General features: G+C 38.0%; 1 protein-coding gene across 2 annotated transcripts; it reads left to right on the plus strand.

The window, feature by feature from the left end:
- Window positions 1–4,431: 4,431 nt before the first annotated feature.
- On the plus strand, window positions 4,432–474,542 carry CDH13 (cadherin 13). 2 transcript variants are annotated; one of them, XM_065640841.1, is made up of 14 exons: window positions 4,432–4,559; window positions 95,410–95,521; window positions 165,662–165,870; window positions 196,414–196,530; window positions 227,549–227,701; window positions 276,265–276,409; window positions 332,591–332,769; window positions 387,543–387,683; window positions 418,452–418,634; window positions 419,630–419,883; window positions 445,755–445,897; window positions 458,033–458,266; window positions 458,921–459,136; window positions 472,788–474,542. In XM_065640841.1, the coding sequence occupies exons 1-14, from the start codon at window positions 4,515–4,517 to the stop codon at window positions 472,793–472,795; spliced, it is 2,139 nt and encodes a 712-aa protein (XP_065496913.1). In that variant the 5' UTR covers window positions 4,432–4,514; the 3' UTR covers window positions 472,796–474,542. The 2 variants fall into 2 exon arrangements, with proteins under 2 accessions (XP_065496913.1, XP_065496912.1); XM_065640840.1 differs by lacking the exon at window positions 472,788–474,542 and having other exon boundaries at window positions 458,921–459,159.
- Window positions 474,543–576,716: the final 102,174 nt, after the last annotated feature.

The following is a 576,716-nucleotide window of genomic DNA, read 5'->3' on the forward strand; positions in this document are numbered from 1 at the left end:
TATATAAAGGGTGGGTGTCACGAGGATGGAGCCAGGCTCTTCTCGGTGACAACCAACAGTAAGACAAGGGGTAATGGGTTCAAGCTGGAACACAAGAGGTTCCACTTAAATTTGAGAAGAAACTTCTTCTCAGTGAGGGTGATGGAACACTGGAACAGGCTGCCCAGGGAGCTTGTGGATTCTCCTTCTCTGCAGACATTCAAAACCCGCCTGGACGCCTTCCTGTGTAACCTCACCTAGGTGTTCCTGCTCTGACAGGGGGATTGGACTAGATGATCTTTCGAGGTCCCTTCCAATCCCTAACATTCTGTGATTCTGTGATTCTGTGATTCACTCCTGCTACAGATTCCAGCTCTAGCCAGGTACACTTACAACAACTTCTTAACCTCTCAAAGCGGTGATGGCTCTGCAGGCATGGCAGGAGGGTGATGTGCCCAACCTGACAGACACAGCAGGTCAGGCTCACCACCTTCTGTTCTCTGGCAGTTCTTGGAGTGAACCCAGTAGGATTTCAGAAAGCCCTAACCTGCACAGCTTTTTCCTAATAACAAGGACAATGTCAGATATGCTGCAGCTAAACCAAGGATCGGTTTGCTTGACTGAATTTCTGTTCCACTATGTACTTGGCCCATCTTCCCTAAAAGAAATTCAACTATACCTGTCCTTTAGGGGCAGATGCTGATCTGATGAGGATTGAGTTGTCTTATGCTCCCATATTAAGGGCGTGCCCCTTTTGTTCCTTCTGTCCTAGAGACTTGTCACTCAAACTCACACACCCCCAGCTGCTGCCCAGAGCTAGAGTCCTTTTCCAGGCTTGAAGGAGGCAGAAACTGCAGTGGAGTGTAGCAGCCAGGAGTATATAGATTGCCAGTACTATGGTAGGGGAAATTTAGTCCCTCTCTCTCACATCCAGCTTTCTTATGTGACTCACTTTAATGTGAAATTAAACTTCCCTTGTTCTTCTGATAGATTCATGGCAGCTAATCCTCAGCTTTTACAAAACAGTCAGGGCAAATCTTCCAAAGGTCAAAAGGCATTTCTGGCAGCGCGCAGTCACTCCCTCATCTGCTAATGGGTCTATCTCTGACAACACCTTATGTCTTGCAGGCAATTAATACTCTTCATATTAGCCTCAGCTCAGCATTGGCCTCTATTGCCAGAGTATGTCATAGAGAATGAACCGAGGTGTCAAGTTGCGCAAAATTTTATAAGTGAAAATGATGACAACTTGCATCTAAAGACTGCGGAGCACATTACATCCATCAGTTAATGTAGGCTTGGATCTAGAGAAGGTCTCAGCAGGAGCTTTCTTTGCTCACAAACCAAACCCCCTCTCAGTCATTGCCTAAACTTACTGCACACTTTACATCACTAGGCAGCAGGTGAGAGAAACACAAATTACCCTAAAATGGAAGGCCTGAACCTTGCAGCCTCTTCTCTGACTGTGACCTAAAACTAAGGCTGTTATTTCTGTCACTATCACTCTATGGCCCCACAACTTCATGTTTCATTTTTGCAGCAAAATTGCTTGAAGGGAAGGATTAGAGAGCAACCATCTTCTATCAGCTGCAGCCTTGCCTCCCAGCCCGCTCCTCAGAGACGTTTTACAGAGTTTGAACTTCCTTCTGTCACCTAAGGCTGAGAAGGACTGAGGAACCCACTCCTAATTTCTAATTAATAACCTACTCACTTTTCATTAATGATCTAATTAGCAGAACAGACTCCACTGCTGACATCAGAAGACACAGCCCCGCTGGGAGACCACCTGCAAGGGACCAAACCCTGGTCCTGAGCGTCAGGGGCTGATTTCCAGCAGCTGCCCACTTCCCGCTGCGGGAGAGCCCAGTTAAACCCAGTTAACCCCCCTCAGCACCCAGGGCCTCTGTGTGCCAGATTTTACTTCACCGTTTCCCAAAGGCAGCCAGGCCCTGTGTGGGTGAGCTGCCCTCATACAGGTGCACCAAGCTGGGCTGGCAACAGCCTGTGAAGGGTTAAACCCTGGGAACTGTTAATTAGCCTGCCAGGTGTGGTTAATTACCCCACCGGGGGCAAAGAGGAGCAGTTGTGAGCAGGGGGCCAAGGCACAGGCTGCAACAGGAGGGACGGGCTGCCTGGTGTTGGAGGTAAAGCTTAGTGAATTTCTGTCTGTTTGTTTTTAAGTAAAAACAATGAGGATTTTTTTAAAATGGTTATTAGAGGGTAGTTGCTGTTTCTGGAGACAAAGGGCTGTGGTATGTGGTTGCTTTTGGCTGTGAAGGGCTGGAGGCCTGAGCTTTGCTGTGCTGTGTGGCCCCTCTGTGGTGCGGGGGTGGCCATGGCAGCAGCTCCAGCCTTGCTCCAGCCTTGCTCCAGCCTTGCTCCAGCCTTGCTCCAGCCTTGCTCCAGCCTTGCTCCAGCCTTGCTCCAGCCTTGCTCCAGCCTTGCCCCTTGTGGCTGTGGGGGCCTGGGGAACACCTCAAACTCCTCATTCCCCTCTGTAGGGCGGCCTCTTCGCCATACTGTGCCTTGTGCAGAAATGAATTGCTCACATTGGCTCAACTCTCATGTTTCTGCAAGCATTATCTTGTAGTGAATCATCTACCCCATGACTTTTTTCTTTCTTTTTTTTTTTTTTTTTTTTCCTAAAGGAGTCCCTTTCCTGTGGAACAGGATGCAGATATGCCTTTGTTTCTTTCAGCCACCACCTACTTCTGGTTGGTCTGGTAAATTGCTCAGCTCTTTGGCCCCTGTTTGTGGGGTTTAAGGAAACTAGCCAAACCCCAGTGCTCCCACACAAAGACTGTGCCTTACGAAAACCCCACAGCATTATTTATAAGCTTCTGAGCTGCTCCTTTTGAGGCTGAGATTTGCACTTGGTGGAGAGCTGGGACCATGAAAGAGCAATAGAAGATGGTCATTCACTTGTTTTTAATCATGAAGAGCTCTAAGTTGTCTTTAGTTTGTTGGGGTTTGTGTGATTTGTTTTGGTGGTGGGTTTTTTTGTGTTTACCCTGCTAAGCTGGCTTCCTGCCTGAAAAGAAGGGTGAAAAAGAAAGCAACCTACTTTTTGTTTGGTTTTGTGTTTTAATGTATAATTGGTGAAACTTTTGCTGTTATATAGACCATTATAATTGCTCCTGGTAGCTCCTCCTGGGTTTGGTTTGAATTCTGATCTGTCTCAAGTATTAATTTACTCTCCTGCGATGAAGGTACTGGAGCAGAGTTGTTGCTGCATGTTGGGGCTTAGACTTGGAAGGACCATGTTTTCCTTCAGTTTTGGTCCAGTGTGTAAGTAAAGGAAGATGTGAGCAGCAGCGGTTGGGGAAGCCATCAAACCACTCTACTCAAAGCAGGATGCTCCTGCTGATGCTGGAGAACTCAAAGTTGTTGGCAGCTCCTTTGAATGTGCATTCCTTTGTATCTGCCTTCCCCTCCCCGTGCTCCTGCTCATCTCCACCGGTGCAGCAGCCACCTGTGGTGGGGTAGAGCAGAGAGTGGTGGCAGCTGGCTCTGCTGAATGAACAAGCAAGGGAAAAGCATCAGCCATGAGAGCTGAGGAGAATTTGGACCCTAGTGAAAATGGGAGAAGGGAATTGCTAAGTAGCCCTGGCAAGCTGCAAGAAGACAAGTCAAAAAAAAAAAAAAAAAAGACTAAACTGTTGTGATAATGGGGAGTGGCGAGAGAGGTGGAGCTGGAAATGCAGACAAAGGGATTCGTAATCTTTGGTCCATCTGCCTGCTGGGTTGCAAGAGAGAAAGCAGGGTCTTGAAACATCAGGTTCCCTCTTCCAAACAGGAAAAGTTTTTTTTGTAATTGAAGGGCATGCACCTTTGAAACTTTGTCCTAGATTCAAGTTCATTGAATCAAAAGCCAGTTCTGCCATTACCTGAGCAGTTAATAAAATCTATTGCCTTATGATGGATTGTTTCTGCAGGCTAGAATTGATCTGTCTTCGTTGTGATTTGTGAGATTGGGGGGAAAACACAAAATATAATCTGTATTTCTGCTGCACTGAAAGATTTCACTGTGTTCTTCTAAGGCTTGGAAGTAACTACAACTGCAGGGGTCATTTTTTTGATTTATTAAAAATAAAGCATACCTTATTAACATTTTAATAAAGAGAATCTCTTTGCAGCGGTGCTCAGAGTTGCTCTTACTTCTCTCTGTGCAATTCCGTTCTCTTAAAGGGAAATACTATTGAGATCTGTAAGGCATGATTTGTTAGACTGAAACTAAACACAGAAATACACCAAAGCAAAATGCTTTCTGAAGGTGCTGTGTTTGTGAGAGGTGCTTGCCCAATATGTGTGATGCAAAATGGGGATGCTTTGTGAAGAAATCATCCTTGTAAAGCCATTGGTTCTGGTCATCAGACTCTATCCAATGCTTTAGTGATGATGCTGCTGATCTATTTGGGAAGTTGGCTGGCTCTCAAGGCAGAGTCTCTTCTCAAAGGCTGTTTCACAGTGAAAATATGCTCAGTGCAGCCGAGTGCATGAATGAAAAAGCCTCTGGTACCTTCTAGTCTGGCAAAATGCAGCACAAAACTCAACTTACTCTGTCCTTTCTGCTGTCCCAGGTAAGAAATGTGTGTGTTTTCCTTGCTTTGTTTCATTTTCCTTCTCTTGTGTTTGGATTTGAAAGTGTTTGTAATCCACGTTTGATTTCTAATTAAACACTGCTTGAATTACTGTTGAAAGATGCAAGATCTCTGCTCTAAGCTAGTTGCTAGGAATGTAGAATCTCGCAGTTTCTTGATTTACAATTACAACAAATTTGCTGTGTGATATACAGCATTTTTTGTCTCTCTTCAGGAAGGGTGGCTGGGGGGAATCTTTCGAGTGTCTCGGTGGCAGCTGCAGCAGCAGTATTTTCTGTCATATCAAATGCTGCAACTTTGATTTGCCTTTTTCCTCTGTGGCTTTTGCCGGGTAGTAGGGTGTTATAGGCAGCTCACGTTATTTATTGACCTTTTTTTTTTAAAAAAAAAAAAAAAGAGGCGGAGGTGGGGGGAAAGAGGGGGGAATATGGAGGAAAAATAAAATCAGACCTTGCAAAAGGTTCCCTTCCCCGTACTCTCCTGATAGATGTGTAATACTCTGTTAGTGACTTGCTGTGTAGCATTTCTCTTATTAAATGTAATAGATCCCCCTCTGCCAGAAAGCAGAGGAAAAAACACCAGCCTTGGAGCTCTGGAGCCCCGGCTGCTGCTGCTGTCTGTCACACAAAGGGACTTGCTGGGCTCGGACTTCTCGGTACCTTCTGGATGATCTTTTCCTCTCGCTGCTGTTGCAGGTCTCACTTTTTGGAAGCTCTGGGGAGGTCTGAAAATCCTTTGTTGTTGTGCAGTTTAAACACATTTCTTTCTTTTGTCTCAGGAGCTCTGTAAACTCTTGCATTAAGTGAGAGTGGCGCTGGCATCCCGTGCACTGGGTAGAGATAAAAGTTAATTCCTTTTTGACTTGCGATCGAGTGGGTTTGTTAACCCTTGAGGGGTTGGTAGGTTTTTACAGCGTCAAACTAGTGCTCGGGACGCTGAGTCTGTACACCCGTGTTTCTAATTGCAGTCTCCAGCAGGCGTTTAGTCTGCTGCTTCAAAATAGGGTGATAAGGAGAAAAATGATGAGGGATCACTGTTGGGAGAGGCTCGTTGCTGACAGGAGACATATCAAGAGTGTGCAAGTAGGAAGCAGTAGGGTGAACTGAATGCAGATGTGCCGTGGATCAAGGGTGGGATATTTGGGTCCTGGTTTAACTTATAAGGAGTAAAAACACTGGAGTGGGTGGTTGAAGCTATGGGACAGTGGGAGAATCGGTGACTGGGGACTTGTGAGCAAGCACAAAGGCATTTGGGTGGGTTCGGGATAACAATCCTGCCTCAGGGCGTGTAAGGATTGAAAGCAGCTGCTTTGGGCCATAGATTTGGTGCCTCAATGCACCCATGGATGGGTTGGAGGAGCCAGAGCAGCATGTGCTGGGGGTACACACCGAGGGGCTCTCTGGTGGGTTGGGGATGCCCAAAGGGTTCCTGGGGAGGAGGCGCTGTCCAAGTGGGCTGAGATGCAGCCTGGGCAATGCTCAGGGAGCAGAGAGGCTGGGGGGAGAGGGCACAGGCGGTGTGAAGGTAACCTGGGGATATACTGAGCTGGTGCTACCTTGGGCTTGAGCCCTGCCATCTGGACTGCAGTTTGCTTGGCTTTCTCTGTGTTTTCAGTCCTTTTTTTTTTTTTTTTTTTTTTTTGGTCCATCTTGTTCAGCACAATACTGAATTAATCAGCTTGAGTTTGGATTTTCTTTAGCGGTCCCTTGTAGGGAGAACAGTATCTATATGATAGAGGAGGACAGACTTCGAAGGCCCATTAAACAGCAGAGCTGGCACTTGTTTAACATCAGTAACTACTTAAAATCTGACAAGGTGCAGAACACCTGATTCTGAAAACTGTGCCCTTTATCAATAACTTTCAGTAATACTTCAGAGTTTCTTCTCTTGCTGGGCTGAGTTCAAGACATATACTGCAGGGCTGAGCTTGTGGTGCTTTAATATTCCTTATGTTTAAGTGCTTCAACTGCACGCCCCCCTTCTTTATTAGCATATCTAGGTTTAGCTGGCAATGTCTCTACCTGGTGATTTAACACAGCTCCAAGTTTACTTTATAGGTCATGGCTAAGAATTAATAAATTAAGGAATGAATTACACTATATTAAGGAAGTGTACATAAATCTGTCTTCAGGTACAAGGTGGTTGAGTATTGGCAGGTTGAAGTGTAAACTGAAGTTGATATCGTGCTCAGGAAGGAAAAGGGAATTGCTGAAATGCTGTTTGGCTCTTCTCTTTGACACACCACATGCACAACTTTCATGTGACAGGAAAAGTAAACAGATGAATGTGAGAAACAACATATTAAACAAATGCAGCCATCTGGCTGTGTAGTGGTTGTAACACATTTTGGGATTTTTTTCATAAGTTTTTTTTTTTTTTTTCTCCCTTAGTAGTAGCAATAATGCTTCATATAATACAATGCTAGTGGAACCTCCAAAGCTCAATTTTGATAAAATGACTTCTAAGCAATAGCAATCTAATAGTGCAATACTTTATGTGGAAGTAGAAGATGGTAATAACTTCATTTCAAAGGAGTGATAACAAAGTTTACAGCATAGAAAAAAGTTTGAGGAAATTCTTATGTCCATAAGGACATGAACAGAGAAAAGGTTTTAATTAAAAGATCATTTCTAAAACCTGGTAACTCGAGTTTTGTGTTTTCTTGGTCTGCATTTAATTTGACTGCATTTGTTAAATATAAAAAAGATTGCCTTTTGAGGCACTAAAAGAATGAGGATGGAGAATTGTTTTTTCAGCCCATTAAGTATGTATGTAAAAGTTGTGGTAAACAGGTGGGCGATAAATGTATTTTTTTTCTTTTGCAAAGATTTAGTCTATACTACTACCAACTGTTTGTCCTGTTTTCACCAAGACATAAACAGAACATTAGCTGGAATAGCTGAGGAAGATATGTTTCAAGTAATTCTCTAATTCAGGATTGCCTTTAAAACTATGAAAGATATTTATACAGCTTATTGATCTGAAGCTGACAATAAAAACTAAGTGCAGTCTGGTAGCTTATGCAGTTCAGAGTACAGTAAGGAGTAAATACAGATTTTTTAAATCTATCAAATTCGAGTAGATTTTTTTTTCCAAAGGATATTTTCTAAGGCCTATATACAAAATATTTTTTTAACAACAGTTCTTCATAGGCTTGCTTTTGTATGTTATACATTTCATGTGGACAGATGAATCAATATAAAACTTGTGAGTAAAGCTTACAAGAGGAGGGGGAAAAACCCAAACATTTTTTGATAGCTTGAACAGTAACTGTCATGTTCCGCTGGAGTGCAACTAAGTAAATGTGGAAAAAAGTACAGATTTCATAGACTTGTCATTACAGCGAATAGAGAAAATTACTCCTAAAACTCTTTCCCCAAATGCATAGCCCAGACTGCTGCATTCTTAAGCTTTTATTTTTTCAAATTTCTCCAGAAGAGGGCTCCATTCACAGCTTGTAAGTCAGCACCCATGTATTAAAAGAAAAATAAATTTATCAGCTTCAGGAAGAAAGAAGAATGTTGCTCATACAAAGACTGTTGCTATAATGTTCAAGATTATGTTCAAATTCTGACCAAGCATTTCCGTGTTGTATCTTGTTGCTGTAGGTCTTATTTTGTTTAAGACTGCTTATTATTTGAGAAGAACTCCTGTATCTCATGCTATATCCGAGTTGTAAAAATGCTTTAAGTATGTTATAGAAACTCAATTGCCCATTATGTGTAATTACTTGTACTGATGAGCATTTTGTGAGCAGGCTGACACCTACTCCTGGCAGTTTCAGGCCATCGTTTTTGTTTATGTAGTCAAAAAGATCTGCCACTTAGATATCTCATTTAACGGTGTCTCCCAAAACACAAGAGCTGTTCCAGCAGTCATGCTGTGCTATTTGTTAAATGTTGCCTTCGAGGGAAGGTTGGCCCCTTGTGAATTAGTATGACTCTGGGTAACAGCTGTAACCTTTTAAAGATATTCTTACACACGACCTGACCAGACTCCTTACTGCTAAGCAAGGGGGATTTATTATAATAAGCAAGTAGAAATTGGTCATGAAAATGCTCCTGGAGTTATTGCATCACAATTAAACCCACTTTGCTGTATACAACTTTAGACTTGATCTTGCAATTTAAGATGTAGCTCAGGCAATACGTTGGGACCTGGTTTCTGATGATCAAAAACAGAAAAAGGTTATTCTAGCACATGTAATATCTTTTCTGTGATCCGTTGGGGGTTATTGGCTTCATTTTGAGTGACTTTTTCAGCTAGGAAATGAGTATTTCTAAAAGGTATCTCAATAGGCCAGCACAACAGGAACTATTAGAACTATGTAGATAATAACAGTAGTGCCTGTTCTAAAAGACATGAAGTTCTGCCTTTTGTTTTCTTCCTGTTCACTGTTGGATAAGTAGGCTCTTCCCATTCTATTAATATGTAAGGACAAGCTGGATAACAGAGCTGTTACTGTTCTCCTCTTCCTGCATCGCTGCTGGAGCCACATCTCTAATCATCAGCAGCTGATCGGTTCTACTAATGTGTTCTGTGTCAGGATTTTGGCCTCTGGTTTCACAGTTCCCTTGGGACTTGAGGCAGAAATGTGAGGTTGAGGTTGTGTGTGGTGTGGGTTTTTTAATTATTTTTTAATTATTTTTCATGGAAATAACTTCTTCATTCTGTTTTTGACAGGTATGAGCACTTTTTTTTTCCCCCTGTATCACCAATATTCTAACCAGCAAAGCTTCATCTGTGCAGGCAAAAAGACAAGTCTACTATGTCCACTGGGGAGGAGAGACAGAATGAGAGGGATTTATCATCCTTAGGAGACTAAGTGGGTTATGGTTCTTCCCAGTTAGCTCGGGATGATATTAGTGGGTTCTTGATCATGGCCATATGGTTGGACTGTGCCCTGCCCTAATCACCAGATGGATGGGACCAGCCCAGATGGGACACTGTGTTTTTCTGCCACTTCGTGTGTCTTGCAGCTTGCATGATGATGGTGTATACAAATCAGTAGGTTATTAAATGCCAAAGAGGAGTGAAAAATAAGACTTGCTTTATTAACCACTGTTTCATTATTCAAAGGTCTTGGAAATTTGCCCACCGCCTTTTTTTTTTTTCAGTATTGTGATGTGGACTGTACTCTCTGTCAAATAGAAGAATCTATTTATTTGAAAGCCTTACTGTTTTGTATGAAGGGAACTCATTCCATTACTAACTTATCTAATATTCTGCTGTTTCACACCATTAATTTTCTTGGCTAAAGAAAAAAGGAGGAATTTGAGATTTGGTTTGATGGAGCTGGTTAAAAAACAGTTCCAAGAACAGACCAAACATGAGCTGTTAAAAGTGGGCTGAGGTGAATCATTTCAGCACAGAACAGTTTATCAGTATCTCTAACCACTTGGAAAAGCTGATTAAGTTGTTTAAATAACTCCTGATATCTATGAGTATCCATGTATGGATGTTTAATTTGGTGTCTTTGAGCCTTGTTTTTAGGGAGACGAACGTTCACCTTCAAGCTTTCGAAGCATCTCAAAATTGGGCACTCATATGCAACTCTCCAGAATGAATAAGTTTTTATTGCCTAAGGTTCCTCAGAGTCCATTTGATAAAGGTTCTACTCCTCAAACTGAAAAACAAACAAAACCACTGCCAACAAAAAAGAAAACAAAAGCAACAACAACAAACACCCTACAAAACCCTAATAATAGCTGTCTCTTTCAGTCTAAACTTTTGTGTTCTCCTGCTGCGAACAACTAATTCCTTATTAGTAATGTTTGTATTTCTGAAAGCTAATATTTAATTCCCAAGGACTTTGCAGTCTATATAATGAAGAGCAAATAATTCTTTTGTGTATGAAGGCCGTGTTAATAGCAGTACAGACAGTGAGTTTCTAAAGGTTTGAAGAAGTTTTTGGCAAATGAGTGATCGTGGCAGATGGACCTTGTGGTATTTGTGTGTAACAAGGACTCAGAATGCCAAAAACCACAGGTTCTAGATCATTAAGCTGTCACAGCACTGTTAATGTGGCTGCATGCAAAGAAATACATATACAGATGGAACATATCACAGGCTTACAACTTGAATTTAGGACATAAGAGGTGCTTACTTGGACATATCTATACCTGTAAGCTTTTCTCAGCTTTTACTACTTATGTGCTAAGACTACTGTTGAAGGTTACCCCTTTCTTTTTTGTTTTTCCTGAGACATGTTAAGTGGGAGTGCTCCTTATCTGCTCCAGGGCAAAGTTGGGAAGCTTGGCTGGAAACACAGCTGGGGAAGTACAGATTCCATGCATTAATGGACAGGAGCACACCTGTGGCAGAGGTAGGAGGAGGATGACTAACTTCTCAAATTGCTTGAAATCAATCCATAAAACTGTTAGCACGTTGAGTTTTGTTTGAATTGCTATGTAGCAAAAAAGCATGTTACAACATACCACGCTGATAATCGGCTCATCTACTTTATAGACACTTAGTCTATTTCTTTCCATTGTCTTAGCATAACTTGGAATTGCAAGAAGGGTTTCTGTGCAAACTGTCTTTACAGAAGAGTCTTGGAGCCAAACGTGGGGGATTTTAAACCCAGAAGAGTAAAATAAAAGCTGGCAGCTGCCCATGGAGTCACTGTATAAAGGCAGAAATTCTAAGCAGCTGTAAATTTGTTTGGATCCTCTAGGGATTTATCCCAGCAATTGTGAATTGGGAGTATGATTCATAGCTTGTAGAGACAGCATAGAAGGATGGGGTGGGTGGGTGGCGAAATCATGTGAAGTTGCCCCTTCCCCAGCCTATTATAGTTTTCTTGATGTAAGATGGTCTTTGGAGTGTGTCAGTTGTATTTTAACTTTGAGCCAAGTGTTGGTATCTGCTTGGGAACAGAGAATACCCTGTGAAGAGTGTTCCCCAGATTTTGCATTTTCTCATAGGTAAAATTACTGGCTTTGAGTTCCCATACCGCCAAACAAGGTGTATTTAGACATTTCTCTAGAGACAGCCCTCTGTTTTCCCCGAGGAACCATGTTTTACCAGACAACAAACAGCTATATCAAAATGTGGGAGCTGAACGTAGCGCTGCTCTATAGTTGACAAAGCAGGAAATCCAGAGCATCTGGTACTTTGCTCTCGAAGTGCAAGGAGATGGAATTAGCTGTTAGAATCGGATGGGCATTTCCCTCTCCATTAAACCCATTGTGTCAGAGGAAGCTGAGCAACTCCAGCTGTGCTATGAAGCAGGAATGGATATCTCAGCTGTTTGGTACAGTTAGATAACTGGCCAAATTAAAAGGTGCTCAATTTGACCTTCTGCTGAGATAAAATAACTGGCCTTGCAAATGCCAGGAAGTCGTGGATATTATCTGCCATCCTTATTCAGGTGAAATGCAAAATGAAAAACATGTGGGTAAAGATAAAGGAGAATTAAATTAAAATGGGGCAATACAGAAGAATCAGTTTTGATTTCTGGACATTTGTGTTATCTTGCTACCTGAAGGCTGTATTGTGTGTCAGGCTAAGTGGTTTTATTCTTTTCCAAAATGTCTTTTGCTTTTATAATTCATTATCTTATTGAACCAACTGGACTCTGAACTCTATAAATCTTGATTTATGAATATCAATAATCCTATCAATTTACTGATGTACAGCTCTGACCTGAACACTAAAGTAGTTAAGCCCGTATTTGATCACCTTTCCTTAATATGTGGCAATATCATTGCAGGAGACTTCATTCAGTGGGAAGATGATGTAAGGATGGTCATTAAATCCCAGCAGTAATGGAAAGTACACCTTTTTGTGCCCATTTACACTTCTGTTCAGAAATAAATAAGAATCTGGCATTTGCTTCTATTTCTGGAATCATTATTTTCTTCTAATGCTTTTAATAAAAGACTAATTTAAAATGATAAAGAAGAATACAATCTCCAGTTTTAAATGTCATCAGTTTTCCTTAGTTGTTGGATCTATGCAGTCTAGTTATCAATGCAGAAGTATGGCGTTCTGTGCAGTGAGGATATTGAGTATCGCAGTCTGGCAAAATAGCAGCTCTTTAGATGACTTTGGATATGACATCTTGCCACAAAATAAGGTAAAGGTGCTGGGAATAAATAATGAAACTTTTTTTTTCTCTTGTGGTAATGACTTCTGGTCTTGCACATCTCTCAACTTCAGTTTTCTGAGTTTGCAGTAGCAAAACACTGTTGCTCACACTAATACGGGAGCAGGTCTCCAGTGGACATGGATTGATTGCATTGCCCCGCTTCACGTTATCGAGGTGAAGGATGGTTAGTATCAATGCCAAGTGCATTTCTGCTGTGTACATTTTGGGAGGCTTACATGGCTTCTATTACTATTATATCTGAGCACCCTGCAAATGGTAATGAATTTATCCTTGCTTCCTTAGAATAAATGCTGAGTTACGACAGGAACATTATTCTGAAATGGGAGACAGCCTCCAACATCTGCCTGTTTCAATGACTTTAGTTCTATTATCTTAGTTGAGTAATGATGTAGGCTGCTGTCACTTTTGCTGCTGGTGTTGATTCAGTAGTGACAGCTCATTGTGCTATCGAAAGATTAATTCTGATTGGAGGGAGCCCAGAATAAAGTCTGTCTTTAAGCCAATCAGAAGCTGCTGTATGTAGTACTATTTTAATAATGTTGCTCAACTTTCAAGAATATAATTAGTTATGATTTGCCGAAGAACTGCCTATCTCTATACAGCTAGTGTTTTGCATATAGAGGGAGTGAAGAAGAGATGTTTAGCTAATCATAACTGCAGAGAGTTCTTTTGGGCATAGGGGAAATAGAGTGTACTTGGTTATAACTGGTGTTTGTGGTGGCTGCTGGCAAAATGATCAGTTGGAGCAGAGGAGGATGATGAGGCTGGCAGTACCACTGTATTTGCAGCATTTGAGACCAAAACAGTTTGAGGTAGAAGACAGGCAGATAATAGACCATCAACAGTGCTTCTAGTGCTTGGGAAGGGGACAGATGCTGGAGATTTCCACTGCAATGTGAGACATAGTCTCAATGGCAGAATATTTCCCCCCCCATCTGTTCACTGATAAAGGTTCCCACCTTCCTTCCTTTCCTCAGATTGGAGGCAGAGCTACCAGAAACTTGGGCTCATCTGGTAGAAGATAAGCTGCCTGGCCATGGCTGTTCCACTCCTGCGTGTAGCTTCTGGCAGTGTGGTGTTGCTGTCCTGCGGTGCCATTGTTAGTGAGATGCACCTAAATGTTTGAATGCCTGGGGGGATGATGACACACGGATGGACCACTTGTTACAAGCCCAAAACATGAGAATCTGTAGACTTGTATGGACTGTCTAATCTCTGACACTGTGCAACAGCTGCCTCTTCCTGTATGGTTATGTTCTTCTGAAATGAGGATTTCATCTTCTTACACTTGCTTCCCAAGAGTACAATTTTCAAAGATTTTGTTCCTTCATGAGTCAAAGGCACAGAAGCACAGGAACTGTTTTTTTTGTTGTGTGTGTTGTATGTTTGTTTTTTTTTTTTGCTGTGCATGGGAACTAACTATTGATTATGGGTGGCTGAAAGTGTTTGGCTAAAATAGAAACAGACTTGGTTGTCTGCCATAACTCATATTGAACCTGAACTAAATCATTTTTCCAACTTGTTCTTGACATCTGACTCCTTGATGTTCTGCGTTTCTGGAGTCTATGTGGGATATGAAGGAAGCAAAAGCAATCATGCACAGCAGGAGTGGTTCTCCCTGCCTTCCCTCCAGGCTGACTGGAAGCATCAGTATTCCTGTGATTTCCTTGTTTAAATTGCTTTTTCTCTGTTCCACTTCATCTGCCCCCAAAAATTCAGATAGTCTGAGTGCTTTCAGTTTTTCTACTCGAACTTTCTTCCAGAACTTCTAGTGTTGGGGCAAAGGATGAATATTTATTACTTAACTTCTCTTAGATGGGCTTCTACAGGCTGTTTTGGAAAGTCTGTCCCTTTTCTTGGTGCTTAGATGTTTTTTTTCTTTTGGTGATAGATGAGAAGATTGGGATTTTCCTGCAATATGAGGAAAACCAGACGCACTTCAGGCGTTGCATTCTTTTAGCGTTTTACATAGTTCCTGGTTGTTTTTACCGGGTAATCTGCAGGTTGTCTAGAGTCAGCGCAGTGTTGAAGTGTAACCTTTAATGTGGTAGGAAACCATAAGCATTGTACTATTAGCGCTTGTGTATCTGGCCCAAATCTTGTGCATTTCTTGGTATGTTTGTTACCCTGCTCCTTTGTCCCTCAGTCCCCTGAGACAGTCTAGTTCTATCTACACGTGAATAAGGCAATTTAATTTGGCTGCCTCGTTAATGGTTTTAAGTTGGTGATCTCTTAGAGCCAGGAGTGCTGAGATAGTTATTTAGTAATAAATGTGCCAACATAGCTGCTGAATTTCTTGTCCCTTTTCTTGGCTGACTGAGGAATACAAGAAAGAAGAGCGAACCTTAATGCACAAAAATAAAAGGGAAAACAAACCGAGGGGTGGAAAAATGGTATTCAATGTCCTATCAATTTTGCAGCTGTTAGGATTTGGAAAGCAGCCTTTTATGTGTGATACACTTTAACAGGTGTGTACAGGAATGAAGTGCTGTATCTAGTCTGATTCTGCTTATTTCCCCATCTTCATTTACATGCAATCTTGCCTGATAGTTTAGACTGATGCCCATATCCAGGACTCTTGCTAATATCTGGATATGAAGTTTTTTGGCATCAAGAAACAGGAGAACTTTATTCTGTTTTATGCATGTTTGTGTGTGTATCAGCATGTTGGTTTATGAGAGGCAGGAAATTTCATTCCTCATAAAAACTCTGTTTCCAGCATTCATTAGCTGCCCAGCCACAAAATTCTTCTACATTTTGTTTTGGCTGGACATTTTTATTATAATTTGCTTTATTTCTTAATGGACAATATTTATCTCTGATTTGACATTGTTGTGTTCATGATCATTAAATCCATTCTACTGATGCTTTGGGAAACTTGTTACTGCACAGATGAAATAAAACTTAGGAGATACCTACTGCCAATTGACTAGTTGGCTGGGGAGGGAATGGGAAAGAGAGAACAGAGGACAAATTGGGTATAAGGTGTGAGACCAAACCAGCCTTTATTGCAGGAGGGCACATTGCAGTTTCTTTTAAAACTGCGTGTCACTCCTTTAACTGTCTGAAGCTACTTTGTGTGTATCAGATTGTGTTTCTCATAGGATGTGTAGGAAACAAGCATACTTTAACTGCGTACTGGTGGAAGTATGTCCCAGAGAAAATGCGTAGGAAAGGGCCAGAGAACCTGGGAGGGGAAGGACAACTCTGTTTTGGCTTTCCAGCACTAAATATGAAGCAAGCCAGATACCAGGAGAAGCTAGGCAATGTCTTGCTGAAATGTGTATTGTGGGCCAGTGCTTATGAGAGTTTTGTCAGATAGCATGTGATTTCCTAACCCTTACCATTTTTGCTAATATATAATTTTGTGGATTTATCTCCTTTCTCTTATTTTTCTGGTGTGTCTTTGAGGCCAGCCGAAGAGCAAAGATCAAAGGGAAGAGAACCTGACTCCAGGCACATTTGCAAACTAGCTGTTAGTTTTCTGCAGGTTCTTCTGTGCTTAAAACAGAAACAACCATCCCTGGACAACTGAGCATACAATTCCTGTGCAATGGTTCTACTTTTGACACTATTTCTGGGGTGTTTGCCTGACTCATGATTCATTTGGCAGTGTTTGAGTTTAAGCACTGATAAAGAGAACACAGCAGAGTGCAAATACACTTGACCTTTCAAAACACTGGAAAGAAAACAAAAATAGAAAAATAGTTACTTTGCAGTTTTTCCTTGTATGTGTATAATGACTGCAAACAAACTAGCATTCCTATTTCTGCCTTGGGAGCCTGGGTAGCACAGAAACTTCTAGGCCTGAGATCTGCTGTAATTACCTGCTGTTTGCAGGACGGTGCGTTTGAGTTGGCCAGACATTGGAGTAGAGGTTCCAGTCAACTTTGAGTTCTCCAGTTCAGGGATTGGCCTGTAGTTCAGATCTACTGAATTCCAAAATCTTTACTGGTAAGCTCTGCTTGTATAATTGGCATGCTGGTCTCGGTTCACTTGCCTGATGGGCAAGAGTCTGTATTTCAAGTGTAAAGTATCACTTGAACTGTCAATTTAAATTGGTAGTACTGATATAGAAGTAAGGCTTAGGTCTCTGTGGAAGTCTTCTGCTGAAACCCTCAGCTAGCTACAGCCTTGGTTAGCTTGGATATAGCACCCTCTTAATACGCCACCTCTGAATACTGAGTGTGCAGCTTTAAAAAGTGAGTTACTCTGTGGATGTTCTGTGGTGTAAATACCCCTGTTGAGTTAGTGCTGCAGTGGGCTCACTGTGGGGTTCAGCCCTGTGCTGGGGTAACCTGCCCAGAAGTGCTGGAGGGGTTTTTAACCACCAGCGTGACTGAATCAGGGGGTCTGAAGAGAGAGCCTCCCTCCTTTTCCTTGTAAAACCGTTGTTGATTTGTGAGCATATTTCTTTGCTTTAAAGGCAGAGGAAGTACACGCAGTATGCCTCTCCCAGCCTGTAAGCTACGAGATGTACGCAGTGTGCAGAATTTTGTGCCAAGCTCTGGGGGTGGGTTTTGAATACAGTGATCAGGGTAAATTTTTCTCGTAAACCTCTTTGTGGAAGGGAGGGAAGGTTATGCAACAGCTGGGGTAGGGCTCTGATCTTTTATTGCTAGAAATATTTTTGGTATTTCTAAAACCGCTTTGCAGTTTATGCATTGGAATTTGGATGTTTTTTTGGGGCCTGAAGCTGCTTAGTTGTAAACAATAGCCCTTCCTTGATATATTCGTACTACCCTGCTGCCTGTCATCTGCTGGTCAAGTCCAGTGCATCAGAGAGAGACATTTTTCCCTTCTCATCCCATTTTCTTATTTCTTGGTTCACTGTCTAGTCGCCTTCTGTGGCTGTGGTTACATGAATTTCATTAATAGCGAATCTTGAGCAATCCGCTTAAATAATAATCAGTGTGTCTTTAATTTGCCTTTTGCCCGTACATTTGTTGTGAATCAGTGAACTATCTGATCAGCTAGCTACCCTAGCACCTGTAAATGAATCTGATTTTGTTTAGTTCTATTGGCAAAGCTTCTTGCTGTGCAGGTTGCTGGGCTGGAAGGTGTAGAGTGCTTGTGGAGCCTGAAAAGGGAGGGGGACTAGAAAGTGTGACTGCAGCTTAACAGGTAGATGGCATCCTTCAATGAAGGGATGCCTTGCTGTCCTTAGTAACTCTTTGCTGTAAAATATGTAATTAGTCCCTGGGTAAGCAGCACTAGTACATCAAACTTGCTGTCTTTCGCAGACAAGCTTGTAACTGTTCCTTCAAACTTATGCTCCTTTTTGCTTATTCTGGCCCAAAGCATCTTGTTTGTGTAACAGCTTTGCTTTGGCTGGATAAAAGTAGGGCAGGGAGCTTTCTTTGAGCTGTGGCTTTGGGTGTTCTTAGGTTGAAGAGGATTTCAAGCTTTGGCCTTTCCCTTGCCCAGCAAACTCTGTGTGGACTTTCATTTTATTTTTTTAGCCTTTCTTTTCAGACTGTGCTGCTTCATTAAGAATCTGAGCTGTAAAGCAGCACCTTTTCCCACCAGCCGCATGCATGAGGCCGACTCTTGGCTTGAATACAAAGTTTGGTGTCAACCTTGTCCCATTACCAAAAATAGTGTAAATCTTACTGACAAGGTTTGCAGCCAGCTGTGGCTGACCGGGGTGGGTGCGGGCAGCGAATGTGTCTGAATGACAGAAGTAATTTCTGATCTCTGTCCTTGGCACTGAAGCACACGCACCAGCAGACTGGGGAGAAGATGGTTGTTTCTTGCTCTGTCCTTTGCCCATTTTCCATGTCGAGACCCTCCTTGAGCTGAGGCTTGGCCACCACACCTGGGGGTCAGCCCACCCCGGCACCAGGGAGCAGCTGCTGGCCCCAGTAGGGCTAACTGGGCTCACCGCGTTTGGAGCTTTGCCTCTCTCAACAGCCTCATCCTTCTCGAGCATCTTGATTTCAAGTGTCTGCTGAAGCACTGTAAACAGATTTCCTTCAGTTCTGCAGCACTATGTGCTGTGTTGCAATACATTTTGTCTAAAGCTGTTGGTGATTCATTAGTTCACCGTTCCAAAAACCAATTCCGAAGGGATCACTCATCTCCCTAGAGCAGTGAAGATATTTTCAGGCTGACTGCACAGTGCTATGGCAGTGTTTTTGAGACTTGCCCAGTTTGAAACCTGTGGCAGTGATACTGCCAACGGCTGCCAATTCAGTGGAGGGTTGCGCACAGATTCCATGGGTGGGAACTTGCAATATTATTAGACACAGCTAATAATAGTTCCTCTTGACTTCTGAAATGTCAGAATGGTCTTGTGAGTAACTGCACTTTGGAAAGCATTAACCTTTTCTTTGCCACCAAGAGTAGCCCCTGATATGTGCAATGCTGCATTATGCTCCCAAAAATAAAGGAAGTATATTGTAAACCAGGAATCTTAAGATATATCTGAGAATTTTACTAGTGTAAAGGTTTCGGAGTTGCAGCATTAGTGTGGGGACCCATGACTGTCCTGTGTGTGTACAATGACTAGAAAGATGAGCTTCTGCTAGCCAGAGTTTTATAAGCCCTAATGAGCATGCCTCTACCTCATTTTCCCATCTGCAAATGGCTTTGAAACCTAAGAGTGATGAAACTCTAGTGTACTATTAAGAAAAGAAGTGTGCTAACATAAAGAAGCAAGTCTGTTTGCTTTGAGAGGGTTTAGTTACTGTCTGGCAGAGTGTCCTGGAGTCAGGTCTCCAGGGTTTCTGGATTTTCTGAGTAAATCTCCCAGACCAATTGCTCTGGAGCTGGGTCTTCTGGCAGGGAACAATAACTCTGCTTTGCAGAGGACTTCAAAAGATTTCGATTGCTTTATGAACCAAGTGAAACCAAAAGTTAAAAAAATCTCTAAATGCTCTGTGGAACCAAGCTAATACTCTTTCTTACACTAGCCATTTATTTCTTTTTGCTGTCTAGTGCATCCAGCAAGGTACCAGCAGTGTGTCTCCAGCTGCAGGATTTACTGTAAGATTTTTATGGACTGCTGGAGGCCAATCAGTAAGGGATTTTGATATGTTGGCTCCAGAGTGGCAGAAACTGATAAATGGAAAGGCAAAAAAAAAAGCAGCTAATGTTAGAGTGAGAAATTAAGCCGTGAGCTTTTGTGTCCTTTTGAGGATATAACTAAAAGCAAAGCTCTGACACAGATGAGCTGAGTTTCAGGGATACTGGACACTTGTCTCTTCCTGTGATTTAGGTTGGAGCACTGGCCTGTTGCTGATTACAGAGCTGCATGGGGAATGGCATGAAGCCAAGCCCTTAGTTAGAGAGCAATGTAAATACGGGGAAAGACAGGTAGATGACCTACATTCAGACTGCTATTCTCAATTGCCTTTTACAGGTACTTATTATAGTTAAGAACACCTGCTGGATGTATGTTTCAAGGCAGAATTGCATCACTAGGGGGTATGAATAACCTCACATAATGAAGGGATCTCACTTTCTGTATGCTACTGTATCTATAATTTTTGTTTTCTTGACTTCTGTGGGAAGATAGATGATAATATTTAAGACCAGGGAAAACTAAAGTACAAATCAAGAAAGTAGCTTGTGCAAAGTCCTATAGGACATCGTTAACAAGTGGGATGCAGTCACAATTCAGGAGCCCCAAATTGGCCATCAGTGCACACTGTCCCTGGTACTGAGAACCCAGAGCAACATGCTGCCTTAGGGGGAAGCTTGGAAAGAATCTTGCAGTTTTTCTATTTATTAGAACTAAGACTTTGTAATTAAACTAGTTTGTATCTTAATGAAAAATCTATCCCTCTACTTCTACAGTGCATCTAACTGCCAACATTTAGTTCTGTTCTTAAGGATATGTTGCAACCTTGTGACTATGAAGATGTATTTTTATTGTGCTTGGGGAACTGTGGTTAACAGAATGATTTCACCCAAAGCGGGAGCTTGACTGTTGTCACTTTGTTCTTGTTCAATAATCCGAAGTACATCATTGACATCAATGCTTTACTAAAAGTTAAATAAGTGTCAATGGGTTTTAAGAATATTTTCCTTTTTCCCCATCTGAGTGGTGGGGGTGTGTGTGGTTTCCTCCCCCCTGCCCAGGACTAGTGTGTCATTTTCTTTAAATCTTCTTAAATCTTTCTTGTGAGTATTTAAAGCAAGTTGTATACTTACAAAAGATTTATCTTGTAGTAAATATGGAGGAATAAGAGAACTTACTATACTCCATCCTCTGTGCCCTCTAAATCATGATCATTAGACACAGAGAAACATATTTTATATGGGAATCCATGCGAGTCCTTCGAGGTGAACAATAGTGTCCTTCCTCAGCTGCTCTTCACCATTGCTGAATAAACCCCATCTTGCAGGCTCTCAGAAGCCATCAGGCTGTCCTTCATTTCAAGTTTTTCATAGGTATTTGTAGAGGTGCGATGTCAAACAACTCTGTAGCCCATGTTGCATTTGCTGCATCCATGTTTCTGTCATGCTTTAAACTTGCTGAAAGAAGTAGGTTCCCGTTGTCTCTGTGCTGTCTGCAGTCAGCTGTGATCAAATAATGGAGGTGGTCTACTAGGAACGCTTCTCTCCTTCTGCATGAAAGAACAAATTCCTATAGTTTTCTCTTCATTGGAATAATGTGTTAATCTACCCACTTCTGAGCTCAGTCAACAACTCTTAGCAAAGTATTGGTACAGACGCTACATTCTTCTCAGATAGTTTGAACTGCCCCGTAAGTCGCTCTTTCCCATTGTTTGCAGTCTTACTTTGAGATGGTCTGAGGGAGAAAACAGTGAGAAGTGTTATCTGCCCCAAATTCACCACATGACCAAGCTGGTGGTCTGCTCTATATGTGTAGTATCCTGTGCAGCCCAGAAATATCATATAACAATCTTCAGTGTCCTCAGTGAAATATCAGCTAGATGTCTTGCATTAAATAATTTGCAGCTGACTACTGCACGTGGATTTTTTTGTTTATAGAATGATTCAAACTAGAGGTTAAACCTAATAACCAAGAATTAGTTATTTGAGCAATATTTCATCAGTCTCCTGTATGTGAAACACTTGCTAAGAAACAAAGTAATATTGGCCAATATGAGTTGGTGCAGTTTGAATCAGAATTTGCTTTTATGGCAGCCGTATGTGTATTAGTTCAATACTGGCACTTTTTTTTTAGACTTGTATTTTAAGTGGCATGCAGCATTTGAATTGCAAGACCTTGAAAAGAAACGCTATATTTTTAAGCTTTGTCATCTTTTGGCATTGTACTCGAGAGCAATGATTATTATGTCGTTTCTGAAAATCTGAGATGTAGATCTGTCAAGTATCAGTTACAGTTAAGCATTTTGTTTATTTTCTGGTTTTAATGTTTATGGTATTAACAGAAGATAAAAATCAGATTTTGTTTCTCTGAAGACTCCTATCAATTCAATTAAGCTAGGATTTTGTAAACAATACTGATTTGAAAGAGGGTAAACCTCCCTGGGCTCTCAGAACATGGATATGTCTGAATGTCCTTGCTATTCTTATAACTCTAATCATTGTTAGCTGTAAGCCCATTCAAAATATTATATAAGCACTGACAAGATCCTCAGTGTTAGTACAATGCATTAAAAAAAAAAAAAAATCACTTGTGCAATCTCTGGCTCTCAAGGACAAACCGCCTAATTAGCTGACCTGTCTGAAACAGAAAGAACAGTGTGCATTTATTAAGGAACAAAAAATTGCAGAATTCAAATCTGTATTTTAGAATCTGAAAGATCTGGGGAGAGAAGCATTAATGGTAGAGAAGGGAGATGAGATGTGAAGGCATTGGGTACCCCAATCAAGAGAATGCTGTGTGTGTATGTATACATACTTGAAGGTATATATGAATACATGTAGGATCATATACACAATGTAGATCAGGCAAAAGCAAAGATAAGTGTTGAGAGTTTCATCATGCTATAATGGCTTTTTTTACTCCCAAAGGTAATACTTGGTTTGTAACTCATTATTCTCTAAGCTTATGTTCATACCTTAAGATTGAAGCTTCTGAACTTAAAAAAAAAAAAAAAATAAGTCAATTGGGGGCCTCACTTCAGGTTCATCTAGATTGAGTCTGAGATTTTAATATTAAATTCAGTCAGAACAGTCTCATGACTTTTTTGTTATGTTTTGAACCTGTATGTATTTTTGAACACGCTCAAACTTGCATAACTGGTATGAAAGCAAGTGCTCGAACAAGATATTTTGAGGAGCGAGGATTGAGTGTGTCTTTAAGTCTTCAAAGTAACCTACTCCAGCTGCATAGTAGACTTGTGGGTTTATGCTTTCTAAATGCTTATAATAAAAGCAGTGATTAAAAAAAAAAAAGCAATTGTGAACTGGAAATGCACATGGAGTAGTTTGAAGGACTGGCATGTTAAAAATACAAATAAAAATTTACTGGGTTTGAGACCCTTTCAAATGTCTGGCTGTTACTTTAGAGCATCATTTGGGACCATGGGGACTCTCTCCTTCCCGTACAGTTTTAGCAGGCTGAATCTGACCATTTGTAACTGTAAGTGCTCCTTGCCTAAACATGCAGCCTCACTGAGGGATTTCCTATTTGGACAAGCATAAATCGCATGAATTATAGCCAAAAGGATTTTGGCCTGTATAAGCCGTAGGAGTTGTCACTTTGAGATTCTGGAAATACTTGTTCCCAAGAGAATACTGATGGGATGTTTAAGAAGGGCCTGAAAGCAAAGTGTTAAAATACGTGCAGACCTTGGAGATAGGTCAGGTGTAACTATATGCAGAGCAACTTAAAGCAGACTACAAAATGGTGGTTTTATTTTCCCCTGTGGTGCGATGCTATAGCAGAGAACTGTGTATAAAGGGGGAAATGGAATGTGTTTCCTTTTTCTCCTCCTTTTAAATACAGTGACATGTCCTAATTTAGACCTAATTTTCATTCCTGTAACATTACTTGTAACAACGTCTGAAGTCCTCAGAATTAATTTGACTGGAAAAATTCCAGAAGGACTTTCAATTTTTCTCATTAAAAACATTATAGATGTCTTAATTAGGCACTGCTATTAATGATAATATTACTCAATTTAGAGCTACACAGTTAAGATGTGGTTACCTCTAGCGTGATTAGTCGGAGAAGCTCTGCTACGCAAGGATGCACACTAGAATGTGGAGCAGTTAAATATTTAGAGCCAGATGCTCAGCTGTGTAAATTGTGTGGCTACTGCGACCTCAGTGGAGCTAGACTAGGATACATTAACTGAGGCTTTGATATCTAAGGTTATAAATAATCATTTCTGGCTGATCTCCTGCAGTATTTCTCATTTTCTTTTTCTTGTGTTTGCCTGTCTTTCTCTAAATTACGCACTTATGGTAGAATAAGTTTATGAAGTAATACATCTATATTCTTCAGAAGCAGCTGTTGAACTACTGAAATTAAGCTGGAACCACTCTGAACTTTTATTTCTTTTTCCCCACGTTATCACAGGGGGATTTCACTGACTTAAGTGAACTGGCTCCTGATTTAGAACACAGTTTGAGGACCTTTTCACAGTGCCTTTGACTCTAATGGGCTCTGTTACAAGCTGCAAGTTGTAGTAATTTGCTTTATTTGGTGAGGACCTTCTGCTACATGTGAGGGTAGAGTTAGGTGGAATATTTTATTTGCTTGCCTAGGCACAGATTTATACAAGCTTGAAAAATACTCTGCGGACCAGTTAATGTGTGTATTTTCCTGTCAGAAGATTGAAAGGAGCTATCTAGATTTACTATATTTGTACCTGGCTTCATTAGTACATAAGAATCCATGACAGTTTTCAGTTCTATAATTACTGGCTGTCAGTCCTGCTTGATGTCACTTATGTTTATTGTGATTGTGGATGGGGAAGGCTGTTAGCTACATGGGCTATTGCATGCTGCTTTGTGACTTTAATTGGGGAGCTTGTACAAAATAAAACTTGTGCTTTGGTTATTATCAGGATGTAAGACTTAATTTAAAAAAGACCACCTCCTTCTAGCCCCCAAAATCCCACAGCAAATGTTCCAGCTTCTAAAATTCTTTGGAAAGTGAGGTGTCTAAATGAAACTGAATGGAACACAACAAATCTTTATATGTTCTGTTACTCAAAAATCCCAGTGTTTAGATTCCAAGTGTTTTCAATTAGCTGTGTGCAAGCTCATTTGAGGGCTAGAAAAAGATGATCCTTATGTGAACTGTGCGAAGCCCCGACTTGTCATCTTGTGGGTAGTTTAACCATGAAATGTACAGTCATCGTGCATTCAGGTTAAGATGGACAGATGTGCACAAGGCTGTTAAAGCAAAAGGCATCTGGGTGTATAATTAGTATATGGGATAGCACTGAAGTCTCAAAATGGTGCAGACATTTGCATCTGTTCACTGATGTATATAATGACAAGTTATTTGGGGTAGTAGAGTGTGAAGCTTAAAAGGAACTTAATGGCTTTTTCTTTAATAAATCATTTGACTTACAGCAGTGTCACCTTTTATTAGCTTGTAATTTTGTAAAAGTTAAAATCGAGCATAATGTTGCGTATAATTCTACAACATCTGGTAGCAATATCTAGTAGCAGCTGTTTAGTACCTGAAATATAAACAAAACATGATTTTATCCATGGTTGTCACAGTTAATTTTCCTGGAAGTAGTAGTTTTGGACTAGGTGTGCTAGGAAACAGGTCTGGCCAGAAGAAAGGAAGGGTGGAAAACAAGATACTGTTCAAAGATGAGCAAATAGAACAAAAGATTGTATGAAATCTGGACCAGAATAGTGTGTTTTTATAGAGTTGTGTGTGTGTTGTGGTTTTTTTTTTTACTGAAATAAAAGACTTTAGAAGAAATCTTGAAATAAAGTATAGTCCTTAAATAAACTGTGCTTTGGTACTGAAGTGTATCTTACTAGCACAACTGTGTTAACAGATCACAAACTTTTCATATTGGCTTTTTAAAAATCCTCTAGTCCTATAGGGGAAATTATCTGGTGCTTTGACTGTGATATATGTGTAATTGCATTACTGTCCGTTGAGTACTACAAGAAGGAGGGGGGAGAAGAACAGAACTGAAAACAATATAAAAATGAGGTGATGGTGGTGTGTTTTTTTTCTTTTCAGCACTTCGTTTGCTGCTTTTACTGTCTTGTTCTAACTTGAGATTCAAAGGAAACGTGTGGGCTGCATTGTCACACAGACCGGAGAGCAGCCGGAGAAACTATCTGTGCCTTTGGGCTGCTGCAATTTGGGCTGCACCTGTAATACCCCCCAGATGCCAATTCTGAAGTTTCATGTTTCAGGTTGTCTCTTTCTGTCACAGGACATCAGATATATTTGTTCATTGAGAGTGAGAAGATCATGTAGTATTAGTTGTGCTTACTGAGGCTCCTCTTGATAGAGGGAATTTTTTTTTTTAAATGGGTATTGGCCGTCCTGTGTATTTTTGACACCAGTAGAAATAGGAAAGTGGTGTGTAGGAGAAATGAATTGCACAGTTAAGCAGCTGTTTGCGTCGTGTGTCTCCATAAACTGTTCCTTTTGGATCTTGCCACTGTAAGAAGCAGAGACATTAGCCAGGTAATCTGGCTTTAGTGTTACTTGTAGCAGATTCTGGTCATTCTGGAGTCAATGGTGGGATTTATACACAAGCAGATTAATATTTCAGGTTATTGCAGAGCATGGAAAAAGTACCAGTGGCCCTAGTGTATTTTCCTTATCTTTTGGTGCCCCTTTCCCAGTTCCTCTGGTTACAAATTCTATTTAGAGCACCAATATTCTAGCAATTCACTTCTCCAGTCATGTTTAAACTGCCGGTACACAGTAACATCACATCAAGGATAGAATAATGATGATGTTTGACACATTAACAGATTTTTTTTTTTCACTCTGTTTTTGATAAGGATCCCTGATGAAGGCAAGCAGTTAACTGTGGTACTGCCTGGCTGTTTTTCCTCTTCACTTCCTAGTAAGGACACAAGAGGACTCTTTAAGAACATGAGCACAATGAAGCTTATTTCTGTCTGGGGCATTGGTTTTCTTTTGATGTTTGTTTATTTCTAGCAGTGATTAAAAGTCACCCTTCTGGCATCTTGATCTGTGCCTACGGTGAGTCTGAATATATTTGTTGCAGAACACGTAGATCTGTGGCTGAGTAGTCGCAATTTTTGATTCATTCTAGGCACGTCTAACTAGAAATATTTCTTATTATTTTCTGTTACAGTGAAGTGACACTTTTAATGGACGATTCAGGTGCTTTACCTATAAGTTGATTTAAAAAATGTTATGCAGTATGGATATTCAAGTGCAAATAATTTATAATCAGTGTCATGCTGAATTATGCTAAATATCAGTAAGTTTGTATTGTAATCCAATATGGATAACGTTATGGCTCCAATTGGGCTGATTCTGAAGCTCCCTTCACCTTGGTAATGTCAGGATTTCACCATAAGTGTGTTACCGAAAAAATAAAATCATGACACTTCAGTTCTTAATCTAATTGATTGCATAATTTGTATGTCATCTTATTGTAGAGGCTTGGAAGTGCACCGCAAACTGTGGCATAAATCCTGAGTTCTTTAACTTCTAGATGAAATATAAGTTGTATGTGCATACACAGTGCACTCGTATTCATTTCCAAGTGCTTACAGGATCTTGGCTTGATTGTGTATACAGTGTATTCCCTTCAACTGAATGTTAGCTGTTGCTGTCTGGAATATGATGCTCTTTCAGATGGCAAATGTGACAAATTACCACCAGGTTACAGCTACTGCAGCTTGAACAGGAGAGTTTTCAGTGTGTATTAACAAATTACGTTCCTTGTTTGGGAAAGAGGAAAGCGTGGATTTGAGTCATCTTTGGATGGGGGATGAAATGAGTGTGAGTGAATGCCCTTGACTTCAGACAAGGAAACAAGGAGGATACAGAGCCATTACCTTGTCACCTTTCTCTGTCACTAGAAAAGACTGATCCCCTGAATGAGAAGGAGTAGGTTACAGTGAAAGGACAAAATTAAGTCCTCAGTATCTCAAAGGAGCTTCATCCTACAGCTCTTGAGGTCCCATTAGCTGGTTCATACATGCTTAGGAGTGATCTGGCACTAGCCAGCTATCTTGCCCTTGTCTGTCTCTATACTATTAAATTGTCTTCCTCTGCTTGTGAAATGCCTCTTAGAGATGGTTTCTGTCTTGTGTTAATTCCCAAATGTGCCAGAGTACCATTAATGGGAGCTGGCTGAGGGAGCCCAAGAGCCTTTGCAAAGCACCAGCTGCCTCTAAGCATTGGCACAATGTGCAGAGTTTTAATTTCCCCTTCTTTATGCTGGGTCTCCTGGACTGAGGTTGTGCCTGATGCTCCTTGTGTAGGAAACAGAGGCCATAGACATCTCTGGGGCTCCTGGGTTCTGGAGCTGTGAACCTTAAAGTTAATGGGACTCTGACCTTTTCTATTCCTTGTAGCCAATAAGCCCATAAAAGGCAACAGTAGCTTCACCTTAGGTTATTTAATCTCAAACCTGCAATAGAAGCTGGTTAGGGTGGTGAAGATTTATTTTGTGTAGAGCATGCCCAATATCATCATGTCAAGAAATTTTTTTTTATGGCAGCTTTTCTAATCTATTTTAGCCAAAGCAAGCAAAACTCTCCTTGTAAGATGATTTTAATTCACTTCATTCAGGAGAGCTTTGGTGAAGGTATTACAGTAGTTCTGTTAGAGAGAGAGGGAGACTTTTGGAGACTTAAACTCAACTGGAGGTGGCCCTGAGCAATGTGGTCTGACTTTGAAGCTTTGAGCAGAAGGTTGGACTAGGTGACCTCCAGAGCCTTTGTCCGCCCTCGAGTATTCTGTGACTCTGTGGCGATCTCATTATTTGTAATACTTTTCTTGCAAAAAGCTCTCCTTTTTCCTTATGGAGTTATTTATCTTGCAAACTGAAATTGGCTTGTGGTCTTATTGTACCTTTTAAAAATGGGAAGAATAAAACCTATATATTGCAAGGGAAATGATTCTTCTGTATGACTGCAAACTGAAAGTAGGTTTTTGATAGCTGATAAACAGGAGGAAAAACTTCTAATACTGTCAGCATTTCTGTTATGTCTTTCCCTATAATTCATTCTGACTTTTTGATGACAAAATGTATCAAGTGCTACTTCAATAACTTCCCAAGTGCTGTTGGTAGCTTGTGTCGTGATACAACAACAACTTGAGATGATAGGCTTTGAATTTTACTTTCTGTTCATAGGAAGCCAATATAGGCTTTCTATTTTGCTGCATCTATTCTCCAATAAGTGGGTTGCTATTGTGGAGGATGTTCTACTGTGCTTTGTCCTGAACTTTTTTCTTTCAGAAAATAAATATATTTCAGTGTTTAGGTGTAACAGAGAAGGGGACCTGTTTGATCTCATTGGTGAACCAATTCTAGACTACTTGAAGTTGGCTGTTGCAAGTGAGTTGGACTTGTGTTCTGCCTGTGTTCTGAAGAGGTTCAATTGCTCTGTTAAATAAACTTGAATATTGCTAAGTCAGGTGTGGAGCTTTTTATAGTTCCAAAATTTGGTTATCTTTTTTCTTGCATTGCAGCAGTATCTAGAGATTCAGTATAAGAGACCTAGTATATTGCTTATCTTTTTCAAATGGTTTTTGTATTTCTTATTGAGAGAAAAAGGCAAGATCTTGATGAGGAGAGCACAGTCCAAGTACTGTTATGTGTGTAACACAGTCTTTTTATCTTCTTAGTAGCCCTCGATAGTTGCCCGTTGCTGCAAGCATAGATGGATTTTGATTGAGTAATGTAGTGAATTTGCACACTTTTAGTTTTTTTAAGGAGGGGCAGCATCAATCCCCATTGAATATGGGCACTTTCATGGCCCTTTAGAATCTCTACTCTTATTTATTGAAATGTCAGCAATCTCTTCTACCAGTGATGTGAACAGCGATACAAATACTTTCTCCCATGGTGCTACTCTGACCAAGGAGGAGATATCTGCAAACATTTGCAATACGTCTTTATAGTCCTTCAACTGTTCTTTAAAATTCTCCTCTGTTGTAATGCAGTAGTAACTGCTCTATGGAGTCACTTGCAAGTAACATTAATCAGTACTATCTTATACCGCGCTCTGAATTATTTGTTGTATCCTAGGCTGGATGCCTGGGGCATGCAATTTTTTTTATTCCGCATTTGTGCGTGGTCAGGCCCTGACCTAGGGAACCCTACTGCTATATGTATGAATAAAAAACATTAACAGAAATCCTAGAGAGCTTGTTGAGGCATTAGATCAATCTGAGCAAGCTTGGTATGAAACATTCATGATATTGACTCTGCACCTGAATCTCTTGAACGTGCTCCTGACACTTGTATTAATTCACAGGCAGATTTACTAATGGTGTTTCCTGTTTTGTTCCCTTTTGGCACTTACCAGTGAATAAAAGGCAGCTTTGAGAGCAAGGTGGGAGAAGATGTATTCATACTATCCAGATTTAAGAGCCTAAGCTGGATACCTGGGCTTTCTGATGGTAATTAAACCTTTAGTAAGCAAGTGAAAGCATCTAAATTGGGGGCCTGCTTCTTTCTTCTGACAGTGTCATGAAACTGTGTGCCTAATTTTGAGAAGTTCTGCAGTGTGAATAATCTAAGCTACAGTCTCATTTTTCAAGGCCCCATGAGCATGAAAAGGGGAGACTGAGCTGTGGGGACAAACCTCTGACCTCCATCACTGGTGGCTTTGGAGTGTCCCCTCTGCAAGCCAGTTGTGAAAAGAGGAGGAATTGCTCTCCAGTACAAGACTCAAGAGACTGGTTATGCTGGATAGGAATGTTGCCTGAAGCGCTCTATACTCTTTGTTTACCTTTTTGTGAGAACTAGGCAAATACCTAACTGGAATGATACGGTTAATGAATAGAAAATAAGAATCTGGTGAACTGATTTGCAGTGCTTTGTAGGCATTTGAACTGTCTGAGGAGAGACCAAGTGAGTATAATTATTTTTTTTCCTTCTTGTTGTAGTCATTACAAAAATGTCCTATGCATTTTCATAATTTCACCACATACTTTTCCAACGTTTTCTTGTCAGACCTTGTGCCATCTCTTATGGCTCAGATAAACAGGCTTTTGATATAACACTTTAAATCTGGTGTGAAAATGTGGTGCTGTGAGGGTTTTTTGCCATTTGCCTGTTACCCTGTGGCACTTAAAGGCATGACCCTTTATCTTGTTGTATGACATGGGATGTATCTCTGGCCAATACACTCGAGGTCAGACTGCGTCAGTGCTGTCAGCCCCCATTAGCTTGTGACTTAAATGAATACAGGCCAAGTGGAGGCATCACATAAATAACTCTCTGAAGTGGCAAAATGACATAGAATTCCACAGCTTGTCTGCTGCAAGCTGCAGTTATTTATTAACAGTTTGCTTCTGAGTAACAAATTCGAATCTGCAATACGCTTTTTGAACAAAGAAAGTGGAGAGAACTGCTGTTTGTTTTTTTGCTGGAGAGTGTTTCTTACAAATCAAAAGTTTGTGTCTTCGTAAGGATAACTCCTATGGGAATGCCTATGAAATCCTTGAGAGGGCTCAGATGGTTCTTGCTGGGAAAGAACTGCTAAAATACATAAATGCAGTGCAAAGTATGGGTGAGCTCGTAGAGGTCTGAATTTGTAGCAGCACCCTTATTGCCAGGTTCGGCTTGGGTCATCAGCTCAAATATTTCTCACCAGAACCATGATCTGGCAGCTTCTAGTGCCTAGGCGAGTTCCTGTATCTATGCAGAAAGCTGTTAAGCAAAATGTGATCACCACCATCCTCAGTGCAGTTATGCATTCAACACCCTCTCCCCAGTGAAAGAACAGTCAACAATATGCTTTAGAACCTGTTTTATGAAAGGGTCTTGTTTTCTCAGAATAATCTTAGACTAATTAAATGTTGATGTTCAAATGTCTGTTTCTCACCATACAAATGGCAAGATTTAAATATTAGTCCAAAAAGCCTCTTTCCTCTTAAGTCTTGATTGGTCTATGTTCTGCTAGTGAGGTGCCTGTTGTAGCAGCAGCAATGAGAAAATAATGGGCTGGGTTGAAGTCACAGGATCCTTGGGGTAGTGAGTGTTGGCAGGTGCTGTAGGTGCTTTGATATCAGATGCAAACCTGTATCAGAGGGTGTGTGTGAGAAGAGGGAAAACAAAGCATTTAGGGAATAGTGTAACATATCGTAGTACCCAGTTGGCTGTGACAGGTGCTTATTGCTCTTGTGAGAGCACCGAGAGGGTCCTAAGTTGATCCAATGTACATGAATGAATGTCACCACTTAGCATGATTTGTCATGTGATATACTCCTTCTTTTCTCTCTGTTAACTGAGTTGTTTGGTTTTTGTGGTTTTGTTGTTGTTCTTTGTTTTTTTTTTTCCCAAAAGACAAAGGTTTACTATGTGACTACTTTAGTACAGTGGGAATGAAACAACTTTTGCCTATTTAATGCAGTAGTGAGGCAAGCATTGTAGACTGCAATGCAGTTTGTTTTTATAGAGGATGATAACAATGATGTATTCAGGTGTGTGTGCACAACAATGGTGAGAGACAGCCAGAATCAGCACTTGTAGCTAAGCAAACACTAAAATTGACAAGTGAAAAGGTAGTTCCAGTCATCCTGTGCTTGTTCCCCTCACTTTGTGCTTGTGAAAATAACTAAATATGCCATGCACACGTGATCTGTAAAAACAGATTGGGCTGGACTTTGCACTTCAGCAGTGGTAATGGTGGTGTCTCCTATAGCCAGGTCCCAGATGAAAAACTTTTACTGTATAATCTGTAGACTGGTTTATTTTATTAGAGCCTTTAGCGCATTCTGCAATGCTGGGAGCCCTATCTGTCATAGCCTGTTTACCCGCAGGGTATAGCTCACCTGACTCTTCAAGTACCCAGGATCTTGTAATCTTTAGACCATATTTTCTTGATTACTTGGTTAGAAGAGGTCCTTGAGGACAGGTGCTTCCCAAAACTTGTCCTGCTTTAAAGTGCATTCTCTTTTTCCTTAGAATTCCTAGTGTCAAGCTGGAGGTACGTTCAGACAAAAGTTGTGTCTGAATGCTCAGGCACTGGTGGAAGAGAGATGAGAACACAGGAAAGAGTAGGGAAGAGGACATGTATGCAATGAAAGTATCATTGATATTTGTGAAAAAGAAAAACTATGCAGCAAAAAAGGGGTTGGTGCTAGAATGAATACAGAGGCAGCTCTCAGTCAAGCATTTCTTCCAGTGCTTCCTTACAATACAGAGATTAATACCATGTAGCTGACCACTTCCGTATCTACTTGGTTTGCTAGCTGGCACTATACAGGTGAAGAGCTCTCTCTGCTTTTACATCACCCGCTTACTCCAGCACGGGTGGTGACTCCTGTCCCCCAGGACAAACTCTAAAAATCCGAGGTGCAGGTGAACACTTGTACGGAGCGCAGGGCACAACCTCGGCACAGCGGAGCCGCGAGCGTGGGCCCCTGCGTGCGGCTTCCCCAGCTCGAGTGGGGACAGTATGGCCTCTAGTCACAAACGTTGACAAACCACATGCTTTGCAAATCCTTTTACAGGCTTGCTTCTGATGCTCACACTAGGTGTACTTGGCTCTGCTGTGCTCTCACCAGCAAGAACTTTTAATAGGATTTTTTTTTTCCCCCTAACTGCTCATTTGACAATTTATCTCAACGGTTTCTTGGCATCTTTGCTCAGTATTTGTTCACATGCCAAATCGACTAATACCTGCTCAGATTTGGCTTTTGACCTTCCTGCCACAAATGCAGCATCTATGAATGACTAATTGAATGCTGGGTACCAGGTGTGAATGTCAGTGTATGCTACAGTGAGTCTGTGGCAGTCAAGCTGGTGTAATTTTGCTTGTCATGGATGGAAAAGGAAGGGGGTATGGCAGCTAAGGGAGGATAGGTTGCTGTTTTCTGTTTTGCTTGGCTGAGATGGAGCAAGATGTTGCTGATTTAAGCGTCAGCTGGTTTAAAAATTGAAGTCTGAATTAAAAAACCCAAAGCCAAACAGGCAGTATTCCCTGTTACAAGTTTTCAAAAGCTTTAAAGGGGAACAGCGTTCTTGTACTTGATTTTAATTAGCGGTTTCATTACACTCTTGAAGTTGATATAACCTGGTATAGAGTTTGGCTTAGGAGTTGAGGGTGACAGCCTCTGGTGTTTGCTTGCAGGCTCTGTTACCTCACATTCCACATGTCAAGATGTGGAAAATGATACTGAGATCTCTTGTAAATCCCATTAAGCTCTAGCAATGTGCTATTCAAGCTCTCTATAAGAAGTAGCTATTACTGTTTTATAACCTTAACTGTAAAAACAAAACCTCTGGGATGCTGCTGTTACTAGGTTGGGTGACAAGTTAATAGTTGCTCTCAAATTGCTTACTGTGTATTGTTTTATAGTAAAAGGTTTCTACAAGTGGAGCTACCTGGAAACATCCAGGTTTGACAATCCTAAATAAGAAAGCTACAAATCCATTAGCTTCAGGGCCTCGATATGATAGAGAAGTAGAAATTATTCCAGCCTTCCACATGATTCCAAAATGCTTCCACTTTTAGACTGGGTACATCCACGGGAGGCTTATTTCTGAAGAAATTCTAATATCTGTTCTTTTTCCTGGGATTTACATGTAGCGTTACACATGAATGATTAATTTAGATATAGATTCTAAGAGTTCTGACCAGCTGGAATCAGCATAGTACAAGATTAGTCCTCATTTTTGTCATTTAATTTTGCAAAAACTGTCACTGTAACAAGTTTACTTCATTGTGCATGACACTGATTACTTGCTGCTTGTTCTGCTGGTTTGGCCTATGAAAAATGTTTCTTTATATCTAAGAATTCTTTTAATGAGAGAGACTCTGAAGGGTGCAGGAAGATCAGTAGTCACTCTCAGACTAACATGTCTGAAAGCATTGACAGAAACATTCTTTGTAGTTATCTGAGAAGTTTTCTTCTTCAGCGCTGAGCATGTTAGTCTGACTCATCTGTCCCTGATCGAAGCAGCTTCTAGTCCATCCCATTATCTAATATTGCTCAACTTTTCTACAGCTTGGAAAGACGTCTGTCAGGTTTTGTTAACTTTAAGTCTTAGGTCTGTGCAATTCATTTGAAGACACTAAGTTTCTTCTTGCTGTAGTCATCTATAGTTTCAAGTTATAAACCTTTCTCCAGAAATCCATAAATACAAGTGTGCTGTGTTAAATCTGGAGGTATAAAATTTGAAGCCTGTGTGGGGAACAGAACAGCAAGAGATGTTGAGCTGCTCTACCTTTGCATTGAGCTCTAGGAGACAACTCCCAGTGGTAAAATATGGACCTGGGAATTTCTTTTTTCATTTACCTACCTACTCTGGGATGGTCAGGACTCTATTTGCTGACTTCCCATGTACTCGAAATGAAATGTTGGGCAGATTGACCCTTCCCTGTCATGAGTGTACTTGTATTGTGAGGGAAAGCTGGGAGTAAGAATGGGAGACTCTTTCTTGCTGCTTGTAGTAGCTGTGATGCTAGTCCTGGTAGTTTATACTAACTGACTGGGAAAACTTTGGCTGTTGATTTATTTTTTTTTTTTAATAATATGGAATACAAATTTAAATGAGAAGATGAAGAAACTGTAATTATCTGGATCTGATGTTTTGTGTAGGAAAAATGTGTAAATCCAGAGGTAAGCGTACACAACTTTCTCCAAATCCTGATCCTCTCTCATGGGCAGCTTCAGGTGGTGATGTTCAAGAATCAGTGAAAATAGGGACCTATGGTCTTTGTGAAGCTACTGCTACTGTAAAAACAAATAAACAAGAAAACAACCAACAAAACAACAGCAAAATAATCCCAAACAAAAACCCCCACAGAAACAAACAACAAACAAACCCCACCACACCTGATGCAGAGTTATACAGGAGGTGTCTCAATTTTGTGTGTCTGATGGATGCTCTGTTTAAATCTTTTTTTTTTTTCCTTTAAGTAGCTGATAGGAAGCTCTCTGTCTATTCACAAGAGATTTGTCACAGAATCCAGTATATGTTTCACAAATGTTTTACTAGCTGTAGGAAGATGGTCAGAATGTACTTGGATAAACTAAGGAAATAATGAAAATATATGGAACGTGCTAAAAGATCATTTGACAAATAATAAAGAAGCTAATCATGAACCAAGTGAAGAAACTTTCTAACACAGAATTCCTTATCAAACAGTCCATACAGGATCTTACAAACAGAAAAATCAAATTTCTTTGCTCTGTGCAAGCAGATGGGAGAGGCAGCTGGGGAGTTCCAAAATAGCAATTCAAGGAGAAGAATTCTAGGATTTTAGATCTGTCCTAATTAGATAAGTGAAATGTTTAGGGAATATTGGACCATGTTCGTTCTTCGTGTAAGTTGCTAGCTCCACTAATGCTGGTGGGATTTGATTTTTATGTGAGATGAGGGAGAATGGATAGTTTATGGTATTTGGAAACCTATTGGTTAAGGCAGCCGAATTTTAGCTGCTTTAAGAACTTAGTAGGACCTGTGAAGAGTAACCTCAAAGTAGTTGAGTTAGGAAAGAGTTGAGGTTACACCATACCAAACTGTGGAATTTTTATTTTATTTGCAATACTGTAGGTTATCAACCATGGTAAACTAACAACTATTTCTGTTATTTAAAAAAAAAGTTTAAAAAAACCCTTGTCATATAACAACTTTGAAATAATTGAAAGTACTAGAGGTGATTTTTGAAAGGCTTTTCTGTTCATTTAATTAAAGCCCACCTTCCTCATGGAAGAAGGCTTTATTAAAGCAAGCTTGATTTAGCCAAATATAACTTCTGGGTAATACAACTTTTGAAGTGGCATGATTTGTATCTTTTAATAGATTGGGTAATACATTTGTATGTATATACACAAAACCTACCAGGATTAGTCTTTTTAATACAACTGAAGTAGTTGACTGGTTCCTCAACTGCTGTATTGGATGATTAAACTTGAAATGTTTTGCTGAACTGCTCATAAAACGTGACAGATTTCACAACTTGCAAGTTAACAGAAGTGGGATTTCAGCTCTGGGTAGGTTGTATGGATGCTGTTCTGAAGCTCCAGCAAAATGAAGTAGAGTTGGAATCAATGAATACCAAGTGGGCTACGGGATGAGTAAAAATACAGGATTGTTGGGGCACTAGAGTACAAACCATACAGCTGTGTGTCATGCTTTGGTTTATTGTAGTCTATGCGAAGAAAAGTTTATTGAGAGATTTATTATGCAAATAAAATGTCATAAGTGTTGGCACTTCAAAGGCCTGTGCACGCATTTGCCGTATAATTGCCTGAAGATATAGGCTGTTTTGGATGTTGAGCCTTTATTTGCATTTGAAGGATTAGTAGATTTGTTTGTTTTGCTACCCTTAGCCTTTAAGTGCACTTAAGATGTTTTTCTGACAGAGCTGAATTTATTCAGTGCTAACTTCTTGATTGACATAGTGAGAAGAGCATATCAACAAAATGAACAGGACCTTGCAGCAAACAGCCTGCTTAATTTGTGACCTTGTAGTGTGTAATGGGAACTAGTAGATTTGAATTAAGGAGAAAAAATACAGATTGTAACGAGCTTTAGAGATTTCCCAAAGAAAAAAATATACATAGATGAGGATAAAGATCAGAGCTGATGGAATAACATTTTTTCCTGTTAATTTTATCATACTTTAAAAATATTCAGTGCACATAATTTATTTTCATTTCCATTATCCTTTCGACTTAGGTGGCAGGCCCAGTTTCCAGATAAGTTAATGGAAATCTCTGTATTGACTTTAGAGGACTTTAGATCAGGCTCTAACTGGCAAAGAATGAGCCCCAAATATTTATGCATATTTATGAACTGAATAAAAATTTGTTAATGAAATGTTCACACACGATTCATTCCAGGCTGGTTGTGCCTTCATCTAAAAAAAGTCCATAAGTGCCTTTCTTCTAGTGTTCTGTTAAATTCTGACCAAAAAGTCAATGGGATTTTGCTGGAATGAGGCATTTGGGATTTGGTCAGTATTCGTGTACATTAATCTTGAATATTAATTGCTGAGGATTGATGCTTATGTGGTGAACAGGCACTTTGTGTGAAAGATAGATATGTACCTTACAGGTTGATCAGAGCAATGCTCTGTTTCTAATGTCAAAAATCAGCCCTGCCTTTGGCCCTTGACAGGAACCTGGGGATGTCCTTATTGTTTCCAGCTTGCCAATATTTCCTGTGCATCTTCAGTAAAAAGGAGGCACTTGACTCTGTCAGTTTAACAACAGATTGGCTTATTTACGCTAATTCAAGCTCTAGCATACGAGAATGAAGCATGTGGCAGCTGGTAGGAAAGTTAAATCCTTACACTGTAGGAGGCCAGATCTTCCAGGTGAGCAGCTGCTGTCAGGATATATCAATCATTGTGCCAAAATACCTGACAGTGCCCTCTTGACTGTCTTTTTCAGAAGCAAAAATTGGATTAGATATGATATATGGATCTCTTCTGTGGAAAGGCTAGTGTGCTTTAGCCCATGAAAGTACACTTTCTTTGTTTGATACTTAGTCTGATGACAACGGATTATGGATTTTTCCCCTTCATCTAACGTGGAAACAGATGAGCTTTTTCCCTTTCTTGTCCTTCTAGAGTTACTCACTGAACATTTAATCAAACTACTTATGTTTGCACCTTTCCACTTCTCTGACTTTCAGGCTGTTTTGAGTGGTGCCTTGGCATCAGGACTTGATTCTACCCTCCCCTACTCTGGTTTTATAGCAACCACTGCAAAAATGAATGTATCCTATCAGCAGATGAGAAGGCATCTTTGCACAATACCTAATTGGGGCTGACTGGGATGGAGCAGGTCACTTCACAGCCTTGCTATTGCCTGAGGTAGATTATGTCCAAATTATCAGTACCTGGCTGTGGAATTCACTATAGTATTAGCAAATTACTTTGAAAAGTAGAGATAAGCAATTGCTCTCAGACACTCTAGCATAGTTCCCTCTGTGAGCATATTTCATCATACCTGGACCACATACTGATGCTATGGTAATTTGGGCCCTGTTTAGAAGCTGGGAAACATGATCTGTGCAGTTTTGCTGAGGATTAGACTGCTGTGGTAAGGTTAAGAGTTGGGGCCATTGTGGTTGGATAGCAGGACACTCACCCGAGAGATGGTAACTATTAATTTTTCTCTTTTCAATATGAATTTTTATTATATTAACTTAGGTAATTGGCTATCCATGATTCTTTATCCTAGAGACTTCTCTCTGCCAATCTTCAATTAAATGTGTTCTTGCTAAAATTTACAATGTTCCTTCCTAGTGACCTGAAGGAAAAGCCTCTTGGATTCAGCTTCTAAGACAGAACAGTTCTGTTTGAACTGCCATTACTGAAATATGGCCAAAATTGTTCCATTCGTAACCTCTTCTGATGATTCTTTTGTGTGAATGTAGCTGGTACTATTAGCTTGTAGTTTTGTGCTTTCAGCATAAGGATTGGTGGGGCAGATGACTTCTCTGACAGCTATTGAGCTCATTTAATGGGTTCCAGATAGATGAAGCAGCTGCTTGTTTATGCATCAAATCTGTATTTTTACCAGTCATTAAGTGTGCAATTAACATGATTTTGGAAAGGCTGGTGATGAATAGTTGCTTGTGCCTTTAGTAGATCCTGAACACCTCACAGCAGATGTCTATTGCCTAACTGGAGTGGATGTTTTGTTTAAATATAAACTGAAGGTGTTGCAAGCGAAGCAGAACAGACTTGAGAAATGAAAAAAGTATTCGTAGCTCTTAAGCCTTTTATTACCCTGTGGTCAAAGAGGAAAGGGCTTGTGAGAAGGATGACAGGTTTTATTAATATAACGTGAAATCTTCACGGGTGCTGTTGTACTGAGCAGATTCCTCTAACACAGAAAGCAAGTTATTTCTTTGGGCTTAGGCAGCTATGTGCTTGGAGGAATTGTTTCGTGTATGCAGAACACTGGCACTTTTCCCATTAGCAGGTACAGTCTTGTGGAAATCCCACTGGCATCCTGCATAAAGATGTCATGCAAAGCCAGAAGAAATGTGTTCAAATGGATATGGTTAGAGTATAGCCAGTGCATGTGAAGGTTTTCTTTCTAGTGTTGGGAAATGAATCTTCAGTGGGTTTTGCTTCAAAGCATGAGTGTGTCACTTGAACTGAAATGTCAGAGTCCAGTAGCAACTGCAACAGCTGTATCATCAAATTCAAAATAGGATCCACTTCTCTGGAGGGTGATAGAACATCCTGATTGCTATTCCCAAGGGCTGAATGCCAAAGTTACTTTCATATTTTCAACAAAATAAGAATTGCTCTTGATCTAGCCATCGTTACTATCTATGGCCGACTTCGGGTACTTTAAAGTGTATGTTCAGTAGTGGTTGTACCATGACCAACAGTATGTGGAGTGAAACGTTTGTCACTTTGGCAGTCTACTGAATCTCTTGCAGAGTCATAGTTGTCCTCAGAAGGTTATCCCTGCCATTACAACAGGCAAAGTGGGACACTGGGGCATGTTCTGTGAAATGATTAATAGCTATGTGAATAGCACCGCATGATTTATTATGACATCTTCAATATCTTACTTGAAAATTGCTTTTTGCTGATGTAGAAGGGCAATGTTTTCCCCATGTAGTTTATAGCTATTATAAACATCTTCTACCAGCGTATCTCCTATCACGTTCTGTCTCTCACCTCCTGTTCATCCCTGTTCATAATAGATAATGTGAAACTGTTTCTGTGAAGCTTCAGTATGGAGTAACTTGGAAGATCCCAGGGCTCTGCAGGGAAAGCATAGATCTTCTGCTGAGTCATCAGTAATGGCAGATACTGGAGTTTTACAGACACACAGAGTCACTTTTGCTGACTTACTCTAACTTTAATTTAGTTGAGTTTTATTTGTTCTGGTCAGTGCTATTCAAGGTCCTAATATTTCTTGTGTGTGAAGGAAAATAAGAGCAAGAGCAGCTCTCCAGGCTTAGCCTTATTAAAAGTAACAAAGGTGAACTTCAGGGAAATTTATAACTCTGACCTGGCTGTGTCTGTACTCAGTTTAGAGCAATCAGGAATTTTACATGCTTCTGGTACTTGGTAATTTAAAATATAAGGCAGTTTGTGCACATATCATTGTGGCAGTTTTGAAAATCAGAACATACATCCATAATAACTTCTTTTTTGAGTATGAATAGGTTGGAAGTGTTTAGATGCTGCTTGAAAAAGATAATGTAGTGGTGTGGTATTTTTTTTCGTTGTCTATGTTTTCATTGATTCTTGTGTTTGTAGTTACCCAGCCTATTTCAAAGCTTGTCAAACAGACAAGTAGAAAAAGTAGCTGAGATGTTACTTGCTGACAGCAAATTTCTGTTTGCACACCCTTTTGTTCTCATTATCTGCATTGGTTCAGCAGATGCATTTGGCATTGAGGCAGGCTTTGAGTTTTCTTGCTGTCTCTGCCTCAAGTTTTATTTCTGCTCTCCACTTCACAGGGTCTACTTGCCTGCCAGAGTCAGGGGATGGCTTGCACTAAAGCTAATGGGAGTTGGAATGTGGAAACTCAATTAGTGCTAATGGGAGTTAGTCCTATGAATTTCCTGTGCATCAGTACACTTTTTAGACCCCTATGTATTGTGACTCCCCTTTTAGCTAGATTTCCTAATTTCCCTTTTCATGGTGTGTTGCTAGTTTCTCTGTTCTTTATGCTCCTTCATCAGTAAAGCGAATAATCTCAAGTTTACTGTGACTGGAAGAGCACATTCTGACAATGGAAGACTTGTTTTGTTAAACTTATTTGATCACTTGAAGCTAGCAATATGTGTCTTGATCACATATAAACTATGTGGTATATGACACAAAATGCTCCAAGCTTTTGGGCAAAGGACAGGAATGTGATAGGTTAGTTATATAGTACAGTGAACTTACCTAGGATTGCAACTGGCTAAAACCTGTGAATACCAGGAATGTGTTATTTCCCTGTAATTCCAGAAAATTTTGTAGCAGTTTTATTGTTTTCAGTCAGAAATGGTAAAACTGAATTTTATTTTGAAAGAATTTTAGTGTAATATTCTTTGTGTCATTTTGTTAGCATAGATGCTGTTTTGCCTGTTCTCTTTTTGACAACACTTTCTATGGTGTGTCTTAATGCCAACTCAGTACTCACTTTTTGAGTTTCCTTTTACAGCTGAAATATGTGTCTGAGGAGGGACATTGAGTCTTTTAAATAGCATTCTGAATGCAACCCAAATTCTGTTGTATTGCCTGAATTTGCATTTTTTAAATTTCTGTAGGTGTTCATTCTATACAGTATTAATGCATCATCCATGCTTAATATAGCAATAAACAGAGCTCACAGTAGAACATATTTTGTCAAACCATAGATATTTTTATCTGCATGGGAATGAGAACATAGTTATAACTAAGACAGCAATGAGTGTTTTATTTACTAAACAGAAGCAATGGCAGATTTAAGTGGAGCCCTAATCTTCAATTTCTGTGTTTGTGATGCATGTTTAATCTTAAAGTTTAAATAAAACAAGCATATTTTAAGATCTGGCAGTGGGAAGTGTAACTTCCCACAAGATTCAGCAAAGAGCACTTAATCATAAATTGTAAAGCTTGGGTCAAAATGCTTTTAACGTGGGTTTTCATGGGAAACTTCTCACAAAAATGTTTGGGACTTTAATGGTTTTCCTTTGGCATACTGTTACAGCACAAAGTTCTTCTGAAGATTTTTGAATTTGGATCTTAAACGATCAATATGGACACTCTTGAATAGCCAGTAGGAAAAGAAAACCAGCAGAGCTTTAACTGATCTGCTCTAACCATTGATTTGTTGGCTGCCTGGCAGAGTGCCTGTCTGTACCTACCGAAGATGTGCATCTAAGGAAAGTTTTTCTGACAAAACCTTAATCAAATCAACATATTCCCACATAAAGATTGAATTTTAACAGCTGTAAATCATTCAAAAGGAAATGAAAATCACCTAGCAATTCTAATTGCGTGTTATGTGATGGACATGAATGGTTGCTCAGATGGTTATGACATGGATGGAGCATCCTCGTGACCTTGCCTGTGGGTTCATTCAAAACATGTCCACCAAAACATTTCTTTATCTGAATTTAGATGCCAGAGAAAAATGCTAATATTGCTTGGTTCACTGAGGAATCAGAGCCTACTTGAGCCAAATCTGGTCCATTGTTTTTCACATTGTGAGTTGATCATGAAGCATCAGTAGAAACACTGCTATACTTTTATTCTAGAAACCAAGCTAATTACATCCTGTAGAAAGATTTAAATGCAAGAAATAGGAGATTAATGATTGTACCCCAGTTATATATTTTAACCCTTAGAATGTCAGGTTCTCTACAGATTTTTGTGTTTTACTGTGTTACACTGGATGCAAATATTGTGTTGGCAAATGACAGAATGAAGCATTAAAATGTCTAATGGGAATGGATTAAAACCTAACAAAATGTATTCCTTTACTCAGTGTCCAGTTAATATCAGTGTGATGGTATTAGTGCATAATACCTGCTATTAATTCAATTTCAATTTTATCCTACTGCTCTTCCTTGCAAAGAAAAACAGAGTGATTGCCTGTAGTGAAAATCAAGTAGAGAATCTGTTTGAATAGTTCAGCTTCTGTATTTTGTTAACATCAGCTTCAAACAGAGACAATAGCTTCAGGATTCATTCGACCATTATAAAAGTCTAGGTTCTGATTTAAAGGACATTGAAATTAGTATTGTTAAAAGTGGCTTTGCTGAAGCTTTCATGTTAGTCAATAGGAAACTGTTCAAGTGGAATTTGAGTTCAGGTGATGTATGACATTGTCACAAAGCCTCAAGTCAAGGTTGAGACTGTGACAGGAATTTCGATATTTCTGGGCAAGGACTTCTTTTTTTTTTTAATCATGGCTGCATAATCTGGTTCTCTGTCGTGGCCACTATGTAGGCATGAAATTGGTGGCTCATTCCCTTTTCCTGTGAACCTGGCTGCAGTACAGTGTCCAGAAGAGCAAAGTGGGGAAGGTCATTAAAATTTCAAGACTCCCTTTTCACGCATATTGTTTCGAAATTACAGGATGTATTTTTGGCATTGATTGCGTCTAACTTGAACAAAAATAATGTGGTGTCAGTGGTGAACAATCTTAAACAAGAAACGAAAGTCTATTTCTGTGTTTTCTGTTTTATACTTCATGAAACTTTGATTAATGTGTCTATAACATCTAAGCAGATTCGTTGTATTTCGCAGAAGGGTGAGAGTGGTGGTGGAAGCGTAAGCAATTTGTTTTCTTCTACAGGAATTACTTTAGTTGCCCTTCAAACCTGGTATATCAAAAGGCACAATCCCTCTCACAAATCTTAAAAGACACTCCTTGCTTTGCAGCGAGGAAGCCCTGACAGTGAATTGTGTATGTGATTTGAATGAATTAGGGTGATAGTGTCCTGTACATCTCATGGAAGAGTGACCTTCAGCTGCTCCTTTCTATGGATCCATGGGGGGATCATAATCTTAACGCTTCTTTTGATCTCCTGAATGCATTGTGGGAATGAAACAGCTGATTGCTGCCCTGTGATATAATCTGTTCTATGTGCCAGCACTTTCAAAGGCTTTTGTGTCATATCTCTTGTAATAAATGGTTATGAACGTTTCAGAACATGAGGCAGTAAGAGGAGAGAAAAAGGAATATTAGACTCCATGCAGCTTATAATTAAAATCCTAGAGAGCAATAGCTGTAAAATGAGTAAAGAAACATACAATAAAAGCAAGCAAACAAAAAACTCAATCCTAGAAAGCACAAAGGCAGGCTGCTTCATTTGCAAGGCTTTCTATTTCAAGTCACCTTATCAGTGAGACAGCTTTCAGTTTACGATGACAAACAGAAAGCCTAAAGGAATTATTTCCCTGTTCTGAGGGAGAGACAAACCTTCTGTGCAGATGCTTGGCACGTTTGAGCTCTGTCCCACACTGAGCACTTCTACAGTTTTATACCTCACTGCTATTTTATGATACTTCCAAGGGATGAACTTGACAGGGTGATAAACAGCAGGATGTATATTTGAATAGAGACTAAAAATACAACACAGAGCATTCTATTCTCCTGTCAACAATTTCAAGGTGAAAAGCCTAACATATCAAGTAACAAAAAAAACTTTTTGGAGGTTAGCATAATGTAACCAAAAAAAAGAATGAGAGAATGAAACATCTTTGGTATGCTTCAAGCATTAGAGCACTTAGCCATGGCCTGAAAGATCAATAAGGCAGAACGTTCTTTTCATTATATATTAATACTGTGTGAGCAGAAAACATAGTAACTAGCAGGATCATGTGACTGTCACATATACACATTTTTCCACTTTGTCAAGATAAATACAGTTACAGTTTCACTTCATAAGTTTGTGTATAGTTAAGATTTTCAGGTCAATGATGAGATTTATAAACCTTTTTTCACAGCAGCCTGGAAAAGAAAAGAGAGACTTGTTGTATCTTTCTGTTGTCCAAGCAACCAGCTGAAGCACTTTCTAATGCCCACTTGTGGGAGACGAATGGTGAGGTCTTAGAGATGTGCATGTAAAAGAGTTTCTGAGAACAATTGCATGGGGACAAATTTCTGAAGCTAAATGACCCCGAGTTTCATATTTTCATCTTGGTGTTGAGTTGCTGCCTGTCAAGACTACTTTTTTTTTTTTTTATAAAGACATTGAACCTTCATTTAAAGACCTCAAGGGATGAAGTAGAATCTCACATCTGCCAATACTCACCAGCTGACTGAGGATGCTTAAAAACTCATTGAGATTTGTTTTCCTTTAGAATTATGTTGTTCTGCAAGCTTAAAGTGGATAAAATCACGCTACTAAATTTGTGTGCTTCTCTCCTTTTCATATGTGCCTTTTCTGCTTATTGTATGAAGTGAAGCTTTATGCCTCCTATTATTCATTATCAACCACAAAAACAATTAAGATACATATTTTCAGTAGAAATGAGAATTTTTTTTAAAGGTATAAATTCATGTATCAGTGCAGATATTCAAGTGGTTTAGTAATAATACACTAATAAGAATATTATCTGGCATTATTGAAAGCTAATATTGCAAATTTTTAAACAAATTCTCTTAACAGCAGTTAACATTGCTATGCTGGCTAAGATCACATCTGTAACTGAAGTTGTGCAGATTCATATCACTAATTGTGTCTGTTTGAATGAAACTTCAAGACCTTGTCTGCAACTGTCTGCAGCACTGCTTATGTTGTAAACTCTTAAGAGGAAAGCTAAGTCCTTATCAATTAAAATGTCTATTGTACTCTTTTGCAAATACATATTAAGATGGTTCTGTGTATGAAAGAAATTCATGGGCTTGGCAGGTGCATTAAAGCTAAAAGTTGTTTGCTAAGGTTATACAGCAAGAAATAACGTCATTGCTACTCAGTTATGAAACCTAAGAATTCATCACATAGTTAAGTAGATTACTTGCTCTACTGAAATTAGATTAAAGCTACACTGTTGCATGTATATGGTGAAACAATAATAAAACTAGTGACCAGAGAGTAAGAACTTCCATACAGCATTTTATGATAAATTTGAGCAGAAGACTGAGGGTGACGCTCCAGAAAGCCGTATTACTGTACAGCTGTGTAAGCCTGTAATAAAGATCTGAAATGTTTCTGTTATAGCAGAATTAGGCTGATAATAAATACAAGATGTAGGCTAATGCAAAATGACCTCTTAAATGGTATCATTTTGTATGTAGTTCCTTAATTTCTTATAGACTATTACAAAGCTCTTCTATTCAAACATTGGGTAGTATAGTGTTATTAGCTACTGATGACTTCTACAACACAAGCAGTCTTAACTCTTATTTTGTTTCCCCTGTCTGTAAGACAGTTAAACTCATCTTTTTGTGTTCTTTTTGTGATTTAAGAACTGATGAATTTGGTTTTGCAATGCGCTTGAAGACCATCTAAGGGAAAGTGCCACAGAAGAAACAATTTTTTTTTTTTTTCTAGACTCTTGACATAGCTCCTGAAGGCATCACTGTGAAGGAGCGTAACACTTGATGTCCTGTGTGCACACTACTAGTACCTGCCCACTGGTTTCATGCAGTTCTTCCCCCTGTAAATGAGGGATTTGTCTTTGGTCCCTTACAGGAACAGCGACAACACCAAACTCCTAATGACAATGCTGATGTGATTTCTTTTTTTTCCTACTGCCAACAGCTAAGTTTAATCAACACTTATATTTTCGTTGTGGCCTCAAGGGTTTTTTCAGAGTAGAATGAGCTGCTGCAGTTGGGGACCTCTGTGGCACATCTCTAGATCTGAGTGGCAATTTCAGTCTCAAACCTTGTGACTGAAACACAGCTTATCTTTAAATCAATATTCAATGTCTTTCTAAAGACTGCGGTGATGGTCTAGCCACTATACATCTTGGAAAGCTGGGGAGCAACTCACTTAAACTCCGATCTAATTTCCAGTCAGGCATTTCTAGTTTGAAATTCTGGCCTGTAGATCTTGTTAAGATTACAGATTAAGGGCTTGCACCCAAGCATCGTGGAGTTCAGGGGAGTATTTCTATTGAGTTTGAAAGGCACAAAATCAGACCTGTTCAGAACATGACAAATCACACTTGTGCGTTTCTGTAGATCAGTATCTATCATTCCTTATCTCTTGTGAATGTCTCCTCATTAATTCCATTGTCAAAACTTGAAGTTTTTCAGTTTCAACCTTCTTTTCTTGGGCTGTGTCTTGAGAAAACACATGTAAATTCATTAAATCCATGTTATCTTATTTCAGATAGCAAAAATAAAGACCGAGGGAACCAACTGTGCTACACAGTATATAGTGTCAGGGTGAAAGATCCCTGTAAACTGTTTTTTGAACACTGTACTTCTGTTTGCAAGTATGGTATGTACTATATACATAAAATATTATGATTGATCTCAACACTTTATACTTGTGGGATGAAAGATGCATGTACTCTGAAGAATGATTTATATTAAATGCCAAAAGCTGTAGAGGATCCATAAGTGCTACTAATGCATTTTGAAAGCCGCTATTGCACTGGTTGTATCAAAGAAGAATTTTTTGTTGCTCTCCGGTGACATCTGTTACCTGTTTGAAGCTGTTGCATGAAAATACGCAAGTATACCAGGCAGACTTATGGTAGGTTCTGCTTTTTAGGTGGAACTGAATGCAAAAAACCTTCTAAATGTTAATGCATCAACTGAGAAGTAAACTACTGTCATGATGGGCTAAGTGCATACACATCTCAAACTTCTCAGAATTCACAGTACTAAGTGTTGTGTGACTTCTGTGTGTTTGTGATCACTGAGTGTGTTAAGCCAAAATTCTTATCTAGTGTTAACAGGCACTCCTCAGTTTTATGGGCTGATACCCTCTTTTATCACCCCTATTCATCTTCAAATTCAGACCTACTGTTTCACTACTAAATCATTTTCTACTCCCTACCTGTCTCTTGAAAGATCAACAGATGTAGCCTGGCAGCAAAATACGAGCGGAATCCTGGTCTCTGGGAGGAGGCTCCTCCTCACTGTCTCTAGTTTTAGTAGATCATGAAGTAGAAAGAGTGGAAAAAATTGATTAAATACATGCTAATGCCCCTGGTGGTTGTGTGGCAAATTATATTGGATTTGTTTTAGTTCTTGATAATTGCATTCCACTCATGGTCCTGTCCAGTCAACCTGTATGAGCAAGGGCAATGTTAAAGTCCTCTCAGCCAAAAAATTGCAGGTGCATGTCTGTCCTCTTGACAGCCAGAGCTCATCTGATGTACAGGTTTAACTTTTTAATACTGTTGTTGACCTTAACATTTGGATTTAGTCCCTTAGAAAAATAGCAAGTGTGTTATTCACTGTAAATGGCCAAAAGTCCTGCAGGAAGAACTCATGCTGGAATAAAATGATTTGTTTGCTAGAGGGGCACTTGGACCTCTTGGTGGGACAGCACTGGGAGCCTTCACACTGGCTTCGACTATTCAAAAGAGAATACAGATTTATACATTCATTCCACAGTGTTATTCAGTTATGAAAAACTTTCTGAGAAGAAAAGCAGCCAGTTCTTTCACTTCCACAATCATGATGGACCTGGTTAAAATCTTAGGGTTTTTTTCTGTTGTGTGAAGTATTTTTAGAAGACTTTCAGCCTGACTTTGAATGAAAATAAATCCATCTCTTAATGTATTTCCTAAACTACTTGTATGAAATTTGGAGGTTTTGTGAAATGTTTCTATTTGCATTATAGTTAACGCCTTTTTTTTTCCTCTCCATACTTTGTTGAAAATTAATGCATTGAGACACTCATATATTGATGCAGAAATTAATAAAGTAGAAAGGAAAAAGTAAAAAGGAGTGTTCCCTCCCAACTCCTATTTGACAGAGTTCTTTAACAACTTTTTTGTAAGTTTTCTTAGTGGTACTTTCTTAAAACATAGGCAAAATATGTGGGTTTTCTTAAAATCTGGAAGCCCTCAATAATATTGATGAAACCAGCAAGTTCAATCACTGTTTGGCTCACGATAGAAGATACCTTAGATCTTGAACTCAAATACTTCAACCTTTTATAGCTACCACATTTCTAAGCTTCTGGCCAAATGAAGTTTAAAAAGTTGCTTTATTGTAATGAAATGTCTTTGAAAAGATGAAATGCTAATAGGCCCCAAACTGTAGCCAAGTGGCTGCTTGTAATTTGTGATGTATTAGAGGGATAAGCAGCTGTTGTATGGAATGTGCGCAGCCTGGCAGGCTCCAGCGGGGCTTCTAGTCCTTGGGCATGTTTGTACGGAGAAGCGTTGCCAGGGATTTGACTGGGGCTCCCGAGTGCCAAGGAGACCCGATTTATCCAACAGCACCACTTGGTCTCTGTAAGAGTGTCGCTGCGGGGGGTGCGATGTGGTGCTGCTGGCGTTGGGTGATATTATTACTGGATCAAGCTCTGGTTTAGTTTCTGGCATTGCCACGGACTGAGCACTTGATGTCAAGTGTGACAACTTAGGATGTGCAAACTCCCAAGACCTTTTACTGTTGTGGCTCGTTCCATAGTGTACTACACTAACCAATTTCTCTTAATTTATTGTGCTGAGCTGAGCCAAACAGATTATTTGAAATTTTAACTCTATCTTCAAGTCATATTTTCAACAAGGCAAGCATAGAATTGTGCTTTCCTTAGCTGCTCGTTCATAACCCTGGATAGTTCTGTGTCTTATGCTTAATTCTCTCATTTCAAATATGCAACCCTATTTAACCTCGAGCTGTTTTCACAGTATATATGTCAGGTTCACAGCTGGTGTAAATTGATATAGCTGTCCTACTGATACTGTAGCTATGTTTATTTACAACAGCATTTCATTCTGTCTCATTATTTCTAATATTGTGGAATAGAGTTGAAATAGGGAAAAAAAATTCACCTTTAACAGGCATCCTCGTAGGTAACTGCTTTAAAGTAAATTTTTAAGAACTTAAATAATCTGAGGGAAAGATGTGGAAAGCTCTTGGTCTTAAAAATACATGCAAGAGGATGTTGGGGTTTTGGAGGTTTATTTTTGGGGAGAGGGAAGGTACCTACTTGAACTTTCATTGCTCAACACAAAAGTGTGTCTAGCACATAGCCTCTACCTCTTCAGAAATTCAGAACTAACTACATCTTAATTTGCATATCAAAGCAAATTACAACCTAATGAAACACTTGCCTGCCAAACATTTCTTTATCTTAATGAACAGAATAAGAATACCTATTACACCCTGATTAAAATGTCTTTGTACTTGTCCAACAGGTTACGCTATGTATACATAAAAATAGTTTCACTATCTCACTAGCAATGGGAACAAAACAGATTCTAATTTACAGCATAGGTTTTTATTTTTTTTTATATCCATAGGTATAATAACTGTTGGGGGGTGAAAGCTTTGGAGTTACACTGGAAGCAGAAGAGAGAAACACTTTAATGTTGAGCAGATAGTATGCGTTTGGAGCCCTATATAACAACATGATAGTACCTGGAAGCTGAGAAACTTGGTACTTTAAATTCATATATCACTACATGCATATACCATGATGACTTTTTTTTTCCCCCCCCAACAAAGTTCAGCTTGTGGAACTCTCTTCAGTGAAACTTGAGAAAATTCAGACATAAAGCAAACTATTACTAAAAGCTGAGCCTTTAGGGAGAAATTTCTTTAACCTATGTTACAATTAATTTGTGCAATACACAAAGTTTACTGTAACTTTGCCTATAAACACAGTGCTGTAAATCTGTTTTACTGTGAGTACATGTATTGGGGGAAATATGTTTTATTTACTTAATTAAAAAGTCTACATACTGTAGCTGCTTTAGGTTATTCTCACTACTCTTTAGTAATTAACCAAAAGGTAAAATAAATTTGCTGAACAGGACTGTTCTTAATACAAATGTTAAATCATTTCCTCCCAGTGTAATTGTACCTGAATGGATGAAACTGTAACACAAGCCATAAAAGGAGATAAAGCAGCAACATAATGTACAATTTCCTACTGCATAATGGTAACTCTGAATAACACATGCTCCAGGAAGAAAAGTAATTTAAACTATATTACAACAAATGTCATATTTTAAAAAGGAAACCATCCATCATATGTTGAAAGTAAGTGTTGGTGAACTAAAATAAGTCTAAGGAATGTACTTAAAAATTCCTTTGAGGAGTCCATTAGAAATAAATTGATTGACTTAATTTTGGGACGTTGTAATAAATTGTAAGTGACAGTTACATGCATGTCCCCTCCCCACCGTGTGTAAAGTTAATAATTGCAAACTTAGTGGACAGGAATTCTACAGAATGATCAAAACTAGCACCTATACAGGATAAAACGTTCCTTTTAGGAAATGATTAGTGCATTTATAAATCACGTTGGTAAAAATGCCCAATACATTTTTTAGTTTTTTATTCCCTTGGGCATCAGATTTATAATAGCACAGTAAGTTCTAACAGTGAAAGCCAAAGTGTGGAAAGAGGTAGAAGGAAACTCATGGGTACCTTGGCTTCATAGCGGTTTTCTAAAACTAGAAATCAGAAAGTACAATTACTAATTCCTTTTAACTTATAGATGATTTAAAAAAAATATATGTATATTTTATGACTTTAAATGAAGACCTCCTGTAGTGCTTTTTTATGTAAAATTGTGAGATATCCCAGAAGAAGGGTGGCTGGCATCCCACTGACATTTACTTGGACTGCTGCACATCACCAGAGGAGGCAAGCATTTTGGAGACCTGTGGTATGCACTAGGGATATATCTCACTTGCAGAAGCATTGAAACTGGAGGAAATAAAGGGTCTGTCCCCATCTAAACATTGTTTCTCAACTGAAGGTCCCTTTTGTTTCCTACTGCAATTCTTTGGAATGGTTGAAAATTTTGCAGGGGTCTCTGCATGGGAGGGAGTATTGAGATTGTGAATAGCAGCATCCTGGCATTTACAGGAGCTGTATTTCTGTAATTTATATAATTGAAATACTTTTGGTTTTGCTTAGAGTATTGTTTTTTCTCACCTATTTGCCACTCACCAGGACTGATGAAGAATTCCATTTGGTACTGTTGGATTCCTATTAGTCATAAATGGTAGATTGTTGTCTTCCCTTTATCTATAGATGTGCTTGAAAATAAAAATATGAAAATCCTGTGTACTGGGTGTTTCACCCCCACAGTAATAGGCTGCAATATGGCAAGTGGTGTTTTCAGCAAGCTCACTTTGACTGTTTTATCAAGAACCCTTGCTCCCTTACTCATCTGCATGGATATCTAGAATGTGGCTTATAATTTTGAATGAAGATTTATATATTTAAAAAGAAACAATCCTAAGCCAAACTCTCAGTTGGCTCCCATCAAACTGTGCTCCTAGCTTCAGTGACTCTGTGTTCTGCTGTTTTTCTAGAAAATATTTATCTTGTTACACTGCTTGGGATAGTTTTAACAGGGCTGCCTTCCTAATACTGCTTAAGAAACATACTTTTGATATAACCTACTTCAACACGAGTCTATTTAAACACTTGGGAGAAAGGGGACAAAAAGCTATGAAACCTCTGCTAGTAATGAAGCACTCTTTTTCTTCTGTTTTCCCTCTTTTTTTTTTTTTTGAGCTTGCTAGGGAAGTAAATGGTTTAAATGTTCTTGGATACTTTTTTTCTTCAGGGTGGTGGTGGTGATGAGCTCCTGCCTTTGCTAGGATGCTGTCTTGTCGTGCAAAATTTCCAAATATTTGGTGGCAAGGTTGGTTGAGGGCATAACAGTAGAAGGCCTATGGTTGACCGATTGAGTGCTTCTACATGATCAACAAGGGATGTTTGGAGTAACTGACATTCATGAAACTGAGAAATGGGACTATGTGGAAGATGGGGAGGGGAGGTAACAATTATATGGCGATTCCTGCTCTTGTACTCTCATTAACAAAGAGCACTTATAGAAACAGTGTGAAGTGCTGCAGAACTGTATGCTTTGATCCACAGAAGAAAGTAACGAGAAATTAATTCACCTTAAAATGTCAGCAATATTTTTTGCTGAGAGAATGCAGGCTGTAATATTTCAGTGGGATGTGGAATTTCTTTAATCTCCAATTCCTGAAAAGAGAAAAATTGAAACCTACTGTCCCCCAAAGTTTGTGCTTAAGACCAAAATTCCAGGGAAATGCCGTATGTAAATGCAGAATTTTCATTCTTGAAAGCTGGAAAGTGATAGAAGAGGATTTTGTCTATAGGTTTTTAACCATGCCACAAGGAATTCTTAAGCTTCTAGGAACTATGGCTGATTTCAGTATTTTTATTTAAAAAGCTGGACAGTGGAGCTATGACCTTCAGAGATGTGCACCCAACCCTATCACAGGCTGAAACTCGCTGTATCCCTGCTGGGCCTTAGCTTTGCCAAAAGGTGAAGGAGGTTAGTTGTTCAGCTGGTTATTGTAACGCTAGTGAAATGCATTAATGTATCGTGACTCAGTAGGAAAACACTTGTATTTAAAACAAGGCTAAACAAAACCTGAGGAATGCAAGGGACAGGAAGAGATCACAGTTTGGAGTAGATGATTTCAAGTGTATGGAATCCCAGTTTAATTTTTTTTTTCCTGTGGGAAGTTTTGAGTAAGGAACATTTTTTGTTTAGAATTGAATAGCGTGTCTTTGGCTGAGTATCCCATATTTTTTGGCAGATGACTGCCAGAGCCTGAAACTTTGTTCTTCAACTACCTGTGTATAATACATAAGGAATAAAGATAGAGTTATGTCTCACGTGAGAACTAGACTATATCGCTCTATGAAACTATTATTTTAAAATTCATATACTGTGTAATATCTTTATACTTGCTTAAATCTGTCAGTGCCTATTAATTGCTTATAGAGTGTAGAAAGGTAGTGGGAAGTATAGTTTATATTCAATAGTAATGAGGAAATCGAAGCTTCATCCTTCTTTCCTTAATGTGTTGACAATTTGCGTTACTAGGTGTGAATTAGCAATTACAGCCTTCATACATCTGACCTCACTGGCTTATCAATTAGCATCTATTATCTGCCTCATGTTCTCCTAGAAAGCATCTGCAGAGGGGAGTGCAGGTTTGCTATTATAATTATGGTAGTAAGCAGCATAAATGTGAGTGATTTAAGAGAGATGTAACCAAGTAAGAGATAAGACTAGTTCTGTGAAGACAGTCTTTAGATCATTTGCCACAGGCTGAAGAGTTGTTCTGGGTTTTTTTGGTGGGGTGGTGTGTGTGTTGTGGTGTTTTGTGGTGTGTGTGTGTGTGTTTTGGTTTTTTTTTTTTTTTTAGGGAATAGTCTACTTTGAGGTTATTGGGTTGAAAGCCTGAGTTCATTTGGGCTGTTATTTGTGACGGAAAAGAATTAAATCACATCTGATACAGACTTCCTTTGTCAGCCTGAGCAGGCCATAAAGATCTGTGTTCCTGTTTCTTTTTTTTTTTAATTCTCTTTTAAACAAAGTGTCAAAAATGGAATACAGGAATATGTTACAGCACATAAGGGGAGAAGGCTCAAGATTATGATGACATGTTGTGATAAAACAGGACTTGAGTCTGGTTGAGTTTCAATCAGAATCAGTCATTTTATTAACAGATATCAAAGCAAAAGACTAAGTAATAAAAAGCAAGCAACCAGTGCTGGGTACGCGGGGAGTCACTGCTCCACCAACACACACCCCACTTACTTTTTCCTTTGGTCTTTTATACTTTCTGAAGTTCCGTTTTCCGAGAAGTATCCTCCTATTTCTGATTTCCCAGATTAACGTGGTGTTGGGGTTTCTGCGCATGTCTCAGAGGTTTAGGTGGTCGTCTCCCCCCTCCAGGTGGTTGTCGGGAGGAAGGCTTCTCCTCTTCTTCAGTGTCTTTTTTTTTACCCTTTATTCGGTGCAGGCGTAAAGCGGGTTTTCTTTGAGCAAGTCGTTAGTGCTACCTAACTGCAATATCCTTTTCTTTACGTAAGTGCTACCTAACCACAATATCCTGTGTCCTTGCTCCATGCCTTATTTGGTTATTTTAGCGCACTTATCATAACTTCTTGTTGGCGCATTTTTGCAATGTTAGTACACTAATACTTATTTCTGTCCCCTGATACACTCTCCTAGTGACACGAATCACAATAGCACATTTCACAATGTGGTTACTACCTCAAATCTGTGTTTAGGTTACTATAGGAGATTTCCCCCCCCCCCCCCCCCCCCAACGAATTTCACTAATTCTCATGTGCAACGTGCTGAAAGCCATATTTGTGTATTCTCTTCTCAGGTCATGGATGACTTGATAAACAGAAATTTTGTGATTTGTTATTGCCTGCAGTTCCTGAGGGGAAGAATGTCCAAACTCTTTTAATCTTGTGTGACTGCAAGGTTGTCCCTGGTTATTGCTTTAAGGTTGCTTTCCAGCTATTGGTGGTAGGAGTTATCACTGGAGTGTATTTGTTCATGTAGTTTAGAATACTGATGAATAGTTGTTCACTTACTCTTTCCTTTCCTGTTCCTTAACAGCTGATAAATGAATAATTAGTAACCATAGTAATTTTCTTGACTTTTGAGTTGTTTAGCTGATGAAATAGCTTATTTCCATTGTGAAGACCAGGTCATATGCTTGATGATTTTTTTGTGTGTGTGTGTGTTGTGTGTTTGTTTTTTTTTTGTTTGTTTGGTTTGTTTTCTTCCCCTTTCTCTTTTTAATCCCTTCTGGCCACTTGTGTTTATCTGTGCAGGAAACCTTTTTGAATGTGTGTGGGTATATATATTTCTGATACCAGGTGCAGTGTATCTTGGAGGTAATTTTGCTAAATTAAATGAATCCTGATATTATGCCTTTTAGCAGGCAGTCTTAAGGGTGCTTTAGCTCATTGGGTCTGCATGTTCCTGGTGTAGCCTCAAAGTACTAAGTTTGAGATTACTCATGTCTTTCTCTGGGGTTGCAAACTCCTTTGCTTGAAGTGGGAGATCCAGCTCTGATTGTTTAATCTTCAGCATAATTGAGATTCTTTAAACTTGATAATTTTAGCAAACAAGAGTAACTCCACTTCTGTGCTATTCCTGGGTGCTTAATTCTTCATCTTGACCCCTAGCACTTGTTTTACTTGGTGACTAGTGTATAAAATTTCACGTAACTACAAAGGAATAAAAATATTTTCATTATCAGTGGATATTCAGCATCCAGGGTGGCTGCAAGTGTCATATGGTAGAGCTCTACCTCTGCCTGCTGTGCCAAGTGACTTCCTTTTAGTTCTAGCCACATTGCACTATTTTGTTTTCCAACACTTAACCATGCAAGGTTGGGAGCAGCTTCTTCAGTACTAAATTTGGGATACATCCACTGTTTCAAGTGTCAGCAGAAATGGCCTCAAGTACTCAGATTGATTAAGAAGGACTAAAAACCAGTGTAAAGTGTTTTGTTTATCAAATGAGTCTTTTTCTGCTAATACTTGCACGCACAGAACTGTAAAATATTATAATTCAAGTGGCAATTAAGGCAATGTGCAAACTGGGTGATTCTGCATGCAGCTGGCCAGTTGTGCATGCACAATTACTCAAATTGCAAATACAATCCTGGTTATTCCATGCACAAATAAAGTATATAAATGTGCCCCAGCAGTGTAAAAATTGTCTCTGTTTTGCATCACAGGATGATTTCTGGATAAAGCAGTAATAAACCTGAGGTTTTGGATCTTTTGTCATGGTCAGGAAGTTATCTGGTAGTGAGGATGTAATTTAAAATTGTAAGCTACTGGTTTGTTTTGTGGCTTTTTGGACAGGCTGAGGTATGGTTACAGATCAGAACTTTCCTTTTACAGGACAGTGTAAATTATTATATTCACATGCAGTAATCCATTTTATTTTAAATATTGATGGTGAAGGTGGGGTATATATTAAACAAGAGAGTAATTTACTGAGTTCTTTTTTTAACTTATTCCATACTGATTCTGAATAATAGTTGTGTGTCCCTTTCTTTGTTTCTGTTATTAACTTGGGAAAGGTCGTACTCTGTGTGAGCATCTTGTCTCTTGTTGAATTTCTACTTCAAAGTATCTGAGTAGTTGCATTAAGCTTGAGATGAGGACTAAAGTTGAACAAGTCTCTGGAATGGGACTTTTACAACAGCCACAATATTAAAAGAAAAAAATCCTTAATGCTTAAAAAAATATATATATTTCAGAGACGCAACAGATGGTTGTAATCATTTTGGCTACCATTTCATAAGTTGACATAGCACTTCTATTTTTCCATGTCGGTCTTAGAGATAAAAAATAAATGTATCTCCAAATGTTCCAAGTCAGTAATGTAAGGTGGTTGGGAAAGGGCCTTTTGGAGGTGAGATGCTTTCTGTGGCAGCATGCAAAGAAATCTTGGGAAAGCCAGAGATTCTCTGAGGCAAAATGTTGCTAGAAGGAGCATTATAGAACTTGTGTTTGTAGTAAGAAATGTAACTTTAGCTAAACAACACTGTCAGAAAATACTTGCTGTAGAAGCTGTTGCTTAGCTTGCTCTTCCAACAAAGAGCAATTGGGTTGTGCTTTGTAGTATCGGAAGGTGTATTTCTTTCTGGTAGTGAACTGGCCACAGTTCAGCAATTTGTTTGTTTGCTTTTAGTGTGGTGGGTGGTTTTTTGTATTCTGTTTGTGTGGGGGTTTTTTCCTATCTGGATATGAAATTGATATTCAGTTTTAATGTTACAAATGACTATTTTTATCCCTAGTTCCCTTACAGGGACAAGGGAAAAAATACATCGAACAGCAACATATACAACTCTCTCTTCCATCAAAACTCAATCTGCTGATTGAAATGTTACACATGGATAAGTAAAACACAAAATAATGAATGAGGCTTTAAATTATCCCATCTAAGCAGGCTGATTTTGAGCTGAAAAAGCATCCTTGTTGATGCAGAATGGCTGCAGGCATGCTGTTGATAGGTTTGCTAAGGAGGTGGGAGTAGCTGTATTGCAAGGGATTAACCACGAGATGATAACTGTGGATCTAGGGATGGGTGACACAATACCTTAATGCTTTGAGACTCCTATCAGTGCTAGTAGGGGGGAGCAAACTAATGGAAATTTGGGGCAAGCCAATAGAAAAAATGAATCTCTGCTGGGGAAGCACATCTTAACTCACAGATGCACAACTTTAGAAATTGTCGGCTTGAGTACCTCAGCTAAAATTAATTAGCTAAAATGATCATGGCTCCATGCACTGACATAGTCCCCTCTGACTATCTGGAGAGGATCACATCGCTAATGAAGAGAGAATGCCTTGCAGTTTGTAGGCAGTGGTGCGTGGCTTTGTGAGCTCTTCTGGAGTGTTAAATGCGATCTCGAAGATCTGGGACAGGAAAAACGTCCCTCAAGGATACGGTACCCGCTTTGCCAGACACATTTATATATAGGTCATCCTAACATTCAGGAAAAGGAAATAAAACTGACTAAAGACATATTTCTTTGTGCAATTTTTATAATTGATTTGCATTTGGAGAAATTCTCCTTCAGCTCTACCTCAGATGTCAGTCTTACTACTTCTTCTGTGCCTGGACACAGTTGAACACAGAGTTGCTACTTCAAAGCATTTATAATCCAAATAGTTCTGACTTACTTGAATAGTAGATTTATGTTTAAATGAATAAAGAAAACTATGTGGGAGACAGATGGATGATGGGAAGTTGAGATCTTGGCCTTAGGCCATGTAAGTAACTATAGAGACACTGGCCGTCAGCTCTCCCTCCTTTCAAATTTCTTTCTCTAGCACTCCAGCTGCACACATCATCCTTCTTTTCCAAGCATTTAACTCTGTTACCCAAAGACCACTTTATATATAATTCTGACATTTTTATAATAAGTACTTTGGACAAAGCCAGGGTCACTAGTGTAAACCAAGGCAGGACAGCAAATGGCTTTTGTTGAAAAAGTCCTCCTGAGAAAGTCAGGAAGATGAACTCTGATTACCTTGAAGTCCAAACAGTGGAATGAACATGAATTAAAAAATCTGATACCTGAAGAGATTAGTTTACTCATCGGAAGGCTGATTTGAACCCCTCAGCCTGAAGTGCAGGACATTTCCTATCCCAGCTACAGTTACTGGAGCAAGATTTTGAGAACTTTTGAGTTAAATTGATTTCCTCTAAATGTTATCCACTGCTCATAAGAGGGAAATTGCTCTTTCTCCTTTTTGGCACTAGATTCAACCTTGTTTCACCTAAAAAATGATTCCTTAATGCATGCCATTTTTAAGTAGTCAGGCTAACTATGAAGGCTAAAACTGTGTATCAGTGTTAATGTGATTATAAAAGGTTCTTTAATAGACTCCAAATGATACTTTGTAATGGCCCAAAGGTGATTTCAACTCTGGAGCTTGGGGCTGGGACTGTGCAGTTCTTACTCCTGACTCTCCCACAGTGATGCCATGTCCCGACTTGTAAAACTCTCCTGTCTCTGAAGGTTGCAGAACAACCTATTCCTGCTTATTTCATCCACCTAGTTAATCTCTTCCAGGTTTGCTGAAAACATGGTAGTGCAAGCAGTGGCCTGGACCTTAGTGAAACAGTTCACCTGGCTCTACCCCTTCCACAATTAGAAATGGCTGATATGAGAGGGATGTTGTGTTGCTGATAAAGCAGCCAGTCTGACTCATACAACACTGGTATGTCCATGACAGACATTCTCAGTTAATCTGTCAGGTTAAACGGCAAACATAGATGTTCTCACTCCTTAATGGTTTAACACTCTAACACAGATGGTGTTTAAACTGACACCAGGTGCTCTAAGACCAACTACTGTTCTTTTTTTCCTTAGTGGGTTATTCACTTTACAGCAATTTAAACATGATCTAAAAAGTAATATGACTCTGTTTCTTAAATTAGAACTTTTCGGCAATTTCACTGGGCTGAGCAATTCTCACAGTAGAACAGTCATTTTTAAAAAGTCAGTTGTAGCACAATGGCTCGCAAAATTATCACATCTCTGGCAATACATTTGCTGTCAGCTACTACTAATACACCGTTTCACACACACGCCTTTTTATCACTTTTCCACGTTAAATGTTAATGGTTCCTGAGTAGCTGTGGACTGGCCCATGCTCTGCCATGTCTCCAGTTCCATGCAGTGACTGATACTTCTGTGAGCTGTCTGGGTCTATGTCCCTGAGCAGGTTCTTATGGTGGCAAAACATTAGCTATTTTCTTCTTGGTCATCTCCGGCTAATATTTTTATGTTAAAAATGATAATGGACGATCATCAGAATCCTGCAATCTTCCCCAAAGTGAGTACAGTTGTAGGAAATATGAAGGGATTATTTGGTCTATGAAAGTGATTAGGAAAAAAGTAAATTTTTATGAATAACAGTGAAAAAAGTTTTGAGGTTGATTGAAACTCTCATAATGGAATCACTGACTGCATCAGCTGCAAGTCTCAGTTCTGACCTGGCGAGATGTTTTCCTCATTCTTGAGAGTAAGCAGTGGTGCACAGAAGCTGTCTGCAAGGTTGACACCTGCCACGTGTCATGGGCTGTGTTACTGAATGGCTTAAAACCATAGTGCTCAAATGGTACGGGATGATCTTCCTAAAAGCAGCTTTCAGTGTAACTGTAACGTAAGGAATGCAGAGATGGAAAATCAAAAGGAATTAAATTCACTAGTTAGTCATAGGCAATAGTTCCAGTACACTGGTGATTTCTGTTGTATTTTTAGCATCATGGTGGGTGGGAGGACTTGAGAGAAGTGAAGTCAAATGGCAAGGCTTAATTTGTTGGACTAAATGCAGTGATATTTGAAAATCAACCTGCAAGTGGCCCATTTAATACTCGAAGGAGATGACTGCCTGTTTATTGCAGATGAAATTCTGCCAGTACCAAATAAATGTCTGATGCATGCAACAAAGTGGATGGGCCATGGCTGAGCCTCTGTCTTGTGGTATGTGCAGCCACCTGGTGCTGCCCTGCAGCTGAGCTCCCTGAGCCCGGCTTTGTCCTTGTGCCCTGAGCCCGGCTTTGTCCTTGTGCCCTGCTTCCCTCTGCTCTGGGGATTCCTCCCTAAGGATATTTGGGCACAGGAGCTGGTTGGGAGCTGCTCTGTGCTCCAGGAGACCTGGTGAGGGACTGAGGAGACTGGAACTGTGGGACACATCACAACACGTTTCTGCTGTGTATTGTAGGTATATATGGCCCAGGCAAGAAATTGGCCTCGTATTTCTTGTTAAATCAACGGAACAATTGTTGTGAAAGGGATAGCACAGCTTTATGGGGAGTTGCTTTCTAGTGTCTGAAGCAGCAGATTTAACAAGCATGGGTGAGAACCTGATGCTTGGAATTAATCAGAGGCTAACATCAATCTCCATGCGCAAGTGCAGAAAATAAAGGTTTTCTCTAGATGTCAAACAAATGATATTTCTGGATATTAGTGAAACTATTATGTTTCTGTAGTTTTAAGTAACTGTTACAAACACAATTTCAAATATAATTTCACATGGCTTATTGGATTTGCTTCTGAAGCAAACTGTGTCATTGAAAAAAAAATTCCCAACAACATTCCAGCTACTTTAATTGCATCTTAATGTGTGGTGTTACCAAAAGTAGAAACATGATTAAAAAGAACCTGTTTCATTCTCAGTAGTATTTTTTTCATTAGTATTATAATGTTCACTTGAATAATTCTTTTATTCAGACAAAAATGTAACTGGCTATTGAGATAATCTTGTTAGAATTCAGGTGACCTGTCACTTCACAATAAACATGGGATTTTTTCCTGATTTAGTTGGCTTCTGAAGTGACCTCAGATTCACTTATATTTGAAATTATCTCGCAGTCTACAAATTGGAGTGTTGCTAGCTAGAATGATTGGAAATACTTAAATATAAACACCTATATAATAATTAATGGCATGCAAATGAGGTTACGCAAAGAAGATACAGACAGATGGTTTCTTTCTACCGGTGCCATTGAGTGAGGAAATGTGATATGAAAGGATAACTTAAAATGCTCTTCAGACTGCACCAGCTTGGAAAATAACTTGGGGAATATCTGAGCTGTCACAGGTGTTTAAGCACTGGCAGAGTTGGTGACCAATATGGTTCCACAAAGAAGCTGCAGGTGCAGTAGAGCTCTGTCCTGGTTTTACATTGCAGTTCTCTGTTTACTTTTTTCTTCCTATAGAATTATTTAAGCCTTCTCATCTCTTATAGACTTGCAAAGGAGATGTATGGAGGGGGAACAGCTCTTAGTTGTGACCCTGTCATTTTTCTGAGGCATAAAAGAGAGAAGGGACAGGACTTTAAACTCTTAAAGGCCAGGAGCATGATGTCTCCTTGGATGTTTGTTCTCTTAAAACAAAGGAGCACTGATGTCTGGTGGTGGCACAGGGGGTGACTGCGAGCTGGTAATTGAGCAAATGGCTGCACTGCGGGAACAAATTCTGCATCTAATTTCACCTTTGCACCCACACTTCAGTTGTTTGGGAAAAGTTTGTGAGCAGAATTTAACCCTTGACGAGGATCTGTGTAAAGAGAAGTACAGGCTGTGTTTTTGCTTGTTGTTAGTGTGGCCTTTGAAGGAAGATTCTTTCTTGACTAACTACAAGTGTCTTTTTTTTTTTTTTCAAATTTTGTTTAATTACCAGAGTGATACCAAAGGGCTTATGCTATTTCTTATTCCTGTTATAACTTCAAAGTTATTCCAGCAACTTTAATATCTCATAATTTGATTAAGAATGTAATTATACTTTTATACAGCTGAATATCATTTTTTACTACTGATAATTATTGAAATGCAACATGTGTACGTTCCGTACTGAATATGAGGATCCTCTTGTATTTATGTATGTCTGTATTGCTTTGATTTCTTTAATCACTTTTGCAGTACAGCTACTAATATATAATTTTTCAAAGTTAATCTCGGAGACCATCCACATTTAAACACATTGTGTGCCCCACACTGTTGGTAGGGAGTTTACATTCTAATAGAAATGGACTAAGCTTCTTTATCAGTACATGTGCCTTCAATCTTATTGAATCAATACTTGCAGCTGTAGAGCGATCTATTTAATGTTAATTAAGAATCTAAGGAAAGGCTTTCATTTTATTTTTCATAGCAACTAGAGAAGACTAGTTTCCAAAAGAAGTCTCTAAAATGGGAGACAGAAAAAGCATTGTCCCTTGCACTTTTTTCCTATGTATGGGCCAGGTAAATAAGAAAAAGGACAGATTTTGTCCTGCAAATCACATTTCTTCTGTGTAAGAAGAGTCCTGCTGGTCGAAGTGGGACAGACAGGCTGCACAGACAGGTTGTTACTCCAGTTATGTGCCTTTGTAGCTTGGAAATACACGATATCGTTTTATTTGGGGGGGAAGAGTCATCTAGATCTCGCATTTCAAACCAGGAAGGTGTGCTGCATGCCTTGGACTGAAATGAAAACTGTATTTTCTTTCATTTACAGACACACCTTTTCCTTCTGCCTTTCTCTACAACGTAGGATTCCTGCTTGTAACTAGGTAATCAATTGAATGGGAAGATAGTAACAGGAAAAAAGTAATGGATTTTAAAGTTTTTGTTAAGGAATTTAGCAGCAGGGATTTGAGAAAGCAATATAGCAATATGGGACCAGCCAATAAATAAACTTCCATCAAGTCTCAGCTTGATGCATGTGGCTTTATAGGCAGCTCTTCAGCTTGCCATGCTGCCCACCCAGTGGGAATTTACTCAATGAAGATGTTTTTGTGCTTCTCAATTCTACCTGCTGATCTACAAGAAAATTCAATTTTAATCCATTTTCTTAATAGCTCTGTGCTACGTTACGTTCTTGATAGTATTTTGCTTCCCTTTTTTATACTGGGGATTTGTTTTGGTGGATGGTGGCCTTTTTCTGAAGTAAGAGGAATGAAGGCTCTTGAGCTTTTGAAATAATTATTTAATTACACCATGGTTAATCTTTCTCTGAGACCCCATCATGCTAAATGTGATGCTGAGCAATGAGAACACCTCCTTGGAGGGTTTTACAAGTTAATTGCTCATAGCCAGCTGTATTAGGGGTTTTCTCATGGGATCCTTGTAGGACTGATGATAAGGATCTTCACTGATTTTTGTTGCTGTGGTATGGATAATAGGTATTTCAGAGCTGGGGTCCAAAAGTTCTGAAAGGAGCTACCACGTGATCCTCAATATATGTTTTTTCCTAATAAAAATGAACAACCTACCTTCCCAAATAAAACTTTATTCTGTTCCCTGAAAGTTAGAGATATGCTACAAGCTTTTTGTGGCAAGAGACCCTCTCACATGTCTTTATTTTAGAACCCAGTTAGAGTGAATTCAAAGGTGTAATTAACTGGATATATTATACAAAAGCATAAGTAACTCTGGATCCCTATGGAAGATGGAGCACTTAAAGTAATGAAAATGTTTTGATGAAAATATTTTATCGTTCTTTGAAACCAGCCTGCAGTAATGAGGAACGGATTCCACTATCAATGTTGAATGGTGGCTTCATTGTCTTCTATTGCAACTTCAGCATTATTTAAATTCAGTGAAGAAGGTTTTCATTTACTGTTTGAGTGCCAAAACACAAATCAAGTGGTTAGACAAGTCTGGAGAAAAGAACATCTAATTCTAGAGACAAATAGGGATGCTGTGGCTGCTGAGCAGTGCTGTGTAGGCACTTTGTTATGGTGTCTTGTGACACCACTTCTGTGTTGCCACTTACGTGCCAGGCTGTACATTAAGGCAGATAAAATAATCTGTTCATATGAAAGGAGTTTGTCTCAGTCCTTCAATGATGCTAACAGTGAAATATTCAGTTTTCAATTAGGTGGAGTTATGTGGAGTTACAGAATTATTAGAAATTTTTTTTTTTAATGAACTGTTTAGCAATCAACAATGCAAGAGAAATATCCCCAGTTCCTGATGCTCTGGAGAAGCAGAAAGAATAGCTGCGCAGAGCCGCTTCTTCCTAAACAGAAATTAATTCTGTTTCTTCTAACACCTTTCCTTCACCCATTATTTATTTACATCTCTTTTAGGTAGGATGTTTGTGACAGGAAAGAAGTTGTAACTAATAGGCACCTGTGTATAAATATTGTCCTGTTACCCTGGGATTGAACTTTGTGTAGCCCTTTGGACTTACTATTTGTGTTCTGCCTCTTTAGCACCTTATGTTGTGCTTTGGCCCCTTCTCAGCCCAAAGGGAACAAACTGAGGGAGATCAGCCTCTGCTGGTGTGACAGTCACGAGATAAATGCACAGAGATGCTCACAGGGACTAGGAGCATGTTATTCATCATTGGGTCAGTGCTGAACTCTTACCTGTGCCTGCCATGAATCTACCTGTGTCTGGAATAGGTATTCTTACAGCAAAAAGTGCTCCAGTTCTCCCCATCTGCCCTCCTGCTTTCTTCCCCTTGTTCCAGTTCAGATGTTCACTTTGGATTCATCAGGGCTCCCTTTTCCCAGGTGAAATGGGACATCCCTAAATGGAAACCTCCCAGTTCGTTTGTGTATGTCGTGAAGGAATAAACAAAAATCTGTCTTGAATCAACCTTTTACCAAGTCTCGTTATTATTTCAAATCATACTCGCCAAGTGCAATTCTAATTCTGTTTTACATGCATGTCAGCTATTTCCATAGTTCCTGCTGTTGTGTGGCATGAAGTTGTTTCTCTTGTCTTGAACTTCAACATAGGGAAGTTTGATCTGACAGAGCAGCAAAACTCTCTACTTGCAGCACGTGATTCAGGAGCGATGATGTTTAAAGTCATGAGTCACAGTGTAACTGGGTACAGATGCCTGTCATGAGTGTTTCAAGAGGAACAGTGGTATTTAGCCTTCGAATACACTGAAAGTATGCACTATTTACTTGAAGCAAGATTCCATCATTTTGAGATGAGTCACTGGCATTTCTGCCCAGCTCCAGCATGCTGACAGAATTAGTTGCATTGTCTTAAGTGGCAGGAGGAGTGTTTTCAGATTTTACAGGATAAATGGTTATGTGCAGCAGTAATCAGTTGTTGCAAACATTATTCCAAGTCAGACTGATGAATGATTACATTATGATGGGTTCTACTGGGACACAAATCTGGATATTAAGGTTTTGGTAGATGAGCAAAGACCATGTGTTTTGACTGCTTGGTTTGGTTCAGAAATCAATGTTCTCTTTTGATCAGTTCCTGTAAAGATCTGGTTTTGTTTTCTAACTGCTGGAACCTAGTGAAAAAGATGCAAAGCAACCTTATTACTTTGTATGGTCAGTGAAAACTGACCAAATTTGAGATTTTTATATATATGAGAAGTAGGTCTGTTCAGACATACTTTTTTTACCTTTTGGTGTTTTTCTGCTCTAGGGCTGATGTCATAGAAAAAGGCTAGTTTTTATGTATTTTCATTTATTATCTTTATTAATCTTTAGTTTTATTTTATGTTTCCAGTTGTATCTTCTGTATTGCAGCTTCATTCACTTAGCTGCCAGATGCCTGTCAAAATTTCATGGCACCCTTTCTTATCTCTGCTTTTATTGTCCAGATGAATGACAACAGACTAGCAACTGAACATAAACTACAGCTTATTATTGGCATAGAAGAGAGATATGAAGTCAGATCGTCTGAAGCCATAAAATCAATGACTTCTGCAGAGCCTTTCCTGTTGGGAAGGTGCACTTCTGTGTGTTAAAAAGTCCAGTACTTGTGTTACTCAAGCCTTGCACCCCCTAGTATTGTCCTAGGGCACAGAAGTCCTTGCTTTGAACCATCGTAATAACTCCTAGTTAGGCCAAGCCTAAGCTTTGACAGCTGGGTGATATTGCAAGAAACACAGTCTCTGAGCATTTGATCTTGGGCTTCCCCCACAATCTAGTTGTGTGATTTCATGTGACCTCAGGAGATTCTGGAGAAGCAGATCATGTAATTCACTGAGATTCATTGGTGCAAATAAATAACCCCTGCGTATTCCACACCTTCGGTGAAGCAAAGTGCTGCATGAAGAATAAAGAAAACCTTCCTGCTGGCTCTTTTCATCAATGATTCCTTATCTTTTTTTAAAGCTTCTGAGGGCACAGGCAAGAGCCACTGGCACATGGGTGAGGATGGCAGAACGCAGGTGGCTCTGCGGATCCTGCCAGCTCTGCACCCACATCGGCAGCAAGGGTGCTCATCGAAACAGAATTTCTTCCTGGGTTTCTGATGCAGGGAAGAACTTTCACCTACAGAAGGTGCTCCACATAGGAACTTTTTTCAAGTTGTTTACTGCTGCTTAATAAAAATCTAAGATTTCCACAAATGATGGACATGTTTTGAGTTTGATTAAAAACAGTGCAGAACAAAAATTTCAGCCAGCTCTTGCAGTAAATGGCTTTCTGCTTTAGCTAAAAAATGATCTACTTTTGCGACTCTTATAAGGAAACAACGTAGCAATAATATAGGCAAGATTATGGAAATTTTGTTGTTTTATTTGGGATAGATAGGTAGCCAGTCCCTCTGCTAGTCTACTTGGGCTGAAGCTGTTGGCCAAAGTGTTCAAGTGTGTTCTTACACCAAACCTTATCAGCAAAATGCATCGAGGAAGTGCTTGTTTATTTTGCCAGACCTGTCTGTGTGACTGCAGGTTGGAAAACACCTGATGAAAATAACATGAGAAAATGGAAGTGCAGAACTCTAGGTGCTTGTGTTTATCCTCTGGTTCCTTTTCTGCAGTATATAGTAACAGTCTTCAGTTTGCGTCTATCTGTAGATATTAGTTTTCTTTAGCTGCCGATCTAGGAACTGTGAAATCCTGGAGAACTTTAGTAAACCTTGAAAACAGTGTTTAATGCACAGCTCTAGAATCAGATTAGTATGTAAAGCAGAGTAACACACTTGATGTCCACAGCAGGTATTTGCAACACCAGTGGAGACAGGGGTAGGATAAATCACTTGGAGTAAGTGCCTAATTAATTATACTTCGAATTCCAATAACCGGGACTGTCTTTATGTGGCGAATAACATATGCTTAATTTCACATTCAGTTTGAGACTTTGGGTAATAAGCAAACCTCCCATTGCCTGTGGATTAACTTTAAAAAAAAAAAATTAACCTTATCACAGAACATTTGATTATGAACTGGCTTGCTATGCATCTCTTACAGAATTTCGATCAATTCTGAGGAATGTGGGTAACTGTAAATTACCTCTTTCTCAACCAAAATACAGACTTGCATCTCCTATGCACTTATGAGCTAGTGATTAATGAACACTTTCATTCCATCAGCTTTCCAGCAGTTACTTTATCTTGACTAAGTTGTTAGAAATAAAGTGTTTAAGAAACCAGTTGAATTTCATGATGACTGTTTTCAGTAAATAAGGATAAAAATATATACCTTTAAAAAGCAGTTGAAGATAGTTTTGTGGCTGTAATAGGAACTGAGGAATTGGATTTCCCTACAATAAAATAAAGTGCCTTTTTATCAACTACAGGAGCAGTTGGATTGGACTAAAAAATATTTGTATGTAGAAAGAAAGATAACCAGATTCTCATAAATAACCCTTCTTTGGCGGCTTCATTACATACATCTTATTTTAGACTTTGACCCTGTATGTCTGTATCTGACCTAGTTCTCCTGGCTATTTTTAATAGTCAGTGAAGATTTTGTCATATTAAAGAAACATTTTTTTTCTCTGATCAGCAGATTAATGATGGGCGAATCACATTCTTGAATATGAATTTGTGGACAGCTGATGGATAATGAAACATTGAGGCGATGCTTGACACTAGTTCAATACTGAGATTCAGCACATGCAAAATTAAGTACTGGAAAACAGTGGTACTTTATGGGAAGCATCCACACTATTTCATACTGGGTCTCTTTAGAGTTTTCCCACAATGGTTTATCTGCACAGTTTCAGGAACACAGCTTCTACCAAACATTCAACACAGCTTGAATATCAAAATTACAGCAAGCCAAAGACCCTTGTGAAGAAATTCAGGCTTTATTTCCTGAACATCTTTGTTTTTTGAAGATAGATTAATATTTCTGTGGAGAATTAGCCCTTGGATGCCACCACTTAAATCTTTACACATTAGGAATAGGATGCTTATAAATCAAAGACATGAGGAATTTTCACTAGCAGTTTTCTTATACTGGTTCAGGAAACAAACTCTCTTTATCCTCTCCTTGAAGGAAAAGAAAGAGGCAAGTAAATGTCTGCTTAATTTGTTATACAGGTGACTGCTGACTATGCTTATCTTATTACAGTTCTTTCTCAATATATTTTATTCTTCTCCAGACATATTGCAGTTAGGTTGAATTTGTTAATGAACTATTCAGCTGTGCATGAGAGCACAGCTGTTAATCCGGAAATTTTCAGTAATTAATCAGGATTATTTCTGTTCCATAAATGCAACTGATTCATTGAGCTGGATACACCTCACAAAGTGACCTGTACAAACATACTCTTCAGCATTTGGAAGTATGGGCAAATATAAATATAGCTTCTACTCACCTTGTACACATGAGCACTTTCACCCTCAAAAGCAATCTCTAAATGGGCTTTTTAAACATTTCTCTGAGAGAATTAGGTGGTAAATGTTTGAAACAATCCTAGCCATCAATGTAAGTTATGCTTACCTGCATTAGCAAATGTATTTTTTTTTCCCTTTCTATTTTTTTTTTTTAAAATATGCTATTATCTACTACACCAGGGAGTAAAAATAAGTAAAAGGAAACTATGGTTAAAATCAGAGCTTAACAACTGGCTTTCACAATGTGAAATACACTTTAGTGAACAAAATAATGAGAGATTTACTTATGAAAAATACAATCATTTTAGAAAACCTTATATACAGTGAGTAGTAATCAGTTCTCCATAATATTAACCAGAAGGAGTACTTAAGTTTTTTGACATCCCTAATTGTGGAGCCTGGGGAGCACTACAGAATATTTGCATTAAATTACTCCTCATTTTTCCAGCCCTGTCTGCCCCTTCCATAGGCTTTGCTGCCAGTATTTGTGAATTTGGCAGAAGCCCACAGATTTCACAGCTAATATTGTTGTTTCTTGCCAGGAATAGCAGAGTAAGGTGCATTAGGTACTGCATGACAATTAAGGACTGAGGGAAATCATGCCGATTTTCAGATGTGGTACCCAGGTGTCATCGTTTGTCTCAAATTAGTGAAATGGTGTCAAAGAAGATACACAGGGCCCCAGATGTGATGCACGTATTTCTGTTAAGAGCTCAGGTGAACTCCTGTAGGAAGGAGCTGAGCCGACAGTTGCCATCACTGCGGTGGCAGGAGGGCTGGAGTCGTTCTCCTGTCTTTGTGAGACGTGTGTGATTGCAGGTGTGTTGCGCGGCTTTTCGTTTGATTATACTCTTCCCCGTGTTACCGCGGTGACGGCCGGGTGACGTGTGGCGCTGCTCGCTATTGTTGCCTGGTATTAACTTTGAGTGCTATTGTTCAAGCTCCCACCTTAAGAGTGATAAGTGGACTTCTTCACAAGCATTCGTTCTTGGTGTAATTCTGCTTTCATTTAATGCTTTGCCGATGCAACAAAAGTTGTGCCAGTTTAGCTATATCAGTGGAATATCTCTCTCCTTAGGCAGATACAGCCCTGTAGATTTAAACTACGCCTTAGTTTAACGTGCAAGCGTTGCCTATTAAAGGCAGGTGTTGAGTAGAAACCAAGGTAGTTGGTATTGAAAACCTTAGCAATCAACTTTTTGAGCAATCAATTATAGTCATATAGATATGTTTAAAAGATGAGAGAATTTATCAGCAAGCCTCGTTTACAAACAAGTTAAAACAAACTACTTAAAACAACAAATAAACAAATTCTACCACACAACCACATACAACAAAAACCTTAGTAAATATACTTTACCATCTCAGATTAGGGTGTTGTGAGTATATTTTATTAAGTGGATTATAGATACCGCAATATCTTTAGAGGAATGGAGTGGCTGCTCTTGGAAATTAGGGGTAAATATGTCTGAGAACTGTGTAATCAGTGTGAAAAGTAATTCAGGTAAAGGTCTGTACATTTAGCAAGTATCTGCGAGGCTTATAACCAAGGTTTATTTTGCTGGCCATGATGCTACAAGCGGAGGAACCTTCCCCTGCTTTTTGAATTAACAGAGGTAATTCTTCTCAGGGTTACGATTAGTGATGACACCCCTAGGAGACAGTTAAGTTTAGAGCATCTGGGTTGGGATTTCTGAGACAGGGTGAAACGAAATTTCAATTAAGTGGATTGGATTAGCCCTGGCTGGGAAGCGGAACTGGTTTTCTCAGGGAAAGGAAAACGCTTCAAGAAAACTGCATTCCGAATTTTTCCTGGTAAAAATTACTACAGAACTTAAATGCCAAAACAAACAAAAATTCTCTGGAATCATATAAATGTTGTATTTTCTCATTACTGAAATTCTGTATTTTGTTTTAAAATAGTAAATACTTTGGCATTATATAACTCAATATTATTCAAGTCAAAACATCATTAATTTCTTTTGGCATTACTAAAATCAGGTTTAAACAGAAATACATGCCTTTCAATTGCTTTGTTGTTGGTAAAACTGCCTTTTCTGATTTTAAAAAAACCCCAGCTACTATGAAAACTAACTGGTCAGCTTGGTATTTCAGCAAGGATTATCCCATTTGTGTCTTACTGTCTCTCTTCCAAGCAGATTCTCCTACCAGACCTTCAGTTTCTGTTTTCTGATTTGCAGGCTGGGTAAAAGGTAGTTTTTTGGGCTGCACATGTTCACATATGTTATGTAAGAAGAAATAGTAATTATAATCTACCATGGGCTCTGTTTGTGACTTCCTCTGTTGGTATAGTTGTATCAGCAACTTAATGTAGGATAAGTTTATTGCTAAAATACGCTAAGTGGTGAAATTCTCCTATGCATTACTTTTGAGTTATTGTGGGCCATTACACCGTGGAAAGCCTCTGGTCTGAGGTACGTAAGTCTCATCTTCCAGGGAATGGGAATAAGGTTGTTAATATTTTAGCAGCTGCTGGGGGTTCTACTACTCTGTGATACTGGCTTTGCTCCATTTTTAGGGTTTCTGTCACACAAGGACTCTGATCTGATACTTTTACATCCCTTCCTGAAATTAAGTCCCTAAGTAGGCTATTTCAATGAGAAAAAACATCTTCACATCCTTGACACACAGCTCAAGTCATCAAACTAGGAGAATTACTGAGGAAAAATATTTGACATTTGTTATGTAGTAGTTTGGACCTTGGATGATCATTGTGTTTCTCTTTGACTTTTAAATCAATGTCATTTTAAGCACTATATAGAATTCTAAGATGATTTATAATTGCTCCTTTGGAAACATTCCCAGTGATAGTATCACTATGATATTAAGAGAGGTCCATAGTAGTTTCAGAAGCCACAAGCCTTATATGTCACATAGGATTTCAGTCTATTGAAGAGCCCCCTGTGTAGCAATTTTGGGGGAGGGAAATTAAAATGCAATCTGAAACTTGGGGTTTCAGCTGTAATATCCTAGCGATTTGCTACAGAACTTGCAAAAGCAACAGGATCATAAGCGTATCTTCTATTGCTATGGCTTTCTCAGTTCTCACAGCCCCTCAAGGAGCTCCTCTTTAGCGCTCTCCAATTCCCACCTAGCTGTGACGTCTCCTTATTGTGATCGTGAATCCAAAGTACAGAAGAAGTGCTGTTGGATGGGATTCTCTTTTGAAAGGCTGGAGAAGCTGCCTCGGGAGTCAAGTTACCAGTCTGATTAATTTTTTTTTCATCCACATTTCCTACCTCCTTTTAACGTAGACGCAGGTAGCGCAATGGGATCACTGCAGTGCCCAGCATGTGGGACTGAAATCTCTGCCAGCAAAGTCAGGTCTTCCTTTTGACAGATGGCTTTTGTTTGTCAGGTAGGCAGAATTTATATTGAAATGGGCTTATTAAATTGAGCTAGGAGAATTAAACTCCCTTATTGTATAGCAGGTGGGCAACAGGAGGAGAAATTGTGTATTAGTGAACAAGCCTGGCTGAAGTATCTTGGTAGCAAGTCTAGTAGCATAAAAGGGATCAATCTATTTGATGGTCACTATTTAACATGTGTGCTCACTCCATTTCAGCTCAGCAGATTGTCATCCCTGGTAGTGGATACATGGGTAGGTACGCTCTTGGTGAAACAGAAATCTTTGGGCAACCGGACATCTTCCTAAGGTGATTGCTGTGTCTATCCAGGGAACGTTTTTAAGGCGGTGAGGAAATGAAGGAACTTATCATCAAATTACATTGATATAGAACATGTTCATAAAGGGGAATTTCGAAAGGAGTTAGCGGAAAGGTGGGGTGGATAAGAAAAAAAATGGCCAGAGCCCAAGTAAAGAAGGCATCCATTGTGCCTTTTTTTTTTTTGAAGATCACTAAATGAGAAAGTCCTATAACTTTGTTCTATAAAGAAGTGAAAAATAATGCCTGTGGAGCTGCTGGTGTTTCATTATTCAATTGAGCACAGTACCTTGTTTCAAAGACTGTTCTTGCAAATGATTATTCCCTACTTCTGTCAGCCTGGCCTCACACTTGGGGGACCCTTACTGAGCCATGTCATTTAAAAGTCAAAACCCCAGTAAGTGTGGCGTTTTCTTTAATGCTGAATATAGTAGCAAACACATCTCTTGCATCATTGCTTTTTTCCTTAAATGCTGTGGTTTCTTTTTGTGTAGATTACTATCGTGCTGCTAGCGCACAAAAATAAGCAGACACTTTATCTCAAATCCTGTTCTTAAGGCCATGAAAAAACAACCTGAGAGGACCGGGACAGAAGAAGGCTTAAGGGACTCTTACGAAGAAAGTTGCTGGATGTGAACATGCTGGAAATGGGAAGGATACCCAGGGTTCTTATCTGTGCCTGGGAAACTAGTGAACTGATGGAGAGTTTTCCATTAATTTTACTAGACTTTGGATCAAGTCAGAGACTGTTAATGTTGCATTGGCATAAGTGCTCTAAAAAGGATAATTTCAAGGACTAATGTGGCCTGGATCATCAGCGTGCCCAAGCGTCACCAGAGTGCAAATATATTTTAGATATAAAATGATCAATTAGGAAGATCGTGGGGACCTTGGTGGCTTTCTCCTTGTATTCCCTTGGAGCATCTCTCCCTTTCTAGAGTCAAGTCACAGATCCTTTTGCTGCTTCTGCCATCCAGAAGTGCTTTCCTATAGCTCTCTGCCTCATTGATCCTCCATCTGTTTTAATCTGAACATCTTTCTGGTGATCTGTGTTCACATCTGGTGTAAATATGCTACTATTCAAAGTGTTTTTACTCTGTCAGTTACCATGTCAGAGAATGATTTGTTGTAATGAGCCACGTGCTCTGTGCTGTAGAAAATCTAGACGTGGCCTCAAGGAATTCTTATGTCTTGCTTGACTGAGATTGGGAAGCATGATGCTATGTGTTGCCAAGAGACATAACTGATAATCTGTCCCCTCAAATTACCAGGTAAATAAATTACTGGGTAAATAAAGGAGATGGGGATCAGGCAGACAGAGAAGGCAGCTGTTATTCATATTTCCTCCAAGTTGTGAAGGACTCAAGCCAAACCTCATGGATGCGGGTCAGAAGTCTGCCAGCCACTCTGCAAGATACTTGATAACACAAAGGAGTCTGCTAGAAACTTGACCCACTTCTAAGTTAGAGCACAGTGCTTAAATTACAAGTTAGAAAAACAATCTACTTCATACAGATGGAGCAACGCATTGCTGTCTAATAACAGTTTCTATTCTAAGGTTGTACAGATCTTTCTTATTTCAATACCAGTTTAGCATGGGAAAGCATTGCAAGAGAATTGATGTTTGAAAAGGAATTTGAATGTAGACCAGGTGGTTAATTTGCTCCTATTAGTTAGTATGTTTAACAAGGGAGGATGCAGTTTGCAGTCAGGTCTCTTGAAGAACATCTCTATTGCTATTTGGCATCACTACACATCTTTGCATTTTTGCCTGTTTTCCTTTGCGCTACAGGCTTTTTTTCCAAAACACTAGGCAAAGAAAATAGCACATGGATGAAAAGAGGAATATCTGAATGGCTTTGTATGTCTATTATGTGAATTGGTACAGAAGAAAAGGATGCATCACATGCTTTGATAACAAGCAAATCAGAAGCTATTACTTTTTTCCTATGGAGAAAAGGGGATCACTTACAGGCCTTCAAAATAAAAAGATGTTTACGAATGCCCTAGAGAATAATAATCTTTGTGTAAGATGAGACACTACTGTTTCTTTCCATTTCACTGAACAGGAGCCATTTGTGGTGTCTGAATGCATCTCTGCACTTAGGAAATACGTTGCTGCTGTTGAATTGGATAAGCTGTGGTGATGCCACTTCTTAAGTATTATTGACTCCTGATCCGCTTGGATCAGATTTTGAACTTTAATGTGTCTTCCGTTCTGAAGGAGAAAAATAGTAGAACAGTTTGTATTCCACAACGGTTTGGCAACTAGAAAACACTTCTGAGATTGTTACGTAGTGATTGCCTATATGTCTGAGTAATTGTATGTAGAATGATTGTCACATTCAGTAACTGCATTGCCCATATAGCAAGTGTCTTTACTCACAGTTGCTCTGAGTAAAGCACAATGTGCTTGGATTGGGTGGTGGACTTGGGCAGTGCTTGTTCTCCAACCTGTGTGTGAACCTACGTGAGTTTTAGCCATGGAAAATAACTGAGCACCTACAGCCCCCATTGGCTTTAGGGAGAACTGCAAATGCTCAGCAGGCCTGTGGAACAGCTTAGTTACATTACATATTATAAGGAAAACTCTAAACCATGAGCTTCATGCTAGGAAATTTAAAAAAAAAAAAATCTAGATAAATGCTGCTTATATATACCCTAAATCACAGGTAATGGGAAGAAAACATGTTGCTATTGGACAATAACCAGCATGTCAAATAAGGTAAATTGATATAAAGCAGCAAAGACAAATGGAAATCTCAATCTGTTAAAAGCATTTCTCCATGTAGTCTTAAAGACACTTGTTCTGTTACTGTTCTTCTTCCTGCATGGCTGTATTTGCCAATGGGATAAAAAAAAAAAAAAAAAAAATCAATGTTTTCATGACAAGGCTTATTTTTTTAACACTTGTAGAGGCCAAATGAAAAAAGTATTTTATGCTGATTATAAACACTAATACATTATTAATGAAATAAAACACTGGCTAACCAATAAGCTGGTTAATACACGAAGGAGGAAAAGCTAATGCCTGGTTTGTTAATAGGGTTTTTTGTGTGTATTTTCTTCTATTTAGCCTTACTGCAACCCAGCAGGCGTCAGGTAGCTCTGTATAACTTCTTAAGCTGCTGCCAAAAGGTAGTAGAGCTGTTTTTCCAGCGCTTTTCCTTGGTTGGCTGTAATATTCATTTTGGCTTGGCCACTTTAGTTCCTTGTCTTTCTCAGTGCCCAGGTGTCCCCTGCTGGGGTGTCCCTGCAGGTCTGTCTGTCTCCAATCAGTGTAACTATAGCTAATCTGTGACTCTGCAATCTGAGGTTTGTGTCTTGGAAGTACAAACAGTCTACAATTTCCTTCAAGCCTTGATTCATTGAATCAATCCTCTCTCATTTTTTAAACAGCCTTTCAATACTTCAAGAGTAACTTAAGTTTACCACCTTGTTTGGTACAATCCCCTTATTTTTTTTTTGTTGCTATTGCGGCAGACCTATAGAAGAATAGCATCGCACTGGCTTCTACTGCGCCTATCAGAATAACAGGAATGAACAAGGAAGCTGTAAACCCTGTGTTAAGAGGAAGCTAATGATGGAGAAAATACTCATAATACCTGTCTCTCTGTGTCGGTCCTATAGCAGTTGTTGTCTGCGAGGCACAATGGAACATCTGGAAGCAAGAGCCCTTCTATTCAGGTGGCTGAAATTGCATTAGCTGCTCTCGCATAAAGAACAGGATTAGAATGACAGACCTCCCCACTGAAATATTTGCTTTTGAATAAACTTGTCAAATGCAACAAGGAGTGCCATTGGCAAAACTTTGCAGGTTTCACTGTGAGTAAGGCTTCTGTTTACGTTGTGACAAGAGGGCTGCATTCGATTGAGTTGCATTTTGGTGCCGTCTGCTGTAGGTAGATACAATGAAAGGGTGCAAAGGGCAAGTTCTGTTCATTGCTATCAAGTTTCCTTTCTTCTAGTAGCAGTTAGCAGCAAAATAATTACTGCATGTATAAACCAGGTGTGTGGTAGGAAGAATTCATGGGGGAAACAAGAAACTGCTGCAATACCTTCAGATTAATTTATGCTCAAGATAGATTCACCGTTCTTTATGGCACAACAGGGGACTTTAAATATAATGGGGAATACAAACTAAGGAGGATAATAGAGAAGGAAGACATCCTGCAATACCTTCAGAGTTCTTGCATTATTCCTGCTTGCCAGAACCTGCTTTGGTGAGCATTCACTTAAGCGTAATGAAAGTGTAGCTCACCATATAGCTTTGTAGAAACTAGGTCAGGTAATTTGAAGATGCTGCTGTAGCTTTACTGACTCTTCATCTGTAGATCTAAAGTACAAATCAAAAATTTTCAAAAGGATAGTTTTCATTAATAGGCAATGCAAAACTATCATGTGATTCAGTACATTGAAACTAGGCACAGGTGACAAGTCTGGTTTTCAATACTCTAGGAAGTTACGTAGATATTGAACTGCATCAAAACATGGTTCTGATTTGGAAATGCCTGTCTTTACTCCTTAATGTTTCCGTTGCTTCTCCCAACATTTATTGTTTCGTTTGTTTTAGATGTTACCGGGTATTACTGTTTTCCCAGCCTTGGCTGGGGATTGGAAAAGTGTTTCCACAGCCAAGGCAGCGCTTGACTTTGCCTTACTCAGGAAGGTGTATTAATAGTTTCGTCACTAGAAACAAATCTGTTATGTTCCTCTCATTTTCCTTGTGGGCTGAAGTTTATTCCCTCCTCCTAACAGTTGTTCAGCCTGTGTTGCGATCCCTCACTAACATTTTCTATTGTTGCTTGTGTCAGCTTGGTTTGTCTATAGAACACTATGCTGAATTAATGAAGGTGTTAATTGTGCTATAATGGTATGCTGAAATGATTTCAAACAATGACAAAAATAAGAACTAGTCATTTGGTGAGTCAGTGAAGTTGAGCCATACAGGCAACACAAAATATTTTATCTGAAGCTTGTTTATGATATCTTCTAAAGAAAGATTTTTTTTTTTCCTTCTCCATTTGGAAATCATAAATGGGAATATATTTTTAGATTATGTCAACTCTGGTTGATACACTTCAATTTTGAAAGATTAGTAAACAGGATCTTTTGTGCCAGTTTAATAGACATTTGTGTTTCCTTGGTAAGGTATGTGGCCACTAAGGCTCTAGCGTGGGGGCCTCGTTTGTGGACCCGATTCTCCTCGATGGTAGAAACTTGTCCGGAGTTGTCATTCAGATGGAGACCCTGTCGCACACACAGAGGCAAAATTACTGGTTTCCAGGCCATACAGCAGTAGCTGAATTAAAATGTTGAGCTAATGTGAACAAAATAATAAAATTTGGCTCTTAAACCAGAAATGAAACACTGATTTGGTAGTATATTAACTGCTCGTTTTGTTCAAAAATGGCAAAACAAAATGATTCAGTGCTTCCAGAACATTTTTTCCTGTGTACTTCTAAATTAAAAAAAGTTAGTTTGTTTTTACTGTTCCAGTGTACCCCCATAAAACAGTAATATTGCCCAAGGGAGGGGAAAAAAATTCACATTTTGAGTATTTTTATAGAATAATTTATCCAACCTATGCATAAGAGATGAAAACAAATGTCATTAATATTAACATAATTTGATAGTTTTATTTAATTTCTGCTTTGTGAAGTTTTATTCATCTCTGTGCTTGGCTCTGGGGGGAAAAACAGTTTAATATAATTTCTGGTCCTAATTTAATCTTTGCTAGTCTCAGATGGTCTTCTGCTCTCCTATTGAAGTGCTTTAATAGTGAACTACCTTAAAGATATTGACTTTGTTTGTTCCCTAGGCTTTTCATGGGCAAAAAGATGGATATCAATTTTTCAGTAGTAACTTTCTCCCTGAGAATTTTTTTTCTTTGATATCTTACCTGAAGACGGACCTTTTTAGCATACTGATTTCTTGCTTGGTTTATCCTTCATCTTAATTAGAATTGGGTGTCTACTAATGAATTAACTGAGCTTATAATTTCTAGCTCTTCAGGTCTGTGTGTTATTGCACTAAGCTTTAGAATGAGTTGATATTGTTGTGGAGGTAAAGGTGTTAAAGTAAATTAACCTTGTCATAGGCAGTAGTGTGATTTCCAGTGGAAACCCAAGTTAAATACGGTTCTGTATGTATTTGTACGAAATCCTCTCTGAAGCTACTTACTATAAGGCACCCAGACCACCTGCGATTTTATATCTGGCAGCTGAATACTACTTAGAGTGAAATGGATGCTCTTGTCTCTGTTGTAGCTGCAAAGGGAATTGATGCACATATGCCCCTTTCCACTGGCCAATAATCCTGGCAGCCTCTGGGATGCAGGATGAGGCAGCAGAAACGAAAGCCAAAAAAGAGAAACCAAATCTAGGTCAGAGAAGCAAGCTCATGACAAGAAGTAAATTGCCAAGCGAAAAGGCATGGAGTTTAAATAAAAACAAGTGGGGTGGGATTCTGCCCTTGTTACAGATGAGATTTTCATGAGGGGTCAAGATTTTGCCCTTGTGGGTTGGCAGGAGAATTCTCCCTCCTCTAAGCTGATTAGAGCAAGCCATGGAAACCCAGCAGTTATTCCTTCTTTACTCTGTTCTAGCAGTTTTTGGTGAGCCTGCGAACAGTATGAACTACGTTAGTGAAACAGTTACATGCTAAGGAACACTCTGCTTATATTGGATACAAAGCCTGTAGTCAAACACATTGTCTCTGAGCTGTTTGGTGGTGCTAAGTATAGGACCAGCTGTTGTGTAACATCTGTGAACCTGCAGAGCACTTGTGAGATTTCTGTCCTTCCCTACCCCTGACCTCAGCTCTCATTTCTCCTTCAAGTCCTTTTCAGTGTGGTGTGCTTCTCCCTTGGGTTGATCGATTTTTCTACGAGTTCTTCCTCTAGTTCTTCACCAGTTGATTATTTTTTTTTTTTTTTAAAAAAAAAAAAACAAACCCTGCAAGTGCCACATAATCTTGCTACATGGGAATAAATTATAGCAGCAACCTCTTGCTTTTCAGGAACTCTTCTACTAGTAGATACCTATTGCCAAATCTACTCTGCCTATTTTTCTGGATTTCTCTCTCTCTCAAATAAAAGTAATAACATGAGTGGTTTCCCTGACATCTGATCAAACACTTTGTCATTCTCCATCTGCTCCATATACTCTATCTTCCTGTTGCTACTTGGCTTTTATTTCTGTGGCCAATGGATGCAAAAAGGGATTGTAATTGTTGGCAGAAGCTAAGACAGCTATCTCATTTGCATTATGGCTTTGGTTTTCAAAATTTCTTTTGTCTCTTACGATATAGATCACTACTGGAAATTAGAATTTTTACATTATGTCCTGTGTGGATTTTGAAGGCTAGTATCATATTGCGCATAAACCTCTTGCAAGAGTTTTATTCTTCAATTTTGAATATTGATAATGATCTTGTTAGTTACTAATAAAACCTTTACTGTTATCAAGGTGCTAACAAGCGCGAAAGGGAAAAGGTAACACTGTAGTATACGTGAACTTACTGGAATGAGTCTTCTAACTGATGAGTTGCATTTCATCCTACATAAAAGGCAATTCCTCTAGAAACTGTGGATGGGATGCTTGGTTTGCGTGTTGCTTCTTCAGCAATAAATAACAAACCTTCTACCAGTGCTGAAATTTACAGAACTAAAAGTTGGCCTTGGTTATAATTTTCAACGGTGCTGGAAAAGATCATAATGTCTGGGTGTTTGCCTTGAATGTGTCTATCTAAATATACTTATTTAGCCCAGTTAGAAAACAAAATACAATTCAGAGTTTCAAATTTTTAAATCTTGCATTTTGTAGGTATTGAAGTATCTATTACACGATATATAAGGAAGTTACTGGTGTATTATAGATATAGCAAATAGGTTGTAAAATTGAGCATTCATCCCAGGTATATCTATGTTGTGATTTAAAACTACTGTTTAGAAAAACAATTATTCTGGACAGCAGCAGAAAACTCTACTACTGACACAGTTTATTGCTCCATCAGAATCTATGTAAAATAACTCAGAAGTGGAAAGAACAGATATTTGATTAATGCTTAGAGATTCCTCCTTTGTGGTTTTCACTGTATTGTTGTGTATCTGTATTTAATAGGGTAACTTAGAATTTTTTTTTTTTTTTTAACTAATAAATAGCAGTATCTTGCATCAAACCCCTAACACTTCTTGTTAGATTCTAGTTTGTTGAGTCTCAGTATTTCCCCCCTGCAGAGAAATAGACTTAAAGGAGGAAAGCTCTAAAACTGATCTCAGAAAAGGAGGCTTGTTCTGAGGCTGCTATAATCAGTTTGTAACTGATGTGCAGGGGGAGGGTATAACAAGAAAATAAACTAAAACGGGCTTAGCATTTTTAGAAACTTTATTTGTGACAAAATCCCATTTCTTGTGCACGCAAAGTGGTTACTGATGGTGCCTCAAACAAGCAATATTTGTCAGCATTTATACAGTACTTCTTACTCAAGACTTCAAATCCCTTCAAAACACTTAAGTAAATCATAGAGCCTCCCTGCTATGTGTGTTAATTGTATTATTTTCATTCACAGATGGGGGAACATGGGGGGGTTAAGTGGTTTGCCTGTGGTGCGTGGTCTGAGTTTCATTTGGCTTGGATTAGAATGAAGGAAGGGAAATCCCTGTCACAGTGTTTAGGGACGTTAAGAAACAGCTCTAGGACTGGAGCCTTACACCTTCTCCACTAAAATGGCAATCCAGAATAAGTAAAATACAGGTGAAAGCATTAATAAATTGAAATGAGCTACCAAATAAGCCAATTTGCTGTGCCTTCTGGTTTGCTTTTGGCTCGGTTCCTAATCTTGTTTCTCGCAAGAGAAACTCCTACTGTGAAGAGCTGCTTCTTAATAATAGAATATTACTTTGCTGATTAATATTTGTTGGACATTTAGCCTAATTACGGTTTCTCACAGCTTCTTTAATTACTATAATATGAGGTTTGACTTAAGCAAAACATTTCAGATGAGTTTAGCAATGCTTTGCCACTTAATTCTGTACATGGAGCACAGCAGCTGACTGTTGGGAGAGAAAAACACAGCCTTCCTGAACGCGTGACACATGTTCCTGAATGATAAGATATGTTAGTATTTTTGTTTCTGAATCAAAAGATGTAATACCGAGGATTTACAGAAGCTAGGAACTCTGAAAGCTCAGCCTAGGGAATAGCTGCAGTGAACATGATTAACTGGATAAAGGGGAGCTCTGTGTTGGGCAATTGAGGATGTCAGTGTTTACTCACTAATTGAAATTGGAGAGACAGAATTAAAAGGCTGTGATTAGTAAGGCATGCCAATATCTTTAAGGGCTAGCTGCTACCTTTTCAAACGAATGTGCAGAGGAACACTGGGTTGTTTTTCTTCATGAGAAATTGTCCTATTCTACACTGTCTGTGTTTAAAAAGCAAAAGGTAAAATGTGAAGACGAGCCTTTTGAAGACATTAGTCACTAATTTTTTTCTTTCCAGGATGTCACATTGTAGAGCAGAGGTTGAATCACATATATATTTGTTGAGTATCTCTATGAAAAGCACAAAAATACCTGCATTGGACTTTTGGTAGTAAATATAAGCATATCGGCAGAGTATGAACGAAGGATCCCAGGTAAGAATAAAGTGGAGGATTCAATAATAACGTGACCTATCGGCTGTATTTTCAGTTCTCCATTTGTACACTTCCAGTGCTATTTTCAAATGTCACACTTAAATTTCCTCTCCTTTCACAGGGAAATGCTTAAGAGCAGATCATGTTCTTGACTATGAGAATGGTAACTCCATTAATATTAAAAAAACCAAACAAATGAACCGAACACATTTTTGTGTATCAATCCTGTTAAATCAGCAATTATGTCCCTGAAGTCCAGCCTGAATTTCCTACTTGATATACTCAATATTTACAATAAACTTGAACCCGAAGCTGTTGAGTGCACTGTGTCCATGTTACAGGGGACTTGTATGTTTGCTTGATGTGAAGTTTGAGATGTCAAATGCTGAGGGAATAAATACTTCTCATTTTTCATGGACTTGGAAAACTTACTTCAGACTTTGTTCTCCTCCTTTGAAATTATTTATTTCGATGTACTGAAGTAGAAGTATGTAGCTTCCAAAATGTTTGTGCTTCACAGATTGTAGCAAGACATGGGAATTTGATTATGGAAAATAAGATCTCTTACAATATTTAAAAAAGAAAAAAATAGGTTTCTGGTTTTGTGTAATGTTTGTTTATCTTGAAGTGTAAGGCTTTTACGCATTCACCCTTGCAAACTGATTCTTATTTAGGAGATGAAAGATTGTGTAAAATATGAAATTCTTGTGTAATTTAAAGTGCCTGATCATCTACTGTAGCCTCTCAATTCAGTCCCAAACATAAAACATTGATTAAAAAAAGGCATTTAAATAATAAAAATTGTTCAATGCTGAGCATGATCAGAACCCGAATAATTTTCAAATAAAAGTACCTATAAAAAATTGAAGCAGTTGAATAATTTTAAATTGCTTTATACCACACAAACACAGAACCCCAATCACTTCCAGCCTGAAGCACTTACAAAAAAAAAAAGTACTCCAGGAAATTAAAATATGATGTGCAAGGAAAAGGGCCTTTAAATTATTGGATACTTGATTTTTTTTTCCTTTAAGATTTTATGTTTATGTACAACTCAAACATCTTAATTTTGTTGAAATGAACCAAAAAATCTGATTGTATAAACTTGCAAAAACTTAAATTAACCTCTGCTACACCTGTTAATGGTAGGACATTCCATGATCAAATGCATATATCCTGGTGTAGGAATTCTCAGTACTTTCATTATTTTGTGTAGCTCAGACAAAAAAAAATACAATATAACCCAATAAAGAAAATAGCTTAAACACTAGAATTATTCTTTAACTTGTCTCTCTGATAAAAAATGGACCTCTTCAGATCACCCAAATCTGATTTATGTTGGACTTTTTTACCTGGTCAGTCTAGAGAGATGCGAAAGCATGTCCTTATGTGCTTTGTGTTTGGGAATTTAAAAAAAAAAATGACCTTGACTTCTCTCAACTGCTTTAGTGATCACATTTGGATGTCGATATAGGTTGCAAAAGCAAGATCGAAGGCAGACTTGCATTTCTTGCAACCTTTCATGTGTTCTATGTTCATGGCTTGTGTCTACCTGTTGAATCTCATGTGGAACAGGTTATAGACTCAGATTACAGAATTGATAAATGTAGTGAAAGTGCTGTCTACAGTAGGGAGGCTACAATAACATGTTGAGTTTCCCAATCATTGCAGAAACGCAACTTGATTTAAACTACAGATTTTAAGAGCAAAGGTTAGTTTATCGTGGAGGTTTCATGGTGGAGTTTGAGGGATACAACCATCCATGTCCTCATACCTCAGGACTGACAGCTGTCCCTGCACATAAGGAAAAAAAAAATCACGTTCTCATGGGTACAGATAATTTGTCGAACATTTTCTGTGATGATGTTTCTACAACCAACCAAAAAAAGCCTTGAAATATTAAACAATTAACTTGCAATATGTTCCACCACTTATTTGGTGGCTCATTTCGATTTATTAATATTTAATATGTCATTCCTTGATGGCTGAAAGACAGGTCTAGTGTAAATAAATAAGAAATAGGTGTTCAATAGGATGTTACTGAGGCATTCTCCAGCACTCATGAGATCTCATTCTCAATGTGTCAGGATATTCTTTGGCTTGCTAATACATGTGGGGTCAATAGCTGTATCTTTTACATAAAATATTTTATTCAGCCTTTAAATGGCAAGGAATTATAGGAGAAAGGGTTATAGACCAAGGGCCTGGTTTCATATTTTTTATGTTACAATTAATTTACCAGGCTGAATTTTTTCCCCCCTCTTGCTTTGGCTACTAAGTGTTGATCTTTAATAGTTATCATGTTCCTAGCATTAATGGGTTTTATTTCTTTGGAAAGGTCATTCTTGTTGTAATGTCACAGTTAACACAAAGGAGCCTGGAAGCTTGAGAGATTTTGCTTTATTGTGATGTGCTCAAAAATGTTCAACTACTTGCTGTCTTTCCCCCAGGACATGCTTTCTCTAAACTCAGAAGAGTTAGTACAAGTTCTTTTAAATTTTTGACTGTGTTCTTGCAATTCATTTAAAATATTCCTCAAGTAGCATCTCGCGCTGCCAAGAAGCCCTGGGTCTTTTTTTTTATCCTTTTCTAGGATAGTGGTGCTTTATTTTGACAGGCATACAGGGGGAGGGGAGCACGAAAGGACTTCATTGAATTTACTGCAGTGTAATTATGTAGCTCAGCTTAATAGTTTGATCTTCTATAATCTATAGAAGTGTGTCCCTTAAGAAGGTCAAGCAGGCGGATAACAGCTAATCTACTTTCATTTTCCTTCCTGGAATTTCTGTTCTATGGGTTATGAGATAAAGGTACAATAAGTATTATATCGAAGGGTGTTGTACTGTGTGGGGTAACATACTGCAAATCCAGTGACCTCAGTCCTTACATCTAATAAAGGCTTAAATTATCTCTGTGTGTGTGGTTGGTGTTTGGATTTTTTTGCTTGTCTGTGGTCTTTGGGTTTTTTGTGTGTGGTGTATGGTTTTGGTTTTGGTGTTTTTGTGGGGGTTTTTTTTGTTTAAACAAACAATCAATCTATTCACTACACTATGTTTTAAGGCTTTCCTCTATCTGCAGGCAAAAGTTAGCGTATAGGTGAGCAGTTTCTGGTTTGTATTTTTTCTTACTTTGCTGATTCCTAAGCTCAGTTCCATCTCCTGTAGGCTTATATTATGTGCATAATGTAACAATACCACCTCCTTTTTATTTGCTAAAAATAGACCTCTTGGACTTAAACTTCCCCAACTGGAATGAAAACTGGCACACTCTTGATTTCCTGGAGCTGGTAAATAGGCCAACCAGAAGTGCTATACGCCACCATGTATTGTGTGGTTTTTGGTCTGGCTTCTGAGATTGTATAAGCTGTGTTCTCTTATTGCTTAAACTTGTTTTTTCATGATTCTCTCTTGTAACACTTGAAACCAGTGGCCAGTTTCAGTTCTAGCTGGTAGGCTGAGCTCTAAGTGTCAAGTTTATAGGAGTTTCATAAAAATCAGAAGCTGCTGAGAAGATGGAGAGCGTGTTGACATCCTCACTGAAAGAAAGACTGAGGTTATTAACAGGCCCTGTCCTTACTAAAAGAGAAGACACTTATAAGCTGCTTTTTTAAAGATAAATCAATAGGAAGCCAGTCTTCAGAACTATTTATTTTAATACTATTGTGCTACTGTTGTTCAGTATGATTTATGGTAAAGAAAAAATAACCATGCGGTGTGCAGATAATGTTGTGCAAAAAAAATTGTCCGCAGCTTGTTCTACAGAATGTGTTGTCCTCTTCCTATAGAAATCATATAAAAAAGTGTCAAAATTGTTAGACAGGTTTGCTTTGGGCTTTTTGCCTTGTAGCAATTTCCCAATTTTTATTACAAGTCTTTGGATGTTAGACTTCACCTCCACCAATGCCTTTGCTTGAATCGGGGGAATTAAAATATTCACTTTTAAACATCGCGCATTCACGACTGTTTAAACGACTGTTTAAGAGAAGCTCAGAAAATGTTCCACAAATGTTTTCTTGAAGCTGAAGAACATTATCATCGCTTTTCCTTGTACTCGTATGAGTTTAGGGAGTAGGGGGTTGGTTCCTGTTGTTGTAATGTTTCCAAATGATAGCACTGCCCATGTGTTCAAAAGTCGAGACCGTGCTATTCTTTAACAGATTGTTTTTTTAGCAAGCTCATTTTTGGTTTTAGCTTACCAGTGCAAAAGACAAATGTTGGACGTTACACTAAGTTCAGTTTTGTGGTGCTGTAATAATTGCTTTAGACTATTACTCTGTGGAGTATAAAGACGACGATGGATGGAAGGTTGCACCTTTTTTGATAATGATCACACTGTTGGGAAATTAAACATTTATCATATTCCTTATAGTTTCCAGCCATCCTATCCAAAACTCACTATCTAATCAAAGAAATATGATTTAAATTTTTTCTCTAATAGCTTTTGCCACACCAGTGTTTTCATGTATGGAATAATGACTTTGCCCCATGCAACTGTGTGTGAAGGGTTATAAATATGTTTAAACAACTCTTAATTTATTTCCTTTGTTTACAAAGAGAGACCCATCTTTTCATTCACTTAAGTGCTTCATGAAGTCATTACTGCTGGAAAATAGGATCAACCTGTTTAGTTCATTAAGTGATAAATAACTAAAATGTTTGGTATAAGTAGATCTTCGGGCAGGGTATTGTTGTAATGCGGTTTAGGTTTTGGTAATTTCACACCTTGTGGTATAACCAGATCGGAACTCTGACTTTCCATGTTTCTTCTTTATGCTTCTTTCACTGGTACAGGAGTGCTATTGCATGGCTCATTTGCATTATTCTGTGCCCTGTAAAATGAATTTATTATACGGTTTCTCTAAATAGGCTAACTAGTTGTGATCTCATTCCAGTAGTGTATGGGTTTCAGCAAAAGATGATTACTTTTTTTGTAACACCTAAAAATAAACAAAAAATAATGGTGGGGCCCAACATGTCCTACCATGATTTGTAGATATTCACTTGTTAAATAGTTGAGTAATTAAAAATATTACAAGTAACACACTTTGGCCTCTTATCATTAAAATCCTTAATGAACCCATGTGATAGTTATTGCCTGGATTACGAAAATCTGACCAGTATTCAGATACATCTACGCAGATGAGCCAATAAGCTGATCCTGTGCTCTGAGCCATCTCGAGTCTGGAAGCTGCCATCTACCAGCAAATCCTGAGTCTGCTAATAAGCTCTGTTGAGAGGGAGGTTAAGACTGGGCTCTGTGCTGGAAGATGCTTGCATTTGTAAGCAGAGTTGGTTCCCATCTGCTCAGAAAGGGCATAGATAGATTTAGCAATGCACGATGGTTTGCATCTGTGTTTGTGTTTCATAAAGATTAATCATGACCCTGTTTGCAAAAGCTGCTTAACACTGTTGTAGCTACATGGAGGCAGTATCTCCGATGTCAAATTTTTCAGCTCTTTGTTAGTTAATTTTAGAGTGATTGTGATCCATCAGTATGACACGATTTTAAAAAGTAGAAGTGGAATTTTAGGAAGCATTAGACAACATATTTTGGGCTTAAGGAAATATTAATATCGCTTAACAGACCACGGAGAATGCTTATCTAGAATTCTTGGTGTGTTTTGCGTGTGTGCAAACTTAAGCAGGCACAATGAAAGGTTACTGAGATGATCAAAGGAATGTGTTCTTACAGGAGGCGATTGAAAGAGCTTGGTTTAGTCCAGCCGAACAAATTGAAGAGTTGAAGAGGAGAAAGGTTAATCAAGTTATGAGACGAGACTTATACAAGAATAAATAGCTGTAAATTGCCCACAAACAAATTGATTCTGGAAGCTACAAAATGACCATCGGAATAAGGGTCCAGAATTGTGGGATGCAGGAAGAGTTATTTGTGATCAGGGTCAAATAATCTGGCCAGGAGAATGTATGTTGGACCTGCTTCTGTGACAGCTGAGGTGGTTCCTTCCAGGCTTTGTACAAGGCTTTTCTGGTATCCCAGGTCAAGGGAGCTCCAAGATTCTGAAGCTTCTGATGTGTGGAAGATGCATTAGTAAGACTTGAGTAAGAACTTAATTTTAAGTTGCAGTTTCATGGCAGCTTAACCAGCCTAAGTGCAGACTGTGGTGGTCTCACACCTGACCATGTTTTTCTAGCTGTGCTATTCTGCAGGCACTTGCTGTCCCTGAGCTTCCAGGTGACTCGATTCAAGGAGCAGATGGGACTGGAAGAGCAGAAGCAGCAATTGGCATCTGGGGAGAGAGGAATGGTCACAGCTGTGGATTCAGGCAGGGATGCCATGGATGTGCTCGCACACTTTCTAGTGCACTTGTATGGTCCTTTTTGACCTTAGCCAGTGTGGACATGAGTTGTTTTGGGCTCTGGAGAGACCCTGGGGTCATATCTCAAAAAACGGATGGTGCCTCTTCCAGACATCTTGAATTTCAGAAGGAAAGTAGCTGGTTATTCAGACACTAGTGCTGGTAAATTTCTTCTTGAATAACTTAAGATAATCTTCAGTGTCATGGAAGATGCATGCTTTTTACTGTGATAAAATTATTATAATAAACATACATTCACAGGGAAAGTGCTCGTAAAAAGAAAGTTCCTGTGTTAGTCTCACAAAAGAGTTTGTAATATTTTTTTTCCAGTTAATGGATGCCAACCACAGTCACAGTGCTTAGTGACAGAGAACTGAATTCATTTGAGCCAATAAAGTGATGCTAATTTGCATTTTCATAGCCCACCCTTCACTACCCCAAGTGTGACTTTCACTTTTAGGACAGAACCATGCAGTAAATGGATATGTAGGCCTTTTAAAAGAATATTTATCATCCTTGAAGAATCTTAGTGCCAAATCTTAATAGCATTTCTTACAAAAATGACTTGAATTCACTATCAGATTTAGAGGTAGAGCTGCAGAGATTCTGAATGCTCTTTTTTTTTCTGAACATCTTTCCTGATAAAAAGGAGAGATTAAAGCCTAAAACAGGGAATACTTCCCCCCGATGAAAATACGGAATAAAAAATTTCCCAAATCGTAGTCCTGTAGACAACAAATTCTTGCAAAAGAATTGTGTGTTTAATTTAGTCACTTTCAGGGATAAATAATTCACCATACCTTTATGCGATGTTAAAATACCTTTGTTAATTATGCCAGTCAGTGGGTAAGTTATTCAGGCTTTTCAGGTTCTTTTCTTTTCCAATTGGTATTAAAAAATACAGAAGACAAGGAGAGCTTCATGTCCAGTCTGTATGTGATTCGATGAAACAATTGCCTTAGGACCTGCTTGACACTCTAATTGGAGTCTGCATAATGCAGAATCAGAACCTTACTAAAGCAGCTCTCTCCTTATTCTATTTAAGTATCCCTCTGTTAATTTCATTTAAATAGCTCCCTCATTTACATCTTGAGTAAAAGCCCTAAAATCAATGAATAGTTCTTACTGACTTGAGTGAAGGCAGGATTTCATCTTCTCTCTGCAAATTATTGTGACTCTGTAATAAACTTGTTTTTCTTCTCTGGCTGCTGCTTCATCCATTTTTGTGGGTCTAGTGTTGAAGCACCTGAAGACAGAAAGGGTTTTAAACTTCAAAGATCTTGGTCTGCATGATAAGAATATTTTGTTACATGCAATTTAATTCAGTGTTGGCAGTTCTCATTATTCTGATTACATTTTTCTTTGGTTCTCAGCTTTTAGGATCACCATATTTTTTATGAAAATCCGAAGTTTTCATATGCAAAAAGGAAATTTCTAGTTCTCATGCTTCCAGGAGAAAAGCTCAGAAGCATAATTTTTCAATACTCTCTTCTAAGTTAGAGTCAAATGAATAAACAAGAAACCCTGAAACCATACTAAAAAAACCCAACAACACCCTCTTCAACCCCCCCCCCCCCCCAAAAAAAAAAAAACCCAAACCAAAAAAAACACCTCAAAAAAATCAACCACCCAAAACCCTCCAAACAAAAAAACCACCCAACCAACAAACCCCCTTTTTTTTCCTCAGGAAATGACTCATAATTTTTGAACTTTTGAGATTCTTCTATTATTAAAAATGAGTGTGATTTCTATTTTAGCTTTTTTTTTTTGGCGGTTGGGATGGTTTATCTTGGTTTGCTTACATCTCAAATTTCTCTCCTGAAATAAAAGGTAGAATGTTGTCTACAGAATATTGCTCTGTGAAATGAGATTCGTTTGTATTTATTGTGTAAAATTCATGTCTGGGCAGACGGTTTTCACAGGTGCCATTTACATCACCGTTTAGATAAAGCCTTGCACAAGGATGAATTTCACAATAGAAGGTTGTGTGCAAAATGTCATTAAGATTCTGAAGCTTACGTTTTTGTGATAGCTGGTCTCACACAGGCAGGGCTAATGAAGATATGAGTGATTACAGTGGAAGGTGAGAGAATTCATTTCTGGAGTGAGGATGTGGCCAGTGAAACCTGAGTGGAGTTGCTTCATGTGCTGAGACTGGGCAAGTAAAAAAGGATATAAAGACTTGGAAATTCTTTGGAAGGTAATTTTGAAGATTAACTTTCAGTCACCAGCAGAGGAGGCAGAGGAACCCTGGGTTTTGAGTGGTGGTAATACCCAAAGGTACTTTAACATCAGGGGTTTTATTAATTTCCTCTGCAATACGGTATAAAATTGCCATCCTCTTTTGTTTCCTAATCCATGTTCTATGTGAGCAGCTTTCAGTGCAAATGTTGAGGTCAGCCAAGGTTACCAGCATGTGTGAGCTGTTTTATTAATGGTAAAAAAAAAAAGTTTCATAGCCTGGATACCTCATCAGAAGTACAGTTCTAGCCCAGTGACCAAACTTGCCCAGGAGTTCTCTGAACTAGTGGTATTTTAGTGTGGTGACTGGTAATAAATTCTGAAAGACAGATTCTCAGGGTATTAAAAATAAATCTTCACTCTGTACATTTCTGAAAAGTAGTAGCTTATGGAACACTTTGATTCTGCTTGTCAGAGAATATGGGCTCTGTAGGTCTGAGTAGTCACAACTCCCTCGTTTGCTTTTCAGACTTCTGCCCCTTCAGATTTTCATGAGCAAATGATGTTTGCTGCATAATTGTAATGTTCTTTCAAGAATGTGGCTTTTTTTGTAGTTATGGGTAAAGGATCCTTTTGTATTAATTGCCCAGTACTTACTGGAATAGATACGTGAACAATATTTATGTATTCTGAATTCTACATACATGACAGTTACACATTATTACCACTGTATTTAGCTGAGGTTTTTCTTTAGACAGCTATCAGTCCATAAACCCTTTTATTATGTCCAAAAATATGAAATCTACATGGTGCTTAAATTCAGAATATATTCTGCTTTGAACAATATTCTCTTTGCCTTCAACACAAATTCGCTTGGCTTATTTTTTTAAGGTATTTTAAAAGACTTTTTTCTCCCAAAGCGAAGAACCTTAACAGAAATTATTTTAATGAGATAGACATATAGTTCAACAGAAGAAATGTCTTCATGAGGAAAAATAAATTAAAAGAATAATTATGCTTTTAAAAGATAATTGATTAAAAACTCTTGCTGTGGTGACAAATTTAACATCTTCTCTGACATGTTGAGAAGAAGAAAGTGCCTGGAATTGCACAAATAGAAGAAAATGTTCCATTTCACAGCAAGGCCAAGCCTGAGTCTTGTAATTATTTCAAAGGGAGTAAAGGTCATTTTCTATTTGCTGCATCTGTATTATGTGAGGCTTCTGTATGAGCCTTAGAGAACTTAACTCATGACCTATTTAGATTCCACAGATTTCAAAGTCAACTTATACTGTCACAAATCTGATAAAGTCGACACATTCTCTTGTCGAAGTACTGACACAGATGATGTCCAAAGACGGTTTTTTATTTATAGCTCTGTGAGACAACAGTTTCGACTTTAAGATGCCGGTAGCTGGGAGATCAGAATGTGACTTTCCTCTTGCTGTGCTAATCCTGGAGGAGAAGGATTGTTGGTAGTTAAATTTTAGCATATATTGCTTGGGCTACTTTTCTGTTGTGGACTTATATAAATTTGCTTCAGTTGTTGCTTGCCTCTTGATCAGAAGAATTTCCTTTCTGCTGTGATTGCATTTTTATGCATATTCATTCAGTAGCACCATGAGTCAGGAAGACAGGTACTTCAAAAATGCACCTGTGCGCATCAAAAATCTGCACAGAAAACGCATGTCTGCCTCTCTGTGTGCATGTGACCATTTAAATGCATATCAGGCTATTTTTTAAAAAATAATCAGTAATCAAGTTTTACGCATGGTTTTGAGGGCAGGCTTTGAATATGTCAGTTCACGTTTGCAGTCGTCTCATACTGGAAGGTGGAAGGGAACACATCCAATTCTTAATTCCTGTGCAGTCTGGAATCTCCAATAAAATCAATATATCAATGTCAATAATAGAATGAGGGATTAGGCACTGTGCTTTTAAGCCTTGGTAAGAAAGGCAGCAGTTATGTGGATATATAGATGTGAATAATAGTCAAATGCACCTTGCTTGGTGTATTACTTTAAGTTTTTCTCCTATTTCTTGGTTAATCCTTCAAAGGGACAAACGTAGAGCAGGTCAGGATGGAAGGCAGGGGCGTCCATCTGCTGTGTTCGGCTGCCACCAGCTTAATTGTCATGAAATATTCTGGCTGTTTGTCGCAGTCTGTTAGCACTTCTAGCCAAGCTTTTACAGCAAGTATCAGTGACATGAAACAAATGATCCAGCAGTTGGTTTCAATAAGAAGAACTAATGCAGACCAGGTGCGGCATTGCTGCCTTTGGTTTTTATAAATGGGATCACATAAAACTTAGAGTGAGTGTGAAGTGCACGAAGGGAGAGAGCGGATAATGTATTGCTCTGATTTAGCAAGTGGACTAGGAGTGGTGGTTAAGAGGGAAAGATGCAGATTTTAAAACCTTGCAGGACATCTCTCTAGGATCAGGACCAGCATACCTAGATGAAAAAATTGTGGAGGTAGAACTGAGAAACGTGCGAGATGCTGCCGTTGTGCTGGGAGAAGCGAGAGTGCAGTTTGTCAACTGAGCTTAAGGAGCAAGGAGCTTTCTGCATTCACGTCTGGGGTTTAGGAGAGAAATGGTCCTCGCTGTACAGCTGAAGAGCTTTATTTGCAAAGTTGTAATCATAGATTGAAGATGTCTTGAGTAAATAGACCCATTTGTGCAGGGCCACTTGAATTTTAGAACGTATGTCATTCAGAACCACTGTATTTGACTGTTTACTTCTTGGTCGCTATATGCGCTCTTGCGACTTGATTTTTCTTTGTGTGTCCAGCAAGAAGCAGATTTGCCATAATAAATGTTGGAGTTCTCTGCGCACTAGCTGAAAGTCGGATTTTGAAAAACACCTTTGGAGGATCTGAAGCAGAAAATACTTTTGAAAATGCAATTACACACATATAGGTTGAAAAATACGCACATATAGGTTGGCTTTTCCTACTCTTGAACTTTGCCGCCTTTGCCTCTCTCTTTAACCTTGTAAACTTTTTAGTAATTTTTCTCCTTGTTGCCTCTTTCTTGGACATTCTTACCCCCATGCTCTCATTTAAAAGCCACAAAGAAAAATAGATTTTTCGGGTTGTTGTCTCTATTCAGGGGCAGAACACGAACCTTCAGACACTGAGGTTAGCATTGTACCAATTTCCAGCCAGTTTTATTTTGCTTTTAAGCTTCCTCTTTTGCTCAGGTGTTCTTGTGGTGACAGGGAATGCTGACCACATATTAACAGTGACACAACCTGTATTCAACTTTAACCTTTAGATCCACCTCCACTATGATGCATGCACTTCATTTTCAGTCTTCACTTGGTGTAAGCAAGCTTTTGATTTCAAGGAAAATGGACAAACTGTGGTTCAGAGGAAGAAAAAAAAAAAAAGGGCACCAGTTTACATTTGTTAGCAAAGTAGTTCTTTTTATAAAGGAAACTTCTGTGATGTGAAACTTCATCCTTGACTACAGAATTCCTTCTGTAACTTGGTGATCAGCTTTCTGAAACTAAGTTTGCAGACCCTGATTTATGAATTATTTAAATCAACTGAAGAGTGTTTAAAGCATGTATTGAAGCCTGGCTGTATTCACCTGTGACTTTTAGGAGCAACATTACATCCTATGTTTTCATGAAGACCAATAATATCCTCTATTGATAATCTGAACTTAACCTTGAAAGCTACAGTTTTGTAATTTCCATGCTAGCCCACATATATAAAAGCAAAAACCTTACATAAAAAGTGCTCAGCAAGATTTGAAGGGGAAGCGTAATGTGATGGATATTTTGTTTTATGAGCGTGGCGCCCAATGTTTCGTTTTATTAGCACTAAGCCTAAACCCAGTATCGTTCCCAGAAGTCAACATGATGGATGAATGAGTGGATGTTAAAAGTATATTTCCTTTTTCTTTTTTTTCCTCAGGTTCTGCTGCTTGCATGTGCAGAAGATTTAGAATGTGTCCCTGGATTCCAGCAAAAGGTTTTTTATATTGAACAGCCATTTGAATTCACAGAGGACCAGGCAGTTCTGAACCGTATGTTATTTTCATATATTACTATTGTGCAAAAATTGGAATTGCTTATGTATTCATATCACTCCTGCCATTTATCAGAAAGCTTTTTTTTCCATACACAAAGTTTTGAATATTGCCATGATTCTGTCTGGGTTTCCCCTGCATTAATCCTATATCTCTACAGACTTTAATCTGTTCCATGTATTAGAGATGGCAAAATACTATAAATAATGATTTAGGACAATATGAATATTGTGAAAAGTTAGAATCATCCACCCTTTTAAAAAGTAAATTTAGTCTGATTTTTTTTAATAGTCTTTCCTATAATCCCGCAGGTCAGCACTTGCCTGTCAACATTTCGCTGTTAATTTTTCTCTGCAACTCAGATTTAGAAACTTATATCTTAGAAGTGGCATTCAAAGCTGATGCAAGTCCAAGTCTTTCCATGGAATTCAGAGGAGGCGGGGTGAAGCCTGTGATCATCAGTGACAGCAAATTGTTAGGACATGTCTCCTGCAACTGAGATATTCAGTAATATTTCCAATGACCAGGTGCCACTTTATAAAATTCAGTGTGGCACTGTATACTCAAAGCATTAAACTGAAGGAGGCTTATCTGTCTTTCAGCCCTGGTGTTAGTTAGTTCATCCAAATACTCTAGTGAGCAAGTGTTACAACTTATTCATTCAGTTCTGTGGCTTTTGGAGGTCAAGGCTATCCAACTAAGGTAGTACCTTATCCAGTGATCAATGATTTTTGAGCACTTAAAGATACGAAGTGCTGCTCTTTTCATAAGTTCCAAACACACCAGCATTTTTACATGTGTTATATATTACTAATAGTTTCTTTGTCTTGCTTGGTTGCTTGCTGTTGAACTAGAAATCATTCTAGGTATGCAGCTTGGCATCTACAGACAATCCCTGGGTTGTATGATGTGATACATAGTGTTGGTTTGAAACCAAAGAACAAAAAGCAATATCACTCATTAAATGCACACATTTCCCATCTTGGTTCCCTCCAGATGTCACTACTACATATTGATACACTTTCACTGCTATGCGTGTTTGGATGAAGGTGTAATCTGTGCACACTCATTTTAAAATAGCACTAACTTTTCAAACTGAAATGTCTGAGTTAGTTGCCAGAGTCTATTGAAATTACTCGCTTAAACTTAAGTAATTCAGCCTTGAATAGGTGCTAAAGTAAACCTTTTGGATAACATTTTTAGTCTAAGTATTTTGATAAGTTGCGTAGTCTGATTTAGATTTTCAGAGGAAATTTAGATCACAAGTAGTAATGCTATTAACAAATATGTGAGATCAGTTTAGAGAGATTTCAAATTTCTAATTTCTTTAGGCAACTTTGTTTTCTTTGAAATTCTTTTTCTAAAGAGTTGATGAACATATGATTCCTACATGGTTGAAAGTAGACATTCATAGAATATAGGAAGTATTGTAGAGTTAACAAGCATGCAAAGTTGAAGACCTATGTAATGAAAAGCAAAACCAACAATTTAAATTGAATAAGAATAACCTTTGTTGCATTGTTTGGCTGCCTCTGAACTTTGAGGCTGTTTTGTGCTTGTCCTCCCAAATATCTAAAGGGCGAGTTGGTTAATCCAAAGTTGACTGGGCTGCTCTGTGGCGACCCAGCAGATTGCACTGGCATGAAAATAGTGCAATAGTTAAGATGCCGTCATTAACGTGAAGAGGAGGGAGGAGTCGGAGGAGACTTAGAAATGCCTGGAAACAATCTTCAGAATTAAATTATTTTGATAAGCAGACACTAAATTGGCCTAATGTGTAATGTTCGACAAAGACAGACCGTCGATGCGTGATTCTGGTTAATTCAATCACTCGTAAGCAGTGTGTCCTTCATGCAGCAGCATTAAACCACTGCACAGTTTCTTCATTTTAGCTGTCAACAGAATTGATATTTTTAATTGTCTGTTTGAATACACTTTGCATGGTCTTGCATCTCTTTATACCTATTACCCAAGAGCAGTGTAATTTAGAAGTTGCATTGCAATGTGAGGCTTACCAGGGCTATGTGAATTAATAGAGCAAATATGCAAAGCAGGCCTATAGCAGTGATTGCTTTTGCAGTCCTCGATAAGCCAAGGAACTCCTTAATTCTTTTCTGAAGTGCAATAAAACAGTCTTTTTCTTTTTTCATTTTTCAATTTAAATGAGGACCTACTGTACATTTCATTGGTAGCATTTCCCTTGTAATTAAATATAGGTTATGGCTGGTTTTTATGTATTTATTACTTCAACATATGGCAATGTTAATTATATTTTATATTTATTAACGGAAAGAAGGAAGAGAAGCCCAAACTGAGAGTACAGAATTTTGTCTTATTCTGATTTGTACCAATTCTTATCAAAGCCTGCTTATAAGCTGGCCATATTTTTACATTTTACTTTCCTTATTTTGTTGTTTGTTTTTCCTAATTGTGAATTTGTGGTGTGTGTTGTGTGGTGGTTTTTTTTTTTTTTCCCTCCTCTCTCTCCCCTCAACAGATCCCTTTATCTCCTGATAGCTTGTTTTTCTTCTGACCACAAACAGAATTGGGCATTGCTGTCCTACTTTTGATCTGCCCAGGTCTTCTCCCTGAGTGCAGTTTTCTTGAACCAGGTGTTGCCTTGATATAGTGGGTGAGGAATCATAAAATCACTTTCTGGAAATGCTAGAGGGTCTGTTGTCATAATTATTATTTTAACAAGCAATTGTTTTACTGGCGTGTGGTTTGTCGTTTGTTTGGTGGGTTTTTTTGGTTTTTGTTGGGTTTTTTTTGGGTTTTTTTTGTGTGTTTTGTGTTTTTCTTATAGCTGTTTTTAGTTTAGTCCTAGGACCGTCTTCTGCAATCAAATAGAGGAGATCATGAAGATTGCTACATACTTGATAAAGTGATAATTGATAGCATTTAATTACAGGTTTTACACCTTTCTGAAACGTTTGTGGCCATGAAATGTTTCCCCATCAGAAGGCTTTGGCAGGGCTGACAGGTCACTGGTAGTGACGATGCTCCGTCATGCCAAGCTGATAGAAAGTTCCTAATCAGACTCATCAAACGTGGAAATGTAATTGTGTTACATTAATCATGTTTATACTTAACGGACATGAGTCTTGGCTTTTGGGGGTGTTTTTAATTGACAATGAATCAAATAGTGCACTTGAAAAATTGAGGCAATTAACATAAAGACTTTAGGTGATGTGCTGTGCATACTAAACTGGGGAATATATTGTCAGTGATTTAAATGTCAAAACAAAGGAAGTTTTGACCCTTACTTGAAAAGCTTTAGTTTGGATGTTAATTAATGGCTGACCTCTTCTGTTTCTTACGTGATAGACTGCATGTTTCAGAGCTTGGGCTGCTTGAAGATCAGGGCTTTGTCTGCATTTGGGTACTTCTTTATTCTGTGGATTTTAACAAAGACTTTTCTGTTCAACCATATTGAAAATCTTTGTTTACTCATATGATGAGAAATATATTAGTATGCTTATCATTAATGCTAAAAGGGAGTTCTTCTGTTGTCTTTAACGCATTTTTGAATTCTACGAATGTGTTAAAATTACTTTCATTTCACATAAATCACTCGCTATGTTAAGAAAGGACTCAGTTCCTGTGTTGGACATGTGGTAGCAGGTTCTACAGAAATGTGTCTATCAGCTTCTCTGCACAGATAGCGGAATGCTTTTTATCTTCTAAAATATACCTTAATGTGCATGTGCCCGTGTATAGAACTTGAAAACGAGAGCTTCAGTTCTGACACTTGGATACGTGATTAAGACCAGGCATCTGGAACTCTGTTATGCCATGTGGGCAGAAATAGTGGTTGGAATTTGAAGGCAGACATTAGGGATGTCTCTTAATCACGCTATTCCCACTTAAATGGCTGTAGGAAGCCAAACTCATGTTACCAAAATTCCAGGAAATATCTGGTGGTATGCAAAATGGTTGCAAAATTGTGGAAGTAATTTTTAAAGTGGGAGACTGGGAATTTTACAACATGTGCATGGAGGCAGAGTGAGGAGGATCTTCAAAGGGAAGATCCTTTTGCACTTAAATACCTAGGGCATTGCTTTTTAATTAAAGTTTGATGCCGAACTCTTACACAGAGGGAGAAAACTGTGTATGTATTCCAAATATATATTGTGACTAAGTAACGTGTCTTTGAATAGATGTATGCAGATTGATGTAGCAACATAACAGAATATCATATCATATCATCTGTTAAACTGCTTTTACACATGATTAATGCAAAACAAAACAGGAAAAAATATTTGAGTGCCAGGTGGTCAGACAGTTGCCTTCCAAACAGTGCATGTCAGGTTATTATCAGGCTCTGAGGGGAAAAGAGTTTAAAATAAACTGGTTTTTATGCATATACATTTAAGTAAACTAGTTTTTGAAAAGGGAGGACATCAGAGTAAACAATGTGAAAGAATGAATTATTCTCTGAAAAGCATCTTCAGGGCTAAGCCCAAATCTCTCAGGGAAGCAGCTCTTCTAGAGTAATGGAAGGGAAGTCATGTGTTGCTGAAACCTCCTCTTGACATTATAATTCCAAGGTGGAGGAAACGAAGATCGAAAATCATAAAGTGTCTTATCTATTTTGTTGAGAAAAGCCAAGCAAGCCTGGTCTTAAAAAAAAAAAAAAAAAAAAAAAGTGGCTGAGGATCTTTGCAGTGACAGAGAATGCTCTGTTAATGGCTTGGTCTGGATTTAGGAAGATAAAAGTAGCAGATGACTTGGTTGGAGATTTGATTTTTCTGGAGACTTCTTAAAATATGTGTAGTCTTTGGCTGAAGTATGCTAGGTGTTCTTCCAACAGTCTGAATCAATGACCAGCTGTTCTGTGCTAGCAGGATATGTCTCTTGCTCAATGCAGTGCAAACCTGGTATTAATAAGGTCTCCAGGTGCTTCAATGGAAGGCTTCTCTGTTCGTTTTCAGTTGGCAATTCCAAAATAAAAAATCAGATTGACTAAGCTGCACTGACGAACAACGCAGGGCAAGAAGCAGCCTCGTTCTGTACAGGTGTATAAACATGTCGGAAGGCCAAAATCTGTATTTTAGTAAAATGTAGGTTGCTTAGCTTTGGACATACTTAGCAAACAAATAGTCTGATGCTAATTGCTTATGGTTGACAAAATCTAAGGAGGTCATCTTCTCGAGGAAAGGAGAGGTAAGGGGTGTATGACTTGTGGTGGTGGATTTGAGCTGGGGTTGTGCTGAAGAGGCTGCAGCATCAGCCCAGCTTTGTCAGGAGGAACCTGTTGTTCGTCTCTGAAAAACACACAACACAAATTACTACATGCTGAGATGTTAATGCATTTCTGTAGTACATAGCTTTGTATTTTTACAGACCGTATTTCTGACAGAACTTTTAATTTGAGGATCTTAGGAAAGCACCATTCAAAAGAATCATGGCTTAGCTAACCTTTTCCATTACATTTCAAAGTGCAGTGTGGACATTTAGCAAGAATTAATGGGAGTCTGTGAGGTTAAATCTTCCTTTAAACATAGAATCTTGTTTAAATTAATGATATCTTAAAGCACGTGAGTATTCTTGAAAATAATTGTAGATGTAGTTCACAATTAATTCTTAGCTTTTAGGATTTCTCTCTGCTAATCCAAATCAAATTATAACTTTTCTAATGTAATTATGCTCATGCCTCAACTTGCAGTTATTCTTTCCCTTTGCTTATTTAAAGCAGTCTTTCCTGGGCAGAGTGATCTGTCTCTACGCATCGGTTATTGTCTGCTTTAATGGACACATCTCCTTTTTACACAGCTTTCTTGTGGCATGTGATCTCTCTCATCTGATCTCTATTCGCTTTGAGAATAAGTAACACTGGCGGTAAACTCATGAAGTCTTTCAGAAATTCATTAGATGGAGGTTATTTTATTTTTTTTCTAGCTGGAGGCTAGAGTTCCTGATTTTTGTCTTGTCTCTCTTCAGTTTACCCACCTGAACTCTTTCCTCTAGAGAAGGGAAAGAAAAAGTAACTTTTTATAGATTGATTCTGAAAACCCTGGTCATTTCGGAATGACTTGGTACAAGGCACACAAGTATGCACGTACTGCTTCTTGGGCAGACAAGTGGAGCTGTAGATAGCGGAGTAACTGCACGTCATGCTCTGTGATGTGAATTAACTAAAAAGTGTGTGTTGTGTTTTTTCTAATCCCTGAAAAAATATCAACCCTAGTGTATGGTAGGGTGTGCTGAAATAAGAAACTGTGTAAAGAAAGCCTGCCTGCAAGGGATTATCTTTAACAAAAATCTGAAATTCCTTCACCAAAGAGTTCTTTTAAAACAAGGTAAAAATAAAACAGGGAGCTCTGGGAAGGCTGGAAAGACAATTTCTATAGTGATCTGGGATGTTGCTTTTTAGACAGGAGCTCCACTTTCAATGCTAGCTTTGATTTGATTGTGTGTGGTGTGTTTTTTTTTTTTAAAATCAGTGCAACCTTCTCAGCTGTGGAGAGAAGTGAAGCAGAACTGAGGGGCCTTTAAAGAAGGCAGCAAAAAGGAGGCAATAGTGGAGCAGCTTACAGGTAGCCGATAGCAAAAGAGAAATCCAATACTGAAGTTGGAGCCAGCTTTGCTATGTGTTTGGCACTTTGGAAACACTTGCTAGCAAGTACTAGAACTTAAATTCAGGTTAAACTGAAATAAATTAATATCTAATTGATGCATGGGACCGTTCTGCAGCCAGGGATTCAGGTTTATTCTACTGAAGGGCAAACTGCAATTCTATTATATCAATTCTATCAATGGTGGTGTGAACACCTTGGCTAGGTCTACGTTTATGTATAAACTGAGTTGTCCTGTCTTGAAATTCCAGCTGAAATACTGAAAAGCAGGTTGTAGAAAATGTGTGCATTTTAAAATTTTATTTGTTATATTCTATAACTTGAATATATTTATATTCCCTACTAACCCTACTGATAAGAAACTTTGTGTAAATGCGTTCTGGCACGTGGGGTTTGTTTACCTTCTTTTGTGTGGCAGCGAACCGGCTGCAACAGAAAATGTGCTCTGATTTGCTAGAAAACCCAATTGCCTGGTTACAAGTAGGACTCCTGCAGGCTTTATTTAGTTTGAATTTTAATTACAGTGCCAAGTCTCAACTCCTACAATAAAACAGTAGGGAGACCACTATAATTTGACCTTTATGAAACATTTCACACCAACCTATACCAAAAAATATAACTTCCACTTTAATAAATATAGTGGGAGGCAGAATTCAAGGAATTATGAAAACAAAGTGTGCATATAATATTTTTACTTTTGGGCAAAAAACCCCACACAACAAAAACCAAAACAAAATAAAAACCCCACTAGTGTGGACACCAAAATGACACTGGTGCATTTGGTTCCCTGTATCCATCTTGCGCAGCTGGCAGAAAAATCTTTTTACGGTTTTATCATACCTTGGGGGGAAAGCAGTCCTGCTGTGAGGTGTAGAATACAGGATACTTTACAAACCCTATGGGAAATGAACGTGTATAAAACAGAGAGTTTGTTTCTTTCCCCGAAAGTGTCAATTCAGGAAACTTGAGGTGCCTGCTCATTCCCTCTGAATCTCTTCGTGTCACTTTTGTCTCCTCTCCCTGGCTGTGTTCCCGGGTGGGGGGATATTCCCGACAGTCACCTCTTGGGACTTGGACCCTTTGCCAAGTGCTCAGTTCTCCTGCTGAGAGTCACAGAAAGAGGAGGTGGGGCTGAAGAGGAGGAACAGAGCAGAACAGTCCATGGGAATGTCAATGCAACAGCACTGTTGGAACATGAAGTGGGTAACAGTGCTGGCTCCCAGCTGTATACAGCACCATAAATGGTCACAAACGCTTTTTGGGTTGATTCTGGCTAAAATACTCCAAGATGTTGCATGGCACCTCACAGTATTTTGTAGTACCGTCATCGTGGAAAGGTGATTAAGAGTGTGCCCCAGGTCTTCCATTGTCTTTAATACCATTCAAAGCATAGTTTAATCAATTTTTTGTGAAACTGAATTGAAGCTGTAAGCATGAGGATACTTCAAATGAGTTGTGTTTTATGCCTCATAATAAAAATCAAATTTGAAGATGTTTGCCAATGTTATAAGTTGCTTTCATGTGACCTAAACCATTTTTGTGTTCATTACCTGTCACCTTTATTTTGCTGTTTGTTTGACAGGTACGGCATTAACTGCCCAAACCTATCGCTCTTTAATTGTACTCCTGATGCTATGTTTCACACCATATTGTATTGTGGATAGCTGCTAGTAAGCTGTTAGTAAGATGCACCTATTTTTGGGATGCATAATGCTATATGCCAGATATGCTGGGGAAGAGAAAGAAAGAGCAAGAGTGTATATCAGCTTCTGGGAATGGAACGTTTCAGGACTCAAATTTTCACCAAGGTAGTGGTTCTCAGAACTATTCAAGGTTAAAAGTTGTCTTGAAGAGCCGTCACACGTGGAGTGGTATGTCTGTATTGCTGTGGGGAAGAACGTGATTCCTCTGCATTCAAGGAGAGGTTTCCTCTGCTGGCTTGGTGCTTGAGGAAGGAGAGCGTCAAGTATTTGCAGCAGAAATGCTCCTCTCTTTCGGTGGGCAATACTCAGCTGCATCCCTGTTGACCAAAGAGTTTCCCTAGATCCGAAAGCCAGGCAGAAGCATAAGAGAGTTTGTTTAGTTCCTCTGTATGACTTTGTGTTCAAACAAGATGCTGGATGCAAAGAAATGCTCTGGAGGGTGGGAGGGCAGCTGTTCAGTGGTGTGGTCGGGGACCTTCCCAGGGATTCACTGTGGGTGAAAGAAAGGCCGTGAACTCAGTTGCTTAAGAATGTGTGTTTGGTTGAATTACTATTCCTTTGGGATTTTTTTTTTTTTTGGTGGTGGTTTTCTTTGTTTTTAATCTAGGCTCTTCTAGGCGAAAGTGGTATTCAGCCTAGCTTGTATTTGTGGAGAAATAGCTCATGCGTGACATAGATGAAAATAGGAAATCGTGATATTACAATATTTTTCTAGAGAAATGAAAGCAGTATTGTGGGAGTTATAGAGTATAATTTGCAATCAAAGAGCTCGCTTCATTTAAATTTTTAAAAGTTAGGTTTGTGACACAGGAAATAGTCTAAAATTATCTTTAATAACAGAGCCGATCAGTTCATTCTTCTGATTAATAAGAAAATGCAATGCTCCAAATGTTCTGTAAGATTTGGTGTTTCTTCTGAGAAATGTCAGATCTTATGCAGGTATGCAGAAGCTTTTTGGCATAACAGAGTAGCAGCTTCTGTCGACTGTAAATCAAAATAAGAAACCTTATTAAAAATGATATTATTACTTCTGGCACTTTACTTTTATTCTTTGAAACACTGTCTTTAATAGCTTCTCCAATAAAGTTAGAAGAAATTGAACTACAGAAGTTTTAACACTTACCTAATAAATCTATTAATCTTAATGCTTCTGGAAGTAGTAGGCATTGACTACTTACTACTGTTTTTATAAGTCAGCATCATTTCCCAGAATTGTATGATACTAACTACAGTTAGCACAGGTAATTAATTGAAAGGAAATTACTCGTACGATGAACCAGTGTTGGATGCATTTGACTTAACTCTTTCTGGCACCATAGCTATGTTTTAGATCCTGATTTAGCGAAGTATTTAAGCAGCAACTTAAGTTCCCTCCATGTTCCATATAGAAATTTGACTTCAGCATACCAGGTGCCTGAATTCTATTAGCTTCAAGTGCAAGTTTTTGCTTGTGCAAAATATTTGCCCTTTGGGAAAGGCTTGGTAGTGGCAGAACTGTAAGGTGACTGTTACCTGTGCAGCCATCAAAAAGCAAAGGCATACAAGTTTCCTACACGTGTGTCTTCTCTGCTGAAACGTGATTTGAAGTGATTACACTGAGAATCATAAATACGGCAAGAAGTTTAGCTTCCACGGCTGAGTGGATTTTCTGCTGAAGTTTTGTTTTCCTGCATAAGTCTGTGCCAACTTGTGCATTCTTTCTAGCTACAAGTGGTACTGGATTTTAGGTAACTGAGCAAACAAATCTAGACTGGTCTTTTTATTGTCTCTCTTAAAGACCTCTTAAATATATTGAAGCTCTGGATAGAGATGAACACTGAAAACAGGTGGAGAAGGTGCCGCACTCCCACTGCCAGAAGGACGTGGGCGAGAGGCTCAATGTCGGGCTGCTGGCAGGGGAAACAGCTCCTGCTGGAACAGCTGAAACTGCCCCCGCGAGAACTGAGAGATTTAAAAGTTTAATAAAGATTTAAACATTTGTTAAGCAAGATCAAAGGCCAGGCGTAACGTGACCAGATTGAAAATAGTAGATTACAGGTAAAAGTCATAAAACTGTTCTCTGTCCGGCTTTACTATTTATACTGGTCTCTAATACCAGGTCTATATAACAGTCTTCCTGCTAGAACTGGGGGTTTAGAAAACCCAGTAGCAGCCTCTGCTTTCAGTTTGTCCTCTGTGAAAATATCTGCAGGACTTTAACAAGTATTGCCAGTTTAGTGATGGTGGGAGAGAACCAGTTTCACTGAAGGTGAAATGTGCGTATTTCCATCAAGACACCAGAAATAGCTAGTGCCCACAAAGATCAATTAAAGAGCCTGTTTAGAACCCAAGAACATCAGAAGGTACCTCAGCTGGCGGGGGAGATGTGGGATACGAGTGTGATGGCACCAGCTGCGCTGGCTGCAGGTGGGACTCAATGGGGAGTGGGGTGGTGCTGGGCACCTCCTGCCTTTCTGGGTGGTTTAAAAACAAAACCAAATCAAACCCCCAAACCCTAACATTTCCTGAAATCAACTAAAACCCCACCAAAACAAACAAAAACCCAACCAAAACAAGACCCAACAACAAACACACATGCAAACCAAAAAAACCCCACACAAAACAAAATAAACAAACCAAATCACAACACCAAAAACCACAAGCTAAACCAACGCAACAAAACAGGGTAGAGTCCTCACAGCAATATTTAAGCAAATGTGGCATATTAGCCAGCAAACCTCTGCTTCTCTTCCCCCATCCTCTCATCTCTGACAGTTGTTGAGATCTTGTGTGCCACAGAGTATTTGCTCATCTTGGCTTTCCTGAGGAGCAGAGCTTTTTACTTGGATCTATGTGTGCCATATACCCAGGAGACTGAAATCTTAACTAAGTACATAAGCCCCTGCTTTACCCTTGCATTCTCTCTTCCTTCTATTGAAACTGTTATGCTTTAAATGCATTAATTACACGTGGATGAAATGAGTGACTCCATAGACTGCTAACTTGCCCGTTTCCACATGAGCAAAGGTGTTTGCTTCAGTCCTTGTTCACCTGAGTGCTTATATTTTTTTAATGCTTAAAAAAAAAATAGAAAACATGAGAAGCATTAGTGATTTTAAAATAAGTACTTTTATAGGTATTTTAATAAGTATTCAGGGAACTGGAACTGGAACCCCCTTGTGATGTGTGCAGGAAGATATTTGAATATAATGATTTCAAAGTATGCGGAAACATTTAAACATCAGTTTCAGCAGGAAGCAGAGGAAAAAGCGCCTTGTTCTCTGGATTTTCAAGCCACATGTGAGAGGAGTATTCTTTTTTTTTTTTTTTTTTTCCTGCAATGATTAATTGGATACAACTGAAATGACTCCAACAGAAGAGAATGACACAGCTTGCCAGTTAGGAGAGTTGTTTTAAAAAGCAGAGGGGTTAGTACAGGCTCCAGGAGCTTTGAGCAAGCAGAGCAGCTAAATTGGAGCCTTCCAAATCCTGGAGGAACACTGGAGCTGCTGGTACATCAAGAACATCAAGGCTCTTCTTTCTCCACCTTATAGTTTTGTAATTCTGGAACCTACATTCATTAGAAAAACCAACCTTTGTTTGTCATGAGGAATGCTTTCTGTTGCATTGACTTTTTTTTTTTTTAATATGATTCTGGTGGAACCTCTTCCTTCAACACCTTCTGCTTGGCAGCTGAACTAAAAATAAATGATTTGCACACCTCTGATGGTGTCAGTAAATAGATTTCCATAGAACACAAGACTGCATTTCCTATTTGGAATGCCCTAAAGTGATCATTAAAATGATAAATGGCAACAGAAAATTTGCAGATAAATTAGTAACTTAGATGTTGGTATGAAATGAGAAAAGCGACATGGATGCCCTTGAAGGATCCTGAACGTCTTACATTGTACATCATCTGTTCCTTGTTCATTAAGAGATTATAGGAAAGCCATACTCTGATTTATTTGCCATCTGGCTCACTCTAGTAAGAGCAGTGTTATCAAAAGCAAAGGAGATTATGTAGCTGTGTTACCTGGGCCTGCCGTCCTGCTTGCCAGCGGGAGACATGAGTGGCTGCTATTTTACTTGCTTTTTGGGAATAAAGCTTAAGACTTCAACTCAAAGTGATAATGGTTGATTTCCATGAGATCAGTGGATTTAACAAGCACATAATTCCTCAGCTGTATCTACTTCAGGGACTTCAGATGGGAAAACAATGGAGAAATCTTTCCTTGAAAGAAACTAATGAAACAAGGATGAACCAATTATCTTTAAAGCAGAGTTTTTAAATAGCAATATCTCATTTGTTTCTAATAAATTAACCTGATCATAAAACTCCTTTTGTGCCATGATGAAACCAGCAACGGTGTTTGGCAGTTCTTCTATTGTCAAAACCAAACTCTGCAAAGTCTGATGTTCAGTAATGAATGCAAATGTTGTTCACTGTACCTTCCTCTCAATTTTGTACTTAAAAAAAAAAAAATCTAATTAGAAGGATTACAGGAACTGAAAGAAAATAGGGGAAAATATTTATTACTTTTTCCCCTGAAGAAAGATAGAAATTTAATTGACTGTTTTTATCTGAAGCTTCTAAGGGTTTGGTAGAAAACTCCTCAGGTATACTCACAAAATCTTACAGGAATTACAAAAAGTGCTGAACACTGATCTGTGCATGCCATTTGTAGCTGACTTCATGCAGTTCTGTTTTACTTTTGGAAAGTAAAATAAATTTCAGATTAACTTTGACAGGGAGGAGTTAAGGTGTGCGAGTCAGCACTTACTGAGACATTTCTGCCAGCCTGTTGGGATGAGAAAGAATTGCGATGGATATTATCCATAACCGGGCTGGCCTGAAAGTAAAGTTGGCAAAATAAGTTAAGAAACACTTTCCTGCCGTGTCTTGGCACACTTCACAAAAAAGTGAATTTTTAGTATCAGTGTACAAAACCAAATACGTTTAGATTTAGGAACTTTTTTCCTCCCCTGTTGTCCTTTTGCAAAACAATTAATGCTTTTAACTGTGTTAGAGGTTCTGTTTTGAAATCTAGAACAGGTTTTTGTAGTTTGAAACAGCGTGTTTGGTATAAATCAAGTACAGCATGAGTAAAGCAATGAGGTTTTTCATTCCTTTTTATCCACAGTCTTTGAGGTATGCTTAATAACCTTTTATAATAATCTTTCTACTATACTGGATTATGTATTGATTCTTTTTTTACAGTAGCTCACTACAGAATTCCAGGAGGAAAATAGGCTTTTAGATGTCAACCTGAAACTCTTTACAATTTTGAATATACCATTACATGTAATTCTGCGAGGACCTAATCATACGTTGTTGGATTTCAGTGAAACAACTTTCATTGACTTTACTGGCTGGGACACGGATAGAACTATTGCCATGTTATTGAAAGGATAATAAGCATTTTGATTCCATTTTCAATCTCTTTCATGGACTTGTGTTTTAGCTCTGCTACATCTAGCAATATATAGGGTTCTGCAGTCCATGACTGCAGCTGTCAGGGAGACACTTGTAGAGTTGACCATAAAAGTAAAACTTAGTTACTTTTTTTTTTTTTTTATTGTAGATTTTGTTGATGGAGCTATTGCCGATGCCATGTATTACAGAGGAGGAACCTGGAAGATGGTTGCCCGGGCTCCTCTGGTCAAAGTTCCAGAGGTTAACAGCTCTGTTGCATGCAGAGGTCTCTGATCATTGATTTTTAGTAGCTGCAGTTACAGAAAGTAAGAGTGGCATTTAAGAGAGACAAAGCACCTTATTAAAGTTAATGCCTTTGATTTGCCTCAAATCATCTGTAATCCATGTGGACCCGTCATAATTTATACCTTGCTTGGTCGCGGCAATAAGTCTAAAACTGTCAGGTAGTCTGCATCAATGCTCGTGCACAAGAGAGATTGCACGTACTGCTTGCTAAGGTTGGTGTTGTGGTATTTATCTCGCATTGCTTCGAAGGTTGCCCTCATCTTAAATGGTACGTCTCATTATTTATATTGCTAGGAAAAAAAGGATGAAATACCAAGAGAGAAAGATAACAGAGGTTTTGCTTCGTAAGATAAATGAAAATCAATTTGTTTGTTTCTAAACGTGATAAATGTGGCTGGGTTTTTCAGTCTTGAGCCTCCTGAGGATAATCTTAATAGGATAAAGTGGCCTTTGAAAGGCAATTAGCAAGATTCCTATGAACTGGTCCATGCATGTGCAATCCTCAAACCCCTTCTAATTAATGCTCATCTTAATTCCATTTCTTGGGTTTTATTTACTCATTTCACGTATAATGTATTTAGTTCCTTTAACCTCACTCTGTGATTTGCAAACACATTGCTGCGTTTCGACCTCACGTTTAACTTCTAACTTAGGTTCTACCTGTTGCTCTTGCGAGCAGACAGCAGCCTGGACGCAGCCTGGTCGCTCCGGCACCGCTGCGGGTCTGGAGCAGGACTTGGGTCCCAGCTCTCTAGGACCATTTCTCATTAATGTGGACTGACTAATGAGCTTGATTGCTTCAGTTTTGGGATAGTTTGGGGTAGGTTTCTTAGGTAGATACAAAATTTTCTTTGGCAGAGAGGGCAGAGAGTTATACAGCACTTAATACTATGAGTATATGAAGATTGATCTGAATCAATATAATGTTTGATTAATGCCAATAATTAGTATTGTAACGATGCTTGTGAAAAATGAGCTTAGTGAGGAAGACACCGGGCTATTTAGGTCGGAATTCAATACCTTGCATTGGCTCTCTTGGTTTTATTCTAGAGGAATCTTGTTTTCTGGGTGGCCTACAGCTCCTTCTGTAATAAAGCTCAGTGGAAAGCTTTTCCTTCTTAACATATGCCTAATGTGTTCTATCCATTAGATTGATTATTTTTTTTTTCAGTCTTTCTTATGAAAGAAATTCCAGCATTTGTTACTCCTTATCAAGTCTTCATCCGTAGCCCCATTTTAGGAATTCCAGGAAAAATCCAGGATCCTGTTGAGTGTCTTCCAGCAAATACTATTAAGACTTATTTAATATTGTTCTTTTAGTACTGTAGCTCCTCTTTTCAGGAAGGCGCTACCTCCAGGAAGCTTTTGAATGCGTTTCATGTGCTTGAACACCTTTTGCGAGCCGTACTTCTTTCTTTTATGTTTATTTCAGTCTTCGGAAATTATTACAGCAGGGAAACGAGGTCCCTGCCACCCACCTGCTTCCTTGAGCTCCAAGCACCAGCCTACCTACCAACCAAAAATAAGCTAAACGGCTCTGACCATAAGGTTTCAGCAAACAGCACGGCCCTCTTATTCTAAAATTAAATGAGATGCAGAACATAAACCAGCCCGTTTAGGGGGGAATAGAGATGGGAGATCCATTGTTGAAATTGTGTCCTATTTAGACCAAGTACAGAAGCATCCTGTAGCTGATAAATAACTCTGACTGCTAGAGTAATATGACCTCTGAGGCAGGGAATATCTTCCTACATCTGTTTTCAGTAACTGAGAATCTTAGTAGATCACTGCTGGAAATAAATGGAGATTAGTACACTCTCGGGGCTTTACGGTACTTTATAAAACATTGAAAATATTAAAATAATTCAACATGTTCTTGAAAGATAAACACATAAAGGGCATTTGAGGCTTGGGATTTTGAATTGGGATGTTGCTTGGGGACACTTTGTCCTGTTGCTGCCAAACTGGGCACCTGATGCTAAAGGGACCTTTGCACCCAGGTGGGCACTTTGAGCCCATCATATTGAATAGTTACAGGTCAGATCTGAACTGGATGTAGTCACTGTCAGCACCTTTATGTCTTAAGTCGCTGTCTTATTCCTTTATGGGCTTCCTTAAGATCTTTGCAATGTTTTCCACCTGGACTTGCTTTTATTTAGCTGGTTTGTCTGTGTATTGATCTTCAGCCATCAGATAATTTATGGGCAGCATTCATGCAGCAGAGTTTGTACGTTGTGAGGACAGGAGAAGGGAATTCACAAAGTCTTGTCTGTGTTGCTCATTAATGAGCTCCAGCTACATCTATAGTAGTAAATTGAACATGCCTGGGACTGCTCAGTGGCACTAGGGCTGGTTGGCACCGAACCGCCTGCATCCATTCCGTTAAATTCTCTTACTCTCCAAACCAGGGTGGCTGCATGCAAGCTGTCTGCTGTGTGTGATCCTTGACCTGTGCATACTGCCAAACTAGGTCTGAGAATTCAGGCGATTAAGCTGCAGCAGGGAAGCACCAACAGAAAATAGGAGTTGTACTAAATGGTGTTGTACCAGAGGCAGTGGTTTTCTATTGAGGATTCAATATGCAGGAAAAATATACAAGCAGCAAGAGATGGGAAAAAATAATAGGACTGCTGGAAATGCATATGATTATGAAGTTAAGACTCTAGAAAAATCACTGCTTTTCCTTGGCCCTGTTTATTGCACTGCATACGTAAGTACTTCCAGTTAAGTCACTGAGGCTGCGGGCAAACTTATGTAAGCGCTTATAAGGAAAACATATGCGTATGTGGAATGCTGACTGGAAGTTTAGCTAATGATCTATTCAGCTCTGGGTGCCATACACAGATCCTGAAACTTTTCCTTCCAATAATTAACTGCTTTGTAGTTTGGATTTTTTTCTTCTTCTTCTTTTTGTTCTTAATCCTACTCAGGCATATTGACGAACGTGGCTTTCTGCTCTACTCCTAGAGATAGTTGCAGCTGCAAAGGTTCCTTGAGTTACACCAATCATTTGCAGATGTTTTTCTGAAAGGAAAAATTAAATAGACATTTTTGATGTCAATAAATTATAGAAAAAATGTTAGATACACTCTTATCTCTAAAAAAACGTGTACTGTGGTCATAATGCATCAAATACTGCTAATATAGTAGTGACCTTTTAAAAGAAAACACATTATGCTTTAGTTCTTTTCATATTATAACTGTGGAGTGCTGGTATATAAAAGCCAAGCTATTAAATAGTGTGAGAAATGGAGTGAAAATAATGTGTTTTGCTTTTGTCCGATATTGCTGTTCTGATAGGTACATTCTTCTTCTCCCTCCCCCCGCATGGAGTCGTGCTCTTCTTGACACCATAAAACATAGAGAGAGATCAAATGAAAGTAGCATTTTGGAAAGTCAAATCCTACTGACTTGTGACCTGTATCAAAATCCCAATAACCAAAAGCCATTGTTCAATGGCAAAAATGAGCAGAACTGCAGAGGAAGATAAGCAGGGTCCTTATGCAAACTCCTCATAGTCTGACCATTAGGAAATGAGGAACAAATATCAGCCTAGAGACCAGGGGCTTGCTCAGAACTAGGGAGACTCCTGCTTATTCCCCCGCAGCCACAGATTTTATGTGAGTAGGTCATTTGAACTGGGGTCCTCACAAGGTGTCAAAGTGCTTTTGTTCATCTGTGCCTGGGTATTCATCTCTTTGCCCATCACATACATGTGAAATCAGAGCTCATTTTTTGTGAGTATGTTATGTGATTGATTAAACTCACACTTGCAAGTTATTTGGGTGCGGCTATGGGAAGGCTAAAGAAGAATATCAAATGCCTGCAGGTGCTAAGTAGATTTCAGTCATGTTCCAGGTACTTACTGGAGAAGTAGGACTTAAATCCCAGGGCCATCCTTCTGATGCCTTTTCTACGAGTTTATTCACTAGGAAAATATTTTTTTCTTTTTTTTCATTTGTCTTATCTCTGTAGGATAAAAGAAGAATCTTCCTTCTGTTTTGCTATCTGTCTCCTATCATGTTGGGTGCAGAGAAACAGAGCTGGTCTAAGACATTTGTGAGCTTTAAGAAGCTGTAGTTAAGAGAAGGTGGCTATGCTGCCTGGCACAGTGGTGACATAACTGTGACCTACTTTAATGTATTTTGGGGTGGAGGGAAAGACTTCAGTTATTTGCTATGACTACTTCTCCAAACATTAATTCTGAGGTTTGATCCCAGTGAATCCCAGTGCCGGTTGGACTCTGTGTGATGATTACAACCAGCAGATGTGTAGGATTTTGACAGTAATTTCCCATGCCTTGGGATGCATCTTTTGGAATTCTCTGTGCAGAACTAGCACGAAGAAGGTCTGACTTGCTGTGAGCAGCACGGCTTTCATTGCTACACCTTTTGCAAGATGGCTCTGAGGTAATGCGAGGTTGTGTAGTGTTTGCATAGGGAGTTAACGAAACATCTCTCATGCTGTTATATTTTTCCTGGTTTTCCCACTGTATAAACAGCTTGCTGGTAGCTTGTCAATCAGCTTCCACTTTGGTGCTACTAATTATGTTTAGAATCATTAAAAACTGACTAAAAAAGTTTCAAGGCTGGTATCAGATAACTCAAAAAGTTCTAAAACATTGTGTTTATCTGCTCACAAGATAAAGCTTTTTTTAGAAGACCTTTCAACCTGGAGGATCAAAGGGAGCATTTTGTTAGTAACATCTGTATTGCTGCATACTTTGTTTTACTTTAATTGCCATTCTTGTTGGCTGTCTATTAACAAAACCCGCCAGGCTCTGCAGAGCACAACGTTAATTTACAAGTAATGGACAACTTTGTGTGAAATCTGTTGCTGAATATAACTTATTCAGTGTTCGAAGACTTAGACCAAATCACACTTGGAATATTATTGGTTCCTCCCTCCCAACACACCCTAATTAACAGTGGTACTTTGTTGCTGTAGCCAGTAGATGTTGAATGGGCTCCTTTCTTGGGCTGCTCCCTTACGAAGGCACCAGAGCTCTCTCCCAGCTCAGTCTGTGGGAGGAGACCTTGTGAAATGATTCTGGTCTCCAAATGAAGCATCTCAGTATCTTTTAGATCTCATTGGCCTGGTAGTACTGTGGACTCTGTGGTAGCTGGTAGGGAGACCAATTTTACCAGTTCTATTAGCAACATTTCACATCAAAGCTGTTTGCGTGCCCGGCAGTTGATATGAGACATACCTGGCAGGTTCCTGATGTGAGGGTCAGGAGTACTCAGGACATTCTATGATTCCGTGAATATTTGTGCTCTCAACAGTCAGAGCTACTGCAGGTGTGTGAGGCAAGAACATTTTGCATGTGAGTAACCTTATGGAAGAACTTGCCTGGGCCACAGTGTGATCACAGCAGGTCCTCACCTGTCTAGTGAATAACTTTAAATGCTTGTAGCAATTTTTCTTTTTTCTTTTTTTTTTTTAATTGATCTGTATTTGTAAAGTTAAGGCTACTCAGATTAGCTACAGTATAGAACCAATGTAATGAACACAGTTAAACCCTGTGTGGTTCCTGGTCTATCCATAAGCTGAATATGCTGACAAAAACTACCCATTTAATAATTAGAAATGAACAAAGTTTAAGTGTCCTTTCCCCTTTCATGGGTCTGTTCTGCAGTTCTCAAAGGTCAATCTTTTCCTAGAGTATTCTCTATCATTGTGTTGTATAAATTCATCAGGATCAGTCTCTAAACTAGTGTTTAATTTGAAAACCTTGTAAATGAAAGTAATCTTGTGTGGATGACTGCATCGTTTGTATCTGTACATTCTTTGTTAATTCAGAGTGTACAACTGTCTTCTGATAACTTTTAGAAATCTCAAGGCAAGATAAACTGCTATTGCTGTTTTGACATTTTTTTATCAAAAAGCCTATTTAGTACGTTTGCAAATTGACTAGTGAAATGTTCCGTATTTTTTTTTTAATCTCCATTTGAAGCTTAGAAGAACTAAATCAAGTTTCAAAATGTCCATTTGTTTTATGGCTTCTGCTATAGATGTTTGCCATCTGTGGTAGTGTTGGGCATCTGCGAGTGTGAAGATACAGACTTGAGGTCAGCAAACTGAAGGCGAAGGTTTTGTAAGACCTGTCTGTCTGTCTAAATTGGTACTCTATTTCAAAATATGCAGGGAGGAACTGCTGATATTGTTGGAAGTCATGGAATGCATTATAAAATTTCAAGGTCTCCAAGAATCGTTATCTGTCATGCTAAAGCTCAGTTCTGTTCTAAAGCCCAGTGTTGAGAGTGCTGGCCATTTTGAGGGAGAAAAATTAGACTAAAGAGAAGCTTATAGATGTATTTTCAGTCCAGAGGGTTGTGTGGTTTGTGTGTGGTTTTTTTTTTTAAATGTATATTGTAAACCTTTCAAGAATTGCTTCCCTCTCTAGAAGAGCAAATTACTTTCCTGTCTTCCTCACACAGTGGGATGTTGATGACACTGAATTGTACATCTCTAAATTTCAGATCACAATACCCGTTCCTCCCCCTTCCCAAGTTTGTGAATAGTATTTTTTTTTTTTAATAATTACCCTCCAAAAAACCCCAAACAAAACATCAACATTTAAACTTTCACTGGCAAACAATTCTATCAAGTATTCCTGAACTATTTATGATTATAGCCTGTAATTATTAATGTACCTTAATGGACTTAGTGTAGGTGGAAAAATAAGTGTAGGTACAGTTAAGGTTGCCGTAGCATTTGTGTTCAACTTATTAGTTTTCTTAACTTCTCATATCTGAGATGTTTTTCCTCAGTTGTTGTGTGTATTTTTATTGAGTCTGCATTTTATTTTACCTTAAAAAACAAACACCAAACTGGAAAGAGCAAAACATTCTTCAACTCAGAAAGGAAAGCAGGGTTTTTTTATATGCTGCAGAAATAAAAATGCCCATTTGATTTCTGTAAAAACAAATCTGCAGGTACAGTTTAACTAGTGTAGGAGGACAGCTGAAATTCAGTAACACAACATTGCTCACTGTTAAGGAATGTTTTTATTTGGGTGAAAGCTGGTTTTGATTTGGCAGGGGTAGAGGACTTTGTTTAAATAAATAGCATATAGTGTGCGTTTGTGGCTTTCTTTATTGGGCAGTGTGGAAATAACCTTCTAGAGGCTTCGATATTTTTGAAGATCCAGGCTCAGGTAAAAGCAGCTTATTTTCTTTATATGTGGCACAGTGTTATGTCTGCCCCAAAAGTGTGGGTTGTTAAATTGTTCTCTTTCAATAAAGTATGATTGCAAAATGCTAGAAAATTCTGTATATTAAATGAAGAGTAAATTATTCCAATAAAGGCACAAAATGCCAAAGGTAAATTTAAATGAAAACTCAGCTTTCCCCCCCCCGTAAAAATATTCTGTAATTGCATAGTTGCATCCTATTTGTCAGTGAAACTTTCTTAGTTATGTTTTCTTTTGAGAGCTCAGCGAAATTAGTGTCCATGAAATTAATTTATATTTTAGATGCCTTTTAGAAGGTTGTAGAAAAAGTGTTGCCTTCGTATTGCTGTGAAATCATTCTAAATAATTGTGCTAAATTGTATTAAAAAGCTTGAGGATAGAGAAGACTGAGCATAAGGATAAAGGTCACACATAATTTCTTCTCTGCAATTCAAGTGAGGCAATTTGACATTGCACAGTCAACTCAAAGGCATCTTTTGCAATGAAATAGTTGGAGGGGGAGTAACATGGTTTCAACTGCTCGTTCCAAGTCATACTTCGAATGGTGGTTTGTCTAGAGAGACTGTCAGACCCTACTTGTACTGATTTACCCAGAGAGTGGAAGATAACAAAATGAAACACTGCAAGATGTACTCATTGAGAGACGTAGTGCATCTATGAAATTGCTTTTGAAACAGATGCTCAATGATTTGCTCCTGGCTGGACCAGTAAGACACGTCTACTGCTCTCATACAGCTAGCTTTCTTGGCACATCGTTTGTCTATTTGTAGTTTTTCTGGCACATGTTTGAATTTGTTGTGGTGAGCGCTGTGGGCTCTCTCCTGGAATTACTAAGAAAGTTGTAGACATACCAGTGGAGCAACCTGCATGGGACTTCGGGGGAACAGACAATGCAAGACTATGGAAGCACCGCGAAATCAGGCTGACGTGCTGTACCTCTGATTTTTCTAGAGAAATCATTCTGTGGAGCCTTTTGCCCATGAAGCATGTCAGGCTTAGTGGCAGAAATCAGTCCAGCACAACACACTGCCAAGAAGGGATGTGTTGAACGTGCAAATAAAACAACACGTAGAAGCAAACCAAACAAGCTGTGTGCTGACATGGATCTCTGAGGTTACTGGATTGCAAGACAATGGATAAACTGCAAAAGGAGTGGAACTACTGTTGAAACATGCGCTCATCTAGACCTGGACAGGAAGGTGCTGCAAATAGCATCTGAAAGGAAAGGAGGAGTTAAAGAAACAATATTGCATGAAGTATCTCAAATAATTAGAATAGCTAAGAGATTCTGGGGTAGTGTCTCAGCAATTTGGGGAACAGATAAAAACTATGAGGGCTAATTGTTATAGAAGAAGTTTATAGAACCAAGCTAAAGAGGGAGAAATGTGACAGACATGGGAATCCAGCCATCGCAGCACAGGAGAAACTCAAATGCCCAGTTCTGGGTGAACTTGTCAGGGGTCAGAATCCTATTTTGCCATAGAAGGAAGAAAAGCAGCTGTAATATGCAGTAATTTGGAGGGGTTTCTGGAGGAGGAGATTGATAAATATTTTGTCATGTCCCAAACATTTAGATGACCCCGTATCACAGAAGGATGCCAAATTTCCAGCTGTCCCATCTGCAGCCAGGCTAGCGGTTCAAGCACCGCGTGGCTGCCATGGCAGAGGAGCCCAGCAGCGCTTGTGTGCACAATTATTGGGCTTGAGAAATGCGATCTCTTCAGAATGCATGGCAAAATGTTTCCAAGGCCAGCACATAGATAAAGCGTAGTTATTAAAAAAAGCCCAAGTGATTCTCCAGGGTGAGCGAAGTTGGAAAACTTCTGAGATTTATATGGGAAATACCCTATATTTCTGAGTAACAATGGAGAATAGCCAGTTTTCTGGAGGAAAGAGTTCAGCCTGCAATGATACGTAAATAATATGAAGGTTCATTAAGCAGTTTGTGATGCATACAGACCTTTGCAAGATAGGTATTTATAAAATATTTAAGGGAGGGGGCAGTAGAGCTGATCTGGAGAAACTGTAAAACTGAGAGCCAAGCTCATAAGTTTCAGATTGGTGTATCTTTGTTTGAACAACAATTCCTACCTTGTTTTTTTAAATCTTAAATTGTTGTTTCCAGTGTATACTTAAGTCAATTATATTCACAGATTTACTTTTTTATTTGCAAAAAGGATTTGAATATAGACTGTGCATACTAAACAGTCGCTACAGCATATTTTTGTCAAAACAGATGATTATGAACACAGTGCAACATGTTTTTCAGCTCACTTGTGTTGGATTAGGAGCTTAATATCTTTTCTTTTCATGTTTATTTTAAGATTCATTCTTTAATCCCATTTTCATGGAGTTAAAGATTTACTGCTTTGCAGCTTTTTCTGGTTTCTCTGCCTGTCACCTTTACTGGATATCTGAAACACACTTTTAATATTTCTACTTAGGCTGACTCTTATTAGTTCAAAGCAGAGCTACATATTTTAAATTGATCAAGGTTTCTGAAGCAATTATAACAGCTGCTTTTAGAAGAAACAGTTGCAGTTTTCATTTTGATTCTATATGAAAGTGTAAGTTTCTTCAAAGCTGCAAATGTGAGCCAGCAAAAGGCTGCTGGTAATTATTCTCTAATAAACAGAGTAGGAAGTACATGAAAAACCTTAGGGGACATACATATTGCCTGCAGAGCGATTAATAAAAATCTCAGGACACTTAAAAGAAAACTCAGCCTGAAAATAAATGTGTATTTATCTATGCATTTGAGTCAATTCCAAATTAACAGGTCTGTTGTGATGAAATTTGCTATTTGTTTAGTAACTCTCCTTTGTTTGTTACCTTTCAACAGACTATTGCACTTTAGGGGAAAAATGTTATTCTTTATCAACCCTTAATTTAATTTAAAGTTTCAGATATCTGCTTTTTCTCAATCCCAAATAATTAGAGTTTTGATATCCTAATTCTCTCTCTGTTTCAATTTGTTATGCTCGTAAACAGCTGAGCATAGGTAAAACTTAATCCTCATGCAATAACCAAACTGCTCACAAACAACTGGCCAAAATTCTATCTTTGTGAACTATTTGTACAGCATTATGCCTCCTAGTTTTTTCTAATATATTATTATATTTTCTGAATGCATTTTGCTAAATCAAAGGGGTTGAAAAATGTAAGGAGAAGAGACAAAAGCACAACAGCTGGAATCCTTGAGAAAAGGGCAGAGAAGCTATTTATTGCAGAAGAGCCATGTTCATGGTTGCACTCAGGTTTGCTTTCGGTATGGCTAAGTCCTGGTTCAAAAGAGAACATTAAACCAAAACTGGACCCTGCGGGGAGAACGAGAGGGGGGGTTTGCGTGAGGTAAGTACTTTTGTTCAGGGAGAGTAAAAAACCCACTTGATAAGCATGCAAGGTTCCAGTGTCAGAGCAGCATTGTATGCTGTGGTAGCAGCCTTGTAAGCTAGAGATGGAGGTAATTGGATTAGGAGAAATGCATTCCACATGCAGGAAAAGATCTCGTGAAAGGAGGAGAAATGCAAACTCAAACTCCTGTAAATTTTAGCTTTCTATCTGAGTAACAAGTTTGCTTTGAAGCACTTATTTCTGTGACATCCACAAATATACACTGTCGTGACTTTCTGAATGGAGAATTGTTATGAATCCTCAACTCAGTGTGTCTTGTTGCCTGCCCAAGTACCAAACTCTGGAGTATCTGCTTAAAACGAGTGAAAGTTGTTAAAAATGCAGTTTACATTCAGCCACTGATAAAAGGGAAAGTTGTGTTTTTGTTAAAACTGTGTCATGGTGGTGTCCTTTAAATCCAACTCCTTCATGTTGCAGCTAGCCATAGTTTCATATTAATTGTCTTTTATGATCAGCCCTATTGGTTGTGGTAGGCTACAGTACCCTGTTTTATCCTTCTGTAAGATATTACATCACAGTTCCTAAGACTGTGATAAATCAGGAGAGGTTCTATTTTTTGAATGCTGCTAACTGCTGTCTTAGTTGAGACATAAGCTTCCCAGGTGCTGCTATTCCTCTCTCTGCTGAATCTCTGCCCTGGAAAGCGCGGCTGTGCTTTAGCAATTGGCACTGGGGAAGTAACGAGCAAATAAAATAAGTGTGCAGATGCACAGATTCATCCCACCTTTCTCTAGCACTTAGCTGAGATACCAAAGTAAGAGGTCCCAGGACTCTAGTGAGTGATTTTTGTTGTCAATGCAGAGAAGCAGGTACCATCCAAAAGTGGTTTTTAACCTTCCCAAAATCCACATAGTCCTCATTTCTGGAGGTGACCCATCTATCTGCTGACTGTGGAGAGACCTCAAGCTGACTCAGCCCCTGTTGGGGGTGTTTTATAAGCCTGAATTAAGTGGAAGAAGTCTACACTTACACGCCTTTGGTGGTTCACTCGTTTCATTAGGAGGCTGAATTTCCCTGGTGTTTCAAGCTGGATTGCATTGGTTTGTCAGAGGTGTGAACGCACTAATTCGCCACTGGCTGCACCGCTGGCTGGTGGGTGCTTTCTTCTTGGCGAAAGGGACAGTTCAGGTTATTAAACACAGCTGGTAGAGCTAGATATAAACCGGTGTCTGCTAGCATACCGTAAATCACGCTGCCTCCAAGACAGTCAAAATTGCATGCCATGGCCTACACCCAGCACGCCTCTGTTGATGTTCCTTTTTAATGCAAACCATCCCATTATGAAATACGTTGTAGTTTATCATGTACTGGTGCTCTCGTACCATGCCAAGTACGCTGGCATGAAAATCAATACAACAAGCACACCACAACCTTTAATACTCTGGTTTCTGTAGTTGCTCTGTGAGCTAGATAACCAGTTGAAAACTGCTGCACACTCTCTTTAGTTTTTGTGATTTTTATTTTATTTTTACCAATAACTAGCATTTTAAAATAAACCGATAAAAAGCCTGCTCCCTGCTGATACGCTAGTCACATTTGTTATTGCATTGTGTGTTAGGTGGGGGAGAGTGTTCTGTTACTAATGGTTTAAGTCATGACTAATGCTATGTGCCAACAACGGAGATACAGATTCAAATTTAAATAAACTACCCAGGCAGTGTTTTACAGGATGTGTTTCTTGTTGGCAATTTGTTGTTCCTGACAGCCCAGGATCCTCAGGCTGTTGTTATGCCAGCCACTGGGATTAGAACACACACACAGGCTGAGTTTATAAATGTTTCAAAACTGCTACAATGGAACAGCAGAAATTTAAAATGTAGGGTTTTTTCTGTTGTGTTTTTTTTTTTTTTTTAATGTAATCAGATATTCTTTTGGAAGTGGTTAATGCAAAAGAAACAGATTTAGTGAGGTTCGTTTTTTTGCTGCAGCATCAGCGTTAATACTTCATTATCAGCTATTCTAATAATAAATGCTGGGCCAAAGTGAACTTTGGTGTAATGAGGCACAACATTATGCTATCAAGCCACGTTTCTGTGTTAAATTTGAAACATTTTATTAATCCATGTTGAACATACCTGGTTTGTGCAGCTTTCTCCATTAGTGAGTAGTACTCTCAAAGCACCAAGTACTGTTGACCACTTTCTGGTCACCAAAACTGTGACTCTTGTCAGTCCAAAATAGTTCTGAAAGAACTATGCATCTTGCAGAAAGAGTTGATTTTACATACAAATATTGTAATTTAATACAAGTTTTGCTTCAGTTAAGTCATATTGCCTGTGTATCTGTCAGAGGTTTTATGATAAATTTTATAGCCGTAGTGCTCTTGGAATATTAGTAGGATGAAATTTTGAGGTGGAAGCATTTTATAATAGTTGATATAATCAGAAGAAACAGATAAGCTTCTGGCTTCACAAGCTAGTCTTCAGCTTTGAAGCAGAGGGAGCAAGAGTCCTGCTCAAGCAGATCTAGGAACAGTTCAGTTCAGTTTAGCTGTGTTCAGTTTAGCTTCGTTACCTTTGTGAAGAACTGACTAATCAAAAAGTTCCTCCATCTCTCATACCGTCTGTATTTCTGACACTCCAGTGACCTAGATTATGATTTGCGTGGTATACAGTAATACACAGAAATAGGATAACGCTTCTGTGCGCTGGATGCAATGTGAAGAAAAATATAAAGGGAGCTCCTGATCCAACTGTTTACAGCCACTAGATAATGTCTTGTGTTTTTTTCATGCCGCTCCCTACAATCCATCAACTTCTCCTGTCCAGTAGGAATGAGAAAGCCAAGTGAAACCTGGAAAGCTACATGAAGACAAGCTTTTGGTGCCAGAAGACTCTCTTACTTCGGGTCCATAAAGCAGTAGATTTTATGGGATTGATCTCTTTGAGATAGGCATACTTAGCAATGCTTCTTCACAAGCATTGTTTAATTATCCAGGGCTTTCTTCTTGAGTATGTTACAGAAGAATTCAATATTTCTTATTGGACTTTAATGACAGGAAGCATTTTTGAACCTTGGAGTACTGAGTTTTGTCAGTCTGGCTTTTTTAATTAGAGCAAATCTTTTTAAATGAGATTAGCACATGGAACATGGCTGTTTGAGGTGTATTCCACTGGGACCTTCACCTTTATCACACCAGCGCTTCAGAAATTCCCCCGACAGTTTCTCGCAAACTCCTTTGTAAAGGATACGGCATTTCCTTATCTTTCCCTGCTGACGCCTCACAAGTGTCTGTCCACAGACATTCAATTCCAGATCTCCAAATTAAAAACTCTTCTAAAGAAATACATGATAGACTGGGGCTTTTTTGTCTCCTGTATCAGTTCCTGGCGTGAGATAAGGTAAAAGGTGTTTTTATACAAAATGGCATCTCCATTTTGTTTATCTCTGAGTTTCTCTATGGTGTCAATGTTAAATTTATCAGGTATGGATGTTTTGTGGTAGCATAACAAACAGTTTATCAAATCTGGTTATGATTTCATTAAATCCTTTAATGCCGCTGCTGCTGCTGCTACTTACTTTAATACCTAATTGGTACAAAATTGTATTTTATTTAGAAATCAAATGTGTGTTAGTCTTGGTGTTTCGGAATAATAAGATGGCATATATTTTTTTAACGGTTGTAGCTTTTGTTTAACCATGTGTTTTAAACCATGTAATTATAGAATTAATAGTCCAATGCGTCATGGTACTAATACGTTGTTAATGTGTCTATTGCAAAATATCACAAACTTGAGATAAATATTTACCACCCTATTCTAGTCCTTTCTTTAGAGAAGCTGTACACTCCAATTGGTAGAAAACACCCTTGATTTTGTTCAGATGGTGTAAGTGAAATGTTGCTCAGGAGTGCAAACTGTACCAGTATTTATAAAGTTACAGTCTTACATTAATTTTCCTTAGCAAATTATTCAGAATCATGATTCATTGAGAATTATTGAGAACCCTTTTTGTCATTGCTGCAGAAATACTGGAGTTTGGGGTTTTATTCAATTTTATTTCTGCCGATACAAAGGTTCAGGACAGAATTAGTCACTGCTTTAGTTATTGTTTCATTTTCATAGTAGTAAACTCATTTCATTGCACACACTTGCCCCCCAAATCCCTACCAAAACATGTGCTTGGTAAAGCACATTCACATCTGTTATAAACTGATGAAATACTACTGAAAATGTTGGCTTTCCACTGATTTATAGCAATCGTGGTGCTTGTCCTCTCATTTTAGAGGTCTTGAATAATTCTTTGCCTTTCATTAGTGATTGTGTTTCTAAGACTCTAATCCTGTTCCCTTGCGAGCAATGGCATAAGTCCAGTTAAATTCTGTAAAGTCAAGAATAAGGTGACAGCTCAGAATTGGGTGACAAGAATCTGCTGCTGCTTTGTGTCACAGTTCCCTTAACGTGATGTCTTGCATACAGTAATCTCTGAAAAGATGCACCATAAAAGGGCAAATTACTGTTTTCATAGTTATTACTTCAAATTTGATCTCTCCCAAAACTGGTTTGGAAGGTTATGAAATGAAAAGGGATTTTGTGTGCCTGTCAGTGTTAGACTTGGGTAAAAGTTTCTTGCTGTAATTTGGCAGCAAGTCAAACCTCGCTGACCATGGGCCACATCCCACACGACCTCGTGTCTGAGCAGCCCCCGGGAAGCCAGAGGGAACATCTGGCCTTTTGGAGAGAGCATCAGTACATGCCGAGCTCAGAATTGACTTCCAATAAACCCAGCTTGTGAGGATCTCTTCTTAGCTTGGGTTGAGTGTGAAAGGTTTGGCCCTTCCTAAGCCAGAACTAACCGCCAAAATCTCTATTATGAGATGGAGTAGGTGTTTTTAAATGAAAACATGAACAAAAGGCAAGTTCTGCGCCATGGAACAAGTGCACCCAGCAACTTGCAATTCTGCAGCCTTCAGTCTTCTGATCCTGGCAACTTGGATGGAAATACGGAGCCGGAATCCTTGTGATGAAGTATGATTTATCCCTTAGACCTAGAAGGGAGCAGTTCATTACCTAACCATGATTTAATTCATTACTGTCATTAGAACAGAGGATAATATGCTTATTAGGTCTCGCAGAAGCAAAGACAACCCTCACCTTTTTTTCCCCAGCCTTTATCTGGGCTCACAGTATCTGACTCCTGCTGCTGCACGAGATATTTTCCTGTGTAGCTCTCGGTGATGAATGGACCATTGCTGCACAACATGCAGACCTGTGCTCTTTTTCACACAAGTCATTGAAAGCCTCACGCTCTCATGAATTTTGTTTTCTTTGGAAAGAAAGTGTTGGTCATTCAATTATATGGTCTAATGATAATAATCTAAGGTAAAGCCAAAGTTAGCTTAGCTTCTTCATGGAACTACCTGAAATACTTATTTTCTTTGCATCTCAGTGCAGAGTTATGTCTTTATGCATGCTGAGCCCTAGCTTGGAATAGTCACATTAATTAATTGCTCATAACAGAGAAGTATATTAGTCAATAAACATTTTTTGTGGGTAATTAAACTGAAAAATGAAGTTGAGGGACTTAATAAGCCCTAGATATAGAAATATTTGTGAATATATTGCAAATTATTGTGTTTCTTTCCTACTGCATGACAAAAAAAAAAAGGGGACAGTCCGTATACCATGAGATAAAAATAATGGGGAAAAAAAGCTCACTTTCTGTTGCTCTGGAGCACTTGCTTCTTGCTCACTTGTTCCACTGCCAAGAGTTAGGTTGGTGTCCAAAGGCCTTTATACTTAAGAAAATAAACCCACCCTCACCCTGTCCCCCTCAAAAAAACCCAACCAATCAACCCAAAAAGCACCGCTAACAACAAAACAAACAAAAAACACAAACCAAACTTTTTCTCACATCTAGAAAGGGAAATAGGAAAGTTTTTTTTTTTAAATTTCTTTAGCGCATTTTCTTAATGCTCGGGGGTTTATTCCTGGCAGATACAGCTTAACCCTCAAGACCGTACAACAGAAGTAATGTTATCTCTTTGTAGACTTCAGAGTTAAACAGATATTAATTTATTTGAAGTATTTAAATCCAACACACAGGAGGCTGAGAAAAATCTCTTTTGCCAATGCTGTTTTCCACACATTTCAGACTGCTTGTTTTAAAAGCTTTGCTATAATACCTACATTTAGTGCAATATTCAGGAAGATGGGATAATCTGTAACAGATTACACAAAAAACCTCAACCAACCAAAAAAAACCACAACCACCACAAAAAACCCTTCCACAACATAACAGCTTTATGGTAATTTATTTTCCTACAGGTAGGATCTTACTATCTAGATGTGATTCTGAGAATATTTATGAATTCATGTAAGGAAAAAAAAAGTTGTCTTTTCCCCCATCATTAGGCTCTCCTCTAAGAATGCTTTATTAGAACTTTGGCAGCACAGCAGGATTTATAATATTGAATACTTTGTGTCAGCTCTCTTGTTTGCAGGAGGATAAAGTTCCATTATTCAGAGCTTTGCTTCAAATCCTTCCATTGTCATACAATTAAACATAGTCCTTTTTTAGGACTAAGCCTCATACTTCAAGAAAATAAGCTTTCAAGATGAGGTACGTAGGGTTTACATATTACAGGTAAAATCCTGAGCTCACACTGTGAACCACACCAAGCCCTTGAGAACAGCACATGGCAGAGAAATCGAGGTTAGACACAATTTCTATTCATTTGGGTCCTTTATTCTTTGTCTTGGCTGACGACCGCGTTCAGGTTGCAGAAAGCACCTTGCCCGTCTGGATTGGAAGGACTTTTTTTTTTTTTTTTTTTTTTTTTACCTCTTTCTATTTTTAATTATCACACTAAAAACATAATGGGAGACGGATTTTATGATGTGAATAGTTAGTGAGGTGAATTATGCCAGTGTACTCAGGCTATTTAGCTGGGCCTTGTGGAAATGTAGCACTAATTTTGAAGGGGATACAGAGGACTTATAGGTCTTAGGGGGTTATATTTTTCATTTTTCCTTATTGAGGGCACAAATAAACATGGTATATACCTGTGTGGCTTTTGAGTACAGTCATGTGTCCCAGGAGACCTGGAAGGATTTGGGTAGTATGTGAAGGAGATTTGGGATTATTATTTGTATTGTTTTAAATCAGGATTAGTCACCTCAAAAGCAAAATCTGTATGTTCACTTCAGTTTCTTCTTTGGTCTGATTTTTTTTCTTTTTTTTTTTTTTTAAATTATCATTATTATCAAATTGAGCAAGAGGATGTATCTCAAACAGGAATGGTCCGTGTCTCACCTGGAGGTGGAACATTTGGTTTTCCTCCTTCTTATTTGCTCAAACTCAATTCAAACTGAAAACTCCCAGTCCCATTTTTGATCTGTTTGAAAGCTCTTCTCTTTGGACAGTGGGCAGTCTACATGGATGATGTTTTCTTGTCCATGTGGAATTTGCAATCTTAATAGTTTTTTTTAAGTAGATCTATGACTTGGGTCCTGTGACATCCAGAGCACCAAATTTCTTTAAAATTCAAGGAATTTGAATTTTTGCAAATGTTTTTTAAATACTTCCCCCCTCTCCACCCTGGCCTCTAGGAGCTCTTGGATCATACTTTATTTCTTCTTACACTTTGAAAATAAACAAGTTCTGAAATGTTTCAGAAACTAGAGGTATAAATGTTACATCTGACGACTTTTTCAGTTGATCTAAAGCCCATCTGTCGCTATCGATAGCTAAAAACAAGCTTGGAAATAAGTGGATATTCACAGTGCGATAATGAAGTTTGAGTACAGAGGGAAAACAGCAGTTTTCTGTGTCGTGATTCTAGTGGTATTTATTGTATTAGCACTGATCGTGTTCAGTTCACGTAACCTTTTTCCTTTGTAGCAACTTAAAATGTATACCTTAGAGAATGTATGAAGTGATACGAATGAACACTGGGAAATTTACTTCATACTATTTAGTGTTGCCATGATTTCCTAACTTAAATTCCACCCCTAGTTTAGAAACACAAAGAAACATGTTGGTTTTCTTGAAGAAGGCTATTTGATGAACTCTTGTTGTTGCTTTTCTTCCGCTAACGTTCTTGCTGCAAGGGAATTTGCACAACTGGAGGGTTTGCTAATTGCTAGTACAGTAATAAACCAGATGTTCATATAGATTTCAAAAAGTCTCCAAGTAAGACTTTCTCCACACTAGATCCCTTAATGTTACAGCTCTGTTGTGGTGGAGCTTTAGCTTATATACAACCAAAACTCTGCTGCCAGCCTGAAGCTTCCTAGCAAGTTGGCCATCGTTAACTGGCTTAGTGCATTATTTATAACCAGACCATCAGTTAAGATAAAGACTCCACTACATTCTGCCCTTCCTAGAAGAGTTTTCAGCCTAATTACAAAGTCAAGTGGTTTTTGCAAACAGAGAAAAAGCCACAGGGCAGCTCTGTGCATGGCCCAGGCACTCCCAGTCAGTTATTTGTCTGTGCACAAACTTCCGCTAATTTTGTTTTCAAAAGGAATGAGGTGAGGATGCCACCCCCTGCATTTTTTCTCATTACTGCTGCTGATTCTTCTGTGGAAGACCCTAAATAATTCCTTTCTCTTTCTGAAAGCTGCCCTTTTCATGTGTTTGTACAGAGTTATCAGCTTCTACCTTTTGTTTTCTCTTAGCCAAGCTTGATGCGTTTGGCTCTCTCAATCATTACCTGAGATCAATATTTCTAGCCCCTCGATTATTTGTATTTCTCTTCAGTGGCTTGTCAATAGTTCTGTGCAGGAGAGTGCAATATTCCAGATGCCATCGCATCACAGCTATAGAAACAATATTGCTGTCTTCCTGCGTCAGGAGTGCAATACCGCTGGAACTATTGCCTAAATACGTAAAATCTCACCCTTTGCCGTGCCGTGATGTGCGTTTTGCCCTAGGTTGGTTGAATTCAGGACACTATTCACTGTGCTCCCAAATACACTGAGCTGCTGCATTATAAGAGTATTTTATTTGTATTTATTGTTTATCATTACAAGTGATACCTAAACAGGGTTCTTTGGAAAACAAAGCAAAGAGCCCAAATTCTACTTGGAATAATGGAAGAAATTCCCTTTGACTTCAGATGCTTACTGTAACATTTCAGATAATATTGTCAAGTAATTGTTTTGTAAATTGTCTTTCTTGTGGTAGCAATTGCCTTTTCATCTTGGATTAAGATACATATTTTGGGTTTTACATGCTAAACTTTAAAAAAATACATGTACAGAAGTTACTTTTTTTCCTAACTTTTATTTATGTAGTTGAACATAATATAGTCAGAAAAAACAAATTTAAAATTTATCCTTGGAGGAGAAGTATTTCTAGACAAACCAAATCATTATTTCAGGGCTCTTCAAAGATCAAAGGCATGGGAAACTTTGAAGAAAAGTACATATATAATATTTTTTAATTGAAATGTAGATTTTATTTTGAAAAGACCGGAGAGAGGAAAAAAAAATTTCTAAAAGGTGATTTTAGGATATATAAGGAAGAGAAAGTTTGTTAGTGACCTCCACACATAAGATTGGTGTTATTTTGACTCGTGTCAAGTGTTCATTTGGTATAGCATAGACTCATTTTTGCTGAAGTCTTTCTTGAAATAATTTGGTAGCCAGCTGTAGCGATCCTAAAGGACGAATGATTTTAATTAAAGCAGTATATAACGATGACCCAATTAATGTTGTTTATTATTGTTGAATAGATGGTGAAAACAAATAGAAAATTGGAAAGTAGGGTTTGTAATTGAGCAAAACTAAGATCTCTAACATGGAATACTCATGTGCCAGAAGTACTACTTTTTAAGTAAGAGAAAACATTATATTGTTTGGAAAGTCAACTAACAGTGATAGTATGCGCAACAAGCCAAACTAAGGATGAATTTATCTCTGTTTTCATAAATTAGTGTCTGTAAAATATTAGGACAATACAATTGGAAGGCTGGATGCTTGGCTTGTAATAAGGGCTTAATTTGTCATTCAGTTACCAAATAGCCGAGCTAAGGAGTAGTCCTTCTTAGATTCGATGAGGACCCATGCATTTAATGTTATATACGTACTTGAATGTCTTACTCGATGTTAAATATTCAATGCTTGGGTAGATTCTTTGAATTCAGAAGGATTATTGGTGTACTTATATAAAACATGGATTTGAGCGTTCTATTAAATTGGGCAAATAATGCTTGATAGCCTCTTAGAGGATCAGGTCCAAGTCTAGCACTTCACTTGCCAAATGTCATTTTCTGCAGGTACTTCAATGAGCCTAAGACACATCCCTCATTGCTTTCTGGACAGGTTTGCATTCTGACCAGTTTTTAGTTGCACCAGTGGAGCTGATTCAGTTTATGCTGGAGGACAATTTCGATAAAACGCTTTGTTGTCATTTTTCCTGAGGAATTTCCTAATGAAAAAGAAGGCTTTTTGTTTTATAATTTGTTTAAATTAATATTTTTCAATTACGCTTGTTACATATACACAAATAAGGTGCAGTAGTTAAGTTTTTACTTGCAGGATACTCAGACAGGAAAAAAGGACTGATCAAATCTGCTATTGTGAGATGACCGTGCTCTAAGGGGGCTTCTAGGTACCAGTGTCATTTGCACATCATTCCAGTGGAAAGAACACTTCTTGGATATAATTTGTTTTGGTGCTATCGTTGTTATTCTCAATAAATACAGTAATTTTAGATTGACTAAGGAGGCATGTTGTGCATCAAATACACCATGAATGCACAGGGGATAATTATGTGTTATCCTTTATTTAGCTAGATGAATGTCTTTGGTGGATGGTTTCAAGAGCAACAGTATCATTTTCACTTAACTGTGTGTGCACTTGTGTTTCTGGGCCCTCTGTTCAGACAGTCAAAAATTATTGTTTACATGACAACAATGTGGAGATACCAAAAAAAAAAAAAATATCACACTCATTTATGTTCCAAGTAAAAGTAGAAGCAGATTTAATCCCTTCCCAGATTAATTTAAGTCCAAGTCCCCACTCACCAATAGCTGGAACTTTTTGTCAATATCTTTTAAATTATGCATGTGGATAAATATCCTGTTAAAGTAGTTTAGATGGTGGATACAGCAAAGTCATTGCAATAGACTGACAAAATAAAATAAAATAGAAAACCCATGCATCTTATTAATTGCTTTTTTGCTTTTGATTTTTAGCTTTTATTCAGAAGCTCAGAAAATCTGTTATTTCAATAGAGATCTGAATCATCTTTTTGAATAAGAGTATAAAAGAAGCAGGGATATCTGCTGTTGAATAATTTTAATATATCATTATATTGACTAGTTATTTTTATTGAAAATCTTTGAGGTAAGAGATTACGTAGTGTTGACAACCTTGTTCAAGGGTGAAATTTAACATTAAAATAAGAAACACTGATGTGAAATCTCCCAATGGTGAATCAATAATCAATCAGTAACACTCCTTAATTAAGCATTATTCAGTTCTAATAATTTTATAATGTACTGTAATACCATCTAGCCTAGAAAAGACTTTACTATCTCTTTCAAACTGTGATTTGTAACATCACAGAATGCATTCAAAAATGTCTTAAAAAGCTGCTGTGACAGTTGTGAGGTTTTCCTGGAGAAGCTGAAAATTAATCCAAATATTTTCTAATAGACTTAATTTTCTATTTCCATTTTCTTTGTATCTTAGCTTTAATATACAAAATCGTGTGATTTAAAGTGAATTATGATATAAGCCTTTACTAAGAGTGTGGATATGATTTTGCAAATATCATGGTTTGTTACCCTGATTGAAATTGTTTCTCCTGCTGTTGTCACTCCAAAGAAAACGTGAGAAGCTTACCCTGTACGCTCTCCTACAACCAACTTGAAAATTCCATTAAACTATGAAATCAGAACACTCATTGGGTACTTTAGTAGAAGGTATTTAATTTCAGTGAGATTTGTGTCTTCACTGTATTAGTAAATTAAAACCGGGCTTGTGCTTCTGTGACTTGCTGAATATGAGTGGTGGTTGCACTCCCCCTGCAATGGAAAAACAGCACCTATTGCTGAAGGTCATAAAAACAGGCGAGCTTGACTACTAGAATCAGGCAAGGAATTAGATTCTTGATTAGAGATTAAAGGTTTTGTCTTGATCAGCCTGTCAAAGTCTTTTTCACTTGAAAGCAGAAACAATTCCGTTTCTAAGGCCATGATGTGCATGTGTTCAGTTTACCAAACCCTGCTAAGAAATAAGGTGCATTCTTGTGGTGAAGTGGTAGGGATTTGTGGAGAATTTAAATGTTGATCAGAGAATAAGTATCTGGCTCTTATAATTGAGCTTTTGGTGGAGACTCAGTAAAATATCGTTGGAGTGGTTGGGGAGAGGATTGCAGTGAACTGTGGGACATGATGCTAGGAAATTTTTGTGCAAGTTCTTCTTAAAGTGCCTTTTCACAAGAGACATTTTCTACCAAAGTTCTGTCAAATTGATCAACATGACTGTTGCAGTTCTTGATGAATAATTTAATTCCTATTTTACATTTTCTCCAGAGAGGTCACATTCTCTTGTTACATTGACGTACTCTTTGGAAAATAGGCTAAAGTTAAGCTAAAGTGGAAATGTCATATTTGAGTTAACCTTAAGCCTCGTGTTTTCTTCTCAGTTGTCTTTAAAAATAAGATGTACATGTACTGATAATATCACTTTTGCTTTTGTTTTAAATAAGTGTTAACTTGGAGAAAAGAGATCTGCTTATTGAATTCTGCTTACTGCTCTTTCATCTTTTAATGAGATTTGTATTTCTAATTTATAATTAGAAATTAACCTCTTTCATTACATTGTGAGGTCAACAAATATTTCTGTATTTACTAATTAACATCTTAATCTGGAGGAAAGTCAAAATACATGCATCCATAGGTAAAAATTACCGGTATTGGAGAACTGAGAAGCAATTCATTTTCAGCCTTTGCACATAGCATCTTACTCTATTTTGTCTTCTAAATCAAAGTGGGTTGTCTATAGTACTCTCTATATTGCTTGCTTACAGCTTGTGATATAGTGAACCTGGAAACATTTCCTTGGCAAACTCGATAAGCTGAACTGATCGCTCATCTCGAGTCTGTCACTCTAAGGCAGGCTGTGCTGCAATCCTTTAGTCGTTCTTTTGCTCCTCACCGACTACTTCATTTCATCAATATCCTCCTGGAAGTTAAAATGCTCATACAAGCATAAAGCTAAAGTAGAGTCTGTGTGGGACAGGACCTCTTGAGAACGAACCGAATGTGATGGGAAAATATTCATTGCAGGATTTAACTACAATATGTGACACAGGGTATAGTCACATCCTTGGTTGTTTGTCATTGCCATTATTTTCCTTCAATGCACATAGTCTATTGCGTTGAGACCAAACAAAGCACTTAAGTAAAATGCATATATTCTGATAATACATTTTCTTTGTACTAAAGGAAATATAAATTAAGCCAAGTTTATTTTGCTTCCGTTAAATTCTGTTAAAAGTACTTGATTCACTTTTTTTTTTTAATCACTCTATTAGCAGCAGATAAAGTTGAAAAATTGGAAATGGAACATGTGTTCCTCTCCTGTTCTGATCAGAATCAGACACGTAAAATCACATCAGACAAAAGCAACATGTAAGCGAAGAACTTTCATTTGCTGTTAATTTATTTTAGAAGCAAATTTTCTTCCATAGCGATGGCGTACCTGCTGACATTTAAATAATGCAATCTCGGAATTTTTTTTCTGTTCTACATCATACTTCTGTAGCACATAAAAATTATTTCCATCAGCTTTTAAAAGCCAAATTTTCAGCTGAGTAAATCACAATTTCTATTATAATCAGTATTGTTTGGATTTATATCAGCTGGCCCTAAATATAGCAGGCATGCTGTAGCTTTTATTTTGAAGCAGAACTCCCCTGTTGAATTAAATGGAGACTTCCGCTAAAAGAAAATCAATGGCACAGCAGACCTCACTGACATTATTTTAAAACACAGATGATTTGGGTTCTAAATCCATATACCAAAATAGGTTTCCTTTGCATTTTTTCCCACTTACTCATAGCATTAATGGTGCTGTATTTACGTAAATGTATCAGAGTGTATCTCCAGCTCCATTTGCAAGAGTTCAGCTTTGAAGTTTTGTAGCATGTTTTTGTTGCTTTGTGGTTGCCTAGTAGAAGGACATGGTAAAAGCACAATTATGATGGGATCATTAAGGGTTTTCTGATGGGTTGCAATATATAACATATATTCAAATACAAGTTAAGGCTGGGTTCTTTTTGTTATAGAATAGTTATGTATCTACATACACTGCATTTATTTTGAAAGTTCAAAATTTCATGTAGATGGGATGTCTAGGGCCCAAGATGATTTATCCTTTGCAATTTTTTTCTTTTTTTTTTTTTTTGACACACCATAGGATCTGGTAAAATTATTTTATTTAAAATATAACTCTGTATTAAGAAACAAATTGTTTTGTCAAGTGGTCTTAAATATGGCATTCAATGGACTACTGATAAAATGCCAGCCTTTTACAGATAATCGTTGTGTCCCTCTTAAGACAAACATGCTAAAAAATGGCCATTCACATAGTTCTTTGCATTTGGAACTGCTTTCAGTCTATTGAATTTAGAGCTGAGAACTTGCTCCAGGCATTGAATTTATGACCCAGATGAAATAAGACAGCTAGTGGTGGTTTTCTTTCACATGATTGGTTTGATTAGGTTAATCTAAAATAAACAGGATCAACTACTATTATATGCCACATATTAGGAAAAAACAGGTAGGATTTAATATTTCAAGGGCAGTTCTGAAATCCTGTGTAAACTTCTTCATTATGCCAATAAGGTGAATTAAATTAAATTTGCACTGATTTATTTGAGCTGTATATTCTAAAGGATATCTAGACTTCTCATAGGGAGTTTCTTGTGCTTAATACCATGGAGAATTAAATAGGAAGAAGACCCTGATCCTCAGGGTTGGATGTTTAGCTGAGGTCTGGTAAGACAGTTTCTTCCTGCTCAAATACAGTTTCCACTTGAATGTGCTTGATTCTTGCATCAAACTTCTGAAGGAATACTCGGGTATATGGGAATAATGTAAACATGAACAATGTAATTTCTTCTTGAGAACGTGTATTTGTGTAGAAAGACCGATCATCTGTTTGTTTCATCTTCTGTGAGTCATAGATGATTTTGACTTTGATTCTTTGAGCTTCTCCTGCCATGCACATTTGACAAAAACAGTAAATAAAGACTGCAGAGCAGAGTTGCACACAAAACCTGCCAATTTTTCATTTTTAATCGGGTTACACTTATGTGAAATTACACTACAACTTGATGTCATCAGTTCTCTTCCATTCTGATAATTGATTTCTTTTTAATTGAAAAGAAATTATATTTAAGAGCATATAAACAGCCAGGGCTCTTTGTAAATTGTAGGCCAATTAGGAAACTTTTAAACAGGTATTTCTGTCGATGAACTTGTATTTTCTTGATTTAAGAAAGAGCCCTACAGTAGTTTACAGCACAAACCAGGCATTTTAAAAAATACCAGCATTCATTTTTGCTACGATTATACAATCAAAGCCAGGGAGATAAAACACTTAAAATAGGCACAACTTGTACAAGACATTAAGGCTAATTTAATTTCCACTGCCTGTGAAATGGTGTATTTCCAGTATCATAACAAAATCAGGAAAAGTTGTCATGTTTTGTAAACTTATTCTAGTTTCCAAAATACCTAAGGTAACTTTTCTACAGTGATAATATTTCATTGGCTTATGTATATTTAAAAAATCATGTTCATGTATTTATCTTCTTGCTAGTGTTGAAGGCAATACTGCAATATCTGCAATACTTCTCGCTATTAGTTGGAGGCAATACTGCAATATCCATTAACTGTATCTCACGTATACATTTCACTGTAAACACAAAATTCCAAGCTACATAGTTTCCATTTGCTGTTCCCAGTTCCACTTACTTAATGCATTGTCTGTAACCCAGAACACACTTTGCAATTAAGTGGTACAAGGGAAATTCAACACAATAGAAGTTGCAGGTTATTGTAATTGAAAGTTATTCAGTGGTGAATGAATTTTCAAAGTCTGTCATTTGACTAGTAACAGCTGGAGAGAAAGCTTTAAAAGAGGCTGAGAAAGGAAATTTAAAAAAAAAAAGATTTGGAGTGGGGGGAAAGAGTAAGTGCCTAATGCAAGAGAGGGGAAAAGTGGTACAGGATGAGAATAGCCCAGGCTATGGGGAAACAAGCCTTTGAACAAACATTTTTGGAAGAAGTCAGAGAGATAAAACAGGAGACTGTCGGGAGAAAGCTAGAAAAGAACAAAGGCTGTGTCCAGGGGATGAGATTTATATCCATCACAATACGCGAAGGCACAAGAAAAATCTGCACGAATCCTGAATTTGAGGCACGAATATTGACACATTATGTCCAAAGGTACTTTGTGGGTTTTCCCCTCCTTCTGGCTGTTCTGTTTTCTGGACAGTCTTTACTAGAGCACAAGAACCAATTAAGAAAATGTGATCAACCAGAAGAGACAATAAACTAGGGTGTGATTTTGTGGTGTGTGGTTTTTTTTTTTTTTTTTTCCCCTACTTCAAGATAAACCAGAACAATACATTTTGCTAAATAGTACCAAAGTAATAGCCTCCCTCTATACAGAATGTTAGGCTATTAGGCTTATGTTACTAATTACAGAAGATAGAGAAAAAAACTAATAGAAAATTAGATCTACACAAACCAACAGTTTTGTGAAGTTTTCAGAAACTGAGATGTGTTTTAACATCTGCCAAGTTGGAGACAGTGATTGAAAGCACCTTGTAAGCTGATGTTTGCTTTGCTACTTATTAATTCTCAGAATCACAAATCAGCAGTTCCTAGATGAGGGAGCACTCTTGGGCAATTCAGCTGAGACAACTGGATGAAAAAGGAACAAGTGCTGGTTGAAGCTCCATTTACTAGAGCGAACACCAGAAGATGTTGCTTTACCTTCAGAAAACAGTATTTACTAAAGTCTTGGAACAGGGCTCTTCTTAGGTGCATTGGCAGGAGCTCTGTTTGAATATGGCCTCACTGACAACACATATAAAGTCTGTACAGTGTTCTTTAAGCCTCATCTGAAATACTTTGGGGACTTCAAAGCCTTGTGTTTGTATCACACAACTGCCCAGTATTAAAAAGCAGCTCAATAACTGGCTGTTATGACTGCTACAAAATATAGTCCGAACACTGCTGACACCTCTGTTGTGTTCAGTATCCTCCTGTGTGTCTTCAGCTGTATATGTATTTTCATTCTGCTTTAATCATGGAGCCTTAGAGAGGAATTGTTGGTCTAATCAGCTCTCTATACTTGTGTAGTCTGATTAATGCCTACAAGGGCAGGTTGGTTGTGTTATCGTAAAGATCTTCAAGCTCTGGTCTCAGTTGTGATGTTTTTTAGTGTTCCCTGGTTGGTGATAAAAGGGCCAACTGCTGGACAGCTGCATTAACTATGAATCTATATAGAATCTATGATTCTAAAACCATTGCTCCTCATTAATGCTGCCTCAGCTTGCTGTGATGGAGTTGCAGCAAGCTGCTGAGGTGTCTGGGTCTTCCTTCAGGGTTGTAGGAAGGTCTGGAAGTTGTGATGGACTCAGCTGTGGAGAGGCTATGATAGATATAAGTTATGGATGCTGAAGATACATCATTACTGTAGGCCACGATTTTCCTAATAGGTTCTTGATTGGATTGCACTAATGTGTTCCTCTTGTATATCTTCTGATACATAAGAGGAAAGCTGTGACCACTTCCATGTGTTATTTATGAAACTGGGTGTTTTCTTCTGCATTTATGCAGATTGGGGAAAGTCCTGTTTGGTTGCACAAAGCATTAAGGAAATTGAAGTTCTGGATGGAATCTGTAACTCAACAGACTAGTCAGCAGTGCTGAAATGTGGCACTCTGATTCATGCTGGCTGTCCGAAGGGGTTTGTCTGGTGAGAGCAGCGATCATTTCACTTGTCCCACCAGTAGGTTTCCTCTTGCCCCAGCTCCTATCACCCCTGTGGAGTGAACACAGCCCCAGAGAACTTCAGTTGCAGCTTGTGGGTTGTCCCGTTACCTTTGCCAAGGAAGTTTCTGACTTTGGATAGCACAAGTCCCCAAAGAACATCTGTGAGACTAAAGTAAGAGCTTGTTCTTGAGGAATGCTCCTCAATGAAAGGTTAGCAAGGATATTCCAGTTACCTTGGAAGCTATACCTCATGTATAGCTCTTTTTGCAGGTACTGGTAAAGACCATGGTAAAATCAAAGGGGTTTGAAAGTATGATCAGAAAACCAGCAGAGCCTCTCAAGCTTTTGCATTGCTTTCGCTTTCTTTGTTTCAAACGTGCAGTTAAATGGTACAGCTGCTGTGTAAAATTTATGGGAGAAATATTATGCCAGGCATCATTGAAACCATGCTGATAGACTGCGTTTGAAGGAAATCACTGTCAGCTGCAACTCTTGCATTGCTGAGTAGATCAGATGTTAGCCAGGCTTGAAGCGAGGGCTAAGAATGTTTCCTGAAGTAGAATGTACCTTTTGTCATTTTATTCCTAACTTAACTGGATGTAAAATTACTTATTCACTGAAAAAACTGTTAATATAGCCCAGTTTATGCTATGTTATTTAGGACCTTGTAGGGTGCGCAGGACAGAGAATGTGGTTAATGGACCTTTGTGAACCGTTCTGTCATCTTCTTGGAGGGTGGGTCTGTGCAAAACTTCTTGTACCTGTATTTTGCCTTCAGCTTTAAAAGGTCCTCAAGTATTTTGCCAATATATATGCAGTTACCAGTATTTCAAATATTGTCAACTGTCTCAATACATGGTCTTGTAGAAGAAATAGCTTTGCCTCAACAAGTGTTGTAGTTCATGCATATCCTGGTTTAAATTTAAATAACTGTAAAACATTGAGCTGGCTGTATTTTGCCTAATACAAATGTAGGAAGCTTTAAAGACTGGCCGTTGGAGCAATCTCATTTTAATAGAATAACTTTAATTCTCTTTCTGCTTAGCACTGTCTGGTTTAGGATTGCAGTCCTGGGAACTGTACTTAGCAAAATACTGAACAGGGTAATGGCTGCATTCAAGTACTACCACATCAACTTTTCTTTTGAGCTACTGGGTAGGATTTGCTTGGGGTTCTCAAGCATTTCAAGTCATTTACATATTACCTATTGCAGATTTTCTCCTGATTCGTGGAATAAGTTCCAGAGTTAATGCAGCACCTCAATGTAGCTGTGCTCCATGTGTAACAATTCTTAGCAATCTAGTCCTGGACTTCTAAATCTTGGTTATTTGAGATGTTTCTTCAGAAGACAACAGATACTACAGTCATGCCTGACTTGAGCTGAAGCTGTTGGACTTCTATATGAAAGAGAGTTAAACCAGTGTTTTTCTTTTAAATTACTTGCATTGTTTTCTTTCAGTTTGGTTCTACTACACAGATTTAATTGACCTGAATGGCATGTGCTTATACTTTCTGTGACACAATCTCTAAGGGGATTTAATGGTTGCGTTTGGAATAGTTGTTCTGGAATCCAAAATGAAAGATGGTTCGAGTCTGGGAAGCACCTCCAAACTTTGTCCTTGGCACCATCTAGTAGTCAAGAGTAGAAGACCATCACAATACTACATGCAGCTCCTTAAAACATTAATTGTTCTGCTCCTTAACACAAAGTTTTACTGTAAATGGTGCTTTTTCCCTTCTGGTTGCTCATATGTTTATAAATCTGATTTCTAATTTATTTATATTAAAGCTATTATTGAAGAAGAAAACCAACAAAAACCAAACAAAACTATTTTGGAAGGAAATCTACCTTGGAATTATATTGAATTGTTTGCATTAACTTAAAGGTTTCTTAAATAAGAATTAACAGTTAAGAAGATATGCCTTCATGAACAGATATACCCTTGTATCAGTTCTTTACATTGAGCTAGAGAAATAAGATAAGATTTTTACGTTACTATAAGCCTTGTGGTTGATCATACAAGCAGTCCAGCCTTTTTATTGTTAAGAATTTCTTGCACTGAAAAAATGACCTATTTTTTTATAGTGAGATGTAAAATAAATCTAGAGCTTGAAAACAAGGAAAAGTCTGGGTGTATAGGGTCAATTTTGCCTGATAAAATAAAGCATTCACAGAGAGAAACAGTGATGGAAGTCATAGGAGGTTTTCTGTTTGGTGTTTTTGTTTTGTTTTGTCTTTAATCTCACATAGTTATAAAGACCTTAAGTTAATGGAAAATGCTAGATAGGAAGTTGGGGGGATTACTGCTCCTCCAGCGGTTCTCTTGCATCTCTGTCTCCAGGCTAAATCAACAGCCACAACAACATATCTTTGCTTTCAGTCCTTTTGTTAAGATTGTTCAACTATGTTGTTCCATAGGCTTAAAAGAAACAAAACTTCACTCTCCTGTTTCAAGCCACTCTCTATATTTACTGTGAATGATGAAGGCTTTGGTAGAAGGCAGTAGAATTTTGAGCTAAGTGATGAGGGGGTGGGAGGAATCTCTTAATGTGTGTCTGCCTGTCTCACAAAAGAAGTATGTCTTAAATTGTGTGATAGCAACTAATTTGGTCAAAGCTGAGAATTAAATTTTCAAGAGAATACCATGCTTTTAGTCTCATGTTTTGGTACCTTCAAGATGCACAGTTAAAAACTCTTTCACCTTTTCTAGTTGAGGTCTAGGGAAATATTGACTTCTGCCAAAATTTTAGGAGACTCACCCGAGTACAATATAGCCTTACATGAATGTGTGCACAGACAGTTAAAAAGCTACTGAGCAAAGATTGATGTGGTCGGGTGTATCTAGCGGAGGAAAGGATGGGATGGTGAAAAGTCTTTGGTCTGCACGTGCAGGTACAACTGGGCAGATGTGTGCGGAGGTGAATAGACAAGGAACTGGTACATGAAATTGGTTAAATTTTGTAATACTACAGCTGATTAAAATTTGAAATACTACAGCTGATTAAAATTTGAATCTCTTCCTGCACGCATATGCCGATTACTGTGCTAAAGGGATATGTTTTTTGTTAGTTAATCCAATGTGGAACATGATACAAAGCCAACGGGAAGGGTCCAGCCGATGAAATGGCACAGAAACAGACCATGATATGTTTATAGTTCTCTTTCGAAGGTGAGTTAGTCACCAAGGCGACTGTTTTTTAAAACTAATAAGCAGCTTTTCCCTACTAAAAACTGCACAAAACAGTACATTTATGATCTTCCTCACTCCCCCCTCCATTTGACATCATCTTCTAGTCAGTACACTTTAAACTTAACATCTCTACAGCAAAAAATAATAATGCTAATAAAGGGACCTGTTAATAAGTTACGTGCTTATTTATAGGCATTTTGTACCATTTTTACACAAGAACGTTGACATTTTATACTCTTCTGTAGAAATATCTTTTACGGAATAATTGCTTGGGGCAGAATGAAATTACCTATTCAAGTATTTGACTTTGTTTTCTTACACTACATTATAATGCACGGCCTTGCATTCTTTCCCATCATGAATTCCTGAAAGACAGAATTACTCTTCCTCCAAGATTAAAAAAGCTTGATGGAGGGATTTATTTTCCTAGTTGTATCATTTTTGAAGGTTAGAGGAAAAGAGGAGCTGAGTATCCAAACCTTCATGTCCTTGGTGTTGAGAGAAGGATTTGGTTTACAAAGGACAGGAAGGTTTGACCGTAAGGTTACTTCTCAAAGGATAAAAGTTTATTTCCTATTTTTTCTCCTAATAGCTACTATTACTTCAAAACTATCCTGTTATTTTCTAGTCTATAAAGAAGGGCTGAAAAGGCCCCTTTTATGCAAATTGTGTAAATTGAAGCTACCAGGGAAACAGAAGTTCTCAAAACCCTCTGTTCCCACAGTGTGGTAATGATTCACCTAAATACATGCAAATAAGGGCCTGAGGCAACCCCTCGATAGGTGAGAAGAGCCTTGAAATCATTGCCACACGTTGTAGAGCAGGGGGTTTAATGTGTGGTTTGTGTTGGTTTTTTTCCCCACTATGTTTGCAAAGTGTCTGAGTTAATAAAACAATGGGATGATGTAAATCATCCCATCCTGTTCTCATCTCTGGCCAACTCTTCTCTTTGTGGACATGGTGCAGTGCTGTGCGTATATTTGCAGAGATTTGTGTCCCTTGCTGGAGTTGTCCAAGCCTGAGGGAGAAGCCGACAGTCCCACCAGGTGAACTGTTTGTAGTTGAAGTTAAAAGTGGAGAAACAGGAGTATGAAGTCTGAATATGCATTGAGAATTAAGGGAATTAAACCTTGAGAGACCATGCCAAAAACTGTTCAGGGCTTATAGCTGGCTCTTGATACTGAGGAGGGTTTGTACGTGCTCAAGCTTGATATTGCAATTCTTTACGAGCTTCTGGTCTTATTCCTTTGACTTAGTTTCTGGTTTCATAATTTGGAAGTTTCTCTCTTCTGCCTCTGTTTTGCCTAAAGTGACTCCCAAAGTTCTGTTCTGTATCTTTAATCCATTATGCACAGTGTATAACGAACAGAAGGAAAGCTATGATGTATTTTCAGACATTTTAAAAACTGCATTGAATAATTTATTGTTCAGTTGTGATAATACCTCAGGGAAAAAGCGGCCTTCATGTTACTCAGGAATTTCACATGTGTGTGACCTTGACAGCAGCAGAATCAGTTAAATGAAGCTGTAACATATATAATGTGTTTTTAACACATAAAATGTCTTGTTTCTGAACTTGTACTTTTTTTTTTCTTAGTTTGTGGTTAACTCGGGATATAGCATACAGTGCTGTATAAAACTTTGTGTGCCCTGTGCCTCACTGGAAAAGACTTATACCTCAAAAGTCTCCTTTGTTTCCCACGCATTGATATGTTCCCAGATCCCACCCCTTTACCCAAAATTTCCCATCAGAATCAAACCAAACCTGGCAGACAGCAGTTACTGAGGCAGCCTTCAGTAGCTCTCCTTTCAAGTCTCAGAGGGCATGAGGAGCGGAAAAGCCCATGAATTCACTTTGAACCATTCCTTGAAGGACGGTTGGTGGCAAAGCTTGCTGAGCTTTGATCCATTCTGTACGTATTGAAGTGCTGCTCTCGGTCCCATCGGAGGTGTATTCTGATGAGAACTTTCCTTTTCTCTCCTCCTTTGCAAGGATTGCCTCTTTCTGGAAGAACGATGCTGTGGATGGGTGACTTGCTGAGTATACGGAGCATTAGGAGTGTTTTGTTGAATGCTCCGTGGCAAACAAATCTCTTACACTTTTCAGCATAGTCATTGAGATACTAAGCTCTATTCCATGTGTGGCAAGCTGGTTTTGAATTCCACTGTAATAAATGCACACTTCTGCCACTGAGACGAAAATCACGATGCTTTGGGGAAGTATTTTTCACAGCCACCAGGTGTGATTCTTTGGTCAGCTTACTGGGTATCAGGAACACTTAACAAAACTAGTACTGGCTAATAAAGCCTAAACTACCAGTGAAGAACAGTCAGCAAGGAAAAAAATGTGTTAAACAAAGATGGACTATAATGTGCTGCTCATAATAATATAGAAAGGAGACTATATTAAATGCAAGTTCAAGTTAAGAGCACTGTGTTGAAAGCAGCTGTCAGGTTTGTAGAAAACATAGTCACGAAGCTATCATTTACACTTAACGCATAAATTACAGAAAAGCTCACAATGGAAGAGCACAATAACTAATTGATGGCTCAGAGGTTGGGATTTTCTGTTTTGCTTCAGCTCTGCAGAATCCGTGATAAAAGTTTGTAAGTGTTTGCTTTTTCTTTTGTGATCTGAGGTAGAAATTAACACAAGATATTTGTTTCTTTAGTTATCATTAATTAGGTGGGTTTGTATGAATCTCCTTACCTGGTCTTTAACATCTGAATTAGGTCTGGTGCCTTGGTTTTAATGATACCTGATCAATTGTTGAAAGTGTTACATAAATGGAGTGAGCTGGTGTGTCTTTTAACTCCCCGAATTAACACTTACCGCAGCATTCTTGGAAGGTAAATAAAATTCTTTCAGCCTTATCTGAAGTCCTAGTTGCTTGCGCGCAACACTACCATTAAACTAGGGAAGAGAAAAGATCTCTTTTTGTTAAAAACAAAAAGGCTCTCTGGTTTTCAGGACTTGACACACTCCTAAGTGCATGCGATTCTCAAAAGTGCACAGGTAATTATGGTAGGTAAATACACAAATGATGTATTAGGTACATAAACATACATCTGTACCTGTGACTGAGTGCACATGTAACTGCTTCAGGGTTACTTCAATATAGTGGACTTTACACAAGATCTTATCAGTTGGCTCAAGTTTTCCCAGTGAGTGCCAGAGGAACCGTGGAGGGTATATATGTATTTTGTAAAAGTGTTCAGGCTGGGGAAAGATAGCTGTCATTGTTTTTCCAGTTGGTAACTGGAGCACGTAATGTGACTCATAAATGTGCATTCAGGCACTGGTCACTGGGTTAGAGTCATGGAGAAACGCAACAAGGAAGGATATTTGCAGAAACACTCCACATTTGGCTTCGCCCCTATTGAAGAATTTGTCCTGCAAAATTATATGCAATCGCATAACTATTTAGTGGCAGAACATAGAATAACTAGTCTAAGCTATCTTTAAAAATTTTACATCTGAATGTTTATGCAGAACAAGTTTCAAAGTGATCCAAACACAGGAAGATGGAAAAATGTTTTGGAAACTTATTGTGCTTGTTGATATTCATGATTCCAAATATTCAAAGTAGACATAACATGGATCTGTAAAACGTTCGTAGTTTGGTATTGAAAGAAAATAATTGGACTTTATTTTAGTTTTTTTATTAAATTCAGTTATATCACAGGGGTTTAGGTAAGGCAGGTAAGGAAGCATTGCCTTTTTAATTTTACAGAAACATTAATATTTCCTTTACTCCTTTGAGTCCGAATGTAAGATCTAAACGTGTTGATGCATGAAAATAATTTAGTGAAAAAAGTATTATTTTCTATTACCTTGCTGGATTCTTTATTTCTGATGGAAATGATTTGTTTTACCCAATAAGTGTCAGGAGTCATCGGTATATTTGGAATGGAGTTTATTCTAGGACTAAAATGAGCAGCGCTCTCAAACGAGACAAAGTTGAGAGATGTGAGAAAAACAAATCGTTTTAATGCCATTCAGAACAGACCCTGACTAATCAGGGTGTTGTTCATGGCTCCTTGCTGTTTGGAGGACAGAATAGTGTAATTTAGTGCAATATTTGCACTACAATGCTTGCAATTTCAGAGAAATGGAATTTGGATTAAGCCAGGATTATTTTTGATCTTATCCTCTCTGCTTTTTTTTTTGTGAATGTGAACCGTGCGTAAAGAAAATGGCTTATTTTCTTTGAAGTGTCAATAACATTGTCAGGCATTTATCTGAGTAAACATACAGCAGAATGATTAAGTTGGGGTGAAGCTGAATGCATGAGATACAAATTAATTTTTGCATTGTTTGTAATCTGTACACTACACAAAATACGGAATGCTTAGCACAGGGGAAAAGTACTGAGCTATGTAAAAACATTTCAAAATGAGATATGGGAAATTAGTTATGTAATGAGTTTTGGAAAGAAGCCCTGGTTTGAATCAGTAGAAATCATTAGCAAAGACATTTCTTTACGCAGAGATGATGTAGTCTCAGTTTGAAGAAATGGCATTTCCACTGCTTCACGGATCTCTGAAGAATCCAAATGACATTGTGGCCAAGGGGGAAATGTCATCTACTATGATCCATGTGTGTCTTGCACCTGACACTGAAAAGTTCTGTTTTCTCCAGCATCTCTGGGTGCTACCAATATATAATTGTGAAAAGGGTTAAAGGTGAGAAGGAAAAATACTTTTGTGAATACTGGTATGTTGGTACGGTTACACATCAATTCAGCAGAATATTTTGTAATTGCAACCTAATCAAAACTTTCCCAGGCCGATGCAAAAAAACCTCTTTGACATTAGGTATCTGAGCTCTAGACTATTGATCAGTTCTGTCAGTGGGTACAAAATAAGGTAGGCAAGAATTAATATCGTCCTCATGTGAGTGAGGAAAAGTAGAAATATTCAGATTAAGAGAGAAAGCCAGACAAAGAACCATGTGTCCTGAATCTACCCTCTAAAGCAAACAAATAAACAACAAAGTCAGGCTGTGTTTATGACAGCAAAGAAGAGGTTTCCTAGAAAGGCCAGGGACAAGCTAAACTTCAGGCTCTGCTTAAAAAACCTCTTAAAATGTCATTTGATTAAATGACACAATAATTTCTTGTTTTAGTGAATAACTAGTTAATGTTGTATTAAACTTCAGCATGTTGTGTGGTTAATATCTGAATCATGTTTGTACATAGCATGGCTACAGCTATTTTGATACTGCCAATTATTAAAAAGACTACATATAAAATTTCATGTAGGCATCTATTTTTTGTTTTATAGTTACACCATTTCTTTAAAAACACAGCAAAAACAATTTACAAAAATAGAGGAGAAAAGTTAAATTACTTCTTCAAGAAGGCGTCATCCTATATTTATAGTTTGGTAAACATAACATTAATCAGCTGGAAAATGTTCAGCAAAATATGAAGCTGCTATGGGCTCTAGTTCAGAGAAATATATGTGGCAAAATATATCTAGCTTCTGTACTTCAAAAGACAGAGCAAAGCTGCAGAACCTGTGGGAAAATCAATTTTCTGCGACATCAGTGGCTTGCACAAAATTTTGCAGTGCACCATCTAGATATATAAAAGTGTATATATATATATATTTAATTTAACTGATTTACTACTGCTCCTCTATGTAGTAGCCTGGCTGCAAAAACATTCAGGTTGATCCTTCAAGTACTGTTGAAATACTTGTTTGAAAATAAAAAAGAAAAGCTTGGTGCTGCTGAAAGAAGTTTCTTCCTCTGTTTTGCCTTCATACCTTACGGCTCAAGCCTGCTTTCCACTACAAATCAGGACAAATCTCCACCTACTCCAGCTGATCCCAGCAAGACGGCTCAGCGGGTAATTCTCTGAGCCACATACCGTGTTTCTCAGTGTGTTTTTGAAGAGAGATGACTAATTCCCAGCTCGGTCGCATGTATGCTATTCTTTGTACTAAAAGGTAATTATCAGACAGCTGTGATTTGATCGTATCTTCATTGAAGGCAATACCTGCCTACACACATTTGTTCTGCTGAAAGGAGTGACCAAATGTGTCCCCAAGACAGTTTTTATGGGTCCCTGTTCTGTGGCAAGATGATTTTTTTTTTTTAAGAATCATCCCTAGAGAATAAGGATGTTATATTCCCTTCTTTGATGTGCTGCCCAGGGACTTCAAAGTAAAACTTACACAAAATGCATCCTCTTGAAAAATGCTTTGTTTATGAATCCCAGTTACAATTACTAATGTAATTGGAGGTTGACATTTTTAGATTACATTAGATTCAATTTTAGATTATATTACCATTTCTTTGACTGTTTTTTGTCTGTACCATTATAAAGGTGCATTTCTTATGTAAACTTCACTCCTGAAATAAGCAGCCGGAGTATAGTACATAATCTGTCTGTATTTCACATGACGATACTTTCTTATTTGGATCTTTTCAATAGAATGCCTTCTCCATCACTGCTGGAGCTTACCCATTTTGAGGAAACAGGAATGTATTACGGTGAGCGATGTGGCTTAACTGGCTTTGCAAACATCGTTCAACCTTGCGAAGCAAGATCAAGCTCTCTAATGTAAAATGCATTACTGCTAATGCTGGGAAATACAATCTTCCAAGGCATATCTTCTGAAATGTAAAGTGTTGGAAGTATAGAATGGTGAATTACCATTTTGCAACTTGCAGTATTTTCTGTAGCCCTGCATGGTGTGTGTTTGTTTGTGTGGATTTTTGGGTGTGTTTTGTTTGTTTGTTTTGTTTTTTCTTCCTGTCCCTCCTCATCTGTGTTTAACCACAAGATAGTCAGGTCATTTGATTGTCGACACGTGCATGAGACACACTGGGTATAAAACTATGTTTCAATAAGAAAGGTGGAAATGTAGTTTCACAGGTAGCTTTAGAGATTTTGAGGTAAAAATGTGATGATCTTTGGCAATGCCAATATTGAGGTGAAGAACTTTTTACATTCACCCTTCCAATTGAGTTTTGAAGCGGATGAAGCGAAACATTAGGGAGAAGACCCAGGAACAAAACACAACAAGAGAACTCAGGAACAAGAGGCCCATGGACTCACCCGACAAGAAGGGAACTCTGTTTTTTATCTGGTACCAAACTCTCTCTGTGTCCTTAAGCTTCACCACGTCTTTTTTTTTGGCAGGGAAGATTTGTAGGGCAGTAGTGGGGGCATCCTGCTGTGCACACATGTACAACGTCCAGGTGCTGGAGCAGAACAGGGACTTCTGGTATGATGGGATGCCAGGATCACAGAATCATAGAATGTCCCGAGTTGGAAGGGACCCACAAGGATCATCGAGTCCAACTGTTGTCCGTGCACAGGACAACCCTACAGTTCACACCATGTGTCTGAGGACGTTGTCCAGTCTCTGCTTGAACACTGTCAGGCTTGGGGCCGTGACACCTCCCTGGGGAGCCTGTTTCAGTGCTCCAGCACCCTCTGGGTGAAGAACCTTTTCCTGATGTCCAACCTAAACCTCCCCTGGGTTATCTGACATGATTAACAGCTCACTATGGCTGAGTGCTCCCTCCTTGGGTGGAGGGAATCAACTGGTGAGCCAAGGTCTTAACCTACTGTTCAGAAGGGTTACTTGCCAATCACTTACTCCTCTCTTGGACTCTTGGGATGTGACCCATTGTGTTACCTCTGTGAGTGCTGGATAGGCAGTTTAAGGACGACTTGAGCGGTGACCACCTGGGGTTGTCAGCAAGAGCCCCACTGACACAGGCAGCACCTTTATATTAATAAATAGTTGAAAACACAGACACAGTTAATGTCAAAGAACTCTTCTGTCTGTCTTATTTTGGTAATGGCTTTGGCACTGGAAATAACTGAAATAATGCTGCTGAAACATCAGTTGAAGCAGGATATAGCGGTGTCTATGCTAGAGCTTTTGTCAGTATGGAAGTGTCAGAAAACATTATATTCAGAGCACAAATTGCAAGTATAGACCCGACAAAGTAAATTTTGAACTGTGTACTCAAGTGTAATGCTCAAAACATATTCCAAATTGGCAAGTTGCAACCAATCACCAAACAGAACCAGTGCTCCAAAAAACTGACAGAGCCAATGTTGAAATCTGAATAATTGCAACTACATTTTCATAGCAATTTAAATGGAAGAAGCATTGGCAGAAATTCATGAATAATTTACATATAAGAATTCAGCAATCTGTGCTGAATAGAAAAATAAATGGCCAATCCAATAAATAAATGATTATTTTGAATTATTTGCTCTGCTCTAATGTTTGCTAAGAAGTGTCTCTTTTTGGACTTTCTTAAAATCCTGCATTTGTACTACTTCTTCGCAGGTAAATGCTGTCTTAAAGGAATAGCAGAAATGCACCCAACAAAAAAACCCAACAAACCACAGACAAAACAATATGAATGTGTAACAGGTTGTTTTATGAGGGCTGCATATAAAAAGACCTTGTTTGCCATGTAGCAGCTGCAAATGCAAAATCTGTAACCTTAATGAGAAATGTTTGCTGATATATATATAATGATGAGCTATACACTGCATCAGTTTTTTAATTAATTATGTATAGAGTTTGAAGATTTATAGAGGAAGTTACATCTGAAAAGAGAAATCCCTAATACCCTTCTGTGCCTTTGGGAAGATGATATTATTTTAATAAGCAAGAAATTAATTTACACAGCACCAGTATTTGTTTCCACATAGAATGGATACTGGGTCCATGTAAAAAAAGTAATAGAAAAATTGTTTATCTGATTTGCCTCACACAGTACTTTAAACAAGGTAAAGAACACTAAATAGTTTTACTGGTTGGAAGGTGGCATTTTTTTTAACGGGGTACTGATTTTTTTTAATTATTTTTTGTAAATCTATTTAGTCTTGTTGTTTGTTTAAAAATACTGAAATTCTGTTTGTAATGTAACTTTTAATTAACATTACACATTATTTTATTTGGACAGTGCTTTGTAATTCACCTTATGGACCTGTGAGAACAGTTGCTTTTTGGCCCAGAAATTCTTTTGAATTTGAAAATCTAGGTTTACTTTGGTTTGTGTTTTCTTCCCCTCTCCCCCCCAAATTAAAAATAAACATCATCTTAATATTAAGAGATTATTTTGTTTGACCTGGAGTGAAAAATCATGTCTGGAATAACTGGTGGAGGCAGATTTTTTTTTTTTTTTTTTAAAAAAAAGGTTGTTTTTACCGAAATTATAGTGCCAGTGCTATCTTCCTTCAGGAGCTCAGCAATAGGAACACTCATTTTGGATGCTGTTTTTCTGTCATATAGAATCAAATACACTCACCATTAATGAAATCTCCATCTGTCCTATGGCTTAAGAATGAAAGAATTCCCTCAAATGAACAGTAACACTTTCCTTTTGAATACGTTAATTCCTTTTCCATTCATCTCTTAACTATAATATTGTATCACATTATGGAATCTAATTGTCAGTTCTTGAATTTCCTGTTGATGATATTACATGTTCTGTCATTTGTACTAACTGGAGAACACCTGGTGTCTGCCTGTTAAAAGGCTGGTCCGTGTTATATAAATAATGCCTGGCTGGGAATGGGAATATGGTATTTGCTGCTTTGGTGCATTTTATTCTATTCATAGTAACAATTAAATGCACTAGATCGAGTTTACAAATATTAGTGTCTAGTTATTGACCATATTCAACATTTGGATGCTCATGTTGGTACTACTTGAAATTTAAATACCATTATTTAATCTTGAATACACAAACAGTATAAAGGTTTGGTCTGCAAAGACAGGCAAAGATATGGGTGAGCAGAAAGAGTTTATATTTTGTTTCTTGATTGCTTGTCTTGATTATCCAAGTAATCAAATTTCACTAAGCCAGAGCTGCTGAGCTGTGATTTCTGCCAGGAAAGTTCTTGTATGGTGGGATAAGGATACATCATGTTGGGATAGGGATATATCTAAGATAACTGTTCTGTGTGTAGGAAATGTATAGTAGGGCAGTTTTGTTTATGCTGGTTCAGGATCCAGCTCTCTGTCTGTAATTTAGTCTTCTGGGAAAGCTTCTATGGTGAAGAACATACTCATTCTAGACTTGGCTTTGGCAGACCTTCAAAACATTAATGGACATCTATCAGGGTTGTAATGACATCTGGTTTTGTTTAGCCTTCAGCTTTGCAAGAAAATTTTAATAAACAGGTCTGCAAAACAAAGGTCTTGGAAGTGATGATTAAGAATTTGTATTCCTAAAATAATATGAGAAGAACAACTTCAAAGTATGATGGTAACGCAGCGCCTATATCGCTCTACATTGAAATACAATAGCAGGCATTGCCTGTACAATAATATGTCTCGTCAGGTTCAAGACAGCGGGAGTTTATAATAATAGAGTATTTATGCAAAAGGGTGAGGGGAGACAGGAGGGAGGGAATGAAAGTTGTTTAGCAGACTGAAAACAGAAAGCATTTGGTACTTGAAAACTAATTTTATTTTTAGTTAATATTCATTGATGCGAGTTCTAGTCTGTTGTTAAATGATTCTAGTGAATAATTCCGTCCATCACTTTGAAATGTTTAAGACAAGTGTGGAGTTGTAAAACCTGTCTTTTGTATTGGAGTCATCACCAAAGTTGCATTGTGGAAACCATGTCGACATCACAGTTTGATCATTTTCTTGGAGACTTTGGGGCTCTTGGCGTGTTCTCACAATTGCTTCTGTGCATTGTATTTACATGCATTATGTAACTATTCTCATTTTCTTGGGAACCGTAAGAAATTCTGTGGCATTTCTGTGTTCTCATTTCCTTGGAATCTGTCAGTTTTTGAATGTGACCCATCTGTTGATGACTGAATGGCAACTGTTTATTCCAGAATAAAGCATGTGATAAAATGCAAACATACAACCTACAGAAGCACTGAACTAAGTTTAATTAGCTGTGGAGTTCATTTAAACTTCAAACTACAAAGTTAACTCACTTGTCTGTGGAGTTTATAAGATATTTCTTGCTAGACAGGGGAGCTGATGATATTATATTTGTTGCTAGGTGATGAATTCTGATAACCTTTCTGTTCTTCAATCTATAAGTGTCTCTCATGTGCCCTCTGATATAGCATAATTCTTTATTATACCTCAATTCCTGCATAGTACTACAAAGTTGCTAAGCAGCCATGTGTATAAATATATAACATTGTGTCACTTGAAAACTTTTGGCTAATCACATTTACCCGTTGAATTTTCAGTTTATCACGATTGTAGCTATTGGCAAACTGCAACACAAATGAGGTATATCAGCATACAGAAGGATGATGCTTTATTTGTCATAAAAGACTACCGCTTCGGAAGGGGACATGAGCTGGAAAAATGCACAGATTTAGTGGTGGTTTTTTAATGGGTTTATAACCAGAAGCAGAGTAAAGATTGACTGATGATTATCTTACCTCTTTAAACTTCATAAGCATTGTAATCATTATGGTTATTCTAATGTGAAAGAAAAGAGACAGTTATTCAAACAGATCTGTTAAGGTTTCTGCATTCTAATACTGTAAAGTCAGGTTATAGGAAATCTGTACCACTAATCCTCTGTGCAGTCATCAGAGCATTTGCAATTAATGGTACCTATGCCAAGTCTAAGGAAAGAGAAGGGAAGATGAGAAATCATGCTTTCTTTCATCTATTTGACTCATAAAATGAAAGTAAATGTTAGATTTCAAAAACATAAATGAAACGAGTGAATGCAGATCTGCCACTGAACGACTGGCAAATTTTGTCGTGTTGGCAACTGTACGTGAAATTCATGTAGTTTTAGGAATAACTGTAATTTATTAAATCTGAGAGAGTACTCAGTAATATCATTTTAGTTATATATCGATTACAAAGTTAGTATTGTAATTACTGGATGGTAGGCCAACATCTTGCCTAGTCTGTCTCCAGTGCGATCACCATATGAAAACAAACAACACTAATAAGGAATTATATAAAACTATGTTACTTCAAAGAAATATTATTCGTTAGGGGTATTCTGGTGTCCTTAATATCCACACTAGAGATGTTCTGTTTTCATTTTTTTGTGTAATGTTTTTTTTTTCTCCAAACAGTCCCTGTCGTGGATGTTTGTATCTGGGATGTTGGCTGAGATAGTTTTTGTTGCACCCCTTTGTTGACTATGGAGTTTAAAATAAAATTTCTATTAACCGGTCACAGTTTTCTGCAGATGCTGTTGGTTACTGGCCTGAACCATATTCCTGAAGCTGAGGAAAAGGCTTGGAATCTAACACTGTGGTGATCCAGCAGGCAGCCAAGTGGCACTACCAACCCTAGTGTGGATGTGAAATGTAGATGGTGTGAAGTAACTGACACAACTTTTTGTTGTCATTCACTTCATATGCAATGCTATTTGTTCAAACGTGAGCACGTGTAGCAATGCTACCTGTTTAAGTAGCAAATGTGAATAGCAGTGTCCCCTGGCTTGTCAAATAATTACTATTGGGCTGTATATGTTACCTGTTGTATGTGGTGGTGTGGGTTTTTTTAATAGATATATATATATCAGATATATATATAATTTTTATATATGTGTCATATATACAATTGTATATGTTTTATATCTATATAAAAAAATAAAATTTGTTTCTTAGTTATTGAAAAGAGGCAGAAACTTCAGTAACCTGGTGTTCTTTACTTGGTTTGTCTATGTAAACAAATGTCAGGTTGCTTATAAGTGATCCTGACCGTCAGAATATACTTTCCCTCAGGTCAATTCTTTTGTGGGATATGCCAAAACCTGTCTTTCTTTAAAGTATAAAAGCCAATGTTTAATGTGAATAGAAACTGTTCTGGGAATGACTGCGCAGAGCAAGATTACATGGTGCAATTTTAATTATGTTGTTCTCAGCAGTGCTACTTGTCTGATCTTAGTGTGAGAGTCAAAATTCAAACCAAGGTTATTTGGTTCTGTAACTATTAGTCAAGTGCTGATATTGTTTGAAAGAGATGATGGTAAGTTCAGCAAGTTTAAAATCCAGCAGAGTTTTGAGAGCTGGCTTTCCTCATTAATCTCAGAAGTTTTGTACTTTAGCAGGCTGCAATTAAGCAGTTGAATTTTTTTTTTCCTTTTCTTTATTTTTCCTCTCCATGGTTTATAGAATAGTCCGCGTGCTGGAATTGGCTTGATACTTGGGTGAAACAAAAGCTTAACTACCAACTAGATTTTCAAAGTTAAATTCAATTTAAATTTTTGAAGGCATTCTGAAAAGCTATTCATAAACTGTGTCCAAAGGCTATATTTTAATAATGCCATTTTTAAGGCTGAGGACTGAAAAGGATTGTAGGTTTGTTGTTTGTGAATTTTGGATATGTCTGGAAAAATCAGCTTCCTACTGGTACCTCTTAAAAATGGCTGAGGGAACTCACTTGAAGAACTACATAAAAAGCATTAAGAGAAATGTTTATTTCTCTATCAGGTTCGTTGATGGAGAAGATGAGAAGGCAAAAGATTTTCCCCTGGAAACAAGAGAACTTTGTTTCAGTTTTTCGCTGGGAAAGTTGAACAATCCACTGAATAAATGGTTTGAGCAGATTTTCATGCATGGCATTACTCATTCAGCAGCTGGGAAAATAGGCCAGCAACCTACAGTATCCATTTTGAAAGGAAAATATTGCACAGTGGATTTATTACTCACTCTTATTTCCTTTTATGTATTGTAAATGATGCGTCATTCTCTATTTCTGAAACAAACTCCTACTACTGAACGCTATTTGGAAATGAGGTGCACACTGCATAAGCCTTATTCCTGGGGATGCCTTTTGAGAAAACAGTTATTGTACATCAGGAAAGACTTTTATAATGATTAGGATTCCAGAAGAAGGACAGCTGTGCATAGATGTCCATCTATTTTTTTTTAACATTTCCTAACACGTACTGACCAATAGTTTTTGCAGTCTATGCAACTCTCTGTTGAATTACAGATTAGTTGTAATTTCACACAGAAGATGAAACCAAGACCCAAGATTCAGAAGATGGAGGCAATATTGCCTCTGCACAGTATCTGTGGGTAATGTGTAAAAAGCACTTTGTATGAATAGCCTATTTAATGAAAAGATCCTGCACTTTGGCTTCTCGTCTCTATGTACTGCCAGAGCAAGAGAGATATATCAAGCAATATTTTTCTCCCATCTCTTAAAAAAGCAAGTGTATAAAGGTGTGAGTGGCTGCCATGGATTTGGTATAGGACAAAAGATATATTTTTAGGGTAGCAATTTCTTCTTCCATCCTCAAATCACTTTTATTTGTACTTCCCACTTGAAAGAGTGGTCAAAGCTTTCATTCCTCCAGTGAGACATGATATTTAATTTCTGTCATTCAGTAAGCTTTCTTACTACTGGCTCAAACTTCAGGCAAATGTAAATGTGTGCATAATTCAGTGAATCTTCAGTTCATCTAGTAGTATATCAAAATTTCAAGTAAATTAACTTGAGGCTTGTAGAAAACTGGTCTCAGTTGAATGTTGACAGAAGCTTGTGCCATTAAAAAAAAAAGGCAGAGAGAAACAGGAACTTATGACAGATCACATTAAGAAATTACAGATCACTGTAATTATAACAAACCAACCTTGAAGACAAACAGTTTTAATTGTGAACTTGAGGGAAAAAATCCCCATGACCTGCGGCTAATTGTCTAGTTAACGGAAAACCCTTATTAAATAAATTTGTGGCTTCGGAGACATTTAAAAACATACTGGTGTAAATAAGGTATTTTTTGTGCTGGTCACACTGTAGTTATTTCCTCTGAGTGATTACTTGTTGTTACTTTTTGGCATCTGCTGGCAGCAAATTATTTACATAGGTAAATCTCGTGGGACACTTTTTCTTCTGTTGAATACAACCTCAACTGATTAGTTTTCAACAAATTACATATATCAAGAAATTTGGTTTGGATAGCACTCAGGGTGACTGCTTGAAGATCAGATGTGTGCTTGTGCAGAAACCAAGAAAACTCGTGGTCGGTACTGTACTGCCTCTTGATGCTTTATTTGGCCAGCACTCAAAGGAAATTATCTGTTATATCCCACTGAGAATTCTTGTACAAACTCAGACTTCTGTCCCATCTTCCTCCACTATAGGATACAATTAATTTCATATTGACAAACCTCTCACAGCAATTTGCAGAGGCACAACATATTGAATACCTTTGAATGTCTTTGATTCTGTCTGCTTGTGTCTCGGACTTAGCCAGTGAAGTTTTTGTAAGAATCTAAAGTTAATTTCATCTTGTGTTCTCCTGGGGTTCTTAGGAAAATGTTATGTAAATCTGCTAAAATGGAACAATATAGATAATTTGCATTGAAATGGAGAACCCTTTCACTGAAGCTAACCAAGTTAAAAAGTCTTTTCTCTGTATTGCTTCTGGGTTTGAGGTCATTTGGAATATTCAGAATCAACACAGTGTTAATAGTGAAATGTCATGTTCCTCCCCAGCTGTGACAGTTCCTTAGAGACTGTAGCTCCACAAATATAGCATCAGTTTAAGTCTCCTCTGCATTTACAAAGAGACGACAGCTCCATTTTAACTGAACTATGTGTTTTGCTTGGAAGATCAATGACTGCGATAAAACATCTGAAGTTTTGATTTTTATGTTTTTCTTCAGACACACTCACTGACATAATATTTTTGTCGAAATAGTAATTTTTCTCTAGGGCTTAAAGCAGAAGCTCTAGTATTACTGTGCCTTATAATGCAGCCGCTGACCTAGGAGATCAGTCAATAGCATGTCTACATTGTAATGAATCAGCCAAGATAACTTCCAGTTGAGAACAACTCATTACAACTCCTTCCACTTGATTAGGTTTTTGCCCTCAATGAGACAACAGACAGCAAAAGGATGTGTGAAGGTATCATGTAATGTGAGCTGGTGAAGTCTACTGCGGGGAGGAGGGGAATGCCTTCAGTTTTGATTGTACTGTTTGTATTTTCCCATCATTTCAAGCAGACAGAGACAGCTAATGAAGCCCTGGTGGTAGAATAAATTTGCTAGAGGACAACAAGATGCCATTAAGAGATCTTTCTTTCTAGGAGAAAGGAAAGAGGGAGCATGGTGGAAAAAGCGAGAGGAAGCGGCAACATATCTGTCCTGAAAAAGGCAGGAATCCTTATTTGGAGCTATTTTGTTCACATAGTGCTCTGTGAAACTTCTCACCGGAATCCCAAACAGCAACCCCGGTGATGCAGGGCTAATACATTTTCCTTGCGTCCTGGGCTGATACAAGTTGTGATGCTTCTGGTTTTAGGGCAGGGTTGTTCAGCTCCAGCTCAGGGTACGTGATGCCGTACTCATATCTAGCCAAGGCGAAGAGAAGCAGAGCTTGGTGTGATGTGAAAAGATGCCAGAGTAGAGTGTTGGGTAGAGGAGAAGAGAGCAGAGGATCACTAATGTGGGTCTCCAGTGGGAAGGTATTCACTTGTTGTGGAATCCCACATCATACCTATCACACAAAGGCAGAGGGAGCCTTCAGTCTAGTCTTGCTTATGGCTCAGAGTTCCAAACTGTTATAATAGCGATGCTTTGAGCTCCACTAGGACTATGAGGGACCAACATGATGCTTCCAGTGAAAATGTCCTACCTTTTACTGGCTGCAACCAGTTTCTGGGTGAAATCCCTTCTCTTTCTTGATCTATGGGAAGCTTATCTCCTGTTGATGATGTGTTCTTGCTATGCATTTTGACAGCACAGAAAAAACCTGGCTATTAATATGTACCATTTATACTGTGGGAAGGGTTATTCTCTAAAGGGCAGATACATACACCCTCATGCCTGCTGGATGAACTGTTGGCCTAATTTTTGCATTTTAACAGGGCTATGCACAAATCTGGTATTCACACACAAATTACATGGGGATGTTTGCCAGTTTAGGTAATCAGTTTGGTTTTGTAGACACTATAAATGTGTGCAAGGATAAAGTCTGTTGTTCTGTACTTTTTCTTCCAAATAAGTCGATTACAGATATGTATTCATACTAAGTAATTCTCATTATATTTGGATGAACATTGTACTGTTGCTCGTGTTTCCTCAGTCTTTGACTAACTGGATGCTAAATAAGTTGTCATCATAACTTACTTCAGGGGCATGTAAAGAAATTATATAGATACAAGAGAGTAATAAACATGCAGTGGGAGATAATAACCTACTATTGCTTGTTGGCTATTTAAAAAGAAAAAATAATTCTGTGGCAATTCTGCTGCAGAGCTAGAATTTAGCATTAAGCTGTTTAAAAAAACCTTCCAGAAAGATTTTCATAAAACTAATGTTATTCATTTTCTTAGATATTCAGTAAGATTTTTTTGTGTAAAGAAATATTTTAGTCATACTTGTAGCTTTTCAAAATCCCAAATCCATTCTTTCTAGAGCACTTTTAGATATGAAGTAATGAGAACCTCATATCTTAAGGAGCAACTTGTATGACTTAACTGTTGATGAGTGTCTTGTCTGGACTTCAGTCTGCCCCCAAAAGTGTCACGGGGCAGCATTGTTCTCTTTCTATTCTTTTCCTTTCTGGTGTTCAGATATTCTTGCAGAAATGAACAGGCTGTGGGCTCCTTGCCAAGAACCCATCTTCCAAAGATGTATTTGCAGGCATCTCAAAGGAAGGGAGAGAAGCTGCTTCTCCTAATGGATGATGCTGGTGGCTTGAAAAGCAGGATTTATTTTGTTTCTCAGCTGCCTTTGTCATTAGCTGCTGTGGCAGTTTCTTCTTTTGTTCTTGGATGGATTTACGTTGTCCAGATGTGTTGGTTTCAGGTAGATTTCATCCTCTCCACATAGGCAGGATAATTCATCTCTTGAACTCTCATAACACTTTGCACTTCTATTGGTTTATGTTGGACTGCTGTGACACCAGAGTCAGGTGTTCAACAGTGTGACCAACACTGTCATGTGGTGACCTATTACCATCTCCTTCGATACTCACCTGCAGTTTTCATTCAGCATCAGTGTTTATTGCTAACAAGAGCTTCGCTAGGTCATGGTACTTTATGAATTTTTATATACAATAACAGCACTAGGAAGCATTTCCATTTGCTTCAACTACTGCTTTTCTCTTTGTAGTTAATGAAGCTCATCTTGCCAGGTTCTGTTTAACTTCTGTGTTTGCTAATGTCGTTGAGCAGGGAGGACTTTTAGCAGAGTTGGGGATCCCTGCTGGGCTGGAAAGTTGTCTTTGTGCAGCTGTAATATACTTATCTTGCATCTCTAGACCTCTCACAGGTATGGCTTCTGATTCACGGTATCAACATGATTTAAAGTTACATCTTAACAAAGATAATTAAAAATACATGGGATAATATTAGCTTGATGCTGTAATTCCCACTGATTTGAACAAGGGTTGGTTGTATGTACAAAAAGGATCCTAACTTTCACTGATGGAGTAATTAAGTCTGTCTGTGTGTTTGGTCTGAATTTTCAGTGTGAAATTTCCTCACAGAGGCCATTTTGTTGCTGGCTATCATTAGCTAACATAAAAATACCTGTATATGAGACAAAAAGAGTAATTTTATTTGTGTTTATAAATATGTATATTTAATTGTTCAGAATACCTCTGTAGAGATTTTTGTCAGAGTGAACATTATGGATTCTGTATTTCTGTTCAAAACAAATTAAACTTCAAAGAATTAAACTCAGAAAAAAATTGTTTGGAAGAGGAATATATCAGCCTAATGTGCTTTTCAATACGAGAAATCTATTTCGGCTTCCTTTCTTTTTATATAGTCTGCAAGAAATCCAACTGCTAACCTTTCAGTGTTTTGAAATGGTATTCTTTAAAACATCTGTGGTTCATTATCATAAATATCACAGTTGTGTAGAAACCTCGCATATGTGGCATATCAAAACAGTCAGAATGGGATGCATTGAAATGATCAATTCCGGGAACTTGAGATTTCTTGCTGAGATCTGTAAAGGGTAATATTTCCAATCACAACTTTGGTTTCTCATCATTACAGTAAGGGACTTGGGATCTTGCACAAGAATCCCTTTTCGAACAGGTCCTTTGATGATAAGCTCAAAGTTCGCAATTAAAGCCTTGGGATGCATGCAGGTATTACTAGTAATGGATATTTCCTGGTGGACACAAAAATTCTGTACAAGTCACATGTGGATAAGCTTTCTTACAGAAAGGAGTAAATGTCTAATATAGAAGGCAGAGAAATGAACACAGGGCGATGAGTGACATGCATGTTGTTTTTCATTGGGAGATGCTTGGCAGTATTTTCATTTTGCTTGCATGGAGTTTTGGAGCCTCTCTCATACCATATGGCATATTAAGCACAATAAAGATGTTCATTTGGCAGCTGGAGCATGACTAGGAACATCAAAAGAGTCATATATGCATCAATAAATGAAGAACTCTGCCTTCATGTAAATAAATATTAGATCATTGTTTTAATTGCCCATTGAGTTCTTGACAATGAGACACAACCACTAGTCATGTCTGGTGTAGCATTACCAAAATTTTAGTTTAGGGCTATAGCTGAACAGTTACTATTATTAATTTTTTGCATTTCTGTAGCACCTTGAGCACCAAACGTTAATCATTTTGCTGCAAGTGCTGTACAGACACAGAGCAAACAAGTGATCTTTACTTGAAGTGCTTACTCCTTAAGTTAAACTCCTTAAGTCCTAACACAAAGTGAGTGTGCAGGAGGACATGGGAGATTTTAGTGTGTGTGATCACTCTCATCAGGCTGCCATTTGTTCCATCTTTTAGAGCATACCTGGGTAGTATGAAAATGTCAGTGATCCATCTCATGGCTTTCCTCACTCCTCAGCTCTGCGACAAGGGTATGAACATCATCATACATCACAAGGATCATACATCATCATGGTCGCCAGGCAACGAAGTGTTATATGTTGGGAGACCACCTTTTCATGTTAGGCAGATTGCCAGATGGTTTGGTCTCCTCTCTCCATGAACCTTGGCAGTCTCCTTAGAGCATGTGCTATCCATCTGACTGGCATATATTTTGGTAACTACTTTTTTTACTTTTTTTTTTAATCTGGGGTTTGTTTAAATACTAATCGGAAAATATCTTATTGGAAGAACTCTCTGTAATGGGACGTTTTATTTCTGAAAAGAGACATCCGTACCTCCTTCTTGAAACTTGGCAGGTGAACTTAAGGAAGCAAATGTTCCAAGTGAGGGCCATCATGAGAATGACAGAGAACACAATGCGATCTCGTGTGACGTTCCCTGCTCATCCCAGTCCAGGAGGCAACATCATTCTGATAAAGTTGGCATTTGCCCCTAACTTCAGACTAGGGATTTTATCTAGGGCTATGGTTCTCTTCAACTCCCTTAATAATTGGCTTCAGCTTCATCTCAGTTGGCCCTTGGTCCAAGTAATGTTGAGTGTTTCCTATCCTTATGATCTCTTCATCTTCTTCCACTCACTTCTAATTTCTCTCCTACATATCAGTACTTCTCAGAGCCTTTTCATTTTCTTTCCCTGTCCTTGCTGTTAACCTCTTCAAATACTCTTGTTTCTGTGGCAGAACTGGGAATTGAAAACATCACTGCTTTTGGATGAAGTATGGTAAGAAACAGGTTCCCACTTTCAAACAACTCTGCTTCTGCCCTTGTTGGAAATGTTGCCTGGTTTCGTGAAGCAAGGTCAATGGATTGAGCAAAATATAAAAGGTCTAAAAGTGTCAAATTCATAACTCCAAAGGAATACAGAATATAGATCTCCCGATTCCATGTGTTGGATCTGCAGGTGGTCTTGAATTTATGCAGTGCCCGCAGATGGCAACAGTGCGAAAATTTCAAGGTTTGCAAATGCTGAGCAGCAAAGTGGGAGAAGTGTACAACCAGCCAGCTTCACCCTTCTTTTTGAAGCATAACACGGTGTGGCCCATCTTGACTGTGGCCTGTAGTGTTTGGGTGATGCTATAGGTCTGAACTATTAACACTTGTTTTTAAGGGATTACTTTATCATAGTTAGGCTTTTAATTTTTTTTCCACTCCTGAAATTAATTTCTCAGAGAGTGATGCCAAATTTTGCCAATTGTAAGCTATTAATAGTCAGTAGATCACCAGCAGATTTTGACTGTGAGAAGGACATATTTATTCAATATAGCAAGGTACATTCCTAAGACCGTGTGTTTTATTTGTGTGGTGTTGTGGTTTTTGTTTTGCCTTTTTTTTTAATAAGTAAGGAAAATAATAAGTAAAAAGAGAATCCACTCATAATTCATCAAGGCTGCAATCTATATAGTGTTTAGTAGAGAGAATTTCAACTTCCCACATTTGTGGTGACAGGGAAATTTTGTCTTTTTTGTGGGTTGATAGCTTTAGGAGATTGCAGTGAATCTGTTAAAATGCCTGCCATATTATTACCAGCATAAATTGCAACGGTGGTTTTATGCCAGGGAAGCCTTGCTGACAGAGAACCTTCCGTCAAAATCCTACTGTGAGCGCAAGACTGTTTCTGGGAGCAGTTCCTGCCCTCAGAGTGGACACCAGCACAATCTGACCATTTTCAAAGTGTTTTAAGCTGCTACTGCTCCCAAATTCTGTCTTTCATCCCCTCCTTCCAGTGCAGTGTAAGAAAGATTTTGCAAGCAGGGATCTGCGACATGACAGACCGAGATAGGTTTGTCTGGAGGGACTGGAGTGTCTAAGGGGAAAGAGCTTTTTGTTTCTTTTTTATTTATAATCCCTCTTGCTTTCAGCAAAATTCAATGAGATGGCAAATGGGCTGATGAAATTCTGGGTTGTAATCCCATTGTGAATCCAAGGATTGTCCTCTTGCCCTCAAGTAAAGCAGAGGAAATGGGAACAGCTTTTAGTTAAAAATATGTGAGCAAACCTAAAACTTGTGCAGAAGCAGATCCTTTAGGTGCCGGTGTATTTTATGCAAGAGACCGTGGTGACGATTGAATTTGGACTCTTCTCAGTAGGAGAGTTCACGGGATCACAAGTTTGTTCTTTTAAAATCCCGCCTCAGGTTCCTGATGCCTTTGCTGCTGTGCAGGGTGTGCGGGCCCTGCAGGGGGCGCTGCAGGTTCCTGTGAGGAGGGGCGGGGCTGCCCCTGCTGGACAGAGCCGGTTCCAGCCGGTTCTGGGCAGTTCTAGCTGGTTCTGGGCAGTTCCAGCCAGTTCTAGGTGGTTCCGCACAGCTGAGCGCGTCAGTGAGGCCGGTGGAGCTGCTGTGGAAGTGTGTTTAAAAAAAGGGGCAAAATGCTGCCCGGGAGTGAGGGGAAAAGGTGTGAGAGAGCGGGGTGAGCCCCAGGGTGGAGGAGAGAGAGGTGGGAAAGGAGGAGGAAGAGCAAGAGCTCCAGGTGCTGTGGCGGGTTCCCTGAAGCCCCTGCAGGACTCTACGCAGTAGGAAGAATCATAGAATCATTTCAGTTGGGAAAGACCCTCAGGGTCATCGGGTCCAAGCATAACCTACCTCTAGCACTAAATCATCTCCCTAAGAACCTCGTCTAAACGCCTTTTAAACCCCTCCAGGGATGGTGACTCCACCGCTGCCCTGGGCAGCCTGTTCCTGACAGCCCTTTCCGGGAAAGCTGAGCCTGAGGAAAAATAGGGACAGGGTTGTTAAGGTGTAGCTTTAAATGTATCATTTTCTCACCATCCAAATCTATTTTAATTGACAGTTGATTAAATTAATTTTCCCCAAGTCACTTCTGTTTGGCCTGTGAAGGTCATTGGCAGGTGATCTCCCTGTCTTTGTCTTGACCCAAGAGCTTTTTCTTCTTATTTTCTCCTCCTCTCCTTTTGCAGCAGAGGAGCGAGAGTGGCTGGGTGGGTGTCTGGACACAGCCCAGGGTCAACCCCCCACTGTCCATTTGACACAAAGTGTCTCATATTTTACGTCTTATTCTGAAGTTTGGGCATTTGAGATTTTTGCTGTGGCTTAATTTTTGATTTAACCTTTCTCATCAATATTCGTCATAAAATGAAGCTGTATTCAAATTCTGCAACCACAAACAGTTCTTCCCTGCAGTGGTTCTACTCTGGGATTCAGTCCTGGTGAATGCCCAGAGAGGAGGGACCTCCACAAGGTCCTCTGGCAGCCCTGGCTTCAAGTTGGTACGCCTCGAAATAGATGCAAAATTTGCTGCAGAGTATTGCTGTGTAACTTCCCAGAAGTGTTGTTTGGCCATCAACTATGAGATTCTGTCTGTGTTTTAAGACCAGGTATAGGTATTACGTAGTCAAGAAAAGCTTAGGTATGGGCCAGGTTGTGAGAGAATGAGCTATTTTTTTTTTCCTTTAAAAACAATGACCAAATATAACAAGTCTATGTAGTGAATTTAAACGATTATGCAAAGTGCTTTATTTTCAGTAAAACTTGATTGTCTTTGATCTTCTGCAGCCTGTATCCCTGTCTGTATCCATTTCTGAAAGTGTAATGCAGTTTTTAAAGATCCGGTAGAAATGAAATGTAAAATCAAAATAGTGAGAGCATGAAGATAAGTGAAAAGTCTACTGCAGCAGTAACTCAAGGAGCAGGTAGAGAATACAGAACAGATTGTTGGCAAAAAAACCCAACACTCCACATGAAAATATATTGTTCAGAGATGTCAAAACCTGAAAAATTTACTTGGCAATTGTAAGTTTGTGGTGAAGGCCTTTTAATCATATAGCTGGTAGTTATATCACTAATGTTTTTTTCCAGTATTTTGTGCAAAGTGAATCTATTGGACTCGGAGAAGGAACTTGAGGCAAAGTCTCAAACCTTTGTACTTCACAGACATTTTTCACTTTGTCCCATCCTTCCTAAATATTTTAAGTCTCCCATGTAAAGTGAAACAGGATAATCGACAGCTACTATTTAATTAAAATGTGTCATAATCCTTAGCTATACTGATAGTGCAGCTCATGGACTATAGCACAATCCTGCTAGTTACTAAGAAACATTATAGTCTGGGCTTTCTATTATGTAGCACTTTTGCAGTAGACTATGAGGTTGAATATTCTGTAAACAACTAGTTCCAAGTATAAAGGTTTACTGGATATCTGAAACCACTTTGCCAGCAGGAAAGTCTTTAGAGATCAGACTTATGATGAGGAAGACAACAAAGTCTCTACTGCTACTGCACAATTTGTAGAACTAGGTGTTCATTTTGTGCATTGAGTGATCACAAAATGTTCATGTTCAAAGTGTTTAGTTTATTACCTACCTCCCCAGTTAGCATGGTGAAAACCTCTTCATCCTTCTGAAAGCACATACTCATAAGATTTGTCTATGAATTATAGTCACACTAATATAAAACTTCTTGTAAACTTTTTCCCCTTAGATTGTGAGAGAGTTCTTCCTGAGATCTGTAGACAAACCAATAACATAAAGATGTCTAAAGCCTATGTTCTAAAGCGCATACTTATAACTGTGTTTTTTCTTTCTTCTTTTTCCCCCCACAGTGGAATTTGACGACTGCAAGGGGAATAACAAATTGAACTTCGAAGTTTCTAACCCAGACTTTAAGGTGGAACACGATGGGTCTTTAGTTGCACTAAAGAATGTCTCAGAAGTTGGCAGAGCCTTGTTTGTCCACGCACGGTCTGAGCATGCTGAGGATATGGCAGAAATTTTGATTGTTGGAGCAAATGAAAAACACAGTGCATTAAAGGTAAGATAAATACAAAGGACTGGGAGACAGTGCCAAGGAGATTCTGCTCGATACCTACATGTGCCACCTGGGACCATAAGATGTTTTAATCTGTTAGCAGAGCGATCAAAATCAATCTTTGTTCCAGATATTGCTGTAATGTTTTAGCACTTAGTTTGATTTAAAATATAAATTTTCTGGCTTTCAAAAGATGTAATACATCCTCATGTGTAAATATTAAATGTTCATAAATAATTAATTCAAATGAAAGAGCCCAAGTATCAAAATTGGCTGGTTCTTCTGGTGTACATTATGTTGCATACAGACACAGTTTGGTCATAACTGAAAATGGAAAAATTATAGTCTAAATGTGTAATTTGGAATTCACAGAACCTTCACATTTGCTCCACTTCTAAGAATGTGGGAATGAATGCTATGCTTCGGAATTTAATTTTTCAGATAGGTTTGCTTATCTGATATTGTTATGCGTTAAGTTATGTAAGCGTCTACGCACAAATAGCAACATATATTTACACTGTTTCTATGCACTAGTGCTTTTTATTCCACTCTATCCACTGAATGCCATGTCCTTTCTTCTCTACTTGTGAATTTCAGTGTAAAACTAACCCCATACTATGGGGAAAAAGTGCTTCACAGTTTGGTTGAATTGGTTACTTCACACCCATGAAAGTAACAAAAGGAAATGTGAGATTGCCTTCAGTTCTGTGCCACAGCATGTAAGACAGAGGCAGACAGGACAGTGGCTTGCTAGAGAATTAATTCTGCTGTCTTTACAGACCTTTAATTTCAAGGAAGTATAAAGAAACCATGATAAAAATGTCTGATCTATTGTCTTATTTTGGTATTCAGCTGCCAGCATTTTCATTATGTTTCCAACAATAGCTTAGTATAACTTCAGTCTTCCATTTAAAAAAAAAAAAAAAAAGAAAAAAAAGGTTTAGGGGAAAGTTTGAACAAACTTCTGTAAGCCCATGGCTGAGGGAAGGTTTTGATCTGCACTTTAAGCAGCATGCAATGTGAATATAGATTGCCAGCAGGAGAAAGTACCAGAATGTGTAACTGCAGAGGGCTTATCAGAACACTTGAATGGAATTTAATTTTATTTAAATACTCTGTTTCTTCACAAAGTAAAATTTTAGCAAGGTCATACTTGAGAGAGTCTCTTACATGGTGGAGCTGTGGATTAAGTCCACACATGGACAAATTCAGAGTAGGAAAACTACACTTGCAAGATCTGGGCACTTGTTTGTCCTACGTCTCAAACTAGGAAGGCATGCTCATTCTGGTGCAGTCACAAGAATGTTCGAACAGTTTTGTTTTCATGCCAGGTTTTGAAATCTTAGGAGCAGTTTCAAAATGGGGATTCTCATTCTCCAATTAGACATTGCTGAAACCACAGAGGAGTTTGCGACATCTCTGACAGGAGGTCTGGAGTTAAACTTCAGAGCATTGGTTTACGTGTGAAGATCTGACTCTGAGAATCATATTCTGAGGTTTTACTCTGGTTTTCTTAGAGAAGCAGCCCTTCAATGTTATTGAGGGGGAGTTATTCTATGGAAGTTATGATGTAGGGGAAATCTTGCCTCACGAGTAGGAATTAAAGATGTGTATTTGCACCGAATATGACATAGCTTTGTCAGTGACCTTTTCTCTTTATGTCCTATTTGGTTCTGAGTAGTCTCCCCTCAAGATGTTCCTGCAATATTACTTTAAGCCTAGTGTTGAAATCTATCACCAGACTACATTCAAAAGCCAAGTCTAAGTTGGCCCCACTCCTGGATTCCGTTCCAACCACTTTGTGTTGCTTCAGAGAGAAATCCAGTCTAAATCTGGCATATGCTGCCACTTGCCAGTCTTGCCTCGTAGGTGACTCCTTAAAGCAGTATCACACCATCGTCTCTACCTGCATTCATCACTTCTTCATGGATTTTGATATTCAGCTCATAACTAAAAGATTGCCCTTTTGATATGGTGATCCTTGGTGTCTGCAATGCCGTTGGGAGTCACAAGATGCATTTGATGTGTCCTGGGAATTCCATCTAGTGAAGATCATCCCCTTCATCGAGGAAACATAAAGATCTTTGGGGCTGGCTGTCCTACTCTGGCCTCAGCGAGCACTCTGTAGCTGTTGAATCAATGGTTTTTAACCAACCATTTCAGCTATTGTTTGCCTATTTTAAACATAACACAGACAGTCTTGTCTTTCTGTTTGTCATACTTGAGAAGGATATAAAGATTACAACATCCTATCTGAAGTGATTTTATGATAAATTTGAACTTAATCCTGTACTATTACAGTCTGAATGTGTCAGCATGGAAACAGCAGAACTGCTCCATCTGTTTATGCAAGGAGTCTTGGCTAAGAAATGCTCAGATGGAGCCTCAGTAATTCAGCATCATTCGGTAGGGTTAAGATGAGCACATGCTAGAGCGCTGCTTAGCATTCAGTACTTAGAGTACAGTACCTTGTTTAATTAGGGGATAAGTAGTTCTTAAGTATTTCCCCACTGCCAGCAACTGCCGTTTCTTTTCTGAAAGCATGTAACCTACATCTGTGAAATCCCATTGTTAATGTTTCTAATTGCAGATTCCAAACATGTTTGGAAGTGACTGACAACAGTGATCTCTAATGTATTGACTGGCAGCCTGAGCCTGGGAAGAGATAGCATAATTCCTGAAACTTTGTGATTGCTACCAACCATATTTAAAGGTGCAATCTGGAGCATGCAGAAACACTTTTGGTATTCTAGCGATGGAGGGATGCGGTTGTTTCCTTCTGAACATGTGGGAAGATTCCAGCTGGCCTCACTGATCAGTCCTATATGATTAACTTCATGGCCATAGTACAGTGAGTGGCTGTTAAAATACCACTTACTGTTTAACTCTGCTTTTGGAGTCTGAAGGGCTTGTTTTGCTACTCTTCTGCCAGAAGCATATTAGATCTGCAGAGCCTGCAGCTTTCTACCAAAGTGTGGCTATGGTGGCAATATGAGAAATATAGATGGTTCCTCAACATCATTAGGCAACTTGGCTGTTGTGCTCTGATCACAGATTTTTTTTTGCGGGGTCTAGTGGCAGAAGAGCAGATAATACAGCACTGCTCCTTTTCCAGATGCCTGGATGTTTCAGCAAAATACCCATGAGTATCTATACCTACAGATATGTATACGTTCTATTGAGAGCAAAAATCTCTACATCAGATTAGTTAGATTTCTTTCTACAACCTGCTGTTAGTGCTCTTTTCAATCTATGTCTTTGGCTAGACACATTGGTTTCTGTCTTGACAGAGGGGAGTATTCACAAGAAAGCTACTGTCATTTTTTGAGAGACATACAGAATATGAGGGCACAGAAGAGTTGCCATAGGCCTATGGAAGGTGTTAATGTTACAGTGTGTCCTGTTTTCAATAGTTATGTGTGTGTGCACACTTGTACCCTCAGGCAATCAAGGTGATGAAAGAAATGAACTTCATGTGCATTCACAATGGGGTAGTGCTGCTGCGTACCACATCTGTGCTCGTGGTTAGCATTGCCCAATATTTGCTTAATGCCCCTTCACACGGTCAGGACTTATGTGCTTGACGATCTTAGAAAAAGACACGGAAATGTTTTGATTCATCCAGGTTTCCCAAAATGAACTTTGGGTTCATTCTGGATAATTCACAGAATTGCTAAGGTTCAGATCCCTAATGGAAAAATAAATCACTTGCAAACTGTATTTGGAAACAAACTGAGCCAATAAGTGGTAATAATTATTTTTTAAACTTGTGTCTTATCTAGTGCTTGGTCCCTGCTTTATTTTATGGAAATAATAGGACAACCAAAATCTCGAAATTTCGTCACATCTGAGCATTTGACCAGACATTAGCAGATTAATTAATTTATTTGAAGAGTCTGGTTTTCTGGAAGACAGAAAGTATAGCAAGTCTTTTGTAAAGTCTCTTAACATTATGAGTTGCAAAATGCAGCAGGCTGGGAATTGAACTGTGTCCTCCAAGGACAATAAAATGGTTGTCTTCTAGTCCCTCTACCCTTCGGTAACCTAATGCTGGTTTTAATGAATATACCCTTAATACACTGGGAGCTAAAAGAAAACCTTTGCAAACAATATTTCTCTGCCTTTTTTTTGCGTGCTGGCAAAATGCAGCCTTTTTTTTTTTTTTTTTCTTTTCCCACACCAAAGGGAGTTATTTAGAACTTTTGTTGCAGCATCACAGACACAGGGTGAAGGGGAGGGGGAGTGAGATATCAAGAGTCTGGCACCAAAGCAGATAAGAGGGCAGGCAGATATTCAGAAATTCCAGGCTGGTAGTAACTTCACTGTATGGTGCTCAGCAGTCTTCCATAGAGAAGGATGAAGTGATTAAATAGAAACTGTCTAACCCACAGGGCACTTTTCAGGCACTGGATGGAAAAGGAAAAGGAGAATGAAAGAAGAGATAAGAGGGAGGAGCACACCCTGGGACAGCGTGTTGTAGACAAAGTTTAAAATCATCTCCAGCAGTAGATCAGGTTGAAAGAAATGAAGTTGTTCTAGTCCTGCTACTCTGTCCAGTCCACTTTGTAACAGCTGGGGCTATTCAGATGTGCTCCTTCTACTTTCTCCTTTGTCAAACCATTGCTTTTCCCAACATCGGTACTCTGCTATATTTATTATAGCAGAGACAGGAGAGGCAGCCTGGCTGAAAACTTCCCCAGCTGCCTTGCAGACCTAAATTCTGTTTCCTACTAAGTCACTGCCTGGATGTATATGTTTTTGCAAGTTGCTTTATGTCTGTGCCTCTGTCTCCTAAAGTATCAAACAGAAATAATTAAACTAAGGTCCATGGATTTAAACGTTAGCATTTCTTGTTTGTATCTCATTCTCTGCTTTATCCCTGAGATAAAGCGGAGATTTCAAATTTTATTGATAAGAGATAAAAAAGTGCCTAGAGCCTTAAATCCCACATGTATGGCTTTCTGCCTTAGAACAGATAATAAAGGATCAATAATCTTATTATGAATCGGGATTCTCTCACAGAAAAAAAAACATTCACGCAAGGAAGTGAATAGTTGAGTATAGTCATCTGGCAGTTCAATAATTTATTTGGAAAAATAAGATCAAGAATCAGCCTCTTTGCTATAGCAAGTAATTGTTCCTATTAATGTATATTAGCATTTTTTCAGTTTAAAATAAAGTTCCAAAAAAGCTGAAAATGACTGTGCAAAAGTATGAAGATGCACTCTCATATGAGATACTGACAAACAGGATAGAAGAGTTTCACATTATTAGATTATGCATATAGCAGTTGCTGCAAAAAGTAATGCACTGCATAAATAAAATATCATGTTTTGTATTTAATTTTAAGGCACAAACCAGTAAGTCACAGGGGGACATCAATATCTATGATACACTTATGAGTTATTATACTGATCAAAACAGTATATAGAATAGCATCTTTTTTCAGAAAAGCTTTGGATATATTTTGCTTTGGATACGAAAGTGTATTTCAGGCATAGGAAGATGGGTTTTCTTAAAGAGCAAACAAAAGAGAACTCATCTTCTCATGTTTGCATTCAGTTTGGCAGAAAGCTGAACATAACAACATTCTCCCATTAGCTGTTAAATGATTAACTTGTTATTACTACTTTTATTTTTGCTCGTTATCACACTGCAGACACGTACTGACTTGGAATTCATGCATAAAAAGCTGAGTTATAAGTGATTTTAGAATTCAATACCTGTGTGTTTGTGGTATTCTGGTAAATGACTTTTCCCTGCTTTAACCACCAGAGATAGGGTGCATTTTTTTTGTTTTTAAAGTCTGCAATGCAAATTGCAGGTTTCACAGAATACATCTTAATGTCAATGAAAGCAAGAGCTTGTTCTCATCAATGGGTCATTCTGTGGTATCATTTGGTTGCCTTTTTGGCTATATTTTTATAAAAAACCTCTGTGCAGACCACTTGATGTTGGGGAAACAACAAAGATCTCCTTTTATATAAGAAATCTCCTTAACCACTGAAATAAGCTATTTTCCATAGAAATTCCAGTCGCCTGCTTTCCCTTTTTATCCTCCAGCCCGATCCAGAACCTGCTGAAATAATCAGATTCCAGCAGACTTTAGAGCAAACCCCCAAAGCAGGAGTTTTGTCTGACAGTGCCGTATGGACGTGACTCCTGTACCTCTTTGCTGAACCGTTTCCGAGTGACCCTGCAAATCCCATGGCGATGCACAGCGGTTATGATTTTTCATATATAGCCATGCTCCCCCTTTTACCCGGCTCAGCGACAGAGCCTCACCTCTCTTGATAGGTTTGTGCTTTCCCTCAGGCCTGGACTGAATTTATGCTCCCGACTTAACTCCGCAGATTCAGATTTCATATACAGTGGCTTTGGATTTTTCTCTGACAACGATCCATTTATCTGAGAATTATTATGGTGCCAAGAGATGTGGCAGTTGCCATAGCAACAATTACATATTACATTGAATTCCAGAGTAAATAGTATAAAGAACATGAGCCACTGGTGGCTTTCATTAATTTAATGTTCATTTTTTGGGGCGAAGTGTCTTGTAAGTTTATTCATCCTATGTATAAATGCTCAGATTAAATGTGTGGGTTAACTTTCCTTCTATTTCCCTCAGTGTGAAACTTTGGCATGTAAATGAGAAGCACTTGATTATTTAAGGAAAGAAAAATGGTCTTATAGACTGGAAATATGAATAATTGACTGTGAAACAAGAAGGTGTTAGCTTCTCTGAATGTTCAGTGCTTTTCTCTATGAGTAATCTACATTCAGATTTTATGTGAACTAGGGATGTATTTTTCCAGGAAAAGGGACTTTGTGCTTTTCAGTAACAAGCAGAGCTGAGTATAGAATATGTTTAACATTTATTCAAAGGTGAAATGAGATGACTTTTCAAACAAATGCAAACCTTGTTAATTATTCCAATTTATTAACAGAGTAATGAAAAATGACAGGCAAATATATTCTAAATGAACATATTTTATTAAAAACATCTAAAACTGTAATACCTTTCAGCCCTGAACTGCATTTAGACTTCTCAGTTAGTTCTCCTTGCAGTAACAGGCATCAACCATGCGACGTTTTCACTATTGCTTGGTGTTCTTCTGGTGTAAAGTTATTGTGGAAGCTCAGAAACAAATGCAGTGCTGGAATGCAACAAATTTTATTCTATTTTGTTTAAAACACACTTAGGACTTATCCTTCATCCAAAAGACTTATTGGCGAAACTCTCGTAAAACACAGTGAGAGAAATTATTCAAAGATCGTTGAAGTCTTTTATCTGAACTAAAATTCACGCTGGCATAGAGTGCCAAGAAAATACTTATTTACCTCTTGCCCCTAAAACATTTTTTTATGAGAGTTTGAATGTTAGATGAGTTGTGTGAAGACATTTTGAATTTAATTATCTTATTTTTATGATCTAGGATGCTGTCCTTTATCCATTAAAAATGAAAAAAAAACCCACTAAATTTTGTGGAAGCGTGATAAGTCATCATGCATTGACGATGACTTTTTTTTTTCCCAAGTTATTATTGTTCTGAGTCCAGCCTGAAATATTCTGATGAGACAGAGAAAACTATGCCAATTCTATGTGTTAGCCTCCAGAGACTGATGGAATTGTGTGGAAATTTGTGCCAGAGGTGTGGGGAACATTTAAAGGAACCATTTAGAAAAGGTTTAATTTTAAAATTCATTGTAGTAAATGACGATATAAGTGGAAAAGCAACAGGCTAAGAATGATTTAGTAGAACATTATGCCAGATCATAAAGGATAAGTAGAAGTCTCATAGGATATGTAATATCTTTCATTTATAAAGTGGCCTTAAGCATACAGGGAAAGAATATTTGTGTGTGCATGTCTGTGTACATACATCTATAAAAAGAGGTATTTGCATATATATCTTTATTGTTGATACTTAGAATACTTTTTCACATCAGGATAGGAACAGAGTCATTTTTCTATAAGGGGTTTAGGAAAATGACATGGTGATTTCTATATGATATTAAAAATGCCATGACGTCCTTAATCTCCTCAAATCCATAATGAATAAGAGACGTTACAGAAACCAGAAGAACCTGTGAGACTTCTGGTACAGAGGAAAAGTTGTCCATTTCTTCCATGGTTATTTTTTCATCTGACACGTGGGAATGTCAATGTGGGACAACTGCCCTAGTTTCACTCAGATTTATTAAGGAACGGAGACAATTCTAAGAGATCAAACTACGTTCTGTTCAAAACTAAACTCAAGGTTCTTTTTCTTGTGTCGGAGACATAAAATATTGCTGATGTTTTCACATAAGTTTTTCTATCAGCTTCCAGAAACAGGGTGGATTCGAGAGCACGCCATAATAGGAAAAATTGTTCACATAAAAGGTGATTGCCTGAGTAAGAGTTCAGTCATTTCTCTCCATCAGAGACATCAATAATCATCCCTAATGATTGCCCCAATAGTTCCATGCTGGCTTTCACAAACCTGAAAGAACATTTATTATGGTTATTATAGTAACACCTATCTCAGCACACATCTTAAGCATTTAATGGAGCATCACAGGATAAAAATCTACATTTGTCCTCCCTCAAGAATTGATTCTGCAACTGCAAGGACAGATGGCTCCTTCTGAACCTAAAATTCCTTATTTGCTGAGTATTCCTTTGCACATAGGTATGGTGATTACACAAGAAAAGAGTGGAGAGGCAGCAGGTCCATCTGAACTGGCCAATAGTCCTGCTATGTACAGTCATTGGCTTCTGCAGATACTTTTGGTACCACTAAAATTCCTCAGTGTCCTTCATTACTCTGGAAAAGTAAAATTCTTGTTTAGGGTAACTGGAAAACACGTTCTGTAGCAGGAAAGGAGAGACAGAATTTTGCCTTTAGTTACTTGACAACCCCACTATGACTGCAATTTGGTGCATAGCAGGAAACAAGAAGTTCCCTGGTGAGTAGGAATAGATTTGTTAAAATATTTTCAGCAATTGTTGTGGTAACTGGTTTGATTGAAGTTCTAGCAACATCAAGTAATTTATTCAGCAACTGTCCAAACTACTGTGAACAGATACACTTCAATTTACCTGCAAGTCAGCAAACACCCTTGTGGTTGATAGTGTTCAATAATTGTTGAACCATTTGGCATATGTTTGAACTCAGCAGGAAATCATCTTGAAATAATTTTCTTCCATTTCTATCTCTAGAATTACCTTGTGGTTTTGAGATAAATGAATCGTGGATCTAGTATATGCAGCTTTCTAAGATAAGGATTAGACTGTAATCCTTTTAAAATGAAAGCTGGTTCTAGCTCTTGGTGTACCAGCCTTCTTGTGGACTAAATTGTATGATCTTAGTACCATACTGTAGCTTCTACTGCTTCGGAGAGTCTTTTTTTGCATCATCAATCAGAAATGGGTTAAATGCTTCACTTGAAGTAAAGTACATTTGTCTCTGTGATGGTACTAATCACACTGGAGAGCTACTGAATATTTGATGTAGCCAAGTACCCTGTTCTACAGTTAATGTCAAGGCAGTATTGATGATACTGTTGTGCTGTATAAAGACTTATCCTCTAATCATCTGGAAGAAAGGTGACAGTACAAGTCTTTTAAAATCTGGAAGCCTGTACTAAACTTTAATTCTCAGATATTGATTGACATAGAAAATTTTTTGTGTAAGGATTCCAAGGTTATGATCCTGTGAAGTATTGGACTATCCTAGGAGATGCTGAGGACCTTATACATGCACTGACATTAGTACACGTTAGTATCACCTGATTTTTGACCTCCTCAAAAAAGAAATGCTAGTAAGAAATCTGTTCATGTTTGCACTATTAATAGTTTAAAAGGCTGTGTCAAAATGCCGAGAGTTGCCTTCAAGCACAGCAGTGTAGTGAATAAAATAGCATGTCAGCCCCTATGAAATAGGGCACTTGAGTGCTCTCGTGAGGCATATCATTTTGATTTGGATATTGTTGAACTCACTAACAAAAATTCCAGTAAATGAAGAATTCCTGATTGGCTGAGAAATGTTACACTTTGCAGTTTCTTCTCAGCGTGGGAAGAATATTCTCATACCTGTGACTTTTTCTTTTCCCTGAAGATGAAATAAAAAGTCAGCTGCTTCTGTTTGATAGGAAATTTATGACTGCTGAAAGACTGTGTTGGTAGACAAAGCCCCCGGAGGCATCAGGTGTGTTCAGTCATTGTGCTCCAGCATGGCAGCGTCTGGCAACAAGAATATTCAGACTAGATCTTACATTTTTATTGCTGTTCTTGCTGCAAACTATAAACTCATGCCTTAGATTAAGATGTTTATTACACTAGTATTCTGTATTTGACTTGGTGTGCATTAATCCTACCAGCCCTTTGCACCAGAATTGTCTGCTGGAAATAAAAACACTTAAACTGACTTCCCGGGTTAGGAAATGGGGTTTTCATTATTTGTTTTGGTACTGGCTCAGTCAACAGACATTAGTTATAGAGTCATTCATTTGCTGTCACTAATTATATTAAAAACCAAACCTCCATACTGAGAGGTTCATTGGAACTGTTCACATGTATTTAATTTCCAGCTATCTCTGTAGAAACATTACTAATATATTAGTGTGGGATATCTTGCAAGAGAGACTTTAAAACATGTTCTTTTCAAAGCACACATTGTAGCTTTGTGTTGAGAAACATAATATGGGAAAATGGGTAGGTTGTTTTTTTCTAAGAAAAAAGAGGAACAATATGTGATAATTTTTCAACAAAGTAGTATTCCTACCACTTAACTAAAATCAGAATCTTAACATTGATACAACTGTTTGTTCTATCCACTCTGCTTCAATAATGCCTGCAATTTGATACTGAGCAATTTTTATTTGTTTACTCCTCTCTTGGTTTTCAACAGAGGTGAATTGTTCCAGTAGCAGGTCAAGGGAAAAATTGCCGAATCTTCTGTGTGGTCGACTTATTATGATGCAAAGTTCTACCCATTTCTTGTCTTTTTTTGCTTATTCTGTTGCCTTCTATGTCAGAAGAATTATGGATAGTTCAAACTATGTGTCCTTAAATGCTTATGTAGCTGTGCAGGGCAGGTTAAGTAACTTTCTATCTTCAGACGACTTTATTTGCTCTGTGCCACTGTATTGTGTTGTCCTTATGTGCTTTGCTCTCTTCTCTCTGCTCCCCAAAAACATTCTTTTAAAGCTGATAAGGTCGTCAAAATCAGCAAAGTCTGTCATGCTTCATATTGACACTCAGATCAGGAATTAAGATGGAGTTAAGGGGAAGGGGTGTTAAATATTCAGTTTAAGCATTAAAAGTCAAAGTTGGGGAAGATTTTACTCTGAATTTGGCTCACATCTGTAACACTCCATTGCTGACAGTGATACATGTATACATGATGTAAGGCTTGAAGCTTTAAGTTACAGGGTTGATTTTAGGCACGAATATTCACAAAACCGTGTAATTAATCTGACATAGGAAAACACAGAAAGCAGTACGCCAAATGCAATCTCCATTAAGTCAACAGGAGTCATTCCACCGACTTTAATGAGCTTTGGATCTACTCATAAATCTGTTATGAGGAGTGTCCAAATCAAAATTTATTTGAGGGTGACCTTGGTGTTAATTGTTAGTGTTTCCATGTTGTTTAATTGCCAGGAAAACCAAATGTATTAGTGGGACTATCACATGGTATAGTCCTTTCTATTGGATAGTATTATCATCAAGTTGATATATATAATATTAGTTGTGCATAATGTTAGCGGGCAGTCACAGTACGCCAGTTACATTTTCTGTCTATGAAACAGAAAAAAAAAAATCAGTTATTTTAAATGTCATTTGTGCCTTCAGCTGAATTTCTTCAAAATTAATGCTTTTTTGATCAAGTAGCTCTTTAGAGGATCTGAGACGTTTCACATTTATTCAGGGCCTTTTAACCCCAGATTTTGTGTATTGACTGTAATTACTGTAAAATATATCTCAAATTTGTAAATACCATAAGGCAGATTCTGTTCAGTCCTATGATGTTTAATATATTTAACATCTGCCAGAAAAGTTCAGTCAACTGTATTACAAATGGAAATGTGTCCTGCTTAAACATGTCATATTTAATTCAGTTACAGGAAAAAATGGGAAATATATTAGAAATATAAAAGAAAACAGTTCCTTTAAGATTCCTCTACTAAACAGAAAAGTAGCTGGTTTACTTGAGGGACAAAATTACTGTATCTTCTAGTGTTATGAAAATATGGGACAGTTAGAGGGTTGAGGGGGCAGAAATTATTTTTGGTTTGTTTAATGGCTTTCCCAGTTCCCTGTCACTGCTGGTAATTATTGTGTCTTTTCTTTTAGCTGATGCTCAGTGCATTAGGCTGTATTAGGATCATTTTATTAATTGAAAATGTGTTTCAGAACAACTGTGAATTAGATAAGTGACTTGATTAAGACTCAGTCTTTAAAGCTATAAAATGAGAAATTAAGGTGAGGGAAATTAATCTTGACTCCAGACAATAGGAAGATAAGACTCTGGCTTCCAGTGTATAAGGGTGTGTGTTGAGGAGAATCAAGGGAAAGAGCAAAAATATTTTGCATTTGCATTGTTTCTCCTTCGTTTTACTCTAGTAGCATAGAAGCATTGACAAAGTCTGTGGCTTTGAGACCTTGTTCGTACATGTGGTAAAAGATAGCATCAGCCCAAAGAGCTTCCAGACAAAACAGAGTTTGGACAAAAGCAAAAAAGTGCTGTGGCACTGGCAATCTTCACTTTTATACATCTCTGCCTCAGATTTCTGTATATGAAATGGAGATACTCCATGAGTATATCGAAGGCATTCAGATAATAGGTAATAGAGACCTTTTACCTTTTGCTGGCAGAGACCTGGCAATTTTGAAATCAAGGCTGTTACACCTGGTTGTTTGATTTCGCTCTATTCCGAGCCATCTACTTGATGGGTTACGTCTGAGCTCAACTTCAGGGGGCACGTGCAGTGGCTTCTTGGAGGTCTTTACATGGCCTCCAGTTTACCAGGCAGAGCTTGCTGACTCTGTTTCTCTCTAGAAAGGTAGTAAACAGTTCAGTATAATCAGGATATACAAACAGATCTTTGCCTTTACCTTCTGCTCCAAGAAATTTCTTCTGGCCTTTGATAACGCCATTGTTACTACTTCGCATGTTCACGAAAACTAATTTGTAGGGCCTTCTGATAGTAGCGTGATTTACACGTGTGAAATGTATTTTCCAAAAGTATGTCTGTGAACTTGTAATGCTGGGTTATGTGGAAGTCCTTTTAGCAGATGTCTTTCTCTCTAGATATATATGGATGTGCTACACAGCTTTTGTGCTAACTAATGGCCATGAATTATACATTTAAAATGCCTCTCCCATTTATTAAGATTAAAGTCATTAAAAAATAAAATCCGAAAATAGAAATAAGGTTTAGAAGATCTTCTTTAGCTTCTAACATGCTGTAACTTTTATCATGGGACGACAACTAGCTTAATTCACCATAGTAATTCTCTTATTAAAAAAACACATGCTAAGCATGTTTTTCCACCAGAAAGTTTCTTTTAAATTCTCAGTATTTCATATCTGACACTGTGCTAAATGAGAACATGACTTAACAGTTGATATTGATTTGCATATCATTTTTTCGTTTCATTTTCCTATTCAACAGGAATCAGTGCTGACAAGTTAATGAACTCCAGCTACAAATACATAGATAAGCCAAGGGATAGGTTTAGTACCTGCCTTGTTCTAATTATGAAAGTTTTTCCTTAGGTGACTCTTTCATGTTCGCTATAGGGAAACGGTAATGCTCTGTTCTTATAGTAACTGTCAACACAACAGACTACCCAGAAAAGTGACGTAATAAGGGATGATTTATAGAAACCTTTTAGCAAGTCTAAACTCATTTATCCCAGTGTATTTAAGTCTTTATTATTTACACGTGGAATACAATTACTTAAAATGAAAGTACACTAAGCCCTAGGGCTCTACATTTAGTAAGCACTCGTAAGACTATGCTGCATTATGTCTTCTGGTTTTTAAATTAACTTCTTGTATAAATTAATAGCTTTGGACAGTAGTAGTGGAGATTATTACTGTAGAACTACTTCTCTGAAGATTTTTCACTGAACTTGTTCGTAAATCTTTTGCCCTGATATACTGACAACAAACTTATCTAGTATCTAAGAAGATTTTCCTTTGTGTTTCAGATGTTATTTTAAATATATACTATTCCAGTTTCTTGTTTGTTGTTGTTGAACACAGATAGAATTGTGAATCTGATGGAACTGATCTTTTGGCTGGTATCTCTGCTATTTTGCGTTATAATTTGATTAAATCTTATTCAGCATCAGAAAAAGCTGGAAATCCTTGGGTCTGTTTCTTAGTTTTACGGTAGGTTTTTTGTCTATACAACTTGAAGCTGCTTCCAGAAAGGAAGAACTGTAAAACAGGGTAAAATTGAGCTCTGCATTAACTGATGCCAATCTATAGCGTGTGCAACCCTCATGTACTTGCTGTGCTTGTAGAGGATGGAGAGACCATGGTGCTCTTCTGTGGTGTAGATTTACTAGAAGGTAATTCTCCACCGTCTGGGAAGTTTCTGCCAGGCACTTTCTGCATTACCAGCAGTGATGCAGATAGTTAATCTGATCAGGGAATTTGGTCACCAAAGTCACTTGTGGACTTTTGGAATTAAAGACTTTCCAAATGTTTGCATGGGTTACAAGTCCATGAAGAAGTGGAACAATGGAAGAAAGCGAAGCTGTGTATACTAGCTAGCTTGTGAAGTAAATTTCTGTGGTGACCTTAAAAGGCAGGGAACAGTATGTTTCATACTTCCCATCATAATTTCTCTTTTCAGAAGAACAGGGTGGAGATGGCTGTGGCATGCTGCCCTGAATTCCATATGCACGCTTTGCCAGGCGTTGCTCTGGCAATGGGAATAAACTGTTGCCTCTGAGGAATACACTGATGGTATTTTGCCAACCAGACAAGTGGCATAAACAAAAGTTTAAAACTGTATTTTTGAAGTTATGCCTGCACAGTATTAGAAACTTGTTCTCCCTCCTACCCCAGAACAAGCAGAACTCAAAACGCAACTAAGGAGCACCAGCAACAATAATATTATTTATGGAAGATGCCAGCGTGGCATGTCGAAAAAGTTGTGGTGTTTTTTTTTTTAACATTTTTTTCCCCAAATTTATTATCACAGTCTTGCAACTGGATATGCATGGGGATAAGTCTAATGCAGTATTCAGTTCTTTGTCATTTAGTACTGTTCATATTTTCCTAACATGAGAAAAATGTAAAAAAAAAAAAAAATTGAACTTTATGTCAAGATTAAAGCTTCGAAAGCTTAAGGTTTGAACTTTACTTAAATCTTTTGCAGAGGTTTGAAAAGCTATTGTGTAATCGTATCTTTCGTTTCAGCTGTAGTCAGAAACAATACTATTGACATAGCATAAAAATATTGTTTTTCTCATGTTTCTATTTGTATCACAAGAGTAAATATCTCTCAGGACTTCTAACTGAAATTTGAAGACTCAAGAAGTTTGTGATCATTCAAGATAAGCTTCAGACAAGCCTATAAAACCCCTGCTATTTGTTTTGTACACATGCAGACCTCCTCATGTTGTTGAAGTGTAGCCATAGCTGACATGAGCTGTGCAGTCACTTGAAGTCTTTGTTGTTTTTAAAGGTAATTCTAGTTTCAGTGTTTTTCTTGTATTTTCTTGGAAGGTTTAAATGTATTTGTCGTGTAAATACACCTATTAAGTAACACAGAACTAATCTGTGTTCATTATTTAATACAAAAATTGTGGTGCTGGTGAATCAGAGAAAAAGAAAGTGTGTGTGTGGGGAAACCCCGTCCGAGAGTGACCTGGTTGTAATCCCTGTACCTGTGCAGTAAACAAAGTAATCTGAAACTGCAAACTTCAACTGAAGTCTCATGTGGACCCAGTGCCTGAAGAGGTACGTGGATCCCTGAGATACCTGCTGATTCTGCTTCATTATCCATTACCCATAGCTTTAATCTGAGCTTGTCCCTGTACTTAACTGCTGTAAAGATTCTTAATAGCATTGATAAACTGTGTTTTCGTGCTATCCTCTGCACATCTGGCTTTGGAAGAATGTGCCAAAGTTTTGAGTTCTACCTTAGTGGCTCTTCGCTCTGGTTTTGCAGAGTCAGCTACAGCGGGTGGCTTTGAATAATTTCCCTGCCAGGGAATGCCTGTCACCTCAAGGAGGTGGAAGTAAATGGAAACAGTATTGCCAGAATTAAAAAAGAACAATGGGAAGGAATCCTGTTTGTACAAATTTTCTAGGAGAGAAACTGGGAAGACGGGTACGGGATAGAGAAGAGAAGAAGTGGAGAATAATAATGAGGAAAAAGATGTGGCAGACAAGACAGGGTCATGAAAAACAGCGAAATTTTAAAAAGGCGGGGGGAGTGGTAAATAAATGGGAAATTTGAATTCAGAAAACAATAAAGGAATGTAAAAAAAAAAAAAGCAATATCTGTTCTTACAGGTTTCCTCAAATTGTTCATGTCCCCTCCCTCTGTTTTAGTCTCTCTTTGCAGCCTGTAGCACGAGTCTCATAAAACTTTGCTAGGATTATAATGCAATACCTTGGCACCAATCTTTCTTGTTTATGTGTCCATTAGTTCAAAGCCACAGACAGGCAATTTATTGGGTATGAAAAATGTCACCTGTGGCACCCTCATTTGCATTTGAAAATTGATTTTTGTCACACTGGGGTTTTAGGACAACCTTTTTTGGCAGCCAACATTGCCACAAAGCATAATAAAAATAATTATGTGACCACAAAAGCAGGCAAGGTTCACTGTAAATTTTAAGTCTCTACAGAACGGTAGCTGGCAAGGCATTATTGATGAGATTGTGAGAGTTACCTGTGGTAATCATTCTTGATGATTTAATATTGACACCTAAACTTAAAACATAACTTGTGATTGCTGGCTAAGTGTATGACAACATAATGGTACTTGATTATGTTTAGTCAAACATTCCAGCACGATAGCAGAATATTAGAAATGTCAGTTGAAGAATTGATGAACTATTAATTAAGATTTTAAAAGTGATAATTACTGAGCTAAGGAATGTTTTTTAAGAAAGTGCTATAAAACACCTTTTGATGATCAGTTAAAACATGTCACCTACTTCGCATTTTTTCAAGTGCTAAGTTAATTCATTTTCTGCTTTCTGATGTATTTGGGTCTTGCAATCTGCAAGCTTTTGTCTTCACTGGTGACATGGTTAATGTACATGAGAAGATGTCACTGTCCATTGTGATACTGAAAAATCCTATTAATTATCAGTGTTAAGTTGCTCAAACACTTTCATTAGTTATTTTGGCAGGGTGAGATCTCCCCAGGGTGAGATATTTATATAACAAATTCCTCTAAAGCTGAATCAACCATAAATGGATTATGCAAACTTGTTTCCTTTCTTGTAGATAAATTGTTCTACAGCGATGTTCATTATGAGAAAGTTCTTTGCCCACTGTAGTACTTTATGAGCACAGAATAATCTACAGCTTCAGTTTCAATGGTAAAAAGACACCATTCCTTAAAATGAATGCAGCTTTTAATCTTAGCTCAGGAAGTTGATTCTTTTATTTACTTATTTTCTGCCTTATTTAACAGACAGGCAAAGGGTGGCAATTTTTAAGCTCATATTTCTTAAACCGAGTTTCTCTATGCAGCTGTGAAGGGACCAATGTACTGTTGAAAATGGATGAGCATGATCTGACTGAGATGCATGTTACAGAAAGGAGGAAGAAAAAAGTGATTATTTGGTATTTAAGGAATGTGTAAGTTTTTATACAAACTTTGAAAGTATGCAGTGGAGAAATTTGGGTTCATTGAAGACTTTGTTTTTCCTAAAATAAAAATGTATGCCTTTGTTTTCTAATCAAATTCATATTCAGTGTTTTAGTACTTAATAACATGTCGGCATTTGACTAAATATTGAGAGAAGTGCTGAGGACGTGACACAACTTCTGGCTGGTGCTGTGAAATGTCTTTACTGGGATTTATGAGATAGGCTGTTAAACAGTAAGCAAAGACTGTGCAGACATATTTCACGTTCACTCAATGCTGTTTCTGCCAGCAGAAGGATTTGATCTTAATCATGGGTTAGTCATAGTCCACCCAAAACTAAGCCTGGTTTAAATCACGGGTGGCACAAATATTTTGCACTGATGTCAGGCTTCAGCTGCCGGGAACACTTGGCTGTCAGTTGGGACCCACTGGCATTAATTTCTAGCAGAGCTGCTGGCGTGAGAGGGAGTACCAGGGAAGTTAGTCAGAGACTTGACCTAATTAGTAGTGGGATGAGACGTGCCTTTGGCTATCACAAGTGTCACTAAAAAGTCAGAGCCCAATACCGTTGTATTCTAATGTTGCATTACAATTCAGGAAAAAATCAGATATATTTTCTCCTTTGCAAATGGTTTTACTGTCCATCAGTCCTTGCAGCCTGGGTTTAAAAATTTACTGGAAAAAAACTCCTGTTGTTTTCTAAGAAGTATCTGTCCATTTTTTTAGCAGTATTTCCTCGTTCAGGGTTTGTTTTGTTTGGTCTTCATGGCTTTGGTTATATTTTGAATGCAAGCTTTATAGTTTATAGAAGTAGCCTGGATCACAGTCTAAGAGTGTGCTCAGTAACATAGTTTTACCATATTTGGTTCTCTCCAACTGAAAGAAGCAGCCTCTGCTAGTAAAATTCTATATTTAGTTTTGAACCATTGGTTTTGCTGTTATAAATCATTGCATCCACAGAGAAGAAAAAACATTACTATCAGTAGAGAAACGCTTAGGCAAATACAAGTGGCTCTTTTACAAAGTTAAAAGAAGCAAAAACGTGTGAGTTTCAACGTTTCTCATACTGGTAGCGTCAGCAGAAAAAAAAAATTCTGCTATATTTCCATATGGTCTACAATGAAATACTAGTGAATACTTTCCAACCTTATTGAATGAGCTGTTACTTTCAACATGAACAAGATTACTCCTTTTTCTTTGCTTGCACAGAACTCTAAAAAAGGCAAATAATAACTTGAGTCTCCATGATTTTTTTCCTGACCTAACTACCTGTGCTTTAATCTAGGAAAGTACTAATCCCTGGAAAGCACTAATTGATAGAAAAGGAACCCATAATTTTGATAACTGGTAAAGATAGATAGATAACTGGTAAAATGAATTATTGCACAGGTTCCATTTAATTCCATAGCAAGACTCGTCAAAACTTTCTTCCTGTTCTTTATCATCTTCATGTCTCTGTGAATGATCTTTTCAGCAAATAAGCTCCCTAGGCCATGCACTCCACTGATTCCATGGGATTTCTTTTTTAAAAAATGTTTTGTTTGTTTGTTTTTGCAATCCGTGCCACTAGTTCTCCAAGTGGCACAGACGTTACTTCCCCGTCAAGTCATTCAGATCAGAGATAACCTTTTTGTTTTCATCTTGTGCTATAAATGTAATAAATCAAATCCTTGCCAAAAGCAAGTTTTGAATTTTATATCATGAAATTTACATTTCATGCTCTGTTGCTTATTCACAGAAGCCATCCAATCTGAAAAGAAAAATAATACCACATGACTCGTGTAACTAATACAGACAAATGTTTCTAAGCAACTGCCTGAGCAATCTCAAGATCAAAAATTACTCATCTGAGAAACTTGCGTATAATGGTAGATAATGTATTTGTTCAGAGATTTCAAGGTCTGTTAATGGACAGTTTGTAAACTGAAACAGGGACAAAAATGTATCAAATTATGAATGCTGCAATATATTAACCTGTCTCTGTGAGATAAGTTCAGCAAAATAAAGTTAAGAAACTGATACTGCTCTTCCCTCTGCTCTGAAATGGTCAGGCAATAACAACTAGAACCTTAAGCACTAAGCTGATAGGTTGATTTTTTTTTTTTTTTTTTGCAGTGCTACATTCAGATAACAAAGAGTAAGGTGCAAGGAAAGTTGAATAGCAGAGCAGAATTAATTTTCTTACATTCCTTGGAAATTCTGCACTTCTTAGAAGCAACATGCTGTGCATAATCTGATATACACAATGGGGCTTTGGTCACGTTTTGAAGCAGAACATTTGCACTTGGCATGGGTGATGAGAACTGAAGAATTCATCTTACGAATTCATAATACCATTTAAATACAGTCCAGTCGAGATTCTGCTGGGGCGAGCTGCATGATTGATAATTATGAGGAGTAGTGAGATTTTGCTGATTTAGCTCAAGCTGTGAGAACTCAGGTTTTTAATTCTAGAATTCTCCTGCGTCAGTAAAGGCAGCAGACATCACTTGTCTGACTTTAATGACTTTGGTGACTTTGGGAGCAAGACAACGCGTATAGATAAAAATAAAATTTATCTGACAGAACTGAACAGACATGAAATAGGAACAGAAGAGTGGAACATAAGGGGTGTGTAATATTCTGTTTTGGTCGGAGCTCAGGTTTTTGAATGCATTTGAATGCATCACATCTTCTTTAGAAAGACACTGGATTGTGAGTCAAGAGACCTGAGTAGAGGTTTTAGATCTATGGGGTGTAAATGCTAAAATAATGTGGTTCACTGGCAAATCTCTGGAAGAAATTAGGCCAGTCCTGAATCTGTAACTTCTCTATCCTCTGTGAATGCTTTAACCTCTGGACTATCTGTCCCTATTCAGTCATTTCACTGTAGTCAGTAAGGAGCTATGGAGTGCTCCAAGCCTGCTCTGACAGTTTAGAGAGAATTATTTCTTTTAATAATCATGGATTTTGCTTCCCACTGACCGGAAACCTAGAGCCTTGGCCCGTGGCCAATGCTACAAAAATAAGGCAGTAGGAGTGGCAGTGGAGTTGCCGAACAGATGGCACGCAGGATGGGAGGAACATTGGATCTCTCTTCTCTTGGCCAGGAAACTTGAATAAAACCTGTTTACTTGGTGTTTGTGTAGGTGATGACTGTTCTCATCCCATGGAGACACTCAGTTAAAAGTCAACAGGTGTGAAGTAGGGAATATAAATATTTCTATGCTACTATAGCTGCAGGATGTTAGGGCAAAATGCTCAGACGCAAACATATGAATTTTAATGATATGCAGTATTGAACTATCAATGTCACATTTAATGTATTGTAAAGCTCTCCTCGACTTTAGTTTCAGTAGTTATAATCCAGAAAAAAACCCCCTTCAAACCATTGTAAACTATAAATCCTGCCATTTTAGGCTCTTTTTTTGTAAAGTATGTGGTGATTAATATTGTTAGCAGCTTGATGTTACAGCTTATGAATCATTGATCTGTTCCACTATAGCAATTAATTTACTCCTGATTCCTGACAGGTCCACTCTCTGAATTTCCTGAATTAGACTTAATTGCTAACATGTGATTAAGGAGAAATGTGAGAATCCACTGAGATGTCCAAGCCTATGTCTAGGGTCTCCATCTTACTTGTTTAACTTTTTTTTCAGAAATGTTCTGCAAAAAAGACGAGCTTTCATTTCCCACACCAAAATAGGTACAGCTATTTCTAACAAGCATATTTTCAAAGTTCTATAGAAGTTGGACCTAGAAGTAAAATTTGACTGCATGGCTATGTTTTTTAAGTGTCTTATTAGTCATACTTTTTAAAAAGTTGTTTTATTGTATGTGGATTTTTAGGTACCTCTCGTCAGAGTCAGAACTTCACCTGTGTACTTTCTTCTTCGATAATACTATGTGGGTCTTTGAGACTGTTCAGACTAATGAAAGGCTTAGAACTAATGGGCATTGTCCTGTGAATTTAATTGGGTCACTATTGGGGGAACAAATGACACAGGACATGTTCAGGTCTTGTATTTTCGTCTTTGACAAATGCAGTCAAAGTCCAGTACCAACTTCAGTACCACTCAGGTAGCAATAAGATGCCGTCCACAAGACACTACAACACTGATTTGTATCAGAGAATAGGATTAAGTCTCTGGTATCAGACAGTTACTGTCTGATAGTTTGTTTGTATTGAAGAGTAAAAATACAGCCCAAGTTGTGAAGTGGATTAATACACTACAATTTCAGCTCTTTGGACTCAGTTAATGCCTGTTAATTAATTAGTTCTGAGTAGCTGGACCAAGCGGTGAAGTGGATTAATGCACTAACATTTCAGCTCTTTCGACCAAATTTCAAATCCAGCTTGGTGAATGAGGAGTTTTGCTGAAGCCTACATCTAAGTGGGCATTTTATCTTCATCACAGACAACCACTTCATTTGTCAGTCTGGCAACTCCTGTGTAGGAAAGCACAAGAATGCTAGCTCTGTAGAGCACCACGCATGCGTAGTCAAGTATAATAGAATATATCCAGACTTTTTTTGTTGTGCAGATCTATGATCTCAACATAATGCGTTCCCGCTTTGCAATATTATGTAGCATATTATTTTTGCTCAAAGTCAATACAGCTCTGGTTTAATGGAAAGGGGGACGAAAGCAGTGCAGGCACATGACTGCAACATCAGACTACATGCAAGGGTGTACCGGTACTAATGGAGAGAAAAGTATTGAAATTCCCTTGCAGTTAAACTGTCCTTGATTACTGCAACACAAAATAGACTTCTCAGACTCCTAATAAAAGTTGTCTTGTTTTTCAGCATGAGGTAACTGGCAATTTTTTTGCAGTACCCACAACCAGGTCTCCTATACGTAATCCGTGCTGTGCAAAGCAAATGATTCACTTGGGTGTGCCGAACTGCCTGCACATGCAGTTTAGGTTGCCAAAACGTACAGGGTAGGGTTGTAAGACATACAGTCAGTGTCTGCATTGTAATTTTTACTGGGTTTTGTGGCATCTCAGACCAAAGGCTGAATTCCTCATTTCCTGCCTCGCCCCGAGAGTTTTATGAGATGAATGGGATGGGTCAGGATTAGTGATATTGTGAGAGAAGGAAGAGATATTTAATGTGTGTATCTGTCCAACATGACATTAATGAATTTTCATTTTAAATAAAGATCTGCTTTAATTTAAAGTGAGAAGCAATGACTTGGAAGGTTTAGAACCCATGTGTCTCAGGATAGCTTAACAATGGACTTCTCGCTCTGCTCTCCTGCTTCTTGAACTGCTGCTTGCGCCATGCACACTGAGTTTAAAATGCCACTGTTGTGATTAGACAGAATTTATACATTCTTTGAATTGGCTTGGGTGGCTGTGCATTGGGAAAATGGCAAGACAGGGGAGAACAGGGTCCTGTTTGTGTTATGGTGGAATTTCACCAGTCATTCTTCATATGGCATTATGAGGAATTGTTCTTGTCTTGAGTGAGTTGAAGGACCTGTAACAAGAAGTGTTCCCAAATCTACCAGGATATCAGAAATTTCAACACTGACTGTGCTTTTGGTGGGGGAATGGAACTAGTTATCTGATAAAGATGGGTGAAATAAGGAAGTCTTGGAGTTCTAATGCCAACATGGATGTCGCTCAAAGAAAAGCCTAAAAATAGGGGAAAAAATAGGCTTGGGGGTGGAGGTGGGGGGAGCAGATTCGAGATTACTTCAGTTTGGATAGAGTTGTATCATCAGTGTTCAAGAGAAACAATTGAAAATGAATGTTAAGGAATGAATGTTTTCCAAAGAAAAATAAGACTTGCAGATTTAGACCCGGAGCAAGACAAAGTGAGGTGTTATTTGGGAATGCAGGAAGGTCACAGGAAGAACAGAAAGATCATGGAGAGTTTAGGAAAGAATAGCAAGGTAAATAATCGATGTTTGGAACTAGATGAGGGGTTGTTTCAAAGGAACTGAGGGATGACAAGGAATATGTGACAACAGAGCTTTAAAAAGCTGTTGAGGAGCAGGACTGAGGTTTTAATTGTAATCACAGTTTGAAGCCTTGTAGGCGGCAGGAAGAAGAGTGTGTTATGCATCCGTTCAGACATGGGACTGGGGCTGCAGCCACTAGGTCTATTAAACAGTATACATGACTTCAACGTACAGCATTATTGCTTTAGGGTGTTGTGAAATTGCTTTTGTGCAGCACTGTTGTAATGCAACGAGTTCCATAGCACTTGAGCAATCCAGAACGTAGATATAAAATGTGTTAGTTTTCTTTTGTATGCTTGTAGCTGGCTGGCCTGCAGCAAGATGTAGAAAGCTGTTTTTTCAAGGAAGGACAACTTCTGCTATGAATAAAATTTATTTTACATAAGAAATAAATTTTCTTTATTAGAAATTGTCCTTGTATCCCAGAAGTGAGACACTGAACAGCTTGTTCATGGCTGCTTGTGTTATTCTGAATTTGGAGTTGTCAGTTGTCTGCTACTGATCCACATATTTTGTGGCTTTATATAGGTTACTCCCCCCAAAAAAGGGTTCGTCTTTGATTCATTTACCATGTTCTGTGGTTTCTTTCTCCTTCTCACTCTGGAAATCAGAGTGTTTTCATCATGTGTGAAGCTTGCTGGGGGTTAAAGGTAAGCTCTCACATTTTGAGTTCCTCCAATGTAAGTGAAGAAAGAAGTCCACTTAGTGGACTCAGTAGGAATATTAAGAGTAAGAAGTTCAGGCTTTGTGTCCATGCTGTGCAATGAGTTTTTCCCATAAGAATCAGATTTGTGAAAGGTTTTAATTGCTTTAGAACTCCACTATGTATCTAGTACTGTTTTCAGTAGCAGTTTAGTATCAAAGACAATGGGATATACCTTCATTAAAAGAAAAAGAAAGCAAAACCCCCCTGTTTTCAAGTTGATTTTTTATTACAGGACACTTTTCTTAAGGATTGCAGGCTTTGGCAATTGCATAACCAAGCACTTTCCTTATTTATGCTACATTTATATTTAAGGTGCTGAAGGTTTGGGTACATCTTTAACAATTTTGAATTTTTTCTGGCATGCTGTAGAAGCACACTGGTTTCGTTTGCTTTGCAACCTGTGTAAGCACAGTAGAAATGGGGATAAGGGTATTTTTAGCGGTGATAAGTCATGTGTTGTTAGTGTATCCTGGTGAAGACAGAGGCATAAGGTCAGGCACTGTCTTTTTCCTTAAGCCCATATTTGCAATGGTGTTTGACAGATGCAGTCAGTCAGCGTGTATTTGGCTGTTTGTGTATAAGGGATATCTCATTATATTTAATGAGCAGTGTGGAACCAATATGAGATTTCCTGAAAGAGGGGGTGATTCACATATGGTTCAAAATGAAAATAACACTCACAAAATGATGGCAAGAAAAGTCTGAAATGTTAATTTAAGAAAAGAAAAGGCACTTGGTTTTCAGAACAGGTAACTCCCATGGTTAATGTGTACAAAAGGAAAGTTAACGGCATTTAGTCCATTATAATCTTAGAAAAACTTTTCCCTGTCACAGAGTAAGGCAGGTGTGAAGAGAAATGAAACTTGTACTTGAATAGAAATGGGACTTTTCCATCACAAAAGATACTGCAGAGGTTCAGGGCAATAATGGAACGTATCATTTCACAAAGCGAAAGTTCAGATTTGTCTCCACGATAGTTGACATTTTGCCACATACGCATTATAAAGATACTTTAGAATAAATTAGCATTAAAATAGTTATGATTTACACATGACTGAATGATTTGAACAAGAATGAAATTTTTCCTAATATGATCTTGACTCCTCTAAAGATAAAAGGAACCTCCATCATTAAAAATACATATAGCACAGCTGGCTGAACGGCACAGTAGCAAAGCTCTAGGCTGAGATTACAGAGTGTCTATGAAGTTAATGGGTATGTCGGTGAGCTGCCTCTCTGTTGATGTAACAATTATAATGGTAGAAACACCCAGTGTAATTAAATCAGGTTCCACCAGCAATTACCCGGATCGTTGTATCTGACCACGCTTCACCAGCCTGGAAGCTCATGTGCTCTGACATACCTGATTCTCTTTAGCGTGCTAGATTTTAGCTGGGTTTATTCTTCTAAGGTGTACAGTGTGATTTTTAGGGTGGCATTAACAGGCATTGAGGACAGACTACTTTTGAGCAGATGTTTGTGTATATGCTGTTGACCTTCACAATTCTCAACTGAATTCATTGAGTTAATTATTTGTTTAAACAGTTGTTCTTTAACTTACAAGTTCCAGCACATTTCTTAAGTTTTCGTATTATTAACAACATGAGAAAGTATGTTTCTGTTTTGGCACATGTTTTAGAAATCATTAATTATCAATGCTGCTGATAAAAACAATATTCTGATGATAGAAATAATGTACATAAAGCAACGAAGTATTACAGCACAATTGTGAAATTTCAGCTGAGAATTATACAAAAATTATTTCTTCATGCAGTTTTAGTTTTTCAGTCTCATGTAGTGAGGTTATTTTGTAGGAAGACTGACATAGCGCTGAATACCACATCCCACTTGCTATTTCAGAGGAATTTTGCTTGCAACAAGCATCCAATTAATTTTGTTTATTCTTTGTATTTGGGACTGACTCCATTTTGTACCATCGAGATTAGTATATAAAAACAACTGAATGTCAAGAAACTCAACCACTTTTCTGGTCACCATAGTGGATTACAGTTTGTCTCTCCAGTGATGATTCCAACCCTTATTGTGACAAATTGATATCAGTATTCAGCCACCTTATTCCCATGACAAGTTCTAATGAAATTTTCTTTGCCAAGAGTAATGGTGCCTGCTGCTCGAAAGTGACTTGGCCATTCATTCAAATATTCCAGTACTGCAATGCTCCCAAGAACCACTGGTAAAAAGAAAGAAAACCAAAAAAGAGTGGAAAGTTCTTAAGGGATCTAGGGAAACTGCAACTTGTGCAGCATCATAGTTTGGGCAGACTGGCATCTTCCAATAAAAACCTAAGCTAAATGCTGGAGAAATGAGGAGGCTGTTTGTTACTTGCTTAATATGAATAGGGAATCACGCTTTGCCACTGAATCAGCATATTGGGTGCTAAGCTATTGCTGTATCGATTCAACGTCTTGAAAGGGAATTTAATAAATTCAAAAATAGAGCGTAAAAGCTGGTTATGAAATGGTGGACAGTGAAATGGTAGTTGGATTCTGATCAGATAGTCCACTGTCCACGAGAATAGCAGTTGAAAGATAGTGATTGCAGATGTGATATTGTGATAAATAGTAAAAATGAAGAACCTAGTAGGTTTCCTCTCTTACCATTTTGATTTAAAAAATAAAATTGGAAACCCAGAATTTTTATTTTTGGTGCATTTTTCTCAGGAAGGCTTTTTTTTCTTTTCAAAAATTTTGCTTGTGGGTGGATGTTTCTGGACACACAGCTTAGGTTTCTGTTCATTCTGCAACATATCAGGCATGGCAGAAGCAGACAGTAATCACAGCCATTGTCTCTCTGGGGGCTGGTTGAACACCACCCATCCGGGACATGTCATTCTAAGCTCTCCAGACTCCTGGCACACAAACACTTGTCTGGAGTCAAGGCTGCTACAAAGACATGGCAGGTACTATAGACTTTGATCAACTGTTTCCAGCAAAGATGGTAGAAAACTCATTTGTGGGTTTCACTTGTGTCAAGGGAAGAAAGACTCCTGTTATAGTGCTAGCCTGATATTGTAAGAAAATTTGAGGGAAATTTACTAACTCTGTCTAGAGTAGTTTCATATCCCTTGTGAGTTGCTTCTTCAAGAATTAAATAGATGAATTCAGTAAAAACTATTATATATGCACTATATCCACCCATGAATGAGAATCTTTTCAGTGTTTTGACTGTTGAATCAGGTGCTAAGTGCACATAGAAGCCAAGGAATCCGGAATTATGTCTTATACTGATTGAGGATCGAACCATCAGTTGTACCTGCTCGGCATTAAGCAAAATGTTCTTTCTTTTTCCCTGTTCTTTAGAAATGGTGAAATCATTATGATACCCACAAATGGGACTGAATTATTAAACATGTTGGTGAAGTACTCTTGATCTTTTCTTCTTTTCTGTTTACCAGCCTTCCATAGTGATGCTTTGGCTACTCATATAATCAGTTGTGTTCCTGTTAGACACCGGAGGATGATGAGAAAGAGAGAAATCATCACGAAGAAATCACTATTTAAAAACTAGCAGTGAGATTTGATCAACAAACAGTGTGAAACATACTCAGAGAAGGGCTTACATTTCTCTACCCAATCTGCAGAATCTTCTCCATGCAATGGACTAGTTGTGCTTAGAAACAAAAACACCCAAACAATACTATTTTCCTTTTTTTTTTTTTTTTTTCCTTGTGTTCCAAAGACCTGCTAGGAAATCTGGATTTGAAGGCCTTAAAGTCTTTCCGCCCTGCTACTTTCCTTTAGAGCTTTGCTCCTTTGTGTTAATGACTGCAGTGTTCACTCATTGAATATATTTTGGCCTTTTCTTCCATTTGTGAACCCTCTGGGAAAGTGTAAGGGTAACCTGTCAGGAGAAAGTGATGAATTAGTTGCTCATGTATCTATGACTACCCAGACTGGGAGTTCTAGATACTGAGTAGTCTGAAAATACCTTTTGCTCCTCAAACCGGTATTGAAAGAAACATATAACATTCAAGGTCGGGTTGGATGGGGCTCTGAGCAGCCTGATCTAGTTGAAGTTCCCTGCTCGTTGCAGGGGGGAGTGGAGTAGATGACCTTTAAAGGCCTTTTCCAACCCAAACCACCCTAGGTTGAAAAGAGGTGTAAATCTGAATAAATGTCTTGCACCTTTCCAAAGCGCATGCATCTGGGAGTTCTGCCTTACATTTTCATAAGGTGAAGGGCAACCATGAAGGCAGGAGTTAGCACGGGTGAAAATTGTGATCAATTGAGCCACTGCTACTGCTGAGCTAAAGAACTGATGTTTCCTTTTAGAAAGACTAGTAGTCACTTTTAGTCTCCTTAGAAATGTCACAGACACATGCCAGCCAAACTGTCTGCTGTGTTTACAGTGTGATTTTGAAAGCTCACTGCTAAGTACGTTTGCCTTTGGATACAATTCAGCTCTTTCCTTGTTATTTGACACTTCAAATGTTTTTTACCTTGAATTTTCTCATTGATTATTATTAAGGAAAATTCTTTTGGGAAAGGACTTGAAAGACAAAAATAGGGATCCAAGTGGCCTTTCAGACTAAATAGAGAGAAGTGGGAACTCTGTATTGGGGTGAGCCTCAAAAAGTTATGGAAATTGGCAAAATTGTGAGAGGGAATTCTCTGCGTGGTTCCCAGTGCTCTTTGACTGTCATCACTAAAGCTAACTGTTGAAGACTTGAGTTTCCCTTGCTGCTGTTTGTTGTCAAATTTGAAAAGCAGTGCTAAAGTTGGTAGAGGTGGAGCAGAGTTTTGGTGATGACAGACCCATTAGATGGGAGGCATCTGTGCAGATGGCAGCAGGAGCAGCCCGTGGAGTTCTGGACCGATGGATATCCAGATCGTGCCACTAAAAAACCTCATTCAGCTTTGCAGTTCTATAAAAATATAGCCTAAGGATGGCTCTCCTTACGTAATAAAGCTGCAGCTATTAAAACAACAACACAGATTCCAGAACTGACTGAGAAACTTAGGTGTTTGAGTTTCTGTATTAACAGAGCAAAGTGTTACCTGTAGGATGTAACTACCTTGTTGGAATTAGACATTTAGTTCAACCTACAATTTCTTTTGTAAAACTGTCACAACAACCTGAATGGATAGTAGTGATCTAAATATTTTTCACTTTCACAGTTCCCAATACAGTACAAACAGTACCAATTTGTGTCAGGTTGTTGTGGGGTTTGTTTTGTGTGTTGGATCAAAAGGAGGACTTTGGGAGATGGGGAAAGCTATTTTTGACCTGGGTTGTAACTGTGATGGGAGAAGAGAGTTTCAGAGACTGTAGGTGGAAGCAAAAGTTAGAGATGGTCTCTGCGAACCTGCGACTTGTGCAGAGAGAGCACTGAGAGGACCAGAGAGCAGAAGAACACAGAAGGCAAAGGTGTGATGGACAGAGGTTTTCTAGGGGCCAGAGGTCACTGTGAAGAGTTTGCTGTACCTCATAAAATGCTGAATTGCCTGAAGCTCAGTGAGAACTAAATACTCCAGAAAATGCAGCAGCAAAAGGAAGGATTGTTTATTGACTGCTTCTACTTTTGTTCTTTCTGATATAGTAACATGAAGTTTCACTTAAGGAAAAAACAAAACAAAAACCAACCAAACAAACACCACACAAAGAAAACCCACAACCAAAAACCAGACACCACACAAAAACCACCCTGCACAACCCTGAAAAATCCTCCTAGCTGATATTCTAAGTTACACATGGGTTTTGGTGTCTATTTTTATTCTTAAGTTACAAACTTTTGGTGTTTATTGACAGTTCATTAGGTGGGAACAGTCTCAGCAAATTCACCTGTAAGTGAGCTAGTCTACAGGAATACAAAATGAATATGGCTTGTCTACCATCACTGTAATAAGTGCAATAACCTGACAGATTTAAATAAATAGTTTGATACGTTATCGCTAATTTCTGGAAAACATATAATACAAAACTTAGAATCTGGTAGTTCATGTTAATTTTGCCTAAAGATGCAGAGAATGGAAATAACGACTGAATATTATTTTGAAAGTCTTTGTTCTTTTTATTTTTTTAGGAAATCTTTAAGATAGAAGGCAACCTTGGAATTCCAAGACAGAAAAGGGCTATTTTGGCAACTCCGATATTAATTCCTGAAAATCAAAGACCACCATTCCCCAGATCTGTTGGCAAGGTAAGTTAAGCAAGAACTGTTTTCAATTTTTATATTAATGGATCTATTTATTTTAAAATTTTGTAATGCCTATCATGTTGGCATTAATATCCCAGAAAAAAATAAGAAACATAAAACCGAACAGAGAAAATTGGTGTTTTTTGTCTGCATTGTGCAGACAGATGAAAATGCATGGCAAACTTTAACAGGATACATTCTAGTAGAATGCATTGATCAGAGATGTATTTTCATGCACCTGCTGTCTTCAGTAGAGGCTGCTGCCTCTGTGTCTGCCCGTTAGGAGGAACGGCAGGAATGTTATGAAGAATAAATATCCTACTTCATGGTGTGGATTATCTTATTTCTGTTCTCCAGACCTAGAAGGGATTCATAAGGTATTACACGTAAAACCATGTTTCATTCATCCCTTCATTAATTTCTAGTGTCCAAACGCAAAATAAGCCTCAGCAGATTTTTTCAGTTTTATTTTTTGTTGTTTGCAAAGGTCTGACAAAGAAGTGGAAAGTTCTTCTCACATCTGCAGACAACCAGCTAGAGTTCTAACAGCCACTTTTCCAGAACTTCAGATAGATATACAGCTTATATATATAAAATCATTAAAACTAAAATATCAATAGTTGTTCAAATGGCCTTTTAAGCATCAGAAATTGTAATTACATGAACATAGTTTGCTTGTTGGCGGTTTTCAAACAAGGACCCCTATACATTGCTCTAACTTCAGTAGGTGTTAATGACGTGATGGGCTATACAGCTGTGGAGTCTATTCCTAATTCCCACCGATATCATTGCTGCAGCTAAACGCACAGCTTAAGGGCAGAATTTTACTCTACGATCGATGTGTAATTTAGCCAGCTGGCACCTAATCAGTTACTTTAATAATTAGGAAAGTTTATTTTCCTATCAGTAAAAAGAGAGAATAATCTGTGGAGCTTTAATTTTCTTCCCTTTCCCCGTCAATAATTTATACTGTTCTCATAAATTTCTTAAGTTTTTCTGTCTTTCTGAAATATTTTTTAATGTGTCCTAAAGTTTCTAAAGCCATTTCTGAACTTTCCCTTCACATTTCAGTGTTTGAGAATTAATGAACAATAACTAAAGTAAATATTGTTGGTTAACGTGTTAGCGATAAATAGTTAATTTTTAAGACTTATGTTGTGCAACTTTAAAGCAGTGAGAGAATTCCAAAGGTTACTTATATGCAGATCTATAGTCTTTCTTTTTCGTTGATTTATTTTTCCCCACCCCCTTCCACCCCCACTACTGGTGAACACTGAAGTTTTGGATCTGAGGTAGTTGGAGTTGCTCTCTAGAAGTGCCTTCATCAAATATTTTTATTGGGAGTTTAGGATCCCAGTCCTGGTAACTGAAGTTCCTTAAGCAGAATGAGATGAATCACGTCCTATTTCTACTTAAATATTTTCCTACCGTCTTGTCATCTTGCTTAGTTTTTGTTCCTGACATGCTAGTCAGGGATCACAAGTGCATTAGATGATGTACAAACACAGAAGTGTAAAAGCATCTGGCAGTCTGTTTTTCAAAGGCCCTAAGATATACCTATCCTCAACTAATGTTTAAATTATGGCAACTGCAAATGATCAGCACCTTGAAATACTTTGAGCTGTCATCAGTTTTAATTTTTTTTTTCCAGTATATTTCTATTTTAGGTATCTAGACATGAGTATTTTAGTTATAGTCTATTGCAACATAGAGTGTATATGTACCAAGTGAGACAAAAATTTTAGAGATCTTTAAAAAAATTAAACAAAGTATTCTAGGTCAACTGCAGTAATTTACAACTGAATGCTTAATGAAGCATGAATAAAAAGGTTTGGAGCCTCAGACATACTGATGCTATGGAAGAGAGTCTATTGTTCCCTAAGTAAAAATTTGGTAGGAGTCAATGCTGAAAAGGAAAGTAATTATTTTATGTATTTTTGACATGCACAGATCTTCATTGGATAAACCATGAAGTCTTTGGAATCAGAATAGTCTGTACTAATCTAGGAAGCCCTACACACCCAATTCATGCACTTGTTTCACATCTTTCACAAACTATAGAAAAAGTTGTTCATCTGTCTCATTTAACTTTAGATGCTTATTGTGAACCGTACGTAGCTTCATGAATTTGCAAAAATTCATTTAGTTGCCCAGTTCTATGAGGCATGAGAAACAAATGTATTTCCTCTTCCACACTATTTAGGGGTTTATCTTCAGAAGCCTCAACCGGGCACTACATGGAGTGATGAATTACATCTTCTGATGTGTATGAATTTCTCTTGAACTTGAACTTTGCCATCTCTGGTCTGTTGTAATCACTGCGAAGGGATATTGCATATGTTTTTAGTAGTTCTGGTTTATATAGTGTTTTGGGGAAGAGAGGAAACATACAGAAGCATAGATAATCTGTATGCTATAGCATTTTAAAAATGAGAAGGAAGAAGAAAGCAAATTAGCAGTGTAGTTTATTCATCTGTCCTGCCTCTTGCTTTCTAACCCCTGCTATGCTGCCTGGAAATGCACAAGGTTGTTTGGAAGTGATTGCAGCAGCCACCACCAGCTGAACTGCTTATTAGCACTTAGTTGGGAGCAGGGCAGATGTATAAAAATAGAGCAGGGGGAGAACAATTAATTACATTTTATTTTACAATTAGGAAACAAAAAACATGGGGATTTTAGAGGACTTTATTCATTAAGGCTTGGTAATATGATTCAGGAAGGAGATATTGCACTGGACAAGTGAAAAAAATGTTTTAATTAATTACAAAAATTCAAATTAGTTTTTAGCTTAACAAGGAAATACATGTGTAGAGGCTGTTCTCTGTGCTGTTACTGGCTTTCCAGCATACCCACTTAGAAATTATTGACTTGCCATTTTCACACCCTTCTTTAGGGTATCTCTTAGTTAAATAACTATCATAGATGTACTGTGCTTGTAGGTAGAGGCGTCTCACCTTTTAGCAGAATTTAAGCTTTTTCATATTATCTATCCTTCATTCCTGAGGGAAAACAGTGAGGTGAAGGTATTTTAATACAATCTTGGTAATATGGGCCTTTGTGACCAGATGGCCCAGGCTACGACTGTTGACTGTTATTGATGTGTTTTTTTACGTCTTGCTGATACAGCACAGGGATACGATCTCCAATTTTTAGTCTCTCTCCATATGTTACTTTTCCGGTTTATTTGTCCACATCATGTCAAATGAAGTACAAAGCAGTAGGATGCAAGATTACCTTGTAATTATAGTGATAGGTTATTCACCACTACACAATGGAAATGTTTTCTAAGATAAGGTAAGAGTGGTGGTTCCATGCATCTATTTGACAGCCTCTAGACACACTTTAACTGTGGTGGTGAACTGCATGATGGTACTTTTTGAATTTTGATCCTTACACTAATGCAGAGCTCAAAGTGCAGGAAGGTAATTGTGGAGATGGCCAACAAGTTCCAGCTTTTCCAGCCACTAGGAGAGAAGGACATCTGCAAAGTGAGGGTGTTTTAATATAGGCTGAAAGGATTTCTATTGATTTTATTGATGGATATATGATGAATCCGTTATTGTATTCTTTAATTTAAATGAATTGTCCCTCATAAGAATGAGTATTTTAATGGTTGACACATAAGATCTGGATGCCATGAATGGCCTGGTAAAGATTGGCAGGAAATTCTATGCTCAGTGAAGATGAGAAGACAGAACTACACGAGAGACTTTGTAGGAAACTGCTGAATGAAGAAAAAACAAAGCCTCATTTTTTGCCAGTAGGAGAATTTTTTCCTTTGTTACTTGGCTGTTTAGTCCTTTTGGAAGGAGGGGATGTTTGTTCAGATATTTTGCATCAGATACTCTCTATATACTCTCTGCCTCTGGTCTGGGCTGATGGACCTTTATCTGCCAAGTGACAATTAGACGGCAGGACTCACCTAAACAAAAGCTCAAGAGTAAAAGTGGTGCAAGCTAGAAAACAGGATAGAAATCTTTAAGATCTCTGTGGAGGTGATTTTTATTTTTCCTCCTCTGAGCTGTGAATTTAAGTCAAAGAGAAAACACAACTTGTCTGTTAATGCAACAATAGAAAAAAACCTGAAGAGAGGAGGAAACAGAAGATAACTGGATGGAAAAGCTGTTGGAAGCTTATTATTTTTGAGTGGCTATCTGATTGAGGCTATTTATGTATGATAAATTATATGCTTCGCAGAAGTGTTAAATACTAAAGATGCAGCTTGAAAAAATGCCAAACTTCAGGCAAAAGTTTGAAAAGAAGATGATAGAATTGTCAAGAGATATGATCATGATCCACCGACCTGTGAAGAGAACCCAGAGAGAAGTATTGTAGATTAGAGGAGGACATTTGAAAGACAACAGAGGAACAAGAAAAACAGTGGAATAAAAGCTGAATTAAGAAATGCATTTTTTCTACTGGAAAATTAGGCAGGAAATGAGGGAGTGGAGAGACAGAGTCTAAAGAAGTGGAGGAGGGAATGTACCTAGCTAGGATGGGCGTCCATGTCTAGAAGATAATGGTGTATGCTACCAGAAAATAGAATGATGTGCAGAACAGAGGATCTATACCTAAAAGAGAGACATCTGTGTGACTCCTTATCAGCTGCTCATTTGGTAAAGGTCTGACTCTCCGTTCTTGGTCTGAATCTTCATGTTAGTTAGTAAAAGTGGTGCAGAAGCAAAAGAATATATTTCTTACTATGGAACTAGAAGTAGGTCTGAGGTCTACAGGAAAAATTCACTGGATTTTTTTATTTTCAAATCATTGCCACATGAGATGTAATGATCAGGTTGTTCCAAAGAGTATGCTCAGAAAAGAGGAGGTGGTCATTAGCAAGAATTCTGGCTTGTCCAGGAGGCAAGACTATTTTGGTGACAGCTGAAAAAGTGGTGCCGTAGGGGAGATGTTGGAGTGTTTGGCTCCTGGGAAGCATTGTAAGGTGAGGACCTTTTTCAGAGAGTGGATGGAATTACTCAGGTACAAGGAATACTGATTGCTAGAGTATGTCTATCATTCGACACAGGAAAAGACATCCACAGATGAGGATATATAAACAAGCAGCAAAAAAAGAGTAGTAGAAAGAGGCACAGAAAAAGAGGGAAAAAAAAGGTGTTGTTGATGAATAGCACTTAGGCAACAAAGACAGCCTTAATAAATAAAGCTCTTTCTAATCCAGCAAGAAAAAAGGTTGTGATTAGAGAAAAAATCAAGTTATGGTACTAACACAGTAAGATTGAGCAGAAAAACATATGAGCTCAATTTGTTCAGCCTAGCACTGTGTTTTCTTTAAATCCAGAGTGAGTGTAGTTCTTTAAGTGAAAGGAATACCCTGGTGTAATAATTAATAAATTTTGGTGTAAGATTAGAAGAAAAGTTTCTAGTCCCCAGAGAAGAGGAATTAATTTCTGACAGAAGTACTGAGAAGGGAATACAAAGTTTGATAAATATACGATCACAGTTGCATAATACAGCTGCTTCAGATCCTGAAAGAACCAACACTGAGAGGTTTCCTGCTATTCTGCTGTTCTTGAAAATGTGTAATACTCTGCTGAGCTGGACCCAAATGGATCATTGGAGATGTCAGAGTTTAACATCTGATCAAATTTGTGGCTTGCATGAAGGAATGGCACACTTCTGACCTTCATGGAAAAATACCAACCTACCTCAGCAATGAAGGTAATGAAATGAACAGCACTCCATTAAATTAAAGAGCTTTCAATGCAAGTACGTGAGTTATTAAACTACAGCATATTAATTTTCATTAAAGGATATGTATTTGATGTCCTAACAAACCATTAAGGGAAAACAGCTCTTCAAATTTATCTCTCTTTCTGAAAGGTCTCTCTTCAAACTTCCTTTAAAAAAAAAAAAAAAAGTCACATAAACAATTCCAACGGACTACATTTGTTCTCTTTAAGGTAACAGAATTTTAATGGAAAGCCTTGTTAAAATATTCCCGTTTACTTAAGATCTTTCAAAAGAATTACACTTGAGCAGCAGAGGCCTTGGAAAACTGGAAAATAATAAGAATTTACCATTATTTTTCAGTGTTTGGTGTCATTAATAAGAATAAAAGAATTTTTAAACATTTGAGGAATACTTTCTAATCTAGTTACTATGGTTACAAGTTTGTTGGAGATTAAGCAGTTCTATGGCAACAATGGAATTAAATTTTCTACCCAATATTGAAATATCCAGTACCTAATTTCCTGCTTCATAATAAATCATGCTAATGACCTTAAGGAGAGCACCAAACAGAAGAGATTTTATGCTCTGAAGGTGTTCAGCAGAGTACACTACAGTTTAACTGCCACGTTGTTTGTGCTAACTTTGATCTCAAAAGTTGGTATCTTAAATTGTGTTGCAGATGAAGGTAGCGGGGAAAAAAGTCAGTCACTGCCAGTAAATTATCTGTGTAAAGTAACTAAGATGAAATAAACCCCTGGCAACTAATTTTTCATTGGCACACTAATTGAATTTTAGACTCAAGTTTAAGGAAAATGTTTAGGTTATTTTTAGATGCAATAGCTATTTCGTCTAATGATGCCTGATGTTAGAAACCTTTCCATAATGTGCCTTTTTTTTGGTTGTTTTGTTTTACCTTTAATGATTAATTATAGTCATCTCTTCAAAACCAAACCCAAATAATCTCCCCCAAACTCCAGGCCTTTTCCAGCTTCCTCGACCCAGATAAGCCCCAGGCTGATGTTTCAAGAATCGTGTGTAGGGTGTGGTTCTGTACCTGGTCTTACTGAGCATCCTATGAATGGGGAGCACCATGGACAGCACCAGCCAGGAAGCCCCTTCTAGAGATGAGGAATAATAGTTATTAAATTGCCATTCCCTAACTTGGTTCCCTGTGGTTTTCATGAAACTATACTGATTTTTTTGTTAATTTTCATCTTTACAATCTTCTGAGATGATTCTATATCCTGAGTGGACTAATGGAAAGTTTTTTGTTATCCACCTTGACTTTTCTTCGTCTTGGTTTAACTCAGTTGTTTGAAATAACTGCTCAATCTGTCCAGCTTGAAAAAGACTGTTTTCTTGTTGAATGTGTACTTGTGAGAAAACCTTGATCTCTGCATTCTTAGTAGGGCCAAATTTTAAGCTCAACAAGACGTAGGGCCTAATACTGTAATCTCAGATTAGCAAAACAGGATGTTTGGGTCCAGGATTTCTGTTTGCTTGGTATCTTTAATTTGTAAAATTTCTGCCTACAAATCTACTTACAGTAACTCTTCTAAGCAGGATGACAAATGCAACAGACTTATCCAGCATTACTTAGCGGTGTGCTGTGCTAATATATTACTAGCAAGGAGATGAGATCTGCAGAATATAGAAGTCAATGGAGAGAACATGACCATAGAGCTTCCTTTAAATCAATGAGGATATTTGTTTGATAGCTGTGAATCGATTCATACTGCTTCAGATGTGGTCTGTTTGTTATCTGATACTGTAAGTTCTCCATCCAGTCATTTTCCCGTTCCATTCCAAATTATTCCTTCGGTTTCCTATTATGCAAAGTCAGTTATTAACAAGTGTATAGTGTAATATAAAGCAATATCCAAATGAATGACATTTTAGGAAGAAAAATAACTTATCCCAGCCAATTTACAAACTAAATACTGTCATACTGTCAACCTTGGTACTTCCATTAATGAAAGCCTTTAATAAAGGCATTTTGTGGGCTGGACTGGTGACAAATTCAATATTACTAGCTGTGGCTTGTTAAAGTGATATTAAGATGCTTGGCAGAGTATTTCCAGAAGGAAAGATGATGTGTATTATACATGGCTCATCTGTAAGGTGGAGTAAATAGCTGTCACTCAGGGAACAATAGTAATTTTCTTCCTTCTGACTAACTGCTGGATCTCTTCAATGATTACTAACTCATTTTAAGCTTTTTTGTTGTTGTTTTGCACTTGGTTTTATTATACTTGGATGATTCTTTTGAATTTTTTGTCTTGCGTTTTAGAGTGTTGTATAGTAACAGATCAATAGGGTAGGTGAAGGAATAAATAGGATGTTAATGTCTATAATGGCAGCTGTGTTTTAATTCAATAAACAGTTTTCCTTCTTCTTTCCAAAACATCTGTTGCCCTTTTCCAGCTGCCCTCTAAAGGCAACTTTCTTTTTTTTAACCTCTTTTTTTTTAAGCTCAACCACTTAATTTACAACCCTGTTTGTGAAATTCAGAAGTGGACTAAGTCATTTGTAGTCTGTGGGGCAGAATCGCAGAATAGTTGAGGTTGGAATGGATCTCTGAAGGTCATCTTGTCTAACCCCACTGTTCAAGCAGGACCAGCTAGAGTGGGTAGCCCAAGACTGTGTCCATATGGCTTTTCAGTATCTCCAAGATGGGAAACTCCACAGCCTCTCTTGGCAACTTGCTACAGTGCTCAGTCATCCTCACACTAAAAAAGAATTTCCTGAGGTTCACAAAGAACATTCTATGTTTCAGTTTGTGTCAATTGCCTCATTGCATTCATAAGATCCATCTTGAGCTTTCTCTTCTCTAGGCTAAACAATCTCAGCTCTCTCAGCCTTTCCTCATACAAGAGATGCTCCAGTCTCTTAATCATCTTTTAGCCCTTTGTTGAACTTCAGAATGCCCACGCCTCTCTTATACTGAAGAGCTCAGAACTGAACACAGTATTCCAGGTGTGGCTTCACCACACCTGAGTAGAGTGGAAGGATCACCTCCCTCAACCTGCTGGCAATACTTTGACTAATGCAGCCCAGTATACCATTAACCTTCTTTGTGGCAAGGGCACATTGCTGGCTCATGTTCAGCTTGGTGTCCACCAGGACAGGTGTCCACCAGGTGAATCCATGCTGACTGCTCCTGATAATATTCTTACTGTTAATGTGCCTGGAACTGGTTTCCCATGGACTCAAGGATATCTTTAGTGGCAAAATTCTGCTCTCTGTAAGCCTAGAGTGATAGTGAGCTTACTTTTTACTTTTTTTCCCCTCCCCTTGGGATCCTGAACTCCACCATCCCATGGTCACTGCAGCCAAAGCTGCCTTTGACCTTCACGTTCCCAACAAGTCCGTTGTTGTTGGCAGGTTTGAGGTTCAGCAGAGCATCTCTTCCTTGCTGGCTCCTCTGTCACTTGGAGAAGAAGGATATCATTAATGCACTCCAGGAACCTCCCAGATTGCTGTTTTGTCCTTTCAGCAGGTATTGAGGTGGTTAAGTCTCTCCTGGGGACCAGGGCCTGTGAACCTGAGGCTGTTCCTATCTGTTTGCCACGGACCTCATCCACTTGACAAAACAACTTTGGCATCTTTGCACTTTGAAGTGTATAATGAGGATATCTTTTTCCCTTACCTTATTTAAAGATGAGCTGATGTCTTTTATCATAGTTAATATGTCCTTTTGAAGTAAATGTTGCTCTATTCTGTTGACCTATTTTTCTTTCAGAGTCAAATATGTAAAAATACAAATTATTTCATTGTAATCAATGATCCATTGTTGAACTAAAATTTACATTTACAGAAATCTCCAATTTCCTTTTGCTTATCTTTTGAAAAGAACATTTTAATTTGACCACTCTACTTTCCTTAGAATCACTCAAAAGGAGAACAGTCACTTTCTGACACTGAAACATTGCTTAAGCAAAGACACATGAAAATTCAGACAAATGTACTTTTCGATTAACCTACTTTCCAATGTTCTGTCATTAAATTAGCAGAAGTGTTGATTTTTGGTTTATATTCTTTAAATTTTCTGAGGCCGTTTATGAAGTTATGCCAATTATTGGAATGTATGTGAGATTTAAGTACAGGAATCATGCCTTCCATACTGTATTTATAGACACATAAATCCTCAGAGATGCATAAAAATAAATGAGTACAGGCTTGTACACACACATCCAGACTTTTGTTTACTCTCTTCTTGGTCAATGCTATTGACTTTGCATGTGATTTTTCTCCCATTTTAATCTGTGACATGCTGATGTGAATAAATTGGAAAGTCTCCCAATTTCATCTGCTCTTATGTCAACAAGTATTAGTTGCACTGTTGTTTTTCCATATCTTACTTTCTTGCCCTGTTACTATCTGTTTCATATTTCTGAAGAACGGGTGAGTAACATGGAATAAATATTTATACAAATTCTATCTAAGAATTGAAATGACTGCTAAAATATTTGCCCAATTTTCCTAGCACGTTATTTTAGAAATTTTGTTTAGCTTGAGTTGCGCTTTAAGCTGAGATGTAGCATTCGTTATAAGTTTGTCCTCATCACTCAGCCCTTCCATAGAGCAGCAGTCTGTTTGTTAAACACATACTAAAGCATTTTTCTGTCATTGTACAGTGATGTCTGACCTTAAGCACACTGCCACTACCAGAAATTCTCCCATCAAAATAGGAAAGGATTTTTGATCAGGCCAACCATCTTGGGAGATTGTAGAGGGGGGAAAAAGGATGCTTGAAGGAAGCATGAGCTAAGATGATCATGTACATATCAGGTTATACTTTATTTCACTATGTTTACAGGGAAAATAATTAAACTAGATTTGAAAAATAGGATTTTCATCAAGGTTCAAATTTATATTTTTTTTCAATATAAGTATATTTTCCCTGCTTTAGAAATTTTTCTCTTCATTTCTACAACACATGAATGAAGCTATTAAGCCTACATTTTCAATTGAGCTTGCTGGAGATGAGAATGGATTTGATAATAGAAATCTGTACCACAATGAAGTTCAGAAATTGAAAGTAGTAGTGATCCCTATAATCCAATAACATGTGTCTTAATACATTTTTTTACTTATTAGAATTGCAGAAAAAATGAGGAAGCGTGGATGTAGATGAGTATGGCTAGAACTTGGATTCAGAGGCTATATTAATTTAACAGAAATTCACGTTCAAGCCCGATTTACGATGTATGACAAATATTTTCATGACCTATAGAAGTGATGAAGGCCGCTTTCCTACAAATATTAGTTTCCTGCAACAAACCCAGGTCCCCCTACCTGTGATAACACCTCAAGCACAATGACCCTCAGTCATCCCACAGTGCCCTCAGCATCACTGGTGGTATTTTCTACTAAGTGGCATTTCTGATGGTGCTAAGAGGTACAACTGGCCCGACTGGGCAATGAATATACATGTGTAAAATGGAAACCCTCCCTTTCTGTCTCTGCAGATGTTAGCAGGTCTTTTCACTTTACATGGCTATAATTTCCATGGAACTTTATATCTTGGATATTTTTTTTGGTCAAATCGGGTTGAATTAGCCAATAGGCTTCAAGTGGATCAGACAGCATAACCATTTAAGTGCTTTTTTTTTTTTTTTTTAAGAGACCAGACTAAAGACACAGGTGTTCAGCATAACAGCCTTTCCTCAACAGATTCTTCTCTACTTGACAAACAAGCCCCCAAAGGTTACTGAAGAAGCTATTGTTCCTTCTAGGGTTGGAATAATGGTTACCTCAGGCATATTGAAAGAGCAATGTTTGCAATGGGGAATTCACTGATTATGTAAGGGAAAAACTATAAGGGTCTACATGAATTTTATCACCGATAAAAAATTAATGAAAAATACAGAGCTTGCTGAAATTGTATAAATAGGAAAACATAATAAATAAACTTCATCCATTATTACTGGGCTGTTGGGCTTTCTAATCTGAATTTGCTAAGGGTCACTGGAACATGAAAATTATTTTGAATTAATAGAATCTATTGTATGTGGATTTTTTAAAAAGTTATATACTACCATTACTGAATTTTATTAATTTATTTTCTTGTGAAGATCTTAGAGGCTTTTTTTTAATAAACTATCTCATTAAAAAAAAGTCAAAATGAACACAATCATGTTACAGTCAATAATTATTTGGAAAAAAATGTGTAATTATCTGTTACTGAGAAATCTTAAAAAACCGGCATATTGCTTCCTGCAGGGGCTGACTGATGAAGGATATTCTTTGTAAGCAGTAGAAAATTGATTGTATTTTTTTTTTCCAAGATCCCACTAAGATTGGTGATTTCAAACTCTTCAGACAAAAAGATACAGATGTAGTTCACAGCCAGCTGCTATGAGCTCTGAACATGCTGGCTGCTGAACATATCCTCCAGTTCTTTTTCTCATTTACAAGAAAATAAGCTTCGACCACATTTTGTTATGTAGAACACTTTCTCATCCTGAACAGTCTTTTACTTCTGGGAGCAAATGAAGTACACTTTAACTGATCATAACTGATGTGTACATGTATATGTATATAATTTATAGCAGATGAAGACAGGTAAAATGCATTCTAGTGCAATATTTACAGCAGAGGTAGGAGCATAAAATAATATTTTCATCACATGCTTTTCAGAAGAACAATTTTCTGAAATTCTTATTAGACTGAGTTAATTATATTTTTAGAAGTCAACTGAAATTTTCCCATTGGGTTTTTAAATCAAGGACTAGAGGCAAAATGCAGCTTGGTTGCCATTTTTTGTCCTTCATTCTCTCAAAGAGGGACTCCCTGCTGGTTGTGTAATGAACCACGTGGATCCTTATGCAGTAGGTTTGAAAGTGAGAAGTCATTGTGTTAAAGAACTAGGGAAACGATCTCACTGCAAATAATTTAGTAGCAGGATCTGCCATTGGTTTCAGTCATGAATTTACGGTCAGAACATATTTGATCTGTATGACAAGAAAATAGCTGACAAACAGTTAACGTGGACAATTTTAATTCCATTGGAGGTTCAGAAAGAGTGTAAGAGAGGGTTCTTCAAGACCCCAACCTGACTTTAAAAGTGAAAGTCCTGTTGAAATGGAATAGTAGACTATAAACTACCAGTAAAAGTTTTTCAAGTATTTTGGAAACCAGTGTGTTCCCTGCAAGGGAGTCTGTGTCACGCTGCAGATGTTCTCCATGAAGGGACAGGAAGTAACAATGACCAAACTTGGAGAGAGCTCAAACAGGGGATTGCTGAACTCCTAATTGTGGCATGTAGCTACTCACAAGAATTGATTTCATTTGCACTGCAAGGTGGGTGTTAAATACTGCTCATCCTTTTCAAAAAGGACCCTAGAAAACCTCAAAATGCATTAGGAACAACAGCCCGCTGAATCGCACTCCCACACTTGCTGAATCAATCAAAGCCAAGTTGTAAAAGGCACTGGAATAGATAGACTTTTGGATGATCATGACGTGGGTAACCAACATGGTTCTTTTGAAGGCAAGTCATATCTCGTAAATGTACTAAGATCTATGGAGGAGTGAAAGGTGTAGATAAATCTGATCAATAAAACACACTTGGATTTTTCTACTAAGAGGGAATACCTTATTTTGGCTAAAAATGATTGAAACATCAGTGTAGAAATAGGTTTTCATAGAGAAGGTTTTAACAATGGGTATTTTCAAGGATCTATACAGTGATTTGTGATGTTTAACACAATGTAAAAAATCTGAAAAAGAAGACAGTGAGGTGACAGAGTTTTCAGATCATCCAAAACTATTGAAGAGAGTGACAAGTAATGAAAAGATTATAGTGTTGCAGAAGGATTTAATGGTACTGAATGACTGAGTTTGTTGATAACTACAGATTAACCCTATATAAAATTCAGGAGCAGTTCTGGAACCATTGTGGATTGGTTTCTGAAAAAGTCAGCTCAATCCTTAACAGTTACCAAATGTCAAAGAGAAGGTTGTATTTTGTGTTCTTGTCATGCCATCTGAAAAAGGATGCAGTAGACTTAGAGAAGCTTCAGAAAAGGGCAGTGTAGATAATCAGAGGTAAGAAACTGAGAGTTTAAACAGAACAGGGCTTGTCAAGCTGGAAAAGAAACAACTAAGTAGGGATATGATGGTGCTGTAGAAAATTGGTTGCACGGAGGAAATACGGGGAACGATTATCCACTCTTTTTTTCCCACTGAAGAGTTAAAGAACTTCCATTGACTACCAGGTGGTGGATTTTATCAAGCATTGCGATACTCTACACTTTTACACACAATGTTGTAGCCGAAAGTAAAGGGTATAGTTCCTGCCATAGCGCCTGACAGTTTGGGCTCTGAAGCTGGTACGGGACGACATTATCAGTCAGCATTACAGGCAGAATACAGACTGACCCACAACAATCCTTGTGTAATTTGCTGTTCGTGATTCATCTTTGAATTGCATATTATTTTTACTGCTCTTTGCAAGCATCACAAATTGAAAAAAAGATCTCAGAGTGGCTGCACAAATACTGCCTTTGCAGTTCTGTATTCCCACAAAGCAGCTCAAGTTTAAGCTTTTGTTCTTTCAGATACAATTTATATCATACAAACGTATCTGGAAAGCAGAGAGAAAGGGTGAAGAATGTCTGACTCATTACTTGTATTCAAATATTGCTTTATTATTTATAGAGTCATTCCGCATTTCAAAAGTATGTAGGCAATGTTAGAAAGAAAAAGCTGTTTCTGAAAGGAGTGAGATTTAAGTTACTAAGACCCACATTTTCAGGGGAATTTAGGTGCCTCATTTCCTTCAGCATGATGGTGTATAATCCACACTTAGAAAGTGGAGTTATTTCTTCTGACGTTTATGAGCATTTGGGCACTGCCAGCTCTCCTATGATATAAAAGGTAATATTATAATGTCTGATTATTGAAAAATACAGTGGGCAGTAGGAGTCACTTTTTCTTGCACTGAGTGCCACCCTGAGCAGACCCCCAAAAACCTCGGGAGAAATTCTGGGTGCTCCTGAATATTGTACAGTTCCTAGAGTTGCTCAGAAAGAAGTCCCTTAGCCATGGTGTGTCTTCTTTTGGAGAAAAGCACTGTCTTGTTTTTCAAAGGGCTCCTATAATTTAATTTGATTCCTTACTGCTCTTCACCCCTGTGATGCTGGGCTGGCATATACACTGTTTTCAGGTAAAATTGTCCTAAAGTGTTAACCATGCAGAAGCTGTCCCTGGAGGTTGGGGTCATTTGAAGCTGGGCTCTTTAATTGGGTGATTTGAGGCTTCTTCCTCTACAAGGCACTGGAGAAGAGCTAGATTTAGCAAATAGATTTTCTAATAATTATTTTCTAGTTAAATCCATTTCCTATTACTCGAGGAGGTGAAAGGAAAGATGTGTGTTATGAGTGAAAAAAACGGTAACACCTAGATTTTGGTAAAATACAGTGTTGTGACAGGTTACAGAATTTAAGTGTACAGAATACATCTGACATCCACTAAATACCATTGTACACTAGCAATGTTTTTTTGTTAGTGTATAGTAGACAGACGTGTTGTCCTGTAAGGTGCTTATGGTTCCTTTGTTTAGGAGTGAAATGTCAAAACTGTAAAAAGACAATAGTGCAGTCGAGTGACATATCACTCCTCAGACCTGCAGTTGTAAAGGGAATATATGTCTAGTCTTAACTGTATAAATTGAGGGGTTTGTAGGTTTAAATTTTTGAACATAGTGTCATGTTTAAATTGTTGCACTGCTCTGTAAATTTAGTTTAAGGCTGATATACTGTGTTGTAAGTTGAAAATTTCTAAAATATGTCAAAGTGAAAGATCTAGAGAAGTAGTCCTAATTGACAAGAGATCTGTTTTCTTGCCTATTGATTTCTTTGTCTGAAATTGGAACAAATGATTTCCAATTGAAAGGACTTGACTGTTCTTTCTAAATATCACTTTCAAAACCGTCTCTTCTCTTCATATTAGCTGGTAATCCTGGGACTGTTTTAAGGTCTTTCTGTATTCCAGACACAATAAGTGTAGCCATAGAAACATACACATTAAGGTGATTTTTCATTATTAATAAAATTAGTAGACCTTGTTAAATTATTCTTCTACCTCCATGTGTTGTTGACTAATTTCCAAAAAATAAATAGTTATTAATACCATTAAATAATTTTTAATTTTTATTTGAGAATTGTGATGATATGCCTGCAGCCTTAATTTTCAGTAAAAATTAAACGACAAAGTCTGATCCTGGGGAAACTATCTTGCTTCATTAATCTAAAGGCTTATTTTACCTCATTAATTATCTCTATGGTTTCAGTCCCACATTTCCCTTAAACAGAAGAGAAAAACACGTACATTTGAAGTATATTGCTGAATTCTTTGTGAAGATAGATGCGTTCTTTTGCCTTCATCATTTTATGTGTCAGCATATTATTCAGAGGATCTCCCAATATTTCTATTCTATTTTCATATGAGACTCACTAATATTCTAGATAAGTCCAGTCCTTTTTACCTGAAAGTACGTTATGAATGTTATTATATCAATATATAGTGAGATTAAAACAGGTGCACTTTTATAAGTAACATGCTTTATATTTGTTATAATTAGATGTTACAGTCATTCTGTAACTGCAGTTTAATAGACGGATATAGCAATTAATTATGTAAGACATGATGGTTAACCCTTTCATTAGTTCTAAACCATGTAACTAGAGTAATAATCTGAACCTCTATAAGGTGATGAAGTATGAATATTTATGAACATTGAGTTGAAGAAATGTCTATGAAAACTAGTTTTGGATTTACATCTATGTAATTGAAGTCAAATATGGCCACAGGTGATTATAGATGATCACTTAACAATGTGAGTATCAGTAAGAAATGGTTGGTATGAAATGGAAACAGCCATGAAATTAAACTGTGTTTTCCTTTTAGGAGTGAGTTCTCTGTATCAGCAGTGAGCCAGTGCCTTGTTGTGGCTGTAAATCCACGGCGATATTTTGAACAAAGTATAAAACCACAGCCCAGAGTAGTTGTAGCTCCTACAGTAATTGCACAATACAGCTGAATCCTCTCTCTGCACAGTGCAGGTGGAGCAGGTCCTGGCTGGATATTTGTGTTTTGCCAGTTAAAAATGGCAGCGGAGACGTGTTTCTATTGGATTACTATTTCAATTCCATTATTATAGGATGGATTACATGTTTGTTAAGCATATTAGGATAAACTCCTGAATTAAGGGGCCACCAAAACCCCAGTTTGCTCGGAGCAGACCAGCTTCCAGACTCTCACATCAGCTTCATGTTTCTGAGCGATGGGAAGGGCAAAGCCACCCGTACAGATCAGAGCCGCTCTAAGGCTGCTCTGGCATCCGTAGAACTCCTGGTGTGAATTGGTCTCCAAGGCCACGTTATGCCAGACATTACGAGAGCACAGCTCTGTGTGGCTTTTTCTGTTGGATCCTGATGTGTCTCTCTAGAGGAGCAGGGCCAGGCTGTGTCAGATTCATCCCTACTGAACAGATTGGAACAGCTTTTTTAAAGAGAGGTTTAAACCTGCTTTACCTTGTTCTGGTGGATGCAACAGAACTTCCCTGACTCCTGAGCTCAGCTAGAAGCAGGACCTCATTGCTACAAGAGAGTGACTTTCTAATATTTAGAATACCTTATGCAAATATTATACTTTTTTTGGCTGCGGTTTATTCAGTCAGAAGCCTTTTACTTCTTGAATTTCTTTATTCTTTTTTCCTTCCATCTCAATTAAAGTGTTAAACTGAATTTTTTTTCCCTCACATTGATAGCTACATTTACATTCTGCAAGATCTAGAACGCATAGCCATTATCCACCAAACTTCTGTAACAGTTTAATAATTTAACAGCTTAAACTTTCACAACATCTTACCACTAGCTTTAAATTGTATTTTTTGACATTGAGCAATGTTATGGTAAGCAACTGTATGTGACTGGAAATCATCTAAATTTTCAGAGTTAGAAAGGATAATGCTGCTACAGGTGGGGAAAAAATCTTGTATGTAGTCACAGATGGGTTAGAAAGCCTGGAAATCTTGTATTTGTTTCTTTTGGCAAAAAGTGATATTTTAATTATACAATAAGTGTAATTAAGATTTACGTATTGATAATTGTTAAAGTCACAGGCTGATACTAACTAGCAAGTTTGTAAGATGTAACACTACCTTTAAAAGAAGGTTCAACTTTATTTCTATAGCTAGAATTTTTTTCTTGGCTTCAGTTAACCATTGGGCAATATCAAACCTTTTATTGTAGGACCTCATGTGTGTTCACCCTCCAGTTCTTTCCTCTAAAAAGTAAATTTCATTTAACTTCAGGAGCAGAATTTCTGTTCTTTGAATTATACAGATTCTTGAATACTAAAATTTTAATTGTCTTAATAGCTGTTTCTGGGAACCTGAAAATACGGCTGTTACATTAATGGATTATGTTATTGAATATTTTTTTTCCTGCAGGCTTAGATGCTCTGAAATATCGGGTTTTTTGAAGATATATTTGCTATGAAAACACATACACTATGTATTGACAGGCTAGGTTTCACAGAAAATTGAAAAGCTCAGTTTTGTATGGGATAAAAACAGAGATAAGTGATGAAGAAAAATGTTTTTGAAGCTGATGAAAGAGTCGAATCTTTTTCTTTTTTTTTTTTTTTTTTTTTAAATGGTGATGTACATGATAACAGCAATGCCTCTTATGTAGATTAGAAAGTTATTTTCTGAAAAGAATCTGGTATAGATACTATATTACAGGGTTCAATCTAGAGCTTCCTATAAAGGTCGTCTTAAACTTTGGGAATGTTTCACATTTAGACAGACCATTTACAGTTTAAACCCATCACTAATAATCATTGGCTAAAACATCCAAAGGTTACCATGTGTGATCTTTAAGGAAAAGAAGATATTATTCAAGTTTTTACTAAATCATGAGTTTATAGATTTGATTTTTTTCTTGTCAGAGTCCTTTCCAGAAACAGGTAATGCTGGTTGTGGGAATTACAGCTTCATATTATTATATAGTAATTTTATTTGTTATATAATGGAAGCTGAGGGAATGATCTTTATTTACCAATGTACTTTGAAACTTGGGAAAATATTTTGAAGAATCAGTGTCATCTGACTTAAAGGCATTTTTGGCTTTTGATGGTCAATGAGACACTGATTTGGCTGAATTCTTGCATAAGACTTAAAGAGATTACATGAAACTTTAAATTCAATGCAATTAGTCACTCAACAAAGTTAATGTTCCGTGCTTGCTTCTCTGCATTATTTATTTATTCTAAAAGATATATAGATAAATCTTTATATAATCATCTGTTAGAGCTAAAAACAAGAAGTTGTGCCATTCTTTCCAGTAACCAATAATTATTCCAGCTGTTTCCAGTAACCTTGAAATCACTTCAGTGTTCTAGGTGATTTATGTAGGAGATTTTGGTAATGAACCCACCTGAATAGTGATTCTACTTTAGGGACTTTTACACCAATGAAGAGTCAGTCTGGTAGATACTTCATTTGTGTTTTTGAAATACATACAGGTCTTTTCAATGTTGATATGAATAGGTTTCATACTAATATAATAGCTTAATATAATATTTTTAATACTGAAAAAAATATTTATTTTTATTTGTTGGTTTTTAAGAAGTCGTTCTTCATTTAGTCACAACAGGCTTCTTAGTTTCAAATTAGAAGCAATCAAATTCATCAAGGTGTAGCTATAACTTTTGAGTATGTAACATTGTCACTACCTCCTGCCACATTGTGTTAGATCTCCAAACACAACCTGAGCAATGAGGGCCTGAATAAACACAAGTTACAGGAGATTTTCTATTGACTCTAATAGACTTGGAGTTGAGGATGGTCAAGGTGTGTCCTGTAATGTCAAATGAAACTGTTTGCTGGAACTAAAATGTACTGCAGTAATACAAAGTATATAAAGGAGAAGAGAGAGGTGGGAAAATAGTGTTCATGGGTGCTTGTTTTTTGAATTTTGATATTCCTTTCACAGTTTAGGACTTTGTGTTTTCTGGTCCATTAATGCAGCAAAAATAACTCCTGTTACGTCTGATTGTTAAAATATATATATTTTTTTCAACCATTGACAAAATTACTTAAGAGGTGTTTGATAAAACTGAGCGGGGTGTACTAGTGGCTTTGTGTCCTATGATAGCTCAAAATTCTCAGCCAGGTGGTAGAAAGTCCAGCACTGAAGAATTGGAAGGGGATATTCGACTCAGCTATACCAGAGTGCAGGATTATAAATAATGTGTATTTTTCACCATTATTTCAGAGTTATAATTTTTTCAATCTCATTCAATCTTATTAGCATTTTCACTTCAATCTGAAAAGGTTTGACAAAGTCATTTCTGCAGACCTGTGGTGGTAGGACAAGTTACTTAGATACAGTGGGTTTTTCTGGATATCTGACTCTCAGGTTGGGGATCTCTTCCTGGCTCCCTGTTTGGCAGCTTTTCACAATGTATAGCAGTTTCCTCAGTTTCCTTTTTTTAAAGTTATTGCAGAGTTTGATAGATCTTTATTTACCAATGTTCTTTGAAACTTGGGAAAATACTCTTTTATTAAGCTTTAAGAGTTCCTCTTAGTTCAGGTTTGTCAAATATAGGTCTTGGAAGGCTGTTTCAGGTAATGCTATTAACTGAAAATGTACAGTTTTGTAGCACAGTGAATGAATATTAAATGTAGATTACTCTCTTCAAGAAGTCAGAATTAAAAGTTATAATATAACTGGAAGACAATAACTGACATGCTGGACAACAGTGGATCATATGTATTATTGAAGCTTAATTGTTCCATTACTCCAGAAGTCTTCCAGCTTTTAGAAGTTTAAATCCAATTTTTAAGTTCTGTATTTTGACAATGACTAGTTTGGAAATTGTGTGTTCTTTTCAGCTAATTTCAACTTGATTGATTCCATAATTCCCCAGCATGATACCATGAAGCGATACTCATGTAAGACTGTATTGCAATTATGTAGTCATCTGAAAGCTTCTTAAGAGACTAATGTAACTCTGTCACTAATTGCAGCTCTATTGAGATGTTTCTGCATTGGAACCTGTACTTCGATAACTCACATTTCTAAATCTAGCGAGAGTCAAGCATTCAGTACGGTTAAAAACTGACCTTTTAAAAGTGGGAAAGTGAATCCAAGTTAACAGTAGCTTCTTAGCTGTAAGGTTATAATATTTGTGAAATAGTGTGGACTTTTAACCTTTATCTTTGGGGACAATGAGGGAAAAGAAGGAAGAAGAGAAACAGAGCAAACTATTGAAAAGATCATATTAAAAGACTGAAGACATGTTCTACCATGCTTTGGTGATGCTATCGCGGGCAAAACCAAACTATTTCAGAACCCCAAGTCTATAAAAACTTGGAATCTGAAGCTTAGTTAAGGGATGCAAAGTCATTTATGGAGTTGCTAACAAAACAACTTTCAGTTAATGCTTTTACTATTAAAAATAGGCTAGTCAAGAAATGGTGGTGTTAAAATGCATATCAGCTTCATTTGGAAATAAACAACTGAAGAAACTAGTGTGTCCTTTGGAAACAGAAGAGAGCGCGAAGGGGTGAAGTTCCCAGAGAAGCAGAGCAAACGTTGCCTGGGGCTGCCCGAGCCTTGGGGAGCGATGTAAGTGCTGCGCCCTTGTGAAAACCTGTGCTTTCTGGTTTTTGAGCGAACATCATGTGTCTGGAGATCACAGATTTCCAGAAGTGTTCCCTGGCCAGATAATAGTGTCCGTGGCACTCTATGCAATAAACGAGGTAACCCCTCAGTAAAGAAACACAGTTTGAAACTAGGAGTCTTTAAGAGACTTGAAATGCTCTCATGTGGTTGCTATTTCACCAACCATGTGGATTTTTTTTCACCTCTAATGAGAATTCAATCAGGGCTACAGAAACTAAGGCAATGTAGCACAATTGGTAGCATCTGTGAAAAATGGAAAATAGATGGAGGGAATAAAAAAACCCAAACAAAACCACCACCACCAAACAAACAAACCCACAAAAAAAAACCCCAAACCGCATAAGAAAAGAATAAAAGTTTAACTGAACAAAGCAGGGAGCCAAAAAAATTATGAGAACCAAGTGTTTTTGCATCCATTTATGCACTGATCCGGTGATGTAGGGAGGAAAGCAGTCCAGGTTTGTGGTGTTAGTTGTGGGCCTGGACTAGGATGGTTGTCTTTGCGCAGAGACAACTGGAACAAGGCTCAGGGTCGAGACTTGGGGTAGGGCTTGAGGGTCAGTCGTTGTGAGTCGTTGCACATCACTTGAGATTTTTGGAGAATGTGGGCTTCCTTCTTGCTTCCTATAGGTTAAGGACACTCCGACTTAGCTTAAATCCTTTATTTGATCTTAAGTCAGGCTGAATATTATCCTAAGTGCGAGCAGGATTGTTGCCTAATTGCACACCCTTTAAGCTGTCACTATAGATGGTTCAGGGTAGATCTGAATAGTGGTTTTGTGTTATAAATGAGGAGGACAAATCTGTCAAAGCCTTCTTCTGCCACCTTTGAATTCATTCTAATTCACCCCGTTCAAGTTCACATGTATCTGAGTTTCCAATGAATTATATTTTGTCTTTTTTTTCAGCAGTGAATTAGAATGAAATCAGAAGTAGAGTAACAATAATTCTACCTTTTTTGATTTTTTTTTTCTTTTTTCTTTTTCTTGAAAGGCTATTGCAGTTACATGCATGTAGGTAAAATCATTGATCTGGTTTGTGATGATATTGTTAACTTTAAGGGCCAATATCAGAAAACAAAAATTAAATTTACCATTCATGTCTTTAAGTTAAATTTCTGCCTGTAATTTCTAATAAGTTGTAGCTGCTTACAGCTTTTTTGGATGGACCTCTGATGATTAATCATTTAAGATGGAAAGTGAGATGGACCCATTGTTAAAAACTGAAATGAGTCTAGAGAACGAAAATTAAACCCCTTGATTTACAGCATAAAGCATCATCAAACATTATTACTAATAGAAGTATTAAGTGCTTCATCAGATTAAAATGTTTAAAGTTTTAAATATCCGAGGTAACCATCAAATACAGCTGCCATCTGTCCTTGGCGGAAGTGCCAACATCTGCTGACATGCAGACCTGTGACCTCTAGATAAGTTTCTATACACAGAAAAGTATTTATCTTCCTACTATGACCTTCCACGCACAAGACATGAGCCATGGATTTGTTTCCTAGGGAACTAGTGACTGAGGAAAATCTATAATTAGATCTGTGGGTTGTTTGCTACAACTGGGAATTAGGTGCTAAGCAAGTTCTTAAAGTCTCCAGAAGTATTACATTGACGTCATGTAATGGAACCAAATACCCTTCATAATGATATTTCTCTTTTAATATCTTCAATTAAAATTTTAAAATACTTTTTATAGAGTACTCATTCCTGTAAGTTCATTTTAACTGCGAAACGTTTTCAAAATCAAGACTCGGCAGGTTGCTACTTAAAGCAAAAATAAAATTAGACCCAATCTTCCCATAAACTTCTTCAAATTAAACTGAATCTTGATTTTCAAGTGTGGTTTTAGGTGAATCATTCTCACCAGCTCCATTTTTCTCACTTTACTGCTCCTATCCAGTTCCACGGGTTGGCTCTGCAACTTCAATGTTTTATTCCACAACTCCAATTACTCTACCTGGCTGGAAGTTCCCACTTAATCCAGATCCTGATTTCTTTCTTCGCTGCATGCACGGATCTAAAGATAATGTTTGCAGCTAAGTCCTCTGGGCAGTAATTGCAGCTGCAGGGAGGGGAAGCAACCAGGTTTTCTCAAATTCCCCAGACAACCCAGGGCAGCTTCTCTAGATCTTATCGGCAGATTATTTTAGCCTGGGCACAGTGGAACTGAGATGCTGCTGTGTTGCTGCCAGTCTGGTGCCTTATGCTTTCTTGGGTGCTGCAGAAGTGGCCTTGAGTAATAAATTAAGGCTTTGATCTTATTTGGAATAGATAGGACTGTGAAATACCTGGAAAAAAGTACTGTAAATTGGTTCTGTTCTCCTCTTTTCTCCCACTTTTCGTAGTCTTAGCTACATCTGTGGTGATTACACATTATGTATTCTGTCCTATGTCCTGAATTTCTGCAGTTAGAAACCATTAAATGTTGTAACCTTGTCTCTGCATTTCTGTCTTTTTAGATTAGTGGTAAGTTTGCAACAAAGCACCTCTATAAATCTAAATAATCCTTTTTTTGGAGGGATGGGGGCGTGTCTGGAGGGGTAGGGCAATACTTTAAGTTCTTCGTTTAATATTGTCAATCACAAACAGATTTTTCCTAATGACTAACTATAGCTCTTGAGCTAGTCTGGCTGGCTGTCACTCAAAAGACAGTGGTCCTCAAATTCCTTCAACTAACAGGGTTTGTTGCAAGTTAGGAACTTAAGCAGCAATTAAAATACTGTGATTAAATGGCTACTGAAAGGCCAAATCAGCCAGTGAAATATCCAGGCCTTCTGTGACAAGTAATACTTCTAGGTCATTTTCCTTTGAGATTACAAAAAACTGTGTTTATAAATTCTGTGCTGTCAGTAGGAGGAAATTGTTGTGTACTGAACCTAGAGTTTGCAGATATATATATCTGCAATTGACTGTTACTTAGGAAAAGGGGAAGTTAAAATTATTTGTAATGAATCTTCTTGCTCTTTGTAAATTAAGAGTAAAAGGAAGCTGAACGATTACCTGCTACAAAAGATTATGTACATCTTGATGTGTTCATTGAATTACTTTACTTCGATCTGTGAGCAAATGCTCTCTGTTTGCTGTTTATATCAGTTAAATCCTCAAATATGGTGCAATTGTAGATGATGCCTTCAGACCCCAGTGCTGCAACTGATTCTTCAAGGGGAATTGTTGCATCTGTGCACAGTGACGATACTGAACCTCAGGCTGAAGGATCCACTGGTGCACAGGGCTCCCGCATCCATAAATTCATTTTGTTTCCTTTGGACGCCTGTGCGTCCTACTGCAAAGCTGATCTGAATTTTGTAAAAGTTTACGCATCATTACAATAAAAAGCCACTACGTCGAGAAGATTTGTTTTGGTTGAATATCAAATATCCTATCTATGTTGATTAGTCTAAAAAGACCTTGAAAAATGAGCACTGGTGGTGAAATAACTTAGACCAGTATTTAATAGATTGTATCACTTTCATACATTGTGATATTTTGTTGAAATATTTGTCGATGGAATTCATTAGCCTTGGCAAATTTCAGATTTAGAATAGTTTTTATTATAGTTATTAAAACATTGTGTTTGCACTGCTGTAACTAAAACATTGTGTTTGCACTGCTGTAACAAAATAATAGTTGGTATAGTAACTTCTATGGGAAGCAGAGCCCAAGTCCAACAAAATGCTTAAATATTCCGTCTGTATTTCAAGCAATGTGAGTTCTACTCCACTCACGGATGTGAAGTTCTGAATCTGATACCTGATAAACAGTATTCGTGCATTTTTATTTGGATTGCTTCAGGCAAGGAACACTTCTACCATTTGTAGCCTCCAAGTCTTGCAAACATGCGTCAAAAATATGCTAGAACTATGTGCTTCAATTCTCACAAAATTTTTTCATTAGAATTGATTTTTTTAGAATTGATGCTTTCTGAGATGTTTTCCATGACAAAACTCATAGTTAAGATGCTAAAAAGCCCCTTTACAGAATATGCATGTGATTTTTTTTTTTTTTTTAATTTTCATAATTCATTTAATTTTTTATTCCCAAATTACATCTCTGACAGTTAGTATAAAAGTTTCCACATTCAAGGTATTAGGTCACCTAGTACTTAATACCTCAAAAATTGTATTCAGCTATTAAAAAGGTTTCAGTTTACAGATGCACTATTGTACTAATATGTCTTCCTGTCTGATAAACTTTTTTCTATGATTCATAAGTCTTAAGAGAACCAATACAAAAGAATGCAAATAAGAAGTAATCATTTCTATTATTATTACTGCTTCTAATAGTTTTGCCCAGTGGCCATTGAGTTTTTAATGTGTATGTTAAAGTGCAAAATTCACATGTTTTCCAGCCATGTGTTTTGCCCAGTTAAAACAGAGTTTTAGGGATCTGACACACAAAATAGGTTTTTAAAGTTTAAAATAACTGAATTATGGCTTTCTTTGTCAAATCAAGTCTTTTGTCTCTCTACGTTTTTATTTCTCTGGGAAATATATATGTGTATTCTTATAAGAACTGTCAACAGCATCAAGCAAAATATTTGTAGTTGATGACTCAGAAGCAATGTCTGCTCTATTAAATGCAGTTTTCCCCAGCTGTGGTTCCCCCAGAAACCAAACACTTCACCTTGACTTTGACTTTGTGCCTTTCCATCAGCTGCCATAGGAGGTTGGGTCCGTGTTGGATATTCCTTGTCACGTTTCCCTTTTCATTATGTGCTTGTGGTTTCTGGAAGGTTGTTCCAGAACAAGTACCATTATTAGAATTTGGATGATTGATTGACTGGGTGGTTTAAGCTTAGCAGTGAAAACACGTGATCTAGGAGATTTATACAGCTTTGAAAATCTTGCCTCATACATAGGCTGGAAATTGAAAGCCGATTGGGAAATATTTTGAAATTTAAGGGTGTGATATTGCCTGTGTTATAGTGTTCTGTAAGCATCTTTAATTGCTGAAGTTTTGTCCTGTTGTTTACTTGAATTTTGCAAATATTGTTCGTATTTGTCTATAGTAGCTTAGCTTATGTTTAGAGTGCAGAGTTGGGTTCCCATGCTTAACTAGTTTTTATAGTACTCAATTAATGAAGATAGAGGTATTGAGAACCAATAGATTAAATAAATTATTAAACTCAGCAAGTTATATAAATTGCTTTCTAACCATAATTTTTGTATGTTTAGTTTATAGTAATGAAGCAGTTTCTGTTGGTTAGAGCTTCTGAATAATGATGGGAATATTTTCCATTTGTTTTGCTTGAAAAATTGAGTCAGTACAGAGCACATGAAGCCTCTGACTGTAAAGTGATTTTCAGTGTGGCAGGACAGGAAGTGTCTGTTTAAATATTTATCTGATATCTACATAATGGCCTAAACCATTGTTTTGCTCTTGTGGAGCATAGTGATAAAAGGAAAAAATAGTTCACCTCTAAATATTCCATGGATAAATTTGCTTCCTAGGGGAGGGGAAAAATACCTAAAAACCAGCCTCCTCAATACAAACCAACCAAACAGAAAAAGTTAAAAATAAATAAATAACCCAAAACAAACCAAAAACCAAACCAAACCAAAAATACAAAACCCCACATGATAGAAACAGTGTAATGCTCTGAAATGAAAAGTACTGGAGTTTGAACCAAATATTCCTGTCTGAGAGTGAGATTTGTTTTCTAATTAGAAAGTGAGTCTAATACGACACATCTCTAATTCAGGTGGTGTCAAGACCTAAGAAATGATGGAAGTGGCTGAGGCAAACACTTAAAGCATGAAACTGGTAAACTGGACTGGTGCTGCTAAGGACAGATTTGCTGGGATTGCAGAACTGGAACGTGTCTCTCTGGGGGCAGCATGGGTTTTGTGCTTCTGTTTCTCTTCTTCTCTTGAGAACACTCTGATTTACTTTTGCGATAAACCGGTAACAATGGGGATTGCATTGCTGAAATGAGTTTAGCTGGAAGGGATACATAATGTCAGCTGAAAAATAGCACTTTGTAAGTATGTTTTGGGCATGGTTCAGCAAAAAGCAGATCCCGTCACCTCAGTAACATTGTTTTCTTGAATTTCTTCTTTTAGTTGTGCAGAATCGTACAGTCTCTGCCTTTTTGAAAAAAAAAAAAAAAGAAAAAAGAAAAACTGTCTTGTCTTGGGTGCTAGATATGTGGTCCTGACAAAAGGAGCATGGACACACTTTGGTTTTCAATACATTTGTTCTCAGATGTACCTTTGACGTGGGGAAGCGTTAGCAGTGTGGGGAAGTGAGTGATGTCTTAGTCTACCTCTAATGCTGTTATTTGGGTCCTGGGTTGAGGAAATAGCCTTCAAGAGTCTATATTAGTGTGGGATGCTCAGCTGGCATCTATTCTGCCTACGCCATCTGCCCACGCGAAGTTAAGGCCATTCTGAATTGTGAGGTAAGAACAAGGGAAAATGAAATAGGTAGAAATGGGGAGGACAGATAAAGTGTCCTTGACGCATGCATGATCTCAGTAGGTGGGTGCTACTTTAACTGGACCATTTCCTGAGAATGAAGAGTCTTTGCCACACAGAGCCACTGTCATATGGTGCAGACATTTTCAGTATTAGAACTTGCCATGAAGTTCCTAAAGCTGTGAACAAATTAGGGAAATAAGTGTTTCTGTCTGGGCTTCAGGTAGAAGTAACTGTGGGAAAGTAATTTTATTATCTAGGAAATGTAAAAATGACATCCCAAAGTAAAGATTCCAGCAGAAATAAACTGGCCTTGTTTTTTCTTAGCCAGTAAATTGGGAAAGCATTGTTGTGTAAATACGTTGTAAGCAAGGAAATGTTCATATGAACGGTGCTGTGTTTGACAGTATTTGGAATAGCAGTCTTGCCAGAGGAGATGTCAGGCATCCCTCCTTTCTTCATGCTCTTGTTGAAGCCCCAAACCATATGGCAAATTAAACCTGATTTTTATTAAACTTTTCATTGTACTGAGCTTAGCGTGAACTGGGAAATGCACTTTCTTTGAACTATGAAGCCATTGTAGAAGCATCTTAATTAGGAGATGTAAATGTTTTTCCTTACATTTCTGGGAGTTTGTAGCTCCCTCTTGTGGTTACTCAGGCATTTTAAAGAATCCTACTGCAAACGACGTTTTGTGTGACTGCCATTGCTCTTCAACAAATGGTGCAGTGGTACATGGAGCACCTCTAACCTGGGCTTTTTCTTACTATATCAAGCATAAGTTGCTGTAAAACAACTAGATGCATAGATGGGTAAACAGGAGAGAAGGGTCTGTACCTCCTTGCACTGTGAGTGTGGCTATTTCCTGAAGCTTTAAAATAGCTGAATGGACACATCCAATTATTTAGCAAAAACCCTCTGCTGTCTGGTAACTCTCTTGGCCCTATACGTTAAAAGCTGAAGAATGGTTTACAGCTAAAGTGGGGATGAGATACGGGATGTGTCGTAGCTCCAAGAAGTACAAATCTCTCAGGTACCACATTGGGATGTCTTGCTATCAAACTCAAGGTTAAGATCTTTGCCAGATTTGGAGAGGATATTTTCCCTCCAGTCAGGTTTGCAGGGACTCTTCTTACTATTATTATTATACTCCTGCCTTCCTATGTAGTGTGGAGAAAGATCTGTGTATGTTTATCTGGATTTTTTCTGACAAATTCCCTTGCACAGCACATGATTTGTTTTGCTTTCTTTCTGTGGCTTGTTAGAACTGGGGCATTTTGCCTATACTACATTTTAAATTTGTCATAAACAGTTAGGAAATGTTTGATGGCTGGAGTGGAAATGGCGGTTGTGTAGACATCTCTGAATTAGATTTTCGTGCTGGCCTGTGGTTGACTTCAGGCCTTGCAAATCACTGTTCTCATATTGCATGGGAAGGTGCACTTGTCTTGTAATAAGTCTCAGAAATTGGGGCAGAATATGTTCAAATCATCTTTTCTCTACAAAAACGAGCAATGGTCATGACATTGCAAAACCGTAGGCATAGCTTTAAAACATATGTGTTTTTGTTAACATAAACTTGATGTAAAAACCACCAGAGATTGGTCAAAAAATGAATGGAACAGCAGGAAACTTTTCAGTAGGAGCCATTAAGTTTCAGTTCCATCACAAAACCTGAAGTTACAAAGTTACTTTGCCCTTTTGTCACCTGCAGTGTTGTCTGCCGCTCTGTTTTGGCATGACATACTCAGAAATACCTGGGAAGAAAACTTCATCCATTAGCGTTTCTGACTTGGAGGAAGGAAAAAAAAAAAAAAAAAGAAAAAAAAAGGTGAAAGAGGTTTTTATTTTGAAATGCCTCCCTTCCCCAAAGGGGTTGAGAATTGAAACTTTATCTCTGAAAATGCTGATTTCCTGTTTCATAACTTGTGGCAATTTTTTCTCAATTAAAATAAAGGAGTAATGATTAGGGAGTTTAGTCAAAAATCTCACTACCCAGTAATCTGCAAACTGGCATTGCTTGAACCCCCAGCAATAGGGCAACAAACATTTATTTCCTCAGGGACGTTATTAAACAACCTGCATATTTATTATCTCAAAATGGGAGCAGGTCCAGGTTTCTAAGGCCACTTCTTCCCTTCCTCTTCCTGAGCTGTAATTCAGACCAGCATATAAATATTTGAGTTAATGTTTCTGTGGAAATATTAACGACATAAAATTACTAGAAACAAAAGAACATGAAATATCAGAGGGAAGGGATGGCTTGGCAAGATTATCAGCCTTAAAGGGCAGGATTAATTTATAATCCTTCTAGATTCTGGCATATGAATACAAATTTACAAACCATGTAGCTTATAACAAACATTGTGTAGCTTTGCAAGTTTACATATGCTACTGTCACTAATGCGAGACAGCCTTGAAATTGGATTTTTAGGGATTTTTTCCTTATGAGGAAATAAGATAGTGATAGTGACAAGGAGTTTCCGTACACATGTGTGTATATAAATATACATATAAAGCTGGAAAGTGGAGGAATTCCAGCTGTGTGACTAAGCAGAATTCTGGGCAGGACACCCATGTATTTTCAGAAGGAATTTTTTGCCTTATTTTGAAATACTGGTAAAAGAGGAGTGTAGAAGGGAATGGGGAAAAAACCAACCTGAAAGTAATGTATTTTGTAATGTCTTTATGGTGGCTAATAAAAAGGACTGACTAATCGGAAAATAATTGTGATGGCTATCTAGTATTGTAAATGCTGTTGGGAAATAAGTATGCTTTATGCCGCTCATTGGAATGTCTTTTTTTTTTTTTTTTGGTAAGTTTGTAGCCGTTTTATCAATTTAACTGAGAAAAGAAATAGAATTAAATAACATGTCAAATTCTAGACATCGAGTGAATACAGTAGCAGTGGATTAATAGAAACTTAAAGCAGTGAAATAGAAGACAGTAAAGACAAGATAGGAACAGGCCTAGAACATGAGCATCTTTTCCAGGGTTTAGCACAAGAATTGCACAGTGATTTCTGAATGATTGAAACCGTATTTTGTAGTTCTGTATTACCATGGATCATATTTCGTAGTTATGTATTAGTGGCAGGGAGTATACCTCGACATTAGGTAAAAGATCAAAACAATTTACGTGGTTGTAGAATTATTGTAAAAGTTTTTATAATATGGCCTTTAACTTCTTGCTTTTTGCCACACAGGTCATCAGCAGTGAAGGGACAGAGGGAGCAAAGTTCCGTCTCTCTGGTAAGGGAGTAGATCAAGATCCAAAAGGAATTTTCAGAATCAATGAGATCAGTGGGGATGTCTCCGTGACTCGGACCCTTGATAGAGAAGCAATTGCCAATTATGAGGTGAGTACTCATAGCAATAGGATCTCTACCTCTATGTTGATAGTATATATATTTTTTAAATGTATATTCGCTTTTGAAAGCGCTGGAGTTACTAAATTGCAGCTACTGCTCTATGAAATTTCCAGAAGAACAGTTTGTCCTTTGGAAATGGTAAATGTGTTTATTTTTATATGCAATAGAAACTCTGCTTTCTGCATGTAATTTCTGCCATTTATCTTTAGTAGAAATACTGTCTGAACATCCTGTAAGCATTTGATTTTTGAATACAAAATTATGTTAGGACAAAAGGAGATCTTTTGGGGATGTTGTCACTGAGGAACTACATGGTTATAATTTTTTATTTTCAAGCTGTCAATGGGATATACTATCAAACTCCATTGTTAGTAATGGATATCTTTTAATATAGCCAAAGAAGGTTCTGTTAATATGAAAACGTTAGCAGATACATCTGTCAGATGTGTCTCCTACAAAGATTTTACTGAAGATTCTTTTCATCATCAATAAATTCTTTGTTTCTCCCCACTGAAATACTAACAAATGATCTCTGAAATCTGTAAAATAACTGCACCACAATGTCCTGAAATGCATAATATAAACAGAGGATCTGTCAATTCGTGTTTTCTATCTAGCTCTTGAAATGTGCAGTCAGATAAATTGTGTCTGGCCAATTCAATAGAGATGAGCAGCAGAATTCAAAATGCTCAATGATTAGTACGTTTGCACGTTGCCACTTCTGCTGCAGCCTGGGAGACCGACCTCCGTGTCCCGGTGCCGCAGGGAGCGCGCTGGTCCAGCCCCTGGGGACGCGGGCTCTGGTGACAGTTCTGCCATCCCTGAGCCCTCTCTGTTTTGACTTCTGCCGTGTAGTAATCAATATTTGTACTTTTAAGTGCCGTTTCTCTCCTCCTCTGGAAGAGTTCGCCAGTTAGCTGACTAGTCACAGTTGCTCGAACAGCACTGCTAAAATTTACCATATGTTGGTTTTCAACACTTAAACATTCTCATTGGGGTTTACAGTGAAATGTATGTTAACCACTAGCATAGGATTTATGGTAGTTACTGATGTCCTTCTTAAAAGAAAAACATTGCAGTTTCTCTTTTTAACACTGTTCCTTGTCTTCATTTCCCAGCTGTTTCTTATTTTATCAGTGGCTTTCCACCTTAATCTGTTCAGTATAAACCTTGAATATTATTTTTTTACTGGAGAAATCATAGTAGTCTTTTCAACCTAATGCATCAAACCACAAATGGCCCTCCTATCTGATCTGGAAAAGTATACACTTAAATTAAGACAAAAACATTTCCCTTGAGAAGCCTTTTAGAAGCAATGCAAATTATATACAAACAGTGCGGTGTAGTAGATTATCCAGAGCAATGGGAATGTATATCCTAACAGGCTGCAGTGCTTTCTGACCTGTTATATGGCACTCTGCTCAGCGTGCTCACTGGTGTCCTGTTGTGCAAAATGTAGTTGGAAAGTTCTGTAGGAGAACCCTCAGCTCAATTAGTCTGTCTTTGAATTGAGCCCATTGTTTTCCAATAAAGATGTATCATGGTGTCAGGAAGGCAGCAGGATTTTCTCCCTGATTTCCTTGGTACATCAAAAGATGAATTACCTGGAAGACCTTTACATTTCTCTCACAAATGTTTTTGTTTTCTATTTTTGTTTGAGCTCTGCCCTGCCCAGTATTGATGTCCTGAAAGAAAAAGTTCAAGGCAAAGGGCAAACAAGGAAAGGATAGATTTCCATGAAAAAATACAAGTTCTTTGCAAGCCATCATACTATCAAGTATATAATCAGTGGTGGGGCAAAGATAAAAAGGTGAAATCTGTTTGAATCCTTCCAGCTGCACAGGGGGCTGCTGCGCACGAGCACTGATTTATTTCCTATGCTTAGTGCGTATATAATCAAGAGATTAGAATTTAAAAAATGTTAATAGGGCAAAAATAGAGTTTGGTGATCACAGTATTTCATAGAACTTCACAGATTTTACCATCTGTGTACCTCAAAATGTTTTAAGCTAGCTAAGAATATTTAAACTATTACAAGAATTTGTTGTTGTTTCTTTCATTCAATGCTTGAAATTCTGCTTTTTGCTGCCTGCTTTCTCCTGGAGGAATATTGAAAGACCTGTAGGAGTTTTTCTGTGTATTCATTACAAGAGAATCATGATTAAATTAGAGTACTGAATACGACTCAGACAAATGTTCATAGTCTAAGTTAATCTCCTCTTTCTACTCTTTATTTTAAAATATCTTATTTTTCATAAATAATGGAAAATATTTAAAAATAGAGTAAAAATAATATATATATATGTATATCTGTCTGAGGGTCAGGGCCTGCCAGGCTATTTGGTGCAGCCTATTTGTGTGGCAGTTGTGTTTTCAGAGGAGTTTAGATTTTGTCTGTTAGCAAAAGAAACTCAGGCTGGCAAGAGGAATGTAAGGCAGCCACATTAATGACAGCCCACCCTTCCACCCCCCAACAAACTTATCTATCTGATTGATTTATGAGTGGGTTTTTTTTAATGAAATCAGTTAAATTGCTCAAAAATGGACAAGTATGTAAAACTCCACCAGGTATTGATGTCGGGGTGATTAACTGCCATGGTAATTCTGACCTAATCACCTGCACATTTGGAAATGTTATGGTTTCTACTGAGAAAATGAAACTGTGCCAGAGGAGGCTGGTGAGACAGCAGAAGTCCAAAAGCTACTATTACATTGAAATTAGCCACTAGTAAATTTTTTTTTTTTTTTTTTTTATGTGTATGGAAACACGCTCATGAAATTCTATTTGCCAGTGGAAAAAGGTAGATTCCTCTGGTGTTTGTCCTTGTAACTTTGTGGGGTGACTCCTTAAAGGTCAGAGAATGTCAGTCAGCTTCAGTTTTAAGTGAAAGCTCTTTCTGAAGAAGAGTAAGAGGATGTAAGGATGTTATGTCCAGCAAAGACAACAGACTATTTTAGAAAAGTGTGTAGTAATGATTTTTTTTTCTTCTGAAGATGTTTGATTCCTGATAGGAATTCTCTGGGTCAGAGTAAACCAGTGGATTTACATAGAATGGATTTATTTTGGGGCTTTTTACAGCCTGTTGATGAAACTACTAAATGATGTTCTACAGAAGGGGCTTAAGCAGATTACGGGCATATTATTGAATTGTTTCTGGGTTGGCGAGATAAGCAGGTAGCCTGGAGCCCCTATTTAGTGGGAGCAAGAGGTGTTCAGTTGTACAAACATGTTCTCAAAAATAATGTCTTTGGTTTTCTCTCAAGATTGGAATAAATAAGATTAGTTGGAATTTTCAGACAATGGCAAATCATTTATTTGTTATTGAAAAGTATAGATGTGTAAAAACAGATGGAGGAACTTGGTGGGGAGACTTAAGGTGGATTTTCTAGTCCAAATCAGTGAGGTACATATCATCATTGCTGATGAACTATGCAATTCTGAGTTTCCTTTCAGATTCATAGCTATTCTGATTCCAAGAGAGCAGAAATATTAGTGAGTTTTCAGTTGCATCTTTTAGCAAAAAAAATTTAAATAAACTATGACTTCTAAAGAGAGCTGCAATAACAGAACTAAAGGATTCCAATGAAGTGGAAAGTCTAGTTGTGTTAAGTGGTGATAAATGACTAGTGAATTGGGAAACAAAGCTTCAAATATAGGGCCAGTGAACACTGGCTGAAAAACAGTGGTTAGGGGGTAATCTGTTAATTAAAAATTGAGCTCATTTTCAAAACCTCACATTTACATAGTTAATGTATTCATAGGCAGGATGCTTTCATGCAAGGAAAAGCAGGAAGAGTTGCATATATTGATTACCATGAGCAAGATGACAAAAATCACTAAAGAACTGCGTTTCGTTCTTTACTCAAAGCTAGGTAGGTTCAGAAGAACTGCGAACAATATTCCATTTAATTTTTACAGTTCGTGCACAAGATTTTGATTAGGCATTCCTTGGGTACAGGACAAATCCTGAAGCTGTATAAACGTGTTTCCTATCACTTATCACTGTGTGTAACCCCTGCAGCAGTAAAATCCAGTTCTGGAACCTCTAAAGCATCAGTGGCAAAGTGCCAACCAGTCAATGGGGGGCTTTCAGTTGGGTCTCAAGATTTATAGGGTGTTGCCATCGTTGATGGGTTTTTTCATAAGTGTAAATATGTGTGGAAGAGAACTAATCAGGAAGTGATCCTCTGCAAGCATGAAATGAAGAAGCTTGAGAAAACTATGCAGTGACAGTGTGCAAATTAGAGCTGTGACGAAATTTACCTAGGCAATTTGAGCTGTTAATGAAGAGTTAGTTTTAATTATTTTTTAAGTAAAGATCTTTATTTGCTTTAGAAAATACTTAACAGGCAGAGGTGTGAAATCAGTTTCAGCTTTTTTTTCTAATGACAGATCACACTTCTGTGAAAGGATGCCTTGCAAATGGTAGTGACAGACTGAGACATTCAGAAAACTTATGTTAACAGGACTGGAAAGAAAACAGAGTATTCCCTCTATGTAGTAGTATTTCTATATGTTGGATTATAAGCAGACTGATAACAGGCTAAGGAATTCAGGCCAATGACAGCAACCAAATCTCTCGTGTGAACTGCTTGAGTTTAGGTTACATGAGACTTGTTTCTGTGACTGAGCCAAACATTTAGGATGCTGCTGCAGTCCTGGTGGACTCTACTTCTGTGTTTAATATGGAACAAATAATGGAAATGCTTTCACAATCATGAGGAAAATTAGCTTGGTTGGGTGCCAAGGAGTATTTTGTGAGATTTTTTTTCTAAGTACTTGAATGCGTTTTTGCAGATACCGAAAGTATTACTGTAGCAAAAAACTAGAAGTGAACAGCTGTAATTTATCCTGTACAGAAGAACGAATTTGTCTTCTGTGTAAGTCCATTTTAGTGCAGCTACATCCTTTTCAGAATGATTTATCATACCCTGATGCTGAGTCTCTGCAATATGCAGTGTGGAGATATATAGACAGCTCACAGAAGCATGCCTCTCTTTGAGAAGGAAAACCATGAACTTGCTTCTGACTTCAAGACTGGTCTAAACTGTATTTTCATCTTGCTAATCTGCACCGGCGGAATTGTCTGAAGTGTAAGTGATCCGCTGTGTCTTGAGCTGAAACCAGTTGACGGGAAATGTCACACCTCAGTCATCTCCCACTAATATCCTGAAAGAAGGTACCCAGCCTTCCATGGGAGGAGGGGTTTGGTCTTGTAGAGATAGAAATTTCAGTAAAATGTGCTTGGTTTAATTAAAACATCAGTAATACACAGGGAAAACTCATGAAAATACTGATGCTTCCAAACTGCATCTGTTACATCAAAACAGCTTGGAATAATGGCAGAGTACAAACTTTCAAGGAGGAATCCTGATTATTTAGAAAGGAGAGAAGAAAATTTCACTGAAAAAAGAAAAAGTTCTTGTGCAGCTATTGGATATGATTATTAATAAGCTAGAAACTTATTTATATAAATGAGCTGAAGTTACATCAAGTGACATACAGCTTGAAATGCCGGCAGTGAAAAAGACTGCATTACACAGATATATGTAGAGAGTGTGTGAGATATTTTATATGTGTTTTTTTTTCTTTATGTTGATATGTTTACTTATGTAGTCATTCGTGTGTTCACATGTTGGGGCACCAGGTAAATTCAGAGGACTGTTTTGAATTAATGTCATATTTTGACTACAGAGAGAAATGAACACTGCCTGAGAAAGTGCCATTGGGCTGTTGCTTGGCAGCATTGCCTGAAATGTAGCTATCCCTACATGGACTTTTCAGTAAGCAAGCTGCTGATAATGCCTATGCAAACGAGGAAAATTCATCACTGTGAATACGGAAAATAATGAATTGCTATAGGTTGCATCTCAAAACACATGAGCAGTCTCCTGAAAAAACCTTGAACTCCCCCTGTCATGGCTGCACATGAAGGACCCGCAGGCTGCTCCACGTCCTAAGGTTGGCATCGTTATCTAAATGTAGCACAGAGTCAAGTCTCAGCAGTTGCACTGCTGTTCATATAGCAGTCACAGGCTATAATTTCTGTAAACCTATGCTAGCACAGCATCAGAAACTGGTCAATTCACAGTTGAAAATGAGTTATACTGGTATTATTCCAATATAGGCATTTTCATAGAGGAAGAAGAAATCAACTCTAATTTTATATCAGAATCCCTTCTACTTCAACAAGTCTTGAAGATGCAAAATGCAAGAAGTTCAGATAGCCTACTCTGGGGGTAACATCACTCTGTTGTTACACTCCTTTCAGAAACTTTCACTGCGGCCAAAAGTTTCGGAGCAACAAAGTTTGACGAGCTGATGGTGTGTTATGATGTGATGATGCAGGTTCTGTTACTGATAGCGAGCTCCATTGGTGATGCAAATCTCATCCCTCTGCAACACCTTTATTCCACGGCAACTTCTCAGTGTAGCATTGCTGAGATGCCTTGGATGGGTTTAAGGTGCCTGAAATGAGGCTCTGCATGTCTCTTTGTCTCTCATTAACCAGCGACTGTTGGTGTCTGGAATCTCCTGTCCACAAAATGGCATTATGCTCCAAAGGACTCTCTGAATCTTATGGAAACTTGTTCTCGGTTCTGACAGTGCTGGCACTGAACTTTGTTTCTGATGTAGCTGTTCATGACTTAGCACTACTTTTACTTGTATGGGGAAAGGGTGAAGTAAATGAATCTGTCAAGGTAAAAACCCCACTTTTTATCTAAAAACTAAGAGTGATGGATGAATCAAAAAATTGTTGCTTCCTATTCTTCTGTAACAAATTGATTTAGACATAGAAGGCATTTTTTTAGGATGCCATATATTGGACAAAAACAACTATTGTTTGTTAAAAGATAATTAGATTTTTTTTTTCTTCTCCTGTTGAGATTATGAAATCGCAAGATTAAGTATTAAGAGATATTTCATGAAACCTAGAAGCAGAAACACAGTAACAGGAACAAACCCAGCAGAGGCAAAACTCTGGGTCCTTCGATGAGCTCTGTACGGGCAGACCCTGAATTCATGGGGAATGTTTTGGCATTGATTGTTTACCAAGGTCAAAAACAAGGTGGTCACCATAACTGTGTGCATAAATCAGATATTTGAACATATAAATTTTACACAGAGTCCCATTTCTTAAAAGTAAGATTTAAATAATGGCTTGCACAGCTGGGACATAAATGGGATTTCCAGGTACTGGAAATATCTCTCTTTCTCCCAAGGTTAGTTTATGGGATAAAAAGAAAACCTGTCAGGAAATGAAGTTAAAATTCATGGGTTTTTTATGTATTTTCTCTCATTTTGTCTTGGGGAAACAAGATATCTATTTTATATAAACTCCCTAATTTACCATATCTTGTTCATTTTTACTGTAAATAGTCCATTCAATACGTACAGTGGATCTTCATGTTATGAGATATCAAGCAGGGTACTGTCATCCATTTCAGAAGCCACGAGCATCCTCATATCATTTGTGTGGAACGCACACAGAAGTCAACAGCTAGTTTTGTTGAAGGGCATGTGCTTTATTCTTAGATCTAACTGCTTGCATGGCTTTGACATTCCTGTGGTTCAACAGCACTGTCATGTCATTTGTGGGAGGAACTGAGTGAAGTTTCATTGAAGAGAAAAATCAGCAAAGGTTTGTTCGTAGCCTACAACTGTCAAGACAAGGTAGTGGGCTTGGATTTCCATGCTAAAAATAAGCCGAACTCCAGACACCAGGCAAAATTACTGTTTTCTCATTGAAGAGTAGGAGGTGGAAATGCACAGCAGTTAGGAAATAAAGAAAAATTGGACTTTACTTAGACAGTAACAAAAGACACAAAATTTGGTTTAGTGGTTGTTTTGTTTGTTTGATTGTTTATTGTTGTTATTATTATTATTTTCTAACAGAACATCACTCCTGGAATGAATAATGATGTGTTCACTAAAACAAGAGGAGACTAATTACATTTTTGTCACATTATGTTAATAGTCTGTGAAACTACTTTTGCTATTACGTATTAATTGCATTTTAAGGCATTTAAAAGTCATCATGATACTTCTTCAGTCTTTACCATGACCAGTTGGTTTGTTTCTTGTCAATTTGTATTACACCAACCCTCAAAATACCTTGCTGACAGCTCACTGTTCTAGGTGCTGCATAAATACCTGGGAAGACACTTTGCCCTTTCCCCAGACCTCATGTTTTCCTGCAGTTAAAGGACAGAATCTTGCCTTGCAAACACTTGGAATTGTTCCCAGCGTGTGCGGTGATGGACACGACAGCAGTTCCACAGGGACCGCTGGTGGTCTATGCCTCTCTAGCAAGGGCACGTCAGGGCTGAACGGAGGGGAGGGAAAGGCTGGTGAGCTCCTATACCTGAGCTCTGTTCTACCCACTACTTTGTGAATCCCAGTTCTGTACAATTTGTCATATTTTTTTGTCTGCTGCGCACTCAGATGTGCCTGATTAAGCTCATGTACGCAAAGGCACAGCTTAGAAATTTAGAGGAAAAATGGGAATGTCTTATTTTTTGGTTGACGTGGGTCAAACAACTTGCTTAGGAAACCTTTTTCTGCTCAAAGACTTTTCTTGAGCCCACCTTGATATATCGGCTTTCTGCCAACTAGCCATAGATTGAGTAGAAACTTAAATCTTCTCTTTATGAATGCTGAGGAGGGTCCTCTCTCGTCTTTTATTAGGGGGGTGTGTGTGTATATATATATATATTTTTTTTTTTTTTTTTCTGGAAGAAGTGTACCAGTTCTGAGCTTTGTTAGGCATGCAAAATGCAATGTGTATTTTGAAACAGTATCTTTCCTGTCTCTCAAGTCAAAGTCTTGAAGGCATGGCCTTACTTGTTACTTTGCAACACTACTTTAAGCTTTTTCTAGTCCGTTAGTAAATTCAGCATTAATACAGAAGCTTTTGAAGTTTGGTTGCGCAAATCTCTGTATGTCTTGTTCCTCCCAATAAAGAAAGAAGTCTGTCTTATTTAGATATTTGGTCAAAATTCAGAGTCTTAATGTTTTAATGCTGGAAATATCTTGATTTAAATGGCTATTTCTTCATCTTGGAAATGTGGGTCCATAACAATCTATAGCTTCTTTTCTTAAATGAAAACTGAGATATTATCTGTAATAACTACCCCTTAATTTTTTTTTTTTGAGAACTAAGGCAATGAATTCATTATATTTTTTGTCAAAAATTTCCTGTCTGCAGCTAGAGGACCTGCTGTCTCTCTTCTGACCTCTTGTTCTTTATGTACCTGACAAAAATCATATTACCTGTCTTATCCTCTCCTGCAATCTTCTTTCCATTTTCTGCCTTCTCGCATTGTTTTTTCCCCTTGCACTTTTAACTTCATTCCATAACCTTTCTACTCCCCCGTCTTTCTTGATGTTCTGTGTCATTCACTTACATTTTCCTACACTCTCTGCATTTTCTTATTCAGACATACTGACCTGTTTTATGCTCTTTATAAACAGTGTTGCTAGGAGTATGCATAACCATCATCCAAACGTAAATTTGTTTTATTATTGTATAGAACCTTTCCACTGTCTTTGCGAAAGCTGTGCTACTTTCTCCATTCTAACCTGGTGTGTTCGTACACAAGTCCCTTTACAAAAGTGTGTTCTGGAAACCCTTGACTTTAAATTACTTACTGCATGAGTCTGCCTTTTCTTCAATTTTTGTGAAATAGCCTCAGTAGTTAATATGTGATGCTAAGAAATTTTGGTGGAAAATTGAGTTTCGTTTCTATTTTAATGCTTTTTAGACTGCATATCTCTTCTGTCAAATTATGGATATTTATTTAAGTAGTACATGATTGTCTGGAAGTTCCTAGCATTTAGTTTATTAAAAATAATTGTAATACTTAATTCTGTCAACACTGGAATTATGGTCCTTTTGAAAGTGGTCAGCCTCAAAAACAGAGCGGTATCATAGAATACCTGATATAATAGTTACTTCTATGACTTCAGAACTGTGGTTTTAATACTTGATCTCTGTAAAATTACTGAGGGTAATGGGCTATAATTTTTAAGCTGTATATGCATATGTTTATGGCAAATACAATAAGCAAGGTTTTTTTATATGCAGAGGTAAGTTTTAATTAATGTGGAGTGGCATGATATTTTTGCAGAATGTGTGAATGGAACTTGTATAAAATTAAGAAATAAGCATGCCTCAGTGATTCAGTTTGTGGATTGTGTGTTCCACTGTGCGTGTTTCTCTAACGTCGTTAGAGGGAATTAGGCTACAATAAATTGCATCATTTAAATATCATGGTCCAGTTGAATACACAGTTATCTTCAAAATCCAGTCTTTCTGCTTCTACTAACTCTTGCACCGAGATTTAGGAGCCCTAATATGATACATTTGTTTCATTGAGTCCCTACTATGGCTTGTTTGTTATGTATTTTTTCCATGTCTGTGAGAGACTTTGAAGAAGTCAGTCTCCATTACTGAAATAATATGAAAATTACTGTGAGTTGGGAAAAAAAGCTACTTCAGAATCCACTTTCTTGGGTCATCTTCAAAGCTTTTTATTTTTGACTGCTATATTTTAAGTACACTGCAGGACTCTTCTCATGAGGTGGGTGGTAGTAAAATTTTATATTTTGATCTGTGGAAATTGAATTAGAACCCTTTGTGGGTCACGTCCTCCCCACTCCCAAAATTTTACAACTGTCTCTGTTGTCATATTGGTGGCAATGAACTGTTCTTGAGTTGTGTGCATGGGGGATGGATGCTGCATTAGCATAAATAGAAATCCATTTTCCTTTTGCATCACAGGTGAACCCTGTAGTGTTTACAAGAAATAAAATATAAGAAACTACATGTTTTGTGAAGATAGTTCTGATTGATAACATTTACCGATCAAACAGTAAAAGTCTAGTTTATATATCAATCCACTTCAAAATAATACAGCTGCACTTCAGTCTGTTGCATATATGTTTGCGTGCAGGTCGCTTTTCTGCTATACTTCAATTAAATACCTACAAATATATCCAAAAGTATATGTGGGTGTATAAACATAAATGTATGATACCAGAAACATTAGCATATCCTAACAGATTTATATACAACTACTTTGTCTATTCCCCTCAAATCTTGCTTCTGTTGCAGTCAAATGGAAATCTTGTTTCCGTGCTTGACAGCATGAAATCACTTGTGCACTATCATTATTTCTTAATTACTGTATTTCTGAGTTATTTGTGGAGACTTCAGTCACGCTGAACCTCAGGCACCTACTGTCACCATCTGAAATGTTACCTGTCCCAAGAATTTAAAATATGTCAGAGCTCCAGTGATTGCGTGAGAGTTTGAGTGATGCAATGAGTTCCTTTTAATCTGGCTTTTGGGCTTTTTTTGATCCACATCATCTGAACTTTGGAGTTCTTTTGGCAGTTACATATTTATCTCTTTAAAATGAAAGTATGATAGGACTTGATCGGTGGGACTTCAAGAAAAGCACTAACTGTAATGAAACTCATAAAACACATTGCAAGCAGAGCAGCAAGAATCTCTGTTTTTCCCTTTATTATTCTTTTGTGGTGAAGATATTCAAGGGAACAGGTGATTCTTCTGTGTTCACATTTTCCCTTCTTTAGGTCTTTTTCAATGCATAATAGCAAATGAGTGAGGGAGGTGGAGGGAACTACAGTTATAAAGATTTCGAGAGCATTGTGAGAAGAGACTTCTAATATTATGGAAATTTTACTTGACATTATTTTGTTAACATGTGAATGATAAAAGTCTTGCTGTATTTGTCCTGGTTTACTCAGGTCATCAGTAATTATTTCTTAATTAGACATATTCCTTAAAATGAAGCTGTATTTATGCAGATGTCTTTTTTTTTTCTTTTTTCTTTCTCCTAGTAGAGATGTGACTTTAGTTTAAGATTTTTCAACAGATTATTTGTTTCTATGAGTTCACTTTAAACACCATATGTTTAGACTCACATGATAGATGTTTTTGTATTGAGGGACTTTGCTTGTAATTTTTCTTTAGAGGACAAAACAGGCCTCAGTAGCTACTGGCAAAACTCATTGCGCAGGCATGTGACTAAAAGTATTTGAGGGCAGATACATTAACTGTAATCCTGAGCCTTTGGAAGTTACCCCATAAGGACATTTTTTCTCTGTGAGCATTTCTGTCATACTCAATACAGCAGATACTGGTAAATGTTCTGCTCCAATCTCTCCTGAAGTCCAGCACTAAAATGTAGAGGATCATAAAACAGGCCAGGTGGGACTGGAGGCTTTGGAATGGGAAAGCACATGAGTAAAATATTGGAGGAGGTGATGTGCAGCTAGAAAGCCTCTGCATGAAATGGTTATATGCATGAGAGGATTGGATAAATATTAATTATAATTTCTTCGGGGTTTTTCTCATTAGCACATGTTATATGATGTACCCTGCTATGCAGTTGCATTTGCAGTTGAAATTTGAAAATTAAAGATAGTCCATCTTTGCAGAATTCTTCCCAGCCTCTGCTCTGACATTATTCTTAGTACTTATTCTACATAATGGTAATTCAGATAGCTGAATGCAAGGTACTGAAAATACCTATTATCTACTTAAGGCTCTGTTATTATTTTTATTTCTTAAATATGTTGTATATACATAATACACAGGCGATATGAATACAGAGTACAGATTTTATTTGTAGACGGGAACAAATAAAGCAATATACTGTTCTTATATTTCTGTTAGTTTTAGAAGTTTTAATAGAGTTAAATAACTGAATTATGATTTACTACTTAGAAATCACTAAGAGGGAGGAAAATCATGACAGTTTTAAGCTACCAATTTTTCTTATTTTCTGAAACAATTTGTAAAAAACTTTCATTTTCCCCTTGCTGGTAGGGAAACCTAGTGCAGAGGACAAAAATTAGTAAAGAAAGTGCTCTAAAAATAACATATGTATTCCCTAAATGCTATGCAACCTTACTGTATTTTACATTTTCCCCTGTAAAGAGGAAAAAAAAAAAACAACATTTGGTACAGAAGAATACCCTACTGGCAAGTCATTTTACATGAGCTTCTAGGTTCCCCATGGTCAGTGTGACAACTGTCCCCCGCTGCTCACAGAGAGAATTGAGTTTCGTTCAATAGCCTTGGGATTCCCAGCTCTGAGAACTTCATTCTCAGCAACCGGAGTGTTTCCTCAGAGAGAGCTGCAATCTCCATCTCTGTCAGAAATCTAGAGTTTCCAGTAGAGACTTGGAGAAAAGCCAACAATTTTGGTACTTGTCAGGTCTAAAGGGTTTCTGAGTTCTAATCTTGGGGTACAAAATTGGTGCTGTTGGCTGTGCTCTGCAGGGTGGATCTAATGGCACTGACCTTATTGAATCCTGGATCTGCTGTATGTGAAACCACCAAATTAATGCATAATCTGCTGTTTATGGGCTCTAAGAGGCAGCAAACGGATTCTCCAAACATGTAATTTGCTTGTCATTCAGCTTTGCAGAATATGGATGTGCCAGTAGAGAAGCAGGAGGCTGTAACTGCATTTGTAACCTTTAATATATTAACAATGCATCCATTTGAAAAGCACACTGCCTTTTGTCAGGTTTTAAATTGCAAAATTAACATTCGCTATTAATTTTAAGCTACTAAGTCATCTAATGATACTGATATTCGCTTCCCGTTAAACCTATTTGCAATTGGTATTTGCAATGTATTTATTAAAGAAAATGCTTTAAAGGAATTGAGGTGTTTGAGGATATGCATTTAATTTAATTCCATTTCTTTATTGGTAGCTTTGATCAATGCCGTGCTTACTACTTCTACCACACACTTTGAACTTGTAGATGCCAACATATAAGTAATTTCCCCTGCCAATTCTTGGCTGATCTTCCCAGGCTGAAATATAAAAAGTGAGTTGTTTCCTAAATTCTAGTGAGTGGCATTAGTGACTTGATTAGTAGTATTCTGAATTAAAATTGCAATTAAAGGCAAAATTGTATCTCTTAGAAAGGCTTCAAGTCATTTCCCCAAAGTATAGCGGTCAGAATACAGGCTTTTGACAAAGGTTTGTATTGTGAATAAAAACTATTTTCAAGAACCTTTTTCTTTTTTTCCTGCTTGTAAATCAAACTCCTAGAGTAGTAGCAATCAGTAAGAAAAAAAGTGTGATATATTTTTTGCAGTTTTTAAGCTTACAGAGGAAATTCCATTAATTTTTGGAAATATTGAAGATGTGATTCAATGAAAATAATTACAAATATATGCCATTAGTAGCATATAATGATTTTTTTTTCCCAATAGATTCTGCTCAAAGTATTTAAAATGACAGTGTGGGTATTGTATATTCAATTGCAGTTAGTGTTTGTGGTGTATTGATACATGCTTTGCTGCAGGAGTCTCCAGGCATACTTCAGGCACATGAATTTGTATTTGAGACTTAATGAGAACCTTCCCTGATGACAGATAAAATGCCAAGAATTTTATGACCACGTTTATTCCGAATTCTGGCAGTATTTTTCTACGTTGTTATGAGGTTCCTCCATTTTTCTTCCTCCTGTTTTGTTCTGGACTTTCTTAGAATATTCATTAATGTCTTGCTGAACACATTTCCATCACTTATTCTGTCTCCATCGTCATTATTTATCCTTTTCAGTCTGTATATGTGATTGTTCAATGTTATCGGAAATGACCACAGAACATGACCTTTTGTTCTCAGCAGTTCTTGCAAAATATGCACATTTTAATCACCTTACCCTGCAGACATTGAGAGCACATGCTAATCCCCAAAGAAGTAGTTTTAGTGATTTAGTAGATGCTGCCCCTCGTGTAGCATCAGCAGAGACTCAAAGCTGTGCCCGTGTTGGAGGATCCTTTGCTCCTGCTGAGATCTTCATTCTGATTATGTGAGAAGCTAATGTGCTGATATTAGCTTCTCAATTTTAATTTTTGCTATTCAGCACCATAAATTATTGTATTTTATGACAAATGTAAAAGGTATGATTTGAACTAATTATGCATTCTGCTCTGAATCCCAAAACTTTTGAGAAGCATATAATTATGGTAAGTCATATCCAGCAGGTCAATTTTCTTTTATCTTTTCACAAAGAACACTAGGACATATGCATGAAGCTTATAAGCACCATTGTAAGCTTGACTTATTAAAGCTGCTTATTAATGAGAATGTTTTCCTTTTCATAACACAAAACTTGTCCTATGTGAGTAGCATTTACCAGCTTCTACACAGCCTATTTGCTTCCTCCTAAACAGGAATGAAATGGGGGACTTAGAGTGGTGGGAAAGGAAGGCAGAATTTCTTTACAAACTGGAGCTGAAATGTATAATTTTCAAAATACAAGAACCACAAAGTACTTAATATTTAAGTAACTCTGCTACACATTGATTTAACTTAGTGTTAGATTTTTAGATATTAAGCATCCCTTAAAACAAAATTTAGCTCTTTAAAAGATGTGGTATATTTCTCTTCCAATTTTCTGTATTTTATACAGCATTGCGTAATTTTATTTTCTACAGCTTTCTTAAGGTGAAATATGCAGGGAAGTAAATGCTCATTTTTTTTCCCTTGTGAAGCCAGTATTTCAGTTTCACTTGTCTGTTGCGTTAGGTTTGTTTGTAACTTATTTTAACAGTTGTTAGGGAATTCAGAGGATTTACATATTAATTTGCTTTAAGGTGCTAGGATCAGTTTTCTTTCTCTACTTATGCTGCCACCTTAATGTCACAGATTTTCTGCATAAAGTCAGATACTAGTGCACTTACTGGTAGTAAATGCTGATTTATTCTATGACTAATGCCAAGTGGTTTAACTCATGCATGCATTGCTCAGCAGTGCTGAGGCTGGCAATGGAGTGAGAGGTGGTGTTGTCTTACTGTCTGTCTTTGGCAGAGCATAATTGCATCAACAGTCTGATCCTGAACCAAGACTAATTGTTGTTCAAATACTTCCCAATGGGACTGTAATATATTAAGCTAGAACCTAATAATTTCAGTAGGATTGTTCATGAGATAGGATTGAACTTCTAATATGAAAAAGGACAGAAGAAATAGATCATTCAGAATAAACTCTGCTAACAAGCAGTGATCTATTGCATTGAATGCCGTGCTTAACCAATAGACATGGTTTCTTGTTCTACATATGTTATGGTATTTTGTGTTGTATAGTAATTTTCGTTTTTGATGAGCGAGTAGAAAAGTGAGTGTAAAATTTGGAATGTAAAAAATGTTAAACTTTTAAGAGCTTTTCTGTATAGGAATCATTACAGAAAGTACAGTGCAGTAAAGAATTTGGCGAGTTGCATTTGAAATCTGTGTAGCCTTGACAAGCACAGTTGTTCAGGAAACTAAGTTCTGGTGTTATGTCTCAGATATATACAACACATGAGGTGCCAGGTCCAATTAACAGTCTGATGATGGCAAATCCATTATCCTTGGAAAGAGAGTCCACCATCAGGAGACATTAATTCAATGTGACACCAACTGGGGTGTTTATATACAGCTAATTGCAATGTCAGACATTCTGCTCTAATTGAGTTTAATTGTGGCAAAATTGGAGTTAATTAAAAGTTAATGGTATAGAGCACATCATGTTGTTATGAACTACGGGTACATGTTTCATATCCATATTATTGTTATTTAAATGGTGCTTTCAATTACTGTGCCTCATATTGGCACTTTGGAAATGCACTGTAATTGTTTTCACATCACTGAAAGTTTTTGTGTATAGAAATGTTTATATTTAAAAAGCTTGACAAAGTTTAGGTTGATTCAGTATATCACAATGTAAATGTCACATGTGGTGTTTCCAACCACCCTGCTAAGGACAGGGTTGACTTTACAAGAGCACTAATAAAATAGGAGAAGAAAATTCTATTTCACCTTCAGAGAAGGATACAATTTTTGACATTGTCCATCATACTTTGATAAGGAAATCTCCGTTTCCTCACCTTTCCTGAATCCATCTTTTTCTAATTGTGTCTTGCCTCTGGCTGTTCAGTCAGTGTCTCTTCTGATGAATCTTCTCTCCCTGGGATTTTCCCTGGGCTGTCTTCACCTTCTTCTGTCTCTGCACCTTGTGTCTGTTCTAGTAGCTTCCAATTATATATCTACTGACAGCTCCATCTCCATCCTGACCTCTCTCTTGATGAAGTTTTATGTATCAAAACCTTTCTGTTTGACATGTTCTCCTGATGTCTTGCTGCAAATTCAGAAATAATCATTGCACCTTCTCCCTTTTCAGTAAATAGAGGCAACCCGACCATCCTCCTGCCAATCAGCCCAATAAACTGTCTCCTTTCTGCTTGTTCCGCATACCCTTGCCATGTCCAAGCCTTTCAGATCTTCCTCCATCATACCAGCAGCCTGATTTGCTCAGTGCATATTGTATCCCTTGTGCAAGTCCTTGTCTTCTCAGTCTTAACATCTCTTCCAGCGTTTGTGCAGCACAAACACCTTGTACCTCCCGCTCATTGCGAAAGAAACTGCTGTTATCTCCACTACCAGGTACTTGGACCATGTGACCACAGTGTTCTAGCCACAAGTAGCTAGCAAAAAGATGGCATAATGGACCAGCAAAAAATATAACGTCATGAATATACCATTCTGCTTTTATTAATGAAAAAGTGGAAATATTGATAAGGCCTGAGGTGGAAGTCTTCTATTCTAAAGTAGCTGTATCAACAGGTATTTGTTTTTGCTCTTCCTTTCCTCACCCTCAGAACTACTTGATCAAGTATTTTTCATTTTATATGGTTATAAAACAACTCGATAATATTTTTGTAGAAAATTTTTATGAGTGTAACTGTCTTGGGCGTTTGCAGTGAAATAGATATGTCCATGCTCCTTGTTTCTGTATTTTCCAGAATATTAGTTTATTGCCTTTCCCAGCTTCAACTTCTGCCCAAGTGTGATTGTTACTGGAATAGTTTCTTGGGAGGAGGAAACAAGAATGAAAGCCGATGGGATGTGAAACATACTTAGCTGCTATGGGCTCAGAAAAAAATTTTTAAAAGTTTCATAAATTAAATCCCAACTCTTTGATATTAAGGTTAAACCAACAACAAGCTTGAAGTAATATCTAAGCTGCCAATAAATCACGTATGGAAGATCTTGACTGAACTTCGAGGGAATGAGCCAGTTTCTTGGCTCACACGTGTGGTATAAGCAGCAGTTGCTATGAAGTTCCCATGTTTTGCCATCTGCTTCCACCAAGCAGAAAAAGTTTCCCTTTTACCACAGTCCTGATGCTTTCCAGCTCCTCCAGCTCTACCTTCCTTTCAGAGAAACTTGAACAGAAAAAGTTTGATGTTTAATTTGGACTTTGGTTTGATTTTGTTTCTCTGTTGTAGTAACTTGGTTTCTTAATTGTGTTAGAAAGGCAATGAATTCTCTTATGGATCATTTATGTCTCAGATTGTGAGAGAAACTAATAGTCTCAGTAACGCGGAGTGGCTCCTGCTGTGACAGCCAACCAGCAGGATCCTGTGGCTTGGGAAATAGTCTTTTTGCACTTATTTCTCTGCTTTTTGCATTCTCATTTACTTGTAGTCTCAGCCACAGAAATCCTCTCCTTGCACTCTTAGGTGTTATTATTCACCCAGAAGAAATATACAGAAGCATGAAAACAAAATTGTCTTTTTGAATTGATTTGGATTGCTCTTTTTTTATTTTGTCCAACCCATTCCAAGTCCTTTATAAGCATATTTAGTAATATAAATATTAATACTTGAGCTGAACTTAGATACTTAGATACTTTGTCCATGGTTTCAAAGGAGAAGCAAAAAAGGAGAGATGAAAAAGAATTTTGGAGTATATTTTTTGTTGGTTTTGCGTAGTCAGATTTCTACCGAATTAATACCATAGCACTGGTAAAATGGCAGGGAAGCTGCATGGGGGACTGAACAGGGACACTTGTCTCACACACCCTGCAGAACTGATCCGTTGCTGACAATTGCTGTCACTTTAGCAGTATTGTCTGCAGAACATCAGATATTCTTTGAAGGCAAGGTATTCTTTGGTCAGAGAAGATGTATTGCTGGCTTCTTAAGGGCAAGTTTAAATGAAAACCCAAATTTTTAAAATTCTCTGTGGATCGCTATATGAAAAGTGATCTTCAAAAAATTCACATAGTTGGTTGATTTCAGAATTAAGTTCATCCTGATGGATGTATTGGAGCCAAGGAGATCTTGTATCTTAAAGGAAACCTAAGTAATTTCCTTAATATTTTATGTTAATTATATTTCATAGAATTGAATTTCAGTTTTGATTTCCAGTCAAAAAAGAAATTTCAAATTTCCCCAATTATCTGCGGAAGAGAACTACTATCTCTGTACTTTTTTTTTTTTAATCACCTACCTCTATTGTAACTGCATATTTATGTTTTATCTTTATAGCAGAATATTGCAATGGCAAGTCTCGTACTGAGGCATTACATGTTTGTTTGGCCTGCAGCCTGTGAGGCAGCTGAGGACTGAAATCCCAACTTTTCAACCACTATTGGAATCCCAGTTTATAACTTTGTAGCTTGTGAGAACAACAGACTTTGACAGTAATCAGTTCATTTTTTCGGCTTGGGCATTTTTTTTTTTTTTTAAATTATTTTTATTGTGTTTTGGAAGTCTCGGTGAGCTTTCTTTCTGTCTTAATGTATAATGTTTTTTTCTTGTTGAAAATAAACCATACTGTAATATGAAATCACTTAGTGCTTGTGCTGAGATACATCTCAGCTAGTCTTATCCTTTGTACCAAAGCTAGCAGTTTTAAGCTCATTAAGTATCCTCATTAACATGCCGAGCCTTCATTGAAGCTGCACACTGGATATCTTATTGGAAGGGAACTTGGTTCAAACGTAAAGAGTCATTAAAGAAACTTTTACGTATTTTAGGAAGGCTAGTTGCACCTTAAGAAAAGGGAATCGAAGTTTAAAGTCTGGATTAATTCATTGACATAAGAAAACTGTGAATCCTTATTAAAAGGATAGAGATAAGAAGTTGAAACATTATACTATTCCACTGAGAATGTAAGCTTCTTAATGACAACAGTTTAAAATGTGTATTTCACAATTCATATATTTTTATGTATGATGGGCTGCAGAGGGATGAAAATTTATTTTGTGGTTATGATAAACAATAAGGTCTATATGGTTTATGGTCTTAGTTGTGCTTCTACTTTCTTACTAGGTATTTAGCAAGCAACCTCATCCTTTTGTCTCTGGTATCTCTGTTCCAGTGGTGTTAGAAACCATGCAGATTGGTAGATGGACAGCAGAGTCATAAAAAATTATTAACAGATTCTTGTTAAGTGCAAAATTGTCCCAAGAAGTACTGTATACTTACTTTTTTTTTTTCTTTATCCCTTAAGTCATTGTGTCCAGACTTCTTCAGGAAAGTCCATGAGGTAGATTTGGTATCACTCCCTTTTCTCTGTATTCATAGAAGCCCTACTTAAAATCCTTCCCATCACTGCTGTGGCCTCAGTGCCAGGACATTGTTTTCCTTGAGGTTTGTACTTGTTCTGTTGAATCAGAGAAGGTTTTGTCATTGAAAGGGAGAATCAGGTCCCCAGGGCATGGCTTGGAGTAAGCAATGCTGTGAAATAAAACCTTGATGAAATTTCAACTTTGTCCTCTCTCTTGAAAAAAACTTATGCAACCGTTTAAGACTATTTCACTCTATTAATTTATTTAAAGTAATGTTGTGATCACTAAAAGAACCTCCAGGTTTAAAAAAGTAAAATTTTCACCCTTTCTCAGCAAATATCACCTGTACAAAAAAAAAAAAAATCCAAAAGAGCTAATGTTGTGGTGGTGGTTGTTTTACCCGTAAGAGATTTTATTTTTAGATTTTCCAACATCTTACAAGCCAGAGTGATTTAGAAGACTTCACAATTTTTTTACAGTATTTCTTATTATATTGGGGTGTAACTGGCTAGAATTACATGTGTGCTTTGTATGGTGAAGAAATCAATAGTTCTTGTCACGTAGTTTATTAATAACGCGTGAAGCAGGAGAATTTGATGAAGAAATATGTAGTAGTGCGTTTATGTGAAGAGAAGGGTCATTAAAGGAGAGTTAGTCCAACAGACAGCAAAAGATTCTTCTCTTTCCAACTCAACACAACTATTTCTGCAGTTAATGTTTGATTAACTTAAATATTTAAAATAAAGGATTAACATTGAATCAGATACACCTTGTCAAACAGCATCAAAGTATTTGTAATCTATTACAGTGATTCTTATTTTTTGGACTATTTTCATGGTTCTAGATGGAATCATTTGAAGTTGATGATTCTTTCATGCTGTGAGTCACTCCAGTCTGAGTTATCAGCAACTACTTGAGAGACCATTTCTGTCATGTTCAAGATTGTTGACAATATTAATAACATTTACTTTTTAACTACTGCCCCAGAAATGCCTGTTTATGTCTTATCTAGTGGTTGAGAGAAAGCTGAGAGAAGATCAGGGGTTAGTATTTAGATATTTTAAGAGATTGGTATCAAAAATGTACATTTTCTATGGAAAATGGTGTTTTTTACTTTTTTTCAGGAGTGTGATTTTGAAATTCAAATACTTTAGTTCAAAGTAGACATTTAAGTGAAGTATTTATTTGAAATTTATTTTTAAAGATTAAATTATATTTTATTTTTAGACAAATAGTTTCATTTAAATTTTATTCTAAGAGAAGATTATGAAAACTGTATTTACAAGATTAACCCCATTCTGCTATTAGGACTATGTTCATGTCCTAATATTTTTTTTTAAGTTTTGATCAGAAAACAACCTGGGAATTTTCTGTGGGTTCTTTTTCACTTTGTGTAGTCTTATTTATCTAACTAAAATTTATACAACTGATTAAGATCTGACTGCTAGGTTATTGCAATAACCAAACAGTCAGATCTTAATCAGTGGAATCAACTAATATGAAAGTGTTTGAATTATTTGTCTTTTTGAGTGTTTTTTTACTTAATTTTCTTTTGAATGGATATTTTGTTGATGATCACCTTTACATCCTTGAGTTTAAAAAAAAACATTAATATGCATACATATGTATATATTTGTATGAACACATACATATTTTGGAATGGAAGTATGTGAAGTTTTTATTAAATAAGAATTTGCAGAATATTTTTGGTGACCTTGTATCATATCAGCAATTAATTGGATATAAACCATAACTGAAAACAAAACCACCTCACATGGCAGGGTAGTGTTAAGTATTCCTAAATTAAGTCTAAATTATTTTCATGACCACTTTCATTTGAAAACTGCTCTAAAGGGTCATTGATGCAAGACAGAATCAGAACCAGTTTCCTGAAAGTAAGGAAGCTCGAATTACTCTTTGCATCAATCAGAAATGTTTTTATTTCTGTTAAAATTCACTTACATCAGCAAATCCTAACTCAATTTTGTGCTACCATTATTGTTCTTCAGAATATTAATTTGTTCAGACTTTAATTGTTTGAAGTAAGAGGATCACAGAAGATATGTTATACAGTGCCAATGAATGTCTCTGATTGAAACAGCTAAATATATGCAACTCTTTGACAGCCCTTATTGCACTGTTGCTGTATAATAAGAAGCAGCCTTTCCATGAACTGAGAATTGAATTGTGCCTGTTGGGTGTACAACTACTGCAGTAACACTGAGCATGAGCCAGGTCTTGCAGTTATTGCATCTTCTTAACTACCAAAGTCATCGCTAGCTCGTGAGGGTTGGCAGTTCAGCCCTAATTGATCAAAGAGGTAACATGCTGAATAACTTTCCATTGGAAAACGCTTCTTATAAATGCTAACACCTTAGGAGCAACCATGATACGGTAAATTATGATTATTGAACTCATATGTTTTGTTACAAATAAGGGACACGAGATTTGATAATCTATAAGAAGATGAATTCTCTTGCAAAAAATAATTTTAGAGGGACTCAATGGAACCAGAAAGGTGGTAGTCTTATTTTTCAATTGTATTTCAATGAGTGGTAATTTAATGCATTGTTAAAAAGAGATTAATCTTATGTGTCTTTTTAAGATTAATTAACCTTTCCTAATGTGTGTATTTTACAACTACTATTAATATGCTTGGGAAAAAAGTAATCGTATTAGGGCAGGAAATGCAAAATAGTCTTAATATCTTAGGGCAAGAGAAGCACTTTAGATATTATGAATTTATGTATTCGTTTACTTGCTTATTTATACCTAGGAGAAAATAATGTCTCTCAACAAACTATGCATTTACTTTTTTTCTAATAGTCATCTCGTGTTACGTGTACTTTATTTACTGATAAAGGTTAGAGGGGTCTGCTTGAGTGGAATGGAAAACATTTAAATTCCTTGTTTTTAAGAGCAACAGCATGGTCCTGCTGAAATAATTTTCTTCACGAGGCCAGCATCATGAACAGCAGTAACACAAATATGTATATACACATATACAGGCAAGATGAGATATATTAATATATATACATGAGTATAACATGAGTATATCAATTCCATGTTTTCTCAGATAATGAGGATTCTGAGTTTCAGTTTCTAGCTTAATGTGAATAAATATCTTCTATAATAGAGGTTGAATCTAATTGGTGCAATACACTTTTTTAGCTGTCTTAGCATACTGACAACAGCTAAGCCAGCATTTCACATTTTCAAAGGCATTTTTCAGGTAGCATGGTTGGCTAATTTGCCAGACACGAAAGAAACAATACATACCACTCAGCCTGTTTCCATGGCTGTCAATCTGGCAACATATTCATTTCACAGAGAAAAACAGCACCTTTTCATAATATATATTTCAAATATAAGTGAGTACTGTTTCTTAGCAACAAGAGCTCAGTCGCTGGTGATCCTGAGAGGAGCCACTGAATAGGGGTGAAACGTGCGCATGTGCTGGTGAACCACAGGGCTTCAATTAGCAGGTAGCTCACAGGGAAAACAAAGGTGTTCTGATACCACATTTCTCTCAGTAATTTTTGTTATTTTTACCAGGAGTGTAAAGGAGCATGCATCCGACCCCAATAAAATGCTGGTCTTCACTAGGAAAAAAAATGCTCTTTTCCCTCTTAGTGAATAGAATAAATAAACTTGAATTGCACACAAAAACGTATGTGGAATAAATGTGACCTGACTATGAAACAGATGTTTTTTATGAATAGAACCTCAAGAAGTAATTACTCACAGCTTGTTTTAGAGAGACCTACTTTCTTTCACTCTGAAAAGAAAATGTGTGCATGTGTCATATTGTCACAATAGCTTTGAGTGCTACTGATACTAAAGAACTTTAAAGATAGTTGAGCACTTTCTGACAAGTGGAATTTTCATGGACTCCTATTTTTATATACTTTGTGGCTAGTAAAGGCAGTGTGGGATAAAACAAAAACACTGAAAAAGATAAGTTAGTCCAGTCTTATAGCTCTGCCCATGTAGAAATTTCCATGCTGGATCCAGATTTTACTACTTTTGCTCTCTCTGGTGCACTCCTTACTGCTTGTATACATGCTTTTGAAATCAGTGGCATTCATCACAGATCAGAATATACCAAGACTCTGTAAAGAGCTTTAGGAAATTAAACATAAGTCAAATAAAGTGTCCTTCCAAATAGATTTTCTGTAGAACAGAAGAATATAGAAAAGATGCGAAATGGCTGTTTAGGTTAATTGGATTTTGCAAGTCCAAATGGCAATGACAGAGATGATAAAAATCTCCAAGTCTTACCCTGAGAACCCTGGCTGGTTCCTGTGGCAAGACTATAAAACCAGTTCAGCATATTGCGGGGCACATTTCAGTGTTTTTAATGGAATTTAGATTAGCAAATAGTGTAGCAAAGTAATACAAAAGGAAAAGGGAGATTTCCCTTGCCTTTTTTATGGTCTTTGGACTATATTCTGAACACGTAATTCATAGCTGAGAGATATGAACCCACAGATAATTAATGCTAAGAGATATGAATGTGGTTCTTCATCTTGAGTATATTTTCCTCAGTTCATGTCAAAGTCTTAAAAATACAGAAAACCAGATTTTGATTGGGAAAGTGTTTAATTTCTTTCAAGACAACTGAAAGAGAGAATTTATCAGAATCAGTACGAGTTTTACTATTTTCCAGTCCAATTACTTCCAACTATTTGGATAGACCTTCAGTTTTACTTAAGCTTAGTTTGCTGAACATACGTATATGCCTTAAACATTTATCTTCTTCATTGTAAATACTATCTAATATCTTTTTGTAAATAATTGCTCTTCACTAATCGGATAATAATACTTGATGTGGTCTTAATACTGGATAACAGAATCCATTTGTAATTAAATAACCTTAGTGGAGCGAGAGCACTAAAAACTCAAAGGGGTCAACTAGCAAGTGTTAACAAGTAGTGCATTAGACATTATAGTTATTACAGTGGTAATTATCATTCAGTGATATATTTATAATGCTAAAAGCATATTCGCCAAGACTTTCCTTATTGGAAAGTCACAGAATTTATGCAGGCAGTAAACTTCTGGTGTGTATATATATATATATATTTTTTTTTTTTTAGACGAAGAAATCCTTATTTTCTGCTCTTCTGTTCTACCTACTAAAGTTGTATTGAATGTTCCCACCGATGTATTTTATTGCAAGATGAAAAGTGCTGTGTAATGCATGTTTTGTTTATTTGTGCAAAACCTGTAATTATGAGGGGCAGTGGCATGAAATATTAAGAGACTTACCATCTGTTTGTGCAAAGATGTTAGGTGTGGCTGCAGTTAAGGCTGATTGCTCTGGAGTGGGAGTGAAGTTTTTATATTTACATTCCATATGGTACAGGCAAAATATGGTAAACAGTATTTTCAGATTGCATACATGAGGTGAAATCCTGGCTTTGCTGCAGTCCAAGCCAGATTCATTACTGCCTTCAGTGATTACAATTGTCAATTTGTTGCCTTAGGTATTCGTTTTCCCTGGTTTTCAAAAGAATGATGATATTTACATTTTAGCTACCATTATAACTTTTAACAAGTTCTCTGCATTTGCAAAATCTGTCGGTTCACAATAACAGAGCAGAAATTCACAAAGATTGAAGGCGGAAAAAAGAGCAGTGGTATCTAGAGCAAAGACTGTAGAAAGAGTCATAGTCATTGGCCACAGTGGCCAGAATGTGTTGAAAAACAGTGTGTGGGTTCGTTCTTCATGTGTAACATGAAGAAAAACATCACATTTTTATTAATGAAAAGGAAGAAGATCTGGCTTTGTGTTTTCTCATGTTTTGACACCTCTCTGCTAAAGGGAAGGGAAAGTACAGCAAGAGTAGGAACACCACCAGAATGGTCATGTCTTAGAAAAGGAACTGAAAGAGGTCTCATACATGATGATCTGTGTCATTATAATTATTTCCATAAACTGATCCGGGTCCATCTTTAATCTGATTTTTGTACACCCAGAATCCTATTGAAAAACTCATCCAGACTCTCATTGCTCTGACTGGAAATTTCCCTGTAGGTCCATGCTAAATGTACCTGTGTTTAATGACTTGTTCTTGTGCTGCTATCATCCTACACCTATGACTGTTTTGCTTTCCTGATGTCTGGCCATGGGAGGATTTACAGCTAATCTCACAGAAATTTTTCTAGGTGAAGTAATCATTAGATTTTGAGTGTCGTGCTAGCTTTGACTTTCTGGAGCCATGGTAGAGTGATGATACTTCCAGGTTCTCTTCAGCTCTTTCAATAATTGATTATCTGTAAAAGTGTCTCTCTTATTATGTGGATGGTTCATTTTTGGCTAACTTACCTTTAATGCTTCCTGCATGGATGATGAAATACCTAAGGTAAGGATCCATCAAGATCTAGAAAAAACAATCCCTGAATTGTACAAAAGATTTAGTTGATAGTATTAAGACTTCAACATCCAGTCTTCTCAGCTTAGATCATTGCACAGTTGCCAGGCAGTACAACGTGGATTGTTTCTGAGATTACTTAAAAATTAGGCACAGAGATTGTATTTTAATTTGAAATAACAGCACTGTGAATGTTTTCCTTGCAGTCACAAGGGTATCTTTACATTTAGATTTTGAGCATATTGGAGCAGGGCCTGTCTCTAAGCACATAGTTTAGTTTATATGCTGCTCATCCCAGTAAGGATCCTGATTTATTCCCACTATTACCGTAATAGAAATAATAAACAGCAATAAGGTGAAATAATGTGAAAATAGAGAGCATAGATTTTAGTTAGCAGTCTTTAGATACGTGGTCTTTCACATTTTAAAATTCTGTGCTAACAGTTTACTGAATGAATGAGGGCAATTTACATTTTAAAGCTCAGTTTACAAAATTGGCTTGGCTCATTAGAAAGTCATGGTTGAGTTTTTACGAATCTGTCCCTTCTCCCTGATTACCCCTGTCCATGTTTAATCTCTACATATATGCATAGCATTCCCATCTTCCAATAAAAGAGAAAACTGCTCTTAAACTATTGCATAGCTATCTTGAAACAGCCTTATCTTGCAACCCGTGGAAGAGATTTCACTGATTTTTAGATTTATTTGTCAATGTGCATTACCAAGCAACCTACAGGATTCCAACTGCAGACATATCAAATTTATACCCACTTCATTCTCAAACAGCATAATTGAGAATTCCATTTAATCTGCGTATATTCCGTGCTTTTACATCTTCTCGAAGATTCCATTCTCATCAGAGATTTACAAGGTTGTGTTACCTGCTTTTCCAATCTCTTTTTTTTTTTTTTTTTTTTTTTGCATCAGCTAATAGCTATTCAGAATGCACATGATATATGAAACAGTGTTCAATTACTATTTTTTTCTCCTGGACAATTTGAAAAAACAGGAAAGCAAAATGAAAATTAAAAACTTGAATTCTAACTTGTACGCAGATAAAGCTCACTATTCAGATTCTTCTGTGGGTTGCTTTCACTCTGGCTTGTATAGGAATGCAGAAACTAAACCCTGTCTACATAACAGCCTATTTTTGATTGGAGTTTCACCTCCATGAATGACAAACAACTTTATGTATGAGGTTTCCTGCATACCTGCTGTTCAGACAGGATGCAAACATTTCATACCACAAGCTTGTCTTTTAACATGAGTAAGAGAGGTCAGTAATAGGCATCATCCAAAACTGAATCTGAGTAGGAAAGTACATCTGGTGACAAGTTGCATGAGACTTTGAAGCACAGAGGTTGCACAGTGGCCAAGTAGGGGAGACCGCGAGGTTGATCTCAGGGTGCCTCTTCATTAGCTTTTAATTTAGATTGGGAGGGAGCTTTTGAAATGAATCCACCAGTTGTCTCCTCTTACTGCTTTTTGCTTCAGGTTGTTGCAGTAGGCTTGGCGATCACGATCTCAACTCCTTTTGAAGGAAAGCAAACTGGAAGTAATGCTTGGGAGCACACCTTTCCTACTTGAGCTCGTCATTGGCGGGGAATTGCGAGAGGTGTGGAGTGCGGGTGTCAGGACCCCAGCACTGGCTTCTGGCTCTGTGGATCTCCTGTTGGTCCATCCTCATCTCTGTTCTTTTGTTGCTTGGATACTAACTCTGTGTGTGATGCCACTGTGAATAATTATTTGGTCTCTTATGAAAGCTACATGCTAGTTTGCAAACGTGAATTCCTTTCATGTTGTTGAAAGGTTCCATAAAATGCAATACATTCCCCTTAGGTCTGCAAGATGGTGTATATATAGACAGAAAACTGTGTATACACACTTTGTATACACAAAACTGTGTGTATGTATATATATATGCACATACACAAAACTGTATATATATACAATTATGCAAGAACTGCTAAGATGATGACCACCCATGCAGTAAATCAGGGTTTTTTAAGGTATTAGATAGGATATTCATCTCCTCTTGAGTTTCAGAAGCAGCCTGTTTTCAAGAGAGAGACTTTGCCTCTGGTATTAAAAGGTTCATGCTTTATCCAAAGCAGAAATTAATTGCTTAATGTATTGCTGTTTACTTTCTTTTTATGTGTGTGTGTGAATAATTTTGTTGTTCTCCCTAATAAGAAGTGAAGAAAGTTGTTTGGGCGTATGGGTTTCCTGTCAAATATACAAGACAAGTGATCATCAGAAAATAGGCTACAACAGAGTATAAAAATGAACAAACAGCAAAATACATTTTTTTTATTACTCTTAGAAACCTTGCAATGTATGAAAGTGATTTCACTGAAAGACCAAGAGTCCTCTTTTCCTTCCACTTGTCCATTTTTCATTTCTTTGTTATAGACATTGATCTAGAGTAACTTGGGTGAAGGTACTGGATGGAAGTAAGGGACTGAGAAGTTATAAAGTAAAGCTTTATTTGGTTTAACAATTTGGTTAGTTTCTCCAGTTGCTGTTGAAAACAGTGAATAACAGTCGGGATCCTCCAGCTATCAGTAACTCTTTCAGCACCAGAAGTGTTGCTGATTACAAAGTAGTTTGCCAATCTTGTAACGATGGTGGCAAAGTGTAATACATGGTCCAGGTCATCTCTGATGTCTGCTGCTGTATTACCTCCTAGGAGCACGCACTGCAACCGAAGGAAAGCTTGTTTTCTGTGAACAGAGTTCTTTGACGCTAGCAAGTCTTCAGGATCATTTCAGATTCAGATCCTCGAATGAAATGCAAATGTTCAGCTGGCAAAAATCAATGCACAATGTCATTGAATTCTAGGAGCCACAAGCAGTAAGACAAGAGAATTTTATTACCAATTTCAGAGTCTGGTGTGATTTCCCTGACTTCTAACATCTGCATACAGGGTCCAGATCCTTTCTTGAAGGGTCATTCCTTGTGTACACTAACATCTGTGATCTTCATCAAAAACATAGCTTTTCAAAAGTTAGATGGTTAAAAGCTAAGAAACTGAGTTACTTTTATTAATTGTGAGTGAAGAAGTAGGCTTTTTTTTAAGTAAGTTCTTACTGTATTGTTAAAAATAAATATGACGTAGTAGCTGAGTTGCTAATAGTGGCTATGCTCATGGGCTGTATTAAGCTTGAAGTGGTTCCATATGATGATAAATTGTTTAAGTAGCATGTATTTCAACAGCACTTAAAACTTGTACTCACATGATTGACACTAATGATTCCGAAGGAGACACTATAGTCTGTCAATTGGGTAATTTTTTCTTTTTTAAATTGCTCAAGTACCTGTTTATGTGGTAGACTATAACAGCGGGAGAGACATTGTGACGGTATAGCCAATAAATAAGATAGTTACCATTTTTTAAAGTATCTGAAATACATGTCAACAAAATCTGGCATGATGGCTGTGAGGAAATGGGTATCCATATAGTCACAAAATTCTGTAAAGACAAAGCTACATTTTTGCTCTACCTGCCTCTGTTTTTTAATCATCAAATCTATTAGTAACTTGAATATTCCAGCGGGATAAGCTTCAGCGAACAGGGGATCATAGTATCATTGCTTATATAATCTATAATGCATTTATATAAGATATTGGTTTTGTTTCCTGAACAGTTACTTCTTAACAAATTGTTGTCCTGATTTGAATGCATGTGGAACTTGTGGGAGTTTAACCAGGGTGGCGATTGTCAATGTGGTTGGTGACAGTTTGGTCTTATATCTGTTACGCTACTTTGGAGCTCGATTAATGGAAATAACAGCTAGTCGTCATTAGTGGGGAATAAGCCACATGTGGAGTGATAGGAGAAATTAGTATAGTGTTTTCTGCATTTACTTCTCATTCCTAAGCTATGGTAGCTTTCCGTGGTAGGAAGCGCAAGTGCTGAGAGATGGATTCCCACAGCATCTGGTCCCTCAGCCCCATCCAGAGACTGACCGCGGTCACGCAGGGCAGTTACCCACCCTTGGCAGTCTCCAGACTTTCCTTTTCCCTGAAGGTTCTCCATGAATGTGTTGTGGACCCACTGACTGTGGTCATCGCATGGCGGTCTGTTCTGCATGATTAATTTTCCAAGGTGTCTGCGTATTGCATTGCTGCTATATGTTAACGTAGAAGTCTGCTGTCAGCATGAAGTAAAAAACAGCTGTAAGAGGTTGTAGGGTAATGCAGAAATCTTGTCCTGACCTGCTTTCGTAGTACAGCCTCTCTGGGTTTGCAGCATAAGAGTCTGCTCTTTGGAAAGGTACCTCTCAGAAGGTCTCTTCAGTTCTTTGGATACAAAAGGAGAAGCAGAAGAAGGGGGGTGGAGAAGGACCTCAGCTTTTACCTTGTGCTTTCTTGACTTCTCTACTTTCAAGTACAGACCGTAGGATTTCTGTTCCACCTCAAACCTGTGGTAACGTTAATGAGAGCTGCGCAGATTCATCGGTAAATGCTTATCCCCTTTTGGAGTCTTTATGTGGGGAGCTGTGTTTCACCCCTGTGTTGTGAAGTGCAGATGATCACACACTAAGGGCACAACTGGTTCTTTACACAGTTCTCTCTCTTTCCCTTGCTGTTAACTGGTCCCATTATTTAGTTAATGAATGAAATAAAGGAGAAGTTACACATGGCCCTTACTAGTACTTTATATACCTCTTTCTGAGACATAAACTGCAAGCTCTGCTCAACCTATGATGCATTAGAAAACCAGATTTAAAAAGATAAAACGTCAAGCGTCTGATACTGGTTGAAGTTTTTCAATTTCTAAACAGTAATCTTTTGTTTAATATTCTTAGTGAATTAAATCTCCTTGAAGTTCAGAATCCTTTAATCTGTATATGTAATAATAAGAAGCACTGCTGTTGAAGTGCCGAATGCTTTGTTCACACATTTTTGAGTTTCAGGGATCTATGTTGAGAATACCGGAATGTCCTTTGTAGAAGATTATTTAGATCATAGGCTTTATTGACTGGTGAAAGAGTGTTTATCTTCGCAATAAGGAAATGCAGGAGCTTTAAAGCAGAATAAAGAAAACAGCTGAAAAGAGGCCTCCTTCACTCCAATCTAATTTGTTGAAAGAAAATGCATATTAATTAAAAATTTAGACACTTCATTTCTGTTGCAAGGCTCCTTGCAAAAGACAAATTATTTTATACATCTAGTATGTGTTAGAACTGACAGATGAGATTAATATGCTTCTTAAATTACCATTACCAAGGGTCAATTAATAAGTGAACTAACCTTGTGAAAGTCATTCTGAAAGACTAGTTATGGATCTGTAATGGTCCCTGTCAAATTACGTAGAATTGAGAAAATGAGAAAGCTGTCAAATAAATACGATACCTACTAATTACATTCTGCATAAGGTAAATGAGCTTTTGTGGTGGTTGGTGGAAGGAACAAGAAAGAAGTCTAAGAAATGTCACTGATAATTATACACAGATTTGGAGTAAAATTTACTTGAGGGAACAGGTATGTACAGAAACCCGTTTTGTTAAAAGAAAAGTGAAATCATCTTGGAAGCACAGAACAGGTGATGTGAATGTTGAATGACAATTAGAGAAATATTTCTTAGTCTATCGTATCAGTCATCACCTTAGTAAATCACAAATTGCCCTATTTTTTTCATTCATTGATTATGATACACTTTTCAGTTGGCTTCTTGATTGTTAGATGTTAACTTACTTACACAAATATAGGTTTCATTATGACAAGAAAGAAAACAGCCACGTATGCTGTGTGACTTGACAAAACCAAACACTGATACCAGGTTTCTGTCTGCGGGAAGGATGTAAAAAATCCTTATTTCCACACCTGCAGGCTGACCAAGTGTCATTATTCACTAATCTTATTTCTTGTGATCAGGTTACAAAACTACAGCAGATCTAAAAGCAAGATCACAGAAAAATAGTTTGCATTCTTTGAGAAAATACTGAAGATTTAAGACACTTCCAGCAACTAAGTCAGCAATAAAATCATTTTGGGGTAAAAATTGGGCCTTCTCAGCTGTTGGCAACTGCAAATACGTTTTTGCACTATAGGTTTCAATGTGAGCCCATTTCTAGGTTATTGGGTTGTGTCTGTTAAATTATCTAACTATGTCTAATACTTACTAAATTTATTATACTTATACCAAATACTATGAAAAAGCCTAAACTACCTCTATGATGTGAATCTTGAAAACCAGCAAGTGAAACTCTCGTTTGTACAGCAAACAACAGGTTTGTTGTGATAGCAGTAGTGTCATGCAACTGATTTCTAATCATGTGAGTTTAGGAAATTTGCTGTTGATGTGAATATTTATGGATTAAAATAGCAGTCATGGTATTGGATAAGATAATCGTCCTACCATATGCTTCCATGAAGCTTTGAGCTAGAAATTACTTATTCCAGCCCTATAAATGTTTATAAGGGAGGTCAAGTCAGAGTGTATCAGCAACGCCGTATGACCGAAGTGATCAGTCAGTGCAGCTATTTAATGCTGTATTCAAAATCTAAAGGCTGAAATGTGTTCAATTACAGTGTTGGATGGATAATTTTGAATGATAAATGTGGTTCTGGAAATGAACCTGTTCAGAGAAAAGGCAAAAAGTTGAAAAAAAAAAACCCAAAAAACCAGTTTCCACACTTATATTCTGTTCTGCTCTCTGAGATCTTCTGCTAGGTAAAGCAGAACATAAAGAAGAAAAGTAAACTTACTGCCAATTTTCTTGTCTGATGTTTCATTAGTAATAGAACATTTTTTAACATTGAAAATCCTGCCTATATCAAGATATTTTTGGTGAGCAACTTCATTTTAGTTCAACTCTTACACAATATAATTTACCTGCTGTCAAACCCAGTTGAAGTGACATAGTTTGGTACTGGTTTATTCTAGAACACATCAGGATTTGATGAGTTATGAATATTGTGTTTAGTAGTATGCATTTTTATAAGATTTTCCCCAACATTCTACTAAGAAGGCAGTGCGTCCTTCTCTGAATGTCTGTTTCTTTTTCTGCAGGAAAATGTTTGCTGTTGTACAATTTTGGTTCCTTGCTGAAGAGGCAATCCACAGATATGCTTATTTTTTGACCTTTTAGCGAGAAAGATGAAGGTCAGATTACTTAAAATGCATTTCTGTCAGGCATGTTTTCTGTGGTTAACACTTCCACTATTTTTAAATTGCTTAGTATGAAGCTCATTTCTGTTCTGATAAAGAGAATTCTTCTTAAGTGGTGTCTTAACTAGAATTATATTAGGGCAGGTGACTGAACTCAGTCCACTCCTATCTCTCTTGGCTGTCTCCATTTAATGGGTTGTATAAGCTATTTGTAGAAGAGCACAGAGTGCCATCTATTGAACTCTTGTGTCCTCCTGCAGCCCTGGTTTTGAAAGAAGGTGAGAGACAACCATATTTATAAAACATTTAGCATACAGAGAAATTAACAGCCTACTAGAGATTTTAGTATGTTTCCTTTTGTTCTCATTTACTTCTTTGGCATAAAGTGAAACAGTCCTCTAAAATAATTATTCTTGGCCTACTTTACATTTGAGAAAATATTTTGAGATCTTTCTGCTTTCATAAGTAGACCTAATAATTTCAAGGTTTGTTTTGTTTTGAGCTGATTCTGTTTTTCTTATGAAGGGGTTTCTCCCAAATGATAAACTTAGCTTTATGATATCAGTTCGCACAACATTTTTTATCATTTGTGTCTTTGGTATCTATGTTCACTGAACAATTTTTATATGGAAAGTGATCATATTGCAGTGATCTATTGTTACTTCCATACTTCTTAAGATACTGGACTACTTACAAATATGCTTGCTATAAATTGTTGAATCCTTTTTGTTATTCCAATGCCATAGAATTTACCTGGTGTCATAGTAACAAAACAAGTTCTGCAAGACACCTCAGTTACAAACAGTAGTTTTACTCTTTTCGATAGGCTCTATCTGGTTGATGGATTGCTACTGATCTGAGCTCAAAAATCCCACTCTTGGTATTGATTGGACTGAGTTTCTGTATGTGTTTTGCATTGAGCTGGCAAGTTACTTAATAATGATGGATTTATAAATAGGTTGCTCCAAATAAAAGAAATTATCTTATATTTGAACTGGCAATATATTGATGAAAAGTGACCTTGCCGAGTAGAACAACAACGCTTTCGGGTGCTGTAGCAGAACTGAGTGAAGAAGAACTTTTATGCACTTTTCAACTGTTATTTTATTGAACAGTAAAGTCTGATTGCTATGTGCGCTGTGTACATCAACTTAAAAACTAGAAAGAGACAGAAACAATAAAATGGAGAAAGGACTCGACCTAGTCTCACAGATGACACCAGAATTTGGTGAAGAACAATTCTAGGTGCAATCTTGGTTTTCTCTTTTTAGACAGCAACTTGTGCAATAGGATACTATTTGTACTCACTGGGGCTACTAGCAATGGCATTGGTAACAATGGTGACACTTCAAACTATAAATAAATGCATTTCATTAAAATCATACTGTATTGTTAAAAATACCTATTAAAAATAAATCAGATTTTAATATACATAGGCCTATTATTTTTAGAAAACATCTGTATTGTGATAAGTCCCTTAATTGACATAATGAGGCTTAAGGGGAGTATAATGGTGTGAAATGCCATAGGATGAATTTCCATTACTTTCTGAGCGTGATGCCACTTTAGGACTAAATATATGAAGGCTGCATAGTCCAGTCTATGCAAGAAGTGTCTGTGATGCTTCAGAGCATAAACTTCAGAGGGTCTGTTCAAGGACTCCCTGTTTGAAGTCATTTAAGGTTTGAAAAAAATGCTATACCTCGCTAGATTTTTAACAGGTCAAAATGATGGAAGATTTCTCCTGCTTTGTGTATTTGTTTTTATTGTATGTTTAATTTTCCAGTCTTACCACGGGAAACCCATTTGTTTGAAATTACAGGTGCTGTTATTTAATTTCTATTGGTTTGTAATAGAGCGTACTCTTATTTTTGTTACGACTTTAATTCAGTTCTGGTGTTTTCTTAGTGATTATCTCTGTGGTTGCAAAAATACTTTTCTTGTTGTTTCAGTTACAGCTTTGCAATAGAAAAGCAAAGTTTACCGCAACAGCTTGCTGTGATGAGTTCTAGAAGTTTGTTCCTTTTATGATTGTGTACTTTACAGGTACATGAAGAAGAGTCTTACTAATTGTAATTCGAAAAGGCCTTTTTCATTTGCAATTTTTGGTGCAAATGGCATTTTTATGAACTTTGTGATTGACAATATCCAGACTTTATTTTTACTGCAATAACTTTGACTTTCCAATTCTTTCTTGGTTGCCAAACGTATGATATACAGTTGTGGTTGTGGTGGGGTTTTTTTTCCCTATACATCTTTTCCCAGTTGCATCAAGTAATGAAAAAGTAGAGATCTGCAACATAATAATTTTCCTTGCAAAAAATGCTTAAGTTGTATTTTTGGAGTCAAAATAATTTCTGTTAAGGTTGGTAGATAATCAAATGATTTGAAAGGGTAAAAAAGGACAAAAGATGACACATTATGAGTCTTGGAATTTGGGAAATTGCTCACATGGGGTTATCATTATTTGCAATTTAGGAGAAGCATATGAGAGAGAAAAAGAGAGGTCTCCTTTATCTCCAGAAACAAAATAGGTGTAGAAATGTAGCATGGATAAAGTCCTGAAAGGTTGTGAAAAATCATTAAGTCAGAAGTCTGTAGAATTGGTTTGAGATCTAACGTTATGAAAACATAGTACAGGAATTGCTGCTGTTGTATGTTGTAAAACATCAAGTGAGAGTTCAAAATTAGGGAAAGTGGTGATGGAGCATGTAGTTTACTGAGGAGATGCCTTTGCTAACATGCTCAGTGTGGTAATTTAGAGTTGACTGAGATCTCAGAAAAAAAAAATCCAGTGAGACACTCTAGAACTGCCAATTATACCTTAAGATGAATAGTTTTAACTGGTAATGCTGTCATCAGTGCTAAAGACCAGTGAAGCATTTCAGAAACTTCCTGGGCTAAATATAACTAATAAAAAGAGAAGAACATGAAATAAATTCTGTCTTTTGGTGTGGCACTACATTAGCAGATGCTCGTTGATCCTTTGGGAGCCACATTAGAGCTCTTTGGCTACTCAGAAGAGACCATTACTGTGTTAATTTGGCTCATTCGAGGCTCACTGACTAAATCTTTCTTTATTGACAATTGATGTAGAGAGATGGTCCAACATGTTAAGAGTTACAAAGATTAGAGAGAGAACAGGTAATTTGAAACAACACCCTATTTCAGATTAGTCTATCCTCAGCATATCTTTCCATTATATACATGTCTACAAATTGTTTTTTCCACAAAAATAACATGTGGAAACCAACTACACTGTAAGATTGAAACAGGGAAACTGCTAAATGTTTGTGATCTGGAATGTTTTAATCCATGTAGTTGTTGTTACTAGGAAGATAAGCTGTCTGAATTGTAAAAGTATCTGCCACAGACACCCTCTTGGAAGGAACAAGCAGGTATAATGTGAAATTCAGTAAAGCCGACTGTAGACAAAATCAGCAAAAACTCATTTAGTTGAGAATAACAGGGAGAGATAAACAAGTGCTTTGTTACCTTCAGTGCTTGTATGTCATTGTAACTGCTGAGGCCAGGCGAAGAATACAGGAGGGAAATGAAAGCAAAGTGTGAACTGTGAGTACTCCTGTGACATATTTAGCCAATCAGATGTCAAATTCAGCCTTCATAATCTAACAGTTTACAACCTCTTATGACGATTTTGAGGAAGATTGATAAACTCACTTTACTGACATACATAACCAAACATACAGTAGGTAGCAAACCATATGGATGGCATTTCCAGCACCCAAACCTTTTATCATCAGCATTGAAATATGTTATCTTTGGCTTAGCAAACTGAGTCAACAGAGTGTAAAATGTTTGCTAGAGAGGAATATATTGAGGAAGGACAGGTGTGCTCTGTGGAAGGTGGTTCAGCTCTGTGGTTGAACAGGCAGGTACAGTTGGTAATGCAGGTGCATTGAGTACATGAGAGGCTGCCAGAGATTAAGAAAGAGGTTGGAATCAGACTTAGAAGCAGAATAAAAATAAATAAATCTGGAAGTGAGTGTATAGGTACAGAAACAGGGCACTTTAACAGTTTATCATTATGGCATAAGTGCTGGAAAAAAGAGATGACAGATGTTTTGTACCATAACAAAATGCTTCACAGCAGAGACTCTTGGCGATGGGGGTTTTGCAGCTCTGCAGCTTGAATGGGTTGCATAACACACAGCCCTTATGATTTGCAGAACACTCATCTAAATCCTATAAAGCAGATACAAATAAATCTCATCTAGTTCTCTTTATCTGACTCCTACAGACTAATCTTTAATAGGGTGAAATTTAATGGCATCTTACAAGGGTGTGGCAAAATGCAGTATATAAAATATGCTGATATTGTTTCAAATTTTGAAGAGGAGGGCAATTTATTTACAGAACAAGCAAATTTCTCAGAAAGAGGAGGTCCATTAGCAAAACATTGCTTCCAAATTATTTAATTTTTCTCCCCATTGACACTTAGATCCCAAGCGCTCTTACTCTTTTCTTGGACGGGGCTTTGAAGGATTCCTGGCTGCAGATCATCACTCAAACTGACCCTCTAAAGAGGAGGAGATGTCATCCCAGGGATGCTGACAGAACCAGACACTGGGCAGCACGGCAGCAGCGAGCCGCGTGCCCTCCGGTCCAGCTCGTCAAGTCCTCTACACAAGTGCTCTTGTAATCCCTTGTTTTGCTGCTTTAAAATAGAGAAACCTGATTGGCTACATCTCTCCTAGACTGGTATAAGCTTGAGTGATCCTTGACTTCTAAGACCTTTTCCTACTCATTTGTAGGAACAGATATGTTAAGCAATCATAACAAAGAAAAAAAAATGTGTGCGAGATGTATACCTGACATTTACAGTGACCTTTATTTCTTATGCTTAAATAAGTCAGTTTTCTTGTCACTGGAGCATTTTAGATCTTGGATTTTTGTTGTAGGTCTGATTAGTTACGGGCTCTCTCTGACCCTGGTGCTTCTTGAGTCCTGCTGCGAGATGAAATTTGTTAAACTCTTGCCACATCCTACATGCCATTTGGAGTTATTTTCAAGCAGTACGAACAGTGAGCAGTGCTTGAATCCTGCTAGAAGCTATTTAAAAGTGCAAAGCCATTTTTCATTTTTTCTTATGTAAGTGTCTTTGTTGTTTTTGTGGTGCAGCATAGAGCCTGAAAATTCTGGCACAGCTTATGTCTTAATCCTTTATTTCAGTTCTACTTCCTCTCTTTTTGATTTTCTTTAATATTTTTTGCGGTGATTAGGCTTGATTGCTTTGGTGAATCCTGATATCTTCTCTCTCCCCCCTCTCTTTTTGAGAGTCTCAACATGTCTCATCTTGTGATATGGGAAGATTTTAATTAGTATTTATATGATCATCCATAATACTTTTGGTCTGTGTGAAGTACACATGGCTTCATTTGAAGAGCTGTATTGCTCCACAGATTTGAGGGATGTCCTTTACTTCTCATTTGTTCGCTGAGGTTATTTTTGGAGAGCACATTCTAATTTCAAAACTCATAGATAATATTTAACAGGAAGAATGCTTCAGAAAGAATTTTAATTCTTTTTTTTTAGCTATATGAGAGACCCTTAGAAATATGTAGCTTTCCGTTGTGAGAATGAAGAAAACTCTCTTCAGTTGTGGTTTTGCCTCTATACAGCTGTAAAATACTGCTTAATGGGGGGAAAAATGAGACACTGAGAGGACAATCAGATTTTTAAAGCTCTTTCAAAGGTGTTTTGATTTTAATAAGATATATTGCCCAGTCTTGTAGGGCACTTTGAAAAATCACACTGTGCACATGTTGGTAGCTTAATAACCTTTGTAAATCTCATTTTACAACACTTGCTCAGCAAGAGATAGAATTTAGCCATCAGTCTTGTATTCGGAGATCAAACAGCCTAGATTCAAGCTTGATTTAAATTTCATCTGGTGTACGGCTTTGGTGAAAATATTTCATCTCTCTTTCTTCTCCCATCTTTTGCCTATCTTATTATGTAATTGGTTTTCTTTTGAAACACTCTGCTGTATAGCATCAGTCAGTTCTGTCAGTCCTATCACAATTAATCAAGATGGTTGCGATCAGATTGAGTACCTCATACCTCCTTTATGTCCAGCTCTAAAATGGGGATGGGGATTTTGAGCCTTCTGGAAAAAAACAGTTTTCTCCTGTGCAACCTTAATTGTTCGGAGCGTAGTGTCCCTAGCCAGTGACATTTATCAGAGGGACTGGGATTTATGAGAGGTAGATCTAGGGCATAAGATGGACTGAAGCTTTGAAAAATTGCTAGTTACTAGCATTTGATCTTATATATAAAACTAAATATTCTTTGAATATCAGAAGGAATCTGGAGTGTGCAAAGAATTACTTCGTACAAATACTTAGATATCCATAATATGAAATCTTAAAATAATAGTCACGAGTAAATCTTGTCTGCTCCAAACTGACACAAATAACTGAAAATACCATTGACTGCTTATGACCAGCTTTCCTTTTAATGTTTAAAAATTTTCCTCAGGAGCAAGCAGTAAAAAAATGTGAGATGGTTATACGTTTTGTGGGTTTGTTTTTTCTGTTGACATGCAGGAAAGCTTCTATAAAATCCTAAATTATTTATTTTATTTTTTAATGATCTGAAAAATCTCAAAATAATTTTTGGAATTAGGTTTAGTGTTGTCCTGCAGAAAAGGCAGAAGTCATTTTGGTATAAGCTTTCCGTGACCATGTATTTTATTCTTTTCTCTGAGATTTATGTCATCATTCTCTGTATTTTTTTTAATGTTTTCGTGCTCTGTCACTTTGTTCACAAGAAAGGGACCATTTTACATTCACAGCAGGGATGCATTTTCAGGACTTAAGTTTTATGAGAAAACAGCGCCTTTTTAGCAATATTGTGATTCAGAGACACACGGCTGCGTAAGAAAATACATTTACTGTGACACTAATAGCTTTACTGTATATACGTTCAATTAGATAGTGAATTCGTAATTGCTTAGTTTAGTGCTATGGAGGAATTTAATATATTAAAATAAAACAATATTAAATGTATAGCATTTTAACTTCATTTTGCAGCAATGAGCATATTTCACTGATGGCATCTTTTAGTCATATTCTGTAAAGTGAACTGCAAATCAAGAGGCATCCTGGTGCTAAAAGACAGACTTGAAGTACTGCCAGCGCAGGAAGAAGAACCTGGAGAACTACAAGTTAAACACTAGTTTAATCAGTCAAGATTTGTTTTCTTACTGACACTGAGGTAGATCCTTCGCCCAAGATGGTAGTGGCTTTTCTGGATTCCCAGTCTGCGGTTTTTCAGAGAAATGGACAATTTCTGGTGTTATCTCAAGGCAACATGAGGTGCAGGCGCGAGGTGTTTTTGGAGGTTGGCCTTTACTGAATGTAAACTGGAAAAGATGACTTTCTTGAACTTCCCACTTCAAGGGAAAGATGAACAGTAAGATATTCATAATAGAAAGATTTACCGCACAAAAATTAATGTAGAAAATATACAGGATTTTATTTAATTAAGGCAGCTTTCTTGACTTGGGCTGTTTTTTAAAAGAAAAAGCATTTGAAATAACATGAGAATCTTGCTGTGGCTTCTAGCCCCGTATAGATAAACCCCTCTGTTGACAGGTTGAAGTGCAACTTAAACTTTGAAAAGGTAAAGGTTCTTATTAATAAAAAGTGTCTAAACTGTGAAAATGCAGTTTGTACTTCTATTTCTCCTCCTCCATTCCTTCTTTCTCTAAGAAAGAAAGAGTTACTACACTTGAGAGGTCCATTCAGGAGTGCTGTCAGGGCAGCTGCAGCTTCTCTTTCCACTCCTCAGCCCCCTCCTGTTCCCCAAAAAACCTCAGTTTTGCTGTCCAATGACATTTAGCTTCAAACATAAATTACAACACATTTAATTTCATTAAGCACATTTTGTCTTGCTCTTCTGTTGATGTATGCTTTTGTTACCAAGCGTCAGACCAGTCACTCCAGTTTGTTTTGCTGTTATTTCCTCGATGAGGAGTTCTGTACCAGTGTGGGTGCAAAAATTAAATCCTCCTTTCTTCCAAGTCTAGTAGGGTAAGCAAATGCACGTTCATATGGTCACTGGGGGTTTTGTTTGTTTGTTTGGTGTTTTGATTGATTGGTTTTGGGTTTTGTGTGTTTGGTGGTTTTTGTTCATTTCGGTGGGGGTGGGGGGGATGGTGTTCTTCTTAATTAGGCTAAAGTTCCAGGAAATTTCAAAAAGTTAAATCATATAAAGAGTACCAGTTAAATGTTTATTCCTTGGCACTTGCTCAGAAGAACTTGTGATGTTACATTTCACAAGCCAGGATATTATGATGTTGATATTTACTTTTCAGTCTAGTTATGTGATTAATGATTAAAAATAGTGAGACTACTACCTTTAAAACTAATGAGAAAAAAAACATCTTTGATTGTTTATAATATTAAATTCCTTTTCACAAAACTTCTGTTAATGTGTCTACCAAGCCTTGCATCTGGTGTGATCAAAGAAGATGAAGTGACTCATACTTAGTGACGAATTCACCTTTTGTCATTCTTTTGGGAGATGAGAGTCTTGTGGATTTTGAAATTTTTGTTTAATTAGTGCACACAGTTAAGAGGTAGTTGTGCAAAGAAAATGGGAGCTGTAAAATAACTGCAGGGTGATTCTAGCATTGTAAGACAGGTCAGTGCAAACCTTTGTTTTAGTGAGACCTTTGCTAAAGCTGTTCTGTCTTTCACCTGATGGAGGTGCAGAACAGTTACAGTTTGATGGGTCATTGTAGAGTACATGGCGCTATATAGGATAACACTACTTGAAGGTATTATAGCTTGGGGAATGTCCTCCTCACATGAGTCTTATTTTTTAATTTAGCTTTCCCTTCTTAATTTGGATTTCAGTGGTTCAGATTTGCTAAGTAGAATTGGATAAGAATACCACCATAGAAATCATCTGATATTGTAAAACCGAATGCTTAATTTGGAGAAGGCATTAAAGTGAGCAGTATTTAAGCCATACATTGTATATGCAGAAAGAACCCTACACTTGGCTGAAAGAAAATGCTTTTTTCTCTGTTGGCTTTGACCTTTAATCTTCTTTTGTGAACTGAGGTTAAAAAAAGATGGTAAAAAGAATGAAATTATTTGAACGATTGTTTTGGAATATTTTCCAACGGTTTATTCCAGAAGTATTGCTTTCCTCAATTTTTAGACTATAGTTATAGTCTATATATTACCCAGCTTATCGTGGTTTGCAGATGAGATGAATGTTGTGAAATGAAGTCTGTTATGTTCTGTGATAGGAACTTCAGTGTTTTTGTGTAGTAGGGCAGGCAAATACACATTTATACATTTGTACTGTAGTAATAGTATGAAACTTTCTGGTTATTTTAAACAACTACATTTTGGTTATTTTAACTAGAAGTATTGCCTAAAAAATTGCCGCCTTTTACATAAGCCCATAGCAAAACTGGGTCACCATGTTGTGCTTTTCTATGAATTACATCACTTTTCAAGTGATTTATTTCCTTTGGAAGGAAAGAAAGGCATGAGACAACTAGCATTTGAAGGCTGATTAAAAAATAAGATTCTATTTTGCAAATGTCCAAGAAAAGAAATAGGATATAGTTTAGGAATGCCCGAAGTGAGGGCTTCCTTGTGAGAAGATGACGATTACAAAGATCTAGTAGGAATTCAAAACAATCTTTGCATTTCTAAATCTAAAGGCTTTTCAGATCCCTATTAGAAGAATGAACCAGAAGACCTGTAGTAGTTGTATAGTACATAAAATGTTTTACAGCTTAGGGTAAAAGAAAGTTTGCATTCAGGAAACTAACGCTCTATATTTTCTTCCAGTAGCGTTTTTCCAACAAAACATGTTAGGGATAAAATGTCTCATTATGGCAGCCACCTATCTTAAAAGCCAAGACACTGCTGTTTCTCCTCTAGTCTTCATGAGTATGAAATGTGCAGAAGAATAAAACGATATCTGTAATCACCAAGGTAGTGCTTTAGGCTTTCAAAAGTCCATATACTGAACATTAACTGAAAGGAGATGTTCAGTGTCTTCATACTGCAACAATCCTTTCAGACTGGAGCTGCTTATATTTCACTTGGGAAGAGATTGCAAAATGGCATGTTCGTAAAAGGTTATGTAACTATTACTAGAGAAGAAATCAATAAAATTAGAGTAATAAATTTTATATATTTTTTTAAGAAATCAGAATCTAATATTTTAAGTGGATGCATCAGCAAGATAAACCCTCTGTAAGATGCTCATAGGCGTACAAGAATGGCCCATTAATCCCTTCTCACCCAGGCACTAACTCTGAATGTGAAGCGAAATTCTGCCTTTGCAGGTAATGGTGCCATTTTTTGCCATCATCTGTACAACCTTGCTGAGGTAATCGATACCCTGTCATCAAATAGTTTGAGATAAATTTTTCCATACCTATTAGAAGCAGTGTATTTGGTTTTATATCCTTTCCCTCCATCTCTTCTTGTGCTACAAAAAAATTAGCTAATATTTTATTCATATTCTTAATAGCAGGAAAATTTAATTGTAATTAATTTCTCAGTGTCTGAATTATTGTCTGCTCTGAGTTGTTTTAGGTAATTGCATCAAATTTGTACTAAAATCTTTCACTATAAAGATAATTTCTTTACTACTCTTTATGACCTGAAGACGGCCAATAGTTGGTTTTTTTCTTACCAGGAAATTGCCTACATGAAAGACCCCTAAGTCTGTTGCCTTTCTTTACTTTGAACCCACACTTAAGAATTGATGATAAATAAACCTAACAGGCATTCTCAATAGTAATTCTAACCAAGTGATGAATAAATAAAGCCAGCAGCGGTCTGTACCTAGAGATACCTCAAAATAACTGAGAGGTTCCCTGCAACACCTGGGTACAGACACCCAACACACCATGTGCGACCTCCTGCCTCTGGAAAGCTGCTGGTTTCACACACAAAGATGACTGATTTTATATTTTTTTGTTACCTGGGTGAACCTGGGTATGAGGAACATGTAGAAAAACCACCTGTTAAAACAACTGGAAGAATTCTATGAGAAACATTCTTATCAGCTGCAAATCGGAAATTAAAATTAGAGGGCAGTTACCGACTAAAGAACTCATATTAGACTTTGAAAGATAATTAAGTACTAAAAGATTTCAGGTTAACTTATGAAAATCTTTAAATTTATGACGGAATTTTGTGAGGGCCATTGACTGCCTGGCTGCAAAGTGAAAAGAGACATATGCAGAGAGGGAAGGTGCCTATTCAGAATTGTTACACCAAAAGCAATAAATAAATGGAAACAACCTTTCTGTGAAGAGAAACCTTTGAAATTATTTTAAGTAAGGGTAAGAATGAGACTGGTTATCTTTTTTCTGTAAGTGTTGTTGCTGACTGCAGAGCAGAAAGGAGGAATCAAGGCTACATAAAATAAAGCGGAATGCTTAAAACAGGTTTGTGCGGCTTTGCATAAGCTTACTAAACTTCTGGTATAATCCATATATTTGAGGTAACGAGAAAGATCCTCACTTCAGATATGGTGAGGGAAACAAGATGGAAAGCCAAGAAGTCACTTTTGAGAAGGGAAAATATCGAGTAAGAGTTTGCCTAGACAAACAGGCTAAAATCTGTGACTACCTGCAATTTTTAGTTATGTTTCTTTTCCCTGTTTCGTTGGTGGGCTTAATTTTATCAGTGTTTCTCAGCCATATTAGAAGCAATATTCAAAATCTGCTTTGTATCCTATCATGGAGGCTTGTGCGTGAGGTGTAACAGTTCTCATGAGCCCTTGATTATCCTTTGTAGTTTGCACATATTCTTTTGTCAAAAATAAAATTGGGATTTAGCCTCAAGTGTTCCTGAAAATCTGATTGGTTAGATTATGATGAATATAACTTCATCATTATGTACACAATTCCAACATTGAAAGCATAGTCAATCTTACCAGGTTTTCACATAGTAAATAGCTACAGAGCTCTGCAGATTTTTTTTTTTTGTCAGTTTGCCCAAATCTGTCTCCACTCACCACTTTTCCTCAGAGTTATGATGTTATAATCAGGTAGGAACTTGGCTACTTTCTCAATGTTCGGTTACCATCTCTTGCCATCAGAAGAATGAATGCAGCATCTATCTCATATCAGTCAAATTTAATATTAAAACAAGATGGGCTTTCCTGCCCTTCTTTATTGAGAGACGGACCTCTCCCTCTTCTGCTAGTTAAGCACAATCTAATTTCCCACCTGGTTTTATTGACAGCCTGTTCAAAGTAATTTTTTTTTTTTTGGTTGCAATATTTTCTTTTACTTGAATACTTCTTTGTCTTGCATATGTTGGGGGTTTTTAAGTAAACATATACTTTTGTTGTGGTTTTGTTGTTTCTTTGGCTTCTTGTTTTTTTGTTTTGCAGGCAGTGAGACTTTATGCTTTTTTCCGGGATTTTTTGGTTGGGCAAGATGAGCTGTAAGGCAGCTTCTTTCATAAACTAGTCGTGTAAAAATAGATGGTTATCATATCAGTGCTACACGCTTTTTTTTTGAAAACATTATAGTGGATTTAAAAGGAGCTGGTGAGTTAACCATAATGCTTAGGACAAGCCCGGTAATTTTTGTACAAAAACTAATAAAATTAAGTTTTTTGTCATCTTAATAAAATGAAGCAGAGATCGTGTGACTGTTCCTAAGAACCATGCCATTTTTTTTTGTCCAGTTGGTCTCAAATACAGTGGACTTTGCAATGATAAAATAAATCTATTTCAGTCATTAAAGAGAATCTCTCTTCTCTTCCTTAATCTGTGTAACTCTTGGAAAAAAAAACCCCTAGCGTTAGATCAGCATTTGCTTTAGATGACTTACAATTCTGATAAAGCAGCGCTGAAGTTTTTAAAATTTAGCAAAGCCTTTGTTCTTTCCAGTGAGCAGTATAGTTACTTAATATTGAAAGACAGATTAAGAGCAAATTATCTTGAATTTGAAAATGAATTTGCTGGAATTTCACAGAGAAATATTGCTATTCTTTCATTTCCCAAAGCAATTAACATCGTTTCGATGAGTCAACATTTACAAAGATAAATCTTTTTGTCAGCAGTTTCCAGCTGTATCTGAAACTGTATCTAGCTTTAATGTAGTTCAGTAATAAGACTGCATTTTCCTCACTAGTCCCCATTACCTCATATGCAATCTTAAAATTACTACATTGCCTTTAGAGAAGAGAGTCGAACAAGCCCTGGAAGTTGAAGGGGTGTGTGTCCCCATAAAGCTGCTGCTGTGCCAAGGCCGCACGAATCAGTTGCCTTCACATCAGAATATTTGTTTGCCTTTAAGCTGTTAAGCTATATATCTAGTAAAAAATAAGGCTTGGGGAAGGCTTGCAAGAACAAGTGCTAAGAGAAGTGAGGATAGATAGTGAGATGTTAAAAGGGACTGTGGCACTATTTACGAGTAGTGTATGTGAGTAGATAGTTTACTCATAACAAATACTCCTACTCACACACAGCACAGTGAACTGTAAAAGTAGAATGTATTTATAAGCATAACAAAATACAGAGAGATATGATAATAAGCCATCCATTTTAATAAGGAATTAGAACTCTGACCTAATTCTTCCCCAGTAGGATTTATCACTAGCTTATAAATAACTTACAGCTATAAGACATGGCAATGAAGAATAAATTAACAAAATAAACAAAATGCTCGGAGACTTCCAGCCCCTTTTGCTACCACTTTCTCAGGGAAAGACTGGAAGAGGATGATACTAATGTCTGTGCTCAGGTTCATTTTCTGGCTGGCTTAACTCCATTAACTCTACTGGTACAGTAGGTGAAAATGATACCTGTGTCTCTGATAAGTTTATTGCTGCATTTTACTGACGTCTTGGTGAGGAGACAGAACTGCGGTTACATCATGTGGTTGCAACCTAAATAGAGCTTTTATCTAAGAAGTTTTGGCATGGTTTGCTGTAATGACTGGAGGGTTGAGATGTATGGTATGATCTTTCTTTCGTCCAGGCAAATCTTCAGCTGCATATGTTGTCTTTGCGTTCAACAGGTGCTTTCATGCATTGGGATGTGAGTGAGTGTGTGTGTGTGTGTGTTTCTATATACCTGCTTACCTAAGACTGCATATGTTGTTCTGTCCTTCCATGTGTCCTTAGAAAAGCTGGAAAACTGTCAACATTACCTAACATAATACTTCATGCCATCATCATTGAGAAAATGTATTCAATGTCTAATGCATTCTTGCCTTTTTTTTTTCAAATAAAAAAAGGCCTTTAACCAAGCATTAGGAGATATATCAATTATACTGTGATAGTTCTATATGTGTCCACTCTAAATGTGCTTGAAAAATGTAAAGAAGCAAATTCTAACCAAATCTTTACATGGTTAGCATCAAATTCACAGGAGGTCTTTTTCCTTATACTCTAATTGCTTCATTCTTCAGGGAATATGGCATTTTCAAGCTGCCAAGTAGTATCTTGATTTGAATGTACGTCTGTCTTTCTCTTTTGCTTGGATTTAAAATCCACTGTGAGCCTAGTCCAAAAGAATGGGCTGCAATGGGATCTTTGGCAGGGTCTGGTTACAGCAGCGCTGATCTGAGCTGTGTTTTTCTTACTCTTTGCTCACTGTGAACTAATGAATTTGCTCCTCTCTTTTTGTTCATACAGCTTGAAGTTGAGGTCATAGATGTAAGTGGGAAAACCATTGATGGTCCAGTCCGCCTGGATATTTCTGTCATTGATCAGAATGATAACAGGCCAATGTTCAAAGAAGGACCCTATATTGGTCATGTCATGGAGGGATCCCCTACAGGTAAGTCCACGCCAATTGTATTTCTATAAACAACGTCTGAAAAAATTCTGTGTTGATAAATACGTTATTACCATAGTTTGTAGCTTTTCTTGCTGATTTTGCGGCTCACTGAATCCTTCCCCCAAAAAAAGAGGTGGGAGCAGCCCTTTAGGACAGCAGGCAATGATTTTTGAAAAAAAGTTAAGTCTCTGCAGTAAAAAAAAAAAAAAAAAGAAAAAAAAAATAGTTTGGAATGAAAGCTTCAATTCAGTTTTACACTTTTTTATTTATATCTGGAATCAACAAAGACAACCCCCAGGACATGATTAGGATTCAGGCCAAATAACATGCACCATTTCTTTCCAGAGTGGGAATTCCACCTTTTTCTCTGTAAGGTTAGCTGCTGGAGGGGTCGTTTTAATTTGTTTATATAGCATGAGGCTAGGTAAATAATAGGAGTAAATGGAAAGCACATCATGAGTAGGCTAATGTTGTAGGACCGTTTGAAAGACTGAGCAATGTTACTTGTATAAATGCAGATACATCAGTTTCAACAAAATAAGAACACACTTTGGCAATTAAAGTTAATAATGAAAATGTTCTGCTTAAATTCACTGTTGATTTTATCTGATGATGAAATTCTGTAAACATAAGATAGTATTCCAAATTTCAATTTTGGTACAAACAACCATCCTAACTAAACTCATCCTGCAGAGGAGGCTGAATTAGTTTTTTTGAACGATCGTCTTCAGCTGTTGTGGAGTTTTTTTGAGAGTTATTAGACAGCTGTTGCTTTCCACTTGAGAGGTATCTCTGCTGCATTTTTAAGTGGTAATTGTGTGATCAGATTATGTTATGGAGTTAACCTGGATCCTGGCGAAAGAAATCTGTAACAGTAGAAGATGCCATTAAAATCAGTGGAGTGACAGTGATTTAATTGAGATCATAGTTGTGGGTTATATATTTGTATGTCTTTTTGCATCATTGACTACAAAGCCTTATCCTCCTTATACACTCAAAGCTGTGAGGACAGATGTAAGATTTTGGCTGTACAGGAATACTGAAATATTTTTCAGTGAAAGCTGGAATCAAGTATATTATATTTTAATGAAAATTTAATATTCATTGAAGCTTAATGTGGTGGCACGCTTTGTTTACTCTGAACAAGGACAGATGTTACCTTTCACTCCTATTACATATCGATAGGACTAGAAATTATTCTTTGTCCTTATTTTATTATTTATGTAGCTTCTAGAAATCATGTAATCTTTTTAGTATTGCATTTTCACATATAGTTGCCGTTGTTTGAAAAGCTGTAGGTATGAAATGCGTTAGGAGCTGCTCCTTATTCAGATTAAAAAGTGTGTTCAGGTAAATGTTTGTTTACCTTACTAGTGACAAGTATTTAATGAACCACTTGATGATCTTTTAATTCAAAAAAGCAATGTGTTTCATTTGTGAGTATGGCTGCAAGTAGAACACTAACTCTTTTCTGTTGTAGGTCTGTAGTACATTCTTTATTTTGGGTATTGATCGCTTTTTCAGAATTCGAAAGAAACTTCCTTGGGCTGTCCCACTTTCCATTCCCCCTATGTTGTAACAAGTTTCAGAATTAACTGAGAATATATTGTTAACAATATATGGATATGAGCTGTGAGTTCCTGCGAGTGTTTCAGTGGCCTCATCTCCATCAAAGCAGGAGTTTACGCCTCTGATGTTACTCCATGCCCTTCCCAAACAATATTTAGTCTAATGTTTACCTTTGACTGTTAATTCCAGGCTATGGGACAATATTTAGCTGTTATCTGCTGCATGTACTTTCTTTACTCAAGCTCTATATCAAGGTTTTTCTTTGCCAAGGATTTTCTTTTTTTTTAACTGTCAGTTCCCTATTTTTGCTCATCACTGAACTGTCCTGGCTTCTCCTTTTTTTTCATTCCTTACATGGAAGTTTATGCTTCACATCCAGTAGACATGTTTCTCAGTCCAACTTCTAGCGAATTCTTCTGTAATAGTTTTCATCCTTTTTCTCTTGCTGCACTTGGTATTTATCCATGTAGCATTTTGCATTTTAATTGTCTTACGTGTTAATCAAAGTTTGAATCATTTTTCTCAACTTCTTTTTCTTATCTTCCCACTCTCTTCTCCAGGTATTCATCCCATTAAACCTCATAACCTCATTTTCCTGGTGTCAAGAACACCAATACTTGCAAAATTATTTTGTGCAAAAGTGAACCCGCAGAATCAGTGTTAGCGAGGATCTGTCCTAGTTCTCTATGCAGATGGCATCCAGTCAAACAAGATTTCCTGTTGTTTACATCTGTTTTCCATAATTCTTCAAATTTGATGGCATATATCTTAAAATTATTCATCAGGTTCTGCTGTATGGCTGCTCCCAATCAACAGTTGCACTGCACAGCTTGATAGAAATCCTTATGTGCATGTGTTTGCATGTGTGATTCTTGAATTCTTTTTATTGTACTAAAATTGTATTGCTGTATTTTTTGAAGTTTGAAAAGAAAGGCTTTCCATGATATTCATAACCTTATTTCCTATCACAACCACCCTCATCCCTTATTCCAGCTCTGAATCAAACCCATTCACTGAAGCAGTCTTCTGCTGAAAAATAAATAGTTTTCATATAGGTACCTTGGATCCGTCTTCATGATCACTGGGTCACAGTGTAAATGTCCATGGATTCCAGTAATTCAATGATGAGAGATGTATAATTATGTAGGAAAAGATATAGATATACTGGACTGTAAAACTGGCCTGAAGGATTTTAGGACCTTGTTAAGGGATTCATATGATAGTATTATCTTGTTTTAAGTTATTCATTGTTGGGTTCCTGTGAGTTTTCCTGGGGGTCCATAATTTTAGCCAATGGAATTTTATAGTGACTTCCCACTTATTGACTCTAAAATTGCACTTGCATGTTGTCTATTATTCATCAAAAATATCAGAGGTTTACTAAGGAATAAATCTTGGAGAGAGTTAGCATCACAAATTTAAATATATAAGTCTTAATGGAACGTTTATGTTGGACTTCCTTGATGTTGCTGTAAGACACATCTTCCAGCTTTTTATTGGTTTCCAAAATGACTTCTTTCCTTAATGATTTGAAAGTTTAGTTCCTTAATTGGGGAAAGACACAGAACTTCCAATATTACACTGAAATGTTGTGCCAAGTCCCGTTTAAGGCCCCTCCTTTCTCTGCCACTGGAGATAGTTACAAGTAGAAGGAAACAGAAGAAATAATGGTATTTTTTGTATTTATTTGATCTCTGAATAATTAAAGAATCTTTTGTGCACAGTCCCAGTGAGGAGGTGATTTGGTGGTGTTTTAATACATTTTCTGTGTTACTAAGGCCATTCACCTTTTTCTTTTTTGCACGTGGTTTTTGAACTCACAGTAAACACCACTGGTTATTTGGACATCTACCATTTGTGTGTCTTCACTCTAATAAAGAGGCAAATACCTGGGCATAATTACTGGGAATATAAACTTGTATATGTGTTACATGAATAAATATTCATCTGAATTTCAAGCTAGGGTTTGCCACGACTTCTAATTAATGATAAAAATATGTGAGCGGTAGTTGATATAGTAACATATTTCTTTCCTGATATATTTTTTTCTGGAGAGATTTCATGATATCATTAATTACAGTTAATTAGCTGTTTTCATGGAAAATTGTTGTATTCCTGGAAATTCTAACAGAAGTGCACTCAAGTATGGGCTCACAGTGACCATAGATGTTTTCAGATTTCTATTAGGAAGTCTTTTCCTGGACAAACTGCAAACTTGGAGATTTTTTTTTTTTAAAAAAAAGGCAGTAGAGAAAAAAAGTTTACTCTCTTATTTTTTTAAATTTATGGAGTCTCTGATTTCTGTATGAGACTGAAGTCAGCATATGTATACCAGGAAAATAATACTTGAGCCTGATACAGCGACACCTAAGGCAAATTTTCTACCAACTATAACGAGTTTTGTGTTAACTGTACTACTGATTTCTCACCTTTCTGTTTTCTGAGTTAGGACCCAGTTTATTTCCCGTAGATCTCTGGTCTATCCAGCTGTCGACGCTGCGGTTTAGGGTCTGTGTCCCACCTGCAGACTTACCTCGGTACGTTAATGAGGGTGACTGTGGTCTTATGGATTACATAGGCAGGAAGAAACATTCGGATGTCTTGCCCTGTAAAGGTCGGGAAGTAAAGGCTTATTAGATGAACTTGGCAGCCATCTCATTGCACTTGCTGGAGGCATTTGACAGAAATTATTTTAAACACATTTGACATTATGTGACTTGTAACAATACGCTGCAAGCCCAGTGGGGTTGAATCTTAACTGTGGTGCTTGGGAGAATTGCGTGTAAAAAAAAAAAGTCACTTGTTTTCCATGATTCACAATAGCTTGAATACGTTGTGATCCCCAAACCAGGACTGATAGATGTCTATAAATAATTGAAATAAAGGGACATTTGAGGACATCTAGAGAAGAAGGAATTATGAAGAGTAGCCTAGAGAGTTTTTCAGTATCATAAAATAATAATTTGTAAAAATGGATAAAGCACAAGGAAGGGTCTGAAGCACTAAGTATCACTGATAGCTATGCATTGTACAATAGTCCATGCCTGTGATTCAGATAAATGAAACCTGTTTCTGAGGATGGTGGCTTCTTATCAAGAACAACCTGCCAGGACATCTTATTTATTTATTTTTTTTTATACATAACCTAACAACAACAAGAAGGTTAGTACACAAATGAATATGAATGAGATGGGATATGAGAGATGAGAATCAAAAGATACAGGAAAAGTAAACTCTGGGCAGGATGGCCCAGTGAATTGGCAAGGCATCTTTGTCTGAAATGCACCTGGTGTCGGCTTTGATACATTTAAAATATTATAGCAGTATTTTCTGGACTGTGGGGGTTTTTTGTTTTGTTTTGTTGGGGTTTTTTTTGGTTTTGGTGGGGTTTTTTTGTTTCTGTTTTGTTTTTGTTTGTTTGTTTTGTTGGTTTTTCTACTTGTAATCAATGCTGGTTTATGGAATCAGAAGGTTATCAAAGCTATAAAATGAACAAAATTGCATTGAATTTGGGGAAATCTCCAGGCCTACTTGTTCCTTTTGACCTATAAATCCAATAACACAGAGGAAACTACAAGGGTGCTTTTAAGAGTTTTCTTTAAGCCAAAATATTAAAATTAAAAATAAAAAAAATTTACAAAGAGCTATGAGAACAGAATAGTAAAGGTTATAGTTTCTTTTTATGTAGATAACAGTAGCATCCAAAATTTCCCAGTGGCTTCTGAGTCAGCCTGCATCAGTGTTAAGATGATATTTCTCCTTCAAACTTTTTAGTCACAAAAGTTTCTGCATATGCATACAGTTCATCTTTTTCCTCCTGGAAAATTAAATTGGAGGGGTGGTCCAGAATATGAAATTCTTAATAGCATGAAAACCAAAATGATGTCAACATCAACATGCCCTTAGAGCAAGCACTACGGATCAGTTGATGGTGCAGGTCCGAAGGGGGATGTGGGTTCCCATACATTATTGTGCTGATGGTTCTTCTGTGCTGAATTTTACTCAAAGTGAAATGGGGAGATTTACAAAGTTTTTGAGATTCCATGGAGAAAATCAGTAACGGGTTTGGTGCAATCCAGCCATTATATAAAACTATTTCACCAAGCAAAATGCTTCCTGTGCATAGCAGACTTGGGCAAATACTTGAAAAACAGTTTGAGTGTGGATAAGAGTTCATGACCATAATGAGCATAAAATATGGACTATTTGAATAAGAATTGCAGAAAAATGTAATTGAAGCAAAGAGGTACATTTTTGATGAGTCTCAAAGTGTACTTTTAAGTAAAGGCACATGCTTGAAATACTCTTGACACTAATGATCATCTTAAAACAATGGAAAAAAATGAGTTTAAGACAGTAGCAGAAATGGTTTTCTACTTAAAATGTGTAATGAGAACTAAATACCTGTGAATGCTTTTGGCGTTTCCTGTAACAAAAAGAATTATTATGAAGTCTTTGGGGTGTTCAGCTTGAAAAACAAACAAACAAAAAAGAAATTATTACTGGGTTTACCAAGGAAAATTAGAAACAAAGATTTAGTTTTTGAATGGTGGAAGCTTGCATATATGCACTGTAGAAATGGTTTGCATATGGGACTATACTAATAAATGCATTTAAATATTAGAAAGTAAAATTTTGCACTTTGTGAATTAACTATAGGAGTCTCACCACATCATAAATTGGTCCCAATTGGGTGGGCATGATCTGCTAACCCTGAGGAATGTACTTCTGCCATCTTGTATTTATTATACTGATATGATTCAAATTACTTTTTCTTTTCTCCCAAGCTAAGCAAAAGAAGTTTTCATCCTGATTTTTTAAAATTTGTTCTTAAAATAAAAACAAAAAACAAACACCAAAAAAACCACACAAAGAAACAATGTCTAAATATATGGTTTATCTTTCTATACTGTGTGTAAACCAGTGTTCTGATTGTCAGAAATTAAAGTGCTCATTACAACCTTTCTCATGGATGGTGCATTCGCAGTTTTTTAAGACCTATTAAATCATTTTTAGTTTCTGCCTGTTGCCTGCTAAAGGCATGTAATGAGTGAGCTCATTATTTCATATTAAAATATTCATAATTTTTTTTAAAAAACAGCAGTAGAAAAATTAGAAGTATATAGATCTGAGCTGCAAAGGTGAAATGTCTCAGTAAATCCACCTCAAAACTATCTCAAAATTAAATGTTTGAACCTGAGCTTTTCTGATTCAGAGCAAAGTCTCTTGCAGCAAAACTTTGATTTTTAGAGGAGGTTTGAAATGTCAAGTGTCACGCATTTAATTATGAAACTTATTGCTATGAGCTGTTGTGGAAAACAAAAGTATAGATTGGTTCAAGGAATGTGATAAATGCAGGGACAAAAATTCGTAAGTGACTTGGTGATTCAGCATAATAATACTTAATGAGACTGTGACCTAGGAAGCCTCTGAGTTAAGGGAAACAAAAGCATATAAAGAAGTCTATCTTTGGAAATACAAGCCTTTTTTGCAAACCTTTTCCCTGGTCCTCCATGGCTGGATGCTGAGCTTTGGGTATGACCCAGCGTAGCAGTTTTTATGTTCTTCTGTGTACTAATGGGTGTAGTTTTATGCGTGCTTCAAAAATTGTTGATGGCAAACTTTCAGCAATCTTTTCTTAGGATTAATCATCTGCATTTCAGCAAAAATGTACTCGCTGCCTTGAAGTTTTTTTCTTTTTTTTTCCCTGCAATCTAGCCTGTAAATGAGACGGATGTCAACTAGTTAGAAACATCTGTAATGTCAATATTTTAATTTTTAATTTTCAAACAGAAGTCAAGCAGAAGCCAGTTGGCTAATTATGCACAGCTGCTTTGTATATCCTAGTAGGAATTTGTTCTCAAATCTGTGTGGGATAAAATGTAACTGTATATGAATTTGGATATTGTATGTATGTGTATATGTATATCTTATACATATATATATACACACACAAGATATATATGTGATATGTACATGTTACAGAGAGATGAACATATACAGAAACAGAACAATTTCTCTGATCCTTTAACAGATCCTATGGATCCCAGTATGCTGAAGTTACTGTGTATGTACATTATGAAAATATAGGTATTTATTGGTAATGTGTTATATTATGGTAGACAAAGATGTACATCCAGTCCAATCTACCTGTGTTTTTTGGAAGAAGTTGACAGGAATAACCTATTAAAGTATTATCCAGTAATTAACAGGTGCCCAGCCAGGCAAGTGTGGCTAAACCAGTACATTTGGAGCAAATTAAAATAATCTCATGTGTAGCAATTAGCAGTTCACTCAGACTGATTATGTGATGTGAGCGTCTGGAAGCAGGAGTCTGCAGTTCACTCCAGGGTTCAATTATTCTTGATTTTCAGCAGAAATAGGTTAGACTCAAAAAAGGCTCCAGATCAGCATAGGTGCACAGGTCAGAATTACTGGCCTGTTTGTGAGGACTAGAAATGATGAGCCACCCTCTTCTTCAGCCCCAGACAGAAAATTCCCTATGACTTTCTTCTTATTACCACAGAACTAATTTGTTTGCTCACCGTCCCTCCTGCTAAAATGAACTTTCATCTGCTTTGCTGTAGTTACACAAAATGATATACCAAAAATTAGTCTTATGGCCAGATCAGTGTTAATACCCTAATATTAAAGGTTATAAAAGCATTATGGTCTCTCTACCTTGGTCATTTCATGTAGTGAAGTATTTGTACTTCTAGGCACAGAACAGTGGAAGCAGTGATGGCTTAGCTATTTTGGTTCTTTTTACATTATAGCCCAGGTTCATTAAATAAGAATAAGCATGTTTCCTAATTAAAGAACAAATGATTGTTTTTAAAAATGCTGGAGTCCTTGCTGGGTACTGAAAAACAAAGTCTCAAGTGAGTTGGTGTATGTACTTCTTCGCAAAGGGAAATTTATGCATTAATAAGTTTAACAGTGGCTTTTACGCCTGGGCTTTTGCACCTCTTTAATGCATCTACTTCTGTCCTTTCAGAAAAGAGGACGAGCTTTAAAGGTTCAAGCAGTTTAGATACATGAGACAACCTCATCCATATAATCAATTAATTGAAAGATGCTGTAGTGCCAGGAAAAAGTTATCTGAAAAAAATGCATACTGCAGATGAGGAGGATGCCGCAACCCTCTTTGTAGGCTTTATTAGTGGTATAAAGCCTCTGTTGGTGTTGATGTACTTCTAAATCACCGTTGCTTGATATTGCCTTCCCATCTCCTATTTGCAGACCAGCAGCCCTGCAGGCTACATGGCGAGTTGTGCTTTAAGTCAGTGGACTGTCAGCATCCACACCGCTATATTTCATTCAGACCCTTTAAAGTGCATGCAAAGGGTGATAAATCCTCACAACTTGCAATCATGTGCCATAAATTTCTTGTATGATTTGGAGACTGGTGGCAGTAGATACAGTAGTTGAAGCCCTACACCCCCTTCCTCCTCCTCTCACTCAGGTGGACGTAAATCCTGGAGTTGTGTTACCACGTATTATAACAATGGGACATCGTTTCCTTTGACAGTAACGCTATGGTGTGGCCACTACTCCAAGTGCTAAATGGAAAAAAGCCTATAAATTGTCAGTGAAGGCAGGATTTGTTTGCCTTAGCATGCAATGCCAGGATCAGTCAATAGAAAGATTCACACTACCTTTATTGTGAAAGAGAATAAAAACTCATCATTGCAGAATCACAGGATTATTTATTCCCTTGCAGGTTAATCTGATTACTTTCCCAATACTATTTGAAAGATATTATCAGATAGATAGGGTCTTTAAAAAAAAAAAAGAGAAAAGGGATGTTATTTTTAAACTGTAGGTTCGTGTTTTTCTTTGCTCTTTTCTCGTGTTTCTCCTTTTCTTTTCATGCCCTCACAGTCTTTCTTTTAATAAGTTTTCATTTTAATCATCAAAAGCGTTGTTAGCAACGTTGGCAGGCAGATTTATTTTTAACGTGGTTTTGAAACTGAGAGATGCTTCTTGAGACAAAGCTACTTTAATTAATGAAATAATTTGTGGTACACTGCAGGCTTTGTCCATGGGGTCATATGGTTACTCCTTCAATGAATATACCTTATGTATTTTCTTCTAGCCTACTTGAGAGTGTAATTTTATTAACTATACAGGCAAATAATATTTATTCGTCTTACTGCTTTAGACTTTAGAAGGGCAGATTCTAATTGATCGCGCAGAGGGAGGCAAGATCTATGTTTTTCCCAGACTGAGGAGGGGCAAAAAAACCAAACTAAACCAAAACAACCAAAAAAACCTCAACTCTGCAAATTCAGTTGGTCAAATCTTTTTTACTTTTCTCAAATGAAGATACGCTGATTTGCTGCTCCAAGCTGTGGTCTCATCCGTAGTGCTGTACAGCCCCTTTGGGCTTTGAAAACATTGCAAGCGTCTCGGTTTGTTTTTACAATCTGAATTCCATGATGCTCGATTTAAAAAATCTTTTGAACAAGCATTCTCTTTTATCATCGGCAATTATAAATAGGGTATCTTTCTTTAAACAGTTTCTAATTTTTGAAGAGGTAGTTATTTAGAAGTTTTTAATTTCTTGCCATCAACCACATGCTCCTGTGGTGTATCTCAGAAGTTTGGGAGGCATCTGAAATGCTTAAGTTAAAAGGGGTATTAATGAAAGCTCTCTTTGTGGTTTTTTTTTTTCCTGTTAAATGACAATTCTTTGTGTCAGTTGAGGTTGGCATATTGTGAAATCAATGGGTGTAGGAATGTCAGTGAAATTCATGCAGGCCTGTTATTGCTGAAAAACCACGTCCTACAAATCTGAGTCTTTGGAGGTGAAATTTGCAACCATTATTGTAATATTTAGCATAGTAAAAATCATTCTTGCTACATCACCATACCTTTGATTCAGAATATGGAAATAATGTAGATCTGGATCCGTTGATAGAAAACACACACATTTCAGAAAGGCAGCAGCATCTCAGCTGGATTCTGTCCAAGACTTTTCTTTCCAAATTTAATTCACCACCTTAATTTTCTTTTATATTATTCTGCATGAACCATTAATTAATGTCATTGATCTTGTAGTTTGAATTCTTCAGCACCTGCAGCACCTTTGCTGGGAAGCTTCGTAGCTGAAGTACTGCTACCCAAAGCGTTTTCAGGAAATTCTCTGATTCAGCACCTAGGTAGCATTTTTTACTCTTCAAAAAGTTCTCCTCTGGGGTAGAGCACCAATTATAAAAATGCAATCACAGCAGTTGCATGATATTAAAATAAAACTTATGCAGTAGCGTATAATAGCAAATCAAACTATTAAACAATATAGAGTTTCTTTCTCTATGCAAGAATAGGTTCTTGCTCCCACAGGCTATATAAGTGCTACAGTCAGAAGAATTGTGAATGTTTGCAGGACTGGGCCGGTTTTGAGCAAGCCCTGGAATGAAGCCAGGGTGAATGTAAGACGGCGAAGCGTCCCGCTGATCTATTTGAATTGAACTTGTTTTGGATTCTTCCACTAAGAGACATCAGTGCATTGTTTTAAGCCAGAAAAATGGTATCTAGGTGCTTGGTATCCAGCATCTACAGTATAATCAGGTATAATGAAGCTAGCAACTACATAAAAGTGGTTTAAGGCTTTAATCTGACAAATTCCGCAACAGTTATATGAATAAGTTTGAGGACTACTCAGACAAATCCTATTGGAGAGTAAGCTCACACCCTAAAACCACTATGAGAACTTTTGGTAATGAAAGAGTGGATAGGCATTGAATGAGTAGTCATATAAACCAAAAAATATAATAAACCACTAAAATGATGTAAGGGAGGTATACTGAGATATGGAAATGTCTATGGTACAGCCATGAAGAAATGGATTTTGTACTGCCTATCATCACTGAGGGGTAGGAGCAACCTATAAAATGTTAGTAAAACAGAGGTTAGTTTAGCAAGCAAAACATCTGATAGATTTAAGGAAGATGCGATGGGCAGTACTGTTCTGGTTATGTCAACTTTTTGTACAGGTGGGATAAATGGTCCCCAATCTGTTCACCCAGAACTTGGCATTAGGAGCTCAGTTCCCAACTGCAGCAGAGAAGGGCCAAGCTATGGTAAGCAAAAGCAATAGAGACACATCAGCATTTTTTAACAGACAGTGTAATGGATCATGAAATTGCATATGTTACTGTTTGGACACACTTGCAAGCATTGTTTTGCAAACTTCTTGGTTTTTAATTTAAACAGTTTTGCCTTCTTGGTTTTAAGCTGAACTCTATCATAGTTTCTGTTAAAAAAATCCTACAGTATTCAAAATAATTATAAGACAAAAAGATAGACATGCCTCTTGGGCTTGTTATAGTCTTGCTTATTTGGCAGTTTAATTTGGGGAGGTTACACTTTCAGCAGTCTTGGTATGTGCTTCAGGCTTACTAAATAAGAGCTAAAGAATTGAAAATTTGATCATATTTTATTAGCCAGGGAAAAAAGTTAATAGTATAGCTTTCCCTTTCCAACGTCATATTTTGAAGGTTTGCTTTGCTAGTTAAGATAATATGGTTTATCCATCCTTTGGGCTCTTGTTTTATCATTGCTACAGCTGCATCCAAGAAGGTTGAATTTATCAGCTTCAGGTTTCATTGGTATTGAATAAAGTTTTAACTCATTTCTCTCTCTCTTTTTTTTTTTTTCCTTTCTTTCTTAAAACTGAGTAATCCTTTTGGAAGGAAGTAAATCTTTTCGTTTTCCCCTCTTCCTGGTTTCTAGATTGCAATATGTCTGCCAGTTATTTTACAAGTGGTTACTCATAACTGGGAAGTGCAGGGGAAGGACATCAAAATTCAGAGTGTTTTCCTCAATACTCTGTAGACTGAAACAGCAGTTACAGTATTATTAACATACACTTTAAACAACAGATAAGTCCATTCAATGCTCGGAGAAGCCCCTGCACAGAGACATTCCGAGCTGCTGGTTGTCCAACCTGCCTTGTGCTGCTCGTTGGGAACCATTTGTCAAGGAACCTTTGCTCTGTAGAGCTTTCTGCTGAATGTAGTTGTCTCCTAAATGAAACTAAATCAGACTGTCTGATAAGGAAAGGATTCTTTTCTCAGACCTAATCCAGGGAGAGATGCTGTTCTGCACAGGCTGTACCAGGGAGTTTGTTAATTCCCACCATGGCTCTATATTAAATATACTGTTGCATAAAAAGTGTTGTGATATTTTTTCATGACTGGTACATGCTTGTATTACTTTGACGTGTCCTGAAGGTTTTAAACAATGTGTGCTAGAGTAGAGGAAAAATATCATCCTTAACTTACGTATTCTAGCATTTTCGTAAGCATGTCTGTGAGGATGGGTAGTGGTGAGGCTGTTTAAATGCTACTAAATTTGCTTGGACTGCAGCAGCCAGAGAAGTGGAAAACATAAAAAAAGCATTAATTAAGATAAACTGAATGAGGTAAAGCTTTCTTTGTTATTGTAGTTGATTTCAATGCTTTAACTCTGTTTTCTCTTGGTATACCTTAGCTGTAGGCTACTCCCTGACACAGTCCAGGAATTACAACCTGTTGAATGCTAAGTAGATGGTGTGGACCAATATTAATGAGGGTCTGTAGAGCAGACTCCTTATTACTGCTCGCCAAAGGGAAAAAAGGAGGATATTTCATGCTTTGCTACTCTGCCTAGGGATACCCAATTTACATATGGCCTAAAACTGCTGATCGGAGCTAATCTCCATGATCATTGTAGCTTGAAGAAAGGTTTAATATTCAGGATTTTCTGAAGTTTTTTTTCTAAACAAAAATAGGCTGCATCAAAGTGGGCCATTGGCAAGGTAGGAGTATGTGCTGCTGCCAAGAATTTTAATGGCTTGATGCTGAGAAGCAAGGACTTGTGCTCCAGTAAAAGTTTTTGCAGTTTTGTTTGCAGATATTTGCTCAGTTCATTTTGTTTTCTGAAGCCTGCACTAAATCCCATTTTTTCCCAGACCTCTCTGACTGGTGTTCAGAGTAGAAGACATAGTGGATACTGAGGGTCTCTTCCAACTGAAATGATTCTATGGCTGCTTGATTTGGTCTTGGCAGCAGACATAGTTGTCTTGATTGCCGTTGGATGTCCTTGATGTCTCCTCTCTTTGACAGTTTTCTTGGTGGGATTTGTCAGTTTGCAGTTGAGACTGTCATCCTCATTTTCAGCAGCACATGGAAGGAACGGGTACAAAACTTCTCAGGGGTGGGGAATCCTCATTCCTCCTCACTTGTGTTTTAAACATGTGCAAATTAATTACCAGCTTTTGTGTTTCATTCTTTATGATCCTGGGCCAAAGACAACTGTAAGCTGAAGGTGACACGCCAGCTGAGAACTGTGCTTGCTTTCCAGCTCTGTGTGCTGTATCCCCAAAATTCTAATTTATGTCAAATTTTGGAGAAAAACAGAACCAGTCGGTTTACTTCTAAATGACTTCAGGGCAAACGGCCGGATTTAGTCAGTGGATCCATTTAGGATTAATCTATAGATGCATTTACAGATCCCCTGCAGACTTGGTACAACATCTGCCATTTAGTTGGTATTTTCTCTTATCCAGTAGCTAAAAAATTATCATCTTTCTCAAGGATATGATTGCTTTATAGTGCAAAGGTGGAGATATTTTTAAGAAATGAGAGGTCTGGTCAGAAATTGCAACTGAAACATTTTGCCAGTTGAAGGTAGCTGCCTAAGGAAAGACAACTGGAAAAAGTGTTGTGTTATTTTTGCTGATTTTTTTTTTTTTTTTTTTTTTTTTTGTCCTGGGGGCAACAAAAAGCAAAATCTGAAAAAATAAACACTACTGTCCACTGACCACAGCTGTGGAGAGACTAGTATTTAAATGCTTATTTTAAATGTAAGGAGGAGTGGATGGGGCCTATTATGGTTGCTGTGTTTGTACTATTCTAAGCAGACTTTGTTTTGTGGCTTCTTTCTGATTTCCGTGTAGTATCTTTTCTTCCTTTGCCTATAGCAAATCTGGGATGTTTCCTCATCTTTCTGACCCTGTGTTGCTTCTGCCTCGGTCTTTGTCAAGGAATAGTTGCAAAGTGCTTCTGAGCTATGGGGGCACAGGCTTAAACATGTATAAGCCAGGAATTGAAAGAATTCTGCTTTTCAGCGCTGTTGACCTCTTTTGCATCACATATGCTGTGCATTTTCTCATGTGTTAAACTGCAAAACCCACAAGATCTATTTTTTTCACTTAGTTTTGTTTAATTTATTTCTTAAAGGGTACAAATTTAAGCTTTTAAAAAAATGCGTGTAAGGAATTTTTCAAGTGAGCATCTTGGATATATTAAGTGGCTTTGAAAGTCTCAGCTTTGATGTGAATTGTAACCTTGTCAGTAATATCTGTGACATGGTAAGAATTTTTTTGCCCACAAGCTGCCAAGCAATGCATATCGCTGTGTGTTGGTAGATGTCACTTCTGCAAATGCATTTTTCCTCACGTATACACATACGTGTTGTGGTGGTGTTGTGGGGTTTGTTGTTGTTTGGTTGGGGTTGTTTTTTGTTTGTTTGTTTTAATCACCATTGGGAATGGGTCTCATGACAGCTGGCCTGAGATCCTGGTTCCTAATTTTTCTGAAGTATGCTGAACACATATAGCTTTATATTTTTACTTTTATGCATATCGCTTGAGCTTTCAGTCCAATCTGGGAGGCCACTGGCATTGGATACAGAAGTTGTTGCTCCTACTTTTGACTTTTCAAGTTAATTTTCAAGAACGTAAATTCTTGCTTGCTAATTAATTTTTTTGCATGGTTGGAAATGGCTGCCACAGTTGTCAACTGCAAATTGCTATGGAGATATTTTCTCTAGGCTTTAAAAGGTGAATGATGATGTTTAGATGTCCTCATCATGTACCTGGAGTGTGTATATATATTTACATTTGAATTCATAAATTCCCACTGTGTGATTGAGATTTAATATTTATTATAGCTAAATATTCTAAAATGGCTTCTATTCCAAATCTTGAAGATTCCTTTCACAGTTGGACAAATAATTCTGCATTATCTGCATCAGATTTTAAAATTATTATAAAGCATGAAAGTTACCTCTTTATAGGTCACACAAATTTATTTACTATTTGAGATGTTAACTGAGATGGTTGACAAAAAGTGCATCAGCTGTGTGCAGGTTTAATAGAAAGCAGGCAGGGAAATTTGGCCCCACTAGAGTTTGGAGTACATTCTCAATGAGAAAATATTAAGTACTTCGTATGTACATTATATAGTGAAGTACTATATATTTGAGAACAAGCACTTGCTGGTGTAGATTGGAAAAACACTTGAGGAAAAGGTTGTAAGGTCAAGCTGTGATGTGCCATTTGGAATGAATAACTGTAAAGGATGGTTTACTCCATGTAGAATCACAAATAATGAAGGATGAAGTACTGTACCATGGAAGTATCGTATGTGCTTTGGTCCCGCCCCTCTCTCAAATCAGGGCCAACTTTATAGTTAGAGCTTTGGAAAGACGGTCATGGAAAACTCCTTCAGGACATAAAAGCAATTTAAACCAGATTCTCTGAATAGTTTTTAAAAGGCAGACTTGGTTTTAGATAGTATACAGCTTATTTAGATGGAATAAAGGCAGCACAAATGCCAGAAGGATCTTTATTGTTATTATTCAAATTCTGAATAAATGTTTGATTTGACCATATTCATGGTCTCCTTTGCTCATAAAAGTTAAAAGTTTGCTCCAGTTAATAGAGTTGGAGGCAGGAGCTCTTCATTGATGAAATCTGTCCTTCTGCCACAGGTCAGCAAAGGGCCTGTGCGCTATTTAAACTGCTGGAGCAGTTTTCTTTTAAAAGATTAAATAAACTCTGGAGTTTCTGCTTTGTAGTGAGACAAAATAACCAGAACCTCCTCTCTTATGTTTTAAGATGACTGTTATTCATCACTTCCTATTTAGTTATCTTGGAAATTCAGTGCCCAGTCGGGAAACACAAATATTGACAGAATTTATGATACAACATAGACCTGCAAGTTAATCCGTATTTTTCTTATAAGTTCAGTTCTATATGCGAGAGAACACATCAGCATAAAAACTTTCCGCACTTGCTAGTTGCAGGAAAAAGCTTAAAAATACAGCCTTCATTTGCCCAAGAGACTAGAGAATTAAATTGATTTGAATATTTCTGTTTACTAGTTCATTTTCATCTCCCGGTTTTGAGGTCAAACTTTGGATACACAAAGCTAAGTGTGATAGTCAGCACTGCCTGACGATTTCACATAGTAGGCAGATCAGAAAGTTATCGGTGTGTGAGGCTCGATCGTGACATTTCTTGATACATTCTTGACGTTCATTAGAGAAATGCGAGGAAACCGGAGTGAGACTCTTTCGATGCTGCGGTGTCTGTGGCTGCCCCACGTGCACGGTGTGACAGGACGGTCCCTGCATTCCAATCCAGGGGTCACACAGGGACAGGACAGCTGCCTCGGGGCCACGCTAGGAAGGGAAAATGCCAGGAAGATGATGGAAGCTAATGAGATTGGCTCTAAAACCTCATTTGCGTTGTTGAACCCCATGCACAATACTGATTTTTTTTTTTATCATCATGTATTTTGAAGCTGAAAGAAATCAGTGTGTTATATTGGCTTCAAATACAGTTTTCTGTTATGTATAACTTTATAAACCAAACAGTGAAAAAGCAATATGTAACAAATTCCAGTCTTCAAGAGAATACTTCCATATGAAACTCATGCTTTAGCATTCCTATTTGTTTCTAAAAAAGCAGTGCTCAGTGTAGGGGGCAAAAAAGTTTCATTGTTTCCTCTGCTGTACCAGTCATGTTACCCTATGGACAGAAATCACAAACACTTGAGATTTATAAACCAGAACACATTTGCAAGAGTTCTAATGAAGAACAGTCCCAAATCTTTTAATAATGACAATAAAGGTCTATAGAAAAGGGATCATTGAGGGATACTTGAGTACTTTTAGAAGAATGTTCTGAGTTTTAAAAAGTTAATGTTATATTTTATTTTCTTAATATATAATACCAACCCCTCCAAGAATCTCTCTAGTGTCATCCAATAAGTAACTAGCTGCAATATCAGAAGTAATGAGATGCATAGTGTTCAGAATTCCTTAGTACTAAATTGCTAAAGGCTACATGAATATTTACATTATGTCAATTTATTGTTAAATGCTGAATATTGTTGAACCTAGTGTTATCTTTATAACTTTTAATATATGGAGCGCGCGGAATTTTTTCAAAAAGATGCAGGGAATTCATAATTCCCCTTTAATTACTCGAGAAATATCTAATACTTTATGTGTCATATTACATGAGTTACCAATGCTTTTTTAAAATAGTCACCAAAACCCAAATGATTATGTTGGCATACGTTATTGTTATAATAGGATAAACATTGAGATATAAAGGATGCTCAGAGAAGTTTGGGGCTTGTTTTTCTTTAAAACATTCTTTCTCTCCAAGGTGAAGTATTGCTTCTGGTGAAGCATGGGGAGCTTTGCCGTCAACTCAGTACTCTGAAGTTCAATCTTAAAAATGTTTAAAAAATAGCACCAAGCTTCCAAGTACAATCAATATATATTAAAAAAAAAAAAAGAGAGGGGGGCAAGTATTTAAAATGTGGAAGATCCTGGGTCATGGATTAACATACCTCTGCAACCACTTCAAAATAAGGCAGAATAGTAGACAGAGATGTAAAGTGGGAGGATTTATCTAATGAATGAGATGTGTTCTAGCTTGGTCCTTTACTTCCCTCTAGAGTCAGTGGAAGAAATAGGTGTTTCTGAAGGGTGATCAATCCTGTAGTGAGTTCGTGTGAGCAGTGACAACTGTGTAAGATGCCTACTTATCAATAAACTAAATGTCACCCTAGATAACTAATGTCTTTAAGCTGGATGTTATGAGGTTAAAGCAGGCAACTCCTTAAACCAACATTTGTCATGAAGTTGGTTTTCGCTGTATGAATGTCTGTCATATATATGTTTAGTAAAGGTAAACATTTGGTTGGTTATTTGGACTCTTAAATGATGTGTTGCTACATCATAGATACCTAATTCTAGTACTGATCATGTTGTGCTACACAACAGTGAAGTGAAACAAGGAAATGGAAAGGAAAAGTTCAAATTCTCTCTGGTTTTTCCTGATTCATCTCTGGTTTACTGGCTTATTTGCTTGTTTCACTGTTATTACTGGAAGCTGTGATCAATCACAATGCACCGTCTGTGTGCACAGCAGGCAGGATCTCAAATCTGCAGTTTGGGCACACTGAAACTTTGCACATTTTTTTATTGAATTTGAGGACTAATTTTGACTTAAAACGGGAAGAAAAGAGAAATATTTTCCTTATTTTGAACAACAGGGTTTAGAACATTAAACTTATTATTTTTAAAAAATTATTATTTGAAAGAGAAAAAAGTCAGTGTTGGTTCAGCTATGAGAAGCATTTCTATTCCCCCATAAATTTCTTTTCTTTCTTTTGTTTCATTTGGTTTTGTAATTTTGAAACTTATTTTGTTTCACCAATGTAAAAAGCATTCTGTAGTCACATGCACTGAACAGTCTAAGCAGATTAGATTTGGTTTTGATTTGACCTCTCTTCACTTACTGTAAGCTTGTGTATGCTTTCAGTTTAAGTTTGTTTTAACATATTTTCTTCTTTTACTTTCAATAGAAAGTGATGGTAAAAGGCAAGAACGTTCATACCATGAACAAAATTACCTAGTTCTGCAATGAAAAGCTAAAAGTCAGTTTTTCTTTCTATAAAAATACTTTTATAGCACTATGCCAATATGTCAAATGCAGTAGAGCTAAACTGGTGAGTTTACTCGATTTTTTTGATAGAGTTTTTGACATTATACCCACCTGTTACGCAGGGCAAATGAAGGTGAAAGACAATGAAAAGAAATGGTAAACACTAAGAAAATAAGCATATATAGAATATAATCTAGTGATCCTGTTTCCAAATGAGCATGTAGCTTCTATTTTTCTGATCTTGGTAGTGTAACCTTCAATATGTATGTCTCTAGAAATATTGCAGAATTACTAACGTTTCTGGAGGACAGCTCGAATTTCCTCCTGTAAGATAATAATCTGTATTACTTCTGTTTTATACTCCGTGAAATTAGAAAGGTTAGAATCTGTTCATTTCCTTTTGCGTACATTAATTAATCTCTCGAAGTCTTTCTGAATTAGGTATTGAAGGTTTTTATTATCACGGTTCAAAGGAAAAGCTGGGAAACGCCACAATTGAAGGTTGATTCATTTCCTTTTCTGTTTACGTGGTTGCAAATTGTGTCCTGTAGGACTCATTTATTGCAAAAGATAGGTGATGTGAAGGGAAAGAGGATGTACAGTGAATAAACCAGTGACTGAGAGTAGATTTAAAAAAAAAAAAAAAAGAGAGAGAAATTTTACTGCTTAACATTACCTAAGTTTACAGCTTAGCATTAACGGCTATAGCCCTACTAAAGCCAATGGCACACGTTACTCATTTGCTTTAAGTACATAGTTTTTGCTTTTAACAAACATTTTTCTATGTTATTTGCCACAGATTGTCAATAGCAGACTGGAAACGTCACGTCGGTACTAACTCAAGTTGTCTTCTGTGAAACATTATGGTTTATCGGTTGTTTTTTTGTTTCAAGAGAGTCCGAGTAAGGCCACAGACATTTACCAGTCCTGCTTATCTCAGTTCATTAAGGTGACGTGATTGGTGAGAATTTCTACCATAGATTAATTTGTGTGTCAAGTAAAGTGAAAACCTCAACTATATGTCTCCATACAGTAGCATGCCATATTAATCATATCTTATGAGTGCTTGGCTTTCTTAGTTAGCTTTTTTCTTTCCTTTTGCATAAAAAGAAATGGCCAATCCAATCTTAAAATCCACAAGTCCCAGAATGAATCTGTTTCACAACGTGTCTCCCTTGTTAATCTTCCCTGCAGACAGTTAGCTTGGCAAAACAAGTCTGCAAATGTACCTCTGTAGCTGACTCACCCTAAAAATAAAATGCATAATAGAATGAGTATTTGAATTTAATTATACTTTCTACTGTGGAAATAATATTGCAGGTACCTATTAAAAAAAGAAACCTGGTCCTTCATTTAGCTCATAAACTCTGTCTATTATGAATACTGGAACATAACCATAATCTAATGTATTTCCTCAGCTTCCTCCCTAAACATTAAAGTGACATAAAATGCCCAATGATCTGGAACTCCTTTTCTTGACATCTCTGTTAACAAGACTTTCAATTGTGGCGTTGGGTAAGAGGAGTTATTGGGAGCTCTATTTTCTAGAGTGGAGTTATCAAATGATTTATTATAATTTCTGATTTCTTGGTTTTAATATGTTAACTTATCCCGGAATTCTTTTAAAAATCGGAATACCAGGAGACAGAGTTCTTCACTGTGGCATGGACAAAGCTCTTGGTAAAGACTGTATTCAAACTGATGCCACTAAATATCAGCAGAGATTGATTTGGCCTATTAATGTAAATGAGAGAGCCAGGTACTGATAGAACCAAATTCAGGTTTCCTCTTAGCTCTCTATGTGAGAATTTTGTTGTATGAGTGTTTTTCTTTTTTTTTTTTTTCTTTTTTTGTTTGTTTTGTTTTATTGTAGCTTCATCATTGACTTGAACAGAAGCTAAGCTGGATTAAGCGAACAAACCAGTTTGATGTTGCTTTTGAATTAGTAAATACTTTGAAAAACTACCTTGCAGCAGCCAATCTGTAAAACATTGAGAGTTTTGAAGAAATCTTTCATTGAATTGAATTTTTCAGAGCTAGAAAAAAATTACTTCATCACTCTTTCTGTGTTCTCTTTTTACAACACTTTTACAAAACTGGTACCTTTTATAATCACACAGGCTCAATACATGAACTTGAGGACTTCTACAAAGGGGATTTTTTTCTCATTGGTTTCTCATTGCTTTGATGTGCTAATTTCTGTTAAGAATAGTTTAGAAAAAATTAAAGCATCTTGTGAAACAGACCCCTAGAGAGGCTGGGAGGCACCTACTAATGATATTCAAGAACTACTGAAGGTGACATCATTCTACTATATTAAATAGACTGAAAAGCCCTAGTGTTAAAACTTTATGTTCTTTAATGCCTCACTTAAACTAGAAGTGAGAAATGAAACAGAATAGCAAAAAAGAGGAACATCTATACATTTATGGTTATGAGATTCCCCTATAGAAGCATACCCTTAATTCCTATGTCTCATTAACCCTTTTTTCTTGATGGTGGCAAGTGAATTGCAGACAAGCAAAGCTTTCTATAACCTTTTAGCTGTTTTTTTCTTTGTTGTTTTGTTTTTGTCTGTTTGTGGGGTTTTTTTGGGAGGTGTGTGTGGTGGGTTTTGGTGGTGGTTTTTTTTTAACATGTATATTTAAATATAGTACATTCTCTGTTTAAGGTTCATTATTTTTGTTGTCTTTCCTTAGTTTCTGAAATGTTTAGGGTTACATTCTATCTGTATAAATGACAAAGGAAATCTCCTGCTAAATGTATACAACATCTTGTTTCACTTGCAAATGACCATCCTTACCAAAAAAAAAAAAAGTGGCACAGCTTGTAGCTAATAGGAGCCCCAGAAGATTACAAGTTCCCTACTGCAGAACAGATGTAGTCTGCTTCTTATATCATAAGAAATAGATTTACAAAATAAAAACCTCTTGAAAACTCACAGCTTTTCTGTCATTCCTTGCTGTCTGTTATTACATGAAAAAGGGAACTGTGGTAACTGGGAGTCAAAAAACAAAAGTTAAAAAGATGCGTACTAAGTTAAACATATAACAAGGATAACTACATGTTGGAGAGTATGAAAAAAAATGGAAAAGGACTAAGAGGAGAAACTATTAAATAGCAGAAAATATTGGCTGGTAGTTCCCTGCAAATACATTAATTGGGGAGTAATTCAAACAATTAGGCAATTTCCAAATGCTACAGTAGACAACTTAAGATTTATGGTCATAACAATTTTTCTTTCCAAAGCAATGTCACTCACTCTCTGCCTAAAATGTCACGAGTGCCTGGAAACCACAGGATCATGTTGCATTTGTTAGACCTGGTAGAGTGCTCCAAGTCCCTGCCTTGAGTCCAGCAGCAGACTGGATCCGTTATTTTGCCATTTTCAATAGAAACAAGAGACAGAACTATGGTCCATTCCCTGTTTGGAAGGTTATGGCAGGGAGAGTTCAGAGATGTTGTCTGAAGGAAACCGAGCTCCTCAACTATTTTGCCCTTATTTCTGACCCTATAGAAATGTTCTTTGTTCAGTTCATAGCAGGTAAGAACAGTGAATCATCATGCAGCTCTGTCACAGCATCACACTGTACTTTCCTTCCAAGACTTTGTAAATAAAGATACAAACACAGCCACTAAGTCCAGTGCTTTAATGTGCCATTTTAGTGCTAAATTAGCAGTTATCTGAAGGACTGAGAAATTCAGGAGCAGAGAGGTGTAATAATTTCTTAATTACTTAATATTTTAGCATGAAATTGTAGGTTGGACTTGTAACTACAGTAGGAAAATAAAGATAAATCACAATACCATCTAGAGTCATGACAAACACTTTTAATAATAAGTAATGTCAGGGCTTTTTACAGCTTTTCAGATTTAAGGATATTGTTTCAGGATGCGTGTTTATTTTGAAAGCTGCGTTTCATCCATAGTGCTCAAATCATTTTGGAGCATATTTTATTTTTAATAGTACAATGATAATTTTCCACGGTCTGCTTAGGATGCGTGATTTGAGATGCTGATATTACTGCTGAACTATTTCAGTTTTACTGTAACAGCATTCTTCTCAAGTCATGCATTTAACATACTTTAAATTAGTGTGGTCAAATAATGAAAATTATTTTAATAGAACTTTCTGTGTGCATTGTGGGTTAGCTTAGCAATAGAAAAAACACATCCGCTATAACACTGATGTTTCAGCTCTCATTTGAAGTCAACTGGTTAAATCCTGTTCCTGTGGATTTCGGTGGTCCTTTATATGCTCTAAGCTATGTTTTGCCCCAGATTTCAGTAGCCTGTTGATCACGGGTTATTTGTGATTGAATTAGTAAACTTTTTGAATGGTATTAATGTCTCTTGGAGGAGCAATGTTGTCTAAACAGCTTATGTTTTCTTTAAAGAATTAGTTGCACATTATAATCTTTGGAAAGGCATCTCGAAGACATGGCAAACTTGCACTTCACTTGTATTTTAATCAAGCTCACAATAGCTTGCTGCGTGCAAACTAGTTAAAACTTTGCCAGAATGTTTGTAGCAGTTATGGCGTTGACACGTGCAAGGCTTCATTATACATGCTGGTGGACTCTGGCTTTCTGATTATGAATTGCTTCTTCTTCAGGGAGAGCTGTCGCTCTCTGAATCATTTCCAATTATAATATTCAGACCTTGATGCTAATGATGTCCTAACAAATGAGGAAAGCAATACGAATTGAGTAGAGTAATAAAATACGGACAATATACAAGCGTCTGTACTGTTTCCTGGGGTACATCCCTTATTGATTTTAGTGAATCTAATGCCTTTATCTTGTTTAGGTAAGGTCGCTAGGCAGGGATATGAACACCTCATGTACATTAGGAGCTATTTTACTGTGTGAGCTTAGTGTGAACCCTTCACCCAGTGTGATTCCAGTAGAGTTACAACTCACCTCCTAAAGTAGAACTTCGAAGGACAAATCCACATTGAACTCCTGTTACAAGAAGTAGTTGCGGACATCAGTTAGTGATGGTGCCCTTCTCCAGTTAGTAAGAACAGGAGTGAAAATCTTCCAGCAACCATAGCAGATGATTGTGAAAAGATCGTGTCCTTTTGCAGTTGAAGATGAATGTGTAGCTTTATATAAAGCATAATTGTATGCAAAGAGAAATTTTAAGTGCAGGATAACTGTTTATGTAGAAAGATGTCATTGCTTTTTTGTCTCCCTTGAATTAAGATTGTTAGTTTCTGGTGCTTTTCTTCACCCAGAATATCACTTGCCAAACAGTGTGAATCTCGCCTTCATTATCTGAATAGAGATCAAGTGTAGTTTCATTTATTTACTTCACTATTCCTGCAGAACCCAGTGCTGGCTGTTTTCCATAAAGGTTTTGCGATCTGTTTCATGTTGTTCTTTCCTGCTACGTGTACTGGAGGTTTGTGTGGCTCTTGGCGTATCACTTTTAGGACGTACTGTACAGGTGTTATTTTGGTTTTGGCACAGCCTCTGCTACCTCTCTAAGTAATTGTGGTTTATCAAAACGGTAAGACAGACACAGCTGAAGGACACTGCAGGAGCAGGAAGAGAGCTTTTTATTCCGTTTAGAGAATCTAACTATGGGCCACACCTTCATTAAAACAAAGGCTCCTTAATAAATCCCTCCTTTGGTGCTGTATATGCAGATCTCATTATGGAGAAGTCTAATTTGTGGGTGTAAATTTTGCTCACGATTTCAGGAGTTTTGTCCTTAGGTTTTGGCAAAGCGGAGTGGGGATGGGGGGCGGGGAGTGTCTTTTTATCTTTTTTTTTTTCTTTTTTCCTGTTTCTTTTGCGGTTTTCTCAATTGAAACTAAACTCCAAGCTGCCAAATTGTAAACAAAGTTCACTGATATCTAAGTTATCAGCAAAGCCTAAAGCCTTGTCATGCTGTTGAGTGACAACTTTTCATTGCTTTTGCAACTCAGGGGGCTTTATAGTCTCAAATTTATTTTCCTACAGTTTTCTCATTTTCCCTGGAAGGCTCAGATCCTTTGAGATGCTGGAGTACATCCATTTCACTCTGTGGTTTTAAAGCAGCAGATGAACTACAAAGCAAAAGAGACTCTTGTTCTCCTTGACTTTAACAGGACTATGGGTTATTATGTTACATTGTACATTTAATTTTCCATGGCTACAATCTGATTACATTAATCCGGTCATTAAGCTGGGATGTAGTCACTGTGCAAAACTAGAGACATGAATCTCAGACAAAGGGTTCATATCCAGATCTTTCTCTGGCATTTCAAGATGTCTGTTAGGATTATATTGAGTTCAGATTAGATGCTCTGCCAAGAGAAGTTCCTTCTTGACATTTTCCTGTGATCTTTAATAATTTTTATAGTATTTATCAAATGAGTTAAGGGCTCTGCTTCTATAGCACTCCAACAGCAGAACTTTGGATGTGTGTTTGGGGACTGATAGCATATTCTTTAGGTACCTCTCTGATTCAGGAGCTGTTATCCAGTGCTGTACAGAATCAGCACTAATATATGGAGTTCATTGGATGAAATAATTGTCTTGACATTGGTGTTTCACTTTGTGCTTTCTTAGGGCTTTCTTACTGTCACTTCAACAATGATTTTAAGACTGGATAAACTAAATGTGGTTGCTGCATCTAGTCCTTAGGAAAAAAAAGTAATTCTCTCTTACTGGATATATATATATATTTTTTAACAATATAATTTTAGGTTGATATTTTGACAGCTGAATTGCAGAAAGAATGAATAAATTACAGCCATTCACACCTGCCAGTTAGTACATTTCTTTTTTAATGACATATAGCCAGTTGATATGCCAATATCATAAATGATAACATGCATGCAATGCGTTCAAGAATAAATTCTCCATCACATTTAGCCAGCTGACAATCACATGGATTATATGGACGGTAATAGGGAACCGCCACTTTGTGAATAACGTGCTAATTGCTGATGGCAAGAGGCCATGAATGTTGGCAGCAAATTGGAAATTTCGACTATGAGTTGACCAATTGACAACTATTTTGAAGAGCACACGGGAGAGCCTGTTATAGTGCAGTGAAAGGCTGCAAAAAGGCCATGAGAACTGGTACTGATTTGAGCTGCCCACCTCTTCACATCTTAATTAGCAGCCTTGAAATCTAGAATAGGTTTCACAATAAATCCTTGCAGTCTTTGAGAGGAAAATACAGATATTACATACTGGGAAGTAAAAGTCTTGTTCTTCATTTTTTAGTAGGCTAAGATAAATGAAACATCGTTTCCTGATGTTGTTGTGATGATCTGCAACAACCAATACATCAAAAGAACTAAGAAAGTTTCATTCCCAAATGTAGATTGTGCCTAGCGATTTGAGTTCTGCGATCCATTCAAAATTCAGCGATACCCTGAATAAACCTGCAGTCATGTAATACTGAAAAAGCTGCCACAAATGTTTAGTCCCATAAAAATCAAAGAAACAAATGTTAGTCAATACATGAAAGTGTACAAACCATTAAGAAAAAAGCATGAAGTTAGCACTTTCCCAATACTACCTTTTCCGTACAAATTTCTACCTGGATTCTCCTAGCACCAATGGAGTTTTCTACACTCCTTACAAGGTTACGTTTCAGTGCATTTACATGAAGTTTTGGCAGTTAGGAAGTTTTAATAGGTGAATTTTTTGTTATGCAGTTATAAGTTGTTTGTCAAGGATTTTATTATGAGAAGATTATTTCTCTCGTTACTTTATATTTCAAAAAGCTTTTTCAGCATCTCTATAGTTCTTTGGTAAATATGTAAGGCAGGAAGATACTCACCTCAATTCTAAATAATTGGGATTTTATATTCTAATTCCATTTGTTTCTGCAAATATTTTAAAATCATGATTCACTGGGGATGAATTTCTCCTAACCTATTTTTTATTATCTCATTTTATAGTACACCTTTTTAAATATAACACCTGCTGTGCTATTAGTCATTCCAATAACTCTTTCTCATTTTTCCCCATTGGCTTCTCAAGCTGCTTTAATACCAAAAGATTTTTGTTTCTTTGGGTTCCTTTTCTGATAGTTGGGGATAATCTTGGGGGATTTGTGCCCAGGAGTAGAGCACCAGAAGCAAAGAATTCGCCATGGAGGTTTACAGATAAGAGATCAATGTGAGTGACAGTTTTCCAGTAGTGGACCCTAATTAAAGCTGAGAAAGAATATGGACTTTCTATCAGATGTGTTCACGTAGCTGGTCTTTGATCAGGCGAGAGACACAAAGCACAAGAAGTAACGAGGCACAAATGAAGTGTTTTGAAGAGAGATCTGGAGACTTTCATTATGTGATTAATTACATTTGATTGATATGGTCAATGTTCATGACTTTTCTGATGAGAGATAGGTATCCTATAGGAAGCTGGCTAAAATCGCTTATCCAGGAGTGGCTATAACCATGAAACATCCAAATTTTACTTTTTAATTTTGGAAGGTTTGGTGATCATGGCACACAAATTCCACCACTTTATCTGACTGCTCTTTCAGTCGCACTAAACCTGCCAAAAGAGGTGTTTTTCCACATACGAAGACTTCTAATTTTGAAAAGGTGATGTGCCATGAGCACTTTAATTGTGACTGCATGTTTAAGTGTTCTTTGTATGTACTTATTGTTAGTGCTATTTCAAACCACCCGTTACTGTCATCTAAGGTATAGTCCTGAGCTTCTCAATACTTCATTAAGAATGCAGTGTCTAGCGGGATTATATAACTGGACATACTTTTTTTGCAGTTTTCTTTGTTAAGGAAAAGTATTCTTAAGAAAACTGTATTTGTATTGAAGTGCAAATGAGAAAAGGAAGCTCAAATCCAACTATGTTGTTTTCACTTAAGATTCATCGTTACCTTGATCTCTCAAGTCTCCAACTGATCAGTAAATCTTTTCAGAAGTTTTTTGCTTTCTTTCAGCTTTACGATAAGTTTTGATACCCTTAATTTTGTACTTGTTCATTGCTGCTGTTTCTCCTGCTTTAGCTGAAGAAGTGGAGATGAGATACTGTCAGACCGTGATCTTTAAAATACATGTGTGTTTATTTTATTTTGGTCTTGGGTTCTTTTGGTAAAGGCAGTGTTAAAGTTCTCTCATACTTATGTATAAGCTATTTATACTTCCAGTGTGTTTATTACAAAGAGCACTTAGGTCTACCATATTTGTATTTCTGAATCAGATCTGGATTTCTGACAGTTAATACAGGATCTCCCTCATGTTAGGTCATCTTCATCTACCTCTGTATCTTCATAGTATAAACAGGTTTTATTTTTTATATACAGCAAATGTAAATATAGTGATAGAATTTCTAAGTGATATTTTAAAAGTTTTAAGAAAAAACTTGTAGCATTTATGTGATTATTGAAGTATACCACATCAGAAAAATCAGAAGAACCTCAAAATAAAATGTGACATTAAAAGAAAACATATCTGCAACTGTTGTCATCTTTAACAAGTTTTGTAATCAAAGCCTCGTTCATATTAACACACCATCCTGAGAATCTCATTTGAGGTCAGTGAAAATTTTTTCCTGTAAAGTCTTACTGTAAAGAACTAGTCCCACTGACCACCTTTAGGACATATTTAGTGCACGTTTTCAAAAGCAACAAAGTTGGGAGATGCAATACAAGTTGTTGGAGATGGTTTGCCTTTGTAAGGGAAGGTTTCAGTATGGTGTGAAAATAATTTGAAATTATTTCAGATGGGCCGATTTTCAAGTCAAGGTATCGTTACTTCCTCCTTCAGATTTCTTACTATTTTATTAGAACAAATCTTTGAAATAAATAATTCAACCAGTTATACTGGATACTATGCAACTGTGTACATTTTTTGCCATATTATACAAAGTGCAGATCTGTAGTTATTTTTAGTTTATTTTGAGTTGACTATTGAGTTGACTATTGACTTTTGAGTTGACTATTGACAAGTGTTTTTAAAAAATTACTTAACTGGGTCTACATATTGGTTTACATCTGTATTGTCCTCATACATGTTGCCCATATTTTACAAATGGGAAACCAAAACAATAATGAAACATATTATATCAGGGATTTTTGAGGTCACACTGGATGTTTTGCAGAGTTGCAAAGATCCCTTTTTTCCATATCAATGCTATATTTAGCTCACGACTATACTTTTAACTTTTGTTCTGCCTTTAGTTGTCAGATAAGAGCTGCTCTGATCATACTATGAAGAGAACTTCATAGAAGTGTACCTTTATGGGGAAAAACAGCTGGCCAAATATATTTAAAGCTTATGTTATTTGTTTTTAAGATTTAAATCCTTATTTTCTTTAGCTTCTTCCCTTAGGCAGTCAACACATTGATGTGATAAATATTGTATAGCTTTTAATGCTAATCATTGTTGGTTCATGGTAGATATGAGCAAGTTGTAAAAGGATATCCCTGATGATAATAAACAAAAAGTATTAAAAGCATCATAAATAAATACTTAAGCAGCTGCTTTTCATTGCTCCACTAAAGCTATTATAAATTAAGAATGTGCTTATATGTTTTGCCAAGTTTACACTGTATTCAAAGCAGCTTTTGTGAATCCTCATGAGAAATATAAAGAGAGACTCTTACATGGGTGAACCCAGTAAGTCCATCCCTCATTCTGGATCTGTCTGATTTCTGTCATAGATCAAAAGCAGAATTTTGGATAGTTCAGTAAGTTGTTAACTTATATGGCATTTCACTTTTGTGATGAAATTTTTTTATAGTGTGTTTTAGCTAAGACGTTTTGAAGTTGCATGTCTTTCTTTAAGGTTCTGTTACCAGTGTAGTAAATACAGGAGTACCCTGCCCTGAATATTTGTACTGATCAAAGTCATATAGAAAACATAGACTGCACTAAGAAAGTACAAGCTTATTGCAAGAAAAATTCACTCTCTACTTTTTCTGTGTCTGTTTTTCAACTTTCCAATGGAATACTTTAAGGAAAAAGAATAGGGGCCACCCATGTCCTCTAGATGTCAAATGGGTAACAGAGAGCAATGTTTCCCATCCAGCATTATAGATGGAGGGCTTCTGGTTATCGCTGCTCAAGTCTTTACACGTACTCCTCTGGAGCTTGATTCTTATGGTCTGTCTTTGCTCTTATTGTAATTCCTTTGACAACGGTGGAGCTGGGCTAGTCCAAGGCTTTGAGAATATGTGACTATGTTTTGCCTGCTGATGTTGATATTCAGTGTTCTCTAGGGTGTCTCTCTTCTGAATGTAGAGGAATTTAAAAGATACCATTGTAACATTTCTAATCACAGCCAGTCCTCTTGCCGGATGCTTTTTTGCTATGCTTATTACAGTCTGTTTTCAAAGAAGCTGTTGATTGACAATCTGTATTCTTTCTGACAGAATGATTTCATTTTATTTCAAACACAGTTTATTACACGACCTTGAAATTCTAGCACTTTTTAGAAATTAACTTCTTGCTGTATGCTTTCAAGTTTGTATAGTTTCTTTATCCCAGAAGATTCTGAGGACGAAATATTGGCCTTTTACATTAGAGGTAAACTGAAATGCTGACTGACTGTGCTAGCAAGTCCTAGAGAGAACGCAGGACAAAGTATATGACATTTAATTGCCTCAAAACTTTTATTTACAGTCTACCTCCCACTGAGTCTCCTTTGGGTGATTGCTCATCTATGTGCATCAGGGACATGTATCATCGCTGAATATACCTCCCTCACCAGGAATTAGCGAATGTTAATTACAAATGCATGACAGGGGACACAATGCTCTGGTATCGCCGCTTCTTACAGGCCAGGCTGGATCTCATTGATCTCAGTGGAAACATTTCCATGGGTTTTGGTGAGGAATGGATCCAAGCAGGAAGGAAATGCCCTCCCTGCTGGGGAGACCTGAAGTCTCTGCAGTCCAGTGGCTGGGTGTCTTTGCTGAGATGTTGGTGTTTATATGTGGTGTCATGTAAAGGATTATTCTTGTAAGAGGTAGGCACATTGTCTAATCTGTTGCAGTGTATTTCCCCATAATAATCTGCTGAGAACAGTTGAATGTGTGCCAAAGGAAATGTGTTTGGTCGTAAGAGAGAAACCAGTGTCTGGAACTTTGATGCGAAGACATCAAGCTGCACAAGTATTAAAAATGCACTTTTTACTGGTTTAGAGGGAAGGCAAGAGTGAGATCGTGTACTCATGAGAATAGCTCTTGTTTGCAAGGGGATATATGCAATACCTCTTAGAAGTAATACCTTCTTATTTCTATTTCCTCTCTCTCTTTGCTTTTTCTTCCGTACTTTATTGATCCGATGTGCTTTTGCCCAAATTGATCCCTCAGGTTGTAGATCAGCCCTTTAAAAAAATCTCCTTGATAAATGTGGAAACTGGGAGTACCCTTTACAGCAACTATGTGGTGAATTTGTCTGCTTATAACATGTGCAAAAGATGCAGAGGTAGGATTTGAATGTGATCTTCAAAATATCTCATTACACCATGGGAATGAACTGATTTAAACAAACCAGTACACGACCTGCTCACCTAATGCTGGGGAACTCAGATAGCAAGGCACAACAGTTGCCTTTATATCTGGAATTTAACATTTCAAAGCTTCACGTACTAAATATTGATTAAAGAACAGTGTATTAATTAGAGAAACCTCTGATGTTTTCTTAGTACTAGAAGATTCTTAAAATACTACTTTTCTTGTTCAGACAGAATTAAATTAGACATTTCAAAAAAAATATTTCGCAGAAAGAGAATAAAAAAATAAAGTAAAAACCAGTGTTATTAGCACACTAGTATGTTATTTCTCTTTTCTTTTCCCTTAAATTATGGCTGTTTTATGCATGTTTTAGCTGAAGGCATTGCACGTGCCAGAGATCTGTTCTTATTACCAAATTGACTGGACAGTTAGTTTTACACTGACTGAAATATCTTTTTGTCCTCAACCAATGTATTGATTCATTCACAAGTAAGGATTTAGGTGATTCATCAGCTTATCTTGCTAATGAATTTTTATTGCATTTAACCTTTTGGTGCCACAGAGGGTGCCAAGGTTGAGAGTGGCTTGTGCCCCAGACTTTCACATTGTTGCTCCATCCTCGCCAAAGAAGAGTATTTTGCCAGTGAGCTGTGCCTAGGTTTTTTGGGGTTTTTTTGGGTTTTTTTTGCCACAGGCAATTTCTTGTTTCAAAAGAGTACATAAATAAAATATTTGTTCACGCTTCTCTTTAAGCGAAGCATACAGAGGAAAATGTTTACTCACTTATGCAGAAAGTGATATCTGTTGCAAAGAGTAAATCCTCATTTTCATATTTAATGAAGCCATAATCAATGGTAATGGATGAAGATTACATTAAAGAAATCTTAATGTTCCTCTCAAGGGAAAGTAATTTTACTGGAAGCAAGCTAGTTAATCAGCCTCAGAAAAACTATATATGTTTTATTACATAGGCAGGTTTTCCAAGGATAAAGTAGGAAATGTAATAAAAACGTTAGTCCATTTTCATATTCAGAAATTTATCACACATGGCAGTTATGTTGGTTTCCTCTCTCAGGCACACAGTACTAGTCTTCTTGTTTAAGTTTACAAACAAAAAAGGCTGACGTTACTGAAATATTTATTCTGCCCTTTACTCTGTGTGATTTTCATGCAGACGCAGTTAAATTTCCCCATTAAATGAGTCTTGATGGAAGAGCTAAACAGAAGGAGCACAAAGAGCAGCAGCCAGACATTTCCCTCAGCTTGTGTTATATATTTACATCAAACTTCAGAGGTTTTATCCACAGCAGCTCCGCAGAGGTCTATGCAGTGGGATGCTCACGCGCAACCCCAAACGTTCCCTGCGGAGGGGAAATGAAGATCAAGAACTTGGCACCATGTCCCAACTGGCAGAGCTGCTGCTCCCCCCGGGCCACTGAGGGACCTGCCTGGATCAGCCGGGGTAGGAAGAGTCCTGCACTTAAACGCTTTCTTTCTGCCTTATTTGGGCTGCCAGTGCCAGCTCCCCTGTGGCACAACCATGCGATTAATAAACGTGAACCAGAAACATTCCGAAATTATCTTACTACCAAGACTCGACCGTAGGACTGAATGACCATAGACGTTATATAGTGTCTGGCTTACAGTTGAAGGACAGGATATGTTTGGCTAAAGACTTCAGTATAAACCTCTTTTGCACAGTAATAGTCTGTGGTTGTGATGGTCTAAGAATGTCAGTAGCATATGTTTGTAAGGGAAAATAATATTTGTTTATTCATCCAACATCGGAAACAGAAGACTGCTTTTGGGGCACCAAGCCCTTTTGAAAGGTACCCTTGAAGTACGAAATATGTACTCAAAAGCTTTTCTGTTTTCTTTGATTTATATTATTCACTCAGTTAAAAACAATAGTGTTTTTCGGTAAATAATGTTGGTCGGTTTGTTTGTTTTGGAATTCAATGGGAATTTCAGTTTTTGTGTGTGCTACAGAGAACCTCTTAAGGTGGAGAAGTAACCTGGTCTTGGGTTCAGTGAATTTAACAGCGAAAAGCTCCTCTCTGGAATAGCTATCACAGTTAGTATCAGTACAGGGAACGTTTTAATGGTATCAGCAGCCAACACAGAGGCTGGAATGCCACAAGAGCAACCGATGGGGCACCTGGCTGCATGGAGGTTGTTTTTGACAAGCTCCTGCTTGTTCCTTTGACTGAGGAAATAAACAGACAGATTGCATCTTCATCGCCTCCCTCGTTCCTGAAAGACCTTTAGTATTAGTTTGATATAGCTGAGAATCAAGTCAATTTCTCCTGTGTTTGGAAGAAAAGCTGAATCAGCCTTTTCAATTTATATGTTCAGAATGAGCCTCGTTTCTTATACACATTTCTTGGAGCAGTTTGTATTATGTCTACATAAGGAGAATAGATTGTTTTACAGTTTCATAATTAAAATGCAACTGAAAATCGTTGATCTGAAAAAGAACAGTATAGAGAAAAAGAAACATTGCTTATGGTTTCAAGCAGAAGCTGAAAATTAAGCACAATCTCTACTGTGCTCTGGGGCTGCCACATTTTTAGTGAGTCTCAGACTATTTATAAATGTACTACCTATTGGTCACTGCTGCATGCTGTAGACAGGTAGAAGGAAGGAAAGGAATGGAAAATCTGGAGTTAATATCAGCAGGAAAAGTATATTGGTAATGCCTTTAAAAGAAACTGTTAGTGTTCCCACATACAAAACCTGGAGAAAACAAGAAAGTGACACCATAATGACATAAGCTTGAACTTGGTGATCTAATTGGTTTTCTGACATTCTCATTTCTGTGATTCCTTTTAAGAAGTCTTTTCAAGCTTGTGTAGTTGTGAAATAAACAGAACAAATTGGAAATGTGGAAACTAAATAAATAATGATCTGCTCACCATGTGAATATTACTCCTGTCAGCAGTCGTAACATTTATTTAACAATTCTTCTGCCTTAATGTGAATGTATGTATAATAAAATATAGTCCGTCTTCCAAAGTACTTGATCCTACATCAGCACCTCTACTAAGTCATGCTACATTTAGAGAAAGATGTATCCATAGCAGAAGTGCCACTACCCTGGAAATATTTATGTGGACAGTACTTGGGAACCAGCTTGCTTGCTAATGTGGGTTTAAATTTCAGGACCTTAAAATTCTGTGGTTACTAAATATTTGAAGAAGTTTGAAACCTGCCTAAGCAATACCCCTTCAGTATATCCAAGGACAGGAAAGATGACGACAGTTTCATTTTATGTTGGTCTTGTGCTGATGTATTTCAAGAGGTCTGTGTTTCCTTCTAAAACCTCTGGCCTACACTCTCTGCATAGACTGCACATATAAAAATAAACGTTTTTCATTTTATGTAACTCTTCAGCAGTACAATAAGAGACCTCTGACCAGTTGAGCAGTGTGTCAGATTGCAGCGACTCCTAAAGCAGTATGGCTCTGCATGCCCCTTGCATCGGTCGCCATCAGCAGCTTTTCATCCACTCCTTTCCTACGTGATGAAACAGCCTCAGAAAATTAAGCAAGGTTAAATAATTTGGGCTTTCAGAATCAACAGTGATAGATTTTGTAGGTTGTCTTTTTAAGTTTCCCTGCTCACGTTTCCATTTAGTTTCATCTGCCTTGTGCATGGTTCTGTAGTAGCCTCTGACTCTAATGTAGGAGGGTTTGGGCATAAGTATGAGGGTTCTTGTTGCTGCACTTGCTTTACCCACTGTCTGTCTTTAAGGGCAGCGCTGCAGCTGCTGGAGCACTGAATCTCAATGACATCTCCATGTCAGCATCTTTTCCTGTGACATTGCCATCACAAGGGTTCTTGATGGACTCAGAGGTCACTCACTTCTACAATAACTCAAATAGATCTTTTCTGCATGATTCTCTCCATTGTCAGCGAGTAAATCATATCTAATATGGATGCAGGAAGGAAAATGGGCAAATCTTAGGTTGTCTTCCAGCAGCAGGTGTGATGCTGTGTCCCCTTACAAATCACCCAAGTCTGAACATCACGACACTGTGCAAGAATCTGCCCCTGGAGACGGATCAGCAATAGCTTTTGTTAGCAGCGCAAGTTAGTGAAGTCATTTCTAGGGTTGTGCTTCGTGTACACTGCTGCTCAGGATGAAACTAGCTGGCCACCTTTGTCTTTTCTCTGATTTCTGTTCCAAGTCCTTTTGCCTGTTCCATTGAGGACAGGGAAGCACAGAGATGGCAAAGGAATCACGTTCACAGTTCCAGCATCCTAAACAACATCTCCAGGTAGCTAGTCATAACCATGAGTATCCCCCTCTCATGAAAATTCTCACTTGCTGTATTACAAAAGCATAAATCTGTTCCTGATTATATGGATTCTGTTTAAAGGAAGGACTTAAATAGTTTTATCTTACGGCAGGATGCCAGGGATATTTGTACTGCAAGTCCTCATTTTGTGGTTTAAAAAAAAAGTGTTCCATTACTGAGTGTAGAACTTTTTATATTGCTGTAGGGAATTCACTGATGAGGAAAACATTCCACAATATCATAAAGGAAAATTAGACTTGCAGGAGATTATGCAAATGAAGCTGTTTTCTTATAGAGGGAGAGGGATCTTTAAATCTTCTTTTGTTCAGGTTTTGTATGTTTGCCTACATGAAACAAACTGGGGAAATCAGAATTTTTTTCTCTCTCTTTAAATTCCAGTGCTGGTTAGTATTCTGTAATTACTTCTCTGTTACTGCGTTTAGGACTTGAAACATTACACAGAAATTTTACGTATGATGCATTCTAAAGTGCCTCTGAACATAAAAGTCACTGTCTTGCATTTTGTAATTATTTATAGTCATTCGCCTTACACATTTGTATGTTTTTCAAGTATTCTAATTGAATAAACCACGTAAAGAATCAATATAACCAATTTTGTGCAGTAGAGTCACAAAAATATAGCCTTTTTAATAACAGGTACATTTATTGTAATGTTACATTTCAGTTTCCAGGGATATTAGTGGAAGTATTTTCAGAGCAGGAGCAGAAATGCTTTGTTCCTCTTATGTAGTAATTGTGGTGTATTTATCAACATATATAATTTTTCATTAATACTAATTGCTTTTGATGCATGCAGCAAAACATGAACAATATGTTTTATCTCCACTGATAACTTTTAAAAAGCATCTGCATTTTTAATTACCATAATTGGCTGATCAGGTAGGAGTTCAGATCTTGACCAGCACCTTTGGGTGAAGATAATATTTCTACTTCAGACAACGAAATCACAAGGACCTGAATTTCTCAGAAATTTCATGGACTTTATTAAGCTCACTGGTGCAAAACTGTATTAATAGGCTAGTGTGCAATGTGTCAATAGTGAAAGGCTTTGAGGCCTTACTGGTAACCTACGTGGAGAGGAAAAAAAAAATAAAAAAAGGAATTTGGAATTGACATTCAGCAGAGTAGTTGAGGATTGTGTGTGCTGTGGGTGATATTGTTACTCCAGCTTCTCCAGAGCACCCTTGGCATGCACCAAAAAAGCACGAAAGGACAACCGGCAGCGTTACCTTCACTTTGTGCAACTTGTTTTCCCATCAGTGGACAGTTATATTTTCTGCTATTGATGATGTAGTACTAAATAAAGTGCCTGAAATACGAAAAGCTGAAAAGGAAGCATATTGCACTTTGTAGGAAGAACGAGCACTGGGGTAGGTCCGTTCTGTATGAGTTTATGGGATCAGTTGGCTGTTGAGCAGCGTAGAAATGCCCAGGAGCCAGGGCACATGAGCAGGACATGGATACAGCAGCTAAGAGATGACACTAAGCTGCTTTTTTGTCACGAGAGGTTCTTTTGGTATTTGAGTCAAGCCAAATCAGTGTGGGTAATTCAGCAGGTGAAAATGTCAATGAAAGGAACCCAAGTTTGAAACTCATTTGCACTGATACAAACTAAAAGTAACTTTGTTAAAACCTATTTATTTAATACTTTTTCCTATATCTATAGATCTCTTGTGTATATGTTGGACCAAGTATATGCATTTATAGAATATAGAAAATTAGCTATGTTACATATAGTAATATAGTACTATTCAAGATGAAATTCTGAAGACCACCACCACATAGGCAGTTATAATTGTACATACATTAAAATACATCTCTTTACTTCAGAGCAGTACATTTAAATAGATTCCAGTTTTAAGAATGTATGTACTGTCAGTTCCTAAAGCATTCATTTGCTTTTACAAGCCTGTAATGTTCCTGTACTATTATTCATAGTCTCATTCCAACATTGAGAAGTCAAAACTTGCCAGAAATTACTACATATCCAGTATCACAGTGTCTCCACATGCAGTAACTAGGACAGAGGAGAAAATGAAAGTACTTTATAAAGTTTGCTGGAAAATTGAAACTCATCATTTATACTCTGTTTCTAGATAAGTGCCTTATAAATGGTTAACCAGTTTTGAATAAATCTTTCATAAATGTTTAGCTGAGGGTCACTGGGTTGATTTTAATTATGGCTTATAAACATCTGTAGCATGCTTAACTGATAATCTAATTTGTAAATATGTACATATATTTCCTGCTTTAGAAACACACGCACAACTAGAGAATGAAAAATCTTCTTAACTGCTTTTTGCTAATTGCTTTCCAACTATTGTACCCTGATGTCACTTTGCAGCATTTCCTTTCGTGGTGTCCTGCACAGAACTGCTGAGAGGCATCATTATCCAGTGCCCAGACCTTGGCATATCGGTGAACAAAGCACTAGTTTAAAAAGGAGATTTTTGAAATAAACTGGAAGAGTACATTGGATTATTCATGATCTAACTTTTTTCCTGTACACAGCAATGTCATTGTTTTGAAGCAGCAGAAAGTGTCTATATGCGGAGCTCAAGTAGTACACACAGTAGATTTCATAACTGATATGCCAACAGAACATTTATCAATCTATTTTCTGCATGTAAATGTGATAAAACCCATCTGAAATGAGCATAACTAGGTCGTTTTGCAAGTGGGATGCAGCTGGATAATATTGTGAGCTGCTGCTAAAAGTGCTAAATTGGAATAAAAAACTTCAGTGGTGCTTTTCTGCAGTTTCTACTACCTGCTAATTTTCCAAAAGAAGGAACTGATTTAGGGACAAAGTCTAAGGAGAGAATAGCAGCACTTTGCATTTTATTTAGTACAGAACCCAGGTGTGAATGTTCCTTCTATTAACAGCAACATTTTCTTATTTCCTGCCCCAGCAGCACCAGCAGATTCCCAGTGAAGGGTTGGGGCAGAGAGGAGACTGTGTTTCAAGCACCAGAGGGAACCTATTCCAGTTGGATATAGGCAGCTTAGTTACTGAGACAGCAATTGCTTTACGTTATCTTTGTATGCAAATGTCAGCGTAAATGATAGAAATACTCTAGCATTATTGCTTGTCATCAAAATAACTATTCCGTAATTGTCAGTTTTCATGAACAAAAGGTGGTTTCTTCATGGACTGAAAGTCTGAAGGACACTTAACAATTTTCGAGCAAGCTGGAACTAAGTGGACGGCAGTCGGGCCACAGGGCAGTTTGCACAGGACCTGTTTCTGGGAACCTCAGCTTTCACAGAGGTTTATAAACTCCCATTTTATTTTTTGCTGTTGTGTTTGATTCCAACAAAAAAAATACTGGTAGGTAGACTACAGTATTTCATGGTACATGAAACCGAGAGAATGGCATGTTATGGAGGCAGTAATGTAATGCACAAGTTGTTTATTTGTTAAATGCAAAAGGTATGTGGATCATTAGAGGAGGTTTTTCATTCTGGGATTTTTTTAACACGATATCCGAATGCATCTGGAAGTTTTGAGTGAAACTTAGTCTCAAACAATGATCACTTCAAGGGCAGAAAATATCGCTGCTATGCAGTAAACAGAAATAAACATTTCTCTATGAAGTCTTAATATATGTTGTTGAATCTATTTCGGGCAAGTATTTATGTATATTTTAGTATAGGTGGTGTTTGTTTATGGGGGAGAATCTGAAGAATTCAGAAAATATACACAGAGAAATCACATGCTTGGTATCTTTAGAGGTTAATTTGTTTGAGAACATTACACTCATAGCATCATGCAAAAAGCTGGTATATTAGCACCAGCATTTATCTGCATTTGACAGCAAAACCAATTTGTGACCAGTTGTGTAGTTTTAAAAGTCAGTGCTTGCTTGAGTAGTCATGACTGTTTATTTTTTAAACTTTATTGGTATTCTGTGTGATTACAGTGTAACTGGAAAACTTGTAAAATATGCTGCCTTTTATTTGCTTTAGCAAATTGGGTTTAATTCTTAGTTGTACTGTGTCAACAGATATATTCAGTGAAAAGAAGATCATTATCAGATCTGGTTGTTATAGGCATAGAAAGTACAATATGCTCAACAGAATGCTGCTGGGATTAGTATCAATGGGTTATTTCATAAGTGGCATCTAAGTGAATGAAATTACAAACTGTTCTCTCTTTAAAGTAGTACATTTGAATAAAAAGCTAAGGGAATTCCCTGAACAAAAGAGTTTGAAGCTATTTAATGTTTCTGGTAATGTCATAAAAATACATAATAACTTCATTTGACATTGGTACATTTCATTGGAATACCTTTCTCCTCTTAGGCTTTAAAGATCTGTCAAGAATGTATGATTTTTAAGCTACAATTTTTCAAATTTGACAGAGATAGAAATTATTGTGGCTCACTTATAACTGTCATAGGTATTTTACTGTACATAAACAGACATAAAATAATTATGATTTAAAGATATCAAAGTTGATAAGTTTTGTTGGTTTGAGTTTGTTTTTTTCTTTAACAGATGTTAAGTTGTGGGGGGTTCATAAGTGACTGGTCTTGCCAAAAGTCAGGGAATTTACAACACAGCTGTAGTAGGGATTCTGTAGTTCTCTTCTCTTGAGTTTATGTAAATATATCATGTGTAATATTAGATTGATGATCTCATCCAATTGTGAAGTATATGGTAGTGCCAGGGAAGGATATTAGCAGTATTAACAGACTTCTCTGAGACAAAAACTATGACTCAATGCTGACCTTGGCTTTGTTGACTAGCAGGGAGTTTACAGCTCACATCCATAGAAAGTACGATTTCATATAAGTTAGTGGAAAAACTAGATCCCAGAAGCACAAGGGGTATAAAGTAAAATATTTCTTACTTGAAACATTTCTCACTTGATTTTTCTAACTGAAGCTTCACATGGGAGAAAACCAGTCAAACTCTTAGAGATCGTATCCTGAAGGCTGATATCTTTTTAAATTCCATATACCTTACCCCAGGATTCCACTCAAAATTATGAAATTGCTGAGGTGGCAGAGAGGCTTTATGCATGTGTTTGACAAATTGTGTTTACAGATTGCCTTGGTGCTATTTTGCTATTGACATTTTCAACCCTGAAATTGTGAAGGCAAAAGTCAACAGGGAACCCAAGACAGGGCCACTTCTGTCTGCTCCCAAGTCCCATTTGCTTTTCCATTTGCTTCTAATAGGAAGGAAGAAGGGAGCAATGGACATTCACCTGTTATGGCTCTATTCAGTGCATCCTTTGCACAGGCCAGACCCACCTTTTCCCCAAGAGACGGTATTTTATTGAAGTCCTGAATTTGAAAAGTGAAAAAGGACATGAAGAGCTGGGTTGTTATTCTTTATATGCCTGATACCTGCCATTGAATACAATAGGACTGAACTACTAGTACGTATTTGATGTGCTTGCCTACAAAAATTGTCCTAACTGAAATCAGACGTTTGTTTTGGGACAGAAAATTATCTTCTACTTTGTGCAAGAACCAGGTACAGAGGTGACTGAACTAGTTGGCCGTATAACGCTATTACCCATTTCTAGTGGTCTTCATCCCAGAAAGCAGTCTATAATTCTGTCTGCCTACAGTTTAGGGCTCAGCCAGGTATGTGTAGCATCACAATGTGGGAAAATAGAAAAAAAAGTAGTCAAAATGAATACTCAAAGACAGATACAGCTTCCTCTGTTTGCACTCCAAGCTGAGCCATCTCCACACCAAAGACCATGTTGCCAGGTTCATATGAAGTTCTCTGTAAGATGAGAATCTCAGCTTCGAACCCGGGGAGCAGTGAAAGTCATGGCAGAAGGAGAGCTTATGGGCAGTCTTTAGATATGTTTTATAGCTCTGGGCTTTATTTACATCCCTGCCAGCCAGCTTGGAGAGTTGAGGAACAGACCTACTTTACTCTTCAGCTAAGCCGAGACATGGTGGAGAGACATGAAGGAAAAAGGGCTTGTTGAATTAGGAGGTTTTAGTAGCTGAAATCAGTTCCCTGCAAACCGTGTCACCCACCTGAAGTTTAAGTGTATTCAGGTTAAGGGCTGTGCAAACTATTTGGTGGAAAGGTAGAAGTGTGTTGTCATATAAAATCTGTTTCTAGGTCTTCCTTCTTGACACAATAGAGCAGTGACTGATGCTTGTGTTCTTTGGGCTATGAAAGAATATGTGCATATGTATAAATATACTTGAACAAGCCTTGACTTAATGACACTATATTTGCACACAGCTCCACAAATCTTTATGATCTCCAAGTATCCAATTGCTGACAGTGATATATCGTAAGCTGCTCCGTGCTTAATTATTAATTTTACATTAAGGAGTTCCACGGTCAATATTTAGATGTTTTATGACACACAGAGCCTTTTCCATACCCATATTTTCTCTGCAGAGACATAATGTAGCTCTTTCAATACTAAATCAATTGCACACAAAGTTAAAATAACTTGATTTGTTGCTTCAGGTCCTTCCCTAACATGACGCGTCAATTCTAAGGGTGTAAGAACAGTGATATCGTGGCCTGCTGTTAATCCTTGCAGACCTCCACTTTTCAAGGGTCAAGTGTCAGTGCAGACTGGCATGTGTCCCTTCAGCTGTAAGTAGTCATGAAGTGGGAAAGAGAAAGTCTTCTGGAGTGTGTGATACTAGAATGGAAGTACAGGAGAATTATTTTCTTCTGACCCTGTTTTCCACATCTGTAGTGATGGGCAGAATTAATAGGAGCAGTATCACCTATTTTAAGCACCTGGGAGTTTGATATCTTTGCTAAGTTAGATTTCCTTCAGAATGAATCAGTTCTGAAGATGCTTCATCGCACTTTTCTTAGGTATTTAGCTTAGAATGGGATGAACTGCATCCAAAATGGCCACTCCGTCTTCAGTGACTTAAGCTTAAAAGACTGGATATCTGAGCCTAAAATGATTGTAACTGGTGACTGAAATTAATCACACTATCTAACCCCAAACTTGCTCAAATTAGTGACTTAATTAGTGACTTCATTCAGGAAAGAATATCAAGACCCCTACTGAAAACATATGCCACACCACCCCAAAGTGTATTCTTGTTACACATATGGATAGAGTTTTTGAAACCTGTGATTTATAAGATATTTTCAAAGAACCTCCTTTAAAATCATAGTGCATACTTTTTCAGCATCTGAATCATTTATTAAATTCGGCTATCCATGGCTTTAACATTTAATTTAACCAAAAAGGAGGATTTTGAGTAGGGCTGCAAAGATTTCTATATGCAGATGCAGATATTTCAATCTCAAGATGGGGAAATGGCTGAAAAACATTCCATCTTTTATTATTCTAGAATGCTATTAGGGAATGAGTTGCTGCCATGGGCTTGATTTAAAGGCTGACCGATTCGAAGTATAGGTTTCCAGAATAAATGTTTGTATTTATCCTTCCTCATTGTGGACTCCTTTACTGTGGGAAGTCATTGAACTTGGTTCAGAGGAACATATGGGGGAAGAAGTAATTGTTTTTAAGGGAAAGAATATTTTTCCAAGATGTATCTTATGATCCTCTGTAAGAGGATCACATATTCCACTCCTGTTGGTAGTTTTAAAAGGAATTAGTGCATCTTTGGTATGATTTATCTAGAAAATGCAATGGACTTAATGCAATTCTCTTGATGAAGAACAAGGAGTAGTTGCCCAATTAGTTTCTTGGGTCTAGCAGTGAAGAAGTTCATTATGAAATATTGTCTGGGCTGGATGAATTTTAATAACTTCAACAGAGGAGAAAGTGGGAGGTCAACCAAATTATTTATCCAGTAGTTCATCTATGGGAGAGGGGAACAAAAACCAAAACTCACCTCAAAAGGTCCTGTAGTAAGACGGAAACATCCTTCAGATAAAAACTTTCAGATGTTTAATAGATCAAATGACTAGGACTGGACTACAAAATCAATGTGAAGATGAAATGATACATCAGAATAAGTGTGTGCTCTGATTCCTACAGATGAAGCTAGAAACAATATAAAATGATTTACCTCCTTGTCATGAGGTCTGATTCTTCTTTCATGTGCACTACTTTTGTAATATTTAAACACCCTTGGCCTATGTGGATTAATTTTGGATTGAATGTAGATGATGAGAATCACAGTAATAGAATCCTGGATAACAAGGACAGGTATTTCAATTATATCCTCACTTTGTAAAGTGAGATTAATGCATAACCAGTTCATATGAGTTAAACAGGCAAAGAACAAAGATGACTTCTAAGGTGCAGTTACTGATGAAGTGTATATTGATGTCTTATCATTATCCTATATCCATGTGAAAAAAAATGGTACTCATGTTAAGTTGCTGGTAGCAAGAAGGAAAAAGGTCTAATATAAAAGAGGTGTGAAAAAGGTGCACAGGTCGTGCTTTTGCTTTTCTCTTTCATTTCACATATACAGAAGTGAGAAATTAGGAAAGCAGAAAGGGAATAAAAGCAATGCAATGCTGTGTATACCTAACACAGACCTTCAAGGTCATTCCCATATTCCATAGCCTCACCTAATATAAATCTTTGCTTTAACAGTGCTGGGCTGATTTAGATCAACAGAAGTTCTGGCTCACTGTCTCAAAACCCATTTCTAATCAGGGAAGATTGAGCTTGCACGGAGAGATCTTATTAAAATGTAATATTATTACCTTTTAATCAGGAAGGATGCCAGTGTACCTTACTTGGACAAAGAAGAACAGTCTAAAGTGGTTTCTGTAAAGTAATGATGTGGTTTTGATTAAAGCCCACTGAGATAGGGGAGTGCAATTGTTGCCTTTCTTATAAGATATTTTTAAGAAACCAATCCATTCCTTTGCAAAAGTAGGTAATTTGATGAATGAGATCTTCCATCCATGAAGTGTGGCCCTGATCTGTGAAAATATTACCTTCTTAGAAAAATCTCTCCATTTCGTTGTTGTTCTTGAATGAGTCCTGACAGCAGCATATGCACACAGAGCATGTAGCTTGGGTTTCTTACTACCCATTCCACAGACTGTATTTTTATGGTATTTAAAAACAAAAAAGGCACTTGCTGTCAATACATTACCTTGCCTTTTTTCTTTTTTTCCACTTTGAAATAATTTGTTGTTGGAATGAAAGGAAAAATATTGCTCTCATTTCCTTTTCATTTTCAAAGTGTTATGAGATTTTAATATACTACTGATTTAAAATGTCCATTTGGCACTGACCTCTTTCATTTCCAGAACTTTCATTTAACTAGTTTCCTTCCCGCATTACAAACAGTCTTAGCCTAAACGGAAATATGACCGACAAACATCTCTGTGTTGGTGCTGTTATCGGCACGGGATTTCTCCATTAAAAAGAAAGAAAATAATAATAATAATAATAATAACAACAACAATAATAATAGCAGTCCAAAGTGTTGCCTTGATTCTTTCTCAACCCGAGGTATGTCCTCACAGCCCCATGTCTCCAGTGCTGTTGCTTCCACTCTACCAGTGCACCCAAGTTTCCTTCCAAAGGACACAGGTGCTGTGAAGGGTTGTGGGCTGGAGTACGTCTGGGGTATTTCCTTGGCTCCAGGAGCCTGGTACATGCTGCTAGGGCTCCAAATTCAGCAGCTTTCACCACCTGATAGACAGGTGAATGTGAAGTAGGTTCCCCGTGGTTATCTGTGTTTTGTTTAATAAGAGCTAAGAGAAGAGTTGTTGTTCTTGTTGCCATTCCTGTAAGTACTCAGGACACTAACTCTTCTTGGCAGGGCTGGATGGAGACAAGGTGAAAGTGGCTTTGAAGTAAAAGATGGCCAGTTCTCTCCCAGAAGTTCAGGATGCAAATAATTGACAATCCGTTTCTACTAACCTCAGTGAACCCTCTGAAACATCTATTTTATTTTCTTCATTTATCTTGATTAAGAATGCCTCCCTGCTTAGAGGCTAGGAGAAACTGGATATTAACTTCGGGGTTTTTTTCAGGAGAAAGCTAAATGATTAATCTAATTTTGTCTGGTTTATTTTCTGTCTTGAGATTTAGAGAAAGCTTTCTACCACAGTTGAAAGGTAATTTCTCATGGGTATTTCTGGATATGAAATTTACATCAGACTTTATATATTTGCATTACTTTAAAAATTGCTGTCTATTAGCAATTTGCCTTGCTCTGGCCAGAACTATACCACCCAGATAAACAGGGAAGAGGAGAAGAAAGGGAAACTGCTAAAGAAAAGCTAGAGAAAAGCTAAAAGAAAACATTTGGATTATAAACCAGAGATAAGTGCAGGATATATATTTTTAGTAAGCTCTCTGCTTAGCTGTTCTTGACTATAAAGTTTGCATCTGCATTTAAACAACTTGTATACATCTGAAATCAAATTTGAATGACTGCAGGCAATTCCAATTTTGCACGGGAACTGGGAAAACAGCATGGTGAATCTTATGTGGCATGAGCATCTCTGACAAAACTTTTCAGCGGTCAAATGGTTCAGATGAAAGGCCTGAGTGAATGAGCAAGACAGTCTAGGCAAGAGCTGCTGAGTCTTATCTCGGGTAGTTTTATAAAAGGCGAGGAAAGAGCTTGGCATCCTCCGTGTCCACTGGTGCACTGATGGGCTAGGGTTTAGCTGCATATTTTGGGCATTGACCTACCTCCTCTTAGGACCTGAGGCAGCTTTCTGGCAGGTGTTTGCCAAAGGCATTTGTCATGGTGATAAGTTACATACAGATTGTGGAAATTTCTGCATTTGAAGTTTTCAGACAACAAGCCGGTATTATTCTGTATTTTTCCGAGAGTGGTCCTGCATTGTTTTGAGGGGAGATGAATTTAATGATGATTCAATGTCCCATCTAGTCTTTATTTCCTGTGATTTTTATAGCAGACTTCTAGTGCTAGCCAAACTCCAGAGAAAATGTGAGTCCTCTGTGTTTTCTGAGTGTGTGTAGGGCTGAATCTTACTCTTTGTATGTTTAATAGCTATTCTTTCACGCATAAATCACTGTTCTGTCATATCCGCCTGCTGTGAGATGTTCACTGCATATCATCATTTACATTAAACAATTGACTTCAAGAGAATGTGTTATATTGCTTTATGAATTATCTGACATATAAGATTATGTTATGAATTGGCAGTTAGAATATTAGAACAGTGGGACTCTTTAGAGCTTGTGGTCATGATCCAAGAAGTAATTCATGCCTTTTCTTAATAGACTTCACTGGTCAAAAGGGGAGCAGACATAAGAGACACTTTTTTTTTCTACTGATCCAGAGCTTAGGCAGAATCCCAGTTAAGAAAAAATCTTACCCAATTTGCATAAGTCTGAAGCCTGTTCATATCTGGAGAAAGGACAGAAAGGACAGCTGGCTGAAGTCATTGCTGGACCACTCTCCATCATCTTTGCCAAGTCTTGGGAAACGGGAGAGGTGCCTGAGGACTGGAGGAAAGCAAATGTCACTTCGGTCTTCAAAAAGGGCAAGAAGGAGGACCCGGGAAACTATAGACCGGTCAGCCTCACCTCCATCCCTGGGAAAATGATGGAACACCTGATCCTTGGTGCCATCTTAAGACATATCAAGGATAAGAGGGTCATCAGGGACAGTCAACATGGCTCAACCAAGGGGAAGTCATGTTTGACCAACCTCATAGCCTTTTATGAAGACGTAACAGGGTGGATTGACGATGGCAGAGCAGTGGATGTGGTCTACCTTGACTTCAGCAAAGCATTTGACACCGTCTCCCACAGCATCATCACGGCAAAACTGAGGAAGTGTGGACTGGATGATCGGGTAGTGAGGTGGACTGCAAACTGGCTGAAGGAGAGAAGCCAGAGAGTCGTGGTCAATGGGGCGGAGTCTGGTTGGAGGCCTGTATCTAGTGGAGTGCCTCAAGGGTCAGTTCTGGGACCAATACTATTCAATATATTCATCAACGACTTGGATGAGGGAATTGAGTGTACTATCAGCAAGTTTGCTGATGACACCAAGCTGGGAGGAGTGGCTGACACGCCAGAGGGCTGTGCTGCCATCCAGCGAGATCTGGACAGGCTGGAGAGTTGGGCGGGGAAAAATTTAATGAAATATAACAAGGGCAAATGTAGAGTCTTACATCTGGGCAGGAACAACCCCAGGTTCCAGTACAGGTTGGGGAATGACCTATTAGAGAGCAGTGTAGGGGAAAGGGACCTGGGGGTCCTGGTGGACAGCAGGATGGCCATGAGCCAGCACTGTGCCCTTGTGGCCAAGAAGGCCAATGGCATCCTGGGGTGTATTAGAAGGGGGGTGGTTAGTAGGTCGAGAGAGGTTCTCCTTCCCCTCTACTCTGCCCTGGTGAGACCTCATCTGGAATATTGTGTCCAGTTCTGGGCCCCTCAGTTCCAGAAGGACAGGGAACTGCTGGAGAGAGTCCAGCGCAGCCACAAAGATGATTAAGGGAGTGGAGCATCTCCCTTATGAGGAAAGGCTGAGGGAGCTGGGGCTCTTTAGCTTGGAGAAGAGGAGACTGAGGGGTGACCTCATCAATGTTTATAAATATATAAAGGGTGAGTGTCAGGAGGATGGAGCCAGGCTCTTCTCGGTGACAACCAACAGTAAGACAAGGGGTAATGAGTTCAAACTGGAACACAAGAGGTTCCACTTAAATTTGAGAAGAAACTTCTTCTCAGTGAGGGTGATGGAACACTGGACCAGGCTGCCCAGGGAGCTTGTGGATTCTCCTTCTCTGGGGACATTCAAACCCGCCTGGACGCCTTCCTGTGTAACCTCACCTAGGTGTTCCTGCCCTGGCAGGGGGATTGGACTAGAAGATCTTTCGAGGTCCCTTCCAGTCCCTAACATTCTGTGATTCTGTGTGATTCTGTCACATATTTTTTTCATCTACAGCTCTATTTTTCGAAGTCTTCTTTCACTGATTTTGTAGTTTCCCGTCCATCTGAAGGCTGTAAGTGAACAAGTGTGAAGACTTCCCTATGTCTAAGCAAGGAAGACTTGTTTCCTGACAACATCACAATGATGTTGAGTAGAACTTGGTGAACTGTTTAGGGGAAAATGGAGTTATAGTAGGTATAACTTGGTGAGGAGCTTCTAACAGCAGCAGAGCAGTCACTGTTCCTCTCCTCTACTATTTCCCTTGTTCCTACTATCTGAAGGTTTATATTCACATTTAAGAAAGGATAAACTTGGTTCACGAACACATCACAGCACTTTCATTCTCAGGAACCTTGTGTGTTAAAATATTAAACCATTTTACTTTTTAAATGTGAAAAGATAATATTTTTTTCTTTAAAAAGTTGAGGAGTTTGACATGTACTCTGAAATACAGGAGAACATTTCCACCAGCCAGCCCTGTTCCTCTTACATAAAAGCTTTCAATAGCTATGTCACTGCATGTCAAGGTTTCTGTTGTTACTTCTATACCTGTATATGTTCAGACAAGGGGGAAGCTTAGAAGTAGTACACTTGGCATAGAGAAAAAACAGCCTGTTGCTTTCCCTTGATGGACTGGCTGCTTGGGAATAGTTTTTACTTTTGAGTTTGAATATAAATATGTGATGAAAAGTAACTGGCACATAAAAACAAGAAGCCATCTGAATAAGTTAACTTTAAGATGTGCTTCTACCCATCTGTCTGGCAGTCTGTCCCTCAAAACTTTTGAACTAATCACTCAGTTTCCACTCATTTTCTCATGGGGGTTAAGTTGTCTGAAGGAGTACTTTAAATTCATGTAAGTCTCATGAAAATAAGGAAGGAGAAAATGATCCTATTAATGGTCTTGCTAAGAGAATGACTGAGTTTAGCCCCTCTAAGACATCATGATGTCCATCTGGGAGATGAGCCTTTGGACAATACCAGATAGGAAATGAAACTTCCTTGATTTTACTCCTCATGGAACTGCTTATTTCATGCTATCTGTAGTCTATCAGACAAATGCAAAGACTACATGCAATTTTTTTTGTTATTGTTGTTTTTGGTTGTGTGTGTGAGGGAAGCCTGCACAGTGTCTAAAATGTCATCCCAGTTGGGGACCATTGAGTGGTGACCTTAATATTATGAAAGGATAACTAATGCTCTTTTTTATTTGCTTCATAATTTCTTGTGTCTGCACACAGTAGAGCAGAAGTTTTGTTATACATATGCTACCACAAAATCTCATAACCTGGTATGTACTGGTAATATATGCACAATTTGGGAATCGTCAGTGAGGCTAATAATTTTCAGTGTTTTCACCCCAAAGTTTTACACTAAAGAAAGAAATATTCATAACACTAGAGACAAAGCACAATATGTCAAAGTAGCATCCACGTCACATAAATTCAAGTAATGCAAATTCATTTACTGACATTTCTTATATCAACTTCTCGCCTGGAGCAGAAGGTACCTGAAAGCTCTTAACATTGTTTTCAGTCATGTGACGCTCTATCCTACAGCATGGCCAGGGACCACACTGTATATAACTCATTCTCAAGAAATCCCAGCACTGAATAATTTATTCTACTAAAACAGCTGTGCTACTGATGAGAAAAAAGGTTAAATACTAGTATTGCTAAAGGCTGACCTGCCCCTAAATCTTTACTGTTTTGTCATAATGTTCAACTAGGAATGTCCTATTCTTTCTTACTCAATTTATAAGTTTTCTGACTGCATTAACTCTCTACAGATAGTGGCAATTCTTAATAGGTCTTAATCTTTGCTTAACATTATTGAAGTTTCTTTTGTGTATCAACAGAACTTTGTTTGTTATTCACTCCACAATTGACAGTTCATGAGCGCATCTCTCCACTCGTGCTGACTGTAATGCTTTGGCATGCCCAGCGATGCTATCTAAACTCTACTTTTAAGTGTATACACATATCCTGAATTTGCCAGACATCTAAATAGAAAATGTGTAAAAGTCCTGCAGGGTTGAAAATCATTGCCCCGTACAAATATAGAATATGCTAAGACTGAACTCATTACTTCTTACTAAATGTCTTGTCTATTGAGCAAGGCCTTCAAGTTTTTAATAACACGCATAAGTTAATAACTGTAGTTGCAATTCAAATGCACTTGATTGGAGCCGTAATAGACCTTTCTTCTTATATTTGTTTTGTTTCCCTGGGGCTTGTTGTCTTTAAAGTACAAAATGACAGTCAAACATATAATTAGTAACGATGAATACAGTAGTCAGAACGGTATCTTCCTTTCCTCCATTTTCTGAAATTTGGTGTATTTTTTTTGCTGTAGCAATGAATTTAATGTTCTCTAGAGATATAGGTAGCCCTCTTGATTTCTTCCTTTTTCATCCCGTTTTTCACTCTTTTTTCTCCTTCTTGGCTTAAAATAGCTTTACTTTTTGAAAGTATACCATTGTGCAACTGATTGTTATAGTGTGCAGAGGTACATCTGAACTTATGAGAAAGGCAGAAATAAAACTCAGCAATCCAGTCACTTTAATTAGGAAAGTAAACCCTTCCCTTTTGTAGCAGGTGTAGAAAATATTTAACATCCTCGACATACACTGGAGACTCACAAAAAGAGTGAAAATAACATGAGAAAATTCCAGTGTAAAGTTTTTGAGCACTGTAGCTGTCATAAAGTTAAAACTGCCGAGTCCTTAAACTGGATAGTATCTTAATATTGGATTCAAACTCAGTCATATTTTAAGACTTTAGGCTTAAGATATTTCTTCATGTTTAATCAAGCTAGAAATAGGCCTCACTTCCACTACATACCAGTCATTTTTGTTAAGCCAGCAGCTGAATATAATAAGTAAATAAAAGAGATGGGGGGTTAGAAGTCCCATGTTCTTTTGTAGTCTTGTTCGCCGTGTTCTTTTGTAGTCTTGAGAGAGAGGAAAAACGGAAAAAGAAAAAAAAAGTTAATAGAAAGGTTATTAAGAGGTAAATAACGAAATGCCAAATAGCTTTTCCCAAGGAACCATCTGCTCCGATCACCACAAAATTCTGCAAGCATTGTGTTTTACTTCTTAATGCCTAAGGGGAGTTTTTTTGCCAATATTTCCAATCCAACGTACAGGCCAAATGAGCAATCAGCAGATTGAGAGCCGCAGCCTCTGGAGCAACGGCTTGGCTGGTGGGATACACGTCTGATCAATGAGGAACTCTGGGAGGTGCAAGTAGAGGTTTTGAGTGATTATGGTAATAGAGAAACTGCCCAGAAGGTGTGACAAATAAACCATGAATATTGAAATATACCGAACCATAACTATACCTTTACCGAGAGACTGCCTCAATGAGTATCTGCACATCATCAGCAGAACTATAAAGTTGCTGATTTTGCAGACATTTCTTCCTCAGCTTGATAAGTTAATATATATTGTTTAACATGATAATGTAGCAAGCTGTTGTTTTGTGGTTTGAAAGCCAGCTGCATGTGATTGATGCCAGGAAAGGAAGTATTTATAAAATGACACTGAATTAGAAGTAGTCAGTTTATGGGTCTGGGGAAATGAATCTTTTATGAAGAATAAAACTTTATGATGAAGGAGTAATACTGAGGAAGCATGCATCTTGAATTAAACTCTTTTGGAGAAGATGTGTGCTGTAGAGGCTTTTAAAATAAAAATTTGTATCACTGTATTTTTAGGAAAGAGATCTCTATAAACATTGTCTTTTGTGGTGGTCCAGTCCCAAATGTGTGGTCATGTCTGTTATCTCTGTGAACACCTCAACTAGGACAGGAAAGTTCTTCCCTGGAAATGTCATTACCGGATGTCTCCAAAAGGTCCCTGGAATGTATTTTAGATGCTGGTTTACAGCTGTTGTGCTTTTTGAGGCATCAACCACAAATACTAGCCCATTCTAGCTTTTTTTTTGTTTGTTTTTTTCTCCTGTGTGTGGGGTTCTGTTTGTTTTGTTTTAATGGAATAGAACACAGAAAGGTACCACTGTGCTTTGAAAGGAACGGACAGCGTTGAACTCTGGTTAGTTTGCAAACCTGGTTGTGAGCACAGGAGCATGAAGGGTTAAGTTTCATAGGACAAGCCATTCTCAGGATGGCTGCAGAAGCCCAGAACTAATGTTCAGCTCAGTACAAGGGCTTCGGTTTTGTTTTCAGACACAAGATGCAGCAGCTCCAGCTCTTGTGTTGTAGCAATGCGAGCATATAGGTGGTATTTAAAGAGATTAGTTTTCTGTATTGATGTTCATGAACAGAAACCAGTACAACCCCATATAGACTATATCAATGCATAATGACATCTAAAGACAACCACAAATTTAATGTGCGTTTTTACATCTGTTTTATTAACTCATGAGAATAGACTAACATTTACTTAAATGTAAATGCCACTTTGATGGTAGCTAAAAACCAATATCTCAACACTTTTGACAGCAGAAGCACAGAAACAAATGGATCTAATTCTCTACAGCTTTGCTCCTGGAGCTAGCATCTCTGCGCAAAATGAATGTCAAATTCTGCTCTTCTGGGTTACTGGAATTTCTTATCTGTATGCACCAGAGGAATGAACGTACGGAACAACAAAATGTCCAGTGAGTTGAAAGGTTAAAGAACTGCAGCTGGCAAATCAGAATCATATTCAGCTGTTGTATTAAGCCAGTTTTATGCCAGAGTAACTAGAGATTCAGGGGTTTACATCAGATCTTAAAATCCGCAAGTGCCTTCACATTCTTATCATCGGGAATATTTCAGTAGGACTGTCTATGGCAACTGTATAAATACTACCTGAGAATATATTTTAATCAGTTTCTAAATCTCTGCTGAGCGTGAACTCCTCTAATAGATTCATAATGGCAGCAACTGTATACTCATTTAAAATACAGTCTAAAGTACCGGAGTATTGTATTTTTATGGAGAGAGTTGTGTATCAAACCCCATTGAATTTCACTTGTACTCGGTCACTCTTGAAGATTTGCCTTAATTCTCATTATTTCACTAAAGTCTTGTGACTTAGGAGATCTTCATGAAACACATTATCTAATATGGATATAAATAATCTCCTTGAAATGTGATATATATCTAAAAAATAGCACAGTGTGTTGTACTTGTGAAAAGAGGGTGAATCTTCGTTCTTCAAAACAAGAAAGCTGCTCTTTTTTCTTTTTTCTTCTGAAGAAGTCTCAAAGCAGGTGAAAATATCAGGGCTAGGATCATCTTGTAATATTGGAAAACATGGCATGGGTGTCCAGTGGTAAGCTTCTTTTTGAGCTGTCTGACCTTTAATCACTGGTGAATAAAAACAACATGCTGTCAGATCTCTTATTTTTCTCAAGGGGGTAACTTTGCCTGAAGTAGCAATGAAGAAAAACCTTTGAGAGCTTATATTCAAGGTCACTACAACAAGAGGCAATACTTTGTACTCTGGGAAGTACAGCAAAAGAAAAAAAAAAGAAAAAAATAAGAAAAAAAAAAAGAAAAAAATAAGAAAAAAAAAAAGAAACATATCTAAACAAGGCAGTTGTGTTTGTGTAACAGTGAACCAAGCAGTTGTTATGTCAGGCTATAAGTGAAGCTGGGTTTGTTTTATTTGTTTGGTTTTTATTTGAGTTCTAAGTGATCTGCGCTTCAAGACCTTCGCAAAGAATATAAAATTACTGTTTATCATTGTACACGAATGATACCTATTTCTGTTCTGCAGGATCTTCCAATGTAATGTCTTAGGTCTTGTCTGTACCAGAAGGTTTTAGTCACTTATGGTTGTTTTGCCTCTAAAGGCTGTGTTCACACTGAGAACAGATGATATGGTCTTACAGATCTGTTAAGAAATGAAAATGTTGTATTTGAAGTGTTTTTCATCAGCATATTTTAAAATGATACTTGCCCACCAAAGACCTATAGGGGAAAATAAAGGGTTAGTCACCACATAAGAATGAATCTCTGATAAAGAATTATAAATAACTGTGATGTTGCAGTTCACACATTAGATAATATGGTTTCAGTGCTAAGCTACTTAAATGTAAGTTATATAGTTGATGGAATTTGATATATTGTTTTAGTTGGGATTTTTAGGCAAAAGAATGGATACCTTCCTAGGTTTTTATAAAGTTTGCCAATACCTTTTACGTTATTTTGCTACTTAGCTTTGATCCACCAGTGAAACTAGTTTGTTGATTTAATCATGTCTTGTTTGTTATTTGGTAGGACTTTATTCTTTCTTCAGGTCGATATTACCAGAAATACATTTGTGTTGGTGTGATGATATTAATTTTAGTTGGATTTTATTAAAATCAAAGCTTACGTTTATACTTATAAGTGAACTGATTAAGAAATCATAATGGTCTAGGGGTGAATATCTCATGGTTTAGTCCAGGCATCTAATAAGTTTCTTTCTTTCTTTCGTTCTCAATGTACTGTACAAAGCAAATAAAAGAACATGATGACAGGATTTTTTAGGCTGTGTCAGCCTCTAGTGTGCATGTCCAAGGGAAAGGAGAACGCTTGATCCTGTGATGCGGGGGTATGTGTTCCACCAGCTAAGGAGAGAACTGGCAGCATCTCAGTCTTCCCTGTAGTAACTGTGATTTAGAAGAAGGGTGAGGTTTTTCCTCTGTACATCATGCAGGAATCTATACAGTCAAGAGCATTTACCTTATTGCACTCTGTAGCAGAATTGTATGTTATAGCATTTTCATGTTAAAAAAGAAAAAGCCTTCATCACTTCAAGCATAGCCTGGCAATAGAGGTGCGCTTTTTTTTTTTTTTTCAATTGAGGCTGATACAATAAGCACATAAATTTGTACAAATTGAAATTATAATAATGTAGGCTTTAATCATTACAAAGTTTCTTACTGACAGAAATCATAATGTTCAACCATTCTGAAACTGTGCAAGACTCTAAAGTGAAAACAAAGATCTTATTTCAGCATCATCATCTTCATTATAAATATCCTGTAGACTTTCTACTTGAAGAATCTTAAGTGAAAAAGATACACCTGTAGTTCATTTAGTGAAATACAGTTAATCTGGATGGAAACAAAGCATTCAAATATGGGGAACTTATGCTAGAGTTGTGTCTACTGCAAACCAGAAACACCAGTTTTTTGTTGGCTGAGTAGCAAGTGAAAATAATACAAATACAAGTACAAAGTAAATATCAGGTGAAGCTACTTAGTGGTCTTGATGAGATAATGATGTATTATACCCACCTGGTCCTCACATGCTGCAGCAGAACTTCACATGGTCTTGGTAACTGTGTTCTGTTGTCTGTCCGCGTTTCCCTTAGGAACGACTGTGATGCGTATGACAGCATTTGACGCTGACGACTCCAGCACAGACAACGCTCTTCTGCGGTACAACATCCTCAAACAGACACCTACCAAACCGTCTCCAAATATGTTCTACATTGACCCAGAAAAGGGAGATATCGTTACAGTGGTGTCACCTGTGCTTTTGGATCGTGAGGTAAGTGAACATTTTCCTGTTGTCTGTCTGACATTTTAACGTTTGTGCCTATAGTCGTCTTCCGTGACGTGAAAAGAGGTTCAGAGGATTGTGAGGGTGAGGATTCAGATGTTCAACTTTGAGGAACCTCTTAAAAGTTCTGTTTATTTATTGGTTGGGCTTGAGAAGCTAAATGGTCTGATCAATATTTATAAATCTAGCAGTTCATAATTTCTGGGCAAGACATTTAGTGTTGGATGGTGAGAGCAAAGATCTCAGGAATAAGTGGAATTCAACTTAGAGTTACCAATAAATGCTTTGGAGGTAGAAAAAAGCCTCAAACCCAGGTGTGCATACAGCTTGCTATGAGATCGGTGCAGTTTGGTGCTTTAAATCCTTTTCTAGAAATTTCTTTATATTGAGTGGACTTAATAGACTAATTAACTTGGTATCCTATAGCCAAAAAATGAAAATAGAAAAAAGGAATAGTAAAGGGACAGGTAGTCTGCATATGGTTCTAAGGTGGATTACCATGGTACTAAAATCTGTGTTTACTGTAGATCACTAACATTATGACAGCATAAATTGATAGCAAAGAAAGTTTACGTATGATCATTTCATGTTCGGAAGATGATAAAGTAGGGCAAATCTGTTAAGACAAAGATCTAGTTATCAGAAAATATGAGATCTGGGCACCAATACAATGATGACCTAAACAGTTACTCTATAAATCTCCATTTCCTTCAGTTACATAGCCCTGTGAGCTCTTAGGTTCCCAGAACAACCAAGTTGTTCTTCTTTCTTTTTCTGATTTACTGAATTTGTCTTCTAAGATTCAGGACTGTCCAATGTCTCCAATTCAGCGTGTTATTTTTCATTTTAACAAAATGAAAATGATGCCCGTACCACTTCAGTTTAGAGAGGTTCCAATTCTTTCACGCTTGTGTGGCTGCGCGCAGAATCATGCCCAAGTTAAGATGTATATGATCACTACTTTTTTGCCTCAAGTTTTGCTTCTAAATTCATTGTTTCAGTTCAAAAGCTTTATGCTGTTTTCTAAAGTCAGTTTTATTCCTAATAGATAACCGTTCTCCAGATTAAACCAATTTACTCAAAATTAGAAAATCAATAGAAGGGAATGAACATGCCTGTTTTTCCTAGTATCTTCCAAAGGTCACTGGTGATTCATGAAATAATGATGCTGTCCATACAAGAAATTTGGCCTCAATCGAATGGATATTACGGCTGGGCAGTATATCCTGACAGTAAGGTCTGAATTCCTCATGATTTTTAATAATAGTAAATTCAATACCTTTACTTTGAAGGTGACATGGTAATCTGCGGTCTTGTTGAAACTGCAAAGTAATTTTTGTTGCTGCTGCAAATGCTCTATGTTTTATGAGCCAAAATGTAGGGCTGTGTAAAATCTTAACACTAAAAACAAGCATTATCTGCAGTTAAAATCCAGTCTAATATTGTCTTGTCAGGTGAAATGCTTGGGAAAAAGTATTTTCCATTTCTTCACGAGATGCTTTGTCATCTTTGTGGGTTTAACCTCTTGTCCCCCTTCCTTCTTATGTATGTCTTGTGTAGAAACTGGTAGTCGTGTCTCCTTTTTTAAATCTACGGAATTAGCCACTTGTGGTCAAAGATGTATAAGTTCTATTTTTAACCATAGCAGCAGCTTTTATGGACAAGTGGCCCAACGATCCTGTTCTAAACAATTCTGGGTACCAACATAATCTTGAAACTTATAAATTACTCTTATGTATTTCTGTGTAGCTCATGAAATTGAATTATTGTAAAAGAATTGTCTGGCTAAGGTCGAGAGAGATGGGAGTAACATCTGGAGGAGGAAATGTCTGTCTAGTTATTGCTCAGGGAATAAGGTACCTGCATATCACGGGGCTTGAAGAAGTGACTTTCATGATGCGGGAAAGCTGATGGGCAGGAGGAAGCACTATTTGCCACTCCTCTGTAGGATACCAGCTGATATTACCACCTTATTGTTACTATATTTTCTCTGCTGGACCTTTGTAGATCTTTAATGTTTTGGCTATTTATCACAATCTTTTACGAGTTGCATTGTAGAGGCATGGGACAAAGAAATTATTTTTCCCCTGAAACCCTTGCTAGTGGGTGTGTAACATCAGAGGACAAAAAATGTAGGTGAAGGCGTTGAATGATGTTTGGAGAAACACTGTAAGAAACACTGTTTGTGAACAGAGGAGAGGAATGCTTTGCCCTTCTCAGTTCTTACCCTTCTTTTGTTGGCATCTCAGTGGAGAACATACTGTAGTAGATAGGCATAGGGAACAGCAAGGTTTTTCATTAATGTTTTTCATTGCATGGAGAGAATGGGTGTTGAACAGCTCAGCTGGTTGTGTTTGACGACTGGGATCTGAGTCAGCAGGTAACTGGGTGAAGCTCATGAAGGTACACACAGGGCGTCTGGCAGGTTTTACTCGTACTGTATAGTCCATATTATTTTTCTGTGCTTCAACATTTTCAGAAAATTTGCTATGGCATAGCCTCAGAAATGATTGTTTCAGTGCAAACCATCGAGAGAGATCAGTTTTTCTATCCAATTGAATATATTTTTGAGAATCAACATGCATAAGAAAACCTCTAGGTTAATACTAATTTTAAGGAGATGAAAATCAAATCAAACATTTTTTTCTAGTAATAATTTAGAATTAAAAGTGAATTCGAAGTAGACACTTCTTAAAAATAAGACACGATCTAAAAGAAAGGGAAAAAAAGAATTAACTTGTTGCTGGTGAACCTCAAACTGTGCATCCACATGTTCTTTTACCTACGTAGGATCAGCTCCAAGTAAAGACAATTTTGTTAAATTCCTGCAAGACTTCAAAATTTCTTTTTCTGTGTCTGGCATTTATTAGGTCTTTTGCTAAACTGAGAGTGTGGAACAGCCCCCGGTGTAAGTGACCTCTACTTCAAAGGCTATTCCAAAGCTCTTCTGCACATAAGGCAGCAGAAGGAATATGTCATGTTAACGGCATCACTCTCTCTTTAGAGTTGTTTTCTTTCTTTCACTACCTAGAAACAGAAAGGTTGTCTTCAGTCTTTTCTTTGAGTTACCTCTCTGCTTTCAGATCCCCAACCTAACTATTTTATTTTTTTAACTTTGGTAGTAATTGAACGGGTGTTTGATTTAACATGGATGGGTGACAGCATGTGCTTTGGAACAGTTTCCGTAGTATAGTATCACCTGCGGAAGTCTTAAGTAAAAAAAGTCGTTCTCTCCAGTATGCAGAAAAGATGTGTGTAGGAATCTCATAGATGACATCCAGCAACTGCTGAGTGCCTTTGATTTCCATTGACATCTGCTGAGGGAAGCTGAGTGCTTCATGCCTTCAAGGAAAGACTTAGCACGATACAGGATTTGTAGTTACATACCAGTGTATTTTTATTCATAAATTTTTCAGATTGAAAATTGTTTCCAAAAGCACGTGATTCTCAGGGCTTGCAGCAAAACTCAGGTAATTTCTCAAAGAACATCCGTTTTCATTTTCAGAAGGCAGGTAAGGACGTATTTTTGAAGATTAATGTGGTTTGTTGGTTTTTTCTTTCTTTTTCTTGTGGGAGTTAGGCATCCTTGAAAGTGTCAGCAATAAAGATTGAAGAGTGTTAGGGGGCAAATTATACCTCCAGATATCCATTGGAGAATACATTTTGATTCATAAATTCAGGGGAGAAGGATGCCCTCCATCAAAGTGTATGATCTGAATGACCTGACATAGAGCACAACAGAAAAAAAAAAAAGGAAAAAAGAAAAAAAAAAAAAAAAAAGGATGGGGGGAAGAAGAAGAAAAAAAGAGGAAAGAAACCTTGAGGAAATGTCCTGAATTTTGTATTTCAGGGATGGAGAGTCCACTTCAAAGTGACACTTCCCTGCGGTGAAAGAAAAATAATGCTCCTCATGTGCATAGGAGGAGAAAATGCTTGTAGTCTTGTAGAATCAACTCTTAAATTTCCTTTATGGATTGGTAATCAGTTTTTCTGCTTACACAATGCTGTTTTGCCAGGGTTACAGACCCCTCTGCTCTGCAGGAAAGTAACTGTATGAATTGTGTAAGTTTTATATGACTAAAGCGCTACAAGAAAGCTACTGCCACATTTGCTTAAGTGAAATATTTACTTCTCACAGTTTCAGGAGCAATATGCTTTTGCTTTTGATAGGAACTGCTGTGCTAAATTTGAATTAAAGTTAACAAATAGTTTGAGATATCTGCTGCATGCTGGATTACGTGCTGTCACATATGTTTTTAAACACCTCAAGTAAACCGATTCAAGTATTCTGTGGTTCTGAGTAACCCTGGGCTGGATTCAGTTAAAAGTCAGTTCCTCAGTGAGACTGTATTCTGTAACAATTGAACGAACCTGGTGCATCAATCTACCATTATTTGAATCGTATATATACCTTTCCCTTTCTTTATGAGTTGGAAACATGGAGCTGAGAACCAAATGCCATAAACTCTGAGAAATCTGAAGTTACGTTAGCCCATCCTGCTCATATTTACATGGACCACTTGTAATAATGTAATACCCGGCTGAGCCTCCCGCTTCACTGGATAGCTCCAAATTTTAAACAACAACTGCAACAAAATACAGTGTATAACAACTCGCAAATACCCATTCCTGTCCATACGTTGATGAATGGCTGTACAGTAGCTAGCAATTTTTCAAGTCAACAGCAGCTCACTGATACATATTCACCAGTCCACTGCTCGCAAGGAGGAGTGAATGCTTGTGGAAATGTTCTTTACATTATGCAACCAGTTCTGCTATGATAAGTAAATCACAGTGTTCTTGTTGATACGGCTTAAGTTCTCTGAAGGGGTAGCAGTAGGAAATAGAAAAAGCTCGTCCACTTCTGCAGATGGACACTGCCCTCTTTATACATATTTTCCATTTTGGAGATATGTGTCTTAAACAGTCAATATACTTATTACTTACTCGATCTAAATGCAAATGCTGAACCAACAGTGCACTCTCATTTTTAATGAAAAGATATTAATCTTTTCAGCAAATGCATTCCACATTTGATCTTCATATTAACCTCTAAAATATTCATATTTACAGTGATTGTGGGAGAATGTATACCTTGGCGCATATCAGCTCTGAGCTGGAATAATTGTATCATTTTGTCTCGTCTTCTCTGACAGAATTCCCACTTGCACACCTTTAACTTGTTTTGCAATATAGTAAATTCCATAAGTGGACCTCAATTTGTATGGTTTGGGGTTTTTTAGTGACTGATATGGCAATACCTCATATTTATTTTTTGCTTAAAATACAAGATAAACAAGCATTCATCCCTTTGCCTTGATGAATGCTTCCTTACACTATGGTTTCTCATGCCTGTAAACATGAGGAGCAGTGGGTCCTTGGTCAGAGAAAAGTGGTGGGTCTTCAGTCTCTTTTCAGACATGATTTCATACTCAGTTTTATCTCAAATATTAAGAAAATAGAAAAATGTGGAGAAGAAAACTGCTGGTTATAATGCTAATTTATGAACAGATGGACAAAGAGGTGGAAAGTGCTTGTGAGATGTAACCACATATTTAAAGTTAAGTTTATGATGAACTTTCCAGCATTTGGTCTCAAATATCTTCAGTTAGAATCTCATTTTACTAGATGTATTCTTTGTTTGATTCCTATTATATTTTTGATGAGAAAGCTCATTAAGCCATTCTTAAATCTTGGAAGAGGCTGTGCAAAAGAGGTAAATAAAAGTAAAAATTATACGTGAAAATATAAGTAGTATCATTCAGGTCAGGAATAGTAAATATTCCCGTTACCAGAGCATGAGAAAGATTGTTCATTTTTAAAAAAAAAGTTTGATCTGCATAAAGTTGTAGCGGTAGAATTTCTGCAAATCTTTCATTACATTGTTACGATCTGTTTCTACTTTCATTTAATTCAACACATAGTTTGATAGTCAGATTTTGGGTTTAAAAAAAACCACAGAAAATTATCTGACAGTAATAGTGATGAGATTTTCTTTTCTATAAAAATCTGTGAGGGATGAATATGTCACATCAGGAACCTCACAGGCAGCCATTTCAGCACAAGATTACTGACTCTTTCTGGACAGTGAATATAATATCAAGATCACAAGGCAGATAAATGACAACAATAAGCACAACATGGAAGAATCCTACCTGTGGAAAAAATAAAACCGTTGTGTGGACAAACGCAGTCGCTTTCTTTGTAAATGAAAGGCTCACTGAATAAGCCACTGTCCACATGTAGCTGCTCCTTTACAACTTCATCCAATATAAACTGGGGAAATTGCTATATATGCTACTTCAGCTTCTTAAACTGTAGATTGCAGGTGGGATAAATAAATAACCACTTAACAGGCAGAGCTTCTGCGGCGACAAGTTTCCCTCCTCTGTGCAGGTGAACCATGTGAAGTCTCAAGCTGTCTCTTGAAGGAATATTTTTCTACTTTTTTTCTCTAATACTGAGGGAAGAAAAAAGAGCATTCCCAGCTCTTCATGAAGATCTTGGATTTATTTCTCAGATAAGCTGCCTGCTCTTCTTTCCTTAGTATGTTGTCTACCGTAGTATGAAAAACAGGTGATTCTCAACTATGGATTACTCCAAGCATCATTTTAAAATATATACTCCTATGATAGCTTACTTTTTGGAAAAGCTCATTTTTTTCTACAAGAAGATGTGAATATGATTTATTTAAACTTGCGGTTCTCTGTAGCTGCACAGGGAAGTATTTATATTCTCCCTCTCGTGTTTTGGGTTAGGAGTTTTGGTATCACTAGTTCCTATGGCAGATAGTTTGCTGATCCTCTAGACATGTCACTCATTTAAACATCATGAGTTTCTCTGATATTGATGTACTGCAGAGAGATTTAAAAAAATACCATCTTCAAGACACTAAGAGTGACACAAAGCATGGTATTAGCTGCCCATATACTCTGAATAGAGGCTGACAACTGAAATGTTCTCTTTTTTGGCTAGAGTTTCTTTATTAAAAAAGTTGAAAGGAATATTAGCTCTATGGATATTTTGATGTTAAAATCCCACTGTGACAAACAACTGTCTAAGAGGCAAAAGAAGTGGTGTACTTAAAACCTGTGCAGATTTTTCAGAGAGAGCTGGTTAATTACCAAATGCTGGCACATATTCTGCTGGTAGGACGGTCACTAAATGGAAGATACCATGCACTTTGTAGATACCTGAGGCAATGATTTCAGTTAAGGAGAGAGAGGATTAGAAGGGTCAAAAGGTGAGAAAAATCTGAAAGATTCTCAATGCCTATTTTTTTTTTAATCGTTTCTTAGAATCAAGAGATATGCCTACAAAAGGTAGAAGTCTCTATTGATTAATCCAAATACATCCCCCCCCTTTTTTTTTTTTTGAAAATGTCCCTATTTTCCAAACAAGTTTTGCTGTCTGGATAAGGTGACCTCCTTGTTACAGAAGTATCAAGGACGTACTGCAGTTTATTTTTGAAAAAAAACTTTTTGAATTTTCTACCTGAAAAGTTTAATTTTTGCATCAAGTATCAATACTTTCAGAATGCCTTGTGCTTAATAGAGCAAAAAAAGGAAAACATCTGGAAGTAGTCAGTTTGCAACCAGCATGAATCAAGTAGAGTTAGTACCAAAAAGTAAACGGCATTATTTCGAAGTCAATAAAAGAATAATTGCTTAGCTATGTTGCAGTTGTAGCTTGGAATACTTGGGACTCTACAAGAGTTATCCCAGGGGTGCTTCAGGAGACAAAGTTTTGTGTGTTTTAATATGAAAATCAATCATTAGTCTTTCTTTTCTTGAAATACAATAAAGCTTTGGAAACTAGGCAATTAACAACTCTACCTTTAGTCAAGAGCAGTATCAAATCCATACTTACATACTTGTGACTGCAATGAGCACCTCACCCTAACATTGTTGGAAGTTCACCCAACATATGTGCATCTCTATGCTGTGTTAACACATTGGCAAGGGAGAGAATTACCCAGTGCCAGAAATCAGGATTACGGACTGGTCATCTTCCCAAGAGAAAATGAAGAAAACCCTTAGATTAATGTTTTATAAAAAAGGAAAAAAAGAATCTAGCTATAAAACTTCCTTAACCTTTTTTAAAATATATTTAAAGGTTTGTCAAATACATGTAGGGTTATTTTTAGTGTTCCACTAGCATAATTCAGATTTCTCTTTGCTGTTATTGTGGGACAATTCCTCAGGCATCAATGGGATGTTACTTTTGATTCCTCAAATGCCGATCAGATAACAGTTCATCTTTCTCATTTTATTTTCCCTTTCTTTTATCTTTCGTATTTTCTTATGACTTTCTATTTTTAGAGTGTATGTAGCAAAAATTATTTAAAATATGCTGATTTGTAGGAGATTTTATCTTAACGCCATCAAAGAGAAAATTCTCTCCAAATTCTGCCTAATTCTATCTATCCTTTGTGCTGGAGTATCTAACTACAATAATATGAATTAAAAGGTGGGTTGGTTTATTCTGAACTTTTACTTTCAGTGTAATTGTATTCTTTTGGCTTCTGTGAAGCATTAGTTTGCTTTCCTCTAGTTGCATCCAAATCCCATAGTCCTCAGTCTGCACTATAGAACTGTATAAAACTCCACTCAAGGTTAGAAAAAAACACCAAACCTCAGACTACATGAATTAGATTAGTTTTTAGTTTTCTGTTTCTATACTCGATAAATCAATTAAAAGGTAATCTGTGAAGGCAGAATGTGAATAATGTTGATATATTTGGTCTAATTATAGCATTTAGTTCTTGGAACAGATAAACACGGGTAAATACATGGAAATATCTTTGAAGAGACCCAGAGATGGAAAAGCTGTTGAATTAAGCACATATAGATGTAAAGAGTCATGTTAATCAAATTCTCCTCTGCTTGTCTTTTGGACTGGAGAATCCGCTAGTGTTTCACTTGTAATACATTCATGTAACTTTTTGCCTTTTTAAATTTTTATATATTAAGCAAAGTATGAAAATTGAAATCTTAATTAAAATATAGCTAGAACATCCCAGAGAGACTAGTGACAGCCTTTGAATCTGTTTTTAGTTGTAAATGTGGATATTACATCCATATTATGTATATATAAACATTTCAGAAGCTCAAAATCTTAAGCATAAATGAAATCATTCAATCATGTAGTTGATTACTGTAGAATTAAAGAAGTTCAATTTACCACAAAAGGGCTAGCCTTTCCTTTATGTACATTATAGACTTTTTTGATATGGCTATGAAAGTTCCCTAACTGATTGATTTTTTTTTTTTTTTTTTTTTTGGTTTTTTTCCCCCCTTGCTGGAAGATTACTGAACTGTCTGTCAGTGATCAAAATGCTGCCATTTATGCATATAATTCTGTTTTGCTGGTTGCTTTTCACAGTTTGGTTTTGACAACTTTAATTTGGTCTGGTTTGGGTCACTTTTTTTTTTTTTTTTTTTTTTAAGGCAAACTCTGTTTCCCTGAGAGGAAATCCATAAAGCATCATTCTCCCTGCAGAACAAGTATAAGCTGACTCTGTCAAGACCATATATAAATCACTCTTAAGGGAAGACATTGCTCACTCAGAAGAGTGATTTGTAAACACCTTAAGTTTGTGCCATATTATACTACCATCTTCAAATAGATACCTCCATCTAAAATATGAATTCTGCTTTGTCGGTTGATGGGACCGTGAAGCAGTTTTTACGAATGTTGACTTTTCTTTTTTGACATACAACTATGATGACTTCAGACCATGTTGCCCAACACTGTTCATTCATGATTTTTAGAATACTGGGCTGCAACCTGCCCTAGATGAGATGTTATATTCAACATAAGAATTGGATAGCCTTGCCACCTTGATTTTTCTTTATAGTATTTATACTAGGATGTTGCCTTGCATAAAGTTTGAAAGCACACTTAGATGGGTCAGGCGACATAGATGCTACTGATGAAATGCGTGGTAGTGCTGATAGAATCAGAGTCTTTGAAACGGGGGATAATTCCCCTGACGATCATGAACATATTTCAACTTTAAGGGACTGCAACAGAAAAGAGGCCCTAGAACCTGGCCTTTGCTTCTGCAGTGAAGAGGAGGGGAATTAAATTTTATTCCAAATGTATTTCAATTTAATAAACATCTGTCATGTATATTTAAAACTGCCATTTCAGGATTGTAATTATATCATCTGAAAATAAGTCCTCCGCAAAAGAGAATTGAAGTGACAGGCTGAAGAAAATGAAACATGACGTTGCTCGTTCTCCTTTCGTCCTAGAGCTAAAATTTAAATTAATTTTCTTCTTCTTGTCAGAAAGTATTTTAATTGGAAATTATTTTTGATTGCAGTTTTCAGAGAGGAATGGGATTCTTCCCATTGTGTGTGTACAGAAGTTGTTGTGTCTCCATAATATTTTAATAAATTAATCACTTGCAGATATTTTACACAGTTGGTGGCTGTACTGATAATTCTAAAGAAGGTTACAAAATTTTAAAGCTGTGGTAAACATAAAGGTTTTTACCTTTTTTTTTGTTCCTCAGCACTTTTACATACAGCCACATTATGTTTGTTGCTATAGTTACCTGCTTGTTGGGAGAAACGAATATTTGATATTAGCAGTAACTAGACTGTAAAAATTAGGTATGCTGTTCCATTTCAATTTAAGTTTATCACTTTTTTTTTATAGCTGAATTTCCTTTAAAAATGTCGAAGGAAAGTTATGGAGCCATATCCTTATAGGACGTACAAGTCTCTATAGCCCTGCAAGTTCATTTGTACTCATTCCACAGTCCTCCAATGAACTAAAAGACCCTAATTAAATTTTCTTCCAATATACTTTTATTTTCAGCTTTCAGACCTCCTATAAGAGGAGTTTCTCCTATTAATATCTTAATCTAAATATCACAGAGGCTGACGGTAGTTACGCCATGGCCATTATAGATGGTGGCTTTCTGTGCTTGAAACAGAGTGACCCAGCCTACAAGGGATGAAACAAAAGTGTTTGGCCTAGTATCTCACTTCTGAATTATGTCTGGTTTGGCTTTTCTGACACCTTATTCAGCCTTCACCAGACAGTGAAGCACCAGAATGCGCAGGAGTGCGGCTCTACATAGCTATCCAGGTAACAGTGCAGTAGAAGTTGCATCGTAGAGAGGAAAAAGGTCTGTGTAATAATAAAAAGAATATGTGGGTTTCTTAGAAAAATTACAAGATTGAAGCAGTTGCTGCTTCGATATTTGCTTCACCATTATTATTTAACTGTGTGCATGAAAGAGTGAGTTAAGGAAAAATGTTGCTCTGAGACATGTTGTCATGGAATGTTGTCTCACCCGTGAGAAGTGACAGAAATCCTGTTGCCTGCATTATCTTTCATTACCCTAATTTCTGTTGTCTTAGAAATTTCTCTGTACTTTTGTTAACGTATCCTCGATAAAATACAAAACTTACAGATGAGGCAAAGTGAATGGAGATCAGTTTCCCTAGAGGATTTCTGCCTTTTAAATGAATGATGAGTGATGGATGGTAAGTACTGAAATAAGAGAGTTTTTCAGGGGAATTTGTCAAAAGTGTACCTCTAATATCTAGAAATCTGGAGATTTCCACTAATGTGGAATTTGAAAATACAGGAAAAAGACAGTAAAATCTGTGCTGATAGTAATAAAGACCTGATTTAGGCTTTCTTGAGGTGACTGAAAGTTGTCTCTATTGATTCTTGTGGCCAACTTTGCAGCAGGTCCAGGGCAGCTGTGCAGCTGAACAAGGGAATTCGAGGTAACAGGGCTTTTTGCTCTACTCTTGACTTCTTACCACAGCCTAATTATAACATGAAGGCATTGTGTTCCTGCCTTAAAGGAAAAATAATCACCAGGCTCTGTACACTACCGTCGCTCCACTTGTAAAGGTAGCACTTTCAGAGAACAATAGGTAAAAGCATTGCTTTTAGCAGTGTGGCTAAAGAGATGGTTGTAAGAGGTTCAGAGAAGCAAGAAGTGTGGTTCAGTTAGAAAATTCCAGCACTTCAACACAGATTTTGGTTTTTTTTCAAGCCTGTCTTTTACTATGAGAACTGAAAAGGTCTAAGTCCAATCAGAAAATTGTAGAAACGGTTAGGAGTTAGTTTGGTTTTGGCTGTGTGTGCACCAAGAGCTCGTGGCGAAGCAGGTTGTGTTCATCTGTTGGGTCTCCCTTATGAAAGGGTGATGTGACTTCCCTCCAGCCACTTATCTGATCCGTTCTTATGCTTCAGGAGGAACGCTTTCCTGCCACTGTCTTTCATGCTAGATCCCTCCATACATCCATTTAGTTTCCTGACCCAGCAAGAGAAGTTCACTGGGTTGCTGAGTTGAACTGATTAATAGAAATGTCTGGTGTCTCCCAGAACTGTCACTGGGATGGAACCATGTGGCTAAGCAGAGGAACAAGAAGCAAAGCCTTTTTCAGCAATGATGAGCCATTTTTTAGCTCAACTGCTTTGGGTAATCCCCTCCCATTCATCCATACGTAGCTTTATTAATATAAATTGTTCCTTCTTTCAAGCAGGTGCCTGGAAGCTTATTTAGAAACCCAATATGGAGATTGCATTTAACAATGCTGCACCAAAATTGGCAATACCCCCTCAAAACAAACAAACAAACTGAACGAAGCTTCAAGAGTTACACTCCGTTTCTTCCAGCAGCAGAACAGCAGATAAAGTTGGCAAAACACATTTACCTTGCTGGGTAGCAGCTGTAATGTATCTCAGATTGTACTGCCACTCAGAATTCACTGTACATGGCTCTGGCTCTGTAAAGCGCATTGATTTCCTCCTGAGTAGAGAATGATACAGTGGAAGGCACCTTCCACCTTCTAAAAAATGCCCTTGGCACTATGTCATCATCAAAAATACAGCCCTTCTTCCCTGGAGAATAAGAAAAGAGATTTGTTTCTTACACAGTAGCAAATTCCCCTAGCAGTAGCCTCAAGCCTGCAGTGGATTTTCCATCTTGCCTAATTTGTTAAGGGATGGATGAGTTTTCCCTAAGAACTGTCTTCAGGTAACAGGAATTCTTTAAGATTCAGTTCTTTGGGTACATTGAAAGTAGGGAGGACTTGAAATTTATTGGCTAACAGGGATCCTTGAATTAGTAATTGTGAACTGCTTAAATACATATAGATTTATATATATGTAAATCTATGCAAGTATATATATGTACATTTTTCTTTTTCTTTTTTTTTTCTTTTGCATAGAGAGTTCTTTGAAAGATATTTTAAAACTGGCTTAACTGGCTTGCCTTGAATTGAAAATGGGACACAGAATTTCATGATTGTGTTGTGACGGTCATATCTAAGCATGAAAGTCCAATCACACCACATGGAAAGGTGTAGGTACAATTAAATCAGACTTTTACTAAACCAGCTACAAAAATGGAGGCTCACAACTTGATATGAGGCAGGGTGTATTCTTTAAAGAACTAAGTCAAGATTTAAGGCTGTGTAAATGAGCAGAATTTATTTTCAGCTGTAAAACAGGTCTCATCTCCTTCCAGGTAGGACCAGAATAATGAATACATAGATTCAAAAAGTTCTAATAGAAACTTCTGTCTTGTAGGCACTTTCCACTAGCATCGATGCATCAGCTTGTTATTTTTCCCCTGTAGTTCATATATCATATTTAGTTTATCAGCCTCCATATGAGGCAAAGAGGATTTGATTACATGATCTGACATGTCAATGTTATTTTTGGGAGGCAAAGGGATTTGATGATTTGATTTTAGTGACTTGGTAAGTTACTCCTACTTGAAGAGATAGGATTTAAATTAAACTGAGTATATTAGTTTCCGATAGATAAAGCAAGATACGTTTTCCTTTTTTCATCCCTGTAATGATGGAAAGTAGTAGGTAATTTTTGTTTCATGAAGATGGAAGACAGAAAACTGACACAGACTTTGGAATATAAATTAAGAATTTAGATGACATTTTGAGGAAATGGATAAGCAGAAGATGCCTTGTGCTTTCATTGGAGTAAAGCCTGTCTTTTCCAATCCTATCCGGTGAAGATAAATTATATAGTATAATTCAGACTATTATTGATAAGTGAAATGGATCAAAGAGAATATTCTAAGTTTTGATAAATAGTAGTGAGAAAGGTAACTTTCTAAACACTTTACTATTTTCTACACAGCCCATCACAGTAAATAATAGACAATATCTTCAAAACAAATCATACAATGCACTGTGGAAAACATACTAGAATATTTTATATCACTTTAAACATATTTTTCACTCAGTTATAAATATTGGAGGAAACTGGAAAAGTGTGTTATAGCATTTTGCATGTCAATATATTTCCTGTTTATATATGGACATAACGGTAACCACTCAGAGATATGGTAGCTGATTTATGACTTGTAGGTGAAAAAGGAATCTATTGCAAATAGAAGGTAAAGGTTAAGGGAAGAATAGTTGCTCTTGTAAGAATTCTAGGAGAAAGTAATGAGTGCAGAAGAAAATTAGCAGCAAATACAAGTTGTTGAAGAATCTGTGAAGGGAGTCACAGTGCCTATTTTGGGCTTTTGAGCAAGGTATTCTCCTGTATACTCTGTGAGGAAAGGGCAGTTTGGACCTTCAACGTGTTGCATAGTCCATTACAAATTCCTGTTTCTCTCTGCTGATATATGGTGAGCCAGAATATGCTTAAAAACATTACACAGTAGAAGCTCTCTCCTTGCAGAATGGTGAGGTGACTACTCTCATCAACTACTGCAAAAAAAAGCAGCCTGGAAAAGCCTGGGGAAAAAAAGACCCCACGACAAAATCTATTTTGCATGATCATTTCCTCTCTCTGAAATGCTGCTGTGTGTATTTTTTACTATTGTGCAAACACCTGGAGAGGTACAATTATGTGTATTCAAAACCTCAGTTACATGAAAGTTGAAAATAATTCTAGGATTTTCTTCTTCCTTTTGGCTTTTAGCTTAGCGTACATGTTTAACTGAAGAAGGCAAAGATTTTATTTCTGTGGTGCATGGATTGTATTATCTAGTTGCAGTCTCTGTCATAGCAGAAAAGAATAACAACATCCTTCCAGATCAAAGACAATGCTTCATCTCCAAAGAGCCTGAACCAGTCACATAATTCATGGCTTTGTTTCTTGTCTACTTGTAAAAGATTCATGAACACTTCTCCTGCCACTGTCTGCATCCATCTGGTTCTTAAGTAACATGAGCACGTTTGCTTGCTGTTCGTATTCCATTTTTTTGTTGTTGTTGAATACTTTTCTCAAGTTGCTAGGCTGGGACCCAGCTAATGCAGAACCATCAATTTTTTTGGCATTTCTTTTCCAAAATTCTACAGAAAATTGCATGCTGATGTTGGCAGAGACTGATCAAGAAAAGCACAACTAAGATTTATCTCTTTGTTCAGTCCTTTCCTGCAGTAGGGAAAACCTCAAATAGCCTGACTGCACATCTACCTTTTCCTCGATAATCCATCTCTGGAAACAATCTTTCACATGTGTAATTGTCTCCTTGGAGGACCAGAGACTCCTGCGCTGGTGGCACACTGATTTATTCCTCTGGTTGTGTGTTTGGCAACACAATGTTGTGGTAGCTGGTACGTTAGAAATTTATGTCTTGAAATAATAACTGGATAATAAGAAGAGAACAAAAAAAGGTTGACTTTGAACTACTTATCTTAAAGCTATTTTCTCATCCGCTTATATTTATTTCCGTTTTTCTTTTAAAGTTCTAGCCTGATAAATAATATCTTTTCAGTGGCTCTCATCTTCTGAAGAATTTCTCTTTTTCAATGAACAACATATATTTTAGAAAATGATGTAGTTTTATAAGTTCTCAACATCAGTGAGGTTAAAGATAAAATATAAAGGAACAAAGAGGAGTTAGAAATTTATGCATGCAGTAAAAAAACATAGGTCAGCTTACCCCTCTGGAATACACCAGAGCCAAACTATGGGAAAAACACAAGAGAAATGGGGACAGAGAAATTTGTAGAAGGTGATGCACAACGTTGAGTTAGAATTTTTGCTAGTTCACTTGTGTGTGTTGTATTTATGAGTAATGGAATGAAACTGGATAAAGAAAAATATCTGGGAACGTTTTCTATCAAAGATTAACCTATGAAATTTCCTTCTAAAAGGATGTTCACAGGTGTACTTTGAAGTAAACAGAAAAAGAGCCAAGAACTTCCTTGTGTGTGCTTTGCCAACAACAACTAAAAGCATTCATGAACAATATACTAGTCATAAAAAATCATTTTCAGGATTCAAAATCTTTCATTTCCTACATTTAGAGGTGTTTCTTAAAGATGTCTTTTGAAGTAAATGGACAATTTTTACACTGTGGAATTAAAAATAGTTTTGAATCTTCATGCATAACTTTGTGTTTGCGGTTTCAAAAACATAGAACAAATAATCTGAAAGGAATATATATTTTAAAAAACCTATTAAAATAAGTTCTTTAAGGAATGTACAGTATAAGTCAATGAGTAGATAGCAGTGTTCATCATATGTATGGAGAATGTCAGTGAATGTAATGGAAAAGTAAACAGGTGAAAAGCATCCATGCTATTTCTGAAGAATCCTGATGACTTTTGTGAAGAACAGTTAATTTCTGAATATCCAGATGTTCATATAATAAGGTGCTATTTAAAGTTAGCGCAAACTTCCCTCTGTCTCTCTGGATAGCATCAGACTTTTGAAGTCTTTTAAAAGATATAAATTGAGTGCTTCAGAAAAAAAATGCAAATCAACACATATAAGCATAGAAGAATAGAAAGAAGAAAGGGTTTAAAATGTTATTTTATCCACATTGTTTCAGATTTTGTGAGTCATCCAAGCCTCTTCTCTACTGTAGAAAATTGCCTCAGAAATTGCTTCAGGCAGTTAGCTCAAAAATCATGTTTCCAGATTTGTTCATAGACTCACTACACTTGTTCACATCTGCTCACTCTAAACGGACACTAGCAAATAATTTGGTTTTAGTGCCAGATTTTGAACTTAAAGTGCAAGATTTTCTGAAATGTAAGCATATTTTAAAATATAAATATTTGTGAGGCTTATATTAAGGAATTCTTTCTGGACCTCCTTTTGTTACCAGCAAACCAGCTCCCAGTACAGTGAAAAAACTGATGGTAATATTACTGGAAAGTAAAAATTTGGTAACACTGGTTCCTGGAGTCAGTATTTGCCTGAGTTGCATTAAAAACCCACCAGATATATAATATTTCAAACTTCTAAAAACAGGAATCTTCACAAGTTCTTTGCTGCATGCTGACCCTGTTCATTGATGGAGACAACATTGCTGAATGTTGAGGGTAATTTGTTTATCCTCAAAGAGGTTCTAGTTCCGAGGCACCCTGCAAAGATTTGCATTGACATTCACAGTTTAAGCTTCAAGAGAAAATAGCCCTGGTGGGAAGCCTCTGTTATTTTTCTTGGGGGGAAAAAAAACCCAAACATATATATCTATATCTATATATATATCTTTTTTTGGTGTGTGTGTGTTAAAATGCACTAATCTATTTAACAGCATTGAATATTCCTTTGGTTATTGTTACTGTAAGAGTGGGCTGGTGGTTTGATCACCACAGGGGCATATCTAAGTCTGATAGTAAACCAAAGACGCATTCCTCCAAAAGCTGCACAAAATCTCGTGCCAATGTAAAGCCTGTGCTTAGTGTCGTTTTTCGCACCCTGGCAAAGATGAAGTTAACCCAATCAAAATTAAACTTGATGGATATAGTTAATATATACCTCACCTGGATGAGACGATGTGGCAATAGGATGCTGAACATTAGAGACTAGAAGCAAAATTTCCAGTCCAGATGGGTTAAATTAGATGTTTTCCTCCATTTAAATAAACAGGATGAGAGTTTCAAAAGTAGTGACTTTGCCAAGAGGTTGGACTGCTCAATACCTTTGAAATGAGCCTGTTTTCCACGCAGTTGGTGAAGGAAAGATGTAAGAACCTCATTTAGACAACTGGAATGTCAAATTCAATTGCATTGGCTTAATCTTAGCTATCTCATGAAAAGGAAATGGCAATAGAGTGATCATATCAATATTCCAGCAGAGGGGAAGTAATATTTTTAAAATATAATTTACATGAAAATGTTCCTCAAAGATGTGCATTAGAAATACAAAGGATGTAGAGGATATTAAATGATCTAATAGGAGGAGGAAGACAGCAGTGCATTTTATTACATCCCCTTTAATCACAGGGATATCCATTTTCAACTAATCAGCTTTTGATATGCAGAATGATGGGTTCCTGCAAGTTCAAATATGTGTTTCATCTGAAGATGCCCCGCTCCCTAGCCTGTAGTTCACTTGACCTGCTCCTTTTACACACGTTAGCAGATAAGGAAATAATAGAAAATAGCTGCAAAATGTTTACCAAGAAAGAACATACGGAACGCTTATAACAGATCACAGGCTTAAAGACAACTTTCCTGAGTAAAATGTGTTTATTTTACTACCAGCTGAGTCTTTTGTATCATAGAATAATCAACAAAATGCAATTTGTTAAACAGCATATAGTTTTAATTCAAATGGATCCAGGCCCTGGCAGATCAGAACTATTTTGTTACTTTTTCTTTGTGTACAAATTATTTGTAAAAAACATATATGGAGGCCATGACTATATTATGTTACAGCCTTATACATAGATAAGACTACTCTCAAACTGTGTCCCCTTACAGAGATCTCACCTCTTTAGGAGCAGTCTGCAAGGCACTTATTATACATTAATGAGCAGTTCTGGATCCTCACTTATCATGAATAGCTATTTGAGTGGATGAAGTGTTGTTCTTGGATGGAAAAAATGATAACGATCCCTGGTGTTTGACAATATGTGCAGAGGATTTCCGTGCTCGTGGTCATTGAAGTTGATGGGTCTTGGGCGGCGGAAGCAGGAGTGGAGTTTAGTCTGTGGCTCTTGGCATTCACAACCAGGGCATGTGTAGGTGGTTTCTTCTATATAATGGTTTTTATATAATGCTTATATGTAATGGTTTTCTCAGATTCAGTGTTTTACCAATTCATATTTGCTGCTGTACTTCTTTACAAGTTACTGTATATCCTTCATTTCAGAAGTAAATATTCCTCCCCATGTTACTTCGTTCTGTTAATTAGGGTGTCAGAAATGCTCGTTCCCTGAACTGAAATGTTGGAAAACAGTATCCATTTCACGAAAATACTCGTCTACTATTTTTAATCCCTTCCTTTTGCCATCTGAGACTGTGTGCTGTATTTATAGTATTTTTTTTTTTTTTGAAAAAAACAGAGGCAAGTTGAGAAGAAATGCTTTACAAGCTTGTAAATTCTCATGAGGCTTTTCATAAAAACCTTCTTCTTAGAGAATGTTAGATGGGTATGCTTATGAAGGGATTTTTTTAACTGCATTAAGAGACAGAATTCTTGGTCTGTCCCAGATACTTTTTATTTTCCAAAAACTTTTCTGCATGGCCTGATTTTAACTGGGCCATGTGATTTCTTGTTAACTTTGGTCTGTACAACAAACAAAACACAGGAGACAAAATCATTTGTAGAAGTCATTTTAATCATGGGAAGTTTAGTTAAAGGAAAAAGTGTCATTAATTTTATCAGGCAATATAAACAGAAGGAAAAATCAGTCTGAATAGTGGAAAGGTCAAAATCATGGGTATCTATAGCTATTAGCAGAGCTTTATGGGGCATTAAGAGTTGATATTCTCTGGTGACTCCTAAACCTATTTTTATAATTGACAAATAAATCTAATTGCTTGCCTTACAGCCTTGATTTTTTTTTTTTTTGTTTCCCTAGAGCTAAGCACTATAGATGTTGGAAATGATACTCTGTCCTCAGAACTTTTAAATGTTATAACTGAAAGTGATACCTGAGCCTCTGTTTGAACAGTCATTCATCTTGGACCTTTGATGTAGTGAAAGAGCATTTGGGAAAGCTCTCCTGTAGATATATTAGGCTCTACAGCACTATGAAGAGGGGAGGAAAAAAAACCCCACAAAACAAACAAACAGAACGAAACCAACAAACAAAATAAAAACAAAAAAAAATTAAAAACCCACCACAAAACAAAACAAGCAAACAAAACCAAACAAAAATTAAAAATAATAATTAAAACAAAACAAAACCAAACAAACCCCCAACAAAAAACCCCAAACCAGAACACCACCACATCATATTGTTGTGGAGTTTATTTCAGGCAGATTGTAAACCCGTTGAGTGAGAAGAATCCGTGTCCCATTTTCAGCGCAGAAATGTACTGAGGGTTTTTCTAGATGACCAACACTGAATATGATCAGTCATGTGCTTAAGGACTTCAAAATGATTGTCCTTCATTAAAATTTGGTTATGAAGTAATCGTTAGTGAAGCTGAATGTGGCAGCACAGTTGAATGCCCATGTCTGCACATGCATGGCCCTTGCTAACTTGCTCCATCTAGGGGATACTTTACATAATTCATTTTTTCACATACACTTTAAGCCTTTTAAGTCTTTTAACACTATTTAAATTGGATTTACACTAGTGTAATGAAATAAAAACCTAGCTTATGAACAGCAAAAATCTACTTTATTCATGCAACAACATGATCGCAGCACTTGTTTTACTTACTGGTGCTTGTTTTGCCGAACGGTATTTAGTAAATGTATATAAACAGTTTATTGTTTGAGAGTCTGACTTGCAATGTTGCTTCGGCGTAACCTCAATTTAAGCTGCTCAGTAAAATATTTACAAAATGTATGTTTGGCCTATGTAGAGGTTTTTACGGATTACATCTTTAATTGTTGTGAAATTAATCCAGTTTTGTAAAATTGTTAATACATGAATGAAATCTGAAATGTTTTGCAGTGTCTGAAAATAAGTTAAAGATAGATTTTATGCTGAACATAGAATTTTCCAAAGGGTATTTTGACTCTCTCATACAGAAGCCTAGAAATAGTTTTAATGTCTTTGAAACAATTTGCATGATCTAGAAGAACAAATATTAGTAATAAGATGCTGCCCACCTTTCTTGCATGACTATTCTGACCCTACGTTATAGAGAACCCTACATTATCGAGATATTTCAAGTGGAAGAGTCAGTCATTAGCTGTCAAAAGCGGAACATTTGACTTCTATCCAGATAAATTATTTCTTATTCGTTAATACTGATTTGTAATGTATTAACAATGTAAAAATACTTGAGCTAAAGTTGTGCCTATTCTTTTCATCAGTAGTACTTGTGTCATTAGCAGTATACTTTAAAAACTATTTAGTTCCAACAGGCAAAATTTTATGCAAAATTAAAATAACTGTCACAACATTAGTTACAACCATGCCAAAACATTCGCTTTGTGAAGTAGTTCATTCCTAGATATGAGCTCAACAAAAACTTTATTCTGCTTTATTCTGCTGCTGTTTTTAGGAACCCAAGGGTGGAGGTTAATGATCAGGACAGTAGAGTAACAACAGAAACAAGTTTGGGCTACTGAGCTGAAATACCACACTTGCAGGTATTTGGCCAGCAGTGGTGGTGGGAAGAGGAGAGAGAATAAAAACCCCTCTGAACAGAGACCCAACAGCGGTATAAACTCTGGATGGTTGGGGATGATGATGCTAAAAAATCCCGCATTCAGGTGTGCTTTTGGATATGAGATGACATTCCCAGTCTAGTTGATTCTTTGCCCTGAAAGCAATAGGGTGCTTCCATTGGTTTCAGCTCTAACCACGTTGGTATGGAAAGGTGTGTGGCTCCTGTGCTGTCCTGGTGGGTTTTGTGCTTTCTGAATGTCACCTGGTCACCCAGGGCTGCCAGCCAGTCCGTTTGTCTTTCAGTGGTAACTGAACGGAGGGACATGTGGCAGCTGAAATGAAACCTAAAATTACAGAATCACAGAATCACAGGATGTTAGGGATTGGAAGGGACCTCGAAAGATCATCTAGTCCAATCCCCCTGCCAGAGCAGGAACACCTAGGTGAGGTTACACAGGAAGGCGTCCAGGCGGGTTTTGAATGTCTCCAGAGAAGGAGAATCCACAAGCTCCCTGGGCAGCCTGTTCCAGTGTTCCATCACCCTCACTGAGAAGAAGTTTCTTCTCAAATTTAAGTGGAACCTCTTGTGTTCCAGCTTGAAGCCATTACCCCTTGTCTTGCTGTTGGTTGTCACCGAGAAGAGCCGAGAGAATTACTCAAGTTAAATTACTCAAGAATTACTCAAGAATACTCAAGAATTACTCAAGTTAAAAATGCAAGTCGAAACCAGATTTGAATCTGACTGAGAAAGGAAATCTGAATTTTTTGTTACTGCGAGGGGGGCAGGACAGCGACACTTTCATCGATCTCCAGTATTCTGCAATAGCACTTAGTTCAAAAGAGTCCTTGTTCTTTAGACCCTCTCTGGGGACTTACTCAACTTGTAAGCCTTGTGTGTACAGTCCTTCTCCCCTCTGCTCCAGCCACGACCTACTTAGTGCCCTTGTCTTGCAACTGCGGAGCCCGGAGTCACACTGTCGCCTGCCCTCACCCTCAGAAGGTTTTGAACTTTGCTGCCTGTCTCTTTTTGAAGGAATGAGCTACTTCCAGGCTTGGCATTTTCCTTTAACCTTCCCTAGGATTCACTTACGGCCAAATCTCTGTGTGTGCTCTCCCTGCGATGCTCTCTGTGACACACGGAAAATATAACTTGTATTGTCTTTTGCTGAAAACGGCAAATTATTCTTATTACTCATGTCCAGTCCTTTGCTGCAGCAACCCGTTATGAAAGAAATAACCACTAAAACTAATAGAAAAGAACAAAAAGAGTGGCTACACTGAAATCACAACTGCCTTTCAACATTGATGAGTGTCTGCTTCCAAATTATTCTGCTGTTTGTGGCCCCTCTCATTCAAGGTTCCCAGCTGCTTGCCGCAGAGTGAGAATATCTTTTGGTGCCTCTGAAAGTAAAACTAATTATTATTACACTTGCTTCACAGATGGGGAAGGTGAAGGGTGAAGCATGGAAATATTGAACATCCAGGCTAAAGACAGCTAGGAAATTTCAATTCATAAAATTTACTTAAATCACTGTTAAAATAAAAGAAAAATAAACAAGTAAATTTGAACATAAGTATACTTACACGGTTCTCTAAATTAGACCCGGCGAATGTTCATTTTCTCTCTTTAAATGCCTTACAGATGTTTAATGTTGTGATTAATATGGAAAGAAATAAGTGACTTCAAGCATTATTTGATAGTTTTACTTAGGCAATGCAATAAGTCAACAACGACAAAGATCTCAATACTTTGGAGTATATTTTTCTTTTGTCTGACAGGAGAAATTGCACCTGCACAACTTAGGCCAGCGTTTTGAATATGAGTTTCCCTAACTAGAAAATTGGGCTTGAAAATGCACAAGACAGAGCTTTTTGTGCAATTTTAGTTTGGTTAGAAATCCCACACCGATAGTTCCTTGTGCAGTAGGCATCAACACCTGTGGTTGCTTTAGATGTGGATTAGGAGGGCTAATAAATATTAAACCTGGTTTTCTGTATCGCCGATACACACGTTGTCGTCTTAAACAGATGATGGTATTGCTGTAAAAGGCAGGTAATGAGTTTTGACGTGTGTGGTACAAGGCATTTGATGCTAGGCGTAACTACATATTTTATAGACTTTATTTAGAAATCAAAAGTGAAAAGTCTGAGTACATGTCTGTATATCTCAAATATTTATTTGTCATCTCAACTACTGCTTAGTTGAAACATTTGGAGCTTCTTTATCTGATCCCACGAGATGTCCCATAAAAGAGTTTTGCCTGTGGGTATCAATATCTATATGCAACACAGCTGTTAGACTCAGCAGCATGATAGATTCAGCTTTTATGAACATAATGAAATGGAATTTTTAAATGTAGTAAAAACAGACATAAGACAGCACATCAAATGGAATCCAGTCCGTCTGTGTTCTTCCTTTCAGGAGCACTGTACGCTTCTGTCGCTTTCAAAAATAAGAACTGCTCAGGAGATTCTGCATCCTACTTGGAGCATGCTGAAACAAGGGCTGCTCTGCCATGCACGAATCAAATCAGGCTGAATTGCATATTAATCAGAGCCCCTTTAGCAATACTTGCCACTCAGCAGTGAGGCTGTAACACTTTCATCCTTGCACAGAATGTGCTGTCATAATTGGTTTGTGTTAGGTGTTAGAAACATCTTGTGACTGAATGACCTGTAACTAATAAGAAGCAATGCTCAAATGAAATGAAGGTCCTTGTCTTCCAAGCACTATACAAATGGGTTCCATCTGGCAGTATAGTGACTTAATGTGTGATTTATGTTGGACTCTTATGTGTTATAGGGTGTGAGATTTAAAGAACCTCATCAGAATGCAGAGGTTCCTACTAGAGCTTTTGAACATTACTGGAAGCTTTAAAGACAATAGTTTAACTAGGAAAAGAATAAGAAATTTTAGATTAGAAATTCTAAGCAAAGTCTAATTATGCTAGGACAGAGCACGCCTTTCCTATCCCATTAAGTTTTCAACAATTATCTGAATCAGCATAAGGATGAAGTTGAGACTGTTAAAAAATTAAAGCTAACAGTGACGTGGTTAAAATATTCACCTGGAAAGCTCTCTCTGTGCCATCCATATAAGGACTTGAACCTCAGACTGTTTTTAATGAGACCATATTGGTGTTAAGAATTTTCGTGATACATATTTCATTGAAACTGGTGCTTTCCAATTAAAAATGATGGTCTTGAAAGATCAGTGTTTTCTGGTTAAAAGTCTGTTTAATAATAAACCTACAAAGTAATTATACTGAGAGCAAAGGTTGTGTCTTATACTTTGAAGTTCCTGCTAGTTTTCTACAGTAATGACGGAAAAACGTTACTTGAAATGAATGGAATACTTATTTCTTGCCGTCACATGTTCAAAGTAAATGTGATCAGTACGTTAAGTTGCACTGAGAAAGAATTCGGAAAGATCACTGGTGGCTTCATGACTGCTGATCAGCTTTAACACACTTCACTTTTCACCCTGACGCTGACTTCTTTTTTTTTTTTTTTTCCTCTTTTCTCTCATTCTGAGTTCCTTGTTCCAGCATTCTTAAGGTTCTTCATGGCAAGTCCATGGGACAGGTGGTATTTCTGCTGTATTTGCTTATTCTGGGGTGGGAAGGGTATAATTTGTGAATGTGGGAGGTTGGCAGCTGGCAGGGATGCTGTTGGATGTCTTGTCTTGTTTCCTGCACCTTGTGGTCCAGGGACTGTAGGTGGAGAAACGCAACCGTAGGAGGAGAGCACTCACAGGAGGTTTTTTCTCTCTCAGGGCAGGGCAACAAAGTGTGTTCATTTGGGAACAGAGGTAGCAGGAGTGCAGGAATAAGAGGAAGACAGCAAGCTGTGAGCTCCTCGTGCAGGAAACAACAGGAGACTCCCAGAAAGAGCAGAGAGCAGATATCCAGCCAAGCCTCAGTGATCATGGAGAAAGAGAGAATTCCTAGGAGGTCTGTGTGAGTTTGTTACAGATTGAGAAGGCAGTGAAAGCTGCTGGAGGGAGAGCAAAATTGATCTCCATCAAGAGCACATGGTGCTCAGGGGCAGAACTTTTATTTTTTCAAGCTTTTAAAAAAAAAAAATCTGTTTCACACACCAAAGCTGAATTTTGCTTTTAAAAATGAAAAGCCTCTAACTACCCACCTACCACACATCCCAAACCTTACTGTAGCTACTACAGTTAGTATTTCACCATGATATAGTTCAGAGATTGTTAATTTTTGTTTCTACCTCAATGACTGTCTCACTTGGGAGCCTGTCACGTCCTTGGGTAAAGACAGCGTGCAAAGAGCACCTGCTTCTCTGAACCACCTCCATCCCCAATCCAAAGTCATTTTGATGGATTCCATTTCCAGATTAGACTCCTTGATTTTATTTGGTGATTTTCCCCTTTAGGATCTAGTAGAAACTCCCTCTGAAATGGCACACTTTTCTTCTTTTGCCTTTTTTTTTTTTTTTTTTCTTCTTCCCAGCTCGAAGTTTTTGGTATTTTAATTCTATCCTTACCAGACGATGGAAGAAGTAGGACTAGGATTTTCAAAGAAATATTGAAATAGCCTCATTTTCTTATTCTTTCTCCATCCTTGACCTATAAAAAGTAAAATGCCATATTTGTTCATGTTTTCCTGCTCACCATCTGCCTCCCTTTTCTCTTTAGTACAAATTTTGAAGATTAAAAGGCTGGTTTTGTAACTGTTGAAGATACAGCATGCTATTGACTTGTAATAGTGCTGGTATCTTGTCTACAAATGAGACAGTTCTTTGTATATCCTCCTATGTCTTTACTGAGACATGGGTTACTTGCCCTTTTTGGTGCATATTGGGGAATGTCTTTGATTACAGAAAAGATCATCCAGCTTTTCTTGTATTGCACTACTACAGTATTTCAGGCAAGAAACATTCTTGCAATTTCATGATGAGGCTTTCTATAAAAAAATAATAAATTAAATAAAAGCAATGTAAGATTTAATTCATCTCAGTTTTGTGCACCATTCACCATTATTAAACTAAGAAACGTTTCCAGACGTATTACTTCAGGGAGCTTTGCTGTTCCATCCTGACCAGCTGTGCTGTATTTAAATGTATGTTCCTAAAGGGCTCAAAACCAGCAGCAGAGCTTTATCAGTCAAGCTAATATATCCAGCTGAGCAATAGGAGACACCTTCAGAAGGCACACTTTTTTAACTGATGACTAGCAAAGGCAAACCATGTTGTCCAATCTAAATCTCCATTATGGCTGAGATGGTGCTTTTATTGCAGTCCTGATTGCCGTGTTCTACCTGGACCTTGTCATTCTTCCATGTGTAGGACTGGTTTACTGTTATTACTACTAGTATATAGGAATCTCATTCTTGGACCAGAACCCCAACATATCACATAACTGTATGAATATGATATTAAAAACTCCTTAGTCTTTCCTTTAAGAAACTGTGATGACCATATAGCAAAAGCAAAGCCAATGGGAAATACAGATAAAGGTGAAACCTTGGACTTTCTCGGCATAGCAGACAATAGTTGTAGCCTCCTGGAAGAGCAGGTTTTAGGGGAGACTGAAGAGGATGGTGAAAGAGGAAACTGCAACCCCTTCCCAGATGCACCGAGTATTGCCTCATGTGGCAGGGGCAGCACAGGAGAAAGCGTAAGAGCCTGCTCTTGATACTGAGTTAATAAATTGGATTATAACGAACAGTAACATATCTTGATACAGAAGAAGCTTCTGGTTCTTTCTTAACTATAGTTATCTTGCATTTCCTAATTTCCTGGCTTAGCTTTATCAAATAAGTTCAGTCTTGTGCCAAACAGTGAATTCCAGATTACTTTATAGATATACAACTGTGTTGTCATGGAGGCTTTTTGTCATGTATGTCATCCTGTAGTAATTGGTGCTCTTCTACTTTTTTACTAGTTTGAAACACATATTTTCTTCTTTCTGTGCTGTAACGACCTCCTCTTGCTGGTAGGTGGTTAGTCATGTCTTAGGGGTGCTCCTGAAGCTTTTAAGTTATTCTAGAAGAGGGGCTGTAACTAACAGCACTACTTTGTGAAAACCAAGAAAAATAGCATAGTGCAATTCCTGATCCCTGGAGGCCTGTTTTTGTAATAGATTTCTGCTCACCCACCTGCCTTCTGTGCGTGGCAGGGTATATACTTTATATGATTTGAAGTGATAATTAGAAATGATGATGGGTGGCCACAGGAGGGACTGCAGATCCAAAATAATAAGTGCGTCACTTCACCTTCCCATGACATGGTTTAATACTACAATTCTTTGGAATTAAACCTCTGAGTTCCTAATCAAAGAGCTTAGAAGTAAAATAGTATTTTTAATTTACTGCTAGCAAATGGTAGCATACAGAGTGCATAAAACACAAATTATTTTTAGAGGATTTTTGTTGCTGTTTATGCCATAAAATGTATTTTAGGAAGGGGTCATTATTATTATGACGTATATTTGAAGGGATCCAATTTAAGTAGAGGATCTAGGTTTGGGAATGTGTGGCTTTTTATTTGGTGACACGGCTATTCCTTGATATCCCATGGAGAAAACTCCTTTTACCGTGTAATGGGCAAAGCCAACTGAGATGTAATGCAGGCAGACTACAGCACGCAGCCCAGCTTTTGCAGCAGTGGTCTTGTGCTGAGCTTACTTAAATCCATTAGGACGAACCTGTGATACGTTTCTGCCTTTAATATAGGAGAATGTTATTCCAAGGTGTAACAAATGTAATTTGGATGGCACCTGTTTGAATACTGCCTTGACTGGAATTTAATTTTGCTTTCCCAATTAGCATGTTTCATTACTGTCCTTTTCCCAGTGATAAACAAGATAATTCATTTTGGGTACTTCTACACCACAGAAACATAAAAATTTGTCAACTGTAAATTGCTGTAGGTGTCATTAAAATTCTCCCTAAACAGCCTAATACATTCCACGTATTTTTTTTCAGAGACACTTGCAGCTATTTTTAAGCCACCTGCTGTGTCTATACATATTCAGACCGTAATGGGGAGGCACTGCTGAGCAATTCAATAGAAAATCATTTAAATCGAGAGGGACACACGAGTAAGTGATAGAAAGTTCAGCAAGTTAATGCACTAGTTTTAGGTCTTTGTCCCCCCTGTGATCTCCCACACACGCTCTTTTCTGCATGTCAAGCTTCAGATTTGCTTGTGTTACACTAAAATAATTTATGTGTAATTGCCTTCCAGTCTTACATAATTTTCTATATTAGGAAGCCAGTAGCACCAAGGGAAATCTTATTGTTCATCTTCAGAGAGATGTTAGCAACGATGTGCAGAATGGCTGCTTGTAAGCACAGAATTATAGCAGCTAAACTGCTTGGAAGAGTGTGCAGTGTTTGTCTCGTGCTTTTGGTAATAGAACTCTTTTGTATATTTGCACGTGTGCTCAAACCCTTCTGTAATGTCTGCTTTGTGATATTTTTTTTTGGTCATTTTTAAACCATTTTTGAGAGCCCTGTGTCTAATTGCACGTAGTCGTAAGTCTTTTTCTTAAAAGAGAACTCTTAGAAAACAAAGGATGAGCTTTCTTTTACTGACTTCTTCCAACCAAAACAAGGAGAAACGAGGAAGGGAGAAAAGATGCTACTTGCTTCGACCACTCTTCTCTTTCTGGAGGTGCTGAAGTTTCTCACAAGTTCCGGATGCTCTGTGCATATGGGAACATTCCCATCAGTCAATCTACTAATCTTTGCAGCAGCCAGTTTTTTCTGTCCATACTTTATATTAAAGGGATTTGCTGTTTTTTTCCCTCTTTAAGTAGCAAAATAACAGTTGCGAATGGAGGCTAATCTGACCCCGGTAGGTTGGTGTCTCCTGGTAGGGTGGAAAAATATCAACATGCTCGCTATTTTCCCACCTGTTTTTCTTAGTTTAAGCATATTTTTATTTGAAGTATGTTGTACCGGATGACTTTTTCCAGCAAGGAATTTTGAATCCCCGAAGCAATAGGCTACTGACTGACAGTCCCTGACATTAGATGCCGCCCAGCGCAGCTGCAGCTCGTTTGGAGACCCACTAAGACACCCATACAGATAAGTTCCACTTGCTAAAGGAGTCACAGCTGGACAGCAGGAGCAGTGGCAGAGTGGGAATTGTGTTGGATAAATGATCTACAGTAGCAACCTGAAGATGACTTCTGCTGGGAAGTTTAGTAAGTCAGGACAGCCTGAAATAAAATTGCATTATACTAGTGGTCTCAGGAGGTAAACTCCTAGCCTATGGTTTTAGGTGGATTTCGAGAAGCTGTTAGCGATGCTGCTTTTATTTTTCTTGAGTGTATTTTTGTCCACTTAAAATCAACTTGTTCAGTCACCTTTTGTAAAGCCTCACTAGGCCAAAATATTCAGAAGGGCAAGAGAGAGGAAAGGAAAAAAGAGAACTGAATTTCTGTGAGTTGACAATTATATTCTAGTAGAATAGCCAATTTAGGAGGAACACAGAGTAGTGGAGATCCAGCTGAAGCATCACGCAGCTTTGAGCTGGCAATGAGCAAGTTAATGCTGGGACTAGAAACGGTGTAGCTGCATCAACACGTAGTGAACTGCCACTAATTAGCACTGTGGACAGGCAGGGTTGATTAGGTCCAGTGGAGGGGGCTGTATGAACAGCTCTAGTCCTTCCAGGACACCAACCAACATCTGTTCCTCTGCTGCCCTTTGCTGTTTAATAGAACCATCTGGGATCACTCTTTGCACTGGGATCTGTTGTTAGATGTGCCTCAGGGTGTTTTGGTGAAGCAGACTCATTCGTAGGTGTTAGAGCAGAAAAGCAGTTCTTTCCAAAAATAACAACAGTGCCAGCAGAGACAGGAACAATACTCAGGTGAGGATCAATAATCAGTGTCAGGTTCTGCCTGGAAGGCTACATAAGCCAATGCTAGTTAGTAGTAGTTTGGTGTCCAGTTCTTCTACAAAGTGTTTATGACTAAGGTGGTATATAAAAAGCGCATCGTTTCATAGTGTTCCAAAGGTGCTGCTGTGGAAGCCACTGGCTGTGCTGTACTGTCAACCCAGATGTTTTGCCAGTATGCAGATGTTACTGAAACTGAAGCTGTCCCTCTTCCCCTTGAAGTTAGTGGTAAATCTGGACTAATCTGATGAGAGCAGGCTTAAGACTTGTGTTTGCTGAGTGCGGAGTGTGTGGCTATATACAGCATTAAGGAATTCCTGACAGCATAGATCATGAAATGTTTATTTCTCACATAACTTAAGCTAAATGAGAGACCAAATGACCTAAATGAGGCAGGCATTATATGTGTTTATGCTTCACTTTAACTCCTAACAAGAGGTTTCTAATATTTAAACAGTCTTTCATCATTAGGTCAGTGATAGACTGCAGTCTGCACTGCTAGTGATTGAATTTTCATTATCTTCAGTTTTGGTCTTTAGATGGCCATTATTGTTTATTGTGCCCTTTTAAAAAGTGAATAGATTAAGAGAAGGTAAATCAGAGGAATTTGCTGTCAAAGGAGACAGTGACAGATATTACTGAGTTCAGGTAGAAGGTGAGAAAATAAGGGAAGGTGATTGATGGAATGAGGTGGCAGTGTTTTGAAATTCAGATGCACAAATATGAAAGGGAATACTATTTTTAAAGCACAAAGGACTTAAGTTTTATATTATCAGTTATAGTTCAGTCTATTTTGTGAATCTCTTTAACTCTCAATGCTTGGCTTTTATACAAATCTGGGGGTTTTATTGTCCCAAGAAGAAAACATAGTGCCTGTTACTCATTGTGTAATGATGGTTGACAGAATCAAAGTCTAAGAAGTTTAAACCCAAATACTATCTAAAGTACTCAGCTTTGCATGAACTGGAGAACATCATCTAGCCTGTCATAGAAGCTGAGGTAGACTGACCTTTCAGTCAGTTCCAGTCTCAAAAATTTAATATATCTGGAATGGCCCACTTGCTTATTGCCAGTCCCAAAGCAGGAGATCACTTGTCAAAAGGACTGTTATTAGTCTAAGCCAAATAGCCACTCATTACAAAAGTGTTGCCGAAGGAGGAATAAAAAGGAAATAATAATAATAATAATAAAAAAAGTGTCTACTAGACTTGGATGGCAATGGCCAGGTGTGCCCAGGTGTATGCAGGTTACCTGCACAAGCAGTCCGTGAGAGAGGCACAATCCTGTTTGCTTGATTTACTTTCCGGTGTTGAAATAGTAAAGTTACACACATGTATCAAGAGATTTTCAACCTTGACCCTGGTGCACCATGCCAGTCTTTTGCTGAGTCCACCTGTATTACCTGTATTGTAATTCTGTGTTTCCAAGCTCGACGTTCGACAGCAGTTGAAAAGGTTCCCCTTTTCTTTCATAGTCTCAAGTTAGCATCTGAACTGTGTGTTCACTAGAAAAAATATATGACAATACCTTAAAAAGTTCTTTTCTTCTCATCCTCCTTTTCCCAACTACAAACCTAGGCTGCCAATATCTATGGCTCATTTTAATCTCCATAAAGGGTAGGATAAAGGACTGAATGTCTTTGCTGAATAAAAAGCTGTTTTGTATTAGGAAACAGAAGCTATTCCAAGATGCATAGATTTGCAATTACAGCTTTGTTGTCCTGGGAGTGAGAGTACTAGAATCATCTGCTGACACAAATTTGCTCTGTGACCTGGGGAAACATTTAAATACTTTGTGCTTCATTTTTCTCCTGCTGCTACATAAATTTTTCAGTGTTGCATCCTACACCAATTGATTTGTGTTTTCTATTTAATCTGGCAGTACAAAATTCTAGCCTTTTAGCTACGTAATGTGACTGAATGACTTTGCAATTGATACATCAGATACTCGCCTGATACTTTTGGAATTTTTTTAATTAATTTCTGTCTTCTCATGACATGCCTGTTGCTTTAGAGTAAATTGATGCAGTTGGAATATATTGTTCCACTACTAATTTGTATTCCGAGTGTTACTTAATGTTGGGATTAGTGGCACATAGTTATCATGATGCAGGTGAATCAAACTTTGCAGTGTCAAGTCCAATTCTGCTTCTATTTAAGATGATAATAAATCACCCGCTGAGCTCTGCTGTGCACGTTGTGGCCTATACTTTCTGTTGTTACAGCTTGTTTAAATTTCTAATGAAGACACAGAATAATATATGCTCATATTATGGTTTCATTATGCGATGTAAAATGTCTGTAGGAAAGCACATCCCTAGTCAGTCATCAGTTTGAGAAGTTTTCTCTTTTACTGGCTAATACTCCATCACTTTGATACCTTTCAGTCAGGTTTTACATTCACCTCATGTCCTTGGTGTCTACAAAACAGCACAGAAAAATAAGCTGGTGCCCAATGCCATTATAGTGTACGCTGTTAGAGTCCATATGGTGTTAGTTTCTCAAAAATAAATCACACTGAGAACTGTTGGATACATACAGAGGCCTTTTCCAGTCCTTCTTGGAGGAAATGTTACACAAAAATATTTTGTAAGAGCAGTAATGCTTTACTTTAAAAGAATTACACAAACCACACAAATCTGGGATGGATTAATATTCACAGCATTAATATAAATTAAATTTTAATTACTGTTTAGTAAACCGCATTATAATTTAATAGTTAATTTAAAATCAAATTACAGGACTTAGAGCAAGTTTCTAGACCAAGAAATTGTATGTTCTGCATAGGCAGCACATTTGTGCTAATGCTTTTATGTATGTATTAGATAAACCCAGCTGTCACTTCTATTACATTTTTGTATGCACTGTAGGGACAAGTTTCTTATAAACACTTTTTTCATTTTTGGGGAAGCAGAATCATTACCTACAGCTTTAGAAAAACAAGTGGAAGGTCATTACCTCTACAGGGTTGTGTTACCTTTCATCAATTCTTAAAGTTTCCCTTGGGCACACAAGAGTCATCCAAGCAGTTGGAAGCCAGAAATGCTCTTTCAGAAAATGAAAACACGATATCCTTTTCAGTGGCAAGTAAAATAATATTGTCTTCAAAATATCAAAGCTATTATCTAGGAAGTGTTTTCAAGCTTCTCTGGGCTGATGCACGTAAGGACACTTGTTGTCTTTGAGGCAATATGCACGTACAAGACATGGATACCCTGTCTTGACTTATATGATAAGTTAATCTACTGGAATCTGTATTTACAGGTTGTGCCAGATTCAGCTGATTTTATTTTTACTGAAATGTCAGTGTTTGGTTTTTCATTTTGGCATAGCAAAACCTTCCTAAATAACTACCAAACAGAAAAAAGTGAAAGGACTTGGGTGAAACAAGCAGCTTGTTTTCATGTCAACTTTGAACATAAGGGCTAAGAATTTTCGCTATTATAAATCTCACCAGGATTTTGCAAAAGGATCCTGAGTTATTAAACCTCTTGCTACAATAGATTAAAAAGAAACTGCTGGAAAGGAAGAAAATAAGAATAAAAGGCATCTTCTTCAAGATGGGAAGGCGATGTTCCTGTCCAGCTCAGACGGCTTTGTTTTCTGATCTTGTGTTTTCACTGAGTCCTTTGAAAATTCAATGGCTTGTTGTATAACACTAGAAAAAAATAAGATGAAACTGAAACAAAGGAAATATTCTATGTAATACAAAATCTATCTGCACTTCAGGAGCTGTCAAAGTGAAAAATGAATCCACAAGTTTGGCCTTTAAAAATATTAATTTATTTTAAAGATGAAACGTAAAAAGTGCTGGGAAAGAAGTAATATTATCTTCAGGAAGACACAAGCAAGACTCAATCCCTATCACTCCTCCAAGATCTCTGATGGCACTTTCTTGCCACCCTTAAGTCTAAAAAAGGATGTAATAATAATCAGTTCTTGCCACCATAAATCCCTGAAGCATTTTTGCTGTATGAGGAAGTCATCACATGTACTAACCAGGGTATAAAGAATCCCATTTTCAGTTGATTTATTTATTAGTTTTACTGAGTGATGCAGATTCAGTTCTGTGTTGACCTACAGCAGTATTTCTCAATTACAGCCACATTTTCTTGACAGAAGAAAGCACTAGCCATTAAGATGTTAAAAAAAAAAAAAAAGAGTAATTGGTGAATATTTGGCTAATAAACTATCTAGATGTATCTTACGTACAGCTTTCACATGCATTTACTAAAAGCCTATATTTAACTATTTAGTTAAGCTTAATTTAATGATTTGGTGGATCATTCTGCCTGTTTGAGACTATGGATTCCTCATGGCAAATTATAATCAACTGACAAATCTACGATCTTTATTCACGATAAAATAATACCATAAATGAATGTTTCTGTACTGTTTAAGTGGTATCTTGATATTTGTCAAAACATATTGCAGATGTTTCTCCACATCTGTGTGAAAGCCTGCCCCATTTTTAAGTCCACAAGTGGCTGATAGTTTTGAATAAAGGTCTTGAAGGCCACGAGCAAGGCATGTGAGTTGCTCGTGAGCGATCCCTCTTTTCTCTTTTTGAGAGCTTCAAACATGGCTGGCTTTGTTTAGCACACTTATTTTTGACTTGTAGAGGAGTTTATTCTTTCACCTTCTTCATTTTGAGTGGGAAGACGTGGTATCTAAGACTGTGACTGTTTGTAATCCAAGATAAAGGTAGTGCCTAGACAAATTGCAGATTTGAATAAAAATTACTGTGTTTATCACTTTGAGACCTGAGTAGGTGGTAGAAGCATATTTTTTGGTAACATAACAGTACAGGTGGCGGGTTTCCAGACTGACATGTACCATACTTTTTTCTTCAAAACTTACTCCTGATTTCAAAGGATCGGAGCCTCAGTTTTATTGATCTCAAGAGGATAAGACAAAACCAACACTGTCCTGGCTTTTGCCTGTGTTTTTAAGAAAGCAAATCGTCACAAGTGTAAGATGGCTAAAACCAGTTAATGAAATTGTCCCATTTCAAATATGTGACTGTATTGAACTAAAGTATCTATCTATAAAAGCACCTTTTCCACTGACTGAATAATGATACCATTTAGAAACTTACTGCAAAATGGTGTTGGGACCTACTGCACTGTTTTTGTTTTGCAAACGTTGCAAACGTGAGCACAGCAGTAAGGATTGTCCTGTGGATTTTGTTTGTTTGGTTTTAGTCAGATGTTTGTCCACACACCCAACACACACAAGAGAACATTTTACGCCCTTATTGGGGCAAATGTATTTGGCAGAGCGGTGTCTGCCTTGCCGAGCAACTTGTTGTTGGTTGACAGGGTGCAGAACTTCGCACAATTTGCTACTGGGATAAACTGGTGGTAAGAAGTGGGAAGTTGCTACAATTCCACCAGCCTTAGCCAAAAGCAAAGAGTAATTATGTCTGTCTGGCTGTGGCTGGATGCGATGTAAAAGGCAAGGTGCTCCCCTTCCACCAAAACGGTGTGGTCTGTCTGCTTCCTGAAGATCCTGTGAGCATCGTGGAAGAAATCCATCTGAGACATTGTTTCAAGTGTCTCCAAATCAAGGCTTGCCATTGAACTTTGCCCTTTTGTTGTCATTCACAATCTATGTTATCTGTCAAAGATATTAAAGCTCAATTTTCAACATAACGGGCCTAAGACACAGCTTTTGTTCCATTAATATTTTTTTCTGAGATTGCTCTTTACTCAGTGTATATTGAATTTTCTAATTATTAATGTCTTCAAATTTGCCAACACAAACTGCTGGAGAAGTTAACCCGATCATAAACCAGTAATTTTAGTAGTAAAACATATGTTGTAATTCTGCAATTACACATGAAAAATAATATAATCTGCAGTTCGGGATCGTTCTTCTTGAAATACTGACTACAAGTCTCTTTTTAATTTTTTCCAGTGATTTGGTAGGGTGTGCTTTGTTTTGTTTTGTTTTTCTTTTTACTTTTTTAAGTCTCACCTCCCACATGCCCCAGTTTCTGTTATTAGGCTCCCACTTAGTAATGTCAGTGAATGAAAAGCTGTTTGGTAGATAGAGGAGTAAGCTGATAGTGAAGAGTACTTACAGTATAACCACTGCAAACCAAGAGAAATAGAACTTTAGTTTGTCTTTTGCATTCATAAATACACCTGCCATTTTTTTCCGAGGTTTAATTTTCATTGCAGCTTGTTTTAATACTTCAACCAAGTGGAAGTTCAATATAGGAGAGCATTATCATGAATATTTCCCGTTGTTTTATTTCCTAGCACCATAACCAATGAGGCAAATAACCCATGGCCATTAAGCTTTCCGTATAAAGAATTGGAAGGTATGCAGATCTTGCAGTAGCATGAATAACAGAGATCTTTCCTTAGGCCCTCAAAGGTTGATACACACACAATATTTTTCAAGTATGTGTGATGATCTATTTAATATTAAAATATTTTTATTGCTACTTCAGAAAGTAGTGGTACGTCACTTGGCCATTGAGAAATTTAGGGCAAGTGGCTTAAGAATTTCATTTTTTTTTTTCCCTAGTACGCTGAAGCTCAGGCATTGTCCTCCAGGTAAAAACAACAGAAAAGGTGTTCCATCCATCTGAACACTTACATGCCGAACTTCACGTGATCATCAGAGAGCTCTGTCACATCAAATAAAAGATACCAATTAAACGGTAGAAACAAACTACTTCCTAGAGGCTTAGAGGATTTAAAGTTGGTCTCAGGAAAATAAGCATAAGAATGTGAATTGCTTAGAAGACCTAATAAGCAAGGATATACCTAAACCAAACCAGCTATGCAAATATCCCCAAAGCTTATTGCCTTCAACATTTTGAAGCAAATCTTCCAATTAGAGTCATTCAGTAACAAGTAGTCAGCAACTGACCTGACCTGAAACCCTGCCATTCCTGCTGCCTCCTGAAGCAATTAAACTTCTGATTTTACTGAAACACTCAGTAAAGATTATAATAGTCAAAAAAGAAAACCACTGAACCACAGAAACCATGACCAGCAGATGCTGGGAGGCCACATACTGTTTTCTTTTACCATAATGTCATATTTGTAGAGAGCACAAGCTTCCAGACTGCAGATTTTCAGTCAGAATGGCAAGTTGGGCGTTAAGTAAGGCAAGGAAGTAACACAAGAGATGTGGACATCAGAAGCAAGGAAATTTTACAAGTAATTATAAAAATAGGAAGGGAGTCTGAATCTTTTTCATTTATAACTAAGAGAGAGGAAGTGGTTAGCGTTATGGACCGGGAACTGGAACCTTCTCAGTCTGCCAAGTCTACGATGATTCTCAGCATGACCTCAGTCACGTCATTTGTCATTGTTTCAATTAACCTATCTGTGGGGTGTTGCTGTATCCAGTTACTGGATGTTTGTTGTAGACATCAGGACTGTCATGTAAAGACACATTTCATTATTTCTGGCTATTACGGTGCATGCTGAATAGATGGCTATGCACAGTGAGAGTAGCATGTTGCTCCTTCATAGATTTAAATAGTATGTTGTCTAATAGCTAAATGCTTACTTTAGTGTAAGACTTGGATAAAGAAGTTCTGTTTAAAAAGGTGCGTGTAAGGATGAAACCCTTTCTCTTTTTAAAGTTGTTTAACCAGTACTGGATATTTCCTAAATATGTTCATTGACATGAACCCATACAACTGCGTACGTGGGAGTTAATGAAGTACGGTTCACTGCAAGCGTTGACTTTTTTATAGGCTTTTTCCTGTTCCTTTTTAGCCTGTAATCAAGAGATCTTGTTTTATAATCATGAGCAAATTGCATTTCCTGGCAACTTGTCTACACAGGGAAAGGACTGAATGGAACAGCAGCACGTGAATGTACAAGACACTGGGTTCCTTACATGAGCAGCCCACGTGCAGTTCCTACCAAGAGCGCGTACATGAGAGGGTAGAAGTCGGTGCCTCCTGGGTTTATCTCCCAGGTGGAACTGAAGCCATCCTGGCTGAGTCCTCAGTGCACGTTGCAATATTTTCCCTTGAAAAGAGCATTATATTCACAGGTGCCTTTATTACTACGCAATAGTTTCCAGGATTGCTGGCAAAAATGCTACCAGTTCCATCAAAGTCAAAGATAATGTAGTATTTCTCTTGATTCCTGCAGGTGGAGAGGTACATTTTTCTCCACAATAATTGTCCAGGGCTACTCTGGAAGCAGTCTGGACCGAATATGTTGACCTCTGGTAAAACAAGTCATCTGTAAATAAACTTTAAGGTCAGAATTCGATGCTCTTTTAATGTAGGGCTGGTTTTGGAGAAGTTATATTCCATCTAACAGACGTGATCAACAGTCTAGTATGAATATCGATAGAGGAATGTCTGAGCTGTAAAAAATTCTTGTTAAAATGCTTACATTCTGTGGAACCATATCTCAAAAATATTAATCAAACTTAATTCTTACTTCTCCAAGACTGATCAAAAAATACTTCGTAATTTGCTATTATTTTGGAAACACCTTAAAAACTGTATATTGTCCTTTCTTTGTGCTGTAGTATTTTTCTTTAAAGTGTTCATCTCCTAATTATTGTAAGGGAAAATTTCCATTGTGAATTATGCACTATGGGCCACAGAACAAGGTGTTAGTTATCTCTGTCAGGGCACGGTTCAGTGATCTGCTCAGGATGATGAATGATCTGAATGTCCACTAAAATGGGCGCTACTTGATGCTGTTCATCACCACCTGGAATCAGAATACACTGAAAAAGAGAATGTGCTTGATAAACTCCGTGGATATTATAAATCCATTTTACCTAGCCTGTCCTACAAACAGGGCAAAACCTTACGTCTGGGCAAATCAGTGGAGTCCAAACTCCTGAGGCCTTGGGATTGTGCAGACTGACAGCTTTACTGTTTATTAAGGAAAGCTTTTCTTTTTCTTGATTTTTAATAGCTGAGTTCATTGCATTTCTAAGTCCCGAGAAGGTGTAACGCATCCATCCTGGGACACACTGTGCTCCAATGCACATTCAGACCTTTCAGACAGTTTTTAACATGTTGCGGGTATCATTATTAGTTGAGAAATGTGCATTTCATTCAGCATTTCCTCGTCAAGCCTGGAGAACTGCAGACAGTTTCCTTCCCATTGAGAGATAACCTTGCTCGATTCTGTCTCCCATTGCGATATCCCTCCTGACAGGAAACTCCCCTGAATGTGTGAGTTTCATATTCAGTGCCTTTTAAATGTTTTTTAATAGGGATAGATACAGAGAAGGCAAAACTCAGGGAGGGAGAGAATACTGGAAAATAACTGGATTCTGCCTTGATAATCTGTTGTCAGCCTTTGAATTCTCAGAGAGAGAAACATAAAGGACAATTTTTTTTTTTTTTTTTAATTGTGCTTTACTTCCATTTATGTACCATAGTTCTGGCTTTCATAAGTTAACACATATCTATTAGAAATTTTAGTTTACATTTTCACCAGTAATTCCATTCCTGCTTCAATAAACAGGATCTTACCAGGCTTAAGATGCTGAACATTTGATGAAGGCAGTAATTTTGGAAGTGTCTTCTCCATCTGTTTATTAAGCTAATTGTTTTACTTGTAGCCACCCTTCCGATCAGTTCTGTTTATGGCAATGTTAACTCAGCATTTTCTACCTCTAGAAATCTGTTTAATTTAAAATGACCTAGATAGTCTCTTAAGGCAGCAGAAAATTCAATTCTATTTTGCAGTTTTCTTGTGAATTTGAAATTTCTTTGTTCCATTTCTTCCTCTCTCAATAAACTTTATGCAAATAATATTACAATTTATAATGAGACTAATATTTGTTAATCTCCGTTCAAATAGTGGATTTGTATTAAATCATAGTTTCAAACACTTCCATTGAGAGAAAGGGTATTGCTTTTAATACTTTCATTACTGTGCTACTCTTATTAAGCTTGAATTGTCATTATGATTATACACCCTAATTTTTAGTATTCAGTATTAATTATATTTAAGTCCCATTAGATTTATAGCTACCCTGCCCACTTTGATTTCCTTACTACAAGAATGTTTTGAAGTAGTTCCAGGACATGAACCTGATTCTGCAACTCTGATTCATTTGTTGGTGTCAGTAGGAGATTCGTGCACATAAATTAATTATATGAACAAGAATTTCTTAGATTTAGTAAAGTTTGCCAGGCATTCCAAAATGGCACATAATCGCTGACACGCAGAAAGCTCAGAAATTAGATCTTGATCTCATTGAGGTCAGTATCAAATGTACTGTTGGTCAACAGCTGTTGAAGGACATCCTTAAATATGGATTGTGGGTTTCATAGATTCCACTGGTATACATACTAGACACAGAAAATGCTAATCTGTACAGAATTGAAAAGATGCCTCGATGATTTCTTTGGCATAATCACAAACCGTTATGAGTTCTGAAACAGCAATACAAAATTCAAAATTACATTTGTCTACATGTGTCTAAGATGCACTGCTCTGAAAGGATTTTGACCCAGTTTGTTTCCACTATTAAAAGCTCTTGCCTTGCTTGTGGGCAAACTTGCTTATCAAAATATTTGGGCTATGGCCAGAATTTATCTGTACTGTAGTTCTGTATCTGTTTTCTGTCACCTGAGCTAAGCTTTAATGCCATGGTGGGGAATACACGGATGTATGGATCCCTTCAGATGTCTATGCTACTTGGATCAGGCCTTGAGGCATAGAGGACCATGCAGGCACTGCACACACACCTCGACAGAACAGATGGATGAGGATTCGGCTGAGCTGAGACAACCAAAATGAACAACTTAAGAGCATGCCATAGACATGTGGAGCACGATATGCTGCTGGACGGGTAGCAAACTACTGATCCTTCCCCTTCATAGCAAAAAACAAGGGGAGCAGGACAGGACTGTGACGTTGAAAACTGTCCCTGCAGCACGGTGCTTCCCATGGCTAATCGGAGAGCGGTAGTGCTGCTCAAACCCGCAGATACAGCTATAACTTGGCAGTTTCTAGCTTTGAAAAGTTCTTTTAATAATGTTATGGATGTCTATTTCCAGTTCTTCAAGGGAGGAAAGTATTCTTTCCTCCCGCTTCTTTTCCTGCTAGGAGTGCCTCCCATACCACTCTCTTTTGTTGATTTTATTGGTTTTAGTCTGCAAGAACTGCCTGGAAATGGGACTTCAAGTTTGCAAAACTCTTTACAGAATTGCTTCATCATAGTAACTTGACCTGTGCTCACCCCCACATCCACTCATGTCCTACCTCACATGTTCCCCTCCCCTCCGTCCCTCCGTGATGGTAGATGTCATTTGCTTAATTGCATCTTGTCCTTCCTTAACACACAAAAGTGGATTTCTCTTTATTTCTTTGTTAATTCTGCAAATTAACAGTGATTATTTTTCTTTACAGTGTGTTTTGGGAATTCTCCTGAAGGAAAGTTGCATATTAAACCACGTTGTAGAGCAACAGGCCTCCAGAAATTTCTGACATTGAGTAGCATGAATGAAGGATATTTTGGTACAGTGCTTAGTACAAAATATGCTGTGCAGTCTTAGCTCACTATAACTTTATTTGTACCGGTTCTATACATTTTACTATGTTACTTTATCTGTGATATGAAACAGTTACAATATGTCAATTTTATAAAAGGTTAACTAATGTCTCACTATTAAAGCAGGGTGCCTAAGGTTTCTTAGGATTTTTGCTAGTGTAACATCCTGATTGAAATGAAGACATGATTAAGGCGAAGGCAGCATCACTGGGTGTTTCTACCTAAGGATACAGCTGAACACCCACAGGAATGCGTCACCCAAACCTGTTGAAGCCCTGTTAACTTTGCTGGTCCTTGGTGAGGACGATCATAACCCTCCCTGATTTGTCATATCTCAGGTCTCCTGGAAGAATGTTTCCTTGAACTGGGAGACCAGGATAACAGGTCCTCATGAACATGACGGAAATATTTTATGGTGATAGTCTGTGGGGAAAAGCAGACAAAATTAGCCAAATATGCTGTTACTTCAGGCAATTTTTTTAATAAATACCACAGCATTGCAATGAATAAAAATATAATGTACTTGCTATAAAGCAAAATTTATTTCACTGAGAGAAAACCTTGAGCAAGAGTTTGGGCCAGAAAAATATGCTGCTAAACATTTAAAAGAACATACAGCTCCTGAATAGTACAGAAAGGAAGTCAAGTTTATACATCAGTATCAGTTCTTATTATTTGAGCAATGTGTCCTATATTTTATGTCAAGTATCTGCCAGGGTTCTGATGATTACACATTTTTGTGAGATTTTCCATTTATCCAAAGAGCTATACTTTTATTGAATCTTCAAAAATCCTTGAAAGGAAAATTCTTCTGCATGCATGATCTTCCCACACTTACTTTTTAACGTTTATTTTATATTGGTTTTCTTCTAGGTCATTACACTAAATTCGTCCTATAAGTAGACTGTATCTTAGTATTGCTAATAAAAAAATGAATTAGAAATCTATTATTTTATAGTCAACAGCTTTGGAAGACTGATTTACAGAAAGAAACTGTCTACAGTTCTAGTGCACAGACATTAACTTATAAAAGGAGCAACCTGTAGCAGTTTAACATCCCTTCTTGTTCAACAAATGCAAGTGTACTACAGTGCAAAATCTGCACAAGGCAATGCCAGACTAAGTCGGGAAGTGAGATTAACCTAGAAATCTTGGTTTGGTTGGGGAAGCTGTTTTGTTGGTGGGTGCTCTTAAAAGAGACAAGTAGGATTATGAAAGTTCAGCAAAAATAGAACTTGCTAATCAAAGCAGAAAGTATAGGAATTCCAAATAAGGCTATTAATTATTTTTTATCATGAAAGGAAGCTGATAAAAGATTGTAGGATTAAGTTAGAAAAGAATGAAATTGACTGGAGAAATTTTTTAAATGGAAAATTCCATTGTTACATGTTTCATCAGAAAGTAAATCCTATGGAGGGGTTGATTTTTCACCCCATAGTGTGATAAGCTTTCTGGTAAAACAGCAATAGTGTAATTGAAATACGTTTTCCATCATTTTCCCTGGATGATGTAGAATTAGATCAATTTATATTCTGTGGGTATAACCCAATGAGAGTATAAATGCAGCCACTAGCATTGTTTTTGTCCATGAGCAAAGCCAGTATCATTTACTGATTCATTACACTCTCAGCAGGGTCCTTTATTTCAAAGGCTACCTGGAATTATTACTTGCAATAGAACACTAAACTCTAAAATAAGATTTGCATAAAACATTGAAGTTAAAGGAAAAATGATAATAGTAATTAAAAGTAACATCTGATGACTATTTTGATTAGAACGTCACATTTAAATGGTAAATGGTTCAAATAGACATGAAGGGTTTTTTTCCTTTCCAACTCCAACTTAGAATGCACCTATTTAACTAGAATATGATGTTCTTGGTAATATGCCTGAAATAATAGACAGTGCTTCCATTCATATTTAACAATATAAACATCAGGCAAAGGTTGTACATCTGGAATCATAGAATATGCTTTTTGCATTAGGGTCCTAATTTTAGTAATAACCTCTGTCTGCCTAGGCCTGCTGATGTGTGGTTGTCATAGCAAGTCAGTAATTGAGTTTTCTGGGCATTTTGACCACTGGTACAAATTTGCAAAGCAGATTACACAGCAGAAACACAATTTCCATCCTGACCTTTGTAACATTGCTTTCTGTTGTGGGAACTGGAATGTTTATGGAGGGAAATATAATCTAAGTGCACCTAATTTCTGAGAATGTGATTTCTGACATTAACCCAGTAGGCTTCATTTTGATTCATTTGATAACAGATTATGTAAAGACTTGGCATTAGGCAGGTATCATAAAACTTATTATCTTTTATTACCTAGGCAGAGAATATTGGTTTAGATGATTATAAATTGAAACTCAAGGAAAACTTTCATTTTCTTCTGCTCTGCAAAGATCCACAAGAAACCTATTTCCCAATGATCCATCATAGACCTTACTGAATAAATGGCCTTGTTCACATTCTTCAGTATAAATTGGGCACAGGAATAATTTTAATCTTTTGTAGATCTAGCGATGCTGTTTGGGGGTAAGGATGAAGCATCTACTTTAAAAGCCTCTGTGTCGGGTAGTTTATCACATGGTTCATTCTTGTCTTGCAACTGCCACGCTTGTTGTGTTTGGATCTTTGGGAGATCTAGCAGTTCTTGTCACTGCTGTCGTCTCCTTGCCTGGTCTGGGGTAAAGGATTACTGTCATTAGTTATTAATAGACACTGTAAACTCCATAGCTGTCTGGTTAGTTGTGGATTGTAAGGCTATTTCTGTACGAGCAGATAGAGTAGACCAGTAGAAGCAGATCTGTAGAGCAAATTAGTTCATACTGAGGATCCAGCATCCATACTGTACACTGCAAATTTTCACTTCAGACAGCTCTAGTCTGGTCCCCCAGACTGAATCACACTGATGGCTGGAAAAAATCAGGTCATGCCCAGGGCCCATTATCTAGCTGAATTTAACCTGAAAGAAATCCAGCCGCCACACTCTTAGTGATGCAAACTGGAGCGTGTAGGAAGTGTAAATAGTGGGAAAGTTCATTTAAAAAGGTCTTTCTTGATCAGTGCTGAAGCAAAAGTACACATAAACCCTGCATGGGCATGTGGTCAAGCAGTTCTCTCTGGCATTGTTGTTGTCAACTGGATGCATTTAAATGAACTTGACTTGCCTGAACCTCCATCTAGGATTTGATGTTTGATGCAAAGGTGAAGAAAGGCTCTGTATGGGTCTGGGGTGTCTTGGAATCATGAGGTAGATTATTACAAGTGTTGCACTGGTGTCCAGGCAGATCTTGGTGGTGTAAACTTCATTAATCTAAATTCAGCTCTGGTGAGATGTTAAATTGCTTGATGGTGGCAGATAATAAAATAACCACAATTAGGTTTCACTTAGTTTCCTGCAATGTGTTACTTAAAACGTGTGCTACTAAGTGCAGTCTGGTAGCACAGAGACCTATAGTGTCCAGGATTTAACCTGTGTTATTGGTTTCTGCTTGCGTCAGAGCTGATTTTGTGAGGAAAGGGAGATGTTGGGAATAAGCTTAGGTTGAACTGCTTCAGGTTTTACCTCTGCCTTGTCCAAAACCACTTCTCAGCACCTTAAGAAGATAAAACTCCAGCTTTTTTTTTCCCCCCTGTTTTGGTGATGACTTTTCTGGGACACACTTTCATGAAAGGCAGTATTTACCTTTTGGAACTGTTCGGGATCCTCCTGCAAAACGTGCAGGAAACACTTCAGGGCTTCTCGAGCCTAATTCAGACTCAAGGAGGAGCAAATTCAAGCACCGATAAGCGCGGCTGGCAGAGCCTTTTGTTTCTTTGCTCGGTGAAGGATTCCCGTGTTTCAGGGCTGCAGGTATAATGTGTGTTTACTAATGAGATCCCCGATAACTGCCATTGGCTGCTGTCCACACAATTTAGGAAAGCAATTTGTTTCCGGTAAACAGAGGGGAGTGCTGACCAACTGCATGTTATTGCTTTTGTATGAAATATTTATACCACGGATTGATCCCTCTCCGCAGTGGGTTAAATGCCTGGAACTTCTCATTAGTTTCCAGAGTCCGTGTTGCGCAAACACAGGCATAGACAACATCTTGTGATTACTGATGAACAAGATTTCCCTAATTCTAGTGGTTTTATACCTGCAACAAGATGGGAAATATTACCTTGATCCTCCTCTTTTGAAGAATTTGGAGACTTGTTTTCCAAGTGTGTGTTTTGGGACCTTTGGCTCTCATACTCCTGATGATGTGGAAGGCAGCATCTTGCACTTAGTTCTGCTTTCCTTTAAATGCAAACCCATGGAAACCTGCCACTTTTACAAGAGGCACAAGCATCTTATCTTGTGGCATGAAAGCATATATGCATGTTCATTCATGAACATGGTGAGTTACAGCTTAATAAGTGTATAAATAAACTTAGGTAGCCCATTGAAAGTCAGTAGATCCGTGCTGATTTATGCTGGGCTGAGGATCTTTCCAGGCTTGAATACTTTGGGGGCGGGTCATGATTATTTCTCTCTTAAAGTTGCAGCAGAACACCTTCAGTCATCTCTGTGTACTTATTCTTATTATGTGACCTTTACACCCTTCGTATACTTGGGGAATTCTCTTGGCAGAGGTATTTTAATATAGAGATATTTGAAAAGCTGTCTCTACTGATAACTGTGGTAGGTTACTGGGTTGAAGAAACTTGTCTCTCTTTTTATATCTTTGAATTTAAACAGGCTCTTTTCTACCTATGGCAGGGACTAAGAATGATTCAATAAATTGCAACTAATAATTTATTAAAACAACTTCACCCTTCTTCTTCTTCACAAATTGTCTGCAAACAGATTGTGCAACTTTAATATGTTAATGGCTGAAAATTATTTAAACATTTTTTCAGCAAATATCTCTTGGTCTGCAGATTATTTGAATAGCAAATCGTGACTGTTAAAATGAAATATATAATTAACACTGCACATAGAACTGATTGGGTATTACAGGAGAACAGTTTTAATGGAAATATATTGATTTGTTGAAATGAGCGTTTGTGACAGAAAGGTAGTGATTTGAAAAGAAAAAAAAAAAAAAAGCTTTGTTGAAATAAATATCTGTAATCCAGAAGGGAGTTCTTATCTTGAGCGCTCCTGACAGCTAGCTTGAGGTTTAGTACTTTCTGAAGCAGCCGAGACAACCAGGTTGAATGTCCTGTTCAGACAGGAGAACTCAATCTTACCTTCCCTCATCCCGCGGGATGTGCTAATGCAGACATTTATTTATTCTAAGGCAAAGCTCTTTCGATATGCTCTGTTCAAACTGTTACCTTTGTAAAAACAATGAAGCATAAACTGGCAGAGCGTGTAGTAGTTTCAATATGCCCTTAAAAATGTATTAATCGGGACTGGGGAGAATGGCAGCTCCTACATCTGTCAGTCGGACTTAACATTTGTGATTATATATTCTGATTTTAATGAAAACATTCTTGGAAGGTTTCACTTATTGACATTGTTACAGTGTTCAGTATGTTGAGGCTTGGAAAGTGTTAAGCATGAGGGAAATTATTTGCCCCCTGCTACATCAATAGGTTTTGTCTGGGTGCAATTAATAAATGTGAATAACACACAGTGTTTTCTCTCCAGCATCAAAAATCGTCAGATAAACACTGGTATGTACATAGTCAATAAGGAATAGATGTAACCCATGGAAAGGGGATGCAAACTGCAGCGAGCTTGGAGGCAGCGAGTTGGCTGTTAACACCATCCAACACAGAGCCTGCAGGAACTCGGATCTAGCAAGCGGGATTATACGTGTTCTTTAAACTCAGGTCAATTCTTAGAAGGGCAGGGCAGTAATGACAGCCTTAGTGACATGTAAACACAAAGGGAATGTTTGTTGGCATATATCAGGGCCTATAGTTGCATATGAACTGTACTGTAGTTATTTTTTCTTTGTTCAGACCTACTACTGGGGAGCAGACACTCACTATAGCTATTGTTTGCTGTTGACAGAAGGTTTCGGTAAGATGAGTGTGGTAGTTGTATTCATTCTTGACACCTCTGAGTACGTAATAATAATAGAGTGATTAAATGGTCTAAAATCAGCAAGAGAAGTTACATAATAATTGATGCTTTCACAGTGGAATGAAAGGTTTCTGCAGCACTGTTTAATTATGAGGAACAACTGAATTTTTTTCCTGGGAAAAAAAAAAAAAATTGAAATTACATACATTGGTCTAGAAGAAAAGCTGAAACATAGCTTGTGTTTTTTTTTAAAAAAGTATAATTTAATGACATTTGACAGCAAGTATTTTCCTTGAGACATTGTGATTCTTATTCTCCATTGCTATTCAAATTTATTATAGTTCTTCATACTTCCAGCGCAGCAGACATGGAAAATGTTTCTTTTCCCAAACCATGAGCATCTAGTGAGTAGCTGTTGCAAATCAACAAGCTACTCTGTTCCAAACAAGTTATACTCAGGGAAATATCTTTGGCTGGTAAAAATTAGGTGTGCTTACTTCAGTGGTGTTATCTCTTTTAAGATAATTAAGGATTTAGTTTAGAATACTGAATATTTGCTCTCTTCCCAGGACTTATTTTTGGGTTTAACTGACAATAATAATTTAAATGAAATACCTCAGACTAAATAGAGCTTCAGTCACTGTTCTGTCATATGATCTGTACCCAAGGAAGAAATTCCTTATTAGTAGCGTTCTCAATGTAAGGATGTGCCCTTAAGCCAAGTTAATGTCTACACAAATGCTTGTATGTAAGAGCTGAGATGCACGTTTGTACAGTGAGTGAGTGAGCAGTAAACAAATAGTTTTGCTCTGCAGATTTCTGATATTTCTCCAAGGAAACCTTGTCACCCCATCACGGTTAGCAGCCTTCTCCAAAATGGTATGAATTCAAAGGCAAGTCTAAATCCTGATTTGCATATCAGTCAAAACTGATAATTTCACACAAAATATTAGAAACATGCACATATAGTTCCTGTATTTCCATGTAAGATATAGCAAACATACCTTTATCAGCTGTGTAGTTATGTCAGCATTATGAAGAATTAAAGTCTTGATTCTATACATACTGTATATTAAATAGTTACAGATTTCCTCTTGATGGGAAACAAATATCTCTGGCCAGGAAAGCTATTTGTATCAAACACTTTGGAGCAATCTCTTTCCTTTTTAACAGTAACTGCTGAAGGAGAAAATTTAGTCTTCCTTTTGCTTCCAGATGTACCTATGAACTATATGAGTCCTGTGAGTAGTAAATAGATATTGATTTTCTTCATAACAGAAGTACATTATTACAGTGATTAAACTGTAGGCCTTCCTTTATGATATAAAAAAAATGGAAATTGGTGAGCTAAAGAGGATTTACTTTACAAAATTGTTTGAGTTTTTATATTAATCAAACTGTAATTCAAGCTCTGAATGCAAAGACTGGATATTGCCCTTTTTGCGAAGCAGCAATTGGCATTTAAAATAAATGCTGATATTATAATTATAAAAGCATTATTGTTGTTAAAGCTGTTAATAGTCACATTGCTTCCTTTTTTTATTCTATGTTTCTCAAAATCCTGACAGCGTACTCTGGAACAATGTTAGATTGAATGTTGATATTGTTACTCAACAAGAACATTGATTATGTCTTAATAGGAAATATTCAGTACCTATTATATGCAATTATCATCTGAAATGAACACAAACATTTATTTAGCATGAACTGAAATTATTTAAATCCTAAGAATTTTTCTTTCTGGTTAGCATTATATTATAAAGGCATTAGTAAAAACTGTGATATGGCAGCACACTACTGATGCAGTATTATGCATGAATACATAGTTTATGAACAGAATAAATAAATAGAAGTGTTGAGACATTGTTGCATTATTATAGAAAATACTAATATCCACGAAATAGTGAAAAACCTCTCTATTGGCAGTAAGCATTAAGATAGCCCGAAAGGATACTTAAAACCCTTACAAGAGTTTTGAATATTCTGTACAGTGTTTGCTTCCCAAACAGTGTTTGTTTTGATCTTAGCAACTGAGTACTTTATGTGAATTCAGGAATTTCTGTTCTCCCCAGGTTTTTTTTTTTTTTTTTACATGAAGCACCAGATGAAGACTTGGGTGTTGTGACACTGAGTGTGTCCTTTTCTGGACATGCAGGTCACAGGTCTCTCACTGTGACTGGAGAGCACTGGGTGAGGACTCAGCTAATGACACTTCATGGGGGACACCTGGCCAGGGGGAAACTCAAAGAGAGATGGTTTCTGGAGTCCTGTTGTTTTCCAGACTTTGGTGCCCATCTGCTGCTTTTAGCTGGGTGCTGATGTGAGGCAGGGATTCACAGCCTGAAAGCCTTAGTAGCATCCTTAGTAGGATGCTGTCAATTCCGGCCAAATTTCAGTGGTACATGAATGTCTTACAGCCTGCAAGTGACAGCCCATACTAAGACTTGGACTGATACTGCTGGTGGTGTGAAATACCAGCCCTGGCTTACTTCTCTTCAGTCACTGATTCTTTTTTGTTATATCTGCAGGAAATATTAAAAGATTAAAACTCGGCAGAAAACGATCATTATCTGGTTTCATTCAGCACCACCTAAAAGTGATCACTTGTTTCGTTCCACCTGGGTGTATCTGAGCTGTTTATTTCCCTCTGTTGTGATTAGATCCTGCTGGCCTTGTCAGGAATCTGAAATCTGAAAAAATGCCTTTCTGGCTGCTCGTTGCTCACGAGTGCTGAACCAGTTGTGTCAAGGCGGCAGGGGAGCGAAATCTGATAAGAATGTTAACTCTGGGGGGAATGGCAGTGGGTGGACCTTTGAAGAAAAACACTCAAGACACAGCTCACCTCCTTGGCAAACCGAACCATTTGCCAGCGTCACCCCTGCTGTGGTTAAATGACTAGAGCGAAAATTTATGGGGAAAGGAATGGTTCTCCTGCTGTAATTATACAAACCCTCTCAACAGTGCTACCCTCCACAAAGTCACAGTTGATAAATAATAAGCCGCACAAACAGCAACTTAATGTTCATTAATTAAAGCCATCTATTATGCTTTTTAGCTGCAGATCCACTTTGTTGCGAGTTTTTGCATATTTGTATTGCTAACATCTCGCTATCCAAATGGGATTAATTGGATTGTTTTTGCAAGCGAGAGCTTGAAGTGGCTTGGCCACCGCTTCGAGAAGCAGGAAGCCGGGGTTTAGTGAAAGGCAATGTGATGGTGGGCAACAGTCTTGAGCAGCCATGAGGTCCCAAAATACCACCGATAGTGGGTGCTGCATTTATTCCTAACCTGCAAGGTGTAGCAGGGATGGAGAAGGCAAAGAGAGGCTGTTTTCCTCCTCTACTGCCCACCTCCAGGAGCTCTCTTTTCTCTCAAGATGGGAGTACGTGCAGGGAGAGACCACACCGGGGTAAAAAGCCCGAGCCCTGTGAAGATGAAAAGACGAGGAGTTGCCACGACGGGTTGTACTGCAACCCCTGCCCTCCAGTGTCACCGCCTGGCAACAGGGTTAGTAAGAGCACAGGGACCTCTGCTCTGTCCACAGATCCCCACTCCCACCTCCCGGGATTTACGGGTATTCTGATAAATCACACAAATCTAAATAATTGCTACTAGTGCCTGAATTAACTGGGCTAGAAGTCTGAGAAATGCTAAAAAGTCCTTTACGTGCAACCTGTTAGTGTAAAGAGAGCGTCTGATGGCAACATGCCTCTGATCTCAGATTTGGATCTGTTAGGAGTTGCTTTCTCTAACAAAGCAAATATTTGGTGACAGAACTAGATGTAGAAAGTGTCGCATAGGAGGAGAGTGTGAAGTATTCATAATGATATGAAATACTACTCAAAATTCAATGTTTTTCACATTCTGTTGCGAGCTTAAACATTGGACTCCTGTCACAGAAGTTTCTGCTGTAGTAGACACAATTTCTAGCATAAATGGGCTTGCTTTCAATAGAAAATGGGACGGTTTTCAGAGGAAAAAAGACCAATTTGTGAGCAAAAATAAGCCTCTTTCTGAGCAAAGAGGCTCATAAACATGAAGTGATAAATGGCTTTGCAAGTTTTCCATACAATAATAATAATTTCTAATCAAAATAAATAAAAAGTTACATTGGGGAAGGGTAGAGAAACTCCATTCAGGTTTTAATACATTGAAAACATTTTAGACAACAAATATATGAAAACTGTAAATTTTGTTCCACTCTGTAATCTGAATTTGTCTTGGAGACATGTCAGCAATATTTCTCTGTGTATATTTATATGATGTTATAAATCAAAATCCTGTTCTGGGTTTGCTGTTGTCTTGAGATGAATTTCTTGCAATAATGTTGTAAGGCTTAAGGAAATACATTTCTTAGGATCCTCTAAAGTGGCAGTGGCATCTGATTTTCTAGTAGTCCATAAGTTTTTGGAACTAAATACATCTTCTGGCTTGACTCACTGATTTGACATGCAAATGTATTTATTTGTAATAGCTGATCTGATGAGCAACTGATGTAGTTGCTTCCCTTATGGCCTAAAAATTCTTCAAGATCTACCTACTAAGGAATTGGGATTTCCTCCTTACACATGCTCCAAGAAAGGAATTACGTAATGCAAAATGCACTATTTAGTGAATGCTTTCAAATTACTTAGCTGCAGAGAAGATTGTGTGGCTTGAGAGGTTGCTTTGCTGGGCTAGAGGTGAGAAATAAGTATTTTAAAATTTCAAATGGTGTGATACAGAGTGGAGGATGAATGGATTGGGGGCAGCCCTGCAGAGAAGGACTTGGGGGTACTGGTAGACGAAAAACTGGATGTGACCCCGCAATATGTGCTCATAGCCCAGAAAACCAACTGTGTCCTGGGCAGCATGCAAAGAAGTGTGACCAGCAGGTGGAGGGAGGCGATTCTGCCCCCCGTGCTCTGCTCTGGTGAGACCCCCCTGCAGTGCTGGTCCAGCTCTGGGGTCCCCAGCACAGGACACACATGGACCTGTTGAGAGGCGCCAGAGGAGCCCCAGAAATGATCCGAGGCTGGACCAGCTCTGCTGGGAGGACAGGCTGAGAGAGCTGGGGTGTTCAGCTGGAGAAGAGAAGGCTCCAGGGAGACCTTATTGTGGCCTTTCAATGCCTAAAAGCAGCCGATAATAAAGATGGGGACAGTCTTTTTAGCAGGGCCTGTTACAACAGGATAAGGGGTGATGGTTTTAAACTAAAGGAGGGGAGATTCAGACTAGATATATGGAATAAATTTTTTACACTGAGGATGGCAAGAGCTTGGCCCAGGTTGGCCAGAGAGGTGGTGGATGAACCATCCCTGGAGACATCCCAGGCCAGGCTGGATGGGGCTCTGAGCAACCTCATCTATTTGAAGATGTCCCTGCTCATGGCAGGGGGATTGGAGGAGATGACCTCTGAAGGTCTCTTCTGACCCAGACTATTCCGTGATTCTATGTTCTCTACTACGGGATAAGCTCCACTTCAGCTTCCTTGATGCTGCTTTGTAAGGCAGTGTGTGGGTGGTAGACAGAGATCGCTGTGTTGCTGTACGGAGTTTCACACCAGTTGTCTCCCTGCATGTTAATTCCCTGGAAAGGTGTTAGATGAAGGACACAGGACGAGTGATGTCAAAGGTGTGTAGTCTTGCTTCTTGTAAACACAGTTGGCTGATAGAGCTGGTCCGAGGTTAAAAAAGCCCTCTAGCAGTGGTACCCTAGACACCGTTTCAGGCATTATGATGTTTCTTTGCCCCTGAGATTCAGACTTATTTTTCAAGGAAGGTTCGAAAAAAACATTCCTGAGCACATGTGACATTCTTACCATATAGTTTTAAAGGTGACTGCAGCACTTTCCCATCTGTGTCCTCCATTGATGATGCAGCACATATGGTCTTTGGGCAGATGGTTCCATATAAGGGAGCCATACAAATGGGGAAAATATTCATTTTCATTAGGTGCCCAGCTTTGTCTCCAGCTAAATCCATGTCAAAATTCTCTAGGAGTTTCATGGGAGCAGGTTCTGATGCTGGTAATAGCTCCCTCTGATGGGATGTGTTACTGTCCTGTTGTCCAGCTTACAAACAGATGTGCTTTTGTGCCTGAGGCAAGAGAGGTGAATTAGAAATGCTGTAACATTCCCATTGCAGAGTTAGACACATGTTGGTTTTTTTTTTCCAAGTTATGGCTGTCTTTTGGGGGAGGGATATTAAGGATGACTTCTGCTAAGGACCTATCTGGTTCTGCAATAGGTGGGAAGTCAGATAAGTAACTACGATTATGACATAGGAATTGGATATTATAGATGTAAATCCTTAATGTTACTCTCCACATTTTCTTGGTACGATAACTGGCAGTCGTTACCCATTTTAGAAACTACTTTCTTGTTTCTTACAGTGAAGCAAACTTAGATTACCATTCTAAATGCTAATACACAGAATGAATGCAATTTAATAAAATAAAGTGAATTTATATGTAGATTGTGACATGAGTATTTAATTATGAACCCATCATAACACTGATGAAGCAAGCTGCTAAATATTGGTGCACTGAAGTGAGAGCTTACTCTTAAAGAGCAGGTATATTTTAATTTCTTTCCTCTTTTTTATTCTCGTTAAATAACAGGATAGATTAAGTACTGTTTACCAATATTAATCTGTATGCCTTCATACTGTATTCCAAATGAGGTTTCCATTTTAGCAACTGAAGCTCATAGAAAGCTGTGCTTCTCTTTTGGTAAAATACTGTGATCAGAGATCTGTTTTTATGCTGTGTTTTATCAGGCCAAATGAAGTTTTAGATTACTTATGTGTTATTTTAATGTGAAGCAAAAGTAGTATGTAATCTGTTGCGGTTTCTTTTTTTTTTTTTTTTTTGGTAATCTTTCCTTTTCTGTTATTTTTTCAGACTATGGAAACCCCGAAATATGAGCTAGTTATAGAAGCTAAGGATATGGGTGGTCTTGATGTGGGACTAACTGGCACAGCAACTGCCACTATTCTTATTGATGACAAAAATGACCATCCGCCAGAATTTACCAAGAAGGAGGTAAGAGTTTTCTGTCTGTGTTCTACAAAATGGTGCATCTAATAGTAATTTATTTCTAAACATAGAAATGTCCCTTAATGAAAGGAATTACTTAAAGACATTTTATCTCAATGTGAAAGACTCCCCTGGAGCTGCTCTTTTATTCTTTTACATGAATAAATTTGTATACGTCATTTCCAAAACAAAATGTAACCACAAGGTAAAAATTTGTGGCAAGAGATATCATTCAGAGGTTAGCTATGAAAACCTGGTTGGATGCAAACCTGTAAAATAAGTTTGCTGGTGGAAACTTTCTCCTTTTGCTCCTACAGAGGGTAACAGAGAATTCCCTCCTGCCTGTGTTCTAGCTTAGGGCTTTTGATGGTCAAGGACATGGATGAAAGCAACAAGTTTTGTCCTGGCTTCAGTGTTTCACCTGTGAGACAGATAGTGTGGAGCGTTCTATAATGAAAACTCTAGTCCTAAAAGCTTTAAATCTAACCTACAGGTGGAATTTGCAAGGAGGGTTTTTTACCCTGCAAGTTAATTCCACTGAAGAAGGCTGAGAAGTCTGAAAAAAACCCCAACCCAAACCAAAAAATATTCACTGCCTGCAGGAGGGTGTAATAGTGCTACAGCAAATTTTCTAGTTTCAGGCAAAGCATCTACCAGATTTCCTGCCCTTCCCACACAGCTTGCTTCCTTCCCCTGCATTTATTATTAGTCTGATTTTTTTATTCCCCCCCCACCCCGCTATCTGGAGAGACTTAGAGACTGTCAAAAGTTTTACCTAAAAACAGGTGGTTTGGATTTTGCTGTAAAAGTTTCCTGAGGGTCTGCAGGTTTTCAGAAATATTCCCAAAAGATGAGAAGTAAGCGTGAGGGATGCTGATTTTAAGGTAATTTTAGAAGAAGAGAGGGAAGTCTATTGCCATAAGTGTCTTGGTTTTTTCCCTAAAGTATATATATTCTTTTCCTAGCCTAGTTTTAATGGTTTTACAACATTATTTTGAAACAAATTACTGCAATTTTACTTGAATAATTATTTATTTTATAAATGTGAACTGGATGACCTGGTTTAAAATGGATGGAGAAGATTATTTTAAAAGCGGGAAGAAAAAATAAGAAACAATGACAATTTTGCCAACAGGAATAGTATTTTTCACTAATCAGTGGTAATGGCTATAATTACTTCAGTAAAATGCTTTGACAAGAGCATTTCAGTCACCTAAAAAGTACCACGGAGAGCCTGATCCAAGCCTTTCAAGTACCTACGTGAAAACTAAGTGACTTTGATCAAACTATTAATTCCCTTAGAATTACCATTCAGATCAGGCTTTTAATGCTCTGGAAGCTGTTTCCCGACAATCAATAGTTACAATATATTTAAAACATTAGATTTTTCTTAGCCCTCTGGAACATAAAAATGTAAAAGGACAACTCGGTGTATTTAGAAATAGGAAGTAATTGTATTAATATTGATAGCAACTCATGTCATTTGGCGTCCTACCTACTTGGATTTCCAAACTTTGAGATTTCTTCTTTTGAAGAAATCTTTAATTATATGTCCTGTTTGACCTAATAGTTCTCTCCTGTAATTTGGACAAGCACATTAAAAAACTTGGGTGCCTGCTTAGTCCCAAAGGTGCTGTTAGACACTGTAAATTGCCCTCCAGGGGGTTAAATAATTTCATCTTTAATGCCTAAAGGAAATATTGTAAGAGTTCTTCCAAAAATCCCAGGTGAGGTAACAAGGTCTACCTTTTAAAATGTCACAATGGCGGGTTGTCGTGACAGATTTGAATTATAGTGAATGAAAACAGGCATACTTGTAAAGTTAGTGGCCTCTCTTGCAATAAGTCTTTAAAATTTACCACCCTATTTCTATAATACGAAAGTTTTAAAGTTAATTTTGAGAATTATTACTGAATACTATGTGTATTTTGTATCACAGAGAGCAATTTGGCATTTCCTTTCAGGCAAGTTAAGGGCTTAGTCTCAACTTTTCTTCAGCAGCAAGGGATTACTTATGTGAAAGTCAGAAATGAAGCAAAGCAAAGAGCAGGAATTGATCATTCTGGAAGATCTGATACCTGGTTTGTGTACTGCAGGGGATTCAGACTGTGTGGCAATCAGAGTAAATGCTAATGGTGCTGGTTATTGTTTTTATATTACACCTGGCACATTAAGAAAAGTGAGAATTATGTTCTTGTGTCAGTTTAACAATTGATGGCAGACCACTGCAGTGTCGTGTGCTGCAAAACAGTGATTTTAGTCTGCAGTTGATGACACTGTGGTTGAAGCGTGGTGAGAAACTGGCAATGTAGCATCTGCTGGAAGCCACAAGCTGGCAAAATACTTCTCTTGTATCTGTTCCTGTAGGCAGGGTTCTGCCCACACCTTCCCGAAGACCCAGTGGATGAAAAACATTGTTTCAACATAACAACAACATGGCTTTGACTTCTTCCTGTCTATTCTTCCTCCTCCAAAAAAATAGTCCAACCAATCCTACTTACGGACTTATGCCATTACTGAATGCAGAGTATATGCTCAAAAATGGGATTCCATTGAGTATTTTGCCTCTCTCTTCTGGCTTCTGTCCTGATTTTTCGAAGTATCTGTTCCCAAGGAAGAAACTTCCATTGCTGCTCTTTAGTAATACTTTATTTTTCCTTAATATCAGATATACTGTCTTTCCTTAGTAAATGCTACCAAGTGCTTGAGAAAAGAATGCAGTAATGTGGCTTAAGAGGGTGATTTTTCTACAGTCCATCTGGATCTCATATCTGCCCTTCACCACAGATTTGGGACAGCAGCACATCCCTAGTTGTACACTGAAAACTAGTGGGATGCATCAGAGTTTTCTCACTTCCTCATAAGAAAGAGGGACTTCATTTTGCCAGAGAACAGTCTCATTCTCGAAAAAATTCCTCTTTCTACTCCCATCCTCACCTTCAATTTCATCCATTTCTGACACAAAGAAATGTAAAATAGAAAGAATTCTGTCATATCAGGAGACTAATATTTGGGAAATATTTGGGAAAATATTTTCCCTGGTTTAGAGTTTCAGGAATACATGATCTTAGAAGTGAATTTCCCAGTTGAATAAAGAAGCTTGCCTCCTGTGAGCAGAATAAAATTGGTGTAATTTGACAAAACATCACCAGAGTGAAATTTGAGATATACTAGTGCTGTGAGTCTTGAGTAGAAAATATGATTTGTTCACATTTTGAATACCTACTGATAAAGGATTTATAAGAGAGTAATAAATGACTAAGGTGTGCTTTAATAAATGATTTGTCAATTCCTATAGAGACCTGCAAGTGAATAGGTTTCTTGTCACCATGATTTATTATGACTTCCAGCACTGTCTTCTGATTCAGTTGTGCTGCCCACTGGGGTAAAACAGCCCCTGGAGTACAATATGTATCTCTGTCTGCTCACGGTTCAAAGAGGATACGAGACTTTCAGAGCACCATCTAGAGAGATTTATTTTTGAGCTCAGGCTGTTGAGAAACATGTTTGTAGCTTTGAGAGTCCCTGTCTTGATTCTTGGTATTGGCTAAATCACATATTGTGGACCAAATACTGAGATAAAATCACTTGTAAGGTTCCTCTTAGCTCTCTTTTCCATAGTTCATTTACAAAAATTTCTCTCTTGGACATGATATTATTATTTTCTATTCTAGGTACACCTTACCATCACAGACTAGATCTGTCCATTCAATTTGCACACTCAAAACCAAAAACAAATCTCACCTCCCCTTCTTCTGTGATCTGAAAGTCAACCCTTGTACTTCTTGTCTTACAAAGAAAATGTTGCTATTCGGGACCCCTAATTAATCTTATTTCTTTCTCCGTGGGTCTTGCCAGTGAGCTGGACCTTTGGACATACTAACAATTCTGTTAATGGCAGATGGTTCTCCCGCAACTCCCTCCTGTAGACCCTTACATCTGATTTGAAGAAATCACTACTGAGGACCATAGTTGTGTGCAAAACTGAGCAAAAGAATGCTGTCCTTTGACTAACACATGGTTCAGGAGCACGGCCAGGGAACCAGTCATCTTTCACTTTCCTGCTGGAAGGGAAGTCAGGGTATAAACCAGACTGAAAAGAGGCAAAAAGCAGCAGGAGCTGCCAGTGTGGTTCAGCAAGGTAGTGAGGACCAGCCGAGTTGGCTTTTTCCCATGTTACGTACCATTCTCTTATGCTGGATATTGGAAGGCCAGACAACTGAGCTGAGGTACTTAGGCAGCAATAAGCAGATCTAAACAGATGAGAAGAAGCCATTGCCAGGCTAATAGTTAAGAAATAGAGCTGTACTATGTTCTAAATATTCTGGGAGCCATCTTAAATTCTAGCAGCCTGTTCAAACTGGAGCAAACTGTCTCCAGTACTGCTTTGTCATGAGAAATAGTTTTCTGGAATGGCTAAAACCGTTTTAGCAAAATCACATGAAGAAAACGCATATTGGAATTTCCATTTGGCTCCCCTTTTTTGGGCTGTGGGACAATTTACATGCAGAAAAATCAGAATTCATTCAGAAACTCAACAGAGCAGAACAAAGCCTCTACAGCTGCTAGTAAACTTTGGCATAAAGAACAGCTTCGTGATGGCTAGGGATCATCAGAGATGAGCTCTTTGGCCATCCTGTTTTTTTGTAGAGTTGTAAATACAGCTAGCAAGACTCCATGAAGCATATCTTACCTTTGAGAAGCCCCCTTCCACTAGACAAACACTTGCTCTGACCTTTTCACTCAGCTTTACTTCCACTTCATGCTCTTGTAGCCGTTCGCTAACACACTTGACATATCTGAAGCTCCAGGTGCCCAAAAGCCCCCTTGAAAACAATTGAAAGATGTTACCTGGTGTATTTGTCACAGGTGAAAGGCAGAATTTGAAGATAATTTATCTGGTCATGGAAAGTAGAGGAAATGAGACCAAGGCGGGATTGTTATTCCTGTGTCATCCTTGTAAGGTATCTGTCTCACCTGTTATTTGAACACCCAGAGCTCAAAAGTCAAAAGGCTCCTCAGTCTGTTCCTGAACAGATCTTAACAGTCAAAATTTCTGTGTAGCCTGATCTGAATGACCTTTGCTAGGAGGTAAAATCATTACATCTTCTGTTATCCTGATAGATATGGAGGACAGATTATGCCCTTAATAGCTTTTTTAATTCATGTATAATCAGGACCATGCATGAAGAAGACAACTTTGCAATTCAGGATATGCTGCCTATTTCATAAAATAAATAATTATGTCTTGTGTTAAGCCTGTGGTACTCATGTTTTTTCCCACAAATACTAAGCTAGCAGTTTTGGTAAAAACAGAGGAGATCAAGTTGTCCCCTAACTGACACATGTTATTTCATGTTTAAGTCAAGGCAAAGATGTAAATGTATATCTGTTCCTACTAGAGACCATTTGCAAAGTATCTATTAATTTACTTTACATGGTCTCTATTAGTCAAATGAAAAGCTATTTATTAAATATATGTTAAAGGAAACAAGTATCTAAATAGTGATAAACATTTTTTGGATGAAGACTGTGAGCATTCTGTTCTCAATGCAAAGATAACATGATATTTGACATTTTCAATAGTGTTCTATTAATTTTACCATTTCTTCATGGTTAATAATTGGTCAACACTCTCAGTTGCGTTAAAGTCCAAGGCATTTGGAATTTTCTGAATTGTCATGAGCTGCAAAACAGATTTTCAAAATCACATACGCAGTTCAGCAATCTAAGTAAATAACATAGGCATTTAGGCTTTATTTTCCCCCCCCAAAAAAAAACCAATTTTAGATGTCAAAGATAAAAAGAAGAGCTTATTGGACTTAAAAAACACATGTGAAGACATCTAATTCCGACTGGAGTTTAAAAAGCTGGGTTTAGGAGCATAGATTGCTCTGACTCTCAGTGCAGTCAGGATCCCAAATGGCTGTCAATTTTCTAAATCTAATCACTTTCAAATAACTTGGAAAAATGCCTGTGATCAAGAAGAATGTTTGTTCATATTTCTGAGTTATGTTGTGGTGGTACCAAACTAAGGACATCTGGAAGACTTATTTAAACAGTTTGGCTATCTGAATAATGAAATTACCCTTTTTGTTATTTTTTTCTTCTTCTTCAATATTGCGTGTCAGTTCTTATCAGAATCAGTTGGTTTGAGGTTTCTCATGTGATCAGAAATGCTCAGCACCACTCCGGATTGAGTTACCAATGACCTTAAAAACCAAAACTCTGCTGTAGCATTACAAGTAAGAAAGGAATAATTTTAGAGAAAGAAAAACGAATATGCTCATTCTGTGCATTGACTGAAATAGAGGACTGTTCAGCAAAAAACAAGGTCTAGAAGACCAGCGTTTCCTGTACTTTTCCAGATTCATACTGAGTGCATAATAATCTGTATTCATGTGCTTTCAGCAAGCTATCTGCATAACCAGTGTAAGCATTTTGTTCAAGAACTTTTGCAAAATGTGTTTAACACCGAGTCCATCCACTTATCACATAATTAGAGCTGGATACTCTGCATAGCAGTAGGCAGCAGACTTTGACATTTATCTTTGCTTGTGAGGGGTGAGTTCATTGCTTTGTTTCTCTCCACCAAGGTCATGAAATACATGGAGTTGTCTATTTAATCTCCAGATAAACACATTTCAGTGGTACATAAAACAACAGAGTGCCTGCTTTATAATCTGAAAGCAGCTGAGAAACACTTGTCTAAGTACAGGAAAGGTTCTATGAATAGCAATTATAATTCAAACAGTGTGAAATTGGGGAGGAACACAAAGGCACTTCACTGCTTCTCCAAATATATATATATATATATTTTTTTTTTTTTTTTCTCCCAGCAGTCTTGCTCTTCAAGTCAGCTCACATAGTAAACTTGCACTTTTGCCAGTCCTATTCTCTTTTCTCATTTTCTGTGTTCCTTTCCTACCCTTTGTCTAGTTTCCTTCAGGATCCGAGCAATCCTGATGCAAACTCCTGTGTGAGTCCTTGCGGTTCATAACCCTTTGGTTATGCTTGGAAGGTCAGCAGCAACTCCGTGATAATAAGAGCAATTCTTACTACAGCTGGTGGATTCTCACCACAAAACCATTCCAGTGCTGACCGTCCTCTGAAGGCTTCTTCCATCTGCTTCTGCTAGCAGCAAATATCCAGACACTGTGAGCAACAAAAAAGCCGTAAACCCAGAATTTATTGTTCTCTTCTACAAGAAGTGAAGGTTAATATGCGTCCTCAATATGGTCTATGGAGTGTGCGCTTTACCGTAGATATTAAGGTCTGAATTACAAAGCAAACAGTAGCAGTAAGAGTTTTAATGACTTCTGGCACAAATACCTTTGAGTAAGTGACTGGATAGTAGAAATTACAGAGGAGGGAAGGCTCAAACAAAGGCTCTTGAGAGAAGCACAACTAAACAAAGATAATGTAATGTCTCAGACCTAGTCTTGGACCACTCATTCAGAGAAGCTGTATAAACATAATTATTAGCAATCGTTGCTAGGAATGGCTATGTGATTTTCCAATTAAACTTTTTTCTCTCCAGCTGGAATTTTGCAGTTGCCTTCAAATCAAATTAGGGCTGCTTTCTGAAGATTTCAATTTTAATGTAAATTTTTAAATTGGAGTATTTTGCCTGAGAATTTTTTTTCCTCTGAATGTGCTGCTGGAACACTCCAGGGAAATTTCCTTTAATTTCATTCTTCTCCAAGAGGTGGTTTGTAGCATGTTGTCCCTCACTAACTGTCTAAGGAGTTCCACCTTCAACACGGAGCGCAGGCAGCTGACACCCAGACTCCGAAGAAACTTTCTACGATTATTTTCAGATCAAAATATGAAAGAATGTATCAATAACTTTTCTCAAATTGGCTTTTGGGTTCTGTACTTGGAGACCTCATTTGCCTGTGTAACATCCACCTGACTAAAATCCTAAATTCCTTGTGAAAACACTGCGGTTTCCATATATGATATTCATTGCAGAGTGGCTCCTAAATCATTGTTATATCATTCAGCCTTGACAGGATGTAAATCGGTGGGCAGGTCATGGGGAATAGATGACCAGGCACTACCTATCCAGTGCAGCCGGCAAAAAATTTCTGTGGGTTGAAGGGACTTCTATGTACATAGATGGTTATAGTTCTTCACATGGAATGTGGAATCTTAACAGAGATACCAAGAGCTTTAAATCTCCTTGTGTGACACATCACAGCTGATTTGAGGAGTAATAAATAGAGGAATTGTTAGATGTGTAGCAAAATATCACTCTAATCCCATGAGTTAAGAAACCCACACTGTTCGTTTGCCTCTAGCATCTGTAGGAGTTCTATTTTAAAAGCAGGATTAAACAAGATAACACACTATAGATCTTAACATATTCAATTTGCACCAGACAAAACCCTATTTAATAGCAGTTACACAATATGTGTGAGCTGCTGTCGTAGTTGCAGTTTATATGAGCATAAGGGATTTATAAAGCTGAAGCATATTCATACAAAAATAATAGTCGTATGACTGCTTAGGTCATTCCACTAGAGTGGAATGGGTTTTGTGACCAGTTTATCAATTTCTTCACTCACAAGTGAGACTTCAAGATTTTTGTCAGCAACAGTAAAACTGATTTGGCTACTACAAAATTTGCTAACCATCTGTGCATACGAATCAAAATGTCAGGATTATTTAGGCAAAATATCTTTTCTCCTTCTTCTCTGAAACGTTAAAATAGTGAACCGATAAAAATCAACATGCTAAAATAAGCTTTACATTTATTGTTACTAACTGCCTATGAAAGAGACTCATTTGGAGAGCAATAAAATTCTATAGGGCTGATCGTTTCTTGAACTTACTGGAATGAAAAAGGTGTTGATACATTTAAGAAAAAAACAGATGGGGGGAACTCTTTGCATTATAGTCTCTGTTGAGGAAAATGGTTCAGGAGTGTAATTTATTCATATCCTTGTACTTTCTGCTTTGGCTTATTTCCAGGACTTGTTTGCCTTGGAGTCCCAGATGCTTATTTGCTTAAAGGGTAGCCCTTTCTCTAGCCGGCTGTCTAACAGTCGCTTAATATTTATTTGTTTTTACAAATGTTTTCCCCTGTGTTCCCAGCCCATATGTCACAAGAAAAAGCATAATCCCAACACTACACGGAATACTGACTTTATCCTCACTTTCCCATTCGAGACTTTGACGCCATTATGGAAAATCCCTGAATCCCAGTTGGTTTCCTGACCCTGAGTTTCCTTCCAACACTATTGCTCTATGGCCAGTCCTTCTGAGTTTGTGTTCTCACTCCTGTTCTCCCCTTCCACTTTTATAGAGATGTTTTTGTTCACTTCTCTGCATATTGTGGAAGATTTCTTCCAGCTGCTTACTTGTCTAGTCATCTTAATATTTAATTTGCCCAATGCTGAAATTTATCAGTGTCTTTGTGCATCATCCTTCAAAATCCCTTCTGCCTGCTTCATCATTCTCTTTTTTAATAACGAAACAAAATGCTTCCAACCAAACAAACAGAAAACTCTTATCTTCTGGTTTTTTTCCCTTTCAAACCTAGTATTTAGCCAGCAGCCTGCAAAAAGCCTTCTCTGAATTTTAATAATTAATATATTTTTTTTCTTCCTCTCTAAACTCCTCGAGCCTGTCGTTTGACTCTCAGAGCCTGAACATCCAGCATCCCTTAAATGCCTCCCTGCTTCTGTTTCCAGTTCCTGCTTCGGATCCACCAAGACTAATTTCAGTGGTGTATCCACTGACTCCTTTTTGCTGAGTGTTCTCATTTTTGTTACTTTTGTTACTTTTTGTTACTTTTCCCACTGTCGTTTTTTAGGGAAAACTCTGCTAGTATTTCATAAAAAGCTATGTTTCTGACCTTTGTCATCTCTTTCTGTCCCCATGTTTTTGCTCCTCTAGTATTATTTCTGGAAGATGTTCCTTTTTCCATTCGTTGATGCTGTCCCCCAGTGAACACTTCATCCCCTCCCTGCCTGCTTCCCTTGGAACCACCTTTCTGTTTTCATGACTTAAACTGACTGTTTGCTTATGACTTGCAAAAGTCCATGTACACTCTTTGCCTGCCTGCTATAAATCGAGTACCATCACTGTCTGCTTCCACACATCATCTCATTTTTTTCTTTTATGCTTTATTTCCTCCTCCTCAGCTCATTTGCTTTGACCACCTTCAGTCACTGAGGCCAGCAGTGCCCATACGTTATGTAGTACTGTCAGATGTTCTTAGATCAATGATTTTTCTTCATTTAGAAGACTGATGGTAAGGAGAGTGCTGCTGTCCTCAACGAGTTTAAAGGGTTGAAAGCAATCTTTTAGTTCCAAAAAAAGTTTGCAAAATCTAACGAGTTATGTGAGAAACTTTCAAAAGATACATAAGAAAAATCAATCCTGCTAAATAAGCTTAAATCTAAACCAACAGTTGTCTTCTGCTGAAATAATAAAAAGGAAAAGGATTAGCTATAGTATCGATATCCTTAGCTGCCTGTATCCGAGCTATGGCTCTCATCTAACCAGAGTGCTCCATGGAGATGTGAATGCAGGATTAGATTATAATGTAAATCTAGATTTTATGCATATGCATATCTATATATATAGAAACACAGACCCACAGATGTTTGCCTACCTAAACTGAGGACCAGATGTTTTATTGTCCTAAAATTGCACTTTCTGATATAGATTAAAACATAAGTGAAATGTGGTTTGGTTTTACTAGCCTACTTGACAATAACACAACTAGCATTTGAAAACAGAGAACGCTGTACCTGATTAACTGTTTCCATGTTGAACTAAGCTAAGAAAAAAGTGTATGTTTGTAGACAAATGAAGGGCAGGCATTCTAAGTTAGCAGTTCTGACCTTTTCAAATGTTCCATCTAAAATAATAATTGAAGCCATGGGTAAATAAATTCAAGTTTGCCTGCGGATGTTGAACTCTTTAATGTCCTTTTACTCTAACATAGCTGCTGCCTGATATTAATGGCAGGAACAGTTTTCTCGTGCCCCATGCTGGGGCTGACTGGCAGTCTCTAGGAACTGTTTTCTTTCCTCCAGCCGTATGATTAAAATGCAGTTCCGATCAATAAATCTGTGCAGTTTCTGTCAATGGTAAGTGTTCGCCTAGGGGTCTTCTGTGTCCCAGAGGTGTATCTTTTCCTCAGTTCTTCTGTATTCATGGGAGAACCAAATTGCAATAAGTCTTGTTTACCTAGACTGCCTGTTGAGATTGTTTTTGGACTGCCTGCTGGAACTGGAGCGAGCAACACAGAGCGCATGAACACACTCACCCGCTGGTAAATACAGATAGAGATGTTAGCAGTGAGGTACCTCTTTTAGCAATATTGGTTCCAGCATAGCCTCTGTGCAGCCTTTGCTTTAGGAAGATTAAATATTTAAGCGTGCACTCTTGACTTATTTGGCATGTTAGTAGGAAACAGTGTAGGGCGTATTACAAACAGAGCTCTTAGCTTCTGACATGTGATTTCAGATGAACTTCAGCACTTTTCAAGGACGTTTTCAAGGACGTCAGGGTTGCCTGTTTTCCCTTTTCTTGAATGAGGATTATCTCACTTGATCAATGAGACAATATGGGAGAAACTAATCAGTTTTAGATTCTCTTTATGGTAGTAGCAATTGCTTTAATGCAATCGATTAAAAGGGAATTTTAATGACATTACTAATTGTGCTTTTAAAGGAAACATGACAGCTATTATTGAACTCTTAATTTATTATCTCCCGTGGTGATCAGTTCAGAAAATCAAAACATGAGCTTTTAAAATGTGACATCCCCTGCAGTCTGACTTGTTTATTTCTTATATTTGAATGTATTATTTCTGAATCATGGTAAAATAGAAACAATGAAGCAATTGTATTCAGCACATAACTTTTTCCATTTCTCATTTTTGTGTTATGGGAGATGCAAGAGAAAGGTAATAATCCTACCTGAATTCAGCAGAAGGTAGTACATATTTCCATGCATAGGTACAGCCAAGCACCTAGTTTGTTTCTTTAAAAGACTCTTTTCAAAGGGAAGTGCTAGACTGTAGCTCCTATATATCCGAACACTAGGTACTAGTCAGCAGAAATAAATGCATTCAGCTACACATTGCACATCTGAATTATTTATTCAGAAATAATAAGCGTGGTTTGTCAACACTTACACAGAGGGTTATCTGTATTGGAGTAAAGCTTTTGTAATGTCTTTCCTGGACTAATTTGTAAGTATTTAGGAAGCACCTTATTCACTTCTAGATGCCCAGAGTCCAGACTCTGGGTTTGAAGCTCACTTATTCCATACATTTATTTTTCTTAAATTCATAAAGTATGGGCAGCATTACAAATGTTAATGCTACTATTATAGGATCATAATTTAAAAATACCAGCATTCTCAAAGGACTCCAGCAGCGTGTCATTTCCCTGCTTTATTAAAATGAATGAACAGATGTACAATTTATTTCTGCTGAGCTATCATCTAAATTCATAAGCTATTTCTCATGTGTCTGAAATCCGTGTTGGTTTCCCATTTTCTTTGCCTTAGAAAAAAAAAAAAATTACACTCTCACATTTATCACTCTGGGGATATAAACGAGAAGTATACTCTCCACTTCATTCACTTTAGACTAATATCCTCAATACAATTTAAATCCCATCTCTTCAAGGCTATTCAGCAAAAACTAGGCACTGGAACACCTAGGATTCAATTGGAAAATTCCCTTGCCAACTACGCTGAAGACTGGCAGGTGGACTCGGAGGACACTGTCTGTTCTCTCTGACAGAATGAGGTGGCACGCAGCTGCACTTCATCTTTTTGGTTGGCGTTTATGATGCTAGTGGAGGTTATGCAATTTCTTGGCAACAAGTCGGGAAAAAACGGAGAAGGGCCGAGTAATGTCTGGGAAGTGGGAGAGGTGAGAAGGTTGGGTGTAATTGTAGTGAAATGTGCAGCGAAGGAACACACGTCAGCTGGCCCCAGCCCCTCCTGAAATGTGTTTTATTTGTCTTGCGGCGGTCTAGGAGCATGGCAAGCGCTCCCTGGAAGTGATAAACAAACAGAACAAGACAATGTAGAGATTAGATGGAATAAAATTATACAGGCTTAAAAGAACATGAAACAGACATGTTGCCATGGAAAAAAATGAGTATAAAAATCCCAGACAAGGTGCTCTCAGGCTATCGCCATCCTTATTTGTTGCCAAGGTTTTTGTGGGCCATGCAAGAGTGATATTTTGCACTAATTCCATGCAAGGAACAAGTGGATAATATGTCCTAGGGGTTCTGGCAGCATTTCTTCTGTAAGCGCTATTTCTAAGGGTTTATATTGTAAGCAAGCTGTAAAAATTTTCAATGCTTTGAAGTTGACAACAGTATTCTCAGGCTCAGATTGTGGGATTTGTTTGTTTGTTTTTGTTTTGTGGGTTTTTTTTTTTCTCTGACAAAAATCACTTTGGCAAAGACAGTTGCGGAGCAGAATGTGAATCAGTCTGCTTTCTTCATTTCATAGCTGCTCCGGAATTTAAATGCAGGCCTTTAAATACCTCTTTGCCAGACAATTCAGAAAAATGATGAAGCGATAGTTGAGATTTATAAAAATCGTTATTTTCTTCAGAAACTTTCTCTGCAGTGACAGGAGCAGTTTGTCCCTGTGGGACTGCTAGCAAAGAGTTGTTAATTCACTAGTCAAAATGGGGGAGTTGTAACTGGAGCAGGCATCTTTTTATAGTGGCCACGTTGCAGACAGTCTCAAAACAATTAAATTTGGGTATCTAGTTCTGCTCTTCGTATTCCCTTTCAATCCTTCCCCAAGCTGAGATCGTAATTATTTTCCTTTTCCTTACGTTTTGTTGCCAAAAGAGAGAATGACCAGCTAGGAAAGCAAATGCCAGAGGCATAATTTTCATCTTTTATCTGCGGTAGAGAGGGTGAATGTGATCTTGCAGTTACCCCCTGTATCTCTAGCTGTCGGTACCAAATCCACCGTAATGTAGAGTCTTGTGCGATGGGGAGTTAGAGAATGGAATCTCAGGGAACTCCTCCCTTGTTTCTGGGCACAGAAAAAAAAAAAAAAAAATTGGCGATCCAGTGAGCTTCATGGAAGTTAATGAGCACCATGGACCTTAAAAATGTTAGAAAACTATGTAAAAGTGTTTTGTTCCCCTTTCTGTTCTGTCTTGATTCTTGGATTTGGGTTTATAAGGAAATCTGCGGGGCAAGGGTTCTCAAGATATCCTCAAGTTCCTCCCTCCTATTAGTATAGTTTCCAGTATTGGCTTATTTTTCCTTCAAGGGCTTTGAAGATACCGTCTCTATGACCTCCCAGCCATCTACTTCGGTACTTGAGCTACACTGATAGTAGCAAGTTTTGCCTCATCTCTGGTGAGATTTTTCCTTGTCTCCGCTGAAGCCCATCTCAGCCTTGTCCACTATGAAGGTGATGTGTAGACAATCCTTTTATCTGCAGCAGCCTTCTGTGCATTTGCTATGCAGATTTGTTCAAGACCATGAGCTTTAGACATCTGCCTCTCCAATTGCTCTTTGCCTTCCATGCTGTGGGCAGGAATCGGGTGCTATAATACAGCTGGAGCTCCTCAGTGCTGAGCAGATGGAAGAATTCCTGCTTCTGTCTTGCACACAGTACTACTTCTTACACATCTCAACACAGTTTTGCTATTTTTGCAGCATTAAATTTCCTTTATTGTCCACGATTCTTTTCCAGTAGCAGAGTAAGTGACAAAACTAACATCTGCTATATGTGGTTTCTTCTTCTTTCATCCTCACAACAGGAGGAAAAGAGTGTATATATTTTGCACATTTTGATGTGGGGGGTTTTGCTGTTGTTTGTTTCCTTCTATACATGTGGGTTTGTGTTTAATATGGAGAATTTGGTTATATCATTTGGATGTTTTCTCTTTATTTGTTTTGGGTTTTGTTATAGAACAGGCTGAGGATATTTCATACACAAATGAGAGTCTATAAGCACTGGATAGGGAGCTTTATGTCCTATTTAGGCCCACTGGGATCTTCTCCACATCTCTCTGCTAATACACATAGCTTTTGACCTGCAATTCTCCTGCAGTTCCTATTTGGTGTTTTTTCTTAAGGTAAGAGAGTCTGACTTTGTGCCATGAGCAAATGGACACAGGGCCTTAGGAGGAGATTCTTCAATTCCAGAGTTAGTTCAGAGTGAGTTTCATTAAGAGAATGTTTTATAACCACATAGTATTTTTCATTCCAAAGGACCCCAAAGGAACATACAGAAAATGGATCCTCTCTGTGGGCAAGCAGAAAATTAAATTGCAACTTTCTGCTGCTTGCAGGGAAAATAGAGGTGTAAGAATTCTTTTCCTTTATTAAAGAATCCTAGTCAGGAAAGTTGCTTTAATTTCTAAAGAAGCATTGCAAATAATGGCTAACCCTGTTGTATTGTTACACTCAAAATCTTGTTGATGGGCAAAGGGGAAGCCTACCTTATACATAAAGCCAAGAATTTATTGTTAGTAAAACTGAAAACTAATCTAAGTCACCCCAATCCAACAATCATTATTCATCCAGATTGAATTGCAGCAGGAAAAAAATATTCAGAAAAATTTTCAATAATGGTAATATCACCGTTATAAAATTGTTGTACACATTCTTTTTAGCTTCTACCCCTTTTCCTGCTGTTATTTTCACTGTTTCCTAGTTCCTCTGTGTTGTAAAGTTGATGGTTTCATTCCTGTGTTTGTGGTAGGGATGTTATGGCAAGTTGTCAGCACCTGAGTCCTTGATGCTCATATTGATCATTTCTTCTTCCTCCCTTTGGGTTCATTTGGCGTCATTTTTATGTATTTGCCAACATGCTTCACATGTTGCTGTGTCTTCATTGGTCTGAGGCTCCATAGTACATCCAACTTTACTATATATGTTCTCTTTTACATTTGTTAGATACTTTATTGCTCCTGAAATCAGTTTTGTCCAGCACCAGTTCTGCATTTCTTTAACTGAACATTGGTGAGCTGTTTGTAGCCGTGAGGTCTCCAGTGTCAAGTCTGTGCTTTATGTCTTGTTATCCAGTGACTGTACTTCTCTGTACTACATCATTATGTGAGATTTATGAAACTTCGGTACTGTACAAAGATAAATGCGTAAAAATAAATTATCCAAATACTGTTACAGCGAAACCAAGTAGAACAAAGCTGCGAGCAGGTCAAGGAAGGTTCAGGCAGAGCAAGCCTGACAAAGCTCCTGAGGTCTGAGGCCTTGCAAACTCAAAACATGGCCTGTTAGTAGCAGTGGCAATACCATATTACAGAGCTACGTGGTTAACATATCGTTCTGTGTTTTCTAGGCTACAGTTAGCATGGAACTGGGACAGCACTTGGGTCCCATACGTAGCAGGAAAGAAGTTTGAGTATTGTGGCTGGTGCAGGCTTTGTGCAACCTTGGCCCCATGTCTTGATTGATGTGGGAGTGAGTGAGTGATGTGCACCGAGTCATTTTGAAGTGTAATGAAAGCTCGCCGTCATCATTAGTCCAATCAAACTGTGATAACCAACTCATCTCCAGGTCGGAAGGCAGAGTCTGTGGCCGTGGCAATAGCCTTGAGACTCAGAATAAAGAATATCTGTGGATCAGCACACTCAGGATTGTTATATAGGATGCACAACTAACTAGCAGGAGTCAGACTGAGCCACCGGGCATTTGTATTCATGTGAGAAGTGCCTTGAGGCTTTCAGGGAGTAGTAAGAGGTCCTTTTTTATATTTTATCCCAGACATAGTACTTGCTGCTCGTGGTGACTGAAGTACGGTGCTGGTGTCTTTAATGAGCTTCCCCAAACTCCATCTGAGCACACACAAGGGTCCTGGGCTGCCTGAATGTAGGACTGAGGCGTAGCACAAGTGATCGAAGTCTCTTTGCTTATAAGACAAATGAAGCGATACTCAGCTAAACAATATTAAAAATCTACCAAAAGTAAAAGAAGAGCTAAAATGTGGCAGTGGCAAGAAGGACAAATGGAGAGAACCAAGAGGACTTTTCTGAGCCACCACTAGAGTATGTAACCGGGAAAACTACAACTGAGTTATGAAATTGTGTGTGTGTCTGTAAGGAAGGTTATTGTACAGGTTAATACAGGCAGCTCTTTTCCTCTGGTTTTCCTTTCCTGCTCCAAGCTCCATGCCCCTGACTTTATGAGTGAAAATATCACAACTAATTGAAGTTGCAAACCCCAGCAGAATATTAAATCAGAAATTAAGCAAAAATGCTCACCGGTTAGAGCACAGAAATCCTGGGCAAATTTTCTAATGCAGTGTTACAGCAATTGGAATATTTTTTTTTCTCCTCAACTGCTCCACTAACTGAATTGATTGAATTAAATGTGTTCTGTGGTGCTAGCTAACCTCTGACCCCAGTTACTCAGGGTAATTAAGGGGGTAATCAGCCTGCCATGATCTGAGCTCCAAAGGAACAAGAATATTGTAAGGTTCAGGGAGCCTATGCTGGCATTAATCAGATGTCATCAGGGTTTGATTATAAATCCTAAAGACCACCAAATTGATACAACATGGTTTAATTCACTAAAAATTAGGTATCTACATACTAATCACCAAGCTGAATATTGGAAAGTGATTGCTTTTCTAGTAAGTGAAGTAAGGTGTCAACACTTCGGACTGTCCTACAGTTTAGTAATAAATATAATGATCAGCGTCAGCACAAAAGTAGCATTAGCCAGATTAAAAAAGATTTTGTTCTAACCTCAAATGGATTTTTTTCTCCTCCTGTTGGAGCTCCATTGAAATTCTTCCTCATGTTTCTACTCCAATTATGAGCTTACTCAGAAGCAAGAAATAGTGTCTGTTTCAAGCTACCTGCAAGCACAGCATTTTTCTCCCTTCCGAGGGGAGAAAGAGTGGCTGCTTACAGTGTATCATACTGCTATGTATAGAAATAAAGTGATATTTATTGTCCCTTAAAATGATTTCCCCTAGAACTGGCAAGCTCAGTTGAAATCTGTGTCTAGAAATGTGTGTTAGGATCCACTTAATTGCCGGTGTACTTGCTTGCTCTCCTTGGGAAGAGTTAAGTGTGGCAATTTTGATGTGAATGTCTTAGCGTATTATGTAGAGATTTGCTACAGAAGAAGGGGAAGCAGTCTTAAGAGAGAGGAAAAGCACAGTTGCTTAATAAACTAATTTTCTTCGTACACATCCTGATTCAATAAGCATTGAACCTTGTGGAAAAGCTTTTTTGATATAAACCAGTGATAATACCAAATGCTTATTTATCTTATTGGTGTCACCTGTATTTCCTGGGAATTGCTTTTGTTTGTGTTAGAAATGCTTGGAACTGGAGGATTTAAGTTGCTGCCCAAGTGTTTCCAAGCATACCACAGCATTGGCTGTGACCAGGATGAAGGAGCTGTATGGATTCTGGACACCCCAGCAAGAGTCAGCTCTAGTGATTCCTTCTGCACAAGTGTGCTGGACTTTCTGCTCCTATCCAGACTGAGCATGGCCTACATCTCTGCTAGGTGTGGTGTTCCTCACCTTCCATCAATGTATTACAGTGATGGTCTTCACAGGCACAATGACCATGATGTGCCACTGGGACAGGCCGTGTTGTTCATGTTCAGGTCACCCCTGAGCCCATATGAGGTAGGTCTGACAGGCTTGATTCACTGTATATAGACTTCATGGTGCACACGCATGTCTTTTTGTCCAAAACACAAGTGTAGCACCTTGGCCTGTCGTGACCTCCCTCCTAATTCTTGGTGCTCAGACACGTAAACTGAGGAACACTGCCATCAAACTTGTAGTCACTCACATTATCCAAATAGCTGAGAGAGAATTCATTCACCATATATAAAAATCCCGAGTGCATTCTTTATCCTCCTTATTAATAAAAAGGACCAAATGGATGCTTATCTATTTACAGCAAAACATATTCAGCTGAGCCTGCAACGGTGCTTGTGTTTAAGAAGGCCATGTCCACAGTGTCTGTCTACAGTTAGGAAAACATAAATTACAGATGAGAAAATGCAAGGGCCTTGAATGTTCCCTCTGTGACATTCTAGACAGGAAATAAGCACAAAATGGGCACTTACAAAAGGAATGTTTCATTTTTCTTTATTACAAATATTTTTCTTTCAAAAAAAGATGAAATGAGCATTTGCAAAAGCAGCTGGGCAGTGGGAGGTGGAGACCATGGGTATCCTTACAGCAGAAAGCAATAAGTCCATTTAGCATACTTTTGCTTTTTTCCTGACCTTGTCCACATCTGTGCAATGCCAAACCATACATCTGTTGCTCCATGCTTCAATCACTGTTCAGCACTGTATGTCCCAATATACACTTAAATCTCATGTGTTTTCAAAGCAGACCACCCCAGCTACAAGTGACATCCTCTCAAACTGCCTTTAGAAACCTCCCATCCCAGTGCTAGTTGGGGAGGCTCAGATCACTCCGTAGTCATTAGTCAAACAGTTTGCATTCATTCCTATTGTTCTTTCTTCTTGACCTTGAGAAAAGGGGAAAAGAATTTTTCTGTGCTAAGTGTGTTGGAAACCCCAGGACCTCATTGTTCCCTACCAAGGTAATGAGAGCTCTGTGCGTGCTTGAATGTCCAAAGCATGATGAAGAGTTTTCTGCTATGGGAGGAAAACAGAAAAGGAAGGAGACCATTAGTCATGAAAGTTCACCTGTGTCTATGATCGCTAAATGATTCTTGTATCATCGCTTTTTGATATAGCAGTAATATTTATGGTCAGTGAATGTTGTGCAAAGAGGATGTAGGCTAGATAATTTGAGAAAAAAATAGTGTCTATCCAGTAGAAGAAAGTGAATGGCAGTAGACTTCATTCATCACTTTGTCAGGAGATTTGGAATACTTATTGTGCTCAGATAGATCGGAATATGGAGCGTTCACCCGAAATTCTCCTTTCCCCACCCAGTTTTCCACAGAAAACAAAGTACTGGCTAGAGATTCCGGTTTTAAAATTCAGACAAAGTCTGTATCACTGCAGACAATACTGACTGTAAACTTCTATCTGTACCTCCTGCCTCCACTGGAACAGTGTGAAACCTTGCAGAGTTCTTATCTGCTTCCAAAAAAGAGTTTTCAAACTGGGCTAACTTCAGACAACTCTCAGCTGGAGGGGCTTGTAAATCCAGAGCATCTCATCCCCATCAGTTGGCACAAGCTAAAATGACAGAAGTTTGGGGAATTGATGAAATTCATTGCTAAAATATTCTAGAGATACAAGTTGCTTTGAATGTTTTGAATGGCGCTGCTAGGCACTGCTCAGCACAGACCATGCGGAGAAGATTAACCACTGTCAAAACATCTGTTGTTGGCAGCATGGGTCGTGATCAGCTGTAACCGGCACAGTGAATAACTGTCTTCTTTGAAAGCGATGTCCTCTCAGGGCAGAAAAAGCAAGATTTCTCATTGGATGCATATGCTGCTTTTTATCAAAGAGCCCAAAGATCCTGCCATTGAGAAAGTCTCACATATATCAAAATTTCCACTTCTCTTCAAACACATGTTGGCTTCTTAAATTGATAAGAGTATGGTTCAGTCTTGCAATATTAAGGTGCCAAAATAGAGTGTTTACATGGTGGTGTGAAAAATGTATAAAGGATTTGAGGAGCCCCACGTTAATCTGTCATTTCCTTGGACAGCGCAATCTTATTTGGAAATACTACTAAATTGTCACTCAGTTCCATGCACTACTATTCAATAATCAAATGTGTTTAACTTAGGTTTTAAACCTGATCTTGAACTAACTGAGTTCCAAACCATTGTGACAGTCACTATGAAGTTGCTGTCTCTATATATAAGTGCTTAATAGACTAATTTGTTATTTCGTTATTTATACACAGTTGAGAGATCATCATCATCATAATTTTAAACAGAGGACAAATAACCATTGGAGCTGGTTGCCAAAGAATTTGATAATGTGCTTATCGCTTAGATTCTTTAAATATAGAATCGGTGCTTTGTGAGAAAATTGTGCTCAACTTCAAGTTGTCATTATTGACGCTGAGTCACTGGAGATGACTATTCAAAATGCCTATGGCCAAATATTTAGAACAGACAGCAGCATTACAGAGTTAACTTTAATGAGACTATGTGCATTCAAAAAACTGTGAATGTATTTTCTATTTGGTGTTCACGGAAGGCAGGAGAAATACGCAGAAAAATCACTCTAGAACAGGTTACACATTTTAGGTAGTGATTTCCTGAGTAATACGCCATCATCTTAAAGGGCTTTTTATTTTTCTTTTTCCCCATCGAGATATGTATAAACCCTTGCTTGTCAGAATGGATTTCTTGGCATTTTGTTTTTTCATCAAATCTGTGCACAGTCATAGCTCATGTCAGTTCTAAGGGCATGTTTGGTAAAGTGTTCAGGAATTCATTGCTAAGTCCTCAAATAATAGAATATGGGAGTGAACAGATTTGTGGTAATAAAAATGTAATAAATCATGACATTAGCATTTCACAGAACATTCCTTTGTAACTCCAGTAGTAGTTATATAGATGAACAAAGATCCCTCTAGAATTTTATCTAGGAAATTTTTGTTCTTTGACCTGTTTAGAATGAAGCTGCTTTTTTTTTTTTTTTTTTTAAGAAAACACAAAACAAAACAAAACTTCTTCCAGTAGTTTGCTTTTGTATACCACTAAAATAGACTTTTCATACATGTATGAAAAGAAATCCTGGAAGTCACCTTCTTAAATAGAAGTTGCAAATTTCCTTCTCTACTTCCTGAATGTAAATACGACATCAATTTAAAAATCAGTAGTAGTTTTCATCTGCTGAAGCTCTTGTCACTGCCCAGGTTCCCTCCTATCAGTGCAGAAGCCACACTGCATTTAATCGTATTTGGGAGGAGCCTAAAGCCACTAGTTTCTCCCTTATTCCTCTAAATCTCCCAGACTTTCCAGCAAATGAACTGGTCTCTGCATATGCATGTTACAGTTGATGCTATCCTACCAGTCTCTCTGTTGTGATAAAATTCCCCCTTTATCTGCCACTTTGACGTTAGCACAGGAGTGAATTCATCTGTCCTGCTGTTAAGGAGCCTAAGTGGTACAGGTAGCAACTTCAGCAATTAGAGAGGACATTTTACCTGAACTCGTCCTCTGTCCAGACAAACCCCCAAAAAGTGACGGTCTGAGAACAAGGAGAAGGAATATGCTGCTTACAGCTCTGAGCATGGAACGAATGCATCCCACCTCTAACTGGGACGGGCGAGTGGAGCCGTCCTGGCGGCATGGGAGAGTTTGCATAAATTCCTTGTAATACAAGTAGGTGGCTTCCATACTTTTTTCCTATTAGTAAGGTAGTATCAGTGAGATCAGCCCTATGTGTTCAGATATTAATCTTCAGCACCAGAAAAGTTGGTTTGGGTATGAAAAAAATCTCTGCTACAAATGAGAGAGGAGCATTTAACAAGGCCTCCTTCCCTTCCCTCGTGACCATCGTTAGCAGAAGTGAAGCTGTGTGGATTGATGGGGGAAAAATCCTGTAAAGCCTTTCTGCTCCTAAAGTGCGGTGAATGAAAAAGAAAGAAAAATCCAGCTAAGTCTATTCTGTTTAAAGTTCATTCTATTTAAAGAAGACATGCGCTATCTTAGGAAGAAGATAGGCTTAACAATGCTCTTGATGGGAAGTGCACTGAGGAGGAAATAAGATGTAGCTGGGTTGGCTGAATACAGTGCAAGTGGTCTCATAAATGTGAAAAGCAGATATCTCCCTGGTCCCTAAGCAACGCTGACGCTGTAACAGGTGAAGAGGTGTCGTTTGCTCTTTCCGCTTGGTCAGATCATCATTTGCTATGATGCTGTTGTTTTAAACATAAGGTTTGTTCTACCTTGGGGGAAAGCATTTTTGATAGATAAGAAAATATCATAATTATTTCTTTGAGTTTTTCTCAAAAGTACATTAAGTGAAGTAAATATTTTAGTCACATTTTGCTGACCTCTGTCCACCTGGAGAAAGAGCGTTTGTTTTTCTATGATACGACCATCGTCCTAGAAGCTTCCATTGTATTCGTAGGTACTTGATCTATTTTAGTAATAATTGAATGCACCTTGCATTTATAGGTGGAAAAAATACTTTCTAAATTATTTATACGTTATATTCTGGGGGGAAAAAAAAAAAAAAAGAGAGAGAGAGGTATGTTTGTCTTCCTTCTGAATCTTCAGACAACTGTACTACATTTGATGCATACCCTGGAGGTAACACACTTTGAAGCAGGCACTCAACATATGATTAATACATGTTAGAATTATCTTTTTGCCTTCTCTCAGTGAAAGCGTGAGCTGGGCTGAGAAAAAGTCAAATCGTAGTGTAAACAGAAGTCTTCGAAATGATTCAAAAATTGTTGCTATTTTCAAGTGTCCTTCACCATCACTTATTTAGAGTCCCCGAATGGCTTTTTTAATCTTCTGCAAGCGCATAAATGAGAGGATAGGAATACAACATCAGCTCTGAATGGGGTTTCAGAACTGGTGTGCAAAAGAACCAGAAAGAAAAGTTCTTGAAATTCATTTGTGAATCTTAGGAGGATCTTACTCTGTAGATCTTCTGAAGTTTTCCAAGATTTAAGATGTTTGCAAGAGGCATAGAAGAACTCTTTGCATTGCCACTTTGGCAACTTTACAGGCAGCTCTTCTGGTGTCCACCAGGTCATCCATCCATCCCTCCATCCATCCCTCCCTCCCTCCCTCCCTCCCACCCTGTTATTTTTGCATTCCGTCCCTGCCCAGTCATGAATCCTAATACCTAAAGAGTTCTTGAAGTTGTTCCACTGAATGTCAGAGGCAGCTTGACTTCATCACAGTGGAAAACTTCTTACAGAGGGACTGGTACCTGGAATGCAGGGAAACACCCTGATTAATACCATTTTTCTTTGTTTGCTGTATTCCTAGTGCTCCTTAGCAGTACTTTTCCAAGCAGACTGTTGAACAGCAAAACCGGATAATGTCATGTTGAAACTCTCCTTGCCTTTTTTTAATGATTCATTATTCGTATCAGTGATATTAAGCATCTTTGTGTTTTTCAATAACGAGGCACAAATGTATAGAGACTGCAGAAATTGTAACTGTGTTACAGAGAGCAGAATTTAATCTTTGGCCTTCCATTTGACTAATTAATCTTTTAGATTTGTTGCTGTTGTTGCAGGCTGCAGCATATAGTGGACAAAAATACTCATTCAGTCTTTCATTATTGAGCAGTACTTTTATTTTGTAAAGTAACTGGTACATGCCTTGAAAGGTCACAAGGCATTTACAACACATAGCCTGTGAAATTCATTCAAAAGTAAAAAAGTGAAAATGCATCCAAAATTATTATGGTCAAGTTCATGTATTCAGAAAGATTTTTTTCTAAGCTACAATTGCATTCTTTCTGTAATTTTACTAGGGAGACAGAAGAATATTATGTACTTAAGAAAAAAATATAGAATAAGCTGAAAGAAATTATGTAGTGCCTACGAGCCAGCATTATGGCAGTAAAACAACGACAATTACTAAAGGCTGTTTAGGGGACTCATAGCTTTAACTTGTGTGTTGCATCTAATTTACATTGTCAAATCCTTGTCATACTATGATAATGCTTTATATTTACATAGTGTCTTTCATTTAAATGGCTTCCAAAGTGCTTCATATGTTGCTTCGTGTACAGTTTACATCAACTTAATCCATTACATTAATACAGCTGTCTCTGTAGTGAAATACAGCAGCTATTGGTGTCCATATAGTAAAGGCTATGCACAGTTTCAAGAGGGAAAATACCTTCAGAATCTGTAGAAAAAATTACCAAGAAAGTAATGCCAAGTTACAATTTTCCCTGACCACTAAATTGGCAATTAAATTGCTCATGTTGAGAGTTCAATACAAAGTGCAGTTGGTCAGGTCCTATTGTTTTTCACCCTGTCAGGGGCCCCTGATAGTGCACCAGCACATTTGGTCGTTGTGCTGAGATGAAAGCTGACTCAAGAACCATCAGTATCACTTTGTTCAGTGCACAAATGTTACGCTAAATATTCCCACCTAGTATTTCACCCATCTAGTCTGTGCAGTATGATGAGCTCCAAGCGCCAGGTTACTTGGTTTATTGTTAGCTGGTGAGCTGGGCTGGACGTCCCAGTGAATTCCACAAGAAATGTCCGTTGCTGATATTTATGAGATTCTTATTCCTGGTTGCTTGAGAAAGCAAACCTTTGTGATCACTCTGAAAATTCATTTGTCCTTGGAAATATTCCAGATACAGAGCTATAGAGAATACATCATTTCCTTAACAAGTGCTAGCCACTCAGGTGCACATATACTGAATGAGTGTGCAAAGGAAAAGACACAGACAAAGAGCAAGCAGATTGCAAAGATTGTATAAGCTTGTCTTCATGTTTTCAGGAAAGGAGATAAAATATGGTTGCAAAAACAGTGGACTTCAGTGAGGAGGGCACATACACTAATACAATTTCCCTGTGGAGCTTCTAAAAGACACATGTAAATTAATACATCCCATTATTTCTCATCTTTTATGATATATAGATGAGGGAACAAACACATGAGAGTAGCACAGAATACCTTCACCTGGAATGTCGCCCTGATAAATGCAAAGTGACATGCAGTTTTAATTTGTTTGTTCTTGACTGGGAATCACAGCATGCAGAATCTTAATGAGCCATGGGGTAGCGATCACCAACCCCAGACACGTTTATCTTGCGTTGTGTTTGCTGCTGTGGCAGCTCTTTAATTTGGGTATAGCAGTACCGCACACTGAGACGGTTTTTCGGTGGCTTCGTAAAGGTGTTAAGGTTATTACTGCATGCCCATGCTGCTGCTGGACAGTGCACATTCAGGTGATTCTGATGCAGTTAAGTTTCATTTGTTCCTCTGTGCTCTGAGAAACCAGTAAATAAAATCTCCCTTACTAGAGAAGCTTTAAATAAGGCTGGCAGATAAGAATCTAATTTTCATACAGGTTAGGTACCATTTCCAGTTTTCTTTGAGGCTGAGATGGGGTTAGTGCCTGGATTCTCAGGTGATAACATTTTGCAAAGTGATCTTTTCGTGTATCTGCCCCATGGCAGAAATCTGTTTTTTCCTGAGACCCTACTGAGCCATTTTGCTGTTCAGTGAGATCTGTCACTGTACTGTCCCACCAGTTCACCACAGAGCTCAGTGTGGCAGAGGATTTGGCTCAGGGTTATATTATATCCTGGCTCTGCCAGGAAACAGCTACTAAAATTAAGCTGTAATTCAATTTCTTTGTTTCCCCACTTGTCTTCTCCCTTTAGCTAGCCTTTGATGCAGGCCTGATTATTCTCAGTAGATACCTGCCACCTTGAATTTCCTATACACAGTAAGATAAAATTCCTGCTAGCTCAGAACCATAATTTTTCATTTTGTCTTTTCAAGCTTTGCCCATAGTTTGGAGCAGGCGTGCAAGATCCAGGGAGGGAAGGACAATGCAGCACATCACTCCACAGAGCAAGTTAACCACACGTATTCAAATGCTCAGTTGTAGTGAATGGAACCTCCTTCCAGCCAAATGCAGCTCTGGCCCAGGGTATTTAACTTCTAAGTTATTACTTTAGATATGGGTCCAGATGATAGCAGTTTAAATAAAGTACTGAACTCATCTATTTTATTCTTAATTTATAGTGGTGCTTAGGGGATGTGCAGATATTTAAAAAGAGTGAAATCAATTAACTTGTGATCTAATTATTTATGTTAGCCACTATGGGGTTTTATTTTAGAGCACTGATTCAGACTCTACCAGTTAAGCACTCTGCTCAGAGAATATAAACCTTTCATTTTGAAATATGATGAACCTGTGGATATCTTTTTCTCTATTTGCAAATATATTTCCTATTTTTGTCCTTTCATAGGTTTTAAATTCCCTTCTTCTGTTTTCGAAAGAGACTCAGTATAAATATTTCTAAATACTAGGAATTCTATTCTTTACATAAAGGTGGCTGAACAGGCAAAAGAGTTCACCATCTAGATAATAAACACTGCATTTTTCTGGACCTTTCTATTTCACAGTAGATACTTGTCTTTTGCAATCACAAATCTGTGATTTATTACACTTTTCACATTATAAATTTAGAGTAGACCCATGTGCCAACCTCTGTGATTTGAGCATTCTGCTTTTTCATCCATCTTGAACAGATCTTAGTCTAATGTTCCAGACAGCTTCAAATACCCTCTGTGTTTATATGGTCATTTCTCAAATGCAAAGAATGCCAGGGGTGAGTGGAATTATTTGGCTTGGCGCAGCCTTTGCCTGCAGACGCTGTCATTTCCTTGATCTGCAGGTGTCAGAAGCTCTGCAGTTTTATGCCCTCAGCAAGTTTATGTGCCCTTTCTGCACTACTAACTCACTGCAGTTGAAGCTACTGAGAACCCTTCCTAAATAAGGAGAAAATAGGAATGCAGAAGAAAGCCAACCCTTGAATTAGATATCCTTAAACTGACATTGAGTGCTTTTTGAACTAGCTGGCACATCATGGCAATCTTTTCCATCAAAACCTGGCACTGGTGGGGTAAGCAGAATAAATTCATCTCACTGGCTTCACAATTATCTACCTGAATAATATTGCCAGATCTTTAAATATTTTACCCTAACAGGTCTTACTATTCTTACAGGGTGATCTAGGGAGTATCGAAGACTTAGTTGAATCAGACTAGTTGATTAAGGAACAGTTTTTTCAGAAGGATCGATATGAATTAGGAACAGATGCCCGGTTAAATCCAAGGGTTAGATTCTTTAGGATTGGGTTCTTTGAAGTCCAGTCACCCTTTTACATCACCAAATAAGAATTGTTTGGTACTGAACACTTGGTGGGAAAAAGTGTGGCCCTTATGGTTCTCATGTCTCTTTTTATAGATGCTCAGGCTGAGATAATGTGAAATAATACAAAAATATCCATTGGGCTAATCACTTATTTTCAATTAGAAGTGTCCAAGAGGGCTTTCCAGTGACAGCATTTTGCTGAGCAGGAAGGAATACAGCCTTGGTAATCTTCCCTCTGTGCACTGGGTTTACATTGGCAAGGTTTTGGTAGTGGGGGGGCTACAGGGGTGGCTTCTGTGAGAAGCTGTTGGAAGCTTCTCCTATGTCCAGCAACCCTAAATGCCACTGGCTCCAAGATGGACCTGCTGCCGGCCAAGGCCCAGCCCATCAGCAATGGTGGTAGGGTCTCTGGGAGAACACAGTAAAGAAGGGGAAAACACCACTGCACAACAGCAGCTGGAAGAGAAGAATGAAAATACTCAAGAAAAACAACTCTGTAGGTACTAAGGTCTTTGAGAAAGGATGGGGAGGAGGTGCTCCAGCAGCAGAGATTCCCCCACAGCCCATAGTGGGGACCATGGTGAGGCTGGCTGTGTCCCCTGCAGCCGGTGGAGGTCAACAGTGGAGCAAATCTCCACCTGCAGCTCGTGGAGGTCAACGGTGGAGCAGATCTCCACCTGCAGCCTGTTGAGGACCCTACACCAGAGCAGGTGGTTGCCCAAAGGAGGCTGTGACCATGCAGGAAGCCCGTGCTGGAGCAGGCTCCTGGCAGGACCTGTGGATCCATGGAGAGAGGAGCCCGCTCTGGAGCAGGTTTGCTGGCAGGACTTGTGACCCTGGAGGGAGAACCCACACTGGAGCAGTGTGTTCCTGGAGGACTTACATTGGAGAAGTTTGTGAAGGACTGTCTCCCATGGGAGTGACTCCACATTGGAGCAGGGGAAGACTGTGAGGAGTCCTCACCTTGAGGAGGAAGGAGCTACTGAAGGGTAGGAGGTAGAAAAATTGGTAGTAAAGTTAAGCCTGGGAAGAAGGGGAGGAGGAGGAAGGTGTTTTAGGATTTAGTTTTTATTTCTCATTATCCTACTCTAATTTGATTGGTAATAAATTGAACTAATTTCCCCAAGTTGAGTCTGTTGTGCCCATGATGGTAATGGGTGAGTGATCTCTCCCTGTCCTTATCTTGAGCCATGAGTCTTTCATTATATCTTCTCTCCCCTATTCAGTTGAGAAGGGGAGTGAAAAGCGGCTTTGGTGGGCACCTGGCATCCAGCCAGGGTCAACCCACCACACTCTGTTATTTCCAAGATTCTTAATAGAGCTTTTTTTTTATTTGTTTCAAATCAAGCAAAAATATTATATTATCATTTAGGGTTAATTAAACTGCAAATGAGCTTAATGATCTGTCTGAAACAGCTCAATCACAACCTGTTACATATTAACTACCAAAATCAAAAGAATCTTCACATTCTTTGTTAAACATACCAAAGAAGATAGAAATAGCAAATTATTAATGTCATCCTTTTACAAAATCAAGTTTGAGGCTGGAAAGCTTGAACTGAATGCATACGCTCAAGTTATACAGCTAAACCAAAAAAGGGGTTGAAAATGTAAGTCAAATCTATTGGAAGAAAAAAAAAAGGTAACTGAACACAGGAAAAGACATAGTTGTCTCCTCCATATTTTCTATGAGGAAATCAATTTTACCTACTGTTTGTCCAGACTGAGAAATCTATGTATTAATAAAATGTCACTTTCTGGATTCAATATTCTCACAAAATTTTCTGTAGTGTTATGACTTCATGTGGTCCGTAAGGCAGAACAAAAGACATTTATTCTATTCAGGTCTTGAAGCCACTTTGGTGATTTTTTTCCCTTGGGTGATATAATGTCACCGATGATGTAGCTTTTAAGCAGTGCACGAATGGCAAAACCTATTTGTGTCATTAAAGTTTGTAATTTTGGACTTTTGAAGGCTTAATCCCTAGAAATGCTAAGATTTCCTAATGATCTATAATGGTACTGCTGATGTTCAGCACTTCTCAGGATTAGGTATGTTATCATTCTGGTTTATCCACCTATAAAGCAGGTATTATCTTATCACTCTTATATACAGTGCTTTTAGCACGTCAGCCTCAAGTACTTGAAAGGTGAGGAGTATTATTAAGTCTGACCCTTACAAGCTTTTCCAATGGGTTGCTTAATGTTTTTCCTACATAAATAAGAATGATGTTATGCACTGTTTGTCTGGATAGTAAATTAGAGAATTTTCTCATAGGGCTTGGCTAGCTGAAGAGTACAGCAGTGCAACAAACTTTACAAGGTCATAAAAAATTCTTCTACTGAAAAAAGAAAGTAACACTGACTTACAGTTATGCAGACAAAGTGGTAGCATGAGGTCTAATTATTTTTGAGCAACCTCCCCCCAAAAAAACAGTATGGGAACATTTTATGTGAAAAATGGGGTTTTTTGTATTGATAACAGTGTAACAAAAAATAACATGGGTGAGGGAATTTATGAATATAATAGTCCGAAGTGCAGAACTGGATTATTTGTAAATAATAGTACGTTAGAGGGTAAGAATGGTCTGTATTAGTCAGCCTCCTCTTCTGCTTAGCTGTGTGTATAATTCCCTTTCTGATAGCATCTGTGCCTATGCGGCACTGTATGTCTTTTCGGGATTTACTTTTCCACTAATACGAGATGAACTGTCATCTTGTATTCAGACTCTTCCAAAGCTTGATTCCTATCCCATTGCCGCTTATCTGCCATCTATTAAACAGAGAGCAGCTGTAATGTGCTACCTCATATTTCATGAGTGAGAATGTATAATTTAGAGCCTATAACATTCCATTTCAGTCAAGGATTACAGCTTTCTCCTGTTGTGGTAAATAATTCATGCTGGCGTGGGTCTTCATGTCTGTGTGGTCATTAACTGAAAATAGTAACGATTTCCTCTGTGTTGTTTGTGCTTGGTTTTTTTTCTAGTTTCAAGCCACAGTAAAGGAAGGAGTCACAGGTGTCATAGTAAACTTAACAGTTGGTGACCGAGATGACCCAGCAACCGGAGCATGGAGAGCTGTCTACACCATTATTAATGGAAATCCAGGGCAGAGTTTTGAAATCCATACCAATCCCCAGACTAATGAGGGAATGCTCTCAGTTGTCAAAGTAAGTGCAGTTTGCTGTTGTACTGTATTATTACTGTAAGGTCCACCCACTGCACTTACTGCATAAAAGAAGGCACAGCAAGAATAAGTTACTCAAAAATATATAGCTGGCTACCAGCCTTTGTCCAAAAAACAGGTATAACCACTTCCGTCACAGTAACCTTACTTCTTTAGTCATGAGGACCTGCCTGTTGATAACTATATTGCCGTTGTGCTTAAATAACAGCTAGTTTTGTGGTAAGCATCACAATTAATAGTGACACTTTACAACAAAGTTTTGTTTGTGACTCAGGGTACAGTCAGAATTCAAGGGCTGTGTTTTATTCTCGGAGAACACAGATGCAAATACCAGGGAAGTGTGGGACGTGGCTTCATACTGAACTGGAGAGACATCTTTGTAGCCACAGTTCTAAAGTATCATGAAAAAAATTATATGTCTTTGTATGAAGATAATCTTAGATCTCACGCTTAATAAATCTAAATATCTATCTCTATATGTATTTCCCTGGTTGTTGGCTGTACCAGAATTTTCTCTGTTTGACTTCAGGAGAGGCATTTTCAATTTTTAAGAAAAATGGAATGTTTTTCCTTTGTGGTGCTTTTGATTTCAAGATAGGAGCTGAGAAAATAGCCTTATGCTACTTATCATAAGTAGCTACTAAGTATGACTCTGATTTGTTTGCTAAACGCATACTGTATTCTAAATAATCATGTATATATGAGAAATTATATGTATGAGGTATGGAAAGAAAAAAAGTATACGGTCTCGGATAGAGGTACATCTCCATCTTTTGTCCATTACATTCATTATTTTGAATGCACTTTATAACTACCATTTTGTCTAATGCTAAACTCTGACCAAGTATCAGACACCACAAATGCTGTTGTCCCTTTCTGGCTAATTCTGACTTCTGCAAGTTTGCAATGGGGTACAAAGAAAAACTGTTAAGTACTGTCTTTTCACCTTGTATTCTGATTTTATTATATGTTTTGCAGCCTTTAGATTATGAGATTTCGGCATTTCACACATTGCTGATCAAAGTAGAAAATGAAGACCCACTGATTCCAGACATCGCCTATGGCCCCAGTTCCACGGCAACAGTTCAGATCACGGTTGAGGATGTGAATGAAGGACCAGTTTTCCACCCAAACCCAATGAGAGTGACAAAACAAGAAAACATCCCCATTGGCAGTGTTGTGTTAACAGTAAATGCCACTGATCCAGATACTCTGCAACATCAGACTATCAGGTGAGTGCAGTATCCTCTAATTTTCATCCATCACAGAGGGAGTATGTCTTTTGCACCTGAAAACTTGCTTGCCAGTACAGAATTATATTAGTCTGGGCTCTACATAAAAAGTGGCTTGCTTTTTAATTTTTTTCTTTTTTTTAATTTTTCTTTTTTTTTTTTTTTTTTTTCCCCCTGCAACAAAGAGATTCAGTATGATGAAAACAAAGAACTGCATTAGACAGAGGGCAATAGTTTTCCAGCTATGAGATTACTGCAGGAGAACAAGTGTCATGAGCAATAGACATAGCTTTGCATAGTGTTTCAAAATGACAGCTTGTTTATTCCTTTTCCTTTATGAGAGCCTGAGAAAACGTGTAAAAATTGAAAATGTGTATAGAAATAATTTATTTGTTTTACATATGGTTTAAGTCAGTTTGTGACAATTTATAATGTCCCTCAGTGAAATAATGACTGTCCATCTGCATTCAAGGGCTGAGAAAATACTTCCCATTGAAACACTGGAGCTGCAGTGAGCTAAGACTTGGCCTTGCCCGGATAGATGAAAGTAAATTATTATTTCTGTGCTATGAGAATATAATCCCACACATGTGCTGCTATAAATTATATCATCGGAGTCATTACTGTGATTATACTGGTAGAATAAAGGCTAAGCAGGCACAATGCGGACTTTTAAATGAGATATTACACTAAATAGACAAGCAAGCAATGTTTTGTGTCTGCAAGAAGCAATGAATACCAAATTTATGTTGTGTGTGCTGTGTGAACAATGTACATCACCCCCAACAGAGAGTGTATCTGTCCAAAATTTGCAGATGGATCTAAACAAAAGAACAACAGAGAATCAGTAATGTTACTTTTTCTCTTTATTTTCATCCTATAGCAACTGAGATATGTCTAAACACAGGGATATTCTTAGTTAGTTTTCTATATAAAACTTGTAGGAGTGGCTGATGATTATTTGTAATCAGGAAGTTTAGTTAGTCTACTAGATATAACATCACAAAAGCATTTCAAGAACCATGAATAGTGTATAGAAACCACTTGTGCCATTGTCCACATCTAGATTGAATTTATTCTTTGAACATTGCATATCTGAACCAGATTCAAATTACTTATCTCTTTGAAAAACATGGCTGGCTTTGTACAAATTCCTAAAGACAGCTGTACTTTTGAAGCAATTCTCTTTCTCATTCTTCAGCTTGAAGTGTTTTTGCAGACTGAGAAAGATTTTCATTAAAAACTCAAACAAGCTGGCAAAAATGGATTACACTGAAAAAAAGTATGACTCCGAGTACCTTTAAGACTCAAAAGCCCGTCCCTTGAGCTCCAAATATTTGTTCGCACACGATTAGCAGTGAACTTTCATGGTGTCAGATCTTCTCTGATCACATTTCAAAGGAACTCAAGGCAGAGGTAGAAACATCATCCTGGAAACAAGAACCATGTACTCATGTTGGCCAGCTGAATAATGTAGGCTGCAAGTTTAATCTTACACTGAATTTTGCCAGTTTAAAACCAGGTTAGCACTGCCTTTCACAACTACACCCAGATCTGTGATTTCCCATGAAAAGTGTGCAGTGAGCTTGGGATGATGGATGTTGGAGAAAGGAAGGAGCAGACAGAAGCAGTGATTTTCCTCAACATGTATGTGCCTTTGGATGGAAAGTACTGTCAGTTCCTCTGGGATCACCCCAGAAAGAAAAGGAACCTCTTCAACTTGGATCACGTTTCTTAGATTCATTAACCTATATATTTTTTTTTTTAAGTATTTAATTCCCTCTGCAGGTTCCGACTTTTTTAGAATTAAAAAATGAAAGAAATCCAGCAGGCCCCATTTTAATTATAACCCAAGAATTTATTAATAGAACAGTAATGAAGTTTCTGAAATTTGATTTCTTAATCAGGGATCATTGTTATTTTTGTGCCAGATTTAAGAGTTTAATTTTGGGTGCTTCTTCCCAACCTCTGGAATTTTAATCAGAAGTTTCAAGTGTACATGTCAATGAGAAGTTAAAGGCCAAATTTAATAACATTTTCTACCTTGGGAAATTAAAAGAAGAGCCTCACACTCTGAAATCCATTATTAACAGTAGATCTTAATTAAATGCAGTTACGGTCCTCAGTATTTGTCTGTGTGAAGAGATTGGTTTTAGTATTTTTTTCCTTTTTTGGATTCAACAAGTCCAAGATATTCAATAGTTAGATTTTTAACTACGTGTAAATAAGTTGTTTACTGCAGTATATTTGTAATTTTTAATTAAAGCAACGTTGTTGTCCTGGTTTCATGGTTTATCATGGCAATATATTTTTATTACCCTACTGTGCTCTTGGATTTTAAATTATTTATGTAAATATATTATTGCGGTACTTATTCTCAGTAAGCCGTGTGACTCAATGCTTCAGAAATATCTTCACAAGAAAAATTTATTATAGCTCTAAAGCATATCTAATTCATTAAGCAGAATTAGAATGCAGCATTTGAAGCTGGAGGACTTAGTAATGGGACCCAAACTGCAGTGAGTTTCATGGGAATATGAAAGATGGCCAAAAATATCTGAAGCAATATATGTAAATTAGATATATATTTGTGTGTGTGTAATTATTTTTATCTGCACCTGAATCCGGCTGACCCCACATAGTGGCAGTGGGTTCTGGAAGCACAGGAACATGGTCTTAAGTGCTCAAGTCTCAACTGTTGCCATTTGAAACCCAAATGTTGTTTGGAAGTTGACATCCTTTAATGTGATCCTGGTCTCCTTATTTCACCATATCATTAATTTAGTGGAATTGCACGCGTATAAAACCAGTAGATCTCCGTTTGTCTGGGACTGATCATGTCAGATGAGAACAGCCTGTGGTGGATCCAGCTGCCCGATAACCCGCAGCTGGGACGCTCGACTGCCCTCGTACTGGCTGTGGGTTTGGTCACTCTGCTGGTCTGAAAATGGCAGTAAAGTCATATTTATTATTGTCATCATTTCCAAATCACAGCTACTGGTCTATCTGAAAGGTGGGCAGACTCTGTTTCTCTTTACATAAAGTGCATTTTTCTATACTGCAACCTAAGTGTGTATGTTAATGAGGCTTCATCCTTGAATATCAGACCGTGGGGATGAGGCTGAACCTAACAGACACTGAATCAAACCTGATCATGTTTGTTTGTTTGTTTGTTTTTCATTTCACCAAGCACCACTGGACAATGGACTGGTCATTGACTTCAGGAACGTCATTTTTTTTTTTTTTTTTTTTTACTACTGGGCCACATTTTGCTTTATATTTTATCATCTTAACTTTGAGGTCGGTGCCTAGGGAGTTGGTGGACGTGCATGGAAATGTTCCAAACTCTTATCAGTAGCAACCATGATCTGTGTACTCTTTGTCAAAAAAAGATTGCCTAAAATTCTGTAAACTGGTGCCGAAACTGCAGTGAAGTGGGACTTACAGTCCAGTGAGTTTCTTTCACATCTCAAATACATGAGAGAACTAAGGAGAATTCACTGGAAAAAGCAAGTTTACTTCTGTTACTTCTCTTTACTGCCAATCACCACCCTTACATGTAGAGAATATATAAGCCATGAATTGCAAAGACAATTCAAAAAGCCTTTTTGATGTCTCTTGCCAGGATTTTTTCAGAGATCCTGAACACCCCCTGAAGAAGGAAAAGGCTCCAAATCGCCTTCCTCACAAACACTTAAGGGATCAATTTTGCATACTTGCTTGCACATCAAGCCTTTTTAAAGCACTTTTGTTGCAGGTGGAGGTCAATAAACTTGCTTTTTGGGATATGCTACAGTCACTTAGAGAAGTACTATATAATGAGAGAGGGATAGAAAGTCTTAGAGTGAATGCTTATGAAGGAACATACTTAGTCATTGTTAAATATGTCTCCTGGAGTCTGAAGGACTTGTCTTTGATTCCTAACAACAGGAGATTTGTTTTCCTTGTACAGACAGAAGAATAGTTCTATTGTTATAAATGAATGGCTGAGCTACGCTCTCAGCATGCAGTGCCAGGGTTTTTCACTGTAAGTTACACCCAAGAGCATCTCAAGTTGGCTCTGCAGTTTTATTCATGGCCTGCCTGAATCCAGCCATTGGGAATTTCTAGCACATCTCTAGATCAGAAGTTGCCCTATATTGGACAGTGAAAATTGTTTTTCTTTTCCTTCTCTTTTTTAAGTTAGAAAGAAAGCCAGGCAGAAAGGGAATCTGCTTGAAGCACAAAGTTTTTCCTCTTCTTTCCTGCAAAATTTTGAAATGCAGAAACATTAACTCTAGAGAGTTGCATATATTGGACTATCCAGCAAGCAATGCCAGGAAAGGAGAGATTTAATCATTGCTGAAAGAAATTCCCTCATACTACACAACTACCATCTGTAATTTCAGGTACTCACTAGTCAGCCATTAGCTCAACAGTATTCTGTGTTACAGTTTTTGCTGAAACTGTCTTGAATGCGTTAATACTATCTGTGTGCATAATCACTGTGATATGTGTTATTATCATAATATTAATATCTTCAAAGGGAAAAATTAATGTAAAAATACCTGTCTTTTTTTGTTTGACCAAACAGACTTCCACATTGTGTTTACTGAACAAAGTCAACAAAACCCTGATTTCCCAGACAGCAATTTCTTTAGGTCTACAGTAAAATGGGAAAGAAGCAAAACTGCTTCTGGAGTGGTGCTGCACCTCCTTCATTCACATCTCATACCCGTGACCACACCGACGGAACTCTGGAAGCATGATCATGGTTTAAGAGCAAAGTCAGGCCCCGTTTTTTCCATTCAGGAGGTGATTTGTAGCTGATCAGCACCGTGCCGATATATCACTGAGTGTGAATTAATGTGGAGAATGAAGCTGGGGAAAAAAATAAAATTAAATAAAAATATACGTGGCGTGAGCTACTGAGATAAGACTGAAGAGAATGAATGACTGGAGTAAAATCCTAGTGCTGAGAGAATTAAAACATCTGCCAAATCTGGAAACCATGTCCTATAAAAGCTGTGGACAGCATTTAATGCTGACCATTCAGGAAAGCCACTTCCAACCCTGTCGGCTCCGATATCGGAGCTACACGGAACCTTCTTTTCCTCAGAGTCGTGAACAGATGCTGACAGGCTGCTTCCCGAAGTCTGTTATTCAGCCCTTTTGTTACTCACAGCCATTCTGTGGCTTGTTTAACTTACAACCAACGTGTCAACCCTTCCTTTTTACCACCCTGGAGAGTCTCTAGGAGTCCTTGATTTCTCATTTGCTTCTGATGTTTCTCCCAGGGGTGAACACCTCTATGCATCCCCCGTTGTTTCTTTTTGCCCTCTTGCTGATATTCTCTGTCTCTGTGTTGAGGCACGTGTTAGGGCTCTTCTCTCCTCGTCTAATTTTGTATATCTTAATTTTTAGTGCTTAAGGACAATTGCATCTAACCATTTGGTGCTACGCTTTGGTATGCCGGCTTTTGCCTTGCTGGGAGGTGGTGAAACTCATACACTTCCTTTGTCTTACCTATGTTAACATCTTGTTTTACTGCTTGTTTCTTCCTAGCTGTTGTCAAGGTTTGAGGGGAAAGATTAATGTACATAAACAGGTTGCTATAGAACCTTTCTTTTTCCTTACCCTCTCCTAGTAGAAAAGGAGGCAGAGCAGAGAGCAAATCTTCACCCAGACAGAATGAGGCTGTTCTCCTGAAGAACAGCGTCCCTCTCCTGAGAAAAAAAGATGAATCCTTCTCTCTTTGTTTAGTCCCTGAAACAGCAGAAATGTCTGAATTAAACCATTAAAGACTACCTAAAGCAGGGGTCCCAGGAATTCTCAGTGCAGTGATTAGTAGTTTGCAGGGAACCCAGCTACGTGAAGCCAGACTTTGTCACTCCTGACAATACTTGTTAGAAGATCGTATGCTTAAAATTTTCCAACTGTTCCTACTCTGTTGGCATAAATCATACCTAATATGTTGATATTAAAGCTATAGATGATAGAATTGAGAATCTGTGTTTCCGTGTAATCAAATAAGTCATAGAAACCAATTTTAACTTCCCTTGGTATTACTTGATGAATCCTAAATTCTTGATTAATAAGGATGAATGTAACATTTAAGGGGGAGTTTAATTAGACCCTCTGTCTTTATCCTGTATGACAATATTATGCCACATTATAATTTCAACCATGTCAGCACTCAGAATGAATGGCTGTGAACTGTGAAATTATAGGGCACATTTTTCATGTCACTGACTAAACAATATTGCAGATCTTCTTGAGAAATATAACAATAGAATATATCAGTCACAAGTTATGCTTGCAGTGGAAGTCAGATCTTGACAATAACTCACTTTGTCATTATTGCTCTCTTCTAGTTTCAGAAAAGGCAGGATTTTTCCTCTGGAAGAAGTAAAGGGTATCTTGATTATGATAAGTTGGCTATCAAGTTTGGGGACACTGTATGAGGAGACAGGTTGACAGGGAGGGGGCGGTATGAATTTCTGTTAATATTTTAAAGCTGTTGAATTCCTGAGTCCCACTCAGCCAAGTTAGGTCACGTGTGCACATCCATATGTAGTTAAAACTTTCAGCGGTGCTTTGACAGAAATTTATTTGGACTGGTAATATGTAAGATTGTAGCTCCAGTGGCCAGCATTATGTTATACAAAGGCAAAAGCTGGAAAACCGAGCACTTTTATTAAAGTTTTCCAGGAAGACTGGTAAGGCATCTAGGCCAGAATTCTGTCATCAAGTGGAAATATATAATTCTGCCATTCTGGTTGGTTTTGTGGAGTTTAGCACTTCTGTCTTTAAAGCAGGTATAGATTTCAGATGACACCAGAGCAGGTGCTGTCTGGAATTCAAGTCCTGATTGGAAAAAGGAAATACTGTCATTCTTTCATGGCTTTTTGCCTTTCTGTGAAGATCTGAGTTGCCAACATTCTGTCTGTTTTCATTAATTTGCCATCTCCGGAATAAAGACAGAATAAACCATGGACACGTTCAGTTCAGTGGCGAAATTCCCACTGAGTCTGGATTTAGGATTTCATCTCGGAGCTGAAGCTTTCCCAAATACTCAGAACTTCTGTCATATGTTTGCAGACGCTGCTCAGCTGCGAGATATCCCTGGTAGGTGCATTTCAAGGCATAAAGAACCCACCTTTCAGACTCACAGATGGTTGTTCTTGGAGTGGAATTTAAGTTCAGTGAGGAAATTGTCAGAAGGTTTAAGCACTCATTTTTACTAAATTGAGCTCCGCAATGTTACTGTAATAGGAAAAAAGTCTTGTAGAGTTCAATTGGATTTTTTCTATTAACTTAGTAATAAGGATGCCAATTTCTGTAAAATAGTTTCTGAGTAAGAGTGAAATTATGCACTTTGTTAAGCAGCAGTAAGCCTGCAGATTCATTCTTGGTTCGAATGTGAATTGCTAGGGACTGACTTCTTCCTAATTTTATGACCATTATCATCTAGGTAAATAGGCCTACAGAGACACGCATGCCTACTCGACATAGAGCTAGATAATTGTTATCCCTGTGATCCCTTGGGGCAGCTCCACTGGGTAGTACTTAGCATAGCATTGCCTTGGAGATACTAACCTGGCTTACCCAGATTTCATTGAAGAGGCCAAACCCTGGAGAATTTTTACACATTTACCTATTTTAGTGGGCCTATCAGAATAATATTTCCTCTTTTTCCATTTTCCGATAGAATTCTACCTGCCTAAGGCTCAGCCTCCCTGGAGATTGAGCCCTGGGTCGTTGGTAGCATTTTATACATAAAAAAAAACCAAATGCAGCCACAGAGTTTATCTGATAATGCTTCAGGCTAAAACAAAAAATGTTTTTATTAGTAAGGCACAAGGTTTGCAGCTTCCAAACGGAGCACTCCAGAGTTGCTTCTGGCCCTGGAAGCTTCTAAGCTATTAACTGGTGTTTAAAACACATTTTAATAGAGAAAGAAAACACTCAGTTTTGCATCTTTCCATATCAGTTGTGTTAAGTTAGTTTGACTTATGGAATCTGTGACAGAGTTTAGGTTTTTAAGTATAAGGAAAAAAAAATAAAATAAAAAGCCCATAATAGCTTCAAGGTTCGTATAACTGTAACCCTTTGAATGAGTCCTTCCTTATGCGCTTAGGTGAGATTTTTCATTTCAGCTTCTGTCATTTCAGGAAAAAAATAGCAGATACTTTTAGCTTTAAAGGTGTTTAGGCCTCCATTTTTTGTCTGTCAAATCGAAACATTAAAATTCATCCCACAGTGATACTGTGGACGTGCATTGAAGGCGGCTGGCAAAACATTTGGATCCCTGATGACAAGGGAAAAGTGCATGAGAAGTTTAACCCTTGGGCATCCAACTCAGGGTTAAATAGCAGAGTCACTGAGACGTAAGGGCTAACAAGCTTAGGAGAGGATTAAATACCTTGAATTTACAGAGCACTATATATTGTGTGCACTGAATGCAACAGATATCAAGCAGAAAATAAAGCTATATATGACCAAATAGTGGGAGACTGTTGGTGAAGTATTTTTCTCATTGGTACCACACTGCAGTCAAACAAGGCCTAGATATAAAGTTTATCAGCAACAGTCAGTGTGGCAAAATAAGGTTGAATAAACAGCTGTAATTCTTCAATTTCCTGTCTTTTCTGTACTTAATCCCTTAACATCTAATAAAAGCTCTTTTTGTGTTATAAATGAATACTTATGTGGAGCTTTTTCCTCTAACAACTACAAGTTTTCCATCATTGCTCAGCAGATTTCTTAATTGATGCGCATTTGTCATGTTGCGTAATGTACATCTGAAAGGGGCTTGGCCTTTATGATGATGAACATGATATAAAAATTGTGCTGTATAGAGTAGATTTGTTGTAGGCAGTATATCAGGGTGAGCGTTCAGATGTACACACTTTCTAATCTCCAAAGGAACATTACTGAGAAGTATTAAAACACAAATGCACCTTTCAGCAAATAAAGGATAATTTTCCCTTTAAAGAATATCCTTTAATTTTCTATTTATTTGAAAAAACATGGGGTTTTTTATAGGTCATGTATTACATGTTGAAATGTATATGGAAGGGACATTTTCTCAATCCCACTATACCTTGTGACATGTTTTGCAGAATATCTAGCAGAATCAATTTCTGTCAGTATTCTCTATTAATATTTACATGTGCAGACCCAAATTTGTGTTGCAGTGACATCAGTTAAACAAGAGACGTTACAATGAATATCTGCCGAGTGAACACAACTGACTGTGGAATCTGACTTTTACTGGTTTTGTTCGACAGATGCAAAGTAGTATTTCATTTTTTAGCATCCCTTCAAGGCACAGGCAGAAACAGAGGTGTCGGGGGGTGGATTCAGCACAGCAACCTATAACAAATGTAACAACCTGGACTTGATGACATTATAAATAAAACAACTGAGACACAGTTATACACAATCTTGAAAAGCGATAAGGGCCAGCCAGGTAGGAGGGAAGTCCGTGGATTTTAAAGTGCATTTGGACAGCTTGAATGCCTGAGAATCTGATTCATAGAGATTAGAAAAGGTAAATCACGCTTCCCTTTTCATTTGTCGTGGCCATTAAAGACAGTGAGTTAGGCAAGCAAAAGAAACTGGCCTAAAATAAAGGAAAATGTGTGACATGATATCACACATTGCTCCAACATTTAGGACAGAAAGTGGTTGCATGTTGTTTGTATAGGTCAGTGTGTCCAGTCAAATAAACCTCAGATAGGAGATCGCCTATTATTATGAAAAGAATAAAAGAGAATTAATTTTCCTTTGTAAGAACTGCACCCATGAAGTGCATAGTATTTTCAAAATCAGCTGGAAATAAATCAGAAGTTATTTTTTTTATTATTAGCAAGGTATAAATGTGCCATTTTCTTTATATTATTGGATTGGGTGGTAGTGTGAATTTTTCTTGAATGTTATGTACTTTATCATACATGCTACTGAATTTCTCACCTACTCTTTCCGTCTTTGTTATTGAATGCTACAATGTTGGAAAGTACTTTTAGTCAGTGGGTATTAGTTCCTCTGGGCTACATAACTATACAAAAGCGGCAAGACAATCTGTTTTCCTATTACAAATACAGTTATTTTTAAACAAAGCTAAACTAAAGAACTAAAAGGAAAAACATCCTAATTGCTGTAATAATAACACCAGAGTGACATATTTTATGGAATTAGTTGAGTTCCATTTCTATGGAAACAAAGTTATTAATTTGTTGGCTCTTCGCTGATTTATAACCCCTATGAGAATTTCTAGTTCTTCCAGCTAAAGTCAGACCGTTAATCAAATATTAGACAGCCTTGTGTATATTTTTCACATAGCGCCATGAAATTACCATTATCATCTTCATGTATTGTAGTATGCAGCTGAAAACATAATCTGATGCTGAGCAATGATAAGGATATGTATTTTACTAAAACATCAATTTAGCGCAAGTTTTTACATATGTGCCTCTATAGTTTTCCAAAAGTAATGCCTACACAGGGCAATTCTCATATCTGTGTGAATAATTCATAGAATTTCCTTGAGAAAGTCTTCTTGGATAAATTTATTTGCATGTGCTTGTGTGTGTATAAAATATTTTTCACGAAGAAACTAGGAATTTAGAGGAAATATAGGAACATGTAGGCTACTAAAAAAAAAAAAAAAAGTTAATAAAAGTCTAACTCTTTTCTTTGCAAAAAATACATCCTTATTTCCTGCTCCCGCACTGAGCTTTTGAGAATTCAACCTTCACAATAGATATTTAGTAGTTTAAATAGAGAACAAGAAGTTAAATAACTCCTAACTCACTCATCGGTTGGATCCCAACTGTGACCAAAATCAGTCTGATTTGATTCTGTTTGATTCTAAAATATTTTGACTGTGTTAGGAACTCCCCATATCTCCTAGAATCATAGAATAGTTTATGTTGGAAGGGACCTTTGAAGGTCACCTCGTCCAACACTCCTGCACTGGGCAGGGACATCTTCAACCAGATCAGGTTGGGCTCTCCCTAAAGGTAGCACCTAGGAAGTCCATAGGAAAGGCCTGAGCCAGGATAAGCCTTTTATTCCTCATCTCCTTCTCCCAGTGCAATGTACCAGCAGGAACTTGAGTTTCCAGCACGCTCCTGTTGCTTCTGCCAAGCTCTCTGCTTCAAGGATCTGATGGTGAGAAGGGGAGAGACGCAGTGGCATCGATGCCGTGGTGGGTGCGGGAGGCGGGTTAGTGAAACCACCCAGCCTTGCTGATAAAGCTCTACCCCAGGCACCCGTCCCACAGGTACAGAAAGACAAACGTCATGGGAAATGTGTAAATGTGTCAGCTCGGGTCGGTGCGAAGGGTCGTGCCCGGGGTTCGGGGGAGCCTGTGAGTTGTGACACCACCAGCCCCAACGGGCTCTGCAGGTGACAGGTGATGCCGCAGACGGCTGCGGGGTCGCACGGCTCTCCCTGTGAACAAATCCTCTCTAAGCGATCTCAGTTATTAATTCAGTTGTCATTGTGAACGGGTAACATGAAATATACTTCTGGGGATCAGCTTCACGTTCAGCAAAGCCTACAAATGATGGCTCGGGCAGTGCTCTAATGTGAGAACAAACAAGATTCCAGCCACAATTTTTTGCCTGGATTGGGCTCAACTCCCAGGATCAGTGTTTTCCTTTTACTTTGGTGAAGTCTGGATTCCAATGTGGATCTTTGCCACTAAAGATTATGCCTGTCAAATATGTGAAAACACATTCTTATAATCAGAGGATTAGCAACCAATATCTCACCAAACTGAGATTCTGGAGAGGGAAACCTGCACCAGCTGCATATTTTATACTAGTTGTCTCATACACGCAGTTTAAAGAGAGCTGGCGGGACAGTGTTATGTGCTTGATGGGGAACAGAGAGGGAACGAGCAGAAATGGGGCTGCTTTTCCTGCCAGGCCCCGAACTGCAACCTGCCAAGAAACTCTGAGGCTTTTCTAACTCAGCAGAACATTATTGCTTTCCTATCATCTCTTGTGTTATGGCGAACGCCTTAGAAATAGCTGAATCTTAGAAATAAGTCCTGTGCAAGTTCAGCCAACTCAGGAAAGCCCCAGCTCTGTCAGCACAGGAAACTGCTTCTGTTACTTTTCTGGCAGTATCAGCTTCTTCACAGATTTTCTTCCTGAATTGCGACTTACTGCACGGTCGATTTATTGTGTGTTAAATTTTGTCCTTTCATACTCTAGTCGGTTTTTTTATTTTTCTTTTGTTGCCAAGCTATGAAAACACTAGTGAAAATATTTATGCTGGTTTATCACAGTAAATATACTTTTATGTAAATATTTTGGCTGAAATACCTGATATAAACAGGGAAGCCCTTAAGCCCTTTTTTTTTTTCTTGAAGAATAATCTTACGAATTAGGTCCCAGGTATCAAATAACTTCTAAGTATTTGGCCTTTATAATGAAATTTTTGTTCCATAGGGTTACTTAGGGATAAGAAAATTCCCAGATGATTTATGTGATATCTTTTCTGTGAGTTGCTGTGTCTGTCCTTTACTGTAGTTAATTGCTCTTCACAGCATATACTTCACATTCCTGTTTAAGGGATGAGTATTTCCCACTTTATCCAAGACAGAGACTCAGCCTCTTGTTCTTCATTGCTTGGAACCTTTATCTTTCCCAATCTTGACTTGACAGACTGAGCAGACATTTCCTTCATGTCATCGCTTTCACAGCTTTAACTAACGTTGTCCAGTGATTTCAAGGTTGAGGCCTTGTGAGCCTGCAACTTATTTTCGAACAAAACGTCTATCTTGTCAATCGTTTTGCTTTTTGCGACGGTGATGCAGATTTCTGTGGTAGAATAAATTTCAGTGAGATACTACATTTTCAAGGTCTCCTTAACTTTTAAATAACTGTCCATTCAGCAGTGTTTACAGTCTCAAATCCATTAACAATTAATGAGATTCCTTTATCTGGAATTGCATTGTTTTGGCCAACACCTGTTTCTTGGCTTGTGTTGTAGTTCATCTTCTGTTGTAGTTCACCTTCCCATCCCTCCCTCCCCCCAGTTTTTCCCAGCTATTAATTAAAAAAAAAAAAAACCACAAACTAAAACAAAACAAAAAAAACCACACACAAAAAACCCACCCACAAACCAAACGAACAAACTAAAACCACTATAGTTCATAAATAGTGGGCACACTTTTCCTTAGTAAAAGTTGCAGTCTTTAATAAAAGAAAAAAAAAACATGGACAAAAGCGTCATATTCCACATTGAGGATCATAATTTAATCTTCTGCTAGAGGTAATTATTTTCTCTACTAGTGAGCATGACCAAAATATGTTGTATTTTTTTCCTCTTTCAAATTCCAGTATAGATTCCCGCACATAAATCCAGTGAGCATTTCAGTTTTAATTCATATGAAATTAATAGTTTTCAGCACTCTTTCCTAGCATTTTCTCTGGCACTGAAGAGGTAAAAATTATTACATGTAGTGAGGGATAATATAGAGGAAAGTCGTGCTATTAATAATTCTGAATGCCTTGAAGACAGCCAGAAGCTGTGGTCCCAGAGATCCCACATGTGTATGTTCAGATTTAACACTGTTCTTTCCATTTGTGTCATTCGTGAACATTTTTCACTTCCCAATCAACATCTGTAATTAATGGGAAAAGTTGTGGATGCTTGGTATCAGTGGAAGTCATTCTGCTACATCTGCAGGAACCAATTCAAAAAAAGGTCCTCCTTGGTGTATCCTGCAATAGGGAGAATGGCTGATGATAGTTCTAGACTTTATTTTTAATTATTTTCAGAGTGACAAGGAGTTATTTAGCATCTCTGGGATAACCTGCTCCCAATGTCTTCTAGATTTATCCTGGACTGTAATTATTTGAAAAGTTTTGGGGAGGAAAAGGCAACAAAAAGGCAAATGTGAAAGAAACAGCTAAAGGAGCTCACGGGGCAGCTGCTGCGCTGACCTCTGCTCGGAAAGGCATCAGTATTGCCAAGGCCTCCGGTCGGCATGGGATACAGGCTGTGCCAAAATGGTTATTCAGCATGTTCACCGATTCGTTACGCTTTCCTTTTGGAAATTAATTTGCAGAAACATTAATTCCCTTCCTTCCTTATAAGGCGAGTCCCGGAGTTAATGGATGTTAATAGGGGCCAGGACTGGATTTTGTCAATGTGTTTGTGTCGCGCAAACCTGCGCTGGAGCCCAGACTCGCAGCTCCCTGCCCTGCCTTTCTGGGAGGGCTTCCAGGCAAAGGGGTTTTCTTCGTGCCTTTATTGTTGGCCAGGGCAAACCAGAGGTTTTAAGGCAGCTGGCAGGGGTGATCCCTTGCTGGGACCAGCCGGCTCCTGGCAGTGGGATCCCCAGTCTCCTGGGAATGTATTGATCCCGACGGACTAATGCTTCACAGGAGTGAGCCGCTTCTCGTCTGCCCGTCCCTCAGGAAAAAAACAACTCGTGCTGAATCTCTAGAAATGTGTTATTTCATGGCTGTGTTCAATAGTGACATTTTAGAAGTGAATCTGCTGGGCTCTTATAAAAAATATCCTGTCTTTTCAAGAGCTACCGGGACCCCCCGCTTGAAAGAGAAAACATCAAATGGATTTGCCGGGGGAGAAGCTGCTTTTGCTGGAAGCGCAGTTGCAAAGAACTGGCATGTGCAGAAACTTGATAGAGTTTTATTGCCAAAACCTTCTCTAGGTAGTTTATAAAGAACTTCCAGCTCACCTCACGTTGATTAGCTTTTGAGGCACAATTGCTACAATGAAAAAACTTTTACTGATTTGCATGTGTTGACAATTATTCTAACAGCAACAACCTGATTATACTAGTGTGTTAGTCCCAGATATGGTGTATTATTCCCGAGCTTTAGGTATAATTCAGATAGTTATAGCCTCTGGGTTCATTTAACCATAGCCCTAATCACTTCTGATTAAAAAATACATAAATGAGTTTGTGGATTTTTGTTGCTGTTGTTGTTACACCTCAGCTTCTAGGATTTTTTTGCCCTGAAGGAAAAAAAAAAAAAGAAAATTAGATTTCAATGTAGAGAAATGTTTGAAAGACTGTACAATAATAACAAAATGTCTTTTCCTTTTCATAACATTGTATTTAACTGCCTCATTATTACAACTTCAGTATTTTCATTTGATTAATTGCTGTAGATTTTGTTGGCGGGTTTTTTTATTATTATTTTTCTAGTTGTAATGACTCTCCTGTTACTTTCTTCATGTTTACCAAGAGTTTTACTCCTATTGTTTCTCCACACAAATAACTAATTAGTCAACCATTTTCTCATCTGATATTTCTCAGTGGCAGGGGACTAGAAACTGAATTTCATCTAATTTTTCATTCTGTTTTGATCATGTCACTGTAGATAGAGAATTGTAACGAAAGCCAGTCTGATAAATCATTGATGTGACAAGCAAAATAGAGCTGGAATGGTGAATGTTTTTGCTCAGATGGTGAGATGGGGTGCGTAATTTTAAAAGTACCTTGCAGATGGCAACGGAACGCAATACTCTCTGCAAACTGGTCCCTTGGGGCCCAGGACCCGCTCTCAGTGCTAAAATCTAAGAGATTTTTGCCTCAGCCTGAAAAACGCTTGGTCACTAGCGCGTGAGCAAAGGAGCTCGTTGCCTTTGAAGTCTGAGGCAGAACAGCACTGACATTTCTTTTTATAACACTGACTCGAATTTCCACTGTGCTCCCCCTGATTCAGTGAGCAGCAGGAGACAATATTGGGTATATATCGATCTGCCGTTAGCAGGAAGGGTGAGAGGCTGAAGTTCTCTCGGTTGACCTTTCGTGCTCTTCCATATGCTCCAATTTGCCTGTATTGGCAATACTTCATTTTTACTTGAATGAGATCAAAACATTTCTGTGAGAGGTAGGCTACTTAATTCTGTCTGCTGGGTCTGCGCTTGGCTCCGAGCGAAGCCAAGAGAGAATTCCACAAATAGAGATATCTCAGCATTATAATCTCCTCCCACCCATATAAAACAATATTTATATTGCAGCCTAGTTAACTGCAAAAGAGATTGAAGTAAGCAAGTTTTTTGCTCTTTTTTTTTTTTGGTTGGCTTGTTTTTAAAGAGAATCGTTGCTCCCAAGATTTGTTGCTTATAGAAAATATACTTTATGGAGAGGAGAATTTAATTTTTATTATTTCTAACTGATTTTTTTTTTTAGTTATACTTTATATTGGAAGTTTACTTTTGTAAACTGGAAATAGAATGTTACAATGTTTCTAAATGTAACAGGATATTGGTATAGATGTGTCTGGAGTTTCCATGTTATTATTTTGTCTGCCTTTTTCAATATGTTGTATCCAAAAAAAAGTACACTTTCAGTCATAAAAATAATAATTGAGAACCAAACCTAACAGTTGAAATATTTCTGAAAAATCTGTTTTACATTTTCATCAGACTTTCCTGTGACTTGGCATGAGATGGATCCCAGCCAGGAGAGGCCGCAGCAGCCACAAGTTGTACTCCAAAGCGCTGGGCAGGCTCCTTTTCTTGCCATAAATATCTATACGTTACTCAGAAACTAAAAGGGTGACTGAAAGAAGGCGGCTCAAACGGAAGGCTGTTCTGGAGAATGTTCTGTGTTTATACAGCACAAAGGAGTTTGAGTAAAAATTGCCGAGTCGTACACTCAGCCCTCTTTACCACAGCATTACGGCGCTAGTTCTCTTTAAAATACACAAGCTGAAATGAAGGGTTTTTTGAGACTTAATCAGTGGAAAACTGATATTAACAACAAATATCTGACCAAAACATCAATGTGTATAAACCTTAAGCCTTAAAACCCAACATGTATCAGTCTTGGGCAGCATCACTGAACTTAGGGGTGTGTGTATCCTGCCCACTGTGCTTCCCGACAGACCTGCATGGGGATTTTTACATTATTTCACGTGCCAGACTGGCACTGAAGCCAGAGAAGTACGACGCCTGTTCAGATAGGTTTAGAATAAAGTATGTGCATGCTTATGTCTGTACATAAACTCCTAGAAACTTCAGAGCCACTTTAGATCACCCAGGAACAAAACTGCTGCAGCGAGTTACTACAGAGATTGCCGTGCCCAACCTGCAGAGCTAAGCCATGCACTAGTGCGTAGCTAATGAATTCACCCTGGAGTATGTCCAGTTTATCAAAGGGAAGCATGAATTTTCAGTGACCAAAAATGCACGGAGCAACTTGTAGCACAACATTGACGGGGGTTTTAATTTTCTGTTTTAAATTGTACTCTAAGTTGACATTTCTAGCCGGGGAAAATACAGTCTGCAAGTCCATAAATCTGCTCCATGAAGCTGAAAAATGGTTATTGCATAAATCAAATCCTCTATCTTCAGTAAGTTTAAAAATGCATCAGACCTAATACCTTTCTCAACAATGTCACCGGAAAATGTGATTTATTTCAGGTTTTAGATTTCATTAATAATATGTTTATTCTGATTAATAACAGTGTATTTTAGATAAATTTGCTTTATATACATATATATTTTTTATTTTAAAGAATCTAGCCAAAGTAATTCGAGCATGTTTGAACCTCTGCAGGAGATATTTTACAGCCTTTACTGTACATTTAGCATATAGCCACACTTTTAGTAACAGCATTTCAATCCAAATTCAAAACCATGCGTTTTGTATGATCGTATATTTAATGGGAAGAGATGTCCCGACTATGCTTAGTTCACAATCTGTAGTGTGTAAGTCAAATATGGGGAATGGAAAGTACAAAGAGATGACAATTTACATTTCTTTTCCTTTCTGAATTTTTAATAACATCTTCTGAAGATTGTCAGGGGCTTCTTAACTGTGTTAATAGAGCATGTGGACAAGGGATATGTGCACATCAGTTAGGTTTAGGATTCAAAACAGGTCTTGAAACCTGTCAGTGATCATTCTGTGGAATCACAAAGTTACCCATATAGAAGGCAGCTCCTGAAAGCCTTGAGGATCAGTAATCAACATGTACATTTACACAATTGACCAGAAAATATCTGAAAAAGCCTTTTAGTGGGCTATCAGCGCTGGTGCCTTTATAACTTCTCTTATAACCTGTGTGATCTGTAGCTTTTGAAATGAAATGAAAGAAAATTTACACTTTGTCTCAATAACATTCTGCGATGAAGCACTTATGCTTCTGTTTTCCTTGTGATATGAAACTCTGGTTGCTTTTTAGTCCTTACCTGCAATGGAAATGCTTTTTTAGGTTGTGCCTGCACGGTGGATAGATATCTGGGCTGGCTTTAAATTGGCTAGTACTAGTGACAGGTTGGTTTTGATAGCACTGAGCTTAATGCAGGATTTTTTTTTTTTTTTTCTGTTGATTCATATTACACACGTGAATAGAAAAATGCTATAACTAAAGCAGCAATTCAACTGGCTGACTTGGTAGGGCTGCATGGCTTGTTGTATTGTAAGTGTCCTGTACATTGGATAACAAATCTATTGCCATTATTCAACAGGGATCTTTGTTAGCTCTGTTACGAATACTTAATGTTACCGGTTCCCCAAAGCTGCCAAACTGTTGTTCTGGATCCTCAAACATCACGTGTACACCTGAATTGCCTGGTAGCCAAGTCTCCCATGCACAAACCACAGACCTGTTGCAAAACAGCACGTTGAGCAGTCGATACGTCTATAAATAGAGGGAAATTGCCTGGTGCGTTCCCTGGGGAAGCACAAGGCCCACACGCTCGGGTATGGAGCAGCGTGTTGAAAACAACGTGGAACGGGGGAGTTAGCGAGTGCTGGAGCAGCGTTGCATATCCCCTTGCCAACGTGGTTTGTCTGTGTCGGAAAACCAGAACCGATCAGTTTTTGCCCCTCTCCCCCCACACACAGCCATTTGCCTGTTGACATGTTTTTGTTGTTTCAGGGAGCGTTATCTGAATTGCTAATAAGTTACTAAAAAAAGGCTTAGCTTTGAATTATTGCTCAGATATTCCTGCATAACAGACCACTCTAAGCAACAAGGGTTATGTTGAAATTGTCGTGATCTTGTGCCCCAAATAGTAATTTTATAGTTCTGAAAACACTGCCATGTACTCATTGAAAAGGAGCGGTGCCAATGACACTGAGGTGAGTGGTTCCATTGGCACTTTGACTTCAAACCATTGCTGCCCATGGAAAGGGATGTGAAACAGCGTAATGCCCACGTGCGGGCTGGGATCCAGGCGTTCCCCAATTGAACGGCAAGATACCGGCCGCTGAGTCTGCCTCGTACAGAAGGATGTGCGGATGTCCTGTCGCATGGGTCAGTGGAAACTCTAGAGCTCTTCAGGGGTCATAAAGAAAGAAAAAAGTGTTTGGGAATCCAAATGGGAAAGCACGTGAGGAAGTAGGATTGAAAGGAGGTATGAAAAGTCCTTCCGAATGACTGATTTTCCACAGAACTGCTTACTGGTAGTACACTTTAAGCTAATGTGATACGGTAAATACAAGTCTTGCTGCCAATCTCTCTATTTCATTGCCAGCATTTTTTTGTTAATATGGTGAATTCAGTTATCCCTAATAATGCCACCTTTCTATTGTTAGGAGATGCTGTGTCACACTGACCATGGATCATGTGTTACTGACCTGTACAACATAGTGTTTAGGGGCTATTTTAGACAGTAGCTTTATATCTGGGTATAAAATGGAAAGCAAACCTGTATATTCTCTTGCACATTGAAGTTAATACCTTTTATTCATCAGCATTGTTTTTAATATCGGAAAAAACTGAAACCCTGCAACTGCTCCAAAGACATTCTACAAATGGCTTTACTGACACAAGCATTTTAAAATAGAAAGACAAGCCTGGAAGTTGCACTAAAAATCTCTTTACAAAATCAAACGTTAATATAGTTAGAGAGCGTTAGATGTAATCTATGTTAGAGAATTACTATTACATATATGAAATGTAGGTTGCTCTCGCAAACTTATAACCTAAACCCATATGGGATCAGCCATACCTTTGTTATCATATAGTAAAAATAGCAGAAAAACTACAGTGTGTCATCATTAATGAGTCTGGAGCGTATTTCAGCTGGAGAATTGCTGTGTTTCAATAAGGTTTCTGTTCTACTCTTTGTGGTGCCATATGCTGCCATAATTAGTGCAGGCAAAAGGTAATGAGAGCAGAGTGGAAATCATGGAGCATGATGGGAAGCAAGTTGATCTTGAAAGCTCTTCATTATATCATCCCTACATAAAGAATATGAAGCACAATTTAGTTTTAATCCAAATTTTTAATGTTACACATATTTTGGGAGGCGTTTTTGTCTTACTCGTAGAACCCCTGTTGTTCACTTGGAGCATATATTTATGCTGTAATTGCAACACCAGTCTCACCCAAATACCTGTGAATCTTTTTCCAGAGGTAGTTGCTCTTGATTTTTCAGGTGGACTTGATGAGATGAAATTCATATTGGCTGGATTTAAAGATTACATAATGTTTGTATTTAGGGATTTTTTCATTCAGAGGCAAAAGGGAGGTCTCCTGCTGAGCTCTTAGGCACAGACAATACGAAGCTCCCTTCCCCACTGATGATTTTACTTGAATGAAAAGCTCATAGAAAAATTTCAGAGATGGCCATTATGTGGTGTAGTCCCAGCAGGGGCAGGACAGATATGGCAACTTCAACCCGTTACTTAATTGCAGGTGAACTGCTATGGATTCAGAAATGTGGATAATGTGAATGCTTTTCATTCAAAATACAAATGTGTATCTATACTTCTTAGGTGACATATTGGGTCTATTCAACCGGTATTTTTTCACGTGTGTCACTGGGACCAGGATCTATAAAAGCAGCAAATATGATCTGGAAATCTAATATATGAATAAGCTTTCTTGTATTTCTGATAGTGACTCCTGCCAGTCAGGTTGAAACACTACGAAAATGGTAACTATCAATATTTTGACATTTTCAGTTTCACCCAAGACCAGCGAGTATACACACACACATATATATCTATGTATCACGGAGAACCTGAATTTTTACTCATCAGGATTTAACTGTTTTAAACAGAGTTAAAAAAAAATAAGATGAGCAGCTATACAATTTGAAAATGCCTGTAAATATCTTTCTGCATCTTTAGAAAGCTATTCAAATTATTCTTTTTTGTCTATTTCAGTACTTTCGATGTGCCTCATTGCTTTATGTTTTCCGTCTTTTTGCAATGATTTTATCCTTTGAACAGCTTTTCAATGCAGAAATACATCCTCACCATTTTAAAGGTAAATTGGGAGCATAGTGTGAATTAAAGGGCTTCCCTAATTCCGTCATGACATGGCTGGGACTCAAAGTCCAATTCTCCAAGTCCTCGTTCAGGAGCAGCCTTGCTCACTAGTTCACCAGAGCATCACCTTGCTGTCCGCAGTCTCTTGCCCTGTTAGGCAAAGCCTAATTGCAGAACCAGACAGATATTTCACGGGGCCAATGCCACCGTGCCACTTCCTTTCTGTTGCGTCTTTCTGGTCAGACGGTCTCTGTACAATGTGACTTGAGCAGCCTCCAGATGTGCTGGGCTGGAAACCACCACCCTGACAAGCCTATCTAAATCGCTCACCTTAGCTCCTGTCAATGCCGCACATCAGACTGGTGCAGGTGTGTCATTCAGCACAGATTTGGCACCACTTCATCTTGTCTTCCTTCTCTTTCTGTTAAAGCTAAGACCCCTTGACTCCACATGGGAAGAGTCTGGCGACTACCAAGCTCTGGAAGCCCTTGCCAGGAGCAGCAGCTGATTATTGTGTCTCGCTGCCCAGTTGCTCTCCTGGGACACCCTGGGCTATTGCGCTGTCGGCTGTGAAATTCTTTTTGTGGCTAGCGCAAGGTTGTGGCTCTGATGAGGATTCTATGTCCATGTTATCACCACTGTTCTGTGTAACGATCTTCTGTGCTAATCAAGCTGACAGCCACCGGCACCATGCACGTCTGATAGCGACCCCAGGAGCTGTCCTCTGGATTATTTTCCTGTGTTACACGAAGGCGAAGATGCCATTTATAAATTTAAAATAATTTCCATGTTTTTGCTACTTCTGCACCAAATAGGCCAAGTGCATGTTTTGATTTGTGCTCTTGTTCTGTGTCTTCAGCCTCTCTGCATCTGTTTGTAGATCTATATGGTGTGTGCTTAAACTACGCAGCAGGTGATTTCCAGTCTAAGAGAATTGTTTTTTCTCTTTCCTTTGCAATACCTGGCATATGGATAGTGCAAGGATGTAAACTGAGTGCAAAGAGGTCACAATCAAAATAGGTTATGCCCACTTGCCCATGCCCTGTTGTCATATAAGCTCTTGGGAACTGCAAGCTGTTCGCATGGTTTAAGGTCAAAAAACCCCAACTGAATAAAGAAACCCCACAAAGCAACACTAAACTTCACTATCGCAGTGTAGAATAAGTCCAAAATAAACAGTAATTGGCACACCGGAGAACATCCATATGTATACGTCCCTACAGATGTATCAATGGGCTTCTGATTTTCAAAACTGAGTAGGTACATGCGGGCACATAAGTTCATGTTTACGTGCCTAAAAAAATGGTCTGATTTTCAAAACTGCTGTGCAATCAGCAGATCCCACTAAAGTGAAAAGTGGGAAGTGAAGATTAGTATTCTATACTTCTATTTTTTTACAATGCTTTTCTTAATGAGTCTATTCTAAACCTTTTGCTAGCAGAGCCCTCAAAAAAATGAACGAAGAACAATCATCCTAACTGTACTGCAACATAGTCTTACAATAAGAAAAAAATGTGGTGGGGAAGACAAAGTACTACTTTTACAATATCCTCTGCCAAATCACAGGTTATACAATTCAGTTTTTTATTTGCACAGCCAACAGTGCTTTGTAGAGCAATCAGGGAAGATAATACAATCCATTTTAAATTCTCATTACTTTAGAAGTGTTGAATCTTCTTAAATTGTTTCAGGGTTAATTGAGAATTTGCAGTTTTACAATAGACTAGGAATTGTTTAGGCTGCCCTTGTTTCATATTTTTGTGCATACCTTTGTTGCAAAGTTATAAAAACAACAATAAAAAAAGAAACAAAGAAGTGAAATGGAATAATGATCTGCATTGTTACTATTCTAGTAACTCATTTTTACGGGAGATAAAGCTCAGGTATTGACTAATGTTTAAATGGTTATTAAGTGGAAGGAGACGTTGGGTTGATGGAATCTCACTATGCACTAGCGTTTGCCTTTGACTGTTTTCCAAATGTTTCCTAAGGGATAATTTCTGCTACTGGGGAAGCCAGTGGTAAAACTGAGTGACTTTTGTGGGAGCGTAAATAAGCCAAGTGTTTTCAGTATTTGTCTCGTTTTCTTATAATTTCTAATTTCCAAATTTGGCCTGTAATCTATATTAACACAGTAATAGCTCATAAAAATGTGGAATTTTTCATGGCTGTATATATTGAGGTTTCGAACCCCAAACTGGCTGCTGGAACAGCTGGTTCAGCAGCCCTGAGGACGGTGCATTTTTCAAGCGCGAAGCAAAGTCTTGGCAAGGAGCAGCAGTAGTGTGGACAGTGTTGCCTGTGAGCAACTCTGAATTTAGCCGCGTGCATCTCTGTAGGATAATATCACTTCCCCTGGAGGTACACCAAAGAAATTTTGATGTAACTGATGAATTTTTTTTTTGGTGAGAGGTGTTTCTCTTAATTAAAAGAGAAGGCTTTCTGCTAAAAGAGATTTTGTTTTTCAATTATGAAACTCAGTATGTTTTAGACTTTCATTTTTTTGAAATAAGAGTACTTTACCAATCTTTGAGGTGTAATGCCAATCTATAGAATAGTTTATTTAAATGGACTTGAGGATCATATGGCAAATCCACAGGGATTCTGGAGCCCTGTGCTTTCTAAGGCATAAATTCAAGTCTTGTGTCCAGCTAAACCAGTTATAATGGATAATTGATATGTCTATGTTTCTGTCCTGCACGAGGAAACCAGTTTGGCTGGAACTTTTCCCTTTTCCTGCTGAATAGTATGGTGTCCATGCCCAAAATTTATTAGTCAAAGGTTATTATAAGTCAAATCCATTTTAATCCTAATTTATGGGGGGGTGGGGTAGGGGGAGTCTTTCCTTAATGACATCTACCCATGGCATTATTTCAGATGTTGGAGGGGAAGCCCCTGGGATGAGGGATGGAAGAGATCCATTCTTCATTTCATTCAATAGTTTTTGAAAGTGCCACCTTAATGACAGAATTTAAATTTTGGCCAATAATCAGACCTACTGCTCAAACACAATAATATCTGCTGCATGAATGATGAATGATGCTAATGGCCATCTCAGACATCGAACAGGTCAGAGCTGGGGCTCTGCCCAGCTTTTTGGACATCCCAGCAAAAATCTGAAGTTCTCAAACTCTGCCTGACCAAAATAACTGGACAGCGAGAAAGCACAAGTCATACGGGGCTGAGAGGCCTGAAATGAGGACCTGGCGTCAGAGGAAGCCCCATGTTGCCCCCTTGTTGCCAACTGTGGTACCAGACATCCCTTAACAGTCTGCTAGAGGGATCTAGAAGCTAATCACAACTGATTTTTCCACTTCCCAGAGGGCGTGAGGGAACAAAGCAAGCCTCTGAAATAAGCATTACTTACGTTTTTTTAACCTCTCTACCAGTCGGTTATTTTTTTATTATTCCATCAGGAAATAGTTGCTCTGCTAAATTATTTTTAGCAGCACTGTCACGTAGGACACCTCTCAGATGAAGGCCAATATGAGGCACTGGCTCGGCACATACTCATTAAACAATAGCAGGTTTCATGACAATCACTGATATAATAATTGAAAATATCCATAGAAGATTGTTGGGCTGTTTATGACCTGTAACAATTCACTACAAAAAGGATAAACAGGTTATTATACTAACTATTGATTATATGCTTGGAGTTTTGGTTTGAAATATTAACATATTTCATTGTAGAGGGAATTAGTACCAGTTAATTCAGCTCTGTGTTATTACACTATTATAATATCAATATTATGTAATAATATATTTAACTGAGTATAGCATTTGGCCCTAATCATGACCATTCTTATGTTTATTACTTCAGTCAAGTAGGGCAGCTCTTAGAGCATGAACTCCCCAATCTGTCCAAATATTTCCAGTATCAAGGTCTAAATATTTGTGCCAATTACTGCAAAGAAAGCACAATAATGAATTTTGTATTGAGGGATCTTGACAGCATTTTTTAATCCTTATTTAGACAACATGTATGTGGTGGGATTGTTCCAAGACTCTGAACACCTATGTGAAATCGTTAGAAGCAAGAAACTACAGATCACAGACTGCAGAACAAACACATGGAAAATGGGTCTGCAAATAACTGGCTCCCGTTAGACCAAATGAATCCATAGTCTAAATCTCTTTTTGCTACCATACCCCACAATTTATTGCAGTTCCAGTCCCACCCAGAATAAGTAATTGTAAGAAAAAAAAATGAAAAACAGTCAGAAAATAACTAAAAAATGTTACTCCTGCTCCAAGCAGAATTTGGAGCCTGGCAAAGGACTGTGAGAGGATTCGTGAAGTCTGGAAATACCAGTGTTGTTGCAGAGGTCTCCTGAAAGCGCTCAGGTCCTCTGGCTGTGTAACACACCAGTAGGAAACAGGTCCTACATAATGTTTTAGATATTGGTTTCCATACTGAGCTTTTGGAAGTATGGATGCAAAGAAATTGCCTCAAACCTCTATTTCTCCATCTGTCAAATAAGCCTAACAATAATGAACTATCTCAAAGGGAAGGCACAAGGTTTAAACCGTCGTTTTTAAGTATTAAGAGATCCATCCTATGAAAGCCAGTGAGTATGAAGACATGTTCTTTTGTAGGAATGTAATTGTTTTGTGTCTGGATATATAATTTGTTAACAACTTCTATATTTTTATTTAGGTATTCGGTTTACAAGGATCCCGCCGGCTGGCTGGAAATCAACCCTACCAATGGTACCATTGGCACCACTGCCATCCTGGACCGGGAATCTCCTTATGTCCAGAATAACATATACACTGCGCTCTTTCTGGCGATAGACAGTGGTGAGTAACTGTTGTGCATCATATTCATTACAGTATATGACTTTTTTCCTGCTTGAAATTTTCTGTTCAGAAAGGTGCATGGGTAAAGTTAAGCAGATGCTGCAGCACTTGGTTAGGTGGCCACCTAAAGGTATGAGAGATCATTGTGACAAACAGAAAATAGAATCATTAACTTCTTAAAACTTCAAATTTAGGACAGCTTTGATTTAAGGTTATTTCTCACACATTTGTTCCTACACTGAGAGCTTAATGGTAGATGCAAACAGTTTATGAACATTCTTGGAAAGTAATAAATCATCTTTATCAGAGTTAATTTCTTCATAATATTGGAGCAGTAAGTAAGCCTAAGGCACCTAAATACCAATAACAACTCATCCCTGATATGCTGAATTCTATTCTATTCAAAACAATGACAGTGGCAATAAAAACATAAATAAAAACTCTTGTTAAAATGCAATATTTTTTTACACATTGTGTGGATTAAAGTTCCTCTGTCAAATATAATCAAAATTAAACTATCTAGTGAAAATGCCAAATATAATCAAAATTAATCTAGTGAAAATTCAGTGAGTGACTTTGGAGCAGAGAAAGAAAGAGAAAATCCTGAACATTCCAAATCTCCAGAGCTAAAGGCACAAGATAAATAAAAGATTTGTCTGTAATATAACAGCTAATATGCTAATGCTTTTTCACAGCTGCAGCTGGTTTAGCCCTGGTGATGAATTGTAAAATGTTCTTTTTAGGAGAGTAATTCTACATTTTTGTAACCACATGACTCAGGGAACATTTGCAGGGCCTGACAGGAAAAAGAAAATACCGCTTAAGTATAAAAGAAAAAAAATTCTACTGAGATGATGATTTACTCATATATTCACATACTTATTTTTCGCAGGAAGTTTTCATGGAAAAATGTAGCACTAAACTTATTTGTCTTTTACTCGCTATTGGATAAAGATTTTTTAATATATCTTAAAATCTGGTACAGTGGGAAATGTCATCTTACAATGAAAGTCGGGGAAATATTATTGAGGGATTATCAAAAGGACAAAGTTGTGTCTGTTTTAATGGTGGAGCCAAATATCCTCAAAGAGAAGAGATGGAACAAGAAGCTGAATATTTCCAACTGTGGAAACCAGTCTGAACGAAAGTGGATTTTGAGGATATTTATGTTGCACTTTGGGCAGTAACAAACATCGCTCGTCTATTTTAAGCCAAGAACCTCACTGCTAGATCAGCTCTCTGAATTCCCAGAATTTCTTCCATTCTGGAAAAACAAGAGAAGAGAAGGGTGTCTGTGCACCGTACTGCACAGCAAGAGATGATATTTAATGTGGGTTAGAGAAAAGGAATCCTGTTCAGTTGAGGTACTGAGTCAGCATCTAATTCAAGGGGCTTTTATTGTGTTTATTTGTAATTCTGCAGTACAGTTAGCATGGGAGCTAATCTACTCCAACATTATTGACTTCTTTGAAAGAAGTAATTAGAAACCACATGTGTGCATTTAATACTGGCATGCTAAGGTGTTAATAATGATCATTCAGGAGTATTGTACTACTTCACTGTATGTAGCTCAGCCACATATGGAAGTGGCAATAAATAGCAGAACTTAAATAGCTGATATTAACCTTGTGGTCTGTCTCACCCCTGGATCAATTACCAAACAGCTTGTGAAACACATTAAACTTTGAGGCAGGTTGGTAAATGGAAAAATTATCTGCTGCTCTGTACAGATATGTAAGAGTGGTATTTGTGGGTGCTGAGAGGAGCAGGAGCTGCCCTGGAGCCCCAACCTCAATGGGCAAAGTCCCACCTGGCCAGGAGAGAGGTGCTGGGACCTGCTGGGGAGCAGTGCTGGGATCCGCTGGGGAGCGGTGCTGGGACCTGCTGGGGAGCGGTGCTGGGATCCGCTGGGGAGCAGTGCTGGGACCTGCTGGGGAGCAGTGCTGGGATCCGCTGGGGAGCAGTGCTGGGATCTGCTGGGGAGCAGTGCTGGGATCTGATAGAGATGTGCACTTCGCTGGGGCCAGGCCCATGGTGGGACATGGGACACACAAGCTCCAGTTCACCTGCTGTCCCCTTGCAGTTGGGTTGCCTCCGTTGGCAGAGGGAACAACACTGACTTTGCACATACGTGCTGACCTGAAGTCTCTTTCTAGATTCTGTAGCTAAAGCAGCCAAGGAAGTTGTATAATTGATTTCGAGGGGTGGGTTTGGAGTCTGCTTTGTCACCTGGAGTTACATCCGGGACTGATAATATCCCTGGAAAGTGTTCCTCAACTTATTTCCAGGCCACTGATAATGCAAACTAGCAAAGCTAAAACCTGCTTCATTTTTCCAGCCATCGTAGCCAATGTCCATCTTAAAGGGGATATTCCATTAGATGAGAACTCAAATTGTGGTAGAATAATATGAAATGAATCCAAGATTCTTTCAGGACTTTAAAATAAGATTATGCTAACTTAAAAAGGAAAAAAAAATCAGATTGGACATAACGGTATGCGTTCTTTATAAAACACCATTGTCCACAAACTGCCAATCTCTTTCCTCAGGTTAGTAAGTGAGTGTAGCCTATCTAATACCAGTGAAGATGGTTAGGACTTTTATGTGAAAGGGCAGCCAAAGGCAGGATTAAGAATGGCCAAATGAGATAGGGTGGTAAATTGAAAATTCAGAGACATCTCCAATAGAGCAAGTCATTTCCTTGGACTGGCAGACTTGGAGTAAAAAGGTAGGAGAGGAAAAAAAAACCACAACAACATACTTAATCAGAGATTTTTTTTTTTCAAAAGCATTCAGTGTAGGTTATTATTTCCTCTAGTCTATCATTTTCTCTCTAAGTCAAATCTGAGACATGTTATCGCATGCACCGAGGAAGTCTGAGCTGCTGTAGACTTTCCCTTTCTTTCCTGGGGAATCTCTGCTCAGGTAATGGCTACAGCACAGTACGGCACGTCAACTGGTACCCAGTGCATAAATAAAATCTGGGGCACTAGACCTTGCTAAAGGAGCTTAGTCATACACTAAACCAGTAAATAAACATATTATTTTCTATTAGTATTCATAGAATATCGTGTCTACATAATTACAGAAAAGATACTGTTGTCCCACCACATTTCACGACCACCTCTTTTTAAAATGACCTTACATGTATGTGCTATCTTGGGTGAAGAGTGGGCACAGCTGAAAACAAAACTCACAGTGATACTTTTTTCATTCCCTTTCACTGATGTCAATAGAGAATCTGGCATTGGATTCAGGGGACAGACTTCTGGTGCAGGGGACAAGTGCCAGGGCTTATTTCTTATTTGTAAAATGTTGACGATTTCTGTCAGAAGTAAAACCAGGAGCTTCATGCTTGGTAGTTCTTTATATAAATCCACCACATCTTTATCTTTTTTCAGTAAATCACAAAATTATTCTTTACCAGTAGGACAGTAATCATGAATGGACCATAGAAAATGGGGTCATTCCACTGCAGGAAATAATTTAGTTGTTCATAATGTTCTTTTTTAACTTTATGATATTGTTTCTCAGCATTATCAAATTAACTGCAGAGAGAGGTAGTTAAGTGTGAATTGTGTTACTTCTGATCCAAACAGGTTCTGTTGAAACAATGTGCAAGAGCAAATTTGATGGACACAGTATTAATTTTATGGATAATAAAGTTTCACCTTTTATTGAGGGAATTTTCACTTTAAAAAGGACTTTTTGGAATGAATATCCTAATTTTCTCACTTTTGATTTCAGTAAAGGTCAAGGTAGTGTCTTTAGAATTTGAAAACTCTTTTTATTAAAGGCTTGTGTGGACATAGAGTCTCTGGTCTATTAAAGAAGAAATTAAACATTGGTGGGAAATATCATGAAGCAGAGTTAACATATTAAAGTGTCATGAACTGTGTTTAATCTGAGAATGAGCTCATAATGGGACAAAGTCAGGTTTATACAGATCTGGAAAACATCAGAGGTTTTATTCAATTAACAAAAGTGCCAATAATGCTGATAGTTTTACTTCCTGAATTTAGCATTCTAATCACTAAAAACAATGCAATATCACAAGCGCACAGTGCAATTATTGGGAGTATATCTGTAAAAACACATACGTTAAATATAGACAAGAAATATCTGAGTTTGAGAAATCTGCTTGGAAAAGACCTTCCAGGAGCTTTGCTGCATGGTAATGTTGTAGTGTCATCCTACAGATTCTATTATACACCGGAGCTTGGGGATGACTGTTGTAAAGCAGAACACCTGTACGTTTTTCTTGTAAGGTCAGTCATGCTAAAAACTCTCCAGGAATGGTCTTTTTTTCCCCTGTATTCTGAGAGTTTAAGTCACAATTTAGAAAAAGGAAGGGAGGAGAAAAATGACCATTTTGGGGGTGAAGCTAAAACATATCTGGAAAATGTGTGAAATCTTAAAAAAATAAAATTGGTTTATCCCTTCACTTTAAGAGGGATTAATTATAAAATAGATTCAGATTTTACCTTGGTTATGTAACACTCATTCATGTTATTGCAGAAGCGCCTGATACCATAGTTAATGTCCGCACTATGTAACTTTTCTGTCTCTTTAGAAGAAAACTCTGGTTACCTCTGTGTGCCTGAGACATGGAAAAACCACCCGTGCTGTTCAAGTACATCAGCTGCTGGTGATAAGTGATGAAACACTAATTCCCAGGTTGCAGATGGGTTAAATGCCGTTATCAACGTCACTTTTCTCACGCCACCCTGGGGGTGCCACCCGCAAAGCTGGTGGTGATGTTCTCTGCTGAGACAAACGCTTCTGCTACATTAACCACAGGGGAGGAGAAATGTCATTAAAAAGGTGGCATCTCTTCCAGATGTTAAGACTCAGAGATGGAGTTAAGGGTTCAAAATTTTATCTGATGTAGCTTTAAGGACTAAATCCCAGGAAGCACTGTTTCTTACAGCAATACCCCGTCAGTGGAAATAACCATTTTCTTTTCGGAAAGTGGGTTGCTCCCTAGATGACGTCACATCCCGTGTGTGACGTCACAACGGCGGCACGGCAGCCGTCCCAGGGGGCAGCCAGGAGGCCGAGCTGCGGGAGTAAGGTTCAGGAGCAGAGCCCTCCTGTAACGGAGGACACGCATTTGAGCAAGGTAGAGGGTAAGCCACATGGAGGATTGGTGTGATTTCAGTGTTTGCCCTGAGCTACGCTGGCCAGTTAAAAAAAACCCACAAAACTTGGCTATTGTTTCTATGACCGTAGCCAGTTGCATGTGCATAAATTAGCTCACTGAGCAGCGCTATTTCGATTTCCTTGTTGCACGTGCAAAGCAAAATGAGGAAGAAATGAGTCAGGGTCTAATTTTTGCCTTTTCCCTCATTTCCAAGGACCAGCTGAACTACACCCAAACAATTCTGAATCTCATTTATTGTGCAAGTCTCGATACTTCTAATCATTAAAAAAAAAAAAAGCTCCCTTTCTGTACTATGTGTAATGAACAGTAACAGACATCTAGAAAAAACTGGAGTAACAGAAATGTGTAACAATTTGCAATTAGAACTTTTTCTTACATGTATCTAACCTGTCTTCTTGCTTCATGATGTACATAATTAAATTACCACAGATTGATTCCACCTAAAACATGCTATTTTTGAAGAAACCAGACAATTAGTTGCTATGGCAACCCAATTAAGCCGGTTTTATACCCCTTATCTTAATTACTCTATTAATTGAGAAGAGAAAATAAATTGAATACTCATCCTTTTCTTGCCATTTTAAATTTCAGTAAAATATGAATTGCACATAAAATATTGTTTTAATTTGTCATCACGGACTCACGATTAGAAAAAGAAATTAGAATAGTGAAAACAGTATTTAAGACGGATGGCATATGTCAGTAGCAATTTGATATGCTGAAAGAGCTGTGCTCTTTCAAAATGTAATTACTCAAAAATAGGATCTGCATATATTATTTGAGTGAATGTATGAAGGATTGTAACTTTTAAAGACTATTTTATAAATTTTGAAAAATATCTATATGCCAACACATACAGAAAATGCACAGGAAATTTCAGCTCATGCGAAATTTGAGACCTCTTTTATACCAAATGTCAGCATGTGGTATTTATGAGCCAGGTTTTCAAATATGTCAGATCCTGAGCAGCACACCCAAATCTTGGTATCTTCCTCCTCCACTGGTTCCATTTACTTTAGTTGAACCATCACTAGAGTTCAGCCTGAACACAAAACGTACTGGAATACACACGTCTGGGTGGGATTTCTGCCTGCAGGGGGGGACCTGCTGCCGAATCACCTCGTGTGCACACAATTTCTGATTAGGAAAACAGCATATGGAGGGGGAAAAAAAACCCAAAAAAAACCCACGAGGGAGGAGACAGAAATTCGTGTTTAGATTTTTCATAACAGTATCATTAGAAAGCACGAAGCATTATTTCTCACAGTCCATATTTAAAGTGTAGTAATTTCAAGAGAGAACACGTTACTTAGCCGAACCACGTACAGCAGTCTGGCTGCATAGCTCCCTCCAAACAATTTGGGAACTTCTAAAATGCTCTTTTTACTCTTTATTTTCCTTCTTTCTTGCTGTGTTCTCGTTCAGGCAAATATGAAGCTGGAAACAGAGAAACTGGTGAAAAATCCTTATCCAAATTGATCATGGGCACATTTTAAAGTTAAGTTACATGGGAGTATGATGGAGAAAATTCTGTTGGCATCATTGCAGTTCCAAACTGACCTTGATATGTCTATGATTCAAATGGAGTTTATAGAAATTTTAAGAGATAAGGCTTTATTCATGATGGTCCAGAGGAAAGGTAATTATGCCAAGAAATTAGCAAGCCCACATTCTGAAAGGCTTTTTGTCCTGCTCAAATATGAAGAAAAATCATTCTGACTATAATTGTTCACTCATTTTGTATCTGTGTATCTTTGTTAGCCAGCAAAAAGAGTGCAAGAGGAGGGAAAAAAAAGTTGAAATTGAGCTTTGTGGTTTACATAAATGAATGTGCAAGTGGATTAAAAACTGCTGCTAAATGGTAAACCGTACATATTCGAGTAAAATTTAGAATAAATGAAATTCCTCTCTGTCAGCTTGAGAGGAAATCTATATGGCAATGGATATCCTAGTGCTCGCTCTGGGACTTAAATAGCCTTGTAATTTCTGCATCATGGCATAGAAGGGCATAGATAATATGTATTAATTTGATGATGCTGGAAGCTTAATTTAATAAGAAGAAATGAGTACAGAAGTCTTCTTGCCATTTGTAATGAGCATGTGAAAAGTGACAGTACATGCTCCATTCTTCCTAAAATCTGTTCTGGCTTCCAGCAATACCGCAACTGAGCCCCATGTGGCAGCTGGATTCTCTAGAATAGTTGGGTTTTCTTCTTTGGAAATTTGATAAATATTGCCAGAATCCAAGGTCTCACCTTTTTTTTTTTTAAAAAAAAAATATATATATATATAACAGTTCAAATTTTTTTTCATATTTGCTCCTAGTTAGATTTTGTTATGTAAAGACACCACTTACATAAATATTCCTTTGCTGTAATGTCCAAGGTACAAATCATTAGAGTTCTAAATAGAGAATGTTTTCTATCTTTAGCTTTTGATACCTTCAGGTGAATTTTCTAAAAATAAGTGAAAATGTGCAGTCTCAGTGTCTCTCAGTCTTAACATTTTTGTCTGTCTGGCATTTTTCTTGTTAGTTGATTATCAGTGCTTTGTTCCTTTGCTGTGCCACTAAACAAATTATGTTATTTACAAGCAAACTGACTTTCAACTGATGTATTCAAAGCCCATTTTCACATAGCAAGTGGAAATGTACTTTTTTGTGTTTGATAATCCTTGTTCTCCCTTGTGCAACTTGTTCTATTTTTGATCAAGCCAAGTTTGGGGTTAAGCAAACAAAAAAAGATCAAACTAGAATGGAAGATGTTTCTCGAGGATTTTCCTGTTGAGTTTAACAAATTACGTTAAATTTTATTTACCTGAACAAATATTTTTAGTCAATTTGCTTGGTTTATGATATCTTTTAAATCTGAAAATAAAAATATTTTAACTGCCAAATTCTAAAAGAAAAAAAAATACACCACAGATATCCCAAAGATGATTTAAAAATTTCAGAGCTTGGGAAACTCAAGGTAGGATGGATAACATCAGTTTAATTCTTGGATTATGGGTGGTCTGTTGACCAAAGAATATGACTTTATTTCAAATTTAATTGACTTTTTAGGAGTATTTGGCTTCTTATTGTGCAAGACATATCAGAATATCTCACCTTCTGTGTGGCAATTCCTAACTCTGTATTTTTTGCTACCATTGCAAATAAATCATAGCTGTTGATATTGGAACGTACACTGATTAGGAACATCTTAATTCAGTTTCAAAGCAGTCCAGACACTGTCTTTAATTTCATGGAGAAGAGTTCAGCCATATTAGAAATCTGCACACAACAGCATCACATTTCTGTGGAAAAACTAGAAAGTGGAACATGAGATAGCTCTTCATGTCCATAAAAGTGTTATGCTCAGATTAAATGCATCATCAGCCATTCAACCCTATGATTGCTTGTTAGACATGCCATTTTATGTGAGTCTTGATACTTAAGAGAAATATCATCTTAGTCCACGGCCATCATTGTGTGTAATTGGTACCTTTTAAGAAAATAGCTACCTGATTGGCAGTCTCATTTGAGTAGTTAGATGTCTAAATGCCATCATGGTTCCTATGGGACCTTTTTAGACCTAAACTGAATGCCAATTTTCAAATTTCTTGGCCGTGTGTTTCTACAGGGGGCTTATAATTTAAGACTTTACATTAATAATTCTAATATGATTCTGCATTTTCCTTAAAATTCAAGTATACAGAAGTATACGAAGTATCTGTTTCTATAGTATTTCTTTTGAAAGTATTTTTTTAACATAAAGGTAGCAACATGGTCATTTATGACAATTATACTAAAATCCAATTTAACATCTACATCTTCTAGAAACAGTCCCTTGCGTTACAGATTCTAGTTCCCAGACAACAGACCCCATGATATTCTGTGGCACTCTCTAACTCATGAAATAAAATTACTTGTTGCATCTTACAACAGCAGCAGCTTATTGCCTAACTCTAGACTGCTATTAGAGGCTTTGTATGCAGTCTAATGCCCAAATACAAAGACATTACCCGTCCCGATCGAGTTCAGAGAAGTCTATAATACATTTTCGATTGCAGAATGTTCTAAGATGAATCTGTACTTTTTTAGTGTTGCTAATCAAAATCACAGTCCCACAGACCGTAACTAACTTGAAAGCTCATACTTACATTTTGCTGTCATTGAAGATCACTTGTTAAGGTACTTAGTCTTGCCCTAGATCATTAAAATCAAGATTAAATACCAAGTTTCACTTTCAGTATGAAATTAGCCGTCCTACAGTCTCCGGTTTAGTAACATTTACACACGCGAATAATGTTGCTTCATTCATATGTTTGTCATAGTATATTCACAGCTACGCCACTTGTGGGAGCCTTAGCAGGAATTTGAAATTCTCTCTATCCCAAATGGCTCTAAAGGCACCTAAGTGTTTCAGCCTCCAGAGGAATGGCCAGTTCAGCTCAGTGACAAAAATGGGAGCTGAGCTCTTCGAAAAGCTGCTCCCAAGGGCTGTCGGACAGAGCCCCTTATGTCTTGGTTTGCACATTAACTCTGCTTTCAGCTGTGAGGTTTTAATACACAAATTAAGAGAAGTTTTATTTCAGAATTAAAATATGCTATAGAAATCTTTCATTTCGAAACCAAAGCTGTCTGGGGATCATGGGATTTTGAGATTATTTCAAAGGCATAATACTGTCAAATTTATAAAAGTCATATATTCCCAATGGACATGTTGTGACCATTTTTCCTTGATTTATTTTTCGTTGTATTTTTTATGACATAAGTGTTAACAAGCTTCAGTTTATGACCTTGACATTTGCTTATTTTTCTTTTGGAGGTCTTCATAAATCACCAAAAGATTTTGTTGAAATCATTATAAATAAAACAAGCAGAGAATAAGTCATTGAAATGGACAGATGCAATTTCCTTTCTCTCTATCTGTGCATAATAGTTGACTGGCCCATAAGCCACACAAAGACAGTGAAACATTAGCACGGCAGAGAAAATGCAGCCATATCTGCGTTTGACAAAATAACAGTACATTCATAATGCTGTTGGCTTCTTCATTTCAAAAGGCAGATTTTAATATTACTGACTTCAGAGAGAGATAAGAAGGGCAGTGCATAAGACATTATCAGTCCAATGTGGAAATAATGCATTCAAAATTAAAGACAGCAGTTTAATTAAGCGCATGAAAGGCTGGCTTTTATGATCATATTTCAAATACTCGAATGTCTTTTCATCCATTCTGCTGTATGACTTTACTTCATAATATATCAAGAACAAAAAATGTATTGGAGTCTTTCTGCAAATTCAATTAGTCCAATAAAAAGTGAAAAATAATTTCTTTTTCATTAAAAAGAACTCAACCCTAACCCTCCTGATGACAAAGTGCAAGATGAAGGGAGGGGGAAGCTAAAGAACTATGAAAATTCTGCCTCTGTTATGCATTTATATGTGCATGAAACAGATGAAGTGTCACCATTAGTAACATTTGTTATTGAAAGGACTAATTACATTCTGCTACAGTTAGTAGTTTATCAGATCCAGACCACAGGGTATTTACTTCTCCCTTAGGATGCACTCACAGTGCAGCAGTAATTCCATAGTTTATTGTGCTGCTATAGGCAGGATAATTATGCTAAAGTGTGCCTCTTTCAGTGCTAAACTTAAACCTACCATGACACATTGCACTAGGTTAAGTGCAAGCTCTTGAGTCCTTTCTCCTTGCCAAGGCTTTATGGCTGAGGGAAGTGCAGAGATCATAGATCTTGTTTGCTAAACCAGAAAAATGAGGAACACAAACAACCCAGAAGTGCAGCATTTCAAATGAGAAATTATTGCGTATGGTATACAATGAAGGAAAAAATTCCTCCCGGAAAGGGCTGTTGGGCATTGGAACAGGCTGCCCGGGGCAGTGGTGGAGTCACCATCCCTGGAGGGATTTAAAAGGCATTTAGACAAGGTTCTTAGGGACATGGTTTAGTGCCAGAGTTAGGTTATGGTTGGACTCGGTGATCCTGAGGGTCTCTGAAATGATTGTGTGATTCTAAGTAATGTGCATTTAGAAAACTTTGAGATTGGCTAAAATGAGACGGCAAGGGGACCCGTAATAAGATATTGAGCCTTACACAGAAAGCAGCAGGTTACTGGCTCAACCATGGCACACATCTGTAGGGACCGAAAGTTATTACCACTTGTCAGCTCCTCTCTGACCTCTGTGAAATGAGGTGCTGGGCTCAGTCCCGCTCCCCACGGGCAGCCGGCTCCGTGACAAACACCGCCAGCACCAGGGCTGGTTTGTCAGTCACAGCCTCGGCGCAAAGCCTTGTCGCGGTACCATGGTGAATAAACAACATCTTCACCTCCGAAGCTGGTTCTTTCAGGTCAGGGCTGAGGCAGCCTGGCAAATAATTTGAGAAAGCTTGAAACTCTGCTGCTAACACAGGGTGGCTCTGGGTAAATAAAAGATTTCATTTTCCAGGGTTACATGTTGACAGGTTTTACTTCTGCTGACATAACTAAATGTGGTCCCAAGGGCTGTTGGGGATGATCTGACCCTGTTCTGTTTAGGGGCACCCACCATACCAATGGATTTCTCTCTGCTGTCGTTTTTCCTCTTACTTGTCTTGTTCTTGATTCTTTTAAGACCGTGCTGTCTGTCTGGGGGATGTTTTGCACTATGTTTCTCTCACTATGTGTTTATGAACAGATTATTTTCCAGATGTCCTAATCTTGTGTTAACTTCAAAATATTCCTCTCCCAGAGGTTTCCTTAGAATAATTATCCATACTTTAGAGAATCAGACAGGCTGCATTCTGAAAATACAGGAATGAATTTACAATAGTGACTCACCAGTTTTTTAAAGCAATCATTTTCATATAACAGAGGTTAGAACTATAAAAAGTGATTTCCCTTTGCAAGCATTCAGGTACAAATAAGAGCAAGTGTTTATGGAAGTATGATTTAATAAACATATATTTGGGTTTTTTGCACATAGGTAACCCTCCTGCTACAGGTACAGGAACTTTACACATCACCTTGGAGGATGTCAATGACAACGTTCCATCGCTTTATCCAACACTGGCAAAAGTTTGTGACGATGCGAAAGATCTCAGGGTAGTGGTACTAGGAGCGTCAGACAAAGACCTTCATCCCAACACAGATCCATTCAAATTTGAACTGAGTAAGCAATCTGGCCCAGAAAAATTGTGGAGAATCACCAAGCTTAACAGTAAGTCTATCACTTTTTTTTTTATGCCTTTAGTCCTCCCACCCCTGCATCCCTGCAGGACAAAGTGGAAGAGCAATTTTCTTTGCTGTTCTCCAGTCGTCAGCCCACAAACCTGTCAAACCCCTGACAGAGTTACCAGACTCACCTGGGTACCAGGAGCTGTTATGACCCCTCACTGCTCAGGTGGAGCAGATCTGTGGATCTCAAGGGGCCATTACTCCCCTTCCTTGCCTTCACAAACTGGTAAAGCAGTTAAGCAGCTTTGCCTGTACGTCCTTGCAATAAGGGTTTTTTCCTTTGTCAAATAGATAGTCTTCCCTCCTGTGTTGCTTTGGGGGTGACATGTATTTCATCAGTACACTAGTTTCCACAGGCAAGTTCTGCCAGTAATTTGCAGACCAAATAATGTATTTAAAAAGCAGGCTTTCTTTTGGTGGGATTTGGAATACATTTGCAATTAGCTTTCAGCCCATGAAAGAATTTCTGTAACTGCCTCTTCTTACCTCCAAATCAGTTCTTTAATCCTTTCTTTAGAGTGTTCTCATTTTCTTCTTAATTTCCATGAGTAACTGTGGCATGTCTGATATTGTTTGCAGATTCCTCTTCCCTTCCAAACAACCACTGTTTGGCTAATTCTCACCTTGTCCTTTGCAGATACGCATGCCGAGGTCATCCTGCTTCAAAACCTGAAAAAGGCCAACTACAACATCCCAATCTCAGTGACAGATTCTGGAAAACCACCTCTGACCAACACCACAGAACTGAAATTACAAGTGTGTTCCTGCAAGAAATCCAAAATGGACTGCAGTGCAACTGATGCCCTTCATATCAGCATGACCCTTATCCTCCTTTCACTCTTCAGTTTATTGTGTAAGTCTTTTCCTGAACTGTAAGTAATGAAGTATTATTTAGCTGCTCATTTGTACGCTGTATAAGAAAACGTACCACAGGAGAGGTTAAATTCATACGTTGACATCATAATGCTGTAAGTTTGTGGGGTTTTTTGCTGAGGAAGTAGCTATAAGAAAGAGGGAGGAGAGGGTTTTTTTCATAGTCAAAAAATAGCAGCGAATGCCTGGTTGTCAAATTAAGAAATAGCAGCAATAATTTTAAGAAGAATCAAAGAGAATTAGAGCTAGCATATGATAAACTAAGAAATACCAGCTGTAGTAGCAGATTTGTGAGACGCTTTCTTTCATCTCTCCCCACTTGAATTCAATTCAAAAACAGAAACAGGAGATTAAAGGTGTTCTTGTAACAATAGCTGTTCTGGGTCACCATGAAAATGAGTACTGTCTGCTTCAATCTATTCCTCCTGATAAAGTGCACAAGCAAATGGAACATAAGGGATTTATTCAAGATTCTGGGCTTAGAGACACCCAAGTCTGGGTTGGAGGGCAGAGAGAACTGATACATAAAGGAAGATTCTGCTGGTTCTGAGAAAGCTTTCTAAAAAAGACTTACAAAATTCTTAATTTGAATTGGAAGGAGTGAAAAAAAAAAAAAATTCCCAAATGAGCGAAGAGTAGGAATTCAAAGCCATGGAATCCCAGCATCCAACCTAGACGTGTCCCTGGCTTGTCCCGTGACAGCTTCCAGCAAATTTTTGATGCAGTATTATTTTGAGTTCCTTATCTGTTAAAAAAGGAATATCTGTTATTCAAGGGTAATTACCATCATGTAATGTTAGTAAAATACACTGTATGGTGAATTAATACTTGAGCCATGGTGAAAGGCCTGATATTCTTGATGAAATACAATCTACCATGAGGCAGAGGGGAAGGCAGGGATAGTTTACACGTCTGAGGCTTGGCGTGTGCTTGATGACACATCTTGTCAGATTTTTTCTTATAGTATACTACTTTTATATCAAAAGGTTAGCATGAAGGTCATTGTGAGAGAATTAGAGCTAGCTAATGTTTGTGATGCTCTTTGAAGATGAAAAGGGCTATATAAATGCGAAGTGCAAATTCACGTTCTTTGTTCCAATCAGTGGCATCTGAAGTATCTCCATTGGCTTCGGTTCAGTTATTCTGGGTTTAGTCTGCTGGAACCAAACGCAGACTTCAGCTGTTAGAAGTAATACGTTAAAAATATTGGACAGTATGTGACACTATCACATCAGTGATATAAATATGCAGCCCATTGATTCAAATATATTCTTGTTATTACTTCATAAATGTTGCTGGTGCTATACTAGGCATGACTTTCACCACTGGAATTACTTTCTTATCTGACATGATTGCATTTCAACTTTATTTACATTATTGCATCTGCTCAGAATATGAGATAGGGAAAAGCTTTTTGCTTTTCAAACTAATTATGTTGCTTTTTTGTAGCCCCCCCCCAAGAAGTCTGATCATTTTCCTTATACTGAATTAGGAAAAGCAGTTCTAGGTATTGGAAAACTCTTCTTGAGTTGCTCTTGACTATAGATCTTCTCCAGCTGAACTGTGGGCAGAATATACATCATGGGTATCTGGTGCATGGTGGTCTAGATGACAGAGGGATTCCCTCTCCTACTGTAAAAGAATAGGTACTACTGAATAGTCTTTACACTGTGAAAAAATACACACATGCCTAGAACCATTCTGCGACCTTACATTCATTCAGAGTACTAAGTATGACGAGAGCTGTAATTTTAAATAAAGGAGTGGAGTAAGATTACACACATAATCTGCCAGCAGAGTGATGTTCTGGTCTGTTGTTTGAGCAATCAAACCAAAACAAATGGAACCAGTGAGTTGAAGGGAAGGAAAGATTTCCCTTTTGGCAGAGGCTCTTTTAGACACAGTCGTTGTGAGAGTGAATTCCACAGACAGGCATAGGGAGATCTAATCCTCAATGCAGCACCACAATTTTTTGCCCAAACTTGCTCCTATTCCCTTGCATGGTTTTTGCTCACCCGGTCACCCAGAGGGAGGCCAGTATTCCATGCCTGGTACAGCCACCTAATCACGTTTATGCAAAGCCAGCAAGGATAACAACATTCATAATCATTTTCCTCAGGTATAAATAACTATATGGAGACATAACAGAATGAGGCCAGGAGCCGGTTAAAATAACGTGATTCTGTATTTGTACTTCTCTAAAATGTTCTGGTATCATTGCATTCCCAGTTCATTTTCACGCATAGGTTTTTTTTTTATAACTGGAATTAGTTCCATTGCAATGTTTTGCATAGTCTAGATATTTATCAGACTAATCGAAGATTACGATGCCATAAAAACAAAGAGAACTTTAGTGTTTATTGAACAGTTTAAATATCCCGTTTCTAGTGGCAAGTTATGGGTTTAATTTTTGCAAAAGCCCTTACGTGGCTCGCTTTGCTCCCAGTGTTTATGTTTTATGAGGCTCTTGTTCCTAGGAGGTAAATCCTTCAGTCAAATGAACTTTGTTATTCATGCCAAAGTATTTCTTTTTGTATTTGACATCTGGTGTGAGGATAGATAGCCATATGAAAGAGCTGCTCATGGTGAAAATGCCCTGCATGAATCTCCTTCCCATGCAAAACATCTTGGTATTATCATTTAAATGGTGCAATTATTATCTATACTTAGAACATGTGCCTCCTTTGTAAATCATGGAAGAAGTCATATGTGGTAGATTTCTGAAGTATCTGAGCATAGAACTGAAGAGCCTGATTAAAACTGTAATGCATGCAGAAAGCAGCAGTTTTGCCCATTCTGTAGCTGCCCTACTGTGTTCAGTACATTGAGGGATAATGGGCTACAGACTGCAGTTGCCCAGAAGCCCTTGGAAAGCTAGATATACTTGGAACAAGAAAAATTTAGGAGTTCTTGTCAGCCAGAAATAGAAAATATAAGATGCCAAAATATACAGGCAGATTGCTGGTTTTCCACAATAAACTGGTAAGGTGTTTGGTGGGATTAGGACACGGTGAATACAAAGTTGATTGAAAAAATGAGCTTCTTTTCATATTTTGTACTTAGCCTAACTTATTAGCACTGACAAGTGCTGAGTCAGGCTGGAAAGACGTATAGTGGACACACAGAGGACTTTCCAAAGTTATAAGAGTTAATGCTAACAAATATCGGAAAGAATATTAAGTCTCATCCGTCATTAATGTAGACTCCATGTTTAAGGTGAGACCAAGTGTAGTGGCATTTGTCCTCTGTCAGCTTTTTCTAGCCACTACTGAAGATAAAACAAGACCGAAATGTTCAGATATAACTTAGAATTTTAGTAGTTCAGATTAAGAAAAAATAACAGATCAAAAGTAGATCTGGTTCCTAGGCAGGGGGGACTACAGAAATCAGTTACTTGAGGGAGATAGAAAGTGGGAGAAAGAGAAAGCACGTTATGCAGCATGTCTGGTGCTGGGGCTGAGATTGTCCATGGTTTTTCTTACTGCTGTGTTGTCTCAGTCATCTCATCCTTTCAACTGACACGGCTGCAATATCTCTGTTCCGAACGAAATAACCAAAGTGATGTGCTCAACAACACACTAGAATTACGAACAAGTTCCCTCAGGAAGTCTCCTGAATATTTTTAGTAAGAGACTATCTACAACGTTCCATAATGATGAGGAGAGGAGAGAGAGGGGGGAAAAAAATGTGCCCCTTATTGCAAGCTACGAATCAGTAGCTGATACTTCATTTGGGCATTGGTTGATCAATACCTAAGAGGGAGAATAGCTGCCCTTGAAAATTTTGCTTAACTATCATCAATTTCACAAAAAATCATTGTAAATGTATGTTTGACAATCATTTAACAGCAATGTCTTCTCAAGCTATATGGAGGTCAGTAAAGCTGTTCTTTTTGTCCACTGGCAATGACACAGGAGAGTAGGTTTCCATAAGGAACGTGGTCAGAACAAGCCAAATTGAGGGCGTACGTCAAAGGACTTTCAGGAGTTCATGACCAAGAAAACAAAACAAGCTAAAAAAGTAGCTCAGGAGAAAAACAAATTTGTGTATATTGTCCTAATGAACTCGGCAACAAAAACTGCCCCAGGCCCTATGAGAGTCCAAGAAAGAACTGCCCTGGCTGGCAGAAGTAGGCCTTATATCAATTACAAATTATTTCTATTATTATTATTTAAAGGAGTATTTAAATTCTGGTCTTTTGATATGACAATAATTATTTAACTTAATTGCATAATCATAGAATGATAATTGCATTTCTTATTTCCTTTATATTCTACCAACATAAAAGATCAAGTTAGCTTCAAATGTGTTGAATCAAGGGACTAAAATAAGAACCGAAGGCACAATTTTCATGTCCTGAAAAAGCAGAATTCAGAGCAATTCCATTAGTAGCTCAGTCACACTAGCAATAATATTTTACTTGTATTTTTGTGTTAGGAAAAAACTGGAATTTAAACAATGTTGAAAAAAAAATTGATATCTTACTCGACTGTCAAACATTGAGAAGAAATTTTTTTTTGTTAACTTGGCCAGTGGACTACAAAGTTGTGAGTTGACTTGAGCTTAACTAAGTGAAATATGTCATTATTATGAACAGAAATTAAAGTGAGAGACAGGGGAGAAATTACGCTATGAAGAAATTAAATAAGCTGGAAGTCTCTACGTTGAAATTAGTTAGTTAAACTGAGGGTGAAAGGCCTCAGGTGTGTTGAAAAACAGACACTCGCACAGATGTCTGTGCTGTGATTGCAAAGAATCCTTAGAGATACCCTTGAATTTAACTTCCTATTAATTTCCACTGACTTTTCCTGTTTTAATGTCTGCTGTCCCCCACTGTTTTTCTGATTTGAGGAAAGTAGCTACAGGGTCAGTAGAAAAAAATGTCTTTTTTTTTTTTTTTTTCCTGGAAAATTATGTATTTGGTATGAAACCATTACAAAAATTCAAATTACATTGAAATAGTGGATTTGAATTTACCTGAACACAGACAGCCAGAGTTAAAACTGCAGCATTATCTTTCACCTAGTTCATTTTTCAAAGCAGCAGAAGCATCTGTATCTCTTGCATGTCCTACGTTATTTGTACAGGAACATCAGATGTCTGAAGGCTGAAGCAATGTCTTCTTGTCTGGCATAACACTGAGACAAATCATAGCAGGTTTCAAATGGAAAAGACCTTTTAGGTCATTGCCCTTTCCATTACAAGTGCAGATTTTTTACCCTCGGATTCACAGTTTTCAGCCTTTATTGTGAGTTTCTCGGCTTAGTTTTAGACAATCAGGTAGTATAGTTTTTTCAGGGCTCGACTACTATTTAGTTTTTTATCTAGGCTTTTTGTTTTTCCTAAGGAAAAAAGAAAACGTTCATCCTTGTTCCATATAGTTCCAAAGAGGAAACTTCAGAGGAACCATTCCCAATAGGTGAATTTGCTAAAAACAGTACTTTTCTAACCTTTTAGGTTGTTTTACCATATTTTAATCTTCTATGGCAATTTTCTAATTTTCGGTAGCATTTGGTTAGGAAAAAAATATCAGTTTGATTAGCAAGACTAGGAAATTTTGCAAGATAAATTTTCCCATTTCTGAGAAGTAAAATATCCCTATATTGGCTAGAATTTAAAAAACTACCAAGGCAGTTTGTTTTTTTTTTCTTCCACTACTCTAATTTAGGTTTTGCTCTTGCATTAGAGCACAGACCGTGTGGGTACTTAAAGTAGCAGTCAAATGGTGTTACCCAAGTAATTGCAAATTACTGACATTTAGTGAGTTCCATTGATATAAACCTCACTTCCTAAAACCAATAATAACAGCAGCAATATCCACTATTACTGGAATACTTATTGTCTTTGTTACAGATGCTTTTGTCCATATTAACATTATTATTATTGCTGCTAAATTATCAGTGAATATAGGTGCTTTCTCAAATGCGTGTATGAGAAAAATACAATTATTTGTCTCCTTAAAGATTTGGTTTGATTCGACTCTAGTAGGGAAAGGATGGTTTGGGGGTTAAGGGGTTGCGTTCAAATTGAGACAGTCTTGATTTGAATCTCACGTTTAACACAGATTTGTGTCCGGCCTTCTAATTTCCCCGCAGGTGTAGCCAGTCCTGCAGTTTGTTGTGCATTTGGCTTTGGGAGCCCACCTAAAGTTAATGGGGCTTGAAATGGCACAGAAGTCCATACGCGTGTACATAATTGAGACAGGATGTTTATATACCCAGTCGCACAGACATGACAAATAGAAAGACCCTCAAATTGTACATAAACATATTTAAAATGTACTTAATGACATTACATTTTGTTGAGTCAATTAGGTGGGAAATGGCATTTTACGCACATTCTAAACCATCCAAACACATTCCAGAAGTATAGACATGAAAAAAATGCAATAGTTTAGAAGATGTGTGTTTGAAATGCAAAAGAGAAAAATGTTACTAGCAAATACAGCTCCCCAGCTCCCTCCCTAAGAGCTGTAATATTGTTCCTGATGGTCATTCTGTAGACATGAAATGAACATTTAAAGAGATTGGTTAGATAGACCATTCAATGTTGTGAATTCAAATGAACATTTTATGTTTTCATTTTCTCAACAGTTCTCAACAGTAACTGTTGATATATAATATTTTGTATTTCTTTTCTGAACAGCCTCTTAGAGTCACATAAATATATAACTTCAGATAGGTATCATCTGAACCGTTCTGGAGTGGACTGTGACTAAAAACTAGAACTGAATAAATAACCAGCTCAATTTTTTTTTTTCCCTGTTATTAATAGCCACTATACGCTATGGCATTTTTGTTTCTTTTAACTGTCTCTGTCCTTGGCTATTTCCCCACTCCGTAACATGCAAACACGTCAGAATGTGCTCTCCATGCGGACAGCTTGCTATGCAGCTTCAGACGGGATATTTGATACTAAAGATGTGTTGTGCCTAAAGGTGGGGTGATGTTGTTTTTCTTCTCTACTAGACAGCTGATACTTAGGAAGTCCCTTAAAACGCCATTGATGTTTGGAATATTTCAGACTACATCTTAAAGCCTTTACCCAGACACTTAATTTGTGTCTGTCATTAGTTAGGACTTACGTAAGCTGTCGTGCTTACGAGTCCTTGAAAAATTTTGGAATAGATTGATAGCAACATAGCCAAACGTGGCAATTTTCTAATTTGATTCTCCCTTCTCCGTGGCTTCTAAGCATAATACTTTCCTCTCATGTTTATTCTTGCTTAATAACAGGGTTTTTTCGGATGATTCTTTTAGTATTTCAAGCTGAGATTAGTGCACATCTACAGATTGAATGTGTCTGGGCTACTTATGTTCATGTTCTACTGAGTCACTCTAGGAAATATCATCTGCTAGTGTCAAATGGATACCATTTGAAAAGGGCTTCAGCCTGAGCAACTTATTCCCCTGCGCAGGCTGATTAGTTTGGATTGGCATGTTTCTGCACTGTCCTGACAATTTTGGCCAATCGCATAGCACATGCTGGCATTTTAGCTCCTGAAGTTAAATATTGACGTTGAAATATGAAAGCCTGCTGGAGCTTTGAGTAGATTTATGAGACACATAATTATTTCACAAACACAGCACTAATGTATACTCTGTTTTTCCTATTATTAAGAACCTTGAAATAATTTCCTCACATAGATGGGAAACTAATTATAATATGATGTTTTTAAGCTGCAAATTTTCAGGATTCCTTTTTTTAAGAAGACAATACCAAGGTAGTAAAAAAACCCAGTGACCACTAGATTTTGGCACTTGCAGCAAAGCGTAGACAGTGCTTTGGCCCACCGGCGAGGTCACAGAAGGGCATAGCTATTAAATGATTATTTTACACAAAAGCGCAAAACTTTATAATTTACAGGGATATGGTGCAAACACTGTAACACTTTTGGTGTTGAAAGCTACCCATGACAAATCAACCAGTGATGTAAATGAAAACCAGCTATATTTTTCTAAGTTCTACAGGAAGACTAAACTAACTGTGTATCTAATTAATGTCCTTTTATAGATGGTAAATTCAGGAAAGAAGTAGCTGGGTGTTGATTAGCTGCCTAATCAGAAACACGGCTCTGATCTTTTCTACCATTTTCGCATTAGCTCTTTAACATTACTGAGGTTTTGATAAAGTCCATGATGTAATGTAGACTTTTAATTATGCAAAGATTAATGGAATATTTCTGAGGAGAGGGTAATTGAAAGAAATCTGAAAGAAATAGAGCATGCATGAGTTGAACTCCAAACTGCAGCTGTGTTAACTTTCTTCTCTGTGTTAAATGGGAATTGGAGGATGAATTTGTCTTGGATAAAGTTCATTCCTGTACAGGGGGTCAGCATGAAACTTAAATGTCTTTAATTTTTATGAGGTTTTTAACTGCAATGTAGGAAGCGTTGTCTGTGTAATGGGGTGGTGGATGAGTTTGGTCCCATAAGGAACACATCTTTCAAAGGCTTTGAAGTACTCAACTTAGATCTGTTTATTTAAAATAAGCAGGGAATTGAGTCACTAATATGTAAACATGTTCAGAGAAAGCTAAGGTTGCAACAGGGAAAGCTACAGCACCCAGCAAATGCCAAAGCATTTTCTGAGATCGGAAGTCATTTTGCAAACAAGATTGTTTAGTGGCTGATTAGAATGATTCTGCTGGAATATGAGCTCTTGGCAGGCTTTCATATCTTGGACCATAGTGAATGGGGTTACACGATACCAGTTGCCTTTTTCCTAGGATGGGGCATTAAGAAATCTTTGTCTTAAAAAGTTATGTGCATTTTTTCTCTATTTTCTTCTATCATGTCGATCAGCATAAGGAATAAATGTTAAATTAGATCACTGTGAAAGAGACAGGTAGCTATAGTCATTGAAAAAGTCAATATTGTAACACTTCGCCTGTATTAGGTGGCTTGCTCCTTTTCCAGACCAATTCACCATCCAAATCCCCATAACAATTTGGATCTGTCCTGTGGAGTTTGCCACCAACATCAACAACTCTTTTGACCTTCCGAAATACAGTGAGCCTCAGCAGACTTTAGTGGGCATGGAAAGGGGGTTTTCTTCCATTTAAGTTTCTACATCATCAGTCTCTCTGCCCTAAACTTAGACCTATATTCCTATAACATTCTTACACTCCATACTATTAGTACATTAGATCCAGATAAACATGTACAATGTTTGCCAGTTTTCTTGACTAGCAAAAGCAAACATCATCTTCCAATGCCAAGGTACTAATGCCAACAGACACCATCTGTTTATGATGATGAGCTGTGCTTTCTTATCTGAGACCCATTAACCATAATAGTAATAATTCAGACAGCAAGCGCATAAAAACAACCCTGCCTGTTTCACTGTTATCTTGCTATTTGGCTGTTATCTTAAAAGGAATGTGGCTGAACGTATCTCTTGAGTGTCAAAGAGGTAGAGAAGAGGAGAACTGTGAGATAAAAATGGTGAAGATCATATTAGAGACTTCAGTGAGAGTGTTTTCTGGAGAAAGAAGCTCTATATAGCTCTGCTGGCTTTATGTTGCGTGTTCCTCAGCGACCCTGAGGGAAAGGTGGGGTGACCACGTAAGAACCAACATGCACACACACCTTTGTGGCAAATTACTTGTAGGCAGACAGAAACTACGTTTAAAACAACACATGGTGTGTAATAGTTGAGTGCTGATACCAGCCATGGAGACAGTGTTGTTCTTAATAGCCGATACAAGGAAAATAAAATCATTACTGGGCATAATGATGATTAGCGTACAGATCTAACCTGCCAGGTACAGGTTTATCAGGGCATTAAGTTCCCAAAAGAGATGGTTAGCATGGATCAGCAAATGTGCTCTCTGCACACATTTTTTTGCACATTTTTATGCTCACAGTATTCATTAAATACCAATATCTTTTATGTGCTGTTGCCAGCTGCAAACTTTAAATCATGCGTGATACAAAATAGAGAAGAATGGGTCCAAAACAAGAAAAAAAGCCATCGAAACGACCCCATTGAAGTCAGTGGATAAACACCAGAAGTCAGTGGTCATTAGCTGTAGAGATGGGACTTAAATAAGAAGTAGACCCTAATAATTTGGCAACGCGAATGCGTTTCTGGAACTACCATTTGGTCCTTCTTTAAGGCGGTAAGGCAAACAAGAAAACTACAATTCCTATACAGAAAACAGTAAAGAAACAATGGAAATTTTACAGACAATAATTTTGAACGTTGAATCTGATTTTAAAAGCCAAAAGCTACTCCTTTAGCAATCCACCTTTACAAAAGGGTCAAATTATCATTAATGAGCACAGGGATAAATACTACCCTTCCAAACAATGTTTGGAAGATAATGATATTAACACAACTTCAGTTAAGGCTGGTGAAAGGACTGAGCTGAATTAATAGTAGTCTTGGCTCCAATGCTAAGATTTTTGTAGATGTGTCAGCAAACGCAGATGTTAAGAAGACAGCATGAAATGGGAAAGTCTGGGGAAAAAGACCAAACAGGTTTCTTCAAAACCATGTCAATGAAAACTGCCATCATGGGCTATGAATGAGAGGAAAAATAGTTCATGTAGGGATAATCCAGGAAAAAAAGTGCAGTAGGGAAGAGACCATGAAAGAGTCACAGTAACAGAGGTTTTGTCAAAGTGGCAGATGAGGAAAATGCTCCATACGGCAAAAAAAACGGCAGATATGAGCACAGTAGCTTGAATTTGTCAAGGGCCATGAAAAGACATTGCAAAACTGCTAACTGAGGAGAGCCTGGGGTAGGAGATTTAGCTGCTTGTATGGCTGGAAAAAACCCTTTGGGACAATGTGTAAAAAAGAATCCTCTAGATTAAGACATAATCTTAAACATACAGACCTAAAATAGGAGATTCCATAACAATAACCTACTCCAGTTTGTTTCCATTTCTGAGCTTGAATAAGAGGCAGGATGATAGTTTTGTCCTGAGCAAAGGTAGAACTAGAAGGAGTGCTTTAAGATTTACGAGCTCAGTTTTAGCCATGCAGAGCTGTCAGCTAAACATCGATAAGGTATCAGAGGTAAATGTCGACATTTTAGTCTAAATGGAAAAGCAGGTACCGAGAGTAAGATCTCTGACCTGTCAGCACTGAAGTGATTGCTGAAGGTGGATGAATGGTGTCACAAGGAAGGGGAACAAATTAAAGTGGGGGAAACAATGGTTTCCCCAGAAACCTGGGACGGAGGGAACAAGACACAGAGTGCTGTGCTGGAAAAGTGATTAGAGAAATCACAGCAAAATGACAGGAGGTGATCGTCACGGGAGCCAAGGGAACATCAGATTTCCAGGCATGTGATTAAATGGGTCAAGGGCAGCTGATAGATCGGAAAGGATGAAGCTGGGAAGAAATTTCTGTAGAAAGAGAGTCTAAGCAGAGACTGTAGAGCTTTGAGATGGAGAGAAGAAGGAAGGGGATGGTGTTTGAAGAGGCAGGTGGAGTAACAGGGAGAACCAAAAGCATGCTTATATTGTGAGAGAGAGAAGCCAGCCTACAACAGATGAAAAACTAGCATAGGCAAAAGCATATTCATAATTAAAGCTGAAGTATTTTTAATACATAGTTTATTCGGCAAAGACAAGGTATACGATAAGGTAGTAACATTCATTATATCTGTCAATGTGATGTAAAATATACAAGCTTTTCTTCAGGTCTTCACATTAAATTATTGTCCTTTATTTACAAGTTATTGGTGAAGCAGTCACTGGCTGCTTGAATTTGCGTGACATTTATAAATTTTGTGCCGACAGACTCCTCTGGTGAAGTTTCAGCCTACAGATTGTACAGAAATTCAGCGCTACAGCTCCTGGTCACTGCTCATATACAAGTGCCTGTCCTTAGCAGGAAGACCTCCAGGGATCTCCTAGGGATTCGGGTAGCTTTGCCAATTCAAAAGCTACTGTTATTTCCTTTGAGTCAGGATTGAACAAATGCCCTTTAATGACACTAAGCTTCATTGCAATCTGGAAATGTTGTTTTTCAGATGGTTTGTGAGATCAGAGTTGTGAAATCTTACTTTTCACTACCTCAGGAGATCAAGTTGTTTATGAGAATTTAGTCCTAGCTGGAATCCTTAATCCAAGTATATGGAAACCTTGGCAGTCATGATCACAGATTTCCTGCATGTAAGTCTGGATCTTAATTTTGTGATCAGACCTCTTCTTCAAACAGCATGCTAGAGATCCACATGACAAGCAATTCCAGATTTTATCCTATTTGGAAATCTCAGTGATACTTCTCAGTTCAGCGACTCACATCCATCAGTCCCTCTATGGATTCTTACACTTGCTTAATTTGCTTTACTTACCTTTGTTTAACAGACTGAGGTCAGGCTGCAGGGGAAAGGAGAGGCTGTTTTGTGCTATCCAGGTGCCTGCCTTGCTAAACAGCTCATCTGGAAGAATTCAATATTGAGGTCAATTCAAATAATGCCAAGATAATAACAAGAAATGAACAGATAAAGCAAAATAGCCTTATCAATAATTGTATTAAACTTGTCACAAGCATCTAATAATGACTATTATGTTACAAATGCAATATATATTAGATAAGCATTTCCTGAGTGTTTATCAGTTTTGATGTGTATGTTTAACTCGCGTTTTGTGTTTTGATACAACAGTTGTCTCCTTCCAGGACAGAGAGCATGAATCCTTCAATGCAGTGTTGTGGTGTAACCCCAGTAGACAGCCGAGCACCACGCAGCCACTCGCTCACTTCTATAGTGGGATGGGGAAGAGAATCAGAAAGAGAAAAGTGAGAAAACTTGTGGGATGAGATAAGGACAGTTTAATTGGCAAAGCAAAAACTGCATGCACGAGCAAAGTGAAATAAAGAATCATATCAGTGTTAGGTTAATGGTTGGGCTTGAGAGGAGTCAGCTCAAACTTAGCTATGTGTTTTGCTAATATTATTCTTACTGTTCTTATCCATTTTTACTGTGAATCCAAATGTTTGCAATTTACTAGTGTCCAAACAAAATTGGAGGAAAGTGGCCCATTAGCTACACCTAATGTTACATTTCCTCCTGGTCTCTCTTTTTCTGAATTTCCTTACTGCCTTTGTATTATTAATGGGTAATATTAAGTAAGTTATGCCATTTTCACGTTATTATTTTTTTAAAGGCAATCCACATAAGATTTATATTTCCGTAGCAACATTAATACAATATGCCAGATCTTTTATTTCCTGGTATATTTATAAACTATAAGGCACTATAATCTTGTCGTTTTTCAACAGATACTGTTTGTTTGCTCTTTGCTTGTCAGTGTGTGTGCACACAAGGGAGGAACTCCTTGGCACTTTACTTGCATTCTTGCACTAACAGAGATGATCGAGGTGTCAAATGGGGAGAATCAGGTCCAGGCTCAAAATTTACGCTCAGACCTCCACACGATATCTTCCTGAATTGCACTGCAAAGGTCTCTGAAGGTCCCAGGTGGCATTTTGGTGTTTCCTCTTGGAGCTTTCTGTCTTCACAAATAATTGCTTCTGAACCTGAACAATGTATATTTAGTTAACGACAAATGTGCATGGACTCAATCAGTGATTAGGGGGAAAAAAAAAAAAGAGGTTAAAAGATACTGTGATCTGCGTTGTAATAATCACACACATTTCCCGTCATTTAGGTCTGTAGGAACTCCTGACATTTGAAGCTGTCCTACCGAGTTGCCATGGCAATGAGAAAAAAGGAAACATCAGATCTGAAAATCGCAGTTTACAGTTACTGTTCTTCACTACCAGGCCTCAGTTGCTCCAGATTCTGTTTAATTTGCAACCTCACTTAATCTGTCTGACTGTACATTGGTGTTCGACAGCCTCTACCCTAACTTCTGTTTATTAATGGATTCCTCTTGCAAGACGCAAGCTTTATGCGAATTTTCTCTGAATATTAAACGACCACGACATCTAAACTGGACCTTGAGGGAGCAGAAAACAGATTGACTCCATTTTTTTCTATCTGTTGACTTGTTGCTATTCAACTGTTCAGAAAATATTTTGTCTGTGGGTTAGTATTTGTATATGTATGAGTGTATGTATATATATATATTTATATAGAGAGAAGAGTTATAGGACAGGTTTAGCTTTTATAAAATATTCATCTGGAGCGTGGAAGGGACAGAGCAGAATAATAGAGCCACAGATGAATGGTAATTATTCTACCATGGCTAAACCTACCGTGTTTGCTGTTTATAGCGTGGCCAGGAGAGAGCGATTGCACTCGTACCGCTACAACAGATAAAGCAGGCTCGGGGCTCTGCAGCGTCACTTCTCGTACCTCAGGTTCAGCAGACAAAAAAATGCAAGTCCACCGGCTTGTTTCTGGTCTGAACTGCTCTCTTTGTGCCCCGATTGAATTTACGTCAGGATTTACAGCGCTGGGAGTGCTGGGCCTGATTCTAAAGGGGCAAAAGTCAGCTGCCTTTCTGTTCCTGCCGATGATTATTTGCCAGGGCAGTTTACAAAATTTAAGACTTTGATCAGCTCCGCAGACATGGTTAAGTAGGTAGATGTCTGTCTGCATATGAGAAGCTGACGAGAACAGCAAAAGCAGAGTATTTCTCAGAGCAGTGGTCTCTCTCTCTCAGCCTCTATGCAGCTGCCATTACATACATAAGCGCAAGGAGGAAAACAGATGCCCTGTTATATAAATATATTCACACACACACAAATATATAGTTTTGAATATATATATACATACATACACATGTACACACAGTTTCCAGTTAAGAGTAACAAGAGCATTTCTTTGTGTGTGTAAACTTACCACACTTGTTTGCAGAGATGGGGAAAAAAGGGTGTTCGTTATATATGAATATGAATCCTTTTTTATTCTGTGAGCATGTAAGGTTAAAAAAAAAAAATCCTTCTAACTGTATCAAGATGATCATCTTGTTAATAAATTGTAAATGATCCATCAAAGCTCACACCAAATTTTTATAAAAATTAACACAAAACGTATACTAGTGACAGACTGTGGCTTTTATTAGAGCTTGCCAGTAACTAGGGTAAGGTGTCTTAGAATATTTTAATAAACTTGCTTATTTAAAGTTTAAACAAGAAAGCTTCCTTATGCAATAGAACTTTGCAGCTGCATTCTTTAGTTAGCATTTTTACAGTACTTATGAGTCATACTGTATGTTGTCTTTATTACAGTGAGATTATGAGCATATCTTCCACACCACTTATATGTTTCAATAGTAAAGCTTTTTGGAAAAGTTAAAAAGTCCAAACATACATTTAGTTTTCCATAATGCTACACTAGATATTAAATGTGTGTTGGTGGTTAAAAATTGCTGTACAATAGCTTTTCTCCAACTTCCTGTATTGTACCAAATATGAAACAGGTCGTCTTTTTTCTTTTCCTTTTTTTTTTTTTTTTTTTCAGTCAAAAGGAATACTAACAGCAACAGAGGAAAAATTAGTTTGTGTTGTGAACTTTCCTAACATTCGTAGATTTCTTAACAAGATACAAACTGCCTTCAGACAGGAACCCGTTTTTCTCTCCCAGCCCTGACCAAGCAAACCCTCCCACTGCCCCTGTTCCTGGGGGTGGTACTTTGGGGGCAGTGGGACTTTCTGTCAAGGCGTTTCAGAGGGAGTGCCTGATCTCAAACCTTAACACGGACATGCTTCTAGTTCTCTTTCTCCGCCCCCTGCCTTATAATAATCATGCGCTGCTGCTTTATTAGCAACAATCATGTGTTTTAAAGAAAAAATATAGTTTTGGGGCAAAGTTTCAAAAGGAAAAAAAAATGAACAAATGTATAACACTACTGGATTTTCAACACATATATTTAATGAATGCATCCAAATGCACCCAAAGATAAACTGCACCCTATGCTTTGATCTACAAAACCTCTATCTTGAATAAAAGAAATTATAATATCCTCTCCCACAAATACTCTTTTCCTACTTGTTTTCTTCCTCTCTCTATCCAGCATAACCCAATTCTGGAGAGACACCCATTGACATTAGTGTAAACTGTATCAAGTAGTGGATAAAGCCACCCTTTTCTGGTTTAAACCAAGGCTCTCAGAGCATTTGCTGGAACATTCCAAGGGCATCCAAAAGAAGGGACAAAGAAAAATCTCTTCTGCCTGGAACTACACTATCAATGGGAAGACTCTACCACTTTGTGTCTGAGGATGAGGTCTGTCTTCTTGGATAATACTGCAACCTTTTGACATGTAGAGAGGTCGGTATCATGGCTGAAACTCTGAATCAAGATGCATCAAAGCCGTCATTCGCTGTTATCACTATTTCTGCACCTAGATTAAAGCCTCCCAGCCTTTACGTGTGTCTCTAGGCTTCAGACAGAGCTCATCACTGGACTACCTAAGCACGCAAAGAGAAGCTGAAGCTGCCGTGTTAATGTTTCTCCCTCTGTACTTGAGAAAAAACCCCACCTTTTTAACAAGAGATTGTGGCACTTCCTGTAGCATCATCCAAGTGAGAATATAATATGCAATATTAGAATCTTGAATTTTCCTACCTGAATAAGATTGTTGGCTCTGGCTCAAAACAATGGTGCCTATTTCCTGAAACAAAAGAGAAAAAAAAAATTATTAGTTTTTTTCCACAATATCACGAAAAAAGTAGAGAAGTTAATAAATTGCTTGTCATTTTTTTATAGTTAATTATGCTTAACATATTTGTTCAGGCAAGCTTGCTGTTGTTATAGCACTTATTTCTACCTAGTTATTGTGGTCACTACAACGTTTATTTCAGTCTATATTTGTAGACATACAACACTGTCCTGAATCAGAAAGGCAGTGAACTTGTTTTTCATTTCATAACATGCACAGAACTTCTTGTGCAAAAACCGTTTCACTTGAAAAGAGTATCTGCTGTTAAAATGCAAATTAGGTATAGCAGTTAATCAGAGAGGAGTTTATTAGCAAGACAAAGGTCTCGGTGGTGGTTGTACTTGCTAATTGAGCCCTGTCTGTACACCTCGTGTGTGCTTTTACCATACACCTATATGCATTTATTAATGTACATTTTGTTGAGTAACTGTAGGTCTGAAGATGAAAACAAAGGGAAAACAGCTGAATTTCCTACCAGGTATCAAGAAAATTAGGTAGGAGCGGAACACTGGCTAATACACTTTCTGGCCCTGGTATAAATCAAAGAGCAACTCCATTACTAGAATTGTTTAAGGTTTCTCATCTAAACCTCCCCATATATTGCTTTTCCTGGCCTGCTGTGAACAGTAAAGCAGCAACATTTGTCACAGGATAGTTGAGTGCTTATGTATTATCAAAGGTCTGTCTTTTGTGGCACACAGAGAAACCTACAGCTTAGACATCTCCCACAGCTAACTCACTTTCCTTCACCAACCACTTTAACATGTCACTAATGCACCCAGCACAATTTGGTTTCTCCTTCATTTGAAATGACTGTGGCCTGTAGTCCAATAATTTAGCCTGGTCTCCTGCATAGTCATGTAGGGATCACTACAATACAGAGCTCATTTGTTAAATTATGGACTCACAGTCAGTTTGTAGGGTCCCAGCTAATTTTTTCATCACTACAAAAAGGAAGATGTATGTTATTAACAACTTTTACATAATTTGTCTTGTCTTTGCTTGTTGTCCTACCTGAAATACCAAGAAAGATGCCAATATTCTTCTCAGTTGCTACTAAAAAATTCCACCACTTGAAACATAGCAGAATTTTGTACATAAATAATTTTACATCACCTTGTCTGAAGGCTTAGTTTCTTTCTGAACAGATTTAACAATGTCTTATTTCATTTAAAAAACAAAAAAAACACCTCACAAGACAGATTACATTAAAGCCGCATCACCTTGAGAACACCAAGTCTAAGGCAAAACTCTGATCCTATCTTCCCTTCATTGCATCTCTAGAAACTCTGTTGTCTGAGAGATACACTGTCCAGTGCTAACAAAAAAGATAAATAACTAAAATAGAAATTATTTTCTTTCACTAACTCTATGATCTATAATCTTTAGCATTAACATGCAAAGTACATTAGGAATTATTGTTATAACTATTCTGTTTAAAGCAGATATAGCTGCCTATTTTGCTACGTAAAACACATAACGCATTGACTACACTGTTCTCTCACCTCACATCAAGATATCAAACTACAGGTGATTTATATTTGTCCAAATGAAACAGATACACTCATACATTCTCAGTGGAAAGTTACTAGTTGCACAATTGCTATGTGTGTGTATATATGTAGATATATAAAGATATACACATACATATATAAATATATATATATAAAATATATGCAGATGGAGGGAGACTAATACAACATGGGGACTTGGAATGAGCAGTTTAATTCCATGAATGATGGATGAATACATGAGTTAAGGGATAGCATGGGTTATGTGTGAAAAAAACTACACACGAAAACCCAGGCTTATCCCAACTCTCATGTTGTATTTATGCTGCCTTTAGCTGTCCCCTCATAACGCAATTATATCATTTGAAGATGTGCGTCACTGTTTACTGACTCATTTCTAGTTGTCTATGTGTCAGCAGGTCACCAGTAGTGGAAAGGGAAGGGTTTATAGCCAGAATTCTGCATTACTTTGCTTTTAGCGGGACAGCTCTTTTAGTGGGAAAGCTTCATCCACCCTTTGAACACTACACTCCTCCTCTGCATCAGCAAACGACTCTATTTGGTGACTTGGGGCTAAAATGAATGTAGTCTAAAGACAGCCTGTGTGCATGTCCGTGCACACCCCCCTGCCTGGGACTGTACACTAAGAGCACGTCTGGTGGACTGTGGTGGTGAATTCAGTACAAACAAGCTATGTTGTTACTGCATTTCAGACAGAACCCTCCTGTGAAATCATATTTGCCCCATAACACACTGTCTCTTTAATTTACCACCAAGATACTTCTTTATGATTTTCTTTCTTTTTTAAAAATTCAAGCAAAGAGAAAAATATTTTATTTTAAAGATACTTAATTGAGCTACTTTTCCAATTAAACGTTCCTTTGAGCCCTAGTTGCTGAATTGCTTGCTGTTTCTGAGGTGTAAATAAACGTTTTGATTTATGATGTGGTTGCAAAGAAACTTGTAATTTATTTGTGAAATGCTCAAATAAAGGATGTATGGGCTTTTACCTTTTGTCTGGGCTTAGACCTTCCTGAACACAATACAGCAGTAACAGAGGACTCCAAAAAAACCTTGACACTGCTAAGGGGCTGGAATAGCCTGTGCTAAATACCAGAAACTCCCCCATTGCTCGAAGTAAAAGAGATAAATTGCAGCCTGTCATCACCATGCCATGGTCACAGAACGAGAATCTGGAGGCTGGGGAGGTAAATAAGGTTTGAGCACACAAAAAAGCAGTAGTAGATTATTCGGTATCTGTTCAGGTACCAGCAATGATTTGCCATCTAAAGCCCCATGTTCGTTCCAGAGTTACACTGAGCCAAAGCTGGGGCAGATGTCCCCAGGCTGGTCTGTCTGCAGGAGCTTTAATGGATTCTTTTTGCATGTCCTTTCTGCTTCACCTCACCACCTTCCCCACCTAGCACCATCCGCTCGGCTTGTACAGAACAGGCAGCCAGAAAAGTGAACTTTGCAAAAAAAAAAAAAAAAAAAAAAAAAAAAAAGCAGAAATAGGCTGAACAAACATGAATCAGCAAGGACCAGCCTGGGATGCTACAGGACTGCAGTTCTGTCACGGCCAACTACAATATGACTTTTAACAACTAATGCTGCCATAGTCAATGGTCATGTCTGATGTGTTCCCTCCCTCTCTGCTTAACTCCTCCTTAAGATGTGTACGCAGGTGTGCTCCACTTGTTGCCCTGGTTCAGAAAATCTCACTACAAAATTTAAAGCGCTTACTGCCTTCGAAGCCCAAACTGCTCTGGGCCAGGTTGCCCCAAAAACCTCACACTGCTTTACTGCCCTTCTGTACCAGGAGCTGCAGACTTCATTGGCGAGCCTCATCGTGTCAGCGTGCTGCATTCCCAGCAGCGGGACTGAAGGTTTGTGAAATACCATTTTCTTTTTTCACTGAGCTCTCCTAATCTGAAGGGAAAGGCAGTGGTGCGTGCTTTCCTGTGCTGTCAGCTGGTCCCGGGCATTGCAGAAGGGCCCAGTAGGTGAAATAAATCAATAATACTTCTGGCCCAGAATCCAGGGCGGATGAAAGAATGGAAGGTTAGGCAGAATGAGCATCCTGCAGGAAACGTGCACCAGAGCACTGTGGCCTCATCGCGTCTTAGCCAGGGAATTCTTTTTCCAGCACAAAGCCATAGCCTGTTGGCTTCCTGAAACTCCTGCAAGCTGTTTTTTAGATCTTCTAGGAAGTTATCGAAAGTGACAGTGACACATAAAGATAGAATACCCCTGAAACTAGCCTTTTACTATATCTGAGAGGAGGTGGGGGAGGGACGGCAGCATTTGAAGGAAACATTTGAGCGCAGCCACAGCAGCTTGATTTCACAGAGACCCACCTCCAGCTTTTGCCTGTTGCCTGTGCTTGATCAGACCTTGAATCTAAAAGGGGCTTTTTTATGTGATCTGTAATAAGTAGAGAATGAAAGAACATAACATGAAACTTATGGTATAATTGAGCAAAAGGTCATTACCTGAAAGCCACAGCAAAGAAGCGTCACCTCCTTTGGTCTCAGTTGAGATCGTTGTCCTAAACTAACGCTGTGCTTTGTATCTTAAAACAGGTATTTGAAACAGTACAAAGTTAAATCATAAGCAAGGAAATGTTAACAGAGGCAGAAAATGCTGAATGGTTTTTAGCTGAATAGAAGTTTTCTGTTGCCCTTTCAACCTTCTTCTGTCTCATCTAACACCACACGTTCTGGATTGCAACCTACTATTACTCAGTAGCTTTACACAGTTCAGGCCAGTTACATTTTTTTCTTCAGCAACAGTAAATCAGAACCGTCATTTTTGGCTTCAGTACAAGCTTCTTACCTGCAGAAACAAAGCAAGGGCCATTGCTCCTGCTGCAAAACTGTGGGATGCTCTTCCTCAACCATCGCGCCTCTGGCCGGACTCTGCTCATCCACCTCCCAGTGCCCGGCGACCTTCCCCGCTCCTGTGGTTACAGCAGCAAGTAAGTTAGTCTCGTCCGCTACACTTCAACATTATATGACAATATATTTTATTACTTATGACTCATTTTGCAACTCATTGTTTCCACATGCGGTTGTGGGATACTCACCGTTATTGCTGTGGCTGGATGTACTTTTTGTGACTAACTGTCCAAAACAAGAAAAGCAAAAGCAAGGCGTGCTGAAAAAACAGAATGTGAAATACAGCTGGACGTTTCTAATTAAAGAATTGCTTGCAAGCAGTGTTCTCCAATACAGTTACAATCCTGGAGTAACTGATTTAAGAAGAGGGATCGTAAGCTGTTCATAAACAGCTTTTTGTGGTACATTTAAAGAAAAACAAAAACCCCAAACTCTCACAGTGTTATCTTTTCAAATTGACCATATGTATTTTTAACAGAAGGATAATGAACCAGTAGTAGACAGTGCTTATGGACTGGATTAAATCTCCATGTAACTAACAGGTTTTTTAAATTTTAACTTTTACAGGTGTGTCCATCGTTATTTACACCTATTTCCCTGCTTCATGCCAGCAGCCACTTGGGAACAAATCTTACATGGGGCTAATTTTGCCATTCCAGTTATCTTGCCAACTTCACCATTTCTGTAACTGATCTGCTGAGGCCAGTGGTAAGATTAACGAGTCTGCACTTGGAAATGACATCAAATCAAATAGCGCCTCTTTGTACACAAATAAATAGTCACATCAGCTGCGTCTCATTCTTTGTGCTATTTGATCAGCTGCAGTAAAGCTACAGTGCTGCAAGACACCTTCCAAGTAGCCATAAAACAGGGATTACAACCTGCCTTGGGGTTACAGCATGTATTATTGACTTGACTGGTACCAAGGGAATTAACCTTTGGTGGGATTTGAACTCCTAGTTCCCACTGGCATCACTAAAAAGCCAGAAGCCTAGGAGCGGAAGCGTCCTTCCCCCCACAAAATAATTATATAACTATAAACCATTTTTTAAAAATCATCATGAGATAATGTACAATGAAATGTTTCCTGTATCTCCAAGGTAACTTAATCATCATCTTTCATATTGAGCAAAACCTCTACAGCACAGGTGGCCCAATTATAATAAGGGATACTCAGCCTTTCATATATCGGATTGCTGAAAAGAAAAATAACAAAATTTGGGATATTTCATTTATATGGGCAACATAGAGAACATGATAGAGTCCACAGATAAAGCCAAGTAGAAACAATATATTGTAGTAAAGATTGAGACTTTTTGGTGCAATCAAATTCACATGTGCAAGCTGTATTAGCTACATCATCTAAGAACTAGACCAGTGCTGGAAAGGCCAGTCACAGTGCCTGGCAAGTTTTGCCATTGTTACTAATGGCAAAAACTGCATTAATCCATGGGAAAATGGCTTGGCTCTTGGATCCTACACAGCAAAGTTAAAACAATAATGGCTCTAGAGAGAAATCACAGAATCACAGAATGTTAGGGATTGGAAGGGACCTCGAAAGATCTTCTAGTCCAATCCCCCTGCCAGGGCAGGAACACCTAGGTGAGGTTACACAGGAAGGCGTCCAGGCGGGTTTTGAATGTCTGCAGAGAAGGAGAATCCACAAGCTCCCTGGGCAGCCTGTTCCAGTGTTCCGTCACCCTCACTGAGAAGAAGTTTCTTCTCAAATTTAAGTGGAACCTTTTGTGTTCCAGCTTGAAGCCATTACTCCTTGTCTTACTGTTGGTTGTCACCGAGAAGAGCCTGGCTCCATCCTCGTGACACCCACCCTTTATATATTTATAAACATTGATGAGGTCACCCCTCAGTCTCCTCCAAGCTAAAGAGCTCCAGCTCCCTCAGCCTTTCCTCATAAGGGAGATGCTCCACTCCCTTAATCATCTTTGTGGCCCTGCGCTGGACTCTCTCCAGCAGTTCCCTGTCCTTCTTGAACTGAGGGGCCCAGAACTGGACACAATATTCCAGATGAGGTCTCACCAGGGCAGAGTAGAGGGGAAGGAGAACCTCTCTCGACCTACTAACCACCCCCGTTCTAATACACCCCAGGATGCCATTGGCCTTCTTGGCCACAAGGGCACAGTGCTGGCTCATGGTCATCCTGCTGTCCACCTTTGAGCTGGACAAAAACCCCTATATCCTCAGCCCTGCCAAGGGCTTAGCGCAGCTGCTTGCCATCACACTGGCAGAGGTCACGCAGGATTTTAACCAATGTGTACCCACTGAGCTGCATTCTCTTGTGTCTTTACTCCCATTAGACCACAAGGCGCCCTCTTCTCAGTCCTTTTCAGCTATAGGACAGAACTGCAATACAAAGATGGAAATACAGAAGCAGTCAGAGGGCGCAGTTTAGAACCATCCTGGCAGCAGAGCCGGCTGGACGCTTACCCTCCTGGCCAGCACAGCCGCCTTAACATGACGACCAAAGAGCCACGGTGCAGAGGCTCCTCATGCCAGGACTCCCGGCAGGCACTGACCTGAGAGCTGAACCCTTCCCAGAGCAGGGACTAGTGCCTGGGCCACCCGGGCACAGGGCCGGGGAGGTTTGGTAGCCCTGTGGTCACCTGGCAGCTGAGCAATTGTCAGACCTGCCCCAGCCTCCCGCCAGCCTCCGTACCTTTGCTCAGCCCTGACGTGCACGTTGGGCTCTGGGTACTGCTGGGCTGCCAGGCAGCATTTGTACACGACAAGCAGCTTCCCCCCGCCAGCAAATGAAACAACAGTGCTACCTGGAAGGGGTTTCTTTGTTTGTTTGTTCCCGCTCCACTCTGCCTTAATTTTCGCTCAATTAAGAGACCTCATCATCTGGTTTCTGTGCCACTGACATTCAGTCACCATTCTTGTGCTGATGCTCTATCTTGGCACCTTATTAAAAAGCCATCAGGGGTTACTCTTTTTATCAGCGATGTGATAAACCTACTTTTTAGTTGTCTGTCATCATTTACACAACTCATGGGCTGCAGTACTTTTTCACAATCTTAATTTCTGCCTCTCGGCACTGCATGGTTTGTTCTTTAGCAAATGAGCAACGATTACCTGAAGTGAATGAAAACGTGTGCTGTACATGGCTCTGTCTGCTGGGGTTGAGTGGATGCAGCCCAAGGCTCACTTACTGAAGTTCGTTCTTCAATTTTAAACAAAAGTCCTGTTGCTACTGCAGCTCTTCTTCGTCTCTTGTCCTGCTTAGGCTAAACAAGAGAGGGAGGCAGTATGTGCATTTAAAGCCATTACTTAGTGAAGGTGTAACTCATAACAAAGACAGATACACGGATGTCATGCATTTATTGTTCCAATTGAAGTATTAATATATGTGTGTATATCGACAAATATAAGCAGCTAAGGTGATGAGTTTCATTATCCCACACACACAAAATAATAGGCTATTTTTGTAATTGGTTATTAAAGAGTGAATACTCATTAAAAGCTCAGTTCACTGGGAAAAAAATAGTACAATGCAATTAAACTGCACTACAGACTAATTAATATGGGAATTGGGGCAATTCAAATACCTTTAAAGAGACGGGGGGACAGTAGGCAGCACAGACTTGTACCAGTCATCTTCATTAGCCTAGCAGATGAATTTTCTCCTACTTTAGGGTTTTACTGAGCGTTCTATTTTTTTATTTTAGTTTCAAAGGAAATCTGGGGAGTGAAATATTTTCTAATGTGGGTCTTCACAAAGTCTGGAAAAAACACTCTCTAAAAAAATATATATATATAATAGATTCATGTATTACTTACCCCCATAACACAGTCAACTCTCGCTTTGTTTCTGTAGAGACTCACTCTTGGCACTTTGCATCTTTCCTTTAGGCAAATAAATTTGAAATACCCTTAGACTTAATAATATAAAATTCTCAGCCTGTTTAGCTCCTCCGTCATGTAGCATCTTTTCCCTATGGGAGATCCCTGTTAGTTTATTCTTCCCAAAGTCCCCTGTGTCATGAACTGTTCTTACAAGTTGTCCAGTTTCTTGTGAGTCAGACATTTACCAGTTTTAAACTAGACTTTCATGAAAAATATTTTGCTGCCTTTCTCATACTAGAGATGAAAGAAGGGTGTCAAATCTCTAAGGAAACACCACTGAAGGAGCCTGTTAGCCTCCTTTTTTTCTTTTTTTTTTTTTTTTTTTTAAGCATTCAGTCCAAAACTTAACCTGTCTAGAAACAGGATGTCAAATGAGTCAAAAGTATGAAAACTTGCCAGTCACTTTTGATAGTACAAGCATTACACAAACAATTAAGTAACAGAAGGCCCTGTTGCAGAGATTTGCTAAAAAGTTGTTCATACCCAAACCCAGGATGGATTTCAAACTAAAAGCCAGAATAAATTTTGATAATATCGTTAGTGCTTATGAGCTGTTTCCCTGGAGTCTGGATCTTGTTTTACACATTTTGGTGGGAACTTCACCAGCCAGCGTACTCCAATTTCTGCCCTTTGGAGGTCAGTCTTTCATTTCATAACGCGACGTTACTATTCTGCCCAGACATAAAGCGTGGGTCAAAGACATTTTGAGGATCTGATATTTGACTGACCAAAGATTTTGGGAGTCCAGTTGGCTGACTACGGCTTTACACCTTGTATGCATTTATACAACTGGTGCATTTATACCAAAGCATAAGAGTATAAATCAGATTAGCTTTGATTCACTGGTATTTTCATCCCAGTTTGGAGAGTTGTAAATTACCCTGCAGGATGACAAACACTGATCTGACTGTTCGATCATTGTGTTATATAGCTGTGTTATTGAAGCAAAAGTCATTCACGGATACTCATTCATTTGAGACAGATGTCACTAGTCTACCACCATGGGCTTCTTTCAAGCCCTCCCTTCTATTTCATTATTTCTCTGTTAACAAATAAATAAAAATCTCCATTTGTTTATGGCTGTAAGAGACGAAAGAACTCTTTTTTTTTTTTTAGTCAATGTTGTGTAGTGCTGATGGAGTCTGGTAACAGTAGAATCCTGGCTCAGACTTCTGTTCTGTTTTCCTTATTAACATTTTGCTTGGCTGGCCCTGCCAAAGTCTCCTGGACATTTTTGCACTCGGTGAATTGTTGCAAATATTGCAACGTCCAAGTGTGAAATGAACTGCATGGAAACTTCTGGGAACCTGATAATAGCGTATTAACAATAACCTCAAGTTCACAGGAAATAACAGGCACCTGTTCATTAGGGGACATGTTCTTAAATTGACACTCAGTTATCACTGCGTATTTTAGAATCATTTTTGCACCTTATCTAAGAACTACTGTGAGCCTTGAAAGCCTGTTTACTAATTTAAAACTAGTCTTCACCGCCCAAGACAAAAATGAAAATATGAAGAACTGGAGTATACAAATAACTTGGCATTTTAATAGAATTCTAGAAAAACCTCTACTATTTGATGAAATTCTGGTTTAGTTAAATGTGAATTGAGATGACACTTTTATATAAGCCAGGTGCTTAACCTTAATAATTGCCTCTAAAGTATGATAATCATGTAAGAAAGATAAGCTTTAAAAAAAAAAAAAAAAAAAAAAGAAAAGAAAGAAAGAAAAAAGAAATTAGGCTGAACAAAGAAAATGCTAACTAGTACTCCGGGAAACCTTTCTTGCAAGAGTGGAATACCTTAAACATTTAATAATTATAGTCAACATTTTTAGACTGGGAAGGTAAAAGTTAATGTCTGAAAGTATATTAAAATTGTTACATGTTTTAAACCACTATCTGCATTATAAATAAATCTATATTATCAGTAGCCTACTATAAAATTAAGAGACATCTATACCCATTTAGTTGCCCAAGAATGATGTGCAGCCCTAAAAAAAAACCCCAGCTCTTACTCATATACGGGAGCTCTGAAGGAACACATTTTCTGGGTTGCATTAATGCAGAACGACTCTCTTTTCCACTCTGGGGAAGTTTAATGCGCCCATCGTGACCACTTCAGGTTCACCTTCACAACACGTGTGCAGCCCTGCGGTCCCCTGCAAGGCAGCGTGTTTGCCCAGAAGCAGTTGTTCAAGGTGTTCTTGAACAGGAGAAGGAATCTGCTGAAATTCAGTGGCCTCTCCATCCTGCTGCCTCATGGACAGACCCAAGTCTGTCAGTGGGCGACTCCCAGGAGACCAGCGAAGCACTGCGCCTGAACTGCTTATTAACGTCTGAGTAAATCAATCAGCCAGAGAGTGGTTCATTCATTATAGTCCATGGGTCTGTCAGTTCTGCAAGTCTTATCTAGCTACAGCTCAGTGTTTTTCTCTCTGTCCACTTGATATCTTTGTCACCCAAACTCGGCTGGCTTTTTCAGAGCTCATTTATACTTTCTATAATTCCTCCACCCTGATCCAAACTGTCTCTGAATAACGGTTAATGATTAATGTCCTGTTAACCATGGGCTTACCCCTGACCATTTAACTACTTTGACGTAGGATGATGTATTTTCATTTTATGATAACACTAAACAAATTTAACTTCTGAACTGAATCCAGAAGCTTCAATATTGACATGTCTTTCTAGACACAAAGAGTTCTACTTAATCTTAAGTCCTATCATTCACATCCTTCAGGACAGGAACATGAAATTATTTCAAGTAACAAGCATTCCTAATGGGCAGGTGAGAGAGATCATTTGCTACCACGTGACTGAGTGAATAATACTGAATACTTGATAGCTAAATTATTGTCTCTTGTATGCTACACAGAATAATCTTTGAAAATATTTTCTGCCTTTATAGAGATTGCTCAAATAGCAACTGAGAGGTACAAACACATGCACCATATATAAATGTATATACACCATATACGTATGATTTATTCCAAATTAAGCTTCTAAGAAAAAAGCAGAAAAGCCAGATAATAGATCCAGGTAATTTCCCTCATAAACGAGGGGGTTAAATTATAAATATATGCTATTCTTTATCATGCCCCAAAATATTATTGAAAATAACATCCCGTCTATTACTCAGGGTGTTTTCTCCTATCCCAGCAAAAAACTATACCAGTGTATTAACAATGCAAGAAATGCTGAAACTGCACTTCAAGTAAAGTCTTTGTTTCATCACAGCTCGGAACAGTTGCTAACAGGGAGCTCTTGTGGCTGTCGAACACTGGGACAATCTGGAAGAATTCTCCTCTGCTGAGGTTAGGCCTTAGGTACAGGTATTGCACACACAAATGTACACGTTCACGTGTGAAAGAGAAGAAAGCTGTTTTCCTTTGCTTCTGAGAGGAAGACTTTTTAGTAAATACTGCTTCACCTCTGTCAACTTACCCTTACCCACAGGTAACAGTGAATGTTTGCAAATTCCACATTCGGTATAACGTGAGAAATTCTGGCTTACAGATATAATAAATCAGGAATAGTTTTATGGACACAATTTTCACCTTTTAAGAGATGTAAAGAGCTGTATTTGGGAGTGCAATTAGTCCTACGACAAAGACATCTTTCATTCAATAATGACTATCAATGTGTAATTTGGAACTTACAAGATAAAAATATATAGCGCTTGACCTCTAGAGTTACATTCATCAGGGACTTTTATTCTGCTGGGCACTGGAAAGATCTAGAAACACATATACGACTAGACTGCACATTTTGCCTCATACATTCCTCTTTGATTTTTCTTTCCCTAATCTTCTTGGACTTCTACCTCTCCCCTCACAAGTGATGCTCTGATAATTCTTTCCTGCTTTCTTATTAGCATTTTGGAACCACATTCTCTCTTGAATCTGTATTCAAGCAAGTCACACTGACACCAACACCAGATTTATGAGGGGAAAATGTGTTCACTTTACTGCTAATTACCATTAGTTGCCGTTGTTTCCCGTGTTAAATAATTTTCATTATCATCCCTGCCTTGCTTCATGCTTGATCTCTTACCTCTATTACTCATCCTCTGTTAACTTCCATCTCCACCACATTTCTGGGTTATGTCTTTGATGGACCAAGTGATTATTTTTCAGTCAATGATCCAATTTACACATAAAATATCTCCAAAATCATTCACAATTGCCTTCATTTCAAATAGCTTAATCTGTCAATTCCGGATGGTGTTTTCTAATGGAGCATCTCATTTTCTCCTTTCTTCTCACTTCTTTGCAGTCACACCAGTTGTAATCTAACAATGAATGAGATAGATTGATTAAATGGTTGAGTTATGCATGAAATAGCCCCAACTAGGAAAACATTTAATGGTGGTTAAATATTATACTGTTGTATATACTACCTGAAAAATGAGCATGACTAACACGGCAGTCAGAGCCCTTTGAAAATGCCTTTCTGGGCAAAATTGTGCCAGTTTACTGACATATTTTCTAATGTTGCTTCTAATTACACCTATCTGATTACTTCTCTTACAAGGATTCCAGGTTGAGCACATAAATTCTTGAGGATATTATCTGCTGTAGGTGTATAAATGTCCTGTATAATAGTAGGGAGGAAAGGTCTGTAGTGAAACTTAATAGTTTTTATTACACCATGTGACATAATTGGGAAAATGGACAAGCTTTTGAACACATAGGAACTTCACTAAATGTCAGTGAAGAAAGATTTCATAGTATGTCCAAAAGAATGACCATTTCTTACTCACCTGTGTCAGCTGGTCCTTCTACTTTTGAAACCATTATAAACCTTTTCTGCCTCGTATCGTTCTATTTTTGAAACCATTGCTACGTCTGAAGCATATCCAATGAAGAAAAGTAGATATCTGATGAACAGACTTCACTTCGGTTGTGCCTGTTTATGTCAAACTCAAAAGGAACTAAAGGAAATTAAACGGCTGCTACTCACATATCATCTTGCCCTGGGAAATCTTTAATTCTTTTCTGCAGAGTAGAACAGCTCTGGCAAGTAACGTCTTCCCCAAAATTGCCATAAATTGGTGATGAGGGCACACTGCTGTGAAATGCAAGACACCAGGTGGTTACATACTGCCTGGTACAGAAAGAAATGCAGTGTTTATTTTCTCCCTTTGAAGGACCCTGCCCTTCATCCACTGGGCATCTCTTATACTCTTTGTTCTACAGGTAGGCTCTGAGGACGTCTGCAATTCAGCTCTTGCTCAGCCTTGCCAAGAATGAAGGTCTTCCAGACATATCTTAAAACCAACCAAATAAAACAAAAAAACCTGTGGGTACTTGAGGAATTTTACCCTAGAAAGAGGTGGCAGCTACAGGCTGCAGCAGTGGAGAAGTATCTGTCTTTACTGCGAGTTTGGAATCGGGTGTATAATTGCCATGAAGATTTGACATCACTTTCCATGGATCTGCACAAGATTATGGAGACTTATCCTCTATGGAACTCTACTTCTAAGTGCAAGTGGTATTGAGTTTGAGGTATGAATTATCAAGAATAAGCTCGTTATCTTTTACCTGCTATTTGTCACAGTAATGCTGCCACCATCCTTCCTTGTGCACCTCACCAAGTCTAGAATTTTGATTTGCATTTATTTGATCAGTTGAAGTGGTCAAACCATGGTTAAAGTAGAGAATTTAATGTGAGAAATATGGGGAGGAGGAACCAAGGTCCAAAATAAATTCCACTTTGCAAATTCACATACTAATTAAAGTTGGGGGGAAAGGCCATAATCTTATTCTCAAGGGTTCAATTGGGAACAAGATTGGGCTGCAGGTAGAATTTAATTACTACGTGGCTTTAAATGGTTATTGCTTGAAAGGCTGGTGCCAGAATCACAGTTAGGTTCCTACTTTACATTTTTTTTTAAAAAAAAAAAGCTAAAAAAACACCCCCACACACAAAAAAAGAAACAACACACAAAGGACTACAGTAATTTCTGTGAAGTGCATACATTTAGTAGCAAAAACCTTTTGTTGTACATAGTTACTATAATTTAGTCTGTGTCATTACTTGAATGCAGCCATCGCAGCTGTTTTTGCTGTGGCCTTGGCTTTTCTAATTTAAATACCTTTGTTGGAAATTTAATTTGTTGGGGTAAAAATAGAATATTTGCAAAATACACAGTATTCTGACCAAACTGATAACAAAGCCAAAGCTTTCCAAGTTCCAGTCATACTCAGCATTTGTGTTCTTTTGTTTTAAGTGTAGAAACATAATGAAATAATTCTATAACATAAAGCTTGATGAAAGTGGCAATTAAAAAGGAATCGATCTGGTACATCCTGTTCTTCACATTACTATGCTCTGTAAAATGTAAATCTCTATCTCCAATGCTAAAGCTTTCATTTCCCATCTTGATTAGGCAAATATTGAAAACAATAATCATTTTTCACTAAAGTGAGCCTTTAATATGGAGTAGAAAGAGTGCACTATGGATATTACATTTTCCACAGAAGACTGGCTTTCACATTAGTGTTTGCTATTAGCGTATTTCATGTCACTCCATCATACTGTCTTTCACTCAAATCCTACATTTGTTGGAGCAGATGGAAAGTTAGTTTAAATTAATTGAAAGCATGCTGTGCACAGCTTGTGGTACCAAGAACACACGAAGAAGAAAGGGAGATACATCAATTTCCTTTCAAACATACCTATAACTGTGAGAAGAGCTCTCTTAAGAAACCATCAAGATATTATGCTGCTTTTTTTCTTTTTTTTTTTTTTGACTTGAGAAAGCTATATCGCTTTGATTTTAACAAGAGGAGGAGGCAGTGAAATCGGCTGGATACACACCATTTGAAAAATAAATTCTGCCTGGGATGGATCATAAGAAAATGACACAGACAAAGCCAGTACTTATTGCTTTCATTCTGTGGTCTTATCTACAGTTCTTAGAAATACTGACAAGTTTGAAAGATAATTACCTCCTTACCTAATTAATACTACTTCCTGTATCTGGATTCTCAGCTTTTCTTCTATCATGACTGAAAAGACAATTGTCTTCTCCATTCTGGGAACTGACCGCCAAAACTACAATTAATTCCTACATCGTTTGATTACCTGAAACTGAGATGCACAAACTCAGTACAGGGCCATTCTTCAGTACCTTCACAGTTAAAACCAGCTGCAAAACTATCACAGTATAAATCATTTAATGAACAGTGGCTTTTTGATGAAGCAAAAATGGGAAGTTTTATTAATTTATTAATTTTGTCCTTTTTTTAAAAAAGAAACCCAACAAAATACTCCAAGTATTTGTTTCACAGTGGTGTAAAAGTGAGAATGGGAAGGAGCAGGAATTGGGAGGGGAAATATTCAAAGATGGATGGTATCTGTTTGATGCTGTGTTCTGCTAAGAAGGCGGCAGTGGGACAGATGGGAGGAAGGTTTGTATTTAAATCTGTCTGGCCCAAGCCAAGGTGAGACCCTCTGGCACAAACAGGAGTTGTTGCTGCTTGTAACGCAACTGAACGTGCAGAAATGAATGAGGAAAAACAGATTCTGGAGTACAAGGGTGGGAAAATCAGGCAGAAAACAAGAAATCTGCAACACGTCTGTTGGTCTTGATAGGGACCAGATGCAGAGTCAAGCCTTAGAAGTGATGGAAAGAAAGTGCCATCTCCCAAAGGGACTGAAAGTAAAACTTGCTGCAAATAAGAAATGTGCTGAAATTTGCTGGACTGAGAAAAGACCTCAAGGGTCCTGCACGAAAATAGCAGAAAGGTGAGAGATCTGTCATTTTAATCTGTCTTGCTGAGTTTTCTCTGTTTCAAGTGTTGCTCTGTTCTGGTTTGCATTCAGATAAAAGCTGGCTTTTCAGTTTTAGATCCTTTTCGCTAACCTTAGCGTCTCTTTCTCTTTGGTGTCTCAACACTGGCCACAGCTTCCCAGTCTTCTCAAGAAAGGTCAAAAGGGAAGAAGAGGGGTGAAAACAATTTTTGCATTTGCTCTTTCTGTCTTGAAGAATTCCAGTGTCGAAGTGGAACAAAATTAATACATTTTAGTTGTAGAAAAGTCAAAAATTTCTCTGGAAAAGTTCAAAGAAACCAAATACATCCCATATTTTTGCCCAAATTAGTAAGGTTATTTTACATTTACCTTTGGGGAAAAGGTTATTTTATATTAAGGCATTTTTCCCTCTCCATTCTGACTGTAACTGTTGAACCTGGGTTGTTGAGGACCTTATTTCTTTAGTCAGTGAACACATTTGACCATCTCTACTGCTTGCAGATCAAATACAACTCTAGCAACTGCAAGTGAAAAAGATAAAATACTGTAAACCTTTCCCAATCCTACCTGTCTGGCTTCATCTTCCTTCTTTCCAGAGATCCTTCAGACATTGCAGCTGAGTCTGCCTTCCTTTTTCATGATCTGGTGGCATCGCATAACCTCCCCAAATGTTTACTTCTTGTATTTGATATCCCTGAAATTCAAGTGTACTCTTGTAAGACTTTACAATTGGTTGTGCCTCATTTACTTTAGTTCTTCTACAACTATCTCTATACCTACACTTGCTCTTCCCAATACTTTTATTTAAATTATTTCATTATTTTTATCCACTTTCAATTTTGTCCTTCAAACCATGGTGCCTGCAGAATTTTCTTTTCACTTTTTTCAACATCGTACAGATTTTCTGTGGCCACCTGAGACATCATTTCTTCCTCTGCTCTTAAAAGGCCTCATCCCAACCTGTATCACGAGACTTTCCTTGTCCTGTTTAATTCACAGCAAAATTATCCTTCTTGCTGCATGCCAGGCTCCTTGATTCATAAGCAAGTTGCATAAGCAGAGTGCAAGGAAAAATTTGGCTCTGAGATTATAACTTCTCTTGAGCACATGACAGGTGTCCTAGTTCATATTAACAAAGCTCTTTGGAAATTCAGAGGATTGTGCAGGTAATCATTGTTTGATTAATAATTTACAATACCAACAGGACAGAAATGAAAATTGGAGAATGACAATCTCAAAGCAGCTGTATGCCTGTCAAATATGTAAATTTTTTACCATTCCTCCTCTGTTGGGACACTGCTTAACCCCATACTAAGTTGCCTTTCTAGAACATAACCCCTACAACATTCATGAATAATTAGATAGTCATAAAGAAACAAGGAACGAGTGAGAATTAACTTCCCACCTCCTAGCATCACTTGAAGATTAATTTGCCTGAAAACTAATTAGCTGATGTATCACAAGCACAAAACCACAAATGAAATTTAAAAATAGAAAAAAAAAACCCCTCAAACCTTTAACCAGAATTTTCCATTTCTGAATCTGCACAAGCTTAGTGCCTCTGAAAAAAGCTACTAGATTAAATCCCCAAAGTGTATTTTTTTCTAAAGAGTAAGTGAAACCACAATGCAGCTAGGATTAAATCCTTCAGCCCTTTCACTGACATCTGCAAGAAAAGTAGACATTGTTACATGAAACTCCTTTCTGAAGATAAAAGTATGATCTAGTTTTGAGATGACAGGGGCTGAGATGGCTGCGGGCATGTGGACCCGTGTCACTGGGTTTGCCACTTCGTGTCAGCCAGAGCTTCACAGCAGCCAAGTCATTAGTTAGTGCCAGTTATTGAGAAGAGCAAGTGAAGTCAGCAGCTGTAGCACAGAGCCAATGACGTCATTAGCACCTCAGCTTGGAGGCAATTCTTTCCCCACCAGGGAAGAGAAAATGAGGCAATTGGGAAGTTCCCTGCGTAGGATTTATTCCTAAGGCTATGAGCAGCGCTGGGCACAGGTGCCAAATTTGATGAAAGTTGAAAGGAAAAGAGGATGAGTAGGATCCAACACACTAATTAGGAGAATAAGAGTTTTATGGTTGGCTGAGGGTTTTAATCGTTATTGGAGGGTAAGCCAAGACTAACAATCTGAGATAGACTCCAGTTAAGCAGTGGTGAGTGATTCTGACATGTCTCACATCTCACCCAGGACACTCAGAGCTCAGCTGAAGGTTCGGAATCTGCTTCCCAGTACAGGAGCCACTTAAAGGAATCAAAGAGAACACAGGCCCTTTGCAAGCTCGGGGATATGAAAATAACTTCAACATTTCATTTTTTTCAATGAACTCTTCCAGATCAGCCTCATAAAATTATACAAAACACTCTAAAGCAGGTAAATCAACTGTATAAAAACATTATGGTGATGTTGAGTATTAACTGGAAATATTTTTTTTATTTTCCAAACAGAGGAAGAGTGAGGTACATTTTCATACTAAGGTTTTAAATACAAATTCATCATAAGATCACCACCAGATCTTTTTATAAGAAAATCCCTGTAATATCACTCCTGTATTGATGCAAATAACTAATGTCAACTACCCACAAAAAAGGAAATTCTGTCTTTACTTGAACAGTTCAAAAATACGAGGAATCCAGAGCTTCCCTCTGCAGTGTTTGTCTAATGGTTAAAAATTTTTATTTTACTCCTAATTTCTCTATGTTTAACTGGAAGTTAGTTCGTGTTATCTCTTTAGTTAGCAAAAGCACATTTTTGTACCTGCTGTGCTTTTCCTCCACTAAAATATTTCTACATGGTAACTGAATTTGTTGTCAGTCATCTTTACGTGTTACTTACCAGCTTTATTTCTCTCCAGTCCTCAAAAATCATTTTAGGGCCTCTTTGTTCTGCTGTCTCTAAACTTGCTGTAAACCTAAAGAAACAATACGGACAGCAGAACTAAACCGGGTTCTCCGGTATTAATCTCAACAGTGCTGAATTCCAGGGAAAATCCAGCTCCAAAGGTGGAAATGCCCACTTTTAGTTTTACAACAAAAACATGCATCTATGCAAATATGACTTTATTGTGGTCAAGTGCAGCCGAGCCTTGAAATTCAACAAAATTGAGAGTATGGAAAACCTATAGCGAACAAGCTTGGTATTAGCATTTTAAATGTTTGCTGTTGGTTTCATTTTTCTCTGGAGTTATTAGGAGAACATATAATGTGTTTAACCACCTTTTGGTGAAATGTTAACAGCTGGAAACACAGGGAGGGAACCACCATCTTGCAGCCAGTTGGCAGTTGACAATTCTCCAATGGTCCACGGAGTGAAATTTTGGAACCTCTATTCTGTACTATTGCTGCTGTATATTAGCTCCATAGTCATATGAGGCCTTTTCGGCAGAGGAGAGGCTATCGATGCAATTCAACATCACAACTATGGTAAGGTGAATGAGGTAAATTCATAAATGCTTCTGCCTTATCCAAAGAGATGTGAGGTTTCAAGTCTTGTAAAATTTTGCAGTTGCCAAGGTAACAGGTTTGCATTTCTAATTGCCCCTGAGAACCTGGTAGATTGTACAATATGCAATCATCTTCCACTGCCTCCATAGACCATCTAGTTCTTTCTAGATACATGTGACTGTGAAATCAGTGGTACTTCATGCCAAATATAGTAAGAATTTTCGCATTAAATGTCCCTAAGTAAACTTAAGAACAGATTTTCAATTAGGTTATCCTTCTCTTTTTTGATACCAGCTCTGCACAAATGATTTGCCTTTCTGCTTAAAAAAAAAAAAATCCAGAAGTTTAGCATGCGTTCCCTGGTGTGTGTGGGGTTCAAACATTATGAGCTTTGTCTGCATATTATGTTAATTGAATCTGTCTCATCTTTATGAAATGTACCACACACATCCACAGATAGGTGCAATTAGCAATTTTAAATTTGCTTTTTTAAAAAAGAAAAATATAACAACATAAAGGAGGAAAGACTGCTGTGAAACCGTTACTAATGAAACAAAGGTGAGACAACTAGAATAGGAAGATATCATACAAATATATTTACCTACTTCTTTGAAGGCAGTTACTTTCCTGTTTTTCCTCAGGAAAATTACAGCAAGTTACTATCAATGAGGTTGTTACATTTGAACAAGCTGACAAAATCATGGACAGAGATAAGCTCTTATCTTTTTGCAGATGAAGTTTTTTTCTCTTTGTTTTTTTCCTACTCCTACATATCATTGAATTTCTGCAAACATAGTGCATTCTTGAGGACTTTAACAAATATTCTCCACAGACATTTTCTCACTTCAAACCTCACAATTATGTTCCTGTAAACAGGTAGCTGAGCATTTCAAAGATCATCATTAACAAAGGGTCATATTAAAAAAAAAAAAATCACCTCTTCCCATTTTGTTTCTGTCAGCCTAAAAAAAGTACAAATAATAAAAAGCGAATGACTGTCAGAGTAATGGGCACTTCAGCATGTTGGTATTAACTAAATTTCATCTTCAAGCTGAAAAGTAAAGGGTACAAAACATGAGATCCTATGAATTACCTCTAGCCATTTTGGAAGGAAAAAATAACAACACGTGATTGAGCATCCTGTCAAAATTTCTTGAAGCCTATAAGAGCTTGCTCATAAATTGCCTGCAAAACAAAACTTAACAGCAAACAATAGTAGCTAATAGCTTGAGTATTTAAAGTACTTAATCAGACTAAGATCTGTCTTCGGACCTTCCACCTGTAACTAACTTATGTATTAAACATTATTCTAGTTTTGTTATTGAATAGCAGCTTTTTTCTTAAAAAAAATCTCAAGCAATCCATGCACAGAGGGAGGGAGAGGGAAAATAAAATTGTTTAATATATTATTCATTAGAAATTATTCTAGCGGCTTTATATTCAGCCTAGTAGTATCTTTGCTTCAGGCAGAGTTAACCTTCATCATGTCTTTCCAAATTACGTGTGATAGAATAACTTCTCTAATATTGTCAATACAGTCCTGTACAGCAAATGCAAATGAAAATGGTGCAGTGCTGCACAAGGAACTATATAAAAATCCAACATAAGGAAACAAGGCTCGAGCACTTATCTTCCACGAACAGAGACTAATCTTTGAGGGAATTAGCTCAGGCCATTGCTGTCAGGGTGCTCTGCTGCTGAGTTACATCAGTAACAATAATTCATTTTTTAATGGCTGGAAACCTACATTGTAATTCTGCACTAAAGTCTATCCTAAAATTTATTAAGGAAGTTTCAGTATGTTGGAGCTATATATCTAGACGAGATCTCATCTTCATTAGCTCTCAGGAGGTATAGCTGCAGGAGAGCATCGATGCTAAACCCTCAGAGCTCTGGTGGACCCACCACACATGTTGGCTTACCTTGCCCAGGGTCCTGGTCCTGCCACATGTTGGTATCTAACTTCAGACCTCAGACACTCAGCGGACGTGTTCAGGCCTTACAGGAATAAGGTCTATCCCACGCCTGTTAAAAGATGGTTCATGGTTACAAATGAACATTTTAGAAAACTAAACCAAACCAAAACCACTTCGCTTTACTGAGGTGCTCAGAAAAGGATCATAAACCCTAACTACTTCTAGGTGAGACAGTGCAAGCTTATTGAAAAGAGATGGTACATGTCTGCAGCAACAGGAGACATTAAAGGACTCAGGAAGGCTCTTCTAGTTGTTACATTCAAAAACTTGCTATGGGCAAAAAAGGAAAACCACAAAAATGCAAGAATTTATTGCTACTCCAATTGAAATCAAGCAAAAGATGTTACTACCCAGTTAAAACGTCACCTGCACAACAATACAAGTTATTTGATTAAGGAGAAAGGAGAATGCAATTAAAATCCTAACGCATAGAGCATGCTACCTCACATCTGTCCCTGCTATCTGAGGTTTCTGCCCCCCAAGGGTCACCAGCCGTGGCTTCCTGGCGCTGCCAGCCGTGCACGCCTCGGGAAGAGTTTGGTGTTGAGGTGGGATCTTAGCACCCCACGATCCTGCCAGGAGATCAGTGTCAGTGCTGCTTCGCGGTTGGCTTACGATAATTTTGATTTCGTTGCCTGTCAACATTTTCCCTGCCTGATGATCAGCAATTTTACGTTATACTTTAATTTTTCGCGCACTGGAGGCTCTTTGCTAGGCTTTTGGCACATGTGTATCACCCGACATTACCAGATATGCTGAGGGTACATATTAGATGACAGAATTCAATGGAACAAGAACAAATAACTGCAAGGATAAAGGTTACTGAACAAGACCCATCAGTAAGTATTAAACATGTAACCTTTATTTTTTGCTACTAGACTTCAGCACACAACTGCTCTGCAGCTTAGGGAAGTGAGAGGAGTCAACAAAATTCCTTGGGCTGAAATGAAGCAACGTGGCATATGGCCTGTCACTACTGATGATAACACCGTGTGTAACAGGCTACAAGGATACACAGGGTGGTACTACCAGCCTCTTTGGTTCAATTTGTCTGTCTATATCTTAGACTACAAGGTCCAGGGTCCCCTTCCCCGGCAGCCCCGTGCATGGATTTGGCCTCAGCAACAGGCCTGTAAAAGGCTGAAGGTCAGGGGTTTCTGCCACTGCAGACTCTGGCCGACAAAAGCAAACTGCAGCTTGCAAATGGCCTAGCCCACCCAATTTTCCATAGTCTCTGATTCTAGGCATGCTAGTGACAAAACATTCCTTCCAATTTTAATCATGCCATTTTGACATTCGTACCTGACTCGGGTAGAGGAAGCCTGAGGATAACTTTATCACAAAGGAGCAGATGGCAGTTAATGATGGAGATCAGACTCTGGGTTCAGGGTGAATAAAACGTGGTGTTTCCTAACAGTGATTAATGAGGTAAAATGCATCTAATTTGCAGATGCTGCAAACAGAGTGGCTAACATCCTAGCCTGACAGAGGGTAAGCACCACCGCAAGCAGCCTGGCCTCTACCTCCAACCGCAGTATGTAGAGCGACTAAGAGGAAGATTTGCTTATTTCTACATTTAGCCTGATAACTTGCTATGCATGCTAGTGTCCACCGCAGTTACAGAGTTTACACATGTTGGTACGTGCATTAGTCTGTTTTGCTTTATTGAAGGATGTATAATTGCAGGCAGAAATGGTATTTTCAGCATTTAACTGCCAGCACTTAAGCCGCAGAATATCACGACTTGCTCAACATGTGAGCACTGTTTTCCAGTGAACATGGATAATCAGAGAGCTGTTGTTAGAAGCTTTTCTATGCCTCTGTTCCCTTTCGTAGGAGTATCTGAGAGGCATTCAGCCCAGCTTAACTTCAGACAACCAAAAACCAAGAATCAAATCTAAGCTAATTATCTAGCCTTCCTTTGCAGTCAGTGCAAGTCATTTCATATAATTTATTTTAGGAGAGGACAAACTGCCCTTTGGAGTGGCCAATTTCTTACTGTTGACTATGTTAGACCCGCTGCACAGTTTATTGATGGCGATAGCAAAATTATTTCCAGAAGAAATACATCTACCACTGCAAAATGTTAGATCATTGCTCTCTGCATCCCTTACCACCCGCTGCAGCACAGGAAATCTCTTTTGCATTGTCTATATACTTTGTGGAGAGACTTCAATGTACCATTTAAGCTCTTGTGTTAATGTTGGCAATCAAGTACTATACACTTAATGATACTATTCAGAATATTTTCTGCCTAACTGGGAATCACAAGTGAACCAGACCCCAATTCTGCTGCTGTAAATATTGGCTGCCCTGCCACTCAGCCAGTGGGAAGGTAGAAGGGCAGGAAAACCTCAGCTTTATCACAGCCAAACTAGACACAATTACAGACCAGGTACCAAAATAATCATACTTAAGCACAATTCAAGAGATGGAACTAACAACCATCAATGCTGTAAAACTAGATTGAAAAACATCTAAAATATTTGTAGCTTTTGAATTCCTTGAATATCTTGAGAGGCCTCACGCCAGTTACGTCACCTAATTTCATCTATCCAACAACATGCTTGCCATCAAACCTCCTCACTGGTCTGTTTGTCCCCTTCATGGGGGGAAAGAAAAAAAAAAAAAAAATCACTAAATTTTACTGCTTTTTAGTCAAAGAGTAGTGCAATCTCCTACGTTTGGCCGAGATTATCAGGGAGATGATGCTTTTCGAAAGACTGATTTTTCAGAATAGCATTCTGGAGTAAAGTTCCTCTGGTGTCTCAAGCTTCTGCAGGGCTGACCCCAGAGTTTATTTATCATAGCCCACTGAGTAATCTTGTTGGGCCCTGCACTAACAGCAATTTGGATAATCCACACCAATAGCTCACACATGGAAAACTGTCCCCCTGCATATTTCCTTTTATTACATCACTGTGCACAATTTTGATGGGAAAACGTCCTCTTTCCATTATTAAGCATCTATGCACATTTACAAATGCGTATTTTTCAAAAGATAACAGCTATATCCTGTGTTTGCTTTCTTGAAAACTTCCAGACAAAATTCTCTGCACCAATCTTACTGGTTTGAAACTGGAGATGCCCAGAAACCACCCCCTGCTCCAAAGCCTCGCTCAGAGCCTCAGTACCAACGCCTGCAGCTGGTGACGATACGGAGTTCACACACTCAGGTTTCTTCAGAACTTGCAATTATTTTGCTATCAGAGGGTTCCAAAGCCGGAGAACTGATGTCTTCATTTTGTTCATCTGTTTTTGCAAGATCGATACTGCTTTTGCTCCTCTCAATATGGTACGATGCAACTGTTAAATACATTTAAAAACCTGCAATGTTTCTTTGAATCCTCTTCCAGAAGCTGTGTTTTCTGTATGTTTATCCTGATTTCTTTATAGGATACTTGTTATGCATGACTGATTAATAGGCCCCAAGCTATACTCAACCTGCTACCCAAAGTAAATTGTCCTTTCTGTTGTCTATATCATTTTCTTTAAAATATCAAGCTGTTTTATAATTAACGAGTCCCTTGAAGGTCTTGTTTCAATAAACAATCATTTCTTCCACTGTGTGAAGTTCTTTGCTAATAAACAATTTAACAGCATACATTATTTTTCTTGTCTCCAGAACTAACCTTTTATGAAAGACCCACAAAGGCAAAACTTGCAATGTGATCCTGACTATTTGTACAGATTCAAAACTTCAGCAAGGGTTGAGTAGCTCAGTGCTGGATCTGTTCTTAATCTGCATATTGTGTGAGTTATAGAAGATTAATTGCTCACAGTAGTGTTTAGACACTTTCATATGTCACTCAGAAGATGGCTGAAGAGTTACTTATCTCCAGCAGCTTTATCCTTAATTACCTTTCTCTCTGATAATTCCAAATTTGGGATTCAATGCACAGTGAAAATCTCCTATATTAATTAGAGATTGTAACTTTGTTACACAATGTGTTTTCTATGATAAATGGCTTTTCCTTGAATATTGAATGGTTTGTGAAAATGGCAATATCTTTGATAGTTTTGCAATTCTGTCAGAAACTTTTTCCAGATTTTTAACATTGCAGAATACAGTACAGTAACACTGGGGCTTATGCATGACTGCATGTGTATTTTTTTCAGTCACTGGTAACATTGATTATAACTTCATTTTTCTAGAAAAAAAGGGGAATTAAGGTGTTATTTTTACATTTTAAATGCAATTTAATAAAAGCATCTGCTTAAAGTTATAAAAAAATAACAAAAATTTTGTGCAAAATTAGGAAAACAGATCAATTTCAAATCCTACAACAGTGTCTATCAAACAGTTTTTTAATCACTGTTTTAATGAGCTATACTTTGGCAGCAAGTTTAGATTTTAAATATTCAATCATAAGAGTTTAAGAGTTCTTTGATTTTGGTGAGTTTGAATACCAGAAAGTCTTTTTTTGGTTTTTTTTTTTTTTAGACACTACTTTCAATACTAGTTTAGACAAAATTCTTTAGCTGATATAGGATGTCATAGTTCTGAATCACTGGAGATATAGCAATTTATATTAGACACGAATTTGCCTCAAATACATCATTTTTTTCACATTTAAGAGCTTTCATTAAGAAAAACATACTAGATGTTACAATCCTCACATCAGTATTTTTTCAAATTACTTTGGATACTTACCTGTCTTCATCTATCACTGCCACATACTTCGTGTATTTTCTACCAGTAACTATACTCTTTGTTGATGTAATTCTGCTATAAAATTTGGCACTTACTACGTTTTACTTTCTTCTATTACATTAAGCAACCTACAAATCTGTGACCTACTTCAATGTAAATATACACATAACAAATTGTTGAATTCCAGGTGTATGCTTTCCAGATGCAAAGACATAACACAGAACTATATTTATATTACTCAGTGTTCAAAAATATCCTTCAAAGACCACACATGAACGCTCCACCACCTGCAAAATTATTTTGTTCAGTTCATCCTCCTCTGCCTTCAGAACTCTGATTTTTACAGTGACATGCTGGATTTTCATTTGCCCAGCATCCTTCAGTTTGGCATAGTTAGACAGACAGGTGGTTTTTATAAACTGTCGATTCCACTTCAGAGTTGCCTTTTAGCAACGCCTGTGGAGCATCCTCAGTCCTCATATTGGGATTCACTACTTTAGAGAATCCTGCCACCCCTGGTTCAAGTTCCTAATAAAGTAAAAATGTTCTCGCAAATAGCCTGAAGGCTTTCTGCAATGTCTTTGAGATGAGAGTTAAGAGGGTGAAGAGAATTAACTTGCCCGAAGCCTCCTGATAATGTTGCCTAGTGACATAGGTACTGTGCAGAACGTAACTGTGTAGAAGAAGAGACCAGGGCTTGATCCTGCCAAATCCTGCCCCTGCTCCAGATTTCAGTTACTTTATTTTATTCTCCCATCATTTCAAACTCATTACACGGATGTGAAGATAAATTTGCACCTAATTTCCTTAAAGCTTATCCACTCAGTTCTCTGGCCTTTTTTATTACAGCTTCTTTTTGATGACAATACAGTAGCCTTTTCATAAATTCCCTAGTCTATAACCAGCATCTGAAAGCATATCCAATACTATAATACACTCATCTCTGATCATCTGGTATATATTTTAGCAGCTGTTGAACACATCCAATAGGATAATGGGGTTTTGTTTTCTCCCTGCCAGGAGTTACATAGTGATATTCTTCCTCTCCATACCTTCAATGACACCCAGTTTTCACTGTATTCCTGTGTAATGTGTAACTTTTTTTTGGTGAACCAGATCACATTAGAATTTTTATCCGTTTTCTGTCTCCACCAGAAGATGCTACAGCAGTTCCCCCCAAGGGTACAAGTCACTCCAGCTACATGAAAGTCTTTGACACTCTCCCATTATTCAGTAACCAGACCTCATTCCTTCAGGTATTTTTACCTTTACAGCCGTAATATCACAATTTACATCTGTGTCCATAGTGTGGCATTCTGTCATCAATCCTTTATCGTTTCCTTTTTGATTTGCAGGTTGGTTCCCTACCTGCTTTTTCACCAGAGGGGTTTAGTAGAATTCGACATGTACAAAGAAGGGCACCGAGTACAGAGATGCGGATCGTCTTCTGTGCTGATAATGATCAAGAGAGGTGGGGCTCCTCAGTTTAGTAATATAGGATGTCTGACAGTACACAGAAATGCAGATGGTTCAGGGAAGTTGAATGGAAATCAGCTGCTCCTTCTGGGACCTCGAGAAGCAGAGAGAACCCAAGCAAACAAGCTGCTCAGGCCATCAATGTCACCCTGCCCTGGACAGCAGGTCCCCACCACCGGGGACGGGCCACTCACTGTGTGGCTGTGCAGGCAGAGCACAGCTTCGAGGAGACATCGTTGTCCTCTGGTTCAGCCCAGCAGCACCTCCAGCCTCTCCCTTTGGCCTGGCGAGGTGACACGCTGCCACCTCGGCACTGTTTACTTCACATTCCTGCTCTCCCTAGAAAGGAACAGCTCTTCTTGCAAACTCCAGCACGAATCCACAGTGGGAGGCTGATGCTTGAGGCTTCATCTCTGCAACTTGTGACCTGCACTCAACAGTGCCCGGTGCCCTATTCCACCCACCACACAGCCTATTCCTAAACACACAGACTTTTGCCACATCTTTCCTGTCTGTGCTCCTCACAGATCAACCACCTTTCCTAAAAGCCCACCATAACCACTCCTGATCTTTCAGTGGGGTTCGTGCCTGCCAGCCACAATAGGGCACGTTATTAGCATGATAAAAATGTCTCTGCAAATAAGCCAGAAGCATCATGCAAATGCAAGAGCAGAGTTCAGGCGATGTGGGCCTCCCAAAGCTGTTTGAGCATCTCTTGTTAGAAGATGTATGATGCATATTTCAAAAGTAAATCTGGGCTAATGCTACTAGATGGTCCTCTATACTGCTTACAGTAAAACCATGTGTGATGTGTAAGTAGAACAGAAACACTTGGCATAACTAAATTAACCCCTTCCACATTCAAACAAAAATCAATAGGATACCATGGATAAGAGACTAAGTGGGTAATTTCTATACATTACTCTTCTCTTCCAAAACCTTTTGAAGGTTATTCCCCCACCCCCTTTTTTTTAAATAGTCATTTTTGAAGATACACAGCATATTCACTCCAAACTTCAGTGAGCAAGTAGCCTTTAACTGATAAACGTAGTGTACTATAAGTGACAAAAAGGAGAATAGCAAAAGTCTTAGAATCCTTCATAACTATTAAAGAAACCCAACCAACCAAAAAAAGAAAAAAAAAAAGAGAAACAAACACCAGTAGCTATGTTTTAGACGACTGTCTACTGCACCTACATGAAACAGTTTGGAAAACAGAAAGAAGTTATTTACTTCACCTTGCTTAGAAAATGGGTCATTAAACAAAAAAGAAAAATCAAAACAAACCCCATTCGAATCAATAGTTTAGTGTTCTTAGTGTAAGAACAAAGCACAATTTCATGGTCAATCCACTAGAATGTATTTGAGTTTCAAATATACCAGTTACAGAATGAGTTCCTTCCTGTGAAGCATAGAGAGCCAAATCCCTTATCACAGAGCGTTATATCACGTAAGAGATGAGGACTTAAAAGTGTCTGTGCTCTGATGCTGAGTTCGTTGGCAGCCATCTTCCAACCAGAACTTCGGAGGAGATCTGGAACAACATCCTGCCAAAGAAGGGTTGCACCAGCTGTCCAGTGCTAAGCTGTACTGCATTTTTCTTTCAGTGACTAAACTACAATTCAGGAAGACTGGGATCCCATGTGCGGTCACTGCCATGAGCTACAGCCAGTATCCCAAGTTAGATCCGGTTAGAGTCTTAGCACTATCATAAGCAACTGTCAATTTTAGTATGTCTATATACATACTTATTTATAAAATACACATATATTCAGGCATATGCATCCAACCTTGATGTTCTGGCAGAAGGAATTCCCAATGTATGTATTTTTTAGCAACTTCATGCAGTAAAACTTCCTTTTTCTGTTTAAGACAAAAAAAGAGGGAGAGACAGTAAGGCTTTAAACTAAAAATGACCTAAAAACATACCAGTGATTTAAATCAAAAGATCCACTTCTTATTACTCTTTGACATTTTGCGTCTTTTTTCTTTTGCACCCCTCCCTTTTACTTTTCACCTTTGTTCTCAGTTTCTTTGTTCTCTTTTAATTATAATCCTGCTAAGCCTGGGCATCTCTGTCTATTCTGCTCCAGTCATTCCTTGAATACTAACTAGGCAAGGAGAGGAAGCAGTTTCTTCCATATGCTCTCAAATGCTAATATCAGAGAAGTGCTGAATCAAATGCCAGTCATGCCACAGCAGTCACTCGGAGCCAAAATAGGATGATTAACTCGGATCCCATAAGCAGACTCGCTTTCAAAGAAGAGGGGAGGCCGCAGAAGAATAAGAAGGGCAAATACCATATCTAACTCCACAAAGCAGTGAAAAGGAAGATACAGACAACTGCAGATGAGCTAGTTTAACTTCAGCGCCCAGAAAAATACTAGAACAAATTATTAGAGAATTAATTTGTCAGTGCCTGGGGAATAAATAAGTGACAAGAAACGGCTGGCATTTTTCAAGAATCTATCACGTCAAACTTGTCTGGTTTCCACCTCTGGCAAGGTAACTTGCCTAATGGATAAAGCAGTAGATGTCATATGTCTTAAATTTAGTAAGGCTTCTGATCAATAATTCCTGCACAGCAGCATAGATTATTGAAGGGGTTGTTGAAGATGCAGATTCTGCTTGATGTGCTCCTGGACGTGCTGCTGTCTGGCATTCCAGGTGCCACCTTCACTGGGCTGATCTTCAGCAGGTACCTGCAGGTAGAGCTCCTCAGGGAAGAGAGATGCAGGGGAACAGAGAGCACCCAACTCTGCCGGGGGCCAGGGACAGCCCAGCTGCGTGTTCCCATCCAGCATCCAGTTGCTGTAAGGAGGGAGGACATGAGCTGAATTAACCTGCGCCAAGAGCTCTCATATGTTAAGTGGACCAGAAAGGGCTTGTCTGGGCATAAATTGTAAAAATGATGCAAAGTTAGAAAGGTACCTAATAAGCTCTTTGGAAAAAAAGGTTATCAGTGAGCTAACAACATAAAAAAATACTTCAAAGTGTATCAAATCTTTTAAAAAGACAAATGCAAATAGCTTCATTTTGGAAGGAAAATTCAAACGCACAAATACAGTATTAGGAGAAGTTGAGTAGGAAGGATGACAGAAACAGGGGCCACAAACAGAACAAATCCACATTGTGCTGTAGCTTTCAATTCTCAGGTCAATGCTCTGATGGGATCTGGAACCATGTTCTTTTCCTGCACACCCCCAAGTCCTCCAGCCCAGGATCACAACTTCTATTTATGGATCATTTACTAATGAAAATGTTAACCGCTGGCTGCCAGGATGCGATCACAGATGGACAGTAATTTTGAGAATCTGGAGTTTTGGACTTTCATTTCTGAAGGAGCAATAATGGGGAATTCGGCACTTTAGCCCTCATTGTCCCTATTTAATGAAACACTTCTCCCTTAATCCCAGGAAAAAGGTCCTATTCTTCTGTGATAAGTGGAATATCTATTATAGAGGCTTTGGGAGAATTCATTCAAAAGTAATAGATTCATTAATTAGTTTGCTTGGTTAGGTATACCATGTTGAAAGTTATGCCACAAGTACTACCTCAGTACTCTATCATCAGGTTTCCTACTGTTGTTTTATAGCCGATTATAAACTATTTGAGGCAGGGACCAACTCATGATCTGATGTTGCTATGTCTATCATTGTGGAACGCTGCCCACGACTAGCACATTAAGTTGTTACTCCAATACAAACAATAAAATAACCATAATAATTTGTCTACCAAAATGCTCTCAGCCATTAGAGAGAAAAGCTGATACAACACAACAGTGATGAAACTAAATGAGGTATTTTTGTAATCACCTTGCTTCTGTAACTCTTACAGATTAAGCTCAGTACTGCCGTATTTAATTCCCAACACTGAAAGGAAAAACTAAGATCCCTAATATTGTTGTCATTGTAACAAAACAAATCACTTGCTCAATCTTAAAGTTCTTCAAACTATTCCCAAAGTTAAACTGAGTAGGGCTGTTGTGCTGAGAGAGGAATTTGACCCGCAGCACGGGATGATGCCAGCATATTTATACATTCATTTCCAGAGTGGAGCGGGTTTTGTGATTTGTAAGCTTTTTATTCCCCATAAAGATGCAACTTAATGCGCCTCTGTAATGCTTTTCACTTAACGTATACTGAGATAGCTTGGAGTGTATCTAAAATGTTACCTAATCATTTCCAAGTTCTTATTCCACTCCCTCCTCTTGGCATTTAGCAAATGGTATTTTTGTTCATGTAAGTCACATTCTTCCCAACTACTGAGTCTTTTCACAAAAATCAAATGAATCTTATACAAAAATCAGATTCTTAGTATGAATATGTCCAATTTGATTGAAATTTTTTATCACTTTATGCTGATATGGCAAGCCACTGAAATACAACTTAAATGTCAATCGAAATGTATGGTAAAGAGATTAGGAAGAAAATTTTAGCATTTGTTACAGATTAATATGTTAATTACACACGTACTTTTGAAAAAGATTAAGTATCACCAGAGTAAATTTATTTTTAACCAGCTTTATCCCTCACACTTCATAAATTAACCAGCAGAATACATAATGGAGAAGAATTCAGACACTGAGATTGCTAGAAATTATGCAAAACTCCAAAGCATACAAGGTTGCAATACAGATAATGTCTTTGCTTTAAAATAAGCACTTCATCAAAGAGAATCATGCTTCCTCTGAAATACCTATTTTTGTAGACTACTTGCAGGTATCTCTAAAATACTTTGCCACAATGACAATGCCAGAACTGATCGATATTTTAAACTCTATTTTTGTCATGTAACATATTTAAAAAGAGTAAATGTTGATGCTAAGCATAACAATGCAAACACCCATCTGACATTAAAAAATTGGTGTGAGAAATTGCTGCACTTGTAAAAATAACAAAAGCCTACAAGGTAACGCAATGCTGAATCTTTAAACAGAACAGTGCTTGCCATGAGATGTTGATGGCTGCATGAATTCTCATTCATTCTGGAATTTGTATCTATAGGCAAGTTGAAAAAAAACCTTCAGAAACAAAGTCTAAAACAATAGCCATAATGAGGACTGGGAGTTTTGCCATGGGTTTCAGAAAAAGTAGGAGTCTGAGCTATTTTCAGAAAGTTATATGCATTCAATAGCCACTAAAGTCAGCAGAAGTTTTTTCCCTTCATTTCAGTGGGTTTGGGGATAGGCTCTTGCAGAACACGGGATGGGAACCATTTGCAGCTCAAAGTCTGATCCCCTTCAAAAGCCCAGATTTTGCGTATCTCTGTATAGTTTGTCTACTGCATCATCAAAACACAATCTTCATGCTGACATTCTCCTTGAGATAAACCAGTAGAGATATAGGAAATACCAAACACTGTGTAATTTATAGAGCAACTAATGTAATTTACATTAAACCTGATGTTGTATGGTGTTCGGTTAACTTATGTTCTGGGTGACTTTCCAAATATTTTGACATTTTGAGTATGACAAATAATTTCCTTCTGATATAAGTCATTATTTTTATAATTAAAAAAAAAGTGAAATGCTAAAGTACAGGTCCACCTGTCAGGAAAAATCCTGTGTCGATTGACATGTATGAGCATTCCGGTTAACAAAATAACAGCAAATTCCAAACTCAATCCTGCGATTGCAATTGCTCTAGAGTAAAGAATGATGCCCCTACCGTTTTGAGGATTTACAAGACTGTTTGTAACCTTTTTGTGGAAAGCCCTGTGTTAGATTCCCTGTAAAAGATTAATTCTACTTTATTTTGGGAACAAACCTGTAACCAAAACTTACAGGTTTGATATCTGAAGAAATGCCAAGATGATGAGACCGGACAGGAATATCATTTTACTCCTGTTCAGGGATCTGTTCCCCAGCAAAACACCAGAGCAATCAAAATCAGTAATCTGAATTCTAAGATACTACCAGGCCATCCCTCTCTCTCAATAAGGCCTTCCTTATGTGAAGGGTGTATATTGTCAGTAATTTTTTTTAATTCTATTGACTGCTTGTTAACCTCTGGTCTGAATCAGGATCCCTTTGCCCTCTGTGTTGTTTTTGAACATATAACAACGTGTCACAAACTAACAAAACAGAAGAATTTTTCTCCATTTTGCAAAACAAGGAGAAAAGAAAGCCTGAGATAAATTCTGCCTCACCTTGGCTGTTTCTGTGAAAGATGTAGAAAGACGTATCATGTTGGTGATAAATTCATGTTATTGTGATCGCAATTCAAGAGGTCCAATTACAATTCATTAAAGCATTGTTAGACCATCACAAAAGAGAGATGACATCTGGCTTAATATTCATTAAATTAACAGGAAAGAGTCTCAGAAACTTCAAAAACTTTGGTTCAGGTTTACATGAGTCCTACCGATGGCACTCCCTTTGGTACATCTCCCCATTGCTTTGCTTTTCTTCAAATAGCCCATTTGTAACACGCTGCTCTCACAAATGATCTATATCCTCATTGGACCTCTGCAAGGCTGACAAGCAAATCTGTTCTTGGCCGCTTCAGCTGCAGCCTCTGGGGTTTCAAATTGCTGAATAACTCTCAACATATCTGGAAAACCATTGAAGATCAATCCCCTTAGCTTATTGCAAGTGTATCAGGAGGTATTCATTCTTAAAGTCTATAAACCTAATGGTTTTCTCAGACATCCAGCTAGTCTCTACTGTGCCTGTAGGAATTGAGATGTATGTTGGTCATTCCCAACAGTTGGCCCTTTCATAAAGTGTTATGAGAAAATCCAAGTCGCTCTGTGTGGAACTAAGTGAGGCCAGGCAGATTGTTAAGAAGTAGGAGTGCCAAATGCAGTTGGAAGAGAAACTGTTATGTCTTCATTAAAACATATTTTCAGCTTTCATTTCCAACTCAGTCATGTGTTCAAGGAGCCTTCAACTGATTCTCAACTTCCATTGAAAGCAGGCAAAACTAACAAACAACTTCCATGAGTTGCTTATATCCTCATAGATTTTTAATTGAAATCCAACTCCCACAGCACCTCATTAGTTCATCGAATGTTGTATTAGTTTAATTTACTGAAGGTTTTTTTTGCACCTGCCTCACAAATTTACCCCATTAAGCATGTGCAGATTATCAGATAACTGCTCAATTAAACTAAACTATTGTTCAAATCGAGTATTTCATTATATTAACAAGGTAAAAAGCTACTTGGCATGTATTAGCAAACAAGGCTTGCTTCACTAAAACATATTTTCACATTAAACTGTGGCACTGAGACACTTCAGCCTGCTAAAGTCAATAGAAAAAACTCCAATCAGCTCCAATGGCCTTTGGATAAATTTTTAAATTAGGTGACGTTTCTTTAAGATTATGTCTCTAAGAGAAGCTTATTAAAGAATGGACTCATATTACCTTGGTAACCTTTGTCTTTGCCTGGTTTCCTATACCCAAAGCTTCACAGATGCACTCAAAATTCAAAGTACAAGTCATCAAAACTGAAGAGTTTTGCCCTGTTTCAGTCCTTGGGTTTTGTTTGAAACTCAGCCTCACTTTGTAGGCTTTAATGAACCTTTTGGTTCAAAGGCGAACTCAGGCTGACTCATACATTACGCGCTTCAGCTAGAATATCTCAGAGTGCGCTATTCTTGGCAACAAGGGAAGCTCATTTTCCTGCAGAAAAGTGGGAAAGTGGTAGGGAGTACAATTTAAATTATGGTAGATTTTTTTATTCTCTGATGGTTAAATTCTATCATCTTCATTCACACCGAACAGTGGCTTAATTTGAACTTAGCCAAGTGATTCAATGGGAAAGCATTTGCAAGTAAAATCTTATTCTATACAATTACTGTATTGCAGCAAGTTCAGGAAGCCTCATCATAAACAGCTCCCCACTACACTAATTTCAGTCCTAGAGAGTTTTAGAAAAAGACAATAGCTGAACAAAAAGATTGGATGTTTGCATCGTCGTTGCACAACACGCAAGCCCACTCTGCTCCTCTTCCGTGCCAAACTAAGCTCACTCGCCTTGACAACAATTCCATCAGATATCGTGTAGTTATCTTACAGCTGGGTCAGAGCAAAAGCAGACAGTGCTGTTCAGTGTGATGTGCAGCCATCTCAGCACATCAGATGTCGGCTTTCTGTAGAGATTCGGAGGACACCTCTCCTCGTGAGCATCGTTTCCTCAGTGCTGCCTCAATCCTGGTTGGGCTGTAAAGCTGGACTATATTTAATCGCCGTCTAATAGTACATCTGAAACCTTGCACCCTCATTATGCAACTCTTACTTAAGCTGATGTGGTTTAATCAGCTGCATTATTTTAAAAGGCACTTCTCTAAATCACTGCAAAAAAATTGTGTAGCCTGTTACAGTTTCATGAAGTGCCACACAGCAATTATGAAACAGGAAAATCTTCTTCACTCATTATCCCATATAATCGAGCAGTTCCAGGGGATGTAAGATACAAGGAAATATAGCAACACACCCTCGCTGTTGTTTCATTTAATTTCTCAACAAAGCAAACCTGCACTCCAGCCTTTTACTTTTCAAATACTCTTTTTTGACCCAACACAAACCATAGTTGTGTAGAAACAGAGGTATATTGGCTAATAAGTTCACTCTAAAGAAACAAATCTTTGTTTTGATAAAGCAAACAATCAGTATCTCAATTAAATATTAAATCTGAAAAGACACGAAATATACATAAAACCTTCATCCAACATCATGCACTGAGTCTGACTGGTTCTTAGTAAAAACCAAAAGAGAATTCACTGGTTTGTAGAAAGGACCCTTGAGCTGCCACTCCCACTGCCGCAGCGCTTTCTGTCACGCTATTTGTTCCTGTTGCCAGGTGACCGGCATCACCAGCCGGCTTACAGCAACAGATCTCAGATGCTCTCGATTCAACGGTTTTGCTGGATTGCTGAAAATTACTTACTAGAATTACCATGTAAATTAAATATCTCAAACCAGAAGTTTGCTAGTAAAATGAAAGAGAAGCTGTGATGTACTGTACTACTGTAGTTAACTAAATGGAATAAGGTTTGAATAGCTCTTGCTATCTTTCCTTTGGTGAAACAACAAAAATTCCAGAATGTTATCAACAGATAGTCTCCAGTTAAAGATAAGGGGGCTATCGGCATGGACAAAATTAGCAGGAATTGTCTCCCAAAAGACAGGCTGGTTAAATAGCTCTCCCTTGGGGGACAGCGGTCTAGAATTTTATCTACCTACCAGCAGGCCTCTGAACGGGCATACCTAGTTAGTGGGTTGATATAATTGAGCACGGTGATGTGCTACTTACAAAAAAGCCTCTCTTCTGCACTAACAGGACAAAACCTACAAAGAACTTCTTCATTCAAGCATCACGACTAGATTCTCTCCTTGACTGAATCCTTACGTAGGCACATATCTCATCTTGTCCGCAGATCTGCAACAATTCAAGTGCCTGTGAGGTTACAGACGTGGCAGCTTGGGGAGCTGTCCCCAAGGTAGCTGCGTCCCCAAACCTCTGCGGCTGAATACATTTGTTTAATGTACTGCCAGTCCAAAATTATTACATAGTCATTGCAGCTTCTCCTTAGCCTCTGATGATCCAACGAGCATACCTGAAAGCAGGTAATTAAGAATCTAAATTGGAATTTTTATTCCTAGCAGTTAATTTCAGTCTGAGTTGATAGAAGATGTGTTGCAGTGCTAAAAATAATAAAAAATAAAATAAACAGTCATTGTGAGTGAGCTAGCTGAAAATCCCTAACTGAATTTTTGAGGATAGCATTTGTTGTAACTTCTACAGAAATCCCTGTTACAACTGCTAAAAAACAAAGATGAAAAAAGAGATAGATTCAGCAATGCTAAAAATGCAATTGTTACTCATAATTGTCTGTTCATGTTACCATTCTTCACCTTAGACTTCCTCTCTATTAATCTACCTCTTCTTATCATTTTTACACTGCAAAGTCTCCAATTACACTTATCATGTATTTGTCCAGAATATAACAGCGTGAAGACCAGATCTGTTTGTCTTCCTCTAGTAATGCAATACAGACAATAGAAGTGAAAAGGAAGAGAATTTCATCAGGAGTGACTGCAGTAAAGACCTACAGATATAGCAACATCTCCTTCTGTACAAAAGTTACTGAAAGTACCACAGATAACATAGAAACCACCAGTGAATATTATTGCTGGAAATATTTTTTGTATATAAAGAGAATAACACCAAAGTTTTCCCTTGCCATTCAAATAAAGATGATGTTTTAACCCTGATAATGTTAAGCATTAATTCAGCCACAGCTCTGATACAAGCTTATAAGTTTAAAAAAAAAAAAAAAAAGCAGCTTCTTTTAAAAAATGCAAGATATTATTGCAGGTCACCAAAGAGAATAATATATTGAAATTCATGTACCCAAAATACATTCAAATAGTGATAGAACAGCATTAACATAGAATCCTCCTAACTTAAGTCATTCTTTTTTACCTAGAAATGACATTTTTTCTTTGAACCCTGACTATTCCCACTGACTTAATCAGTGGGTCTTGTGGGGAAAAAAAGGGATGAAGCCGTGGCCAAGGGCCCCTCAGATTTAGAAAGAATAAAACCAGAAGAACTAGAATGTATCATTTTAAAGCTAAAGATACTTGACAGTCAAACAGCCCTTTCTTTTCAAAAAGAAACTGAGAATTTCAAACTGATGACAACTAAGAAGAGCTTGAAAACTCACTCCCCTTGCTGCAGTTCAGCTGGCATCACAAGAACGACAGGACAGAGGGAACCAGGTCCCAATTTCTACAGCTCGAACGAAGAATGACCTTGACTTCACCGCAGACGTGAACATGCAAGCAGCTTCCTGCTTTCTTTTGAAAGTAATCATAATACATGGATTTTGATGAAATCTAGGAGTTTATCCATTGAGTGCTTCCTTCAGAATTCACTCACATAGCTCCTGTACTATTTCTGTGCTCTGATATCCATTGTGTTTTAGGGATTTGGGTCCCAAAATGCATTTTGCAGCCTACAGTGCAAAGGCTGCCTCTAGAATCAGGTCCCCGACAAGCAAGGCCACAGAAACTCCAAACGCAAAGCCAGCTCAGTTTCGTGTTTACACATAATTAACTTCTTTTACAAATCTAGGCTTGTTCAGAGTTTCACCACATGTAATATAATCTGTTAACTGCTAATTCATGGTGAGGGGGGCGTTGTTTGGTTTTTGATTGTTTGGTTTTTGATTGTTTGTTTTTCTTAAAGCAAAATGTTTGAGCTTTAGCATAAAGTTTTTAACGTTAGTGGATCCTGGCAAATTGTTTTTCAAACCATTTAAGAAAGCAAGCTGTTCTAAAGGTTTTGGGGATGTCAATGTACCAAAATCTCCATTTGCATGCACTTGTTTTAAAACACTCTCACCGCCTGTGGGTCCTCAACTTGGATCACTGTTTTCCTTTTTTCTTAAGTATCTAACTTCACTAAGCTGGGAAGCCTAATATCAAACTTAAATAACTATTTTGGAATGCAGTGAACAGAAAAGCCTTGAAAGACAAATGCTAGTTTCAAATGTTTACAATTTCTTTGGAGAATATTTTCTCCCACTGTCTCAAGAACGTGTGTGTGTCCAACTCCCACAGATAAATGCTGCACAAGGTTCAGAATCTTCATGATAAGATAAGGATATTTATGTACATTCTTAGAAGGATGTTCCTTTCTAACCCTTAAAGACTTCTACTACCTTGTCAATTCCTCTGTACGCTACCAGGAAAAAGGGTGGTGGCAAATAGCAAAAAGGATCAACACAAAAAAGTCAGCTGTGTAGGACTAGGAATCTCATGAAGAATTGATGGGAAGAAACAGAGAGCAAGTAAATTAACATCACATATTTATATTACAGTATGTTGTAAGAATGCTAGCCAGGATTTGGGTTTTGTTCCACCTAAAATTATAGAGACGGCAGGAGGAAATCACAGTCTCTGCTCTGGTCTGCGTGAGTTATAAAACTGGACCTAAAAGATGAAAAGTCTTGCAACCAAAAGGAAGAACGGAAATTTTATTGCTGTTACTGAGACCTAAAAGGCAATGCCCGTTCCACCTTTCTACATACTTTTCTATCATCTCTTCCCAGCTGGAGTCAGAAAATGAAGGGCCACGTTTCTTGGAGACCAAACATTTCTGTCCATTTTAGTTCTTTCTAGTGTGCCACTCATCTTTACTACTGAGGCCTTTCCAGAAGCACATCTGGCCCAAAGCAGGTAATAGTGAAAATCTCATAAGAAAGCTGGGAGCTTCTTACAAGTTTTCCAGCCCAGTCTGGCAGATGCAAGAGTTTCTGATAATCATCAAAACAGTTGGATACTTTCTGAAGCTTATCTGAGCCAAACAGAACCTCAGGCCCTTCTGAGATTTGCCCTGCATTGGTTTGAATAGGCTTCAGACAGTCATTGTGTCGGATTTTGAAAGTGATTTTATTTGTTGTGCTCACAGCAGTAGCCAACAGAGTAAGGAGGCTGCATTTCTGTGCCATATCACCCATGCTCATATGTTTGCTTTTTCAGACTCTGCTGTTTGATCCTCCGCAATGGATTCTATACAGATACAAAAATTAGATGTGACACCGGGGAATATATTCAAATGAAACAGAGGCTACCAGCAAAATTATTAAAAGAGTACCAGAGACGGGATTTCTCAGCTAAAGGCTAAATAATGTTAATTTCCTCGAAACTGGTCCAACCTTTATACTCGGTGGCTCGGCACTGCAGGCAGCACATCTGTTTGCTGTGTGAAGGGCCTGGGTTTGGGAAGGACTTGGCATTTTTCCTTGTGTGGTCAGCAGGGCGTCTAGAAACTGATGCTTCGCTTGATGAGGCAAACTACAGGGTTCCAAGAATAATGATGTCTAAAACATTATCCAGAGAATAAACAAATAAATTTAGCCCTTCTTCCCCCTTATGACAAAGCCTAATTTATTTAATTTAGGCTGGCTCTTTTATGATTTATATATTTTAGCCTGGTATCTTATCCAGGGAATAAGAGCTATGAGTGTGTGTACAACTTTGTCTCTCTTTCACCAAACAGCTTTTAAACCTGTCCATCAAGTTTCAATCAAATTTGAGGGGGGAAAGGTCTCAAAGACAAAATTCCCGCAAGCTTTATGAAAAGAGGTAGCACACAGAGAAGAGAAGGGTTATATAGGTTATCCACTGACAAAAACACTGCACTGTGAGTCGCGCCTTTATTAGACACTAGGTCATTCCCTCTTAAGGCTTTTCTCACCTCCAATGAGATGGAAACCTTGACAGTGCCATTTAAAGCACCCCAAGAATTTGCTCCAAAGGGGTTCTGATTCAACCTTTAAAGAAGGAAAAAAAAAGAAAAAGTCTTCTAGATCAATGAACCATAAACCCAAATGCAGGCTTCATTAACTCCTCTACCTATAGGGCTACATATTAAAGTTATTTAGACCAAACTTTTTTTGAAAAAGCAATTTGAGCAATAAAGTGTGGAATGTTGGCTCTCAGCCCATGCCAGCTCATCACTTCCCAGAGTTTCTCTTTCTCGCTTCTTGTCTATTTACTGAAAACAGCATTGAAATGACCGCACCAATGGGTTGAGAAGCGAATGAATTCCCGTTTCTCAATGGATGGTGTCTTGGACAAAGTTTTAATTTTATGAACCTTCACTACACACCTAAAAGGCACCAATCCCTCACAAGCTCTCTTAGACGCTTAGATATTTCCCAGAAAAGTTCAGATTGATCTTTCATTATGTCAGTTCTGTCCCACAGCTATACTCCTGCTCCATCTCGAGGTATAAATATTGAAACATTTACACAAAAGCATCAGTTCAACAGAAAGAGGATGAGTTGTACTGTGACAGCCAGTAGTGTGCAGCTGGCAGCAGCCATCAGTAACCAGCAGCACATGGCATAACTAGTTGTTGCTCATAGCTCTGGACCTTGGGCATTCTGGCTATATGTTGTAGCTTACACTATAGGCATAGGTAAGGCTGATAGGTTTCAGCCTAACTGGTAACCTGCCCTCTCTCTCCTGTATTCCTGCTTGAACCCAGTCCTCTTTCTTCCCTGCCTTGTACAAAACAGCCCCTTAGCCACACTAAGGAAATATTTGGTATTTCTTGGAGCAATCTACTCTGTGCCATACAGCCAGAAAGTAGCAGAGCAGCATCAGACTTGCTCATTTAAGCTGGCAAGCTAAAAAATGCCTTTTTGCCAAAAATGCTTTTTTGGCATGCCTATCCTCATTCTTAAATCAGCCCTTCTGAAGGAATAATTAGAATATGGCCTTGGAGTCCATGAAGCAGAGCGCAAACTGATGCAAAGGCTGGCTGGCTATTTTGAAACTCCTCTGAGCTGCCTTGAGCACAGAGACCTCAATCAACAAGGTTTCTCTTGAAAATGAAGCAAATAATAATGCAGTGATAGCAGCGTCTCCTCAGTTTTTATCAATGCCAAAATAAATGAGAGGGAGAGAGGAGTTACATAATGGTGAATAAAAATGGATATTGCCTTTTTTTTTTTAATCCTTGTTCTCCATTCATGTGGGAGGCTGGAGCCAATGTTCAGAGAACAAAGCTACAATTTCTTATACCCTTTAGGGAACACAGTTGGAAGAATAAATATAGCAGATAATATGTATTCCCAGTCTGGAGCTGGGGTGGATCCTGCTCTCTCTGCTCAGTAGGATGGCTGCTAATGCTCAGATAAAAGCCCTGATCAGCTAAAGGAAGCCAATCGTCACAGTTACTGACCCTCACTTAAACAAGATGGTGCAAAATCCAGCCCTCGTTCCATTTGAGCTGAGTCCTCCTCCAGTTGAGAGATGGGTTGTCAGCATAAAAGTGTGTGTACATCTTGAGAGGAAGCTCATATTGCAAGAGCCCAGAAGGCTAAGAAGCAGCAGGCTAGATGAAGCTCAGACAGCACCCAACCAGCATGCCCATTGCTACCCACCACCCAATTCCAGAGTTACATTGGATCACATGGAAAGATTGGAGATCAAAAACTTGAGATGGGATGTGATGGGAGAGGAACTGAGCAGCAGTTTTCTTGAGAAGTCTGTCTGCATAAGTATACATAGCACACTATATATACTGGCATCCCTAGCATCTTCTATTGAGAAGTGGTTACAAGAACAGTGATGATCGTATCTGTAAAAAGTATAGGACTTGTCAACTGCCAGTGTAGTAATTGCTATTGCTCCTCCTTATGTCGGATTGTGGTCACCATTTACACAAGAAGTGCATGAAATGGAAGCCAGGACGTAACAGGCTTTGCAGTTCACTATCCTTTCCCAAAGACCAGACAACGTAAAATAATTTTATTTTTATGCTACTCTGACGCCCAGTTCCCTAGCATAGCACATGCATTAATCTAGCAAGAAGCTGATGGGAAATTTGTACACTGATGCATGAAATGGAAATAAAACAAGGCCGAAATTAATCCAGCAAAACAGGAGTCAACTCAAGGGCTTGTCGGATACATGTGAAGATGGATTTAGTGCCTTAACTCACAGAGAAACACAGATCACGTGTAATTAAAATCTGCACAAGTGAGTTTATGCTTTTCAACCCCAAAGTATCATTGTCACTGGATTCTCCACCTCTTTGAAGAAAACAAAAGGTTCACTTTGACTGTAACGTACCCAGAGCTGTGGCTGTTGTGTTGAAAAGCTTGTATAACATCAGCTGCTATAAAGCACATAATTGGTTTTAAAGGTATTTAGTTTGGGTATTTTTATATGACAGTTAAAGCACCACCATACTCAGTTTCTCTTTGTTATTGTCACCGAGAACACTAAGATTAGAGATCATGAGTAGATGAAAGGAAATTGTGAAGCCTTGGCAGAAGTTTTTGAGACCCTGCAAGGACCTGCTAGGTAACTGCTGCTGGCTGGACAGGGGACAAAAATTGCTTTTCGGGACTGAAATTGGCCCTTCAGCAGAGAGGTCCTGGAGGAGAGTCCAAGTAGTACTCCTAGCAGCAGATAATATCAGGTGCTATATACAAATGGAGCTCCCAGAAGAGTTTGTTGGCATGAAAGAAAAGTTCACTTCACACTGATACTCAATAATTTATTTGTTGTGCTTTTAAAATTCCACCACTTTGATTTTCATAATGTATTAAGTGTGCTTTGACTTTTCACCTCTACTTCATTTGTTCTGTTTGTGGGTATCTGAACAGTCAGGGTTATCAAAAGTGGTTTTAGAAAGGGTCATGTTCAGAAACAAAATTACAAAAAGTTTTGGAGAACGATAGGCTTTACCACCTCTGTGCCATCACCACACAGCAATTTATCCATCTTCCTGTCTTATCGTAGCTCCTGAAATACATGAAGCACAGCCTAGAATTGCATTTTAGCAGCGGGTTGGAATAATAGATGCTACAAGGAACAGTGACATTCCTGATGCGTGATGTGCTGTGCACCACAGGGAGTTGAAATCTCACTTTGTATGCCTTATAGCAAGCCATAAATTCCTGGGTTTATGTGCTGATGTAAAAACCTGTTTAACAAATCCATTGGAGCAGACTGCCTGGATCAATGTTATGACAGGCACATAAAATCCCAATAGCATTCCTATGAGAAAATATCTAAATGTCTTGATTCAGAGATATATTTTAATATGTTTATGAGAACCACAGAATCACAGAATGTTAGAGATTGGAAGGGACCTCGAAAGATCATCTAGTCCAATCCCCCTGCCAGGGCAGGAACACCTAGGTGAGGTAACACAGGAAGGTGTCCAGGCGGGTTTGAATGTCCACAGAGAAGACGACTCCACAACCCCCCTGGGCAGCCTGGTCCAGTGTTCCATCACCCTCACTGAGAAGTTGTTTCTTCTCAAATTTAAGTGGAACCTCTTGTGTTCCAGCTTGAACCCATTACCCCTTGTCTTACTGTTGGTTGTCACCGAGAAGAGCCTGGCTCCATCCTCGTGACACCCACCCTTTATATATTTATAAACATTGATGAGGTCACCCCTCAGTCTCCTCTTCTCCAAGCTAAAGAGCCCCAGCTCCCTCAGCCTTTCCTCATAAGGGAGATGCTCCACTCCCTTCATCATCTTTGTGGCCCTGCGCTGGACTCTCTCCAGCAGTTCCCTGTCCTTCTTGAACTGAGGGGCCCAGAACTGGACACAATATTCCAGATGAGGTCTCACCAGGGCAGAGTAGAGGGGAAGGAGAACCTCTCTCGACCTACTAACCACCCCCCTTCTAATACACCCCAGGATGCCATTGGCCTTCTGTTTCCATCTCCAGTGAGTCAGTATTGTTGTAGCCACAAAGAAGCTGAACATACACTGTTTCCATCACAGCTGCCTTGAACATAGTTTGTGGGCAGCTAGTGACAGGTAACAGGACTTTCCTCAAACTCATGGTGTTCTATATTATGTTATTTTTTGTGTTGCCAAATAACAGCATATTTTTAAGAGTGGAATTCATCACTGTTCTTGGATGCTTAGAGATACAAGAAGGAAATATAGATAAAATATGTTAATAGTTTTGAGAAAAAACTAAGCAGGAATCATCCTGAATCATAACTAAATAGTGCACTAGAATTTTACCAAATGTACAAAGAAATAGTAGGAATATCATCTCACTATGATGAATATAAATATATGCATCACTGCATGCACCAGAGGGTCTTTGACATAAAGGTCCTTAGAAACAGAGAAAATAGGAGGAATGTACACATAATGACAGCTACATATACTGAAAATGTATATTATTATATCACTTGGTGGGAGAAATTATTAAAATGTAGTTAGCGACAGCCCAAGTATTCAGGCCTTATTCCATAAATTTTACGATTGCTTGGTGTGCACAAACTTTAACTGACAGTTGATAATCTAAAGCACTCAGGGATACTACAAAAATCATCTTTGAGTTATTCAGAGGAAATGTACATAGTATTAATTATTAATCACTCAACAACCAGACCAGAGAAACATGTTGCTTACAGAAGAACAAAAACTACTCAGATTAGCTCAATATTACAGGGGTTGCTGAAAAGTGACGGTAGTTGCAGGACAGTCCCAAATGTATGCAGAGCATCTGTGAATTAAATACATATGCCTTTTTGCAGTTACTGCAATGAGAAAGGAATGATTTTTATCTGAGTGCTCAACATTTCTCAGCTTAGACAAATCTTGAAAGCCCTGGTTTTATGGTGGATTTAGCTCTCAGGAAAGAGGCTTGGAGACAACTTTCATCTTCGTTGCAAATCCTACAAAGATGTGACCTTACCATTTATAAAGCCACGGAGCACATTAGAAGAACTACCATTCCTGCAGAAGAGGCTATGAATGTGTAATGGAACAAGCTTCACAAGAGTTAGAGTGCATGAGGTAAGAGTATTTCCTCAGAATAAATCATCTTGACCAAAAGCAATCCAAAGTTAAAAGGCACGACTTTTCTCAACCACGTGAAAGTCAGGTAGATTTTTCTGCCTGAGAGAGCACACACGTTATTCAAACAACTTTCAGATGTATTGCATTTACTACCAGGAGATTATCCATCCAAGCAAGCAGTTACTTGTTTCAGATGTCACTTGGTTCACCACATAAAACATTAAGTGAGGCCAAGACTCAACATAGAAATTAATGTACAATCCAGAGATAATCGTGCGCTGATGGCTTGCAATAAAATCTGTTGCTAATAGAGAAATTGGTATTGTCAATGAAACAAAATGCTCTCCCCAACAACATTTAACTATTCTCCCCAACACCAGCTAAGCTTGTCCTTTGCCTGACAAGAATTAAAGTCTTAAATTAATTGTCACAACATTAATCCAACTCTTTGCCCAGTTACACTGTTGCTTGAATCATTAGGGTTCTGATGGACTAGAAAACTACACTGTGCAAGCCCAAAATTTCCCAACTGTAGGTTCTCAAACAGCCCAACAGGAGAGGAAAAAAAACATAAAAGGATTATGTATTGCAGTAATATCAGGTGTTGCAGTAATATCAGGTATTGCAGTTGGGAGGCTTTTAGCCAGCAGATTCTCTTCAGAAACAAGGACAGACTGCTACAATACACCAATTTCTATCCTGTTTTGCTGTCTTCAGGTACAGGAGACAAATCCACTTGTACAAGCTGCTTAACCATTCCTGCCAATCGACCAAACAGAGCAGCCAACTTCCACTGCTTTTATTTTGTGCTAATATATTCCCATTTCCTTTGCAAAGCAATTTATTCAGCATGAACAATTTGTAATAATATACGGTACATGTTCCGTGCTACATAAGCCTTTTCATACGTAATTAATATTTTATTAAATTTTTAACATTAAATTACTTCTCTTATGAAATAAAAGATTATATTTTCCAGTCCGTGGATGCAAATCTACATATAAATAATGTAAGCAATGTTAAAATATAAACAGATATCAGTTTACTACAAAATAAATTACTTACTTCCCTAGAGAATGTTTAATCTCAATTATTGCTCATGGAAAGCACACATCACTGACAAGCAAGCCAAGAACAGTCTCCTTTCCAAGCAGCCAAACTATTGCAAACATATTTTGATAATTAAACTGCACTATATACTCAATAACTTCACCCCAGTGCTACTCCTAGGAATAGAGAATTCTCAAAGCTAGTCAGTTCCTTATTTAAACTATTTCTAGGTTGTCCAAGAGAAAGACAGGCACCCTAGTAAGTCTCCAAGTGAATGTTGCAAATCTTGTATTTTTAGCCATTCTCAGAGCTTACAAACATCACAGTTTGACACTCGACTTCTCAACTGCAAGATTTCATAGGTTCCTGTAACATGATTGCAGATGCTTCAAAACTCAAAAATGAACAGGATAAGGTCACACTGAGCTGACAGCTACTGCATTCACTTCTCCACATAGGGTGGTAGAAGCAGCAGATAATTTTTAGACACCTACCTTACAGGTAAATCACTCTCAAAAAAGGGAAATGTGGTTCTATGCCTTCCTTACCCCAAATGGGATTGAACCCCACAGGCCTACAGCCCAGAAGAGTTCTCGAACCATTTGACTAACAGGCTGTTTTCATCTTTTTTTGATGTGCTAGAAATGCAGAAAGTGGTGCAAAATCTGATCAGTATATTAGTGGAGCGTCTCACACACCCAAAGGTAAGAAAACGCTCTGACACTGTAGCATTCTGTCCAGCTGGCCAACCAAGGTTGAGGGCAACACCAACCAAGGCACAGCCCAGGTCTCCTGGTACAATACGTGCTATCAGCAGCTTTGCCAGCTCTCCACAGCTTATTGCAGAAGTGATAAGACAATCTAACACTTCAGGGTTGCGGTAGAATGGATCTGGCCTGACAGCGTCTGATGGCACTAGTTGCTTTATACTACGTGTTCAATGAGATAGAAAAAGAGAGTGTTGCCTGTCACCAAAAGAGAAAATCAGTGTGGATTCAGAACAAGTGCCAGGTCTATGATGACTGTACACAGATGTTACTAGAGTAAACTTGAGGAAAATATGACAAAGGCTGAACAATCAGCCATCTCCCATTGGGTGAAAATATTCTGAGTAGCTGGTTGAGTGGGAACATGTGCAAAATTAATGAATTGTGCATGGACCCCAGATGCATGAGAACATCTGTGATGATGATGCTGGCATTGAGAAAAGCTTACATATTCATGCAATCATTATCATTCTTGCTTCTGTGCAGCTTCTTATTGCGTAGAAGAGCTACAACTCTCATATCTAGAGTCAACAGCTCCAAGATCATTTGGATACCTAGTTAACAGCAGCATCCGCAGCTTTGGTCAGAGCAAAACAAATTACAACACAAGTAGTCAACATACTTAGCAATTCCAGCACCACCACTTCACAAACCTCTTGGTGGCTGCCTTAGCTGCCATTTGTAATCATCTTTCACTCACACTACAGTAGAAAACCTTGGCCTTCAGAAGCTTCATAAGCTGTCACTAGCTACATTTCTCTATAGCTAAGAGTTTGCATATTGGTGTAGCATGTTGTACAAGGTCATTTACACTCATGTTCCAAGCTCCTCCGTGCTTCCAGAGTAGTATTAAAACTGTCTATGCATAAGCAAATCAAACTCTTCATCTTCGCAATTGCAGCAAGTGAACTGAATTGGACTGAGAGTAAGTATCTATGTGAGACTGGAGATGTTCAGTGCTACACAAGGTCAAGCCCTTTAACTATGAGCTCCAGGAGATGAGCATCGTGTCCTAATGGTCGTTTAAACCTGCACCACATGTAAGTGCAATCAATTAGAAAAGAACAACAAACCACCGTGTGATATGGAGTGATAGCAGATCATGAAAACAGTCCTAGAGCTTTCCTGAAAATAAACTCGTCATCTCTCATATTGTTTTTATAGATGTAGCTATTGCTTCCCCAAAGTTTCTTGCCTTCTGCTGCTTACTAGGACTCGTGCAGGCTGTTTAGACCACTGTTATTTGTATGAGATAAAGAATAGAATTATCTCCATTCTTATTGTTTGTGTCCCTGCTATATTTACATTATGTAAGCTGACAGATGGTAATGAAGGTGGGGAGGGTTTCTGTCTTCACCAGGTGGAAAAAAAAAAATACCACATCATCAGCTTTTCTATGGTACATATATCCCACAGGTATCCCCCAGCCATTGCTGTCCTGTGCTGTCTCTGACCAGCATCATAGTAACTGCTTCATCCTTCACAAACTCCTGTGCTCTGAAAATTATATTATGAACTTTTGACCAGCAAGCTCAGTGCTGCAACAGTTACTGCACCTCCTAAATTAACCTTTATTTGCCCTGGCCATAACATTTTGACATATGTAACACAAAGAGGTGGCCAAGGGGACATGCTAATAAACTGGAAAGGAAATTAAGAAATAAACATAACCTTTTAGTAAGTAAATAATCTATATAAAAGCAGAGGTATGACCCTGTCTGATATAGAAGAGTGAGTTACTAAACAAAGTCTGTGATGGAGAACAGCATGCAGATTTACTAATTTTTCTTTTTAATAACCTTCTTTCCTCCAAAACTCAAGAATTGAAAACATGTGTTATGCAACTGCTTCCTTTTCCTTAAAACTAATCTATGAGAATATATAGTTAGTGCATATATGAAAACGTGCATAGAATTTTGATTTGTTATACTGGGGTATAAACTGGAGTATAAGCAGAACCACATCGGGTAGATAATACAAGCATTAATGCAACATAAGCTGAGTTACATGGTTCAGACTTTTCTGTATTCAACATCACTTCAGCCAGATCAACCCTGATAAAACAGAAGTGTAGTACAACCAGCCTTTCTCCGGCTTTTCCTTTCTGTAATGCCTCAGACAGTTTGAAGGTAGCTGAGCAGCCACACACCAACATCACTGTCCATCAGACTAACCAATGTGCCTGGACTGATGTGTCATTTCTCCTCCTACGCTCAGGCTACAAGCTTGAGGCCAGAGATATTTGCTAAGAATCCCCACCTGCCCCAGCCACTGCATGAGTGAAGTTCCCAATATGTTCACAAAACAACTATATTGTGGTTCCAGTAGCTTGAAGAGCCCTAATTTTAAAAGCTTCATTTAAACATGGGACTCCTTTACAGTAATTCCTGCAAGATAAACCTAGACCTTGTTAAATTACACATTAAAATATTTCCCTGAATATTGTAGATCCATTACTAATATTGTTAATTGCTTAATACTGATGCTTTTCTGCCTACAAAACCAGTACTGTAATATTTGTTTATGTCTGGGTTTCTGCAGCAAGTTTTTCTTCTTCTAACATAAAGGTTGTTATTTTATTATCTGCCATCAGGAACTTAATGAAACTGTTACATTCCTAAACACAGAGGGTATCCAGCCTCAAAATGGTAAAGCTGCAATGCACAAGGAGCAGCACTGCGGGACTCCATCCTACACTACCAGCTTTATCAGTACCCAAAGTTGTATAGCTGAATTTTGCCAGGTACTACATCATAATTCATGGGATCTATTGCTACCCAGAAAAAAATTCACATTATGTCAGGTGCAGGCAGACCTGATGAATTGGAGGCTCCAAAGGCTTTCCCCCCCTACGCTTTTTCATCTCCTTGCTCCTGCAGCTTGGTGCAGAGAGAGCTCCAAGCTGCCCTCATTGGCATGAGCAAACAATATTGTCCAGGGGCCACGCCATTAGCTGGTGCAGTCTGTGCTGATCCTCGGGCAGGCACCAATCTCTTCAGGTACTTTTTCATGTCAGTCGGTTATATATGGGGAAAGAGTATAGCTTAGTAAACATTAGTGTGTTGGGATTCAAGATAAACAGGCTCTATACGTAACACTGCCACCTCTCTCCAAGTGGCTTCGGGAAAGTCACTTGGCTTCTTAACATTTCTTCTTAAGTGAAGAGAGTGAGGTCAGATCTACTTCACCGAGATCTACTGATGGAAAAAACATGAAGAATTAGTTGGTTTGGCACCAAATTCTAATGTCTGTATTCTGTTGGACTAACGTCATCTGTGCATGTGCACAGAAGGGAGAAAGAAAAAAGCACCGAGGCAAACGACATGCAATGCTTGATCAAACTAAGCTGCTCCTAATTTGTTTCAATACATCTCTCAAGCTACAGCTTGTCAGAGTCACCTGAATAATCCTGGTATAATTCCGATCCATATTTCTACCTGAAAAAATTGAAAATCTTTAGCATGCAATTAATATAGCTGGCAATGACATAGCACATCCATCTGCCCTCTTGCACCAGATGAGGTTTAATAACCAATATGCCCAATGGGCTCAAATAATTTAGAGCCCGTATTTGTTCTCAGGAGTGGCTCTTGCTGGCTAAAGGTTTCACCACTTACTCATAAATTTAAAGACTGAACGTGTAGGGGTGGGAGGGGGTGCCCAGAAGAAGAGGTTTGTGGGAGAAATTCTGTGTATGTGGGCGACAGTTCATAAAGACAGCTTCTCATTAGGAGAAGTTGCTTTTGTGCAGTCATTTTGATAACTCTTTAATCACTGTGGTTTAATGAGATAGAGGCAGCAGGTGAAGGGGAAATCCATCATGTCAGTTCAAGTACCTGGCTCTCTTCCTGCTGTGAACATTTAACATGACACAGGAGCCTGAAACTCCCCTTTTGCAGCTGCAGTTCAGAGAAGGGACTTTGTAGTCTTCCAAGAACATTTGATTTCCCTGAAGAAACCTCTTTATGTGATCAAAAGTCATCCTTCACTTCCCAAGGAAAAAAAAAAAAAATGAAGAAAAAGAAAAAGCGCTGTTCAAAAAAGTGCAAACAATGTGCCTGGATTTCAATGTAACCTTTTTCATTTTAAAATTAGCCAAGACAGATTATTTTATCCTGTGGAAGTTTTTGTTGCATGTGTCACTGCAGAGTGTTGTTTGATGCAGTGCTTAGTTTTTAATTCACACTTAACAAACATTAGCTAATAAAAACCAAAGTCCCCAGGGATACTTGCGGTCTCTCAGATATTACTATTTTTATGATGTTCTCATGGTTTATCCCACATAATCTCCAAACAAATAAACAATCAAATTGTTTCCTGCAGATGGATGAGTAGCCAACATTCATAGATCCCATGATCCTTTCTTAAATCACAGGTGCACCGTTACTCATGCAGGTAAAGCACATTGCTCATGAGTTGGAGGTTTCCAGGCCCACAGCAAGGAAGGGAATAACATGATACCTTATTTTACAGCAGGTCATAGAAATGACTGGGCGGTTTTAGCAAACATACTTGTGTAAGCCAGAAGTGCTGGCACATTCCTGGTGTGACCACAGCGAAAGCTGCTGCTTTCCTTTGCAGAAGGACGTTGCTTGGTTGTTTCTGTTCACATTGAAATTCAAGCAGCTTATTCCATGTGAAAAGCTTCCTCTCAGGACAATATTTGAACAGTTACAGCTTGTACCTTTCTCCAATACCAATTTGCTTCCTGGGGAGTGTGGATCTGGACACAGTCTGTGCCATTGGGAAAGTGTGTTCTTGGAGATCATGTCCATACAGACAAAAATCTTCAGCCGGTTCACACCACCTGCCCCTACTGTCAGTGTCTCAATTCTTCATTTATTCATTTTATCTTAGATTGTCCCAAGAATCATTTTCTATGATCCAAGACACAGAAAAGGTATAATAATTTTTTTAAAGCGAATAATTACCTTCCCCTTTGTCCTGTCAGATAGTATGATAGCAGCCTGACAAACATAAATCATAATTTGACCAGATCTTTCCGCCACTTAGGGAAATTAAATTTAAGGTTTCACGTTTTTCACCATCTAATAGTTCTTAACCTGTTCTGTTACTAATAAACCTTTGAAAAACTGGTATACATTTACAAGAACAGAGAGATAAATATGACAGCTGAACTATAATTTTAGGACTACCACTTAAAAAATAAATCCCTTTCAGAATGATGTTCTGCAAAACAAAAATTGGAGAAGTGGTACACCAATTTCTTTTTACATCTTGAAAAAACTCAAGAATCTGACAGCATGTTTTTCCTTTCTTCTTCCCCAGCTCTTTCTTCTTCTAACTGCCTATAAAGCCCTAGTATCATGAGTGACTGACACTGGTTGAATGGATATAATTCAGTTTAAGAAGTTGTTAGAAGTGTAATTTTAATCATCTGACCATCAGCCTTCCCTCACTTGGAACAAACATTTTGATTTCTCAGAGGCAAAAATATTTTTATTGTTTTATTTCAACCACTCAAAAGCAAACATTCCACCAAAGTCAAATTTCCAAAGCCGTTCTAAGTGCAGAAATTGTCACCCTTTTCCTGTGTTATATTTGTATTGTTTCTCACTTTTTTTCTCTTTTGACACAAGCAGAAAAATTCTGCTTCCTTCCCCTGATATGCAAAACTTCGCAAACAATATCTCTAAAACCAATTAGAAGTCAGACTCGTCATTTTCAATCCAGTAACAGAAAAAGAAAGCAAGCAAGCAACACCACAGAGTAATGATGCTTATTTTAACACTGATGACTTTTTTTTTTTGGAGAGAGGTTGAAGTGCCATTTAGAATACATATGCTCGCTTGCCTTTATTTTGCACGGAATTGGTTTTAAAATGGATAAAGCCTCTTGGGTTCTCAGAAAAGAATGATTCTTTTTCTTCCCCCCTTCTCACAAATAGCAGCCAGTTCAGTATTGTTTTTCCATGAAGTTCTGCTCGAGAACAACAATCCTTTCTATCTTGCCTGCTCTTGAGACCACCTTTCTCCTCCTTTTATGTATTTCTCAAAATTATTGGTCCCTTACACAATCTTTCACCTTTATACCCCTTCACAAATTGATTCCAGGCTTCCTAAAAACCTTGCTGCCTCCCATTTCAAAGATTCAGATCAACAGAAAGGTACTGAGACAGGATATATCTTTATTCAACTTTCCACCATTGTGAATTATGGCAGAAATATAAGCATCTCTAATTCCGTTCTCCTCTACATAAACTCCAGTCTTCATCAGCACCTGAATTCACACCTATATTTTGGTCATTCCTCTCCCCCTCGCCCTAAAGACTTCCAGGAGGACCTGTAAGGCAGCGCTGCTTTCCAAACAAACTATAACCATCCCTAGGAGCCACCTGTCTCCCAGGGATTATTACAGTCAAAACCAATCCCCAGCGAGAAATAAAAATGTCACTTTAGAACCTTCTTTCTCAACTGGTTTTATGGAAGATGGCTCTATACTGGATAACGTTAAGCCCTAAACTTCTCCACAGGCCATGGTCTCCTGATATCAGTGCTGCAGGGACACCAACACAACACTCACCAGGAGCAATATGAACCGGCCATGAATACTGGAGGGTCTTGCATTGTTTAACACACATGTAAGATGATGACATTTCCTCCCAGCTCCTACTTTCCCTCATTTTGCCTGCTTGGAGATATCAGGATTTAAAGTTCTTGGCTTCTGCTTCTTATCAGAAGCGCACATTTGCTGTTGATAGCTTTTACTAAAGAGTTATTATTAGGCAACTTTTCGCTTTTATCTCTTATCACTTTCCACCCCAGAAAACCTTATCACTTCTTTCACTAAGTGTATGATAATTGGAGCTTCACAATTACAGGTACAACACACACAGATTTAATGGACCAATCTGACAAGCTAAAAGAATTCTACTTCCCTTATCTATTTAGTGTTTTAATAGTGCTGCTTCATAATTAGTCTGTAGTTATAGTCACCAAAGCAATTGTCAATGACTATAACCATAAATAACGCAGATCTGTCAGAGCTATCCTGATCTTACACTGGATCAGGACCTTTTCAGAGGAATGAGTAAATTCACTACAGGGTTTTAGTCAGAGCCAAATGTCTCCTGAGGTTTGAAAATAAGAGCTGGATTAATAAACAGTCCTCAAGAAAGACCAGTGAGAAAAATCAGACACCTATTTCCAGTGACTTTCAAGTAATAGAACAGAAAGGAGGGGAAAGAAAAAAAGCAGTATTTCCTTCTTGGTATATAAGAAACATTTGTTCTGTTGTCCTTAAAGATTTAAACCTATAATCAATTAAAAACAAAGACAGGACACTTTCCCCCCCCCCGCCTCTTCAGAGGGCACTTTTGTTCCCAAAGGGGATGAATCAGTAGAATTAGTAAAAACTGCAAACTCAGGACAGGCAAACAAATGAGCAGTTTTCTGTATATAGTTGTGTATTTGATTTAAGTTTCTACTTTTTTTATACCTGCGAAAATATCTATTAAAGAAAGTAAAAACAATTCAATGAACAGAAGTTAACAACCTAGGGAAAAAAAAAAAAAAAGAATACAGGAGGTGAGGAGGTGGAAAACTTAACACTATAAGTACGTGTGTACGTGTCCTAATCAAAGAGTCTCTAGAAGCTTGATTTAATAAGCCATGGGCTGACAGGCAGAGTTTCTGTTTCCATGGGGCAGAATAGCAATTAGCTCTAATTGGTTCGAGTCCCAGTTTGCGGCCCTCTGGAAAAAAAAAAAAAAAAAGCCAGCTTCTGATTCAATACTAAGTGAACTAATGTGTTTCCTTGAAGTGGACAATATCTCAGGTAAGGCAAGTGATGGGGCACCTCACAAACTTGCAGGAATAAAAGCATTCTTCACAAGCCTCTATTGCTGGCACAAATGCAGAAATATTTTGCTAACAATGCAGAATCCAGATGCCACAGTCAGAGATTTATTTGGCCAACACTTGTTACCCAAGGGCAGCCAGACGTGTACTTCGCCTGACCAGATACTGCCCTTGCCCATCCTTAGGTTCATTTCTCTGAAGTCATGCTGTAAGAGGATCACGCATCTCCCAGGTAAACCTTTATCCTTCTTCCTGTTCTTCAACCTTTGCAAATTACCCAATTCTAATCACGACCTTACTGAATACATTCAATTATACACAATTATTTGGATATTACTTATGTGAATAATTTCCAAGTGATTTCAATTGCAAATGCTACAGGATGTGTAACTTGTTCCGTAGCACAGGCAGTGAACTTCAACCAGACCGCCACAAACTTTGGTATAATTTGTTACTGCTTCTGCTGTACTGTCAAATACAATATCCAAATCAGAAACCAGAAACACAATCATGTCATTCAAACCCAGCACTTCATCTTGAGCCCTGAATGCAGCCCCTGCCATCCTACACTGAGAGTAAAGATTTCAAAATTCAGTCTAAAAATGTCATCTCTCTCATATGAGCAAAATTTCCCTATTTGTATACAGATTATCAAAAAGATTCCCCTCCATCGCTATGAAAGTAGAGACAGTAAATCCTGGCCATTTTTTTTTTCCCCCCTCCTCAGCATTTTCTTAAAAGAAATCCAGCTTTAAATGGAGGGCGGTGGGGGGAGCGAAGCTGTGCTAAAATACATAAGAATGCCAGGTTTTTGAGCATTCTAGCTTTGAAAATGTATTTTTCCAAATACTTTTTTTGCAGTTTTATATAAGAATGCAAAGGAAAGTTTGTCAACCAGCTTTGTGCAGACATTCATGGCAGGGATCTTGTGCATTTGTCTTGCAGTCCCTACAAGGCTGAATATTTAGCAAGATTTGCCACTAGTTTTTGCTTCCTGTACAAAGACCAGCAAGAACTTTTCAAAAACATACAACACGTTGCTTAGCTCTGCAATCTGATTTAACTTCCTAGTAAGATTTTGTTGCCTCTGTACCAATGCAGAACCTTGCCCACTATTTTTCTGTATCTACTTTACTACCTACTTCTATCAGAGGAACTTTCTGGCAAAACTGAGAAGTCACATACTTTCAAACATTTTTTTCTGAAGACAAATTGTCCAGTCATCAGCAGCAATAGCAGGTATTAATTCTTTCTACCTTACTGCTCTAAAAAACACAGTTTTGTCCTTATTTACCTCATAAAATTTGGGCAGATCTGGGTGTTTGAAATACAAAGATTAAAAAAGTCAAGCATTGGATGTACACCTAAACCACACAAAACTAAACAAGCAAATTAATGCATGCCAGTCTAAATTTGTAATTCACAAGCAATAAGAATCTCTCTTCAACTTTAATGAAAATTTGCTTGCATACGGCTTGCGAAACCGTGCATAGAAGAGTATAATTAAGGCCTACTGAGAATCTATAGAGTGATTGAATTCCTAACTAAATATTCAATCACTCATTTGTCCCTCTGCTGCAGACTATTCTCCTCAACAAAATCTTTTTCCATCTAGGATTGCAGAACTTGAAAGTCTTAGATTTTGCATATGGAAATCAAATTTTTTAATCATGGAAGCTTTAGACTTCAGTAAAGAAATAGAAATTTCCTGTGAAGCTGCATGTTATTTTAAATACATATATGTCTTCAAAGTAGAAAACCGGGAGAGAAGTCTTATACAAGCTCACAAGTTGAAGACAGACCAGAACAATCATCTATACTAGCTTCCAACAAAGCTCAGAGTTCTCAAAATACATCCCATCCTTCCTCACAGAAGAAACGTGGCTGCAAAGGCTGAAAAGAAAAAAAAAAAGAGAAGGGAAAACTGATAGGGATCTTGAAATACATAAAAGTTGAGGAGGGAATTGTCCTATCCATGTCTATGACAAAGTGACAGATTTAAACTGGAAAAAAAAAAAAAAAGGAAAAGTCACATTAAGTAATAGAAAATATCTTCTCAGACTAAGCAATGTAGTGAAACAGCCTGCCTCTGGAAGCTGCAGAGTCCGACAGCTCTTGAAAGTAAACTTGACCATGGTAGGGAAAGAGTATGGACGGGATGACCTTTTGAGATCTAGGCTAGGTTTACAGTTACATAGGGACATCCTAATTTCCCTTTCCCTTGCAATCATCTCAGGTCTGATAGACACTGGTTTTGTGTCCAATTTGTACAATTCTCCAGAGGGGTTCCCCTATGATCAGAAGGAAGCTTCTTCTTACATCTCCTAAGGAAGACTAAACAACCTTTCTTATACTTCCACTGGCCTCCAAATACAGAGCATTCAGTTCCAAACTCACACCATTCGGTTTGAAATATGCACCAATTTTGTTTCCCAGTTGTTACACTTGCATTTAAAAAAAACATTGCAGGAGCTGTCATTCAAATGAATAAAAACTTTAAAGAGTGTCAAAATAAACCTTTTCTTAATTTTGCAGAATTGTTCTCATTCTTTTTTCTATGAGGACTGAGACACTTTTACAGATTCAATATTAATTTATGTTTGTTTTGGATAACCTACATACACAACAACAACAAAAACCCCACACCAAACACAAACACACACACCATTTCTCCCTTAAAAAAAAAAGGCTGCAATCACTTCTGTTTAAACTTCCTTTTTACTTTCTCAAGGTCCCACAAGCGTTGCTGCTAGTCTGTTTAAATGGTTTCTCGTTGAGATTAATCCACTCCTGCTCATCTAACCTTTTTGGTTTTGGTATCAAAACTCATGCTGTACCAAACATGTCTTAGGCCATGAACATACTCCTGCATTAATTGTAGTAACAAAACCAAGAAAAACTTCTCAAATTTCATTTCCCAACACAGTGCAGATGAGTTGTTTTATACCGGTGTTTTCAAACGGAACTAAAAGCAATTAAGTACTTGAAACAGTGAAATTCAGCATCTCTCTACAAGAAACACAAGAAATTTCATGCTGCAAAGAACATCCTTACCTTCTAATGTTACAGATATTTAATGAACATGAGTTTAAGGATGGCATGAAAAGGATAAGCCCTTCTGTCCATATTACATGTATACGTTATTTGCATTTCTGTGTAGCTTTGGGCCAATTAGAGTCTATCCAGACACAAAAGAAAAAGATGGCCCATGCCAAGAATCCAACACATGAGAAAACAGATGAATTTAAACAGATTAACAGAAATAACAGATTGAACAGAAATAAACAGCAAGACCGTACTAAATACACATCATGTGCCAATAGCCTGTCTCTGCAACAGCAAACCACTCAGGAGTTTTGAAGTATTCGTAACAAAACAGAGTTTTAGAAGGTATATTTTTTTTAAAAAGAGAGGAATTTCAAAGAGAACCAAGATGTGGCTTTGCTGTGAGCATGGAAATATTTTCCAAGGGTGAGGGAGATGAGGGAGAAGCACAAAGTTGTTTGCTCATAATATTTAACAGCTGGGATATAGGAGCTGGCATCTGCGGCTGATCAGGTATGGGAGCTGACTTCAGATACCAGCCTGGAGATAAGGCTTGAGGCAAAGAGGGACGGCAAACAGCCTTAAAAGTGAGCCTGAGAGATTTGATTTGATGTGATAAAGAAAAAGGCAAACAAGGAATGTAAAGAGAGCAGTGACATGGTCCAAGGGGCAGATAAGGAAAAAGATCTTTGCAAAAGAATGGATTCAAGCATGAGCAGCAAGGGAAAAAGAAAAGGATGGTGCTGCAGGTTCTATACAAACCTTCTTGAGAGTGTTAGCTGCAAGGGTGGATAAGAAAGGCTGTGTATTCCAGAGATATTATAGAGAAAGAATCTGAGCATTCAAGCTAAGTATAAATATCAGAATTTAGGGAAAATATGGAGGGGGGGCGGGGGCGGAAAAAAGCTATAAAACTTTTTTTTTTTTAAACCAGCACGATAAGTTTCTCTTACAATTTGCAGAATCTTTCTCTCCCTTTTCCATCAAGTTATAGTTAAATCTGGATCTCTAAGTGTTGCCTTTGGACAGAGTATTGTATTCATATAAATGAAATTTCTTAAAGTTGTCTTTTCATTTCAGTTTGAAGAATAATTTTGCTTACAGCACAAGTGAGGCACAACAAACTCTAGGGAAAGAACATGAGCAAATAAAAGTAGCTTTTTCTGTCTGATGAATATTTCTTTACTGCATCATCAAGGAAGAAAGAAGCTGGTAGCTATGTTTGCATTCATCTCCAAAGGAGATTCCTATTTGAAAATGAGAAATTCCTTATTGATGTTAAATAGGTAGTAAGCAATGTTGCCACACACAAAATAGTAGCGCAAGTGCACCAGAGAGAAAGGAGAAGATTTTATTAACGTAATTCAGACAACCCAAGTCGTCTGCTGGGCACCCGGCCACCAATGGCACGGCAAGGACAGCACCGCGTGCTTTCCAACCCCCCCGCGCTCCCTCTCACAGCTGCAAAAGAAACAGCAACACCAAGGCCTGGCAAGGATTCTTCTGACATTGAAGTTCTGCATCACCCTTTGGCAGAATAAAGCAAGGACAAGAAAGCATGTCACTGTATGTAGCGCTTTGGTAGTACCATGTCCCCCTGCAGCCACTAATTATTTCTGTGATGAGAATGCAAAGAGGGTTTTTCCAGGGGAAGTGTTAAAATCGTTACTATAGTTTATCCACATGAAGCCATGTATAGCAAGACCTTCTCCAGGGACAGAGTTTCCATAGGCTTCACCCAAATCATCTGTGTCATGCAAGTATTTTTTGTAAAACAAGCACCAACAAAACATAGACAAAGCACTCCAGGGCCTCTGCTGCAGTTGGCATCTCAATGAAGCCAAAACCAAAGCATAAACCGATGCATGAAAATAAGTAAATAAAAAGCTAGAATTCAGCTGGAAAAAGAGATAGGAAATATTTCATAGAATCACGGAATGGTTTGGGTTGGACCTTAGGGATCATCTAGTTCCAATTCCCCTGCCATGGGCAGGGACACCTTCCACTAGACCAGGTTGCTCAAAGTCCTGTCCAACCTGGCCTTGAACACTTCCAGGATGGAGCATCCACAATTCAAAAATAGCCTGTTCCAGTATATCACTACCCTAATGTTGAAGAATTTCGTCCTTATATATAATCTAAATCTACTCTCTTTTGGTTTAAAGCCATTATCCCTTGTCCTGTCGCAACAGGCCCTGCTAATAAGTTGCTCTCCAGCTTTCTTGTGGGTCTCCCCTTTAGGTACTTGAGGCTGCTATAAGGTGTCCCCAGAGCCTTCTCTTCTTCAGGCTGAACAACCCCAACTCTCTCAGCATGTCCTTCCAGCCCTCTGATCACCTTTGTGTCCCTTCTCTGGACTTGCTCCAACAGGTCCATGTCCCTCTTATGTTGGAGACCCCAGATCTGGACTCAACACTGCAGGTGGGTTCTCACAAAAGTGGAGTAGACGGGCAGAATCACCTCCCTTGACCTGCCGGTCACACTACTTTTGATGTGGTCTAGGATAGAATTGGTTTTATATTTCCAGTCCCCAGAAAAACCACATTCTCCATGTTGTCTGCTAAACAAATTCATACTTGAAGGAACACTAAGTAACTTCACAATTGTTTCCAGACATGGTAGGAGTTTAAAAGGAGTTTTAAAAGCCTTTCAAGGACTAGAAAATTATTTTTTCCTCCATGCAAGAATTTCCTTTAAAAATGGATTTGCACAGAAGAGGGGAAAGCAAGGTCAGAAGAAAGGCTTATTTCTGCTTTCTTCCTCTTCAGTTCTACACAAAGGAAACAAAAGGATGCAACTTGCAGGATATTAATATCAGACCAGAACAAAGGATAGCATGGTCCTTGCAGCGATCTTTCAAGCAGGTCCATGTATAAACACCACTGACAGCCATCAAGCCAATATTGAATGTTAGACACGAAGAAGAAAAAGAAAAACCACCACCACCACAAAAAAACCAAACTACACACTGAAAAAAGCAACTGAGATAACTAAAGTAATTTAATTGCATATTGCTTAAACTGACAATAGGAGGAAAGACAATTTGGGGAGATGTCTGTTGCCTTTTACTGTACTATTTTTATTCCAGGGCTGCACAAATCCCAAATAGCTTCATCAGAATGATTTGGCATAAACATGACATTATGATTAAGTGCAGCAAAGCATAGTCTAGATACCAGGCCAGAACACTCTGCAGGCCGTACCAAAAGCAGCGTACACTCAGCATCTGGTGACCAGGCTGCAACGGTTTATTGATACACCATACGAGTTACCTTCTCCACTCTTCTGGTCTGTTCCTAGCACCATCACCCATCCTTCCAGTGTCCTTTTGTGTTCCTTTGTGTTGACAAGGATGATGGTTAGCGTTAACCTTTTACAAGAAGTAAAGAAATTGTCTCGCTAAGAAATGCCTTAGCTGGTTTTGTCTCCTTCTGCCCTTTCTTGATGACTTATGATTTCAGACATGGTTCATGCTGTGAGGGTTGAAGAGCCCATGCACACACATACTGTTCTTTTCAGCTGCGCCATCCTACATGCTCAGATCTTCCTTTAACATGAAATGAAGTTTGAAGATTATATTTAAGTAAACTTCTAGAATGTCTGACAAGGCCTGACAGGACTTTGAAAAGACTTGCAAAACACTACATTTATTTCTAGAAAAGACTCATTTTTTCTTTGTATTCATTGGTTGTTATTATTTTCAGAAAGCTGAGGGTTCATAGGAAGCCTATACATTTTCAGTGCTACTAAAATTCAAAGAAGGGAAAAAAAAAAACCCACCAACCCAAACACTCATTACCTTGAAATAAAGCAGGAAATGTAATTAAAGACTTCAATTACAATTGGCATTTCTGATTCTGTTGCTGTAGGAGGCCATTTTACCCAAACTGGCAAAGCGAGACTCCCTAGAGAGAGGTTCTGAACTACGTTTAAGACCACTTATTAATCATTTCTTCATCATCATCATCCAAAAGCTCTATTTAAACTCAGTATTTGGTGATTAAATGTTACACATTAAGGGCTGAATATTCAAAAGGATCTTGTTCAGACACAATTTGTGAATGCGCAACTTTCTACATGTTCTGTTGCACTGAGTGCATGGAATGGCTTGTACGCATTCACGTTTGCATGTTATTGCCGAGAAGATTTAACCCTTCTTTCTGCACATTGGAAAGTCCGTTGGTGCTTTATTTGCAAAATTACAAATCAGTTCATGTAATGTGGAACCTGACATTTATGTGCACAAAAACCATCACGCACATCTACAGAGAATCCATTTTCAAACTTCATTTCAGGCTCTTACTAGCCAAATTTCACGTTATTACTGAAAAGACTGAAGTATGATTTAAATTTTCTTCATTTGGGGGTATGACACTGACAGAGAATAAGTGACTTCTTTCTCAGAGAGTATTAGAGTCACAATGGATAAAAGACTGAGCAAACTACTGTGCTACACAACCAGGTTTTGTATGGAATAAAGCTTAGATGTTACTGACACCCAGAATAAGTATGTATGCCATGAGGTCTTGTGCCTACGTGTATCTATCACTCTCAGGTACTGACACACTATCACAATGGAAGCTGTGTAAGTACTTCACAACCTTTGTGTAGTTAACTTCACTTCTCTGTCAACTCCCTATTATCCAGGCCAGCAAGGGAGGGAAGGGTTGGGACAAAGAGTTCAACAAAGGCAAAACACCGACAATGCAAAAATTTGAGTAGAAAGACATGCAGGGAGGACATAGTGACTAAAAGGGAGAAGATAAAGATCAGTATCACTGCTGAGTCTGGCAAAGTGTGATTCGCACATCATCACTGACTTGAGCATCCAAGTTCATGTGGCAAATAACATCCTGCTCATAGGAGGTTGTGTTACTTCCCAAGGAAAACTGCCTCCCAGAGAGTCAGCGGTGGCATTTCTGTATCCAGCCTTCGCAGTTAATCCACAGCCTGACATCCAAGAGGTGATGCTATGCTCAGTTTATAGGGCAAGTTCTGAAGTGCAGAGCGATAGGGAATCTGTCCAACATCATACGGAAGGTCTGTTGCAAAATACAACGTGAAACCAGGAGCCCAGAGTCTTGGGCTTCTCCACTGCAGAACGATAACTATTGCTCCTTAAAACACTGAGTGGATTTACTCCAAGCTTTCTTCACTGATCTTAAGACTATAGGAGGAACTCTTTCAGCCCTCTACCTATACATGGCTCAAGAACCTTCAGACAACTTGTGCAACATGCACTGCACTTCTGCTGGAGCTTTAACACACTCTTTAGAAAGTCATCCACTCTGAAATATGTCTGATTTTGTCTACTTTCAGCCCCAGTCGCTGGATCTCATAATAACTTTTCCAGCAAGGATTAAAAAACTGTCTACTGTCAGATGTCTCTTCCTGAATGAAAGACTGAACTAGAGTTCCAGAGTCCAAGTCATTCACAGAGCTCTTTTCTGAACCTTTAATATTTCCACACAGTTAATTCTTGAAAAGCAGTACCTCTGGCTATAATCTACCTCCACATGTTCACTATTCAACAACATCCTAGTTACTGATGGGAGCACAACCTGTTGATTTGCAAAGCTTTGCGTTGCAGCAAAATTGGGTGCAGCCTTCTCACATGGCCAGACCATGTTCATATGCTGGTGCCAATTAGTATTTAACAAATGTCACCTGCACAACGCAATATGATGCTTTCAGTGGCGACTTCTATAAAGCAACAGGTTGCGATTAGTAGATCAGGACAGTTTTTACTGAAGATATATTGCTAATAAGTGCAAGAAACATTCCTACTGGAACCTAATAACCTGTGTGTGGACAGTGTTGATTCACAAAGCAGACACCATCTCATGACTCAAGTACCAAAAAGCCACAAAACAGGCATCTTTGCATAGCAAGTTCTTATTTTTACTGCTTTTGGCTTTCAACAGTTCAACATTTATAATGAAAAACTGCCCTTATTTTTTTTTTCTTGGTGGAAACGTAATAATGTCAGTTGCTTTCATTTTGGCTTACTATTGAGCTTTGAGAGTTTAAAACAAAATAAAAAAAATCCAACCAAAAAAAAAAAGCGTGTTTCATTTTCTTTTCTGCCTATCGTTCTCCTAATTAACCATCTACTGCTGCTAACAAATGAATCAGAGGAGAAATGCAAAGCACTTGGAGTTCTCTCCCCTCAGAGAACTTGTGACAAGTAAACAACATATCACAAAAGGCTGTTGACAGCAAATAAAACAGAGCCATGATTTGACATAGCAGAATTAATCACAGGGAATGCTGTACAAAATTTTACAAAGAGGGAGATAGTTCCTATAAGGCTGAAAAACTCAATTCTTAAGTCAACAGGAGTTGTTAGCAGACATTTTTATGCAGGTACTCCATGTGATAACAAAAGGAAAGTTAAAACGAAGTTTATGATCATGTTAAAACAGCCAGCGAGCGATCAGTAAAAAGCCACCAGTCCCCAGTTCATCCCAGTTCCTTTCCAGCTGTTCCCTCCCCTTTCTGTGTCTCATGCCAACTACACTTCCATAACTTCCATGTACATTTCCATCCTACAGAAACACACTTTGCTGCAGTGTAGCTCATCATGCTGCTTTCCTGTGTAACTAATGTTTCATTAACCCTGGAATTTGAACACAAAAAGCCCAATCTTTATTATCTGAACAGAAATTTCCAGGAACTTTAAGCACGGAGTTCTTGTCTCTTAAACTCCTAAACTGTATGCGAAATTCATCATGGTCAGAGCCTATCTAACTTCCCTAGGTAAAACTTTAGTGGGCTCTGAAGTGCACATTAAGAGCAATAGCTCTACATCCATCTTTTCCCCAAACTAGCACAAAAAAATGGCAAAAGACTAAAGCTTGTGCTAAACCACCTTACACAGAAGCAGTGGCAAAATCAGCTAACTGAACAGTAAGTGATCACATGAAAAAAAATGTGTTACCCTCTACTTGATCCAAAAGATATCCTAATGTTCAGGTAAAAAATAATTCTGAAAAGTCCATTAGCATTTGTTTGGAACTGATATAGACTACATTATCTCAATAGTATCTTTAGGTTTAGCAGTCCAGGAAAACAGTAGCTCCTTAGGTCTTAACTGACATCTGGTGGCAAACTTGACATTGTCTGATAAATAAGGCTTTGCAAATTTGAGAAGGTTCAAAAATGAAATGAAGGGTTTGTTTTGAACTTTTCATGGGGGCTTTTGGTATTATAAGAAAAAGTATTTACATTTCACCCATTTTTTGGTAATTCTATATCTAGACCTGATCATCAGGCACAATTCCAGTGATGAAGGCTTACTAATAGTGCATGAGCTATCATACATCAAAACAGAGGAACAATTTATAATAGCAAAATTTTTAATGTAACTAACCAATTGAGCTTTCCCAATCCATTTATTCCTCAAAATCAGTAATTTGTGTGTTTTATGTGACATAAAATGATAACTCCACACCCACAGCGGATAGATTGGAGACTTTTTTCTTTTTGGATGACTTTAACACCATTACAGGCATGCAAATAATTTGAAGTGAATTTTTCAAGGCCAGCACAGTGTTTAAATATGCTTCAGTGTGTCAACCACCTGCCAAAACTTTAGCTGAATCAAGCAGTTCCAGATCATTGGAACTCTAATTATTATAAGCACAAGTGGCTCTTGGAACAGCAGCAAGCTCTACATGACACTGTTGGCAAGCACTGCACAGGCAAATGAATTAAACTCCACTTGCTGATTCTGATTACTAGATCATTCACTATTTTCTGATCATTTGGTTTCACAGGAAATTAGTGTCAGTGTTGAATGTTTCCAACATGATAGGGTTTTTTTTTTTTAAAAAAAAAAAGCCAACACATTCAAAGCATGTAAAAGCATAAAGCTTTTCTCCATTTTTATGCCCATGTGATAATGAGAAACTAAGCTGATGTACTTAAAGAAGCTCTTACTTAGTCATGATGCAATAAGCAATTTTTACTGCATATTCCTTGCCTATTACAAATGCAAAGTAGGACACATTAGCTGAAAACACCTTTGGTAGTTGTGGTCCCCTCTCTATTAACACCATTCACACTGTGTGACAGGAAAGCAAGTGTAACATAAACAGTTCATTCTTCGCCTCCCCACTGTGATTAAATCTTTATTCTAACATCAGGTGTTTTCAGGCCATGATGCTATGTTGGGTCACGACTTATCTCGCCTGCTAAACGAGAGGTAATTCCCAACACATCAGCAAGATGGAAGACAATTTTCAAAGGATCCCAGGATGAAGATGAGTTAGAATTATTATTCCTGAGACATTTTCAACAACTATTTGCAATTTCATTTGAGATGGCATTAGGAATGATGCATATATATCCCAATATATCCAGAGATTTTTCAGCTTGAAATATTATTGCAGTAAAAGATTTGTGTTCAGATTTTTAGTTGTGTTTCAGAGGCCATAACTTCAACAAGGATCGCTACAAAATTATACAAGTCTGTGTACAATGAAAAATAACTAGCAGATCAAGTTCAGGATAGAATCCACGAAACTAGACTGTTGTCTTCCATTGCAATTAGCCCATCAACACCATAGAAAATGTCAAGTGGGAAGGGATCCATAAAGCTCACCAAGCCCAATTCCCTGCTCCTTGCAGGACCGATTAACGTGGAAATTTAAATCCTGTGTTTCTTTTAGCAGGTAAAGATCACCACTCCTACACAGTACTGCTAGTGCTCCCTGTTGACAGTGGTCAGACAGCTACAACAGACTCAGTTTTAAGGGTATCTTCCAACCAAAATTATTCTATGAAATCAAAAATCTGAGTTCCGTTTCACTGCTAAATTAAAATGCTGCACATCAAGTATTGTGTTGCTCTGGATTTATTCTTCAGAAAACTAGTAAAACAATTTTTCCTCTTCCCTGGAATTCTGTTGTTATCACAAACCTCTCAGTAACTTTTATTTCTCCAGCTGTTATATACAGTGAAGGTCATTAAGTAGATGAAATCAAGTCTATTCTTAAAATAGTTCTGTACTGCAAATCAAGTGTCAAAAATAACACCTTTTGTTGCTTGAGCAGCAGTTCCAGCACAAAATGAGAACTGCAAAGCAAGGTTTTAAGTAGTTTCTCATTTTGGGCACCCAATTTTGAAGCTTGAAGATGTTATAGAACAGGCAGTAAAATTACAAAATATTTTCCTTTATATTACAGTATGATTAAATAATCAGACTAAGGGCTCAGCATTCCCTGGGAGACTTAAACCCTATGTGCTGTGCAGTAAGAAGTGATGCAATTCTACATTCAGGCTTACAGAAAAAGCAATACAATAATTTATAATCCATGTGTGGAACAGACTCAAATAAAAAGCAAATGAATAGCAGAATTAGGAAGCTATCAACTTGTCCTTCCTGCTGATGCAAAGAACTGGCATTCAGACCAACTAGCTGAGCATATTTGTAGGTTACAGAGTATACGCCAACTCCTGAATTTCTCTTTGCTAAATATTCATCTCCTTTCCTGTATATTTGCTGCTTAGTTTATTATCTAACACAATTCAAACTCCACGCTGATGACCCAACTATAAGCAAACCACAATGCACAAAAGCTTTTTTTTAATTTACAGCATCAGATGTCAAGTGGCTTTCCTTCTTATAGGAAAGCTCCAGTTTCTTGGTATGCATTTGAAAATAATTATTTGTGTTTGTAAACCACAAGGATCAATACACATTAAAGAATATCATCGAAAAGTAGGACAGCCGGTGGAAAAATGCCAGGCTATGTCTACATAGCAGAAGACACACACCCAGAATACTACTTTGGGTACAGATGATAAGAAGCCATTTTTCCCAAGTGGCTCCGGTGCACTGGTCTGTAGGTCGTTGTACCCACAAATCCACAGGGATGTCAGCAGGAACTGGCCAGAGAAGCAGCAAATGTTTCCCAAGCTGTCTTTAACCTTGCTTGCTCAGCAGAAAGCAACACAGGCACAATGACCCAGACTTCTGATTGAGGTTGCTTTTTTTGGGCTACCTATCCAAAAGCCAGAGCACTGTGAAAGGTTGCTTTTGTGCTCAGCAGGCTGGATGACAGATGGTTCCGCCTCCTGTACAATCACTCCTCCGACTGCAATACAGACACCGCTTTAGTAATTCCCAAGTGTTCCTCAAACAGTTCTGAAGCAGGGCAGCAGTGAGAAAATTCTCTGTATGGTTTTGAGGCAGAGAGGTTGGCAGAAACTACATTTCATCTGCACAAACATGCTTTGTCCATGCATCTTTCATTCTGTGCTTGTGTCTTCTGCAACAAAATAGTCTGACATCCACCTGGTGAGAGATAGCTGGGTACAGTTTCACTACACTATAATAAAGTTCCACCATGCTAATCCCCCAGGAATGCAGCAATTATCTCCCACCAGATAGGTGTTAAACACTGCCTTCCTAGAGATTAACCCATCCTCTCTCATTCCCTTCTGCCCTAGCTGTATAAGGGACGACAGTAAATAGAATATGCCACTATCTGAATAGACAAAGGAGAATCATCAGCTCCTGATCTATGATAGGGATTCTGGGTAAAGCAAGGATGAGCCAACTTCAGACCAGCTCAGTCCCTTACTTACAGCAAGACGAAAAGAGACATGTTTTTCCATGCAAAGGTTTTAAAGTGTTTCATTCTTCTTCTGGGTTATTTTTCTTGGTCTTTATTTCTCCTTCCATATATCAAAATGGAAAAGGGGAAATAAGGATGGAATGAACACACACACAATGAAGAAAGCTGCAGAAAAATAATTTGTTTCCATTTTTATGAGACAGGTCTTCTCCTGTATAGCTGCTGAGAAGATTTATATAACCCAGGAACTTCTTTCCATTACCAGCAAATGGTAGATACTTTGGAAAAGTGAATAAGAAAATAAGTTGGATCATCCTTCTTCATGCAGCATCCAAACTTCTAACAATCACTGTTTTAAGTGTCAGCTGGAGCCTGTATTTCTTGTCAAATCCAGGACCACTTCAAATTAATAATTTAAATATAACTGAAGTGCTTGGGGGTTTATTTTTAAAAATCTGAAGAACACAAGTTCTTTCTTTGTCTGTCCTCATCTTTTGTACATTACCAGTGTATTGTCTCATACAAGCACTCTTCAGCCATCCATCAAACTAAGAGACTGAAAAGCCTTTCTATGTGTAATCTCCCATTCAGAAATCTATCAAAATTACCAAAATCACACACAAAGTATTCTTATCAATGCTTCCTGCAATAGGGAAGAGACTTGACATATTCTTCCCTGTCCTCGCCTTCCCAGAGTTGACCATAAGCAAATATCTCTACAGCAGAATTTGTAGAGTCCTGAAAATGGGCAATCAACCAAGAACTTAAAGGAAATCCAAGAAAAATCTATTTTGAAATTCCTTTTCTCCATTTAAATTACCCACATTCACAAAGGAACGAGCGAAGATGAAAAATTGAAATTAGTCTCTATTAACAGACAGCCCCTGCTTTAGTTTTAGCTTGTGTTTGCCACACAGTCCCAAAAAAGACTATGAGAGATATTCAGCCTGCAGAGTGCAGTAGAACTTCCTACCAGTATGACTTTATTCATCCCAGTCTTTTGTGGCCAGCCCTTTTAACAGAGTGGCTGTTAGTCAATCCCTAGCACTCAAGAATGATAAAGGAAAGGATTAAGTCGGTAATCTGGAATCTGATTATGTGTTTAAAAAAAAAAATCCTTGATGTTAAAAGAAGGTCTCATGAGAAAGAAGATATCAAAATGAATATTTGAGTGCTGCCATGCAGTCACCTGTCATTAGAGTGAGAAAATGTTAGTATCAGGGCAACTGTATGGTTCCTACAAACCTGCATTTGTAATATTTTTGTGACATTAATGTTGACTTTACCTGCTCTGTACAGCAGCCTAAAATAGGGAGTAAGAGTGCTGATGCAGCCAATTTGCTGCACTCCAGCTCAGACACAATATCCTCACCCTACCAAACTGCTGCTTTAATGCCCAGGAAGCCTGCAGCAATCCAGTGGAAAAAAACATATAGAGGAAAGACAGTATAAATAGATCTAATCAGTTAAAAACAACATTAACAGCTCCTTTGGTGGGTTCCTGGTAAATCTACCTTTCAAATACTTAGCATCCCTCAGACAAGTCCCTTGGAGTAAGGAAGGCTTCCCCCCAGAAAACCTGCAAGATACCACATTACTTTCTGCTGTACAGCCCTGAGACTGTTCATCTATTGCAGGACCTTGTGCCCAGCTATAAGGGGCCCAAGATGCTCTTTTATCTTCTCCCTGTCCTCTCCTCCCACAGAGGAAGGCAGATTTCCACCCTCCCCACTCTTACTGCTCTGCTTTTACTGTCCAGAAAGGCTCTGACATAAAGGAACTTATCCAGAAAGTTCCTTACCAAGCCTAGCTACTCCATCCCCTTGACTGAAAACAGGGGACAAGAGAACAGTTATCTACCTGTGTCCTTCACGGCCACCACACGTAGCCTGCAAGCCACCAGGGACAGTGCCGAGGGGCTGAACCAGCTGCGACCTCAACAGATCAGGAAAATCAACTGGGGAGGACAACGCAGAGGTAGCTCCAGAGCATCTTCCCTGCCAACCCCAGAGGGCTGCTACAGTGAACTTTAAAGCTCCTCTGGCACTGTCAAGATGAAGTTGCCTTACCCACCATCTGGACCTGTCAAAAATAGCGCAGGTCATGGGGCAGCAGTTGTTCCGAGCATTAAAAAATACCACCTGAGGGAAGTTGGAGAACAGCAGACAGACAGAGGTTACCAGTGGACCTACTCTCCCACCTGCACGTACTAAACTGAAGCCATTGGGATTTATAGGGAAGTAAGAGCAAGTTTTGGTTCAGGCCCCACCAAAACTTAAAGAAAGCAAGCAAAGGAAAGATAGTCTGGGTTTATGACTCAGGAAAAAAGGTTTCTCTGTGTTCAAAACAAATTTCTCTTCTTTCCCTCTACAGAAGCAGCTGTTTATGGGCCAGGTGCATAATCACAGGCTAGGTCTCCTCCAATTCTTACTCCCTTTGTACAGCCCTTACCTGCAGACTGTAACAGGATTTTTTGTAAGCAAGATGCAGTGTAAGACTATCAAATACCCAGCAGTTATCCCATTGCACATCATTTCCCCACGTGATGTCTATGAAATATGTAAAATAAGAGCATCAGCATATTTGTACCCAGTTATATTTAGTAATATCTTATTTTCTACTAGCTCAGCATCACAATTTCCTTACCTACCTTACATCCTATTCTAGTATTTATCTGCAATTCTTATGCTTGCTTTCCCAACCACATCTTCCCTGGGGATGTGCATTCAATCATAAGTATGTGTTTACTCCTTTTTGACCAGAACCTACTTTTGAATTTGTTGTGGCTATTTTTCCTGGCACTACTTGCTACTGCTGGAAGTATTCCCCATGGAAATGCCCTACTCATCGCTGCTTTGCCTCCTAGCGATAGGTAGAATAATTTTATGTCCCTTACCCACTCAGAAACTTTTTCCTCCTTTTTATGAAGCCTGTTCTTGTAAAATTAAAATGTCTTTCCTATAATGAAAAGAGAGGATTGAATTATCACCAATTTCACTCACTGTCTCCACTGCCTGGACCTTCTGTCGCCATGAGCACAACATTAAGAAGGATATTGAAGTATTCCATTTTTACCTGTAGCTTTCATCTTTTAGTGATCTGGAATAAATAAGTAACGGTTTTCACGAGAAAAAGATGAGCCCATAGTCAGAGCTCATACTAGAGGAAAGGACTCAGGCAAGGGAGTGTAGCTGACCCTTAAAATGAGAACTGTGGCCATGCAAGGCATCAACATGAAAGCATAATCACACTAAATTCTCGGATGTTCAACAAAAGATAGTCCATGGTACAATAAGACCCCATGGACACCTGGACTTTTTTGGCAGGCAAGTGAGACTGGACAGTGCCGTGAGACTTGGAAAATCTCTTTCTTTGGAGAAAAAGCAGACTAAAAAAAGGACAAACATATACCAAAATGAGGTTGTATTTACAGTAAAACTGTAAAGATTGTGATTCCTCATGTTTCCTTAAAACTGAGAAATTTCAGGTAACTACAATGACTCAGTATATGGTTTTCTGTATGGACTAAAAAAAGTTAAAACCAGCAGCAAGTTGACTATTACCTGATATTTTCACCAAAACACATGAAGATATTCATACTAGTTAGACGTTCAGAAACATCTCAGCTTTGGTCACATTGTTTTCCAAACTTTTCCTTACAACCATAACAGCAAGGATTTACTGTTATTTTTAACAATAAACCAAGACCCCGAGAATAACTTCAGGAAACATCAATGTGTTCTTTCAAATGAAATTGAATCAGTGGCCAAATACTGGTTTAGGCCAAATTCCTTTTAAACAAAGGATCCTCCTCTGCATCCCTCTATCACAACTCTCATGCCTCATTTTAGGACACACTGTAAAGCCACAGCTTTGGGTTTCCACTTTTACCAGCCTCGTGTGACACTTGCCAGATCTGTCATTGCCACCAATATGACTGAGCCTTTGTACTTTTGACACCCATCTTCGGCTGCTCTAGGACACATAATTAAATACACAGATTAGAGTTTTTTTACTCCATTACTAAGTGCTGGAGAGCACTGATCATGTAATCAAGCCAGACATTTCTGCAGGTAGTTGGAGAATCAATACAAACTGCTGGAGGGCGGTCAGTGCTACGCAGTATTACAAAGGCAATGGACATCCTGCCATGTCCAGCTATAACCCTTGTATTCAGATCCTCATCCTCCGCTGTTTGTGAATGAGGCATGCTGCTGCTTCTCCCTGCATAGCTTCGTCTGCATCACTCTTCTGTCACCTCCACAAATTACCTATTGCCTCTCAATTGCCCAGGAACAAGTGTCTTCTATTCTTTTTTTCAAAACCATGACAAATAAAAATAATTTAGAGGCTTCATTTTTATGCAAGTAACACAATAACCACTTTTCAGAATGCTTGTTATTTCTGTATGGATTTTTCTCCCAAGCCAGCAACTACCCCTGCAGCAAGGCAAATACTCTTTTCCTTTCCAGAGGCTTCTGTAACCTGATCTTGCACTTTGCACATGTTTTAGGAATGCTCATACTGAGATTCACTATCCAACCCACTAGCATCCGGATTTTGCAGTTCCTATTCCCATTGAAGTAAGAAAAACAAGTGGTTTGGTACAAACAATTTTGGTTGGACTCCTTGTGGGGAAACATGAACTGACTGTAACAGAGCAACAGAAATGGACAAAAACATGGACAGTGAAGAGACCACAGATGATCCAGAAAAAGCCTCTGGCTATTTAGGAAAAGGAAATAGCATCTGAATAATGGGACAGCGTATACTCTTCTATCTTACCTTATGGATTAGTTGCATTTCCTAGAGTGTTTCATCTCTCCCCTGCTCTAAAGGGCTGCCCCATTAAAGATGGCACAGCACAAGATGCCGCTGCTGCTCAGCAAGATGCAATCAGGTGCACAGCACCGTTGATCCTGTCAGAGGTTTATTTTTACTTCGCTACAGAAAGCAGGGGCAGAGGAATACATACCCATCAACAGTATATGCACGCAGTTACATGCCACCACGGACTTTAGTCGGCACCAGCGCACATTTGTTTTTATCACATTTGGATTCAGTGGGTCGTTTTTATTGAGCTTGCTGTCTACAGATTAAACAAGCACGTTGTTCAAGGTTAACCACTGATCGCTTCCCAAGAGGTACATCTTTGGTAGACATATGGGAGTACAGCAAATACTATTCACAGCAGTGTTTCAGCAACAGAACTTTAAGTGGCACCATAAAAATAACGTCGCACAAAACAATAGCAACTTCTCCCTTTGACAGAAGCACATGTAATGTATAGCAAAAGCAGCCTACAATCTGCTTAGGAGAGAGGAAAAAAAAAAATCTCGCAGGCCTTTGATCATAGCTTTGCTCAATTTTTCCATAATTTCAGTGTGATTACGTTAGGAATGGCTGGTATTAAACTATTTTGAGGAAAACCAGGGCGAGAGGGAAATGGAAGACGACGAAGAAAGGGACGGAAGAACAATTAAACGTCAAGAATGCTGTCAGTGATAAACTACCTTGTGGCATATCCCTGACTCAGTATTATGTCAATCTCTGCTGCTTCTCTCTTAGGAGGACCAAATCCTGTGAAAGCCAACTTCTTCAGTTCAACACAGCCAGAAAAGCCACTCAAGAGAGACTAAAAGTATAAAGGTCTACTTACAACTTATCATCAAATATTATATTAGAAACTGAAAAACGATGTCCTTAGATTGCCAATCTCAGTCCACAAATATTGGATGACATATTATGTTATAAAATACGTGGCTAGAATTTATTTTTAGAAACTGCCATTCCCTCTGTCCTGCCCACAAAGGCCTATCACATGTACCCTGAATATTTTTCAGGTCATTACTGGAAACAAAAGGAGAAATGGATACAGGGTTTTTTTCTGATTTATATTGCATTTAATAACTCGCTAATCAAACACTAAATGTAGTGAGCTAACCAGTTGAGAATAGAGCTGGATGGAGCACATGCTGCAGCATCAAACACCCAGGAACTGCAGACAGAAGGACAAGCAGCCACTTCAGACTAAGCAGGAATATTCAGATGCATTAACTTTCATAACAGACTCTTGCTTTTTGCTTCCTTATTTCTAAGGTTTGAAACAACATTGATCAAGGAAGCTCAGTTGCATTCCCATCCAGACCACGGAAGGCAGTCATAGGCATCTTATGCCAGACACTGTGCTCGCTAGTCCAGGGTTGCTGGTCAGGGAGGGGAAGTTTGGAGAAAGATCTTCCACATAATCCAGTAGTCCCAGAGCACACTTCTCAGTGTCAGACACTAGTCCTAAAACTAAGGTGAGGAGCTTTACAGATTTCTAAAAGAAAAAATCCAGTTTCCTACTCTCAAGGATTTGCCTTCTAAAACCTTGGTCCAAAGTAGAAGTAGTGAACATAGATCCTTTCAGAAATTCTGACATGTGTTCTTCAAGTACAGGCTCCTATGCAGAATCAAGGAGAAATTGTAAAAATAAGGCACTAAGTTTAAGCAATGACTTATTCAAGGATGGGTAGAAGGAACATGATGCTCTGTGTGTGCCATATGCACAGCATATTAAGAGGGATTTTCAACATTGCTATTCCTATTAAAAACTTCAAACATCTGTGACAAGAACTTTTCAGAAATCCCACACTGTGGATGAAATCCTGGCTGCAGCGAAAGGAAAGCTTTTCATTTGGTCCTCACAGCTGATCAAGGATTGCATGCTGTCTGCTTATAAAAGAGAAATCCTTCTTTATAAGTCACTTTTAATTTCTTTGTCAGACCTTTAGAGCTTTTAACGACCTGTATTAGAATACCTTTGAAGTACAGTTGAATAATTAATTTTACTGCAACTGATTTTACTGAATGAGTTGAATCAAGATCATCCCTACAATTCTGCAATCTTTGGAGCAGCAACAAATATGAACCATTTAATTCAACGAGATGTGGAAACAAACAGCTATTCAGAATGACCATAGGCCAGTTATGGGCACGCAGTACTTGACAGATGCAAATGAAAGTGTCCAGTGAGGTCCATATTTGAATGACACAGTAATTTCTCTGTAGTTCAACAGACAGTAATGTACATTAAATACAGGTACTAAGATCTGCCAAGAACAAATACATATTATGTATGTGTATATACATACATATGTATGTGCTATTGTCTCTCTAGTAATTCTTTAATACTAATACCTTTAACAGGAAATACTGGTAGTAAAGAAGTCTGAAACAGGATAAGAAAAAACCCTCATATATATCCAGATGTCATTTTAACAACAGCTGATATATTACAATTCTATGCTCTTTTTAACTGCAAGTAAAATAGCCATTACACTTGTAACATTTTACGTGCAATGTTATTGGAGAGAAAACAGCTTTGACAATATATATTTGAAATATTGTTGCTCTTATTCACAATTCATGAATGCAGCCCTCCTGCAATATATCAAATCTATAGCCAGGCTTCCATCACGTTACCTTTTAGGCAACAACTCAGCTGATAATCTGTGGTTTATAGAACAGAAAACCAAAAAATAAACCCATGGGGCAGGGGAAGTGTGGAAGGTGAAAGCAAATTATTTTGTCTGGTGGTAAAAAACCAGGAATTTAAGTAAAATTTTCTAGCTGTTGTTCTTGAAGCCCTGAGATCTAGGGATATTGTGAATGGCCTGAACACAGACATTGTCACAAACACGAAATCCAGAGAATTGTGAATGCATTAATGGCAAAGGATGAAAAACTTCACTGCCCAATTTCCATTTTGTTCAGTTTTTATTACTCTTGGCCTGGTCAAAGAAAAAAAAAAATCACAGGTATTTAATAGATAACAATAACCAGGGAATATAACCCCCACATAGACACACTGTGGTAACGCAACTAACTGAAAATGCAAGAAACCGTACTGCAAAAGGGTTAATTACATATTTTTTTAAAGGCAAAATTAAGGTTGAGAAGTGGAAAACAGAGGTACTGTTAAATAATATTAGGTCCTCCAAGTCATTATCCTGTGAGAGTAAAGGGAACGAATAATGGACTAGTTTACAGGTTTCTTTCTGTCTTACTGCTTGAAATCTAGCCCACAAGAATTCTTTTTTGTGTCTGTTCAGCAGTAAATGCAAAATGAGTTTGATAGTTGGAACTCCTGCTCCTGAGTGAATAGGCTCCTCTGATTTACTGGAAGACTACAGTCAAGTCTTATCTGTCCCGAGAAGTTTTTACAGCAAATAATTAGAGTTATCGAATCTTTTTTGTATGCAGTGCATACTTTAACTTTCAGCTTACACTAGCAAGCCATCAGAGCAGGCAGCTGAGCAGACCAGCAAAACGGAAGGGTTTGCTGCTGGTCGACTCCAAAGTACCTTCTCCCCACAAAAAAGGGATTCCCACGAAGACAAACTGGTAAATGAGTCCAGTTTGACCCCTCCTCACATACTTCAGCATCAGTGACACAATCAAGAAAGTACAGCTATGTAATACAAGTGAAACTAAATTTAAAGTTTTTTCTCTCTTTTATTCAAAGTGTCATTCGGCTGTTTGACTGTACAGTTTATGTCATTTGGCTTCCATATTAAAATTCCCTGTTTTTCCTCATTGTCTAGTTCACCAGGGATTTTTATGCTAGACATTTAAAAACAAACAAACAAAAAAAACAAACAAAAAAAAGTATTGTCTCATCCCCTTGCCCATTAAGGCATATGGGTAACTACATTATCTTTTTACTGTGATATTGCATCTCTAACTCTAAAAGAGCACCATGAACCTGGATACCTGCAGTGTTTACTCGAAGCATCTCTCTGTTTGCACAGGTATATGTATATATAGACACACAAATGCGCATGGAAGATGTGGAAGAAGTGCTTCCCGTTTTAGTGATCATTTAATGTATATTTCCTCAGTAAATACAACACCAAGCATAACCTGTGTCAGCACATCACAGACAGAGCTGGAGCATTTGAATAGAGACATTGACCTCAGCTCCAGAGAAAGGGATATTCCAATCTGTGACCTTGGTTCAAATGTGCCTCTGCACCATTGATTGCAATCACCCATTGAAAGCTCACTGCAATTTTCCAGATATATCCAAAGCATAATTCTTATTTGTACCAAAGACTTTATTCCATTCTGCTGGCCACAATATGTGTTCATGACAATAGCACTGCCATGGGAGCTTGAAGGAGAAATTAAGTTAAATGAAATTCAAATTGACAAATATACATTTACTATTACCTCTAGCTACACACAAGAAAAGGTGCACATATACCCGAACATACATCCTGTTATTACCAGCCGTTGTGGTCATACTTTCAAAAGAAAGCAAAATAAATCCTGGCTAACCTAAATCAAAGTAGGTAGTGGCAATAACTCTTTAAAAACAACAGGGAAAAAAGTTTCAGAATGTGTGCTCCATAAATAAAATATACAAGTGGAAGCTGCAAGTGCAGTATTGATCCCAGTTGTAAGTTGAGACATAGAGAACTGCAGAGTTGGCACTCACAGTCTTCTGAATCGACAATAAATCCCTGGTTTGCCAGTATCCAAATTACTATTCTACGCCTCTCCACTTGGAGGGAAGTCATTAATTAGGTTGGCTTCCTTACTCAGGAGGTAAAGCTAGAGTTACTCCACAATGCCCTGTGCCCTGGTCTTTATTTACAGCTTGTGCGGGACCTTCTGCAAACTGATGGTTTTTAAAAAAAAAAAAAAAAAAAAAATCACCTCTCAGTAAATGCAATGCAATACCGTAAAACAAAGCCAAAGAAAAAGTAAAATAGTCCAATACATTTGTGGTGCAACTGGTTACTGATACTGAAAAAAGTGAACGCTGCAAAGCCACATGGTGAGGGCTTTGGAAATGTACAACAAATTTGAGATGGTTTTCCACTGTAGTCAAGCAGAGTTGTTCAAATGCTGCACCAAGGGAACAGAGTTATGGGTGTTTTCCTATGTATTTTCTGGGCTGCTTTCCTACAAGGGAATTGTGAGGAAGTCTGTCTGCCTTATGAATTCAGCTGGGAAAGGGGCAAATCTAACATAAGATCCTTTAGATATTCTTAAAAACAGTGGCTTGGCTGATGCATGTGTGGTACAGTGACAGAATGCCAACTTTTTTTTTTTTTTCAGGAAAGCATTTTTAAAAATTTCTACGTTGAATACATATTTATTTCTATTCTATTACTGTATAAGAGTCAAATAACCACCTTAGGCAGCTCTGTCATGCATTTCTGTTTTGCCACCTCTCTTTGAAACCATTCCTAGATACAGGAGGTGCTGACTTGTAGGTCATATTTTGCAATTCTATAATTGTAAAAGAAATAAACATTTAGAAGACTACTTCGTAAACCAACTCGGTACAAAACAAAGTTTTGCAGCTTTTCATGGTAGAATTTGTTTTGTATTTATACAGATTCATTTTTTACGTGCTCCTGATGCCCCAGTAAAACACCTACAGATAAGTAGGTAAATGAAGGAAACTAAACTGGGAAAAAATAGTCGTACAGAGCAGTCACTAGTTAGAGCACTTGATTTGCATTGTAAATTCTAGCATAGCCAACACCTCCCACAGTAACATTTACTCCTTTCTGTCAAAATTTCCACTGAGTCTCCCAGAACATCACCTGCCCCCATGGTGGAGAGTTTGGTAGTCACCACCAAACCAGATCAGCTATTCCTCTAATCAGATGTTAGACACAACTATAGAACAAGTCCACATCACATAAGAATGCAAGCTTTAGTATTTTCTGATATGATATAATGCTGCAGGGAAGGAAGGATTCACTTTTTTGGAGGTAAATCAGCTACAGACTGGATTCAAACATCACCAGAAATACGACAGACACCAGAAAATACATCAGCTTGCCTTCATCCAACTCTGATATTCTTGTATAGAAAGGAAATTCAGACCTTCTTCAGCCCAAGCTCTAGTGAAAAGAACAAATTGTCCATCAGAATGATTCTTGATGTTCTATGGGATTACAGAGGTAATTTTATAGCACAGAAATTTTGTAAGCACCACGGTCAATACCAACAGCTCACTGATGGACAGCTTTCGCACACGGTCTACATATTCAAGATCAAAAAGTGTTCCATTTTGTTTGTTTGGGTGGGGTTTTTGTGTGGTTTGGTTTGTTTTGCTCACTGCATTATCACAATCACTCGTTAACCAGCCCACGCTGGCCACTCTAAGCTAAAGGTCAAAACATCTTGGATTACACTTTTTAAAAAAAAGTTTAATATTAACAACTCTGATTTCATTCTTAGACAAGCTTCATCTTTAAAGGTCTCATAGAAGGTCAGAGTCAGAATCACGGTGAAACTTTTCTCAAAACAATGGTGTTGACCAACCCTTCAGAGGGGTCATCAAAGGTTAAGGACTTTAATATGAATGAGCATTTTCTTCTCCACGTACATTATGTTTGTCTCTCTTCCATCTCTCTTCTCTACCACTTTTCATTTCTCTTTATGAGAGCGAAAAATCATATTTGAAATTCATTTCTCCAAGGCTTCAGACCATTTTTGGAGAGAGGTGTGAGCAGAAGCCAGAAAGTAAAAGAGAGGGAATAGCAACTCATGTGGTCAAGTGCAAAGATGAGGAGCAGAAGGACAAGCAGTAAATAAAAATTTATACAACTTACTTTACAGAAGTTCGAGAGAAAGCCAACAGAAATCTTTTATCAAACCAAATTACTTCATATCATGCTTCATTTGATAAACATACAGAATAAATAAGATGTGTGCTTTCACAACGCATCACAGGAACCTCACAGCTAACACACAAAATAGAAACACCAAAAATCAGCTGCACCCAAGTAAATTACTATCTAGTTAGCTTGTAGGAGGTGGAGTGTGTGAGACAGGAAGGGGAAAGGAGGTCAATCTCAAATATATTTTAAAGGAACTGAAAAAAAAGTGAAATATTAAAATAAAGTATTATGTTCTACTGGTTTCCTCTAAGAGTACCACTGAATCCCTACCGCCCATGTGCTTATTTTTACAAAAGCCTAAAAAGTCACATGTGAACAATTCACTGAAGAAGCCATCACCTGAAAGTCTATGTTCTTGCTCAAAGTCAATAATTTAATTCACCAGCAGGACATACGGCTCATCTTGAGCACATACATTAGTTTTCTTTCAGAGACCTAGCACATCAGATCCAGTACAAACAGACACATCACCAGGCTTGGGCTTTTGTAAACCAAGAGGAAAGCCCATGTAACAGCTGAAGCTTCTTAATATTGAACGCCACCTTCCCTTCACTTCAGGCGAAACTACCAGCGAACCAATGCAAGTCTCTCTACCTATTGCACCATTTGCAATACAACACAAAATTCTAGTAGTGCAGTTGCAACCCATACAGAACTTTATATTTCAGAAGCAGCAACTTTGATTCATTCAGTCTGACAAACAATTTGTGGCCAGTGAAGATGAAGGTGCTACTGAAATGTGCCAACACGTTCAACGCTGGCTCCAGCTCCTCCTGCCTTGGGCAGAAGATTCCCTCGCAACCCAAAATGTTGTACCCTCCCCGAACAGAAACGGCCAAGAGAAGAAAACATTTTCTCTGTTTGTCAGGAAAGGATCCATTCAGCAGATAACAAGGGAAAACGCTACACTGTTGCTAAGCCAGGATTCCCGAGCCTTCTTCAGCAATAAATGCAGAAGAAAATGGAAAAAAGCCCTCAACGTTTTACTGTCAAAGTTAGCGACTTTATTTCACTTTTTCCTCATAGAAATATTCTGCAAACATAACTAATAAAGATAACCTACTTCAGCAGATTCTAAGGTCTTGCAGGATATTTACAGCTTCGCTGAAGCTGGAGAGCCAGATTCTCAACCAGTATAAGCAAGCAGAGCTCCAGTGATCCGTGGAGGTGTATCCATCCAGGTCAGTTTAAAAACCCAGTCCTGGAGGCTGCTGTCAGATACCAGGGCAGCTCTTATTCCCACTAACTTCTCAATCACTCAAGCGACTGGAAAACCAAAAGACTAAGACTTACAACAATAGAAGGCAAATAAAAATCAGAACTTAACATACTGAGAAAATTTCTATAAGAAACTTCAGTTCTCCCATATTTTGAAGGAAAGATGAAGCTTAACTTTCTGAAACTTGCTCAGGCATACCGAGGTGCATAAGCACTAATGGAAAATAAATACAGCTAATCCTGCTCCAAACCATTAATGGGATAATGAGATGTCATTAACATGTAAAAAAAATTAAAATGCCAACACAGTTTAAGAGTGATTGACACATGGAAGAAAAATACCTATATATTATTTACTCATTTCATTAAACTGTTTAAAAAAAATCTTAAACCTTTAATCCAAATATTTAGTCTCTAGTTCATGAATTATCCATAAGTAACTTCATATTTTGTACTCCCAAGTAAAAAAACTTCAGAAAAACCTGAGGGAAATGAGGAAAAAAAAAATGCAGATAGTTAAAGAGCTAATTGGTATTTCACCCCTCAGTCCCACCTTCAGCTTTCTGATTTTGGTGATCAACTACAGACCTGGCAATATGGAAAGGTTCTGAGTTAGCATCTCACTCACCTCTAGGGGAGAGCTGGGTAAGAAATCCATTCTTCAAACCCTGCTCCTTCATCTGAGACCTCCAGCAGCAGGAAACAGAAGAGTTAAAACCAAGAAGAGTACACACATTTCTTAGAGAAAAATGTCTCTTTATGAGAAGAATTTCTAGCCAAGCACTTCTCTGAGTTTGCAGCACTTCCATCGTGCTGCAACACCTATAACCTCATATCATCTATGCAGCCTATTAACCACCACAGAAGCATTACCCTTAATACCTTTCAGGTGGCTGATCCATGTGTTTTCTCTTTTCCATTAGGGGAAAACTCTTCTTACGAGGCCCTGATTAGGGTCTCAAAAGCACTTACAGATACAGACTGTGCTAAAGACCCTTATGAAAGTACTGAAATCATGAGTCAGCTGAGCTATTTGATATAGTAAGTAATCCATGCAGAAAAATTTATATTTAGATAAAATAATGCTCTTATTTTCCTCAGGGAAGGCCGATATTTATTTTCTATATACCTATGAAATACCTAAATGTAAAACATTTATGCATAAAACCATCCTGATGGACTTAGAATAAGAATGATTTTAAGAAAGCAGAGCGTAACAAATACCAAGAGAAATAAAAACATGGAGGAAACTAGTTATGAGACACATGCACTCATTAAATTAGCATTCCCTTTTTTCATAAATGCAGAAGTTAGCAGTTTTGCATCATTAAGTTACCCTTCCTTGAACGTACGCATGAGTTCTGATGTGTTGACTCAACACACCAGAGACCCTGACTGAAGACCCTGCTGCACTTCAGAGACTGCAGCAGATATGCCGGATAGAATCGCTCCCTGCACTTACAGCAAGAAATGATCCTAGTGTGAGTTTCTAGGCTGTCTCCAGGGAAGTGGGGTTTTTTTCCTATCCCAGATACCACTTAAAGAAACCATTTCTACGCACCTCACTAGATTCTCAGCTGGTGCAAGTCAGCACAGCTGCTTTCATTTCAGTGTAATGACTATAGCTTACCTCCACCTGAACTCTTGCTTGGGGTCTGCTGTTGATGGACACATTTAGTCTGCTTGGGGGATGATGTTATTTCAGGGAATTAAGTGCCTGAAAAAAATTTTAAAAATATACATATCTGCAAAAATTCTTTTAAGAGGCCTATTCTATTATTAAACATATTGGGACCTGAAATGAACTGAAAAGGAGACTTGCATGGAGGTTAGCTACAGTAAATATTTATTCTTAGAAACTTCTTCTGCCTTTATTCCAGATATTGCCTATTAAAATATCGATGCCACCGAAATTTGTTTATTGTTAGCTTAAAGCCCTTCAGGTTCTGTGCAGTGTAACTGAATGGCACAACTCAGAATTCACAGTCTAAGCAACAGGGTGAAAAATTCCTTCTCTAAAGCAATTCTACCGGAGCAGTCAGTGGGTGCATTTGCACAAAATAAGCAAACCTTCATCCCTGCAGCCCTGAGAGAACTGCTCCTTTCTCTGCTGCTGCCTGTGTGTTCTTGTTTTCTCTCTTGCTGGTACTAGCGCTCATAAAACCACCACCACTTCAGGATTGGTTTTCAGCTACGTGGGATCTCCACATAAATGCACGAGGTCTAATAGGCAGAAAAGGGGCATCAGGAGCTCGTAACGGGGCTGTGAACTTGGGTGGCTGCTGAGCTCTAGACTGCCTTCAGACTATTGCATTGACTATATTCTCTGCTTGCCTATCCCAAAGTCTGTGCTGCAGCAGCCCAGCAGGCAGAACACCCTGTTTTCTGTGGTTTCCCCGTCAGTATATTATAGCAACCAGATGGTTTTCTCCCTCAGGAATCACCCTTGCACTTCAGTGAAGCAAATTCTCAGGAGGAGCTCACTGTGTTTTCAAGACAGAGATTTCCTTTCCATTTTCATTATTCTTCCATCTCTCTGAGAGGATGGGGTGGGAAGCATTTAAGTAAATAACTAAACCATGATAGGGAGTGGAACAAGTGACATTTCTGGCTTCTCTTTGCAGTCATCTGTCAAGACTTAGGTTGCAGAGAATTAGCAAGCTCGAAGTAATAGTGGTTCTGTGTCCCTGTAAGACAGAACTTCTCACTGACTGGCTCACTGTCAATTTATAACCTGGAGCATGAAGTCTTTTAAATCCTCTGTAATTTTTCAACTGCAAGGGATTTGAGGATCTTATCAGTGAAGAAATAATATTGTTAAGGTTTCTTTCTTGAAAGTGTTTCAGGCTTCATATTAAATCTGCGAGCTCCTTGTATTAGTTGGGTTTGTCTAATATTTCAACATTTTAAAAGCTGCAGAACAGAAGCTGCAAAGTTTGTGTGCTGCCAGCATTTGGCATCTCCAAGTCACCTGGGCTACAGCTGGATGTACAGACAGTTATGCAGAAACATTCCTACCATGTGACAGTAATCAGCATACTTTTATTAAAGGATAACAACACTGCCTAGCCATCTAATAAAGGAAACTGTTGTGCAGTCGTGTATTCCAAGTGATGGCCTTGGTGCCCTGTCATTCTGGTAAGTCTGTCACATCTAATATTCCAGCTCCAAAAACAGCCTCTGATTCATGACTTGGAGGTGGAAAGTCTCTCCACCTTGGCCCCGCATTGAGACACTTGCTCACCTCTGTAATCCATCATACCCGCGAGTTCCCTTCTTAAGCATGTTACACGAAATGTCACCATTTTTGCTATGAAGAAGTTCTCGTATAACACCCTAATCTTCTGTTTAAATCCATCCGATCACAGGTGATGTTGTGCACCAGCAAGTTCTCTCAACCAGCGACACACTGTCTATACAGTACACAGAGACCACAAGCTTTCCCCTCTTGGTTGCCTTAAAGTCATAATATCAGTACACATTTCAGCTAGCAAGAGAACTAAGAGGAGCTGTAGTGCTGATCCAAGTCATGCAAGTTAGATTAGTTGCTGTGAAATGCTACATATTATTTTTGCAGGGAGTCTTTAATGTCTCCAAGCCAACTGCACTGACAAAAAGAATTACTGCGCAGTAGCTTACAGCCATATTTACCACATCACCACCTGACCACATGAATAATGACCTGTGTTGCTGCTATAACCATACTAGTACAGCTACAAATACATTTTCCTGTAGCTCATCAAATAAAATAATGTCCATATCTGTGTGGCTCAAGGAATGCAGCATTCGAAACCTAACCTCAGAAATAAAAGCAGTAGCCCACAAACAGAGGAGAATAAAATGCTAAGCACATCGTCTCAGCCAGGAAAAAGGTTATTATTAAATGTTTTCATATTTATATATATTTTTAATCTAGGAATAGGTTCAAAGTATCAATCAGAGCCATATTCTGGCTCATCTCCCAGCATTGCTTGCTGCAGTAATTTTATTTGGTATACATGTGGAGAGAAAACACAAAAGGTCTTGGCATTTGAAAGACTGATAAAATTTAATTTGTAAGTTTGTCTGATAAACACTTCAAACATATAAAAATGCAGGAAAAAATATTAAGCTTGACAAACAATATGGTTAAGGCACCGTAAATGAAACTCTCCCATGCAAATCAAGCCTGCCTGATCACCAGAGATGGCTTATTCCAGAAAGTTCAGGTCTGACCCAGAGCACACAAACGCACCGGGAAGGCTCCAATTCCTTTTAATAGGCTGGGGAACCAATTTTCAGGCAGCAGACTAAGAAGCTGTTCAAATCATCCTCCTGTACTAGAATCCTTGTTTCTTTATGGTTACTGCTTTATTCAAAGGAGGAGGCGGGGTACAGATGTAACTGTCTTTTAAAAAGCAGTTTCAAACAAGTGGGTAGCGGGTGTTGCTGTTGTGCTGGTGTTAAATTCTGTAATAAATTGGGGGTGATTTGATTTGACTTTCATGATATCTAAGGGAAATGAAAATAAACTCTGCAGGAAATGTGTCAATTCCTCATACAAATCGAAATAGAGTGATTGTTTCTGTAACAATAATATAGTTTGCCATAAACATTTCTATTGGGAAAGCATTACTGTACTATGATCACTGCAGCAAATAGCATTAGAAAATATACATATAGCAGTGGAAATTAATTTTATGAACTATGCAGTTAAGGATATAGAAATGGTACCTGGGAGGAGGGGTGGGATGGCGCCTGTACATGAAGCTGTGTGCAGACTGTGTACAGACAGATGCTCCAGGTTAAGAAACTTAAAAAAATAAAATAAAATAAAATAAAATTTTAAAAAAAGCAATGAACAGATTTCTCTGTGGAATCAGAAGGGAAGAAGGGAAACAGAAGGACAGTGAGAAAAATAAGACATTAACAAAATGCAATCTTTAAGGTGTTCCTCCTTCATCTGCCTTTTACAGAATAAAGAGAAATACTGTTTCTCTTCATTGGTGATTTAGGCTTCCAGCCATTTTTCCTGGTTTGTTCTGCACGTTTGTATAATGGGAAACATAATGAAATATATTAAAAAGAATGGAAAACAAACAAAAACGTTCAGACCCTATAGTTATGGTGTAATTCTTTCAGCCTTCAGATTTTCCAGGAGCAAAAGCTAGCAAATGCTTTTATATTGCACATTACACACTGATTAGCAAAGCCTTCTGGTCTGTAAAGTATTTTTTGTTTGTTTTAGAAACATGCGTGTATTTTGTGCAGAAAACCAATTATTTCCCGCTGAATTATGAAAAATACAGGACCCTGCACAGACAAGACACCGGTTTTCTGAATGGAAAATGGATCAGCTGTGTGTCACCTGATGCTCACAACGCCCAGAGATCTGAAGAGGCATTTCTATAATCTGAAATAACCATGAAGCAGAGGATGGGATGGACAGGATACTGTGTGAATGACTACAGTCTGCCTCAAAAAAGATCATTAGGGTTTTCTGCATGAGCCATCTCCAATATAAAAGATGTCTTTGAAAATCAGTATTTTCAAGAGGAGAGCAAGGAAATTCAGACGCACTCAGACACAAGGGCAGTAGTCAGAAGGATCTGGTCTTCTGGAGATCTCCTGGTGTTTGAGAAAAAGCCATAACCAACACAGGTGAGAAAGCAAAAATACGTGTCCTCAATTTAAGATGCAAAAGGTTATATACTTTTATATTCTGGCATCAATGCACCAGACAACAAACCAGCTGTCCTCAAATGTACTAAGTCCTTACCAAGGAAAAAGAGAAAACCAACAATATTCCAATCTACAACAAAATGTTCTTTTTAACTCTAGCACTTCAGCTGGGCATCTCAGCAGGATCCAACCACACTGAGACACACAATTGTTCTTACTCTTCCTTTCATAAACCTGTTGGTACGAGTTGTTGAGAACAGACCAGCTCATAACATGTTTGCTCTGCCCCTGCAGTTCCTCTGCTTGCCCACAAATATTAATAAGTAGCTGCTGCAAACAACTGTAGGTTCTCAGGAGCCATGTCTTCTCTGGAGACATTCAAAACCCGCCTGGACGCCTTCCTGTGTAACCTCACCTAAGTTTTCCTGCTCTGGCAGGGGGATTGGACTAGATGATCTTTTGAGGTCCCTTCCAATCCCTAACATTCTGTGATTCTGTGATTCTGTGAGCCACCGAATCCATGAGAACTTTGTCCATCTGAGAAGTTTCATTTCTGTGTTTTAGTGGTGCCTTGATGGTAACTTTTACAGCTGTAGGATTCACTAAAGCATTACAAAAATTGCATTTAAAGAGAAGACAGACGTAGTAAGTCTGTAATACCACAGAGCACCAGCTGTGGCTGTAACTGCCACCAGGAGCCCATGTCCCAACCTCCAGCCCCACTGATCAGAACCAGGGTTTAGAGATTTGTGTAACTTCCCTTGTGTAACAAAAGTACAAAGGCAGCCCAGCACTGGACACCTGAGGCTGCTCTACCAAAGTCTAAATGGGTAAACTTTGCATTTCCTCTCTAAGAGGAGAGCAAAGGAATCCGAGGTTTCTGTAAAGATGCTGGAACAGTCGTTCCTCAGGCTTCCTGGGTTTCAGAGCCTTCCCTGCCGAATTGCTGGCTGTGTAACTATGTTTAAATGCAGATCTCTCTCCTGTTTCCAAATTTACTTTTTAATAACATCACATAATAATCCCATTCATCTCTTCCCCCAAAAACTTACTGCCATAGCCATCCATTTTATTTTTAAAGCAATCTGCATTACAGCATTTCAGACTGAAAAAGTCGCTTTTTCTTTTCTGCTTAAAAAAAAAAAGCCATTATTAGGCTGAGACACAAAATTCATCCAAAAGAAGAAACAAACAAAAATGTGCCTGTTATCTCATTTTAACTTCAAAACAGTCAGTTCCATTGTATCAATATTGCTTTAAAAATAAAAAGCTTTCCCAAATTATGACCTTCTGCTGCCTCACTCTTAGCTGTTTCATGGCTGAGTTACAGCCTTGAGAGAGGGGGAAAAAAAAAAAGGCAGCTTATTACAGAAAAATCGGTATAACCTCCATTCCAGCAGCACAATCAGTTACTCCAGCTATTATTGTGACTAATAATCATGTTATTATGAATGAATAGGGGCAAAAGACAGGTGGTGAGAAATGCAAAGAAAACCGTGTACATAAATATCCATCACTATCAGTGGATGACAAAAATAAAATAAAAAACAGGTATATAATGGGAGACAGATCTCTATTTTAAAGGCTGCTATTCATTCCATTTTAGTTCAGATGGACAAATATTGATTAATACTTATGGCTAGCGCAGTTACATGGGTACCTTCAACAGCAGTTGGCCTCATGAAACCCAGGAGAGAGGAAACCATTAGTGCCATCTTGGCTTGGTCATTTGAGAATTTCCTTTCCTTCTTTACCTTTGAAATGCAACAGAAAATAGTGTACAGCTGGGAAGGATTCCCATGACAAATGTTACATTTAGAGCTGTCATAAGCATATACTTTCCAATATCACTCTCCAGTGTGTGCAAAACCTCCTGAAGGCCTCCTTTGTATGCATTAGGTACCGGAGAAAGTTGACCTGGGATGAAAATATTCTGCCTTGAATCTTCTCACGCTTCCAGACATCAAGATATACAGCCAGATTGGGTCAAAGAGCGGGGCTATAAAGAAAAATCCTGATCTTTTTATCATCTTATAGTCCCTAGAAAATTAATGTACCCACAAATAGTGGAAAGTTTAAAAGCTGCCTAGTAACTTGCTGTAGAATTTAAAATTCCGTCTACTGGATGCCATGCATACGTGCTTGCTACTTTCAAACAATTCCTGTATTCACAATTCATATATATGTAAAGAAGTCATGTATTTTAACACATGGTGTTTCCATTCCTACGACATCGACAGATAGGCAGTAAATTCCACCAACCCCCCTTTCAGAAGACGAAACATATATCAACAAAAGGAGATTACGTAGTCATCCTCCTCCTTAGAGCAGTTTTTTCCCAGGATTCTGACTTTCAGAATTACCTAATCCTCAGTAGCTTCAGCTGAGTTCTGAAAACTCAGCTCTTCGGAAAATGAGACAAACTAAAGGAGCATCCCTTTTGTTATAACCCCAAAAGATGTACAGGTTCCATTTAGGGTCTCTGTAAGGATACCAAGATGTGGTGTTGGTGTTTATTGTAAAGGTGCTCTGCCTACTCAATAAAGACCTTAAAGAACTGGTGAGGTTAAGTTCAATATTTCACAGAATTTTTGTTACAAGCAAAGTCAGATTGCCTGAATCATTCCACAGTGGCATTCCTTTTTAGAATCTCTGGGCTTTTTCGTATTTCAAGTTGAGAAACAGGCCAAATTTCATATCCTCTTACTATTAAGAGAATTCTGCTGTTGGGTATAAACTGGCAAAAAGACATTCAACAACCATTAGGTTTTTGTTAATTTTTCTTGAATAGACCTCAGCCCTTCCAGTCTGAATGCTAAAAAATATGTGTTTGGTGGCTACGTTTCCCAGAATAGACACTTTATTTTTCAATTCAAAATGATTTTTCAGTTAGAAATGATGATTAGTTAAGATTTTTATAATTATTTAAAAGTAACCTAATGCATAGCAGATAAACCACAATGACTTCAAATGATAATTTCTCAGTTTACCAAAGAAACATCAAATTTCCTTTGACAACAGGGTCCTTTTAGAAGATAACCAAATTAATTTATTTTCCTACTTTTACAATATCAAACCGTACATGTAGAAATTCATTATTTGCATACTTGAATTTGATTCAAAAAAAATAGCAGAAAGCCTGGGAAGAAATACAGCTTTCTTCAGATTTAAAGAATTTTGGCACATATTTGAAAAAGGAAGACACATGAGTTTCACATGTACTGGCATTTAGACCTGATCCAAAACCTGTTTAAGTAAATTACTAATTTTGGTGGATAAAAGCGTCTATGAAATTTATTCTTTATTACAGTGTTACTCTCCAATTGCCTTGTGTCTCACACTGGTAAAAAGAGAATTTCGATTGCATCTTTTTTCCTTGCAATTGCTGGCTACTCCCGCAACACTAGTTCAGAATTATCAGCGCATGAGATGCAGAAGCTCTGGTGCTTCATAATTTGGTAAAAAGAAAATCTAAATCATACAGAGACATTTATATCCTGTCTCTGTTCCATAGCCCTTTCTCTCCTCTCTGTGGGATGTTGCTGTGCTTTCATGCCATTTTTGAAAACTGAAAAGCCCGGACTAAATAAAGGGAAAAACAGGAACCCTGAAGAGAAAACACCTGTGGTCTTTATTTGTGAGCTGTAACCATCACCAGAGACCTGGGGAAGCATTTCTGTGCAATACAGTCCCAAACAACACAGCTTTCCTCAGTTTTTAGATAACATGTGTTATCAGAGGATAATCTCATCTGATGTTCTCCATTTCTTCTAAGATTTTTCTTTTCTCTTACAGGTCTCTACTTCGCAAGCACTTAGTAGCATCAGGTTCAGAAACATTACTTATAAGGAGAGAAATCCTGGCTTTTGCTTAGCCTTCCCCAAATAAAAACCAGGGGTGACCCTCTCTTTCCGACCTTCTGATAACAGCATTGGAAGTAAAACACAGCTCGAGCTCCAGAGGACTGCTGGCCTTTGTCACATTGCACGCTCCAGTCGAGCCACAGCCAGGTCTGTACACGTCTATGTTCTCACCATGGAGCTTTTTCAGCAAACAAGCCGGTTCAGTTAAAAGCAGCCTGAACCCTGACTTTTTTTTCTACTGAAATACCACTCACGTCACTGCTCTTCCAAACTAATTGTCAGTGTCAGTCACTACCTACAGTCAGGATGAAAAGCGTACTGCGGAATCAATAATAACAGGATCCATGTCGAGTCACAAATGAAAAGCCTCTTACCTCAGAAAAATCAAGGACCAACTCTCTCAGGCTCCTTTCAACTCAGCCAAAGGGAATAATTCAAGGCCCAGGTGTGCAGTGCTGGTGAAGGGAAAGGAAATGTGCTCATTATATGAAGCAGGTGTTGAATATTGTCATAACTGAAGCCAAGTTAATAACATTCTAATGAGCAGTAATAAAGATTCAAAAGCAATAAAAAAGGAGAAAATAATCTCTCGAGTAATCATGCTGTGCTTAATATACCTGGAGAGCAAAGGGCATTATTGAATGGAGGAGGAGGAGGAGGAGGAGGAGGGTGCAGCAGGGGGAAAGGTGTGAGCAAAGTGTGCTGGATCTCAGCACAATTTTTCACTGGGAAATAGGGAAAACTGACACTCTCAAGAAGGCTGCAAACTCAAAACTTTGAAAAAGTAGTGGATTTCCTAATACCGGCATACAGCATATTTGTGATCCCCAAAGCCTCTGGTGATAGCTGGCATAAACAAAAATAATTCAATATCCACTCTGTCTCCTTTGATGTTTTGTTCACAACCAAATAATTTACACAGTCTGAGCCCAAACAAGTATAAACACACATCTTCACAACTGTGTGTCTGAAATATCTCCTGATAATAACCAGGGAAGATGAACAAGATATGTATGCAGAGGCTTTGTATTGTTACCATCAGTGTACAATCTGAAGTGGGGGTTATTTGGGTAAAACATCTTTCACATTAATTTTCATTCACAGTAAAAATAAGTCACTTCTGTCTGTAGGCAGGTTTTAAGGGGGAGAGTAAATAAAATAGGAAAGCAAGGCATTACTTGCCTAATTTGTCCAAGTGCTATTCTGAAGTATACACACAACTCAAAACTACACATTCTCACAATGGACTATGGCATTTCAGAATTTAAAAATACACATAATCTCAATATATCTCAGAATTGGACTTTTTTTTTTTGTAAATATGGAGACTTACAAAGACGTCTCCACTTGAGAAATGTTTGTGTTTCTTGGTGAAAATGTGCACAGATGGTTCTGAACGGAATATTCCAACACGAGCCTTTGCGTAGTGCTGACACACAGGTGGGACCAGCTACATATCATTTGTGTTTCCCTGCCTCACATACCTGCCCTGTCTCACTGTTCTGGCACAGGCACATCATGGTCCACGTCTGTAATTTTGGATGGAAATCCAGACTGTGGTGCACAATAGACTAATCCAGAAGACAAACACCAAAATACATATTTATCTAAAAAAACCTTCAAATTGTAAATGCAAAATGCTTAGAAACTAGGTTGTAAGGAATGGTATCTGGATATCAGTGACAGGTTTTAATCTGACATTGTTTTAATCCACAAGGTAAATTCTGTGGCTTGTTTCCCATTTGCACTTCATGAACAAAAGTTCAGTTTGTCATTAAAGCAAATGCAAATGTCATGTGTCCCCATAGGTCTCTGGTGGGGTCAGAAAACTACCTACTCTTGTGCAGAGGGCAGGCATTTTAAAGAGACCCTGGTGGTATTTCATAGATTTGAGCCAGTTTTGGATCATGACCTGTAAGAAAATATGTCTATTCTAAAAGTGGAAGGGAGGGAGGAGCAGAGAGGCTGTTGTTTGCCTTTGCTCATTTTGTAACTCTCATATTTCTACTGCCGTGAACAAATATTCTGACGTCTCGAGCTGGCAGTGAAAAAGAACCATTTTCCCCTGTAAATAAAAATTGGTTCTTCTTTCTTGCTGCAGGAAATTAATTTGATTTGTATGTTGTCTGCACAATTTGAACAGTGTTAAAAAAAGCAGAGCAGTCTGCTTCACTGAACCTGGCATCCATATACCACCTGTTATAAAAGTTACATACTTCTGCAGTAATTAATGAACTTAAAATTTAACATGTATATGTTTCAAACCTTCCTTTCAGTTCTGATTTGTCCAGAGATTGCTATTTTTATCCTCAATGTATTGCTGGTAATAACAACAAAGAAACTACTGCACTGATTTAATGCTCTGACTCCTGGCTAGTATATAACATAGCAAGACAGCTTTCTTTCTATGCTATTTTAGAATTTTTCATATCAGCTGCCTGCAAAAATCTCTAAGCTTTCTCTGATCAGAGTTTTGAAGTCTTGAATATAGGTCTTTCTCAGAAACTTCAGGGAGAAATCAAGGTGCCCAGAACTTCTGGAAATCAAGATATTGTGTTTACCTTTGACTTTTCAGTCTAATTCATCAGGTAAGCAACTGGAACCAGCCTCTGCACTGAACCACGTCCTGATACCCGCACAAAGCCAGGGGTGCAATGTGAGCCTGATCTACCTTCACTCTCAGCGCGCCGATTCCGAAGCCCTGGTTACGTGTAATGTTTATTTCCCCATGGAAATGCCCAAATCCCACACACCGTATGAGTTAGAGGGGCAGTTTCAAGTCCCTGTTCCAACTCTTTTTGCCTTGCTACTTGATTTTAGTTGGAAGGATCTGAAAAGAAACTTTAATAAGGATCCTGAGTTCAGTCAACAACTGGCCTGGCCAGAGGAGGCGTGAAATTGCATGCACAATTTCTTTACGCTTAGGTCTTTGCCTCCTCTCTGCTCAGTGAACTTTACTCTTACTATTCAAAGTGTCATTATATTGCCATTATCACTAAAGCAAAATACTTTTTCATAACTGAAGAATAATTTAGGAACTAAATAGCTTGACATGGTGTCATATTTTATCCTAACACCTTCTAAAGATGCCAATGGACTCCACATACTCATTTTCCAAGAAACTAGACAAAAAATGACAGCAAAAATATTTAAAGAGAAATGAACCCACTAGAAAAAACATTAAAATAAAGTGAAGGTAAATGTAATTGTTTTTAAACCCAATGTTTTTGTTAGATAAATTCACATTGGACAGGCTCTTTAAAAATCAATTTGCACTTGCTTCCTCCATAAAGATTTATCTCAGAGAAAAAAAAATCTATTAGTATTAAAGTGCTTAAAAACTTGGCAGACTATCTCCAAAGGCATCAATTTCTAGTACTAATTACCACTAATTATTCACTCAGCAGTTGTAAGTTGCATTCAGTCCCTGAGGGTGGAAGGGAGATTTGTCTCTCTCCAGTGTAACATGTTTCATATATTTGTTTCAAGAGATTTTTGCATTCAGACATCAAAATAATGTGAACTTAGAGATTTTCTGAACTTTCCTGTCTGTTACCAGCAGAGGATCAAGATTTCCTTGCGTAGTATAAAGAGTCTATATAGTCCCTAAACATCCTGCACCCATCATGAGGGGTTTTATCTACCCCACTTCTCTGTTGTGTGCTAGAGATCGGACGCAACACATTTTTTCAGTGTCTAAGTGGATTTAGTTATTACAAATGATTTCATTCTCACAATGTCAATCCAGACCAATTAAATTAGTGTTCCCTAATTTAAAGGTTCGTCTTTCTGGCGCGAAATTAAACTGAAATGCACCTTTCATTTTTGCCCTCCCACAAAAAAAATAGTGATAGTAAATTAATCCCTGTGTTCTGGGAAAATATAGGGGTTTTAAATGTCAGAATTTCCCAGCTTGTCTTTTAAAATAACTTTCATATCTCTATATTTTGTTACATAACCAAACAAGGACTAGAGAAAAAAAAAATTCAGGTTTCCTGATGCAAGCAGGGAAGAAAATGGAGCTGACTAGAAAAGCTGCTGAGAAGAATATTAATGCAGCATGATACCCCCTCTGCCCAAGAAAAAAAAAGATAGATATATGTGAGAGAGAGAAGCAATAAAGGGTCAGTAATAAAAGAAATATATCACTTGTAGAATTGACTAGGCTTTACTTAAGATTTATAATCCATTCAAACTGTAGTAATTTGTGACTCCTGGAGACAGACTGCCTATTAGACATGATATTTTTGTAGGGCACCACCCAGGAATAAAATACATCAAATGCGTGAGCTAACTTGCTCTTCCCTTGTGTTATTTTAAATAATAGTCTTTGTACCAGAATTTTTTATTTAATGCCATTAACTACTAGTCAACAGACGACAAAAGCAGGCAGGAGTTAAGTGACTTGCCCCAAAATTACAAAGCAAGTCAGAAGTAGAATTTGCCTGAATCCTTAAGTCTCCTAATTTCTACACTCAGCCTGGCACATCAGCTTCCAGGTGTGTCTATAACTTCCTTGGATCTACAGATCTGTGCAGTCCTACTTTGTATATCACCAAACACTCACTCTCTGAAGAGGCTGATGGCAGCGTGGCGTGAGTTCTGTTATCCATGGGATGGACAGGACTGTGCTTGGACATCTCCAGGCTTCAAGCAGCAAGGAGTATTTTGTACGAACTCTTACACAGCCCTGTGTGTCAAGGTCGTGATTTCCTGATATAATAAATCAAAGCCTCAGCTGATATAAATTACCAGAGCACCACTGACTGCCCTGAAGCTGAGATGATTTACAACTGCAGAAATTAGATCCACTGGCTATAGTGAAAGTATTTGCAGATTATGGTACCCTTTGACATGACTAAAGGCACATCTAATACCCGGACATATAAAACAGCAGGTTTATTAGCTTGGACTCAGTGCTATATTAATACAGTAACAACTTCTGGTAAGCTTAGACCAAGGTAGAACAAACTTATGCCTTCTTAGAACTTGCAGAGGTCAGACTCTTGGCTCTATAGTATGGTAGGTAAATGTTCTCTAAGTTTGTCAAAACTCCATTTTAAAGCTCAAATTCACTGCTTGTTCATACATCTCATCAGTTATATAGTTAGATTTTAATAAGAAAATGAACAAATAAAATGGGGATGAAAGAGCTGGGAAACTTCACAATTTCCAGTAAATGCTAAAATTTAATTCCTCAATATAATTCATGTCGTCCTGCAGAAATACAAGTAGTTGCATGAAACCATTGCCTTCATGTGGGATTTGCAAAGGAAGAGTTTAGAAAATCTGATACCTGAGTTTAATGCAATTTGGGCTTTGGTTTTGTTGGTTTTTTTTTTTTATGTTACTCTCTTTACCTCTCAGCTGTTTGACCAAATGTTTTAGAATAAGCCTTATTTTGCTCTTCCCCTTGGCTCAGAGGGAAGGATGTCTTGCCTTGTTAAAGAGTAATTAGGATGTTCTATTAATCATTTTACTAATAGGAAAGGACCATAAGTGACTCTTGAGGGTTTTGAAAGTCCTTATTGAAAGAAGAAAAGGTGGGACAATAATCCCCTAGGGATATCACTTTTTTTTTTTTCTGCATTCTGTGGGACTATTATTTAATTAAAGAGCCCTGTACTTTTGTTTCTGGTCAATGTGAATAAATTAAGGTGATTAAATTCATTAAATTCAGAGTATTTCACTAGTTGAACTGACAGTTCCACTCTTGCAAACTGAAAGTAGAAATTTGCTAAAAATAGAAATCAGTCATAGGAAGTTGTTCTTCTATTGTGTTTGCAGCTTTCCTTAGCAACATTTTATTTTTCTGTAGGACCTTAATTTGTTTTCTTTGAAAGCCAGACTTCTGCAAATTTTGCCTGCCCAACAAATACAGCTTGCAGGGAGTTAATTATTTTAAAATAACTTTTATTTATTTCTTTTTTAAATAGCTGTTTCTTACACAATCTCGTCTCCCACTCTATTGGGTAATCTAAAGGATTTTATAAAGGACCAAACTTATGAAAGTAGGTGAATTGCATACAATCCCTAAGGACTTGGATGACAAAGATACAATTTAACTTGGCGTTTAGGGCTGTGGGGAGTTTCTCCAAAACCAGCAGAACTGTAGAAAATAATTTGAAAGTACCATAACTAATGCAATTCAGCTGATACCGACATGACACGCCATTAAATAAAGCTTCTCAAGGACCCAGTTAAAATCTACCATAATTTCTGACAGGAGTCGCACAAGATCAAATATTTGGGATCTACAGATTCCTGGCTGTTTCTCTATTAGAGGGTTAAGAAAGGGCTCACGAAAAGACTTTGCTGCTTTGCCACAGCCCATTAGTCCAGCTGCAGTTCGGTCATGAAGTGTGTGCGCTGGTCCATGTGTTGGTGCAAACAGTGGGGATGTCAGATGAGTCTGGACTGGAAAATATGTTCAGAATTGGCCTATTTGGAACAAATAATGTTGATACACACACAGACGCATGTAATGATGATTTTTATGGTAGCCGAGAAAACCATATGTATTCTACTTGTACTTTAATTTTTGCGAGGAAAAACTACTGTAAATGTCTAATTTCCCCCCAAATAAGCATTTTGGTGATTCTCATGAAACTTTCTCTAGACTGACAGATATTTAATGAAGCATGCAAGGGCGCTTAGAGGGAAAAAAAAAAGTGAGAAATTCAAGGCACTAAATTCACACTTCTGCATGAAATCCAGAAAAATTTACAGAAGAATTTGGTTAATCTGGATCTGTGTAAAAAAAAGTTCAAGTCATCCAAATGGAAACAGGTCACATTCTCAGAGCCTACTGAAATAGATTGAAAAGGCATCAATTGACTTAATCAGGCTTTGATGTTTGTCCCTAAATCCACAAATAATCCACAGTTACAAAACAAGTGGCAAAATCGAGAATGGAACCCCCAAAACCTGTTTCATGCTCCATTGGGCTAATCAGTAGATAGCATTGCTTCACATCAACAACAGCTGGCTTTGGGGAGCATTTCTATTGAAATTTGCCTAACGAGATAGGTTTACACTTTCAGTGAACACCATTCAGACTCCATACCCAGAAACAGCCATAAGAATCAGCAGAAATATGCTCTCAAGGTATAACTGGAAGGAGCAATGTGCATCTTAAAATACAAGGAAGATCTACTTGTGGTCCATAGAGTCCTTTTCTCTTGGAAACTCATAATGACTAGTGATGGTTGATTAAAGATTTTTAATTTTTATGGATAAAAATGAAACTCTGCAATTCCTTCGGAACACCTGTGTTTGTACTGAATCTTCAAAGAGCTGTCAAAACAACTACTATCATGTCATTATATGGAATTAAACTCCTCTGTGAGACTCATAAAATTTTAGTAGTGGCCTGAGTTTGGGAGGAAAAAAAAAAAAAAAAAAAAGCCAAAACCCAAACAGGATTTATCAACCCACAGCAGGGAAATACTAAACCGTGAAAGAGGTGTGCATTTCAAGAGAGAGCCCAAGTGTCAATACAAGTAGCATTTCATCTGGGATCAGTGATGAACTCTAACGTGTGAGTAAAGGTGTTAGTCAAGGCCAGCAAAAGGTAAAAACTGATCTTTAAAATATCTTTTAGTAAAGCTGACTCCAAACAATTCCTCTTCCCTTTCTTTCTTCATTTTTATTACATTTTATGAACAAATAGCAACAAATGGCTTATTTTAGTTCTGTGGCAAGTGTAAGAAATTAACCATTTTTTTCGTTGGCTGTAAAATATTTCAGGGGTGTGTATATGGACAGGAAAACAGTACATCCCCAGGGAGAAAAGCATTTTCATAAAGATTCCAGTAAAGAAGACATCAAACACGAACCCCAGGTAAACACGTCTTTATCCATTATAGGGTCTTGCTCATGCCATGAGCAAACAGAGGACACCACTCACCATTGCCAACCTCCTCCTCGTTGGAGATCGAGCAGCTGCTGGTGCTGGCAGCAAATGTATGAGAATGAGAACTGGTTATTTGGCTTATCTGAGCTCATCCATATTAATACCTTGTTTCCACAGAGCAAAATTTAGGTGCTTCTTGAAAATGGCCTTGGTGTCATCACCTCCTAAACCTTGCCAGGTAGTTCGCTCCAAACATTTATTACTTTCAGACAGAAAAGATGCTCCCCTGTGTCCTTATTTCAATTTAAATTCCATTTGTGCTCTTTTGTCAAATTTTCTGCATTGAGTTATGAATAATGCTGACATTAGCTCTACCATTATAGAGTTTGAGCTCTTTAATTAGATTCCCTTATTCAACTTTTTTTCTGAGGTTATGGTTTTAAACTTAGTCTTCATAACTCATTCTTTTAAAGCTGAAAGCAACAATGTCAATGCTTTACTCTCATGTTCCTCTGTTTTCAAGTGCCATAATATCCTGTCCCGTGCATTGACTGGAATCGACTGCTTTGATTGAGGGCTGCCCACCCATTGTGCAATGACAGTCATGCATACTACAGAATTTCCCCATGATTCAGCCAAGTATTTGATCTGCCCTTTCATTTGCCTCACTTGGGATATGTATACTACAATATATCCTCATTTCTGCGTGCCTAAAATACAGCTCTGATCTCAGGACATCCTTTTCTATTGCTCTCACAATCCACAATGATTTCACATCATGCAGAATTTGAAATCTTTTTGCTTTCCCCGTCACTTCTGTCTCTCCTATACACAAACAGCCACTTTAAAAATCCTCACTGATGGTGCAAGGAAAGAAAAGTGCCAGGAACCATCACTATGTTTCTGGGTCTTTTAAATTAGTTAGAACCAGCTGCAGTTTAAGAAGTACCAATAAAGATTCTACTTATGTACGTATCATCAAATACTCTTAAGGAGTCTTGCGAAGGACCCAATTACAAGTTCACCTTTAAAATATGCAAGTCCTACCGCTGCCATCTGGCAGAGAAACTGAGGGTAGGTATTGAAGTACTAAGGGCTAAGAAAGGGTCATATCTGAAGGGCAACTCTCCATTTCTGAATTCTCAGCTTTACCCACTTAAAAACAGCGCATCTGTGAAAATACAAGTCTCATTTGCTGTATCTGCTGTCTCAATACCAAGTATGTATTCGTTGTTGTCATTGCTTCTGTTTTTTTACCTGGATGTGAATTTTCGAAGCTCAGAGAACAAATCATTCCTGTCATAGGAAGCTTTCTCAAGGACACCTTAAGATGTAGACAATAAGACACATTCATGTCTCAGTGTGCTGGGAGTAATGCACGAAAATTTCTTTTTATGGAGAATATAACTGAGTCATTTAACTAGTCTGTCCATGAGCTCTGGTAGGCAAGACATTCCTCTACACTATTAACCCCCCAGTGGTTTATATCTTGGTAAGTGATGCTAAGACAAGATAA

The sequence above is a fragment of the Caloenas nicobarica genome, chromosome 9 (genome assembly GCF_036013445.1).
Source record: "Caloenas nicobarica isolate bCalNic1 chromosome 9, bCalNic1.hap1, whole genome shotgun sequence".
Taxonomy (NCBI): domain Eukaryota; kingdom Metazoa; phylum Chordata; class Aves; order Columbiformes; family Columbidae; genus Caloenas; species Caloenas nicobarica.

Coding starts and splice junctions, on each gene's coding strand:
- CDH13 (XM_065640840.1), top strand. CDS start 4,515: ATGCAGCACAAAACTCAACTTACTCTGTCCTTTCTGCTGTCCCAG. Junction 445,898..458,032: donor CTTTCTGGCGATAGACAGTG/GTGAGTAACTGT, acceptor TTTTGCACATAG/GTAACCCTCCTGCTACAGGT. Junction 458,267..458,920: donor GAGAATCACCAAGCTTAACA/GTAAGTCTATCA, acceptor TGTCCTTTGCAG/ATACGCATGCCGAGGTCATC.